Genomic DNA, 576,716 nt, shown 5'->3' with positions numbered 1-576,716 from the left:
AAGCCCGTCTGCCATATCATGGTTGTATAACACCCCCACCAGCCAACCTGCCCCTACCCTAAAAAATGACCTGCAAGATAACGTCAGGGACGAAAAAGAAAAGCTGCTAGCAATACACAAAATATTATATGATGCATGGGCCACAGGGGGCGGGAATGGGAAAGGGGGGTCTATTCTATCCCTCGCCCAGGGAGTTGGGAAGTACATGAGGAACAAGAACAACAGACGGAGGAGGGAAGCAGGGAGGAGAAAGTATGATGAGTACTATGGGCTAGGTTTAGATAAGATGGAAGACCCACGACACCCCCACCAAACAAATAAATGGTATGCGGATATGAATGCCACAGCTAAACAAACAACAAATGAGAGCTGCTATGTCTGCTCCCTCATTCCTCACGCTTCAGGTACACCCAAAGTATTGCTACCCAAAGAGTTGCCAATTATAGATGCCCAATGTCTCCTTCATCTCACGTTATGCAGGATTAAGAACACCTTCCAGGCACACGAAGTTACTTTTCAAATGCTGCAGAACGAGAAAACGTGCTATCCAAAGACGGCAGGGGTGATATGTTTGAAAGAACCGTTTTTTGCAATACAAGGGACACTTTTTTCTGATAACAAGTGGAAGGATGAAAAAGTAATGTGCAAGGCGGAAGCACTGAGAGGTGTGGCACCAGAGAAATTGCAGTGGATAGAAGAAACATGCACACCAGTATGGAAAGAACACATTTCAAAACTAACTTGGGTAACCGCCATTGAAAAACCCTTCAAACTACAGAGCGAAATAGACTATGAACTATGTTTTAAAGGAGAGGGGAAGACCTCCATGGGAACAAACAAGAGCTGTAACAAGACCCTCACCATCCCAGATCTGAGAAAAGGGACAGCGGCCCTTATGGACACGTACTGGGTATGCGGCAACCAGGCATACCTACACCTCCCCCCGTCATGGAGTGGCAGCTGCTCAATGGCCACTCTACACTCAGCCCTAATGGTAATACCGGAGAGCCACATCGACGGGAGCAAAAAGACAGGAACGCCCGCAACAGAGTGCAGCCCAGCCAACTGCGGAGTCGCAAATGTACGTCCTATCTTCCGGAAGCAAGGGAGAAGTGCTTACCCGTAACAGACGTGCATCAAACTACATATCAAAGGAATCATCAGAACTATTGGCCCAGAACCCAGATAAATATCGATTATTCAGCTCAGCAGAAACATTCTTTGCCTCACTGGTCTCAAGTGTCCAAGCAAGAGCAAATGCAAAATGGCTCCAGATAACACGCTGGGAACTGAGTCAGCTGGCGAACGACACTGAAGAAGGGTTCAATGTAATCAAAGTGGAACTAAGGGCTTTACGACTGATGACTATGCAAAACAGGTATGTCCTGGACCTGTTGACGGCAATGGATGGAGGTGTTTGCCGAAAAATAGGAAGTGCCTGCTGCACTTTCGTACCTTCTGAAGACGCAGAAAATGGCTCCCTGTCCCATGTGATCGAGGCAGTCCACAACCTAGGAGGAAAAATGAAAATGGAAGGTGGAGCAGAAGACAGTACATGGTTCGATAACTTCTTATCCTGGGTCCCCTCATGGCTTGGAACAACTGTGAAATTTTTGATGCCAGCTGTGGTGTTCCTCCTTTTAATTTTTTGCCTGTGCCAGGTGGGCCTTCGATGTTGTGCTAACGCAGTACCTAATGGTGCAATGATGATGGTGACAATGGGCAACACTCGTGGGACAATACAAAACATGCAGGAAGTGCAGGTGCAAACAGGAGCAGATGACACACCAAGATATCAGCTAGTGCCTATCTATCACGACAAAGATATCATAGATAAAGCGTGGCACACCACCATTAGAGAGCCCCGTGTATTAGAATGGTACCAGGAGGTGTGGGTGGATTTGGCGGGAGATGGCGGATGTATCTACCTGACTTGCACCCCAGATGAGTATGCCAGAAGAGGGGAAAGCTTACGAGGGGTATGCAGAGCATGGATGCCGATAAAAGGCACACCTGCATGGGATGAGGCAGTAATGGACGAAGAAGAATGTAGGAGGTTGGAGGACTTAAAGTATTCGTTACTTAAGTAACGAAAGGGGGGAAATGTAGGGGAGGGGTGGTCTAAGGGACCCCCCCCTGGCCTGTATCTCCACCCCAGGTGAGGGCCATGGCTCATCGGGCGTCCCCTCCTTACCACCAAGGCCCAGGTGGTGGATGGCTCACCTGCTGAAGACATTGCCCGCACGTATTAAATTTAGCTAGGCCTCAGAAACCATTTTTTGTCTGCTAGAGATGGTGTGAGCTCAGCGCGCTGTAGCGCGGCCCCCACCTTCAGAAAGTTTCAGTCCTCCCTATCTCCGCAGCACCATGGTAGATCCGCTGCAAGCCCGTTCCCACGAACAAGACGGGCATGATCTAGCGTAATACATTAACATTGTAACAGTTCACCTTCCGCAGTGTATCACTGCTCCCACAATGACCCGTCAGCAAGGCCTGGGCGATGGGAAGATCTGTAGAATGGTCATCTGCTGAAAGCAGACAGGTACCCAAATATGAATGTAAGAAACCACTTTTAACACATGTATCCTCTCCATACAACCACTCTTACTAAAGAAACCTGTGAAATTGTGTAATTGTCGTACATGACACCAGCCGTGAAGGACCCACACCCCTGCAGTGGTGTGCAAATGATCAAAGCATTTCCGGGGGATTATTCTTCATAAGTATCATTTAAAGCCTCACACCCCGCGGTCCCGCGCCACAACTGAACTGATGCTGCTAGGGTACACAAGAAAACGAATGTAACCATACCATGGGCACATGTGAAGAGTGTGCGAGAATGCACTCGTCACACGTGTATGTCTAAGCCCCTCACGTGCCACCTCCGCCACGTACAGTGGCGAGTTACTTTCTATGCACCCCACCAACCCCAATACTACCTCACTTACTGCAAATGTATATGCATATAACTAAATACTGTAGTTGTTAAAACATAGTGTATGAATAAGGTGCTCAGACTGGGTATAATCGAGACACATCCAGCAAAGTTTAAATGCATGTTTCAAAATGATTTGAATAAGTATTATAGAGTGTTCAAATGTTTGTGATGTTTTTACCTAAAATCGGCAACACATGAGGGAGATACCTTTGTGAAATGCATGCAAGGCCATTCCCCCTCCAACCCTGCGAAGGCTGCCAAGACATGAGAGCAGAGGCCCGCGCTGCGCTACTCCGCCTCCCCCAACCAGACTGGAGCCGCTTCAAAGATTTGTAGCCCCCTCTGCAGCACCCAAGGCCACGGCCCGCCACCTGCATTATTTACAGCACAGCAGTAAACCTCTGCCTGAACACCCACTTCCAAAGGCGCCCCCTCGTAAACCCCATAACCCACCGGATCATCTTAGACCTATGGCCCTGTGCAATCAGGACACCCAACACTTTGACAACACACAGCGGCACATCCATAACAACTTCTAACAAGACAGAAAGACCTGTACCGCCCGTCCCAAGCCCTGAAGCTTAGCACCTCGACCTATGGCCCCGGTCAACAGGACTCTGGTAACCATGTCCTGACGTGTTACCGCCAGACCCCTCACAAGGTACATTCCTCCTGTGTTGCATTAACCTGTAGAATAACCTATTGGAAGATTTACTAAAGAAGATAATATTGAAATGACTGAATGACTGCGGTGTGCATGGCCTAGGGCAAATAAGTCAGGAAAAGACATTCATCTCTGACACTGGCCGCGATGGCACAACAACACCGCCCGGATGAACTCTGCCAACCTGCCAGGCCCAGCCCAACCCACGAGGCTGACCAGTGACGTTCTCCAGCCACGGCCAACCACATCGCAGCAGCACCTATAGTTAGTCGTCGCCACCCAATCCCATTGAACTTGTGCCCCCTATAGTGTGTAGGTTCTTATGACGTTTTTTGTAAATATATACGCCTGTCTTTGCTATTGTCGGACAGAGCGCTCTCGGAGTTTGCAGAGTTCTTTGCATGCCGTATTCTCATTGATAAACTCCCATTTAAGCTCACCCGCACTCTGTCTTGGCCTTATTCCCGATTTGGGAAAGTCCTTCATTGTCTCTCATTGTGGGGAGGATTGTGCTGGCTGGGGACGCTTGCCTTCAACTCCCAGTCCTCAATCTTAGTCTTCACTCAACTGTCCCACTCTCCAGTAAAAATGCATAGTCCTCAGTTATTTGTCCTAGTCCTCGATCATCAGTCCCACTCTCCAGTTATCATTCCTATTCCTTGATCTTCATTCCTAGTCCTCAGTCATCAGTCCTTCGCCTTGTTCATCACTGTCAGTCCATGTACATCAGTCATCATTCCCAATTACCAGTCCAACTCTCCAGTAATCATTCATAGTCTTCAGATATCTATCCTCTTCATCAGTACTGTGAGAAACCTGAGGGCGTCCTCACACCTACTCCCCTTGGATTCTCTTCTCACATGGCCAGGGAAAGGTCATCGCTTTTGGATCCTGACCCTGGGGTTGGAGGTGTGAGGAAGGATCACCTGGGTGGAGAGTCCTTGGGGAATGGGGGGAGGATGCCCTCAGTCAAAACGCAGTATTTCCCCATCTCCATTACACAATGAACCATCAGTCCTGGAAAGCTTTTATAGGGTACTTTCAAGCCTCCTCCCTTTTCCCTTTCAAAATAACCCTCTGGTAAATAATCAAGGTATGTTTCAGATGATTTTATACTTTTTAATATGTGTGATGTTTGTATATACAAAGCATTTCAGGCTACAAATACATTAAAATAAGATAAAAATTAAATGAAAGAACCCACTGGTAAATAATCTGTATAGAGAGACAGGAAAGAGAACAGTGTCTTATGTGGGCAGATTAGACGTACATTACCCTCCTGTTTGAATCAAGAAATTGTCAAAATACATCCTTTCTTACTCTTACGTCCCATCCCCTTTCATCCATACTGTATGGGTGTCCCTTCCAAGAGACGGGAGACGGAACCCTTTCACCAGAAAAAACCCTCTTCCCCTTTAAATTTAAAGGCGTGCGGGGTGCGGCCCGGGGAGCATGCGCTGCCCTGACACATCTCAGTCCCCTTTTCCACGTTGACTGGAACGGGCCGAATTCACCAGCGCGCCTGGGTTTGGCTTCGGCCATGTAATTCCACGCACGGATACTTCTCTTTGTCTTTTTTGTCTTATCTATCATTCAGGTACTCGGTCCTCGGGCGTCACGCTCCTCCCCGGTACATGTCAACTTCTACAGGGTTCAGCAGGTGTCCATCCTACAACGGGATCTTCCCAACTTCAGGCCCTCTGCCTACGTTGCCTTGGCCCAGACCACGGTTGGCAATTATGTTCGATGTGTGACCCGCTGTCCTAGAAGGCGCTGAAGAACAGACTAGCCAGGTGGAGGGAGCTCTTCCAGAGGTCGCCTCCAGAGGATCTCGAGAACTTCGTGAAGCATTGAACCAGGCAAGGTAGGGGCGATATTTTTCAGCGCACCCCGCAAGGGAGACGCCTTCCCAGGGACTCTCCCGCGCGGGAGGCACCGGCCAGGTCCTTCTGCTGGCACGTGCACCGGGGCTGCTGGAGCTACCAGCCTTCGGGTCGAGGGATCCTCGGATCCTCCCAGGCGCAGTGTTGAGGGACCGGAAGGTTCTTGTACCGGGTCAACACCCGAGGGGCTCCGCCCATTTACCGGCACCATGGCCGAGGGGCTATGCCCTAACACCGGCAATACATCTGAGGGGCTACGCCCTAATACCGGCAATACGTCCGAGGGTGTGCCTAAGCGCAGCTCTACCGACACCAGGGACGAGGGTGTCACACCTAACGGGCCGAGGCCCGAGGAGCAGGGTAGGCCTCGTGATCCACATGCAAGAGTGTTGGACGAGGCCGGGCCCAGCAGGCCGAGCACAGCGTCGCAGGCACGTGGCAGGCAGTTCGACAAAATGGCCGCTGCGCCAGAAAGAGGCACCCGTCCGACGCCATTCCAGGAATTTGGCGTAGAACGAGTGTCAAGGTGGGACTGGCCTCAACCAGGTACGTGGCCAACAGTCTACCCTTCATTTGCGCTGGGCAGCTTTCCTTTGCGTCCATATGGACAGGGTATGCAGCGGCTCCAGCAGCCCCCGGCTACCCCATCGGTACCCCCTGCCACCTCTTTGGCCAGTGAGGAGTTGCTCTTCAAGAAGTTCCTTGGCTTCATGAGGTCTCATCAGATGGGGGTTATCATCAAAGACGCCATCAGGGAAGTCATCCCCGCCATGCAAGCAGCACCACAGACGCCTCCATCGGGCCCCCAGGCTCCGGTGCAGCTGCTTCCTCTGGCTCCACAGCCAAATCCGCAACCTCCGGCTGCAGTCCCTGTACCTCAGACTCCGGTGCTATCTACTCCTCCTCCACAGGATCCTCCAGATCCGCAGGATACAGTCAAGGAGGAGGATCAGGACACACCATCCTCATCCAGGGCATTCCACAAACGTCTTGCTTGCCTGGCGGAGTACCTCGGCCCCCCCAACCCAATGTTGAACAGCCGGCAGAGGGGTTCTGGCAGAAGTCCTCACGCAACGCCCCTCTGCCAACACAGGGATTCCACTGCAAACCGATGTAGTCTCCCTGGCCAAGAAGGGTTGGCTCAAGCCCCACTCTGTCCAGCCGGTCAATCGACGCCTGGACGCCAAGTCCAGGCAGATGGAGGGGGATACACTCTTGCTCTCGACCCATCCTCAGCTTCACTCCTCTGTGATCGCTACGGCATCACTATACTCCAAGCCTCAGTTGTCCTCAGCCTCCTCCTCTGCAGCACTGCTACGCAAGGAGGAGAAGATCTTGGAGGCGTACGGCAAGAAAATCTACTCCAACGCATCCTTGCACTTCCGTCAGGCGAACGCAGATGCCATGCTGGCTCCCGCCAACCAAAGGTTATGGTGGGAAATTGTGGACTTCTTCCCGGAACTCCCCACCCAGTGCCAATCATGCTTTAAGGCGAGGTTAGCTAAAGCCAAGCTCGTGGTGCATGACCTCATGGAATCCACAGTGGCTCATATCGATACCTCAGGCCGTGCCATCTGCATTGCTACGGACATGAGGAGAACAACCTGGCTCCGAGCAACGAAATTCAACCCGGATGTCCAGGAGTGCATTCTGGATCTACCGTTGGAGGGGGGTGGGGGGCCTCTTCCACTCCTCTACGGACGAAGAGCTGGACAAAAAGAAGAACAGCTCACAAACGGCAAAGTCTCTATCCATTCTCACAAAGACCACGCCCAAATCATACACCCAATCTCAGCAGCGCTCAGAAAAGGGTCGTACATATGGAGGGTTCCGCGGTTCCAGGAACGCAGATCCAGGCAGCTGGACCACTCGCCGTCTCAGAACCGGCGCAAACAACAAAAAGGGGGGGGGGGAGTAAGGGCTTTTTCCAGTCCCCCTTCTCGGTGTCAGCCTCCGAGGGAAAGAAGGCATAACACGCCCTTTCGGGTCCACGTGTCTTCGGTGGGGGGCAGGCTTGCTCTCCATGCACAATTCTGGCACCAGAATTTTGTGGACCCCTGGATCCTCTCTGTAGTATCCACGAGGTACCGCCTTCCTATTCCAGCCTCTCCTACCTCCTCCGCTCCGCTCCACTCCCACAGGTTAGGACAGCAACTCTTTTGGCGGAGATCCGGTCGCTCGTAGAGAGCCAGGCAGTGGAGGAAGTGCCAGCCTCCGAGCGAGGCTTTGGCTTTTACTCCAGGATTTTCGCCATTCAGAAAAAGAACCAGGCGGGCCTGAGAGTTATGCTGGACCTTTCCACCCTCAACCTCTTCCTACCCCTGCAAAAATTCAAGATGGTTACACCAGCTTTTATAGCAGAGACATTGGACAAGGGAGACTGGATGTGCTCCCTAGACCTGAAGGACACGTACTTACACGTCCCGATTTGGCAGCCCCATCGTTCTTTCCTACGGTTCAGGATCATGGGCTACCATTTTCAATACAAAGTCCTTCCATCTGGCCTCAACTCGGCCCCCAGGGTCTTTACCAGACTCACAAAAGCTGTGGCGGCCCTCCTCAAAGCGCAGGGCCTCCACATCTACCCATACCTCGACGACTGGCTCGTCAGGGCTACATCTCCGGAAGCGGTTCGCCACTCTTCACATGCCCTGATGAACACACTGCACGATCTGGGCTTCTCGCTGAACATCAAGAAGTCACAGCTGCAGCCCACGCAGACTGACATTCCTCGGAGTCATTTGGGACACGTGCTCCGACAGGGTCTTCCTGTCGGAGGAAAAAATCTCAGCCATCAAGAGGGTCACCGCCCACTTCCTGAGCAGAGAGGTGACCTCGGCGTGGTGGTACCAACATCTCCTGGTTCTACTGGCAGCGGTCCTGTTAGCAGTGCCACACACAAGACTAAGGATGAGAAGGATTCAGCTGCACTTCGCGGCCTCATGGAATCAGGAGCGGGGCTCGCAATCCGGGATCATCAACGTTCCTCCCCCCAGACCTAACATGGTGGTCCATGGACTGCAACCTACGGAGGGGCAAGCCCTTTCGGCCGCCCTTTACGCAGGCCACCATCACCACAGACTCCACACTCGAGGGCTGGGGTGCCACCCTGGACGATCTCTCGGTCCACGGCACCTTGATTCGACAGGAGCAGGAATACCACATCAATTGGTTGGAGCTGAACGGCATCTGGCTAGCGCTCGGAGCATTCCTCCCACTTCTCAAGGGCAAGGTTGTCCTCATCCAGACAGACAACTCGACCAGCATGTACTATGTCAACCAGCAGGGAGGCACCAGATCCCCTCCTCTGTGCAGACTGGCGATCAGCATGTGGGAATGGGCCCTGGAAAACGACATTGACCTCTCGGCAGTCCACCTCCCGGGGGAATCCAAACTGGAAGCGAACAGGCCCCCCCCGTGTGGATCTCTTTGCTACCTGGTGCAACAAGAAGTGTCCCCAGTTCGCATCCTGGCAAGGTCAGGGCCCTGGCTCTCTGAGTGACGCATTTCACCTCCAGTGGACCGGCATAATAGCCTATGCATTTCTGCCCACTCCTCTGATCCACAGGGTAATTGGCAAGATCAAGGAGTCTCACCGACGACTCATCATCCTGGTAGCTCCATGGTGGCCGGCCAGGCCATGGTTTTCAGAGGTCCTCAGCCTCTTGGAGGTGCCCCCTATACACCTTCCGATGGGCCCAGCACATCTTCTGGTGCAGCAGAGGGACAGAATCATCCACCCTGCACCAGGGAAACTAGCCCTCACAGCGTGGTACCTGAGCAGGTAATGCTCCGGCACCTTAGCCTCTCACAGGCCAATCTGAAGATCATACAAGGCTCCAGGAGCAAAGCCAACAGGGCCCAGTACAAAAGCAAATGGACCAGATTCTGCCACTGGGCAGACTCCAAGGGAATTGACCCCCTGTCCTGCACTTTGGACGACGTGCTCTCCTTTTCGACGCACCTCGCTCATTCGGGTGTGCAGGTGGACACCTGGCGCACATACCTTGCAGCCATTGGGTCTTACAAGAACTCAGAGGAAGGCATTTTCTCCTCCTCCAACCCTATCGTCAAGACACATCTGACGGGTCTCGCTAGGCTCTACCCGCCCATCAAGAGACTGCACACTGTGTGGGACCTTAACATAGTCTTGGGCGCCCTGGCGCACAAACCATTCAGGCCAATGGCGTCCATGGACATGAGGCTGGTCACCATCAAGACGGCTTTACTAGTCGGTCTTACCTCGGCTCGCAGAGTCGGCGAGATCCATGCGCTGGTCGCCTCTGAACCATGTACCACCTTTCACAAGGACAAGGTAATCATGCGGACGCACCCGGCATTTCTGGCCAAGGTTCCATCTGCGTTTCACTTGAATGAGGAAATAGTCCTTCCTATGTTCTTTCCCGATCACAAGGACGAAGCTCAGAGAGTGCTGCACTGCCTGGATGTCGGGCATGCCCTAAAATTCTACTTGGATAGGACCATGGGCTTCTGCAAGTCGGACGCCCTGTTTGTCACTTTCGGAGGCTCGAGGCCAGGCTATCCGGCCTCTAAGGCTTCCATATCCCGCTGGATGGTCTCTGCCATCAAGGAAGTGTACGAGGGTCAGCACAAGCCACTTCCGACCAACATGCATGCCCACGCAGTCAGGGCCAAGGCAACGGCCATCGCATTCCTGCTTCATGTCCCTTGGCAGGTCGTAAGCAGGGCGGCCACTTGGGCCTCTCCCTCAGCTTTCTGTAAGCATTACTGTTTGGATGCCGGTTCTAGATCTAATGCGGCCTTCGGACAGGCGGTTCTCAAGAATCTGTTTGTTTAAGGAGGGCCTCCTCTCCACCCTAGGGTTACATTCAGTTGTAATCGCCCATGGAGTAAAGGGGACGGGATGTAAGAGTAATTATAAGTTACTCAACGTAGTGACTAATGTGTTTTTTAGTCTATAGTCCCCTTTTCTACATACGTCCCACCAACCTCCCCCTTAATAATATTGGTGTCATTAGGCCATGTTAAATCTATTGTCGATGCGTCAATGGGGGCTGAGGTGTGGCGCCGGAGGGCGGCGTCAGGTCAGCGCATGCTCCCTGGGCCGCACCCCCTGCGCGTCTCTAAATTTAAAGAGGAAGAAGGTTTTTTCTGGTGAAAAAGGTTCCGTCTCCCGTCCCTTGGAAGGGACGCCCATGCAGTATGGAGGAAAGGGGACTATGGACTAAGAGTATGATAGTCACTACGGTGAGTAATTTATAATTTCCCCTACCAAAATAGGTTATTACCAATCTTTCCCACTTCCCCACACACAGTATGACCCTTAAAGCCCATCCCTTTAAATCTGGGATAAGGAAGAGGCGATTAGGAGTAATGCACACTCCTAGTCAGTTTCCCACTATGGTACTGGGACGAGGAAGATGCCTGCAAAGGATCAGGCATGGCATGTCATGTTAATTACTGCAATGTGGGTCAGGCAACCTACTCACACCTGCAGCCTGTTTAGAGGCTAGATGTGCTTAAAAGCAGACCCATACTGCAAAGCGGGGAGAACCTGCCTGGAGAGAAGGTGGCAGACGAGCAGTGGGACATAGGCCAGCACAGGTCTGGCAGGGAAGACGCTGGGTGTTCTCATGGAAGGAAGGCAGTGCTGCGACCCAAGCGGGCTGTGAGAGGACCAAATTCCCAACACTTGCCAGTGTTATGTGTTCCCAGCTAGGGAACACTGAGAACTCCTGACTCCCGCAGGATGCAACGGTTTTTTGAGCCTTGCTCGCTGTTACTCCCGACGCCTATCCGGGAGCACAGAGCTGAAAGAAGAGAAGCGCGAAGCCTCCCAATGAAGCAGAGCAGCTCCGGTGAGTCCGAGAGAGAGGATACGTGTATCGGGGTGCTCTGGGGTTCATGTGAGACCATTAATGTTTGCATACAAGTTAAAGGCGCATAACAAGAGGGTTTGGAACCTGGCAGCCAATATTGAATACCGAACTTCAGAAATGACATGAAAATCATGTGAAATTGTGGCACAAGTGCAAAACAGATACATGCGATGTTAAAAAGGAGTGAAACATGCTACGAACAATACAAAACAAAGGGAAAGATGTGATGAACACTTATGAACTGAACGAAAGGCATGTGGAAAAGGCTAGTTGTTGAACTCAGAAGGGCAAAGTGAATGTGTGGTGGTGGAAGAAGACAAACGGCCCTGGGTTGTTTACATTACACCAATAGGAAATAGGCCATCAGTAGTGTGGCATTGGAATCGGAGTGTATGATCCTAAAGAAATGACTACAACATTATTCACTTATGGTGTGCTTACTTGTGTGGTTTTAACATATTGTATATGTTTTATGTATTATGATCATTTTTATGATTGTTTTTATGAAATGCATTAGTTTTAAATAAAGTTTTGTGATAATTGACTCCGTTTTTGATGGGATAAGAGTGTTTAGTGACACCGTTTGAAATACTGGACTTTTTTTTTGTATAAAAAAAGTGTATGCTCACAGAGCAAGAAGTCTATCCCTACCTGTGACTCTGAACCGTTTTGAGAATAGAGGAAGAAGACAAACACCATCAAACAAGTTGAATGCAAATTGTGGCCATGCCAAAAGACTGCAAATACCCAAATGCTGAAGAAGCTCTAAGGTGCCAAAGAAAGAAAGAGAAACCGTTGGGTTCCAACACTGGTGCTAGGTGGAAAACCAGCGTTAATCAAAAAGGCTTGAAGAACGGCACCAAGTACCAAGGGTTGTCAGTTGCATGACCTGTAATGGGTGGACCGGGTGGTCCAACAACTGCACCTAGACCGAGTAGCCTCAACCTTGAAAAGAGCCAAGAAAAGCCTAAAGACAAAGGCTGTGTGATGAAAATGCTGAAGTGAAACAGAGCAAATGGTTTTTGGTACAAGGCAAAAGGAGTACCAGTGGAAGTTGATGACATTGGTGAAAACTAAGAGACTTGAACTATTTGGAACTATGTTACTCTTGCGGAAGGGAACCCAGAGATATCTTAAAACTGTGGCGAACCTTGGGAAAAAGACCCCCGAGAGTTTTTGAAGTGGTTTTACACTTGGGGAACGGAACTGAGTAGGAAGTGAAGATACAGGCTGTAGAAGATGCAAATCCCCTAGCTGAAGTAATGACTAGACAGAAAATAGTCTTAATCATAAGAAACCAGGGATATCTCTGCAATTAGTTCCAATAGAGCGGAAATCCAGGGGGACAGATCTCAGTTAGGGCAGGGTCCTCTAACAGGAAATGTGGGGGCAATATCTTATGAAACTCAGCCAATGGTCTGCCAACCCTCAGCCTCTCCAAGGTTCCCAAAAAGACTGGATTGCTGCCAACTGAGCCGAGAAGGTAGAAACCGCAAACCCCAACCAGAATATCTCCATAAGAAATTTAAAAAACCAAGAGAGGGGGCAGGACAGCAGAAGTGGATTTTGGGGAGTACACAGGGAAGACAAACACTGCCAGTGCCTCTGTTAGCCCTTGAGTGTGGACAGTTTACGACTTCCCTCAACAGCCACAGCTACCCTGCGAGACATGCCCCTCCTCATGAGACACCCCAATTTAACATCTGTGCCGTTAAGTGGAGACTAGACCAGCAACAGATTTGGCAGAGAAGGCAGCGTAATGGGACAGGGATAGAGAGGAAAGGTCCACAGGCTCAGAAGGAAACTCTTCAAGAAACTGAAACCAGGCTCTACTGACAGATTAAGACTACTAGAATCACTGCCATACCTTTTACCTGGACCCTGAGAAAGAATGAATCCGAGGTGGAGAGGGTAGGCCCAGGAAGAGAGGATCCTGCCCCAAAGAGAGAAGATGCTGGCACAACATGCAATAAGCAGGAAGCTGGTGAGATTCCTGTGAGGCAAGCAGATCTAAGATGGGTTAGCAAATCTCTTGCACAGATCCCTAAATGAGCCCCAAGTGCCAGATCCAAAGTTGAAAGAAAGATCATGCTGAGGGTGCCAACCTTCATATCTTGCACCACATTTCACTGTGGGCTGCTTACTCCTGGGACTGATCTCCTGCCCAGGTCATGACCCTGGCCACTAGTAGGGCCAGGGCTTTGCGTTTTGTCCCACCCTGATGGTTCAGGTAGCTCTCAGTTACCATCTTGTCCATTCTGACCAGAAGAGTCTGGCTTGTCAGAAGATAACTGAAGGCAAGAACTGCTAGGAACAATGCCGACAAGTCCCTCCAGTTGGGGGACACCTCATATTCCCCTGGAGACCAGAGACTCTGAGCAGACTCTTGCCTCAACATGGCGCCCCATCCTCTTGCATTAGTGTTTATGGCGAAGATCAGGGGGACCCAGACATGTCAATGGAAACACTGGAGCAGGCTGCAGGGGCGGGATGGGGGACACCAACTACCATTGAATGACCAATCGCACAGTGATTGCAGTGGAATAATCCAGGGAAGCTTGTCTCGAGAAATTCAGAGTGGGGGCCACCATCAGCTCCAAACGAGTGACCTGGTCTTGCAACCACAAATACCTAAGCTGCCATACCCACCCAGCTCTGAAGCTACCGCAACCCTGAACCCTGAGGCCCTCTTGTGGTGGCACATAGGCATGTCAGTGGGACAGAGAGCAGTACAGCCTCCTGGATGTAATAGTGTTCCGCTTGATGGGAAGATGGAACAGACTTGAACTCTGAAAAGGATAGGGATAGACTTCCAAGGCATGTCTGTTGTATCCTATCAATGTTAAGGTTGGAACAAGTTACTTACCTGTAACTGTTGTTCTCCAGCATGGGTCTGGCATGGATTCACATGCTCATGAATATTCCCTGTCATCAGACTGGGAATCCTCGGTAAAAAGAAGAAAGCAGTCTTGCTTTAAGCCTAAAAAAACGGCATTTCTTGCACTAACCAATCACTGTAGACTGGACCATACTGAACCCATCCAATGACAATCATCTCCCTAAGTCCTGCCCCCCCCCACCCCGGTGGCCATCTTCGTATTTGAAGCACGTGAGGTGCCAGTATGAACCGAGAAGAGCCACAGCAGGGAAGGAGGGAGGGTTTGCATGTGAATCCATGCCAGTCACATGCTGGAGAACAACAGTTACATGTAAGTTACTTGTTCCTTCTCTAGCATGGGGTCTGGCATGGATTCACATGCTCATGAATACGATTACACAGCAGTACATTTAAACAACCATGGGCAGTGGGAAGGCTCAATAGAAGTATACTCACTTACCCCTGGAACGGACTCACCTCAGGCAAACAGGTTGCGTAGCACTGACTGGCTGACCCTGGACTCCTCCCTGGAATCCCTGTCGACACAAAAGAATTTTGTGAAGGTGTGTGTCGACCTCCACGTAGCAGCCCAGCAAATGTCCAGTAGGGGAACACCATAGAGGAATGCTGTCGTTGCAGCGATGGCTCTGGTGGAATGGGCCCTCGGCCGATCTGGAAGGGGTCGGTTGGCCAGATGATGACAGTACATGATGCAGCCAGAGGCCACCTGGATATGGAAGCCTTAGACAGGGCCTGTCCTTGATTCACAGGACCAAAATTCACAAAGAGCTGTGACATGTTCCTGAAAGCCTTCATGCATGCCACATTGAACTTCAAGGCACGAGCAACGCCCAGCATATGCAGCAACCTTTCAGTGGGCAAAGAAGTATCCGGAAAGAAGACTGGAAATACCAAAGGCTCGTTAAGGTGGAATTCAGAGGGAAACTTTGGCATGAAGCATGGATGTGTCCTCAGCACCACCCTCATAGCATGGAAGGACAAATATGGGCACTTGCAGGAAAGAGCCTAGATCTCCCGACCCACTGAGCCGTGAGGATGGCCACTAAGAAAGAAGTCTTCCATGAAAGAACCTTCAAAGGGGCTTGATGTAGAGGTTTGAATGGAGTCCCCATGAGCTTAGTAAGCACTACGTTGAGCTCCCAAGCCGGGACAGGAGCCATGACCAGCGGAAAAAAAGTCCTGAAGAGGCCCTTGACTAGCCTGTGCGACCATAACGAGGACCAACCTGACGACCGCGTATATCAGGAAATGGCAGCCAGATGTAACTTGATGGACACGTGAGCTAGGCCAGACTTGGCCAGTGACGGCAGGTATGGCAGGAGCTCTGGGGCCGTAATCTGTAGAGGTGCGATCTTCTGAGTCCTACACCATATCATGAACGGCTTCCACTTGTGACTATCACGTGAGCGTAGAGGACGTTCTAGCTTTAGTCAGGACCTACCTACAATCCAGCAGGATGTCATAGTGCCCAAACTCTAAGGCTGCAGGAGCCAAGGCATGAGGTTCAGTGACGCTGGGTCGTGATATAATATATATCCCCCTTCCCTGGACAGGAGGTCTGGAAGAAGGGGGCAACCTGAAGACCGGTGCTATCGCCATGCAGAGCAGCTCCATGTACCAGATCTGGCACGATGAGGATCATCTTACTGTGACAGCGTTTGAGTGTGTTGATCACCCGTAACAACAGCAGTATGGGGGGAAATGCGTAAAGGAAGAGGCCTTCCCATGTGAACTAGAATGCGTCTTCCATGCTCCCTGGTTGGTGAAATCTGCTGGCGAACCTCTGGCATTTCAAGTTTGCTGCTGTTGCAAACAGGTCGATCTGGAGCCGGCCCCACATGCTGAAAAGACGTGACGTCTGTGCTTGCTGCAGTTCCCATTCGTGGCTGGATCGCAGCTCCCTGCTGAGAGTGTGTGCAATGGTGTTCTTGATGCCACCTAGGTGGAATGGTATGAGAAACATGTTCTGAAGAATGGCCCAATGCCACAGGGCTTGTGCCTCCATGGAGAGAGCAGCAGAGTGGGTTCCACCCTGCTTGTGGTTGTATTGTCTGTGAAAATCCTCACCACCTGCCCCTGGAGAAGTGGTAAGAACGACTTCACGGCCCAGAACACGGCCACAGCTCCAGGATGTTGATGTGCAGTGCTTTCTCCTCCAGAAGCCAGAGTCCTCTGGCGTGAGATTTTCCGGTATGGGCCTCTATCTGTTCAGAGAGGTGTCTGTGGTGACTGTTGTCTGAAACAGAGGGATTCGAAACAGCGCTCCTTGTGTGAGGTGCTCGCGTACGCCACACCAACAAATAGATTGCCTGATTGCCTTTCGTCCTAGGACCACAAAGCGCAGGAACTTCCTGTGTCTTGGATGTATGGGGATGTGAAAGTAGGCATCCTCCAGGCCTAGTGTCCGCATGAAATCCTTTTCCTCCAGCTGGTCGAGGACCTATTGTAACCTGACCATCCTCTACTTCAGAGACTTCAGGTACTTGTTGAGGCATTGCAGGTCTAGGATCAGACGCTATCCCCCTGACTTTTTTCTAACCAGAAAGTATCTGGAGTACACACCGGAGCCTTGACAGCTCAGGGGGCAGGTTCTATCACACCTTTCTTTAACATTGCTAGTACCTCCTGTAGCAGCTGGTCCATGTGCAGCTCCTTTCTTGCCACTGGAGGAATGTGCAGACACTTGTGTCTTGTGTTCGAGATCCAGGCTGTGTCCTTCGCATACTATGTCCAGCAGCCGCTCATCAGTGGTGATGTTCTCCCACTCCTTGTGTTAAGCGGCCCCCACTAAGGTGCGAAAGTGGGTGTCTGGGCCCTGTGCCTGGTCAGGCATGCTTGGGCGTTTGTGCCTTCGCTTGCAGAAGACGTTGATGTTGCCCTCCTCCTCCAAAAGCCTGCAACTGGTCTCTATATGACTCTTGTGAAGAGAAACGGGAGGGCTGACGGTAGGAGGTAGCTGCGCAGCCTTTCGAGGATCTGAATTTTCCTCTGGATGACTGAAAGGATGACATTCGATGTTGCTGTAGGGTTCCTAGGGACCTAGCTGTCTCAGTGTCCCCCTTTATTGCCTGCATTGTCTCATCCATGACCTTGCAAATAGGTTGTCCCAGTCGAAGGGCATATCCATGACCATTAACTGTACATACAGCCTGACATTGGTGGCCTTACGCCATTTTTGCCTTCTTAGTGCCACTGAAAAATATATAACACAATGGACCAATGGATAGAGGACGACAATTAACTCTTAGGCACCGTTATCCTTCAAAACATTCTTTATGTATATTTTATTACAAAAATTGTTTTAAAAAAAGTTATAATCACATAATTCACCTACAAAATTCTGCTCACATTCTTTTCCCCATCACTCATTCACATTCATACTCCCCTTGCAGCAATATGTCTTGATTTTACACAAAGTGACAGTATATCGTCAGTCACTTTCCACAATTGTTAATTAACACAGTGTTTGCTTCCCTTTCTTCAATATAGGTGACACAATCTGTATATTAATAATCCAACAGAATTTTAGGTCAACACGTGTTTCAGTTGTCAGGGCAGGACAACACTGGTTGTGTCCTTCTGTTGATGCCACCTTCGTCAGGACAAGAAACAGCAAGTAGGCCTAAAAATGTGTGTGTTTTTTTTGTGAACTTGAACATGAAGATCTGACGGTGTATCGGTCAATCTTCACCGGAAAACAGAGCCCCGTCGCCGGAACTGGATATCAGATCAGCAAAATGGAATGTTTTGACCAAAACGGATGATTTTTCATTGGAAAATGCAGAAATAGAGCTTTCGCTCAAAGAGCAACTATAGAGGACTCCCCAGCACACCAAAGCATGCAGTAAATAAATCTGAAGATGGCTGCAAGGGGGTGGGTGTAGAATGTTTTGTACAAGAAAGGCAGTTATTTTTAGGCTTAAAACAAGACCACTTTCTTCTTTTTACTGAGGATTCCAAGTCTGACGACGAGGAATATTCCCGAGCATGTGAATACATGCCAGACCCCATGCTGGAGAAGGTGAATTTGTTCCTAACCCTTTTCCTTTCACTTTAGGTATTCTAAGTGAATATGCCTATATCGAACTCTGGTAATACCAAATGCGTTACTCACAACTTTAGTATTTAACAAACGGTGGATGTTTATGTTTCATATTGGTTTTACTGACCTACTAGTGTGGTGAGCTTTATGTAAACCTGTGTGGACCTCTTGTTACTCACCAGACTTTCCAATGGCTAATTGTACTTCACGGCAAAGCTATCTGCTCCTGAGCCGAAGCTGTGCTGTTCAGCCATACTATCATTGAGAGTTTGGTTAGACTGAAGTGTAAACCTTGTTGGACCATTATGTTGGTCTCTCAGAACACCTTATAAGAGTAGGTTTTGCAAAGCCCTTTTTCCACCACTTATTTAAACACAGATGCGAAGCATGCACAGCCATTTAAGGTATAGTCGGCGTATTAATCAAATCACAGTGGTACGAAAATCTCCTTCGCAACACCAGTCTCCCTCCCCAAGCATAGTATAAAAGAAACAGTGTCAGCCCACATCTCCCCTCAGTAATCACAACAGGGAATAACCCACCAGCAGGGGCGGCCTAAGGGTCAGGGACAGAAACTTGTGATACTCAATGAACAGCATCCAAATATTTGGGTAGTTGATTGTTCACACAGGCAGTAACCTTTTCCCCAATCAGAATATCCCAACACCTTAGGCCACCATTGTGCCAATGTCGCCCCCCCCCCCTGGGTTCTTGCAGCCTCTTGAGACCGTAATTCTGTCCGCCAGGAGCAGCTGGGTAACCAACTGCACCCGACAACCTGACATAGAACATCCTCGACAGAATGCCCCAGCAGTACAACCAGCAGATCCGCTCCAGTGATTTCTTCATGAACAATACAATGGACCCCTAGCATGTTCGAATCACAGGAGAGGACCAGTACATATGGAAATATCTACCCCGCAAGCCACATCCCACCAACAGTTCTGGTGCAAGGCAAAGTTCAGTTTATGTAACCGTGGGTTAGGGGGCGTCATGCCTACAGTGAGACCCCCACATCAGTTTCCCAGCCAGTTATATATGATGCCCTTGCCTGTAACATGTCCACCCCCTGTAACTTATACAAACATGAGATGCCCCCTTGTCAACCCCCACAACCACAGTAAGCTCCAGTCCTACAGGATCTCTGGTCACCCCTGCCTTTACCGAGGGATTAGTGATCCAATGCCAGATTTTAGTATAACTAAGTCTCTGACTCTCCTCCAGAGATAATCTGGTTTTACATTCCATGAAGGAGAGGGGGGAGCCCCCCTGATACAACTGGGGCATGTATTGGAGACCTCCCCGGACCCAAAGTGAGAAACCATGATAATAATTGTTATAATTGGTTATTTATAACACCCTTAATACCCAGAGGTTTCTAAGCACAGAACTGGCGATCGAACCTGTGTTGCTCTGCGTCATCTTGCTTCCAAGACGAGTATGTTGCCCCATAGCTATCCCCGAGAACCATGTCCCGACAACCCAGACAAGAACTAGGTAAATTAACCTGACACACCTTTTGGGAGGACCCAGGGATACACCCCCCCTCCCCAGATATGCAACAGAGTCAGATTCACATACATCCGGAAAAATAGCATGCACCGAAGTAGTCATATTGCTAGGTTTCCAGACCCCCCCTACCCAGGTTAGCGGACTTCTGGTAATTAACACAGAATCCGGAAAACACCTCAAACCTCTGCGATTCCAAAACAACAGCCCTGAGAGTGGCTGGGATATCTGTCAGTGTAAACAAAACATTGTTGGCATAGAGAGAGATCTTGTAAAGCCCCTGCTCCCCCTCATCCTCCCCCCACCCACAACAATCATTCCCCAAACTTTTGGATTATCCCTAATTCCTTGCCAAAAAGGCTCCATGATAAGAGTGAATAACAGAGGCAAAGCGGACATCCCTGCCTGGTGTCACAGGTGATACGAATAGGTGCAGTGTACTCCCGATTTAAGTTTATCCTAGTAGAGGGCACCTGATAATTAGCTAGGACCAGATGTTGAAACGTTGGGCCGAGCCCAATAACGTGTAATCGCTCCCTGAGGTAGGGCCACAACACTACTGAATCCCTTACTGGCATCCAGTGCCAATATCCCCAAGCCCAGGCTGTCCCTACCCGCTATGTCAATAAGATTCAGCACCCCCCTGATATTGTTGTGAGTGTTAAACCCAGAATCGAACCCAGCCTGCTCAAAATCGACCAAGCAAGGCAACAACGCAGCCAGTGTATTAGCTAGTATTTTAGAGTAAAGCTTAGCATCAAGGTTTAATAACGTAATAGGTCTGTATGATTGATCTTCCCACGGACACGTCCATTGCTTCAACAAATATAACAGTAATCGACTCACCCATCAAGAGGGTAACAGTCCCCGACATTAAAAACGAGTTTAACAATTTAGTCAGGGGTTTAATCAAAAATCTGTCCGGAACAGGGTTTGTATTCTTAAGTGAGGTAATGGCCACAGCTACTTCCTCTGTCGTAATTGGGGCATCAAAACACTCCCGATCACCTACCGTGAGCTTGGAAAGACCACCCAACCCGTAATAGGCAGATGCTAAAGGAGTGGTGGAATCCCCTTTCCATTTCAACAGCAAAGTACTTTTCCGTATACAGTAACACCACTGTAAGCTTCCTCTGACCCAACACGACCTCTACCCATCCTCACTCCACCTCCTCTAGTCTGAGGCTGGAAGGAAAATAGAGGAAAATAACTTTTTTGGTTGACTGCAAAAACAGCTGCACAATTGGAAATGTAATTAATTTCTCTGGAACTTCCTCTGTCTCATAAAATACAGTAAGGACTGCCTTTTCGCCATTCTGTCTGCATCATCCTTAGTTTCCAAACCCAGACAATGAGTTTTTAGAACCTAGGCTGCCTTTGGTAGTAGATTGTCGACAAGGCATTGGCCAATTGATTGGCAGGTATTCTCTGTGGCATATGGGATAGCAGAATATTTAGCAAATGCATCTTTCATCTGTTCCAGTAGTATGCCCTCCTTTTCTGTTATGAGGTGGGCGAGAGTAGAGGTCATGATAGGACCAGAGAGGGAGTGGGTGGGGGACAGTTTCCCCAACATAACACCATGCATACAATTGTGAGTGAATGACAGGTTTCCTCGGTTATCAGAAACATGGATCAATGCACGTGGGACCGAGTGCCTGCCAGCATAAAATAAAGCCAGACACTTGTCCAGGTCACAGAGAGATTTGGAAAAAAGCACTTTTCCATGGATACCACATAATGGTTAAGGAAGCTCCCATGGATCTTGCGTCAATCACATCCATTTCTGCTGCCCGATTGGACATGCTATAGAGGATAAGTCATACCAGTGATAAAAGGCACTGACAGACACAAAAGAGGTGCAGTTAAATGGATTGAAAGTGCTGCCGGTGAGATCATGCCTGGTTCAGAGCCACAGCAACCCACGTGCGCAACGTCATTGAGCTAATAGTGCTCCAGCCCGCCCTGAAATTTTAACTGAGGGGCAGGCTTTCGGTGCTGACTCTTCAACAGTTCAAAGGATCAGGAACATGGTCGTGGGCGCATTTTGTTTCTTCCAGGCAAATCTACAATCTGCTTCGCTCGGATTGTCAAGTACTGCCCGTTTCCTGATTCACAGCCCCCCCTGAGACACGGGCTGCGTCCCTGGATCTGCAGCCAGTGCCATAATGAACTCAAAAACACGTTTCTTGTGTCATCAGAAGCCTCGCCTTTCATATGCACCAGGGTGAATTTCCAACTGAAAGACCACCAGTCACCTTGCAAAGCTGTAACAGTTAAAGTGAGCAACACAATAAAGCACCCTTTGAAATATTTGTTCATACCCATCATGTCAGCTTGATATGCTTGATGTTCTTAGTCGAATGTTCTTAAAACCATACAGAACAACACTCTGGAGTTTTGTGACGAATCTCCAAACCTAAGTGAGTTTATTACACAACTTCTTTTGGGTGTATTAAAGCGCTGAAAATAAAGTGGGTAAATAGATATTTTGCCTTTTGCATCTTAAAGTTTTCCATTCAGAATGTGGAAAATAAAGGTACACTGATATAATTTTGGCTCAACATGCTGCTGCTATAAGGATGTACATGTTGTCTTGATGCTTTACTATGCAATTTGTGGATTTTGCAAGTAAACTCTATAGCACAGTATTATTGTAGGCCTTGACACCCAAAACTTAAATATTTGTTCCAAGTAAAGCGTGGAAGAAGGTGGCCGTGCCTAAATTGCAGGGTGTGTTAAACTCCCTGCTTATCGTAAGTGTATGATCTTGGGCAAATAATGTAATCTCACCCTGACTTCAACAGCAGAAATTGGAGTGCTTATACGTGATTATGTTTACAATCTTTAAAAAAGGAGTTTTAATAAGTGTCGGGGCAAATTGGTGTACCCTGGTGCTCCTCTGCTAGCTCCAATACTGACAAATAGAATTGCATTATTGCTGCACTGGCCCACCCACAATCTGGGATCTCTTGATTTGACAGGTGGACATAGTCTCACCAGCCAGTCAGTGCACCAGAGATTCTAGTATAGGGGACGAACTGGTTGAACCAACATTACATTTTCTCCCCTGTTGCTCCCAGCCACTGAAGTTGCTTGGGCCGTCCAGAGTACTGCTGCACACTCTGTTTTGTCCTGTTATGCTATGATATAAGAGTCTTTCATTGCACACCATCTGCCATTTTCACACTTTATAGGAGCTTCAGGATCTACAAGAAGTAGGGTAGGGGCTAACGCAGTAGCAGAGGAATCGGGCCAAGATTGCTTTTAACAAGATCGATGTGTGCAGATCTTAAAAGATATGGCTCTGTACGGTGAACGTCTTAGATATTTTGTCAGCTGTGTGGAGCAGTGGTCATGTGTGTTTCAGGTAGCTAAGGTACTTGTTTGTGTGATTGACAGAACATTGAAACATTTTATTTGCTTCTTGATTTGTGCCACCGACTCACCAGAAAGCCAAAGACCAAAGGAGGGATGGACCAAAGGTCCAACTCGCAAGGGAGCCAAGGACCAGAGGAGAGTTCACCAGAGCAGCCAAGGACCAGAGGGGCAACTGACCAGAGAGGTTCACTTTTACTTTAGTTTTACTTCTTTCTATTTTTAATTTTGTCTGTAGGCCTATCGAACTAGAGTACAATTAGGAGGGAGATGACTTGAGGAGGGACGCACAGCTTTAGGGCATTTTGTTATTTACCAGCCCACTGACTGCCCATGACCCACAGCCAATCCCACCCACTGACTGCCCCTCCCAAAACATCCTCATGGGGTCTCTGTGAGCCAGCTTTATCAAGCATTAACATCAAACCCTAGCCATCCAAGGTTATTTCTAAGCAGTCTGCTGAGAGTTAATGGCTTCTGGTGTAATAGAAAAGCCTCAACCAAGTGTACCTTCAGACACTTGATTTAGATCTGTTCCATACTGAACTCCTTTTAAAAAACAAGCAATCACAAAGCTAACAGTTTTGGGTTGAGGTATTAGAAAGGCATTTGCCAGTTAATGCCATCACATGCCTAGGAAATCACTCCATTTTTCAGCCGTTGCCCTCGTATTGCAAGGTAATACCATTGTATCAGTGCCTATCCCATACTTGTACAAAGCCCAAACTGTCCGCTTTGCCAGTGCTTGTTTATTATTCCAGGCAATGTCTAGTCTAGCCACAAAGCAACAAGAGACATTGTAGATGGCAAACCAAAGGTCAAAACCCAACCAGGCACAGTCCTACCCTCCCCCATCTCCCACCATCCCACTCCCTCCTTTTTGGATGCAGAGTACCACTAGTTCCTTTTTTCCACTTCCACCACTGTTCTTAATACAGCACATTTTACACAAATAAACAACTTTCTTGGCACAGGATGCAGCGCCGACTCTACTTGAACTTGCCTCCTCACTTGCAAACTGTTTTATTCGAAGAAGGGGTGGTTTCGCAATCTAATGTAAGCTTTGTATGGAATTTAAAGGCATTGTGACATGCATCAGAAGTGACGGTGCTGACAGGCGGGTGCAGGTTAGAGTCTTGAGTGACGATCTTCTTCAATGGGATTGGGGATATGTTATGAAATGCAGAGAACCTGAGGTCGGATTCCTTGAAGTGCTTTGTGGAAACCTTATTTACCGTAAAGCATTTCATTGTTAGCACCTGCATTCATATGCATACATTTTTAGGCAATTGAAATCGTGATGTGGGGTTAGTACTTACATGCCAGGAGAGTGATTGGAAGGGCAGGGGGGACAGGAGACATGTCATTCTCACAGCAGTCCTTAAGTGGTTATTTTCTGATGTAAAGGAGAGCGTTAACTGCTTGTAACATTGAAGATGCACTAGAATAGTCTCATTACCATGCGTAAAGAAGTTAGACGCCCCTACACAAGTTTGCCACTCCCGCACCGTCTCTGAAGTTAGTGCCTCTCCCAACATTTGAAGGGTTATACCCTGCCTAAATTTTAGCCTCGGTGCACACTTTCATTTTGTTAGGCAGAGAGGTGAGGGAATCCTTTCCCGAAACTGGCAGTGTTAAAGTTTTACTGTGTTTGTGCAGAAAAACGTACTTGAACAAATACAGTAAAATATTAAAGGTGCTACTTTCAAGAAAGACTTCCATCGCCTCTGCATATTGTGCTTTAAAATGTACTATTTGATAGTGGATCCCCTCACCAGACCATGGGGGGCCGGGTAGGACAGTGGGGGCGAAGCCTCCAAGTTTACCCCACCTATTTTCTGAAGTGGCCCCTCCCATCACCACTTAGGCCCCTCCCCCTTGAAAATGTAGGTTTTGTTGCGCCCCTGCAGCAATCAGAAATAAACTCTCTCGCTTTAGAAAAGGTTGCCAAGTATACAGAAGATGTGTTAGCTACTCTTTAATGTGGAGATTTAGTAGTGCAGAACAGACTGGCCCTTGCAAAGAAGGGGTACCTATAATCACTGGTGAAGAATGAAGCATGTTGATGCCAGACAATGGCTTTCACATTTCGGACCTTGTTGCACACCTTTAAAAATGTTTCTACAGCATCTGCAGGACAGGAACATAGGCAGGGGAGGGGGGGGGGGCAATCTATCCCTGCAGCAGGCACCAAAATACTATTTGGCCGGCTTCTCCAATGTGTAGCAATAATCCCCATATACTTCATATATTGTGTCGTTAAATATATTATAAAGTGCATTGATAAATTGTTGTAATTTCATGGCAGAATGCAGCATTTCTGGGGAGTATAAATGCAGAAATGATATGCATGAATAATGCTCTCGAAAACATTGCCAGCTTTTTGCCAGAGCCTGAATAGGAGCAGATGGCGTAGGCAGGGTAGGGCCTGAGCGGGAAAGGCCCGCCCAAAATCTATAAATGCTCGCTCAGCAGCACTGTGTGGGCATTTAAGGATGTTAATGCCATGCGGTGTGCCCAACTGCATTAGCATCAGACCCCACTAGTTACACAATCCTGGCTACATCTCTGCGATGGAGGTTACAAGACTGAGGCATAGCCAGATGTGCATTCTTGCACATTGCTGTAATGTTAGTGCAAAAGAGAGGACTAATGAAGTTCCCTTTTCTATCATTATTCTGACACTCTTGTGCTTATTGGGATATGGTTCTTACAAACTGGGTATTTTTTTAATTTATTTGTATTTTTTTTTAAAGCGCTCACACAGCCCACGGGCATCGAGGCGCTGTTACAGGAATAGTTTGTTTTTTAGTTGCGTAATTTTGTTCTGTTTTTTGTCTTATTTTTCAGTGTATGGGTTTAGAATTGTGAGGCTTTGCAGTGCTAATATATCATTGGACTGCCCTATTTGGGATCAATGTATTGTTCCTCTTTTTCAATTGCCTATGTGCTAGGTTGATTTAATCATCTAATCAATGTATTAAATTGTTATATTCATTAGTGTCCAGTTGACCTGGCTCCTCTCGTCGGAGAGATTATATATATTTTCTTTCCCCCGATGGAGAAGGTGGCCTCGGCAACGGAATAGTTATTTGAGGGATTATTGTCATTTCTCCCCTGAATAGTTCATTGGCATTGAATTGTTTGCTGCCTCCCTCTGTGGCCAGCACTTTTTACCACACTTTGCACTTTATATTTTTGTATGTTTATTCCTGTGTGTATTTCCAACTATTTAATATCTTTTTAAATGAAATTTGACTAAAATAATAAAAATGAATTATTTTTTTTACAATAGGTTTTTCTGTGGTCTGTATGGTGCGATCAGCGGAGTTGGATTTGGGTTGCTGCCTTCATGTTCTTGTTGGAACCATGTTTTCCTAAGTGAACTTGGTTTCATATCCGCTGGCTTGACCCTGTTCAATACACCCAAATAATATCGCCACATTTTCCCAGCGATATTATTTACGGCGACCATATATATGGGGATATTATTACCTGATACCTGGAATTTGAGGAAAGCAAAAGCAAGAAACTAGACTGGTTCTTGCCCACCAGTTCAAGGGACAGAGGCACCATGCCCAGGTCTGCCCTGTAGATTAGACGGTAGAGCTTCACTATATCGTGGTTAGCTGGTTGTAGCGGCAGTCCCCCGGCGTCCCTCTGTTCATTCTTCAGCACTGGAAGCTTTGCTCCATTGGTGGTAAACCTGAATAATGACAACAGTTGGTCTCACCCTACACACAGGCTGGGAGAGATAACCTCTCCCCCCCACCCCCTAGCCCTCCAATCGCCGCTGTCCAATGGTGGACAGCAAGCCTCCCCCACATCCACCCAGAAACCCATAACCCTGGCTAGACTGTGGATTGGGGTCAACCCCCTCCCTCTCGGTCAGCAACACAAATCACGCAGTGGCTTCCTTCGTAGGTTCATTGTGAAAGTGCAATGCCAAAAAGGGGTCATTTTGAGACCTGGTAGGGCAAGGAAGTCTGCAAACGATGGCGATGCATTGAATATGGCTTAGCCTACGATGTCCAACCATTTTGAAAATATGATCATCTAAAAGCCATTATTGAGGTAAAAGTAAAGGTCCATCGTAGTGCACTGTTAAAAACCGCGAAACAATCCGTTTACTACCACCAGCCTTTTCAGCATGCACATGAAGTAACACAAATGTAAATTACAGAAAAGAGGGCACTGCCCCTGCAGCACTCCACTTAATGTGTAGAAAAGTGACGCATAGGAGACGCTCGCCCTGCGCTGGTAACACATAGGTGATGGACATTACAGTCCAAAACTATGTGAATTGAGCAGTAGGGGGGGATACCAAAAAAAAAAGAAAAACGACCATGCATGCCCTAAAAAGGGTTCAAATCAATAGCAGATATGCTGGGAATTGCACTGAAGTCAATGAGGGAAAGTTGCAGAAATAAAATAAAAACTTTCCTAACCGTGTAATTGGCTTATCAGCCAAATTCAACAGATTCTTTAGGATGAAATATGAAGGGAGCCGCCTTCTGATAAAAACAGTTACACTCATTGTAGTGACTACTGTACTCTTTAGCCCATAGGCTCCTTTCCTCCGAACTGATGGGAGTCCTTCCCACAGGGGCAGATCCACAGGGACAAAGTCCTTTGCAATGTAAAAGTAACGTCCCCTTTAAATTTGTTGCACATGCCTGAGCGAGCCCACCCACGGCAACAACTCCTACCAGCCTATTTGTGCTTTTGTGTGGAATTGCAGTGAGTGATGCTTGAAACCAGCAATCTGGCTATAGTAGCCTGGGGGTCAGGATGCGGACCTCTGAATGTGGAAAGAATGTGGCTGATCTGCTAAACTACTTTGTTCTGTGCAAGTGGAACTTAAGAGCTCTCATGACATCAAGTGAGTGAATCGCTGTGTCAGCAGGTGATTTAGAATTTGGAGAAAAGGCAGGCAAAATTTTGCTCACTGATATGGAACCAGGATACCACCACCTTGGGGGTGAGGGTGGGGGGGCACAAGCTGTGCGTGTCCTGTAAGGGTGTCGAAGAAGGTTGGTTGCTAAAAACGTATTTATAGAAAAAAGAAACCCTTATTATCCCGATCGTCTTAAGAGAGGTTTTCCCTGTCTCAAATTAATACTAAAGGATCTGTCCAAATGTCTATCAAAATCAAACTCCACTGTCCCTTTTCATAACCCACTACTATTCCTTACATTACAGCTAAAGAATAATGCTAGAGACGCGCTATGAATCCAGCTGGCTGAATTTGGCATAGGTCTTAGCTGCATACAGTTGTCAGAGGTGTTGAGGCGTAGTCTGGTGTAAGTAGGTGGAACAATTATGTGACAGGCGAGACCAAATTGGTCGTAGTCGTTGGTGTATCCTGATGTGTACGGGGGCCATGCCTGCGGCCATTGTCCACCAGAGTGGTGCGTTTATACGTACCTAGAAACTCGGATGGAGATTTGTTGTATGTGCACCCAATCAGGTGGTGTCATCCTGTGTCCATTCTCCCAGCTGCGAAAAAATGGTTAGCAACAGGCTATGCACCACAAATTGCCACTAGTAGAGCACAGACTATACTTTCAAGCTCTTCCAGGTATAAATCATGGCGAATCTTCACAGTGTGCACACACTAAACCTTCAATTGTTACCTTCACCAGGAGAGGCCAACCTTATAGTTCATCCAATCACGATACCCGGCCACCCCTCACGTCCTTCCAGTGCCATGCAGGGCACGTTCCTGATTGCATTCTGGAGCAATACACAGGAAACCTGCCTCCCTACCCCACACCTGCCCTTCTGGTGTGAGACATGGCCATGGCAAACAATTCCTCCCAGGACAATGCCTTGCCAGACATCACAATATGAGTGCAGTAGGTCTATAGGTCTATCTCAACAACTTTGATTGCGATTTGCTTGTTTTCCTTAAACATGACAGGTGCTATGACTAATCAATCTTGTGACATTTCATGGTGTGAAAACGTGATGATGGCCTGTGTCCAGCTAGTGGTGCTTGAGAGAAACAAGGTCATAGTTGGTGTTTCATAATCTGTGAGGTCCGGGCCGGCACGATTACAGCTGGCAGCCCCTGGTGGTCAATGTTCATATGCTTGGATTGGGAATTTGAAGATTGGGACGGTTTCAGGATATTGTGGGAAATATCCAGGTTTTGAGGATTTGTTTTTGAAGGAAAGGTAGTCCTTGGTGCAGCAGATGTGCAGAGGAAGAGTGTTCCAGATGGTGGAGCTAGGCCAGAGAAGGCTGAGCCGCCAACTCTAGTGGAGTAGTAAGGGGGAATAGCGAGGAGGAAAGCCGTGCCCGATTGAGTTGTAAAGTCACTTGTATACTGATAGGGAGCCAGTGTAGTACTCGGAGGGCAGGGGTGATAGTTCTCTTGCTGAGGAGGGCAAGAAGTAGTCTGGCTGCCGAGTTTTGGATTCATTGGAGTTTCTTGAGCTGGCATGCTGGAACACCAAGATAGAGGGAATTGGTGTAGTCTAGGCGGGAGCTGATGAGGGCCAGTATTGCAGAGACTCTGAGGATATGGTAGGGAAAGATTCACATTAGGATGCGTAACTGACAAGTTCTGGATACAGAGTTGATGTGTTTGTAGAGAGATAGGTCTGTGTCCATGGTGAATGTATTGGTCCACACACTCAAATATAGTTCACAACAAAGCCAGGGGGAATGACTGATTCCCCTGACGTCTCTGTATATTCAAAGGGTTTCAGTTTCTTCATCAGGTGATTGACTCCCTTCTGGTGTTTGAGAGTTCTTTTCTGCATCTTTCAACTTGATGTTAAATTTGGCCACTCTCTCACAGAATTAAAAAAGTCCCAAGTCCTTCTCAGGGTTTCAGTGGATTGGGTGTTTCACTGGCATTGGCGTTCCCAACCCTTTTTTGGTTGTCAGTGGACTTATCCCTGCCTCTGAGACAAGGATCATTTCCTCGGATGCTCACTTTACTTAAGTTGTGGTCCCAGACCCTTCTATGGTGGTCAGCTGACTTATTGCTGCTACTGTGGCAAGGCAGGTCTCCTCAGATGTTCACTCCACTCTTCCCAATAGTTGGGTCGTTACTACTGGGCCAATGGAGAGCCATCCGAGCCTGACTCTCTTCCACCCTGTTTCCCCTGCGGGCCTCTTGTACCTTCAGTTACCTTCATTGGAACTTCTGTACACCACTGGGGCTTCCTAGGACTGGGATCAGTCTCTCTGGCTCTTCAGGCTTCTCTCCTCCAATTCTGCAGCACTGCGGCAGCTCTGTGCACTGCTTGGTTTTCTCTTCCTGGGGTCAGCTCGCAGCTGGAGCCACAGAACTCCCTCAGTGATTCGCCAGCGTCCTCCACTCTTCTGCATCTTCAATCTGCCAACAAGGTTTGAAACTCCTGCTCTGGATGGTTTCCACTCTGGTTACCTCTGCCGGCAAAACTTGACAAGTTCTTTAATCCATAGCCTCATACATTGACAATCTGCCAGGGCAGGACTGGCAACAATGTCCTTTGTTTCTTTTGACACCTTGACCTTCATGCCTTCTCTAACAGTTCAAGGCTCAAAGACCAACAAGATTTGGATCTCGCTAGCTCTTCACATAGAAGTGAAGCCACTAGAAGAGCGATCTTCCAGGTAAGAAGCCCCAACTCTGTGGAAGCCAGTGGCTCGAAGGGTTTATGAGGAAAATTTGCAAGAACTTTCAAATCCGAACCAGGTGAGGTCTTTTAGCCAGAGGGGAAAACCCACCCAAGTGCCTGCACTTCACTGAATTCAAAGTGGAAAATGAAGTGTCCATAGTGTTGCAATATGCCCCTAAAGCTGTTGCATAAGTGCGACAGGAATCCTAGATACCAATTGCTGACAGATAAGAAACAACGAGGTTCTCATTAAGTAGGCAACCCAAAGGATTGATGAATTTAATCCAGGGAGTCATAACAGAATCTGGTCCACTCACATTTGTGTTGAAAGTGTAATTGTACTTTTAAAAAAGAACAGCAAACATTACAAACTTTCAGAGATGGAGAACAGACACAAGATCATCATTGATCTAAGCCTGGGCATGTTACCCAGGTAAAGAACTAGGCCCTGTTACACATGGGGAGCCTGTTAGGGAGATTTGCCATTGGATGCTTCATCCCCTCGTCTAGTGAGACCCCCAGTACTTTTTGTTGGACTACTGGACCTTTTTCTTTCAATCCTGAATGAGTGGAGCCTTTTTCCACTCCTTCATTCTTGTGGGCTCTGCCATTTGGAACTCTATTCTTTGTATTCTATCTGTACTATGGAGTCTGTCTGCTCCATAACGCTTAACGGCATCTATGTTTTTACTACTGCAACACACAGCTCCTTATGGGCAGTGTTACTGGGGACCCTTAGGGTCCTCCTTTAATATCCCTTTTTCTATATCCTCGAGTAACTGCCGTTCTTAAGAATAGGGAGATAATTAGTATCTCTCCCAAAACACTATAGTCTGAGATTGGCACACACTACCTTCATTGGAGTGCCAAAGGCATACCTCTGATCCTGTGACTTTTAGTCATATAGACAATCTCCTAGTTATGGTTGGTGGCAGTGGACGTGTTCTACCAACTATTGTGTAGTTTATAGCACTGGTAGTGCACAATAGCAGCAGCCAAGTACCAAATTGGGGCCTCCCTTTTTCGCCATTACTAGCGTGGTTGTTCTTTGTTAGCCCTTCTTCGACCATTCTGGGAGGCGGAGGTCAGTGTGTGTTTTGCCTTTGGCACGAACCCTGGGCTGGCCCCGCCTATGCTCCAGTGTGCCTGGGAAGGCAGAAAGTGTGGAAGGAGTCTTGCACCCCCATGTCCTTCATCTGCCAGGGTGCCTGACTAGGACCTGCTCCCACAGGGGTCTGTCTGTCCTGATTTGACAGCCAAACACCCCCTTCTGTTAAATACTGAGAGATAGCAGAGGAGTGTGTGCTGGAACTGTATAAAAGGTGAGGCTTTTGGAGTGAAAAGCAAGTCGACCACTGGAAGCTGAAGTAACCAAAGAAGAAGACGATCAGAGACACTGGCAAACTGTAAAGCAACCACTGCTGTCCTGATCCTGTTTTCTTTGCAACAGAGGAGCTCTGAAAAAGACGACTCCTTCCCTTTTGCTGGTGGGCACAACCAGTCCCAAGACTAACTTTGAATTAAGCCATCTCCCAAAGTCCTATGCATTCCCAGAGCTGCAGAATCCAAATAGCAGGAGACCTGCTGCCCATTTTGAGTGCATCATCATGGAAAGGCCGGATCCGTCCAAATCTTTGCTGAACCCATAAGGACACTCCAGAAATCTGATCCAACTCAACCAGACCCCCTCATCAGAGTGTGGGACTGCAGGAAGGGAAGAAGATTAACCTGGTGATCCGTTTCCTTTGTTGGTACTGCAGAAAAGGCGCCAAAACCGCAGAATGAACCAAGAAGTTGCTGAAAGTCATGCCCCAAGTCCTTCATCGAGACTGCTGCTGAGAGACCCCCATCCATTGTCCTGCCTTCAGTCATCCGACCAAGGAATCTGGAGGTCCGGTCCAGAGCTGCAACATCACGGAGCATCCAGCACAAATATATTCTTTAAACCTAAGGTACTGTGGGGAAAAAGGTATTGCTTACCTGATTCCAAGAAGTCGCTCCAGAGCATTGGACTGCACCTAGAGGTGTCCAACCTGTCTTACCTCCAACTCAAGCCACTGCTGTGTCCCTTAATCGACTCCTTTAACAGGTCTGCCTTGTTAGTTAACTTGCTGCTTCTATAACACTACAGACTGCACGAAATCCACAGGAACTCTTCATATTCTGCTACTTGTAAAGACTTTGAGCCCTCTCTGAACTGCTTTTAGCTAGGGTTGTGTTTTGGGACTTAATAGACTTACTGGGCAAAGAAACCCTCTCTAGAACCTTGAACCAAGCTAATGTTACACGAACTAACCATTCCCCCGCCTTAAAGTGACTTTACTAAATGTGTTTGCAGAGTAAATGTATTACCATATGAACTGTTAAAATCTGCAGGTGCGCGTAATAACCGATAATACAATAACATTGTTGTTTCCCTTTCTAATGTTGCTACAAATGTAACTGCAAACCAATACAAAAGTGAAAGGGCCCTTTGAAGTGTATTCTCAAGTATTCCAAAGTGTTCTAGTGAAAATGTCTAAAGTATTTAAAGTGATTCTGGTGTGTGTGCATACATAATAAATATATAATTTTATATAAATTATACATGTAAGAGTTTCTGTGGTGTGCATGTCTAACTAAGGTTCAGTGTACTTACTTACAGCTTACATTTTCCTCCTTAGATAAGCCTGACTGCTCTGCCACTCTACCAAGGTCCTGAGTTAGTAGAGACTGATGCTACGAGTTGGAGATCCACATACCACTGGGTTAACTTACTAAAGTCTTACTACCAGTAGGACTTTGAGAAAACTCCCCTAACAGAACCACAATGTCGGTAAATAATACAGTAGGTAATAGAGAGTACATGTTTTCATTAATCAGAGAGTAGGAGGGGAACCCTGTTACACATTATATGTTGAGTGAAACATTGTGTTTAATACAGAAGGGGAAGAAACATGAACTCATGTCTAGAGTACTTAGATCATTTTATTATGCGCGGGTGGACACCCAGTGCACGCCACTTTAAAGTGGTTACATTTATTTCATTTATTGTTCGCTTGTTAGGCACTTATGCAGGAAGTAAATACTGTTTTAAAGCACCCACGGGGCATCAGGGAGGGGACATGGGAATGAGACACCAATACATAAAGATTAAATACAGCGGAGGGGAAAAAAGGACAAACATACTATGCCTTGTGAGTATTCAGAACGTGCAAGAGCGGAAAGGAGGGGGCAGTGGGGGTAAGTGCTGGGGAGCCCGTGCTTGTGGGTAAGCAACAGATGAAGTGCAAGGAATGCTAAGTGCGAGCCTCCAGGGCGGAATGTGTGCTGAGTCAAGTGCTGAGGATAGACTAAAGCTCAGGGGGATTAGTTGTGGGAGGACATGGCCACATAACACTGGGAGTTGTGGGAGGAGGAGGAGGAGATTAGTGCCAGCCAAGTAAGATGGATGTTAAAGAGCCAGGGGGAGAGGATAGAGGCCTGGGGGACACCCCATGAGGAGAAAGAAGTAGGAGAGAAGGTGCACAGGATGACCTGGGAGGAGCTGTCAGTTAGGAAGGTCAGCCAGTCCAGAGCCCATTCCTAGATACCAAGGTTGGCATGGAGACTTTGTATGACAATGGAGTGGTTAAAGGCAGAGGAGCAATCAAGTAGGATGAGGACATCTGGGGAGTTGGAATCGAGGAATGCAAGCAGTTCTTCACAGGTGTTCAGAAGAGCAGTTTCCGTGCCTCTGGATGCTCTGAATCCAGATTGATGGCTGTGAAGACTATCAACAAGTTCAGTGTGAAAGTTGAATTGGGGCAAGGCCAACTTCTCCAGCAGTTTCCCCAGGAAGGTGGTGATGGAGATAGGGCAGAAGATGGCTGGACAGGTAGGTTCTGCTGAGTGTTTTTTTGTTTTGTTAGGGTGCACATAAGGGAGTGCTTGAGATAGGAGGGGAAATAACCAAAGGTAAATGAGCGGTTGCTGAGATCAGCGAGTTTGTGGGGCAAGAGTGCCAATGTTGCCCTTGATGGTTCCAGATGGGCACAGGGAACCCATGTTTGGAAGAGACCTTCATGGAGTGGACAATTCTGGTGACTTCTTCAGGTGTGACGGGCGAAGGAGGGGAAAGAGGAGGGTGAGGGGCCAAGGGGTTGTGGGAAGAGTTGGGATGGTGAGTAACAAGGCTGTTCGGGGTATCCTGAGTTTTGGTGGCAAAGTGAGTGACCTGTGTGTTGCAGAGGGCCTGGGAAGGAAGAGGGGAGGAGGAGACTGCAGAAGGGTTGGCTAGTTCCATGCAGATTTTGAAAAGTTCAGCCGTCTTGTTGGATGCTCCAGATATGTGCATCCAACAAGAATGTGGGTCCTTTTCTTGGCACGGATGGAGAATCTGTTGCCTTTGGAGCAGGCGGCAGGCCAGTTTTTCAGAGAGTGAGCCTGAAGTTGGTACTTCTGTATAGCTGTACGCTGTAAAGTTACAAATGAGGGATATCTACAAGAGAAAGGAAGGTAAAAAAGAGGGTGTTGAATTAGAGGAAAAAAGGAATCTTTAAGAGGAAGGAAGGGGGAACCTGTTAGGCAGAATCCTGTGCAGTGCCCTTAGGGACCACTACACACAATTAAGACTACAGGTGGCAATACAAGTTTTACCTTTGGTACAAGCCTGTACTACTGTGTTAAAGTGGTAGCAGTAGCGGAGCAGCCAGGCTTATCTCAAGAGTATATGAGCAGTAGCAGATATTACACAAAGGGACCACAATTACTGTGCCTCAAGCAAACACTGACTCAAGGTTACAGGCAAAAAATATAAGTACATTTATTTTTAAACCATTCGTTATTAACACAACACTTCTATTAAATTTAAAACCACACGTTAAATACACTACAACTGACCCATTCACTTTGTACAGTATAAATCAAGGTAAGTACCCTGTGTTTGAGAGAACCGGTGTTACGAAACAATACATGTTACAGTGAATACGATTGCGATCACTTTTTGATAGTTCGGTCTACTAAATAAACGCGTAGCCGTGGCAAGAAATGCTACCGGGGCAAAAACACACTTGGCACTTGAGATACCCAGAGAGAGTTGGGGGCAAAAATAATAGGCAATATGTTAGGAAGGCAAACAATCGAAGAACACTCGGACAGAAATGCAAGAGTCAAGAGGCCGGAGCCAGTGTCAAGTGGAACCGGGTTCCTGTGTCGAGGATCACACGTCGGATAGTTCGCGATTCAAAGTTGCCCAAAGTACTTTCGATATTGTCAAATGTTCGGAAGCAAAAGTTATAAGAAGGAGGGAAAAATAAGGGCAAGCCTTATAAGCGAGAAATAGGGATTTCACCCAAAATTCCTCAAGCAGGACACAGTACCTTTCCAAAGAAGAAGCTGGTGCCACGGCAGTTGGTCCTGGTAGTTTCCTGTAGACACACGATTCCTGGCTTCGGCACAAAGAAGGACGGTGAAGGGGGTCTACACCACACAGGAAGGAGGCCGGCAGCAGCGACGATGAATAAAAGGTGTGCTCCTTAAAAACAGGAGCGGCTCTTCAGGTGGCTATATGGACCACTACAGAAGTGTGCAGCGATTTCGACCACGAAGGCGACCTCTGGCTGAAGAAGATGAGCTGGTTATCCCCACCAGGCTCAACGGAAGAAGACTCCGGACTGGATCTCCTCTTAGTCGTTGAAGGGTAGATAGCTCAGGACTGCAGCAGGGCTTCACTGGTACGGGGTAGTTGCAGCAGTCGACCTCTCCTCCGCTTCTCTTCGGTTCCTTGTAGTTCCAGTGGCGACTCTCTGACTTCCAGCCCAAGAGACCTGCCTTTTATGCAAAAATCCCCCATTCACACAGCCTGGCTGTCAATCACACAGCAGGGGGGTTGTCCAGCCCGGAAAACCACCTCAGCCAATCATGAAAAAGTGCGACTTGGGTTTCCTAGGATACCCTGTGCAGGGGGTGACTACACCCCTCCCTCACATTCCGCCCACCTAGACACCCAGGCGCCTTGAGGAGGGCTTCTTGGCAGAAGCCCGCCAAAAGACAGTGAACAAAGAAGGCAAACCTGGTTTGCCGCGCAAAGTAAAACACAAGAAGGATTTTAACAAAAAGAAATGGCGAATAAACCGCACCGGAGCCAAAAGAAAAAGCATTTGGTTAAGCACGTTTAAGTTCGAGGCTAACAAAATAGCCTACAATATTACCATGGTTATATAAGATAACCACAGTAGAAAATTAGGGGAGATACCACTGCCACCAGCCATGTCTAAATCTTAAAAGAGCGAAACAATGCTCTACGAGGTACAGATAAAAAGGGCTAAGAGTTAACCCCTCCAGTACTGGATCTGTGGTTAATTTGACTAAGTAAAGTTAATGGTAACTTTACCCTTTTCTGGGGGACAGTAGTCGGCCTCAGAAATGGAGTCGGTGGGAAGTCTGAACGACAACCCTGTGTCACTGCACAGAAGGTGCTGTGTGACACACAAAAGAAGGGGGCTACTGAAGTGGTGCACTCCAGAGTCCACAATCACAAAAACAGGTAAAAACACATAGCAAAATACAAGTAAGAGTGGTGAAAAGCTCACAATCTTACCAAGTGGAAAAGAAACAATTCCAGAGATCCAGCAAAGCTGCTGAGGGACTCGCTAGGTAAGGGAAATTAGCCATGAAATGAGAATTCTCCCTAACAGAACCTGCTGTGCATCATGTGGCGCATGACTATGCTTGTGTCATATGGAGGAAACTCTGCGTAACGGGTGTGCAATACAACTAGAGAATGGCTGTGTTGCGTCAGCTTTTGAGACAAGCACATAAATCCATGTAACTAAGGGAGCAGGGGGTAGGGGGGGGGGGACTAGCCAGGAATGCTTAAGAGGTAACTTATGCCCTTGATGATTTTTACAAATTGGGGACCCCAGAGGGATGTACTCCCATTACTATTACTACTAGAGTTAGATTTAAGTGGCTTGCACGCTTCAGGGAATCGATTTTTGAATGTGGTGTTGGGATGGATAGCGTTAAGGAAATGTTCTAAGAGATTCCAAATTACTGAGAATGTTATTAATACATTTATATCTTCACATATTTTTTCTTATCTATGTGCCAAGCATATAGAATTCCACCATGCTCTATGGGATGGTGGATCTTGGTTCTTTAAATTGGATGTACTGCATTGAATGGCTGCTGCTGCTACTAGAGTACCTAGTAGCATTGTCTGTTTTGTAGTTAGAATGTTTTCCTCTACCATTTATGTCCAGGGTGTTGAGGCGGAAATCTTTGTGATGAATTTGGCTTAACTGAACAATCTTTCAAATGTTATTTGTTATCAGAGTCCAGAATTTGCGCAAACGAGTACACACGAATAGCATATGCTCTACAGGAACTATTTGATTTTCTTTTCATTTCCAGCATTTGTGTTGGTGTCAATTTGGCCTCATGCATTCTTTCTAGTGTCCAAAGTGCCCTACGCAAAACGAAAACGGGGGGTTGGGATTTGCTAGCCGATCTCGATGCTTTCCCCATGCTTTTGTAGATGTGTTGCCATTGGTTTGGGTCTAAAGTAATGGCTAAAGCTTCCCAGGTCTTAGTGGTTTCAGAATTGAGTGATGCCGAATTGTTAAGAGTTTTTTTGTAAAATGCACTGGCCTTGTTAAGTGTGCTGCCTAGCTCAATTTTCTGTGCTCTGTTTAAGAATGCTGGCTGGGGATTTGTTTTGAACTTGATAATCATTCTAGTTAACTTCAAATAGTTCCCAAACTCATTCGAGGGAAGCCCAAATTTGTCTTGAACTGCAAGAGGCGAATTAGCGCCCCAAATCTGCTGTAAGTAGAACATCTTTCTATCTATCTATCTATCTATCCAGGTGTCCCAATTTCGTTTATTTAAATGGATTGCTAAAAGGGGATTTTCCAAAATGAATAAAAGTGAAATACGTTATGTTTTAGCCTGGAAGTTTTAGTAAACATTCTAAATATTTTAACTGCTGATGTCATAATGGGGTAGTTCAAACTAGAAATTATATCGTGCCTGCTATTGCTATGAATATATGTATATTGGCCTACGCCAAGCTGCTAACAAGCTGCTTATAAACTACATGTGAATAAACTCGCATTGCAAGGTCCTGACCTTAGAAACCATGTAAACTGTCATTTTGGGTCAAGCCGCCATTTTAGGTTTTCTTGCTCTATAAAGTCACCATGTGAGCTAAAATGGTAGCCTATGTTATTCAGAACAGAACTCGATTGTCATGACCTCTGTACAGCTAATGTATAACTTGCCTGCAGGCCACTTGTTAGGGTCATGAGCTGAGACCTTGTCCTTCTGCTGACCTGTGTGCAATGGATTACCTGTATCACCGAAACTGATCTATAATTGAATGAGAACACCTGCTTAACTATATTGTATAAATTAAGTCCCGCATTGTAATGTTAGGCCTAGAGCATACATTATTACCATTTCTTCTTGATAATGTATAAACCTAAGATGAACTAGATTTGACCTGGCAAGGGACCCTAGAGCAGTAACTTATTTATGGAATGGTTAACCTGCAGAAAGGCTGGACAACAGGCTGGAGAAATGTATAAAAGCCTGACTGTTTCAATGAATATTTGCACTCACTGGGCACACCAAACCACGCCGGAGTTCGCTGTGTTGTACTGAGGGTCGATAGCTATCTGAATTTTGTTCTGTTCTTTTGTAACTGGATTCAGTATAAAATAAAGTACTTTGTATGTTCTTTTGTAACCTATGTTTGGTGTGTTTCCTTTTTGGTTACCCTGCCTCATATTATTTCCTTGTTTTCACAGTTGTGCTGCTTTTAGTTACTCATACTGAGTCTGCATTCTAATGGAAATCGGTACGCGATGGCTTCCTTCGGTTCTAGCATGTTTGGGGAGTCCCATTTGTTTTGTGTGGGGTGGTACGTTATTGGTTTATTTGGGTTAGTATAAAGGCATGGTGGTACGCCGTCGTTTGGAACTGTAACCCTACCCTGATTTCATCGGCCTGGAGTTTCCTAATGGAAATTATAGGAGGTTCCACCACCCCAGCCCCTAATCGGAATTCACAGAGAACAGTGTCCACCTCTTGGTAGAACTTGTTATTGAAGGGAATTGAGATCATTGCAAGAGGTATTATCGGTGCAACCATTTTAATTAACCTTGTTAAAAGGGACGTTTTGGTTAAGTGGCACCACTATAAAACCTATGAAATTCAATGGAAAAACGTTGCTACAGGGATGTTATGGTTACAGGTAAAACCTAAAATCCCCAGAAATTCACAAGTTATGGTATGCTATGCAATCGCGCTACCACTGTGCACTGCGTAATGACTCCTTCGATGCTGACCTGGATTAAAAATGAAGTAGAGAGGAAAGAGAACGCTGTACTGACTAAATGGGGAGAAGAATGCCAAAGCTTATTGCTATCGATTGAGAGCACGGCGGAGGAACTTCAAACCACCCCTGAGAAGGTAAAGAAAAAGCTATGGGTAGTGGACTGGATTAACACCTTAGAAGACATCAGTAAATACAAGCTACATAAGACCCTGGCAGAAGAACTAAGAAAACAAGGAGAAATACAACTTTACCTCAAAAAATGCCCTGATCTCAATTCATGCAGATCCGATTTAATTTCTGCAAAACTGAGGAAGTGACATCCTGAAGAACATCTGCAAAAACGGAAAATGTCGAGAAAACCTGCAGATTGTGCGGGAAAGACGACTCGTGGGAAACCCTTTCCCACTTGTATACAATGTGCACAGCACTAACACAGGAAAGGACATTGTATTTTGAGAAATATCTAGAAAAATACAGAGTCATGTCTCCAAAAGTATCGTGGCGCCATTTGCTGAATGGGTCACAAACTAGCCTGACAATAGCAGTGGTGAAATTATTTAAGAATTGTTTGGACACTAGACTTCAGTATTTATCACTCGGGAGCCAGTACGCTGATCCTTGCCTAAAAGCCAGAGACCTAGGCCTAATGGCTCTTGACAATCCTAATAAGTTGGAAATTGGGACGTTTTGCTAAAAGTTTATGTTTAAACTAAATGTACAAATAAGAACAACAAAAAAAATGGATGCAGCTATGCTGATGATTTCGCCTATCAAAGTAGCTTTGAAAGCGTCCCAAGTTTTTCCATGTTAGTGATATCAGGTTGGTTCTATGTCCTTTCATCGTCAGGAATTGCAAAGTCTGCAATTTAAACGAGTATGAAATTAATGAGAAAGTTCATCAAATTTTCTTTTTTCCCCCAAGCCCCCCGTCCTGCATCTATTTTAAACTATACCGGACCATTCCCCCCCAACCAACCACTTATCTGCCCTTTCCCACCCCAAAAAAATGAGATTAACTTTAACGTTATTTTGTACACGTTTAAATTGCATGCTTTGAAATGCCTGGCGACGAAAGGACGTTGTACCATCAGGTTAATTAAGAAAAACTCCTGGCAAAAAGAAGGTAATTGTTTTGTAAGTAGTAGAGCTGTGGTAAATTGCCATCTTTTATTTTGATTATAAGTGTGGTTGACAAAAATCACAAGAAGGGTGCATGATTTCAGAGGACAATCACTCTTATCTTTGTATCCATTACTATATTTCTAATGCAGCAACTAGTTAGGAAGTAATCAACCCTCATATATGATTGGGTCTTGGAATAGAACATGTAATCCAATTCATCTGGGTTCCACTTCTCATACAATAGAGTTTATCTACCATTTGTAGAAGTGATTTGTGAGCTTTCCCCCCGAAAACCTTACTTTGGATTTTCTGTCAAGAATTGGGGCAATTGGGAGAGTGCAGTCGCCTCCAATGATGGGATTCCTGTTGGCTAGGGAGTCCATCTGTTTACTTATTGCGTTCCAGAAGGCTTCCTACGCTACAAGTCGGCGCAGTCATTTCATTGTGGTATTTGTTGTCTATTATGAGCAGAGTAACCATCTTCGCTCTGAATCCGTTCCAGTATGGGTGATGGATGTCTTGAATGATGCTTTAATTAGTGTAATAACCCAATTTTTCTTGCCTATGGCTTGAGAGTATAGAAAGTATTCAAAGGGACTTTTTTTTAATTTAATAGCTTCATCCTCTGGTAGGTGTCTTAATTGGGTTAAGCCCACTGACGTTCTAAAAGGTTATGTAAAGTAGCACTGGGCATTAACTACGAGTAGCTGGGCAAGCCCAGACTGGATTACTCTCACCTCTCCCCCCTGTTGAGATGCATTGCTCTAGGGTGTACATCCCTTGTGTCCCCCACACAGATTTAATTAGCATAATATATAGAATACTTGCTACCAATTAAACACTGTAGGTTTGGGATATTTAAAAGGAGTCAGCTATTTCATGTTGCCATGTTGTAGGTCGGACCACCCAATACAATATTCCTTCAACAAGAACTTATAGTCCACTCACATTTGTACTGGCTCCAAGTGGTGGCCTTCCTGGCCACCTGAATTATAGCCATCTCTGCTGAGGAGACAATATGACCTAAGGACAGCTGCTCAAACTATGCTGCTAAATTCAGCTACAGAGGGCAGGGATGACGCACCCTGTCCTACTGCACGAGATCGCAGATGGGAGGAAGGGGAACCGTGCCCTCCCTCCAGGCTTCCAACAGGTTGGAGAACCAGAAAGAAGCTGGCCAACTAGAAGATTTCCGAATGAAAATTCACAGCCATGCCCAGTAGTGGTGCTGATGGATTCGCTTAAGAGGATGCTGAGGCGAACTATGCACAGTGAAACTGGACTTCGTAGTCCAATGGGTGAGGCCTGTAGTAGGTGTCAATACTTCTGTTATTGGACTGCACTAAAAGTGGCTTCTACAAAACTTTGGTTGCTTCAGCCAAAATATCCTTTTGAATATGTAAGCAGATATGCTGGCTAATTGCAATGCCAAAACCTCAAAGGAACCAGACTCCTGTCGAGGCTGTTCTGGCATGGGGACTTCGAAGAACTTGACAGAGCCAGGCATTCAGTCATGGAAGGATTTTTTCAGAACAAGTGATAACCTCATCTGCTTCACTTCACGCTTTGTGCAGCGTATCCAAGGGGTCCTGTGGAGAAGGGTCCGTTATCATTGGTGGGAACCGCCAGAGCAGAAGTGGTTGACTGCAGGAGCAGCATAGACTACGTAGGGAGCGTTGATCATGCTGGGAGAACCACAGCTGGCTATGGGGGCCCTTGGAGTGGTGGGCACCTTTGTAGCCTTTGGCTGGCGTGGTTGAGGTTTTACGCATAGATGGAGGCACAGGTGGGAGCACTTGAGGCATTCATTCGCAGATGAATCCCTTAAAGTAAACCATCATTGATTTAGACCTAATCAAGGCCCGGAATCTGTTGAAAAACTGGTTGCCCTGACTGGTCTGACTGTGTAAGCCAATGAGGGTGTAGGTATCAACATGGCTGTATTTGGTGTATTGGTAAGCAGAGAGGTACAAGCCTTAATGTTTGGGATCCAATACAGTTGCCTGTGCTGTGGGGGTCCATGATGTAGGTGTGGAGGAGCATGTAAGGTAAGATATTCTCCAGTCACCAAACAGAGAGGAATGAAGGCCCCCATACTGTACTGTCAGAGGAAGGGGCAGTGGAGACTCTTCCCTCCTGGAAGCAGATCTCGTAGCCAACTAGCCTGGGATTTCAGATCACATTGAGCGGGTCCCAACCAACTAAAGATGTTGCAGTAATCTTACAAGGGACGGGGCTCCCTGGACATGACAGAACGCTCCTTGACTAACATTTTCTTTTGGTCTCCCATCTTGCAAGTCCTGCGACACAGAGGGCCTTTGTTTCCAACAAGGAGCCTGTTAAGATGTATTTCTGAACTCTGACTTGGTGGGCAGAGGTTCAGAAGGCCAGCCTTTTATCTTGGAACAGGGTAACCTTCTGGACAAGCCAGACCAATCAAGGTAACATTGGCGGAGGTCAAGACTAAGGGTCTCATTACACGGTACGCGGTAAAAAACGGCATTTACTGGCATGGCGCTATTAACGTTTCCGCCTAGCCAAGAGGGCGCTAATTGCGTAGCATTACGAGTAGGCGGACACAAGCATAGCGCCATGCCGGTAATGACCCTACCGGCATGCCGTTAAAGACCCCAAAAAAGCCCTTAGCGGCACCGACGAAAGCGCTGTTAGCACTTCCGACCTCCAGAAGCACGCAAATAGCGGACACCGCTATTAGCGGTCACCGTTAAATAGCGGAACCGGAAATAGCGTCATCGCACAAGAACGTGAAAGAGCACGGCGGCCATCTTTAAAAACACAATCCATTGCCATCCTCCGCCCCCTGGACCTGTTTCGACAACTGTGCCATCCCAAAGCCACGAGGATCCCCTCACCATGCCAAAGGCCATAAAAAAACACTGACCGCCAGCGTAAAGAGAAGTTTACCAATGAGGAACTCATTATGCTGACTGAGACCCTTGCAGCAAACTCTGAAGTGGTATTTGCCAACGACATGCGGCGGGAGACCCTGATCCGGAAAAAGGCCATCTGGGCAGAGGTCGCCCTGAAAGTGAGTGCGGTGGGCACCACCCGCACCATCCGGGAGTGCAGGAAGCGGTGGGACGATCTCCGCCTCTGGTTCCGCAGCATACTGTCTGCGAACCGCAAACTGGCCATGGCTACAGGAGGTGGCGCGGATTCGGAGTGGGAGGAGACCTGCGCCAGCACGATTGGTGTTGAATCAATCAAAGGAGTCAGGAGCATGGTGTGGCCACTACATCAGATGGAGGTAAGTGTACACATGAAACAATGCACTGTGAATGTTGAGGCACCCCCCAAATGTGAGGCCACATTCACCTCATGGATGCGGCCACATTCATACATGCACACAACCCTGCCCATGTGAGTGTCACACCCCAACACACACACATGCACGCATCACCACAGACAAGTGCCACACAGACCAATGCATGGAAGACCCACTCAACAGCCCCATCACCTAAATTCCCACCAATGAAGTCCCAATGCACAGAACAGCATGATGAACTGAATCTGCATGAAGCACGTTGAACCATCAACAATTCCATCCCCATCTTTGTCCCCCACAGGCTCACATACTGACAGCGAAGAACCTTCCACTGCGACTCAGGCCCCCCCTGCAAAGAAAAAACCCAGGGCACAGGAGACAGGGGACACCCCCACCACAGCAAGTGGCACAGGGAGGAGTGAGCCCCTGCAGAGGGGCAAACATCTCAAGATCGCCACTGTGCCAATACCGAAGTCCACACCAGCAACAATTGCCACGCCCACTGACATGAACTCCCCACCACAGGTCACACTCACGGAGGGGCCACACTCCGCTGCCACAAGTTCCACTGGTGAGGCAGCTGCCACAGTGCCGCTGTCAGATGTGGAGGACCCTATGGAATTCAGCATACAAATACACACCCCAAACCCCCCAGGAAGCCCAGAAGCAACTCTGCGGCCCACACCAGGATCCTGTGTCCATGGCCAGTCTGGCGAGAAAAACACGGGAGGGAGCTGGAGCCCACCGGTGGCCTCACCTGATGACCGGGACGTAGATGTAGGCGCAGCTATGGCTATGGCAATTAGGGACGGCAGGGTCTAGCTGGCACGTGTGCAGCAGGACACCAACATTGTGCAAGGCACACATGGGGTTGTTGTGGGGGAGGGGGAAAGGGTGTTCGGGAGTGTTGGTGGGGGAGGGGTGTGGGAAAGGGTGGTGGGATAGTTGGGGACATGCACTTTATCATCTCATTATACATTAACACACTGGTGACTAGTCAAAACACAGGCTTGGACTTTGTCATTGTGTATGTGTACTTTATTGATGACAGGGTCCATTTTGCGCTTCACCACAGACACCAGTGCACTAATACCCATATCCATCCTACAGAGTTAAATTGTGTCTCAGAATATTTGGTTGATCAGATGCTGTCGCACATCGCGTCCCTCCTGGGCACCGCCTCTTGCATGACCACCATCCCCTTCACCTCCGTCCTCATCATCATCCTCATCAGGTGATTGCATTTCAAGGTCAGGGGGCAGTGGCACATTCCGTCTGATACACATATTGTGCAGCATGACATGCCATGGTGATCTTGGCCACCCTCTCATGGCCGTACAAGAGAGCCCCACCCGACCTGCTTATGCACCTGAACCGTGTCTTCAAAAGGCCAAAAGTCTGCTCAATCACGACGTGGGTACGGTTATGGGTATGTGCACGATTGTAGTCCTCTTCGTGCCTGTTTTGTGGGTTCCATACAGGGGTAAGGAGCCACCTCTTCAGGGGATAGCCAGCATCACCTGTATGGGGGGGAACAATGGGGACCCGTTACTGTTCACCTCAAGAGCAACCTGTACATATCACACAAATCGACTTTGCATTGTGATGGAAATCCACGATTACCAGCATGCATGCAGACGATCTGTGTGACTGCAATGTGCAAAGGTGAGCTCGACCCTGCAAGTGGACATGCCCGATTCATGCCTCCGACAGTAATTGAGATGTCCTGGGTGAGGCCAGGTTTTAGGTGTCCCTGGGCCCAGTAAAATTGGTACTACACTGCTAGTGTACTGCCATTCCGACATCGATGTTGCCATGCTGTGAAGCATCACTTCAGTGGTGCTATATGTGCGTGGTTCAATGCTATGGCTAGGGGTGATCCATTTGCATGCATTCAAGGGCACATTGCTTTATTGATGTTGTGCTGCGCTAATTCTGTATAACTATCTTGACGCCATGTTGCTGATTTGTGTATTATGTGGTGTGGCATGATGTGCAATGTGGATGGATGTGTGATATTTGGAAACCTGGATTGTTCTCAATGTTGTGCAGCTTCAAATTGCATGTGGGTTCTTCTCAAGTACATTGTGGCCTTCCCTGATGGACATTGGCGTACATCTGTATGTCCATTTGTCCTATGGGTGGCTGTCTACACCCAGATGGAGTATGTATCCCCCCCATCACACCCAGTTGGAGTATGTATCCCCCCCCCAATCACACCCAGTTGGAGTATGTATCTCCCCCCCCAATCACACCCAGTTGGAGTATGCATCACCCCCCCCAATCACACCCAGTTGGAGTATGTATCTCTCCCCCCCCATCACACTGCCATGTGCTTTCCCTGCTACTCACCAAGTAGCCACGAACGTTGTCCGGCTTGTCGCTCCATGTAGCGTGGTATGGTTGAGTTCCGCAGGACCATTGAATCATGGGTTGATCCAGGAAATCGGGCACAACAATGTGTGATTATCTTGTTTGCGTCACATACCATTTGGACATTGATAGAGTGGAATTGCTTTCTGTTTCGGTAGACTACTTCATTGTGATGTGGGACCACCAATTCCACATGCGTACAGTCGATGGCCCTGATGCAACTTGGGATGCCTGCCAGTGAATAGAAGCCAACTTTGGTGTTTGCGATCTCCTGGGCAGTCCGTGGCAGGAATATGTGTTCACGTGCATGCTTCAGGAGGGCATCGAGTACCTGGTTCAGCGTGCGTGAGAATGCTGGCTGTGAGATGCCATGTATCTGCCCCACTGTATGCTGGTAGGTGCCTGTGGCCAGGAAGTGGAGCACGGTCACCACCTTCAGTAGAGGGGGGATGGCAGTTCTGATGCTCACAATGTCGTCATGTATCATGTCCACGATGCTGGTGATGGTATCCCGGGCCAGACGGTACAGGGTGTGTATCTGCTCAGGGGTTAGGTTAAATGGAATGGCTTGGATCCTGGGGATTGGTGGCTGCCTCTGTGGTATTACTAGGTGCCCTGGTGGTGCTTGCTGCACCTGTCTTGCCCTCCTCCTCCTCCTGCGTCTCCTCTGTGCTGCCTGCTGTTGCTGCTGCACTGCAATCATGTCCTCCAGCCCATGTAATGCTGCTAGTATTGGAACCATCTTGGTGTGTGAAGGGGTGTGGTGTGCTCCTTTTGTGCTGGCACAGTCTCCATTGCCCCCACCTGTGCTGATTGTGTCCACCTGTGGCAGGTGGGAACACTGCTCAGTTCTCTTAACAGGTGGTTAGCGATGCGGGTATTAGCGCCATGCCGGTAAGGTTTTTTTGGGGCTTTACCATGCCGCTATTTGCATGCCCGCATGGCTTGTAATGGTGTACTATTAGCGACATGCCGCTATTAACTGGATGAAGGGTCGCGCGCCCGCGAACTAGCCGTTATTAGTGGCACCGTACTTAGCGGTGCCGCTAATAGCGGTAACCCGGGTCGTAATTGGGGTTGGGATTTAACGATACCGGTATTCCATTACCGGTAACGTTAATCCCTTAACGCACAACGTGTAATGAGGCCCTAAGTCTCAGGAGGGGTGAGGGTGATTGAAATCCCACAAAGAGCACACACAGCAAACAAAACCACAAATTACTTAGTCAGGTGTATATAAAAAATATATATACATTTATAAAAGGCTGTTTAAGTGAAACACAAAGTAATTCTTCAGCAGTGATAACAAAACCTACACAACACTGATCTAGCAAACATATATACAGTAACCAAAGGCCAACGGGGATATTACTCAGTACAGTTCCACAACCTGCAAAGAAAGGGGTTATACAGTGCGAATATCTCTGTAGCAGTCCTTCACAATTCACACACTAGCTAAGAGGCAGTCCAGTCCCTAGGATGAGTGGAGCCTTGAGCTCAAAAGTACTTTCAGTGCTGGCGCATGCGATTCTGCGGTTAAGTCAAAACGGCGTCTCTTCAATGGGCTGTAGCGCCTCAGGAAGGTGGGTGACGCAGTGAAGAATAAGCTCCCACTATTCGAGGAGGGTCTCCCCAAGAGGGCAGAACATGATCCAAGAGTTGGTAATACCTCAGTAGCACAGGCTACCCCGATAAAGAAGAGTGGCCCTCAGGGGACACTTGTGTGTAAAAATTGATGGATGCACCCGGGGCCACCGGTAAGGGGTGCAAGTACTCATCGACCCCTGGAACACTCCAGACCAAACTTCGGCAGTCGAGTCCACTTCGGACGCAGGTTCAAATCCTACGGTTGTGCGGGTCTCAGGGGCTGCGTTCCAGGAATGATTACTTGGTAGGACAGTGGCGATTTATCCGCTCCTGGTGAAGGGATCAGGCCAGTTCCGCTATAGAGAGTGTGAGGGCACCAGTAGTAAGGCACCCACGAAGTTCGTCACCACAGCTGGGAAACACAGTCACTGCATAGGCTCGGGTTCAGGCGTGCTCACCCAATTCCAGACCTAGGAATGCTAGGTGTACGAAACTCGGCGGGAGTGTGCCTTATACCCAGAGCTTCCAGTCTCCAAAGGCTGAAGTCGAAACTGGAGACGGCGGTTCCAGGGCAATGGTCCAGTACAAGCTGGTCAGTTCACTGGGCGGTGCAGGAACACTTCCGAAGAGGCTTGTTTACAGGTTAAGTTGGAGGTGCCAAGAACAGTTGGTTGCACTATTCCAATGGGTCGAAGTGCCCTTGCAGGCCTTCTAGGTTCGACCAAAAACAGGGGGTCCGACGCGACAACAGCGGGCTCAGGGTACCAAACCTTCCAGCGCATCACCAGCAGTTCCATTGACCTGCTTCGTCGATTCAGGATACTTGGCTCCCTTACTAAGTTTGGTACGAACTCAGAAGATCGACCTGAAATGGGTGTAAGATGCCTTCTCTTATTAAAAAACTCCTTTGCGCCAAAACGAAGAGAAACCAATAGGAGATCTGCTCACCTACAGCCATCCCAGACGTGGACCAATCACAGACCACGGTGGTCCCAGTCATCCCAGCACACCAGACATCCTGGCACCCAGAATGTGTATTGGAACTAGACCGCTCCAGCCCAAATCCTGGGCGCACACAAACAAGGCATGCAGAATCCCGCAAAAGCTTTGCTTTGCACGGGGGTCTGCATGACCAAATAAGGAATTTCCTGGGTCTGCTCGACCTGGGAAAGGCAAAGGGACAAGATGGCCAAAGGACAGAACAAAGTACCTCGTGGCATGGCCATTTTAGGCACTGGCCACTGTCCTGGGCCAAACGCGGTAAATGCGGTTTGGACCATTGAAAGTAGTTGAAAATACATAAAAAGTAACAGCTACCACCAGCTCTGTCCAGGGCATACTTGTACATTCACCAAAAATCCTTTGAGGGAATCTAGGGCCTTAAAAATGAAAAAGGGACTCCAGCGCATGGACAGTAAGGTACTTTGTGCACTGATAAAATGTTACTAAAGAATAGCAACAGAAAGGAAAACTCATGGCATTCAGAAAAGCTCTAAAAACCAAGTTATTCAACTAAGACTGTTACCTTATTGCTGTTCCAATGTAACCATGGTACTCTCTCCTATTGCATTCTTTACTGTTAACTTTCTTATGTCACCCTTACTAACCTTGCCAACTGTACCCAAGCTGAATATTCTGTAACAGTGCCACGATGCCTCAGGGCCGCTGTGCCTTTTATAAATGGAAATAAATAAACAAAGTGAAAGACCAAGGGAAACAAAAGTCTCCAAGTACTGACAGTCTGAAGGGCATGTCAGTTTATCCATAACAAAATGAGCAAAAGCCCAGTGGAATACAGCAGAAGGCTGGGCTTAACTGGCAAATGTCAGGCTAGGATGGTCAGACAACAGCAAAAGGTTGGAGGATACACAACTGGAGGGAAAATTACCCATAAATGGAAATCGTTCCTAGCAGAGCCTTTTGAAGCAGGTCAAGAGACCCTCAGGACGATGTCAAATCCCAACACCGAAGTCCTGCAGGAACAGATGAATAGTCCTCCAGGCCCCTTAGTCTGGTTCACCCAGCAGTCTTTTATGTACAACTACTGAACAGAGTACCACAAAACTGATCCCCACTTTGCATGCCGCAAAAGGAAAGAAAATAACGCAGACAAAAAAGTGTCCATAAGACCGTAACCAGCACTGAAACAAATTCCATGGGGCACGTAGCCACACTGAAAAGCACAGTTGAGTGTCCGCCGACTGACACGAAGTTAAAAGATGTATTCATCAATCATGTCATGTCGAAGACCAAAGACGTGTCCTTATTCTAGAAAGTGTACTAGAGTGTCCTCAAGTCTTGACTAAGCCTAAAAGCAAGAATAAGTCACCGAGGGTTGGGGTACAAGGCCAGAAACCTACTCAGTTGTCGACACCTCTCTGTGAGGGCCTATGTTTATGTACATGGAAAATAATTGTATAAAATGGTCCCTTACTTAAAATAACAAAAGATCAGGTCTCCTCCAATAACCACCAACTCCTGGATCTCTGTGTTCAGGAAACGTGCAACAGATACATCTATGGTTAAACATCATCTCAATGCCACTGTGACACTTCCCTCAAATAATAAATCCCTTTGAGGGGAAGTGCCTGTTCGCCTGAAGACGCTGTTGCAGTTACCTTCGTTGTGCAGCCCGTTTTTCTTTGGACTTACACTCAAGGTGAAGATCATCCACGCGGCATTGGACATTTGCCACTTACTCTTAATTGTTATACACCTTGTTAATATAGTGTTTTCACAAGACTTTATAACACTATTCTATCCATTGACTTTAGGCTCCACCCCCTTACGAGCCCCGGCTACATTAGGCACCGGCCACATGCCGCAAGCGCGCGCGCCCGAGCGAAAGTGCCTAGGAAGTGACTGTTAGCCGGGGAGCAGGGGGCACGGGCGGTGGCAACTTTCTCTTTGGACTAAAGGGATTTCGCAATGGAGAGGGGAAATAACGGGTCCTTTGCAGTGACCACGCTAAAGAGGTAAACGTGTGAGCTGTCATACCTACTTTGCGAGTGGGCAAGGGCATCTGCAATACTAGCACAACATCAGCGTGCATTACATTACTGCCGGAAGGAAGGACTTGTGATGTACTTCATTGTGTAATCTTCGTGGGGCCCTTAAAGCCTGAAAATGTTTCTTGCCTGTCTTTTGTTACACTAATTGATTTCGTTTTTTCTTTTTTTTTTCTCCTTCCCTTGATCTAATCTTTATTGGTCACAATGTTTATATCTCTTGTGAATCAAGATTAAGCGATTGATTTGGTTCCTGGACTATGGTTGGATCACTCCGCAGTGGCAAACTGGTCCACCCCTTAGCGGTTGCGAAAAAAACATTCTTTGGCTAAACCCATGTTTGTGTACAATATGGACAGCCTCCCTTGCGGAGGAATGCAGTCCCCTCGCTCTCCAAGAAAGGCCTTAAATGACCCCAGTGACTTAGGTGAGCAGTCTTTATTGGCTAACAGTATCGGGAACAGCATAGGTACTTCCTTTATATATCCTGCTGATGAGGGCATTGGGGACAAACATACAAACCCAGTCCTTTCGACTGCCCCACTCCAGAAGAGCTTATTAAGTATGCATGACAACTTGGCTCCCCAATCAGTGGGGAAGGTTGAGGAGGGAACCAAACCCAAACCTTGGGCTGACACCTCCCTTCTGGCTCCTGTAGTATTAGCAGAGTTGGACAGAAGGGTCCGTCTATCTAAGGGACTGTCCACTCCAGCCAGGGCCAGAGGGGGAGGGTGGGGTTTGATAATGTACACCTACATGAAGCTTCTCCCTCAGCCTTTCCCTTCTTTCCTCCAGATATCAATTGCATAGAGCCACCTATTGACTCAATCTCTAGGGACAGGGCTGAAGGGGTCGATAGTGGGGATGTGGCTGGACCGGGTACCCCTTTTGCCTACCCTCATAAATGTTCAAGTCCCTCATCTCTAATTCAATTGCACCCTCATGAACCCGAGGTACCTTTTATTGGACCTCTTTTTGAAGGCATTAATCCTGAGGACACTGCCTCAACATACGCTACATTTCCCGTACTAACAAGGATATTAAACCTTCTGGACAGGGGTCACGAGAGGACTCATATGGATATCCAAGAACTTTGATTCCTTATCTTGGACAGTGCAGAGAAGATCAGTAAATTGGGGGGTTTTCTGTTTGCTAGGGAGAGATGTTGTATGCCTGTGGGTCATAGTTTAGCCCCAACCAGAATTTTCTGTCATGATCAGTCCTCGCAAACTGACTTTGATATTCCGGCTGGCCCCAAATCATATGCTGAGGTTGTGGCAAAGGGGAATAAGGACATACTTTCTGCTCTTCTTAGCAGTATGGTGGACTTAAAGTCTATGGTGTCTGTAAATATTGATCAGATCATAAGTATGGAGGAGAGAATGGTTTTGGCGAACTCTAACCCCAATATGCTTGAAGTTGAGCCGGTCACTAGCGACATAGCCCCGGTTTCCGCTCAGATGCCGACCAACATTGACAGTCCCTCGGCACTTGTAAGGGTAATGGAGGAAGGTGCTGCTCTAATATGTGAAGAAGATGGACACAGGGATAGGGATTCCTCTCTGGAATCTGTATTTGCTTTTATTCCGCACATTTCCCGCAGAGAGAAGATGAGGGCCAGGGCCCTCAAACATAGGGCCGCCAGCTCTGGTGCCTTGACTAAAAACCCTGGTAAAAAAAAGTACGAATTTACCCTCCCTAAAGATATCTGCGGCCTTTCGTCAGAAGGTGGTATTGACCTCTCTCAGCTAGATGAAGAAAGCCAAAAAGCGTTAGAGCTGAAAGAATTGGAACTGCCAATGAAAATAAAAGTGGCCACCATAGCCGACCTCGTTCAGCTCCCCCAGGAACACGCTGCTATGGCGGCAAGGGACTATGGGGAGGCGTCTGACACCCTGACTGAGGTAATGAACCACAAGGGTATCAGTCAGGCAAATAAACAAAAAAAGAAAATGAAAAAGTTGTGCAAATAAAAGAAAATAGCCAGACTGGGCTTAAGCTCCCTCAGGGCTTCAAGTCCTCTATTGACACTCAGTTGCCCCAAAACAATACCAGTAATAACAAAAAGGGGAACCCCCCCACCGGATATTCTAAAAAAGATGGGTTCTACTGACAGCATGGATATTAAGCTCTTCTTCACACCCAAATCTAAGGTTCTCCCAAGCAGTGGTGTGAAAGAAGAGGATATTCTGGCTCCCTCCCAAATCTTAATGATTACACCGACACACTCATCTGGAAACTTTCCCTCTACCACCTCGGGGGGGGGGGCATTCAAGCAGGTGATCTTCACTCCAGAGGGCCTGCGGGGGTGGCCTCGCTATCGATTCCGGGGGGGCCCTCGCTAGCGAACCATCTTTAAGCAGGCCAGTGGGAGGGGGGGGGGGGGGTTGGGATCCCTCCATTACTTCGGACTCCACTCTTGTTCCGAGTGAGGAGATTGAAATTCTGGTACAACAGGCTCTGAAGAATCTTTTAGAAGATTCAAGAAGGCAGGGAGTTAGCCTCCGGCCATATCAAACTGGATGGAAGTGAAGCTCAAACTACCTGAGAACACTGACATTACAGAAAGATCATCCAGTGATCCTAAACCACCAAGGCTGCCCAATAGCATTGTTGGGACAGATGCATATCAATCATATCCCTCTATTATGGTTGGGCAGGGGATCGAATCATTCAATTTGGCTCCCAATCCTTTCATCCCATTGAGGCATGGGGGTCTGAGTGATGTGCAATCCTCTCACCATTTACAATCCATACCTCCCCTTGAGGGACAGGCTGCTCTTTATGATCAATCCAGTTCATTGCATGCCAAACAATCGCGTACTCTTATGCTGGAACAGCAAGAAGAGATTCACATATCCGAAAGGAGTAAGAATCTTGCCTTCTATAAAGAGTGGGAGGATGTGTCTCGAGTAGAGCGGGCCTCCGGTGGGGGTAATTACATTTCCCACAGGTCTGATGAACGGGAAATAATAAATGAAACACATAATAGAGTAGATTGGAGAGCTCCATATTTTCCGGACCACCCTAGTATCATGTTATATTTAATGCTCCCTCAGGGAGGTCTGGAGTCGTTAAATCGTTTGAGAGTTATTTCCTTGTTCAGTGAGATTCCAAGACTTTCAATGATTTCATCTGGTGATATAAAATTGGTGGACTTTATGCACCCCTTTAGATTGGACTATGTAAGGCTGGTCGTCTTTTCTCAGGCCATAATGGAACTGATGGTGTCGGAAATCGATGCCTTACATTGTTTTGGATTTGATCTTGAACTTTTTAATAACGGGTTGATCAGCCAAGGCGTTGAGGCACAAGGGAGAAGTCTACAAGACCCCTACCAGGCTGTGCACCAAAACAGGAATGAGCGGGTTAATCCACAGACTCACAATATGGAAACAGATTTGAAATGGCTGGCACAAACACTGAGTGAATCCCTGGCAAAAATCCAAGCATTAAATGGGAAACCATAGATTGCTTCCTTTCACACAATTATTTCATGGAATTCAAGGGGAAATAAGGCATTGCAGCAGGTGTCATTCAGCACTAGTCATTTACGCGATGCAAGTATTTTTTGTCTCCAGGAGACCTGGGCTCTTACCCCACTGGTGCTGGATGGCTACTGTGTACACCAATTGCTGGCAGTTAAAAAAATCGAGAGGTAGACCCTCGGTAGGGATGTAACGGTATTACGGTATACCGTTAAAGATACCGTGAACCACTTAATTGAACAATAACCGTCACATTGTTTATACCGGTATACCGTTCATACCGTTAAGTGTGCTTTTCAATCTGATTTGGAAAGGCTGCAGTAAGCAAGTTCTGCGCAGTCTTGGTCTTGCACTGTTGGATGTGCCGTCTGCCAAGTAGTTTCAGTTTGAGCAGTTTTTAATGCCATTCCATAGACCACACGTGCCTGACACAAAATCAACATGTTAGCAATAGGAAGAATAAATACAGTGCCAAGAGGGAAAGGGGGTTACTTTTTTTTTTTTTTAAATCGCTCACACAGCCCCAGGGCATCGAGGCGCTGTTAAAGAAATTGGTTTTGTTTATTTTGTTGCGTAATTGTTTTTGTCTTAGTTGCGTATTTATAACGTGCTTAAACACCCAGAGGTTTGTAAGCGCGGACCCAGGGATCGAACCTGTGTTGCTTCGTGTCGTCTTGCTTCCAAGGCACGCACATTGCCGCTGAGCTATCCTCCCGGGACTTTGGGTTGGCGGCTTTGGGGTTTATATATTTATAATGGATAATGTTTTCTAAACATATGACAATGGTGGATTTCCCTGGTTCTATCATTGAATTTACATATAATAAGTCACACTGTGAAATTTAATCATCTCTGTGGGTATTCCCTGCTGCCATACCAAAGGGTAACATGTCCGTGATTACTGAACACCTTTTGGCCCAGAAGTAAACTAAAGGCTGTAACGTAAAGAGAGAGTGCGTGTGCGTGCATGTGTGTGTGTGTGTGTGTGTATGCGCACAAGCGTATACTACCATCAGACTCCATTGATCTGTGGCATGCAGATTATCAATATGGCAACATGTTCATCTTCACCAGTAGCCAGTGGGGGAGCTAAAAGCCTAAATGACCACTTAAGAAAAGCTATTCAGTTTGCTTTGCCAGTCGCACCAGGGCCCCACCTCCCCCTCCTCTCCACACGTGCGTTTGTGTTTGGTGCAAGCAAGGGGTGGCATTTCAGTGGAAAGTATGTTGAAAAGCCCAATTCTGGCCCTGGGTGCATGGTTTTGTTTGTGATGATAAATCTGACAATTTATGACCTTTTAGAAAATATTTGTTAAGATTAGTTAACTCCACCTGCTATACCGCGATAACCATGATATACCGTCATTTGGCAAGAAGGTTATTGTACCGTCATAAAACTAATACCGTGACACCCCTAACCGTCGGGGGGCTTGCTTATTGGAATCAGAAATTCATTGGCCTTTAAGTGCATTAAGCTTTTTGCAATCCACAGGGGATGCATTGCTATGCTCCTGAACTTTGCCTTCCCTGATCCATTGGGACATCTTATAATTAACGTATATTGGTCTCCCGATCTGGATCTGAATGAATTCATTAAGTCGGTGGATGATATGATCAGGAATGCCAAATGCTGTGCAAAACACTCATCATAACCATGGGGGGTTTCAATGCTGAAGTCGGACCCGGCGTAAAGGCGGTACATGAGGGACCATTCATGAATTCTATGGGCCACGGCCCTTCGCGCAAGCAGTTGCAGGGAGCGGTGTGGTTCCACTTTTTTGTCTGATTGGGGTCTGCATTGTGTAAATGAGTTTATGAGCAGGGGCACGAACTGCTATACATGGACAAATGGGTCTGAGTATTCCACCATTGATTATATTTTTGTCAATATGCATTTATGTAACGCAATTTCAGACTTTGTAATATTGCCCACCATTGATAGTGATCATTGTCTGCTTAAAGTCTTCTTGCAGGCAACCCATGTCCACTCTAAGGTTATCTTTTCATATGCGCTGGAGTCAAATAATGCCGGTAACAGAATCAACTGGCACAACTGAAAGTTAATAAGGTCTTTTTTCAGGACTACGATAAGAACGGTTTTGATGAAAAAAAATCAGGATGTATACACATGAGTAGTTCAATTACTATGTTAGGAACAAGTTACTTACCTGTAACTGTTGTTCTCCAGCATGGGTCTGGCATGGATTCACATGCTCATGAATATTCCCCGTCGTCAGGCTGGGAATCCTCAGCAAAGAAAAAAATCAGTTGCAGTTTAGTTTCTGAACTGTCTTTCTTAGTAGTAACCAATCACTGGTCTCTGGGTCATACTGCCCCCAGCCAATGACTACCCTCTCCCTAAACCCTTCCACTGGCAGCCATCCTCAGATTTGGTAGCACATAAAGTGGCAGTAGGACCAAGTGAAGAGCCGCAGAGGGGTAGGAGTTACAGGTAAGTAACTTGTTCCTTCTCCAGCATGGGGTCTGGCATGGATTCACATGCTCATCAATACAAGAATACATAGCAGTACATACATGCACAACCACGGGAGGTGGCAAGGCTCAACATTAAGCATTTCAACAACTCAACATTAAGCATCTCTTACCTCCTCACCATGCCCACCTTCAGGCGAACAGGTTGCGCAGCACTGCTTGGCCGACTCTGGACTCCTCACTGGAATCCCGGTCGACGCAGTAGAATCTCGTGAAGGTGTGCTTCGACTTCCACGTAGCAGCCCTGCAGATGTCCAGCAGGGGCACACCAGATAGGAACGCCGTGGTAGCAGCGATCACACTGGTCGAATGGGCTCTCGGATGGCCGGGCAGCGGGCGGTTTGCCAACGGGTGACAGTGCATGATGCAGCCGGAGAGCCATCTGGAAATGGAAGCCTACGAGAGGGCCTTCCCTTGGTTCACAGGTCCAAAGTTCACAAACAGCTGTGATGTCTTCCGAAAACTCTTCGTGCGGTCCACGTAGAACTTCAGTGCTCTAGCTACATCCAGCGAGTGAAAAGTCCTCTAGGCCGGCGACGAAAAGAAAACAGATAACACCAAGGGCTCGTTGAGATGGAAGTCTGATGGCACCTTGGGCATGAAGGAGGGGTGCATCTTCAGCACCACCCTCGTCTCGTGGAAAGTCAGGTATGGAGGTTTACAAGAGAGGGCCTGGATCTCTCCCACTCGTCGTGCGGAGGTGATGGTCACAAGAAACACTGTTTTCCACGACAGAAACTTCAACGGTGCAGAATGCAGAGTCTCGAATGGCGGCCCCATGAGCCTGCTCAGCACCACGTTGAGCTCCCACGCCGGGGCCGGAGCCTTCACCGGCGGGAACGATCGGAACAGTCCCTTCATTAACTCCTTCACCAGGCGATGGGACCATAGAGATGAGCGCCCCGGAGAACTGGTATAGCGGGAGATAGTCGCTAGATGGATCTTGATGGAGGCATGGGCCAGCCCCACCTTGGCCCAACGACAATAAGTACGGCAGCACTTGAGGGGCCGTAATCCGCAGAGGGTTAATCTTCTGTGCGCCGCACCAGACAGAGAACCTCTTCCATTTGTGTCCATAGCACTTGAGAGTTGAGGACGCCCTGGCCTTTGCAAGCACCTCCTTGCAGTCCGCCGGGATATCGCACCCTCCAAACTCTAGTGCAGCAGGAGCCAGGCCTGCAAGTTCAGCGACCATGGATCGTGATGGAGGATGGCGACTCCTTCTCTGGCGAGGAGATCCGCGTCCGTCCACAGCTTGACTGGGGGGCACTGACAAGTCCAGAAGTTCCGGGAACCAGATCGGTCTTGCCCACGCCGGTGCGACGAGGATCATCCTGCACCGGGACCTCTTGAGTTGGTTGATGAGTCGCAGCAGCAACGGCAACGGTGGGAACGCATACAGGAACAGGCCGTCCGAGGGGAATGAGAAGGCATCGCCCATGCTCCCCGGCTGGGGAAACCTGCTGGGGAACCTCTGGCACTTGGTGTTTGTTGCCATCGCGAATAGGTCGATCTGGGGATTGCCCCCATCGTTTGAACAGCCGATCCACTTGATCCTGCCGAAGTTCCCACTCATGGCGCGAGCGCAGCTCCCTGCTGAGTGAGTCGGCGATGGTGTTCTTTATTCCTGCCAGGTGGAAGGGTACCAGAAACATCCCTTGGGCGACGGCCCAGTGCCACAGATCCTGGGCCTCCTTGGAGAGGGCTGGGGATTTGGTGCCTCCCTGCTTCCGGATGTAGAACATCGTGGTGGTGTTGTCGGTGAAGATCCTCACCACCTTGCCCTTGAGGGACGGGAAGAACGATCTGAGGGCCCAGAACACAGCTCGGAGCTCCAGGACGTTGATGTGTAGTGACCTCTCCTCCGGGCAGCGACTTGATGGATATCACCCTGGCCACGTCTATGGCCAACAGCCGCTGCACCTTGCCCAGGATGGCCTTCGTCCTTTCCTCCGACGGGGAGGCCAGTCGCGCTACTGTGTCGAGCTTGGCTCCCAGAAACAGTGCGACCTGCGACGGAACCAGGTGGGATTTGGTGAAGTTGATGGAGAATCCCAGATCTGTGAGCAGTTGGACGGTCTTCGCTGTGTGCCCGATGGCGAGTTATCTTGTCTTTGCTCGGATGAGCCAATCGTCCAGGTAGGGGTAGACGTGGATCCCCTGCAGGCGCAGTTGTGCCGCCACTGGTGCTAGGCACTTGGTGAATACCCTGGGCGCCGACTTCAATCCAAAAGGAAGGGCCTTGAACTGGTAGTGACGTCCTTGGACTACGAATCTGAGAAACTTTCGATGTCCTTTTAGAGTGGGGATGTGAAAGTAGGCATCCTCCAAGTCCAGCGACGATAGGAAGTCGCCTTCCTCCAGCTGCCCCAGCACGTGCTGGAGGGTGACCATCCAAAACTTCTGGGCCTTGATGTACTTGTTTAAAAACGACGAAGGTCCAGTATGGGTCGCCAACCGCCGGTCTTCTTTCTTACAAGGAAGTATCGCGAGTACACTCCGGAGCCCCGGAGCCTCTTTGGGATGAGCTCAATGGATCCTTTCTTCAGCATCGCCCTTACTTCCAGCAGCAGTTGAGGGATGTGGTTTTCCTTCCTGGCCACCGGTGGAATGCAGGGGCACTTTTTTAGAAACTGGAGTGTGCCCGCGGGCCAGGGCATCCAGCACCCATCGGTCGGTGGAGATGGGACTCCCACACGCTGATGAACTTTGCCAGCCGGCCTCCCACTGGGGTGCTCAGGTGGGGGCCCGACGCTACGGCCAGTTCAATCCAGCTTGGCAGCGGCCTTGCCGCCTTGGCCTCCTTGGCGACGACGATATCCTCCTGACTTGCCGCGTCCTCTGTAGGCCTCCTGCGACTAGGAGCGGGCCGTCTGGCAGTACGTCGAGGAGCCGCCGCCGAATCCTTTGGAGGCACCTTGCTTGCCTCCAGAGTTCCGAAAGGACGGCCGTCGTTGCTGCAAAACCCCCAAGGCCCAGGCCGTCTCAGTGTCGGCCTTGATGGCCTGCAGTGACTCGTCCACTGTCTTGCCAAACAGATTGTTCCTGTCGAAGGGCATGTCCAAAACTCTGGTTTGCACGTCCTGGCGGAAATCAGTCGCCTTGAGCCAACCACGCAGTCGGAGAAAAACACTGTTGCACAACTGGCGGAAACCGGTGTCAGCAATGTCGGTGGCCACCGTTATGGCGTGGTCCGACGCCACCTCGCCTTCCTGCAGGATCTCCAGGGCCTCCGCCCTCTTGTCGTCCGGGAAGAAGTCCAGCAGAGGAGCTATCTTAAACCAAATCTCACTGTCGTAGCGGGCCACAATCGCTAGGGCGTTGGCCACTTTAATCGTCATCGCCGCCGACGAGATAACCCGTCGTCCCATGACGTCCAGTTTCTTCCCCTCGCCGTCCGGGGGGGAGGTTGAAGTCAAAGCCGTAGCCCCTGCTGCCTTCTTCTTGGCCGCAGACAAGACGACCAAATCCGGGGTCGGCTGCGCCCTAAGGCACAGAGGGGTGGAATCCGGGACCCGGTACTTCTTCTCGTACCGGTCTCTCTTGGCAGGGGTCGTGGACGGGTTCTTCAGGAGCAACAGCCCCTCGTCCCAGATGTCGTCAAGTAACAGGACCGAGAGGACCGTCTTCCTTTTGGCCTCACGCCATTGATAGAGGAAACCTTCCTTCTGTTCTTCGCGGCAGAGCTCGAAGAGCTCGGATGCCCTGGCGTGAAAGGAGCCAATTTCGTCGGGCGGGGAGGCCCGAGGAGGTGGTGATGGAAGGCCCATCCCGTCGTCACCACCGTCGTCATTCATCCCCGTCGTGGCCGTCTCTGTTCCCGTGTCATCCCTAGGATCAGGGGAAGGAGAAGGCTGCGAGTGTCGCGAAGGCTGAAAGGGCTGGATGAACTCTCCCCTGTTTGCTTGGAGAGCTCCCCGACGGGCCAGGTTCTGCTGGATCGTTCGTTGGGGGAAAGGGCAACCTCGTCCTCATCTCCATACATAAGGCCTGGATCGCCATCAAAATGGCTCCCAAGTTGTCCCGTGTCTCGGGTGCCGGCTGCGACGGGTGCGACGGTTGGGGAGTGGAATCCTCCGTCTCCACGGGAACCTCGTCGGCACCACCGTCGCTCTCTTCGTCCGCCTCGTCGGGATCCCTCCCGTGGGACCAGACCTCTTCGAACTTCTTGTTGAGGACCTTCACGACTCCAGCAAGCTCCTCTTCAGAGGCTGAATCTGTGTCCGTAATGGCCACCAGCCCCCCTCTTTTTCCACCGGGGTTCTCACAGGGGTTTTATTGATGGGCTGAAAAGAGGATTTCCTCCGCGGTGGCAAGGAAACTCTGGGCCCAAGGTCGCCTCCACTGGAGTAGCCTCCACAGGCTTCACCAGGGCCGCCACGACTCCCTCAATACAGGCCTTAGCCGGGTGAATCAAGGCCTGCACGACTTTAGGCGCGCTTGAGGCCTTCACCTTGGGGGGTGGGGGGGGGGTCACCGCCTCGCTCCCCCTCGGCTGTTTCCGTCAGGATCAACCGGGGCTTCTCCAGAAGCTTACCCGGGTTCTCCGATTACTTCTTCTCCGAGCCAGAGTGTTGGCTCGTGGTTTATGGCGTCGGTGAAAGCGTGCCCTGCCTGGCAGCCGAGGAGCCCGACCGTTCAGCGCTCCCAATGCCCGCAGACTTGCGGTGCTTAGCCTTTTGTTGGGCCCCTGTCGCCGGAGAGCCCTCAAAGAACTTAGAAGACCGCTCTCACCTCTTCTTCTCACCTAGCGCTGGGCTCTTCCCTTCCAGCCAGTTGGTGAAGTGGATACGCCGATCCTTCATGGTCCGTTCCGACATGTGCTTGCAAAACGCACAGTCCTTCTCCATGTGCGTTTTGTCTTTGTGAAGGCAGTAGAGGCATCTAGAATGCTCGTCCTCCTTGAAGACATTCTGCAATCCGCATCCAGGGCAGTTCCTGAACAGCTTGGATCCGGGCGTCGAGCTTCCTTTGTCCTCGGCCATGTCCACGGGGTAGGCCTCAAGGTCTTCTGGAATCCTCCAAAATCGTAACTCGACGAAAACTTCGCCCTTGAGGGACGTAGAAAAATCTGAAACGGGTCCCCATTGATCGAAAGTAGAAACGGTGGTGCTTGAGGCTCGATTGACCAAAAAAATTAGATTGAACTCTTTGAAAAATCGCAAAACGCAGTAAAAGCTCGAGAGCTATAGCACGAGGACTCCCAACACTTGAACGTGCAGTAAAAATCTGAGGATGGCTGCCAGGGGAGGGGCTTAGGGAGAGGGCAGTCATTGGCTGCGGGCAGTATGACCCAGAGACCAGTGATTGGTTACTACTAAGAAAGACACAGTTCAGAAACGAAACTGAAACTGATTTTTTCCTTTACCGAGGATTCCCAGCCTGACGACAGGGAATATTCATGAGCATTTGAATCCATGCCAGGCCCCATGCTGGAGAAACAGTAGTTGCTGCCACCTCTTCTCTCGCTCCGCCTTGGAGATAGGAGCGCGTATTCCTCCAATCTGCATTGGTTCGACTGGTTCATGGGTTTTGGCTAGATTGTCCCGGGGTCGCATATAGAGGGACCTCCCTTCATTCCTTGAGCGGTCCATTTGTCGATTCTGCAGCCGGTGATCTAGTTGTACTGTCAAATGTATATACTCTGCACACCTTTCAGGAGGATTAACCACTTGGGCTAGCTTATCTTTTAATTCCCCACGACAACCCCGATAAAAGAGCGTGGTTCTCTTTTCTTCTGGCCAATTTGTCTGCGCCACGAGGCGATTGAAGATGGCGATATAGGTAAGCAGGTCTTTGCTCCCCTGTCTGAGGGACAAAAGTTCAATGTCCAGGGCTTGGCCTTGGGTATGTCTAGCACACAACTTTTCCTTTTCTAGTTGGAAATCCCCAATGTTTCAGAGCAGGGTATCATCCTAGTTCACTAATGGTATCAACCAGTCTGCTGTGCTTCCTCCTAAATAGAAAAGGACGAAAACCACTCTTGCACTATTGTTTGGAAAGGCCCCAGGTCGGCACAGAAAGTGAAGACGACATTGATTCATAAATATTGCATATTTGTTTGGATCGCCGGTGAAACGTTCAGGTGGGGCTAGTGCCACTGCCCCCGGAAGCACCACCTGGACTGGTGGTGATGGCTGCGATGTAGGAGGTTGTGACATCCCAGGGAGCGGAACCTGTCCCGCGTGTGTCTGAAGCATTTGCCTTGCCAAATCATTGGTTCGTACCCTTCGCAAGGCACTGGTCTCTTGTCTGTAAGCATGGACTTCAGCACGCAATTCCCCTAGTAGTTGGGCCAGCTGGTCAGTTTCAGAGTTTTCCATAACGCCCAGGCAGAGATTCAGAGAGGCTTTGTGTTCTGTTACGCTCACCTGGTCTCTGCAGGGACATTGGGGCACGGTTGGAGCCCTCCCTGGATTCGGCTCCCCGGGATTGGTTCTTACCCCCAGCTGCTGCCAAGTATACTGTTCTGGATGCTGGTACTGCCCCTGCGAGAACACGAGAGGCAATGAGAAGGGTGTGGAGGTATCGTGACTCCCCTCGGGCCTTTCGTGCCAAAATGAGGTAAGTAAGCGTTTACCCATATAGGCGCACCTTATATATAGTTAGGGCGAGCTCTCCGTCCTGCTTCTCATCAGCAGGGGCGCTTTAAGAAGTTGCGTCACTGGTCCGTAGAAGTGGTGGCCTAGGCCGGCTGTGACCGAACCACTTTGAAGGTAGGAGTCTTTATGATTATTGTTCATATAAGTATTAATGTCTTCTCACATGATTTAGGTTCGTACTCTTAACAATGTCTCTTTCTCCCTTATAGGTGATGGCAGCCCAGCGGAGCCGTTGCGCCGGTGGAGGACTTCAAAGTGTTCCCAAGAAGATGACCACTTGGGATCCAAAGGTAAGCGCTAGATGTGATGGCACGCTACCCTAGCGAATGTCTCTATTAGGTTTCTAACCTTATTTGTTCTTTCCTCCTGCAGGTGCAGTCTGGCGGCGCTTGGAGAAGAGTTGCGGTGCGCGGACCTGGCGGCGGGTGAAGGATGCCTGCGACGGTGATGAAGCTGGCCGTGTAGAACTTCGGAGTTGGCGTCCGAGCTGAAGGCTAGGTAAGGCGTGCAGTCAGTGGTTGTATTCCACGAGCCAGGTAAGTACGCCCTGGACGATCGCGGATGGAGTCACTGCGAGCAGGTAAGAGACGCTTCAGCTGGTTCTGATGGAGAAAACGGGTAAGTAGCGCCTCCGCAATGGTTTGGCTGGCTATGCAATTAAGATGCTTCCCCGCGATGGTTTCGCTGGGTGACAGGTAAGATGTTCCTCCGAGATGGTTTGCTGGAAAACAGGTAAGAGGCTTCTCCGAGATGGTTGCACTGAAAAACAGGTAAGATGCTTCTCAGGCGGCGGTGAGCGTTACGCTGCTTAGGCAGAATAACGCGAAGCCTAAGCCTGCAGGCAGGGCAGGCTTAAATAGCCTGGCCCCGGCCACGCGCCATTGCTCTGCTAGATGGTTCCACCCTGCCACTCCCAAATGATGATGCACGTGCAGCTTCATTGATTCCTATGGCCACGCCCAACCCAAATGCACGTGGTTGACTGATGCGAGATTGAATGACACGAGCCCAAGGGAAAAAGTGTGCAGAGCACACTTTCTTTTGAGCCTGGCACCAAAGGACTGGGTCCAACTGGACCCTTTAGGGGATGTGAACTGGGGTTCCTGACCAGTGGCCATGACAGTACTACATATTCTGGACAGTTTGCCATTCACTCACAACCTGTTACTGGTCACCATGGATGTGAAGTCATTATATACTTCCATCAATCATGACAAAGCTATCGCAAGTGTTGATTACATTTTTCATCAAACATCTGCCTCATATTACGATCATATTGAGATGCTTAAACAACTATTGATGTTCACACTGCAAAATAATGTTTTCCTGTTTAATGACACCCATTATAGACAGTTCATTGGCAGCGCCATGGGGGCCAGTTTTGCACCTGCACTGGCCAACATATTTATGCACCACTTTGAACAGGAATATGTATTCACCAACAAGTTGTTCAAACTATTTATCTATGGAAACGATACATAGATGATGTTAATCTGTTTTGGTCAGGCAGCACAGAACAATTATCAGAATGTGCTAGTTTCCTAAACTCTAATACATGGGCCATTCAATTCACCTACACTTCCAGTAACAAGAGTATCAATTTACTTTTATCTTTCTATTTCAATAACGGACCATGGTATTGAAACTAAAACCTTCTGTAAAAGTACCTTGGTCAATGTGGTACTACATGCGGCAAGCTGCCATAAGAAACAAGTCATCTCAAATATACCCAAGGGAGAACTAATCAGAGCACTTCGCAACTGTTCACAAATAGGTGATTTTCAACGAGAAAGTAATCTCATCCAAGCTAGATTTATACAAAGAGGGTACAATAGCAAGCACTGTGAAATCACAGCCAAAAACGTCAGCGAGATGAGGAGAGAGGATCTGCTCACACCCAAAAGTGATACATCAAGGAAAGCTTCGAACAAGATCAGGTTAATCACCAGATACAGTTCAGATAGACATCAACTCCATGCTATTATAAAACAACACTGGCACTTATTACACCTAGATCATGACATTACCAAATGGATAGATCCACACCCCAATTTCGCTTTCAGTAAAGGTATCACCCGTAAGAATATTTTGAGTCCTCCTTTTATGCAAAACACAGAACACAAGCAGACTTGGCTACACATGGCCCAGATCAAAAGGTTTAGAAAATGTGGCAGCTGCTCGATGTGTCCACATGCATTTGAAACAAAAAGTGTACACTTTGGTGGTCCAGGATGGGAACACCACATAGATTCATTAATTGTAATACTAAATTTGTCATATACTGCATTATTTGTGTGTGACAAAAAATACATTGGCAGCACTATTAGATCTCTCAAGATCCGGATTAGGGAGCATTTGTCAACTATCTCTAGCCAAGATGTGAAATATCCCCTAGCAAATCATTGGCAAAAATGTCACCGGTTAGACCTCAAAGAGAACATCAGGTTTACTGGGTTGGCCAGAGTAACACAGCCGCCCGAGGGGGCAACCTGACCTTACAATCACAAAGGCTTGAAGCAAGGCTAATTTGCAAATATAGGACTGTACATTGCGGCCTCAACTCGGACCATGAATTTTCTATCTTTTAATAAATTAGGGGTGTTCAATGAGCATGTCAATTATTAAAGTTCCTGATCTGGGTTTATAATATGCCAGGATTGTTTGGGATTTGGTTATCCCTCACCCCTCAGAACCATTAGAGAGCGTCAACTCTCAGATATCCCCAAGCGGTGTGCTAATGCCAAATGTTATTCCATTCTTATAGATTCACATTTCAGTAGCAGGAGCATGGGTGCTTCAATTGAGCAGATGTCACTTAGCTGTTTGGTTGTCTTTAAATACATAACTTTGGACTGCCCGAGCTTATATCATCATACAATAAGTCAGCGTTAATTAAGTTATAGGAGTTCAGGTGCATTAACTGTACACAACAAATGTGTCCGCACTCCTCGGTTCCTACTACCAGTTTGTGTCACTTAAGTCTTAACGTATTCCCGTTTCCATGTGTCTTTGTCTTTACAGTTGACCACACTTAGGGCCAATCGGCTCTCCAGTTTGGAATTAACCAACACCAAACTGTTATTAACCTTAAAGGGATGGTCTAGTAAACATTTTTATTTCAAAAATAGATAGGCCACATTAAAAAAAAAATACTAGCATCCTCCGTTTTAAAACTTCCTATGTAAAATTTTGAGCTATTCAAGCTCAAAATTCAAAAAAGCAAGCACAGGGGCGCCGCCATTTTGTGAAATGGAGGCCCTCCTGTGCTGGCTTTTGCTTTTGCGGCACTAATGAAGGAAAAGCCAGCCAGCTGTAGTAAACAAAGTCTACCACTGGGTGGCTTTCCCTTCATTAGTGCCGGGACTCGGAGGACGCGGACCGGAGACCAGAGCAGGAAAGCTGCAGCTGAATCTCGGTAAGTGCTATTTATTTTTTTTACAAAAAATAAGCACTAGCTGCGTTTTTTTTTCTAAGTTTTCCGGGCTGGAGGAGCCCGGAAAACTTAGAAATAAAACCGCAGCTTTAAAAACATTGTATTTATGTTTGCGGTCGCTTTTGAAGCGACCGCAAACATAAATACAACGTTGTGTTGGAAAACGCTGCGGTTTTTCGTTCCAAGTTTCTCAGGCTCCTCCGGCTCGGAGGAGCCTGAGAAACTTGGAACGAAAAACCGCAGCGTTTTCCAACACAACTGCGTGTGTTTCTGCCTGCTGTGGCTATCACTTTGGGTCTCCGGTGCTCCCAGGAGCACCGGAGACCCAAAGTGAAAGCCACAGCAGGCAGAAACACACGGGGTTATGTTTACATGCCGTGTAGTGTTTCTACCTGCAGCTGATTTCCCATTTGGGGCTCTCGGGCTCCCCGTGGGGAGCCCGAGAGCCCCAAATGGGAAATGCTACGTTGTCTGCCTGAATCTTCTTTTCCATTTGGGGCTCTCGGGCTCCCCGTGGGGAGCCCGAGAGCCCCAAATGGAAAAGCAGATTCAGGCAGACAATGCGGTTGTTTTCTGCAATGCCGCGTTGTGTCTGCCTGAATCTGCTTTTCCATTTGGGGCTCTCGGGCTCCGGGAGCCCGAGAGCCCCAAATGGAAAAGCAGATTCAGGCAGACACAACACGGTTGTGTTGGAAAACGCTGCGTTTTTAAAACCACAGCGTTTTCCAACACAACGTTGTATTTATGTTTGCGGTCGCTTCAAAAGCGACTGCAAACATAAATACAACGTTTTTAAAGCTGCTTTTTTATTTCTAAGTTTTCCGGGCTCCTCCAGCCCGGAAAACTTAGAAAAAAAAACACAGCTAGTGCTTATTTTTTGTAAAAAAAATAAATAGCACTTACCGAGATTCAGCTGCAGCTTTCCTGCTCTGGTCTCCGGTCCGCGACCTCCGAGTCCCGGCACTAATGAAGGGAAAGCCACCCAGCGGTAGACTTTGTTTACTACAGCTGGCTGGCTTTTCCTTCATTAGTGCCGCAAAAGCCAGCACAGGAGGGCCTCCATTTCACAAAATGGCGGCGCCCTTGTGCTTGCTTTTGAGCTTAAATATCTCAAAATTTTACATAGGAAGTTTTAAAACGGAGGATGCTAGTATTTTTTTTTTAATGTGGGCTATCTATTTTTGAAATAAAAATTTTTACTAGACCATGCCTTTAACATACTGTTTATAAATATTGCAAATCAATCGCAAATTTGCAGTAAATCCATGACATTTTTTTTCATTTTTGGCATTACGAATTATCATGTGAAATACATACAATGACGATCTTCCTATACAGCATTCACTTTACGTGCTCAGAATTCACACACACCCAAGATGGCGGCTGATCTATGCTGCACTTTCAGACATGCCACTAACGGGTAAGCCATTTGAAGTCAACATATTGTGCAACGAGGGCCTGGCATTCGCGTGGGGATCACCATCAACGGACGAGCCGACCACCAAGGTAAAACTATTGTAACACGGTCTCTTAGACCACGCTCCGGAGCCATTCACAGTTAACATGTGCTCTAATTTTCCTTCCCTCCATATGTGCTTACATCCTACTTTGAACAAATTTGCATATTGATGCTTGACTGCATATCCAAATTCGGCACAGCCTTTGTAAATGCAGAAATCGTCCGCAATTGCGAAGAATTAGAGGTATGTCCTTGTTAACTTTTTGGAAATGGTTTTTCAAATATTGGGTATTAATCACCTGCAATAGAACTGCTTAACTAGGTTTTAATTGTCTTTCATGTATTAATTACGGTAGCATTCTCTGTTTGCCACAGTTAAAACAATTAGACTGGCTATCAGCATTTCTCTCCTGCATTTCTCTCTCCTGCACTACCCAACCATCGATCTTATTAGATCCAACTCAGAGATAAGGTACTTCACGTTGAATTGTTGTGTACTCACATTAGACTTTAGTCAGCATCTGATTATTTATTATTTATTTATTTATTTGCATTTGTTAAGCGCACAGGCAGCCCAGAGGGCATCGTGGCGCTTGTTACAGATATGAACATGACTTGTTATACATACAGAAAAGTCATTACTTAGTTGCAAGAGAATAGTAGTAACTACAGGAGAGGGGAGAAGAGAGGAGAGGAGGAGGAGGAGGAGAGGGTCAGAAGACATGACGTTGGAGGAGTTAGTTGAACAAGGTGGTTTTCAGTTTTTTTCGGAAGGCAGTGAGAGAGGTTTCTGCTCTGAGCGTGCTAGGTAATGCGTTCCATAGCTTAGGGGCGATGTAGGGGAAGCTTATTCCACCTGCTTTAGCTCGTTTGATGCGTGGGACCCTAAGTTGGTTGGTGTGGCATTGTCTCGTTGGTCTAGTGGAGTGAGATCTGACTAGCGTGTCAGACAGGTATGAAGGTGCAGACAGGTTAATACATTTGTGTGCGGTGGTAAGTATTTTGAATGTAATGCGCTCTTTAACAGGTAGCCAGTGTGCTTCCCTTCTGGTTTGTGCGATGTGGTCCCTTTTAGGTATATTGAGGGCTGCTCTTAGTGCATTATTTTGTGTTTGGAGTTTATTGAGATTGGAGTTGGAGGTGCCAGCCAATAGCGCATTACAATAATCTAGTTTGGCTCCAATGGTGGCTCTGGCAATGGATAGGCAATTATCTTTAGTTAGGAAAGGTTTGATTGCATTAATGAGCTTATTGCTCAGGGCGGAGGCAGAGACAATGGAGTTGACTTGCTTGTCCATGGAGAGTGATGCGTCAATGTGGACTCCTAGTGTTTTAACAGAAGGTAGAACTGGGATGACAATTGTCTATGCAGAAGTTGGTGAAGAGTGGGTCGAGGTTCGTGAGAGTGGATTTTTGGCCAAGGATGAGAATTTCGGTCTTATCTCCATTAAGACATAGACCGTTTGTGGCCATCCATGCTTGGATGGTGGCGTATATATTCTGGAGGGTGGCTGCGTCCTGGTGGTAGAGTCCTGTGAGCGGGAGGAGTACTTGGGTATCGTCAGCGTAGTTGGTGTATGTGATCCCAAGTGCGTCCAGTTTATCAAAGAGAGGTTTGGTAAAAAGATTATAGAGGGTGGGAGCCGTAAATGAGCCCTGAGGGACTCCATACCTGATGGTGGTAGGCTCTGCATTGGCTGTATTGGAAAACACTTTCATCACTCTACCTTCGAGGAAGGAGGTGATCCAATTTGTGGCTTGTTTGGAGAAATGTGCGGCCTGAGTGAGATGGTTTGTGAGGATGGCGTGATCGACTAAATCAAATGCCGCCGAGAGGTCTAGGAGGAGCAGAAGGGCCGGCTTGCCTTTATCTAAGATCAGGGTAATTTGATTCTTCAGATCTAGTAAGGCGGTTTCAGTGCCATGACCTTTTCGGAATCCGGACTGCCTTTTACCTAGGACAGAGTTGTTTTCCAGGTAGGCCTGTATCTGCATGTGTGCAGCTTTATCTAGGATTTTTAGGAGAAATGGAACCGTAGTAATGGGCTGATAATTATTAGGTTGGGCAGGGTCCAGGGTTGGTTTCTTTAAGAGTGGGCGCACCCACGCCTCTTTAAGGCTGTCAGGGACTTTGCCCGTCTTGAATGAGGCGTTAATGAATGCTGTGATGATTGGTGCGAGAGGTGCCGCACATTCTTTAATGATGTTGGGGGGGCATATATCTCCTTTGCATTGAGATGGTTTGAGCTGTTTGAGGATGTGGAGAGTATCCGACTCGGTGATTGGAGAGAAATCGAATTTGGAGGTATGCTCATCTTTGGCGGTATTGACGGAGAGGGTCTGTTGAGGGTGCAGAGCCTTAAAGTGTTCTGCTATTTTATTTTGAAGAAGGTCTATTTTATTTAACATTGCTGTTTGAATGCTGTTGCACCAGGCCTCATCCTTAACAATCTCATCTGTGCAGATTGGGGGGATAGTGAGCTCTTTAAAGATGGTGAAAAGCTCTTTTGAGTGGGAGTTGGCTTCCAAGATACGTTTATTGTAGGTTTCTGATTTCGCCTTGAATATGGCATGTTTGTATTTTTTAGAGTTACTGAGAAAGTCTACTTTGGTGGCATCACAGGGATTGGCCTGCCATGTTTTGAGGGCTTGGCACTTGCATTGGCGAAGATTTAATAAGTCCTCCGTGAACCATGAGTTGGAGTGAAATGATTTTTTTTGTTTTCAAGAGGGGCTGCGGCGTTGATGGCATGGGTGAGGGTGTCTTTGAAGATCTCTGCTAGAATGCTGGGGTCGGAGGAGAACGGGGGTGCTAGGCAAGAGATGTTGAGAAGGGGACGTATATTGTCTGCTGTAAGTTTTTTGGCACTTCTGGCTAGCATGGCCGGTGCTGGTATAAAAGGTATGGTGTAGGAGGATATCGGGATGCAGAATTGAAGGCAGTTGTGATCACACCATGGAAGGGCTGTGTTGGAGTTGAGGGTGGAGCCACAGTTGTGATCAGCCACCCAGTCTAAGATACGCCCTTTATTATGGGTCGGGGCAGTGACTATCTGTGTGAATCCTAGATCTGTGAGGTTTCTGGTGAGGGTGGTAGCTTCTTTGTCAAGTTTATCATTATATCCAAGGTTTAGGTCTCCTAGAAACAATGTTTTGGAAGTTTGTTTGATGTTTTTTCCAAGAAGATGGTTGACTGTGCCTTTGAAATTATTGGTGGGGCCAGGGGGTCTATATATGACATGAATATTTACTGTGTCTTTGGGGGAAGAGGGTACGTTTGGCTGAGAGGATGTCAATGGAGTCTTCCCCTGTGGTGGGAGTCTGTCTTAAGGCTAGGGTGTCTTTAAAGATTAGTGCGACTCCACCTCCCATTTTAGTTAATCTGTCCTGTCTTAAGATCGAGTAACCTGATGGTACAGCTAAACTGATAGTCGGGCCAGAGGCAGGGTGCAACCATGTTTCTGTTATGGCTAACATGTCTAGGTCTTGGTTAGTAATAATGTCATTGACTTCTAAAGCGTGGGCGTTGAGTGAGCGAACATTTAATAGAGCACATTTAAGGTGTTGGAGCTTTTTTGGTTGTGGTGGCTTGAGGTTGGTAATAGGGATAAGCTTTTTGATAGCGTGAGTAGGCTTATTAGTCAAGTGATGCCTGACTTCACATTGGTCATGTGAGGTTGGAGCCAGCGTCGGAGACCTGTTAAGGTGCTTGCGGGTAATAGTGTATGGTGGGCAGCAGGTCTTGGCGTGAGTGCGAGAGCCTAGGCGTGAGTTCCTAGGTGTTACCTGCATGGGTGTGGAGAGGAAAGCTAGAGGGAGTGTGTGTGTTCTAAATCTGTACTGTCTGAGTATGATCTCGGGAGGAGTAGCGTGTGTGGTGGTGTGTCCGAGTTCCATGAAATGGCTGTTGGGTTTCCCTCTGGGCACGGAGTAGTCAATAGTACTAGTCAGTAAGGTGTAGACTAGACATGTGAGGAGGCACAATGTGTGGCAGGTGTACATGTTGAGATAAGTTAGCGAGAGCTGGTGGGTTAAGGTCTCTAAGCGACCATAAGGTGCAACACAATATCACAGTGGTCTCTAAGCGACCATAAGGCACTACACAATATCACAGTGGTCTCTGGGTGACCATAAGGCACTACACAATATCACAGTGGTCAATAAGCGACCATAAGGCACTACACAATATCACAGTGGTCAATAAGCGACCATAAGGCACTACACAATATCACAGTGGTCTCTGGGCGACCATAAGGCACTACACAATATCACAGTGGTCAATAAGCGACCATAAGGCACTACACAATATCACAGTGGTCTCTGGGCGACCGTAGTGCAGATGCAATTATCAAGTGGCAGCATACAGCAAGGCAGGGCCAGGGCAGCAAACAGATGAAAAAAACATGTTGCTAATATGAGGCATGAGTGGGTTGGTTACTTAGGCTTGTGCAGTGCGAGAAGCCGCAGTGGAGGTTAATTATGGTTGCGCAGGAGTAGTGGATGGTAGGTGGTTAAGTAGATACAGATTAAGCATTGAAACATTATGTTGCAGTTCGAGAGCACAACGGTGCAAGTGGGACCTTGGATGTAGCAATGTTGGGAGGTGCATGTACGCCGGGTCCGTGATGGATGGGAACAGTTCAAGGTCTCTGGCTAGAGGGTTAGGAGTAGTTTGTGGAAGGGGGGGCAGTATGCTTACCCTGTAAGCTGGAGGGCAAGGGGTCATGGCTGTGGGCTCGACGGTGTGGACAGGCTGGAGACAGGCACAGTGCCTTTGTGTGTGCCTTCGTGGTGGGCCGGCTCCAAGCCTGCTGGCTTGTGGTTGGCTCCCAATTAGGGGAGAGGAGCCAACCCCGATGCTTGCAGGGCTGTGGGGCCGAGTGGAGGGTTGAGGCGGTGACGGTCGGCCATCTTGGAGTGGTGCAGACCTCGTGGGTCCCAATGGTGGCTGGATGCACTCCGAGTGCAATAAGGGGGCATATCCTGAGTAGAAATGGGCCACTGGGCAAAGCAAGTGCGGCGCGGATATATTAATAAATAATCCGCCGCGAGTTGACTATAAAAGGCACACTCGCGCTCCGTTTTCCAAAATGCACCTGAGGGAAGCTTGTGGCATACCTGGAGTTAGGCAGGGCTCGAGGGCGTCAGTGCAGGGCTGACTACTGCTCCAGCAGTAGATGGAGGGAGCTCCTGCTCCTCCAGGCTCAGCTCTATTGTATATCACCCATGCATCCCAATAATAGAATTCACACCAATGACAATCTTATCCTTTTCTTTTTCTCTCTCTATGTGTACTCCTTCGATGGGTAAATATTTCATTTACGGTATTTATTGTGATTTTCCTTTCCTTTTACCCATTGGGAATGTATTGGCTTTTGTTTATTGTAGAATGTAACTTTATGATCTCATAAAATATGACTGGATAATTATTGTGCATATCTGCTTTACTAAATCCCCCCGCACCTCTCCTTCTCTTCTATTTTGAGTTATGATTATTGAAATATTTTGTTCCTAATATTTGTTTGGTTCGAAATGATGTACATTATATGACATGTAATCAGCCTCAGAGGAAGAGCACGGTTATGCTCGAAACATGTGTCAGGCTGCATATGTTCCAAGTAAAATCTCCTGCAACTCAAGCAGTTTATAAATCAATTACTTTTGGCGCGGTGTGACTGTAACTTGTGCTGTTACAACATCTTTACTCCTCAGGGTAAGAAGCCCCCAGACCCACCCGAACCACTTTCATACTTTAATCCCTCTCTGACTTCTCATCTACGCACCTCCCCTCAATGACCTTTTACTCATGTCACTCCTTCACCGCATCCTTTTGCCTCCTCCTGCATCGGCCCTTCTTCACTTTTTGCTGCCTCTTGACCCTAACACCCCGCAGGTATCTCTTACCAGCGGTACTGTAGGCACCACCTATAACCCAGTGTGTGCATCGAGCACCCCCTCCGCTTGTAGCTCAATCATCCCTTATCCAGTTACTCAACACGGATGCCCGCCGCTTTACAGGCACTGCTGCTATTATGACTGCCTTCTGTTGAACGTGTATACCCACTGCTGTTGCAGCACTGTTACTATCACGATTGCCTCTGTCTAAAACGTATGCCCGCCACTTTACAGGCATTGCTGCTATCACAATTGCCTTCTGTTGAATGTGTATATAGACTGCTGTTCCAGCACGATTACTATCACGATTGCCTTTGTCTAAAACGTATGCCCGCCACTTTACATGCACTGTTGCTACCATGAATGCCTTCTGTTTAACGTGTATGCCCGCTACCGTACAAGTAGTGCTGTTATCGTGGAAGCCCTTGAACTATGGCCACTTTCACCTGATCACAACCTGCGCGTAATACATCTCCTTTGCAATCTGCCCCCACCTCTGGTGCTTACCTGACTGCATCGTCTATATGACAATCGCCTCTCTCTGTACAGGTCTCTGTCAAACAGCACTGCCACTCACTGTTTTTACTATGACTGTCATGATCACGGCCACTAATTGTTAGTGCTTACTACTTGTTATCTATTTGCTACAACAGTACTCTGCCTACCTACCGCAGTCTGCGCCATCCTTCTCTCTACTCCACCGCTCTGAATGTGTAATGTATACATACTGACCTGCACCCACCATGTTGTCCAAGGTTACACTCGCACCTTCAAGCACTCACCGTACCTCATCACTGGCACTTCACTATAACCATAGTGACCGCCCTCCTCCTCACCTTTTCCATCATCTCTTTAACCAATAGCCACACTAGCTCACCCAGCGTAGTGTTACCTCAGCATAATCCCACCTTCAAGAACGCCGCTCCCCTCATTATGTCCACACATGACCTCATGTGGGTGCCCCCACTGCATCCACACCATCTCTGTCACGCCCACTCAATTTAGCCATCAGAAGTACAAGACTTGGGACCCGCACTCGACCTCCAACTTATTTGCCGTCCTATACTCACGGCGTCCAGGAATCTAAGATTATGCACCCGCTCTTCCCCCAGACACACTTCACACTCCACTCTCCTCACTCGACTCACTGCCATCCTCTCCACGGGAGATATCTACATCTAAATGCATATGCGCCACCTCCTCTCACCTTACCAACTCAACTACTGCAACGCCCTCCACACGTCCTGATAAGAAAAACCTACAAGCACCACTTCTCAAATGTTCGCTGCTTAACGTTCCCTCCCTTCCTGCCCATGCCTTGGAAATAAATGACGACCTATCCAGCCATGACCTTGACCTACTGGCCATCACTGGAACATGGCTACACGAAGCATCCGACCAGCCGTTGCACTAGCTCTTCTACCAGGTTACACCATCCTTAGATAAAATGGACCATCTTGTCTAGGAGGTGGTGTAGCTCTTGTCTCTAAGGAAGCCTCCCTGCTTGTTGGCGTAGTACATGCTGGTCGAGTTGCCTGTCTGGATGAGGACAACCTTGCTCCTGAGAAGTGGTAGGAATGCTCTGAGCACTAGCCAGATTGCGTTCAGCTCTAACCAATTGATGTGGTATTCCTGCTCCTGTCGGGGCCAGGTGCCATGGACTGCAAGAATGTCCAGGGTGGCACCCCAGCCCTCTAGCGAGGAGTCTGTGGTGATGGTGGCCAGCGGGGTGGGCAGCCGAAAGGATTTGCCTGTCCGTAGGTTGCAATCCCTGGACCACCATGTTAGGTCTGGGTGGAGAGATGGAGGAACGTTGATCATCTCGGATTGAGAGCCCCGCTCCTGGTTCCATGAGGCCGCGAAGTGAAGCTGAATCCCCCACATCCTCAATCTCGTGTGTGGGGGACGGCTAATAGGACAGCTGTCAGGAGATGCTGCTACCACCATGCCGAGGTCACCTCTCTGCTGAGGAAGTGGGTGGTGGCTCTCTTGATGGGCGAGATCTTGTCCTCCGACTGAAATACCTTCTCGGAGCACGTGTTCCAGATGAGGCTCAAGAATGTCAGTCTGCGTGGGCTGCAGGTGCGACTTCTTGAGATTGAGCGAGAAGCCCAGATCGTGCAGTGTGTTCATAAGGGCACGGGAAGAGTGGCAAACCGCTTCCGGAGATGTATCCCTGACGAGCCAGTCGTCGAGGTATGGGTAGATGTGGAGGCCCTGCGCTCTGAGGAGGGCAGCCACTGTATTCATGAGCCTGGTAAAGACCCTGGGGGCCGAATTGAGGCCAAAAGAAAGGACCTTGTATTGAAAATGGTAGCCCATGATCCTAAACCGTAGGAAAGAACGATGGGGCTGCCAAATCGGACGTGTACGTACGTGTCCTTCAGATCCAGGGAGCACATCCAGTCTCCCTTGCATAATGTCTCTGCTATAAAAACTGGCATAACCAACTTGAATTTCTGAAGGGGTAAGGATAGGTTGAGGGTAGAAAGGTCCAGCACAACTCTCATGCCTGCCTGGTTCTTCTTCTGAATAGCGAAAATCCTGGCGTAAAAGCCCAAGCCTTGCTGGGAGGCTGGGACTTCCTCCACTGCCTGGCTCTCTACGAGCGACGGGATCTCTGCCAGAAGAGTTGCTGTGCCAACCTGAGGTAGTGGAGGGGAGGAGAGGCTGGGATAGGTAGTGTCATGGCCACTGGGCAAGAACCACAGACTCCACAACATAAAGGGTCCAGTTGGCGCCAGGCTCACGAGTAAGTGTGCCCTGCACACTTTTATTTTGGTGCAAGTGCTGGTTTTCCCCTGCAGGGCCTCCACGTGCATGCAGGTCGGGCGGCCCTTAGGAGAGAGTTGGGCTGCACATGCAGCATCCTCTAGGAGTGGCAGGGTGGGGCCATGAGTCAGTACTAATGGGCGTGGCTGGAGCCAGGCTATTTAGGCCTGCCCCGCCCACATGCAAACGCTTTGCGTAAATCTGCTTATGGCAGCGTAACACTCACCATCGCCTGAAGCAAATCCTTACCGGATTCCAGCAGCAACTGCAGTCGGAGAGCATCCTTACCGGATTCCAGCAGCAACCGCAGTCAGAGCGCATCCTTACCGGATTCCAGCAGCAACCGCAGTCGGAGAGCATCCTTACCTGATTCCAACAGCAACCGCAGTCGGAGCGCATCCTTACCTGATTCCAACAGCAACCACAGTTGGAGCGCATCCTTACCTGATTCCAACAGCAACCACAGTTGGAGCGCATCCTTACCTGATTCCAGCTACCAGCCACAGCACTTACTCGGGAGTCCGCTTACAGCTAGCATCATCGCGGATCCAGGCATCCTTCATTCGCCGGCAGATCTCCAGATAGCAGCACTTCAGTCCGACATCGACAGACAGTTCCTGCAAGAGAAAAAGACAAAACAAGGTTAGAAAATAACTAAAGACATTATGCTAAGGTCGCGCTTAGACAAATCCTCGCGCTTGACCTTAAAGCCAAAATGTACCATCTATTGGGACATTGTGAACACCCTCCTCTTCCATTGGGGCTTGCTTCTTGCACCGCAACTACCGCTCGGCCGCATATCACCTATTGGGAGAAAGCAAAGGAAAGACATCATAAAAGGATACATACAATAATCAAGGAAAGACATTATTAAAAGGATACCTTTGGAGTGGTTACGCCACAGCCGGTCTGGGCTGCCACGCACATGGGCCAGTGAAGGAACTCAGTCCATCTAAAGCGCCCCTGCAGTGCGAAGCAGGACAAAGAGCTTGCCATCATTAAATAGGTGAGTCTATATGGGCTGGCACATTCTCACCACATTCTTGGAAGAAGGGTTTGAGGGACACAGCAGTCATATCACAGTATTCTCACAACCTCTCATATCCTCGCAGGGGCAGTGCCAACAACCAGCGCAGTCCACAACACACGAGCAGGGGAAGAAGCCTGGCAAAGGGAAGCCATCTCCAGGGAGGGCTGCAACCGTGCCTCAAGGCCCCCGCAGAGACCAGGTGAGCGTAACAGGTAGGCGGTACCCCGTGGATAATACAGAGAGGATCCAGGGGTCCATGAAATTCTGGCACCAGAAATGTGATTGGAGAGCAAGCCTGCCCCCCTGACAAGCAGACCCGAAGGGCTTGTCAGGACTTCTTTCCCTCGGAGGCTGCCGCAGAGGAGGGGGACTGGAAAAAACCCTAACCCCCCCCCCCCCTTTTTGTTGCTTGCAGCAGTTGAGACGGCGAGCGGTCCGGCTGCCTGGTTCTCCGTTCCTGGAAGCCACGGAATCCTCCATACGTACGCCCCCTGTCGGAGCGCTGCTGTGACTGGGTGTACAACTTGAGCATGGCCTTTGTCAAGATGGATAAAGACTTGGCCATTTGTAAGCTGTTTTTCTTCTTGTTCAGCTCTTTGCGCGTGGTGGAGTGGAAGAGGTCTCCCCTCCCCACGAACGGTAGATCCAATATGCATTCCTGGACATCCGGGTTGAATTTCGTGGCCCGAAGCCAGGCTGTCCTTCTCATGTCTGTGGCGATACAGCTGGCACGGCCAGAGGTGTCGATATGGGCCACAGTGGATTCTATGAGGTCATGCGCTGTCAGCCCCGCCTTAAAACGTGATTGGCTCTGCGTGGGGAGTTCCAGGAGGAAGTCCGCAATTTCCCGCCATAACCTCTAGTTAGTGGCAACCAGCATGGCATCGGCGTTGGCCTGACAAAGATGCAGGGACGCGTTAGAATAGAGTTTCTTGCTGTACGCCTCCAAGATATTCTCCTACTTGCCTAGTAGAGCCGTAGAGGAGGCGGCTGAGGACGACTGAGGCTTAGAGTATAGTGATGCTGCAGCGAACACCGAGGAGTGTGGTTGAGGATGGGCCAAGAGCAAGAGTGTATCCCCCTACATCTGCCTGTACTTGGCGTCCAGGCGTCGATTGGCCGGCTGGGCCGAGTGGGGCTTAAGCCAACCCTTCTTGGCCAGGGAGACTACATAGGTCTGCAGAGGAATCCCTGTTTTGGCAGAGGGGCATCGCGTGAGGACTTCAGACACAACCCCCTCTGGAAGACCCTGGCTGAGGATGGTGTGTCCGGATCCTCCTCCTCATCCGTGTCCTGCGGATCAGGAGGATCCTGCGGAGGTGGAGGAGTAGTTGGAGCCGGAGGCTGGGGCGCAGGGACCGCAACCGGGGGCTGAGGAGGTGGCAGAGGCTGGTACGGAACCGCCTGAGGAGTTGGCTGGGGAGCTGGGACCAACGGCTGCACGGGGGCACCGGCCGAGGCATTTGTGGTGCTGCTAGCATAGTCGGGAGGACTTCCCTGATGGCATCCTTGAGGATAACTCCCATCCGAGGCGACTTCATGAGCCTGAAGAACCTCTCGAAGAACCCCTCTTCACTAGTCTGAGGGGGGATAGGAGGTCCTGACAGGGTAGCCGAAGGCTGCTGGAGCCGCTGCATACCCTGCCCATATGGATGCAGTGGGAAGCTGCCCTGCGCATAAGAAGGATAGGATGTCAGCCACATACCTGGTTGAGGCCAGTCCCACCTCGACACTTGTTATTCGCCGAACTCCTTGAATGGCATCAGACGGGTGCCTGTGTCTGACACGGCGGCCATCTTGTTTAGCTGCCTGCCACGTGCCTGCGACGTGTTGCTCGGCTTGCTGGGCCCAGCCTCCTTCAGGACTCTTGTATGTGGTTAACAAGGCCTACCTTGCTCCTCGGGCCTAGGCCCGGTAGGTGTGACGCCCTCGACCCGGGGATCGGTAGAGCTGCGTTTAGCTGGCCCCTCAGACGTATTGCCTGTACTAGGGCGTAGCCCCTCTGTCATATTGCTAGTTCAAGGGCAAAGCCCCTCGGATGACAATCCGATACAAGAACCTTCTTGTCCCTCAACACGGCCATTGGGAGGATCCCTCGGCCCGAGGGCCGGTAGCTGAAGCAGCCTATGTGCATGTGCTGGTACAAGGACCTAAACGGTCCCTCCCACTCGGGAGAGTCCTTGGGAAAGAGTATCCTTTGCGGGGTGCGATGGAAAATAGCAACCCTTCCTTGGGCCTGGCTCAGTGTTTCACAAAGTTCTTTAGGTCCTCTGGAGGCGACTTGTGGAAGAGCTTCCTCCACCTGGCCAGTCTGTTCTCCAGTGCTTTCGATGACAGCGACCCACATGCTGAACAAGCTTGCCAACAGTGGTCTGGGCCAAAGCAATGTAGGTAGAGGGCATGGGGGTCTGAAGTTGGAAAGAGCCTGTTGCAGGATGGACACCTGCTGAACCCTGTGGAAGTGGACATGCGCCAGGGAGAAGCGTGGCGCCTGAGGACCGAGCACCTGAATGATAAAAATGCAACAAAAAAAAGAGACAATGAGAAGAAGTATCCGCGCGTGGAATTACATGGCCGAAGCCAAACCCAAGAGCGCTGGTGAATTCGGCCGGTTCCTGTTGGCGCAGAAAATGGGACTGAGGTGTGGCGCCGCAGGGCGGAGTCAGGGCAGCGCATGCTCCCTGTGCCGCACCCCCACGCACCTCTAAATTTAAAGGGGAAGAAGGCTTTTACTGGTGAAAAAGGTTCCGTCTCCCGTCCCTTGGGAGGCACGCCCATGCAGTATGGAAGAAAGGGGGCGGGACGTAAGAGTACATTTCATTTTTGTCTCCTATATTGTCGTAACTTTGATCTATCACTGCCAAATGAATGTAGTCTGGCAATTCAATACATCTCTCGCGATTTGGGGAAATCATAGTGGTCATTTTATGTGTCTTTCACGTACAACCAAGAAACAATATTTCTCTGTCCCCCAAACGTTAAGGATTGCATGGGTGTTCACTTTTGTGATGTGTCTACACTTTAAAGCCCAAGTTGATTGATCCATGAAGTAACATTTGTACTGGCAAATATGCCATAGGATACAAGATTGCATTTTTAACTAAGGTTTGTACACTTATCATGTTCATTTAAAAACAGTTTGTATGTTTCTCTGACTCACGTGGTACAGGCTGGTGGCCTATCGTTCGTTTACATGGTGGCTTCATGGGAGGCTTGGATACCGCTTTCGATAAGTAATATCCGCCTGTGTCGTTGGTGCCATTCAAGCCAAAAATCCCCATTGACAGTGGTCAATACAGGGTATTTTCCCACACTGTGCTGCAACCCGAAGTATACCATTTGTAGTACATTTGTGCCATCAACAACAAAATAAAATTAAAATAACTTTTATGAATAGTTTAAATTTGTCATTGAATCGAGGACACGCTCACTTGTCCTGGCAGGGCTATCAGGGTGGGAACAGCCAAGGAGCCAAACACCATGTACACCTCAAAGATATCTTCTGCACAGGGGCCATTGTACACACGGCTTAGCCAGACCCAGTGTCTTCAGGCAGACTCCCCTGAAGCAGGCCGCGCCCCTGCAATCCACATAAGTGTGTCTATATTCAGCAGTGTTCCAGCCCTTTTCTGCATGCCTCATGCCCCTCTATCCCCCCTCCAGTATCAATGGCAGTTTGCACCTGTGGCCGTGCGCTCCTAAGGGGGCTGGCATGGTGGGAAAGGCCAAGGTGGCAAACACCATGTACACCTCAAAGGCATATTCCGCACGGGCCATTGTACACACAGCCTCCCCCGACCCTGTGTTTCCAGACAGGCTCCCCCCTGAAGCAGGACATGCCCCTGCAATCCACATAAGTGTGTCTCTATTCAGCAGTGTTCAAGCCCTTTTCTGCATCACATACACACCCACTTTTCTAATTCTTTATAAACCCCTTAATAGTTATCCTGAGAATATCTGTGAGCACAGGAAGTCAACTTGTGATCGTGCTACCTGTTCTCCTGCTACTAACTATGCTGTTTGCTGTATCCAATTGTGTGTTAGTCAAGGTACGGGTGAGTCACCTAATCATCGCTTTCTGAGCTCAAAATTTCTATCTATTTCGAACAAATGTACCTAGTAGTGTAATGTTCATTCATCTCAATGACTTTACCATGGTCTACTGTCTAAAGTGTTCTGATCTCGCTATATAGCAAATTTCATCAGTGTCAATTGTGATAGAATTGCATCTTTTTCAAACCATGTCTATAAGCAGGATTCCTTTTGATGCATGAAAGTACATTCAACGGACGAGTAACACGTTTCAATTTACGTCGCATCAATCAATTCTGTATTAAAGTTATCCCGGTGTATATTCGACTAGGCTACAAAGGTTTTGTTTTTGACCTAAAGAAACATTGCATAGAAACTTTGATATAATCCCATCAATCTCATGCATTCAGTAGAATTTTTTTGTAATTATGTGTACTTTTTGAATACAGATTTTTCAAGAATTCCTGCTTGTATGGTTTTCGGTTGCCGTTCTAGGAGCCATGTCAAAAGTATGGGCACTATCATGCATACATTCCCGACGAATAGTGATTTAATAAGAGAATGGGTTTGACATTGTGGATTTCCAGTGGACGAGCTTGAAAATAGAGTCGAGGATGTCTTGGGAGACTTGAGGGCCAATCGATTCCTCATCTGCAGCGTGCACTTTACCCCGGATATGTACGATCAATCGTAGTACACAAAAAAGCAGACTCAGAACGTCTCGTAAATTGCTTCCAAATGCAATTCCAACTCTATTCATGCACACGATGCCTCAGGTGAGTCCCGGATGATGAATTGCATATTTACCAGATTGTATTACTTTTTAAATATACCACATTTAACTACACATCTGTCCCTGGTTTATGGAGCATCATAGAAAGTAATTATGACCATAGAAAACAATGCCATAGTGCCCTTCAAAAGAAGCATACTCTTTTTGTAATTGCGTGCTTGACATGTCAATTGTTTTAGGAGAGCATACTGACTAGAGCACAGACCCTCGCAAGTGACGACAGCACGGACACGTCCAGTATACCAATGGTCAGCCCTAGAGACTTGCAGAAGTTCATAATATCAAGATTTGGATCTTCCCACATGTCTAATGCAAATCTAATTTTACCTTTTACCACTTCGTGACAATGCACTGAAAATGAAGGAGCAATATTCTGCATCCATTTCTTTTCTGGAGTCCACAACAAATTCTAGCGCCTATCAGGTAATTTTATTTCACTTTTCAATTACGAGAATGTATTATGCTTGGAATTTCAAATAATATAAAATTGTTTATGCATCCTGTCGGTTGTTTACACTATTCTCATTTAAGGGTTTCTCTTTATATGTACCATTGTCTGCATCGCATTGTCCATGTTCCTTTTTACTGTTTTCATCCATACTAAAACAAGTACTGTGTTACAGGGGGATGCTGGTACTTCGACTACAATTACATCATCCTTTGCAACTGGTGCAGAGTATGAGGTATGCATACTGACCATTCCCTTGAATGAAAGAAAGTCAATCCTACATAGGATACTATTAGACAGTGACATTATTATAAACGTGCAGTCTTTCAAACTTTTATAATTTCAGTTCTAACGTTACAATTTCTCCTTAATGCAGAATACATTGCAAAATGTTTGAGTGCAACATTACAATCAGTATGTTTGGAACAATGATCTCTGATCAAGTACACTTGCTATCAATCAGGTGAAATTTGAAATGTATTTTTCACTAAATGACATACACTGTTTGAGGGTATGTATGTAAGCGATGCGTGCGATGAAATATTTTAATTTAAAAAATGTTTGATTTTTTTTATCAATCTTCTATTCAAGGAATGTAAACAAGGATGGGAATTAGAAGAGGAGGCACATGGATCAGAGGTGGTGGACCAGCTTGCTGGTGCAGTCGTTACAGAGACCACGGTTTCACAGAAAATCAAAGAAAACAAGGGTACATTTTAAAAAAATGTTTGTTTTCTCAAAGTGTTTTGGACTGGTGTTTTCTTCAGAACATGTTTTTTTATTTAAAGTGCTATCTACTTTATGTGTGATTTACATTGAACATGTTTTTACAGCCCATCTCCTAGAGGCCCAGAAGGAAAGGAAGTATAAGGACACAAACAAATGAAACCAAAGATGCTGCTTGGCAAACAGATTTCACCATGGAGCAACTACTATTTGAGGCGCAGCATGGTCCAGTCAATAAGCAGACTCGAGATGCTTATGTCCAATGGCCAGAAAATGAATTGAATGTGACCGGCGAAGCCAGCAAAGTGTTGTTGGACCATTGCTACAATGTGAGAACACGACAAGATGAAGATGAAACTGAATATAATGAAGATGCATTGGAATTCCTCAAGGACCACTTGCCAAAATCTACATCCGCAAAAAAAAGTCCACCCAATAAACAGTCGTTGTTGATGGTTTCTCCAATTCGTGTGCAAATAAAACAAGCTGAACTAACAGAGACTGAAGCTTCAACGCAATTGACCGTGGAACTTGCCAAGATCTCGACTACAGAATGCCTATTTTGGTGATTGTGACTCGTGTATTACAAGGCACTAACCTGAAAATCCAAGCCACCTGTGCCCACCACCATGATACATTTTCATGGTCCGCTCAATCGATGCTGGGCAAAGTGTCAGCTGGAAATATACTGTGTTCAGCAGCTCTTCTTTTCAGTGGCTCTACTTTTAGTAAGTTGTCCAGTTTCTGTCAACTTGTGGGACTTCAGTTCCTTGCTAAAACTCAGTACTACTTTTAGGGAGAATTCTCTTCTAAGGATAATTTCCCTTACCTATAGAGTGCCCCAGCAGCTTTGCTGGATTTCAAGTTTTTTTTTTACTCCTGCGAAGAGTGAGACTCTTTTTCCCACTCTTAGACATATTGCTGATGTGTGTTTTAAGCTATCTTTTGTGCTTATGGTCTATGGGTTTTTCTCACCCTCATAGGTATCATCTTTTTACATGTGTGTTACACAGCACCTCAGTGCAGTGACACAGGGGTGTCCTAGGGACCCCCAAACATAGGCTCCATACCCTGAGACTGACTTCTGTCTCCCAGGGCATGTAAAGTCCCCATTGACTTTACTAGTCAATAGTTATGAACAAAACCAGTACAATCCATCTTACTATGGAAGTACTGGAAAGGGTTAATAGTTTTTCCCTGGTGTTCATTTTCGAGAGGGTACCGTCCAGTCCCTCTCTCCAAAGTTTCTGGCTGGTGGCAGTGGTTACTACCGTAAATATTCAACTGCAAATATTTTCCTATGGGATTTTCCCATTGTTCGAGGCTACCACTTTTACTGACAGCCTCTAACACACCGCCGGTTTATTTTATTATTAACTTTACTCCGATAGGTTTTTATTGCCAGATCTTTGATAATATTTCTTTCTTGTGCCTTTCTCTGAAATCCTAACCCAGGTCAGGGATCCTTTGTTCGTCCTTTTGGCGGGCTTCTGCACAGAAGCCCTCCTTTCGGTGCCACTGAATCTGGGGTAGACAGGATGTGTGTGGGGGGGGGGGGGGAATAGGCACCCTGGACAAGGTTACCTAGGTAACCCAAGTCATACTCTGCCCCGATAGGCTGGGGGGGGTTATCCCGCCAGGATAGCCACCCCACTGTGTGAGTGACAGCTAGGCTGTATGAATGGGGGTTTTTCTGCATAAAATAGGGCTCTGAGGACTGGAGGACAAGACATCGCCACTGGAACTAAGAAACCCAAGGAGGAGAGAAGCTGAAGACATCTGCAACGACCAAACCACCGGTGAAGCCCTGCTGCAGATCCTCACCACTTTTCTCCAACGACTCGAGAAGATCTTCACCTGCAAGAGTCTTCTTCCCTTGAGCTGGTGAGGCCAACCAGTTCGCCAATCGCCTTCCAGGACCTGCCTTGGTCGAATCGCCAGTGCCCAGCACTAAGAGACCGGATAGCCAGGCACCCGTCCACCACAACCGCAATTTAAAGGAGCATATCTTTTATTCCGTTTTGGCATCAACGCGGCTGGCTTCATCCCTGGGCAGTGCAGTAACTCGTACCTTCCTCCACGACGAGAGCCTCTCTTCCTCTGCTGGATCTCCCAAACTGCAGGTACTGCCAGGAACTACCACCACCGCAGGAGCCTCTTCTACTTTCAAGGTACATTGTTCCGCCAGGCCTCCCGTTTTGTTGGGTACTGCTAAAGGTGTTTTAAATCCTTTACTTACCTTCTGGGCTGGCCACCCCTTTCGTCTAACATCTTTTTACCTTCTGCAACCTCCTTTTCAAATTGTTAAACAAAGACTTGACGGAAGCTACTAGAACCGTTTGATCCTGGGAACTTTGCCTTGTACCATTGACTCTGGCAAAGGCCTATTGACTCTGGCTAAATCTGTTACAACTGCCTTCTCTAGATTGCTTTTCACTAAGAAATGTGTTGGTGCACCTAAACTCTTATAATCACCTTTCCTTCCCCTTTCTATATTGTTGAAGTGCCATTTTGCTCAGTTTTCACCTAAGTATTGCTTATGCTAAAGTACTGCCTTGCCCAACTTGTTCACAATCCAATTGGGAAGTGTTGTTGGTGTGTTTAGGAGTCTAACCCTGTATGACTTGTCCTTTCCCTCCCCCTCTGAAGAAATTGGTAGAGTGCCATTTCTGCTTGGTTTACAATGTGCCGTTTTGCTCAGTCTTCACTCTTGCTCAAACTTGTCTACAATTTAAATAGGGAGTTGTGTATACTTTTCTTGACTGTTTTAAGACTCTGTCTGATATTTGGGGGTAAATATAACAGTCTCCCTCTCTGAACTTTTTTAAGCCAACTACACCTCTCTGTAGAAAGCTATTCAAAATGATATCTCTAGATGGCTCAAACTGCCCATGTCTTGGGCAGCGCGTTTTACCACTATAAAGATGAACATTCTTCCACGGTTCTTATTTCTATTCCAATCTCTCCCCGTTCTGGTCCCAGAATCCTTCCTGGCAGAGATAAAGCGCACACTACTAAGATTTCTATGGCCCGATAAAAAAGCAAGGATCCGGTACTCCACATTGATTCAACCCAAAGAGGAGGGAGGTATGGGTTTCCCAGACCTGGAAGAGTATTATAGAGTAACACAACTTCGGGTACTCCCGGACCACCTGTGGGAAAACCCTGAAAAGCAGTGGGAAGCAATCGAAAATAATATCTTTGCACCAGTCACGCTGGGAGAAGGGTTATGGGTCCCACTATCGGCCATAACGCAAAGAATTAGAAAGCACCCCATCCTCAAGGTGCTGTGGTCCCTCTGGCGCCCAACTCGAGCCATGCAGGGGGGTTACGACCTGGCCCTCTCCCCATAGCAGTATTTGGTCCCCACTCATGCGGGAACTGTTGAGCGAGGTCCAGCGATTTCAGCCTTGGTATGAAGCAGGTCTTATCCGGGCTGGACAGCTGTGGAAAAAGGAGGTATTTACTACCATCAAAGAATTAAGGATTGACCTGCAGGACGTAGAAGTTCCCCTCATGCTTTTCCTCCAGTTGAGGAGCGCCCTGCCCAATGTCAGGTGGGGCGATTCCTTAAAGCGCTCTCCGACACCGTTTGAACAAATATTGAGCCACCCTCCCCCCCGCCCCCCTGTCCCCCCCCCTCCCCCAAGTGTCGAGAGGTCTCATATCAAGAATGTATAAATCACTGCTCTCAAGGGGTCACCGTCAGCACCCACCGTCAGAAGTTAAATGGGAGGCTGATCTAGCTATAGAAGCTCAACCAGAGATATGGAAGGGGATATACAGAGCGGTATGGGCGTCATCGATTTCCATGCAATACAAAATGCAAAACGCACGGCTACTGATGAGGTGGCATTACACACCCCTGAGGCGGTCCAAAATGTTCCCAGGGACGTCCCCCTACTGCTGGAGAGGCTGCAGAGAACGCTGCGGTTATTGGCACCAATGGTGGAAATGCAACAAGGTGCAGGTGTTTTGGCGGGAAGTGCTGGGATGGATCCGAGCCATAGATGGGGTTCCCAGGGAGCCAACACCCGTATTTGTGTTGTTTGGCGTAGAGTCAGATGAAGACGAAACATATGAGTCATGGAAGCACTTGCCACGCAATCTGTTACTAACGGCGAGAGTGTGCTTGACCATTAAATGGAAATCAGCTGCACTCCCCTCAAAAAGAGAATGGTTAATTAAAGCACACGCCATTTAGGAAATGGAGAGCCTCACGGCCGCTGTGAACGAATCACGCAGAAATATAGACATGATATGGTTGCCTTTCCTAGAATATTACACAACATTTTGGGAGCCCACAGATTAATCTGACTTATTTATTACCGAAGCCAACAAGTCAAGCTAAGGGCATAGCCCTACACTGTCAGTCAATTGTTTACCTCGAGCTATATATTTATGTTATATGTTGTGGCGTGAGAGGTAAAAGCGGTAACCAGCGCAGAATCAGTACTAGACTGTTAATTGACAATTTGTTTACTGCTCCTGCTTTTTAAGCTGTGAAATGTGATGAGCGGATAAGGGGCTGGGGGTAGGGGAGGGTCTAACATAAAAGGCTTGAGTTGGTTATTGCTTCGCATTTATCTTTTAATTGTTATGAGAAGATACCACAGAAAGGTACTGTGAATCCAACATGTATCAAAATTGTCTTGTGAAAAAATTAATTACAATATATATATAGAAGGTGTGGGTCGGGAGTGCCTTCGGATCATGTTATTCTTCACGATCTAGGTGTGTCGCAATTCTTATTCGTAGGAATGCACCAGTAAATGTTCTACGGGAGAGTTCTGATAAAGATAGGATTGTTGCTTTATTGGTGGAACTCCAGGGAGTGAGGGTGATCCTATGTAATGTTTATGCTCCATCCGTTGATGGTTTGTTCTTTAGGAAAGTTTCTCAAATGATTCAAGATTTAGATTCATTTATTTATTTTGGGAGGCAACTTTAATATGGTAATGGATCCCCTTTTAGACCGCAGCGGGACAAGGTTGGTAAGGAGGACGGATAAGCATTATTCTTCACTCCGAGCCCTGGTTGAACACATTTAAAGGACTGCTGGCGATTGGAACACCCAGATACAACAGAATTCAGCTTCTATTCGGGTTCACATGCAACTTACTCTCGCCTAGATATGCTACTCACGGGTGGAAGGATGACTGAAAATTATAGAACAGGTGAAATAGGGAACATTCTCGTAACAGATCATGCACCTGTGTCCATGGATCAGAAATTGCACTTTGAACTATGCAAATCTTTTACCTGGAGAATGAACACTTCAATCCTAAATGATGAGGAAATACTTGAAAAGATTATATCAGAGGCTAATCACTTTGTGAAGCAAAAGCGCACTGATGCGCTAAGTGCCAAAGTAATCTGGGAAGCTTTTAAGTGTACCATGAGAGGTTTAGTCCTGGGTCTGTCCAGTGGGAAGAAGATGGAAAGAATGAGGCTAGACTTGGAAAGGCGAATTAAAGATGTCACAGAGAGATCTGATGAATGCCCAGGGATGTTTAGATAAGAAGAGAGTTACGTAAATTGAGGAAGGAGATGAATGGGATAATCACAGAGAGAGAATTATATCGAGTAAGGTGTTCATATTTAAAGAGGGGCGAGAAATGTGATTGATAGTTAGCGTACAGGCTTCGTCAGCAGTACTCGGATGGCGCAATTACGTTGATCATTGGTCCTAATGGTGTCATCACTTTTAACCCGAGAGAAATTGATGTTTTCAAACATTTTTACACAGATTTATATCGGAATGAACTAGGTATAACAGGATGTAGGGATTCCTTTTTCCATGACATCGTAATTCCTAAAATTACAGACGCTGACAGAACAACTCTTGAAAGAGAAATATCAATGGATGAACTCAGATGTATGATTAACAAGTTGAACACAGGGAAATCAATGGTTAAATTTTACAGAATACTCCCAGAGCCTGCTTTAGAGCTAATGAAGGATATGTTCATTACTTTGAAGAGAGACTGCCTACTACCATCAACTACTAGTCACACCACAATTTCAGTATTCTTGAAGAAGGGAAAAGATGGGAATTTGCCCTCTAGCTACCGCCCAATTAGTCTGATCAATACGGATAACAAAATCTTGGCGAAGGTTCTGGCTTTGAGAATTGAGCATTTATTGCCGTCATTGGTTCATGACAATCAGTCTGGTTTTGTTAAACACAGAAGGACATCTAGTAATGTACATAAATTGATTCTAACAATGTCCCAGGCCCAGGATTCTATTGGAGATATTTGACGGCGAGAAGGCTTTTGACCGGGTAAACTGGGAATACCTCATTATGGTTTTGCGTAATATGAATCTAGGCGAAGGTTACATTTCTTGGATAGCGCTTCTGTATGCGCACCCAACAGCTGGTGTTAGAACAAATGGATTAAGGTCAGAATCTTTCAATTTAGAGAGGGGCACCAGGCAGGGCTGCCCTTCATCTCTGCTGCTATTTGTTTTAGCGATAGAGCCTTTAGCGATTGCACTTAGATGTGATTAAGGATTGAAAGGGATTGGCTATCGGGAGTGGAACAGAGAATTTGGTTTTATGCGGACGATCTCTTACTGGTCTTATGAGATCTTGACAATTCTTTGCCCGTGTTGATGGATGTCTTAGGCAAATTTAATGAGGTAGCTGGATACAAAATTCATTGGTCCAAGTCTGAAGTTATGCCTTTGTCCTATACATGTAATTAGGCTTCTATCACGGCATGGGGTTTTCAATGGTGCGAGAGAAGGTTACGCTATCTGAGTATATGGTTAACACCTATGGTCAGAGATATGGTGGATGAGAATATGAGTGAAATTTGCAGAGATTTCAAGATGAATCTGGAAAGATGGGCATTGTTGAACTTGGCCCTTTGGGGCAAAGTGAATGCACTTAAGATGACCTTGGCCCCCAAAATAAACTACATTCTTAGCATGCTTCCATTAAAGATCAGCCCACATTACTTGAAAGAATTAGACGGTATGATTCAATCATTTATTTGGGATCAGAAACCACCCAGCTGTGGAAACTTCAGCTTCCTTTGAATAAAGGGGGTCTTGGCATTCCCAATTTTCGTGCGTACCATTTGGTCTAGTTTCTCTAGATGACTGGACAATTGCTGAGACGACTTTTACTGGCCCACTAACTCCCAGGGCAGTCCCGACAACGACTAATTCTGTTGGAAGGAAGGCTCCGGCTACAGAACTTTTACTAGATACTTGGAAGAATCTATATGATCTGATGGGTGCAGATGCATTGAAATGGCCAAATGCTTCTTGGTTTAATCCCAAAATTAAGGACAAGGGGAAGGTGTTTTTTTGGTCAGAATGGTTTATGAACGGGGTGAATTGGATTGGTGACATTTGGAAGGATGGGAAGTGGATTTCCGGGGCAGATTTAACAGCGAAATGGGATATTTGGGATTTTCCGGATGCTGACTATAGGCGGCTGAAAAAGATCATTGGGAAAGTTGAGAGTGATGATGTGGATCTGGATATTTTTACTGCTCGGAGTGAGTCAGGAGAAAGGGCTGTTGCTAGTAGGTTCTATAAGCAAATTGTCGCCAAATAGAAGGAAAATATCAATTTACGAGATGAATGGAGTAGCAGATTGGGCTATATTATCACATCTGAGATGTGGCAGAGTAGGTGTACAAATGTGAATCTTTGTTCGATGAATGTGAGAGATCGAGGCAAATCAAAATACTTAGAGTGAACTGGAGCCTTGAACGACTGGAGAAAAGGGGTATGTCGGACTCAAATGAATGTTGGGGTTGTTCAGGTGAGGTAGGAAGATAGGAGCACCTGCTTTGGAGTTGTGTACGTGTGCGTGACTTTTGGTCTGAAGTATGCAATATTTGTGGGAGAGTGCTTGGTGACCTATTGATCTTGATTTCAAGATGATGATACTTGGGTGTGACAATTTAATGGATACATTGTCGTTGTCTCAGAAGAAATGGCTTCTTCGGGGAGCTATAATTTATAAGAAAATGATTCTGCGTGGTTGGAAGTCTCGGGTTGCTCCGCACCCAGCAGATTGGATTGATGAAATGTATAAACTTGCGGACATGGAGAATACAATTTATAGGAGATAGAGGAAAATGATTTTTGAACAAATCTGGGGAAAATTCTTAGAAATGTACTACTTCCATTTTGATGTGGAAACCATCAACGGATGGAGCATAAACATTACATAGGATCACCCTCACTCCCTGGAGTTCCACCAATAAAGCAACAATCCTATCTTTATCAGAACTCTCCCGTAGAACATTTACTGGTGCATTCCTACGAATAAGAATTGCGACACACCTAGATCGTGAAGAATAACATGATCCGAAGGCACTCCCGACCCACACCTTCTATATATATATTGTAATTAATTTTTTCACAAGACAATTTTGATACATGTTGGATTCACAGTACCTTTCTGTGGTATCTTCTCATAACAATTAAAAGATAAATGCGAAGCAATAACCAACTCAAGCCTTTTATGTTAGACCCTCCCCTACCCCCAGCCCCTTATCCGCTCATCACATTTCACAGCTTAAAAAGCAGGAGCAGTAAACAAATTGTCAATTAACAGTCTAGTACTGATTCTGCGCTGGTTACCGCTTTTACCTCTCACGCCACAACATATAACATAAATATATAGCTCGAGGTAAACAATTGACTGACAGTGTAGGGCTATGCCCTTAGCTTGACTTGTTGGCTTCGGTAATAAATAAGTCAGATTAATCTGTGGGCTCCCAAAATGTTGTGTAATATTCTAGGGGGTTGAGGAGGGGTCTTGAAAATGTTTAGCATACAGTTCGATCTCTGGTTTCTTTTTATCATCTTTGTTACAAGATATCTTTGTGTTCCTGTTCTCTACTGCTGTTTTCATGTTATGTATATTTGAGTATAAATAAAGAATAAAAAAAAAAGAAGAACCCCACACAGACAAAGGCTCGCTGAGAGGAGCCTGCTACTGTAGCGAGGTTGGAACATTGCAGGCTCAGTAGCAGAATAGGAGCGTAACATCGCACAGCGAGGCTGTATAAATAGTAGTACACATTCGTAGGATACAAATGAACTCGAATGAATGCCGCTCGCTTGCACGGCTAACACAGGGCTGAACCGAAGTATAAACACCACAGGTGCCCTTTACAAATAGCGCTGCCAAAGTCCCGAGCACAACACACAATCCGTGAGTGGTGGGGGCTGGCTACAAGACGGTGGCTTAGCGTAGAAGTAGGGGCGTCGGCGAGCGACCTAACGAACAGCGAGTGAAGGAGTGGAAGTTTGACGTGACTGCCTGGAAAAATCTATACACAACAGCAAGAGAAGTGAAGTCAATCTTGCACAGCCATCTGCCCAGAACACGAGGAGATTTAGCGCCTAAGTGGAGCGCACAGGCGTACAAAATGGAACAAGGAACCCTGGATTCCTGTTAGAACTGGCCTCCCAGGTAAAACAAAACAGGCCACAGGGGCGCACACAGCCACCAGCACAGCAAGGAAGTGGCACACCTCAAGCAGATATGTCCACAGAGGAGGCGTAAAAGCACATGTCCTGCCAAATAAGTTGATGGCAGCACAACAGATGATTGGATTGAGTAAGGTACAATAAGTGGAAGCGAGGGACTGGAACTGAGGAGGGAGCTTGCTATACGTGATCTGCAGCACAAAATTGCAGGACAGAGAAGCCCCACCTGGGATGGATGGATGGATTGATGGGAGGACCCAAAAGGAGACAAGGTCAGTGAAGTAGCATAGGATGATGCATAAATGCTGCCGGACCCATAATTTACAGCTTGCATGAACCTAGCAGAGCTGAGCATTCCCTACCAAGTTCTGACAAACAGAATAAACACTGCACAAAATGCTGTGTGGGCGCAATATAAAATGAGCGTTCTTCCCCAAAGTGAAGAGGCATTGGTGAAGGACACAAAGGGCGCCCAGGGAACACTGGGACACTAGGCCACAACACAGTGGAGGTGCAGCACACTGCCCTTAACAGACGGGAAAGACATCACACCAGACTTAAGATGGCGTCCAAGTCCACAAAGTCCAAAGGGACGCAACCCTCCATGGACAATTATGCTAAACCGGCACAAACAAAGGAAGCTGCAAAGACAGTGGGACAGGACGAACAGAACGCGGAAGACTCAAGACGGAGTGATCAGCACATTCTCGATGACAGAGCTGAAAACATCCTTGAAATTCAAAATTGACGCTGTCACTGTTGATGTTAACCTCCTGAGGCAAGATGTGGGAGCGTGGGCAAAGCGCACAGGGGAGCTTGAAATATAGGTGAAACCTAACGCGGATACTAGCACAGCCAACTCGCAGGAAATCTCCAAGTTACGACAGCAAGTGCAAAACTTAGAAAATAGAGCGGAAGGGAGAGCACGCAGGAACATACAGATTGTCGGGCTCCCAGAAGGGGAGGAAGGCTCGGACCCGACCAATTTCATTGAAAACATGTTGCTGCAGGAGATTGGTGCAGGAACTCTCACCCAGGGATTTACGGTTGAAAGAGCGCAAAAGGGGCACAGATGAGAAGACCACCACTAGGTACTCCACCCAGACCAGTTATCGCCAAAATACTAAATTATAAAGACGGAGAGAAGATCCTGGAACATTTTCGGAAAGGTGGAACAATCAGCAGAGCATCGGCAACCATCACGGCGTACCCAGACTACACGTTTCTGGTACAGAGGCAAAGACTGCACTACGCGGCGATCAAACAGAGGTTACGTACAGCCAATCTAAAGTACATGTTGCTGTACCCAGCAAAGCTGAAGGTCATACACAAAGACCGGGCTTTCTTCTTTGAGACCCCAGAAGATGTTACTAAATGGATGGACACATAGAACTGCCCATCAGAAGCAGATGAACCTACCAAGAGTGGAAGTGATCAGTGAACCTACGTTGGCCGTATGATGTACATTGTAATGCCTAGAGACCTTCGAGTAACGACTGTATTGGTAAACTTGCAGTTTAACTGAGCACAGTGAAACTATTAGCAAAATGTAGGGGCGCCTGGACCGTCTGGATACAGACGGAACCAGGAGCATGCTATCAACACCAGTAGAATAGGTTTTTTGTTTAGGTACTAATGGTATAGTGTGCACCTGCTGCACTCCGTGGGAAGGCAGTAGCGGACGCCAGAGCGAGATGTGGGGATGCCTGAGCTCCGTATTAGAGGAGTCCTTAGTCCCCTTTCCTTCATACTGCATGGGTGTCCCTTCCAAGGGACGGGAGACGGAACCTTTTCACCAGAAAAACAAAACTTTCTTCCCCTTTAAATTAGAGTTTCGCAGGGATGCGGCCCAGGGAGCATGTGCTGCCCTGACTACGCCCTCTGGCACCACACCTCAGTCCCCATTAAGGCGTCGATAATAGATTTAACATTGCCTAATGACACCAGTATCATTAGGGGGGCGGATGGTGGGACGTATGGAGCAAAGTGGACTAACAAGTATGTTAGTCACTACGGTGAGTAGCTTATAATTACTCTTACGTCCCAGCCCCTTTCCTCCATACTGCATGGGCGATTACAACTGAATGTAGCCCAGGGTGGAGAGGAGACCCTCCTTAAGCAAACTGGTTTCTAACCAGCCCGAAAGCTGCATCAGACCTAGAGCTGGCATCTAAACAGTAATGCTTGCAGAAAGCTGAGGGAGTGGCCCAAGTGGCCGCCCTGCTTATGACTTGCCAAGGGACATGGCGCAGGAACGCGATGGGCGTTGCCTTGGCCCTGACTGCGGGGGTGTGCATGGTAGCCGAAAGCGGCTTGTGCTGGTCCTCGTACGCTTCCTTGATAGCTGTGACCATCCAGCGGGATATGGAGGCCTGATAGCTTGGTCTTGAGTCTGAAAGTAAACAGGCCATCCGATTTGGGGACGCCCTTGGTGCTGTCCAAGTAGAATTTCAGGGCACGCCTGACATACAGGCAGTGCAGCACCCTCTGTGCTTCCTCCTTAGGATCGACAAAGAACGTAGGAAGGACCATTTCCTTGTTCAAATGGAAAGCAGACAGCATCTTGGGCAGAAATGGCAGGTGTGTCCGCAGGACTACAATGTCTTTGTGAAAGGTGGTATATGGCTCAGAGGTGACCAGCACCTGGATTTTGCTCACTCTACGAGCCGAGGTAAGGCCGACTAGTAAGGCCATCTTGATGGTAACCAGCCTGATGTCCACAGACGCGAATGGTGTGTGCTCCAGGGCGCCCAAGACAAGGCGGGTAGAGCCTTGCGAGTCCCATCAGATGTTTGACGATAGGGTTGGAGGAGGAGAAAATGCCCTCCTCTGAGTTCCTGTAAGCCCCAATGGATGCGAGGTATGTGCGGCAGGTGTCCACCTGCACACTTGAATGAGCGAGGTGCGCCGAAAAGGAGAGCACATTGGCAGGTGGACACCAGGGGGTCGATTCCCTTGGAGTCTGCCGAGTGGCAGAAACTGGTCCATTTGCTTTTGTACTGGGCCCTGGTAGCCTTGCTCCTGGCGTCCTGTATGATCTCCAGATTGATCTGTGAGAGGCTAAGGTGGCGCAGCGTTACCTGCTCAGGTACCACGCTGTGAGGGCTAGTTTCCCTGGCACAGGGTTGATGACTCTGCCCCCCTGCTGAGCCAGAAGATGTGCTGAGCCTGTCGGGAGGTGAACCAGGGGCACTTCTGAGAGACTGAGCAGCACTGAAAACCATGGCCTGGCCAGCCACCATGGAGCTATTAGAATGATTAGGAGTTGGCGAGACTCTTTGATTTTGCAAATTGCCCTGTGAATCTGGGTAGTGGGCGGAAAGGCGGTGAAATGCGTCACCCAGAGAGCCGGGGCCCTGACCATGCCAGGATGCGAACTGGGGGCACTTCCTGTTGTGCCAGGTGGCAAAGAAATCCACCTGGGGGTGACACCAATTTCCTGAATAACGAGGTTGTTTAGCTGCCACTCGTAATTGTCCGCTCCCATTCTGCGGAGCCTGTCCGCTTCCAGATGGGATTCCCCCAGGAGATGGACTGCCGTAAGGTAAATGTCATTTTCCAAGGCCCACTCCCACATGCTGATCGCCAGTCTACACAGAGGAGGAGATCTAGTGCCTCCCTGCTTGTTGACGTAGTACATGCTGGTCGAGTTGTCCGTCTGGATGAGGACAACCTTGCCCCTGAGAAGTGGTAGGAAAGCACCAGCCAGATGGCGTTCAGCTCTAGCTTATTGATGTGGTATTCCTGCTCCTGTCGAATCCAGGTGCCGTGGACTGAGATCATCCAGGGTGGCTCCCCAGCCCTCGAGCGAGGAATCCGTGGTGATGGTGGCCTGCGCAGAGGGCAGCCGTAAGGGCTTGCCCCTCTGCAGGTTGCAGTCTCTGGACCAAGTCAGGTCTGGGTGAAGGGATGGTGGAACGTTGATCATCTCGGATTGAGAGCCCCGCTCCTTGTTCTATGAGGCCGCGAAGTGCAGCTGAATCCTCCTCATCCTTAGTTTTGTGTGCAGAACGGCTAATATGACCGCTGTCAGAAGACCCAGGAGATATTGGTACCACCATGCTGAGGTCACCTCTCTGCCGAGGAAGTGGGCGGTGGCCCTTTTGATGGCCGAGATCTTGTCCTCCGACGGAAATACTTTCTCGGAGCACATGTCCCAGATGAGGCCTAAGAATGTCAGAGTCTGCTTGGGCTGAAGCTGCGACTTCTTGAGATTGAGCGAGAAGGTGCAGTGTGTTCTTAAGGGCATGGGAAGAGTCGTGAATCGCTTTCCGGAGATGTAGCCCCGATGAGCCAGTCGTCTAGGTACGGGTGATGTGGAGGCCCTGCGCTTTGAAGAGGGCAGCCACCGTATTCATTAGCCTGGTAAAGACCCTGGGGGCCGAGTTGAGGCCAAAAGGAAGGACCTTGTATTGAAAATGGTAGCCCATGATCCTGAACCGTAGGAAAGAACGATGGGGCTGCCAAATCGGGACGTGTAGGTACACGTTCTTCAGATCCATGGAGCACATCCAGTCTCCCTTGCACATGTCTCTGCTATAAAAGCTGTCGTAACCATCTTGAATTTCTGAAGAGGTAAGGAGAGGTTGAGGGTGGAAAGGTCCAGCACAACTCTCAGTCCTGCCTGGTTCTTCTTCTGAATGGCAAAAATCCTGGAGTAAAAGCCCAAGCATCGCTGGGAGGCTGGGACTTCCCCCACTGCCTGGCTCTCTACGAGCGACTGGATCTCTGCCAAAAGAGTTGCTGTCCCAACTTCAGGGAGTGGAGGGGAGGAGGGAGGAGAGGTGGATAGGTGGGTAGCCCATGGATACTATGGAGAGGATCCAGGGGTCCGCGAAATTCTGGTGCCAGAAATGTGCATTAAGAGCAAGCCTGCCCCCCACCGGAGACACATGGACCCGAAGGGGCGTGTCATGCCTTCTTTGTCGCAGAGGGGTACTGGAAAGAGCCCTTACGCCCCACCCCCTTTTTTGTTGCTTGCACCGGTTCTGAGGAGGCGAGCGGTCAGGCTGCCTGGATCTGCGCTCCAGGAAGCCACAGAACCCTCCATACGTACGCCCCTTGTCGGAGCGCTGCTGTGACTGGGTGTATGACTTGGGCATGGTCTTTGTCAAGATGGCTGAAGACTTGGCCGTTTGTGAGCTGTTTTTCTTATTGTTCAGCTCTTCATCCGTGGTGGAGTGGAAGAGGTTCTCCCCCGCTCAAGCGGTAGATCTAATATGCGTTCCTGGACGTTTGGGTTGAATTTCATTGCCCGGAGCAAGGCTGTCCTTCTCATGTCCGTGGCGATACAGACGGCACGGCCAGAGGTGTCAATATGGGCCACAGGGGATTCCATGAGGTCCTGCGCGACCAGCTTGGCTTCAGCCAGTCCCACCCTAAAACGTGATTAACTCTGCGTAGGGAGTTCCGGGAGGTAGTCTGTAATTTCCCGCCATAACCTTTGGTTAGCGGCTGCCAGCATGGCATCGGCCTGACAAAGATGCAAGGATGCGTTGGAATACAGCTTCTTCCCATACGCCTCCAAGATCTTCTCCTCCTTGCCTAGTAGCGTCGCTGCTGTGGAGGTTGATGACGACTGAGGCTTAGTGTATAGTGATGCCGCAGCGATCACCGAGGAGTGTGGCTGAGGATGGGCCGATAGCAAGTGTGTATCCCCCTCCATCTGCTTGTACTTGGTGTCCAGGCGTCGATTGACTGGCTGGACCGAGTGGGGCTTGAGCCAACCACTCTTGGTCAGGGAGACTACATCGGTTTGCAGTGGAATCCCCGTTTTGGCAGAGGGGCGTTGTGTGAGGACTTCAGCCAGAACACCCTCTGCCGGCTGCTCAACCTCAGGTTGGAATAGGTCCAGGTACTTCACCAGCCCTGCAAGATGTTTGTGGCAGGCCCTGGCTGAGGATGGCATGTCAGGATCCTCCTCAGCCGTATCCTGTGGATCAGGAGGATCCTGCGGAAGTGGAGGAATAGCTGGAGCTGGAGGCTAGGGTACAGGGACCGCGGCCGGAGGCTGAGGAGGAGGCAGTTACAGAACCGCCTGAGGAATCGGCAGGGGAGCCGGAGGCAGCGGCTCTGCCGGGGCCAGGAGCGCCTGCGGAGGAGCTTGTGGTGCTGGCAGCATCGTAGGGAGAACCTCCCTGATGGCGTCCTTGAGGATAACCCCCATCTGAGGTGACTTCATGAGCCTGAGGAACTTCTCGAAGAACCCCTCTTCATTGGCCGGAGAGGTGGTAGGGGGTACTGACAGGGTAGCCGGGGGCTGCTAGAGCCGCTGCATACCCTGCCATATGAATACAGTGGGAAACTGCCCTGCGCATAAGAAGGATAGGCTGTAGGCCACATACCTGGTTGCGGGCAGTTCTACCTTGACACTCGTTCTTCACTGAACTCCTGGAATGGCATCGGACGGGTGCCTCTGTCTGGCGCAGCAGCCATCTTGTTGCGCTGCCTGCCATGTGCCTGCGACGTGTTGTTCGGCTCGCTGGGCCCAGCCTGCTCCAAGACTCTTGCATGTGGATCACAAGGCCTACCCTGCTCCTCGGGCCTAGACCCAGTAGGTGACACCCTCGACCTGGGGGTCAGTAGCGCTGCGTTTAGGACGTATTGCCGGTACTAGGGTGTAGCCCCTTGGCGCCATACTGCCGGTACAAGGGCAGAGCCCCTCAGATTACAATCCGGTACAAGAACCTTCCGGTCCCTCAGCACTGACAATGGGAGGATCCAAGGATCCCTCGGCCCCAAGGCCGGTAGCTGCAGCAGCCTCGGTGCACTTGCTGGTGCAAGGACCAGAGCGGTCCCTCCCGCGCGGGCGAGTCCTTGGGAATGAGTCTCCCTTGCGGGGTGCGATGGACAATTGTGGCCTGGCACAGTATTTCACAAAGTTCTTGAGGTCCTCTGGAGGCGACTTTTGGAAGAGCTCCCTCCACCTGGCTAGCCTGTTCCTCAGCGATTTCGATGACAGCATGTTGCACGCTGTACGTACAAGCTTGCCAACTGTGGTCTGGGCCAAGGCAACGTAGGCAGAGGGCGTGAGGGTCTGAAGTTGGGAAGAGCCTGTTGCAGGATGGACACCTGCTGAACCCTGTGGAAGTCGACATTTATTTGCATTTGTTAAGCGCACTTGCAACCCATAATGCATCGAGGCGCTGTTACAGAGGTACACAGATTTAAGATTACAGAAAGGTGCCAGGAGGGCTCTTAGTTACAGATTGGCAGGCAAATATGCAGTGGATGATACAGATTCAAGTTAGACAAAAAGTCTAGTTTTGATAGCCTTACGAAAGGCTAGGTGGGACTCAATGAGTCTTAGGTGAGGTGGCAGAGCGTTCCAGTGCGTGGCTGCTTGGGTGAGGAAGCTGGAGCCCCCCAGCGCACACTTTACGTGTAGTAGGCGTAACAATTGAGTTGGCATAAAGGGATCCGAGAGGTCTTGTGGCGGTGTGCCTGGTAATTCTGTTAGTCAGGTAAGGAGAGGCAAGTTCGTGAAGGCATGTGTGTGTGAGAGCAAGAGTTTTAAAGACAATTCTCTCTTTGACAGGGAGCCAGTGTACTTGACTTCTGATTTCAGAGATATGGTTTCTTCTTGCGGTGCCGGTGGCTACCCTTACTGCATTGTTTTGGGCTAGCTGGAGTTTAGCCAGGTTTTTGTTGGATGTCCCCATGAGAAGGGCATTACAGTAGTCTAGTCTTGACCCGATGATTGCCCTGGCAATCGTGAGGACTTTGGAATAGTAGACTGAGGATGCAGTGATAGCATTGACCTGTATCCATCGACAGGTCGGAGTCAAGGAAGACTCCGAGTGTCTTAACATGGTTCGAGACCTTAATTGAAATGTTATCAATAGTGAAGGAGGCGTACTGATCTCCGAGGTTACCGAGAGTGAAGGGTGACCTAATGAGGAGGATTTTGGTCTTTTCGCTATTGAGGCAAAGCCAATTCTCCGCCATCCAGGATTGGATGGTAGAGTAGATAGAGGTGAGGGTGTTGGTGTCTGCTAGGTAGTCGCCCGTGAGTGGGATGAGTACCTCCGTATTGTCCGCATAGTTGGTATATGAAATACCAAGGGAGTCCAGGATGCTAAACAGGGGGCTAGTAAAGAGGTTGTAGAGTGTGGGTGCCATACAGGATCGGTGAGGGACACCGCAGGTGAGGAGGCTAGGGGTGGCAGCGGCAACTTCAGAAAAGACTTTCATGGCCCTTTCTTGGAGAAAGGAAGTGATCAACTGGCAGGCTTTAGGGGAGAAGTTGGCTTGGGTGGCTAGGTGGTGACACAGGGTATTGTGGTCAACCAGATCGAATGCTGCGGATAGGTCAAAGAGCAGTAGGAGGGCAGGTTTGCCTGCATCTCTAAGATCATCCATTTGGTTCTTTAGGTCTAGGAGGGTCATTTCAGTGCCATGTCGGGGGGCGGAACCCAGATTGCCGCAGGCCGAGGAGACGGTTGTCCTCTAGGAACTTTTGGACTTGCAGGTAGGCTTTGTCCAAAATTATGAGCAGAAATGGTACAGTCGTGATGGGCCTGCTATTCCCCGGGATGGTTGGGTCGAAGTGAAGGTTTCTTGAGGAGTGGACGTACCCACGCTTCCTTAAGTCCAGATGGGACATGGCCTGATTGGAAGGAGGAGTTGATAAAGGCTGTAAGGAAGGGGGCTAGGGTAGGTGCAGAGTCATTGGTGAGGCTGGCTGGGCAGGCATCACCTTTGCAATTGGAAGGTTTGATAGAGTTGAGCAGGGTGATGACCTCTTGCTCAGTGATGTCTTTGAATTCGAACAACGGGGATGACGTGGTCTTGGTGGGTGGCTTGGCGGGCATGTTCGCTATAATGTGGGAGAGGGCTTTTTGGTGGCCACAAATTTTTGTTTGGAGGGTGTTGAACTTCTCTAGCATGGCAGATTGAATGCTGTTACACCACTTGTCATCTTTGATGACTGAGGAGGGGGGGCAGATGGTTTTTCAAGTTCCCTAAAGATGGTGAATAGTTTCTTAGATCCTGACTTGGGGTCAGCGATCCTGGCGTTAAAGGAAGCAGCCTTTGCCAGAGTGATGTTAGTCTTGTATGATTTGGAAATGGCTTTGAACTTCTGTTTAGTGGCTTCAGAGGGGGTTTGCTTTCGAGGTGGATAGTGCAATCCTCTTTTGCGCACGTTGGTCAAGGAGGTCTTTGGAGAACCATGAATTGGCATGTTTGGCTTGCTTAGCTTTTTTAAGAGTCAGAGGAGCAATGGCGTCCACGGCTGACGTGATGACATCCTTGAAGGTGTCAGCTAAGGTTTCGGGGTTATTCGATGAGGGGGCCTGAAGGGCTGGATTAAGGAGGTAAGGTGCTAGGTTCTCGACTGTGAGAAGGCGTGAGCACGGTGGTGGCATTGTGGCGGAGAGAGACACTTTTTTGGTTCCGAGGTTGAATTGGATGTGGTGATGGTCAGACCAGAGGATAGGGGTGTTGGACGTGATGAGAATGGAGCAGTTGTGATGGCTGATCCAGTTAAGGGTGCGTCCTTTGATGTGCATGGGGTTAGAAATGGAGCGCGCAAAGCCGAGGTTGGAGAGTGCCTTTCTTGAGGTGTTTCGCAGGGGAGTCTTTGGGGTCGTTCAGCCCTAGGTTGAGGTCACCAAAGAGTAGAACATGTGAGGTCTTTTTGATGTTGAACTAGAAAATTCCACACGCATCCATTACTGCGCCACAAGAGATATTGTTCGAGACCAGTTTAGTTTGATTTTTTTTATATAAAGCATTGTTTTGTATGCTTTTTTATTTTTGGTTGTAGCCCATGTTGATGACACGTGTTTCGGCACTCATTTGCCTTTCTCAAATCTGGGCAATAACTTTCAATAACTTTCTATACATAAATAATATCCACATTCAACAAGAAAAAACAATTTACATGATTTAAAAGAAAAATAAAAAAACAAAAATTTATAATTTTCAATGACATTATTTTGAAACATATCATAATGTAAAGCAAAAATATCACATACCATAGTATTGTCCAGTTGCAGGGTTGATACATACGTAATAGTTTAGTATTCCGAAGGAGATGGAAGGAGAGAGAAACAGGGGGGTCGGGGGGGGGGTAATAAAATGAAAGGAAAAATAAATAATAAATAGCACGAGAGGAGAGAAAAACAACAAAATATAACAGTGGAGTTAGTGCTATTTGTCTTCTAAGGTTCCATTCATCTATTAGGTGCAAGTGTTAGTTAAAATGGAGCTTACCAATCTTTGGTGTTCATGATCTCACTAATAATTTGTGTAGAGCATAAGGAGTCCCGTCAGACTCATGGACGATGTACGTCCTAGTCGGATAAAGAAAGATAGTATTGGCAATAGATTAGTTCCCTCATCTTGGCGCTCACAACATTGCTTTTTCCTATAGATAGAAATTTGAAACTAGGCGATAGATGCATTTGCTTTGTTTTACGATTCTATATAAAATAGAATGCAACATTGAATTAAATCTAGTCTTTTCGTTTCATTTTACTATATATTCTACATGCCTAATGCATCTTGAAAGAAAAATAGGGGCCTGCTATGGCCGCCTCCTTCTTTCACACATAAACCCTTGTGCTTCCTAACAGCGGTTCATTTCATAATTAACTTGTCATTCAAGAAACAATGCGGCCCGTTCTGACCGTCTAGTCTTTTTTTTGCGGATCCAATCCGGATAGGAAATGGCAATAGGTGGTCTCATGCTCTGTTAGGGCTTACCTGCAAAGTCACAGTACCGGCATCAAGCGTTGTGTCCTACTAGGCGTCCGCCTCATTCGAAATGGGCAGTATGTATTCTGTTGCTAAGGCAATCCTGTTTGTCCTACTTCGCTTTCCATATTCTTCCTGCCGTTCGCCATACTTTGACTTTACAGATCTGTATCATGTTGTTTTCAAAGTGACATTCTCATTTTTTAATGCATTTATACGGACACATGTTTTCCTATTTCGGTTTGAACATGTATTTAGAAAACGGGAGCTCTTGTTTTTGCACGTGTGGAAATAAAACATTTTGGTTTTTATATAGCGATGTCACATATGTCTAATTCTCACAAAGCATCATGGGAACTGTAGTTCCTACTGTATTCAAGAAATATTTGAGGCAATCTATTAGCTATGTATGTATTGTTTTTGGATATAGCGGTTTGAACATGTGTTTGAAAAACAGGTGCTCCTGTTCTCACATGTGGAAATAAAACATATCTTTTGTTTTAATATATAGCGATATCATGTGTGTCTGATTCTCGCAAAGCCTTATGGGAGCTGTGGTTCCTATTGTGTTCAAGAAATATTTAAGTCAATCAATTGGCTATATATGTGTTGGTTTTACATTTGGTTGCCAAATATAAGTTGAAAGTTACCATTTTCCTTCCGAACATTCCTGATATCATGGAAATCTAAACAATTATCAGATTTCATGCGAGGAGTAGATACATAAAATAATTACCTATATATAGACCCAATAATGACATATGGTTCAATAGTTACATTAGTTGTGAAGATACATAAAATATATCATGTCAAAATATAATATATAGTCATATTGCGGCATAGGTCCATTTTGGTGCACAATTTTTTCTTACAAAAAACTGGACATCTCATTGTCTGTGTTTAAACCTGTTTCAATACATCTAAAATACTTGATTCATTTGGCTTCTTCTCGTCTCAATCTGAGTTCTTGATTTCCACCTCGGCATCCCAAGGACACCTTTCTTAGACCAATGACTTTAATGTCTTGTTTGCAATCCATCTGATGATGTCTCTGCCAGTGTTCCGCCAATGGTAGATTTTTGTCTTGACTTCCAATCACTGCCAAATGCTCACGAATTCTCGTGCGTATTTCCCGGATCGTGCTTCCTATGTAGCTTTTGCTGCAAGTGCATATAATCGCATAGATCACGTACTTTGTACGGCAGTTAATCTGCTCACGTATTTTCATTTTGATGCCATCTTTGTTCTCAAAATGATGATTGATGTTGTGAGACAGTGCAGGGATAAGGGTATCATGGAAGTCAGTACACGTGCCAGGGGGTCTGTAGACAATGTGCATGGATATGGTGCAGTTGGGTGAGGCATTGATTTTTAGAGGGAGGTAGTCGCTGTTGCTGTCAGGGATGCCTTCAACTTCTCTGATGGTAAGGGTGTCCCTGGCGATGAGGGCAACGCCTCCACCTCTCTGAGAGGTGCAGTCTTTCCTAAAGATGGAATATCCAGGTGGGATGGCCAGTGATAGGGCCGGGCCTGAGCTTTCATTCAGCCAGGTTTCAGTAAGGATGAGGAGGTCGAGCTTGTCGTTTATGAGCTGGTCGTTGATGTTGAGGGCGTGAGCTGGTACGGAGCGGGCATTGAGCAGGGCGCAGCTTAGCGTCTAGGTAGAGGGAGGCATGGGGACGGGTGGGCTAGTGGGTGATGGAGGGTCAGAAGTACTAGGTGGTGTGGTCAAGGGTGCGGCAACAGTAGGATCAATAGGCACAGAAACATCATTGAGCTGCACAAAATCAAGTGTGGTCATGGGGGCGCCAACAGTAGGATCAATAGGCACAGAAACATAATTGGGCTGCACAAAATCAATGGGGGCGACATGCGCCGGAGAGGAGCGTCACGCCCGAGGACTGAGTACCTAAAGGATAAAAAAAGACAAAAAAAGATAAAGAAGTAGTATCAGCACGTGGAATTACATGGCCGAAGCCAAACCCAGGAGCGCTGGTGAATTCGGCCCATTCCCGTCGACGTGGAAAAGAGGTTTGAGGTGTGGCGCCAGAGGGCGGAGTCAGTGCAGCGCATGCTCCCAGGGCCGCACCCCCCCCCGTGCGCCTCTAAATTTAAAGGGGAAGAAGGGTTTTTTGTGGTGAAAAAAGTTCCGTCTCCCGTTGGAAGGGACGCTCATGCAGTATGGAGGAAAGGGGACGAAACGTAAGAGTAACACTTAATTAAAGACAGGCAGGAGACCTTGGCACAGAAATGGGGAAAGGTGACCTTGGGTTCTACTTACTCAGCCTATGCTGCCAGAGGGGTGCTGATTTGGGTGGCGCCGAAGGTTCCACTTAAAGTGTTGCAGACCTATCGGGATACGGAGTATGGTTGTATTGCGAGGGACAGTGGAAAATAAAGAAATATGCATTATTAACACATACGCCCCAAATCATGACAGAGCAGCATATTTCCGATCATTATATGCCAAGATAGGTCCATACAAAGATGGGGCGCTACTGTGGGGTGGGGATTTTAACTGTAGTCTGGACCCCTTGTTAGATAGATCAGAAATATATGCTGCACCCAACCCCTGTGGCGAAAGCCTTGAATGCACTACTGCACACCTTCAAGTTGGAGGATGTGTGGAGAACAATGCATTGACAACAATGCATGGACAAGACCGGCAGTATTCTCACTATAGTGCCCCTGCAAATCTGTACATGAGGTTGGACTATGTCATAGTGGGGAAAGAATTACGGGGGAGGAGTTGTGTCAGCGGAATATAGAGCGCGGGTCTTGTCGGACCATGCACCACTAGTGGTTACATGGCAAGCTCTCCCCCCGAGGGCTAGGATTCCAACATGGAGGCTCAGAGTCGAAGCACTTAGAGACCTGAGGTTTCGCGAAAGCTTGAGAGAAAAGGTTGAAGAGTACTTTCTCCATAACACAGGTAGTGTCGGGTCAGTGGGTACACTGTGGGAGGCATTTAAGGTATTAATGAGAGGTGCAGCCATGTTGCAGTCCATGGGGATGCAAGATGTGATACTACAGGAATTGCGGGATGCAGAATATAGGCTGGAAAATATAACAAGAACCAGGGACGGATCACTGGAAGAGGCACAAGAAGTGCTACCAGTACAAAAGGCATGTCGGGAACATTGGGACAGTTTGAGCAACCTTAGTTATAGAAGATATATTGAGAGGCAGCATGCAGAGGGAGACACACCTGGACGATTATTGGCCTGGCTTTATAAAAGTGAGAACAGACAGGAACCGATAACAGTGGTGGTGGGGAGGGACAGGGTACTGCAAGAGACAGGAGGGAGTGAATAGATGCTTCAATGAGTATTATGAACGATTGTATGAGGAGTCCTCCGGGTGCGGAGTGGAAGAGATACACGATGCACTGTCGGAGGTAAGACTACCCAAGTTAAGTACAGAGGAACGGGAGGGACAGGAAATTCCCATTACAGTAGAGGAACTTGAGTGTATGATCGGATAATTGCAGACAGGTAAAGTTCCAGGGGCCGATGGGCTCCCTAGCGAATTCTATAAAGAATATAAGGCTGAGATACTGCCACCACTGCTGGAAAAGCTTAATGAAGCGTTAGAAACTGGCAGATTGCCCGAATCTCTGAGGGAATCGTTAATAGTTCCCCTCCTGAAACCGAGCAAACCAGACATTGACTGCGGCTCGTATAGACCCCTCTCGTTACTAAATCAAGACAGGAAGATTCTTACAGCGGTGAAGGCAAGTAGACTCAGGCCGCTTATAGCCAAGCTCATACATTCAGACCAGACAGGATATGTCCTGCATAGAAACATAACTTGTAACCTGCGCAGATTACATCATGTGATCGATTGCACCTGGGTCGATACGCGACAGTTGGTGGTGGTATCACTAGACTCAGTCACTGCGTCCGACACAGATGGCCATGGCCACTAACGGTGTTGCAAGAGTTTGGTATGGGACCCACATATATCAGATGGGTGAAACTACTATATAGCGAACCAGTGGCCAGGGTGAGGACAGGTATGGTGATCTCAGAACAGTGGCAGCTAAGTAAAGGAACAAGACAAGGGTGCCCATGGACTCAGATGCTATTCATATTGGCGCTGGAGCCGCTTGCAATCTATTGATAAGATGAATATGGAGAAGCAGGGATATCAACACCTGAAGGGAAGCATTTAATATCACTATATGCAGATACGTTGCTTTACCTACAACATCCAGAGACTAATTTACAGTTTATATTGGAAGTAATGGAACGCTATTCTGCTCGGTCGGCATAACGATTAATCCACAGAAGTCGATCCCGTTCCCGTTGGGAGAGTACGTTGGGCGCCCGTTGCACACACTACCCGTGCTGCCAATTAAATGGGAGTTAGACACGTTCCGTTATCTCGGAGTGCATATTTATCAAGACCCTCAGTTGGAATGTACACATAACAGTGAAAGCGCTGCATGGGATCGAAAAGACCATAACCTTTTGGGCAAGGTTGCCATTATCTACGATGGGGAGAGCAGGACTGGTGAAAATGGTGGTGCTGCCACCATTGCTTCACTTGTTCATGTATATACCGGTTGCGATAGCAAAATCTTTTTTCAATAAACTTAGCAGCATATGTAGAGATTTCCTGTGCAGTAATTCTAGGTGCAAGCTAGCAATTTGGAAACTTCAAAACACGCATGAACTACGGGGGATAAAATTGCACAACTTTGAGGTGTATTTTGTGGCTAGCCAACTTCAATTTGTTGCCAAATAGCTCGCGGATGAGCAAACAGAGGAGACAAGGTTATTGCAAGAGCCAGGGGGGAGGTTATATTTGAAAGAAATGGTATGGATGCCGAAACCCTGCATAGCTTGCTTACCCAGATTGAAGAGGTTGGGATGGGAAATGTGGCGTAGAGCTTGTGAATTGACAGGGGATGTTTCAACATATTCCCCACAGATCCCGCTGATGGCATTGGAGGGAGGTGAGCGACCAATTGAGGTTGAATGTACAGAAATACTGGTAACCTAACGGAGTCATGACAGAGACTTGATAGAGGAGCGGGTTCCAAAAGAGTTTGCAGAGTTGATAGAAGATGGAGTGCACCCATGTCAACACCCGACATACTCCTGCCTATTGAGGAGTATACGTAATAGTTGCCAGGGACTGGGTACGGCATTGCAACCGGAAGAACCGATTGAGTCACTTTATGATGTGTCAGAGGGAGGACATGAAGTTTCAAGGATATACGAGTTGTTAATGTCCAAGGTTGGGAAAACGCTAGGACAGACGAGGCAACAGTGGGAAATGGAGCTTGGAGAAGCAATGTCAGATGCAATGTGGAATAGAGCCATGGTGTACCACAAGAAAGTATCTAGGAATGCTAGGCTACAGCAGATACAATTGTACATAACCCACAGAGCGTATTTAACCCCGAACAGAATAGCAAAGTTTGGTCAGGCGGCGTAAAAACTTGCCCAAAATGTGGAAAAGCGAATGCAGACATGGTACATATGTTTTGGGCTTGTATAGAAGTGGGCAGGTTTTGGAGGGAGGTGGCTCAAACACTGGCAAAAGCAGATATCATTTTAAGAAACCAAAGAGAGCTAAACATATTAGTAAGCTTAAAGATCTAGCATATATATTGACAAAGCGCCAGATAGAGATGGGATGGAAGGCACAAGCGAGACCTCTGGTGCAGGTATGGTGGAAGGACCTGGTAAAATGGGCAAATGCAGAAACTGTGGTATGGCAGGAAGCAGTGAATAGAAGGAGTGATCAAGGGGAGGCAGGGGTAGTAGCCTGGAGGCAGTTAATTGCAGAGTTGAACACCTCTGCGGCGTGTGGTAGAGAGCCGAACGCGACCCAGACGAGGGATTGACAATTATGTGAGTCATTGGACATGTACTTTGAAGCAGTGGCGTTATAAGTGGTAAAGTAGGGAGGGGAAGTTGCGGGGCGTTTGGGGAATAGACAATGTTGATAAAATGTCAAGAATAGTAATGTGATGTGTTTACTGTATACGATTGATTAAACTGAAAATAAAAATTGTACTGGAAATGGCAGCCCATGATCCTGAAGCGCAGAAAGAACTGATGAGGCTGCCAAATCAGGATGTGTAGATAAGCGTCTTTCAGATCCAGGGAGCATATCCAGTCTCCCCTGTTCAGTGTCTCTGCAATTAATGCTGGCGTAACCATCTTGAACTTTTGTAGAGGTAGGGAGAGGTTGAGGGTGGAAAGGTCCAACAACTCTCATGCCAGCCTGGTGGTTCTTCTGTATGGTGAAAATCCTGGAATAGAAACCCAATCCTCTCTGGGAGGCTGGGACTTCTTCCACTGCCCGTCTCTCGACGAACGACCGGACTTCCGCCAACAGAGTTGCTGTCCCAATCTTTGGGAGAGGAGGGGAGGAGGGAGAAGAGGTAGGGACCGGCAGGCGGTATCCCGTGGAGACTACAGATAGGATCCAGGGGTCCGAAAAATGTTGGCATCAAAATTGCACGTGAGGCAAGCCTAGACCCCCCCCCCCCTCCCTCCCTCCCTCCCTCACTGGACACATGTGGATCCGAAGGGGCGTGTCACGCCTTTTTTCCCCTCTGAGGAAGCGGAGGAGGAGGGGGGTTGGAAAAACCCCTTGCTCCCCCCCCTCCGTTCCTGGAAGCCTTGGAACCCTCCAGGCACCCGCCCCTTGTCGGAGTGTGAGTTGGACTGGGTATACGCCTTGGGCGTGGCCTTCATAAGAATAGATAAAAACTTAGCGGTCTGTGAGCTGTTAGTTTTATATAATTCTTCATCCGTGGAGGAGTGAAAGCGGTCACTACCCTCAAATGGAACGTCCAATATGCGTTCCTGGACGTCCGGGTTGAACTTCGTAGCCCAGAGCCAGGCCATCATCCACGTGTCCGTGGGAATGCAGATTGCCCGGCCAGAGGTATCGATATGGGCAACGGAGGACTCCATAATGTCGGACGCTACCAGCCTGGCTTCTCCGAGTCCCACTTTGAAGCAAGCCTGGCTTTGGGGCGGGAGTCCGGGGAGAAAGTCTGCAACTTCCCACCAGAGCCTTTGGTTAGCAGCTGCCTGCATGGCATCAGCGTTGGCTTGATGCAGGTGCAGGGAGGCGTTGGAGTACAGATTTTTCCTGTTTGCCTCAAAGGTCTTCTCCTCCTTGCACAGCAGCGCAGAGGACGAGGTGGCTGAGGGCGACTGAGGCTTAGAATAGAGTGACGCTGAAGCAATCACTGAGGAGTGCGCCTGAGGATGACCCGAAAGCACAAGTGTATCCCCCTCTAGTTGCCCGTTCTTGGCGTTGAGGCGCTGATTGACAGGTTGGGCCGAGTGCGGCTTGAGCCACCCCTTTTTGGCAAGGGAAACAATGTCCTTCAAGACGGGGATCCCGATGCAGGAGGGAGGCCTTAGCATGAGGACTTCTGCCAGGACGCCCTGTTCAGGCTGCTCAACCTCAGGCTGAGGAAGGCCCAGGTATTCTGCTAGAGCTGCAAGGTGTTCGTGGAAGGCCTTCGCTGACAATGGTGTGTCGGGGTCCTCTTCCTTGTCTGTGTCCGCCTGAGTGCTCGGAGGATCCAGAACTGATGGAGGGGTATTGGGTGCCATGGGCTGCGTTGTGGGACTGGAGCCTGTGGAACCGCCTGAACTACTGGTGGCACGGGGGCCGGAGCGGGAGTCGGCAAAGGTAGCGTAGGAATCGCCGGGGCCTGAGGCACCGGAGCCATTGGAGGAATGACTAAAGGTACCGGTGAGGTGACCTGAGGGAGCATGTCCCTGATGGCATCCCGAACTATATATCCCCATCTAAGAAACCTCTCCAAGAACCCGTCTTCGAAGGCTGAGGAGGTGGCAGGGGATATTGATGGAGTGACCACGGGATGCTGGTGCCAGGGCGCACTCTGTTTGGGCTGCAGGGGGAACCGGCCCTGCGCAGCTGATGGATACACTGTAGGCCACGTACCTTGTTGACCACAGTCCCACCTTGTGACTCGTTCCTCAACCCGCTGTGCTAGAGGAGGCGTTGGACGAGGGGCCATTTTGTCTGGCACAGTGGCCATTTTGTGCAGCTGTGTGCCGAAGTCGTGGTGCCTGGCTCTCTGGAACCAGCCCCGTCCAAGATGCTTGGTGTTGGATCGTAAGCCTTATCCCGCACCTCAGGCCGAGGCCTGGAAGGCTTAGAGCCCTCAGCCGAACTTCCGGTAGTGCTGTGTGAAGGCGCCCCCGCAGACATGATGCCGATACTAGGGCGTTGCCCCTCGGGAGTAAACCCAGTACAAGAACCTTGCGGTCCCTAAGCAACGATACCGGGAGGATCCAGAGACCCCTCGGCCGAAAGGCCGCTAGCTGGACTAGCCTTGGTACGTGTGCTTGTAGTAGAGCCTGACAGGCCCCTCCCGGTCGGGCGCTTCTTCGGAAAAGAGTCGCCCTTGTGGGGTGCGATGGTGAATAGAAGCCTTACCTTAGGCCTCAATCGAAGTTTGACAAAGTCCTTCTAGTCCTTAGGAGGTGACGTCTGGAAGAGCTCTCGCCACCTAGCTAGCCTGTTCTTCAGTGCCCGAGGTGTCAAGGCGTTGCACGCTGAGCAACCTTCCCAGCCGTGGTCGGGGCCAAGGCAGCAGAGGCAAAGGGCGTGGGGGTCTGATGTGGGGGAAGAGCCCCTCCCAGGCTGGACACCTGCTGAAGTCCGCCGAAATTGACATGTGCCAGGGAGGAGTGTGGCATCGGAGGACCAAGTATCTAGAAGAAAAAGAAAAGACAAGATAGAAGAATATCTGGGGAAAAGCGCATGGTATTACATGGCCGAAGCCAAACCCAGTAGCGCTGGTGAAATCGGGCCGTTCCTGTCGACGCGGAAAAGGGGGCTGGGGAGTGGCACCGGTGGGCGGAGTCAAGCCAGCGCATGCTCCCAGAGCTGCACCCCCACGCGTCTCTAAATTTAAAGGGGAAGAAGGTTTTTCTGGTGAAAAAGGTTCTGTCTCCCGTCGCTCGCAAGGGACGCCCATACAGTATGGAGGAAAGGGGACGCGACGTAGGAGTATGCTTCAGTGTGGTCCCAGTTTTTCATTGATAAGAATTTGTCTAAGGGCCAAATACCTCTTTATACATTCTGCCTAACTTGTATTTTAAGTTCAATCTTGCTGCTTAGTCGCACTACCCTGATAAAGGTTGGCTAGACCGTGTCTGATCACAGAACAGGGTGACCTCTCAGAATCTGTCAAAAAGAAAAATAAACCGTATGCAAAGGCGAGGATAGCCCTGCACACCGATGTGCTGGTGATAGTGAACCAGTCAGAATTTAATGTACAATTCGTAGGTTACCCTACAATTCCAGGTTATAAAAAAACCTCTTGATATAGAAAGAAAATTTCAATTAGACGTTTCCTATAACTTGTTTATATTGTTATGGTTGGCCCAACGAGTTTAGGGATCAAAATCCGTTCATCGGGAGCTAATTCCAATATCTGTTAAATACTTATTACTTAAGATTAATTATATTTTTTACAACAACAAAATAATCAATGTTAAGATATTAGCATCACATAGTAAAATAAACAAAGCAATCGAATATATACGTTAATGGTCCCCAACATACTATTCAGCATCTATAGATACCGTGCAAACAGTAATATTAATTGTCCAATTTAACACTTATGGTCATCAAAATACTGCCAATGCAGTTTGGAAGGTGCAATAAATTCTCCACGTTCACTAGGGTGTTGCACACTTCGACCTAGTATTCAGACCAGGCCCTTACAAATCTACAATCGTAAAGGTAGGAGCAAAGATGTGTGACCTCCTAACGTAGAGGTGTTACCACAACTGAAAGCACCTTCCTGCAGACTCAAAGCAGCCTACTAATAAAAACGGTGGAAGCTGAACAGATGGAGTATTGAAAAAGAAATATTTTCTGTACTCCAGGCAGGGATCTAAAAAAACATTTGAGATGAGGTGCACATCTAGTTGAACCAATAGGAAGGCAACAGCAATAAAATCGCCTGTTTAGAGGTGGAGGGCAGCGGAGCAAACTAGGACCAGGGTGTGGTGCTGGCGTTGCTCCATTTATTAGGTCAGGTCATGCACATGAGCAGACAGCATGCCAAGGCCCACTCTTAAAGCATTAAAGAGACAACAAATCCTGAGGAGTTCTTTCCCAGCCTGTATTTGAGTTTAGGCATGTTCACAACTAGATATTTATACAGAAGCCAGCTGAAAAATGTCAAGTGGCAGGGCACAAAGAAGGCCCCACTTAATTATTAACCCCTTAACTGATGGGCTATTCTGCATGTCTATGCAAATAAGACAAGCATACTCGTACTCAGCACTTAAGAGCTAGTGCTCTTGTTTGAGAAGAACAGGTTACTTACCCCTGGTAACTTTCTTTCGACTGGATATCCCTCCCAAGTATTCCTCAACTTTGATATCTCCAATATCCAGCTTCAGAAAAAAAAAATTGGCAGAGGGCGCTGTGCGTCGATGCAGCTGACTCGATATCCCTCGAGGGCCTCCATCTCGAGGATGTCATCGGAGGCAAATATAACACGCTCAGCGCCCGTTGGCTTCAGTTCAGTTTTTTCGTGTCATTCTTAAGTAGAACTACCTGCATCAACACATGTTTGACCGTACTAGGCTCTGAAGGAGTGAAAGCTGTGATAGCATGGAAAATTCTAATGAGGGGTAGGCTGGGAGGGCGGTGAGGAATACGTGGGAGGAAAATCCAGTCGAAAGAAAGTTACCAGGGGTAAATAACTGATTCTGCCAATGGATTGTGTCCTCTCACATATTCCTCATCTTTGATAGACTCCCAAAGCAGTGCTTGTTTTGATGGAGGGAGTAAGAATTTTGCCATCGATGGTTTCCATAAACAGAAAGGAGGACAACTTTACCAAAGCTTCCATCCTGACTAAGGGTAGAATCAAGGCAGTAATGCCTAGTGAAAGTGTGTATTGTAGACCACATAGCTGCCTCACAAATGTTTTTAATAGGAACACCTCTTTGCAGAGCAGAAGTAGCCATGCCCTTGAAATGGACCCTCAAGCTTTCTGGGGGATCCTTGCCCACCAGTCTGTAGCATTCTGAAATAGCCAGAATAATCCATTTAGATAAGGTCTGCTTTGTTACAGCCTGACCCAGTCTATGTCCATGGTAACCTATGAATAGCTGGTCATCCAGGCGAAGTTCTGACAACCTTGAAATGTAGAAGCTCAGAGCCCTATGTGATCGAGCCTGTGCAACCTTTCCTCCTCCTTGCCAGGATGAGGTGGAGGATAGAAAGTGGGTAACACAATCTTTTGTCCTAAATGAAAGTCTGAAATGACCTTACGTCGAAATGAAGGCTTAACCCTCAGAACGACCTTGTCCTTATGAAACTGTAAATGGTGGTTTAGAGGATAGTGCCTGCAACTCACTGTACGGGCTGAAGTTTGTGGTACAAACAAGATGGTCTTGAAAGTTAGTAACCTTAAGGGACATGAATGGAGTGGTTCAAATGGTACACACAAGAAATGTTAACACCAGATTAAGGTCCCAAACGGGAACCTGACAGGAGATGGAGGGAACACATTAGTGAGACCCTTCAGAAATTGTATCACCAAACGGTACCTTAAAATATGAAGTTTCCTCAGACGAGATATTGAAGATGGATAGCACCGCCAAATAACCTTTAAATGGTCCCAACCTAGACCCCCCAGATTGGCTATGTACAGTAGAAAGTAGAACACCTCCAGTGTTTTTCATAGTAAAGGGTCCACATTCATGTCTCTGCACCAGTTGCAGAACTTGTTCCAATGGCAGCGGTACAAAGACTTCATTGCTGACCTTCTGGCCAAAAGCAAAATCTCCATTATGTCATCCGGCAGGTCCCAATCCTTGTACCTAGGCCTCTCAGAAACCATGCATGAAGCCTGAGTGTCTTGACCTCTGGATGCAGAAACCGACCCTCTCACAAGAGAAGGTCCTCTCTTATTGGAAGACGTATTGGAGGGCAGATGGACATGTCCAGAAGGTCTGGGTACCACGTCCTCCTGGCCCAAACCGGAGCATTTAGGATCATGGATTTCCCGAACTTTCTCAACCTCCTGATCACGTGAGGAATGACGGCGACTGGAGGAAGTGTGTACAGAAGTGGAAACTCAGTCCACCACGAACGCGTCTCTGAGAGCTCCTCCTGGGGGATATTACCTGAAGCAGTACAGTTCGCACTTCCTGTTGACACTGGTCGCGAACAGAGACACGAGAGGTTCCCCAAAGGGTGAAGATCTCTTGAAGGACTTCCCACTTGTGGGACACTGTGCTCTGCCTGCTCAGAGCGTCCGCTGCCGTGTTCTCCTCTCTGGCTAGGTGAACTGCTGATGGAACAAGTTACTTACCTGTAAGTGCTGTTCTCCAGCATGGGTCTGGCATGGATTCACATGCTCATGAATAAAGAATACATAGCAGTACATACATACACAATACATAGCAGTACATACATACACAACCACGGAAGGTGGCAAGGCTCAACAGAAGCAATTACTCTTACCTTCGGAACAGGTTCACCTTCAAGCAAACAGGTTGCGCAGCACTGCTTGGCCGACCCTGGACTCCTCCCTGGAATCCCTGTCGACACAGTAGAATCTTGTGAAGGTGTGCGTAAACCTCCACATAGTAGCCCTGCAGATGTCCAGCAGGGGCACACGAGACAGGAACACAGTCGTCGCATCGATCACTTTGGCGGAATGGGCTCTTGGATGGACCTGCAGCGGTTGGTATGCCAACCGGTGACAGTGCATGATACAGCCGGAGAGCCACCTGGAAATGGAAGCCTTGGATAAAGCTTTCCCATGGTTCACAGGACCAAAGTTCACAAAAAGTTGAGACGTCTTCCGGAAACTCTTCGTGCGTGCCACATCTAGCAAGTGCAGAGTCCTTTCAGCTGGCGATTAAGGCCTCGGGGAAAAACACAGGCAACACCAAGGTTCATTGAGGTGGAATTCCGACTGAACCTTTGGCATGAAAGAGGGGTGCAGTCATCAGGCTGGTCACCATTAACACAGCCTTGTTAGTTGGCCTCACCTCGGCTCGCAGAATCAGCGAAATTCAGGCACTCGTCGCCTCAGAGCCATACGCTAAAGCACTGAACGTTCCTTCCTAAGGTGCCTTCTGCATTCCATCTGAGTGAAGAAATTGTGCTGGCCACGTTTTTTGCTGAGCCCAAAGACGAGGCGCAGAGAGTTCTGCACTGCCTTCACATCAAGCGTGCACTGAAACACTTGTGTATAGGCGCGTTATAAATGCCATATCATATCAATTCTACCTGGACAGGACGAAGAGCTTCGCTGATTCTGCGAGACGAGGTGAGGCCAACTAACAAGGCCGCGTTAATGGTCGAGTTGTCTGTCTGAATGAGGACGACCTTGCCCTCGATAACGGGTAGGAAGGCCATGAGCACCAGCCAGATGGCCTTCCGTTCCAGCCAATTGATGTGATACGACTGCCGGGACCAGGTGCCATGGACGCAGTGGTTGTCCAGGGTGGCCACCCAACCCTCGATAGAGGAGTCTGTGGCGATGGTGACCTGTGGAGTAGGTTGCCGGAAAGGCTTGCCCGTCCGCAGGTTGCAGTCCCTGGACCACCATGTGAGGTCTGGGTGAGGCGACAGAGGAACGTTGATCATCTCTGACTGATGGCTCCGTTCCTGGTTCCAAGATGCTACAAAGTGCAGCTGTATCCTCCTTAACCTGAGTCTCGTGTGGGGGATGGCCAAGAGGACTGCTGCCATGAGACACAGTAGGTGTTGGTACCACCAGGCAGAGGTCACCTCTCTGCTGAGGAAGTGCGCTGTGGTTCTCTTGAGTGCCATGATCTTGTCCTCTGAGGGTAAAACGTTCTCGCTGTACGTGTCCCAAATGAGGCCCGAGAAGGTGAGTGTCTGCGTTGGCTGCAGCTGTGACATCTTGAGTATGAGTGAAAAACCCAGCTCGTGCAGTGTGTTCATAAGAGCGTGGAAGGTATGGTTCACTGCTTCCGGAGATGTAGCCCTGACGAGCCAGTCTTCCAGGTATGGGTAAATGTGGTGGCCTTGTGACCTGAGGAGGGCCGCCACAGTGTTCAGACTTGTAAAGACCCTGGGGGCCGAGTTGATGCCGAAAGGGAGCACCTTGTATTGGAAATGGTAGCCCATGATCCTGAATCATAGAAAGGAACGATGAGGCTGCCATATCGGGACGTGTAGGTATGCGTCCTTCAGATCCAGGGAGCACATGCAGTGTCCCTTGCACAATGTCTCCGCTATCAAAGCTGGCGTAACCATCTTGAATTTTTGTAGAGGTAGGGAGAGGTTGAGGGTGGAAAGGTCCAGCACAACTCTCAGGCCCGCCTGGTTCTTTCTCTGAATGGCGAAAATCCTGGAGTAAAAGCCCAAGCATCTCTTGGAGGTTGGGACTTCCTCCACTGCCTGGCTCTCGACGAGTGACCAGATCTCTGCCAAAAGAGTTGCTGTCCCAACAGATAGGATCCAGGAGTCCGTGAAATTCTGGCACCAAAAATGTGCATCGAGAGCAAGCCTGTCCTGCCCCCCCACCCCCCCACTGGAGACACGTGGGCCCAAAGGGGCATGTCATGCCTTCTTTCCCTCTGAGGCTGCTGCGGCAAAGGGGGACTGGAAAAAGCCCTTCTCCCACCCCCCTTTTTGTTGTTTGCGCCGATGCTAGGACGGCGAACGGTCAGGGTGCCTGGACCTCTGCTCTTGGAAACCTCTGTATGTACGCCCCTTGTCAGATCGTTGCTGTGACTGGGTGTATGGTTGTATGGTTTGGGCGTGGTCTTTGTAAGAATGGATAAAGACTTGGCCGTTTGAGAGTTTTTCTTTTTATACAGCTCCTTGTCCGTTGTGGAGTGGAAGAGGTCATCCCCTTCGAACGGAAGATCCAGTATGCGTTCCTGAACATCTGGGTTGAATTTCGTAGCACTGAGCCAGGCCGTTCTTCTCATGTCCATGGCAATACAGATGGTACGGCGAGAGGCGTCAATGTGGGCCATGGAGGACTCCATGATGTCCTGCACCATGATTATGGCCTCTGCCAATCCAGCCTTGAATCGCGATTGGCTCTGCGCCGGAAGCTCTGGGAGGGAATATGCAATTTCCCGCCAGAGCCTCTGGTTAATGGCTGTCAGCATGGCATCTGCATTGGCTTGACGCAGGGATGCGTTGATATACAGCTTCTTCCCATATGCCTCCAAGATCTTCTCCTTGCCTAGCAGCGCTGCAGAGGAGGCGGCTGAGGACGACTGAGGCTTGGAGTACAGTGATGCCGCAGTGGTCACCAAGGAGTGTGGCTGAGGATGGGCCGATAGCAAGAATGTATCCCACTCCCTCTGCCTTTACTTGGCATCCAGGTGTTTATTCACCAGCTGGGCTGAGTGGGGCTTGAGTTAAACCTTCTTGACCAAGGCACCAATGTCCTTCTGCATCGGGATCGCCGTTCTGGCAGAGGGACGTAGCGTGAGGACTTCTGAGAGGACCCTCCCTCTGCTGGTTGCTCCAGTAGTTCGTGGAAGGCCTTGGCTGAAGACAGTGTCGGGGTTCTCCTCCTCGTCTGTGTCCACCTGCGGATCCGGAGGGTCCGGCACTGGAGGGGGAGTGCTAAGAGCCATGGTACGGGGACCGGAACCAGAGGCTGCGGCGGAACAGCCTGCACGATCGGCTGCGAGGCCGGAACAGGCTGCTGAGGCTGGACAGGGACCGGAGGAGCCTGTGCTGGGGCCTGATGCGCCGGTGGGGCAATTGGAGGGAGCAAGTCCCTGATGGCGTCCCTGAGGATGACCCCCATCTGTGGAGATTTCATGAGCCCGAGGAACATTTCAAAGAAACTGTCCTCACAGGCTGGATTGGTGGTAGGCGATATTGACGGGGTAGCGGGCGGCTGCCAGAGCAGTTGCGTGCCCTGCGCCATATGGACACAGCGGTAATCTGCCTTGCGCAAAGGAAGGATAAACTGTAGGCCACATACCTGGTTAACACCAGTCCCACCTCGAGACACGGTCCTCTGCCTGCCTTCCCTGGAGGGGCGTCAGCCGGATGTCTGGATTTTCTGGTGCCGCGGCCATCTTGTCGAGCAGCCTTCCGAGCAACAGGATGCAGGTACGTGGCTCACTGGGCCCGTCCAGGACATTATAAATTACTCACCGTAGTGACTAACATACTCTTAGTCCATAGTCCCCTTTCCTCCATACTGCATGGGCATCCCTCGCAAGGGACGGGAGACAGAACCTTTTTCACCAGAAAAATCATCTTGCCCTCTAAATTTAGAGGCGCGGCCCTGGGAGCATGGGCTGCCTTGACTCCGCCGCCACACCTCAGTCCCCAAAGACGCGTCGACAATAGAAATGCCATTGCCTAATGGCATCATATTATTAGGAGGAGGATGGTGGGACGTATGGAGGAAAGGGGACTATGGACTAACATTACGTTAGTCACTACGGTGAGTAACTTATAATTACTCTTACGTCCCGTCCTCTTTCCTCCATACTGCATGGGCGATTACAACTGAATGTAGCGCCAGGGTGGAGAGGAGACCCTCCTTAAGCAAACAGGTTCCATAGAACCGCCTGTCCAAAAGCAGCATCTGATCTGGAGCCGGCATCCAAACACTAATGCTTGCAGAAAGCTGAGGGAGTGGCCCATGTGAACACCCTGCTTATGACCTGCCAGGGGACATGGCGCTGAAAGGTGATGCCCGTTGCCTTGGCCCTGACTGCGTGGGCATGCATGTTCGCCGGAAGGGGTCTATGCTGGCCCTTGTATGCTTCCTTGATGGCCGAGACCATCCAGCGGGAGATGGAGGCTTTGGAGGCCTGGTAGTCCGGCCTGGCGCCTCCAAAGGTGATGAATAGGGCATCTGACTTGCAGAAGCCCTTGGTCCTGTCCAGGTAGAATTTCAGGGCACGCCTGACATCCAGGCAGTGCAGAACTCTGAGGCTCATCCTTCGGGTCCGCAAAGAATGTAGGAAGGACGATCTCCTCGTTTAAGTGAAAGGCTGATGGCACCTTAGGTAAAAATGCCGGATGGATCCGCAGGACCACCTTGTCATTGTGAAAGGTGGTGTACTGCTCTGAGGTGACTAGGGCCTGGATCTCGCTGACCCTGCGTGCCGATGTGAGGCCGACTAGCAGGGCCGTCTTGATGGTGACCAGCCTGATGTCCGCAGTCGCCATAGGCTCAAAAGTCTTGTGCGCAAGGGCGCCCAAGACCAGATTCAAATCCCACACAGCGTGCGGCTTCCTAATGGGCGGGTAGGGCCTAGCAAGCCCAGCCAAATGTCTCCTGACGATCGGGTTGGAGAAGACCCCTTTTCCTCAGAGTTCCTGTAGGCCCCAAAGGCTGAGAGGTGTGTGGCAGGTGTCCACCTGCACGCCATTGTTGGCGAGGTGAGCCGAGAATGACAGCACGTCGTCCAATGACCAAGCCAGCGTGTCGATATCCTTGGAGGGAGCCCAGTGGCAGAACCTGGTCCTTTTGCTCTCATACTGGGCTCTGGTAGCCTTGCTCCTGGCCCCTTGCATGATTTCCAGGTTGGTTTGAGATAGGTTGAGGTGGCTGAGCGTCAGGAACCATGCTGTGAGGCCCAGCTTCTGGGGGCGGGGTGGACGACCCTGCGACCGCCCCCCCCCCCGCTGTGTCAGAAGATGTGCTGGGCCCAAGAGGCAGAGCAGCTCCAAGAACCATGGTCTGGCTGGCCACCACAGAGCTATCAGAATGAGGTTGAGCTGGCGAGACTCCTTGAACTTGCAAAGTACTCTGTGAATCAGTGGAGTGGGCGGGAAGGCGTATGCGTATGCTGACATGCTGTTCCACTGGATCCACAAGGCATCGCCCAGGGAGCCTAGGCCCTGCAAAGAGGCGAACTGGGAGCACTTCTTGTTGTGCCTGGTGGTCAGAGATCCACCTGGGGGAGGCCCCAACAGTGGAAGATCTCCTGTGCAACAAGGTCATTCAGCTGCCACTCGTGGTTTTCAGATCCCAACCTGCTGAGCCTGTCCACTTCCAGGTTGGATTCCCCGGGAAGGTGCACTGCCGTGAGGTAGATGTCGTTCTCCAAGGCCCATTCCCACATGCTGATCGCCAGTCTGCACGGGGAAGGGGACCTGGTCCCCCACTTGCTTGTTAATGTAGTACATACTGGTCAAGTTGTCTGTCTGGATGAGGACAACTCTTCCCTTGAGACGTGGGAGGAAGGCTCTGAGCGCTAACCAGATGGCGTTCAGTTCCAGCCAATTGATGTGGTACTCTTGTTCTTGACGGTTCCACCTGCTGTGGACCGAGAGGTCCTCTAGGGTGGCTCCCCAGCCCTCTAGAGAGGAGTCTGTGGTAATAGTCACCTGAGGGAAGGGGGGCCAGAAGGGCTTGCCTGTCTACAGGTTGCAGTCCCTGGACCACCATGTGAGGTCCAGGTGGAGAGAGATGGGGATCTTGATAATTTCGGCCTGAGAGCCCCTCTCCTGGTTCCACGATTCTGCGAAGTGCAGCCGAGTCCTCCTCAACATGAGTCTTGTGTGCGGGACAGCCAACAGCACCGCTGCAAAAAGGCCCAGCAGATGCTGGTACCACCAAGCCGAAGTAGCGCCCCGGCTGAGGAAGTGGGACGTGGCCCTCCTGATGGCCGCGATCTTGTCCTCCGAGGGGAAGACCCTCTTGGAGCGCGTGTCCCAGATGAGGCCCAGGAAGGTCAACGACTGTATGGGTTGCATTGTGACTTCTTGAGATTGAGCGAAAAGCCTAGGTCATGTAGCGTGTTCATCAGTGCATGGGGGGAATGGTGAACTGCTTCTTGAGATGTAGCCCTGACGAGCCAGTCGTCTAGGTATGTGTATATATGGAGGCCCTGCGCCCGGAGGAGGGCTGCCACTGCATTCATGAGTCTGGTAAAGACCCTGGGGGCCGAGTCGAGGCCAAAAGGGAGGACCTTGTATTGAAAATGGCAGCCCATGATCCTGAACCGGAGGAAAGACCGATTGGGTTGCCAGATCGGGACGTGCAGATAGGCGTCCTTCAGATCCAGGGAGCACATCCAGTCTCCCCTGCATAATGTCTCCACAATAAAAGCTGGCGTCACCATCTTGAACCTCTGGAGAGGTAAGGAGAGATTGAGGGTGGAAAGGTCGAGTACAACTCTCAGGCTGGCCTGGTTCTTTTTCTAAATGTCGAAGATCCTGGAGTAGAAGCCCGATCCCCGCTCAGAGGCTGGGACTTCTTCCACGGCCTGGCTCAGGACGAGCGACCGAATCTCTGCCAAAAGAGTTGCCGTCCTAACTTGCGGAAGAGGGGGAGAGGACGGAGGAGGGGCAGGAATAGGTACACGGGAACCTCTAGGATACTACCGACAGGATCCAGGGGTCTGAAGTTCTGTCGCCAAAAGTGTGCATGAAGAGCAAGCCTGCCCCCCACTGGTGACACGTGGACCAGAGTGGGTCTGTCATGACTTCTTACCCTCAGAGGCAGAGATGCTTGTGCCAACTAGGGGTCGGCGAGCGTTCTGGCTGTCTAGACCTCCGTTCCTGGAAGCTGCAGAAGACTCCAGATGAGCAACCCTCATACGAGATTTGCGGAGACTGGGAGTACGCTTTAGGCGTGGTCTTTGTCAGAATGGATAGACTTAGCCGTTTGAGAGCTATTCTTCTTGTCCAGCTCTTCTTCTGTGCTGGAGTGAAAGAGGTCACTGCCCTCGAAGGGCAGGTCTAGAATACGTTCCTGGACATCCGGGTTGAACATTGTTGCCCAGAGCCACGCTATCCTTCTCATGTACGTGGCAATACAGATGGCACGTCCAGAGGTATCAATGTGTGCCAGAGTGGACTCCATGATATCCTGAGCCACAAGTTTGGCTTCGGCTAGCCCCGCCTTGAAACGTGATTGGCTGTGGGTGGGGAGTTCCGGGAGGAAGTCAGCAATTTCCCGCCATAATCTCTGGTTAGTGGCTCCCAGCATGGCGTCTGCATTGGCCTGTCGCATGTGCAAAAAAGCATTGGACTACAGCTCCTTACCGTATACCTCCAAGGTTTTCTCCTCCTTGCCTAACAGTGCCGTAGATGAGGACGACTGAGGCTTGGCCGCAGCGATCACTGAGGAGTGTGGCTGAGGGTGGGAGGAGAGCAAGAGTGTATCCCCCTCCATCTGCCTGTACTTGGCGTCCAGGCGACGGTTGGCTGGCTGGACAGAGTGGGGTTTGAGCCACCCCTTCTTGGCGAGTGATACCACGTCGGTCTGCAGTGGAATCCCTGTTCTGGCAGAAGGGCGCCTCGTGAAGACTTCAGCGAGGATGCCCTCTGCCGGCTGTTCAACCTGGGGCTGTGGGAGGCCCAGGTATTCCGCCAGGCCCGAGATACGTTTGTGAAAGGCCTGGCCGGTGATGGTGTGTCAGGATCCTCCTTTTCATCAGTATCCGGAGGGTCTGGGGGATCCTGTGGAGGAGGAGGAGTAGTATCCAGAGCAGGAGGCTGGGGCATGGGGACCACCGCCGGAGGCTGAGTAAGTGGAGGAGGCTGGTATGGAACCGCCTGTGGAGTAGGCTGAGGAGCCGGGGGAGGCGGCTGTGCCAGGGCCAGAGGCATCGGCGGAGGCATCTGTGGTGCCGCTAGCATAGCGGGAAGGACTTCCCCGACTGTGTCCTTGATGATAGCACCCATATCTGGAGACTTCATGAGGCTGAGGAACCTCTCAAAGATCTGGTCCTCACTGGCCGAAGAGGAGGAGGGCACTGAAGGGGTAACTAGAGGCAACTGAGGCCGCTGCCGACCCTGTACATACAAACGCAAGGGAAATCAGCCTTGCACATAAGAAGGGTAGGCCGTAGGCCACGTACCTGGTTGATGCCAGTCCCACCTCGACACTCGTTCTTTGCCGAAGTCTTGCAGAGGTGTCGAACGGGTGTCCTTTTCTGGCCCGTCGGCCATCTTGTTGAGCTGCCTACCACGTGGCTGCGACGTGTTGCTCAGCTCGTTGGTGCAAGCCTCTGCCAAGTCTCTTATGTGAGCGGCGTGCGACTTGCCACGCTCCTCGGGCCTGTGCCCGGTAGGTGTACCCTAGCGGCCCCTCAATCCTGCTACTGGGAGGATCAGAGAACCGCTCAGCCCAAAGGCCGGTAGCTGTGACAGCCTCGGTGCGTGGGTTGGTATATGAACCTGACCAGTCCCTCCCATGCAGGAGAGTCCCTGGGAAGGAGTCTCCCTTGCGAGGTGCAGATGAAAATATAGGCCCTACCTCTGGCCTGGAACATCTCACGAAACTCTTGAGGTCCTCAGAGGGAGACCGCTGAAAGAGATCCCTCCACCTGGCTAGTCTGTTCTTCAGCACTTTCGAGGACAGCGAGCCGCACGCCGAACAGGCATGCCAACCGTGGTCTGGGCCAAGGCAATGTAGGCAGAAGGCGTGGGGTCTGAAGTTGGAAAAGGCATGTTGCAGGATGGGCACCCGCTGAACCCTGTCTAAGTCGACAGGAGCTGTGGCGTCTGAGCTCCGAGTACCTATTGAAAAAAAGACAAAAGAATCCGCGCGTGGAATTACATGGCCGAACCCAGGAGCGCTGGTGAATTCGGCCTGTTCCTGTCGGCACGGAAAAGGGGACTGATGTGTGGCGCCGGAGGGCAGAGTCAGGGCAGCGCATGCTCCCAGGGCCGCGCCTCTAAATTTAGATGGGAAGAAGATGTGTCTGGTGAAAAAGGTTCCGTCACCCGTCCCTCGCGCGGGACGCCTAGGCAGTATGGCGGAAAGGGCTGGGATGTAAGAGTATCTTGAGTGTGGATCATGGGGCCTACCCTGTTCCTCAGGCATAGGTCCGGTAGGCGTTATGCCCTCGGCGGATCTACCGGTAGAACTGTGTAAAGGTGCCCCCTCAGACATACTGCCGGTACTAGGGGGTAGCCCGTCAGGAGAAGACCTGGTAAAAGACCCTTCCGGGCCCTCAGCACCCTCACCGGGAGGATCTGCAGATCCCTCAGCCTCTCGGCCGGTAGCTGATACAGCCTCAGTACTTGTGCTGGTACGAGGACCTGTGCGGTCCCTCCCCTGCGGGCGAGTCCTTGGGAAGGAGTCTCCCTTGCCGGGTGCACTGGAAAAGAGCGGCCCTACCTTGGGCTTGGATCGATGATAGACGAAGTCCTTTAGGTCCTCTGGAGGCGATCTGTGGAAGAGCTCCCTCCACCTGGCCAGTCTGTTCTCCAAAGACCTTGAGGAAAGCGCATTGCACGCGTTACAATCATGCCATCCGTGGTCTGGGCCAAGGCACAGTAGGCAGAGGGCGTGGGGGTCTATAGTCGGGAAGAGCCCGTCGCAGGATGGACACCTGCTGAACCCTGTAGAAGTCGACATGTGCCGGGGAGGAGCTTGACGCCTGAGGACTGAGTACCTGAATGATAAAAAGACAAAGAAGAAGTATGCGCGCGTGGAATTACATGGCCGAAGCCAAACCCAGGAGCCCTGGTGAATTCGACCCGTTCCTGTCGATGCGGAAATGGAGACCGAGGTGTGGCGCCTGAGGGCAGAGTCAGGGCAGCGCATGCTCCCAGGGCCGCACCCCCACACACCTCTACATTTAAAGGGGGAAGAAGGTTTTTTCTGGTGAAAAAGGTTCAGTCTCCTGTCTCTCGCACGGGACGCCCATGCAGTATGGAGGAAAGGGGACGGGACATAAGAGTAAGTCAAATACAGCCGCTGCATGACAGGGCCTGTGTTAAGACTGATTTTCTATACTCTGGCCTGGTGGACAGATGTATAGAAGGCCAACCTATATTGTGACAGGGACAACTCTGGGAAGCTGTAGCCAAACCAGTTTAAGGTAGCAGTGACAGGCGGTCTAGGCCAAGTTCTTCAGAGGGGTGAGAGTGTAAAGGGTCCACAATGAGGTCACACAATGGGAGTCAAAAATTACACTTCGACAGGATGTATAAACAGTTATTTAATTATGGCAAAGCACACTATAAGAAAAATGAATACAAGCAGGTAGACTTATCAACACATACCATCAAACTAAAATACATATATACAGTCACAGGTTCAAGTGCATAATACAAATCAAAATACTCCTGCAAGGGAATGAATAGGCGAGTATCAAACACAAAAAGGTCCACATAGATGATCCATAACTAACATTGTCCAACCCTAAATTGCCTGGGGCCTTGTGCCCTATTGTTCAGGATACAATTACACAGAATTTAGGATGCAGGAAAAAATGTAGCTAGGGTCTCTGGGGTCCAGTGATGGATTCTTAGAGTCAGGGTTCAATATAGACAAGTGCCCAGAATTACCCCCAACAGTCAGAAGTCTTGCGAAGGCAAGTAACGGCAAAGCCATTAGTGTTAGAATAAAGGTTACTATAAGTCCAGGGATTTATAATGGGAGTGCAGGGGTATGTTAAAAGCTCAGTAACTTACCCCCCTCACTCTGAATCTTCCCCGGTCTTTCCAGAACAAAGGAAGGGTGTCCTGGCTTGCTTTTCCCGCCAAATTCCACGGTCCTCGATTTTCACGGGTTGCAGGTTCGAGTAATTCTCCGGATAGGATCTTTTGCTGGTGCAAGTACTCTTGAAGAAATACAGAAACAAACAATGCAGCACCCTTCTCGGGACTGGAGGTGGGTCCGAAAAGCAGGTTTTGGACCGTGCATGCCGCGTACAGCGATAAAGGAGGACTCCGTAGCCACGGTCAGACTTTCAAGTCTTTCTCTGGTCCCCTTGATGCTAGGACGTCGGAATTTCGCAGAGGGTGTCGGTGCAGTGGCAGCTGAGAGTGTGCCAAGTTTAAGGTGGAAACTCAGAACGGCAACAAAGATAACCCGGTAGCCCAAAAACGATGCTGGTCAGCCACAGGACGATTCCCTGGCCCTTCCAAAGGCGTTTTTTGTGCTGGGCACCGAGTAGGCTTCAGGAATGGATGGTCCCTCCAAACCTGGGGGTTGTAGCACCTCCGCAGGCCTACTGAAGATCACAAGACAGACAGGGCTCCACCAAGACTGGAACAGAAGTTGGTTGCCAGGCCTCCTTCAGACAGGTTTCAGGTTTCTTTGCGGGTCTTCTCAGCTGGACGGATTCTTGGCTCCTTCAGGTTCTTCCTGGATCTCTGAGAAATGCATGCAGGGGCCCACTCAGAAATACAGAAACCAGGATGTGTATTAGGGTCAGACTGACCCAGCCCACGTCCTCCTGCTGCAAAGACACAAAGCCCTCCAAAAGCTGCTGCTTTCCAGGGCACTGAAAGTCCTTATAAGGATCTTTCTGGCCTCTGAGGCCAGGAAGAAGGCTAAACACAAGATGCAAAAAGAATGGGCGAAAAACCTTGTGGCACGGCCATGTTTGACCAGTAGCCACAGTAAGTAGCCAAACGTGGTAAACGCGGTTAAGCTAAAACGAAATTCCCTAAAAAGTGGGGAAAAGTCACTGCTGCCACCAGTCCATCTTTTAAGCACCTCTGGAGTAACCAAAAAATGCTTTGATTGTTAGTCTAGGGTAAAACAAAAATTAACCCCATTGCACTGCAGTGTAATCTGCTGTGTGCAATGATAAAAAGTTACCAAATGTGATACAAAAGTAATCACAAGTAGCAACATAGTCACAAGACTAAGGGAAACACTGTTTCCCAGTACCGATAGCCTTAAGGACATATCAGTTTCCTCATAACATGTGAGCAAAGGCCAGTACAGTGAAGCTTAAGGCTTCACTGCACTGCAAAAAGTACAGGTCAGATTGAAAAATAAAAGCAAAATGTTTGGGGGTTCCATAAAGATGGAAGTAAAGGTGCAGTAAAGAGAATCTTTCCTAACAGCCTGGATCTCACCTACCCTCCTGGCAGAGGTAATGGCCACGAGAAAAGCAGTCTTCCAGGAAAGGAACTTCAGAGGAGCTTGATGCATAAACTCAAAGGGGGCCCCATGAGTCTTGTCAGTACCACGTTGAGTTCCCATGGCATGGCCGGCGACTTCACCGGTGGGAACAATCAAAAGTCCTTTGAGGAACTCCTTGACTAGACGTTGTGACTAAAGAGAAGACCTTCCTGGAGACAGTGTAGCGGGAGATAGCCACTAGATGCACTTTGATGGAGGCAAGCCAGCCCCGCCTTAGCCAAAGACAACAAGTATGGAAGGATCGGAGGTGGCGTGGCCGTCAGTGGGTTGATCTTCTGCGACCGGCATCAAGTCACAAACTGTTTCCACTTGTGTCCATAGCACTTAAGAGTCGACAATGCTCTGGCCCTGGCAAGGACCTCCCTGCAGTCCGCTGGCAGCTTGTACCCACCGAACTCTAAGGCTGCAGGAGTCAGGCCTTCAAGTTCAACGACCCTGGGTCGTGGAGCAGGATTGCGCCACCTTCTCTGGTGAGCAGATCCGCGGAGTGTGGGCAGAGTGTCTGGTGTGGAGGTGTGCGTCCCTCCTTTTGATTTGTTTACAGTGTTTTAAAGCGGAAAGTTTCTCTTCAGTGCGCAAACCTCTGAAGTGTGCTAAACAACTGCAAGCTAGCAGCAAGGACTACAACTTGTGGTACAAGGTCTACAAGTACCTGCACTTTTTTCAAGCAGGAGCAGCATCACCAGACCCGCCCCCCGCTACGCACGCTTGAGATTCAAAAACCCCTCTCCCAGCGAAGTATAGCGGAGCGTGGGAAGAGTGTCTGGAGGACGGAGGTGGGCAGCTGGCAATGCCCGAAGTCATCCCAGGTGCAACCGTGAGTAAGGTTAGCATGCTCTGTCAAGAAGAATTATGTTCGAATGACAAACCTATTGCCCAAACAAACCCTCCAGCCGCCCTGTTATTTTCACCAGGAGCAGAGAGGGAAGCACGTGAAAAGATACTTTCAAATATGTCCAGGCCCACTAGTGAAGATTCCAGTCTCGCTCCGAGCCTCGATAGATTTGGCAACACAACCTTGCCCTTTTGATATTGTTGTGGACATTGATCTCTGTAAAGTGGATAGGGGAGGGGGAAGGCCTGAGACTCAACCAGTGGAGCCATTCCTGGTTAAGACTAGCAAAGTACTGTCGCAACAGCGGCCGAATAGGCAATGTGCCTGTAAAGAGGGCAATTGCATAGACTCTCACATGAGAAAAGTATCAGACTCCCACCCTCGCCCCAAACGATAAAGGGCCGGCAACATTAATTGGGGTGGCAGATATGCCCTAAGGCCTAGATTCAGTTCCACTGCAGGGCGTTTCAAACACCTTTGTGGAAGTTTCAAAATCTGCTAAATTAAACGACCTATGGCGCAGCATAAGAATCCCTGCTAAAAGAAGGAATATTCAGGATCATATAGTTAATAGTGGCCCAGACTCAGAAGTTATTCTTACTGCATGTGCAAACTCACAGCAAGATGCTATGCAGACTTGACGGACAGGGGATCTATTTACAAAAACGCCTGTAATGGTCCTTTGAAGCCACTTTGTCCATGCGGGGTGCAGCAGTGGGCCCCCAAATGGCTTTCAGAACGGACAATAGAGGACTCAAAGGGTCCATTAAAGATGGAGCACAGATTCCCACACGGGCAACTCAAAATGGGTCCCTCCGTCTTTGGCTCTGGGTCAGAACATGGAGGGCCACAGTTTTCTTTTCAACAATAATACTCCGACATCTAATTTTTTTCGGGGGAAAATGGGCTCCTGTAATACACTAGCCTCTGCAGAAATATCGGATCAAATGCTTCTGGAAACATGAAATATGGAGGCAGAAAATCAAATAAATGCCCCCCCCCCTCAAAAAGGAGAGAACGCAGTTTCTAAGGCGGACAAAGCTTGCCAGACAACTGAAGGTAAGACTGCTAATGACCTCTTACACACTCCAACATCGCCTCCAAAGACAGTGATTAATGGTTCTACCGACTTGGACGAGAAAGACTTTCATACAGTGGTCACTATGACAGCAATATTGGCCCCATTCATGAAACTGTACGAGGCTCTGAAGAACACTCTAAAAGATCATACTACTGTGTTAGCTATGCTCCACAGCAAGATGATCTTTATAGAAGGATTTGTAATTGCGACTGAAAAAAACTTGGAGAACAGTTTGGCGGGAGTAACAACTCCTGCATGATATTCTAGATCCACTAAGGAAAAAGCGGAACAGAGGCAGTCTCGAGTTTCAACAGGGCTCAGGGGTGATTCAGTAGACAAGGTCACTTTCCTGGACCCCCTGGAGACAAGACGCAATAACCATGAAAGACAGGGTTTAGAGACACCCATGGACAAGCACTCACTGCTGAGAGAGCTCCCTACGGTGTTAGTATCAGAGCTGAATGGAACTGAGGCTCCCAGTACGCTGCCTGTGGCGAGAGAGGAGGTGTGTCCGAACAGGGACACCCGTTAACAGTGGGAATGTGCCGCTAAGGGTGACGGACGTCCAACTTCCTATTAAATTGTTGGATCAGGAAATTAATGGAAGGATGACTGGAGGGGGATGAGTTGAGGGCCCCTATCCACCAGTTAGAAAAGGATAAAAATGCAATGGAGCAAATGAAATTTCCATCTGTCGACCCTGTAAAAACGTACACTTTCTTCCAAAATACCAGAAGGCACCACACAGAAAATAGCGACTATGCAGCAGCCAAATAGGCCGGCTGGGGTGATAAATCAGATAAAGATTCTGGATAAGAAAAAAATGCTATTAAAGAAATCAAACAAATCTGCCATCAAGGAAAATGGCTAACTAACAATAGCAGATCCTTCATCAGGAACATTTCAGTTCCAGTTTTGAGAACTGACCATCTAATTCACCCGAAACCCTGTAAGCCCCTAGTACACAAGGAGACTAGTTCAAAAGATGAGGAGCTGGCGTCAGTAGTAAAAAGCAGATGCTCAACAAGTGACGACATCCCTTGACTGGAAGATAGCATTGTGGTGGAGGCCTCTGAAACGGAGGAGTCTGGGGATGAAACCTCTAAAAAAGACAAAAAGTCTGGAAAGAAGTGTCAGGTTTTTGGGTAAAAGAATTGATAACTTGAGAAAAGGCGACAAAAGCTCGGAGGTAATTGCACTTGTTCGAGAGAAAAGAGGGAGATGGTGAAGGCACCCTCAGTCTGTGGTAGTCGCAAGACAGCCGGGGAAGAAGTGTCAAAATGCAAATTGAACCTTATATTGCCCAATAAATCAAACTTAAAAAAGCAACAAGAAAAAGAAAGCGAATCTAATAATGAGCTAAAGCTAGCTCTGGAAGGAATTACACCAAATGACGATGGATTAGTGCTCAATACGGCCAGTTTTTTTAGGCTGTTCCATCACGTTCTGTCACTACGTGCAGTGGCCTCACAGGAATTTTCATTAATTGAATTTCCAGACAATCTACAAACAGAGTGACCATCCACCTGGTATCCAGATTGGCTAAACGGCTCATACTGGACAAATGTTATCATTTACGGCCGCTGGGATTCAAATTACAAGAGGAAAAGGAGTACCCATCAAATGAGAAGGCCCATGAACCAGAACCCCTGGGGGGATAGCCGGAGGTGAACAAGGCCGGTCACGAGAGGGTAAAAGCACCAAACAAGTAATGAAAAAAATCACCTACAGATGGAGACGAGTCCAACTGGAAATGGTTGGTAGGACTACTAGCGGAAAAACTGAATAATCAATAGCTATCAAAAAAATAAAACGCGACATACCTTAAAGATTTTTCTAGAAAGAGAAGAGATTGTGATAACTAAGGCAATTAAATATCTGGGTGTAATGATTAATCCGTCCTTACATGAACAAGAATGGAATAACCATATTGAGGGAAAAGTTAGATCTCTGGCCAGACAGGGCTGTTTCTTCCATAGAAAATACAGAACGTACTCAACAAAAGCTACAATTACTTTGTATAAGCAAAATGTAATCCCGATTTTGACGTATGCCACCGAATCAATGATCAATCAACAAACCATGAATTGGCCCAGGTATGAAGCATTATTTTGGAGGAAAACACTCTTCCAAGGTCATTTCCAATGCCAAGAATCCGCTAGGAATTAGCTATCCAATCCATCAAATCCATAGTGCTTTGGAAGCAAATGGATCTCTTCAGGAAAATAATTTCCGAAGACAAAATACCATCGTTGGAAATCCTGAGAGAAAAGAAATCAGCATTTAATATCACAGCCCTGACTAAATGGACTTCTGAAATCAAGCTGAAAATGCAAGCTGAAGATATCTCTGAGGAAATGCTGATCAACAGGCCACAGTATGCCAAGTGTAAAATACAGACCAATGACTGGATCAAAACCATCGCTGAACAAAGTAAATAGAAACGATATTTAAAATGTGAAACTGAAACAAGAGCGCTCAACGAGTTGCCAGGTTACTTAAACTATTTCCCAGACCGTAATATACGTGATCTGTTTTTACGTTTCCGGTTTAACATCTTACCGACCCGGGAATATCAAGCAATGACGGACAAATCAAACAAAGTAACTTCTGATTGTCGCTTTTGGAAAGCAATAAACATCACGGAAACCATTTCCTTTGATCATGATCTGGCCAGCACTAAAGGATCAAAGATCCTTGTACAGAGACTACTTTGGGATATCGCATAAACAATTGACAACTCAAGAAAATGGGACAATGTATTAAGAAGACAAGCGTCTAATTTTGACAATAAAATTCATGCTGGAAATCAACAAAGAAAACAAGCTGAACGAGTGAAACGCAAGCGAATAATGTTTTCTGAATAATGTTCTCCTTTTCTTTTCTTAATAATATAATATATATGCAAAACAAAATAAAACGAAAAGTTTGTAAAATCAAACAAAACATTCTTTTAAAAAAAAAATAACCAATAGCATCAACCATTGCGAGTGGTCCCTTGTAAATTGGAATACTAGGGGGCCCTCTCACCTTTTCGTTGAAGTTGGAAAAGATCTTGGGTCAGCTGATGTAATTTGCCTTCAAGAAGTGTGGCTTAGCGAAGCCCCTCTGATAGACTGATATTGGGTTTCATTAAATCCGGCAATTAAAAACCAAACAGGTCGAGCTAAAAGTGGCCTATTGTTGGCGGTAAAGAACAGTCTGGGATGGTTACTGCAGGGTAGTAACTTCCCATCACCATTTGTCCAAGTGGCCGATTTCAAACTTACTGAACATGGGGAAAGCAAGAATCGAATCCTTGTTGTGATAAACATCTACTGGAATCCGGTGGATAATAGGAATATCAATATGGCAGAGGACATAGCAGCAATAATCGATGAAGAGGTTAAATGGAATGATCCTTTCATATTATTAGCGGGAGACTTAAACTGTACCAGCATACATAAGAATAACGAACATATCTTAAATGAAGGAGACTTCATAAACTTGAAGGAAACAAGGGGGACTGCTTGGAATCAGATACTGCAGTCAAGAGACGGTCTAATCTTAAATTGAAGTTTGGAAGGTGACATCCCAGCAAAACCCACGTGGAGAGCACCTGATGGACTATATTTGTGTATCTTCAAATATGTCACCGATTTTAAAGTCATTGACGGTTCAAGAAAGCCAAAGAAGCGATCACAATCAACTTAAGTTGACATGCCAAGAGTTGAACTCAAGAAGATCAAATAAATATGTCCAAAAGATCCAAATAAACCTGGGGAGAAACATATTGGTTATTAATGCGAAGAAGCTGCCGGTCCTATCACAATAACTATGCAAAGAAATTAATAAAAGGTGGGAAGCTAAAGACTCAGCAAGATTCAATTACCTCCCATTGTTCCAAGAATTTGTAAATAAGGAAAACTAATCCCGCAAAACCGCAGATGGCCCTTCATCATACCTACGATAAAGATATTAACCAAGAAAAGAAAGCTGAAGAAAAATATCCAGATATGGGAAAAAGATAAATTAGGAAAAGCGTCTGAGATAATTCATAAGCTAAAGCAGAGATATAATTGGCTGCAGAGGCATAAAAAAGCTTGGATTAATCACGATGCGCAAGCAATGTTAGCTACTATTGTAAAAAAGGATACATCAGCTACACAGGCTTTCATTAATGAAATTGATGCTCCGCAGGATGCCCTAATGACAACTCCAATTGCGGCATCCGAATGGCAAAAACAATATCAACACAGAAGAAGATTGCTAAATCGGTATGCTATTATGACCCGCCAGTGTTAGAAAAAACAGATCTGCAAGCTGTAAGCTTAGATATAGAATCAATCGAGGGAATCATCAAAAGCCTGAAAAATTCAAGAGCAGCGGGCCCTGATAGACTGTCTAACGCCGAATTGAAGAAAAATCCTCAACACTGGGCTACGCTCCTCCATTTTCTATACAAAGAGATATTGAGAACATCCAAGGCAGCGCCTTCTTGGAAATCGGCGATAATAGTACCTATTTTTAAAAAGGGAATAAGGTAAAATCCTGATAATTATCGGCCAATCGCCTTACTAGATGTGGTGGGAAAAGTATTTGGAATTATACTACTAAAATCTAAAAATGGCCTAACATCTCAGGCAACCAAGATAAGTGACAAGCCGGATTTGTTAAAGGCATTGGTCCTTCACTGTAACGCTCACCTGATTCCCGCAGAGGCGCCGGTCTTGACTGGGTGAATGCCATATCTTCAAAGGTGATGTGTAACACACGGTTGGCTCTTTGGGCTGGACCTCTGTGCACTGTATGTCTGACTCGAAGAGTAAGATGTCTGCAGATAGAAAATATGGGATTAATGAACTGGGGTTATTGGGTGCCTCTCTCCTCTTCCCTTTCTCTTCTCCTGTAGAACCCCAAAGGTTAACACCCTCACCTTAGGTAAGTGAACGCCGAGCTCTCCATCTGCCTCGGGGCAGGGTGCCGTAACCAGTTTCTTCACTGGATAAGGGTGCAGGCCTCTTGACCTCAGAGGACTGCTGTCCGTCGTTAACTGCACGAACGGTAAGTTCTGGGCACTTCAAATGTCTTAAAAGTCTTTTGTAATGATATCTCTTGTTTTGCAGGGTTCCGGCGATGGCGGGCTGATGAGAGTTGAGGATCGAACCCGCGTGAGGAATAGAAGCGCCTGGAAGCACGTAAGTAAGCGCTTGTAGCCTGCTTTACGATGCGCACTAACTGTCCCTTTTATCTTGCAGGTACAAGTTCGGAGCTTTAGAGAAGCTGAAGGGTGCTGGAATACCCACTGGATTCGGCGTGGGAAGGAGTAATGGCACGTGAGTAATAAAGTTGCCCAATGTCTTTAAACGCACCTTTTGTCTTTCAGATGCGGGATGCAGCGCCAAAGGCCTCCGGAGCGTGCGAAGAGCTGGTAAGCTTTTGTCTTTCAGATGCCGGAATGCAGTGCGAAGACCTCCGGAGCATGCGAAGAGTAGGTAAGCCTTTGTCTTTCAGATGCCGGAATGCAGCGCGAGGCATTGGTGACAGCCGATGGACCAGGTACGAGATGCGCTGCCACTGAAGACCGTAGTGCTAACCTGTTCTTTCTTTGTCTTTACAGGTGCTGCTGAAGACTGGATTCCAGGATGGTAAGCCTTTGTTCCCTTAGGCCCAGGGTCAGAAGCAGAAGACACGATGAGCGTTCTGCTGCAGAGAATGCAGAATAACGCAAAGCAAGATTCATCCATCGGGTGTGGTTTAAATAGCCTCCTGCAGTGCTTAGGTGTCTCCTTCCACAGCCACGCCTAGGTAAGAAAAGAGTTCCTGCTTTCCAGAAGAGTTCCAGTGTTCTGAACCTAGGGAGTGGCTCCTGCCCCACCCAACAGGAAAAGTAGTCCCAAACAGAAGAGGATCAGGGGTTCAACTGGCAGGTAAGTAAGCAGCATGGTCTGCTGCAGGTAAGTCCACCCAAGCATTATGAGCCCGGCGCTTCCAGCGCTGGGACTGGGCATCTTTATGAGCCTGGTGCCACTGGCGCCAGGACAGGGTCCAAAAGGTCCCAATTGGGACTGGCTGGCACTCGGAACCGGGGTTATGGGTCTGCTTCCAAGGGAGTCGGGCAAGTCCTGATCTTTTGGAAGCAGAGATCATGACATTCACCTAATGTCTTTTTGATCAACTTGCTGAAAGCAAAGATTATGCATAAGAAAGAAGGCCAAATATTCATGGCATTTATTGATCTTTCAAAGGCATTCGACTCGGTTGATAGAGAATTGTTGAAAAAACTCAAACGTTGGAAATGCCTGAATCAAATTGTGTCTAACATTAAAGATCTTCACTCTGGAACCACCATTAAAGTCAGACTGGATAGGGAAGGAAATCTTACTGATGAAATTGGTTGCCATTTGGCACCAGAACTTTTCAACCTTTTTTTTATCCAACATCGAGGATGCTTTCAGTGAGATAAGATCATTTCCACCCCAAATTGGTATGAATGCAATCGGCAGACTCCTTTATGCTGACGATATAGTGGTCATCGACCAAACACTGATCGGCCTGCAACATCAGCTTGATGTCATCCAAACATTTTTGGAGGAAAGCGATTTGAAAATAAATCCTGGGAAATCAAGGATTATGGTTTTTGGTACTGGAGGATCGGGGAGAAAGAACAAAAAATATTCTGGGTCTCTAAAAGGGCAACAAATAGATTTGGTAAAAGATTTCCCCTATTTAGGCATCTATATCAATAAAATTAACTGAGGCGTACAGAGTCTGTGGAAGAAAGCTAAAAATATGTCGGCCCAAGGCAGAATTTGGGTAAAAAGAAATACTGCCGCTACTCCCTTGCCCCATTGGTGCCATTTTTTAGGTTGAAGGTGGCGCCTATTCGGACCTACGGGGCTAAGACCTCGGTTTTGTTGCCCGAAGCGACCAGGCCCCGTTTAGAGGGGCTATTCTGGAGAAATGCCCTGTGTCTGCCAAAAAGTACCCCACTGGCTATTATTAGAAAAGAGTTGGCACTAACGTCGCTTAGAGCTACAGCCCTGTGGAAAGCTTTATCTTTCTACCGCAAATGTATTGAAGATTCACCAAAGGGGGGCTTCTCAGCTTTAAAAGTGGCACTTCAAGATCCTAGTGAAAAACTACTGCAAGATTGGAAAAATATCTGCCAGAAGTCTTTAACGAACTTGAATGAAACACCACACTCTAGGTTTAAACCCTGAGCGGATTAAATTGAAGCTGTAAAGAGTGGACTGGATTGATACTTTATTGTCATTATATAGGTATAAACACTACGAAGACTTCTGGGCAGGGCCTCGCAAATTAAATGTGCTGCCCCGTCACATAAATAGGTTTCCCAACCCATTCTTTAGGTTCCAATACTTGCGTATACGCCTGAATCTATTGCCCTCTAATCTGCGGCTGAGTGAAAGGAAGCATTCAAAGATTTCTCCAACCTGCAGGTTATGTAGGCATGGAAATGTAATTGATTCCATCAAACACCTGCTTCTCGCGTGTACTGAACTTTCAGCGTAACGAGAACAAAAGTTGGGAAAAAAACCTTAATCAATACCACTGTAGATCTGTTGAGGACTGGGAGTACAATAATTGATGGTGAACAAACCCATCTGACATTGGCTGTGCCAAATTGTTGACTTTGATTCAGGCAAGACTGGAAGCCAATACTGAAATTAAGTGGGCCCCAGCCTTCTGAGGTTGATTCACTAGCTTTATTACCGGCTTCATAGGTAACTTTACAAGATTCTTAAGTTACATTTAGGACAAAGTAACACTGACAGCCTGTCACCCAGGCCTCCTGCTGACCAGGTTAGAACATTCACACATGCATTCCAACACTCAGGCCTAAACACTCCACATGACATCACAACATTCCTTCTGCAAAGCCAAGCCATACACAACACATACACTTAATGAGAACTAAGACATTGTTCTTTAAAAACAGTTGTTTCAAACCTCATGCATGTCGGGTTATGTTTTTAGTGATAAATGAGACTAAATGGTTTTCTTTTTGATTCGATTTTTATTTCTTTTGTTTTTGTAATAAGTTCATAGCTTTGATTGAATTAAGAATTGTGGAATTTCGTCAAAAGGTTTTCTAAATTGTAAAACCATAAATAAGGCAAATAAAAAAAAATTTAAAAAAGATCTGCGACCACTGATTGTTTGACTGGAGATGACATCGACAGGCTGAGAAGGTCCGGGTACCAAATCTGCCTCGGTCACGCTTGGGCGACGACGATCATCTTACACCGGCAACGTATGAGTTGACGGATTACTCGTAGTAGCAGAGGCAACGGTGGGAATGCGTAAAGGAACAGACTTTCCCATGGGAAGAATGTGTCCCCCATTCTCCCCGGTTGGTGGAACCTGCTGGCGAATCTCCGGCACTTGGTGTTTGCAGCCGTCGCAAAGAGATCGATCTGTGGCCTGCCCCACCTGAGGAAGAGGTTGTCCACTCGGTCCTGCCGAAGTTCCCACTTGTGGCAAGAGTGCAGCTCCCTGCCGAGAGAGTCAGCAACAGTGTTTTTGACTCCTGCCTAGTGAAAAAGAATGAGAAACAACCCCTGGGGTACGGCCCAGTTCCACAATTCATGCGCCTCTCTGGAGAGCACCGGAAATCTGGTGTCCACCTGCTCCCTGATGTAAAACCTTGTGGTGGGATTATCCATGAAGACCCTCAACACTTTGCCCTTGAGGGAAAGAAGAAATTACTTGAGGATCCAAAACACTGCCCGTTGTTCCAGGACGTTGAGATGTAGCTTCTTCTCCGGTAGCCACAGGCCTCTGGTGTGGAGATGTCCGGATTGGGCTCCCCAGCCCTCCAGGGAAGCGTCTGTCGTGACCATCTCCTGGTACGGAGGGCTCTGGACGTCTGTGCTCCCGACGATGTCTGAATGCATGCCCCACCACCTTATTGCTCGACAGAACTTTGCCAAGCACAATCCTATCCTTGAAGCTTCCAGACACCTAGATCCAGCGGGCGTCCAGGAAATCCTGGAGGGGTCGCATCCGCAACCAGCAGAGCCTGATCAGGTAGATGCACATCATGCGCAGCGACTTGATCCCCACTGTGGCGATCTTCAGTACTAACAGCCGTTGCACCTTGCCCAAAATGGCCGCTACTCTCTTCTGAAGGGACAGCCAGGCAGGACACCGTGTTGAGCCTGGACCCCAGGAACAGCACGTCCTGTGAAGGAACCAAGCAGGACTTTGGATAGTTACCCGAGAACCCCAGTTCACTCAGCAGCAGGACGGTCCTCTCTGTGTGATCGATGGCGATGACCCTTGACTTGGCACGGATGAGCCAGTCAAGGTATGGGTACACATGTATTGCCTGCAGGCGCAGATGGGCCTCCACCAGAGCCAGGCACTTCGTAAAGACTGAGTCGACTTCAGTCCGAAGGGGAGAGCCTTGAAATGGTAGTGTTTCCCTCGTACGACAAAGTGCAGGAACTTGATGTTTTTCATGAATGGGGATGTGGAAGTACGTGTCTTCTAGATCTAGCGACAGGAAGTCTACCTCCTCCAGTTGGCCAAGCACGTGCTGCAATGGGACCATCCTGAATTTCTGGGACTTAATATACTTGTTGAGTTGTCATAGATCAAGACTGGGCAACCAGCCCCCGGTATTCTTTCTTACTAAGTAGTATCTGGAGTAAACTTTGGAGCCCTGGAGTTTCTTTGGAACAAGCGATCGCTCCCTTTTTTTTTTTTTTTTTAACATGGCCCAAACCTCAAGCCGCTGCTGAGGGATATGTTGTTCCTGCCGGGCCACCAGAGGTATCTGCGGACACTTCTCTGAAACTCCAAGATGCGTCAGTGGTCGAGAGCATCAAGCACCCAACGATCGGTGGAATTGTTTCCCACATGCTGATGAAGTTTGCCAGCTTCCCAGGTGCAGGGGTGGGGGCCCAACGTCTTTGCTGGTTCAATCCTGCTTGGAGGCCTGCATGCCGCCTTGGGAGCCTTGACAGCAGCAGCCACCTCTGAAGGCCTTTGAGCGACCCCTATATGCTTCCTGGGTCAAGGAATGGGGGGGGGGTTGGCGGTACGAGGATGATCCTCTGCCAAAACCCTTCGATCTGCCAGACTTTCCTCCTGAGGAATGAAAGGGCGGACAGTGCTGTTGCAGCGTGCCCAGGGCTCGGGCCGTCTGTGTCGGTCTTGATGGCCTGAAGAGATTCATCGACGGCCTTTGCGAAGAGATTGTCTCCGAACGGCATATCCAGGACCCTTGTCTGAACTTCCTGCCTGAAGTTGGTGGCCTTCAGCTAGCCACGACAACCGAGGCAAACCCTGTTTCCCATCTTGCGGAACCCTGTGTCTGCAATGTCCAGGGCCACGGTGATGGCGTGGTCCAATGTGTTACGCTCACCTGGTCTCTGCGGAGGCGTTTGGGCATGGTTGCAGCCCTCCCTGAACTTGAATCACCCCCTTCAGGCCTCTCCCTCAGTAGAAAAGGTGTGAGCGGTGGTACATGGTGATACTGCTCCTACGTGGAGTTAAGTGTGTGTGTGCGCCCCAATCTGTGAATGTTGTACCTCTCGAACCCTTCACCCCAAAGTACGATTTCTGTGAGCATACGCTGGCCCATAAAGCTCACCTGTGAATTATGGAAGATAAGCTCTCTGTCCGACTACTTCTGACAGGGGCCCGTCGAATGGGATCCAGTTCCTTCATTGATCCCTGATAAGGATTAGTCCAGTCCAGCTGCGACTATGCTTCTCCTTATGATTGGTAAGTCTTTCTTGAGCTCTTGTGATGCTGCTCGTTCTTTTTAATGTCTTTATATGTTGCTCCTATTTATGCCCGCAATAATGTCTTCTGTTTTTTTCCCTTAGATGGAAATCAATGCAGCTGTGAGACACGAGACGCGGCCGGATAGAAGATGGATGCTACCGCAATGTTCGACAGCAGGTAAGTGATGGTTTAAGGAAAAGCGCAGGGTATGGCGAAGCGCAACCCTAAACTGACAGTTTTTTCGATGTCTAACCTTCTCTTCCATTTTTCCTTGCAGGCGCTGCTGTCGACGATGGAGCACGACGTGCTGCGGTGCCAAGTGTTAGGGAGAATTCTCATTTATGGCTAATTTCCCTTACCTAGTGAGTCCCTCAGCAGCTTTGCTGGATTTCTGGGGTTTATTTTTACCACCTGGTAAGAGTGTGAGCCTTTTTTCCCAATCTTACAGTGTATTTTTGTGTATGTTGTAATTTTTGTGCTCATGGGCTATGGAGTGTCACCAACTCCCAAAGCATCATCTTTTTACTTGTGTGTCACACAGCACCTTTAGTGCAGTGACACAGGGATGTCTTTTGGACTTCCCTTGTGAACTCCATTTCTGGGGATGACTACTGTCCCCCAGAAACCTGTAAAGTCACATTGGCTTTACTAGTCCTTTTTAAATACAGATCCAGTACAACCCATCTTAACATGGAGTAATGGAGGGGAATATCTTTCCCCTGTCCTTCTGTAACTCAAGGGGCACTTTGTGTCTTCCTTCCCGACTCGACATGGCTGGTGGCAGTGGTAACTCAATTCTTACATGGATTCCCATGTTAGTGTTCTGGCTGTGGTGATAGACGTGAACATAAAACCTGCTACCCCATATCATTTTTATTTTGGGTCCTAGTGTGGTTTTTCGCCATCTCATGTTGGAAAGGTCTTTGTTTTTCGCGCCAAACAAGGTTTGGTTTCCTGGTTCTCCGTCCTTTGGTAGGCTTCTGCGAAGAGGCCCTCCTATGGCGTCTGGGTGTCTAGGCGGGCTGAATGTGAGGGAGGGGTTTAGTAACCCCCTGCACAGGGTCTCCTTGGAGACCCAAGTCGCACTTTGTGTCCATTGGCTGAGGTGGTTGTCCGGGCTGGACAACCCCCCTGCTGTCATGATCTCTGCTTCCAAAAGATCAGGACTTGCCCGACTCCCTTGGAAGCAGACCCATAACCCCGGTTCCGAGTGCCAGCCAGTCCCAATTGGGACCTTTTGGACCCTGTCCTGGCGCCAGTGGCACCAGGCTCATAAAGATGTCCAGTCCCAGCGCTGGAAGCGCCGGGCTCATAATGCTTGGGTGGACATACCTGCAGCAGACCATGCTGCTTACTTATCTGCCAGTTGAGCCTCTGATCCTCTTCTGTTTGGGACTACTTTTCCTGTTGGGTGGGGCAGGAGCCACTCCCTAGGTTCAGAACACTGGAACTCTTCTGGAAAGCAGGAACTCTTTTGTTACCTAGGCGAGGCTGTAGAAGGAGACACCTAAGCACTACAGGAGGCTATTTAAACCACACCCGATGGATGAATCTTGCTTTGCGTTATTCTGCATTCTCTGCAGCAGAACGCTCATCGTGTCTTCTGCTTCTGGGCCTAAGGGAACAAAGGCTTACCATCCTGGAATCCAGTCTTCAGCAGCACCTGTAAAGACAAAGAAAGAACAGGTTAGCACTACGGTCTTCAGTGGCATCTCTTACCTGGTCCATCGGCTGTCACCAACGCCTCGCACTGCATTCCGGCATCTGAAAGACAAAAGCTTACCAGCTCTTCGCACGCTCCGGAGGCCTTCGGCGCTGCATCCCGCATCTGAAAGACAAAAGAAGGTGCGTTTAAAGACATTGGGCAACTTTATTACTCACGTGCCATTACTCCTTCCCACGCCGAATCCAGTGGGTATTCCAGCACCCTTCAGCTTCTCTAAAGCTCCGAACTTGTACCTGCAAGATAAAAGGGACAGTTAGTGCGCATCGTAAAGCAGGCTACAAGCGCTTACTTACGTGCTTCCAGGCGCTTCTATTCCTCACGCGGGTTCGATCCTCAACTCTCATCAGCCCGCCATCCGCCATCGCCGGAACCCTGCAAAACAAGAGATATCATTACAAAAGACTTTTAAGACATTTGAAGTGCCCAGAACTTACCGTTCGTGCAGTTAACGACGGACAGCAGTCCTCTGAGGTCAAGAGGCCTGCACCCTTATCCAGTGAAGAAACTGGTTACGGCACCCTGCTCCGAGGCAGATGGAGAGCTCGGCGTTCACTTACCTAAGGTGAGGGTGTTAACCTTTGGGGTTCTACAGGAGAAGAGAAAGGGAAGAGGAGAGAGACACCCAATAACCCCAGTTCATTAATCCCATATTTTCTATCTGCAGACATCTTACTCTTCGAGTCAGACATACAGTGCACAGAGGTCCAGCCCAAAGAGCCAACCGTGTGTTACACATCACCTTTGAAGATACGGCATTCACCCAGTCAAGACCGGCGCCTCTGCGGGAATCAGGTGAGCGTTACACCTGCCGTGTGATTGAAAGCCAGGCTGTGTGAATGGGGGAGTTTGACTTACAGCCCAAGAGTCCTGCCTTTTATGCCAAAGTCACCACTGGAACTACAAGAACCGAAGAGAAGTGGAGAAGACGACAGCTGCTGCAACTCCTGGATCCTGGTGAAGCCTTGCTGCAGTCCTGAGCTATCTACCCTTCAACGACAGAAGATCCAGTCCGGAGTCTTCTTCCGTTGAGCCTGGTGGAATCAACCAGCTCAACTTCTACAGCCAGAGAATCCTCTTCTCGGTCGAAATCGCTGCACTGAGCTGTAGTGGTCCAGATAGGCATCAGAAGAGCCCTCTCCTGTTTTTAAGGAGTGCACCTTTTATTCATTGTTGCTTTGCTGCTGCTGGCTTCATCCCTGGGTAGTGCAGATCACGCCAGACGTCGTCCTTGTCCCCACGACTGACTTCAGGAACCGCGAGTCTGCAAGAACTACCAGGAAGAACTGCCGTAGCACCAGCTTTCTTCATCCGGAAAACGTACTGTGTCCATTTGGTCGTTCTCTCCATCCGACCTTGAGGAATCGGGGTGAACCCTTTTCCTTTCCGAAGGCTTGTCCTTTCTTTCTTCCGTCTTATAACGTTTGCCTCCCTTTGACAATTATCCAGTACTCCTGGCAACGTTAATCTTGAACTGTTCTCACCATGTGATCCTCGACAACAGAGCCCTGCTCTATTTGACACTGGCTCAGGCCTATTGACTTATCTGCCTCTTAGAACACGTCCTCTGATTCTATTGCCTTGACAAAAGTATTGCCTATGATTTTTATCCATTATGCCCTTGTTTTAATTCTTTGTGCCAAGTGTGTTTGACTACAGTTACGACTACAGTTACATTTCTTCCCGCGGGTACGCTATTCTTTCGTAAGACCGAACTGTTTTACTGTCAAAAAGTGATTGCATAAGAACCCCCGGTAACATTTGTTTCGAAACACTGGTCTGTCAAATCCTAATGTACTTACCTTGAATTGACCTGTACAAGAGGAATTGGTTGTATGTAGTATATTTAGAGTGTGGTCTTATTTAATAGTGAAGTGTTTTGTGAATAGATGATTTAAAAATAAATGTACTTCTATTTTTTAACCAGAAACCTTGAGTCAGTGTTTGCTTGAGTCACAGTAATTGTAGTCCTTTGTGTAATCCCTGTTACTGCTCATTTGCTCTTGAGATAAGTCTGGCTGCTAAGCCATCACTACCACTTTACTGTGTAGTATAGGCTTGTCCCAAAGGTGAAAATGTACTATCACTGGTAGTCTTAATTGTATGTAGTGGTCCCTAAAGGTACTACATATGATTCTGCCTAACACCAAGATGAAGATTTCTGCGTTCCGGAAAATGTAAAGATGAATACTTGGTTTGCCGAAGAGATGTACAGTTAAGAACAGCTTCCCCCAGTTGGTAAGTATGCTTGCAGGAAGCAGGATGTCCAAGAAGCAGGATCTTCAAAGGTAAGTCTGACCTCAGGTGACAGTGAGCGTTACGCTGCTTACAAGTGCAGAATAACACGAAGCGTCTGTCTTGAGGATCAGGGCAGCTTATATAGCTGAGATCGTGGGCACGCCCAATAGGGCCCGCTTACCAGCCACACCCTGCCACTCCTAGAGAGGGAGCACGTGCGAAGGCAATCCATTAGCAGCCACACCCAAGAATACACATGGGGCTGCTTAATGGATGGAATGTTGAAAGTTAATGCATCCTGCTTAATGGATGGAATGTTCAAGGTTAATGCATTCTGCTTAATGGATGGAATGTTCAAGGTTAATGCATCCTGCTTAATGGATGGAATGTTCAAGGTTAATGCATCTGAAGGGCTATGTCCATAATAAAAGCTTTTTGGTGTTAAATGGATGTTCTGGTTTACTTTTGTTCATGAGCCTGGCGCCAAAGGTGCCAGGACAGTGTCCACACAGGTCTCCTGTGCATGCGACCCCTGCATGCCTGTGCCCCTGACTTCATAACCATGGCAATGCCACCTCACACTCCTGAAGGATCACCATCGCCTCGAGCCGTTTGTCCTCAAGGAGGAAATCCTGTAGCTGGGCCATCTTGTACCATAACTCCCGGTCGCACCTGGCCAGGATCGCTAAAATGTTCGCCGCCTTGACCATCGTCGCTGCTGAGTAGATTACCTTTCTACCCACGGTGCCCAACTTCTTCATCTCGCCGTCTGGGGGAACAGAGGCCGAGAATGGGCTGGATGACTACTTCTGCGCAGCGGCCGTGACCAAAGTCCAGAAATGGCTGTGACAATACAGACACTTGGGTGCAGACTCCGGCACCCAGTATTTCTTCTCCAGCCAGTCTCTTTTCACAGGGGCGGAGGCAGGATTTTTTCCGCAGCACCAGGCCATCATCCCAGACATCGTCCAGGAGGTGCAACGCCAGAATGGTCTTCCTGTTCGCCTCCCGGGACTGATAAACTAAGCCCTCCTTCATCTCCTCTGGCGTGAGCTGGAAGAGTTCCAATGCGCATCTGACCATGGAGTGGAAGGAGCCCACATCGTCCATGGGATGAAGCCCTTGGGGGCAGAGAAATGTCACTGTCGGTGTCTGTCGTCGCTGTGTCCGTACCCGTATCCCTAGGGGCGGGGGAGGGCACGTGTGGCGGTATATGGGGCCACTTCCTTTTCTTCAATGGTGGTGGCCACGTTGTCAACAGGGCCAGCGCCGGTGGTGCCGTTGGTCGTGTCGTCGGCATCATCTTCTGTATCTCCGACACCAGGGTGTGGGGAGTCTAAAGAATTCCCCCAGAGAAAGCAAGCTCGCTAGGCCCAGCACCTATGTCGTCCCTGATGGCAACGTCTCCGCCACCTGTGATTACCATCTCCTTGACGGTCCCATCATTATCGCCATCCCTGACGTCTTCTGGGATCAAGTGGAAGGAATCCATGTCTCCTTTGTCGGAAGAATAAATATCTGTGCCCTGGAGCCCTTTTACCCCCCCCCCCCCACTCCTCTTTTTTGGGTTTGGTCTCAGACTTGGGGCCGGCCTCCTCTTTTCTGGTGTCTCTGGCCGCCGTTGAGGCACCCTGGACCGGGTCAGCCCCTTCGCTTTTGAAAGGGCAGCTGCCACCAACTTGATAGTGGAGTACGATTTAGCCTGACTCAGTGCTTGGCCTGGTCTTGGGCCCCCACAGATGGAGCGCCCACGAAGGACATAAAAGCCCATTCTGACTGGCTGGATCTGGGTGAGGCATGCCCCTGTGAACCACACAGGGTAGAGGCCTTAGCTTTGAGCCACGCCGCCAGCCTGATGTGCCGATCCTTAATGGTGCACTTGGTAAAGCCACAACAGATCTCGCAATCTTCCTTGTGCATTGGGTGAATAAACTAGAGGCACTGCGAAATGCTTGTCCTCCACAAATACATTCCTCAAACCGCAGCTGGTGCAGAGCTTTAAGAGGACCCCTGTCCTCCACAGACATGATCCGGCGTGCAGCATAGGGCTAATGACCTTCCGGAAAGTTCGAAGAAGAAACACTTGGCGATTCTACCCATGAGGGGCGATGAGACACCAAAAAACAGATGCCCGTTAATTGGATGAAGAAACGATGGAGCACATTGGCTCGATCGAACATAAATAGGAATTTCCTAGCAAAAAAAGCACCAAAAACGCAGAAAGCTAAGAGCGAAACATGAGGACTCCCAACACTTGGACGTGTAGTAAAAATCTGAAGTAGGCTGCCTGAGGGGCTTAGGGAGAGGGCGGTCATTGGTTGGGGGGCAGTATGACCCTGAGCTCAGTGATTGGTCTATAGGAGAAATGAACAGTTACTCACTGTAGTGACTAACTTACTCTTAGTCTGTAGTCCCCTTTCCTCCATACTGTATGGGTGTTTCTCGAGGGACAGGAGACTCAACCTTTTTCACCAGAAAAAATCTTCCCCTTTAAATGAAGAGGTGCGCGGGGGCACGGCCCTGGTAGCATATGCTCGCCTGTCTCCGCCCCTGGCGCCACTCCATCACCATTGACGCTTCGACAATGATAGTCTTTGCCTAATGACACCAGCATTAATTTGTGGGAAGTATGGAGGAAAAGGGGACTATTGTCTAAGAGTACGTTAGTCACTATGGTAAGTAAATTATAAGTTACTCACCGTAGTGACTAACGTACTCTTAGTCCATAGTCCCCTTTGCTCCATACTGCATGTGCGTCCCTTCCAAGGGAGAGACGGAACCTTTTTCACCAGAAAAAACCTTCCCCTTTAAATTTAGAGGCGTGTGGGGGTGTGGCCCAGGGAGCATGTGCTGCCCCGACTCCGCCCTCCCGCGCCACACCTCAGTCCCCATTGACACGTCGACAATAGATTTAACATTGCCTAATAAAATCAGTATTATTGGGGAGGGGAGGCTGGTGGGATGTATGGAGGAAAGGGGACTATGGACTAAGAACACATTAGTCACTACGGTGAGTAACTTATAATTACTGTTACGTCCCATCCCCTTTCCTCCATACTGCATGGGTGATTACAACTCAATGTAGCCCTGGGGTGGAGAGGAGACCCTCCTTAAGGAAATGTCCGAAAGCCGCATCAGGTCTAGAGCCGGGCATCCAAACAGTAATGCTTGCAGAAAGCCAGGGGAGTGGCCCAAGTGGCCGCCCTGCTTTTAGCTTGCCAAGGGACATGGTGCTGGAATGGGATGGCCGTTGCCTTGGCCCGGACTGTGTGGCCATGCATGTTGGCCGGAAGCAGCTTGTGCTGGCCCTCGTATGCTTCCTTGATGGCCGAGACCATCCAGCGGGATATGGAGGCCTGATAGCCTGGACGTGCGTACCCGAAAGTGACAAACAGGGCGTCCGATTTGAGGAAGCCCTTGGTCCTGTCCAAGTAGAATTTCAGGCCACGTCTGACATCCAGGCAGTGCAGCACTCTGTGCTGCATCCTTAGGAATGGAAATGTCCTCGTTCAAGTGGAAAGCGAGTGGGTGAGGTGTGCCGGGAAGGAGAGCATGCCGTCTAAAGTACATGCCAGGGGTTCGATTTCCTTGGAGTCTGCCCAGTGGAAGAACCTGGTCCATTTGATTTGACCAGGCAAGGCTCGAAACAGAGGGCTCTACTAAGACTGGGCGGGATCATTTAAGTCGCATCAATTCCCTCATCAAGGGGAGGAGAAGAGGAACCACTGGGATCTCAGAAAAGGTCAGAATGGCAATGCAAGAGCACGGAAAGGAAAAGGTCCTCCGCCAAAGGAAAAGTAACAAAGGCGAGGCACCCGACTTCTTCACCAGAATTATCACGATACGACCACGCAATCCAACACAATGAGGACAACCAAGAGGGAGGAGAGTGGTCCATAACCTAAGCTGCGGTGCCGGGGGGGGCGGAGGGCTCCTGTGGCACCTCTTGGAACCCAGAGGGTTTTAGTATACCCTACAAGTTACCCCCGAATATAGATGGGCATGGCACGCAACGCCTGAGCAATCATAGGAACCAGAGCTCATCTCAGGGCAGTTTTTGGGGGTGGGGGTGAGAAGGCAAGTTGTGGGACGCCTATCGGGGAAGGGGAGAGGGCTAGCACCCAGAGACTCATTTTAGAGACGTGATGGGGACTAAGGTTCTAACATACTATATCCGAGGGCTCAATTCTCCTGTCAAAAGGAAAAAGGTAGAACATTTTCTGAAACAAGAAAGATAGCACATCATTATGCTTCAAGAAACGCACATAAAGAGACCAGACAAGGGAAAGGTCCGGTTGAAGGGATACAACCAGATAATACAAGCTAACACACAAGACAAAAGGGCAGGAATTTTGATAGCATTCAGGGACTCCTTAAAAGTACAGGTGCTCCAAATCGAGGCAGATAAGCAGGGTAGATATCTATTAGCAAACATGAAAATTAAAGGGTACCCCCAACGCTGGCGGTACTATATGCCCCCAACACAGGGCAGGAGGGATTTCTCAAAGATACGCTCGAAACATTGGAACGCTTTGCCTCAGCAGAGATAGTGCTGGGAGGAGATCTGAACATATTGTGGGACCCTTCTCTAGACAAATCCCCCAGACAGCAGGGGCAATGCTCTCCCTCGGATGCCCTGAAACAGAAAATGTCCAATCTAGCATTGGGAGATATATGGAGACACATTAACACCAACCAACAAGGCTTCACATATTTCTCACACGTCCACCACACAATGTCTAGGATTGATTACCTATGGGCCTCGCCAGGCATCCTGGGCAAAACACGGAAGATAAACATCGGTTCCATTTCACTGTTCCACCATGCCCCTCTTTGGGCCGAGATAACGCTCACCCCATGGATCCCCGGGTTGTGGCAATGGCGACTCCCAGAGGAGATAGTCTGAGACCACATCACCGAGTACCTCACAAATAATAACCTCCCAGAGATAACGATAGAAACCCAATGGGAAGCACTAAAGGCAGTAACGAGGGGACACCTAATTGCCGTAAAGGCCCAAAGGGAGAAACTTAACCTTCAATGGGAACAAGCTGGAGGCTTAAATTAGCAGCATTCAAACAGAAATATTGCAGAAACCGACAATTAAGCTACACAAAGCACTGAGACATGTGCAAGGCCAGTTAGACTATCCGCACAAAAAAGCAGAAAGGCACCTAATCAGGAACACTGGTACAACACAAAGGCTAATAGAGAGGACAAACTACTGGCCAGACAGCTGAAGGGGAAACTCCAAGATAGGACAGTAACAGCACTCCTGGATGATAAAGGGAATAGAAAGACCCAAACAACAGAACTGGGGGCAATATTTGAGCAATTCTACCGACGATTGTATTTGTCAGATCAACCAGACGTGAACCTCCAAAAGTCATACTTAGAGGGGGTGAACCTTCCAGTACTATCGGCCACAGAGAAACACGCTAGACAAAGATAGAACCCAAGAAGCGGTTAACAAGGTGATTAGAGAGCTCCCCAGAAATAAGGCCCCGGGCCCAGATGGATATACTGCGATATTCTATAAAGAGTACAGGGACATACTAGCCCCGTTCCTAACAGAATTATTTAGCTCCTTCAAAGATAAAGCTAACATCACCCCATCGATGAATGAGGCAAAGATGCTGGTAATACATAAACATGGAAAAGACCTAGAATTGCCATAATCTTATTGCCCAATAGCGCTGATAAACCAGGACGCTAAGCTGTATACCAAAATCCTAGCCACCAGGCTCACGCAAGTATTCTCAAAGTTGATCCATCAGGATCAGTCGGGGTTCATCCCCGGAAGACAAACACACAACAACATTAGAAGGGTCCTCCATATTATGGAAAAAATAGGAATAACACGAACTCCAGCGGTAATATTGGCCTTGGAAACAGAAAAGGTGTTCGATCAAGTAGAATGGTCTCTCCTGTTCCACACACGGAGGAGAATGGGGGTAGGGGAAACCTTCATTAAAATGATAGAAGCCAACTACAACTCCCCTAACAGAGTAGCAGTGAATGGAAGCTTATCCAATAGGATCCAAATCGAAATAGGGATGCCGCCTACCCCCCTTATTATTCGCAATCTTTCTGGGGCCACTATTGATGCAAATAAGAAGCAAAAAAGAATTAAGGGGTATAGAAATGAGAGGCACAAACCACAAAACAGCAGCATATGCAGATGATATGCTGGTGATGATGAGGCCGAGGAACCTCTCGAAGAACACCACTTCACAGGCCGTAGAGGTGTCAGGGGGTACTGACGGGGTAGACTGGAGCTGCTGCATATCCTGCCCATATGGACACAGTGGGAAGCTGCCCTGCGCATAAGAGGGAAAGGCCGTAGGCCACGTACCTGGTTGCGGCCAGTCCCACCTTGACACTCGTTCTTCGCCAAATTCCTGGAATAGCGCCGGACGGGTGCCTCCGTCTGGCGCGGCGGCCATCTAGTCAAGCTGCTGGCCACGTGCCTGCGATGTGTTGCTCGGCTCGCTGGGCCCAGCCTCCTCCAAGACTCTTGCGTGTGGATCACAAGGCCTACCCTGCTCCTCAGGTCTAGTAGGTGCAACACCCTCGACCCAGGGGTTGGTAGAGCTGCATTTAGGGGCCCCCCCTCAGACGCACTGCCGGTACTAGGGCGTAGCCCCTCAGCCATATTGCTGGTACAAGGGCGGAGCCCCTCGGATGACAATCCGATACGAGAACCTTCCGGTCCCTCAACACTACCCCCTGGAGGATAAGAGGATCCCTCGGCCCAAAGGCTGGTAGCTGCAGCAGCCTTGGTGCACGTGCATAAGGAACAAGTTACTTACCTGTAACTGTTGTTCTCCAGCATGGGTCTGGCATGGATTCACATGCTCATGAATATTCCCCGTCGTCAGGCTGGGAATCCTCGGTAAAGAAAAAACCAGTATCAGTTTTGTTTCTGATCTGTCTTTCGTACTAGTAACCACTCACTGATCTCTGCTTCCAAAAGATCAGGACTTGCCCGACTCCCTTGGAAGCAGACCCATAACCCCGGTTCCGAGTGCCAGCCAGTCCCAATTGGGACCTTTTGGACCCTGTCCTGGCGCCAGTGGCACCAGGCTCATAAAAATGCCCAGTCCCAGCGCTGGAAGCGCCGGGCTCATAATGCTTGGTTGGACTTACCTGCAGCAGACCATGCTGCTTACTTACCTGCCAGTTGAACCCCTGATCCTCTTCTGTTTGGGACTACTTTTCCTGTTGGGTGGGGCAGGAGCCACTCCCTAGGTTCAGAACACTGGAACTCTTCTGGAAAGCAGGAACTCTATTCTTACCTAGGCGTGGCTGTGGAAGGAGACACCTAAGCACTACAGGAGGCTATTTAAACCACACCCGATGGATGAATCTTGCTTTGCGTTATTCTGCATTCTCTGCAGCAGAACGCTCATCGTGTCTTCTGCTTCTGATCGTGGGCCTAAGGGAACAAAGGCTTACCATCCTGGAATCCAGTCTTCAGCAGCACCTGTAAAGACAAAGAAAGAACAGGTTAGCACTACGGTCTTCAGTGGCAGCGCATCTCTTACCTGGTCCATCGGCTGTCACCAACGCCTCGCGCTGCATTCCGGCATCTGAAAGACAAAAGCTTACCAGCTCTTCGCACGCTCCGGAGGCCTTCGGCGCTCCATCCCGCATCTGAAAGACAAAAGAAGGTGCGTTTAAAGACATTGGGCAACTTTATTACTCACGTGCCATTACTCCTTCCCACGCCGAATCCAGTGGGTATTCCAGCACCCTTCAGCTTCTCTAAAGCTCCGAACTTGTACCTGCAAGATAAAAGGGACAGTTAGTGCGCATCGTGAAGCAGGCTACAAGCGCTTACTTACGTGCTTCCAGGCGCTTCTATTCCTCACGCGGGTTCGATCCTCAACTCTCATCAGCCCGCCATCCGCCATCGCCGGAACCCTGCAAAACAAGAGAAATCATTACAAAAGACTCAAGACATTTGAAGTGCCCAGAACTTACCGTTCGTGCAGTTAACGCCGGACAGCAGTCCTCTGAGGTCAAGAGGCCTGCACCCTTATCCAGTGAAGAAACTGGTTACGGCACCCTGTCCCGAGGCAGATGGAGAGCTCGGCGTTCACTTACCTAAGACATCTTACTCTTCGAGTCAGACATACAGTGCACAGAGGTCCAGCCCAAAGAGCCAACCGTGTGTTACACATCACCTTTGAAGATACGGCATTCACCTAGTCAAGACCGGCGCCTCTGCGGGAATCAGGTGAGCGTTACACTGCGTCATACTGACCACAGCCAATGACTGCCCTCTACCTAAGCCCCGCCTCTGGCAGCCATCTTCAGATTTGGTAGCACGTGAAGTGGCAGTATGACCAAGTGAAGAGCCGCAGAGGGGTAGGCGGGAGGGTTCGCATGTGAATCCATGCCAGACCCATGCTGGAGAACAACAGTTACAGGTAAGTAACTTGTTCCTTCTCCAGCATGGGGTCTGGCATGGATTCACATGCTCATGAATAAAGAATACATAGCAGTACACACATGCACAACCACGGGAGGTGGCAAAGGCTCAACATTAAGCATTACATCAAACTCAACATTAAGCAATTCTTACCTCCTCACCAGGCTCACCTTAGGCGAACAGGTTACGCAGCACTGCTTGGCCGACTCTGGACTCCTCCCTGGAATCCCGATCAACGCAGTAGAATTTCGTGAAGGTGTGCGTCGACCGCCACGTAGCAGCCCTGCAGATGTCCAGCAAGGGCACACCAGATAGGAACGCCGTGGTAGCTGCGATCGCTCTGGTGGAATGGGCTCTCGGACGGCCAGGCAGCGGTCGGTTTGCCAACCGATGACAGTACATGATACAGCCGGAGAGCCATCTGGAAATGGAGGCCTTCGAGAGAGCCTTCCCCTGATTGACAGGTCCAAAGTTCACAAAAAGCTGTGACGTCTTCCGAAAACACTTCGTGCGGTCCACGTAGAACTTCAGCGCTCTAGTCACATCCAGCGAGTGCGAAGTCCTTTCAGCCGGCGACGAAGGCGACGGGAAGAAAACAGGCAACACCAAGGGTTTGTTGAGGTGGAAGTCCGACGGTACCTTGGGCATGAAGGTGGGTGCGTCCTGAGCACTACCCTTGTGTCGTGAAAAGTCAAGTACGGGGGCTTGCAGGAAAGGGCCTGGATCTCTCCCACCCGTCGTGCGGAGGTGATGGCCACAAGAAACGCTGTTTTCCATGACAAGAACTTCAACTGAGCCGAGTGCAGAGGCTCGAACGGAGGTCCCATGAGCTTGGTCAGCACCACGTTGAGCTCCCACGCCGGGGCCGGAGCCTTCAGCAACGGGAACGATCTGAACAGTCCCTTCATGAATGCTTTCACCAGATGATGAGACCACAAAGACGTCCGCCCCGTGGTTCTGGTGTATCGGGAGATCGCAGCAAGATTAATCTTGATGGACGCGTGCGCCAGTCCAGCCTTGGCCAGCGTCAGAAGGTATGGCAGTACCTGGGGAGCCGTAATCCGTAGAGGGTTAATCTTCTGTGCGTGGCACCAGATAGAGAACCTCTTCCATTTGTGTCCATAGCATTTAAGAGTTGAGGACGCCCTGGCCTTTGCAAGAACCTCTCTGCAGTCGGCCGGTATGTCGTAGCCTCCAAACTCTAACGCTGCAGGAGCCAGGCCTGCAAGTTCAGCGACTTCGGGTCGTGATGGAGGATGGCGCCTCCTTCCTTGGAGAGAAGATCCGCGTCCACTGGCAGCTTGATTGACGGGGACGCTGACAAGTCCAGAAGGTCCAGGAACCATATCTGTCTCGACCACGCAGGTGCGACGAGGATCATCCTGCACCGTGACCTCTTGAGCTGGTCGATGAGCCGGATCAGCAACGGCAATGGAGGGAACGCGTATAGAAACAGGCCCTCCCAGGGGAACGAGAAAGCATCGCCCATGCTCCTCGGCTGGGGAAACCTGCTGGCGAACCTCCGGCACTTGGAGTTCGTCACCATCGCGAACAGATCGATCTGGGGTGTGCCCCACCGTCGGAAGAGGCGGTCCACTAGATCCTGTCGTAGTTCCCACTCGTGGCAAGAGCGCAGCTCTCTGCTGAGCGAGTCGGCGATGGTGTTTTTTATCCCTGCCAGATGAAACGGCACCAGAAACATCCCTTGGGCGACGGCCCAATGCCACAGATCCTGCACCTCCTTGGACAGGGCTGGGGATCTGGTACCGCCCTGCTTCCTGATGTAGAACATGGTGGTGGTGTTGTCGGTGAAGATCCTCACCACCTTGCCCTTGAGGGACGGAAGAAAGGACCCGAGGGCCCAAAACACTGCACGGAGCTCCAGGACGTTGATATGGAGGGACTTCTCCGTCGGAAGCCAAAGGCCTCTCGCGTGCAGATTTTCAGTGTGCGCTCCCCACCCTTCCAGGGAGGCATCCGTGGTCACCGTCTCCTGGTGGCCGGGGGTCTGGAAGTCCATGCCCGCCGTCAGATGCGCGCGGGTGCCCCACGACCGGATCCCTCGTCGGAAACTCTCATAGAGTATGATCCTCTCCTCGAAGCTGCCCGTCGTCTGGATCCAGCGCGCGTCCAGGAACTCCTGCAACGGGCGCATCCGAAGCCTGCACAGGCGGATGAGATAAATGCAAGAAGACATCATTCCGAGGAGGGACTTGATGGACCTCACCCTGGCCGCTTCCGCAACAAGCATCCGCTGCACCTTGCCCAAGATGGCCCTCGTCCTTTCCTCCGACGGAGAGGCCAGAAGCGACACTGTTGAGCTTCGCTCCCAGAAACAGTGCGTCTTGCGCGGGCACCAAGTGGGACTTGGCGTAGTTTATGGAGAATCCCAGGTCCGTGAGTAGTTGGACGGTCCTTGCCGTGTGCTCCACGGCGAGCTCCTTCGTCTTTGCTCGGATGAGCCAGTCGTCCATGTAGAGGTAGACGTGGATCCCCTCTCGGCGCAGCTGCGTGCGCCGCCACCGGTGCGAGGCACTTGGTGAACACCCTGGGTGCCGACCTCAATCCGAAGGGAAGGGCTCTGAACTGGTAGTGACGCCCTTGGACCACGAACCTGAGAAACTTTCGGTGTCCCTTTAGGATGGGAATATGGAAGTAGGCATCCTCCAAATCCAGCGACGACAGGAAATCGCCCTCCTCCAGTTGACCCAGGACGTGTTGGAGGGTGACCATCCGGAACTTCTGCGCCTTGATGAATTTGTTCAGTCGTCGTAGGTCCAGGATGGGACGCCATCCTCCCGTCGTCTTCTTCACGAGGAAGTATCTTGAGTAAACTCCGGAGCCCCGAAGCCTCTTTGGGACGAGCTTGATGGCGCCCTTCTTGAGCATCGCCTTTACCTCCAAGAGAAGTTGGACGTGATGTTCTCTCCTGGCCACAGGGGGGACGCGCGGGCACCTCTTTAGAAACTCGAGCGCGTGACCCTGAGCCAGGGCGTCAGCACCCAACGGTCGGTGGGGATGGGCTCCCACGCGCTGACGAAGCTCGCCAGCCGGCCTCCCACCGGGGTGCTTCGGTGGGGGCCCGACCCCACAGCCGGTTCAGTCCTGCTTCGACGAGGCTTTGCCGCCTTGTCCTCCTTGGCGACGACGGCGGGGTCCGCCTGACTTGCCTCGTCCCCTGTAAGCTTCCTGGGACAACGAACGGGCCGCTTGACGGTAGGTGGAAAATCCACTGCTGGAACCTTTGGAGGCACCCTGTTTGCCTCTGCCGCTTCGAAAGGGCAGCCGCCGTTGCTGGAAAACCCCAAGAGCCCGGGCCGTCTCCGTGTCCGCCTTGATGGCTTGAAGGGAATCGTCCACTGTTTTCCCAAACAGGGTGTTTCCATCGAACGGCATGTCCAAGACTCTGGTCTGCACGTCCTGACAGAAGTCAGTAGCCTTGAGCGATCCACGCCGCCTAAGGCACACGCTGTTGCCCAACTGGCGAAATCCAGTGTCAGCGATGTCCGTCGCAATCGTAATGGCGTGGTCCGACGCCACCTCTCCTTCCTGCAAGATCTCTAGGGCTTCCGCCCTCTTGTCGACTGGTAGGAAGTCCAGCAGGCGGGCCAGTTTGTACCACAACTCCCTGTCGTAGCGGGCTACGATAGCCAAGGCGTTGGCCGCCTTAAGCGTCCCATCGTGTCTAATTTCTTTCCCTCGCCGTCCGGCGGGGAGGTTGACGTAGAGGCCGCGCCCCCCTGCTTTCTTCCTGGCCGCCGCGGAGACGACCGAGTCCGGGGTCGGCTGTGCCCGAAGGCACAAGGGGGCCGCGTCCGGGACCCGGTACTTCTCATACCGATCCCTTCTAGCCGGCGTCGTGGATGGGTTCTTGAGGAGGGCGAGGCCCTCATCCCAAATATCGTCTAGTAGAGGTACAGCGAGGACCGTCTTCCTCTTGGTCTCGCGCCGTTGATAAAGGAAACCTTCCTTCTTCTCTTCCGGGCAGAGCTGGAAAAGCTCGGATGCCCTGGCGATCATGGAGTGAAACGATCCAATCTGGTCGGGCGGGGAAGCCCGGGTGGGAGGTGACTACGGAAGACCCTCGTCGTAAACCTAGTCGTCTGTACCCATCGCGGCCGTGTCAGTCCCCATATCATCCCCACGTGTCGTGGACGGGGAGGAGGGCTGAGCAAGGCGCGATGGCTGAAAAGGAGGTGGAGGATGGATCCTTCTCTTAAGGGGGGGGGGCTCCCAGAAGGGCCTGGCTCCGGGTCCCCCGTCGGGAGCGGTTCCTCCGTTGGTGGTAACGGCAGTCTCGTCCTTATCTCCGGGCATAAGGACTGTATAGCCAACAAAATGGCCGCCGAGTTGTCTTGCGGCACTGGTTAAGGGAGTTCCGACGGGCGATCAGGAGCCCCGTCGGCACCCTCGACGCCCTCGTCGTCTTCCATGTCGGGTCCCTCCCGACAGGATGGCCTTCTTCCACGCCAGAGCCATGGCCTAAGACTTCGATCAGCTCCTCCTCAGAGGTTGAGGCCGAGTCCACAACGACCTCCTGCCCCCCCCTTTTTCTTCTCCGTCGGAGGTTTCACGGGGATCCTGTCGATGGGCATGAAAGAGGACTCCTTAAAGACATTCTGAAGCTGGCATCCAGGGCAGACCCTGAACAGCTTTCCGGGCGTCGAGCTTCCCTTCTCCTGGGCCATGCTCGAGAAGGGCCTGAGAAACTTCTGGAATCCTCCAAAAGCGTGCTCGATGAAATCTTCACCCTTGAGGGGCGTAGACGAATCCGACACGGGTCCCCGTTGATCGGATGAAGAAGCGGTGGAGCTTCAGGCTCTTTTGACCGAAAGAGAAATTTTTCTGAGAAAAAACGCGAAAAAAAGCACCAACGCTCGAGAGCAATAGCACGAGGATCCAAACACTTGAACGTGCGGTAAAAATCTGAAGATGGCTGCCAGAGGCGGGGCTTAGGTAGAGGGCAGTCATTGGCTGTGGTCAGTATGACGCAGAGATTGGCTACTACTACGAAAGACAGATCAGAAATGAAACTAATACTGATTTTTTCTTTACCCAGGATTCCCAGCCTGACGACGGGGAATATTCATGAGCATGTGAATCCATGCCAGACCCCATGCTGGAGAAGGACCTAAATGGTCCCTCCTGCGCGTGAGTCCTTGGTAAGGAGTCTCCTTAGCGGGGTGCGATGGATAATTGCAGCCCTACCTTGGGCTTGGCTCGATGTTTCATGAAGTTCTTGAGATCCTCTGGAGAAAACTTCTGGAAGAGCTCCCGCCACCTAGCTAGTCTGTTCTTCAGCGCTTTTGAGGACAGCAAGCCACACTGTACAAGCTTGCCAACCGTGGTCTGGGCCAAGGCAATGAGGCAGAGGGCGTAGGGGTCTGAAGTTAGGAAGAGCCCGTTGCAGGATGGACACCCTGTGGAAGTCGACATGCTGCGGGGAGGCGCGTGATGCCTGCGAACTGAGTACCTGAGTGATAAAAAGATAAAGACAAAGAAGAAGTATTGGCATGTGGAATTACATGGCCGAAGCCAAACCCAGGAGCACTGGCGAATGCGGCCCGTTCCAGTCGACATGAAAAGGTGACTGAGGTGAGGTGCTGGAGGGTGGAGTTAGGGCAGCGCATGCTCCCTGGGCCGCACCCCCGCGCGTCTAAATTTAAAGGGGACAATGGTTTTTTTCTGGTGAAAAAGGTTCCAACTCCCGACCCTTGAAAGGGATGCTAATGCAGTATGGAGGACAGAGCATGGGACGTAAGAGTACTGTTAATTACGCTTATGTCCCGTCCGCTTTCCGCCATACTGTATAGGCGATTACAACCGAATGTAGCCCCAGGGTGGAGAGGAGCCCCTCCTTAAGAAAACAGGTTTCTTAGAACCGCCTGCCCGAATGCCACGTCCAAACAGTAGTGCTTACAGAAACCCGAAAGGATGACCAGGAAGCCACCCTGCGGATGACCTGCCACAGGACAGGTGTTGGGACGCATCACGGAGACCTGGCTACATGAAGCATCAGGAACCGCCATCACTTTAGCACTACCAGAAGGTTACTCCATCCTTAAGCAAGACAGACCAACAAAAATAGGAGAGGGTTTGCCTTAATCTATAAAGACATCCATCATATCAGACCCACGCCCCACACATGGGAAGGGAATGCAGACATACTATCAGCCAAACTACCACTCTCACAACACCATCAACATCCACCTCATCTACCGGCCCCCAGGACTCCCAGCCGATTTTCAAGGGCAAATCATTCACATTCTCAGCGAAAAACTTTAAAAAATCCACCAAAACCATACTCTGAGATGATCTTAATCTAGGCTATAACGATCCCAAGGACAAAACAGCAATCTACTTCCTTAACGACCTCTCCAACCTAGACTTCATACAAAAAATTGTATCGCCCACCCACACTAAAGGCAGAACTCTAGACTGGCTGGCCGACCATAACTGCAACTCCTCCATCACCTCCAAAACATTCCTCCCGTGGACAGATCACAGCTGCATACAATTCTCTATCCCCATGACACCTACCAAAAAAACATTGGTATATAAATCTGCCACCATAACCAGAAGCTCCAAAAAATTAACTGCAGACAACTTACGCCCCCTTAACACCCCATGCCTCGCCCCACCCTTCTCACAAGATCCCAACATTCTAGCAGATATTCTCAAGGATACGCTCACTAATGCAATAAACTCCATTGCTCCTCTAGAAGAAAAAAAAGTCCTTCCATTCCAATGCATGGTTCACAGAGGACCTCCAAGCATTGCGTACTAACAAGCGCCAGGCGCTCAAAGATTGGCAGGCAAACCCGTGCGACATCACCAAAGACTTATTCAAAGTCTTTGCAAAAAAAAATACAACGCTGCTATCTTCAATGCCAAATCTGAGTCATACAACCGTCGAATATGAGACTCCAAATCTCATTCAAGAGAACTCTTCTCCATCTTTTTTTTTTTTTTTTTTTTTAAACTTTGGTTTTATTGGCATTTTAAAGAATATAACAAGCAGGCAGTGTTTGTAATCCTCAGTTGTTCACGATGCACTTGCCCAGCAAACTCCCCCCCCCCCCCAACCGCCCCCCCCTTCAAACCCCCCTCCCCCCACCCCTCGTTTTACCAACTCGAACCATGACATAGGGAGATTTGGACTTTTCTTTTGCGTCCATTACTTTGGTAGTGAGTGTGAGCGTCGGAATTCTCTGGTGGCCGACGGCCGACCGAATGTCCCCGGGCCGTGGGCGCCCATTCCGTCCATGGGGTCCCTGGTACTTTATGGTACAGTCTTTCGGCTTAGTCCCCCTGAGCCCCGCTCGGCCCCCCCTCAGGCATCAGTGCACATCCCATCCCCAGGCCTCCCTTACCCCCTGCCAATTTTCAAGGAATGACCCAGAATCATTGTTCACCATGGCCGTTAGTTTGTCCATTAAAAACAAGTTTTTCAATTTCTTTAGCCAGTCAGCCTTGGACGGGGTCTCCGGGCTCTTCCATTTCTGTGCCAATGCCACTCTCCCCGCCCGTAGCATCGTTTCCCACATTCTGGGGTACCTGTAGAGGTCCGAGGTCTCTGGCGGGAGGCCCAACAGCACCGTCAGGGGGTCCTGGGGAAGCAGTTCCTCTGTGACCTCAGCCATCCAGCCCCTCACCTCTGCCCAGTATGCTTGCACCTTCGGGCAGTGCCACCACATGTGGCCTCGTGAGCCCCTCTGGCCGCAGCCCCTCGGGCAATCGGGGGACACCGCCGTAAACATTTTAGACAGTTTCACAGGGTCCCTGTGCCATCCCTGCAGGATCTTAAAGTTATGTTCCATATCTGCCGTGTACAAATTACCGTGAAAAGCAATTTTGAAGATCCTTGCCCAAGCGTCTTCCGAAATCACCTCCCCTGCGAGATCGTCCCAATATGAGCGAAAGCCCCTCCGTTCTACCAAATTCACAGTGTTGAGGATTCTATACATTCCGGAGACGGCTCCCTTTCGTGAGGTCGCCATATCAAGGAACTTCTCAAAGGGGGTCAACTGCCTCCTCAAGTTCTATCCCCATGATTGGTCGCCGAGGATTCCCTTCAATCGTAGATACTCAAACACGGAAAGAGACCCCCGCCCAATGGCGTCCCTTAGGTCCTCATAGGGCAGGAATTCCCCCTCCCGGAACAGCTGTCCCACCCACTCCAGACCCGAATCAGACCATGCCTGTGCCTTGGAAAAACCCCTGTTACCTAATCTGAACGGGTGTCCCCAGAGAGAGGACATTGGGGATGGCCACGTCATTAGGTGCGCCGTCTGGGGGCCCTCCCTCCAGACTGCCCAAAGGACGCCCAAGGTGGGATGGGATTTCAATCTGTTCGGGATGAACTTGTGTGGCGCCCAGAGAAGATCGCGTACCTTGAGGGGGTGAGCGTCCATGTCCTCCAGGTAAGACCAGTAGGTGCCCATCCCCTCCCTCATGTGCTCCAGGAGGACTCGCAACTGGGCGGCTCGGAAATAGAGCTGGAAGTCAGGCAAGCCGAACCCTCCCTCCTCCCTCGGCAAGGTCAAGACCGCCCTCGCAGTCCTCGGGGTCCTACCCTGCGAGATAAACTCTCGGACCGCATTCTGTAGTGTCCTCATGAGGTGGTCGGGAATGTTGGATGGGAGAGAGGTAAAGAGATACAGCAGGCGCGGCAGCACGTTCATCTTTACTGCCGTCATGCGGCCGTACCAAGACAAGATCATAGAGCTCCACCTCCTGAGGTCCCTGGTAATGCTAGCCAGGGCCGGGTCATAGTTAGCGGGGGACAGTTGGGATAAGTCTCTGGTGAGGAGGACTCCCAGGTAGCGTATAGAAACCCTGCCCACTGTGATCCCATGAAAAGTTCCCACGGGGTCCAGAGCCGGATCGTTTACCCGCATGGGGAGAAGGACCGATTTGGAAGCGTTAATTTTTAGCCCCGAGAAGTGCCCAAATGCTTTCACCAGGGACATGAGGGGGGGGGAGGAGGGAGGCTCCGGGGTCCACCAGGTACGCCAGGATGTCATCGGCGAACAGGGAGAGCTTGAATTCCACCTCCCCCCTCATTATCCCTCTGATCTCCGGGTGCGACCTCACCGCTATGGCCAAGGGTTCCATCGTAAGGATATACAACAGGGGGGACAGTGGACAACCCTGTCTCGTGCCCCGAGAGAGGAAGAAAGGGTCCGACAGCCTGCCGTTCACTTGTACCCTGGCCTTCGGAGCTCTGTAAAGAGCCATCACCCAACCCCTGATGTGTGCACCGAATCCCATTCTCTGGAGGAGTAGCTCCATATATCGCCATTCGACCCGGTCGAACGCTTTCTCCGAGTCCAGAGAGAGGAGGCTCGCGTCAAGATCGGAGTTCTGGGCGTGGTGGATCAAGTTTATAGTTTTACGGATGTTGTCTGAGCCCTGCCTACCCCTTACAAACCCCACCTGGTCTCCATGGATCAGTGTCGGCAGAATCTTCTCCATCCGTTTCCCAATGATTTTGGCAAGGACCTTGACATCAATGTTTAGTAGAGATATAGGGCGATATGAGGAACAATCAGTGGGGTCCTTACCTTCCTTGGGAAGGACGACAATTATGGCCTCCATCATGGAGTCCGGGAGGGTCCCCCCCCTCTAATACTGCATTGAAAACCTTTGCTAAGTGTGGGGCCAGAGTAGAGCGGTACCGTTTATAGAAGGACACTGAAGCCATCTTCCCCAGGGGAGGTCCCCGCCTTCATCCCGCTAATAGCATTGCCCACCTCCTCCTCGGTCACCAGCCCCTCCAGTCCCTCGGCCATCTCCCCGGACAGGGCCGGTATCCGGACCGAGTTGAGAAACCCCTCTATCTCCTCGTCCCGCCCGTCACATTCCGAGGTATAGAGTTTTTCATATCATCTCCGGAAGGCCTCTCCTATGTGGGGAGTGTCATGGCCCATGGTCCCCTCCTCACTCCTCACTGCCTTTACCATTCTTTCCCTCTGGACCTCCCTCAGTTTCCGGGCTAGGATTCTGTCCGCTTTGTCCCCCTTTTCGTAATACTTCTGCTTGACCAGTTGGAGGCCTCGCTCCGTTTTGTGTAGGAGGAGGTCTCGCAGCTGGAGCCGATAGTCGGCTAGTGATTCGAGCCGACCGTGATCCAAGGGGGCCGCTCGGGGCCCCACCGGTTGCAGTTGGGCAATTTTCCCCCTCAGGGCTTTCTCCTGGGCTTCCCTCACTCTTTTGGCCTGAGCGCTCATTTTAATGAGAGAGCCCCTTATTGTGGCCTTGAAGGCGTCCCATAGGGTGTGTGGGCCCACCTCGCCATTGTCATTAAATTCAAAGAATTCCGTAATAGCCTCTAGCACCTCCTGGGCACGGACCTCATCTTTCAGCAGGGAATCGTTACATCTCCATCTCCCTCTGCGGTCACTTAGCCAGCCCCTTGCAATGGTGGTTCGAACCAGGTCGTGGTCCGACCAGGGGACAGGGTCGACTTTGTGGCCCGAGACATACGAGTGCAGGGACTCGTCCACCAGAATGTAGTCAATTCTAGAAAAGGACGAGTGGGTGGACGAATAATATGTGTAGGAAGGAGTACCCGTTCCGGGGGAGGGGAGTGTGTCCACCAAGCCCAGCTCTGCGTTAACCTTCCGGAAGGACCGGGCCATGTGGACATCCGTGGGCCTGGAGAGCTGAGGGCCAACACGCCTTCTGTCTAAGTCGGGGTCGATTACCATGTTGAAATCACCGCCCACCACCAACCCCCCCGGACAAAGAGCTTGAGTTTCTCCGCCACTCGCTCCCAAAACTGGGCCTGGCCCTCATTGGGACCGTAAATCCCCGCCAGGGTGAGCGGTGAGCCCTGTAGGGATCCTCGCACCAGCAGGAATCGGCCTTCCGGGTCTTTCACTATTTCCTCTTTTACAAAGCCCACGTTTCTCCCCAGAAGGATGGCCACCCCCCTCTTCTTGGACCTGTGGGACGCGCAGAACACCTCTCCTATACCTCCCCCCCTCATCGTGGGTTCCTTTCCTCTTGCCCAGTGAGTCTCTTGCAGGAAGAGGATATCAAGACCGGCCCTTCTGAATTCTCTAGTGACCAGGGACCTCTTCGTGGGGGTGTTCAGGCCCCGTACATTGAGAGTGCCCACCCCCAGGGCCGGCAGACCCTCAGCCGTCATCTAGCGGCTCCGCTCTCCGTGTCGGCTCACCTACACCACCTATGTTTGGATACTCCCATGGTTGGATCCTTTGCACCCCCCCCTCCCCACCCCTTCCGGGGGGCCTGTAACTATTCCCCAACTGCCCCCCGGACCCCTCCCCAAACTGAAACCCCCCAACTCCCGCGTTAACCCCCTCCGCCCTCCCCGGCGTCCAGCCAAGTTGTCCCGCCATATCTGGCTTTTGGCCGAACCACCAGCCCGCTCCCCTGGCCGGGCCGATCGTTTTGGAAGCTGTTCCTCCTGAGCCCCCCGGGCCCCCCAGGGCCCCACCCCTTCAATACATCCCGTATACTTGCTGTTCGTCGGGGCGTAGGAATCGGTACACCCACATGCACCTGACTGAGCTGTCCCAACCTGTGTGCAGCGATCCCTTTCCTAGTCATCCGGGTCTCTCCTCTCCCAGTCTTTAGCCGGTGAAGGCGTATTCATTTTTCTGAACTTTCGTGCGCCGGTTCGCCTCCTCCTTTCGCCCGACGGGCCGGGTCCACTAGGTCCTGCCCTCTCCGGCCCCGACGGGCCCCTCCGGTCATTCGTGTCCGTCGCATACTCCAGCAGGGCTCCCCGGATGTCCTCTTCAGTAACCAGGGTAGTTCTTTGGCCCATGCATTCGAAAGTCAGGGAGAAGGGGTAGCCCCATCTGTATCGTACTCCCTTCTCCTTGAGTAACTGCGTGAGCGGGCGACACATTCTCCGCTTGGCTAGCGTGTAGGCGGAAAGGTCTTGGAATATTGAGACCTGAGCATTGTTGTAGGTGATATTTCTGGCCTTCCTGGCTTCCTCCAGCACCTTCGTTTTCTCCGAGTAGTAGTGGAACCTGACCAGTATCGACCGGGGGCCCCCCGGTCTGCCCCCCGCCCTATGCACCCTGTCGAACGTAGGTTCTGTGGTCATCTCTTCGGCGAATAGGAGGGTGATGATGTCCCGCACTGCTCTGATGACGTCCCTCTCTGTCTCTCCTTCCAACTCCGGCACCCCGAAGATTCTGAGGTTATTCCTTCTCTCCCTATTCTCAAAATCGTCCATCTGTCGGGCTCTCTCCTCTCTTTTCCAGGGCCTCCAGCCTCACCTTAAATTGTATGTCTTGGGTCACTGATGAGGATTGATTGGTCTCAACCTGGAGCAATCTGTCTTCGACCTTTTCCACCCTCTGGTCCATTTTCTCGAGTTTTTGGGCTATGTCAGAGCGCATGTCCCTGATTTCTTGTAGGATCGAGGCGAAGCCCCTCTCTCTCCATAGCTGACGGGGGGGGGAGCCGCATCCTCCGACTGGGCCATGGTTCTTTTGAGGCCCAAACCGTTGTTGCCCCTCTTGGCTTCTTGAAAGCGGTACCCCTGCAAAGTCTCTCTCCAGCTCATCCGGTGTATGACCCGAGGGCAGGGGGTCCGCCTTTTGCGCCCCCCTCAGGGGGAGGGGAGGCCTCCCCGGCACGGTCCGCAGGCGCTTCCGTGAGATGGGCCCCGTGCCTCGGGGAGCAGGCTTCACCTCACTGAGGGCGGGCACACGCCCCACCGTCGCCCGGCGGGGGCCTCACACCCTATATCGGGGTCACTGTGGCCAGCCGGGGCCCGTCTTTTTTTTTTTCTCCCCCCGCGGACCCGAGCCCTGGGACCCTCGACGGGGGGGTTGCAGCTCCTGTCCCCCTGACACTTAGGATTGATCCCCACAGTGGGGGGGGGATCCTTCCGGGCGGGCACTCGCCCCACCGTCCCTCGGCGGCGGGGGCCACTGACCCGGGTAGCAGCTAGAGGCAGGAGGGGGGGCCGGTGCTCGAGCGCACCCCCTCACCTCCGATCCCCGGCACGAATCCACAGCCTCCCCATGGGGGCCCGCTCCCGCCGCCCGCGGATCCTCAGCATCGGCGGGGGAGGGGGGGCCCGTCCTCCGCAGTGGCCGGGCCCGGAGGCGCGAGAGGGGCTCCGGCGCACCCCGACGGGGGTTTGCTCTGGGACCGCGTCGTCCCGTCTCCGCTCCCCGCTCCCAGCACTGGTCTCCGGCTCCAGTCGGGGGTGGCTTGCACTCCGCCCGCCTCTGCCGCGTGTCGTCCGGAGATACGCCGGAAGGCTGCACTGCCCTGCTGGTTCTGCGGCGGGGCGGGCCGCGTATCTTGCCTTCCCGCGGCTCACGCGGGACTCGATCTCGGGCTTCCCGGGGTCCGCAGACTCCGTTCTTTCGCTGCGGGGGTGCCGAGGGGGTCAATCGAGTGGAAAATGCGGGTGGGGCTCCGGGGGGGGTCGCAGGGGGGGGCTCAATACCCTCTGACAGACCAGATCCGGCGGGAGCGATGCGATCAGGCAGCCATTGCCTGTGCGCCCCCTGGTGGCCTCCTCTTCTCCATCTTTAAAGAGCTTACAGTGGCTCCCACCTCCACTGACGAAATCTCTAAGGATGAAGCTTTGTGCAACAGTATCCAAGCTGCCATGCTCAACAAAATGGACTTCCTACAAAACGAAATCCGTGGCCACTACAATACCCTACCAAAACAGAGTCTGCACTCACAGTCTCAAACCTCTAGCACTACCATCAACATCCCTAAATGTGCCTTCAACGAAGTCTCAGAACTAGAAGTCCTGGACATCCTGAAACATCTGAAGCCATCGACCTGCAAAGGCGATACATGCCCTCCTAAGCTAATCAAGGACTGCGCTGAACCACTTGCCCCACTCATTACCACATTCATTAATGCTGCTTTCAAAACTTGCTCCGTCCCAGACAGCCTCAAAGAAGCTTGGGTGCGCCCACTTCTAAAAAAAGCCCACTCTCGACCCTGCGCTGCCCAACAACTACAGACCTATAACGACAGTCCCTTTCCTTCACAAAATTCTAGATAAAGTGGCACACAGCCAAATCCAACTATACCTCAAATCAAACTCCATCCTTGGTACCAGACAGTCAGGCTTCCGCAAATGCCACGGAACAGGGACTGCTCTGTTGGACCTTAAAAACCAAATAACTAAGATATTGGACACAGGCAAACCCGCCCTTCTCCTCCTTGACCTCTTAGCGGCGTTCGACCTAGTGGACCACAAGACCCTCACCTCACACCTCTCCCATTCTGCACATTTCTCAGACCAAGCCACCTCATGGATTACATCCTTTCTAGAAGGGAGGGCCATGAAAGTCTTTTCGAACACCTCCAACGCAACACCATCCATAATTCACTGTGGTGTCCCACAAGGCTCTTGTACAGCACCTACGCTGTACAACCTCTTTACAAAGCCTCTTTTTGATAAACTGGATGCACTTGGGATCGCCTACACCAACTACGCAGACGACACACAAGTGCTCCTCCCCCTAACTGGCTCATACCACACAGACGCCCTGGCCCTAAAACATATACACAACTATTCAAGCCTGGATGACCACTAATGGCCTATGTTTTAACGGGGATAAGACTGAAATCCTGATTCTTGGCCAAAGGTCTACACTTGCCAGGCTGGATAGGGTCCATGTCAATTTTAACATTGACAACTGCACTATCCCAGTCCTATCTTCAGTGAAAACGCTAGGGGTCTACATTGATGCAACCCTGTCTATGGACTAACAAGTCAATGCCATTGTCTCCGCATCCGCACTAAGCACCAAACTCATCAATGCCATCAAACCATTCCTCACCAAAGAAAATTGCCTGTCAATAGCAAGAGCTACCATAGGCGCTAAACTTGACTATTGTAACGCACTCCTAGCCGGCACCTCTGAAAAAAACCTAAACAAACTTCAGGTCACCCAAAATAACACAGAGCAGCCTTAAGCATCTCCAAAAGGGACCACATCACACGCAAGACAATCCGTTCATTGGCTCCCTGTCAAAGAACGCATCACCTTCAAGGTACTGACCACTACACTTAAATGCATACATCACACTGCACCACCATATCTCTCAGACACTATTCACAGATCGGCCTCAACCAGACCTACAAGACTTTGCTACACTAACCAACTCACGATACCTCACATCAACAAGATTACAGCAGGAGGTCGGGGTTTCCCTTACATAGCACCTAGGCTCTGGAACAATCTCCCTCACACTCTAAGAGCAGAATGCTCCCTCACAGCTTTTAGAAAAAAACTCAAAACCTCTCTTCAACTAAAACTTCTACCCATAGCCAAACATACACACACTGCTGTTTTTATTGTCAAAACCTGTATCCGTGTATGCCTCCAGAATGTAACTAAGTATCGCTTTCTGCAGCCAGCGCCACGATGCTTCAGGGCTGTTCTGTGCGCTTAACAAATATGAATAAATAAATAAATTGCCACTGACCGCATGGGCATGCAAGTTAGCTGGCACTGGTTTGTGCTGCCCCTCATAAGCCTCCTTGATGGCTGCAATCATCCCCCTGCTATGGGGGCTTGGATAACATGGCCTTGACCCACCGAAGGTGACAAACAAGGCATCTGCTATTTCCTGGTTTAGATGCAAGGAGGAGGTCCAATTGGGTAGGAAAGCAGGGTGCGTCCGCAGGACTGTCCCGAAAAAAGTAGTGTAGGCTTCTGATCCCACCAAAGCATGGATCTCGCTGACTGTGAGCTGAGGTGAGGCCCACATGCAGAGCTGTCAATTATGGTGACCAGCCTGATGTCTGCGGGCGCCCTAGGCTCAAAAAGTTTTGCGCCGAGGTGTTCAACACAACCCTAAGGTCCCACAGGGGTTGTGGCTTCTTTGTAGGCATGTAAAGCCTCTGGAGGCCCGCCAGATGCACCATTTACTTGTATATCGGCTCCTAGTAGCCTTGCTTCTAACACCCTGGATGATCTCTAGGTTAGCCTGAGATGGGCTTAAGCGTTTCAGCAGATCCTGCTCAGGAGCCACGCTGCGAGGGCTAGCTTGAGAGGAGCAGGTGGAGTACCCTGCCCCCCTGGTGGGCCAGGTGGAGCCGGGCCCAGCAGTAGGTGAATGGGTGGTCTGTCTGAAAGGCTGAGAAGCTCCGAGAACCACGTTCTGGCCGGCCTCCCGAAAGCCAACAAAATGATGCTGAGGGTGGGATTCCTTTATCTTGTAGATCACCCTGTGGGCTAGGTGTGGGCGGGAAGGCATATGCTGTCCTTTTCCATTTGATCTGGAATGCGAGGCCCAGGGGACGAGAGCCCTGCCCCTGCCAGGAGGCGCATTGTTGGAATTTCCTGTTCCAGGAGGCAAAAAGATCCACCTGGGGATGCCCCCATCTGAGTAAGATCTCCCTTTAGTACCAGCTCGTTCAATTGCCACTCTTAATTGTAAGCCCCCAGTCTGCTGAGCCTGGCCGGTTCCAGGTTGGATTCCCCCAGGAGGAAGCAGTCCTGAGGTAAATGTTCTCTAGAGCCCATTCCCACATGCCGACTTATAAGTTGCCTACGGAGGGGATTTGGTGCCCCCCTGGTTGTAGACATAGTACATGCTGGTGGAGTGGTCTGTCTGGATAAGAACTGACTTGCCTTCGAGTAGAGGGAGAAAGGCCTTGAGAACCAATCGTATGGCCTTCCAGTCCATAGTAACTCTAACCTGAGGGAGCGGCTGCTGCAAGGGCCTGCCCTGCCTCAGGTTGAAGCCCACGGACCCCCGGTGGAGGTCCTATAGGGGAAAGGGCAGAATGTTGACTGGCTCCTCTTGGGAGCCAGTCTCCCGATTCCCCGAGGCTGCAAAGTGCAGCTGTAATTTCTGCAACCGGGGTCTTGTGTGGGGCACGGCCAAAAGGACCGCTGCCTTAAGTCCCAGTAGGTGTTGGCACCACAAGGCCGAGGTCACGGGCCTAGAGAGAAAGTCAGCTGTAGAGCTCTCTTGATGGCCGCAACCTTGTCCCCCGAGGGAAAGACACATGGAGCTTGTGTCCCAGATGAGGCCCAAGAAGGAAAGGATCTGCGTGGGCTGCAGCTGAGACTTTTGAGATTGATAGTGAACCCCAGGTAGTGGAGTGTGTTCCTCAGTGCGGAGGCCAAATGCTGAACCGCTTCCGGAGAGGTGACCCGGACCAGCCAGTCGTCCAGGTATGGTAGACGTGGTGGCCTTGGTCCCCGAGGAGGGCTGCCACTGCAATCATTAACCTGGTAGACATCCTGGCAGCCGAGTTGAGGCCGAAGGGTACCACCTTGTATTGGAAATGAAAGCCCTTGCTCCTAAAGCGCCGTAAGGAACGTTGCGGCTGCCAAATCGGACGTGTAGGTAAGTGTCCTTCATATCCAAGGAGCACATACAGTCTCCCCTGTCCAGTGTTTATGCAATACGAGCTTTCTTCCTCTGTATGGTGAAAATCCCGGAATAAAAGCCCAAGCCTCGCTGTGAGGTTGTGACTTCTTCCACAGCCTGGCTCTCTGAGTGACCGGATCTCCACCAGCAGAGTTGTTGTCCCAATCTGTGGGATAGGAGAGGAGAGGAAGGTACCAGTAGACAGCCCCACGGAGACCGCCGAGGGGGATCAAGGGGTCCGACAAATTCTGGTGCCAAAATTGCCCTTGAAAGGCAAGCCTGACCCCACTGGAGACATTCGGACCCGAAGGGGCGTGTCATGCCTTCTTTCCCTCTGAGGCTGCTGTGGAGGAGGGAGATTGGAAAAATCCAAATCCCTTGGCCCCCCCCCACCAACCTCCCTTTGTTTCCTCCAGAGTAGACACAGACAACGGTCTGGTTGCCTGGATCTTCTTTCTTGGAAGCACTGGAATCTGTCAAACGCCCGCCTCTTGTCAGAGCGCTGCTTTGAGTGGGTGTAGACCTTGGGTGTGATATTTGTAAGAATCGATAAAGACTTTGTGGTTTGCGAGCTGTTCTTGTTTATCTAATTCTTCATACGTGGCAGAGTGGAAGAGGTCACTGCCCTCGAATGGAAGGTCCAATATGCGTTTGTGGACATCGGGATTAAAATTCGTCGCCCGGAGCCAGGCCGTCATGTCCGTTGCGATGCAGATGGCACGGCAAGAAGTATCGATGTGGGCCCCAGAAGACTCCATGATGTCCGGCGCTACCAACTTGGCTCCTCCTAGGCCCGCTTGGAAGCGCGCTTGGCTCTGTGCCGGAAGTTCCAGGAGGAGGTCCGCGATTTCCCGCCAGAGCTTTAACGACAGCCAGCATGGCATCAGCGTTGGTTTTGACACAGGTGCAAAGAGGCGTTGGAGTACAGCTTTATTCCGTACGCCTCCAAGACTTTCTCCTCCTTGCCTAGCCGAGTCAAGGATGAGGTGGCAGAGGAAGACTGAGGCGGAGAATAGAGTGACGCCGAAGCGATCACGGAAGAGTGCAGCTGAGGATGCGGTGAGAGCAAGAGTGTATCCCCCATCCATTTGCCTATACTTGGCGCCTATGCTCCGGTTGGTAGGCTGGGCCGAGTGTGGCTTGAGCCACTCCTCCTTGGCCAGGGCAATTATGTCTTTCTGCATCGGGATCCCCGTCTTGGTAGGGGGGGTCTCCGGTGAGCACTTCTGCCAAGAACCCCTACTCTGGCTGCTCCATCTCGGGCTGAGGCAGGCCCAAATATTCTGCCAAACCTGCAAGGTGTTCGTGGAAGGCCCTGGCTGAAGATGGCATGTTGGGGTCCTCCTCCTCGTCGGTGTCCACCAGCGCGCTCGGAGGCTCCTGACCTGGTGGAGGAGTGCTGGGCACCCTGGGCTGCGGTGTGAAAACCAGAGCCGGTGGCTGCTGCGGGGGCTGGTGTAGAACCGCCTGAAGTGTGGGAGGCAGGGAAGCTGGAATCGGCTGCGTTGGGGCCTGTCGTGCCAGAGCCATGGGAGGAATGACGATGGGGGCCAGTGGGGTGACCTGGGGGAGCATGTCCCGGATGGCATCCCCCAGGATGACCCATCTGGGGGGTTAGCATCAGCCCTAGAAACCTTTTGAAGGACCCATCCTCGGAGGCAGAAGGGGTGGCAGGTGACATTAACTGAGTGGCCAACGGCTGCTGGGTCCGTTGCAGACTGCCTGGGGTTCAGGGGGAACCTGCCCTGCTGATGGGTAAACTGTAGCCCACATACCTGGCTGACAATCCTAGAAAAAGAATGTTGCGGTCCCTCAGCACCGACACCGGAAGGAACCGGAGACCCCTCGGCCATGAGCTGGACTAGCCTTGGTACGTGTGATTGTACTCCGGCGTTGCACCTCGGGAATAATCCTGGTAAAAGAACCTTGCGGTCCCTTCGCACTGCCACCGGAAGGAACCGGAGACACCTCGGCCGTGAGGACGGTAGCTGGACTAGCCTTGGTGCATGTGCTGGTATGAGAACCCGAGAGATTCCTCCTGGCCGGGCGCTTCCTTGGAAAGGAGTCACCCTTATGGGGTGCAATGGTAAATCGAGGCCTTACCTTTGGCCTCGAGTGGTGTTTGACAAAGAGCTCTCTCCAACTACCTAGCCTGTTCTTCAGTGCACGTGGAGTCAGCGCATTGCATGCGGAACAAACTTCCCAGCCGTGGTCGGGGCCAAGGCAGTGGAGGCAAAGGGCATGGGGGGGGGGTTGTACGTGGGAAAGAGACCCTCGCAGGCTGGACACCTGCTGAAGCCCACTTAAGTCGAAATGTGCCGTGGAGGAGCGTGGGCGTCGGAGGACCAAGTACCAAATGAAAAGAAAAAGATAGAATATCCGGGGAAGAGTTCATGTTAAAGGATATTTGTACCGTGCACTATCACCACTGGAGTGGTCCCCTGGCGCTGTGGCTGCTCTGAAAAAGGGACAGGGGTGTGAGTTAGTGGGAACAAGCTGGAAAAGTGCAAGAGAGCAGTGATGCGCCGTTGGCAGCCTCAGCCCGGTGGGTCCGTTGGCTGGGCCTGGGGTGCTCTATGGTTGGTAGCCGTTGTGTGCTGTTGTGCGAGTCTATGTGTGGTCTGTTTTGTCGCTGCAGTGCACTGAGGTTTGTGCGGATTGCTGTGCCATAGGCCTGTGGTTGGGTTTGTGTTTGGTTACAGTTTGTGAGGTGTATGCAGAGGGGCGAAACGGTCGGTGGATTGGTTAATTGACATTGCTGCCCTTGCAATTATGTCTAGGTGTGATGCTTGCTATCATTTACCATTCCATCTAAGTGTGGCACATGGTAACATTCACAGTTTCATCTAGTTGTGGTGCATGCCAACATTTACATTTCTATCTAGATGCGACGTGGGGCAAAGTTCAGAGTTCAATCTAAGTGTGGCAGATGCTAACATTCATAATCCTATCTAGATGTGACGCAGGTTAAAGTTCAGAATTCCATCAAAGTGTGGCACATGCTAACATTCACATTTCTATCTAGATGTGATGCGGGCTAAAGGGTGGCTCCCACAGAGACGGCTCCATATCGTGTCTGCAGGTGTCCGCAGGGGAAGCCAATGAAGCCTGCAGTCAACAGACGCCAACAAAAAAAACTAAATGTGGCATGGGTGGAGTGTAGAGCAATTACTCTACCCCAGAAAGCCCCCGCCACTCTACCTTACCTTTCCATAAAATAGACTGCCATAGACTTACACCATGCATAGAGATTTGCGACCTCCAGCCTAAATCTATTCATGGCTGGACTGTAAATGTTGCCTTGCACTACATATGAACATGCGTGCCAATGTTAACTAGTGCCACACCTAGAGATAACTGGGAAGATTAACCTGCATCACATTTAGACAGGTGTACTTTACAACTTGTGGCGCCGGTGGGTGGAGTCAGGCGAGAGCATGCTCCCAGGGCCACGCGCCTCTAAATTTAAAGGGAAAGATTTTTCTGGTGATTTTTTCGTCCGCATACACTATGGAGGAAAGGGGACGGCACCTAAGAGTTAGACAGTTTGCAAGGGAAAGTGAAACACTTTTCTTTTACTGAGGATTCCCAGCCTGACTGGGAATATTCATGAGCATGTGAATCCATGCCAGAGCCCATGCAGGAGAAATATGGGATCCTTTTGAGGACCTTTATCTAGGATATCTGTAAGGTCATCCTGTTCAAAAGGGAGGTCAGGTCTGCTCCATCCCAGGTAATGCATGTATGAGGCATCTGCATGCTCATCTGACTCAGGCTTTCCAAACTTTAACTCTGGTCTGAAGTGTCCACTCCACTGGCTGTCTGCAAATTTTCATATAGGTCTTTCAGTCTGGATTCCTCGGATAGGAAACTTTCAGCGACATTTGGTGTGCCATACTGCAAACCAAAGTGCGCATCATTATCAGATGGCTCATTGTCTTCATAGAGATTACAGATTTAAAGAAATCCATTCTTGGTAAAGGAGTGAAGGTTTTCTCAGGCAAGGGCGTGGATGTCCTTGCAAATTTCAAGCCTGATGCCAGAGGAGTCTTTTTCGATGAAGACTTTCGATGGCACCAGAGGCTTTGATGGGGCCGCTGGCATCGATGGTGCAGCAGGCGTCAACGACCTTCACTTGCCTTTTGACTAAGGATCCCTCAATGATTTCTCACCGTGTCGAGGCCTCAACGGCTCTTGCTGGGGATATGGCCTTCGCCCCGGGCCTGAGGACACGCAGGATTTGCCTCAAGCCCTTTCCATACTGCCTTCAGAAGGCACGGTAGGAGCATAGACTGCCTGCTGCGAGGGTTTCTGGCCCTCAAATATCTTAAGCATTTCTTGCCTGAATGCTTCGCATTCGGCAGGAGCGGAGGCCTACAGGATCTAGCTGTGTCGGGAGTAGGCCATTTATGGTGCCTCTTCAAGGACGAGTGTCAGGAGCCACTCCTTGACCTGGACCTTTTTGCCATTTCTTCGAGGAAGGTTGCCTCTTGCTTTGTTAGACGGTGGTTTCTTCGACAGGGTAGTCAATGGGGATTTATTTGGGAATCTACCTACCGTCAATTTCCCCTTACGCTCCTTTAGAGCTATTGCGGTCATCGGTACACTTTGAACAGACCGATATCTTCTGCTCCACTCTGCAACACCACAAGCATACTAGATGCGGATCGGTCAGCAACATCTTGGCATTGATGTCTTCACACATTTTAAACCCGGTCCATCAGTGTTGAAGACATTTTCAGGTTTTTCTCCTGGAAAATCTGAAGCTTGCCGTAGTTCTCGAAGCACAAGTTTACTTGGAAAAATTGAACTGAAGCCAATGAGCACTGCGCATGCTCTCTATGCATTCAATGTAATTCTCGAGACGGAGGCCCTCGAGCGACATTAAGTGGACTGCATCAACGCACAGCACCCTCTACCGAAAAAATATTTCCGAAGCAGATGGATATTGGCGATATCAAAGAGGAGGACACTCCATTTGAAGGTCACTTGCAGTGCAACCTATCCCTGCCAGTTATGAAGGATTTGAAGTAGGGTGCTAGAGTACTTAGAGTTGTTTGAAAGCGATATTGTAAACTGCTCACTAGCACAACCTTCCACAGTGATAGAGGAAAGAAGACTGACCTGTAGCAAAGAGGTGGGATTGCAGGGAGACTGTGTGGAGTTCCTTAACACGTGTGCTCTTTGATCATTATGGCAACGGTTCAAATACCGGCATATTTATGGGGTGTCCCAGTCATAGGACTTAAGGCGCTACGATACAGAAATAGAAATCTTCCATGCAAGAACCCCTTCTGCCGGTAATAAGCAGAGCACCATTGCCAATATTGACTTGCAGAGGTCAGAATGAAAATCAATTCTCAACAAAATACTGCTTTTCAAACATTCTGCTCAGTGTCAAAAAGAGCAGTCACTGCACACACCAATTCCCCATTATTCAAAACCCAAACAGACACCAAGAGGCAAATATATACATGAGGTACATAAATATTTTATTGGGCACTATGCATGCTATGTATTGCACTTCGTGAACACAAAACAACTGACACCCACACACAGCTGGAGATCGAGTCAGACTCCCAGCAGCAGCAGCAATGCATGTACCATAGCTGAGGCACGATAAATGTTCCTTGTATGCAGTGTTGAAATGCGGGTGTGCAGCGTATGAGAGGTCAAGACAGTCGCAGCACCTTCGAAGCAGGGCATCCAAGGCACAAGGTGCATATGGTGCAGGGTTCACAGGATGTCTTTTGCCAGAAAGGGTTCCACATGCACATTCCAGCTGTAGCCAGCCAAGACAGAGCAGTAACAGCACACCAGAGAAACTGCTGGCATACAAGTCACAATTGCCGAGTAAACCCATGGTTTAAGAATGAAGGCGAACATGTAATTTATAGTACAAACCATAAAAAATATATACAATTATACAAGTGTAAAATCAGAAAAGTGTGTTCTCTGTGGAGGGTTAACACTGGAGGGTCACTCCCAGGGCAGCAAGCATGCACCAAGCTCAATATTTGGTGCCAAATGCTACAGTCTTGAGGCCTGGAGTCTGGCGGGAGCGGAGGATGCGGCCATAGGGGCTTTCAGACACGTTTTGCCATGCTGGTGTCCTGGGCAGAAACTTGCTGAGAAGTGGCTTTTTGCCAGGTGGCTGGTTGGGCGTCATGTTCTCTGCATTGGTGCATTGGCGCTTCAAGGATGACATTTCCTGCAATTTGTGTACCGTGTTGTACTGCTCTGCGATGCAGGCGGCCTTCCTTTTCAGATCCATTTTCACCAGTATCATGTTATTCTGCAACTCTGCCAAGGACTGCGCCTGAGGGAGAATACAGAGAAGTTAGAATGGTGTCTTATAAGAAATCGGGGCCCTTCCAAGCCCACAGCAAAGGCAAGGCAGCACGAAGCGTCTACTTATGGGTGCCACGTGATCATTTGATGCTTATGTCATTGCGTGCAAGACATCTACCATTTGTTTATTTATATAGCGCACCTAACCCCGAGGTATCTGGGCACATTTCGTGGGGTTACACAATGAGTTACATAACAAGAGAAACAGTACAGTGCAAAGGTTGGTTACATTTACATTAGATAGGTAGAGTAAGAAGAATGATACAATGATAAAAAATAAAGACAAGAAGCAGCGTGAAGCTTACATTGAAGAGGCCTCCTGGGCAAGGAACCAGTTTTTCACATTTTTCGTGAAGCAGCGGAATGACGGTTCTGCTCTTAAGGCTACTGGCAGCGAGTGCCAGAGTTTTGTTGCTAAAACAGGGAAGCTACTGCCAACTGATTTTTGCAGATTGAATCTAGGAACCCTGAGGCATTGTTGTTGTGCGGACCTAGAGGGTCAGTCTGATTGGTTTCTAGTGAATTTACATGTCAGATATAAAGGGGCATTTATGGGTGAGTGCTAAGGTTTTGAATGCTATTCTGTCTTTAACAGACAGCCAGTGGGCATTGCATCTTACTGATCTATGGTGCGTTCTAGGTATGTTTAGGGCAGTTCTAAGTGTGTTATTTTGAAGTGTTTGTAATTTTGTCACGTTTCGCTTGTTGGTTCCTAGGTATAGAGCATTACAATAATCTAGTTTAGATAGAATGAGCGCTCTGGCAAGAGTGATGCAGCTTGCTATGGACAAGAAGTGTCTGAAGGCGTTTATTAATTTGCAGGTATAAGTATAAGCTGTGGCAGAGGCTGTTGCATTGACTTGTCTAGTCAAGGTCAAGGATGACTCGGGGTAAACCCCCAGTGTTTTGACTTCCTTGGACACAGTGATGCCATCTATGATAAAGGATTTAAACTGATTAATTTATTTATTTTGGATTGGGAGCCAATGAGACGCAATTAAGTTATCATTGAGGGAGAGGCTGTGTGCGGCCATCCAAGCCTGGATGATAAGGTACATTTTATTCAGTAATTTCGTGTCGGTGTCGTAGCTCCCTGTGATGGGGATGAGAATTTGGGTGTCATCTGCATAGAGTAGGTGACACCCAAATGGTCGAGGTCATCAAATAGGGGCTTGGTAAATTATAAATTATTCACCGTAGTGACTAACGTACTCTTGGTCCATAGTCCCCTTTCCTCCATACTGGATGGGCGTCCCTTCCATGGGATGGGAGACAGAACCTTTTTCACCAGGAAAAAAAACATTCTTCCCCTTTAAATTTAGAGGCGCGCAGGGGTGCGGCCCAGGGAGCATGCGCTTCCCTGACTCCACCCTCCGGCGGCACACCTCAGTGCCCATTGACGCGTCAATAGATCTAACATTGCCTAATGACACCAGTATTATTAGGGGGGAGGTTGGTGGGACGTATGTAGGAAAGGGGACTATGGACTAAGAGTACGTTAGTCGCTACGATGAGTAACTTATAATTACTCTTTCGTCCCGTCCCCTTTCCTCCATACTGTATGGGCGATTACAACTGAATGTAGCCCAGGGTGGAGAGGAGACCCTACTTAAGCAAATGGGTTCCTGAGAAACGCCTGTCTGAAGGCTGCATCAGATCTAGAGCCGGCATCCAAACAGTAATGCTTGCAGAAAGCCGAGGGAGAGGCCCAAGTGGCCGCCCTGCTTATGACTTGCCAAGGGACATGGCGCTGGAATTCGATGGCCGCTGCCTTGGCCCCGACTGCATGGGCATGCATGTTGGCCGGAAAGCGTCTTGTGCTGGCCCTCGTACGCTTCGATGGCCGAGACCATTCAGCGGGATATGGAAGCCTTAGAGGCCTCGTCTTGAGCCTCCGAATGTGACAAACAGGGCGTCTGATTTGCGTAAACCCTTGGTCCTGTCCAAGTAGAATTTCAGGGCACGCCTGACATCCAGGCAGTGCAGCACTCTGTGCTTCGTCCTTTGGATCGGGAAGAAACATAGGAAGGACTATTTCCTCGTTCAAGTGTAAAGCAGACGGAACCTTGGGCAGAAATGCCAGGTGCATCTGTAGGACTACCTTTTCGTTGTGAAAGGTGGTATACGGCTCCAAGGCGACGAGCGCCTGGATCTCGCCGACTCTAGGTGCCGAGGTAAGGCAGACTAGTAAGGCCGTCTTGATGGTGACCAGCCTGATGTCCACGAACGCCATTGGCTCGCATGGTTTGTGCGCCAGTGTGCCCAGGACTATGTTAAGGTCCCACACAGGGTGCGTTTTCTTGACGGGCGGGTAGAGCCTAGCAAGACCTGTCAGATGTTTGACGATAGGGTTGGAGGAGGAGAAAATGCATTCCTCCGAGTTCTTGTTAGCCCAAATGGCGGCACGGTATGTGCGGCAGGTGTCCACCTGCACGCCTGAATGCGCGAGGTGTGCCGAAAAGGAGAGCACGTCGTCCAAAGTGCACGCCAAGGGGTCGATTCCCTTGGAGTCTGCCCAGTGGCAGAATCTGGTCCATTTGCTTTTGTACTGGGCCCTGGTAGCTTTATTCCTGGCGCCTTGTATGATCTCCAGATTGGCCTGTGAGAGGCTAAGGTGCCCAAGCGTTATCTGCTCACATACCACGCTGTGACGGCTAGTTTCCCTGGCGCTGGGTGGATGACTGCCCCCTGCTGTGCTGGCCCGTCAGGAGGTGAATTGGGGGCACCTCTGAGGGGCCGAGTAGCCCCGAAAACCATGGCCTGGTTGGCCACCATGGAGCTATTAGAATAAGACTCCATGATCTTGCAAATGACCCTGTGGATCAGGGGAATGGGCGGAAAGGCATAGGCTTTCATGCCGGTCCACTGGAGGTGAAATGCGTCGCCCAGAGAGCCGGGGCCCTGACCTTGCCAGGATGTGAACTCGGGACACTTCTTGTGCCAGGTGGCAAAGTGATCCACCTGGGGATGAGCCCACCTGTTGAAGATCCTGTATAACAAGGTTGTTCAGCTGCCACTCGTAATTGTCCAGGGTGGCTCCACAACCCTCGAGCGAGGAGACTGTGGTGATGGAGGCCTGCGGGGAGGGCGGCCGAAAGGGCTTGCCCGTCCGTAGGTTGCAGTCCCTGAACCACCATGATAGGTCCGGGTGCAGAGATGGAGGAACGTCAATCATCTCGATTTGAGAGCCCCGCTCCTGATTCCATGACGCCGCGAAGTGTAGCTGAATCCTCATCCTTAGTCTCGCGAGTGGCACAGCTAATAGGACTGCTGCCAGTAGACCCGGGAGATGTTGGTACCACCATGCCGAGGTCATCTCTCTGCTGAGGAAGTGGGTGGTGGCCCACTTGATGGACGAGATTTTGGCCTCCGACGGGAAGACTTTCCTCGGAGCAGGTGTCCCAGATGAGGCCTAGGAAAGTCAAAGTTTGTGCAGGCTGCAGCTGTGACTTCAAGATTGTGCAGTGTGTTCTTAAGGGCATGGGAAGAGTGGTGAACCGCTTCCGGAGATGTAGCCCTGACGAGCCAGTCGTCGAGGTATGGGTAGATAAAGGGGGCCCTGCGCTCTGAGTAGGGCTGCCACCGCATTCATTAGTCTGGTAATGACCCAAGGGGGGGGGGGGGGGGAAGAGAGTTGAGGCCGAAAGGAATGGCCTTGTATTGAAAATGGTAGCCCATGATCCTGAACTGTAGGAAAGAACGATGGGGCTGCCAAATCGGAACGTGCAGGTACGCGTCCTTCAGATCCAGGGAGCACATCCAGACTCCCTTGTCCAATGTCTCTGCTATAAAAGCTGGCATAACCATCTTGAATTTTTGCAGGGTTAAGGAGAGGTTGAGGGTGGAAAGGTCCAGCACAACTCTAAGATCCGCCTGGTTCTTCATCTGAATGGCAAAAATCCTGGAGTAAAAGTCAAAGCCTTGCTGGGAGGCTGGGTCTTCCTCTACTGCCTGGCTCTCTACGAGCGACCGGATCTCCGCCAAGACTTGCTGTCCCAACTTGAGGGAGGAGAAGCTGAGCTAGGAAGGCAGTATACAGTGTATAGTACGGATAGGATCCAGGGGTCCGTGAAATTCTGGCACCAGAAATGTGCATGAAGAGCAAGCCTGCCCCCCACCAGAGACACGTGGACCCGAAGGGGTGTGTCATGCTCGGAGGCTGTAGCTGAGGAGGGGGACTGGAAAAAGCCCTTACACTACGCGCCCCTCCCCGTTTGTTGCTTGTGCCGGCTCTGAGACGGCGAGCAGTCTGGCCGCCAGGTTCTGCATTCCTGGAAGCTACGGAACCCTCCATATATACAACCCCTCTCCGAGCGCTGCTGAGATTGGGTGTTCGATTTGGGCGTGGTCTTTGTGAGGATGGATTAAGACTTTGCCGTCTGTGAGCTGTTTTTCTTCTTGTCCAGCTCGAGGCCCTCCCACCCTCCCCCTCGAACAGTAGAATGAATATGCGATCCTGGACATCTGGGTTGAATTTTGCCCGGAGCCAGGCTGTTCTCATGTCCATGGCAATACAGATGGCACGGCCTGAGGTATCAATATGAGCCACTGTGGCTGAAGATGGGCCGAAAGCAAGTGTATCCCCCTCCACCTGCCTGTACTTGGCGTCCAGGCGTTGATTGACCGGCTGGACAGAGTGGGGTTTGCGCCAGCCCTTTTGGGCCAGGGATACTACATTGGTCTGCATAGGAATCCCTGATTTGGCAGAAGGGTGTTGCGTGAGGACTTCAGCCAGAACCCCCTCTGCTAGCTGCTCGACTTCGGGCTGGGGGATGCCCAGATACTGTGCCAGACGAGCAAGACGTTTGTGGAAGGCCATGGCTGAGGATGGAGTGTCTGGATCTTCCTCCTCATCTGTATCCTGCGGATCTGGAGGATCCTGTGGAGGAGGAGGAGTAGTAGTTGGTGCCAGAGGCTAGGGTACAGAGCCCGCGGCTGGAGGATGCGGCGGAAGCTGCGATGGAGCCCCCTGTGGAGTAGACTGGGTAGCCGGAGGAGGTGGCTGCGCCGGGGCCTGGGGCCTCGGCCTCTGTGGTGCCACTAGCATTGCAGGGAGGACTTGCCTGATGGCGTCCTTGATGACCAGCATCTGAGGAGACTTCATGAGGCCAAGGAACTTCGAAGAGCACCTCCTCACTGGCCAAAGAGGTGGCAGGGGGTACCGACGGGGTAGCAGGGAGCTGCTGGAGCCGCTGTGTACCCTGTCCATATGGACGCAAAGGAAAGCTGCCCTGCGCAAATGAGGTGTAGACTGTAGGCCACGTACCTGGTGGAGGCCAGTCCCACCTCGACACTTTTTCTTCGCCGAATTCCTGGAATGGCGTCATACAGGTGCCTCTTTCTGGCACGGCGGCCATTTTGTCGAGCTTCCTGCAACGTGGTGCTCTGCCCGCTGGGCCCGGCCTCCAAGATCACAAGGCCTACCCGGCTCCTCGGGCCTAGGCCCGGTAGGTGTGAGACCCTCGACTCTGGGATCGTAGAGCTGCGTTTAGGAGCCTCCTCGGACGTATTGTCAGTATTAAGGTGGAGCCCCTCAGGTATAGACCAGGTAAAATAACCTTCCGGTCCTTCAACAGTGCACCCGGGAGGATCCCGTGACCCGAAGGCCGGTAGCTGTAGAAGCCTCAGTGCACGTGCTGGAAGAAGGACCTGACCGGACCCTCCCGCGTGGGAGAGTCTCTGGGAAGGAGTCTCCCTTGCGGGGTGCGATGGAAAAATATCGGCCCTACCTTGGGCTTGGTTCGATGCTTCACGAAGTTCTTGAGATCCTCTGAAGTCGACCTCTGGAAGAGCTCCCACCACCTGGCTAGTCTGTTCTTGGCTAGCGGCTTCGAGGACAGCGAGTCACACGCCAAACATGATTGCCAACTGTGGTCTGGGCCAAGGCAACGTAGGCAGAGGGCGCGGGGGTCTGAAGTTGGGAAGAGCCTGTTGCAGGATGTACACCTTCTGAACCCTGTAGAAGTCAGCATGCGCCTGGGAGGAGCATGACGCCAGAGAACTGAGTACCTGAATGATAAACAAGACAAAAAAGACAAAGTATCCGCGTGTGGAATTACGTGGCCGAAGCCAAACCCAGGAGCGCTGGTGAATTCGGCCCGTTCGCGTCGACGCGGAAAAGGGGACTGAGGTGTGGCGCCGGAGGGCGGAGTTAGGGCAGCACATGCTTCCTGGGCCGCACCTCTAAATTTAAAGGGGAAGAAGGTTTTTTCTGGTGAAAAAGGTCCTGTCTCCCGTCCCTTGGAAGGGACACCTGTACAGTATGGAGGAAAGGGGACGGGACGTAAGAGTAAAATATTATAGTGTCGGTAACACGCAAGACCCCTGAGGTACTCCACAAGTGACCAGTGCTGGATCAGCGGATGATGTTCTGTTGTCAAGGAAGGATTGTATCCAAGCCGTAGCTTCAGCTGAGAAATGCGCAGCTGAAGATAGGCGTTTGCACAGAACTTTAGGATTGACTAAATCAAATGCGGCCGACAGGTGTAGTAAAATAAGGAGGGTTATATTGCCGTTGTCTTTTTGGTCGTCCATCTGCATTTTTAAGTCTACTAGGGCAGTTTCGGTGCCATGTCTAGGTCTAAAACATCAACGTAGGCGTTGGAGTGCACGTAGATGTGTCCAGGCCAACCCCCTCTTACCTCGGACTCAAGCCGCTGCATGTGTTACTTTAGCGTGTCATTTAACAGGGTCTCCAACATTGTTTAAGCCTTCTTGTATCTTCCTTCGTAGAGACTAGAAAGTATCTACAGGAACCTTTGACTTCTGCTGCTTTTCAAGGCTAAGCCTCTATGAACTACCTTTTAGGTTGGTTGTGTTTTGAACTACTAGGATAACACTAACCAACTATTTTCCTTCCCAAAAATCACTAAGTGTATGCTGACTGCTAGGGAGAATTATCATTACAGTGCTAAATTCCTCCCTCCTTAGAGACACCCAGCTCTTTTGCGGGACAATTTTTATACTGAAGAGAGTGAGACCGTTTTCCTACTATCTCATGCATTTTCATTTGACTTGAACACTGTTTCTTTTCGTTTTGGAGTCTTTTGGATTTCTGCTAAAGTTTAAATACCCTCTCTTGGATAACTACTACTTCCAAGAGTAGTAAAGTGAAATTGACTTCACTTACATTTTCCTCCTTATAGAGCCCTTACAATAGGGTGCTGGAGGGGTTAGTTAGTATCCCCCTTTGTCTAACTACTTGTGTAACATGTTTAGGTTACCCTTTCTACAATTAATGGCTGGTGGCAGTGGTTTACTTTTTCCCTACCATTGTGTGCTTTTACCACATGCTGTGCAGTACAGCACCCATGGGTGCCCATTTTATCAAAATGGCCCTGGTCATCTTTTTTCGCCATTTCTTGTTGAAAAGGTCCTTCTTGAGATTTGGTCCCTTTTGTCTTTGGCGGGGTTCACTGGTGAAGCCCATCTCTGGCTCCAGCGTGTCTGGAAGGGCAGGAAGCAAGGGAGGTGTCCGAAACTCCCTGTGCTTAGTCTCCTTGGTTACAGGAATGCTCCCAAAGGTGATTGGCAGGCTGGCTGTCCTTGGAGGACAGCCACCCTGCTGTGCAAGTGACAGCTAGGCTGCGAATGAATGGGAACGACTTGTATAAAAGGCGAGGTCTTTTGCAAGGAAGGCAGAGTCGACCACTGGACGAAGGAACCGAAGAAACTTGAAGAGAAGCTTGCTGCACCTCCTGGACCGTTGGTTTGCCCGGTGAAGTCCTGCTGCAGCGCTGAAGCGGCTATTTCCACATCGACTAGAGAAGCCCGGAAAGGAGGACTTCTCCCCTTGGGTTGGTGGGACCAATCGACCCCCAAGACAACTCGACTGAAACTCCTCTGCTGGCTGTACTTCCATTGCTGCTGCAGGAACCGAGTGCCAAGGGACGGAACAACAGAATCGAGTGCATCGTTTTTAAGCCGGACCCGAGCTCCAGGAAGCTCCTGCAAACTGCCTCAAAGCAGGGCTGACCAATCCAGAACCACCTCAGAGTGCTAGACCCCAGAAGCAAGGAAAGTCCAAAAGGTGTCCAAGAACCGTGATGGTGCTATTAACGAGAATCTGAAACCGTGAAGTGCTGCTGATCTGAATTGCGCCCATTGTTGCCGCCGACCTTCAAATCGTACTGCAGGAGTCCCCAGACGCTCTCCCTCTTGTCTCCACGACTAAGGCCCAGGAACAGCAGGATCTGCAGGAACTACAACAGTAACAGAAGCCAGCTGGAACCATTTCTTTAGACCTAAGGTACTGTGAACTAAGTGGTACTTACCTTGTGTGTTTAGCCTGCTTGCTCCCAGTTGAGACTTGCATTGGCTGCCCTTTGCAGAGGTGCTTGCAGCTTTGCCTTTCACAAGCCTGCCAGCTTGTGGCCAAACAGTGATTTCTTTTACAACAAAACACTGTGCAAGACCTTTACATACCTTCACGAAGTGCCTCAGCTCCCCTAGACTTTGCTCAAGTGACATTGGCTGTCCGGGCTCCCTGAAGACTCTTCTTAACCTCAGACTTTGTGCTCAACTAGCCCTCCAAAATGTCATACATACCTTACTTGTATAGCTGGCAAAGGGTTAATCTACATTGCATTGGGGGGTTCAAAAGTGTTTACCCGTTTGAATAACTTGTTAACCATTGTTCCCTAACCTTTTCCTTTTTTCCACAACTTCAGTATTACCATTTAAGTGTGAAAAGTGATATTAATGTCCACAGTGTCCAAACTATTGAAGTCACCTCAGGGTGTAGGAACATCTGCGTTCCTTATCTACTTACTTTATTGAACTGAAGGAGTGTATTTTGAAGTGCATTTTTATTGTTGCCAATTGCTCCCTTCTAAACAAGGCTCATTTTAAAATTTACTAAAATTAATAAATACATTTTTAATCAAGAAACCTTGAGTGTAAGTGCCATTTGAATATTTGTGTGAAACTATGTTGCAACCCTACAGCTCACAGTGACCCCCCTTGAGATAAGCCTGGCTGCTCAGTCATTTTACCAACCTGTGTAGTACAGGCCTATACCAAAGGTTGGGTTACCTATTGCCAAGAAGACAAGGCTGGTGTAGCCTCCCACAGGGTTACTACATAAATCTTGCCTAACACGGACTAAATGCAATTACCTTATTACTTTGTAGGTGTGCGATATTACTGATAGTACAGTAGACAGGTTAAACTCTAGCAACAATTGTTTAGCAACTAACAACTTGTTAGTTAAGAATTGGAGAAGTCACTCTATGAGACTACACAACACTTATCTGCTTGGTATTCGGTAACCCACCTTTTGGTATAGGTCTGTACTACACAAGTTGGTATTGTGACCGAGTAGCCAGGCCCATCTCAAGAGGTGAAAATGTGAGCTGTAGCAATTAAATTCGTATTTACAAGTAACAAAGTAAAGCTTATACCCAAGGTTTCTGTTATAGTTATTTATTTAATATAAAGGTTTAAATAAGCATTCTTTAAAAAGGGCAATTTATGTAGCAATCAAATATACTTTAAAATACTTTTCAGGATCAGCATCAGTTATTTTTACAAATTTCCTACACCCAGAGGTGACTTCATTCACAAGGAGAGTAATGGCATTTATATAATCACTAGTTATACTTTGCAGATTGAGGTTGCAGAAAGAAAAGGTTGAATGAAGGAAAAAAGTTATAGGTTCTCAGGTCATGTGAGTTTACCTAAATCTTCCAAGGAAGTCTAGACAATCCTTTCCCAGCAATAACAGTCTAAAACAAGTTACCACCTATGAGGGACAGAAATATCAAGGTCAATGGACTAGAAGAGCCTGCAGGGAGGTAGGACGGCAAAAGTCAATTGGAGCAACTATGGACCGGAAGAACTTGGATAATAAAAGTCTTGCAAAGTTAGAGAGTTTGTAGAAATCACTTGAAGGGTCACAAGCTGTGAAGCCTGTGAAAAGCAGAGTTCGAACCAACTCTAAAAGCCAATGCAAGTCTCAATTGAGAAGAGCACAGCCAATGAGACAATGAGTTAAGTACCCCAAGTCTCAACATTAGCTTTGGTATGAAGAAGAGTGGGCCAGCTGGATTCTGTCCTGTTGCAGCAGTGCAGACCCTGGGTTCCTGAGCCTCAGTCGTGGGGACAAGAGGGGGGACGTCTGAAGGGCTCCGGCGGCAGCAATTTGGAGGTCGCCGGCAGCTACGGGCACTTTTTGGTTCAGCTGCACTTTGCGGTTTCAGCGCTTGGTAAACAGCACCACCGCGGATCTCATGGTTGGGCTTCCTTCACTCCTTGGGTCCTGCACTCTGGTGAGGGGACTCTAGCTCGGGCCGTCCTGCTTCTGAGGGTCCTTAGGAGACTCCTGGAGCTTCTGGCTGGATTTCAGACGTTGCACTAGACTACAGATTTCTCGACCCCTGGCACTAATTACCTGTAGCAGCGATGTACAGCCAGTCGGGGAAGATGGCCCAACAGAGTTCGTCTCTGGGTTAGTTGGTCCCACTAACCCATGGGAAGAAGTCCCTTCCGGAGCTTCTCTTTTGGATTAGAAAAAGGAGTTTAAGCACAGCAGTAGGGCTGTACCGGGCAATTCAAGGGTCCAGGAGGATGCAAGCTTCGTTCATGGTTTCTTCGTCAGGTGTTCGCCCAGTGGCCGACTGCCTCCAATCCCAAAACCCTCACCTTTTAAGCAGGTTTCTCCCATTCATGCACCGCTGAAAGGACAGCCAGCCAATCAGGACTGGTTGCATTCAGGCATTCCTTGAGACAAAGGACAGGGGAGTTTTGGGGAACCTCCCTCACTTCCTGCCTTTCCAGACACACTTGAGCCAGAGGCAGGCCTTCAGGGCTGAAGCCCGCCAAAGGCAAAAACTATCAAAGGGTTCAAACCTGGCTCGACACGCAGAGTAAAACCCATGAAAGACCTCACAAACAGAAAATACCGAAAAAAGAAGACTGGTCATTTTGACCAAATGGTCACCCATGGGTGCTATACTGCAGCTGAGGATTTAGCCTGCGATAGAAAAGCACAATGGTAGGAAAATTAAACCACTGCCACCAGCCATTTAAAGTAGTGGGGGTAATAAAAATGTTTTACATGCGAGAATAGGATAAGAGGCTACTAAGTAATCCCCCAGAACTCCACATAATATGGTGTGTGCTGGACCTAAGAGAAAAGGTAAGTAAAGTCAATTTCACTTTACTATTCTTGGGAACAGAAGTTCACACAAGAAAAGGTATCGAAACTTAAGAGAAATCGAAAAGGATTTCTCCGACAGTGCACTGAGGGTGCTGTAGCTCACCATACAAAATGTAGATGCCTATGGAGTTTGTCAGACTCCAAAAACAGAGGAAACAATCCAAATCAGGTCAAAACACACAAGAGAGGGAGAAAAAGGTATCACTCACTCCAGGTTAAAAATTAAAAAGTCCTAAAGTCCTGCAAAAGAGCTGGAGGGGAGGGTGGGGCGGGGTCTGTAAGGTTGAAGGGAATTAGCCCAGAAAAGAGAATTTCCCCTAACACAACTAAGAAGTGGCCTTTTGAAAGTATTGAAAAGTATACGTGAGCATTGGTTTATTGTGCCAAGTATTTAACAGTGACTTGTGTAAATATATTACATTTATATTTTAATATAAATGTATGTGTAATTGTTTCTTTGATGTGCATTACCAATTGGGTTCAGTGTACTTACCTACAGCTCACATCTTCCTCTTAAGATAAGACTGACTTCTCTGCCACTCTACCAAGATTTACAGCAGTAGTGCAGACATACTAAGAGTTGGGGGGGGTGGGGGGGGTATCTAGCTTACTAAAGTCTTAACTCCAAGTAGGACTTTAGGAAAACTGCCCTACAGTTGACTCCCGCTGAAACCTGCCTTCTCTTCGTGACCTGAGGTCCCCTACTCTGTGCAGGTCTAAATACTGATGTGCCATGTATGTCCACCTGTCTAGTCTTGGAAACGGTCTATTCACAGCACAGAACCACCAACTAGCCGGACCAGATAGCAAAAATTACCTCTGCACCCACAGTCCTTGTACCTCCCTCGACCGGACAAAGCACAGAAGTGGGCCCAGGGCCCAGCAGATTAAGGAACCACTGATGTGGCTGCTGAAGAAATTGGGTTTGGGTGGAGTGAGTTTGCATACCATTCCTAACCTCCCTCCCACCATGGAAGAAAAGTTGTAACCCCTTCTCCCTTGCCCGACTATCGGTGGTGGTCTGGTCAAGGATTTCCCCGCCATGGGATTCCCCTAGAGTGGTGGATTGGGAGAGAAACTTTACTTACCTTTTTATTTTAAATTCTGGAACAATTATTTGCAACTGTTGGCTTTGCGAACTCTTGTTCACAAAACACATAGTACACCCTCCTGCTAGGTACAGACTGTGCAACTGGTGACTTTTGGGGCACTAGGCCCCAATTCATAGCAGGGCTAGATTTATTGAGAATTAGGGACCTTAATCTAGGTTTCCTTGTGGCTGCTGCTTCTTACCAATTTACTTACTGGTTTCCAACTGGCTCTAAATTGCCATTCACTCCATTTCTCATTTCCTTTACCATAAGTGCTCCTCTCAACCTTGCACAACCACCTTGAAGGTAAAGTGTTTGTTTACTGTTCACATAATACATATGATAGTAATTACTTGACAATACTTACAAGAGGTTTACATTGTTTAGAGTGCATTCAAAGGCCTAGTAAATGATAGCATATTTTTGTAAGTTTTCTGTCTAACTTGAATTATTCTGTGGGTGCCTTTATGTAGTCCTAGAGCGCTTGTACATCGCCCGAGTCTAAGCCTTACTGCTCTGCTACCCTAGCTTGATTGAGCCTGGTTAGACAGCGTCTTCTCCCTGTTCACTAATAGTGGCCTCTCAAAGTCACTCGCAACCCCGCAATCTTAACAGTAAGCATGAAGCCATCCAGCCTAGGAGTCTCTGAAACCACAAAGTGAATTAAACTGTCTCTGCTGAAATTGACCCACAGAAGCCAAGATATCCACAATCCTTTGTTGCGCTGGGAAAATCCTCCTTACAGCCTGCAAGTTGCACACACATCCTAAAAGGTTGTCTGAAGGAATCAAGGTTGATTTCCGAAGGCTGATGGAATATCTGTGAACAGTGCCTTCACAGTAAATAATTGGGACAATGTGGCCGCTTGATGCGCAGAATGGGTGAGACCAGCCAATCCTCCAAGTATGGGTAGATATGCGCAACCCACCCGACCCCCGACAAAGGAAAAGGGTTACTTTGTTCATCAGTTTAGTAAACAGAGCAGAGCTCAATCAGAATGGGAGGGCCCGGTACTGAAAATGCCTGCAGCTGATGGAAAACCTCTAATCTCTGATGCAGTTCCAAGATGGGGACATGTAGGTATGTGTCTGAGGTGAAGATGGACTTCTAAAATCCAGCCTGTGGGTGGATTTTGGGAAGCCAACCTACTATGAACAGAAATGACAAGTCTAGCCAAACCCAATCAAGGAGGGTGTGAGAGGCCTAGGGCTACAAATAGAAACAGAGGACTCCAATAATTCAAGCTAGACAAAAGATGCACTATGTGCCTTGGGAGCCTTGCCTGTAGTTCAGCGTCAGGCCCCTTAACCCTAACATCTGCTGCATCTTCAAGTTAGTCTACACTTTTGACTATACCTCAAATGGAAAGATTCATAGTAGGAACCATCTGTTGGGATCCCTCAACGCCAGCCTGAAGGTCACCTATGTAGCTCCATGGACTGGTAAACTTGAACATAGAACCGAGATGCCCACTGACCTCCATTAAAGTTTACGGATAAACTGGATAAACTCAATACAAGTATCTGTAGAGGGCACTGGTTTAGATTGTGGTTTCTCTTTTAGAAAGATTTGGGTGTGATTTTATACAAGCAAATGCTTCAGAAATATCCAAGTACATATTCAGTATTATTCCGTCTGCACAGTCCTTTGTTGTGGACAGATGTGTGTACTCCCCCCTCACCCTTCTTTCCCTCCAAAGAGTGAAGCGAGACTGCTTGGCTACACTACCGTTGAGGATTAGGAATCTCTTAAGGAAAAACCCCATCTAACACTGTTGTAAGCTTTTAGAGAACTTTTGGAAAATCTCCTTCACAGTAACTAAGTACAGAACGTCCTAAAGATTGCTTGGATGCCTACTGTCCAGAAGAAGCACTGTAGATTTCTAAACAGCGAGTCCAAAAGGCACTTTGTTTTTCAGAGCACTCGGTTCAAAAGGTTCTGCAAGACATTCAGATTTTGGAGAAGCCTTTCTGCTCAAGGTGGAAGATGCCACTTAGCTGCTTCCCTGGTAGTCCCTCCAGTTCCTCCACCCCACCCAAACCCTTTGAATATTCTAATTCTTTGGTTTCCACCCTATAAAGTAGGCTGATCCAAAGTATGTGAATATTAGGGGGAAAAAAAAGTTCCTGTCCAGAAAACTTCCCATAAGCCTTGGGAGAAACCAAATTTAACAAAAAAGTATGAATAAAAATAAAACCGCATCTTCTCTGAAACAGCCCTCTAGCTTTGATATCTTTCACATTACTTTTTCTACCATGACCTAAAACAGCTGCCCACACATTAATAAAGCCTTAGCAAGGAGTTCACCCAAATGCCACCAACTTGTCAGCGGTCTCAACATAGCAGTTAATGTGCACCCAACACAAACACAAAGTCTGGTTCAATCTATACACTGGAAGTAAACAATGCTGACACCCACAAGGAGAACTGAGCAGTATCAACGTCCTACCTGTTTAGCCAGGATATCCTCGCATGTGTTCAATGTGAGGCGCAGCTTCCTGGCACTGGTGTTATGGCAGCACGATCGCTCTGCCGACTGCAACAAATCCCCAAGTTTCTGCAGCTCAGACCTCAGGAGCCTAACATTCTGAGAAGGAAAGTTACAGCAGTGAGTAGGCATGGAGCTAAAAGTGCTCCACCAAAACCTAGCCTCAACAGGACACCAGGGGAGAACCACAAATCTCAAGGTCAACCCAGACAGAAAACTGTTGAGCCTTTGGTCTATGATCTGTAGAACCAAAATGCTAGCACTACCTTTAAGACCTACATATGGTGTATAGTTAAAGTGTAGCTAAGGTGTTGCAGCAGATCCTGAGAGATGTGTAGTGAAAATGTCACAAGCTGCATGTTCTGCCGGCTGTTTTGAAATAGATTAGTAGTTTATTTTTTGAGAATCCGAGAACTACAGGCTCTGGCACACAAATGCACGCAACAAGAAATTAAAGCAACAAAACCAGAATGATTGGGTACCAAAAGACCAGGTTAAGTACTATTAGTGAATGGGAACAAAGTAGAGAACACCACCTCTGAAGCACCAGTGCTACAACCCAATGATTCCCATAATACACCCTGGCAGTCCATTATTGCAACCAGGAAAAGCTGCCCCAAGCAGCAATGTGAAGGTTTCCATGCAGATTTCTAAGCACAATGCATGCTTTACTCCAGTATTAAAGGGCCAGGGATGAACCCGAGAATCACAAGGGGTGATGCAAGGAATTTGGGGGGAATGGGTGTTACCAAAACAAGATTTCTTGTGTCCTGAAAGGCCAAACCGCAGCGAGAAGAGCTGAGGCTAAGATGCTGGAAAAATAAACACAAGCTGTTACAAGGTGCGAGTAACACCCTTATCCCCACAAGTCATTGCACCCGCCTTGAAATATCTACCAAACAACCCACAGAAAGTCATTTACTATCAACCTGTGCATAGAAGCCACACATCAGTATGCACCACCCAGCAATGCCGCTCGCTATCTCTGCCACATTCCTCCGCCTCCCTCAACCCTCATTTACAAGGTGCAGCCCGGTCCCCCAAGGGGGTGTGCCATTTGCTCACTGTTGCATTAGTACACAGCACGATTCTCTATTCCAGTCTACCCCAATACATAAAGCAAGAGAGGTCAATGCGTGCCCTTACCTTCTGTCCTTCCTCTAGTTTCCTGTCCACATCTGCTGCAAAGCACCGGGAAGGTGAAGGTAGCGGTTCCCTTTGCTTCTCATATCGCTCAACATCTGGAAGAGATCACACTATTGGTATGAGGAGAGGGAAGAGCTGGAGGCATCGAGAAGCAGACAACAAATGGGGATAGTCTTATAACGGATTCTCAGAATCCACCCTGGGGGCAATTGAGAGGGAAGCCTATTATGGTGAACAGGGAGAAGACCAAGCAGTAAGGCTTAGACACAGGAGGGCGCGAGAGCCGTCTAAGACTACAAAGAGACACAGTCAAGACAAAAAATTTACAAAATCACAATTATTCATTAGGCCTTAGAATGCACTAATCAATGAAAACCCTCAGATAATTGTCTCACAATTACTACTATGCACAGATATGCATTTACTGTTCGGGGGTTCTGCTAACAAAACCCTTTACCTTTAAAACAATTACGCAATTGTATGAGTTTGTTCATAGAATCCCCAAAATTGGAATTTTTGCTTTTCAACCTTTTGCTTCCCCACCCCACCTCCCCCCCCCCCCCCTTGTCTTTTTTGGTTCCCTGATCTCTTGGTGGCTAGAGGAACGGTCAAAGTTTGCATGCCATTACGCCCAGTTATACCTTCTATAGGGTATTCAGTATTGGGTCACCCTCAAGGTTCCCAGTCCTGGGTTGCCTCTCGGACACCCCCCTTTCTCCCTTTGTGCTATTGTATCACTATCAATTGGTTTTAGGGAATACGTTAGTGGTAGCTGTGCTTTTTGGCTTCAACAAGGGTGCACGTCTGTTAGGTAGGAATTAGTGCAGTCCAACTGGTTTGGGAATACACAAGACTCATCTCTTGGTATTAGATAACCCACCTTTTAATGTAGGTCTGTACTACACAAGTGGTAGTTGGACTGAGCAGCCAGCCTGATCTTAAGAGGGGGTAATGTGAGCTGTACAATGAAATCAGTAAATACAAGTATCCAATTAAACACTTACACACAAAGTTATATAATAAATTATGTATTTATTTATACACAAGGATATTTAAAGCTCTTTAAAATGCAGTAATTAGCTGTAGCATTAATCCCAAAGTAGGATTCAATTCAAACAGTGAACAATAAAGCAGGTGATTCATTCATATGTTACACGTGTTCCAGCACCCGGAGGTGACGTCATTTGAGGTCAGTATAGCATTTGGGAGTAGTTTCTTACCCGTACCTCCATTTCTCCAGCGTTGGTATCTTTCATGGATTCACAAGCTGTGAATATTTTTCCGTCATCAGGCTGGGAAACCTTGGTAACTTTAATATAGTCGTTTTCCTATGGAAAAAAGTTGACACCTTGAATACCCCATCGACGTAGTTATGGGCGCTTTAGGCAGCACCAATGGTACGTCCATTATATAGCCTCGCCCCTACAGCTTCGCTTCAGATTTTGACCTCACCAAACAAGGATACCTTAAAAGGATGTGTGACGGAAGGGAAGAGGCCTGAGGGCGCATGTGAATCCATGAAAGATACCAACGCTGGAGAAATAGAGTTACAGGTAAGAAACTACTCCCTTCTCCAGCATTGGATCTTTCATGGATTCACATGCAAAGACTTCATAGCAGTAAGAGAGTCTGGCAGTGCATAACAGGTAAACCGGATCCAGACGTAAGGCAACATGAACAAGATATCATTTTCATTTATTAGAAACACTAAAACATGAGCAGAGCCAGAACCCTGGAAGCTGCAGGGCTTACCTTACTAGACCAGGCGTTGAAGCACAGCTCGTCCCACCTGCACGTTCTCAGCATTTTGTTGACTCAGTGTCTGGTAAACTTGTGTGGTACTGCCCAGGTCGCTGCCTGGTAAATGTCAATGAAGACTCCGTGGACCTTGTAGAGTGACCCCTGGGAGCCGATTGTAAAGGTTTGTTGGCTTTATCATGGAAAACCAAATTGTAGACTACGCCCTTCATGAGATGCCTTGCTTTGAAATGGGCTTCCCATTGTTGGAGGGGCCGAAAGCCACAAAGTTGCGTAGATGTTCTGAACGACTTAGTCCTGTCCAGATGGTACTTCAATGCCCTCTGACATCCAGGGAGTGCAATGCTTTCTCTGCTGGGGTAGAAGCCTTACGAAAAAAGGATGTCAAAGCAATCGTAGCATTCTTGTGGAAATCCGATTAAATCTTTGGAATAAAGAGGATTTGTAGCATGGAGAACCTGGTCTTTCATGAAACACAGGTACGGAGGTTCAATGACCAGAGTCTACAGTTCCAAAACCCTCCTGGAAGAAGTAATGCCCACCAGAAAAACGACTTCCAACAGAAAGGTTTATGGCAGCGTTGACATAGGCTAATGGTGGTTTCATGAGGGCCGCAAGCACCAAGTTGAGACTCCAGACCGGAGAAAACTGTTCGGGACGGTGGGGGTAGGGAGGAGGTGGGGGGGGGGGGCAGGAGTCTTGGAAAGGCCCTTAAGGAAATGCTTACTCTATCACTAAACAGAGGAGTAGGGTTTTGCTTCCGTGTGAACCTCGAGATAGCTGCCAAGTGGACCTAGACAATGCCAGACCCACCTTCGCCAACAGCGATGGAAGGAGTTGCTGAGAAGAAACCCGCAATGGCTGCAGGTCAGGCTGCTGAGAACACCATATACAGAAACTTGTCCACTTACGGGTGTATGACGCGTTGGTAGACGGCACCCTTGCTGCAGCCAAAATGTGGTGACATTGAGGAATCTTCAGGATACTGAACTCCGAGTGGTCAGGAGCCACGCTGCTAGTTTGAGGGAGCCCGGGTTGTGATGCCACACCATCTCTTTGTTCTGAGAAAGAAGATCCAGCTCTGACCCCAGGTGAAGAGGGGCGTCCCTCGCTAGGTTAAGAAGGTTTGAGAACCAGGTCTGCCTGGGCCAGAACGGGGCAACCAGGATGATCTTGCATGGAACCTTGCAAATCATCGGAATAGTTTTCCTTATCAGGGGAAAAATAAAATGCACCCCCCTCCCCCCACACCCCCTGGAGCCCGAATGAGAAACTCTGCTGGTGAAGTGACAGCACTGTTTGTTATCGGGGCTATCAAACAAGTCCAGAGGGGGAATCCCGCCATTTCTCTAATATCCATGCCACGTGGTAGTCTTTCAGACGCCATTCGTGCAACTGATCAGAGTCCCTGCTGAGAGCATCTGCCTGAGTGTTTTGAATTCCTGGTAGGTAGAAAGCCAGGATCTGAATCCTGTGTTTTATGGCCCAGTGCCAGATGGTCTGCGCTTCCTGGGACAGGGGCTATGACTGTGTGCCCCCTCCCATGCTTGCGTGTCTAGCACAGTCGTGGTGTCAGTGAGAATCCGTACCGCTGAGTCCTGGATGAGGGGAAGAAAAGATTTGAGTGCTCAGTGCACAGCCCTCAATTCCAGAATGTTGATATGTAGAGAAACCTCTGTGGGGGACCACATGCCTTTGTCCTGGAACTGGTTCAGGCGAGTGGCCCACCCGGCCTGTGAGGCATTGGTCACGATCGTGTACCGAAAATCTGGTTCCACCAGGGGCATGCCCCGTACGATGTTTCCGGGACGGGTCCTCCACCGAAGGGAGTCTGCCAGAGACCGGGAAATGAGTACTTTGTCAGACCAGCTACAGTGGAGCTATGACCACCTGGAAGTGAGAAACTCTGTGCTGGGCCCATGAAAAGGCGACAATTTACAATGAGTGGTATGCAGGACGCCATTGTGCCGAGGAAGGAACAAGTTACTTACCTGTAACTGTTGTTCTCCAGCATGGGTCTGGCATGGATTCACATGCTCATGAATATTCCCCGTCGTCAGGCTGGGAATCCTCGGTAAAGAAAAAACCAGTATCAGTTTCGTTTCTGATCTGACTTTTGTAGTAATAACCAATCACTGGTCTCTGCGTCATACTGACCACAGCCAATGACTGCCCTCTACCTAAGCCCCACCTCTGGCAGCCATCTTCAGATTTGGAAGCACGTGAAGTGGCAGTATGACCAAGTGAAGAGCCGCAGATGGGGTAGGCGGGAGGGTTCGCATGTGAATCCATGCCAGACCCATGCTGGAGAACAACAGTTACAGGTAACTAACTTGTTCCTTCTCCAGCATGGGGTCTGGCATGGATTCACATGCTCATGAATAAAGAATACATAGCAGTACACACATGCACAACCACGGGAGGTGGCAAAGGCTCAATATTAAGCATCACATCAAACTCAACATTAAGCATCTTACCTCCTCACCAGGCTCACCTCAGGCGAACAGGTTGCGCAGCACTGCTTGGCCGACCCTGGACTCCTCCATGGAATCCCGGTCGACGCAGTAGAATTTCGTGAAGGTGTGCGTCGACCTCCACGTAGCAGACCTGCATATGACCAGCAGGGGCACACCAGATAGGAACGCCGTGGTAGCTGCGATCGCTCTGGTGGAATGGGCTCTCGGACGGCCAGGCAGCGTTCGGTTTGCCAACCGGTGACAGTACATGATACAGCCGGAGAGCCATCTGGAAATGGAAGCCTTCAAAAGAGCCTTCCCCTGATTGACAGGTCCAAAGTTCACAAAGAGTTGTGACGTCTTCCGAAAACACTTCGTGCGGTCCACGTAGAACTTCAGCGCTCTAGCCACATCCAGCGAGTGCAAAGTCCTCTCAGCCGGCGACGAAGGCGAGGGGAAGAACACAGGCAACACCAAGGGTTCGTTGAGATGGAAGTCCGACGGTACCTTGGGCATGAAGGAGGAGTGCGTCCTGAGCACTACCCTCGTGTCGTGAAAAGTCAAGTACGGGGCCTTGCAGGAAAGGGCCTGGATCTCTCCCACTCGTCGTGCGGAGGTGATGGCCACAAGAAACGCTGTTTTCCACGACAGAAATTTCAACGGAGCTGAGTGCAGAGGCTCGAACGGAGGTCCCATGAGCTTGGTCAGCACCACGTTGAGCTCCCACGCCGGGGCCGGAGCCTTCACCGGCGGGAACGATCTGAACAGTCCCTTCATGAACTCTTTCACCAGACGATGAGACCACAAGGACGTCCGTCCCGTGGTTCTGGTGTATCGGGAGATCGCAGCAAGATGAATCTTGATGGACGCGTGTGCCAGTCCAGCTTTGGCCAGCGTCAGCAGGTACGGCAGTACTTGGGGGGCCGTAATCCGTAGAGGGTTAATCTTCTGTGCGTGGCACCAGACTGAGAACCTCTTCCATTTGTGTCCGTAGCATTTAAGAGTCGAGGACGCCCTGGCCTTTGCAAGAACCTCTCTGCAGTCGGCCGGTATGTCGTATCCTCCAAACTCTAGCGCTGCAGGAGCCAGGCCTGCAGGTTCAGCGATTTCGGGTCGTGGTGGAGGATGGCGCCTCCTTCTCTGGAGAGTAGATCCGCGTCCACCGGCAGCTTGATTGGCGGGGACGCCGACAAGTCCAGAAGGTCCGGGAACCATATCTGCCTCGGCCACGCAAGTACGACGAGGATCATCCTGCACCGTGACCTCTTGAGCTGGTTGACGAGCCGGATTAGCAGTGGCAAAGGAGGGAACGCGTAGAGGAACAGGCCCTCCCAGGGGAACGAGAAAGCATCGCCCATGCTCCTCGCCTGGGGAAACCTGCTGGCGAACCTCCGGCACTTGGAGTTCGTCGCCGTTGCGAACAGGTCGATCTGGGGTGTGCCCCACCGTCGGAAGAGGCGATCCACTAGATCCTGCCGTAGCTCCCACTCGTGGCACGAGTGCAGCTCCCTGCTGAGTGAGTCGGCGATGGTGTTTTTTTATCCCTGCCAGATGAAACGGCACCAGAAATATCCTTTGGGCGATGGCCCAATGCCACAGGTCCTGCGCCTCCTTGGACAGTGCTGGGGACCTGGTTCCGCCCTGTTTCCTGATGTAAAACATGGTGGTGGTGTTGTCGGTGAAGATCCTCACCACCTTGCCCTTGAGGGACGGAAGGAAGGACCTGAGGGCCCAAAACACTGCACGGAGCTCCAGGACGTTGATATGTAGGGATTTCTCCGTCGGGAGCCAAAGGCCTCTTGCGTGCAGATTTTCGGTGTGCGCTCCCCACCCTTCCAGGGAGGCATCCGTGGTCACCGTCTCCTGGTGGGCTGGGGTCTGGAAGTCCAAGCCCGCCGTCAGATGCGCGCGGGTGCCCCACCACCGGATCGCTCGTCGGAAACTCTCGTCTAGTGTGATCCTTTCCTCGAAGCTGCCCGTCGTTTGGATCCAGCGCGCGTCCAGGAACTCCTGTAACGGGCGCATCCGGAGCCTGCACATGGGAATGAGGTAGATGCAGGAAGACATCATTCCGAGGAGGGACTTGATGGACCTCACCTTGGCCGCGTCGGCCACCAACATCCGCTGCACCTTGCCCAGGATGGTCCTGGTCCTCTCCTCCGACGGGGAGGCCAGAAGGGACACTGTGTTGAGCCTCGCTCCCAGAAACAGAGCGTCTTGCGCGGGTACCAGGTGGGATTTGGCATAGTTCACGGAGAATCCCAGGTCCGTGAGAAGTTGGACGGTCCTTGCCGTGTGAACCACGGCGAGCTCCCTCGTCTTGGCTCGGATGAGCCAGTCGTCCAGGTAGGACTGCGCCGCCACCGGTGCGAGGCACTTGGTGAATACCCTGGGTGCCGACCGTAGTCCGAAGGGGAGGGCTTTGAACTGGTAATGACGCCCTTGGACCACAAACCTGAGGAATTTTCGGTGCCCCTTTAGGATGGGAATATGGAAGTAGGCATCCTCCAAATCCAACGACGACAGGAAGTCTCCTTCCTCCAGCTGACCCAGGACGTGCTGGAGGGTGACCATCCGGAACTTCTGCGCCTTGATGAACTTGTTCAGACGTCGCAGGTCCAGGATGGGGCACCATCCCCCCCGTCTTCTTCTTCACGAGGAAGTATCTCGAGTAGACTCCGGAGCCCCGAAACCTCTTTGGGACGAGTTCGATGGCGCCCTTCCTGAGCATCGCTTTTACCTCCAGGAGAAGTTGAGGGACGTGAAGTTCTTTCCTGGCCACGGGGGGGGGACGCGCGGGCACCTTCTCTGGAACTCGAGCGCGTGGCCCCGGGCCAAGGCGTCCAGCACCCAACGGTCGGTGGAGATGGACTCCCACACGCTGACGAAGCTCGCCAGCCGGCCTCCCACCGGGGTGCTTCGGTGGGGGCCTGACCCCACGGCCGGTTCAATCCTGCTTCGACGAGGCTTTGCCGCCTTGACTTCCTTGGCGACGACGGCGTGGTCCGCCAGACTTGCCTCGTCCTCTGTAGGCCTCCTGAGACGACGAGCCGGCCGCTTGACGATAGGTGGAGAAACCGCCGCCGGAACCTTTGGAGGCGCCCTTGCCTCCGCTGCTCCGAAAGGGCGTCCGTCGTTGTTGCAAAACTCCCAGGGCCCGGGCCGTCTCAGTGTCCGCTTTAATGGCCTGAAGGGAATCGTCCACTGTTTTCCCAAACAGGTTGTTCCCATCGAAGTGCATGTCCAGGACTCTGGACTGAACGTCTTGACGGAAGTCCGTAGCCTTGAGCCATCCACACCGCCTAAGGCAAACGCTGTTGCCCAACTGGCGGAACCCAGTGTCGGCGATGTCCGTCGCAACGGTAATGGCGTGGTCCGAAGCCACCTCACCTTCCTGCAGGATCTCCAGGGCCTCTGCCCTCTTGTCGTCCGGCAGGAAGTCCAGCAGGGGAGCCAGTTTGTACCAGAGCTCCCTGTCGTAGCGGGCCACAATAGCCAAGGCGTTGGCCGCTTTAATCGTCGTCGCTGCCGACGAGATGACTCTGCGTCCCATAGCGTCTAATTTCTTTCCCTCACCGTCCGGTGGGGAAGTCGATGTGGAGGCTGCACCCCCCCCCCTCCCACTTTCTTCCTGGCCGCCGCGGAGACGACAGAGTCCGGGGTAGGCTGCGCCCGGAGGCACAGGGGGGCCGTGTCCGGGACCCGGTACTTCTTCTCGTACCGGTCTCTTCTAGCTGGCGTCGTGGAAGGGTTCTTGAGGAGGGTGAGGCCCTCATCCCAAATGTCGTCCAATAGAGGCACTGAGAGGACCGTCTTCCTCTTGGCCTCGCGCCGCTGATAAAGGAAACCTTCCTTCTTCTCCTCAGGGCAGAGTTGAAAAAGCTCGGATGCCCTGGTGATCATGGAGTGGAACGATCCAATCTCGTCGGGCGGAGAAGCCCTGGTGGGAGGCGACTAAGGTACATCCTCGTCGTATACCTAGTCGTCCGTACCCGTCGCTGCCGTGTCAGTCCCCGTATCATCCCCTCGGGTGGACGGGGAGGAGGGCTGGACGGGGCGCGACGGCTGAAAAGGAGGTGGAGGGTGGATCGTTCTTTTCTTAGTAGGGGGAACACCAGAAGGTCCCGGTTCTGGGTCCCCCGACGGGAGAGGTTCCTCCGTCGGCAACGGTAGTCTCGTCCTTATCTCTGAGCATAAGGACTGTATAGCCAACAAAATGGCCGCCGAGTTGTCTTGCGGTGCTGGCAGAGGGGAATCCGACGGGCGATCAGGGGCCCCGTCGGTACCCTCGACGATGTCGTCGTCAACTGCGTCGGGATCCATCCCGACGGGCCGGTCTTCTTCCACGCCGAGGCCGTGGCTTAAGACCTCGACCAGTTCCTCCTCCGAGGTTGAAGCCGAATCTACGACGACACCCTGCCCCCCCCTTTCTCTTCCCCTCGGGGGATTTCCCGGGGGTCCTATTGATGGGCACAAAAGAGGACTCCCTCCGAGGTGGCAGGGAGACTCTGAGCCCCGAGGTCGCCACCACTTGTGTAGCCTGCACAGGCTGAGCCAGGGCCGCCGCGACAGTTTCGATAGAGGGCTTGGCCAGATGGATTAAGGCCTTCACCACCTTAGGTGCGCTCACCGCCTTATCTTTGAGGGGGGGACACCGCCTCGCTCCCCCTCCGCCTTCGAGCTCGACCGGGGCCTCTCCAGGAGCTTCGCCGGGTGCTCGGCCTTCCTCTTACCCGACCCAGAGCGTTGGCTCGTGGTTGATGGTGCCGGGGAGGGTGCGCCCTGCCTGGCGCCTGTAGAGCCCGACCGTTCGGCGCTCCCGGTGCCAGCGGACTCGCGGTGCTTGGCCTTATGTTGGACCCCCGTCGCCGGGGCGTCCTCAAAGGTCTTAGAAGACCGCTCAGATTTCTTCTTCTTCTCGCCGGACGGGCTCTTCCCAGTTGGCGAGACGTTGATGGCGGTCCTTCATGGTCCGCTCCGACATGTTGCCGCAAAACGCACAGTCCTTCTCCACGTGCGTCTTGTCCTCATGTAGGCAGTAGAGACAAAAAGAGTGTTCGTCCTCCTTGAAGACGTTCTGCAGCTGGCATCCAGGGCAGACCCTGAACAGCTTTCCGGGCGTCGAGCTTCCCTTCTCCTGGGCCATGACCGGGCCTGAGAAACTTCTGGAGTCCTCCAAAAGCGTAGCTCGACGAAATCTTCACCCTTGAGGGGCGCAGACGAATCCGACACGGGTCCCCGTTGATCGGATAGAGAGTCGGTGGAGCTTGAGGCTCTTTTGACCGAAAAAAACAAAGTTTTTGAGAAAAAACGTGAAAAAAATAGCACTAACGCTCGAGAGCAATAGCACGAGGATCCCAACACATGAACGTGCGGTAAAAATCTGAAGATGGCTGCCAGAGGTGGGGCTTAGGTAGAGGGCAGTCATTGGCTGTGGTCAGTATGACGCAGAGACCAGTGATTGGTTATTACTACGAAAGTCAGATCAGAAACGAAACTGATACTGGTTTTTTCTTTACCGAGGATTCCCAGCCTGACGACGGGGAATATTCATGAGCATGTGAATCCATGCCAGACCCCATGCTGGAGAAAGACATGTACATGCGAACCGTGACCGACGTTCCGGGTAAAATGGAACAAGCGAGGGAAAACAGCTTCTCTATCCTTTCCTTCGAGGGTTTGACCTGATTGAGCTCCGTCTGAAAATGAGCCCCCAGAAAAATCAAGTCCTTGGAGGGCGTCAGAAAGGATATGCCGATGTTGACTGCGAAGCCCAGACGTTGCAAAAAGAGCATTGTTGCACGGAGAGACTCAGATGTTCGCTGACAAGTGGCGCCCCTCCACCCCCAAACCAACCAGTCGTCCAGGTACAGATAAACATGTTGTCCGTTTCTGCGAAGGTAAGCTGCCACCAGAGCCAGGCACTTCTTGAAAGTCCTGGGAGCCGACTTTAGGCCAAAAAGGAGAACCCAAAACTGATAATGGCTGTTGCGGACCATAAACCGTAGAAATTTACAATGCCTGGGGTGCATGGTGATGTGAAAGTATGCATCCTCGAGATCCAAAGACGGCAGAAATTCCCTTGATTAAACCGTTTTTATGGCGCCTTGCAACGTTCGCATCCTGAAGGTACAGAATGGGCAGCCATTTCCCGTTTGGCTTTTTGATGACAAAAAATATGGAGTAGGTTCCTCTTCCCGATGCTGGAACCCTCTAGATTGCTCCTTTCTGCAGTAGAAGACGCAGAAAGACCTGAAGCAAGACCTGAAGGTGCGGTAGAGCTCTTTTCACAGGAGGAATGGGGATTTGCGGATGCCTGAATTCCAACGAGTGGCAGAATTGGACTGCTTTCAACACCCATCTGTCTGTCGTGCTCAAACGCCACTTGTCGAGGTGTGGCGCCACCCTCCCTCCTAATCAACTGCCCTTGTGGCAGTCATTGCTGAGGCTTGCACAACCTCTTTGAGAGGAGGAGGAACCCCTTTTCCTCTATCCTTGATACTCCTTGCTTCATTGGGCGGAGTGGAAGGAACGCCGGTAGCCCTGGGAGAAGTAGGTAGAAATACTGTACCCCTCGTCACGAGAACCTGAAAACCTTGCATTCCCGAGACCCCACGGAAGGGGCAAAAAAGAACGTCTGCCCTGCAGGGCTGTAAGGGACCTTGCAGTATGGGAGTCAGTCTTCATGTTCAACGCATCGTCAATATTCTCCCTGAAAAGATGCTCCCCCTCGCAGGGCATGTTCACCACCTTGTGCTGAACCTCTGGCCGGAAATCAGTGCAGCAAAGCCAGGCTTCACACAGGAGTAACACCCAATTAATAATCTGCTTAAACCCAGTCCATTAGGCAAGATTGTATGCAGTACCCTTTAGGTGCACTACAACAATCCTGACCTCCTGGCAATAGGAACCCAACCTTTGGCATAAGCTTCTACTACACAGGCTGGTAGGGTGTTGAGCAGCCAGGCTCATCTCAAGAGGGGTCAATGTGCGCTGTTGGGGAGTAACAGATTCACAGTGACAAATATTCAATTAAACACTTATACACAAGGTTTCTTGAATAGACAATTAGTCAGTTAGGGTAAGAAGGAAGCAATATAACAGTAACACTCAAATATACTACACAAAATACACACTCTTAATATATCTAAATCAGTGAGTACCCTTTTGGGATGGCCGACAGACAACCTACACCCTCAGGTGACTTCAGTAGGTAGGGTGCTGGGGACATTAATATATCACTGTAGTATTTAGAATCATTTAGGAGTAAGCCAAAGGAACATGTTATTAAAACATACAAGAGACCACACACATTCTTAAGCAGGCAAATACTTTCAGATCCCCTAAGAAGAGTCATTCAGTAGAACAGGCCAAGCCAAAGACAATGGGCAACAGTCTATATGAGCAGAAGCACTTGTTTGCAGGTAAGAAAAGTCTTTGCACAAGGTTTTAGAAGGCTTTGAAGAAAAAGAATCAATGTAGGGCCACAAGCTGTTACACTTGTGACTAGTAGAAGATGCAAGCAACTCTACAGCAAGAGGTAAGGTGTCTCAGACTTTCATAGTACCTTTGTATTTTAGAAAAAGTGCAGCAGATGACTTTTGTTCCTGAGCAGCTCTGCAGATTTCACGATTCCTGGGCCTCAGTCGTGGGGAGAAGAGGGAGCACTTCTGGGGACTCATGCACTGCAATGGGACAGTTACCGCTCGCAACTGGAAATCTTCAACCAAGTGGCTGTTTATGGTTTCAGCTCCTCGCGTCCACCGCAAATAGCAACACTGCAGTTTCTGGCTGTCGAGATGGGCTTTCCTTGCTTCTGGGGTCCCGCACTCTGTTGAGGGGACTCAGGCTCAGTCAGTTCTTCTTCCTGGGAGTCCGGAGGATCTTCCTGGAGCTCTTGGCCAGCTTAAAAGCAACACACAATCTGGTGTTCCTCTCCCTGGTGTTTCGGTTTCCAGCAGCAACTCTGTGGAAAGTCAACCAGCTCAGAGAGAATGTCCAGGTGGCTTACTTTGGAGTTGATTGGTCCCGCCAACTCAAGGGAAGAAGTCGTCATTGCAGGGGCTTCTCCGTCGATACGAATTTGGAGTTTCAGCACAGCAGCAGGGCTTCACTGAGAAAACCAACGGTCCAGGAGTTGCAGCAGGCGTCTCTTCCAAGTTCTTCTTCGGTTCCTTGTCCAGTGGTCGACTGCCTTCCAAGCCAAAAGCCTTGCCTTTTATTCATTTCTCTCCCATTCATTCCAGCCTAGCTGCCACTCACCCAGCAGGGTGGATGTCCTTGCTGGACAACCAGCCGGCCAGTCACTACAGAGGGCATTTCGGGAACCTCCCTCACTTCCTGCCCACCCCATATACCCTGGAGACAGAGGTGGGCTTCTCTCGTGAATCCCGTCAAAGGCAAAGCGAACAAAGGTACCAAACCTGGTTTGGCGCACACAGTAAATCTCAAAAAGGACCTTTCCACAGAGAAATGGCGAAAAAAGAATGGGGCTATTTTGGCAAAAATGGCACCCTTGGATGCTTTACTGCAGCTGCTAACGTAGCCCTTGGTAAATGCACACCACAGTAATTAAAAGTAAACCACTGCCACCAGCCATTCATCGAGGAAAGGGTAACAAAAATGTTACATGAGAAGCTAGACAAAGGGGATACGAAGTAACCCCTCCAGCACCCTATTGTAGGATAGTGTGTGCTGGGTCTAGAAAGTTGCAAATGTAAAGTCAATTTCACTTCACTGCTTTGGGAAACAGTTTATCCCAGAGAATGTATTAAAACCTTTGGGAAATCTGCAAAACGTCCCTGTGTCACTGCACTGAAGGTGCTGTGTGACAATGTAAAAGATGACGCCTATGGAGTTTGCCAGACTCCATAACCAAAAGAAACGCAGTGTTCAAAATCACCTTAAAATACATGAGTGGGAAAAAGAGTCTCACTCTCCACGTTAAAAAAAAAATCAAGTCCTCAAAATCCAGCAAAGTTGCTGGGGGGTCTCTAAGGTGGGGGGGAATTAGCATATTTCTGAGAATTCTCCCTAACACTCTGCCAGGTTGACCGCATGTTAATATGATTCAACGTCCCCCCCCCCCCCCACGAACCAAAAGCATTGCCTCCTTCCGCAGCTGCTCTGGCTTGTGGTCTAACAGAGGTGCCAAACTGTACCACATTTCACGGTCGTAACACGCCATGATAGTCAAAAAATTGGCTGCTTTAACCGTAGTAGCTCCAACCATGAGGACCTTCTTTCCAAAAGCGTCCAACTTACAGCCTTCATTCTCTGGGGGAGTAGCACACTTGTGCTGGGTACAAGCCTTTCTACGTGCTGCTGCAGAAACCACCGACTCTGGAGTAGGCTATAACGCCAGGCACTTGCCTTGAACTTCTTCTCCAAGCAGCCTTTGCCTGCGGGCTCTGTAACAGGGTGCCTCATTGTCTGCAGCCCTTCCTGCCACACGTGGTCCAATATAGGGATCAAGAAGAACGCCTTTCTCCGCTTTCCCATATGGTCGAAAAAGAAGCAGTCGTCGTCCTCCACCAGGATAAGCCCAAACTCGTGACAGGCTTTAATCATTGCATGGCTTGCCACACGGGGTAGAGGCCTTGGCGTTGAGCCACGCTGCCAATCTACTTTTCCGATCCTTGACGATGCATTTGGTGAATCCCAGGGAAATTTCACAATCCACTTCCTTGTGATCCGGATGGAGACAGTAGAAGCACTGGAGTGTTTGGCCTTCACAAACACATTCCTCAATCCGCAGCTGGAGCAGAGCTTTAAGAGAGTACCTCCGTCCTTCTCCTTCGATATGGTCCGGCGTGCTGTGTAGAACTGACGGCTTTCTACAATCTTGGATGAACTCGCGACTATTCTTCCCCTTGAGGGGCGATGAAAGACGCCAACAAATGGATCCCCACTTGCCGGTCAAAGGAATGAAAGAGCACATGGGCTCCATTTGACAAAAATTAGAACTTCACAAAAAAAGTGAAAACGTAGAAAAGCTCGTAGCAAAACAAGAGAACTCACACTTGAACGTGCAGTAAAAATCTGAAGATGGCTGCCAGAGGAGGAGCTTAGGGAGAGAGCAGTCGGTGGCTTGGGGGGGGCAGTATGATCCAGAGTTCAGCGATTGGGTAGGAGAAAGACAGTTTGTAAGCGAAAGTGAACCTCTTCTTTTACCGAGGATTCCCGGCCTGACAGGGAATATTCATGAGCATGTGAATCTATGCCAGACCCCATGCTGGAGAAATGCTATTACTGTCCTTGAGATTGAAGTCAACTCAGGGTGTAGGAATTGCGCAAGAAGCATATCCAAAGATTATCCACTAACTTGTTTTGATTCTGAAAAGTAATTTTAAAATAGATTTACATGGTTACAACAAATTGCCTTTTTAAAGAAACCATATTTAAAAAGTGTTAATTGAATAAATAACTATTTATAACGAACCTTGAATACCTAGCAGATAGGTGTGTAGTTTCACACAGTGTGACATCAATTTCTTACCCAACAACCCCAAACCCCACAGAACCTTTGAAATGAAGAAATTGTTCCAGCTGGATGACTTCATGATGCAATGCAGTATACACTTGTTCCTGGTCCTTGGTTGTGGTGACGAAAGGGAGAACTGGTGGGCTCCTGCAACAGCATTCGAAAGGGACTCGGCAGCAAAAGATTTGTCGATTCAGCAGCTCTTTGTGGTTTTGGCACCTTTTTCTCAGCGCCAAAGGACGAAAAGCTCTGGTTAGGATTTCGTTGATCCCTCTGTCCTGGACTCTGGTGCGGGGACTTTGGACGAGGATTTCTTGCCTCAGTAGGGTCCTCTGGGTGGCCACAAAGATCTGGTCAGATTCGGACTGCAAAAGACAATGCACTCACAGGTGGTCGAGGTACCCCAGGTATTGGGCTTCTGACTTGGAAAGTCGCAAGGGGTTGCGCCAAAATAGTGTTTTGTCTCGAGGGTAGTTGGTCCCACCAGCCTAATGGAGGAAGTCTCCTTTACGGGACTTGCTTGACAATTCGAAAACTGGGTCAGCACAGCTACAGGGCTTCACTGGGCACTTTGTGGTCCTGGCGGGTGCTGCTAGCGTCTTCTCTCGTCTTCTGCTTTGGATGTTATCCTCCAGTGGTCGGCTCTGCTCTTAGTCCAGAAAACCTGCCTTTTTATGCAAGTTCCCAACCCTAGGCTGTCAATCACACAGTAGGGTGACTTGTCCTCCAAAACACCCAGCCGGCCAATTGGAACTGGATTCACTCAGGCACACCTAGAGACAAAGGACAGCAAAGTTTCGGGACCCTCCCTCACTTCCTGCCTTTCCAGACACACTGGAGCCTGAGCGGGCTTCAGAGATGAAGCCAACCAAAGGCAAAATACACAAAGACCTCCAAACTAATGCAAACAGTAAAAGACCAGAAAAAACGAACGGCGAAAAAAAACCAGGCCATTGACAAAATGGTCACCCTTTGGTGCAGTACTGTAACAGAGTTATCAGCCTTTAGGTACAGGTCACTAGGTAGTAAAAAAAGAAACTACTGCATCCAACCATTCCAGCGAGTTTGTGTAACAAAAAATTACATGAGGAATGGGGTAAAGGAATTACTATATAACCCCCCAGGACTCCACATAAGGTGGTGTGTGCTGGACCGATAAAGTAAAAGGTAAGACAGGGGTCATCTTACTATTCTTGGGAATAGTAGTTCACTCAAGAAAATGTAGTTCAACATTAATAGAAGTGGCACTGCACAGAAGGTGATGTGTGTCAATGCAAAAGCAGATGCCCATGGAGTTTACCAGACTCCATTAAACAGTAAGGAACATAAAAAATTATAGTCAGGCAAACATGAGTGAGTGAGGAAAAAGGTCCCACTCGGACGTAAAAATTAAAAGCCCAGAGTCCAGCAAAAGAGCTGGGGTCTCCAAGGTTAAAAGGGAATAGGCACAGGAATCAACTTTTTCCCTAACAATGCAGACAGTACTGGTGTATGAAGCGCCATTGAATCACTGTCATCAATGGCAGAGTGTGACAGCTGGGGATGCAGAGGTAGTCGAGGAGGTGCTCATTGGAGTAGTCGATGACCTGGCAGACTGCTTAGTCAATGGTTGCGATGAGGTAGACTTGCGCTTGACCCTAGACGATTTTGTTGACAGTCGCTGTCAGCCAGCCGTGCATGGTGTCGACCGCCTCGAAGTAGATGACCTGGAGTGAGGCTTTGTCAACTATGACATCGTAGATTTAGACGAAGAGCTTGCTTTTACCCCTGAAGATGAAGAGTGGCCCACAGATTTGGACGTGGACTTAGGGGACGTTACGTCTTTGGGGCGATGAAAGGAGCTTCAGCTCTGATCCCCTGTTGTCAACACTTAAGCACTGACCTTTGTTGAAGACGGTCCTTGTGAGAGGATTTGGGCTCATCGGTTGAGCAATCCTTCCTCTTCTTGGAAGGCTGAACTTCGTGCAACCTAGACCTCTAGGCTAGAGGTGGTTTGGTGGGCCGAATTGCCACGGCCGAACGAAACATAACTCCGTACTGAAGCAGAGCAAGAGACCCCACCAGCGTCCTCCAGCCAAGCGACGAGACGGCGACGATCCCTCAATGTCTTGTTTGAAAACAACTGGCAGATTTCACAGTCCTGGATAACATGGTGTGGATGAAGGTAGTAGAGGCAGTCGTGGTGATCCTCTATGTAGACATTCTTTAGTCCACAGCAGGCACAGGCCTTGAACAGACCTTTCCTCGTGGATTCCACCATGAGGTAGGCCCGATTGCACAGACGAAGCGGCGAAGGATACCAGCAGCGGGACTGAACGGTAGCTGTGCTGTCCCCGCTAAAGCCTGTCGAGTAGACGTCGAAAAACATCAAATTTGTGAAAAAAGTTCAGTTTTTATTTTTATCGTAGAAAAGTCGGAGATGATTTTTGAGGACTCTACAACAACCGGAAGATGGCCGACATGGGAGGAGCCAAGGGAGGTGTTTATATTGGCAGTGGGCAGTACCACCCAAATATGACTAAGAGCATAAAAGTAACTGAATGTTTAAGTTTAAACTACTCTATGTTACCGAGGATTCCCAGCCTGGCGTGGGAATATTCCCCAGCTTGGCGGAGAATATTCCCAGCATGCGAATCTATGAAAGATTCAATGCCGGAGAAGGGGGGGGCTAGTAACCCTGCCTTACCCCTCTCTCCACACCCACTGGAGCCGACAGCCGACCCCCAGCATTCAGTGTAATCCTTAAAAAGATGTCTTGGTGGAGGCCCACCAGTATTGCCAGGTGCTGCCTCGGAATCCCCCAGACATCCAAGAGGGCGATCAGACGATAGTTCCCTGGATCAGTCCAATCGCCAGCCCCCCTTGTAGATGGGAATAATTATGGACGACTTCCAGGAGACAGGGAAGAGCCTCTCCATTAAAATCCCCCCAAAAAAAGCCATTAGTAATCTAGTCTAGTAATCTAGACCATGTGGTCACATCACTCTTTAGAATCTCATTTGAGAGGCCATTCGGGCCTGGATGAAGAAGACCTAACAATGCGCTCTGCTATAAGGACATCATATTTCCACCAACCATGGTATACCCACCTCAAAAGAATCGGTCGAAGATTTTCTATAAATGGAGGTAAAATGGTTGCACCATTCTCTGTCACCACATTACTTTATACCAATGGTTGGGAGATCTCAGACCGATTAACTAAGGAACAAGTTACTTACCTGCAACTGTTCTCCAGCATGGGTCTGGCATGGATTCACATGCTTATGAATATTCCCTGTTGTCAGGCTGGGAATCCTCGGGAAAGAAAAAATCAATTTCACTTCTGAACTGTCTTTCTCCTAACAACCAATCACTGGTCTCTGGGTCATACTGCCCCCAACCAATGACTGCCCTCTACCTAAACCCCTCCTCTGGCAGCCATCTTCAGATTTGGAAGCACGTAAAGTGGCAGTAGGACCAAGAGAAAAACTGCAGAGGGGTAGGCGGGAGTGTTCGCATGTGAATCCATGCCAGACCCATGCTGGTGAACAGTTGCAGGTAAGTAACTTGTTCCTTCTCCAGCATGGGGTCTGGCATGGATTCACATGCTCATGAATAAAGAATACACAGCAGCAGACACATGCACAACCACGGGAGGTGGCAAGGCTCAACATTAATCATCTCAAAATTAAGCACTTCTGTTACCGGCTCACCTTCGAGCGAATAGGTTGCGCAGCACTTCTTGGACGACTCTGAACTCCTCCCTGGAATCCCTGTGGACGCAGTAGAACTTTGTGAAGGTGTGCGTCGATCTCCACGTAGAAGCCCTGCAGATGTCCAGCAGGGGCACACCAGACAGGAACGCTGTAGTTGCAGCAATCGCTCTGGTCGAGTGGGCTTTCGGACGGCCAGGCAATGGTCGGTTTGCCAACCAGCGACAATGGGTGATGCAGCCGGAGAGCCAGCTGGAAATGGAAGCCTTGGAGAGGGCCTTCCCACAGTTCACAGTGCCAAAGTTTAAAAAAAGTTGCGACGTCTTCCGAAAACTCTGGTCCACGTAGAACTTCAGCACTCTAGCCACATCTAGCGAGTGCAAAGTCCTCTCGGCCGGCGACAAAGGCGATGGGAAGAAAACTGGTAACACCAAGGGCTTGTTGAGGTGGAAGTCCGACGGCACACTGGTTATAAAAGGTGGGGTGCATCCTCGGCACCACCCTCGTGTCGTGAAAAGTCAAGTATGGAGGCTTGCAGTATAGGGCCTGAATCTCCCACTCGTCGTGCGGAGGTGATGGCCACAAGAAAAGCTGTTTTCCACGACAGGACCTTCAACTGTGCCGAATGCAGAGGCTCGAATGGCGCACCCATGAGCCTGGTCAGCACCACGTTGAGCTCCCATGCCGGGGCAGGGGCCTTCACCAACATGAACTATCGGAATGGTCCCTTCATAAATTCCTTCACCAGGCGATGAGACCACAAGGACGCCCGTCCTGTAGTCCTGGTGTATCGGGAGATCACAGCCAGATGAATCTTGGAGGCGTGCGCTAGACCAGCCTTGGGCAGCAACAGTAGATCCGGCAGCACTTGAGGGGCCGTAATCCGCAGAGGGTTAATCTTCTGTGCACGGCACCAGACAGAGAACCTCTTCCACTTCTGTCCGAAGCACGAGAGTGGAGGAGGCCCAGGCCTTTGCAAGAACTTCTCTGCAGTCTGCCGGGATATCGTACCCTTCAAACTCTAGCGCTGCAGGAGCCAGGCCTGCAAGTTCAGCGACTCTGGGTCGTGATGAAGGATGGCGCCTCCTTCTCTGGAGAGAAGGTCCGCGTCCGTCAGCAGTTTGACTGGTGGGGACGCTGACAAGTCCAGAAGGTCTGGGAACCAGATCGGTCTCAGCCACGCCGGTGCGACGAGGATCATCCTGCACTAGGACCTCTTGAGCTGGTTGATTAGTCGGAGCAGCAACGGCAATAGAGGGAACGCATACAGGAACAGGCCATCCCAGGGAAACGAGAAAGCATCGCCCATGCTCCTCGGCTGGGGAAACCTGCTGGCGAACCTCTGCCACTTGGAGATCGTTGCCGTCGTGAACGGGTCGATCTGGGGTTTGCCCCATCGCTGGAAGAGTCGATCTGCTTGATCCTGGCGCAGTTCCCACTTGTGGCACGAGCGCAGCTCCCTGCCGAGTGAGTCGGCGATGGTGTTTATCCCTGCCAGATGAAAGGATACCAGAAACATCCCTTGGGCAACGGCCCAATGCCACAGATCCTGGGCTTCCTTGGATAGGGCTGGGGATCTGGTTCCGCCCTGCTTCCTGATGTAGAACATCGTGGTGGTGTTGTCGGTGAAGATCCACACCACCTTGCTCCTGAGGGACGGGAGAAAGAACACGAGGGCCCAGAACGCTGCACAGAGCTCCAGATTGTTGATGTGGAGCAGCTTCTTCTCCGGGAGCCAAAGGCCTCTCGCGTGCAGATCTCCGGTGTGCGCTCCCCACCCTTCCAGGGAGGCATCCGTAGTCCTCGTCACCTGGTGAGCTGGGGTCTGAAAGTCTGTGCCCACCATCAGATGAGTGCGGGTGCTCCACCACTGGATCGCTTTCTGGAATGACTCATTGAGAATTTTCCTGTCCTCGAAGCTGCCTGTCGCTTGGATCCAGCGGGCATCCAGGAACCCCTGTAGAGGGCGCATCTGAACCCTGTACAGGCGCACGAGGTATATGCAAGAGGACATCATCCCGAGGAGGGACTTGATGGACCTCACCCTGGCCAAGTCCGTGGCTAGCAGGCGCTGCACCTTGCCTAGGACGGCCTTTGTCCTTTCCTCCGACGGCGAAGCTAGTCGCGCCACTGTTGAGCTTGGCTCCCAGAAACAGTGCGACTTGCGAGGGGACCAGGTGGGATTTGGGGAAGTTGATGGGAGAACCCCAGGTCCGTGAGCAGCTGGACGGTCTTCGCTGTGTGCTCTACGCCGAGCTCCATTGTCCTTGCTCGGATGAGCCAATCGTCCAGGCAGGGGTAGACGTGGATCCCCTGCTGGCGCAGCCGTGCCGCCACCGGTGCCAGGCACTTGGTGAGCACCCTGGGCGCTGACTTCAATCCGAACGGGAGGGCCTTGAACTGGTAGTGCCGTCCCTGGACCACGAACCAGAGGAACTTTCGGTGTCCTTTTAGAATGGGGACGGGGAAGTAAGCATCCTCCAAATCCAACGACGATAGGAAGTCGCCTTCCTCCAGCTGTCCCAGCACGTGCTGGAGGGTGACCATCCGGAATTTCTGTGCCTTGATGTACTTGTTCAGTCGACGCAGGTCCAGGATGGGGCTCCATCTTCCTGTCTTCTTTTTTACTAGGAAGTATCTTGAGTAAACTCCGGAGCCCCGAAACCTCTTTGGGACGAGCTCGATGGCACCATTCTTGAGCATCGCCCTTACCTCCAACAGAAGTTGAGGGATATGGTTTTCCTTCCTGGCCACGGGTGGAATTCGGGGGCACTTCAGAAACTCGATGGCGTGCCCCTGGGCCAGGGTGTCCAGCACGGTCAGTGGAGATGGACTCCCACACGCTGATGAACTTTGCCAGCCGGCCTCCCAACGAGGTGCTTCGGTGGGGGCCCGACGCAACAGCCGGTTCAGTCCTGTTTAGAGGCCGCCTTGGCCTCCCTGGCGAGATCCCCCAGACTTGCCTCGTCCCCTGTAGGCTTCTTGCGACGAGGAGCGGGCCGCTTGGCGGTACGTAGAGCCGCCACTGCCGAATCCCTTGGAAGCACCTTGCTTGCCTCCGGAGTTCCGAAAGAACGCCCGTTGTTGCTGAAGAACTCCTAGAGCCCGAGCCGTCTCCGTGTCAGTATTGATGGCTTGGAGGGACTCATCCGCTGTTTTCCCAAACAGATTGTTCCCGTCGAAGGGCATGTCCAACACTTTGGCTTGTACGTCCTGGCGGAAATCCGTCGCCTTTAGCCACCCTCGCCATCTAAGGCAAACGCCGTTGCCCAACTGGCGGAAACCGGTGTCGGCAATGTCCGTGGCCACCGTTATGGCGTGGTCCGACACCACCTCACCTTCCTGCAAGATCCCCAGGGCCTCTGCCCTCTTGTCTGGCAGGCAGTCCAACAGGGGGCCGATCTTGTACCACAATTCCCTGTCGTAGCGGGCCACGATCCCAAGGGCGTTGGCGGCCTTGATCGTTGTTGCCGCCGACGAGATGACTCGTCGTCCCATTGCATCCAGCTTCTTTCCTTCGCCGTCCGGCGGGGAAGTTGACATTGAGGCCGATGCCACCACTGAGACGACCGAATCAGAGGTTGGTTGCACCCTAAGGCACAAGGGGGCCGCGTTGGGGACCCGGTACTTCTTCTCGTACCGGTCCCTCTTCGCAGGTGTTGTGGACGGGTTCTTTAGAAGGGCGAGTCCCTTGTCCCAGATGTCATCCAGCAGAGGCACCACGAGGACCGTCTTCCTCTTGGCCTCGTGCCGCTGGTAGAGGAAGCCTTCCTTCTATTCGGGGCAGAGCTGGAAAATAGCAGATGCCCTGGCAATCATGGCGTGAAACGAGCCAATTTCGTCGGGCAGGGGATGCCCGAGGAATCTGCGACGGGAGATCCGTCCCGTCGTCACCGCCGTCATCCGTCCCCGTCGTGGCCGTATCTGTTCCTGTGTCATCCCTCGGGATCAGGGACAAAGGCTGAGGGCCGTGTGGGCTGAAAAGGCGGGGCATGAATCCTCTTGCTTGGAGGGCTTCCCAACGGACCCGGATCCGTCGGGTTGTCTGTCGGGGGCATGGGCAATCTGGTCCCTATCTCCGTGTATAAGGCTTGGATTGCTGTCAAAATGGCCGCCGAGTTGTCCTGTGGCTCGGGCCGCGACGGTTGCTGCTCCTCCACGGGAGCCTCATTGTCGCCAGCCTCGCTTTTGTCGTCCCTCCTAGTCAGGATCACTCCTGTGGGGACGGGCCTCTTCCAAATTCTTGTTGAGCCCCTCTTCGACTTCTACCAGCTCCTCCTCGGAGGCTGTGTCTGTGTCCGTAATGGCCACCGCCCCTCCCCTCTTTTTCCACCGGGGTTTTTTCGATGGGCTTAATAGAGGATTCCCTCCGTGGAGGCAGGGAAACTCTGGGCCCCGAAGTCGCCTCCACAGGCTTCACCAGGGCCGCAGCGACTCCCTCAATAGAGGCCTTGGCCGGGTGAATCAAGGCCTTCACCATCTTGGGCACGCTTGAGGCCTTCACCTTAGGGGGAAGGGTCCCCGCCTCACTCCCCTTCGGCCGGTTCCTTTGAGATCGACTTGGGCCTCTCCAGAAGCTTAGCCGGGTTCTCAGATTTCCTGTTCCCCGAGCCAGAGCGTTGGCTCGTGGTTGATGGCGTCAGTGAAGATGCGCCCTGCCTGCCAGCCGAGGAGCCCGACCGTTCGGCGCTCCCGGGGCCTGCGGTGCTTTGCCTTCTGTTGGGCCCCCGTCGCCAGGGAGCCCTCACGGGACTTGGAAGACCGCTCGGACTTCTCACCTGACAGGCTCTTTCCTTCCAGCCAGTTGGCGAGACGAAAATGGTGATCCTTCATGGTCCGTTCCGACATGTTCCCGCAAAACGCATCCTTCTCCACATGCGTTCTGTCTTCATGAAGGCAGTAGAGGCATTTCGAATGTTCGTCCTCCTTGAACACATTCTGTAGCTGGCATCCAGGACAAACCCTCAACAGCTTTCCGGGCGTCGAGCTTCCCTTCTCCTGGGCCATGTCCACGAGTTAGGCCTCAGAAACCTCTGGAATCCTCCAAGAAGCGTAACTCTATGAAAACTTCACCCTTGAGGGGCGTAGAAAATCCAAAACGGGTCCCTGTTGATCAGATGAAGAAACAGTGGAGCTTGAGGCTCTTCTTAACCGAAAAATGAGAAAATCTCTTTGAAAAAGCGCGAAAAACGCAGCAAAAGCTCGAGAGCTATAGCACGAGGACTCCCAACACTTGAACGTGTGGTAAAAATCTGAGGAAGGCTGTCAGGGGAGGGGCTTCGGGAGAGGACAGTCATTGGTTGGGGGCAGTATGACCCAGAGATCAGCGATTGGTTACTACTAAGAAAGACAGATCAGAAACAAAACCGATACTGCTTTTTTCTTTACCAAGGATTCCCGGCCTGACAGGGAATATTCACAAGCATGTGATTCCATGCCAGACCCCATGCTGGAGAACCATACTTCAATCTCCAGCATTACAGGGGGTCTGGTGGGCTATTGTCACTCCCGCAGGAATTCCGAAGCTGGACCTGACAATCTTTGGCTAAGAAGCCGTCTCTTTCATTCCCTTCGGGAATGTGCTCTACCACCATGGAAATGCAGTCCCATAGAGTGAACGTAAACTTTGCAAGGGCACAAATGGAATTGGCAGATTTTAGTACCATGCTTTCTGCGGAGAATACCTTCCTTGCCCATCCATCTACGCGTTTGTCATCCTTATCAGGGGGGATGGTAGGGAACGCCGCTTGTTTTGTTGTTGCAGTAACTGCCTGCACCACCAGACTCTACGTAGTGGAACGTTTTAACAGGTAGTTGGGGTCACTACTGGAAGGGTGGTACTTCTTATTCAAGCTTTCATGAACTGCCGGATTGGTCTACTGTGTCTCCCAGTTCTTGCCCACCCTTTTCTGCAAGGCAATATAGAATGGTAAGATGGGATCCGACTGTGGACCTTTGTCTAGAAGTTCAGTAAGGTCATCATTCTCATATGGTAATGGATGCCTACTCCAACCCATGTAATCCACTACTTTTGACAGAAATTGCCTGTAGGATGCATTTGCATGCTCCACAGCCTCTGGTTTCCCCAAACTCAAGTTCAGGTGAGGTATCCACCTGACCTGCAGTCTGCAGATCATCATCAGGGTCCCTCATCCTTGACTCTGCCGCAATAAAAATCTCTGGTACATTAGGCGTACCGTATTGTAGGCCAAATGGGGCCTCTTCATCAGACTGCGCCTCTTCAAACATTGAAGAAAGACTTAAAGTCTTTCCTAGGTAGTGGATTATAGGTCTGGTCAGGAATCATGTGTTTTGACAGAATTGGCTTTGGCGCTATAGTTGTAGGCAAGGTTTTCTTTATCCACTGGGTTAAATGGGGCGCTCTGCGTCAACGGCACAGCTGGTAACGATGGCACAGCTGGCGTTGACGGTTTGGCAGGTGAAGGCGTGGCCGGTGTCGATGGAGTGGATGACCTCCACTTGTGTTTATGGCTCCAGTGATCCTTCGATGTTACATCGGATCGAGGCCTCGAAGGCTCAAATGTGGATCGGTCCTTTGTCCCGGGCTCGAGAGCGCACGAGACTTAGGCCGGAACCTTTCTTTCCCTGCTTCTTTCAAAGGCGCGACAGGAGCATGGCTTGTTTTTTGATTTTCGAAAATGTTTTCAGCTCTGAAGGCCTCCCACTCAGCCGCAGTGGATTTCTTAGTTGGACAAGCAACTCTTTCTGGGGAAGCGTCCGACGACTAAGTCGACCTCCGGTGCCTTCTCTTCGACTTCTTTGAGGATGAAGAGTGGTGTGAGCCACTCCTCGACCTGGACTGCTTGGCCTTCTTCCTCCGAGGAGAGTTGCCACTCGACTCAAAGGTTTCACGGATCGGGTAGGGGAATTTAGGGATTTTACCTACCTTCAGCTTCCCCTTCCGTTCACTCAAGGCCTTTACAGTCAGACTGGCACATGGAGCAGTCGGAGGTGTCATGGTCCGCTCCGAGGCACCACAAACAGATTTGGTGTGGATCAGTCAGGGACATTTTCAATCCGCAATCCCGACACTTTTCAAAAACCTGTCTTCGGAGTCATCTGTCGATGATGAAGACATCTCGAAGTTTAACGAAGGCGTCACTAGATGTGAAGTGTGAAAAATGTAACTGAAGCCAGCGAGCGCTGTGCGTGCTATATATGCCTTCGATGACATTATCCTCGACGGAGGCCTTCGAGGGATATCGAGTCGACGCACAGCACCCTCTGCCCAAAAACAAAAGAGCAAAACACGAGGCACCCCAACACTTGAACGTGCGATAAAAATTTGAAGATGGCTGCCAGAGGAGGGGCTTCGGAAGAGGGCAGTCATTGAACTGGGGGCAGTATGACCCAGAGATCAGTAATTGGTTTAGAGGACTACACTTTTTTTTTTTTTTACAAAAAGTGTTTTTTCTTATATCGAGGATTCCCGGCCTGACAGGGAATATTCATGAGCACGTGAATCCATGCCAGAGACCCCATGCTGGAGAAATGTCTTTCCGGTGGAAAAGAGGTTCTGTTCCTGTCCCTCGCGAGGGACGCCCATACAGGATGGAGGAAAGGGGACAGGAAGTAGGAGTATGTATGGGAATGTTTCAAATTCCCCTGGAGGGCATACTCTCCGGGCATTTCTGCTTACCACAGAAAGACCAAAAGTTCACTGGTGGGCACTCATTAACCAACTCGTCATTCAATTCTGCATATTGCCTGGATAAGTTAATATTCACACCCTGACCATTCTCCCCCCCCCACCCCCCCACCCCGACAGTCTCTTGAATCTTACAGGTCTATCAAAGATATGAAAATCTTACCCAACAAGAAGGCGGCAGCTGACCCAGACTATGCCCAGATTTTTTTGATTAACAATAGGACATTAATACTGGCATCCTACACTCACCCTTGCATTTTCCCCTTAGTTGTGTGTGGCACTGGGCAAGCTCAGTCCTCGTATCCAACAGCTCTTGCTTGACTTGTATCAGTTCCTGCTGTAGAGTTTTTGAGGAGGCAACACGGTCAGATCTCCGGAGAGACTCCTCTTCCTGGCCAAGTACCGTCACTTGTGGCTTAGTGATTGGGGGCAGAGCTTTTGGTACAGACCTGGTTTGCAGAGCTACCTCCAGCTCCTCAATCTTCTCATCTCGCTCCTAGAGGCAGAAAACACAGTTTCTCAACCAGCGTACCCATCATTGCAATCAAGCGCAGCATAAGTGAATCTCTCCATTTAGAGAGATCTGAAACACCTATGACCCAGTCCATTACCACACCCGTCTCATGAAACGAGTGCGAGAGATTTCTGCCAATCTGATTGGCTTAAATGTAGGGCAATCATGGAACAAAAGATTCAATGGGTGTTCAGTGACCTGTGTCATGTTCTGACCACCGGCACAGCAGAATGCCCCTGCTGATGTGCTAAGAGAATTGGAGCAGATCCATCCGAGCCACCAATTCTAGAGCCATGTACTCTCCCAGACAGAAATTACAAATACCACCACTCCAGTATGCCCATTGTTGCCAAACAGCAGGCAGAGCAAGAGTTAGCATGACATTGGTACCAATTGACCAATTCGAGGAACAAAGAACAGCAAATCTAGTAAAGCTTACACCACAAGTTCCAACCATCAGTGCGAAATTGGGGATTCCTAAAGTGTCTGGAAAGCAAAGGGAGGCAGCCCAGTTAAGATGCTTCCATGCACCTCACCTTAAGTTCCTGCTGATAATATTTGGTGAAGGATTCCTGAAGGTTTTCCAAACGATTCTCATACATTTCCTCCAGTAATTCCTTCTCACGTTCCAAGTACTCACTGCATGAAGAAAAGCACAAATATCATTTTAGTGGACATTGTACCCTTTCGAACCATAAGAATAGAATACTCCTACCCATGAAGAGCATATGAAGTTCAAATGTGAATGTGTTCATTTAATAAACTTGGAATATCAGTAGGCAAACTAGAAATATTCCCGCACCCTCCTGTCCCTCACCAGTTTCCATAACTAGAAAGTAATTTTCCTTCACCATCAGGAGAGGGAGCAGCATAAAAAAATATAATCTATATCATTCTCACTCACATGAAAACACGGTAGCCGGTACATTATCAACGAAATGTATTAGGATGGTTGCCCATGGCACAAAATATACTGTAGTCCATCGATTACACACCGCCTTGGCTACAAACCAGGAAGACCCATACGGTTATCCTATCTTGTCTCAGGAGGATAGCTCATGTGCAATGTGCTCGCCTTGGAAGCAAGACGACACGGAGCAACACTGGTTCGATCCCAGGGTCCATTAAGCAAGTTATAAAATAACCCATCATATATCTGCTGTCAAAGATGTATGGGGATTGCTGACAAATTCACTCAGAAGGTACTTGAAATTGGAATCATAAGTTCCAGGTCGACAACCTGTCTTTTAGGATTAAAAGATGCATAGGCCAGCATGTTCCTGTTCCAACTAGAGATCACACAGCCTTTACATAGGACCGTTGCACCCAACTACTTAAAAGGCAAGACTGTGTCCAAGCCTCAAGGTATGTCTGCACGCATGTCTGCATTGAACCTCGGTCGCAGGCACGGCTTGCCACCTGCACGCAGTAAAATTGCAGCGACTAGACTCCCACAGGCTTAAATACTGCTCACAACTCTTTTCCATCAGAATGCAGTGATGACCTATGACAAAATTCAGTCTAGCTGGACACTTAAAAGTGCCTCTCGCCGTCACACATACTTTTTTGAACTGTTATTCGGAGGTAGGCTTCAGAAAGGAGTTTCATTCACTAAGACCAAGCGAGTTTGTCAGCGCGTGTGTTCACAGAAGCAGGACGTTTCGTTCTGTGAGGCGAATTGCAGGGTGTGAGAGCACAAACGAATTGAGGCACATACCTGTGTCGCAGCATCTTGTGTGTAAATGAAACGTTTCCTGAAGCATCCTGCTTTCAGTGAAGAAGAAAGGTTTGGCGCAGTCTGTGTGGTGACAAAACACGTAAACAAACTGCTGCTCCGTGTTAAGGAATCCCTGTAGACTCGTGAGTGCAGCTTGCTCAGATACCGAGCTTCCATGAGAAGCTATCGGGTAAGGAGGTCTCTAGTGGGCGTTCGTTGTACTGCATGCGTGCAGCAGAAATATTCTATTTTGACCTTTCTTTCACTTTTTGGAGCATGAGATTGGCGTGGTATGGTTAAAGAACAGTTTTCACTTTTTGGTCAGAGCAGAAGACTTCTTGAAGCTAAGCACACAGTGGGCCTCATTACAAGGTTGCCGGTCCGGTAACACCAGTATCAGTAAGCTTGCCGGTACCGTTGTTACCGGACCAGCAAACTATGAGGTCTGCTCATGGGTGCATGTTGGCCCGGTAGGTCTGACCTGCTGGGCAAAACAGCACCCGCGAGCAGACCTATACGGTTGCGCCGGCACCGTTATTAACGGTGCTGCTGCTACCGGCCTTCCCATTCCCATTGAGCCCTATGGGGCTCAAAGCAGAATGGGGAGTAATAAAATGCTGGGTCCCGGCAATGGGCAATTACCGGGTCCGTGGGGCCAGGATGCCCCGGTAATTGCCCATTGCCGGTAAAAAATGACTCCGGCGGCAGCCGTGCCGGAATTTACCGGCACAGCTACTGCCTCAGTCATAATGAGGCCCAGTATCCAAGAAGGAGGAACGACAGAAAATGTTAGCTGTGTTCACTGATGAGTTTTTCAAGTTATTTAAGAGGAAGCTTGAATACTGACTATGATGACCTCAAAGACAACACCTTTCAGTTTAAAGAAAGGTTTTCTCTCAAGAACTGTTTAGAGAACATGGTCAGCCAAGAAGTCATGTTAAAAAGATCCCTCTCAGCATTTGCAGAGGGAATTCAGGCATAGTGAGTTTATGGGGGGATTATGAGGGTTACTTCAATTAGGAATGTAAGATCTAATGTGTATTCTTGCTTATCCTCATGCAGATTTCCTCTAGAGTCAGGGGCAGGGATCTGAACTGTTATTTTATCCACTTCCCCTTTCCCTTGAGGGTGTTCTGAACGCTGTTTTAAAGCAGGTTCAGTGGAGGAACTGTAGGGTTCAGCAGCTCCTAAGGACAACCAGAGAGAACATAGACCCCGACACCACCACAAACACGTTGAGACCATACTAATGGAATAAAGGCACTCTGCAAATGACTAGTACTACAGACCATGAGCATCCCTGAGCCACACACATTAACAGGCCAAATTGGTGTTATAACCCATTTAAAACCACCCAAAGAAGTTAATCCCAATTTAATCCAGCCATTGTCGGTAGTTTGAAAGCTGGAGCGGGAGGAGGCTACTGAACAGAAGGGGGGGTGAGGGGGGAGTCCTGTAATATGACTGTCAGTGCTACCTTTCCACACCACACACCGTTTAAGGTCCACAAACACTAGTCACAGGGCTCAGGAGTAATGGACTTTAGGCATGGGGACCAGAGGTAGTCTCACACTGCCCTCAATCTGCCCACATTTTACTGCTCTCGCGACTAACGTGTCCTCTGCCCTCATCCCACCATTATATGACCTTCGCTTCCTCCCACCAATATTATAACAGTGCGGTCTCTCCTAGCGTTACTCTGATCTAGGATGAATACAATATTTCTCTACCCTTTTTGCTCTCAAGGTCAACTCACATGCAGATAGGTTTACACCAAGAACCTGTTCTCTTGGCCCCACACACACACACCTATGAAAATGATCTGGTGTCTGGGTACAGGTCATTTGTACAGTCTGGTCATGCAAGATAGAGTCTGGTTGGCAGGTACAAGAACGATTATCCAAGAGAAGCCAAAAGAGGGGGATCTAGTGGAGGATTGGTAACTCTTAAAGGTTCACCAAATTGGACATCCAGGAGTTGAAAACCCAAACTGGGATTTGTCCAAACCACACCTATCCACTATATCAGGTGAGAGTTAGAATGCCAGGATAACTACCTGAGCAGGTCAGCAGACCAGCTTCTTCCAACTTGCAAAACAAAACAATTCAGAAAGCATGGACAGGAAGGGCATCAAGTACCAATGCAGAAAAAAGGGGCTGGCCAAAGGCCAGTCCACCAATCACTAGAGAGGTCTGGGGGCAAAGGGTGAGAAGACCCCATTCACATGGAAATTATAAGTTACTCACCGTTGTGACTACCGTACTCAGTCCATAGTCCCCTTTCCTCCATACTGCATGGGCGTCCTTCGCAATTTAGAGGCGCGGCCCTGGGAGCATGCGCTGCCCCGACTCCTCCCTCCGGCACCACACCCCAGTCCCCAAAGACGTGTCGACAATAGATATACCATTGCCTAATGACACCAGATTATTAGGAGGGTGAGGGAGGACGGTGGGGCGTATGGGGGAAAGGGGACTATGGACTAAGAGTATGTTAGTCACTACAGTGAGTAACTTACTACTCTTACGTCCCGTCCCCTTTCCTCCATGTAGCCCCAGGGTGGAGAGGAGACCCTCCTTAAGCAAACAAGTTCCGGAGGACTGCCTGTCCGAAAGCCGCATCTGCTCTGGAGCCGGCGTCCAAACAGTAATGCTTGCAGAAAGCCGAGGGAGTGGCCCATGTGCCAGGGGACAAGACCCTGACCGCGTGGGCATGCATGTTCACCGGAAGAGGTCTATGCTACCCCTCGTACGCTTCCTTGATGGCAGAGACCATCCAGCGGGAGATAGAGGCTTTAGAGGCCTGATAGCCCGGCGCCTCCAGAGGTGATGAACAGGGCATCTGACTTGCGGAAGCCCTTGGTCCCGTCTAGGTAGAATTTCAGGGCACGCCTGACATCTAGGCAGTGCAGAACTCTGAGGCTCATCCATCGAGTCCGCAAAGGATGTAGGAAGGACATTATCTCGTTTAAGTGAAAAGCTGATGGCACCTTAGGTAAAAATGCCGGATGGGGCCGCAGGACCACCTTGTCCTTGTGAAAGGTGGTGTACGGCTCTGAGGCGACTAGGGCCTGGATCTCACTGACCCTGCACGCCGATGTGAGGCCGACTAGCAGGGCCGTCTAGATGGTGACCAGCCTGATGTCTGCAGTCGCCATAGGCTCAAAAGGCTTGTGCGCGAGGGCGCCCAAGACCAGATTCAAAATCGCACACGGGGTGTGGCTTCCTGATGGGCGGGTAGAGCCTAGCGAGCCCGGCCAGATGTCTCCCGACGATCGGGTTGGAGGAGAAGTCTCCTTCCTCTGACTTCCTGTAGGCCTCAATGGCTGAGAGGTATGTGCGGCAGGTGTCCACCTGCACGCCAGAGTTGGCGAGGTGAGCTGAGAAGACAGCACGTCATCCAATGAGCAAGCCAGGGGGTCGATGTCCTTGGAGTGAGCCCTGTGGCAAAACCTGTTCCATTTACTTTTACACTGGACTCTGGTAGCCTTGCTCGTAGCCCCTTGTATGATCTCCAGATTGGTTTGAGATAGGTTGAGATGGCTGAGCATTACCTGCTCAGGAACCACGTTGTGAGGGCCAGCTTCTGGGGGGCAGGGTGGACGACCCTGCCTCCCTGCTGTGTCAGACGATGTGCTGGGACCGTCGGGAGGTGGATAGGAGGAACCGCTGAGAGGCTGAGCAGCTCCATGAACCATGGCCTGGCTGGCCTCCACTGAGCTATCAGAATGAGGTTGAGCTGGCGAGACTCCTTGACCTTGCAAAATACTCTTTGAATCAGTGGAGTAGGCGTATGCGGACATGCCGTTCCACTGGATCCACAAGGCATCGACCAGGGAGCCTAGGCCCTGCCCCTGCCAGGAGGCGAACTGGGGGCACTTCTTGTTGTGCCTGGTGGCAAAGAAATACACCTGAGGGAAGCCCCAACAGTGGAAGATCTCCTGTGAAACAAGGTTGTTCCGATGCCACTCAGTTGTCCGCTCCCAACCTGCTGAGCCTGTCCGCTTCCAGGTTGGATTCCCCCAGAAGATGCACTGCCATGAGGTAGATGTTGTTCTCTAAGGCACATTCCCACATGCTGATCGCCAGTCTGCACAGGGAAGGGGACCTGGTCACCCCCCTGCTTGTTGATGTAGTACATACTGGTCGAGTTGTCTGTCTGGATGAGGACAACTCTTCCCTTGAGACGTGGGAGCAAGGCTCTGAGCGCTAACTAGATGGCGTTCATTTCCAGCCAATTGATGTGGTATTCTTATTCTTGATGGGTCCACGTGCTGTGGACCGAGAGATCCTCCAGGGTGGCTCCCCAGGCCCCTAGGGAGGAGTCTGTGGTAATAGTCACCCGAGGGACAGGGGGCCGTAAGGGCTTGCCCGACTGCAGGTTGCAGTCCCTGGACCACCAAGTGAGGTCCGGGTGGAGAGAGATGGGGATCTTGATAATTTCGGCCTGAGAGCCCCTCTCCTGGTTCCACGATGCTGCGAAGTGTAGCTGAATCCTCATCATTATGAGTCGTGTGGGGGACAGCCAACAGTATTGCTGCAAAAAAGCCCAGCAGATGCTGGTACCCCCCACGCCGAGGTAGCGCCCCGGTTGAGAAAGTGGGACGTGGCCCTCCGGATGGCCGCGATCTTGTCCTCCGAGGGGAAGACCCTCGGAGTGCGTGTCCCAGAGGAGGCCCAGGAAGGTCAACAACTGTGTGGGTTGCAGTTGTGACTTCTTAAGATTGAGCGAAAAGCCCAGGTCGTATAGCATGTTCATCAGTGCATGGGAGGCGTGGTGAAATGCTTCTCGAGATGTAGCCCTGACGAGCCAGTCGTCCAAGTAGGGTTATATATGGAGGCCCTGAGCCCAGAATAGGGCTGCCACTGCATTCATGAGTCTGGTAAAGACCCTGGGGGCCGAGTTGAGGCCAAAAGGGAAGACCTTGTATTGAAAATGGCAGCCCATGATCCTGAACCGGAGGAAAGACAGATGGTGTTGCCAGATAGGGACGTGCAGATAGGCGTCCTTCAGATCCAGGGAGCACATCCAGTCTCCCCTGCAGAATGTTTCCGCAATAAAAGTTGGCGTCACCATCTTGAACCTCTGGAGAGGTAAGGAGAGGGTGGAAAGTTCCAGAACTCCTCTCAGGCCAGCCTGGTTCTTCTGAATGGCGATGATCCTGGAGTAGAAGCCTGAGCCCTGCTCGGCGGCTGGGACTTCCTCCATGGCCTGGCTCAGGACGAGCGACTGAATCTCTGCCAAGAGTTGCTGTCCCAACTTGCGGAAGAGGAGAGGCAGGAATAGGTAGACGGTACCCCGATGATACTGACAGGATCCAGGGGCTCGCGAAGTGCTGTCGCCAAAAGTGTGCGTGAAGAACAAGCCTGCCCCCCACTGGTGACACGTGGACCCGATTGTGTCAGTCATGACTTCTTACCCTCAGAGGCAGAGGAGGGGGACTGGAAAAAGCCCTCCCCCCACCCCTTTTTGATGCTTGCGCCGACTAGAGACCAGCGAGCGTCCCGGCTGCCTACACCTCTGTTCCTGGAAGCCTCCAGATGAGACCCTTATCAGAGCGTTGCTGAGACTGGGAGTACGCTTTGGGCGCGGTTTTTGTCAGAATGGATAAAGACATACCCATCTGAGAGCTACTCTTCTTGTCCAACTCCTTGTCTGTGCTGGAGTGAAAGGTCACTGCCCTCGAAGGGCAGGCCTAGAATACATTCCTGGACATCCGGGTTGAACTTGGTTGCCCAGAGCCAGGCCATCCTTCTCATGTCTGTGGCAATACAGTTGGCACGTCCAGAGGTATCAATGTGTGCCAGAGTGGACTCCATGATGTACTGAGCCACAAGCTTGGCTTCGGCTAGGCCTGCCTTGAAACGTGATTGGCTGTGGGTGGGGAGTTCCGGGAGGAAGTCAGCAATTTCCCGCCATAAACTTTGGTTAGCGGCTGCAAGCATGGCATCTGTTGGCCTGACGCAGGTGCAAGGAAGCATTGGAATACAGCTTCTTACCGTATGCCTCCAGGGTTTTCTCCTCCTTGCCTAACAGCGCCGTAGATGAAGACGAGGACGACAGAGGCTTGAAGTACAGTGATGCCGCAGCGATCACCGAGGAGCAAGGGTGGGAGGAGAGCAAGAGTGTATCCCCCTCCATCTGCCTGTACTTGGCATCTAGGCGGTGGTTGACTGGCTGGACAGTGTGGGGTTTGAGCCACTCCTTGGTGAGGGATAGCACGCCGGTCTGCAGTGGAATCCCTGTTCTGGCAGAAGCACGCCTCGTGAGGACTTCAGCGAGGACGTCCTCTGCTGGTTATTCAACCTAGAGCTGTTCGAGGCCCAGGTATTCCGCCAGGCCAGAGATACGTTCGTGGAAGGCCCTGGCCGATGATGGCGTGTCAGGTCCTCCCTCATCAGTATCCTGAGGGTCTGGGGGATCCTGTGGAGGAGGGGGGAGTAGTATCCAGAGGCTGGGGCACAGGGACCCCCGCCTGAGGCTGAGGAAGAGGCTGGTATGGAACCGCCTGTGGAGTAGGCTGAGGAGCCGGAGGAGGCGGCTGCGCCAGGGCCAGAGGCGTCGGCAGAGAAATCTGTAGTGCCGCTAGCATAGCGGGAAGGACCCCCGACTGCGTCCTTGATGATAGCCCCCATATCTGGAGACTTCATGAGGCCGAGGAACCTCTCAAAGATCCGGTCCTCGCTGGTCGAAGAGGAAGCGGCGGAGGGCAATGATGGGGTAGCTAGAGGCAGCCGAGGCCGCTGCTGACCCTGTACATACTGACGCAGGGGAAAACAGCCTTGCGCATAAGAAGGGTAGGCCGTAAGCTACGTACCTGGTTGATGCTAGTCCCACCTCGATACTTGTTCTTCGCCGAAGTCCGGCAGAGGCGTCGAACGGGTGGCCATTTTTTTTAGCTGCCTACCACGTGGCTGCGACGTGTTGCTCGTTTCGCTGGTGCAAGCCTCTGCCAGGTCTCTTATGTGAGCGGCGTGCAACTTGCCCCACTCCTCGGGCCCGTGCCTGGTAGGTGTATCCACCTCGACCCCGGGGTCGTTCGAGCTGCGTTCAGGCACTCCCTCGGACGTGCTGCCGGTAACAGGGCATAGCCCCTCGGCCATGATGCCGGTAAAAGGGCGGAGCCCCTCGGGCGCAACCCGGTAATCGAGCCTAGCGGCCCCTCAACCCTGTCACCGGGAGGATCCGAGGATCCCTCAGCCAGATAGCTGCGACGGCCTCGGTGCGTGAGTTGGTATAAGGACCTGACTTGTCCCTCCCGCGTAGCAGAGTCCCTGGGAAGGAGTCTCCCTTGCGGGTGCGGATGAAAATATAGGCCCTACCTCAGGCCTGGATCGTCTCATGAAACTCTTGAGGTCCTAAGAAGGAGACCGCTGAAAGAGCTCCCTCCGTCTGGCTAGTCTGTTCTTCAGCATTTGAGGACAGCGAGCTGCACGCCGAAAAGGCTTGCCAACCGTGGTCTGGGCCAAGGCAACGTAGGCAGAGTGCGTGGGGGTCTGAAGTTGGACAGGGCCCGTTGCAGGATGGGCACCAGCTGAACCCTGTCAAAGTCGACATGCGCCGGGGAGGAGCTGTGGCGTCCGAGGACAGAGTACCTATTTAAAAAAGACAAAGAAAAGAAGTATCTGTGCGTGGAATTACATGGCCAAAGCCAAACCCAGGAGCGCTGGTGAATTTGGACCGTTCTGGTCGATGCAGAAAAGGGGACAGAGGTGTGGCGCCGGAGGGCGTAGTCAGGGCAGCGCATGCTCCCAGGGCCGCGCCTTCACGCGCCTCTAATTTGCCAGGGACGCCCATGCAGTATGGAGGAAAGGGGAGGGGACGCAAGAGTATGATGGAGCCCAAGAACAGACTGGTATCCCAGTTACAACCAATATGGAGGCTGCCATGTGGCATCACAAAGAGCCCAGGTGGTCAGAATAACCATATTGAGTGTACCTCGTGTTTGTCCTAAATATATTAAGCCTTAAAATACAAAATGGAAGAGCAGGATAAAAAAAACAACAAAAAAAAACATTGGCTGCCCAAAACTTCAATTGGCCTACCAATGCAGTACCATTGTTTGCACCTCTTGTGAACTCAAAACGAAAGTACTGCTACCATAAACCTACTCCCTAAAAATCAAATTGTGTGTGCCATAAACAGATATGTAGTGCTTGGCGAGGCACACCTGGGACTGGGTGCCTTATGGGAAAACCCAATAGCATAAATCATAAGTAAGGTAAAAAGGGGTGCAATGGCAGGGGGCACTTTGCTGGACTTCTGAGCCTTTATCCTGTTCTCTTGAATGAGGGGAGCCTCCCCCCACCGCCTCATTCGTATACGCTCTAACCATCTGTGTTACACTTTTACAGCACACAGTTCCCTCTGTGCAGTGTTGCTGGGAATCCTTTGGGATCTCCTTTTTATATTTCTTAATTTTCCCTAAGAACTACTGTTCTTAAGGATGGAGGTGTGTTTGTATCCTTCCGAAAAACGAACTTAAGAGTGATTAGCACAACCCACCTTATGTGGAGTTCCAAGGGGATACATAGCATCTCCTTTCTCTCAGCTCCTGTGACTTTTTGGACACAGTGACACTGCTATAGCTGGTGGCAGTGGACGGGTTCTCCCGCCGGCTGTATTCACAGCTGCAGATATGGACAAAAGTGTCACTCGTGTTCCATGCTCCTTTCTTTTTTCACCATTTCTTGTGTGGTTGTCTTGTTCGTCCTACTATTCTGGGAGGGGGAGGTCTGAATGGGTCTTTCGCCTTTGGCAGGAACCCTTTGTGTAGGCCGCCTAGGCTCCAGTTTGTCTGCATAGACAGGAAGCAAGAGAGGAGTCTGATACTCCAGTCTTGTCTGCTGATGAGACTGAATGGAACCAGTTCCCACCAAGTGTCTGGCTTTCCTGATTGGACAGCCACACGCCCTTTTCTGTAAGCTGCAGGGAGAGTTTGCAGAGGAGTCCATAGGAATTCCAAATAAAAAGCCCGAGACAGAAGGCAAGTTGACCACTGGAACAGAAGATCCGAAGCTGAAGACTACCACAGACGCCGGCACACCCTTCCGTTAACCGTGAAGTGACCACCACTGACCTGACCCAGTTTTCTTATTGACAGAGGCGCTCCGAAGAGGACAACTCCTTCTCTTTGGCTGGTGGGACCAACCAGCAATAAGAAACTGCAGATCGAGCCATCCCCTGACGTGCTGTGACCTTCCAGGGCTGCAAACCGCAAATACCAGGGGACCCCCAACCAGATTGCAGTGCAACGTCTTTGCATGAATTAATCCTCCCAGAACTTTGACGAGCTCCAGTCAGAGTCCTTCCTTTGGTCACCAGGCCGAGGAATCAGGAGACTGGGTCCGTCTCTTCTGTACAGGAAAGTATCCAGCTGCATATTCTTCAACCACCCAAATGTACTGTGGGGCTCAAGGTAGAACTTTCCTCCAGCCGAATAATTGCTCCAGTGTGTGGGGGAGTGTGATACCAGGTGTTTGGGTGTGCACCCATAACTATTGCGTAGGCTAAACAGCTTGTGCACTTTTAGGGAGTCCTTTGCAAGGTTCCTGTCAACTGTTCCTATCAACTGTTATCCTACTAAATCATTTATTTAAATTAACTAAATCATTGAACTTAGCCTTTTTCTGATGCTGTATAAGACGTTGCTCCCATTCTACACTAACTTTGATGAACTCTTGGCTAGTTGGGGATTGGACTGCTGAAGCATTAGAAGCCTTGAAAAGTGTTGCTAAGAGGTAATTCACTGCTGCTTGTATTGAATAACCTCTTTTTGCTTCCTACAGACTGAGTGACTTTGTAAATTGAAACTCATTTCACTAACAAATGCGGGTGATTGCCATTACTAAACAGTTGAACTGTCATTTTCTGAAACAACTGTGGGCGCGAACCACTGCTATTGAAGCAGTCACCTCTGTGTATTGGTTAGTCTAAAATAGTATTTATTTACCTACTCTGCCTTCTGTATATAAAATAAATGTATACTTTATTATAACTTTCAGTGTGTAAGAGTTTCTATGGGCTAATGTATTGACTGGGTTCATTGTACTTACCTACAGCTCACATCCTCCTCATAAGATTAGCCTGGCTGCTCTGCCACTCTACCAATCCTTTGGGTAATACAGACTTCTACTACGAGTTGGGGACCGGTATACCAAGAGATAGTTTTATAGAGTCTCACCTCGAGGTATACTTTAGGAAAACTCCCCTAAAAATAGTGCTCAAGGAAACACCTGCTAACCGCATGGATGTAGAGAGACAACTAGGAAACGGGAACAGGTTACTGATTAAGGTAAAAGTTCTTCAATGTAATCCACATCTGCTTCAGTTTGTTCAGTTCTCGGAGGAAGCAGTGAGCTGCACATTTTTTAAAATGTTTATTTACTTTAGAATCTGAACTTAACCATGTCTAGAAATTCTCCATAGACTAAATCAGCACCACCACTAATCCTTTTTGCGGGCAATTCAGATCCTCAAAGTGTAGAAACCCATACCTGCTCATAGCCTCCTTCTCCTGCATCTGTTCGACCATCTCGTCACAGATCTCCTTGCGAAGTCTCATCTCCATTTCCATCTTCTCCTGGCGCTCCTTTAGCAGCAGGTCCTTTATGGCTTCAACAGCCTGCATTAGATCCTGAAGAACAGAGGCTCATCTATTAATAAGCAAAAGAGCCGCTTTCCGCCACAGATAACCTATTCCAGAAAGCATGACAGTACATCAATTTCATAGCTGTGTGCTAGTCCCCATGTCAATTGGAGCCTGCACCCCAACGTCCCAGTAGCTCAATGAAAACCCCCTTCCAAGAACCAGGCCTGTGTGATTTCTTCACTCCTTCCATCGGTGCATCTCACCACCACATTCCCATGAGCTCACCACTACCCATGGGTGAATGGGTGAATGTCGCACATAGGGGCTATGCTCCAATCCTAATGAGCCCATCAATACCCATCCCCGTTCAGAAAATGATAATGCCACTCCACTATAATATACCCACAAAGAGCACCCCGTCACATGCACATATTTTCCCAGGACAGACCTCTCTATCGAACATGGTAACATCAAGCTCATTAGAGCTTTCATCAGAGTCCATATCTTCCTCCTCCACCTCCTCTTTGTCATCCTCCATTTCGAGGCTGCGATTGGCTCGCGAGTGCTCCCTGATGAGCGACTTGATCGATGGGATCTTCAGCTTCATAGCAGGAGCTTGAACCAACTGAAATGACAATGAAAAGTTATTGCCTTTAGCACTCTTGATTGTCAAGATTCCTGTTTGTACCAGCAAGTGGAAAGCATAAGTTATAATCTTACAAAAACCAACAATGAAAATAGACAACAAAGCTTCATCCCTGAACCCATCCTCGGGCTTCAATGCAACATGTAGACAAGAATGAAGGAAAGTTTTGGGACACTGAACTGAGCTTGCTACTCCCCTGTGCACTACACCCAACTTAAATGCATACACGTTTCCTTTTATAGAGTGAATCTGAGAGCAAGACTCTGAATTCGGAGTAGCCACACCTACTTAAACAATGAGCAGCAAATGAAAGTTACTCACTGTAGTGACTAAAGTACTCCTAGTCCTTAGTCCCCTTTCCTCCATACTTGTGGGCGTCCCCCAACACGGGAACGGTGCAGGAACCTTTGGCAGTGAAAATTTGAGCTGGCCCTTTAAATTTAGTACATCACGTGGACACGCGCTCGGGAATGCTCACGAGACCACCACCCTCCGGCACTTCACCTCAGACCCCTTCTAACTCATTGGACACTTTAATGCCTGGCTGTGCTGAATATTTAGCCCCTGGTATACAAGCAGGCAAAGGCAGGTGGGACGAATGGAGGAAAGGGGACCAAGGACTAAGGCCTCTAGTCACTACAATAAGTAACTTTAAATTACTCATACGTCCCATCCCCTTTCCTTCATACTTGTGGGTGATTCCACCGAACAAGACCACAGGGTGAAGCTGTGACAACCTGCCTCATATTTAAGGCAACACAAAAAGGTACTTCAGAACCGCCTGACCGAAGTCTGTATCCCGCCTGAAGCTGGTATCCAGGAAATAGTGCTTACAGAACAGTCTGAGTGGTACAATTAGCCGCCCTGCTGATGACATTCCAAGAAGAATGTCTCTGAAATGCGACGCCCGTGGCTTTAGCTCTGACCGCATAGGCATGAATCCCTTTTAGGTAAGATTTTCATAATTATAAATCTTCCTGACCCGTGTCAACCCCCAGAACCTTTTGCTTGGACTTAACTATTTTACCTTTTCCCTAGGTCAAGGGGGAATCTTTTCCCCCCCTCACCTATTCTTTTACTCTTTTTATGGGTGACCTTTTTAAGTCAGTCCATAGTGAATGGTTGAAGTTAGTTTCCTACAACGTTTGGGCTTCGGCTGGGTTGCCCCATTGGTCTCCCCTGTTAATTTCTCCTTCATATACTTGGGTGAACTACAGTTTCCAATTAGTAAAGAGATATTTTCATATCCTTGACATTTTGTATAAGTGAGCAGGCACACCCCCCACCTTATGTGGAGTGCTGAGGGGTGGTGGGAGGGGGGTGGGGAGGAGCCAGACCACCCCTTTCTGTAAAATGAAGGAAGAGAATGCATGAGTTGTGCTGTATTTCCTGATAAATACTCTGGAAGCTGCTGACAAGACAACCACTGGATCTGAAACGGAAGAGGAAGATGACGAAACGACGGTCGTAGCGGTTTACAGCGACCAGAGAGCATGCTGTGTAACCACAGCCTGCTGTAACTCTTTCTTCCAATCGACCTCGGGGTCCCAAACAACTCCTACCCAGAGACTGGTGAGATCCACAAGTCTATAGAAGACTTGCATATTGAGCCTTCCCACAACACACTGCAATACCCCAAATAGCCTGAGACCTCAAGCCATTGTGCGGTGCACAGTCTTCCAAATTCCAAATCGTGCTGAAACTTGGGTGGCATCCTGCTGGAACTCCAGAGACTGAGTCTAGAAATTCCCTGCAGAGTGCTGAATCCGATCAATGGCGAGAATCCGACCGGCGATATTCAGTCTTCACCTGGCTACTGAAAAGGAAGGCAAAGCCACATAGCCAAATCCAGCTGTGAAGAAACTCTTCCCTGGAGCCTTCCCCGTTGATCCGGGCTGCAAAATCCATTCCATGGTCCTGCCTTCAGTCTTCATGACAAGGAATTCATCAATTGTGTTTTTGGCTGCAGATCCTCAAGTCCTCCTGCTGCAAACTCTTCTTTTGTGCTGAGGTACTGTGTTGGCTGGGTAATTACCTACCTTAAGTCTTGTGTGATTCCTGTGTAGCTTTTGAGGTATTTCACGTGATTTTGAGTCCTCTCATCCAGTTTGCGCAGGCCTTCTGCAGGAATACCTCTAGGGTGTCTTATCTGAAGTCCCTGGACCCTAGCTAACTCTAAGGATAACTACTTGTTTTGAAGAGACTTCCTCAGGAACTGACTTTTCCTGCAATTGAACTCCAACTTAACCTGCCTACAGCTGGCACCTAGAGCACAAGGGTCCCTCTTCTGCCTCACAGAACTCATGCAATAGACTTGGGAAGGACTGGAGAAGAAAAGAATTTGACCTTGAAAAGTATAACAAGCCTGGCCAGCCCATCCCGTTCCCATCATTCCGGTAAAAGAAGTAGAATAAGCCATCGGCTCTACAAAGAACAAGGCCGGTGGCCCCGATTTGATCCCGGCAGACCTCTTCAAAGATGATGCTTCTATTTGGGTGCCGATCTGGTTTCAACATTTCAATGCTATTCTACTTCAGGAGAGGTTTCCAGTTCCCCATCTATAAGAAAGGAGGAAGAGACTGCCCGGCAAATTACAGACCAATTTCCCTCCTAGACAGCGCTGGACAACTGTTTGCTAAAATGATGTTAAAGCATTTGCAAGCATGGGTGGAAGATAATTGCTTGATTAGCGATTTCCAGGCTGGCTTTAGAAGGGGAAGAGGCACAGTGGAACATTGTTTTAGGTTTTTCTTGTTCATTCAAAAGTACACTGTTTTAATGAAAATGAATGTGTAGGTTTTATTTCTGGACAAAAAAACAGCATTTCACTGTCTCAAGATAAACTGTGTGGCAGGTGTTCGTATCCCGTTAAGTCCCCCACTACTTGATTTCTATGGTCTCTAAATTATATTTTAATAAGAGCCTGAGTTTGCTATGGGCTGGGTCTCGAACAGACAAGATCTTTAAAAGGTTGAAGCAGGAGTCACTGGCCCCTTCCCCTTTCTATTTTATATTCAAGAAATAATTGATGCGTTAGTAAGTGGGTGTCAGGACTGTGTCAAGACGGCTTCAGTTATATTTCAGGTACTATGCTATGCAGACTATGCAGTTTTAATCACCAATGCCGAGAGTAGTCTGCAGAATTTTTTATCCATTTTCCAGAATATATGTAAAGAAGGAACATGTTTCGCAACTGTTCTCCAGCATGGGACTGGCATAGATTCACATGCTCATGAATATTACCGGTCAGGCCGGGAATCCTCAGTAAAAGAAAAAACGTTTCACTTACAAACGATTTCTCCTCTAAACCAATCACTGCACTCTGGGGCATACTGCCCCGAGTCAACAACTCCCCTCTCCCTAAACCCCTCCTCTGGCAGCCATCTTCAGAATTGGAAAGCACGTAAAGTGGCAGTATGAGGGACAGGAGTGAGGGTTTGCATGTGAATCCATGCCGGACGCATGCTGGAGAAGTGATAAGTTATTCACGGTAGTGACTAAAGTACTCCTAGTCCATAGGCTCCTTTACTCCAAACTGCATGGGCGTCCCTCGCTAGGGACGGGAGATGGAACCTTTTTCACCAGAAAAAAATCTTCCTCTAAATTTAGAGTCACGTGGGGCGTGCCCCAGGGAGCATGCGCTCCCCTGACTCCGCGCACCGGCGCCACTCAATCCCCTTGGACGCGTCGACAATATTACCATTACCTGATGACACCAGTCATATTTAGGGGGAGGATGGTGGGGCATATGGAAGAAAGGGGACTACGGACCAGGAGTATATTAGTCACAACAGTGAGTAACTTATTACTCCTACGTCTCATCCCCTTTCCTCCATACTGCATGGGCGATTACAACTAATTGTAGCCCTACGGTATAGAGGTTACCCTCCTAAGAAAACAAGTTCCTTAACTCTGCCTGACCAAATGCCACGTCCAACCAGGAGCTGGCATCCAAGCAGTAGTGCTTGCAGAAGGCCGAAGGCATAAACCATGTAGCCGCCCTGCTGATGACCTACCACGGAAGGTGCCTCTGAAAAGCCACAGCTGTAACCTTGGCTCTGATAGCGTGGGCATGCATATTTGCCGGGAACGGTTTGTGCTGCACCTCATAGGCCTCCTTGATGGGCGGTACCATCCATCTTGCTTTGGAGGCTTTGGAAGCTTGATAGCCTGGTCTTGACCCACCGAAGGCGACAGAGCCTCCGATTTGCGGAAGCTCTTGGTTCTGTCCAAGTAGAATTTTAGAGCTCGCCTGACGTCTAGACAGTGCAGAACCATCTGAGCATCGTCCTTCGGGTCGGCAAAGAAAGTGGGTAACACTATCTCCTCATTCAGGTGAAAAGAGGAGACCACCTTAGGTAAGAATGCGGGATGAGGTCCAAGCACCACCTTGTCCTTATGGAAATCAGTATAAGGCTCTGAAGCCACCAGTGCCTAGATTTCGCCGACCCTGCATGCAGATGTAAGGCCCGCCAGTAGGGCTGTCTTAATGGGGACTAGCCTGATGTCCGCGGACGCCATTGTTGCGAATGGTTTATGCGCCAGGGCACCCAGGACCATGTTAAGGCCCCACACCAGGTGTGGCTTCTTGATAGGCGGGTAAAGCCTGGTGAGGCCCGCCACATGTCTTAGCCACCGGATTAGAGTAAGAAAATACCTCCTCAGAGTTCCGATAGGCTCCACTTGCCGCCAGATAGGTGCAACATGTGTCCACCTGCACCCCCGAGTGTGCAAGGTGTGCAGAAGGATAGGACGTTGTCCAGAGTGCAGGTCAATGGATCGACCTACTTTGATGCAGCCCAGTGGCAAAACCTAGCCCACTTGCCTTTGTATAGGCTCCTGGTAGCATCGCTCCTAGCGCCCTTTATAATGTCTAGATTAACCTGTGACAGATGTAGATGGCTTAGTGTGACCTGCTCAGGAACCACGCTGCCAGGGCTAGCTTCTGGGGGGGCAGGGTGGATGACCGCCTCCCTGCTATGAGAGTAGGTGAGCTGGGCCCGGCGGAAGGTGCACCGGAGCCTGTTCCGACAAGCTGAGTAGTTCCGAGAACTATGGCCACGCGGGCCACCACAGAGCCATCAGGATGACACGGAGGTGCCGGACCTCCCTGATCTTGCAGATTACCCTGTGTACCAGGGGAGTGGGAGGGAAGGCATACGCGTTCATGTTGTCCCATTGTATCTGCATAGCGTCGCCCAGAGCCGCAGCCCAGTCCCTGCTAGGAGGCAAACGGAGGGCACCTCCTGTTGGACCATGTTCGGTAAGATTGTATGCAGTAGCCTTTGGGTGCACTACATAAACATTGACCTCCTGGCAATACGGGCCCAACCTTTGGTATAAGTCTGAACTACACAGGTTGGTAGTGTGGCTGAGCAGCCAGGCTTCTCTCAAGAGGGGGTTAACATGAGCAGTAACATTGCGACACAGTTTCACAGTACAGTTATTCAAATAAACACTTACACTCAAGGTTTCTTGATAAAACATTTCTTAATTTATTTCGCAGTCAGTTGTATAAGCCTTTTTCAGAAGGGAGCAATATATATAACACTTCAAAACACACTTAGTTTCTCTAAATCAGATGATGCCCATTGGGGATGGCACACGGACACTTCCTACACCCTCAGGTGACTTAAATAGCTAGGACACTGGACATTGATTTATCACTGGTACATTTAGAGCAATAATGAGTTTGGAGTAAAAGATAAAATAGAGTAATAAAACAAAGGCAAATCATTCACAAACTGGCAAGTACTTTCAAAACCTTACAATGCAGAGTAAATTAACCCTTTCTTGGGGGAAAGGCCAAAGCACAAAGTCAGAGGTAAAGAGGAGCATCTCAGGGAGCCAGGGCAGCCAATGTTAATTGCACAATGTCTAGGGGAGCTGAAGATCTTCTTTGTAGGTAGGTAAAAACTCTTGCACAATGTTTGTAGAAAAGAGAACACTTTAAGGGCCACAAGCTGGTAGGCTTGCGATGGGCAAAGCTTTAGCAACTCTGCAAGGTAACCAAGACAGGTCTCAACGGAGAGCAAGTAAGGCTACATGACAAGAGGTAAGTTCTTAGATTTTACAGTACCTCTGGTTAGAAGAAATTGTTAGAGCTGGCTTCGGTTCCTGGACAGCTCTGCAGGTCCTGTTCCTGAGCCTCAGTCGTGGGGACTCCTGCTCTGCAATGGGAAGGTCAGCGTCAGCAATGGGCAAGCTTCAATTCAGCAGTCCTTCAGTGTTGGAGCTCCCCGCATCAGACAGCAAATAGCAAATAGCAACACTGTGTTTCTCGGATACCACTTCAGACTTTCCTTGCTTCTTGGGTCCAGCACCTCTGAGGTGGCTCAGGCTTGGTCAGTCCTGCATCAGGGAAGTCCGGAAGATCTTCCTAGCGCTCAGGTCCGACTTAAAAGCAACGCACACAATCTGGTGTTCCTCTCCCTGGCACTTCGGTTCCAGCAGCAGTGGAAATTCAGCCAGCTCCGAGAGGATGTCCAGACGGGTTTACTTTGGAGTTGATTGGTCCCACCAACTCAAGGGGCGAAGTGTCCTTGCAGGGCTTCTCTAGTCGAGGCGAATTCGGAGCTTCAGCACAGCAGCAGGGCTTCACCGGGCAAACCAACAGTCCAGGAGTTGCAGCAGGCGTCTCTTCCGAGTTGTTCAGATTCCTTCATCCAATGGTCGACTGCCTTACAATGCCAAAAAGCCTTGCCTGTTATGCAGGTTTCTCCCATTCATTCCAGCCTAGCTGTCAATCACACAGAAGGGTGGCTCTCCTTGCTGGAAAGCCAGCCGGCCAATCACCTTTGGGTGCATTAGTGTAACCAAGGGGATTAAGGACAGGTAGTTTTGGGCACCTCCCTCACTTCCTGCCCCTGCCAGACATACTGCGGCCATAGGCGGGCTTCACTTGTGAATCCCACCAAAGACAAAAACAAAGGGACCAAACCTGGTTTGGCGGCCAGAGTAAATCTCAAGAAGGACCTTTCCAACAAGAAATGGTGAAAAAAAGACGACCAGGGCCATTTTGACAAAATGGGCACCCATGGGTGCCTTACTGTGGCTGCGAACGCAGCCCGCGGTAAAAACACACAATGGTAGTAAAAGGTTAACCACTACCAGCCATTAATTGTAGAAAAGGTAACATACAAATGTTATATGAGAAACTAGACAAAGGGGATACTAAGTAACCCCTCCATCACCCTATGGTAAATTAGTGTGTGTGCTGGGTCTAGAAAGTTACAAAATGTAACGTCAATTTCACTTCACCGCTCTTGGAAACAATAGTTTAACCAAGAGAAGGTTTTAAACCTTTGGGAAATCGAAGAGACTTCCCTGTGCCACTGCACTGAACGTGCTGTGTGTCACACTGTAAAGATGATGCCTATGGAGTGGAAGCCCTGAAGCCCGCCACTGGCTCCGGTGTGTATGGAAGGAAAGGATGTGAGGGAGGGTCCTGAAACTCCCCTGTCCTTTGTCGCTAGGAATGCTTGAATAAAACTAGTCCCAATTGGCTGGCTGTCCTCAAAGGACAGCCACCCTGCTGTGTAACAGACTAGAATGTGCATGAATGGGAGAAACGGGACTACAGTCAGTAGACCACTGGAAAAAAATCCGAAGAAACTAACAAGCCGCTGCAACCTCCTGGACCTTGAATTGCCCGGGGAAGCCCTGCTGCTGTGCCAACCTCCTTTTTCACCACGACAGAAGCCCCAGACGGAACGACTTCTCCCCTTGGGTTAGTGTGACCAACTAACCAAGAGACAAACTCCTTGTGCATCATCCCAACTTGCTGTGCCTCTCCGTTGCGTCAGAACCCAATGCCAGGGGTCAAGTGTCTATAGTCTAGTGCAACGTCTGCCGTGGAACGAATTTGGATAAAAGCTCCAGGAGCCTCCCAAGGCCACACCAGAATCAAGACCTCCAGATCCAGAGTTCCCTTCACCAGAGTGCAGGACGGAGGGAGCACGGAAAGTCCAACCAGTGTCCATTGTTCCGCATCAGTGCGGTTTGTCAAGCGCTGAAACTGCGAAGTGCCGCAGACCCAAAGAACACCAGTAGCTGCCAACGACTATCAAGAGTACCGCCGCAGAAGGCCTCCATACGTCCTCCCTCTTGTCCCCATGGCTGAGGCTCAGGAACCATGGCCTGCTTGGCTGTAGCAAGACGAAACCCAGCCGAGTCCTTACTTCTAATCAAAGGTACTTTTTCAGGCTCGGGGGTACTTCCCTCCCCCCCCCTAAAGTCGTGTGGCCTCACTTGACACTTCCATCTGCTTAACTTTTCGAATTGATTCAACTCCCTTTGCACAGGCTTCACAGCTTGTGTCCCTACAAGTGATTTTCCTGAATAACTTTGTGCAAGACTTTTATCCAAGAAGTGCACCAGAATCAGACTTTGTCTGAATTACTTTGGCTGTCCTGGCTCCCTAAAAGGACTCTTCTAAATCCACTGACTTTGATATAGCGTGCCCCTCATAGGTTGTAGCTTGTTGTATACTGTTACTGCTGGGATAGGCTTATCTAGACTACATTGGAGGATTCAGTTCTCCTCACATGTTTTGAGAAACTGTCCCAACCCTTTTTACTTCCCTTAACCCTTCCTTTCTGCAACTCAGAACTTGCGTGATATATAATCGTATCCAGTAAGCGTCCAGCAACTCATGAAGGTCACATCCATAACCCGCAAGTAAGGTAGATGCACCACAACGACATGCCGAGCAGCGACTTGATGGTCTTCACTGTGGCGGGCTTCAGTGAACACAGCCCTTGCACCTTCCCTAGTACGGCTGCTACCCTCTCCCTGGGGGCTACGCCAGGCAGGCGACCGTGTTCAGCTTGGCTCCCAGGAACAGTGCATTCTGCGATGGTGTCAAGCAGAACTTTAGAATTGACAGAGAACCCCAGATCAGTCAGCAGCCGGACAGTCCTCAGTGTGTTTGACAGCTACTTCCCTTGACCTAGCCCGGATGAGCCAGCTGTCGAGGTACGAGTACATGTGTACCCCCTGTAGACTTCGATGGGCCGCCACTGATCCCAGGCACTTCGTAAACACCCTGGGCGCTGACTTCAGGCTGAAAGGGAGGGCCTTGAATTGGTAGTGTTTCCTGCACTACGAAGCGCAGGAACTTCCACGTCCCCATTCACAGGAAGTATGCGTCCTCCAGATCCAGTCTTTCCTCCAGTTGGCTGAGCACTTACTGCAACGTCACCAGCCTGAATTTTTGGGCCTTGAGGTAATTGAGACGTTGCAGGTCTAGAATGGGCCTCCAGCACCCGGTCTTGACTAAGTATATAGAGTAGACTCGAGTTCCATGGAGTCGTTGTGGAACTAGATCCATCACCCATTTTCTTAGCATGGCCCGTACCACCTGTAGGAGCTGAGGGATGTCCCGCTCCTTCCGGGTCACTGGAGGGATCCGCAGGCACTTTTGCTAAAACTCCAGTGTATGTCCGTGGGCGAGAGCGTCCAGCACCTATTTGTCAGTGGAGATCTGCTTCCACTCACTGATGAATCCCGCCAAACTGCCTCCCACTGAGGTACGTGGGTCTAACGCCCTGGCTGGCTCAGTCCTGCTTCAGCGTCTGCGGTCCGCCTTGGAGGAGACAACAGCGCTAGCCATCTCCACCGAAAGCCTTGGAACGGCCTCTGCAGGCCTCCTGGGTCGTGGACTAGGACGGCTGACTGTACGACGAGGAACCTCCACCGAAACCTTTCTTCGATATGCCGGACTTTCCGCTCGAAGCGTGACAGCAAGAGCAGTGCTGTTGGCTTTATATTAATCATGTTGAATTACAAAATGTCGAAATTCAAAATGTCAAAAAAAAAAACTAAAAAAAAACATTTTGAATGTCCTTTTTTTATTTTCTGTTCGAAACCCCCCCTTTTTTAAACTTTTTTTTTTAAACGCATGAAAGCAAAAAAACATGTAAAATAAAAGACATTCGAGAAAAAAAATTGACAATTTTATTCCAACATTTTTGTCATTCGACTTTTTGCAGTTGACAGTATAACTGCACACCGTGCTGTGGAGTGCCCAGGGCATGAGCCATCTCCCTATCAGTATTGATGGCCTGCAAGGACTCGTCAACGGCCTTCCCAAAGAGGTTTTCCCTGAAGGGCATGTTCAGTACCCTCGATTAGATTTCCTGGCGGGCGGAAATTGGTGGCATTCAGCCAGCCTCGATGACGGTGGCAGACACCGGTCCCCATCTGCCAGAAACCCGTGTCGCTGATGTCCAGGGCCACTGTGATCGAGTGGTCTGATGCCACTTCCCCTTCCTGGAGGAGGGCGATTGGCTTCACCCGCTTGTCGTCGGATAGGAACTCCAGAATCAGGGCCAGTTTGTAGCACAGTCCCCAGTCATATCTGGCCAGGATCGTCTATGTTGGCCGCCTTAACGGCCGAAGCCGCGGAGTACATTCTCCCCATGGCGTTTAACTTCTTCCCCTCGCTGTCCGGCAGGACGGAGGTCAATGAGGGATTCGACAACCTCTTCCTCGCAGCTGCCGGGATCACAGAGTACGGCGACTGTTGCGACCGCAGGTACTTCGGTGCCGACTCCGGCACCTTTTCTCCAGCCTATCTCACTTGGCCGGGGCCGAGCAAGGATTCTTCAGGAGGGCTAGGCCTTCCTCCCACACGCCGTCCAGGAGGGGCACTGCCATGATGGTCTTCCTCTTGGCCTCACGCCTCGGTATAGGAAGCCCTCCTCCTTGGTCTCTTCAGTCATCAGCTGGAACAGCTCGGAAGCTTTAGCGACCATGGCATGAAACAACCCCACCTCATCCGGTGGGGACGCCCTTAGATGCGGCGATCTGCCCACTGACTATCGTCATTGTGTCAGAGTCCATCGGGTGGAGGGCACCTGGCCCGGGTGTGGAGGTTGATGCAGGGGCATCTGATGTTTCCTCATTTTAGCCGGAGCCATCAGGACCTGCGGCATCTTCTGGATTTCAGACACCAATGTGTGTAGGGTCAAAACGATGTCCAGAGATACATCCCTTGGCTGAGTAGGCGTGGTGGGCACAGAAGGCCCTGCGCCAGCGCTGCTGACGTAGTCATCCTCGTGGACCATGTGCAGGGACTCCCGGTCCTAGTCGTCCGAAGACGAAAACATCCGTGTCTTGGCATACAGCCTGTCGCTGGCCTGGGACTTAATCGCCACCCCCCCCCCCCTCGCCTCTTTTGCACCCTTAGGGGTTTCAGCCGGGCTTAAAGACGTCATCCTCTTCTCGGGTGTGCCAGCAGACTTTGCCACTGCCCCGGCTGAGGCCTCCCACCCTGGGGGGGAGGGACACAATGGGCGGAGTAGGTGCTACCTACATGGGGTCAGCCCCTTTAGCTTTTGAGAGAGTGGCCGCCGCCAGCTCAATCGTCGACGTTTTCTCCTGCGCCGCCTGGGCCTTCTTGGGCAGGTCGGCCATCTTTTCCTCCATCCTAGGCTTCTCCCGCAGGTTAGCCGGGTTGGGCAATTTGCCTTTTGAGGAGGAGCTTGATCGATGGCTGGCGATGTTGATCGTGCACTGTCCATTGAGGAACCCTGCTTGCGCAGCAACCATGACGGAAGCGGACTCTGTGCTTTGTTTTGGGTCCCCACGGATGGAGCGCCCTCAAAGTACTTAGACGTCAGCTCATTGGACTGGCCGGTCCTGGGTGAGGCATGACCCTGCTGAGGGGTTTGGGGGGAGGGAGGGAGGGGAAGATGCCTTGGGCCAGTCTACTGTATCGATCCTTCCCTTGGAGAAGCCGAAGCAGATCTTGCAATCTCCTTTGTGGTCCGGGTGAAGGCAGTAGAGGCATTGATGGCGTTTGTCCTCAACACATTCCACAGTCCGCATCTGGTGCAGATCTTGAAAAGGGAACTTCCTTCTTCTCCGTCATGGTCGGAGGTGCGGAGTAGGCCTGATGGCATTTCTGAAAACCTTGATGAAAACCCGACGATCCTTGCCGTGGAGGGACATTGAAATTAACAGAAACATATCCCTGTTTGTTGGCAGATGGAGAGAAGAGCACACAAGCTTTGACAAAAATATAACTTTTTTTGTCGAAAAAACATGAAAACGGTAGAATAACTCAGGGAGCAACACTCGAGGACTCCCATCTTTTGAACGTGCAGTATTAATCTGAAGATGGCTGTCAGATGAGGGCAGTCACTGGCTGGGCGCAGTATGACCACAGAGTGCAGTGATTGGTTTAGAGGAGATACAGTTTGTAAGTGAAAGTGAAACTTTTTTCTTTTACCGAGGATTCCCGGCCTGATAGGGAATATTCATGAGCATGTGAATCCATGCCAGACCTTGTGCTAGAGAACCACATTACGGTCCCAGGCCATATGCAGCATAAGTACTGGAGAAGAGAGCCTGGACAACCCCTTGAGGTGTGCCTTAACCACCGGATTGGCTGCTGAAAAAACATGCTCTGGGGAATTCTTGTAGACCCCAATGGCCGCCAGATCGGTGTGGCAGGTATAGACTTGAACACAGTAATGATCCAGATGTGCAGAAAAGGCCAGTATGTCGTCCAGGGAGCAGATGAGTGGGCCCAGTCCTTGTCTCTACTTTCTGGTCCCCTCTATGATGTCCCAGTTGTCCTCCGAGAACTGAGCGTGGTGCAGTCTCAGCTGGTCAGAAACCAGGCAGCTAGGGCCAGCCTGGCTGGGCAGCGTGCTCCACTTCCCCCGCCCTGCTGCGCCAAGAAGCCCCTGCTCGGCAACGGAAGATGGACAGGCCCCTGGGAGCACAACTGCAGTAGATCCGAGCACCAAGCCCTCGACAGCCAGTGAGGGGTAATCAAGATGAGGCTGCAGTCCACCAATGCTCTGAACTTGCCGAGGGTCCGCTAGAGCAACGGAGGAGGAAATGCATAGCACCTGCTGCCATGCCATGAGAGCTGGAACTTATCCCCCAAGAGACCAGATGCTGACCTGCCCACGAAGCAATTGGAATTCAGAATAGATGCTGGATATCTCTCCCCTCTTCCCCCCTTCCCCCCCCCCCCCCAACATCTCTGGGGCAGGGGCAAACAGTTGATGTGCAACTCCCACTCTGTGCAACTCCCAGTCGTAGGTGTTTAACCCCAAGCGGCTGAGCTGATCAGTTTCCACGTTGCTGTCCCTTAGGAGGTGGCCCGAGGAAATCCATATCCCCTCTGACAGTACCCATTCCCAGACCAACAGTTTCCATGCACAGGAGGAAGATCACGAGGGGGTGGAAGACTGGTGCCACCCTGCTTGGTTAAGTAAAACTGTTGTGGAGTGGTCGGTCCTGACCAGAACCACCTTGTCCCTGATGAGCGGCAGAAAAGCCTTGAGAGCCAGGCCAACCCCCCGAAGTTCGAGCAGATTGATATGCAGGAGGGCTTTCACCATGCGCCATGAGTCTAGTAGCCCTCCAGAATAATCCCCCAGCCGGAAAGCGAGGAATCTTGTCTTCACCATCACAGTGGGCTCCAGCAGGGTGAAAGGGAGGCTCCGACTTCCTCATTGCAGTCAATCAGCCACCATCAAAGATCCAGGAGGATTGAGAGGTGAATTGGAATGCTGTCCGACTGCAACCAAGTCTCCTGGTCCCAATTGGCCGCCAGGTGGAGCTGGAGGTGCCTCATCTTGAGGCGGGGTTGCCAAACTGCAAGCACACGAGACTCCATCAGTCCCAGGAGGTGCTGGAACCACCATGCTGAGATGGTCAAATTGGTGGGAAAATGCCCCATCGCCTTGCGGAGGCACAGGAGCCTCTTGGGCATGGGGAACACGCGCTGCACGACCGTGTCACACTCCATGAGGGTTGAGGGAAAACCACAGCTGATGAACATCCGCCAGTCGTTGACAGGAGTGCACCGCCCCCTCGGGCAAACTGGCCCTCACCAGCCAGCCGTCCAAATAAGGGTATAAGTGATGGCCCTCCAGGTGGAGGAGACCAGCCACCGCATTCAGCAGTTTAGTGAACACACGAGGGGCCGAGTTGGGGTCGAAAAGCAGCACCTTGTACTGGAAGTGTTAAGACAATTGTTAACTGCAGAAATGTCGAATGCGGCTGGTAGATGGGGACATAGGTACGCATCCTTGGGGTCTAGAGAACACATCCAGTCCCCCGCACATAGAGACTCGGCTGTGTGCTGGGGTAATCATCTTGAAGTGTTTGAGCGGTAGAGATAGGTTGAGGAATGACAGGTCCAAGACTACCCTCGGGCCAGCCTGTTTGTTCTTGGGTACTGGAAAAATCCTCGAGTAGAAGCCGGAGCCCCCCTCTGCATGAGGAACCGGCTCCTCCACCTGCATAAGAGGATCTCCAGTGAAAGGTTCAGGGATCTGAAGCATAGGAAGAAATGAAGGTAGAGGAAGTCTGAAGCCTGTGGAGACTATAGAAAAGGATCAAAGGACTCAACAATGCTCCCAGCTGCCCTTGAAGAGCTGTGTTCCCCCGACCATAACGTCATTGCGTTTTGGCTTCTGAGGCGGGAGTATGGAAAAAAAACACAAGATATCCTCTGCTGTTTCCTCATGTGGTCGCTGCAGGACCTGTATGGCCTCTTTGCATCGTGGTCCCGAAACTCCTTGAAGCCGTCGAAAGCGCAGGGTTGAAGTCGGTCCTTCCTTGGGTCTGAGGGTCTACACAGAGGTACGATTAGTCCACACACTCCAGAAAATATGCTAGACTGCTTTACTGAAACAATAATACCAATGAAAGAACTAACCCGAATGTCTTCATGTGGGCCATCTATCAGAGACAAGAGCCCAACATAAAATAAAAAGTGGGGGTGGGGAGAACCAGGGAACCATGCAACCTGCAATCCCCAAGTAGCCTATCACCTGCACAATTAGGTTTAGTGTCTTAAAGACACAACCCCACCCTTGTATATGTGGAAGGGCCAAGACCTGATGGTAAGCACACATCTGATGAGGTATGGATAAAAAAACAAAACACAATTTTACCAAACAGGAGAAAATTGTATTAAATCCCTGAAGCCTAAAACAGAAGTCCATATTTATAAGTATTACTGCACAGGCGCATCCAAGGCATTATAGGCAGAGAAAATAAAACGAATGTAAACCCTAGCCAAAGGCTTCCAAAAAATAGTCAAACAGTTTACCAACAGTTAGCTGATTCATACAACTGGGGTGAGCATTTCGAATATTTGCCAACCCTGAAACCCACAGGTTTGAACTAGCGTCTGCAGGTTTGGTGAAAAGGGCTCCAGCAGCATGAAACCACCCACTGAATAGGCTCTTTCCAACAGGTGCATTTTGCAGGATTCAGTTCTCCAGGCTATTTTAACCCTGGGCCCATGAAAACCCAAGAAAGTAACAAAGGCTCCTCACAAGATCTTTACCTTCAAGCCAGTTGTGAAACATGCAGCAAGGAAAACTTAGGGGAGAAGAAATTGCTCCTAGCAGCAGGGCGAACAAAAGACAGCAGCAGCATAGTAGCAAACAGTCCCTAGACAGAACAGTTGGTGGTACCCTTGAACGTCTCAAGCTGAAGATCTGGTGGATTGAGAGTTCAACCACCTTCTGGACTCCTGCAGCGAACCACGGCCAATTGGAAGATTCGGACAGTAAGCGGCAGCAGTAAAATGGTCCAGAAACATTACTGGCATGGAGGGCTTGACCCAGCAGATGTGGAGACAATGCAGGAGACTTCAGGGGGGCTGGACTAGACTTCCAGAGGCAAAAAAACAAACAGGGTATGCCCAAACCACTGTACCGCACGAGTATGGCCAGGCAAGGGTTAAAACAAAAACAGCAGGAATTGCAGCAAAAACTCCATTCATGTCAGCTGCTTCCTCACTGTTGTAGAACGGGAAACCAAGAAAGTGAAACAGGGGCAGGGCCAAGCTTAATTACTCTTGCACAAAGGGGCAGACCCAAGGCCAGCCAGTCAATCAATCTCTTAAAGGGATTGACCAACCACATTGGTTGGTCAGTAAGACTGGCACCGCCACATGAAGTGAGAGGGATAATTCAGGGATGTAGGTGGGCCTCAGTTAGGACCAATACAGAGGCTGCCATTATGAGCTCATATTTTGAACCCATCACCAGGTTTGAAATTGCCAAGAGCTATTTAGCTCCTGCTTCGAGCCTAGGGGAGCCTGGTTATATTGAAACCAACAGCTACTTTGTGCTCCCAGGTCAACTGGTGCCTACAAAAACATGAATATGTGACATTATCTGAGTGTTTGAGAATGTTAATAAAGAATAATTAGGACACATCTAGTATACATTTAAACATAATTAACCATAAATAGGGGGAAGGTAGTGTGCATCTCATGTGGCGGTGAGATTCCCAGTGTGCGGTGTACTCTGGCCTGGTTCCCCTTGATAGCTCCTACTTTTTGGGTGATGCCCGACACCCAGGAACTGGTTTTAGCTCCGGCTCATCAAATCTTTCTCCTGTCTCAACTAGATAACGGAAAACCCTAAACACAAAATAGCTGAGTGCAGGATTTAAAAAGAATCCGTGGGTACCCAAATGGCTGGAAAAATAGTACATTGGGATATTTAATGCAGTAAAATGGCCTGCGCCCTTCATGAAGCCAAAACTGAAGTATAGCTGCCGCCATCTAATTGCTGTAACCGGTGTTGGGTGATTAAATCACACTACAGAAAAACCAAAGCCCGATAGTGACCCCTAGGGGAAACCCAACACCATACACCTTATGTAAGGTAAAAAGGGAAGTAATGGTCGAGGGGCTTCAGAAGTCCCCCTAGCCAACAAAAAGATGGAGGGACCCAAAGAAAAACTTTCACTCATCAAATCTGTAAAGTGTTAACTGTTCTATACAAAAGTGACCCATCCTTTCTTTCCCAGTTCATCCCCTCTATTCCCTCCCCGCCCGCCCCATCACTCACTGCCTCTCACAAGAACCCTCACTCACCTGGCTGGCGATGGCAGAGAACTTCAAAGCATGCAGAGTCTCATCATATGTGGAAGCGCACTGGTTGATATTTACTATCATACATGACTGGCCACGACCCGTGAAGAATGCTTGGAATAGCCGGGTAAGCTTGCTGTCTCGGAAAGGTACAATGTTCTGCTTCAGTCTGCCAGCAGGAGACAAGTGAAAACAAGTGTCATTAATGTAAATGTGTCTATTCGACCACACCACCTCTTTTCCGGCTCCACCCTATACACTGTATGATGGCAAATAAGCAGACAAATTCAATCTCACAAAGTGAGGGAACTGCTAAATGTTCACTGTAAATGAAACCTGAAAGATTAACACGGATCTCTTAGCTGTGAAAACATGAGACTGCAATGCATCCGTACAGTAGGAATGCAGAATGAGCACACATGTAAGTAAACTCCAACAGCAAATAATGGTTTGGTAAACAATTAGCAATCAAAATATCCCAAAGAACGTTGTAAACTATCAAGATAATGGTGAATGGAGCAGTAAGGAAAAAGTCAGAAGTTTTGGGATTGGTGCATTAGTAGAGTTATACACACAGAACACTTAAACCAAGTAGCAAAGGAGTATCAAAGCATCTGAATCTAAGCAGATACAAGCACCAGAAATACAATTACGGTGAGTAAGGAACAAGTTACTTACCTGTAACTATTGTTCTCCAGCATGAGTCTGGCATGGATTAATATTCCCCGCCAGTCCGGGAATCCCTGGTAAAAGAAAAAACATTTCATTTTCACTTAAAAAGTGTATTTCTCCTTTAAACCAATCACTGTACTGTGGGTCATACTTCCCCAGGCCAATGACTGCCCTCTCCCTAAGCCCCAACTTGTTTCTTCTCCAGCATGGGGTCTGGCATGGATCCACATGCTCATGAATAAAGAATACATAGCAGTACTACATTGCACAACAATGGGAGGTGGCAAGGCTCAACAGAAGCAAAACTTACCTCTAGAACAGACTCACCTCAAGCGAACAAGTTGCATAGCACTGCTTGGCCGACCGTGGACACCGCTCTGGAATCCCGGTCGACGCAGTAGAACCTCGTGAAGGTGTGCATAGTCCTCCAAGTAGCAGCCCTGCAGATGTCCAGCAAGGGCACAACAGACAAGAACGCAGTCGTCACAGCGATCGCTCTGGTGGAATGGGCTCTCGGACGGCCATGCAGCGGTCGGTTGGCCAACAGTACCATAGAGCCGGAGAGCCACCTGGAGATAGAAGCCTTGGACAAGGCCTTCCCATGGTTCACAGGACCAAAGTTCACGAATAGTTCAGACGTCTTCCGAAAACACTGTGCGTGCCACGTAGAACTTCAGAGCACGAGCAACATCCAGTGAGTGCAAGGCCCTTTCAGCCGGTGACTAAGGCTTTGGAAAAAACACAGGTAACACCAAAGGCTCGATGAGGTGGAATTCTGACAGAACCTTTGGCATGAAGGAAGGGTGCGTCCACAGCACCACTCTAGATTCGTGCAAAGCCAGATATGGCGGTTTGCAGGATAGGGCCTGGATCTCACCCACCCTCCTGGTAGAGATGATGACCACAAGGCACCACATTGAGTTCCGACACCAGGGAGGGAGCCTTCACTGGCGTGAAAGATCAAACAGCCCTTTGAGGAACTCCTTGACGAGACAGTGGGATCAAACGGAAGATCTTCCTGGAGACCTGGTGTAGTGGGAGGTAGCCACTAGATGCCGTGACCTGCCGAGGGGTGATCTTCTGGGACCGGCACCACATAGCGAAACGCTTCCACTTGTGACCTTAGCATTTAAGAGTTGACAAAGCTCTGGCCTTGGCAAGCAACTTCCTGCAGTCCGCCGGCAACTTCTATCCTTCAAACTCTAGGGCTGCAGGAACCAAGCCCTCAAGTTCAGCAATCCTGGTTCGTGATGCAGGATTGCGCCTCCTAGGGTGAGCTGCTCCACAACCACTGGCAGCTTGACCAGAGGTGACGCTGACAGGCTGAGATGGTTTGGGTACCAAATCTGCCTCGGCCAAGCAAGGGCGACTAGTATCATTCTGCAGCAGCACTGTGAGTTGACCGATTACCCGCAACGAGAGGCAACAGGGGAAACACGTATAGTAACAAGCCTTCCCACAGAAAAGAGAACGTGTCCCCAAAGCTCCTCGGCTATTGTAACCTGCTGGCAAATTTCTGGTATTTGGAGTTCGCCCCCGTCGCAAACAGATTGGTCTTGGGCCTGCCCCACTTCATGAAGATGCGTTCCACCTGGTCCTGCCGAAGTTCCCACTTAGGCCGTCGGCGATGGTGTTCTTGACTCCCGCCAGGTGAAGGAAGAGGACCATCCTCGTCAGACGGCCCAGTGCCACAAGTTCTGCACCTCTTTGGAGAGTGCTAGAGATCGGTTGACCCCCTGCTCCCTGATGTAGAGCATTGTGGTGGTGTTGTCTGAAGATCCTCACCAGCTTGCCCTTCAGGGAAGGAAGGACTTTAGGGCCGAAAAACTGCCTGCAGCTCCAGGATATTGATGTTGAGATCCTGCTCCCCTAGCAGCCACAGGCCTCTGGTGTGCAGAAGTCTGGTGTGGGCTCCCCAGCTCTCCAAAGAAGCGTTCGTGTTGACCATCTCATGGTAAGGGGGGGCGTTTGCAATCCTGTGCCCTGGTCGATGTTGGAGTGGACGCCCCACCACCTCAGCGCCCAACGAAACTCCTTGTCGAGCGGGATCTCGTCCGTGAAGCTTCAAGACCCTTGTATCCAGTGAACGTCCAGAACTCCTAAAAGAGCCTGCATCCGCAACCTGCACAGTCGGCTAAGGTAGATGCACAACATCATGCCAAGCAGCAACTTGATGGTCCGCACTGTGGCGGTCTTCAGTGACAACTGCCGGTGCCAACTGCCCGGTGCACCTTACCCAGCACGTCCACTATCCTCTCCTCAGAGGGCGTCGCTAGGCGCAGAGAGTTGTGAGCCTGGCTCCTAGGGAACAGTGTTCTGTGATGGTGTCAAGCAGGACTTTGGATAATTGACGGAGAATCCAAGATCCATCAGCAGCTGGATGGTCGTCTCCATGTGTTCGATGGCTACCTCTCTCGATGAGCCAGTCGCCGAGGTAGGGGTACACGTGTATCCCACGTAAATGGGCCGCCACTGGTGCCAGGCACTTCGGGAACATGCTGGGAGCCGATTTTAGGCCGAGAGGGAGGGCTTTGAATTGGAAATGCCTTCACTGCACCACAAAGCGTAGGAACTTTCTATGCTTCCTGTGAATGGGGAAGTGGAAGTAGGCCTCCTCCAGATCAAGAAGTCTCCTCCTTCCAGTTGGCAGAGCATGTGCTGCAACGTGGCCATCCAGAATTTTTGGGACGCTGCAGATCTAGAATGGGCCTCCAGCCCCTGGTCTTCTTGACTAAGTATCTGGAGTAGACTCTGGACTCCCCCCCACCCCCCCCCCCCCCCCCCCCACCCCCCCCCCCCCCCCCCCCCCCCCCCCCCCCCCCCCCCACCCCCCCCCCCACCCCCCCCCCCGCCCCCCCCCACCCCCCCCCCCCACCCCCCCCCCCCGGCCCCCACCACCCCCCCCCCCCCCCCCCCGAGTCTTCTTGGTACTAGCTCTATCGCCCCTTTTTTAGCATGGCCTGTAGCTCCTGCAGGAGCTGAGGGATGTGCTGCTCCTGCCCGGTTAGTTGAAAACTCCAGGGTATGTCCGTGGGTGAGAGCGTCTAGCAACCATCTGTCGGTGCAGATCTTTTCACACTCGCTGATGAATCTCATCAGCCGGCCTCCCACTGGGGTGCATGGGTTGGGGCCCAACGTCCTGGCTGGTACAGTTCTGCTTCGGCACCTGCGTTCCGCCGTGGAGGAGGCAACGGCACAGACTACTTCCACCGAAAGCTTTGGAACGGCCTCTGTAGGCCTCCTGGGTCATGGACCGGGGCGGCTGATGGTACGAGGAGCCTCCACCCCCTCGTCGATCTGCCAGACTTTCCTCTGGAGGAGCGCAAGGAAGAGAGGTGCGGTTAGAAAGTACCCAGGGCACAAGCTGTCTTGATGGCATGTAAGGACTCGTCGACTGCCTTCACAGAGTTTATCCCCGAAAGGCATGTCCAGTACCCTAGTCTGTACCTCCTGGCGGAAATTGGTGGCCTCCAGCCAGTCACGATGACGAAGGCAGACACCGTTCCCCACCCGTCAGAAACCTAGGTCGGTAATGTCCAGGGCCACCATGATGGCATGGTCCGAAGCCACTTCCTCCTGCAGGAGTGTAATCACCTCCACCCGCTTGTCATCCAGGAACTTCAGAATCAGGGCCAGTTTGTACCACAGTTCCTTGTAGTACCTGGCCAGGATCGCCAGGGCGTTGGCCGCCTTGACAGTCGACGCCACAGATTAGATTACCTTTTTCCCCATGGTGTCTAACGTCTTCCCCTCGCTGTCCGGAGGGACCGAGGACGATGAAGAGGGGTTAGACCTCTTCCTGGCAGGAGTCCAGCGACGGTTGCGACCGAAGACACCTGGATTGGACTCTGGCACCCGGTACCTTTTCTCTAGCCTATCCCACTTGACCCGGGCTGTGGCAGGGTTCTTCAACAAGGCCAGGCCTTCCTCCCACACGTCGTCTAGTAGGGGCACCGCCATAATGGTATTACTCTTGGAATTTGCGCCTCTGGTAGAGGAGGCCTTCCTTTTTGGTCTCCTCGGGTGTCAGCTGGAAGAGCTTGGAAGCTCTGGCAACCATGGCATGAAACAATCCCACCTCATCCAGTGGGGAAGCCCTCAGCTGCAGCGATCGTGTGTAAGGACTCATGGTCGTCCTCGTCTGAGGAAGAAACATCCATGTCTTGGGGTACGGCCTGTGGCTGGCCTGGGCCCTCATCACACCCCCTTTTTGTACCTTAAGGGGTCAGAAGCAACGGCATCCTGTTTTCTGGTGTCTTCGACAATGCCTCGGTCGGGGCCTCCCCCCTCGGGGGTCGGGACAACCAGTTTGCAGTCAGGGATACCTTCACAGGGTCAGCCCCTTTGGCCTTCAAGAGAGCAGCCGTCACCATCTCAATCGTCCATAACTTTTTCCTGCGCCACACAAGCCTTCTTGGGCAGGTCGGCTGCCTTTTCTTCCATCCTAGGCTTCTCTGGCTTCTCCCACAGCTTAACCGGGCTGGTCAATTTCCTTTTTTGAGGTGGAGCTCGATCGATGGCTGGACATGGAGGCAGATGGTGCGGTTGATCGCGCCCTACCCATCGCGGGACCCGCTTGCGCTGCGACCCAGACTTAGACTTGTGGGTGATTGGGCTCGTCTTGGGCCCCCCACGGATGGAACGCTCTCAAAGGACTTAGAAGCCCACTCAGACCAGCTGGTCCTGGGTGAGGCATTACCCTGCTTCGAGCACGGGGAAGAGGCCTTGGCGCCACCCAGTCTACTGCGACGATCCTTCATTGTTCTCTTGGAGAACCCAAGGCAGATCTCACACTCCCCTTCTCTGTAGTATGGGTGAAGACAGGCATTGAAGGTGTTTGGCCTCCACAACACATTCTACAGTCCACAACTGGAGCAGAGCTTGAAGAGGAAACTTCCGTCCTTCTCGTCAGTTATGGTCTGAGGTGCGGAGTAGGCCAGATGGCCTTCTGGAAACTTCGATGAAACTCGACGATCCTTGCCCTTGAGGGGCGCTGAAATGCACAGACAATGGATCCCTGCTTGTCGGTCAATAAAGAGAAGAGTGCAAGTGCTGTTTTGAGCAAAACTCGAGGACTCCAACACTTGAACATGCAGTAAAATCTGAAGATGGCTGCCAAAGAAGGGGTTTTAGGTGCAATTTTTATTTCTGTGCTAATTCCCTTCAAACTAAAGACCCCCAGCTCTTTTTCTGGACTTTAGGACTATAATTTTAAACCGGAGTGAGTAGGACCTTTTTTTCCACTCATGTGTTTTGACTGGATTTGAATTATGTGTTTTCTGTGTTTGAAGTCTGACACTCCATAGGCATCTACTTTTTGCATGATGCCACGCAGCACCTTCAGTGCGGCGTCACAGAAATCCTTTAGACTTCTCATAAGGTTTAAATACCTTTTCTTGTGTGAACTACCGTTCCCAAGTATAGTAAAGTGAAATTGACTTTAGTTACCTTTTCTCTTTGTAGGTCCAGCACACACCATCTTATATGAAGGGCTCGGGGGGTGGGGGGGGGGGGGTGTTACCTAGTAGCCCCTTAATCCTACATTCATGTAAAATGATGTTACCCTCACTGCTTGTAATGGCTGGTGGCAGTGGTTGAATGTTCCTACTATGGTGCTTTTCTACTGCAGGCCAAGCCCTCAGCTGCAGTATAGCACCCATGTGTCACCATTTTGTCAAAATGGCCCGGTCTTTTTTTGCCATTCTGTTTGGGAGGTCTTTCTTGGAATTTACTGTGCGTTGAGCCAGGTTTGAGCCCTTTGTTCGTTTTGCCTTTGGCGGGCTTCAGCTCTGAAGCCTGCCTCTGGCTCAGGTTTGTCTGGAAAGGCAGGATGTAAGCAAGGTTCCCGAAACGCCCGTCCTTAATCTTTAGGAATGCCTGAATGTAACCAGTCCTGATTGGCTGGATGTCCCATCAGGAAAAGCACCATGCGGTATGAATGGGAGAAACCTGCTTAAAAGGCAAGGGCTTTGGGACTAGAAAGTCAACCACTGGGAGAAACACCTGACGAAGAATCCATGAACAAAGCTTGCTGCATCCTCCCGGACCTTTGAATTGCTCAGTGAAGCCCTGCTGCTGTGCTGAAACTTTTTCAATTCGACCGAAGCTCTGGAAGGGACTTCTCCCTTGGGTTAGTAGGACCAACTAACCAAGAGACGAAATCCACTGGATCATCTTCCGGGACTGGCTGTACTTCTTCGCTGCTGCAAGAACGGAGTGCCAGGAATCGAAAAATCCATAGTCTAGTGCAACATCTGAAAATCTGACCAGAAGCTCCAGGAGTCTCCCAAGGATCATCCAGAAGCAGCACGACCAGAGCTCGAGTCCCCTCACCAGCGTGCAGGACCCAAGGAGTGAAGGAAGCCAACCGGTAGCCAAGATCCCTCGACAGTACTGTTTGCCAAGCGTTGAAACCGCAAGTGTCACTGAACCGAAAAGAGCTCATAGCTGCCAATGACCTCCAAATTGCTGCCGCAGGAGCCTCCAGACGTCCACCCTCTTTTCCCCCACGACTGAGGCTCAGGAACCCAGGGTCTGCATCGCTGCAACAGGACAGAATCCAGCTGGCCTGCTCTTCTTCAAACCAGAGGTACCGTTTAGACTTGGGGTACTTCCCTTGGTGTCTTTGAACTGTGCTTTTCTCAGTTGAGACTTGCAGTGGCTTACCCTTAGAGTTGATTCCAACTCTTCTTTTCACAGGCTTAACAGCTTGTGACTCTACAAGTGATTTTTCTACAAACTCTAACTTTGTGCAAGAACATCTAAGAAGTGCCTCAGCTCCATAGAATGTTCTAATTGATGTTGGCTGTCCTGGCTTCCTGCAGACTCTTCTAGCCCATTGACTTCAATATTGTTTGTCCCTCGTTTCAGACTTACTGCTGGGAAAGGCTAGTCTAGATTTCATGGGAAGATTTAGTTGTCCTCAAATATACTGAGAATCTTCTAACCTTTTCATTCCGTAAAACTTTCCTTTTTACAACCTCAGAATCTGCAAAGCGTAACTAGTGATATATAAATGCCACTCCTGTCCTCGTGAATTAAGTCACCTCCGGGTGTTGGAAGTGTGTAAAAAGCATATCCAAACAGTATTTCTTGCCCTTTTTAAAGAACACTTGTTTAAAAATTGATGTTAAAATAACTATTTATAAATGAAACCTTGAGTGTAAGTCTTACTTGATTACTTGTATTTGCGAACTTCATTGCTACAGCTCTACAGCTCACATTTATCCCTCTTGAGATAGGTCTGGCTGCTCAGTCATACTACCAACTTGTGTAGTACAGACCGATACCAAAGTAGCAAGTTATTTACCTGTAACTGTTCTCCAGCATGTATTCACATGCTCATGAATATTCCCCGTCAGGCTGGGAATCCTCGGTAACAGTAAGTTGGTTTTGTTTCCAAACTGTCTTTCTCCCATTAACCAATCACTGAGCTCTGGGTCATACTGCCCTCTACCTAAGCCACTCCTCTGGCAGTCGTCTTCAGATTTGGTAGCATGTAAAGTGGCAGTAAGACCAAGAGAAGAGCCGCGGGGGGGGGGGGGGGGGGGGGGTTGGCAAGCGGAGGGTTTGCATGTGAATCCATGCCAGACCCATGCTGGAGAACAACAGTTACAGGTAAGTAATGTATTCCTTCTCCAGCATGGGGTCTGCCATGGATTCACATGCTCATGAATAAAAAATACATAGCAGTACACACATGCAAACACTGGAGGTGGCAAGGCTCAACATAAGCATCTCTTAGCGCCTCACCAGGCTCACCATCGAGCGAACAGGTTGCACAGCACTGCTTGGCCGACTCTGGACTCCGCCCTGGAATCCCAGTAGAATTTCGTTAAGGTGTGAGTCGACGTGGACATAGCAGCCCTGCATGTCCAGCAGGGGCTAACCAGACAGGAACGCCGTTGTAGCAGCGATCACCCTGGTGGAATGGGCTCTCGGACAGCCAGGCAGCAGTCGGTTTGCCAACCAGTGACAGTGGGCGATACATCCGAGAGCCATCTGGAAATTGAAGCCTTGGACAGGGCCTTCCCATGGTTCACAGGACCAAAGTTCACAAAGAGCCAAGAAGTCTTCTGGAAACTTCAGTGCTCTGCCACATCCAGCGAGTGCAAAGTTCTTTCAGCCAGCGACGAATGCGTCAAAAAAAAAAAAAAAAAAAAAGGCACCACACCGAGGGCTCGTTTAGATGAAAGTCAGACACCACCTTGCGCATGAAGAGGGGTGCGTCTGCAGCACAACCCTCATCTCGTGGAAAGTCAAGTAAAGAGGTTTACAAGATAGGCCCTGCATCTCACCCCACTAGTTGTGAAGAGGTAATGGCCACACGTAAAGGTGTTTTACACGACAAACTTGAGTGGAACAGAATTCATAGGCTCGAACGGGGGTCCCATGAGCCTAGTAAGTACCAAATTGAGCTCCCACGCCGGGCCCAGAGCCTTCACCGGCGGGAACGAGCGGAATAGTCCCTTCATGAATTCCTTGACCAACTGGTGCGACCACAAGGAGGGTCGTCCTGGGGATCTGGTGTAGCGGGAGATAGCCGCCAGATGAACCTTGATGGAGGCGTGAGCCAGCCCAGATTTGGCCAACGACAGCAAATACGGAAGCACCTGAGGGGCCTCGACTGAGGGTTGATCTTCTGATAATGGCACCAAATAGTAAATCTCTTCCACTTGAGTCCATAGCATTTCAAAGTGGACGATGCTCTAGCCTTGGCGAGAACTTCCTTGCAGTCTGCCAGGAGATCATAGCCACTGAATTCTAGGCGCTGCAGCAACCAGGCCCACAGGTTCAGGGACCCTGTATCGTGGCGAAGAATGGCACCTCCTTCCCTGGCAAGAAGATCTGCAACCACTGGCAGCTTGACTGGTGGGGACGCTGACATCCTGAGAAGGTCCGGGTACCAGATCTGCCTCGGCCATGAGGATCATCCGGCACTGGTAGTGTGAGTTGACTGATGACTCAAAGTAACGACGCGCATTTGTGTAAGAGCTTTTGGCAAGAGCTGTTGTAGCTGGAAGACTTTTGGACTCTGAATACACCAGCGACTGATTACTGGTACACTTTGAAGAAAAGGAGCACCGTTGCTTAAGGACTTGATTACTTTTTATAACATAGCCTTGTTGTACTTACTATGCCCTTCATCAGTCATAGGTGCCATTTTTTCACATTCTACCTTTTTTGTGAGCAAGCTGCGCCCCTTTTACTTAGCTGTCCATATATTTGGAGCACGCGCATTGAAGTAAGAGCTTTTGGCAAGAGCTGTTGAAGCTTTTATGGCCGTGAGGCGGGAGCGGTAGCCACTGATTTTCCAAGTACTTTTTCTTGGTTTAAATGTCCGCACCGGTTTGCTGACGCTTCGTTTTTGTTCACTCGATTGTTGCATTTTCCCCACTGGTTCGATCGTTAAAAAAAAAAAGAAAATTCTCAATTGACACCTGGGCATTCAATCAAAAAAGAAAAATTACACCAATTGTACACGGCTGCTTGTGTATTTGTATGCCACTACGTAAACACCAAAGAAAACACGTGACTAAAACAGCAATGCCGTCTAAAACTGAAACATTGCAGCTTGTTGAAAAGCTCAAACTAACGCCGCTTAAAGCGGATCAAGTGAGCTCTATACCTAAAACCAATGCTCCCTTTACACGCGCGAGTGCCCAGTCTGTTGCTACAGATGTTTTCTTATTTTACCCCAGCAAAACATCCAAAACTCAGCGGGCTCCAATACCCAGTATGCTGCTCGTCACGCATCCATCTTCTCAAGGCAGCCCTCATACCACCTCACAGCAATCTATTGCTGCTGGTGATATAGAAAGGACTTCACCAGCAGCTCAAAATATTAGTGATAACACGATGGAACTGTTGACTCGGAGGCCGATAGTTTTAGAATCAATTGAAAATGGCACAGACATAATGCCTACAGTTCTTTTTATTTGTAGTGCTTCCAGGGCTTTAAGTGGGCTGGGGCCTACCGGGGCTGGGCCCCGGCAGGCTCTGAAATTTCGTTTTGAGGCGGGGCCCTGCCGTGGCCCACTAATCTCCCCTGGCAGCCCCGGGCACTACACGAAAAGGCATTTTTTTCTATGGCCTGAAGCTCTCGCTCGTGTGAGAGGGCTTCCGAAAAAAATGACTTTCAGCCATAATGGTGGCACCGCACCTGCGAGGCATCCCTTCAAGCAAGAGATGCTCGTGGACTGGCGCCACCATTATGGAGAAAACGTGAGGCCGCTGGAAGCAGAGACCTTGCTTTCTAAATACTGAAGCTCCCGCTGATTCGCTGGAGTTTCAGTCTTGAGGAAAAGAGCCTCTGCTTCCAGAGGCCTCACCTTTTCAGCCTTAATGTTGACGCTGCCCCTCCCAAACTGGCGAGGGGCAGCGCCACCATTAAGGCTGAATAGGCAAGCTGATATCCCCTGCCAGGCAAGCCTATACAAAATAGATGCAGAGATCAGCACCCTCTCCCTCTTGGGGAGAGGGTGCTGATCTCTGCAAAATACTGCCTGGCAGGGGTGCCAGTAGCTCATTGAGCCGGGGCTCGTCAGTGGGCGTGGCCTAATGGTCCACTAGGACCCCGCCGTTAGGCCACACCCCCTCGATGAGCCCCAGCTCGACTTGTAGTGCCACTTCATGCACTGAGTGCTCAGAACAGGTCCAACCCCAAAGCACAATGACTGCTGCGCAAACACATCATCAAATTACATTCTGCTGTAACAATCAATCTTATCGATTCTCCTACCCAGGCGACTAAACATGGCAATTCGAGTTGCGGAGTTGAAAAACCCATCTCAACCATGTTGAACTCACCCTCACACTGCGGTTTCTTCTCCTATTACCAACCCATTAACCACTCAAAATCAAGATTGAATCATTCTCTTCTCTCATATCCAGTTATGTTTGAAACAGCACCTCTTAATGATTCGTCTACATAATTTATCATTTTTTCACAACCAGTTGAAACTGTAAAATGCACTAATTGTAATTCCTCCAATCTACATTCTCACTCATCCTCATCAAGCCCGCTATTACACTCGACTTTAGCTGCTATGAACCTAGCTTTGTCTTCCCTTGCAAAACTATATGAAACAATGGAAAGCAAGCTAGACAATCAAACAAATCTCCTAAACATGATGGTGGAGCAACAAGAAAAGCAAGGAGTGGCCATTAATCATGTGGGACACTAAACGCATACTCGAGAAATTAATAGTTACTCACTGTAGTGACTAACGTACTCTTAGTCCATAGTCCACTTTCCTCCATACTGTATGGGCGTCCCTCGTGAGGGATGGAAGACAGAACCTTTTTCAACAGAAAAAAATCTACTTTCCCCTTTAAATAAAGAGGCGTGCAGGGGCACGGCACTGCGAGCATGCGCTTGCTTGGCTCCGCACTCCGGCACCACTCCTCAGTCCCCGTTGACGTGTTGACAATGATCAGCATTGCCCAATGACACCAGTATTATTAGGGGGGGTGTTGGTGATGGTGGGACGTATGGAGGAAAGGGGACTATGGACTAAGAGTACGTCGCTATGGTGGGCAACCATTAATTACTCTTACGCCCCGTCCCCTTTCCTCCATTCTGTATGGGTGATTACAACTGAATGTAGCCCCAGGGTGCAGAGGAGCCCCTCCTTAAGAAAACAGGTTTCTTAGAACCGGCAGCCCGAATGCTGCATCTGACCTGGAGGCAGCGTCCAAACAGTGTTTACAGAAAGCTGAAGGGGTGGCCCATGTATCCGTGCTGCTGAAGACCTGCCACGGCACATCCCGTTGGAACGCGATGGCCGTGGCCTTGGCTCCGACCCCATGGGCATGTAAGTTAGCTGGCACTAGTTTGTCTGTTTCCCCCTCATAGGCCTCCTTGATGGCCGCAACCATCCACCTTGCTATGGAGGCCTGACAACCAGGCCTCAACCCACCAAAAGTGACAAATAAGGCGTCCGACTTGCAGAAGTCCTTGGATCTGTCCAGGCAGTATTTCAGCGCGCGTCTGACATCCAGACGGTCCAAGACGCTCTGAGGCTCGTCCTTGGGGGTCGACGAAGAAAGTTTGAAAGGAGATCACCTTGGGCAGGAAAGCAGGGAGTGTCCCAGGACGACCTTGTCCCTGTGAAAAGTGGTGTAGGGTTATGATGCCACCAGAGCCTGGATCTCGCCGATCTGCGAGGTGAGGCCCACAAGCAGAGCTGTCTTTATGGGGACCAGCCTGATGTCAAAAGGTGTGTGCGCCAAGGCTCCCAACACAACATTAAGGTCCCACACCGGGCGTGGCTTCTTTATAGGCCGGTAAAGCCTGTGGAGGCCCAGCAGATGTTACTTGATGCTAGGGAGAATTCTCATAAATGGCTAATTTCCCTTACCTACTGAGTCTCTCAGCAGCTTTGGATTTATTTTTTTCACCTGGTAAGAGTGTGAGCCTTTTTTCCCCACTCTTACATGTGTTTTGCTATGTGTGTTTCTACTTTGTGTGATCTTGGGCACTGGAGCCTCACCTACTCATTGGCACCATATTCTTCCATGTGTGTTACACAGCACCTTCAGTGCAGTAACACAGGGTTGTCTTTTAGACTTCCCACCGACTCCATTTTCTGGGGCGGACTACTGTCCCCCAGAAAAGATAAAGTTGCCATCAACTTTATGTAGTCCCTTTTACCACAGACCCAATACACCCCATCTTCCATGGAGCATTGGAAAGGGTTAATTCTCATCATTGTTTTGCTCTCTTTAAACTAAGACTTGGCTGGTGGCAGTGGTATCTACCCTATTTTTTATACCGCGGTTATCTTAACTAACCATGGTATTGTTTTAGGCTATTCTATTAGCCTCAAACATAAACCCGCTTGACCATATATATTTTATCACAGTTCCTGTTGTGTTTATTCGCCATTTCATTTTGTAAATGTCTTTCTCGTATTTTACTCTGCGCGCCAAACTAGGTTTGGTCCCTTTGTTCATCAACTTTTTCGCGGACTTCCACACAGAAGCCCTCCATTAGGCGCCAGAGAGTCTGGGTAGGCAGGATGCGAGGGAGGGGTTTTAGGATCCCTGCCATGGGTTCCCTTGGTGACCCAAGTCGCACAACTGTTCGATTGGCTGGGTGACTGTCATTACCAGGACAGCCACCCTGCTGTGTGATTGACAGCCAGGCTGTATGAATGGGGGAAAACTGCATAAAAAGCAGGTCTCTGGGACTGGAAGAGCAGAGTCGCCACTGGAGTGAAAGAACCTACAAAGAACTGACGGAAGAGGACCCTTACCACGACTGAACCGCCCGGTGAAGCCCTGCTGCAGATCCAAATCTTCAGAAGCCGACGACAGAGAAGATCCTCCGGGAAACGTCTTTCCTTGAGCTGGTGGGACCAACCAGTTTTCCCAAAGTGCAAGCCAGGACGCCTCCCCTCTGGTCGAATTTGCTGTAGAGAGCTACAGTGGGCCGGATAGCCAGGAAGGTCGGACCCTACTTGGGTTGTAAGGAGCGCACCTTTTCGTTGCTTTGCTCTGCTTCTGGTTTCTTCCCTGGGTAGTGCAGGACCCTCCAGTCTTCCTACTTCTGATCAGTCAGACAGTCGCTTCAGGAACCGCGAGCCCGCAGGAACTACCAGGAACTTCTGCCTCAGCTATAGTTCCCTCTCCGTTTTAAGGAACTGTGCAAATCCGGTTGTTCGCTTCGTTCAGCCGCAGTGAAAGTGTTTGAAATCTTTCTCCAATCCAAGGGCTTGTCCTTCTCTTTGAAATAACTTTTCTACCAACCAACCTCGCTCGGAAACCGTGCCACGAACTTTAGTGCGAACTACACTGAACTGTATTATCTTGAGCAAAAGACTTCTGAACCATTGACTTTGGCCCTAAGCCTTTTCTATTGTAGTCTCTCTTGTTCGATTGCCCCGAGTACTTACCTGTTGGTGTGATTACATTTCTGTTAACTTCTGTCTTTCCCTCCCTTTTAAAATCGCTGGAGTGCCATTTTGCTCCCACTTTATTTTATGAGCTTAACTTGTCTGGAATTTAAGGGAAATGGTGTGGTGTATAAAGAGTGTGGTTTTTAGACTGCTTATAATAGTGTAAAGTTATATAACTGAAGAGTGAAATAACTGTATATTCTTTTACTTGAAAACCTTGAGTCAGTGTTTGCCTGAATCATAGTAATTGCTGTCCTTTGTGTAACTATTTGATGCTGCTCGCTTACTCTTGAGATAAGTCTGGCTGCTCAGCCACTGCTAACACTTTAACTGTGTAGTACAGGCTTGTACCAAAGGTGAAATTGTACTGTCACTTGCAGTCTTAATTGTTTGTGGTGTTCCCAAAGGGGTACTGCATATAATTCTGCCCAACACTTGACCACCGGGTTGGAGGAGGAGAAGAGGCCCTCCTCCGAGTTCCTGTAAGCCCCTATGGCTGCCAGAAAGGTGTGACATGTATCCACCTGCACACCGGAGTGGGTGATGTGTGCTGAAAAGGAGAGCATGTCGTCTAAGGTACACTTAAGAGAGTCGATCTCCCTAGAGTCAGCCCAATGACAGAATCTAGACCATTTACACTTATATTGGCTCCTAGTAGCCTTGCTTCTAGCGCCCTTGTTGGGCAAGATTGTATGCAGTACCCTTTGGGTGCACTACAACAACCCTGACCTCCTGGCAATAGGAACCCAACCTTTGGTATAAGTCTGTACTACACAGGTTGGTAGTGTGTTGAGCAGCCAGGCTTATCTCAAGAGCAGTCAATGTGAGCTGTACAGGAGTTGCATTGACAAGTATTCAAATAAACACTTACACACAAGGTTTCTTGATTAAACAATTATTAATTTAACAGTCAGTTTGAATAAGCGTTCTTCATGAAGCAATGCACAAATAAACTTTTTACTAAGCAGTTTGTTAAAAGACTTAAACCTTACCTTTACCACGCAAAAACAAATTCTAAATCCAAAATGCATATACATTAAATACAAATCAGATCAAATCAGGTCAAATCAAAAAAGGTCAAATCACAGCAAAACAGATCTCAGTCAGTCAACTTTAGGCTGCAACTGCCAAGTCAAGTCCACTTATTATGTGCCCGTCGATTCCCCTTTAGCGGCCAACCCATCTTTCGGTGGCTTAATCAGAAGAGGATCAATTTGCTCAAAAAAGTTCCTTCAAAAAGGCCAGCAAGGCTAAGGTTAGGGAGGGTTGAGTGCTCGACATTAATCTCCTCCACCAGTCCCGATCCGACATGGTTGAATATATATTAAAATGCTTTGCCAGCATTTAGAACAGAGATCTTTTGCCCCTGGACAATTTATTATCAAATGTCTTAACATCTCTTGATCAGAGTCACAGTCTACAATTGTAGGCACTGATCCGGTGGTTTCCTAACCTCAATGATTTCCTTGGTAGGGTATAAGTTGATCCTAACTCTTAGAAAGTTCTGCCGCGAAAATCTACATGGAAATCTCTTAATATAGGGAGGAAGAATACCCGTTACTCTAATGTCAGTAAAGTTGTTACCAAAGACCTTTGCTGTAGCTCGCCCCTCCAAGGTTTGGGTCCAATCCAAATCATACAATTTCTTTTTTATTTGGGCTTGATGTAACCATAAAGACTCTGGAGTTTCCACCAACCCAGCCAAAATGTCTTTGTATATTGCACTCCAAGCCCTCAGTAGAAGGTTGGAGGACCTTAACATTGCTGTACCAATCGCTGCTAGGCCTCCTTCCGTGTTTTTGGCGCCACATTTTCTGAACGGGAGGGTTTTCCAGACTGTAATTGAGTATATGGATGTCAACCCCAATTCCGCTCTAATAATCTGGAGAGGCAGACAAGTGGGCAGACATAACACCCTCCTCCAAAACAACCCTTCTAGTTTTCCCCATACGGACGCCGGAAGTGAGAGCGATATTTCTGCCCCATAAGTCAGTATAGGTGTACCTTCATACGGAAAAACTCAATTACTGGAATCAGAGTGAACTTACAAAATTTGTTCCCAATAATGATAGCCCGAGTGGCAAGATTTTGTGTCTTACACCTAAGGGACTTCCCTCGTTGTGCATCTACAAGGCTGTCATTCAAACACAGTCCTAAATAGGTGAATTCCTGCTACCTCTGGGATTTTCTCCCCTCTAATAAACCACTCTTATTACACACCATTTTCTTTTCCTTTTGCATCTGAACGCAAGGATCCTAGAAGATTTTGTGGCGTTAATTTTCAGGCCATTCATGTCTGTGTACTTAATGCGTCCAATTGCCATATGAGGCACACTTTGGTTAAATCCAACAAAATGAAGTAATCAGCAAAAAGTAGTTTGCTGATCTTTACCCCTCCCAAAGTTGGTGGAAAGCATCTCACCGCTGTAAAAGCAGATTATATATCCGATGTGAACAAATTATAGACCACTGCAGCCAAGGGGCATCCTTGCTTTAAGCTGTTAAAGGTTATGATTGGTTCAGTCATATGGCCACTTTTGTCAAGTCTCACCCTCAATGATGTAGAGCAATGTAGGAGTCTCGGGGCTTCCCTTGTATCCAATGGGCAGCCCCACTTTTCCAATTTCATCCATAGTATTTCGCATTTAACAGTCAAAGGCCTGTGCTAAATCAATTGAGACCATGTACAGTTCTTGTCCCTTTTTCGCCTTGAGAACACTTTGACAGAAGTTTCCATCCCTTTTATAAACCCAGTTTGCCATCTATCGTAGTGATTGGTGGATGAAGCCCAACTAACAAGGGCTTTAAGATGCAAAGATCCCAAAAAATTTCCACCAACGTCCAACAGGGCGATTGGCCTATAATTACCCGTATCGCCCGTCGCCTTTTTTGTAGATCGGGACTATAGATGCAGTAGTCCATGAAGGTGGTATTTTCCTGGCCTTCTTTATCTGCTCAAACCATACAGCCAGGGTGGTGGATCAGAGCTCTGGATCGTCTTTATGATGAGTTTCACAACCCATCAGGGCCAGCTGCACTTGAATTACTGGCCTTAAGGATCAGCCCATAAATAGAACTCCTAGTTGTTGCGAAAGACTACGGGCTTGCCAACCCTGGTGAGTCATCCGGGCATTGATCCCCCTCACCTGCAAAAAGTTCTTCAAAATGCGGTCTCCAAGTTTCTTCCCGAATCTGATTGGGTACAAGAGCATCTTGCGGAGCCGACGTGTTATGAATCACATTCCATATTTCAGATGTATTTTTCTGCGCTATCAAATTTAGCATATTCTCCGCCTCATGTTGATACATCAGGCCCTTGTGTGATTTCAGCCAGTTCTTGAACTCTTGCTTTAAGCGTCTAATTGAGCTTCGAGCCCCCTCAGTTTGTTGTTCGGCCAGAGGACGTATTGCCTTATTCATACTTTTTTTCCTTGTTGTTACTTCCCAATCATAGGTGTGGCGAATAATAAAGCCAACTTTGCTCGATGCCGAAACTTTGATGTCATAGGCTTTGAAGGGACTTTGTGAGATTAGAGGTAAATCTCCCCTTTCTTCAGAAGTTGACAAGGACGGTTTCACCCTCAACCTATTCCCTCCTGGATTAATCTCAACAGCCAGAGTGTGACGCGAGCACTGTCATAATGGGCAGTGTTTCTAACAGTATGACCACAATCCTGTGGTCACTCAAGGCAGTCTCTTACTTCCATATCGACAATAACATGAAAGAGGGATTCTGATGTGAAGGTGTAATCCAAAACCCTCGCCGTGGTGCCCCTCCTCCAGGTTCCCCAGGCTGGATAATCGTCAGAGACCTATCCATTGACCAGAAGAATGTTTCTTTCCCACAGTTCTTTCCTCCACGAGAGGCCTCTGATCACTTGCGGTGCAGCTTCCAAGCCCATATCTTCAATAAGGGTAGACCGGGTGTCAACAACACTAAATATTTAAATCTCCACACACAAAGACTTGGAGATTAAGGTGGACAGCTCTAGCTTCATCGATAAGTGAATGGACAGACTCCACAAAGTTCTTACTCCACCCCGAGGCCTCATTCCAATACAAATTAATCACCAACATCTTTTGTCCCTCCAGCTAAAGGCAAATCTGTTGATATTATAATGGGCTGGATTAAGGGAGAGGGACAAGATTCAAAGATAATCTCAAAGCCTCTATCAAGATGAGTGGCTATCATCAAACCGGCCATTGGACGGCCATTTGGCCCCTTTTGTGCTGCGTTAAAGGAAATCGAAAAAACCCTCCAATAAGGGGTGAGACCTGAGCCATGTCACCTGGAGACAAATTATTTCAAAAATCACTAATTTTAGGGATACCTTCTCCAAATAAATGCATAAACCCCCGTGTACTCAACAGCAGATTGTCCATGGTTGGTTGGGTGCTTGGATCTTGTCAGTCTCACTCCAGTCCCGCAGCTACGCAGAGACCACCCGCCCCCCTCCCCCACCCCAACAGCCAAAGTGATCGCCAGCCAACTCAAATCAGTTGGGAACGATGATGGCAGGCTTCCCCTTCATCCGATGAATCTTCACTCTGGTTTTCATCATGGGTTCCCTAAAGTCGACCTCCGTGTCTGACAAACTAAAGCCCAAAGACCAGAACTTCTGGCCACATTTCAGTAGGGTGTCTTCAAGGACATTGACGTTAAGTGTAGCAATATTCGATCCAATTGGTGCTTTTCCGGGAATTCTACCAATAAAATGTCCTTGGATTTAATACCGCTTAAGGCTGGAATGGCATTCCTTGATCTCAAAATATTGGTCCTATTTAAGATACAGTTGTCACTAATTCGAAGCGTTCGCTTCCAGCCCAGCACTTATCTCTCGATGTTTGGATGCTTTTTTCATAGCGCAAAGGGAGGGGGGGGGGGGGGTATCTTCTTTCAACAATTTTGGAAAAGTAAATTTGACGTGGAGGACTAGCAAGTTATTCCTCCTGTGGTTACCCGCCCTTTCGCCAAAACGAGAAGGTTGAACTCTTCTCTTCGAGCTTTTTAAACCGAAGGTCCTCCACTGATACCAGGCTCACCAGTGTGGACAACGCCTTTTCATTCGGTGACTTCGGTGGAGGAACCTCCAGGTGGGAAAAAGCCTCCAGGCCATTTACAGAAAAAATGGTTGGACCAGCCATTCGTTTTCCCAAAGGCGGAGCAGGCTGAGCCACCACCCGGTCCTTCAACCTCCCACTACTCTCCAGGAGGTCTTGAGCCCCACCGACGTGCACTTTTTTCGGTCCTGGCCCTTGAGCCACAGTTACTGTGTCTTCATTAAGCTCCAGGATTAGAAAGGAATCGTCCTCTATAGAGTAGGTTGAAAGATTTATTAAGTCCTTTGATGAATCATCGGGATCTTCGATCATAATTCTCGGCTTGTGTAGAAGAGTTGTTCACTACAGGTGGAGCTGCTCATCATGATCATCCCCCCTCCCCCCACCCTTTCCCCTCTTGAATTTGAGTAGGAGGCTGTGGTGGTACCAAGTTTCTAATCAATAAACGAGACCCTCAACCAACTCGAACTATGGGGACGTTGAGGGCTCAACTTCAAGGCCCCTGGTTTGATCACATACTTTTGTTTGGTTAGTCTTTAATTTAGGGCCGACCTCTTTGACTGGGGCGACAAATCACTTAATTTTTCTGTGGCCGGTAACTTTGAAAGATGTAATTTTTTGTGCCTGTAGGGGCCACTTCCAGGCCTACTTGCCCTAAATCAGCTGGGACCCTACCCTAGTCATCAGTAAAGGGATCCCCCCCTCCAAGTTTGGGGGGGGTTGGGTGGGAGAGGCCTCTGGTACCATTTTGTTTGTCTCCATGGCTTTCTTTGAGATCAAAATTATCGGTGGGGCATCCTCCTGCCCCCAGTGGCTCTTAGAATTATAATCCACCACTGGTTTGCTCGGCAAAGTCATAGGCAGCTGATGTGCAAGAACTTTCAATGGTGACACCGGTATGCAACTCCGAGAGGATTCACTCCTCCGTTTGTCTGTCTCTTGGAACAGTCTATATAATAGAGTGTAGGATAGATGTAATATCTTTATTTTTATCCAATCTTCCCTGAATTCCCATCACAAATCCCTCCAAGAATAATCGTTTTGTATGGAGCATAGGAATCAGGGTATATTGGTCCCTGATCTGCTCGCTCATTGTTTCATCAAGTTTCATGTAGGGGACCAGGGACAGGGTCAAGGCTAAGGCCGCGATCAAGCCATCATCAATGGGCTGAGGAATGGAGGCCGAATTTTCGACCTGGGCAGCCGCTAGATCAAGGAGGAGGTATTTGTCCGAAATAGGCGACCCACCAGGGATCGATTGGGGTCTCTGCCACTTTGATTGATTTATAGAGCGCTTTACACCAAGGCGCTGTACAATGAAACAAAATACAAAAAAAAAAAAAACACAACAACACTTAACAATGGGAGCAAGGGAAAATGGAAGAGGAAGAGAGGAGTAGGAGAGGGGAGAGAGGAATCAGGTGAGAGGGGAAGTTTTCAAGGAGGAGAATGGAGGAGACAGGGTTTAAGGGAAGTGCGAAATGAGGCGAAGGTCGTGGTAGAGCAGATTGTGAGAGGGAGTGCGTTCCAGTGCAGAGGTGCAAGGAGTTGGAATGAGCGGAAATGGGAGGAAGCGCAGGGGGAACGAGGAACAGTGGGGAGGAAATGGTCAGCGGAGCGAAGGGGGTGGGATGGGGAGTAGAAGGAGAGAAGGGAGGAGAGATAAGGAGGAGCAAGACCATGGAGGGATTTGATGACAAGGCAGAGAAAGTAGAATTTAAGCTGGGAGTGAAAAAGTAGCCAGCCAAGGTAAGAGTGAGGAAGAGATGGAGTCACGGGAGGTAAGGAGACAGAGGGTACGGACAGCAGAGTGGTATATGGATTTAAGAGGGGCAAGTTGAGATGCGGGAAGTCCAAAGATTAGAGAAGAGCAGTAGAAGAGGCGGGAGAAGATGAGAGGAAATTAGGAGTTTGGAGGCGAGGAATGCGAGGGAGGAACGGATTTTGCGTATATTGTAGAGGTGGCATCGGCAGGTGCGGGAGGCGAGTGAAATGTGTTGTGAGAAGGTGAGAGGAATCAAAAAGAACACCTAGATTACGAGCTTGGGGGGGGAATCGGGAGATTAGAGGGAGGAAAGTGAATGAAAGGAGGAGGGAGGCGGGGGAAGAGAATTAGAGGGGAAGAAAAGGACTTCGGTTTTATCGGTGTTGAGAGAGAAAGCGGGAGGACATCCAGTTCTTGATAGCAGTGAGGCAGGAGGAGAGTTTAAGGTGGAGGTCAGGTGAGAAGGAGGAGAAAGAAAGTCGAGTATCGTCAGCATAGAAGTGATGGGAAATGCCAAACGAGGAGATGACAGGGGCAATGAGAGAGGTTTAAAGAGAGAAAAGGAAAGGACCAAGTACAGAGCCTTGAGGAACACCGTAGATAAGAGGAAATGAAGGAGAGGACTGGCCTCCCCACGAAACAGCAAAGGAACGGGAGGAGAGGTAGGAGGATAGCCATTTTAGAACAGGGCCTTTAAATCCAAAGGAGGAAAGAGTATGGAGTAGGAGTGGATGATCGACAGTGTCAAAAGCTGCAGAGAGATCAAGTAGAATAAGGATAGAGGATTGCTTAGCATGACGAGGAGTGAGTTAAGGATAGAGGTAAGAGCAGTTTCAGTGGAATGTTTGGGACGGAAGCCAGATTGGAAGGGAGGAAGGAGAGAGGAAGAAGTAACAAAGGATGAGAGTTGAGAGTAGGCAATGCACTCAAGAAGCTTAGAAACGAAAGGTAGAAGAGAGATAGGTATGTAATTAGCAGTGAGAAATGTATCGGCAGAGGGTTTCTTTAGACTAGGAATAATCGTTGCGTGTTTGAACGTAGAGGGAAAGGTTGAGGAGGAGAGGCAGGAGTTGAAGAAGGTGGTAAGGTAAGGGATAAGAAGAGGGTAGATCTTGGGGATAAGAACAGAGGGGAGAGGGTCAGAGGGGCAGACGTGGGGTGGGCTTTGGATAGAAGGGAGGAGACTTCAGAAGGGGAAACAGGTGAGAAGATGGACATAGTAGAAGAGGGAGGAGAGGGGGAGGAGGAGAGGGGGATTCAGAGAGGGAGTTCATTTTTTGTCGGAGTGTGAGGATTTTGGAGGAGAAAAAATTGGCAAAGTCAGAAGGAGAGAGTGTGGAGTTGGTTGAGGGATCAGGAGTTGGAGGAGAGAGAAGACAGGAGAGAGTTTGAAAAATCCAATGAGGGTGGGAGGCTTGAGACTGGAGAAGGTTAGAGTAGTAGGAGGATTTAGCTGCTGCAAGACAAGAGTTGTAAAGTGCGTGGTAAGAAAAGTAAGAAGTTTGATTAGAAAGCGAGGGAGTTTTGATCCAGAGTCTCTTTAACCGCCGGAGAAGGCGCCGCATAGAACAGAGATGGGAGGTAAGCCAGGGTTGAGAAGGCTTCTGAGTAGGACGAAAGAAAGAAAGAGGGTAAAGTTGATCTAGGGCAGTGGAGATCGAAGAAAGGGAAGAGAGCATCGTCCGCAGAGAGTAGAGCAAAGTCATGGGGAGATGGAAGAGAATCTGAACAAGTGTCAGAAAAGAGGGTAGCGTCAAAATTACAAAGGTCACGACGCGAGTAGATTGAGGGGAGGGATTAGCAGTAGTGGGAGTGCGAGAGAGGAGATAGTGAAAATGAGAGTAAAGCGTGGTCTGAGAGATAAACAGGAAGAGAAGAGACTGGGTAGGAGGGATAGGAGGAATTGAAGATAAGTTCAAGAGTTGACCCAGAGGAATGAGTAGGGGATGAGGGAAGGGGGAGAGGAGGTAGGAGTCGAGGATGGAGAGGAGGGGAGAAGATTGAGGGGGAGAAGGAAGATGGATACTTTGATGGGCTACTCGTTTCAAAGGGAGATCTTCATTACAAGAAGCGGAACATGCGCACTCAACAGCACTCTTTTCTCCCCCCGTTGTAACTCCCTTGAATCCGCTTCAGTTTCTTCGAGAATCCAGACCAGGAGACTTTGTTAGAGCCTGCTTGTCTTTTAAAATTAGAAGATCTCTCACTCACGTCTTAGTTAGGGAGAATTGTGTGCTAATTCCTCCCACCTTAGAGACCTCAAGCAACTTTGCTGGATTTTGAGGACTTGATTTTTTTTTAACCTGGAGAGTGTGACCCTTTTTCCTACTCTCTCATGGATTTTAATGTGATTTTGTACACCGTTTCTTTTGGTTGTGGAGTCTGACAAACTCCATAGGCATCATCGTTGTTAGGGAGAATTCTCATTCTATGGCTAATTTCCCTCACCCAGTGAGTCCCCCAGCAGCTTTGCTGGATTTCTGGAGTTTATTTTTTCCACTTAGTAAGATTGTGAGCCTTTTTCCCACACTTACATGTGTTTTGCCATGTGTATTTTTACTGTTTATGTAATAGTGGGCTCTGGAGGACACCACTCCATGAACCCCCACTTTTCATGTGTGTTACACAGCACCTTCCATGCAGTAACACAGGGTTGTCTATGAGACTTCCCCCTGACTCCATTTTCTGGGGCTGACTACTGCCATTTACTTTACATAGTCAGTTAAAACTACAGACCGAGTACACCCCATCTTAAATTGAGTACTGGAAAGGGTTAACTCGTATCCCTTAAAGTCTGTGCCTCTCTGAGCTTTGTTTTGCTCTTTTAACATTTAGACTTGGCTGGTGGCAGTGGTATCTACCCTTCCTTTTCTACCGCGATTATATTATATAAACGTGGTACTGTTCCAGGCTATCATAGTAGTCTCGTACATAAACCCGCTTGACCAAATACTCGCTCTTTTGGCTCTGGTCGGGTTTATTCACCATTTATTTTTGTTAAAGTCCTTCTTGCATTTTACTTTGCGCGGAAATCAGGTTTGCCTTCTTTGGTCACTGTCTTTTAGCAGGCTTCTCTCAAGAAGCCCTCCTTTTTGGTGCCTGGGTGTCTAGGTGGGCTGAATGTGAGGGTGGGGTGTAGTCAGCCCCTGCACAGGGTATCCTTGGAAACCCAAGTCACACTTTGCCATGATTGGCTAAGGTGGTTGTCCGGGCTGGACAACCCCCCTGCTGGGTGATTGACAGCCAGGCTGTGTGAATGGGGGATTTTCGCATAAAAGGCAGGACTCTTGGGCTGGAAGTCAAGAGTCGCCACTGGAACTGCAAGGAACCGAAGAGAAGCGGAGAAGATGGCTGCTGCAACTACTGAGTCTCGTGGAGCCCTGCTGCAGTCCTGAGCCATCTACCCTTCGACGACAAGAGATGATCCAGTCCGGAGTCTTCTTCCCTTGAGCTTGGTGGGATTAACCAGCTCCTCTTCCACAGGCAGAGGATCCTCTTCTTGGTTGAAATCGCTGCACACAGCTGTAGTGGTCAAGATAGCCATCTGAAGAGCCTCTAGTGTTTTAAAGGAGCACACCTTTTATTCACCGTTGCTTTTGCTGCTGCTGGCCTCATCCCTGGGTAGTGCAGATCGCTCGAGACGTCGTCCTTGTCCCCACTACTGAAGTCACAGGAACAGCGAGTCTGCAGGAACTACCAGGAACAACTGCCTTGGCACCAGCTCTTCTTCACTTGAATAAGGTACTGTTTCCGACCTCTAGGAACTAGGGTGAATCCCTTTTTTCCCTCACTAAAGCCTTGTCCTGATCTTCCTTCCCTCTTATGACGTTTGCTTCCTCTTGTATTTGTTTTAATTTATTTATAATGTGACAATATCCAAGTACTCCTGGCAATCTCGAATCGTGAACTGTACTAACCGTGTGATCCTCAACAGGAACCCTGTTCCACTTGACACTGGCACAGGCCTATTGACTTATATTCACTTGTAGAAAAGTGTCCTCTGATTCTATCTGCCTTGACAAAAGTATTGCCTATGATTTTTATCCCCAACTATTGTGTTGATTCATGTGCTAAGTGCGTTTTAACTCCGGTAACATTTTTTTCCTGTGTGTACACTTATCTTTAGTAAGACCGAACTGTCATTACTGTCAAAGTGATCGCATCTGTCCCCTCAGTAACGTCTTGGTTTCACACCGGTCTGTCAAAACCAAAAGGTACTTAACTTGAATTGTGCTGCACAAAGTGAATTGGTTGTGTGTAGTGTATTTTATGTGTGGTTTTACATTAATAGAAGTGAAGTCTTTTACGAACAGATGGTTTAGAAATGAATTTACACACCAAAAACCTTGAGTCAGTGTTTGCTTGAGTCACAGTAATTGTGGTCCTTTGTGTAATCTCTATTACTGCTCATTTTCTCTTGAGATAAGTGTGGCCGCTCCGCTACTGCTACCACTTTACAGTGTAGTACAGGCTTGTACCAAAGGTGAACTTGTATTACCACTTGCAGTCTTAATTGTGTGTAGTGGTCCCCAAGGGCACTGCACAAGATTCTGCCTAACAATCGTTTACATTGTGTCACAGAGCACCTTCAGTGCAGCGACACGGGGAAGTCTTTCAGATTTCCCAAAGATTTAAATACCTTCTCCGGGATAAACTACTGTTTCCCAGAGCAGTAAAGTGAAATTGACTTTACTTACATCTGTAACTTTCTAGACCCAGCACACACAATCTTACAATAGGGTGCTGGAGGGGTTCCCTAGTATCCCCTTTGTCTAGCTTCTCATGTAACATTTTTATGTTACCCTTTTCGCCCAGGTCGAGGGAGCCCAGGAGACTCAAGCCACAGCAAACAAATACAAGGTTGTATTTAAATATGCTGCAGTTTTCTTTCTAATTTAGAAAGAAAACCTCAGCATTTATTTTGCAGTGCTTTTAAAAAAGGAAATTTAAAGCACTTACCAGCAGCAGCTTGTGTTAATCTCTGCTCGCCGGCAATAATGAAACAAAAGCCACCTGCTGGTAGCGTTTGTTTATTACAGCTAGCTGGCTTTTGCTTCATTAGTGCTGCAAGGGCAGAGATTAACACAAGCACAGGAGGCTCATCCATTTCACCAAATGGATGCCTCCTAGTGCTTTAAATCGGACTTTGAGCCTCATTTGCTCAAAAGTTTACATAGGAACTTTAATGAATATTTTCTATATTATATATATATTTGATGGCCCATCTTTTGATCCAATAAAGTTTTTGATGGCACTAAGTGTTTCAGCATGACCTGCTCAGGAACCACGCTGCGAGGGCTAGCTTTTGAGGAGCAGGGTGGAGTAACCTACCACACTGCTGGGCCAGGAAAGGAGCTGTGCCCAGCGGTATGTGAATGGACGGTCTGTCCGAAAAGCTGAGGAGCTATGAGAACCACGGTCTGGCCAGCCACCAGGGAGCTATCAAAATGATGCTGAGCTGCCAGGATCCCTTTATCTTGCATCCCCCCCTGGGACTCCTCGGTACAGAAAAAAACTGCTAGTTTCTTTTCTGAACCGTCTTTCTCATATCAAATCACTGAGCTCTGGGTCATACTGCCCCCAGCCAATGATCGCCCTCTACCGAAACCCCTCCTCTGGCACCCATCTTCAGATTTGGTAGCACGTAAAGTGGCAGTAGGACCAAGAGACGAGCCGCAGAGAGGCAGGCAGGAGGGTTTGCATGTGAATCCATGCCAGTCCCATGCTGGAGAACAACAGTTACAGGTAAGTAACTTGTTCCTTCTCTAGCATGGGGTCTTGCATGGATTCACATATTCATGAATAAAGAATACATAACAGTACACACATGCACAACCACAGGAGGTGGCAATGCTCAACATAAGCAGCTCTCACCTCTCACCAGGCTCATCTTCCAGCGCACCATTTGTGCAGCACTGCTTGGCTGACTCTGGACTCCTCCCTGGAATCCCTGTCGACGCAGCAGAATTTCGTGAAGGTATGTGTCGACCTCCACATAGCAGCCTTGCAGATGTCCATCAGGGACACCCCAGACAGGAATGCCATTGTATCAGCAATCACACTGGTGGAATGGGCTCTCGGACGGCCAGGCAGCGGTCGGTTTGCCAACCGCTGACAGAGGGTGATACAGCCGGAAAGCCACCTGGAAATGGAAGCCTTGGAGAGGGCCTTCCCATGGTTCACAGGGCCAAAGTTCACAAAGTTGCAAGGTTTTCTGGAAACTCTTTGTGCGGGCCACATAAAACTTCAGCGCTCTAGCCACATCCAGCGAGTGCAAAGTCCTTTCAGCCGGCGACGAAGGAGTCAGAAAAAACACTGCCAACACCAAAGGCTTGTTTAGAAGAAAGTCCAACGGCACCTTGGGCATGAAGGAGGGGTGCGTCCACAGCACCACCCTCGTGGAAAGTCAAGTAAGGTGCTTTACAGGAGAGGGCCCGGATCTCTCCCACTCATCGTGCAGAGGTGATGGCCACGAGAAATGTAGTTTTCACAACAAAAAAATTGAGTGGTGTAGAATGCGAAGGCTCGAACAGAGGTCCCATGAGCCTAGTAAGCACCACATTGAGCTCCCACGCCAGGGCCTGAGCCTTCACCGGTGGGAACAAGCTGAATAGTCCCTTGACGAATTCCATGACCAAGCAGTGCGACCACAAGGATGGTCGTCCGGAGGCGAGGAGATGAGGGGATAAAGGGGGGGGGGGGGGCTCTGGTCTAGCAGAAGATAGCCGCCAGATGAACCTTCATGATAGCGTGGACCAGCCCAGATTTGGGCCAACAACAGCATATAGGGAAGTACTTGAGGAGCCGTGATCCTCAGTGGGTCGATCTTCTGGGAACAACACTAAACAGCAAATCTCTTCCATGTAAATCCGTAGCATTTCAAAGTAGACTATGCTCTGGCGCCTCCTTACCTGGCGAGACGATCAGCGACCACCGGCAGCTCAACTGGTGGAGACGCCGACATGCTGAGAAGGTCCGGGTACCAGATTTACCTCGCCCACGCCGGTGCGAGGAGGATCATGCAGCACCGGCACTGTGAGTTGACTGATGACTCGAAATAACAGAGGCAATGGAGGGAACACAAACAGAAAGAAGCCTTCCCACGGGAATGAGAATGCGTCCCCCACGCTCCCCTGCTGGGGAAACCTGTTGGCAAACCTCAGGCACTTGGTGTTTGTCACTGTCGCCAACAAGTCGATCTGGGGATTGCCCCATCTGAGGAACAGGTTCTCCACTAGGTCCTGCCGAAGTTCCCATTCATGGCAAGAGCGAAGCTCCCTGGAGAGAGTCAGCGATTGTGTTCTTTACTCCTGCCAGATGAAAAGGAATGAGTAATCTTCCCTGGGCGACGGCCCAGTGCCATAGGTCCTGCACCTCTGGAGAGTGCTGGGGATCGGGTGTTCCCTGCTATCTGATGCAAAACAATGTGGTGGTATTGTCCGTGAAGACCCGCACTACCTTGCCCTTGAGGGACGTGAGGAAGGACTGCCAAATCGGGACATGTAGGTACACGTCCTTCAGATCCAGGCAGCACATCCAGTCTCCCTTGTCCAATGTCTCCACTATAAAAGCTGGCGTAACTATCTTGAATTTTTAGGGGTAAGGAGAGGTTGAGGGTGGCAAGGTCCAGCACAACTCTCAGGCCCGCCTGGTTCTTCTGAATGGCAAAAATCCTGGAGTAAAAGCAAAAGCCTCACTGGGAGGCTGGGCCTTCCTCCACTGCCTGGCTCTCTACGAGCGACCGGATCTCCGCCAGAAGAGTTGCTGTCCCAACCTGTGGATGGGCCATGGAGGGGAGGAGGGAGGAGAGGCTGGGATAGGACAGCGGTACCCTGTGGATACTACGGATAGGATCCAAGGGTCCACGAAATTCTGGCGCCAGAAATGTGCATGGAGAGCAAGCCTGCCCCCCCCCCCCCCCCACCTGAGACATGTGTCATGCTTTCTTTCCCTCTGAGGCTGTCGCTGAGAAGGGGGCCTGGAAAAAGCCCTTACCCTCCCACCCCTTTTCTGTTGCTTGCGCCTGCTCTGAGACGGCGAGCGTTCTGGCTGCCTGGATCTGCGTTCCTGGAAGCCACGGAACCCTCCATATGTACGACCCCTTTCCGAGCGCTGCTGAGATTGGGTGTATGATTTGGGAGTGGTCTTTGTAAGGAACACTTATCTGTTTGCAAGCTGTTTTTCGTCTTGTCCAGCTCTTCGTCCGTAGAGGAGTGGAAGAGGCCCCACCCCAAACGGTAGATCTAGTATGCATTCCTTGACATCCGGGTTGAATTTTGTTGCCCGGAGCCAGGCTGTTCTTCTCATGTCCGTGGCAATACAGATGGCACGGCCTGAGGTATCAATATGAGCCACTGTGGATTCCATGAGGGCATGTGCCACCAGCTTGGCTTCAGCTAGCCCCACCTTAAGGCGTGGTTGGATCTGAATGGGGAGTTCCAGGAGGAAGTCCGCAATTTCCCACCATAATCGTTGGTTGGCGGCTGCCAGCATGACATCAGCGTTGGCTTGACGTAGATTTAAAGATGCGTTGGAATAGTTTGTCATACGCCTCAAAGATCCTCTCCCTCTTGCCTAGCAGCGCCGCAGAGGAAGAGGCTGAGGAAGACTGGCTTGGAGTATAGTGATGCCACAGCGATCACCGAAGAGTGGGGCTGAGGATGGGCCGAAAGCAAGAGTGTATCCCCCTCCACCTGCCTGTACTTGGCGTCCAGGTGTTGATTGACCTGCTGGGCTGAGTGGGGTTTGAGCCAGCCCTTCTTGGCCAGGGAGACTACATTGGTCTGCATAGGAATCGCCGATTTGGCAGAGGGGAGTCGCGTGATGACTTCAGCCAGAACCCCCTCTGCCGCCTGCTCGACCTCGGGTTGGGGAGGCCCAGGTACTCCACAAGACCAGCTAGACGTTCAAGGACGGCCCTGGCTGAGGATGGCATGTCTGGATCGTCATCCATATCCTGTGATTCTAGGGGTATCCTGTGGAGGAGTAGTAGTAGTTGGCGCCGGAGGCTGGGGTACAGGGCCCGGAGCCAGAGGCTGAGTAGGCGGCGGAGGCTGGTACGGAGCCCCCTGTGGAGTCAGCTGGGGGGGCGGAGGCGGTTGCTTTGCCGGGGCCCGGGGAGTCGGCGAAGGCATCTGTGGTGCCTCTAGCATTGCGTGAAGGACTTCCCTGATGGAGTCCGATGATGACCCCCATCTGAGCTGACTGCATGAGGCCGAGGAACTTCTCGAAGAGCACCTCCTTACTGGCCAAAGAGGTGGCAGAGTGTGCCGACAGGGTAGCTCTGAGCTGTCCATATGGACGCAAAGTGACGCTGCCCAGTGCAAATAAGGGGGTAGACTGTAGGCCACGTACCTGGTTGAGGCCAGGCCCACCTTGACACTCTGGAATGGCGACGGACGGGTGCCTCTTTCTGGTGCGGTGGCCATTTTGTCGCCCTGCCTGCCACGTGCCTGCCACATGTTGCTCGGTCCGCTGGGCCCGGCCTCCTCCAAGACTCTTGCGTGTGGATCACGAGGCCAACCCTGCTCCTCGGGCCTAGGCCCGGTAGATGCGACACCCTCAACCCGGGGGTCGGTAGAGCTGCAGTAAGGCGCCCCCCCTCTGACGTATTGCCGGTATTAGGGCGTAGCCACTCGGCCATGGTGCCGGTAAAAGGGTGGAGCCCCTCAGGTGGAGGCCCGGTAAAAGAACCTTCCGGTCCCTCAACACTGCAACCGGGACGAGCAGAGGATCCCTGGAACCAAAGGCCGGTAGCTGAAGCAGCCTCAGTGAATGTGCTGGTAGAAGGACCTGACCAGTCCCCACCCCTCCCGCACGGAGAGAGTGCCTGGGAAGGAGTCTCCCTTGCGGGGTGCGATGGAGAATATCGGCACTACTTTGGGCCTGGTTCAATGCTTCACGAAGTTCTTGAGATCCTCCCGAGGCGACCTCTGGAAGAGCTCCCTCCACCTGGCTAGTCTGTTCTTCAGCGCCTTCGAGGACAGCGAGTCACACGCCGAACATGATTGCTAACCGTGGTCTGGGCATAGTCAAAGTAGGCAGAGGGTGTGGGGTTCTGAAGTTGGGAAGAGCCTGTTACAAGGTTCAGCAGGTGTCCATCCTGCAGAAGTTGACATGCACCGGGGAGGAGTGTGACGCCTTAGGACAGAGACCCCGAATGATTAAAAAAAATATATTTAAAAAGACAAAGAAGAAGTATCTGCGCGTAAAATTACATGAACGAAGCCAAACCCAGGAGCGCTGGTGAATTTGGCCCGTTCCCGTCAACGCGGAAAAGGGGACCTGGGTGTGGGGCCAGAAGAAGGTTTTTTTCTGGTGGAAAAGGGTCCGTCTCCCGTTCCTCTGAAGGGACGCCCATACACTATGGAAGAAAGGGGACGGGACGTACGAGTACGAACTGTATCTACCATGTCCTAAAATTAATGTATTTTACCATATAACTGCTTCCATATTTGGTAACCTAATGCTACATCCAACTACTGTAACCCAATGCACTATGTACCTACTGTAACCACCAATTATGTAACCAGAGCCCAGTTGCCTCCGGGTTAGGTGCGCTTTTACAGATGTCAAACAAATGATCAACAGGCAATTATCGGGTCCAGTTAGGGTATCCAGAGGAACAAAACAGGGGTGCCCTCTATCCCCATTATTATATGTGATTCATTTGGAACCGCTCTTGGCCACAAAAAAGGGAAAAGTCAGGTATTGTAGGAATCTCTTTTGAAGGAAAGACACAAAATAGCAGCATTTACGGATGATCTGCTTTTGACACTCACAGAACTGGAAAGGTGCATTATGGCCTTGAATAGGGAATTGCCAATTTTCCTGCCAGTATCAGGGTTAAAAATTAACACTCCAAATCCGAGGCCCTGAATGTGACAAAACCGGTTGGGAAGGAACAGGAGATTAAAAAAGTCTTTCTATAGTTGAGCAGGTAAAGCCATATAATAATTGGAGTTAACATTACTAAAATACTGAATCATTATCAGCACCAAACGACCTTCTCCTATTGGGGAACATTAGAAAAATGCTACACAAATGGGCTCAATTGATGATAGATAGGAAGGATTAATGTGATGTGATAAAGATGGTTACTCTCCCAAAACGTATATTTCACAACACCGACAAAAGTCTCCAGGTTCTTTTTCCAAGCAGTCCAAAGGCACACAAGTAAATTCATATGGAACAATAAAAAAACCTAGAGTGGCAAGAGGAGTAATGACCATGCCAAGAAATAGGGGCGGGATGGGAGAACCATACTACTTGGCGGCTCAGATCAGGTTAATGAGGGACTGGTTAAAAGATGAGAGGCAAAAAGTGTGGAGACAAATGGATGAGGTAGTAGCGGGAGACCATCTTGAGGCCGTGCTTTAGAAACCTACCAAGTATAGACCGTTTAATCTCTACCGCAGTAGGATTGCATCTCTGGTGGGGGACTCATGGGACGAGCTAGTGACCAGAGCGGGATTTACCTCCTTCCCATCGCCATTTACTCCTAATCCTAAATTCTCTACATGAATGGGAGGGTCTGGGTTCAGTAAAGGGGAAAAGGGTGGCTGTCTTAAGATACGCAACATGTTCGAAGGGGGAGATATCAAATCCTTTAACCAGTGCAAGCTAGATTTTTTTACTAGAAGGGGAGAGATTCCGATGCACACAACTGAGACATTGGTTGCTGAATCCATCTATTAAGAAGGCAGCAACAAGGTCCCCAACACCATTTGAAAAACTATCAGATTATGGGGGCAAACATATTGTGAGGACAATTTAAAAGTACATCAAACAAAACGAAGAGGTACGTTACAGACGTTATATAAGGCAATAGGAAGAATCGGTGGGGCAGCTGATTGAAGAGGCAGCATGGGAACAACTATGTGAGACCATCCCCAAACTAACTAGGTCAGTCCAACCACAGGAAATATGGGTAAAGCTAATGTTTCAGCGGCACCTTCCCCCGGTGACACTACATATGGTCTTCCCAACGGTGTCCAAGAAATGTGGAGGGACTGCAGTAAGCAGGGGTCGTGGAGTCATGTATGGTGGGAGTGCCCGTTGACCCAAATGTTTTGGCAAAAAGATCATGGAGGCTATTGAGGAAATTGTAGCGATTAAGCGGAAGAGAAATGGAGGCCTTGCAATCTTGGGCTTAGGTGGAACACTTGAAGAGCTACCTTTAAAAGCACAACACAAGGTGTATGTGATTTTAATGATAGCAGGGGCATTGGCGATTGCTCAGAAGTGAAAATCAAAAGGAGCCGAGCATGACTGGGTGGCACTTTGCGGCCTTACAATGGGTATCTATTCCATACAAAGGAATAACCAGGGTTTTGTAGCGGACTGAGACTTCATAATTGGGGGGGGGGGGGACGGGATCCAACATCGAACATGGACTGCTATTTTTATGGGAAAGTGGACAATCTACCAAAGGGGAGAACAGAGAAATGCATTGGACAATGGTTGGGACAAAGGTGAGTGGCGGGGGATGGGGTGAAACCCATGGAGGGGGAAGTTGTAAAATGTTAATGAAAAATGCTACTACAAACATATATGAAAAAAAATACATATTTGTGCAAGTGCTTCTTTGTTGTACCCGTCTAAGATTCAGAGTACTTAACTACAGCTCTCATCTTCCTCTTAAGATAAGCCTGACTGCTCTGCCACACTACCAAGGTCCTGAGCTAGTACAGACTGATACTAAGAGTTGGGATCTACAAACCACTGGGATAGCTTATTAAAGTCTTACTGCAGGTAGAACTTTAGGAAAACTCCCCTAACAGACAACTGAGCAACAGCCAGTAAGCCTTGCTGCTCGAAGGCCGGGCTGGAAAGCTTGTGATCACCGTTGTGCCCTTCCCGCCACCGGGAAAGGGTACGGCTGAGGCCTCTGTTGGCGGAGCGCAGCGCCTGGCCACTGGGTGGAGGCTCTGACCTACGCCGACAGGCAATTTTCATCGCACGCCGCCTGCACAGAATTGTGGTTCTGGGACGCAGGGGACCGATGGATGTTGAGCGGCCACAGAACATTGCTGCTGGGAACCTCCCAGTTGCCACGACAGGCCTCTAGACTAATGTAACAGATTATATACATAGTACTAGACTTTAACTGTACAATTCATTAAAAGGCCTCCAAAGCCAAGAATATTGACCCTCTATTCCTTGTCTTAATAACATAACTTTCATAGTTTGACAAGGTTTGCACATCCAATAACCATTCATCCACATTTGGTTTCTTTCTTGACTCGCAGACTCGTAATATTTGCCTAATGTATCGCAGCTCCAAATCCATTTATGCTTGCACCCATATGCGAAGCAGATAGTCCCATTCCTTCACAGTAATATCTGTATCAAGATCTTCCATCCAAGCCTGGCAAGTGATTCTTAAGCATGCAAGTACTTCCAATAACCCCCCCCAATGCAAAGTCAGTTAACCCTTTCCTAGAAGGAAGGCAAAATACTTAAACAGAGGAGAGAAGAGTCATTTAGGGAGCCAGGACAGTCCATGTTAATTTAACAAAAGTCAAGGTGAACTGAAGCACTTCTTGCATGCAAGTAGAAAGTATTTCCCAGTGTTTTAAAAGTCTTGGTAGACTAGAAGGAACCAAAGTAGGGCCACAAGCTGATTAGGCCTGTGAGGTAAAGAAGCTGATAGCAACTCCACAAATGCAACCAAGCAAGTCGCCGAGGACAAGTGACTACACAACAAGAGTTAAGTTCTCTTAGACTTTACAGTACCTTTAGGTTGAAGAAAAAGTGCAGCAGATGACTTCTGTTCCTGTGCAGCTCTGCAGATTTCGCTGTTCCTTTGCCTCAGTTGTGGGGACAAGAGGGAGGACGTCTGGGGACTCTTGCACTGCAATGGGACGGTCACCGCTCGAAACCGGCAATCTTCAAACAAGTGGCACTTCTGTGTTTCAGCGCCTCGCGTCTTCCGCAAATAGCACCACCGCGGTTCCTGGCTGTTGAGGCGGGCTTTCCTTGGATCTGGGGTCCTGCACTCTGTTGAGGGGGCTCAGAATGTCAGTCTTGCTTCCTGGGGTCCAGTCAGTCCTGCTTCCTGGGGTACAGTCAGTCCTGCTTCCTGGGGTTCGGAGGATCTTCCTGAAGCTCTTGGCCAGCTTAAAAGCAACGCACACAAACTGGTGTTCCTCTCCTTGACTATCCGGTTCCAGCAGCGACTGCAGTGGAAACTCAACCAGCTTTGAGAGGATGTCCAGGTGGCTTACTTTGGAGTTGATTGGTCCCACCAACTCAAGGGAGAAGTCGTCCTTGCAGGTCTTCTCTGTCAATACGAATTTGGCGTTTCAGCAGCAGCGCTTCACTGGGCAAACCAACTGTCCAGGAGTTGCAGCAGGCGTCCTCTTCAAGTTCTTATTTGGATTCCTTCTTCCAGTGGTCGACTACCTTCCAAACCAAAAGCCTTGCCTTTTATGCAGCTTGCTCCCATTCATTCCAGCCTAGCTGTCAGTCACCCAGCAGGGTGGCTGCCCTTGCGGGACAGCCGGCCGGCTAATCAGCCAAGAGTGCATTCCTGTCTCCTAGGAGACTAAGGACAGGAAGTTTCAGGCACCTCCCTCGCTTCCTGCCGCCGCCAGACACCCTGGAGCCGGAGACGGGCTTCACTCGTGAATCCCGCCAAATGCAAAATGAACAAGGGACCAAACCTTGTTTGGCGCGCAGAGTAAATCTCAAGAAGGACCTTTCCACATAAAAATGGCAAAAAAAAAAGACAACAAGGGCCATTTTGACAAATGGCACCCATGGGTGCTTTACCGTGGCTTCCGAACGCAGCCCACAGTAAAATCTCAAAATGGTAGTAAAAAGTAAACCACTGCCACCAGCCATTCAGTGAGGAAAGGGTAACAAATGAGAAGTTAGACAAAGGGGATACTAAGTAACCCCTCCAGCACCCTATTGTAAGATAGTGTGTACTGGGTCTAGAAAGTTACAAATGTAAGTAAAGTCAATTTCACTTTACTGCTCTGGGAAACAGTAGTTTATCCCAAAGAAGGTATTAAACCTTTGGGAAATCTGAAATACTTCCCTGTGTCACTGCACTGAAGGTGCTGTGTGACACAATGTAAAAGATGATGCCTATGGAGTTTGTCAGACTCCACAACCAAAAGAAACAGTGTACGAAATCACATTAAAACACACAAGTGGGAAAAAGGGTCTCGCTCTCTCCAGGTTAAAAAAAAATCAAGTCCTCAAATTCCAGCAAAGTTGCTTGGGGTCTCTAAGGTAGAGGGAATTAGCACATTTCTCTAGAATTCTCCTTAACAGACATGAAGCTGGTTAAAGGTAAATGTGACAACTGAAGATCACGGAGGAATAGCTAGCCGGATAGTAGGAGTCCCGGAAGACACTATCTGGGGGTATGGAACAAGCTGTGGAGTGTCTACTTAATATGCAATGTTGTACAAGGCACGCCTCAGATTCCAATTCCAAGGCAAACTACTTCTTTACAGTTCAAAATGAAGCATTGAAGTTTATTGAAGCTAAGATCTCAATTGGAAGCCGGGAGGAAGAACTTCCTACGGAACGTCCACCTGGTTGACCACGTTCTCGCCTCACAGCTTCAGATGGCTCCACTCATAATGTGAGCATAGATTGAGCCTGGAAGTCTATCACTGCTGCAGCTAACCATACGGGTCTTGATTACATTTAATAGAAGGTGCCGATGCAGCAACGGTTAGCCCCTTTGCGATTGCTTGTTTTATGTTGGAACTAATAGTTTCTCTTGCTGGAGTGGTTCGGGTCTTGGCAGGGGGAGTGGGAGACGTGTTACACTGCAGGTTAGGGGGAGGCATTGAGGGTGGGTGGGGAGCGGTCGGGATCCATGCTTAAAATTAATCTTTGGGCATACCAGAGTTCAGGCTACGCAGGTTGGATGAACGGGGTTGGAAAACAAGAAAATATCTTGGCAGCAATGTTCACAGGTACTATTGACCCGGGAGGTCAAGACATGGTAGAGAGGGAGGTAGCCGCAGATGCATTATGGACATAAGATTATCTTTACAATGCGGTTGAATATAATGTGCTGGAATGTTAGGGGGTTGGTGAATTTCACCAAATCATGGAAATTGAAGGCCTCCTTTTGAAGGAAACACGCTAGGGCCGGAGTTTGCTGTAGTATAGGCCCATCCTGGGGGTTGGGGGGGGGGGGTCATTAACAGGTACTTTACCTCCTACTCAACCCACTCATGGGGTATCTTGGCACTTGCAACAGTCACTGAAATCTACTGAGAAAAAAGGTATATATATATATATATATATATATATATATATATATATATATATATATGACCCGGAAGGGAGGTATGTCATTGTACATTGTGTAATTGAAAGGACAGAACCTTTGCTGGTGAATACATATGGGCCTAATTTTGACTCAGCAAAATGTTATGATGCTACAGTGGGCACATTAGCTGGTAAAGTCGGGGTTCCCATTACATGGGACATGAATTTGATTCTAGATCGCGCCATAGATAGAACGGGCGTGGTGCCAAGGCTCCAATCAAAGGCAGCTCTTACACCATATGGACCCCTTGTCCTTGAGATGCATGGCGCCTTCTGCATCCGCTTGCCCGGGAGTGCAGTTTCTACTCGTCAGTACATGACAGGTCCTCTCGTATTGATATGCAATTAATATCCAGCCTCCGTATGGGTAAGGTTCTGGGCACCAAGATCCTGCCACATACCCTTTCCAATCATTCCCCAGTGGTACTGTCACTCACGACTGACATATCGTCTACACTGGGGAGATCATGGCGTTTTAAGTCTGAAGCATTGAACGATATAGTCTTTAAGGCAGAGATTGGATCAGACATTGAAACCTTCTCTTGTAACACTGCAGAAGGCACATCCCGAGGCATAAGAAAGCAGGCCTTCAAAGTTTTAGGTATTGCAATTTCTAGGGAAACAGAGGTTCTAATGTCTATTAGAAGGGACCTACAGGGATGTGAAAATAGACTTAAGGAGCTAGAAATGGAATATACCCGGTCACCAGAACCTGAGGTGCTTGCTCAAAAACATCTAGAATTGGAGCAGTTTAGAGCCCATGCCCTGAGGTAGGTCAGATACTTTACGTGTCTGCTGGCGGAAAGGAAGTATGGGGATTGCATCCTTGATATGCAGGGGAACCCCAAGTGGGCAGAGCAGGATGTACTTAGTTTTTCTTGAGTTTTATGGTTCATTATACACTGCAGGCGCTATGCGTGGGGAACACGCCATTCATTCCTTGTTGGAGGCCTTACCTCTCACGGTTGAGCGCCCCAGCAGTTGGCAGTCTGAATGTCCACCCTCTCAGTAGAGTAACTGTTAATAGTAATCCGAGATCTTACCAGGTGTAAGGCTCCTGGACCTGATGGCCTGACAGCAAATTCTACCATGAGTACGGGGTCCTATCAGCCCCTCACCTCCTCGAAGTCTGGGAGGAGTCACTACGCAATTCCCTTCTACCATAATCACTACGGGAAGCCACTACAACGGTTATGCTAAAACCTGACCAACCTGGTAATGATTGTGGCTCTTACCGTCCCCTCTCACTCATGAATGTCGATGCCAAAATATATGCAAAAGCCTTAGCGAATCGTGTCCTCCCATTAATGACCCATATAATTCATAGTGACCAGGCTGGTTTTGTTCCGGGCAGGTCCACATCTCTCAATATCCAACGCCTGTTCAATGTTATGGCTACGCTTGACCCCACAATAGGTTTATGCTTTGTCTGTGTACCTTCAAGCATTGTGTTGTGTTTTTATAATGTGTTTATGACTCCATGACAAAGTACTTACCCAAAGACTTAACTTGGCCTAACTATTTATAAAGAACCTTTATTTATTTTATAATACTTCTCAGCTGCAAGTGTTAGTTGAACCCTTGGTATACTACAAGTTCTTTGTACCTTCCTACAGCACTCTCCCCCTTCTAAAAATCCTGGCTGCTCTGTATACACCACCATATACTTGGGCCTTATTCTATGAGTGGAGTCTTGTACTGTCTCAGTTGAATGGTTTTGCTAAACCCTTCGTTGGACTTTAGATAAAATGTTGCAACAACCGGTCTGTCGCTGCTACACATGAAATAATCCAGCTGAGTTTACGTCTTCTAACCAAAGGTACTGTGGTGCTAAAAGGTAGAACTTACCTTAAGCCGAAAAGATTGATTGAAGAGCGTGAAAAGGTGTTTGGGAGTCTACCCGTGGCCCATACTTCATACTTCACCGCTTGTGTCCATTTAGCGAGTCCTTTGCAGGGCCCCCCTACTTTTAGTTGTCTTACTAAGCATTTTGATTTGAGAGACCAAAATATCCTGCAGAACTTTGCATGTTCTGCTGCTACATAAGACTTTTGTTCCACTCCTACACTGATTTGTGGGATAGGTAAGGATTGGACTTAAAAACCATAAAAATCCGAAAAGTGTCACTACAACGTGAAGATTTGCTAAAGTATGTATAACCAACCATTTTCCTTCCACCATAATTTATCTGATATGATTTTACTAAACAAAGGCAATTACTGTTTATCTGTAAATCAATGAGTGTGCTAGTACTTATAATACGGTAGAACTGTCAGTGTAATTCTCTAACAATTGTGACCACGAGCAACTACTATTGAAACGATCCCCTCCAAAAAGTATTGCTAATACTTCCCATGTGTGTTGGTTAGTTGAAATAAGTATTTATCTACCTTCTTGGGTATATAAGATTAAATGTATATTTTTAAATATAACATTTACTATGCAAGAGTTCCTTTGGACTATTGCATTTACTGGGTCCAGTGTACTTACCTATAGCTCACATCTTCCCCCAAAGAAAAGCCTGGTTGCTCTGCCATTCTACCAGATCCTTTGGTTAGTACGGACTTATACTAAAGTTTAATAACGTCTTACCTCAAGTGGACTTTGAGAACTCCTCTAACATATCTTGAACACCAAAGAGGGGTGTGCTCCAGTGAGGAAGAGACCACCAACCCAGGGGCCACAAGAAAGATACCCCAGAGACCCTTGAACCGAAAGGGGGAGGCATTAGTAAGGACGTTGGACCCTGGAAGATGTGATGTGCAACCACAGAGGAGAGCCCCCTTGAATCACAGAAGAGGGAGGGTTCACCAGTGAAGAAAAAGTAGAAATAAAAAAGAAAAAAAAAGGAGGAAAGAAAGCAGGAGACCCTTCCCGTCTGAAACTTTCTGAATGCTTGCCTTTTTGATTGCAGTACTTCATATATAATCTGAGTTAATAGAGTAGGATTCCCCAGAATCCTCTTTACAGCCACCCTGAACCAATTTCCATTCACTTGTTTTATTTATGCTTAATAAAACACTTCCACGATATTCCTGTGTCAGTAGCTGTGTGGAGCAGAACGAGGAAATTAAAGCAAAAAAGCCTTTCCTTAGCTTTCAAAGCCAGGACAGGGTCCAAATCATAGCAAAACATTAGGGGCTCCAACTATGTAAAAGGAGTGAACACTGAAAAAAACATCTTGCCCAACAGTAACACAGCCCTCCCCCCAGAGGGTTGTATAAAATCTATGCAAGACATTTTCTAAGCAGAGCACGGAGGTTATCTGTTTTAAATGGGCAATGTGGTGTGCCAATACCCGCTTAAGGATTCTGCTTGTGCACAGTTAGGTTTGCTGATCCAATACCTACGCAGGCAGCCTGGGTAACAGCAGCCACTAGTTATGTTGCCCAGACTAGCCAGCTGACCATGGTCGAATATTGGTTTCCCTAGTCCCAAATAAAGGTGTTACTTTGCAGAAGGTTTCCCTTATGCCCCAGCAGACACTGGTCACCCATACTATTTTTGTCACTGCTGTGATTTCCCGATGCGTCAAAGGAGTCCCGCTTTACCTCATGCATTTGACCTTGGTTTGCACGTATGCTTATAATTTGAACCACCAAAACCCAAATACCTTTACTCACTTTTGTTGCTGGTTCTGGCGTAGAGCTGCAATGCAACGGCCCAGGGTGTGCAATGATGTGTTGATGTTTGAGGCTTCCTTCATCCGGTCTCCATTCCTCTGATCTTTGCAGCGCTCAGAGCCAGCCAAATCACAGAGTGAGAGCCTGAAAAAGCGGGAGGGAGGAGTTAGCAAGGAGGGCAGAGTACCTGTGACACACTGGGTACAGGTAAAACTTGTTAGAAGGGGCCTGTGAATGAGGGGGTGCAGAGAGCATTGGGAACACTGATAGGACCATTGGGACAGAGTCTGGTTTCAAAGGCAGTATAAGGCCTGTGAGGAAAACCATGGTTAGCGGCAAGTTCTACTTAAAATAACATATCATTAATGGGCACCAAAATATATACTTTGCATCAATAAGAAGCCAGTTCAAGCATACAATAGGTGACAAACCATGTAAACACTTACTCGCTGATTTTGGGAACCATGTCAGCTCTGCCTTGAAGGTGCAGGATCCGGATGGAAAATATACTGTGACTGCAAGACAAATGATACCCTAAATTACTTTAAAAAGCCCCACAAAACTCCCAACTGGACCCACACTCTCCATGGCCCCACTATACTTGAACAACCTGTAGCACCACAAAGGAACAAGTTACTTACCTGTAACTGTTGTTCTCCAGCATGGGTCTGGCAAGGATTCACATGCTCATGAATATTCCGTCATCAGGCTGGGAATCCTCGGTAAAGAAAAAAATCAGTATCAGTTTTGTCTGATATGTTTTTCTTAGAAGTAACCAATCACTGATCTCTGGGTCATACTGCCCCCAGCCAATGACTGCCCTCTCTCTAAGCCCCTCCCCTGGCAGCCATCCTCAGATTTGGTAGCATGTAAAGTGGCAGTATGACCAAGTGAAGAGCCGCAGAGGGGAAGGAGGGAGGGTTCGCATGTGAATCCATGCCAGACCCATGCTGGAGAACAACAGTTACAGGTAAGTAACTTGTTCCTTCTCCAGCATGAGGTCTGGCATGGATTCACATGCTCATGAATATAAGAATACATAGCAGTACACACATGCACAACCACGGGAGGTGGCAAAGGCTCAACATTAAGCATTACATCCAAAACTCAACATTAAGCAATTCTTACCTCCTCACCAGGACCACCTTCAGGGAACAGGTTGCGTAGCACTGCTTGGCTGACTCTTAGACTCCTCCCTGGAATACCGGTCGACGCAGTAGAATCTCGTGAAGGTGTGCGTTGACCTCAAGTAGCAGCCCTGCAGATGTCCAGCAGGGGCACACCAGACAAGAATGCCGTAGTAGCAGCGATCGCTCTGGTCGAATGGGCTCTCGGACGGCCAACGGTGGGTTAGCCAACCGATGACAGTGCATGATGCAGCCAGAGAGCCATCTGGAAATGGAAGCCTTAGAGAGAGCCTTCCCTTGGTTCACAGGTCCAAAGTTCACAAACGGCTGTGATGTCTTACGAAAACTCTTCGTTCGGTCCACGTAGAACTTAAGCGCTCTAGCTACATCCAGCGAGTGTAAAGTCCTCTCGGCCGGTGACGAAGACGACAGGAAGAAAACTGGCAACACCAAGGGCTCGTTAAGATGGAAGTCCGACGGCACCTTGGGCATGAAGGAGGGGTGCGTCCTCAGCACCACCCTCGTATCGTGAAAAGTCAAGTATGGAGGCTTGCAGGATAGGGCCTGAATCTCTCCCACGCGCCGTGCGGAGGTGATGGCTACAAGGAACGCTGTCTTCCAGGACAGGAACGTCAACAGAGCCGAATGCAAAGGCTCGAATGGCGGCCCCATGAGCCTGGTCAGCACCACGTTGAGCTCCCACACCGGGGCTGGAGCCTTCACCGGCGGGAACAGTCCCTCCATAAATTCCTTCACCAGTCGATGAGACGACAAGGACGACCGCCCTGTAGTTCTGGTGTATCGGGAGTTGGCTGCCAGATGTATCTTGATGGAAGCGTGAGCTAGTCCAGCTTTGGCCAGCGACGGTAGGTATGGTAGCACTTTAGGCGCCGTAATCCGTAGAGGGTTGATCTTCTGTGCACGGCACCAGACAGAGAACCTCTTCCACTTATGTCCGTAGCACTTGAGAGTTGAGGACACCCTGGCCTTTGCAAGAACCTCTCTGCAGTCAGCCAGGATATCGTACCCTCCAAACTCTAGTGCTGCAGGAACCAGGCCTGCAAGTTCAGCGACTCCGGGTTGTGATGAAGAATGGCGCCTCCCTACCTGGAGAGAAGATCTGCGTCCGTCGACCGCTTGACTGGTGGGGACACAGAGGTCCAGGAACCAGATCTGTCTCGGCCACACCGGTGCGACGAGGATCATCCTGCACTGGGACCTCGTGAGCTGGCTGATGAGTTGAAGCAGCAGCGGCAACAGAGGAAACGCATACAGGAACAGGCCATCCCAGGGGAACGAGAAAGCATCGCCCAGGCTCCTCGGTTGGGGAGACCTGCTGGCGAACCTCTGGCACTTTGAGTTCATCAATGTCGGAAACAGGTCGATCTGGGGTTTGCCCCATCGTTGGAAGAGTTGATCCCCCGGATCCTGGCGTAGTTCCCACTCGTGGCACGAGCGCAGCTCACTGCTGAGTGAGTCGGCGATGGTGTTTTTTATTCCTGCCAGATGGAAGGGAACCAGAAACATCCCCTGGGCCTCCTTGGATAGGGCTGGGGATCTGGTGCCTCCCTGCTTCCGGATGTAGTACATCGTGGTGGTGTAGTCGGTGAAGATCCTCACCACCTTGCCCTTGACGGACGGGAGGAACGACTTGAGCGCCCAGAACACGGCTCGGAGCTCCAAGATGTTGATGTAGAGACCTCTCCTCCGGGAGCCAAAGGCCTCTTGCGTGGAGATCTCCAGTGTGCGCACCCCATCCCTCCAGGGAGGCGTCAGTCGTCACAGTGCCCCACCACTGAATCGCCCGACGGAAACCCTCGTTGAGTGGGATCTGGTCTTCGAAGCTGCCCGCCGCTTGCATCCAGCGGGCATCGAGGAACTCCTGTAGAGGACGCATCTGTAGTCTGCACAGGTGCACTAGGTAGATGCATGAGGACATCATTCCGAGGAGGGATTTTATGGATCTCACCCTGGCCACATCCGCGGCTAGCAGGCGCTGCACCTTGCCTAGGACGGCCTACGTCCTTTCCTCCGGAGATGCCAATCGCTCCACTGTATCGAGCTTCGCTCCCAGAAACGGTGCCAGCTGCAACAGAACCAAATGGGATTTCGGTAGTTGGAGAAACCCAGTTCCGTGAGTAAGCAGACAGTCTCCGCTGTGTACTCGACGGCGAGTTCTCTTGTCCTTTCACGGATGAACCGGTCGTCCAGGTAGGGGTAGACGTGGATCCCCTGCAGGCGCAGCTGCACCGCCACTGGTGCTAAGCACTTGGTGAACACCCTGGGTGCCGACTTCAATCCGAATGGCAGAGCTCTGAATTGGTAGTGGCGTCCCTGAACTACGAATCTGAGGAACTTCGCTGTCCTTTTAGGATGGGGATGTGGAAGCAAGCATCCTCCAGGTCCAACAACGATAGGAAGTTGCCCTGCTCCAGCTGTCCCAGCACGTGCTGGAGGGTGACCATCCTGAACTTCTGTGCCTTCATGTATTTGTTCAACCGACATAGGTCCAGGATGGGGCGCCAACCGCCTGTCTTCTTTCTGACGAGGAAGTATCTTGAGTATACTCAAGAGCCCCAGAGCCTCTTGGGGACGAGCTCAATGGCACCTTTCTTGAGCCTCGCCTTTACCTCCAACAGCAGTTGAGGGACGCGATTTTCCTTCCTGGCCACGGGAGGAAAGTAGGGACACTTCTTTTGGAATTCGAGAGTGTGCCCATGGGCCAGGGCATCCAGCACCCAACGGTCGGTGGAGATGGACTCCCACACGCTGACGAACTTTGCCAGCCGGCCTCCCACCGGGGTGCTTTGGTGGGGCCCCCCCTTCCCACCCCCCCCACCCCCCCAAAGATGACGAGATCCTCCTTGTTTGCCGCGACCTCTGTAGGCCTCCTGGGACAAGGAGCGGGCCGCCTGGCGGTACGTAGAGGAGCCACCGCCTGATCCTTTGGAGGCCCCCCGTCTGCCTCCGGCGCTCCGAAAGGGCAGTCGTTCCTGAAGGACTCCCAGGGCTCGGGCCGTCTGTCGGCCTTGATGGCCTGCAGCGACTCATCCACCGTTTTCCCAAACAGGTTGTTGCCATCGAACAGCATGTCCAACACCCTGGTCTGCACGTCCTGACGGAAGTCTGTCGCCTTGAGCCAGCCTCGTCGAAGGCAAACACTGTTGCCTAACTGGCAAAACCTGGTGTCGGCAATGTCCGTTGCCACCGTTATGGCGTGGTCCAACGCCACCTCGCCTTCCTGCAGAATCTCTAGGGCCTCGCCCTCTTGTCGTCCGGTAGGAAGTCCAGTAGGGGAGCTATCTTGTACCATAGCTCCCTGTCGTAACAGGCCACAATCGCTAAGGCGTTGGCCACTTTAATTGTCGTTGCCGCCGACAAGATGACCCGTCGCCCCATGGCAGCCAATTTCTTTCCCTCACCGTCAGGTGGGGAAGTGGAGGTTGTAGCGGTCGCCCCCGCCGCCACCTTCTTGGCTGCCGCTGAGACGACCGAATCCGGTGTCGGCTGAGCCCTGAGGCACAAGGAGGCGGCGTCGGGGACCCGGTACTACTTCTTGTACCGGTCCCTATTGGCAGGCGTTGTGGACGGGTTCTTCAGGATCGCAAGTCCCTCGTCCCAGGTATCGTCGAGCAACAGTACCGAGAGGACCGTCTTTCTCTTGGCCTCTCGCCGTTGATGGAGGAAACCCTCCTTCTGTTCCTCACGGCAGAGCTGGAAGAGCTCGGATGCCCTGGCTATCATGGCGTGAAAGGAGCCAATTTCGTCGGGCGGTGAAGCCCGAGGGGGTGGTGATGGAAGGTCTGTTAAGTCCTCACCACCGTCATCATCCGTCCCAGTCGTCGTGTCCGTCGCCGTGTCATCCCTGGGAACCGGAGAGGGGGATTGACTCTCCTCCGCTTGCTCGGGGGGCTTCCCAACGGGCCCGGTTCTGGATCGTCCACTGGGGTTCGTTGTAATCTCGTCCTCATCTGCGTGCATAAGGCTTGCATTGACATCAAAAAGTGTCCTGAGACCCGGGTAATGGCTGCGCGGGGAGGGATGGCCGCTCCTCCACTGGGGCCTCGTCGGCACCACCGTCGCCATCGTCGACCAACTCTTCGGGATCTCTCCCGTGGGATCGTACCTTCTCGAACCGCTCGTTGAGGCTCTTCATGGCTTCCACCAGTTCCTCCTGAGAGGCTGAATCCGTGTCCGTAATGGCCACCGCCCCCTCTTTTTCCATCGGGGTCTTCACAGGGGTCTTGTCGATGGGCTGGAAAGAGGATTCCCTCCACGGTGGCAGGGAAACTCTGGGCCCCCGAGGTCGCCTCCACTGGTGTAGCCTCAACAGGCTTCGCCAGGGTCGCCGCGACTCCCTCGATAGAGGCCTTAGCCGGGTGAATCAAGGCCTTTACCACCTTGGGCGCGCTTGAGGCCTTCACCTTGAGGGGAGGGTCACCGCCTCGCTCCCCCTCGGCTGAATCCTTCAAGATCGACTGGGGCCTCTCCAGAAGCTTACCCGGGTTCTCGGATTTCCTCTTCCCCGAACCAGAGTGTTGGCTCGTGGTTGATGGTGCCGAGGAAGGCACGCCCTGCCTGGCAGCCGAAGAGTCCGACTGTTCAGCGCTCCCGGTGCCCGCAGACTCGTGGTGCTTAGCCTTCTGTTGGATCCCCGTCGCCGGGGCGCCCTCACAGGACTTAGAAGACCGCTCTGTCCTTTTCTTCTTCTCACCTGCTGAGCCCTTCTCCAGCCAGCTGGCGAGGCGGGAACAACGATCCTTCATGGTCCGTTCCGATAGGTTCTTGCAGAACGCAAAGTCCTTCTCCACGTGAGTCTTGTCCTCATGAAGGCATTAGAGACATCTCAAATGCTCGTCCTCCTTGAAAACATTCTGTAACCCGCATCCAGGGCAGTTCCTGAACAGCTTGGATCCGGGCGTCGAGCTTCTCTTGTCCTGGGCCGCGTCCATGGTAGGCCTCAGGTCTTCTGAAATTATCCAAGAAGTGTCACTCAACGAAAACTTCACCCTTGAGGGGCGTAGAAAATTCCGAAACGGGTCCCCGTTATCGGAAGTAGAAACGGTGGAGCTTGAGGCTCGATTAAAAATGAGAAATTCTCCTGAAAAAGCGTGAAAACGCAGTAAAAGAGCTAAACAAGAGGACTCCCAACACTTGAGCGTGCAGTAAAAATCTGAGGATGGCTGCCAGAGGCGGGGCTTAGGGAGAGCACAGTCATTGTCTGGGGGCAGTATAACCCAGAGATCAGTGATTGGTTATTACTAAGAAAGACAGATCAGAAACAAAACTTATACCGATGTTTTCTTTACCAAGCATTCCCAGCCTGACAACGGGGAATATTCATGAGCATGTGAATCCATGCCAGACCCCATGCTGGAGAACCACACAATTCATCTTTGTCACAACCACATTGCTTTTTACCCCATGACTGAATTCATCACAGCACTGCTCAGCCACGTCCCCAATCAAATATTGCACGCCCTATAGTCAGAATGCAGTTACAGTCAAGATAAAATTTCCTGAGACGTTTGCTCATGCCCAGAAACAACCACCCTGATTCTAGCCAGGTTTTGAACACCTGATAAACCAGCAGCTCAAGTGTGGTAGCAATGGGCAAACAACCAATGCATGCCTCTCAGGAGTGAAGTAGGGCAACAAACATATGGTATAAAATTATAGAGAACAGAATAAAGGCCTGTCAACACAAGTTTATCAAGCAAATAAACCTGCATATGAAAAGGTACAAAGAAACCCGGATCAGCAGGCACAGTCAGAGGCAGCGGCACAATACAGGCCCCGGCCAGAGGATGAGCACCCAATGATTTTCCTGGGCCACAAACTGAAGAACTGGAAAATCCCAAGCTCCAACCTGTTGGCTGCAGCCGAAAAGCTCTGGTCAGGGAATTGTCAGTCCATAGTAGGGTCCCGAGACTTCTGAAGTCCACCCGTGGTAGGACAACAATGCAAGACACAGGACTAGCTGATCCCACCAGTCACGGAAGGCACAGACAGGGTCTTCCTGGCCACAATTGGCAGCTTTGAGACATTTCAGAGATGGACTTGGGAATAAATTCCCAATTTAGCAAACCACCAGTCCGTGATGTCTTGCCACCTGGGATTTGTGGCTCCAGCACACAACCTCCTTCCTCCCAATTGTGGGATTTCCCAGCCTTCCAAGTTCTGCTCTATTCAAGCAGGTAAGAGGACCCTCCCAAAGCCTCCCTCCTATACTCTCAATCGGCAGCTCCTTTCAGCTTTACAAGGTCCCTTTTATCCGCAGCGTGAGCACTAGTTCAGGTGAGAGGCATTGCCTAGAATGTACTTTTTCCCCCCTGAATGTAGTTCGACTCACACACTGCCCACCCCGCCTCAAACAAAACAAGTTAAACAAAATGCAGAGGAACTCACAAGTGTTGAAACTACAGATTCCCGTCGTGACCACCCCCCGCACTCCCCCACAACTCCCCCTACCTGCGACTGGAGCTCTGGTTCAGGTGGGTGCTGGCAAAGCTCTGGTTTTTCCGTCCAACACGGAGGATCCGCCAAGCCTCATCAGCATCACAGACATTGATCCAGTTCAGGTCTTGGAAAAAAAGAAGAGCAGCTTAAAAAAAAGCATTGCATTGGGAAGCCTACAGCTGCACCCTCACTTAATACGAAGCAATACATCACCCCATTCCACCTTTCCCAACCAGAGTTGAGATAATGGACCCTCACACTATTGGGTCTCAGAACTGTTTCAGATTAGCCTATAAAATCTCCCACCCAACGCCCGGGTTCAACCAGTTACTTCCCCATTCCCCTCCCTCCCCCACACCCCCTCATCTAGATATGCAGCTATAGCACTTAACACAGCCTCCTTTTTAAGCACCCATGTAGTACTTCGCTCCATTCTCAGCTTCCCACATCTGCCATGATGAGCTTGTCCTCTCCTACAAATGATCCCCCCCCCCCCCACTGCCCGACCTCCAAGGTAGCGGTATTATCTCTGCCAACCCACATCACAGATCTCCCTCCATGACCATCACTGCCTTCAGTTTTACAGTGTCCAACAATTGCTCACCTTTCACATATGGATTTCCGTTTTTATCCTCGCAAAGCCGCAGACTCTGCCTCTTGCCATTACTTGGGCCGGAATCAAGCAGATCGTAGATGAACTCATTGTAAATCTCGAAAAAGGAGACCCAAATGGAGAACTGCGTCTCGTCTGGATCTTGGATGGAGACCGCATCAGAGTACACCCAGCGAGAGCTAGAATCTGGAGACCAGTGACAGTAGATGAGTAAAGACGACCAGGGCAGACCGGAACATGCAAAACTCAAGGAGACTGGCTACCTGTAATAAAAAGGTCTCACAAATTCCCCCGACAGGCCGCTTCAGACAAACAGCGTCCTGTCGGGGAACGCATGCGCTTACAGCGCATTCAGAAGGGGTGGGTGGCAGCAGCACGAATGAAGAGGGAAGGAGGTAGTTTGGGGAGAAGTAGGGGTGTGTATGTATGTGTGTGCAAGGCCAGTCATGCAGGAGAAAGTACAACGTCCAATGTCAAGTAGCTAATATGCTCCCAATCAGTATCCTCTCCTCCCCCCCCCCCATAGAAAAGCAAACCCTTATGTGAATGGGCCAGGACAAAGCAAGCTAGCTGCACAGGCCGCTAGAGACTGGCCTCATATTGTGCGTTTATATGGGTTAGAGACAGTCCTAGCTAGTGAACTACTGGAGGAGCGAACAGACTCAAATGCCTAAATACAGGCAACTGCATTCTGGTTCACACTGAAAGTTTTGGCAATGTACTTGGTCATTGAAAAAGTGGAACTGGTCCTCTTCTAAGCAAATAATGAGAACGCCATTTTCAGCATAGCTGCCGGATTTCCTGGAGTTATGTCAGTCATTGGGAATGGCTTGTCTTTGATGGCCAAGAAAGCCCTGGCAATACAGTCCTACCAAACAGCAACAAGAGGCAACCACTAAACATGCACTTGGTCGACTCCTTGCCACCATGCACAGTCAGCTTCAACCATAGAGGCACATAACCCCCTACCTTCCAGCAGGCTCGTTGTCTGGGTGGCAAAATGACTAGTGGAAGAAAGTCCAGCCACCCCACTGTCGAAGCTCGTGCTGGTACCAGGCGGTGGCTCTGTTCCAAGACTCCTTTTCAGGGGCGTGAACAGCTCTTCCTGTGAAAGCAAATCAACAGTGAGCAACATCATTCCAATCATCAGTTATTTATTCAGGTTTAAAGGAAACCAAAAGGTTCATGGGGCTCCAGAAACGATGGCCTAACGGTGTGCCTGCCTGAAACCAGCTTGTCCTAGCGGGCCATCTGTCCACATTGGAGAGCCACCTCCGCAAGTTTGAATGAAAGCATGTCTGGCGATCAGCGGGCTCAGCCAGTTTTCCTGCATAAAAGGCAAGGGTCCTAGAGCTGAAAGTCGACCACTGGACTAAAGATCTGGAGAGGAATTTGTAGAAGGGTGTCCCTGCAACTTCGAGGGACCGCCAGAGCCGTTTTGTGAATGCCGCAGATCAGACCCTGAATTCAGAGTGACAGAAGGATCTCTTGAAGACTACTTCCGCCCCTGCAAAGGTGGGCCCAACCAGTCTCAAGACAACCTGCCATCCCTCGAACATGCCAGTGTCGTGAAGATTAACGGTGTGGCCTCCCACTGCAAGAGTGCATCCGTCTTATCCCTCCAAAGGTCCGTCAGCCGCCTAGGCCAAGAAGCCCAAACTGGGGGGTCTGCTGTCGCCTCACCCTGGGGACGATCCTCTGACATATTTTTCATTGTAAAGGTACTGTCCCGCTCATAGGTATTTACCTGGGGCTTGCTGCATTGTGTTTCTGGGTGCTGCATAATCCTTGCACCCACCAGGTCCTACCTTATAGCGGACAACCTATTGTGCTCTACCTTGCCTTAGGACACTTGGACTTGGGGCAATCCGGGTAGGGAATATCTATATGTCCTTGCCAAAGTAAACGTGATTGTTCACAACCTGCAAACCTGAAGAGTTTCTGCTGGACTCTGCTCCTTTGATCCCTGAAATATGCTTTCTTGCCTTGTCTACCACGGCCCCAAGTCACTAGTGTCCCATTGTCCCCTCTGAATTTGAGACTCAATTAAGACAGGGTTGGACTTTCTAAAATAGGCTAAAGTTATACAAAGTTATCAAAGACTAAAGGTTTGGGCATATATTTCAGGAGGTTAGATTATGAGATTTGTTACCATTATTGCTACTCTGAATTGCAACTTTTCTCACATTATATTATTGTGTGATAGTACTTACTGGAATGCAACAAGCCTTAGTGTATATAAATACTTATTTTGTATGCAACTTCTAGTGTGTACGAGTTTCATTGAACTAAGTGTCCACCTCACGACAGCCCTCCTCCCTCCAAGACTAGGCCTACTATGCCTGGATGCTCAACCATTGCTACCAAATCTTTGGTTAGTTCAGACTAAACCGAAGGGGTGGTTCCCCCCCCCCCACCTGTTCATCCAAGGTGGGCTTGCTAAAGTGTTTGACAGAATCCCCCAACACCTAGTATTTGTTAATTTGCATCACATCAGGAGTCTTCTATACTGTTGATAGAAGACCTGCACACACCCGCATAAAATAGAACACACACACAGCTACCATCCCTCATTCCCACAACCTACCTGCGAGAACAAGGCTGAAACATGCAAAGGAAAGGTGTAAGCAGAATCATGGAAAAAGATATGTATCACAACTATAGACCTTGAAAACTGTCAGCAATGCATCGATAACCACCACAGAATGTGGAGAGAGTAGCGGCGAACACCCTATTTTCACCACCCACATCACTTAATCTGATGTGTGGATAATTTATAGAACTCCAGATGGGCTGCATGATTTTTTTTGAGCCGCAGAGAAAGCTATGGAGGTCGCCATAAGCTCTCCACTACTTTATACACACAGCACACTTGCACTAGATTAGATCCCAGAACTTCAGTCAAACCTCTCGGAGGTTGGAGAGCAGCGCTGCCTTCTTCAGCTCTTCCTGGCGGACCTGTCGGCTGTCCAACCACACCACCTCACTGGAGAGACAGGGCTTCAAGTCAGTGCCTTTGTGCAGACGATCTTGAATGCTGCTGAAAATTAGTGACAGGGAGCGTGGCAATATTCCTCCATCCTTACTATTGCCTGCAAAAGAAATAAAATAGGGAAGTTGGAAGAGAGTTTGGACATCAGACACATTCAGACCTTAATTGGTGAAAAGAAAGTGAATGATTTAAACCCCTCCACCATACCACCGTCCATTTTAACCATTCCTGGGGCAGTGGTTGCGGGGGGACTAGTTATTCACTGTGATTCTAGTCCATAGTCCCATGCGCCACACAAATGGGATACTACCTCCTGGAACATGGGGTGACCAGAGTAACTTTGGACTGTACTGAAGTTAATTGAAGATTGCTGACACAATACGACCGTTCAGCGACCACATCCTTCCAACATGCCCACTGGTTTCCAGGGACTGGGCCAAACAGATGTATGAAATGTTCAAATGCGACTAGGAGCAAATAATGGGAGAAATCTTGGCATAGCCGTGCCATCAGGCTGAAACCTAGGCAAACCAGTCCTTGAAAAAGGCTTGACCAAACAGCTTCTTTTGATTATGTGGCCTTGTACGCGCACTGATGCCACTTGCGTGGTCTCTTGGCGCTCCGGTGGTTCTGCGATGGAAGGAGGTTTTATGGTAGCAGGAATGAGAGGAAATCGAGCTAGAGACCTTTGCTTCAGTTTGAAAGTCACCGAGTGGTGTTGCGTTTTTGGTTGGTAGTCAAGATATGGTTGTGCATGGGTGCTTTGTGTGTACTTTTTAGTTTCTAGTTGGGTGAAGTGTGTGTGGTTTGTGGTGCGGAAGAGTGGTGTTTGTTTAGAGGAGGGCGAGTATGCAGAAAACTGAGTTTGAGTAAGTGCTTTCTCAAAGGCGGCTTTAAAGCCAAACCGTTTCAGTTCGGTAGTCAATATTAGCAGTTTTGCTATCCTCATTCAGTTGGATTAGCAGGTTTGCTGCTTTTCACGCCACGTATCCTTCATTCATTCATTATTTAACTTCATAGTGCCATTCTTAAATGGCATTTATCGCCCTTTACAACCTTCGCAGCGTTAGGACAGTTTTTCTGAAGTTCAATTGAGGGACTAGTAAAAGCATACAGCTGAGACAATACAAAACTCCACTAGTATAAGGCTGTACCACCCGAGTATTTGCTCATGTTGGAAGGTATAAAGAACCTGTAGCATAAGGAACAAGTTACTTACCTGTAACTGTTGTTCTCCAGCATGGGTCTGGCATGGATTCACATGCTCATGAATATTCCCCGCCGTCAGGCTGGGAATCCTCGGTAAAGAAAAAAACCAGTATCAGTTTCGTTTCTGATCTGTCTTTCGTAATAGTAACCAATCACTGGTCTCTGCGTCATACTGACCACAGCCAATGACTGCCCTCTACCTAAGCACCGCCTCTGGCAGCCATCTTCAGATTTTGGAAGCACGTGAAGTGGCAGTATGACCAAGTGAAGAGCCGCAGAGGGGTAGGCGGGAGGGTTCGCATGTGAATCCATGCCAGACCCATGCTGGAGAACAACAGTTACAGGTAAGTAACTTGTTCCTTCTCCCTCATGGGGTCTGGCATGGATTCACATGCTCATGAATAAAGAATACATAGCAGTACACACATGCACAACCACGGGAGGTGGCAAAGGCTCAACATTAAGCATTACATCAAACTCAACATTAAGCAAATCTTACCTCCTCACCAGGCTCACCTCAGGCGAACAGGTTGTGCAGCACTGCTTGGCCGACCCTGGACTCCTCCCTGGAATCCCGATTGACGCAGTAGAATTTCGTGAAGGTGTGCGTCGACCTCCACGTAGCAGCCCTACATATGTCCAGCAGGGGCACACCAGAAAGGAACGCCGTGGTAGCTGCGATCGCTCTGGTGGAATGGGCTCTCGGACGGCCAGGCAGCGGTCGGTTTGCCAACCGATGACAGTACATGATACAGCCGGAGAGCCATCTGGAAATGGAAGCCTTCGAGAGAGCCTTCCCCTGATTGACAGGTCCAAAGTTCACAAAGAGTTGTGACGTCTTCCGAAAACACTTCGTGCGGTCCACGTAGAACTTCAGCGCTCTAGCCACATCCAGCGAGTGCAAAGTCCTCTCAGCCGGCGACGAAAAGAACACAGGCAACACCAAGGGTTCGTTGAGATGGAAGTCTGACGGTACCTTGGGCATGAAGGAGGGGTGCATCCTGAGCACTACCCTCGTGTCGTGAAAAGTCAAGTACAGGGCCTTGCAGGAAAGGGCCTGGATCTCTCCCACCCGTCGTGCGGAGGTGATGGCCACAAGAAACGCTGTTTTCCACGACAGAAACTTCAACGGGCCGAGTGCAGAGGCTCGAACGGAGGTCCCATGAGCTTGGTCAGCACCACGTTGAGCTCCCACGCCGGGGCCGGAGCCTTCACCGGCGGGAACGATCTGAACAGTCCCTTCATGAACTCTTTCACCAGACGATGAGACCACAAGGACGCCCGCCCCGTGGTTCTGGTGTATCGGGAGATCGCAGCAAGATGAATCTTGGTGGACGCGTGTGCCAGTCCAGCTTTGGCCAGCGTCAGCAGGTACGGCAGTACCTGGGGAGCCGTAATCCGTAGAGGGTTAATCTTCTGTGCGTGGCACTAGACAGAGAACCTCTTCCATTTGTGTCCGTAGCATTTAAGAGTCGAGGACGCCCTGGCCTTTGCAAGAACCTCTCTGCAGTCGGCCGGTAGGTCGTATCCTCCAAACTCTAGCGCTGCAGGAGCCAGGCCTGCAAGTTCAGCGATTTCGGGTTATGGTGGAGGATGGCGCCTCCTTCCCTGGAGAGTAGATCCGCGTCCACCGGCAGCTTGATTGGCGGGGACGTTGACAAGTCCAGAAGGTCCGGGAACCATATCTGCCTCGGCCACGCAGGTGCGACGAGGATCATCCTGCACCGTGACCTCTTGAGCTGGTTGACGAGCCGGATTAGCAGTGGCAAAGGAGGGAACGCGTAGAGGAACAGGCCCTCCCAGGGGAACGAGAAAGCATCGCCCATGCTCCTCGCCTGGGGAAACCTGCTGGCGAACCTCCGGCACTTGGAGTTCGTCGCCGTCGCGAACAGGTCGATCTGGGGTGTGCCCCACCGTCGGAAGAGGCGATCCACTAGATCCTGCCGTAGTTCCCACTCGTGGCACGAGCGCAGCTCCCTGCTGAGTGAGTCTGCGATGGTGTTTTTTATCCCTGCCAGATGAAACGGCACCAGAAACATCCTTTGGGCGATGGCCCAATGCCACAGGTCCTGCGCCTCCTTGGACAGTGCTGGGGACCTGGTTCCGCCCTGTTTCCTGATGTAAAACATGGTGGTGGTGTTGTCGGTGAAGATCCTCACCACCTTGCCCTTGAGGGACGGAAGGAAGGACCCGAGGGCCCAGAACACTGCACGGAGCTCCAGGACGTTGATATGGAGGGACTTCTCCGTCGGGAGCCAAAGGCCTCTCGCGTGTAGATTTTCGGTGTGCGCTCCCCACCCTTCCAGGGAGGCATCCGTGGTCACTGTCTCCTGGTGGTCTGGGGTCTGGAAGTCCATGCCTGCCGTCAGATGCGCGCGGGTGCCCCACCACCGGACCGCGCGGCGGAAACTCTCGTCGAGTGTGATCCTCTCCTCGAAGCCGCCCGTCGTTTGGCTCCAGCGCGCGTCCAGGAACTCCTGCAACGGGCGCATCCGGAGCCTGCACATGGGCATGAGGTAGATGCAAGAAGACATCATTCCGAGGAGGGACTTGATGGACCTCACCTTGGCCGCGTCGGAAGCCAACATCCGCTGTACCTTGCCCAGGATGGACCTGGTCCTTTCCTCCGACGGGGAGGCCAGAAGGGACACTGTGTCGAGCTTCGCTCCCAGAAACAGTGCGTTTTGCGCGGGTACCAGGTGGGACTTGGCGTAGTTCACGGAGAATCCCAGGTCCGTGAGAAGTTGGACGGTCCTTGCCGTGTGCTCCACGGCGAGCTCCCTCGTCTTGGCCCGGATGAGCCAGTCGTCCAGGTAGGGGGTAGACGTGGATCCCCTCGCGGCGCAGCTGCGCCGCCACCGGTGCAAGGCACTTGGTGAATACCCTGGGTGCCGTCCGTAGTCCGAAGGGGAGGGCTTTGAACTGGTAGCGACGCCCTTGGACCACAAACCGGAGGAATTTTCGGTGCCCTTTAGGATGGGAATATGGAAGTAGGCATCCTCCAAATCCAACGACGACAGGAAGTCTCCTTCCTCCAGCTGACCCAGGACGTGCTGGAGGGTGACCATCTGGAACTTCTGCGCCTTGATGAATTTGTTCAGACGTTGCAGGTCTAGGATGGGGCGCCATCCTCCCGTCTTCTTCTTCACGAGGAAGTATCTCGAGTAAACTCCGGAGCCCCGAAGCCTCTTTGGGACGAGTTCGATGGCGCCCTTCCTGAGCATCGCCCTTACCTCCAGGAGAAGCGGAGGGACGTGAAGCTCTTTTCTGGCCACGGGGGGGACGCGCGGGCACCTTCTTTGAAACTCGAGCGCGAGGCCCCGGGCTAAAGCGTCCAGCACCCAACGGTCGGTGGAGATGGACTCCCACACGCTGACGAAGCTCACCAGCCGGCCTCCCACCGGGGTGCATCGGTGAGGGCCCGACCCCACGGTCGGTTCAATCCTGTTTCGACGAGGCTTTGCCGCCTTGACCTCCTTGGCGACGACGGCGGGGTCCGCCAGACTTGCCTCGTCCTCTGTAGGCCTCCTGAGACGACGAGCGGGCCGCTTGACGGTAGGTGGAGAAACCGCCGCCGGAACCTTTGGAGGCGCCCTTGCCTCCGCTGCTCCGAAAGGGCGTCCATCGTTGCTGCAGAACCCCAAGGGCCCGGGCCGTCAGTGTCCGCTTTAATGGCCTGAAGGGAATCGTCCACCATTTTCCCAAACAGGTTGTTCCCATCGAACGGCATGTCCAGGACTCTGGTCTGTACGTCTTGACGGAAGTCCGTAGCCTTGAGCCATCCACGCCGCCTAAGGCACACACCGTTGCCCAACTGGCGAAACCCAGTGTCGGCGATGTCTGTCGCAATAGTGATGGCGTGGTCCAACGCCACCTCACCTTCCTGTAGGATCTCCAGGGCATCCGCCCTCTTGTCATCCGGTAGGAAGTCCAGTAGGGGAGCCAGTTTGTACCATAGCTCCCTGTCATAGCGGGCCACGATAGCCAAGGCGTTGGCCGCTTTAATCGTCGTCGCTGCAGACGAGATGACCCTGCATCCCATAGTGTCCAATTTCTTTCCCTCGCCGTCCGGTGGGGAAGTCGATGTGGAGGCCGCACCCCCCCCCCCCCGCTTTCTTCCTGGCCGCCGCGGAGACGACGGAGTCCAGGGTAGGCTGCGCTCAGAGGCACAGGGGGGGCCGCGTCCGGGACCCGGTACTTCTTCTCGTACCGGTCTCTTCTAGCTGGCGTAGTGGAAGGGTTCTTGAGGAGGGCGAGGCCCTCATCCCAAATGTCGTCCAGTAGAGGCACCGCGAGGACCGTCTTCCTCTTGGCCTCGCGCCGTTGATAAAGGAATCCTTCCTTTTTCTTCTCCTCAGGGCAGAGTTGGAAAAGCTCGGATGCCCTGGCGATCATGGAGTGGAACGAACCAATCTCGTCGGGCGGAGAAGCCCTGGTGGGAGGGGACTACGGAAGATCCTCGTCGTATACCTGGTCGTCCGTACCCGTCGCTGCCGTGTCAGTCCCCGTATCATCCCCTCGGGTGGACGGGGAGGAGGGCTGGACGGTGCGCGACGGCTGAAAAGGAGGTGGAGGGTGAATCCTTCTCTTGGGCAGGGGAACGCCAGAAGGTCCCGGTTCAGGATCCCCCGACGGGAGAGGTTCCTCCGTCGGCAACGGTAGTCTCGTCCTTATCTCTTGAGCATAAGGACTGTATAGCCAACAAAATGGCTGCCGAGTTGTCTTGCGGCGCTGGCAGAGGGGAATCCGACGGGCGATCAGGGGCCCCGTCGGCACCCTCGACGATGTCGTCGTCACCTGCGTCGGGATCCATCCCGATAGGCCGGTCTTCTTCCACGCCGAGGCCGTGGCTTAAGACCTCGACCAGCTCCTCCTCCGAGGTTGAGGCCGAATCTACGACGACGCCCTGCCCCCCCTTTTTCTTCCCCACGGGGGATTTCACGGGGGTCCTATCGATGGGCACAAAAGAGGACTCCCTCCGAGGTGGCAGGGAGACTGAGCCCCGAGGTCGCCACCACTGGTGTAGCCTCCACAGGCTGAGCCAGGGCCGCCGCGACAGTTTCGCTAGAGGGCTTGGCCGGATGGATTAAGGCCTTCACCACCTTAGGTGAACTCACCGCCTTATCCTTGAGGAGGGGGGGGGGGGGAACACTGCCTCGCTCCCCCTCCGATGGGGCCTTCGAGCTCGACCGGGGCCTCTCCAGGAGCTTCGCCGGGTGCTCGGCCTTCCTCTTACCCGACCCAGAGCGTTGGCTCGTGGTTGATGGTGCCGGGGAGGGTGTGCCCTGCCTGGCGCCCGTAGAGCCCGACCGTTCGGCGCTCCCGGTGCCAGCGGACTCGCGGTGCTTGGCCTTATGTTGGACCCCAGACCGCTCGGATTTCTTCCTCTTCTTCTCGCCGGACGGGCTCTTCCCTTCTAGCCAGTTGGCGAGACGTTGGTGGCGGTCCTTCATGGTCCGCTCCGACATGTTGCCGCAAAACACACAGTCCTTCTCCACGTGCGTCTTGTCCTCATGTAGGCAGAAAAGACAAAAAGAGTGTTCGTCCTCCTTGAAGACGTTCTGCAGCTGGCATCCAGGGCAGACCCTGAACAGCTTTCCGGGCGTCGAGCTTCCCTTCTCCTGGGCCATGACCGGGCCTGAGAAACTTCTGGAGTCCTCCAAAAGCGTAGCTCGACGAAATCTTCACCCTTGAGGGGCGCAGACGAATCCGACACGGGTCCCCGTTGCTCAGATGGAGTCGTGGAGCTTGAGGCTCTTTTGACCGAAAAAACGAAGTTTTTGAGAAAAAACATGGAAAAAAAATAGCACTAACGCTCGAGAGCAATAGCACGAGGATCCCAACACATGAACGTGCGGTAAAAATCTGAAGATGGCTGCCAGAGGCGGGGCTTAGGTAGAGGGCAGTCATTGGCTGTGGTCAGTATGACGCAGAGATCAGTGATTGGTTATTACTACGAAAGACAGATCAGAAACGAAACTGATACTGGTTTTTTCTTTACCGAGGATTCCCAGCCTGACGATGGGGAATATTCATGAGCATGTGAATCCATACCAGACCCCATGCTGGAGAAGTGGCAGGATTTTAAATTGAGCAGCAAGGTTCGACATAATGGCTAACTGGAAACGCAAAGTTATGTGCTCCTGCATCGCTGCCGCCCGCGTGCTCTTCGGGTGCCCCGGAAGAGCCGAAAGAGGACCTGGGAGGGGTGAGGGGTGTTTGTTAGTGGGTACATGCAGTGTCCAATGCACTGGCTAACACAAAGGCGCGTGGATTAGCCCGCCAGGCAGGTTGCATGCAAGGCTTGAACATGCCGTTCCGAAACTTCCCTGATAAGTAATTGACCTACCAACTGCCAGATGGATGGCAAACATGAGAATATTCTGGAATAGCACCTAGTCAAATGTATACTACCTGCTCACATTAGTAGGGAACAGACAACAAAACTTAAGGTCTGGCTGTCCAATGAAAAGACAGATGCACCATCTGCTCTGCAAAAACATCTGTGGGCATGAAGCTGCAAAAGGACTGGACCTGTGGAAGCCGGTGTACGTCAGTGTTAGAATACCTTTTAAGCAATCAAAATCCAGTTCTTTTAGTAATATTTAAAATGGGGTCGCATTGTCAGTCATTTAGTAGAAACATAATAGAAATGTGTTCTTGGCTTCCTCCGTCAGTCATTACAAAAAAAGACGGTGTAGAGGGAAAGTTTTAGCTGTCTGGCCTTCACTGATAAAATTAGGTTAAAACATTGAGGACAGGTCCTTCCAGCTAGCGAAGTAGGTTAGGCTGTTCCAATATGGCTCCAGTCTCTTCTTTAAATGTGATGTAAACGCTGACTGCACGAAGCCGAGGTTAGTTACACACCGAATTATAGTGTTCAGCCTCTGCTAAACACACGAAAGGTATCTTTTTAAAGGTTGTACAAATAGGGTGACCATTGTTGGAACGGAGCAAGTGGCTTCAGTATTTAAGGCCTCAAACATAAATCACTGTCCGTGAACTGGCAGAACGCGCTTGTAATTAAAGCCAGAAGTAAAGTTGTTTAACAATAACATCTGTTGAATATGCAATTTGTTCTGCCTTCTGTGGATTAGGGCATTATTATGCATGTAGTCTGAACATATTTGTGTTCTCTTGCAAATGAATAACAAAATGACCTTTGCCGATTCATTTATTGTATAAAAGGAGAAGCTGTGTACTATTCAAGCGCTTCACTTCTCCATGAAATACTAGCCGTGGATGAACCTGAAGTCCGCTTGAGTGTATATGTGCAAAATAAATTTCCCCTTGCAATTTTGAAACTGTAAAAAGAAGTGTTCCCTAGTGGGGAACTCCCGCCCCTTGCACACTGTCAAATGTCTGAATAAATCAAACCAGTAACTTGTGCGTGGTATGTACTGTGCATGGTAATACACATGTGTAAGGTGGCTACCATTGCAATATACCAATATTTTTAGTGAAACTATATCAATTTCAAGTAACAATTAGAGAGTTGAATAATAAAAATTCAAATGACAATTTTCTTTTTATCACAAGAAAAAGAAATGTATTATATTGTTGGCCCAACGTGTTTCGAGTTATTACTCTTCATCATCAGGGGCATAATTTTTTTCTTAAATTTCAGAAAAATAATAAAACAGATAACCTAATTAGGGTACATGTAACTTATTTTCTTCAATATATTCATTAGACATTTTTTCAGCAATATATATAGAATCACAACCATTTCCATTTATCGGAAATCACATTTTGTTATGGAATACTATTCATGTCTGAAAGAGTATAGTAATTCCCAAATTTTGATGGATTGCCCATCAACGTGTTTTTGTCAAGTGTTGACAAATACAAATATGGTCTAGATAGTTCTAAGGCACCTTGTTATTATGTGGAGGTCATTGGGTGAGCAATGCGATTTTGTGGACAATTAGATGCTAATGTTAATGATTTATACGCAAGAAATAAGTGGGCGGAGTAATATAGACTAAGGTGCTGTCATGGTCAAATGAAGAAAGATATATTTTGGTCATAAGAAAGAAAACAGTGCTAACCTTGTGGTTGCTTCGATTAGGGAGGAGTTCCTGGAGACACGAGGTTGGAGGATAATCAACCTATTTTTCTGCAGAGAATCTGCCATCATATTTACTCGCAGCCGCCACTAGCCTCCATCGGCAGACTTCTCTCCATAGCCACCCTCTCCCGGATGGGGCTCTAAAATTAGACGTGATATTTCACCCAGAGCAACCGAGACAGAACTTTGTTAGTAAGTATAGCTGTTCGGCAGGTAAGACTGGGTTGGTGGAATTAAACCGAAAAGATTTGCAAATACCTTCTTTGGCCAGGAAAAATCCTAAGGTTTTATGATGCCTGGTCCCAGTAAACTTTGTAAATGTTGGTCTGGACTTCGTTGCGCTCGATCTGCGAACGACTTAGAATTTGGTGAGCCTGCACACCCAGAATGTACCCTGGCATTCGAGATGCATACGCGTTAGGGGCAATTGTATTTAACAGTTCATGGCACAAACAGGCAAACGATACGCTTAGCTTGCAATGGCCAGAAAATGGCTCTTTTGATGTATCTATAATTCAGCATCTGACTGTCATTCCTATGCAGGCCTACCCCTCTTTTGAATGCCTCATCTGTAGGCTCTCTCTCGCCTGGCTACCATCTTACCGTTGCTACTGTATCGACCACCTGGTCAGATCTCCACCTAACTCTGAGTGGGCGGACTTCTCCTCCCTCCTGGCCTCGACCACTAAACTCCTCTTTCTTGGAGACTTCAACATCCATCTAGATGCTTGGACTTTTGTGACGTCTGAGACTCTTCTATTCTCCCCTATGGCCCGACTCGCTCTGCCGAACACTCTCGGGATGCTCTTATCGCTTCACGCCCTTCCCCTCTCTATCCCTCTGACCACTCCTCTCCTGGAGTGATCACTATTTTCCTCCCATCTCTCCCTCGCAACCCCTCAGGCCAAGCCAGTGCCAATATTTCGACCTACCTTGAGGTTTTCGCTACCACTTTCTCTCCCCCTCCTCCACCTCCGGCTGACTCGCATCCTGACAGCCCTTTCCAAGCTCTACTTCTCTATCTCTGATACTCTTTATGTTCTTGCCCCTTTCATGATGATCCGTTTGAACGACGAAGCAAAGTGCAACTCTTGGTACAACTTTGACCTACTTACCCTTAAACGCAAGTGTAGGGTGGCTTAGAGGAAATGGCTTCTTGTGCATCCTCCGACAAACTGGACTGCTGCCTGCTCCAAAGGCAATGATACAGTCTCCTTGTTTGCACTAAAAAGAGCCCATATCCAAGCTTGCATATTTGCGGCATTTAACAACTCAGCCAAACTCATCTGTAAGGAGCTGGCCAACCATGCTGCAGTCTCCATCTCTCCTGTCTACTCCCAGGCCCTTTGCACGGCCCTGGGCCTCTCATTTAATCTCAAAAACCCAGGATGTCCCGTCTGTCTGCCTTCCTCCTCCACAACCCCTCCTCAACCCCTCCTCAACCCCTCTCTCCGATACCTCTGGCCCCCCCAGCAGGCGCCTCTCCTCCCCTCCTCATCTTTTCCTCTGTTCTCCCCCGACAAGATTTCCAGACAAGTCTGATTTATGAAAGTCTCGTCAAAACAGGTTTGTCCAAAACCATCAAGGACCACATGGACACCCTTGTTCCGGCTCTGGCCGACCTCCAACCATTCAGTCACCTCTGGAGCCTTCCCCTTCCCCTTCCGAAGCACTCATGTGCACCCTCTTCTCAAAAAACCCACAGCCAACCCCTCTTGCCCGGCTAACTAACGCCCGATTTCCATCACTCCTTTCCTGGGCAAACTCTTGGAAAAGCTGGCCATCTCCTATCTTAATCTTCACACAGACTGTTGGTTGTCTCTGTAACCATCAGTCTGGCTTCAGAGCTGCCAGAAGCACAGAAACCGCTCTCATGTACATCCGCGAAGATCTGTTCTCCAACCATCCCTTCGGCGCTCATCCTACTCGATCTCTCTTCTGCCTTTCACAAGGTCAACCATTCATCCTGCTCTACCGTCTCTGTGATAACCCAAGTATCACTGATCAGGCCCTGGCCTGGCTGACCTCTCCTCTCCTCTCGGATCGACCCTCCCAGGTTCAACTTGGGTCCTTCCTTTCCTCCATCGCACCCTCTACTTTGGTGCTCCCTAGGGGTCTGAGCGCTCTCGCTGGCTGTTAAACCAATACATGGCACCCCTTGCCCACTGCATTGCCGCTCTCTGCTCCAACTTTGTGCTACGCGGATGACACTCCGCTCCTCTTCTCCCTCATCTCGGACTGTCTGGCATCCAGGAGCGGTGTGCCACCGATTATCTCTGCCTAAATGGCAGTAAGAGATTCTCATCGGTACACCTGCACCCACCCTTTCCTGCCACTCTCTGGCTGGCCTCCCTTGGCCCTCTTCTGCTCCCAGCTGTAAGGCTAAGAATCTCAGGGTCATCTTTGACTCCACACTCCTACTCTGCTCATATCTGACGTCTCTAAGAAGTCTACCAATTGCACCTCGTCAGAGGTATTCTTCCTTTTCTCTCCTTCCCCCAGAAGCTTACGTCTCTAGAGCTCTGGTTCTCTCTAGGCTAGACTACTGCAACAGCCTCTTTCTAAATCTTCCTGCTTCTACTCACCACCCTCTGCAACTCATCCAGAACAGGACTGCACGACTTGTCCTTGGCCTCAAGCCCCAGGATCGTATCTCTCCAGCCCCGGAAATCTCTTCATTGGCTCCCAGTGGTTGCAAGGGTTAAATTCAAGACCCTCTGCATTATCCACAAGGCTTTCTGGGGCCTTGGTCCAAAATACCTTTACTCTCCCTCTGTAAATACCTTCCCACTCGAGCTCTTCGCTCCTCCAAGTCCCCAAGGGTTAGTCGCTTCTGCAAGCAATGAGTTGGGGTAGATCTCTTTCCTCGGCTGGGACATCCCTCGGGAACAGCCTCCCTGCCACTCAAACTTGAGAACCATCTCTGGGTCCGGAAGCACTTCAAGACCTTCCTCTTTGCTTCTGCCTTCACTGTTCCTCTCCCCTGCTGATCCGGTCTGCTTTGGATCTGTGCACCTGGCTACCCTCCGATTTTGGGCAAAAGTGCTTGCCCGGCCAGACACCGGCACTGCCTCCTGGCAACCCTTGCACTTGGGAGTCTGTATCTGTAACCCTACAGTCCTCTTACTTGTACTCTGACACCCCTTGTCTGCACCTTAAACCTCACACTTTATCCATTGCTCAGCACGTTCCACCCCTCCTGTGCACTAGCGCATTCACAATGTCACTGGGCCTAGTAAGATCGTTTTGTCTTCCCTCGTTTCCCCTCCCTTGCCTTGTCGCACTCTGAAACAAGTGTGTATGAACGTGATAGAAATAAAATATATCATTTAGAATCTGTATTATTAAAAGAATGAGGCTAGACACTCCGTTGGGGAGAATTTACATTTATGTGCCAATTCCCTTCAACCTTTGAGATCCCCAGCTACTTTACTGGACTTATAACCTTTTTTATTTAAAACCCTGGAGTGAGTGAGAACTTCTCACCTGATGGTGTGTATTACCTAATTTGTGTTTTCACTGTTTGTAGTCTGATACACTCCATAGGCATCTGCTTTTTATGGTAACACACCGCACCTTCAGTGCAGTGTCACTGAGAAATCCATTAGAATTCTCATACGTTTTAAATATCTTTTCTTGTGTGAACTACAGTTCCCAAGAAAACCAAAGTGAAATTTACTTTACTTACCATTTCTTTTTGTAGATCCAGCACACACCATCTTATGTGGAGTGCTGGGGCTTACTTAGTAGCCCATTATCTTACATTCTCATGTAACATTTTTATGTTACTGTGTTAGGGAGAATTCTCATAAATGTACTAATTCCCTTCACCTTAGAGACCCCCCCAGCAACTTTGCTGGATTTTGAGTACTTGATTTTTTTTTCATGGAAAGAGTGTGCCCCTTTTTTTCCCCACTCATGTGTTTTGATGTTTAGACTTGTGTTCTTTGATTATGGAGTTTTAGAGCACTCCATAGGCATCTTTTCATGTGCGTTACACAGCACCCTCAGCGCAGTGACAGAGGGATGACTTTTAGACTTCCCAAAGGTTTAAATACCTTCTCTGGCATAAACTACTGCTTCCCAGAGAATGTAAAGTGAAATTGACATTACTATTTTCCAAATTCCTAGACCCAGCACACGCCATCTTACAATGGAGTGCTGGAGGGGTTACATAGTATCCCCTGTGTCTAAAAACTCATGCAGCAGTCAAATGCTAGCCTTTTCTATTGAAAAGGCTGGTGGCAGTGGTTTTACAACGAACTACCATGATTTTTCCCGACCGCGAACATCGGTAGCTAAAAATAACGGGAGCCATGTTTTTCATGATGGCGCCTTAAGCCCCTTTGTTTAAACAGGTCCCGGTCTTTTTTCGCTGTTTCCTTTTGGAAAGGTCCTTCTAGTGTTTGTCTCTTAGCGCCAAACCAGGTTTGGTCCCTTTGTTCGTGTGCCTTTGGCGGGCTTCAGGACTGAAGACCGCCTCTGGCGCCTGAGTGTCTGGGGTGGGCAGGAAGTGAGGGAGGTGCCCGAAACTCCCTGTGCTTAGTATCCTAGGAGACCCAAATGCACTCTGGCGTGATTGGCTGGCTGACTGTCCGGCAAGGACAGCCACCCTGCTGGGTGAGTGACAGCTAGGCTGGAATGAAAGCGGGAGAACCGTTTAAAAGGCAGATCTCTTGAACTGGAAAGGAAAGTCGGCCACTGGAACGAAAGAACCGAAGAGCTGAATAGGACAGCTGCTGCAACACCTGGACCGTTGGTTTGCCTGGCGAAGCCTTGCTGCAGGTCCGAATTGCCAAGTTCATCTCGTCACAGAAGTCCCTTCAAGGAGGGCTTCTTCCTTTGAGTTGGTGGGACCAATCAACTCGTAAGCACCTGGATACCATTCCCAAGGCTGGTTAGGATTAACCAGGGAGAGGGATACAAGCTTGTGCACTTTAATCTACAGCTACTGGAACTGAAGTGACTCCATCTTGTTTGCTTTTTCAACGATCCCGTGCAGTGCAGGCGTTCCCCCGACGTCCTCCCTCTTGTCCCCACGACTGAGGCTCAGGAACAGTGTGATCTGCAGGACCTGCCAGGAACAAACGTCTTCAGCTGCACTTTGTTCTTCATACAAAGGTACTGTGCCAACCCGATTGAGAGAACGCCACTCTCGCAGTGAAAGTTCATGAAACTTTCCCAACTTGCAGGCCTACTCAGCTTGTGACCCGACATATGATTCTTTTTCGCTTAAAGTACTTCTGAGAACTTTTGCAAAGACTTTACCATTTGATACAAGAACTGCTCTTTCCTATCCAGAACACTAACCCATTGACTTTGGCCTGGCCTATTGACTTGAATTGAACTCTTCTGGTGAACTGAAACTATTTGCACTGTCTAAAACAGGGGTGCACAACTGATTTTGACAGAGGGCCGAAAGTACCCTACATGATGGCTATAGTGGGCCGAAATGTAAATGTGGGTGGGGCGGTAGGCGTGGCGGGAGGCATTTTCAACCCCTAATTTTTTATTAAACACTAGGCCCCAAGACACCCACCCCTCATGCAAACACCATGCCCCATGACACCGACCCCTCATGCAAACACCATGCCCCATGACACCGACCCCTCATGCAAACACCATGCCCCATGACACCGACCCCTCATGCAAACACCATGCCCCAAGACACCGCCCCCTCATGCAAACACCATGCCCCAAGACACCGACCCCTCATGCAAACACCATGCCCCATGACACCGACCCCTCATGCAAACACCATGCCCCAAGACACCGACCCCTCATGCAAACACCATGCCCCAAGACACCCACCCCTCATGCAAACACCATGCCCCAAGACACCCACCCCTCATGCAAACACTATGCCCCATGGCTCCCACCCCTCAAGCAAACACTATGCCCCAAGGCCCCCACCCCTCAAGCAAACACTATGCCCCAAGGCCCCCACCCCTCAAGCAAACACTATGCCCCATGGCCCCCACTCCCCAACCAAACACTATGCCCCAAGACACCCACCCCTCAAGCAAACACTATGCCCCATAGCCCCCACTTCCCGACCAAACACTATGCCCCATGACACCCACCCCTCAAGCAAACACTATGCCCCATGCCACCAAGCATGCACCATGCATACATACTCATACAGACCCCAACACCTCCACCCCTGAATACAAACTAACAAGCATACACCATGCACCCATACAGACCCGAACCCCCCACCCCCCATTTCAGCACACAAACCCACAAGCATACACCATGCACCCATACAGACCCGAACCCCCCACCCCCAACTCAGCACACAAACCCACAAGCATACACCATGCACCCATACAGACCCGAACTCCCCACCCCCAACTCAGCACACAAACTCACAAGCATACACCATGCACCCATACAGACCCCACCCCCATCTCACCATACAAACTCACATGCATACACCATGCATCCATACAGACCTGAACCCCCCCCAACTCACCAAACAAACTCACAAGCATGCACGCATACAGACCCGGACCCCCCACCCTCACATCTCAACCTACACTGAACGTGCACACAACAACAACAAACATTCAGGCAGACCCGACCCCTCCAACCTCCCCCCCAGCATCTCAACATACACTTCACTTGCACACAAACACATTCAGGCAGACCCGACCCCCACACACCCTCCGCATCTCAACACACACTGCACTTGCACACCAACACATTCAAGCAGACCCAACACACACCCCACCCTCGCATCTCAACATACACTGAACTTGCACACAAACACATTCAGGCAGACCCGACCCCCACACACCCTCCGCATCTCAACACACACTGCACTTGCACACAAACACATTCAATCAGACCCGACACACACCCCACCCCCGCATCTCAAAACACACTGCACTTGCACACAAACACATTCAAGCAGACCCGACCCCCTCTGCATCTCAACACACTGCACTTGCACACAAACGCATTCAAGAGCAGACCCGACACACACCCCACCCCCGCATCTCAACATACACTGCAGACATACAAATACAAACACACCCGACACACCCCCCACATCCGCATCTCAACATACATACAAAAACAAAAAACACCATCAGGACGGACCCGAGACAGACAGAGACACACACACACACAGCCCCCCCCACGTACTTACCCAGATGTGCTGGAACGCTGGCGAGGCTTCTGGCACTACGGCTGGGTAAGCAAGGCTGAAATGCCTTCCGGCATCAAGCCTTACTGGCCATGCCTGCCATAGTGCTGGCACTCCATTGGTGCAGCACACACGCACTACGTGGCTCGTAGGAGCTGCGTGGTTCGTGTGCACTGAGCCAATGAGGACAAGTGTTTTGTCCGGCCCGAAAGACAACAAAGACTTTCCTAATGGAGGGCGGCCGATGCTGCTTGCGGGCAGCCCTCCATTAGGAAAGTCTTTGTGCCTCGTGGGCCGGACAAAACAACATGGCGGGCCGTATGTTGTGCACCTATGGTCTAAGAAGTATATGTGAACTATTCTACTTAACTTGTCCCTTTTGCTTACTTCTAAGTAACTGAAATGCCATTTGGCTCCTATTTCAGGGGAGCTCAAAAACTCGAGGTTTTGTATTGAAGTGTATTGGTATATAATCTTAAGTTGTCTTCTTCTAGTGAAATGTTTTCTAAATGATTGTGTAATAAATTAAAACGTGTTTTACCAAGAAACCTTGAGTAGAAGTGTTTACTTGAACCACTGTGATGGAAAGTCCTCTGTGTAATTACTTGTACTGCTCACATTCACTCTTGAGATAAGCCTGGCTGCTCAGATCGCTACCAGAAACGGTGTGGTAGATTTATACCAAAGGTTGGTTTGGCTATCATCTGTAGGCCTAATTGTGTGTAGTGGTCCCAGAGGGTACTGCATGCAATTATGCCCAACACTTTTTAGATCCAGCACACACCATTTTATGTGGAGTGCTGGGGGGTTAACTTAGTAGCCCCTTATCCTACATTCTCATGTAACATTTTTATGTTGCTGTTAGGGAGAATTCTCAGAAATGTGCCAATTCCCTTCTACATTCGAGAGCCCGGCTCTTTTGCTGGACTTTAGGACATTTAATTACGAACGTGGAGAGACCTTTTTCCCACTCTCTCATGTATTTTTCTGTGATTTGGTCTCTGCGTTTTTTACTTTGGAGTCTGTCAAACTCCATAGGCATCATCTTTACATGGTGACACAATGCACCTTCAGTGGCATGACACAGGGAAGTCTCTTACATTTCCCAAAGCTTTAAATACCTGCTTGGTGAAACTACTTTTCCAAGAGCAGTAAAGTGAAATTGACTTTACTTACATTTTGTAACTTTCTAGACCCAGCACAAACTATATCTTACCATAGGGTGCTGGAGGGGTTACTTAGTATCCCTTTTGTCTAGTTTCTCATTTAACATCTTTAATGTAACCCTTTCTACAATATTACCCCTTCTACAATTAATGGCGGGACCCAGTGGTTTACTTTTGACTACCATAGTGGGTTTTTACCGTGGGCTGTGTTTGTAGCTGCATTAAGGCACCCATGGGTGGCTATTTTGTCAAAATGGCCCCAGTCTTTTTTCGCCATTTCTTGCTGGAAAGGTCCTTCTTGAGACTTGCTCTGGGCGCCAAACCAGGTGTGGTCCCTTTGTTCATTGTGTCTTTGGTGGGATTCACGAGTGAAGCCCCTCTCTGGCTCCAGTATGTCTGGCAGGGGCAGGAAGTAAGGGAGGTGCCCGAAACTCCCTGTGCTCAACTCCCTTTGTTACACGAATGCAACCAAAAGGTGATTGGCCGGATGGCTGTCCGGCAAGGACAGCTACTCTGCTGTGTGATTGACAGCTAGGCTGGAATGAATGGGAGAAACCTGCATAAAAAGGCGAGGCTTTTTGGCTTGGCAGGCAGAGTCAACCACTTGACGAAAGAATCTGAATAAGAACTTGGAAGAGACGCCTGCTGCAACTCCTGGACTGTTGGTTTGCCCGGTGACGCCCTGCTGCTGTGCTGAAACTCCAAATTTGTTTCCACTAGAGAAGCCCTGCAAGGACTACTTCTCCCCTTGGGTTGGTGGGACCAATCAACCCCAAAGTGAACTCATTTGGACATCCTCTTGGAGCTGGCTGTACATCTGCTGCTGCTAGAACCCAAGTGCCAAGGAAAGGAACACCAAATCGAGTGGATCGCTTTTAAGTCGGACCCGAGCACCAGGAAGATCCTCCGGTCTTCTCTGGAGCAGGACTGACCAAGCCTGAGCCACCTCAGATTGCTGGACCTCAGACGCGAGGAAAGTCTGAAGTGGTATCAGTCACCCGTGGTGTTCCTATTTGCTGTCAGACGCGAGGAGCTTAAATCGCCGAAGTGCCAGTTTATTGAAATTTGCTCATTGCTGCCGATGACCTTCCCATTGCAGTGCATGAGTCCCCAGACGTCCTCAGTTTTGTCCCCATGACTGAGGCCCAAGAACACCAGGATCTGCAGAGCTGTAGAGGAACAGGGGCCAGCAGGAACCACTTCTTCCAATGAAATATACTATAAAGTCTAAGAGAACTTACCTCTTGTGGCATAGCCCTACTTGTTCTCAGTTAAGACTTTGCAAGGTTAACCAAGACGAGTTGCTTGCATCTTTGCCCCTCACGAGAGTCCCAGCTTGAACCCTTCAAGTGAATCTTATTCCTACAAACATTTCTAAAATCATTGTGCAAGACGTTTACTTACCTGCAAAGAAGATCCTCTGTTCCCCTAGACTTTGCTCAACTAACATTGGCTGTCCTGACTCCGGGAGAGACTCTTCTTACCTATGACTCTGTGCCTTTACCTTTCCCCCAGGAAAGGGTTACATTTATTTGACATTGGAAGGTTCAAAAAGTACTTACCCATTTACAAATGTTTTATTAACCTTTGTTTTATTCCCATATCTAACCTTTACACCAATCTCAGTATTGCTCTAAATGTACCAGCGATAAATCAATGCCCACACTGTCCTAGCTATTTAAGTCACCTGAGGGTGTAGGAAGTGTGTGTGCCATCCCCAATGGGTATCAAGTGTGTTTTGACGTGGATTATAATTGTTACACGTGTTGCTCCCTTCTGAAGAAGGCTTTTATAACTGACTTAAATTAATAATTGTTTAATCAAGAAACCTTTAGTGAAAGTGTTTGAATAACTCACTGTGAAACGGTTACAACCCTACTGCTCTCATTGATCCCTCTTGAGATAAGCCTGGCTGCTCAGCCACACTACCAACCTGTGTAGTACATGCCTATATCAAAGGTTGGGTTCCTATCGCCAGGAGGTCAAGGTTGCTGTAGTGCACCCAAAGGATACTGCACACAATCTTGCCTAACGATCCCCTTTTGGGATGGCACACAAACTTCCTACTCCCTGAGGTGGCTTCAATAATGAGGACACCGATATATCACTGGTACATTTAGAGCAATACCGATTTTGGTGTCAAAAGGAAAAGATTACAGGGAAGAAACAATGGTTAATCAGTTTCTCAAACAGATAAGCATTTTGAACCCCCCAATGCAATGAAGATTAACCCTTTCCCAACTATACAAGTAGATAGAGAATGTATTACTTTTTGGAGGGACAGATTAAAACACAAAGTCAGAGGTTAGGAGAGTTTTGAGGGAGCCAGGACAGCCAATGTCAATTGAGCAAAGTCTAGGGGAGCGTAGGCACTTCTTGAAGGCAAGTAAAAAGTCTTGCACAATGTTAGAAAGTTTTGTAGAAAAATAATTCACTGTAGGGCCATAAACTGGGAGGCTTGTGATGGGCAAAGCGGCAAGCAGCTCTGAAAAAGGCAGCAAATGTAAGTCTCAACTGAGAGCAAGCAAGCTACACAACAAGAGCGCAGTAGTTCACAGTACCTTAGGTCTGAAGCAATGGTTCCAGCTGGCTTCTGTTCCTGTGGTAGTATGGCAGATCCTGTTCCTGGGCCTCAGTCGTGGGGACAAGACTGAGGACGTCTGGGGACTCCTGCACTACGATTCGAAGGTCGGCGGCAGCAATGGGCCAGATCAGCAGCACTTTGCGGTTTCAGCTTCTCGCGAATAGCACCAGCGCGGTTCTTGGACATCTTATGAGCTTTCCTTGCTTCTGGGGTCCAGCAATCTGTTGAGGTGGCTCAGGCTTGGTCAGCTCTGCTTCGAGGGAGTACAGAGGACCTTGCAGGAACTGGGGTCTGGCTTAAAAACAATGCACTCGATTCTGGTGTTCCTGTCCCTGGCATCCTGTTCCGGCAGCAGCAATGGAAGTACAGCCAGCAAAGAGGATTTCCAGATGAGTTTATCTTGGGGTCGATTGGTCCCATCAATCCAAGGGGAGAAGCAGTCCTTTGCAGGGCTTCTCTAGTCCAGGCGAATTTGGAGCTTCAGCACAGCGGCAGGCCTTCACCTGGCAAACCAACGGCCCAGGAGTTGCAGCAAGCGGCTCTGCCAAGTTCTTCTTCGGATTCCTTCGTCCAGTGGTCGACACTGCTTTCCTTTCAAAAGACCTTGCCTTTTATGCAAGTCTCTTCCATTCATTCACAGTATAGCTGCCACTGACACTAGGGGGGGGGGGCTGTCCTCCAAGGACAGCCAGCCGGCCAATCACCTTTGGGTGCATTCCTGTAATCAAGAAGACCAAGCACAAAGTTTTCGGGCATCTCCCTTGCTTCCTGTCCTGCCAGACACTCTGGAGCCAGAGGCGGGCTTCACCAGTGAACCCTGCCAAAGACTAAATGAACAAAGGGAGCAAACCTGGTTTGGCATGCAGAGTAAATCTCAAGAAGGACCTTTACAACAAGAAATGGCGAAAAAAAGGACGGGCCATTTTGACAAAACGGGCACCCATGGGTGCTATACTGCAGCTGCGAATGCAACCCGCAGTAAAATCACACAACGGTAGGAAAAAAGTAAACCACTGCCACCAGCCATTAATTGTAGAAAAGTAGCAAAAATGTTACATGAGAAAGTAGATAAAGGGGATACTAAGTAACCCTTCCAGCACTCCATGTAAGAGTGTGCTGGGTCTTCAAAGTTACAAATAGGTAAGTAAAGTCAATTTCACTTTACTGCTCTTGGAAACAGTTTAACCAAGGGAAGTTATTTACACCTTTGGGAAATCTGAAAGACTTCCTTGTGCCACTGCACTGAAGGTGCTGTGTGTCAATGTAAAAACATGATACCTACGGAATTTGTCAGACTCCAAAAAGAAAGAATACAGAATCCAAATCAGACCAAAACACCTAGGTGAGGGAGGATAAAGGGCTCACTCACTCCAAGGTTAAAAATGCAAAAGTCCCCAAGTCCAGCAAACGAGCTGGGGGTCTAAGGAGGGAGGAATTAAACACTAAAAATGAAAATTCTCCCCAACAAAACGTCTGGTGTAAATATAATAAATATATAACTTTATATAACTTAAGTACAAGTGTTTCTTTAATGTGCCTGTTTAACTAGATTAAGTGTACTTACCTACAGCTCACATCTTCCCCTTAAGATCAGCCTGACTGCTCGGCCACTCTACAAAAGCCCTGAATTAGTACAGACTGATACTAAGAGTTGGAGATCTACAAACCACTGGGATAGCTTACCAAAGTCATACTTCCAGTAGCACTTTAGGAAAACTCCCCTAACAGAGTACAGGAGGTACTTCAGTGAGAACCCGCATTTTCCACAGGTCTGTAGGCTCCAAGGCAAACGTAGGCAGCGATATTTAGAAACACTAATCCAAGCATAAGAGACATTTACAGGTAGCCTTTTACCATTGTTTGTTCTGTGTCCGAAAACTCCCGACAGTTCACAATTGTTACTGTGGCAAAAGTGTGTATAGTTTTATTGAGTTTGCCTTTATGCTCATGGAGTGGATGGTGTCAAAAGAGAATACCGCAAACGTGGCTTATGATGTAGCAAGGTGAGAAGGGTGTGCTGGGGGGAGGGCGGGTTCAGCTTGGGCAATGCCTTGTAACATGGTGTTCTGTGAAGCAAATGTTGACGACAGAGTAGATCAGGTACCTTGTATGGTGTAGGTTTTGCCCGAATTTGTGACTCCATATGTGTAAACTAGCCAATTCTGGCCATTAAGAGCCTCCTTCACCACTTGTTTCATCGTCCCTTCAAAGAACTGCTTCTGATCCACATCCGGCCCAAAAATCTGTTGGGGGGGGGGAAGAAAAAAATGAAAGGAAAAAAAAAAATCACACTATGCAAAGCAGGAATTGGAAGACCCAATAAGGGCAACAACTAATGATCATACTACACAAACCAGGTACAGTCGGGAACCAACTGCATCACAGAGTAGAAAGGATCTAGTCCCTTCCTGTGGAACACAGAAGTCATTCTATTACAGCCCAAACACTCGGATCACATCCTGTTCATTTATCATCAGTATTGTAAAGCACCGTCTAGAGGGGCTGCTTCATCGCTTACACTTATATGCTCCAATTGAAGCACACAACATGCTCTTAAACATACAAAAAGGAAAAATGAGGGCTCACCGTACTTATTTTTGAAAGTGTGCAAAATTCAGGATTGGAGAATTGGGGTGGAGGGGTTGGTCGATGGAAGCAAAACCACAGTTTGGAGGGATGTATGTAAATTGTAATCATTTATTTGTGTGTCTACTATTTGGCTAAGCTCAGCAACTCCAAGGTGGATTAAGCTTCAAGTTACTTACCTGTAACTATTGTTCTCCAGCATGGGTCTGGCATGGATTCTTACGCGCATGTATATTCCCAGTCATCAGGCTGGGAATCCTCAAGTTTTACTTTCACTGAAAAACTTTATTTCTAACCTAAAGCAATCACTGTTCACTGGTCATACTGCCCCCATCCAATGATGGTCCTCTCCATAAGCCCCACCTCTGGCAGCCATCTTCCGAATTGGTAAGCACATAAAGTGGCAGTATGATCAAGAGGAGCCGCACAGGATACGCATTTGAATCCATGCCAGACCCATGCTGGAGAACTATAGTTACAGGTAAGTAACTTGTTCCTTCTCCAGCACGGGGTCTGCCATGGATTCACATGCCCATGAATAACTAATACAGAGCAGTACAACCTTACAACCACGGGAGGTGGCAAAGCGCAATGGAAGGAATTAAATCTTACCTCTGGAAGAGACTCGCCTCAAGCGAACAGGTTGTGTAGTACTGCTTGGCCGACTCTGGACTCCTCCCCAGAATCCTTGTTGACGCAATAGTTGTGAGGTCTTCTGAAAACTTCAGGGCACGAGCAACGTCCAGTGAGTGCAAGGCCCTTTTCCGCCAGTGAAAAAGGCTTCGGAAAAAAACACAGGTAACACCAAAGGCTCATTGACGTGGAATTACAAAAAGGGACCTTTGGCATGAAAGAGGGGTGCGTATGCAGCACCACCCTCGATTAGTGGAAAGTCACGTATGGTTGTTTGCAGGATAGGGCCTGGATCTCACCTACCCTTCTGCCCGAGGTAATGGCTACAAGGAAAGCCATTTTCCACGAGAGAAACTGGAGTGGGGCCTCATGCTTTGTCAGGTCTAGTCTTCAATCTTCCTGCAGGAGTGATGCTGGCCCACCAGCGAGATTCGCGCAGAGGATTAAAGGTTAGGAAACGGAAACCTAATTGTTTAGTTACTTATGTTAATACTAATATTTAGCCATGTGGCCGTCTCAGAGCGCGTGCATGGTTAATTATTAAACGCAAACTGCAACAAGACTTGAAAACTACTCGAACGCGTGCACATACGAGACGCCAGCTGACTGTCTCTTGCTCATAGCCTTTACTTTTGATATTTAAAACTAAAGTGCACAACAGTCAATCATGCGTTGAAAGAAATCATTCCTTTACTTTTCACATTCAGTTCAGAATTCGAAATAACTGGAAAGTCTCTAATAGTTAAACTGAAGGAACTTCGCTTTCTTCATCTGTATTTCAAATCCCAGAAATTACTCTTGCTTTGCTTCACTGAAGACTCTACTCTAATCCCTCCAATACTCTTTCTTCTGGAAGTAACCTCAAGGATTATTATAACTTATTTACAGAACTAAATAACTGCGACCTGTCCTTAAGGGAACTAGAATGAGAGGCAGTTCAGAACTTCCAGAGGAATTCCAAACTACCACACTACCAGGCTCCTCCAATCACTGCTGCTGAGCCTCCATCTTGCCCTGGGGAAACAAAGGCTTCCTGAAAGCCATGTAAAGGAAACATGTCCAATCCATTCCAATCACACCCCTAGCATCTAAATCACTTTCATACTCTAACTGAAACATCCTACAGATAACCCCTCCTGTACATCCAATTAAAGTGTTTCAGCCGTGTACATTTTAGTGAAGACTTAAATGGGCCCTTAAGATGTGTACCAATGTATGGAAGCCTGACCAAGCACCATAGTATCCTGACATGCATAGGCTCAAAGGGCCCCATCAGCCCCGTCAGCACCACGTTGAGTTCCCACACCAGGGTAGGAGCCTTGCACATTGGGAAAGATTAAAAAAGTCCTTTGATAAAATCCTTGGAGTTGGTGGGAGCAAATCGACGATCTTCCTGGAGACCTGGTCTAGCAGGAGATAGCTGCCAGATGCACCTTCATAGAGTCGTGCGCCAGTCCGGCCAAGGATAGCAAATATGCAAGGATATGTGGGACCGTAATCTTCTGAGACCGGCACCACTTAGCGAAGCGCTTCCACTTGCGACCGTAGCACTTCAAAGTCGACGATACCCTGGCCTTGGCGAGAACCACCCTGCAGTCTGCAAGTAACTTATATGCTCCAAGCTCTCAGGTTCAACAATCCTGGTCGTGATGAAGGATTGTGCCTCCTTCTCTGGTGAGAAGATCCAGAACCACTGGCAGCATGACCGGAGGCGCCTCAGAGAGGCTGAGAAGGTCCAGATACTAAATCTGTATCGGCCATGCCGAGGCGATGAGTATCATCTTGCAGTGTGTTGATGACTCGTAGCAGAAGATGCAATGGAGGAAAGGTGTACAGAAACAGAAGAACATGTCCCCTAGGCTCCTCGGCTGGTGGAATCTGCTGGCAAACATCTGGCACTGGAGTTCACTGCTGCCGCAAACAGATCTATCTGGGCATGCCCCAATTGACGAATAGGCGTTCCACCTGATCCTGACGAAGCTGCCACTCGTGGAATGAGCACAGTTCCCTGCTGAGGGAGTCTGCAATGGTGTTCTTGACTCCTGCCAGGTGAAGAGGGACGAAGAGCATCTCTTGTCCGATAGCCCAGCGCGACAAGTCCTGAGCATCCTTGGAGAATACTGGGGATCGAGTGCCCCCCTGCTTCCTGATGTAGAACATGGTGGTGGTGTCTGTAGATCCTCACCACCTTGCCTTTCAGAGACGGAAGAAATGACTTTAGGGCCCAGAACACTGCCCATAGCTCCAGGATGTTGATATCAATATCCTTCTCCGGCAGCCACAGGCCTCTGGCGTGCGGACATCCGGTGTGCGCCCCCAACCCTTCCAGGCAGGCATCCGTGGTGATCGTCTCCTTGTATGGGGGTTCTGCATTCCTGTGCCTGGGGTGATGTTGGAGCGGACACCCCACCATCCTATCACATGGTGGAACTAGTCGTTGAGAGCTCGTCTGTGAAGCTTCCGGACACCTTTATTGAGCGAGCATCCAGGAATTCCTGAACAGGTCGCATTTGCAGCCTGCAGAGCCGGATAAGGTAGGTGCAGGACTATGATATGCCCAGTAACGACTTGAAGGCCTGCACTGTAGCCGTCTTAGTCAACGATAGTCGTTGCACCTTTCCTTGAATGGCTCTCCTCCGAGGGCGACGCCAGGCAAGACACTACTGAATCTGGTGCCGAGGAACAGCGCATTCTGTGATGGCGTCAAGCAGGACTTTGGATAGTTGGATAATCCCAGATCCGTGTCATCTGTGTGTGTGTGTCCGTCAGCCAGCTCCCCCTGGTACCGGTATACGTGTATGCCCTGTAGACGCAGATGGGGCACCACTGGTGCCAGGCATTTTGTGAACACTCTGGGGGCCGATTTCAAACCAAAAGGGAGAGCCTTCAACTGGTAATGCTGCCCCAGCACCATGAAGCATAGAAACGTTCAATGCTTCTTGCGAATGGGGACGTGGAAGTAGGCGTCCTCAAGTCAAACGACATCAAGAAGTCCCCTTTTTCCAATTGGCCAAGCACCTGTTGCAACATTACCATCCTGAACTTTTGGGACTTCTGGCATTTGTTCAGACGTCATAGGTCTAGGATGAGGATGGGCTTCCAGCCCCCTGTCTTCTTTCTGACCAGAATATTATGTGGAATAGAACCTAGAGCCCCAGAGTCTTTGGGGAACTAGCTCTATCATCCCTAATCGCAGCATGGCCCCTACCTCTTGCAAGAGCCGAGGGATGTGCTGCTCTCAACGGGTAACAGGAGGGATCCGCAGACATCTCTGGGTGGTGAGCTTTCTCCACTCGCTGACGAATGTAATCAGCGGGCCTCCCACCGGGATGCATGAGTGGGGGCCAGATGTCCCGTTCAGGCTTGGTTCGGCGCCAGCCTCCTGCCCTGCGGGTGACGCAGACTTCCGCTACCGTAGGCCTGGGAACAGCCTCTGTAGGCTTCCAGAGTTGTGGATCTGGAAGGCTGACGATACGATGCAGCAAAACCTTTTCACAAACTGCTCGACTTTCCCCTGGAGGAGCAAAAAGAGCAGTGCTGCTACATGTCGTCTGCGTACCCACTTTAATGGCCTGGAGGGGTTCGTCAACAACTTTCCCCAAACAGATTCTCTGTCGAAGGGCATGTCCAGCACCTTCGCTTGGACCTCCTCCTTCATTCAGTCTTGGCGAAGGCAGATATAGTTCCCCATTTGCCGGAACCCTGTGTCGGCGACATCCAATGCCATTGTGATGGCGTGACCAAACACTACCTCCCCTTCCTGGAAGAGAGCAATTGCCTCCATCCTCTTCGTCTGGGAGGAACCCCAGAATAGTCCCCATCTTGTACCACAACTCCCCGTTGTACCTGGCTAGGATCGCCAGTGCATTTGCTGTCTTGATAGTGGACGCTGCATGTAAATGAACTTCTTACCCAAGGCGTCCATTCTCTTCCCCCTCACTGTCCAGGACATACGACAAGGACAGGTTGGCCGACCATTTCCTCACGTCCGCTGATGCCACTAAATCCAGAGATGGCTGTGACCTCAGGCATTTGGGTGCGCAGTCCGTCACCCAATATTTCTCCAGCCTATCCAGTTTGGCTGGAGCCATGCATGGGTTATTCATGAGGGCCAGGCCCTCTTCCCAAAAGGTAGTCGAAAAGGGGCATCGCCATGATAGTCTTCCTCTTGGCCTCGTGCCTCTGGTACAAGAAGCCCTTCTTGGTTTCCTCGGGCACCAGCTGGAATAGCTTAGAGGCTCTGGTGATCATGGAGTGGAACGATCCCACTTCATCCGGTGGAGACACCCTATGTGGAGCATCCAAATGCGGAGACTCAAAGTCCGCTGCAACGATATACTCATCCATCGTCATGGCCGTATCCGTCCCTGTATCCGTATCTGGGACTGCGGGGGGAGAAGGGACCAGGCGTAGTGGCGAAAGCTGAAATGAGGCATCTGATGACGCTTCCTTCCCCCCCCCACCCCCGGAGGCTGATGGCTGATCGGGGACTTGGGGGGACCCCACGTGCCGAGTCAGAGGCATCCTCATCTGGATCTCGTGACACCAAGGTGTGCAGGGTCAACAGAATATCCAAGGAATTGTCCCTCGGCTGAGAAGGCAGAATTAGGCCCTGCGCCGCCATCATCCTCTTCAACGTCCTTGTGGACCGTGTGTAAGGACTCCTGGTCTTCATAGTCCGTGGATGAGACCTCCAGGGCTGCTTTGGGGCCTCCTCACGCCCCCCCTCCCCCGAGCATCTTAAACCGGGGCCTGAGCTGGTTCCTCCCCCTTTTGGCATGCCAGACTTTGCCAAACTCACTGCGGCAGTGTCGCGCCTTGCGGGTAGGGTCACCTGAGCTGCGGGGGCTACCTTCACAGGATCAGCGCCCTTAGCCGGCGGGCCATGGCAGTCATTGAAGCCATCGCGGAGGTCTTAGCCTGTGCCGGTTGAGCCTGCTTGGGCTGTTCGGCCTTCTCTTGTATGCGGCTCATCAGATTTCTCACGTAGATTAGCCGGGGTAGATTACCTCCTCGAAGAGGAGCTCCATTGCCAGCTGGCAATGGAGGCGGAAGGTGATGTTGATTGTGCCCCATCCACTTTGGGACCTGCTTCTGCGGCAAACCCGGTGGTTTCAGACTTGCAGTTCTTGGCCTCATCTTGGGCCCACACAGATGAGGCACCCTCAAAGGACTTGGCAGACCGCTCCTCGGACCGGCCAGTCCATGGTAAGGCATGATCCACTGCTGGGAGCATGGTTGCGAGGCCTTGGCGTTAAGCCACATCGCCAGTCTACTGTGCCTGTCCTTCGTAGTCTTCTCGGAGAACCCGAGGCACATCTCGCACTCCACCTCCTTGTGGTCCGGGTAGAGGCGCTTGTCCTCCATAAACCTATACCGTAGCCTGCATTTGGTGCAGGGCCTGAAGAGGGACCTTCCTACCTCCTCCTCAGTTCATGGCCCATCTGGTGGTTCTTTTCCCGCTAATCTGTAGCATTCAACTATGGCTAATATGATCCAGCGGGAAATGGTCTGTTTTGTTACAGATAAGCCTAATTTATGACCAGTATAACCCACGAACAGTTGGTCATCTTGTCTCAATTTAGCCATCCTTGAGATGTAAAAACCAAGAGCCCTCTTGGGATCTAATCTGTGTAATCTCGCCTCTTTGCCCAGATGAGGAGGATAAAAGGTTGGTAGTACTATTTTTTGTGACAAATGGAAGTCCGAGACTACTTTTGGCAAGAACGAAGGTTTAACTTTAAGGACTACCTTATCTTTATAAGCAAAATAGCATATGGTGGTTTGCATGAGAGAGCCTGAAGTTAGCTAACCCTGCGGGCTGATGATAGGGCCACAAGGAGGTCAGTTTTTATAGTCAAAAGCCTCAATGGACATGAGTGCAGAGGATCAAAAGGTATGCAAGTCAAGAATTTTAATACTAAATTTAAGTCCCAAGTTGGTACATGAAAAAGGTACTGGAGGGTATACATTAGTAAGCCACTTTAAGAATTGAATTATTAACAGTATTTTGAAATATGAAACCTCTTCCGAGGAGCGCTTGAAAATGGACAGCGCAGCAAGGTATCCTTATCTTTGCACCAGTTACTAAACCTGTTCCAGCGACATCGGTACAAAGACTTTGTTGCTGGTCTTCTGGCCGAAAGCAAGATTTCCATTAAGTCATCCGGAAGATCCCAATCCTTGTATCTCAACCTCTCAGAAACCATGCGTGAAGGTCGAGTGTCTTGACCTCTGGATGGAGAACCCGACCTTCCTCTTGCGAGAGAAGATGCTCTCTTTGCAGAAGACGTATTGGAGGGCAGATGGACCTGTCTAGAAGGTCTGGGTACCACATCCTCCTGGCCCAATCCGGGGCAATTAGGATCATGGTTTTCCTGAACTTTATCAACCTCCCGATTACTTGAGGAATCACGGGGTCTGGGGGAAACGCGTACAGCAGTGGAAACTTCCACTCCTAAGGAGTTTCCCAGAGCTCCTCTTTGAGGAAATTCCCTTGAGCAGTACTGATTGCACTTCCGGTTGATAGCGGTGGCAAACAGATCCACTTGAGGGGTTCCCCAAAGGGCGAAGCTCTCCAGAAGGACTTCCTGAGCCAGCTCCCAATCGCGAGAGACCGTGCTCTGCCTGCTCAGAGCGTCTGCCGCCGTGTTCTTCTCTCCGGCTAGGTGAATTGCCGACAGATTCCTTCTCGTATTGCCCAGAACCAGAGCTGCATTGCTTCTCTGCACAGTGGCAGTGACCCTACTCCTCTTTTGTTGAGGTAGTACATGGCCACCGTGTTGTCCCTCATTATCAGGACATTCTTTCCCTGTACAGAGGGCAGAAAGGCCTTCAGAGCTAGTCTGATTGCCCTCAGCTCCAACAGGTTAATGTGTAGTTTGGACTCCGATGGAGACCAATGACTGCTGATTGTCAGATCGTTGGTGTGTGCTCCCCACCCCGTGAGTGAAGCGTCCGTCACTACCGTTATCACCGGCCATGGTTGCCAAAAAGACTCTCCCTTGAGAATGTTGTCGTTGCAAGCCCACCAAAGAAGATCCAGAGCAACTGCGCTCGAGACTTGCAGAAGATCCGACATATTCCCTGAGAACTGGGACCACTGAGTTCTGAGTGCCCATTGAAGGGATCTCATTCTCAACCTGGCCTCTGGTACTAGGAAAATGCAGGATGCCATGAGGCAGAGCAACCTGAGAAAATCGAAGGCCGGTAGATGTTGGGCATTCTGAAACTTCGTTACCATCTGCTGGATGTGGAGAGCTCTCACTTCGGGAGGCGAGGCTTTTCCCGATGAAGTATCCAAGACTGCTCCGATAAACTGGAGTTTCTGGGATGGCATCATGTGAGACTTCTTGAAATTGAGGGAGAAGCCCAATTTGTGGAGTAAGTGGCAGGTGATCGAAAGATGTTCCTGAGCTTGTTCTGGAGAACTTGCTCTGATCAACCAGTCGTCCAGGTAGGGATATATGTGAATACCTCCTCTCCTGAGACTTGCTGCCACAACCGCCAACAGTTTGGTGAAAATCCTCGGGCGGAGGTCAACCTGAATGGCAGAACTCGAAACTGATAATGAGAATTGCCAATCGCGAACCTCCGGTACTCTGTGCTTTGGATGGATTGGCACATGAAAGTAAGCATCCTAAAGGTCCAATGATAACAACCAATCTTGGAGTTGGAGAGCCTGAAGGATCTGAGAAAGTCACCATCTTGAACTTGTCCTTCCTGAGGAACTTGTTCAAGTTTCTCAAGTCCAAGATGGGTCTCAGTCCTCTGTCCTTTTTTGGGATGAGAAAATATGGGGAGTACCAACCCCTGTTCCTCTCCGCTACAGGTACCAGTTCTATGGCACCTTTCTCTAGCAGGGTTAAAATTTCCTGCAACAGGAGCGGATCTGGAATTTTGGCATAGTTGGCTCCCGGTGGATGATTGAGGCCTTTTTAGAAAGGGGAGACAGTAATCTTGGGATACTGTTTCCAGTGCCCAAGCATCTGAGGTAATGTCCCACCATTCCTTCAGATGCTGAGAGATCCTGCCTCCCACTGGTGTTTTGTGCAACAAGGTCTCAGAGGGATTTGGAGGCGGCTGCAGGAGTGGCTGATCCTGAGGCAGATTTTGCACCTCTTTCTAGTGCTCCACACGAGGGAAGTTTCTTTTGCCCCTTTGAGAAGCCCGTCCTCTTCCTCTACCAAAAGAGGAGTAGTATCGAAAAGAACGACCCCTCAAGGAAGATGAGCCGGAATAGGTTTTTAGAGGCTGGCGCAAAGAGGCGCCAAGTGATTTAGCTGCCGCTTTCGAGGCTGAAGTTTTTCTAGGCTTTCATCAGCCTTTCTGCCAAAGAGCCTCGAGCCATCAAAGGGCATGTTGAGGAATCTAGCTTGCACGTCTGGTGCAAACCCCGACTTCCTCAACCACGCAAATCTGCGTAGCACAACGCTTGCAGCTATGGATCTGCTGATACTATCAGCAGTATCCAGTCCAGACTGGAGACATTCCCCCATTGCCTCCTTCCCGTCTTAGACTATATTCAGGAAGCCTTCCCTTTCCTCGCCTTCTGGAATATGATCAGCCGCCGCCGAAATACAGTCCCACAGGGTATGGGTAAACCTGGCTAGGGTACAGGTGACATTTGCCGACTTAAGTGCCATACTGCCTGACGTGAAAACATTACGTGCTCAGGTATCAATTTTTTTATCCTCTCTATCTGGAGGGATAGTTGGATAAGCAGTTTGTTTTGAAGTAGATGCTGCCTGAATGACTAAACTCTCTGGAGTCGGATGTTTATTCAAATATTCAGGATCCGTTCCAGCTGGTCTATATTTTCTTGGAAAAGTGCTATCTGCAGCAGCAATAGTTTCTTGTTTCTCCCAGTTTTCCTCCAGTCCTTTGAAGGGCCCTGTGAAAAGGGAAAACAGGATCGTTGAGGTCCCTTGACGATTATATCCGTCATGTCATCTTGTTCAAAAATGGGTGACGTATTGCCCCAAACCATATATTCAACTACCCTGGTCATAGGACCCCTGTACCCAGCATCTGCATACTCTGCAGGATCAGGTTTGGGAACTCTAATTCTGGGGATGTGTCAACTCCACTGGCAGAATGTAGAGTATCACTCAGGTCTCTCATTCTAGATTCCTGGTCAATAAGTTCTTCAGGAACTTGTCCTGTACCACAAGTAACTCCCAAAGGAGTAACCTTGTCTTCTTCTGAAGCAGACTTCATAGATTGCTGACATAGATTTGAAAAAGTCTGACCTGGGCAAAAGAGTGCATCTCCTTTCTTCCTCTTCCATCTGCTTCGAAGGAATTGGCAAATCCCTCGAAGTTTTCGAAGGTGTCTTCGAAGAGGACGCATTTGGCGTCAAAATTATCGACGTCGAGGGCGTCGAAGTTGTCGAAGTCTTCTACTTGTGTTTCTTGCATGGCACTGGAGAGGTGCTCGACTCGAAGAGTCTTCGACGGTTTTAGGTCGACGCAAGGTTTTTTGGATTCCTCGACGCTACCGGTCTTAGCCATGGTATTCTTGGACTTCCCTTTGTCGTCGAATGGAGCGACTTTAGGGGTATGGCTTTTTCGAGGGGGTCGGGGCCGCATTCTCGAAAACCTCCATCAGGTTTTTGCGGAATTCTTCCCACTTACTGGGAGAATCGGATTTAGTCGGGACAACGAATTTCTTCGGTTGACTCTGAAGAAGATGAGGGAGATCTATGTCTCTTCATTTTTTTCAATGACAAAGAGTGTCTCGATCTACTCCTAGATCGAGATCTCTTTGAGTGCCTATGGCGATCCGATTCCTTAGAATCGGACGCTTTGTGTCTTTTTGACGAAACCTTTTTTGAGGCCTCCCTCCCCACCGACAGTTTACCTCTCCTCTCACGAAGAGCTTTTTCGGTCATAGATTGGCAGGACCCGCAGTCGTCGGTTCGGTGACTGGAACCGAGACACCAGAGACAAATCCGGTGGGGATCGGTGATTCACATCTTAGATCCACAATCTGCACACTTCTTAAACCCAGTTCTGGTTGTCGAGGATGACATTTTCTTCACAGAAAATAGAAGCGCGCTGTTCTCGATAGCGAAGCGATCGGAAAAATGGAAATGAAGCAACGGGCGTGGCTGGAGCCATTTATACCATCGGTGACGTCGATGGAGTACGTCGAGGGACAATCGACGCCACGACCTCGAGCACAGCGCCCTCTGCCGAGAAAAATGTTTTCCGAAGCAGCGAAGCTGGAGATAACAAATTTTCACAAGATGAGAAATACGTGGGAGGACACAATCCATTCGAAATACAGTTTACGTGAAAGTGAAACTTTCTTTTACCGAGGATTCCCAGCCTAACAGGGAACATTAATGAGCATGTGAAGGTTGCGGATCCCATGCTGGGTAACTATTGGTAATCTAAACACTCATGTCACAAGTATCTGATTCTGGGAAGCTAATTAAAAAATAAAAACAATTTACTGAAACAAAACCCACCAATTTCCTCATGGAATGTACACAAGCTACGGTAACCTTTTATCCACCAAGAGCCCGAGCTCTCAAGTTCAAGACGCTCAACTGCATATGCAAAGTTCCTGTACACAATATTCTGCTCTACATTTGAAGAAAGGCATTTTCGTCTCAGCTGAGGGGACATTCAGGAGCGGGAAGGCGGGATCCAGGAGGATGCCTGGAAGTATTGGATACAACCGTGCTTTGGTTGACGTTCCACCGCAAAATGGCACAGCACCCCAAGTATTGGTGAAATATGGGCTGTGGAGGTCACAGCTCCAGTCCACGGGAGGAAGTTGTCCGTGTTGGGGATGTTTTTCTAAAGTGCTACTGACAGTAAGACTTTAGTAAGCTATGCCAGTGGTTTGTAGATCTCCCAACTCTTAGTATCAGTCTGTACTAGCTCAGGGCCTTGGTAGTGTTATTGTTAACTTGCATTTATATAGCGCCTTATATACCATTGGTATGGTCTGAAGGCGCTGGTAGGTTGAAAGCCCTGGGGAACCGAAGTTCATATCAGTAGAGAGACGAAAGTCAAAAGGGTGCGTGTGGGCACTGGGTATGTGTGCAGCTCATGCGGTATCCGTGTAATAGCTGCATTCTAGCGGTAGGTGTGCTGGTTGTGAGGTCAGGAGTATGTGTTCGTTCTGGCAGGAATTATCCAGAACGGATGTGGCTGCGTTAGGCCTGAGGAGAACGCGTGGCTGGGGGTGTGTTACCAGGAGTAATTACTTAGAATGATGTGGAGTGAGCGGCGAGTGTTGGTATGAGAACAGTTATACCGAATGGTGTCATAGTATCACTGTGTTCTAGTTGAGTGGTGATGTAAGGAGAGAGTAAGCGTGGTGGTGGGAAAAGATGGGTTATATATCCTTTCAGAAATTCCCTGCATTCCAAATCATACTATATACGTCCGTTCCTTGCACTCCTATCCACTCCATGCATCCTAGCCTGTTCCATATATTTCGGCAGAGCCATCAGGCTTATCTTAAGAGGAAGATGTGAACTGTAGGTAAGCACTCAGAATCTTAGGTAGACAGGCACAACAAAGAAGCACTTGCACATATATTTATAAAAAAAAAATATATATTATATTTACCCCAGAGTCACTTTAAATACTTCAGATGTTTACGGTAGAACACTTAGAAATGCTATATAACACTTTAAAGGACACACTTTGTGTTTGTTCGCAGTTACATTTGTAGCAACGTTACAAAGGGAAAAGACAAGATTATCGTCTTAACGGTAACTGCGCACTCATGCCGTTTTCAACAGGTTAGACGGCAACGCATTTACTCTGCAAACACATATATAAAAGTCACTGCAAGGGAGGAAAAAAGGGGTTAGTGCAACATGAGCTTAGTTCAACTTCTAGAGACTGTTTCTTCCCTGGCAAGTCTTTTAAGTCCAAAAATGCAATCCTTGCTAGAGGCAGCTCGGAAACCGCTTGAAGTCTTGACAAACAGCGAATTATGAAGAGTTCCTCCAGATTTCTTCCAGTGTCTCAAAGTTATTGAAGCAGCAAGTTAGCAACTAACAAAAGGAGACATAAAAAACTGACTTGAGAAGGGCACACAAGCAACGGCTTGGGTCAAAGGTAAGAGGGGCTTTCCCTGGAAACGTCTGCTTGCACTCAAAAGCTCTGGAGTGACTTCTTAGAATCAGGTAAGCAATGCCTTTTTCCCCCCACATTACCTTTGGTTTGAAGAAAGTGTTTGTGTTGGCTTCTCCGCAAAGCTCAGGACCCGGCCTCTGGATTCCTTGGTCTGGTCACAAAATGCAGGACAATGGACGGGTCTCAGCAGCAGTCTCAAATGAGGACCTGTAGCACAACTTTCAGCAACTTCTTGGTTCACTCTGCGGTTTTGGCACCTTTTCAGCAGAACCAACAAAGGACATTGATCGCCCGGTCAAGCTTAATCGCTTCCTGCAGTCCCACACTCTGGTGAAGGGGTCTGGCCGAGTTGGATCGGATATTTGGAGTGTCCTTACAGTTCCAGCAAAGATGGACGGATTCAGCCTTTCCACAACGATGCACTCGAAATGGGCAACAGGTCTCCTGGTATTGGGGTTCTGCAGCTCGGGACGTTCCTAGGACCTCGGGCGATAGCTTGTTTCAAAGTTAGTCTTGCAACTGGTTGTTCCTGCAGCCAAAGGGAAGGAGTCATCTTCGGAGTTCCTCTGTCACATAGGAAACTGGGTGAGGACAGCAGCGGTCGCTGCAAAGGATCCGCAGGCGTCTCTGGTCGTCTTCTGTGGTTTCCTGCGGTCGACTTGCTTTACACTCCAGAAACCTCACCTTTAATACAGTTCCAGCACACACTCCTCTGCAATCTCTCAGCATTTTACAGAAAGGGGCATTTGGCTGTCCACCCAGGAGAGCCAGATTCCGCCTCCCCCACACCCCCCCCACCTGCGGGAGCTGGACCTATTTGGGCAATCTGGCAGACAAAGGACAGGGGATATGGAAGACTCCTCCCCCACATCCTGCCTGCCCAGACACTTGGAGCCTAGGCAGGAATACCTACCGGTTCCTGCCAAAAGGCAAGACACACGCACAGACCTCCCCCTTCCAGAATGGTAGAAGGACAAAGAACAACCATGCTAGGAATGGCGAAAAAAGAAGGGAGGCCCCCCAAGTTGGTACTTGGGTAACCCTATTGTGCACTACCGAGGCTATGGACAGCCTGCGGTATAAAAAATGCACAACAGTTGGTAGAAGACATCCACGGTCACTAGGTGATTGTCTAGGACTAAAAATTCACAGTAGCTGAGAGAAGGGGGATACCAAGCATCCCTTTGGCACTACACTGAAGGTGGTGTGTGCCAATCGCTCAGACTATAGAGTTTTGTGAGAGATGGTAAGCATCTCTAAAAGAACTGTAATTACTTGAGGAAATGGAAATATAATCTTAAAAGGAGGACCCCTAAGGGTCCACAGGAACACTGCTCATAAGGAGCTGTGTGCTGCAGTTGTAAAACAGATGCCTTTAAGAGCTATGGAGCAGTGTCCATAGTACATGTAGATTTACAAAGAATAGAGTTTCAAAAGACGGAGCCCACAAGAACTAATGAGTGGAAAAAGACACCACTTATTCAAGATTGAAAGAAAAAGGTCCAGAAGTCCAGCAAAAGTGCTGGGGGTCTCAATAGGAGCGGGATAAGACAAAAATGATAAACCTCCCTTACAGTCCGCTTCAGGGCTTCCCCCGGTTAAGGTCGGGACTGCAGCATTACTCAGACGGCTCTGGCGGTTGCTGAAGTGGCTGCAGCCGTCCTTCAGATCCTCAGTTCCAGTGGTTGGCTGATTTTCTGCTCCAGGACCCTGTCTTTTATGCAGGAAAACTGGCTGAGCCCACCAATCACCAGACATGCAGTCATTCAAACTTCAGGGAAGGGGGTGTTGTATGGCTTGATGGCTGTCCAACCTGAAATTCTGTAAAAGTACAACTAGACCCTGTTCTGTGACACCCATTGCACACTATATCCATCGGGCATGGTTTAGATGTAAGCTTTGTTTTGATAATGATTTGACGTCTGAATTATTCTGCAAAGCCATTATTCAACTTGGAAATACTATGTTTCACGTTTGATTGCGGGCCTGCAACCTCACTCATTTTTAGATGCTGCATTGCTTATTTTGAATTTCTAAAGTGTATTTAACTCTCTGTAAATTATTCTTTGAATTAAGCCAAAATTGTTATGTTTGGGCCTTATTAGATGATATTTTAAATGGCAATCGACATGAACTATCACTGCTCTTTTGGTATTGCACTGTACATAATGCACTTTAATTTTACCGATTGGTTTCAGATGTTTACATAATTAACTACTGTATGTTTACATTTTATGTTAGGTTTGTTTTGATCATATTGTTAAAGTAAAGAGTTATAACATGGAATTACTGACACCTTTGAATCTGTTAGGCAAGATTGTGTGCACTACAGCAGCCTTGACCTCCTGGCAATAGGAACCCAACCTTTGGTATAAGTCTGTACTACACAGGTTGGTAGTGTGGCTGAGCAGCCAGGCTTATCTCAGGAGCGGTCAATGTGAGCAGTAGGGTTGTAACAGTTTTAGTGACAGTTATTCAAATAAACACTTAACTCAAGGTTTCTTGATTAAACAATTAATTTATTTAACAGTCAGTGCAAAGGTTAGATAGGGGGAAAACAAAGGTTAACACACAGTCCATAACCTGGTAAGTACTTTTAAAACCCTCCAATGCAAGTAAATTAACCCTTTCTTGGGGGAAAGGCAAAAGCACAAAGACTGAGGTAGAAGAGTCTCTCAGGGAGCCAGGACAGTTAATGTTAGTTGAACAAAGTCTGGGGGAGCTGAAGATCTTCTTTGCAGGTAAGTAAAAGTCTTGCACAAGGTTTTCTAGAAATGTTTGTAGAAATAAGATTCACTTGAAGGGCCACAAGCTGTGGGGCTTGTAAGTAGCAAAGACGTAAGCAACTCTGCAATAGCAACGAAGACAAGTCTCAACTGATAAAAAGTAAGGCCACACAACATAAGTTCTTAGACTTTACCATACCTTTGGCTAGAAGAAATGGTTCCAGCTGGCTTCTGTTCCTGTGTGGCTCTGCAGATCCTTTTGTTCCTGTGCCTCAGTCGTGGGGACAAGAGGGAGGACTTCTGGGGACTACTTCAACACAATGGGAAGGTCGGCGGCAGCAATGGGCACACTTCAATTCAGCTGCACTTCGGTGTTTCAGCTCCTCGAGTCTGACAGCAAATAGCAACACTGCGGTTCTCGGATACCACTTCAGACTTTCCTCGCATCTGAGGTCCAGCACTCTGTTGACGTGGTTCAGGCTTGGTCAATCCTGCTTCAGGGAAGCCTGGAGGATCTTCCTGATGCTCAGGACTGACTTCAAATCGATCCACTCGATTTGTTGTTCCTCTCCCTGGCACTTTGGTTCCAGCAGCAGCAGAAGTACAGCCAGCTCTGAGAGGATGTCCAAACAAGCTCACTTTGGGGTTGATCGGTCCCACCAACTCAAGGGGAGAAGTCGTCCTTGCAGGGTTTCTCTAGTCGAAAATAACTTGTAGTTTCAGCACAGCAGCAGGGCTTCACCTGGCAAACCAACGGTCCAGGAGTGGAGTTGCAGCAGGCGTCTCTTCCAAGTTCTTCGGATTCTTTCATCCAGTGGTGCACTCTGCCTTCCAAGCCAAAAGCCTCGCCTTTTATGCGGGTTTCTCCCATTCATTCCAACCTAGCTGTCAATCACAAAGCAGGGTGGCGGTCCTCGGCGGACAGCCAGCCGGCCAATCACCTTTGGGTGCATTCCTGTAACCAGGGGATTAAGCACAGGGAGTGTCGGGCACCTCCCTTACTTCCTACCCCTGCCAGACATACTGGAGCCAGAGGCAGGCTACACTCTTGAATCCCGCCAAAGGCAAAACGAACAAAGAGACCAAACCTGGTTTGGCGCGGAATGTAAATCTCAAGAAGGGCCTTTCCAGCAAAAATCGTGAAAAAAGAAGACCGGAGCCATTTTGAGAAAATGGGCACCCCATGTATGTAAAAAGTAAACCACTGCCACCAGTCAAATTGTAGAATGGGTAACAAGAATGTTACATGTGAAACTAGACAAAGGGGATACTAAGTAACCCCTCCAGCACCCTATGGTAAAATGGGGTGTGCTGGGTCTAGAAAGTTGCTAAGTAAAGTCAATTTCACTTCACTGCTCTTGGAAACAGTTTCACCAAGAGAAGATATTTAAACCTTTGGGAAATCTGAAAGACTTCCCTGTGCCACTGCAAATATACGAGAGTGGGGGAAAAGGGTCTCTCCAGTTTAGAAATTAAAAGTCCTAAAGTCCAGCAAAAGAGCTGCGGGTCTCAGGTAGAAAGGAATTAGTACATTTCTGAGAATACGCCCTAACAGAATCCCTCCCTCCCTCCCTCCCTCCCTCCCTCCCTCCCGGCGACGTGGGAAGTTAAACCATGTGTTGTTGGCGACGTGTTTCAGTGAGTGGACAGAGGGAAATGTCTCTGAAATTCGCTGGAAATAAAGAACATTCTCAGACATTTCGCTCTGGCCACCCACCGAAAAACACGGCCAACACCACATGGCCTACCACCCTGCGTCCCCACACATGTCCTGATGAAAACGGTACCGCACATGTGTGGGTGCACCTACCGGGCGCAAAAGGAAAAGGGTAACCCACTGGTAACCCCAAGCCTTCTGGCACAGCACATTTTATTCGTGTGGGCAACCTACAGATTTGGGCCTAGGGTGTCAAAGCCAGCAAGGAAAACCGGGAACCCCGTGCATTTTTGAAAAGACGACACCCGTGGGAATCCACAGAGGTCTGCCTTGCACAGATCGGCCCAGAATCTACTACCCAGAACCCCCGGCAGAAGTCCAAATTTGGGGGTAAAAAAAAACAATTTTCAGACATTTCACTCTGCACACCCACGGAAACACGCCGCCAACAGATGTCATACCTTCCCGCATTCCCACAGGTGTCCTGACGAAAACAGTACCTCATGTGTGGGTGCACCTAGCGGGGGGAAAGGCACCACCACTTGTAACCCCCTAAAGTGTTTGGGGAGACAACCTACAGATTTGGGACTAGGGTGTCCAAGACACCAAGGAAAACAGGGAACCCCATGCATTTCCGAAAAGAGGACACCTGTAGGAATCCACAGAGGTCTGACTTGCGCGAAGCGGGCCAGAATTTTACCCAGAACCCACAACCAAGTGAACTTTGTGTTTTTTCCCCCACCAAATATCACTGTCGGGGATTGTGGGTAATAAATTCTGGGCCGCTTCGCGCAAGTCAGACCTCTGCATTCCCACGGGTGTCCTCTTTTCAGAAATGCATGTTGTTCCGAGTTTTCCTTGGTGGCTTGGACACCCTAGGCCCAAATCTGTATGGTGTGCACATTAGCCAAAATCCTGCTGTGTGAAAAGAGTTGGGGTTAGCAGTGTTTTAGGCTTTCCACTTGGGGCCCAGGTAGGTGCACCCACATGTGAGGTACTGTTTTCATCAGGACACACGTGGGAACGTGGGACGCTATGACATTTGTTGTGTATGTGTGGTTTTCATAACGTTGCGACCCATTTGCTGGTGCCCTTTGTCAAACAAACCTTTCATTTCCCAAATGTGCCCTACATTTACTCGCTGCTTTAGGCACAATACACTTTTGTAACCTGCACAAGTCACCTACCCTTGAAAAGGTCTGCCTGTGCTCTTTCAAAAAAATGTATGCTTGCCGTTCCTCACCACATTGTTTTTCCTGATTTACACATGCTAAGTGCGTCTGTTTAGGCCGCAAGCATAAAACTCCTGTGTACCATGGCTCAGTGTTTGGCTTGTGGTATTGCTTGTTTTGTAAAACATTACAAAAAATGTGTGCTTTCCTAACTGCAAGAGTCAGGGGAATGTAGCGGAGCATTGTTTTTCTCAAAATTCATAGAAGCCATTGCCGTACCAAGCCAACCATGTCCACCACAACTTTTTTTCAGTCATTTTCCTGCTTTTTCCCCCAAATTATGGCATTTCCCCCCTACCCAGTTGTTGCCCGACCTGCGCAAATCACCCCTTCCTAAACTTGGAATTTGTCTTATATACCTCTGTCCTCCAATTCGGCTTTCCTACCCTTTACTTCCATTTCGTCCACGCATGTCCAATTGGCAAAAATGGCCAAAATCGCCTCACAAAACGGTTGATCGCCACATCAAAATATTTCTTTTTTCGATTCGATTCCACTCAACCCGTTCTTGAAAGCCATGAAATAGGGGAATTCAGCACAGCAAACCATTTGTTCCTAGCTCTTACAAGGAAAAATAAACACAGGCTTCTTTGTACATTTTATTTGCATTTTAAAAAAAAATAAAAAAATAAAAAAAAAAATATTTGCCCCTTTTGGTTATTTTCTCTCACCCCCCTACAGCAACCTAGGATTCTGGGGTGGTGTTACGACAGCCTACATGTGGGGAAAAAGGGGCCAAATTTGGCCGAGATATCTCATGTAACAAAAATGTTACAAGGCATTGAATGGCGACATACCGCAATCACCAAAAAAGGCCTTGGCACTGGGGGAAAAAAACCCATGGCACTTTAAGGGTTAAAGCAACGCACACAATCTTATGTTCCTCTCCCTGGCTATATGGTTTCCAGCAGCAACTCTGGAAATTCAAACAGCTCAAAGAAGGATATCCAGGTGGCTTACTTGGGAGTTGATTGGTCCCACCAACTCAAGGGGAGAAGTTGTCCTTGCAGGGGCTTCTCTGTCGATACAAATTTGAGTTTCAGCAGACCAGCAGGGCTTCACCGAGCAAACCAACGGTCCAAGAGTTGCAGCAGGTGCCCTCTTCAAGTGCTTCTTCGGTTCCTTCGTCCAGTGGTCAACTGTGCCTTCCAAGCCAAAAGCCTCGCCTTTTATTCTGTTCTCTCCCATTCATTCCAGCCTAGCTGTCAGTCACCCAGTAGGGTGGCTGTCCTTGCCGGACAGTCAGCCGGCCAATCACTACAGAGGTCATTTGGTCTCCTAGGAGACTAAGCACAGGGCGTTTCGGGCACCTCCCTCACTTCCTTCCCAGCCCAGCCGAGACACCCTAGAGCCAGAGGCGGGCTTCACTCGTGAATCCCGGCAAAGGCAAAGCGAACAATGGGACCAAACCTGTTTTGACACGCAGAGTAAATCTCAAGCAGGACCTTTCCACAAAGATATGGCAAAAAAAAAAGACTGGGGCCATTTTGACAAAAATGGCACCCTTGGGTGCTTTACTGTAGCTGCAAATGCACCACGGTAGATCAAACGAAACCACTGCCACCAGCCATTCGGTGAGAAAAGGATATCAAAAATGTTACATGAGGAGCTAGACAAAGGGGATACTAGGTAACCCCTCCAGCACCCTATTGTAAAATAGGGTGTGCTGGGTCTAGCAAGTTACAAATTTAAGTAAAGTCAATTTCACTTTACTGCTCTGGGAAACAGTTTATCCCAGAGAAGGTGTTTAAACCTTCCAATTTAAACAATGTATTCAAACTATGGTCATAAGCTGCTTGCTTAGGATTTAAATCCCAAGCAAGCAGATTACCATAGTGTAAATTGTACAACAGTATGCATGTCACACAAGTGACAACTACTGCTAAATGAAAAAATACAATTGGACCATTAAAGACAACCTTTCTCAAAGCCAAAACGGTGTCAAAGATTGTTTAAGAAGGAATCAGAGTACTCCTAAATACAGGTAAATACCTGATCTAGCGCCAAGGTACAATAGGGTTCCAATCCCCAAAACAAAAAAGTACATTAACAGAATTTGGACTGCAGGAGCTCCATCCCGTTGGAACCCCACGTACAGGCAGCTGGAGAGACAACAGCAACCACAATGTACGGTTAAACCAATCTGCGCAGAGATCCGCAGTTCCACTAAGCTCCAACCCCATGACCCAACATGTTTGACTAGTAGCCACAGTTAGTAGCCAAACGCGGTAAACCTAAGGCTCCAATGAAAAGTCACTGCTGCTGTTAGGGAGGATTCTCATAAGTGTGCCAATTCCTCCCGCCTTGGAGCCCTCCAGCTCTTTTGCTAAACTTTGGGACTTTGAACTTTTTATTTATTTGTTCTCTGCGTTCGTTTCGCTCATTATGGAGTTTTAGACAACTACATAGGCATCATCTTTTCATTTGTGTCACACAAGATGGCTGACTGCTCACTTCTGCCAGCCTCCAGAGCCTAACCAGGCCCCCAGCAGCTATTGCCAGCTGCCGATTGGCCGCCTGGCCCATTTTCACCCGGATTGGCCGCCGGCAGGCGTAGCCGGCCCACTTCCAGCAAGGCCCACAGCAATAAGGCCATCGCCTGTTCTCTGCCCGTTCTTGCCGGGTCTGCCAGACCCCCTGGCCCTCATGCCCTGCTCGCTCACAAAAGGTAACTTATTATCCCATCGCGGCCACCACACGCTACTGTGTCTCCACTGTTGCCGACGTCGCACTTACGAGCACACCTGAACGCTCCACTCTATACCTGTAACTATCGCTTACTTATTGTACTGTTGAACCTTCTGTGCTCAACTACGTGGCACGACTGAGACGGTTATCCCGCCCATTTGTTAACATGGGGATTGCAATTGTTAAATGCCACATACCCCATGTGCAACTGTTTTATATATACCTGCCCCTGGATCTAAGGCCTGCTGACACCCTTCCATCATGTTTTAGAGACACGCGAACATTGCCATTGATCCCAGCCATTTGCGCACACGCTGATCCCAGTCACCCATGCACACGCTGCAACTACTATACTCACGCTGAGCTTAGCAGATCTCTGTGGCCACCGTGCATATAGCTCCTAAATTATGGAACACAGCAATCATACTGCTAGCCTGTTCCTCGCTCACTGGGTCAGCTTGTCCGCTCCATTAGCCTGTGTCGCTAGCGACTGTGTAATCACTGTACCTACACCGTCTATGCCTAGCCTATAGCTTTGCAATTATTATACCTATGACTATACTGCCAGCCTGTCCATATCAGTCCTAACCTGCTACCCCACTGCGCATTGGGTCAGCACTGTTGGATCTATGCTACTCAGTATCTCCTCGTCTCTAGTGACCGCTTTTTATTGTGCCTGTGTTTCCTGTATTGCTCATCCTTGCCTATAGTCTTGTGACCACTTCCTCTTTGTTTAGCCTAGGAACCTTGAGACTTTGCTAGCAACACCTATAATATGCGCAACCTGCGATTTGAATGTGCATTTCCACCTACATCTTATTATCACCCTCCACTGCACATGCCTGAACCCTTGCCGGATACATCACCATAACTTACCAGGTAGCAGTGTCATACTTACATTGCTAGCTGGCTATCTCCCTCACCCTGTCCCTTCTGCATTAGTATACATTAAAAATTAGAAATATTGTCTTCGCATGATGCTGCACCATTGCATTTTTAGCCAAATGTATCATTCTGAATCTAGGTGTTGCCCCACTGCATTTTTAGCCACATTTACTATTTTGAATCTAGGTGTTGCCCCACTGCATTTTCAGCCAAATGTGCTCTACTCTGATTCTAGGAGTTGCCCCACTGCATCTTAGCTTAAGTGTCTAACTTTGACTCTAGAAGTTGCCTTACTGCACTTTAGCATGAGTGTATTATTTCAAATCTAGGTGCTGCCCTATAGGTCTGCCCAATTCACCCACCCAGATCAAACTATCTCCAAGCCCCAGCCTGTGCTGCTCATCCAACTAGCTCCACAACTCAAGCCACCAGCACTGCGTATCCTCGCAGCCAGACCATGATCACCTGGTTCGCTATCATCATGTTCACCTTCTGCGTCACGCTGGACAACGTACCTTGCAGCGGTAATAGTTACATAGCCTACAAGGACGGCCTAGCCAAACTTGTATGCCCAAGACGGCACCACATCCCTTGCCCCATGCCCTTCCTACCACCTCTGCCCCCCTTCCCAACCACTTACCTTCTACATCCCCCATAAACATTGGCATCCCAGCCAATGCTAACATAACCCACAGCCACCTTAGACCTTAAGGCAGCACCTCACCCATTACGAAGCCTAACCACACCAAACTGAACACTAAGCCCCCTGGACCGACCCCCTCTTTCACCCCCAACCTCACAGCCCGCAACAATAAATTAGGTACTAGGCTCCCCATTACAACTAGCAGGCATACTGCCAAATCCAACACCAAAATCAACAAGAAGCACAAGTCACCTAATAAACCCATACTACTCCCACGAAAAGGAGCTTTACTCATGTCAGATCCCTTGCTGCCCACTCTACTGAAATCACCGACATCATTCTAACCAATGATCTTGATTTCCTAGCATTAACAGAAACCTGGCTTCATGAAGCGTCCGGCCCACACTTATCGCTAGCCATCCCTGACAACTACTCTATCCTCAGAGCTGATAGACCCAACGCTAGGGGAGGAGGCGCAGCAGTCATCTCCAAATCTTCCTTAGACTTCAGATCAGCCTCCTCAGTGTCACACAGTCAAGCTGCAAACCTCCCGCACAAGCACGATCACCTTTCACCTCATATACAGACCCCCAGATCCCCCCGGGGTCTGGGAAGAAGACATCACATCTCTCATTGCTGAAAACTCCAAGCCATCAGCACAAACCATTATCCTCGGAGACCTCAACCTTGGTTACCGCAACCCTAATGACGCACCTGCTGCATCCTTAGCTAATGCCCTGACAGAACATGGCTTTGCACAACTCAATGTCCTCCCCCCACCCACCAGAAGAGCAGGATTATCGATTGGGTAGCGACCTACAACTGCAACACAATCTGTAAGGACCCCCAACCTCTGGCATGGGCGGATCACCACCTCATCCTTCTTGAGGTCGACACTAATCACTGTAGTACCCAAAAAGTGCCCCATGGCACCAGCCTGTCCTACTAGAAATAAACACAACATCACTGCTGAGGCCCTACTACCCATGGTCCTACCCGCCCTTAATGCACTCCCAGACAATGCTGACTTAAACCTACTGATTGACACCTTCAATGACTCCATGGACAAGGCGATGGATACCATTGCCCATCTGAAATTGAGCAATGAAAAAACAAGAGCTCATCTGAACTCGTGGTACACCCCGAACTCAAGCTACTCAGAAAAAAGAAAGCTAAGGCACAACTCACATGGAAAACTAATCCCTCTGCGGAAAATAAATCAAATCTTACGAATATATCTTCTCTATATAAAAGTGAGATAATTCGCACCAAAAAAAAAAAAAAAGAGGCATACAACGTCAGGATTGATCAGGAAGGGTCCTCCACTAAAGAATTATTTAAAATTCGAAAAGAACTAGAAAATCCCAATCCACCTTCAGAAACCTGCGTGAAAGACAAACCTTGGTGCACCAGCATCCAAAACGCCCTTAACAAAATCACAGGACTCCAAACTAAAATTGACGACACACGCCAACAACTCTCTAACAAGTTCACCAACGCCCATCGATACCAAATCGGGCTTCACATTCAAGAAAGTAACTACGGTAGAAGTTCAAAAAATCACCTCCTTAAAACCCTCGAACTGCAAAGGGGACAGCTGTCCTGCCCAGATCATAAAAAACGCAGCTAGAGATCTATCCCCCCTTCATCACTAAACTTATTAACCTATCATTCATCAATAACTCAGTCCCCAGCAACCTAAAACAATCATGGGTTCTCCCACTCTTGAAAAAACAATCTCTAGACCCAGCCATACCCACCAACTACAGACCCATCACCACAGTCCATTCCCTATTAAAAATCCTGGACAGAGTCGCCTACCTCCAAATTCAGGATTAACTGGAATCCAACCAACTGCTAGGAATACGTCAATCTGGCTTCAGACCTCAACGTGGAACAGAAACTACCCTTGTTGAGCTCAAAAGTCAGATTGATGATATCAAAGACAAAGGCAATGCCACGATCCTACTCCTTGGACCTCTCAGCGGCCTTCGACCTGGTAGACCACAAAATCCTCTAGCCACCTAGCCGCCGCAGCTCACTTCTCCTGCTCTGCCATCACATTGATACAATCATTTTAGGCAAACAACCATGCAGGTCTTCTCCACAACAGCTGCAGCTGACCCCATCCCCATCTCTTGCGGGGTCCCACAAGGCTCCTGTGTCTCCCCCACTTTGTATAACATTTACAAAGCCACTATTTGACCAACTGGACCGTCTGGGTGTCATCTACACAAATTACGCAGATGACACCCAGATACTCCTCACCATCACAGGCAACCACCATGAAGACGTCACCCGGATTAACGAAATATTCTCCATCATTCAGGCATGGATGGCCTCTGTCTGAATGATGAGAAGACGGAGCTCCTTCTTGTCGGTTCTCCCAGCAACCTGTCTAAACTTAATCCTAATTACAACAACATCATTATCAATGGTCACATCATCCCCATTGCCAAAAGCGTGAAAACTCTTTTACCTTGATACCAACACAAACCTCTCCAAACAAACCAACCAACATGATCGCCTCAGCCTACACTGGCACGCTTATTAGGGCCATTAGACCCTTCGTATCATCCAACAGCTGCCTCACTCTTGCTATAGCCCTCATACAATCCAAACTGGACTATTACAATAGCCTGTACCTAGGTGCTAACCGATCTATAATTAACAAACTACAGGTACTTCAAAACAACGCACTACGTGCAGCACTTAACATCCCCAGGCGAGAGTACATCTCCACTGCTAGGTAATCGTGCAAATGGCTCTCCATATGACAAAAAAAATTGATCTGAAAACCATTTGCCTCACATACAAGGCTTTAAACCACCTAGTCCCACCATATCTCACTAATAAATTTACCATGAAACCCGCCACCAGAACCACTAGATCCTCCAATACTTTATGCTCGACAGTGCCTAGATACTCCTTAAAAGGAGCTGGAGGGGCAAGCTTGACAGTACTTGCCTCTACTTTGGAACACCCTATCACTCAACATTAAAACTATTGAGTCCTTCCAGATCTTCAGGAAGCAGGTTATCGGTTGGCTCCTGAACAAAGAGTAGCCCCATAGATTTGTGGTTACACCTTCTGTTTAAATATGTCTATGAACTCTGCAAACAGTTGCTGTATCTGAAATTGTAATACCCCAAGAGATATGGGCGTACACCCCCCACGGCTTAACTATGTTTGTATACTCTGTAAATTGCTGTATATTGAAACTGTATATACCATAATATGGAACCGTCTTCTTTAAGCGCCCTTCTAACTCCGGGTTTGGAGCGCTATACAAATAAATAAAAACAAATAAACAGCACCCTCAGTGCAGTGGCACAGGGAAGCCTTTCAGGCTTTCACAAGGTTTAAATAACTTGTCTGGGATAAACTGCTGTTTCCCAGAGAAAGTAAAGTGACTTTACTATTCTGTTAATTTCTAGACCCAGCACATCTTTCAATAAAGTGCTGGAGGAGTTACTTAGTAACCCCTATGTCTAGATACTCATGTAGCAGTCAAATGCTACCATTTCCTCTCAGAATGGCTGGTGGCAGTGGTTTTACAATGAACTAACGGTAGCGTTAAATCGCGGGAGCCATGTTTAAGATGGTGTCTGCGCCCCCTTTGTTTAAACAGGTCCCGGTCTTCTTTTTCGTCATTGGTTTTTGGAAAGATCCTTCCAGAGTTTGTCTCTGCGCGCCAAACCAGGTTTGGTCTCTTTGTTCCATCGCCTTTGGCGGGCTTCAGGACTGCAGACCACCTCTGGCGCCGGAGCGTCTGGGGTCGGCAGAAAGGGAGGGAGGTGCCCGAAACTCCCTCTGCTTAGTCTCCTACGAGACGCAAATGCACTCTGGCGTGATTGGCTGGCTGGCTGACTGGCAAGGACAGCCACCCTGCTGGGTGAGTGACAGCTAGGCTGGAATGAAGGGGAGAGAACTGGATGAAAGGCGAGTCTCTTGGCTTGGAAGGCAGAATCGACCAATGGAACGAAAGAACCGAAGACTAGCTTGAAGAGGACGGCTGCTGCAACTCCTGGACCGTTGATTTGCCCGGTGAAGCCCTGCTGCATGTCCGAATCGCCAAGTTCACCTCGACAGAGAAGCTCCTGCAAGGACGACTTGTCCCTTTGAGTTGGAAACCATAGAACCAGGGAAGGAGACACCAGTTTGTGTGCTTAATTGACAGCTACTGGAATCGAAGATTTGCCAATTTGCCAGCTTTGTGATCCGTCCCCGTGCAGTGGTCCCACGACGTCCTCCCTCTTGTCCCCACAACTGAGGCCCAGGAACAGCGAGAACTGCAGGAACTGCCAGGAACAGAAGTCATCAGCTGCATCTTTTTTCTTAATTTGTAAAGGTACTGTAAAACCAGACTGGGAGTACTTACCTCTTGTAGAGAAAGTGCTTGAAACTCTCCCAACTCACGGGACTAATCAGCTTGTGACCCAGCATATAATTCATCTTGCTACAAACTACTCCTAAGAACTTGTGCAGAGACTTTTCTGTTTAACCACCAGAACGGCTTTATCCAATCCAAGACTTTAGCCCATTGACTTTGGCCTAGCCTATTGCATTGACTCTTCTCTGAACTCTAAATATTTGCACCGTCTAAGAATAACTTGTAACCTTTCATGTTCTAAATAACCTATGCCTTTTTGCTCCTCCTTCAAAGTAATCCGAATGCCTCGGAAAAAGTGTATAGTACTAAAGTATTTGTGTATGATATTTAACTGCCTCCTTCTAGTGAAGGATTTATAACAAACTGTTGCATAAAGTAATAAGTATTTTAACAAGAAACCTTGAGTGCAAGAGTTTATTTTAACACCTGTGATTGTAGACCTCTGTAACACCATTACAGCTCACATTCCCTCTTGAGATAAGCCTGGCTGCTCAGCACCGCTACCAAAACTGTGTAGTGCAGACTAATAACAAAAGTTGGTTTTGCTTACACCTGTAGTCATAGTTGCTTGTGTTCCCAGAGGGTACTGCATTCAAACTTTGCCTAACAGCTTGACTAAAAGGTTCTCCTTTTAGTACACCTAGAGTAACCAAAGATCCTCCGAGTGTTAGTCTAGGGCAAAACAAAAATGTACCCATTGTACTGCAGTGTAAGCTACATCGTACAATGACAAAACATTACCACAAGTGATACAAAGGTAGTAACACGAATAAGAGAAACAAGGTTTCCAAGTAGCAACAGCCTGAAGGACAGTTTCTCCATGACATATGAGCAAAAGCCAGTGCAGTGAAGTTTAAAGCTTCACGAGTACAGGTCAGATTAAAAAATAAAAGCAAAAAGTCTGGGGGTTCCATAAAGAAGGAAGGAACGGTGCAGAAAAGAGAATTTTTTCTCAACACCATGTGTCCCAAATCTAGGCGCTACTGCATTTTACTGTGATATGTGGGAACCCCCCCACCCCCCTCTATCCAGATGTCCGAAACTTATTCCTGCTACCTTCACCAGTTAACCCAAGGCCAGGTAAATACATCTATAACCCAGTTGGACGTACCCCTCTACTGTCACAATCTGATGTACCCTTCCCACAGGTCACCATGCCACACACTGGCCAAATAGAGCCACATGCTGGTGCACCAGTACGCCCGACGAGACCCACCACACACTAAGCCATCCTCAACGTACAGCCCATCAACCCAGCCTTCCTCCTCTTACCTGCTACACCCTCCAAAAGTAGAAAGATGGAGTGGGAGAGAAAACCTTGACTCCTGAAATATTCCAGACTGCCCGGCGACCCAGATAAAACAACCTTCCCACAACCCCCCATACCCGGCTAGCTACTCACCTGCACCCTCTGCACTTCTCCTGAACATAGCACTCCAGCCCCCAACCATGCTTCCCTTCTTTCAGTGCAGCAAGAGCAGTCCTAGCCAAAACTCCAACCTCCACAGTCCCCGCCCCCACTCTCACCCACACCCCATGGGCCGCCCGAAAGTAAAGTTAAGGCCCAGACTAAGGCCACCCCAGACCCATCCTAGTATATCCCGTTCTCCAACCCAGACCCCAAACCCTGCCACATCACTATAGGGCCCAAACCTCCCTGCCGGTACCCAACCCAGTCTTGGCCCCATTGCCCCTCTTCACCCATCCCCCGCGGTCTACCTCCACTCCCCCACACCCTCCACCGCCCACCCTTTTGCTCCTACCCACCCTGAACAAACCCCCTCCCCCCCAAAAAGAAAACACCTCCCTGGCCACACCCGCCCCTACACTCCTACCATTCCCAACCTGACTCAGCCAGCATATACAAGCATACCACACCAACTTCCTGCGCCCTCATCAGTCCCAAAAAACAAATTGCACATCTTTGACCTCATCGCAGAGGGAAATCCAGAAATCATTTTCATCAGAGACTGGTTTGCTGACGATTACGAGCCCATAGCACATAAGGCCTTCTCAACCGGGTACAACCTTAATGTTCGCAACAGATCGCAAAGGGGTGGAAGACTTGCGATACTACACAAACACCAATTCCCACTAATAATTAAGGACACCTCAGCCAGCACTACAGACTACAAATCCCTTCTGGTAAAACTCCAACTCTCACCCTCCACCTCGCACAGCTTCCTATTCCTCTACAGAGCCCCTTGCTACAATTTAAACTTTGCCGACAGCTCTGCGATGCCCCGACAACCACTCTTAACCTCCACCCAACACTTGCCATTCTAGGAAATTTCAACATCTGATTTGACTCCCCCTCAAACCCTATGATCCGATCTCTCAGACAACCTAGAAGCCTTCAACGGATCTCCACACCCACCCCAGAAGTCTCACCCTCAATGCGATCTTCACCACCGCAAACATTTCCCCACTGCGCCCCCCGCACCACCACCACCACCACCACTCCAAAACCCAATCATGGACTGATCACTCAGCAATCTTCATCTCTGTAACATTGACCACCATGGCTCATGGCCAAGGTCACGCCCGACCACCAACCCCCACACCTCTCACTCCACTATGGAATAAAGTAATCACGCCAGATCTAGCCAACTCCCTCCTCACCTCTCTCCCAACACTATCCCTCCAGGAAGGGCCATCCCCCCCCCCCAATCAATCTCTACGACCTCTGGCTCACGAAAGCCCTTACACCCCTCACCTCAACAAAACTGACCCCTCAGATCCTGACCCCACACCCAGGTAGTACATGGCTAACCTCAAATCACTAAAAACCCTCAAGCACCGTCTGGAACGGACCGGGAGAACCTATGGCTCAGAACAAAACCACCATTGCAACACTAACCAGAGCATACAGACTGGAAATCAGAAAAACCAAGACTCGATGGGCACTATCGCAACCCGAGCAAGGAACTGCATAGCATCATTTCAAGTCAACTCCCGGCCTGCTCTAACCCCCGCCGCCCCTCCCAACCCATCTCCAATCCCTATCCAACACCTTAAACACTTCCGCAATGTTGCTGTCGACATCATCTTTAAATTGATCACATGCCCCCAGCCCCTAACCACCCACAGCCCAAATCTTGTCGAACACGCCCCCCCCCATAACAAACCATCACCTCTTTGCTCCAACCTCACACCAGGAGTTACTCTTGCTCCTAACACAAAGCCACCCATCAGGCTCCTCTCCCACCTCACCCAGCAACCCCCCCCTCCCAACCCAGAGGACCCCTACCAGTTCACCCTCGACAAAAAAACACCATAGCCCCAACCTGTGCAGACAGTATTTATTGCACGCTCAATCCTCAACCACTCGCTTACATCAGGAACTTTCCCGGAGGCCCTACACACCTACTACATAAAACACATCAAAAAGCCTACACTCAACCCACTCCTCCCCCCAAACAACCAGACAATCTTCAACAATGGATTCATGGCCAAACTCATGGACCATAGAGCATACAAGCAACTTGGCCTTTTCACTGAAGCCAACAACCTCCTGGACCCTGCGCAATCTGGCTTCAGACCATTGCGAGGAACAGTAGTAGACGACCTAAACTAACAGATTATGCAGAAGGCAGAGCTGTACTCTTTCTGGACCTCTCTGTCGCCTTCGACTACTCATTAGGAATCAAAGACAGCCCTCTCTTGGATCTCCTCTTTTTTCTCTCTAATCGTTCACAAATTAGGATCCTCCACCCATTCACCTCCACCTCACGACTAGTAACAAAAGCAGTCCCACAAGGAACATCCCCATCTGTCATTCTCTTCAACATCTATCTAAACCGTATGCCCGCACTGATCCGCTCCCTGCTACAACTACACAGACAACACCCAGATCATCCTCAAAATCCTAAAATCACCAGGCCCTAACTGTCCAGATCAGTCTTCATGCCTCTCGGATATAGACTACTGGATGACAACCAACCTCAATCCTGGGAAAACGGAAATACTAATCTGCAACTTCCACCTCCGTGAAAAACATTGAATGAACACTGGACACAGACATATCCCCTCTCCGAACAAGTCAACTGTTTCCAAAACCTGTTTCCTCCACCTAAGAATCCACAGGCGTATCTTACCTCAACCATCCTCACTGCGTCTCCGTAATCCTCTCCGGTTAGGTTCCCATTGAATATCTCAGTGAAGAGGCGGCTAAGGGCTTGAGACAAGGGTTGTGGCTCTAGGTGGATGGAAGTTCATAGTTTAATTTCTTGTGGGGTTGTGTTGACTGTAGTCTGTTCTGTTCCTGGACTATACTTTCAGCCTACAGGATTTGTCCCAATACAAGATGGTGATCCTACTGGACAGCAGTGATTATTGTGAGGTAGTTTGGAACCCCTGGAAAGGTTCTGAACTGCCTTTCATTCAAGGTAAGCCCAAGAGAGTTCACAGCCACATGAATATCCAGAGAGAATATAAAGACAACTGAAGTTAACCGAAGTCAGAAACCGGTTTTAAGTGTGATCCAGTGAAACCAAACTCAGATAAGCGACAGTTGCGATTACAAAAGAAAATGCAATTTTTGACATGACTGCTATGGAAAGAGATGTGCACTTTAAGGAACTTCCCAACAGAAATAGTACTGAGGAACCTTAAGACTTATTTGTGGAAATTTGAATTGAAATAATATTTCCTATAAAAAATGTTTTTTTAAAAAAAAAGGTCAGATTCAGCGCATTTCCAGCAGCTGCTGAAAGAGGCGTTCCTATTAGAAGGCCATGCGTGGGATTGCTGGGCATATGTAATAGTTTGGGAGAATGCTTTACAAGCGCGCTGAGATTCGTTAGAGCGTTCGAGCAAAGGATCTAATGACTCATCCTGGAATCAAGGCGAAACTGAGAATGGCTGCGCCAAGTCCCCTTAACCCTTGTGAGCCGAACAGCATAAAATAACGGAGGTGCACAAAAGGCGTTGGAGGAGTTTCATATGTGAAAAGAAAATCCTGCGTTACGGAACGCGCAGCGGGCAAATAGTACGTTTAATAGCGCAGTGTTATTCAGGATTTCATTTTTCTCTCGCGTTTGGGAGAAATTTGTCAAGATGTAGCTGAAGAACCAAACGTAAACCTGAGAAAATAAAGGTGAGAGTTAACTGAACTGATCTCTACCAACTAAAAGAGAACAGAGACTCAACGTCTGTAATTTAAGGACATGTTCTAAGTTAAGTGACCAAGCTTTAGAGTTACTCAAGTTAAATCATCTTGGAAAAAGAACTGTAGAAGTGAGCAAAGTTCCCAAAAAATCATTTGTTTCCCATGAGTTGCCACCAGGCTTGGAGCAGCAGTAGTCTGGTAATCTAGGAAATAAGGGATTACATTATAACTGAAGTGTTACATCTTTAATTAAACATTTTCAAATACTGTATCTATAGCAGGTTTCCTGAATACTGAGAGATCCTGGAGTTGGAGGTTATCAGAGCAGACCTGATCCTTTGTTATTTTATCCACTTTCCCTTTTCCCACCAGCCTGGTCTGTAAGGGGTCTGGAGGACTCTTTCAGCCAAGGAAACGGCAAAGAATCCAAAACGCTGCAGTTTGCCTGCTCATTAACCTTCCTCCCAGAGAACACATCAGCCCTTGACCAAGTCCTTCATTGGCTCCTTATTGGTTGGCGCATTACCTTTAATGCCATCCACACCACCAGCCCGGAATCACTTCAAGACAAAGTCACTCACTACCACCCCTCAAGGACTCTAAGATCTCACACAACATCTCTCCTAGTGGTTCCACATTACAACTCCTCCAGACTGGGCGGATCCCCTTTCTCCATCGAAGCGCCAATCATATGGCATGCCCTGCACATTCACAATATTGACAATCACCTGGCATTCAGAAAGGCCCTCAAAACCTGCCTTTTCCCTCCCTCTTGAAAACCTCCACCGCTCTACACTCTCGATAGGTGGTCAGAAACGCGCCCGAAACACAACACTCTTACCCACCAATACCCCATGGATGCCTGCAGCGTTCGATGAGGCACACCGTAACAAACTATCGTCCTCCCCTCACCCCCCACCAATTTCCCCCCCACCCCCTGTCCCCTTCAATCATCCCTCCGGGCCCCTTCTCTCACTGCTTAGATTTTCATTCAAGGTAGACCATGAAAAGCGAGACAAGCCAATCGCAATGGACCAAGAAAAAGGAACACTACAGTCGAAATCCATCCAAGCGCACTCTTACTTATACCTTAAATCACATCTGTGGACATGGGCCACAGGCACGGCCACCCATCCATCCATGCACCCTAGACTGCAGCTATGCTATTCCGGTCTAGCAGCACACATAGCTATCCACACCGAAACCCATGACGTACCTTTGCCATTAGTATACAGCGAAAACCAACAAAAATAAATTTGCTCTAGCTGGACACACATCGAATCTTCAACAGTCACAAACCACCAACAGCCCCCACCCACACACACACACACACACACACACACACAATGCTCGACCTCGGGGCTGCTTACTGGAGCCTAGCCAGCACACCAAAGTCCTAATCCGGCATAGAATGCACACAAACATCCATTAATTTAAACGCTTAGAACCTCCTACACATTAACTGCAGTCACTGAATACGTTCCAAAGACAGCGCATTGAGGCCATACAAATGGGGAAAGGGCGCTATATAAAATGAAGAATTCAATACATGTACATGCATGCACTGGCCTGCAACAGATAAACCTCCCTCGCTACCGTCTCTCCATCTAGTTCCTCTGCTTCAACCCTTTAATCTTTCATCTGGGCCCTGCTCCCACTTTTCCTCTCCCTCTGCCACTGCCCCCCACTCCATCAGAATAGCCAGGGTATGTCCCCCGGAGGAGTCTTGGAGTGCCCAGCATACCACACCTGGAAGAACTCTGAAAGTGGGCTAGTTATTCCACCTGCTTGGATTAGAGTGTGTTCATTGCGCCGCTCTTGGAAGATTTCCCTAGGGTGGTCAATGTGTTGCACCTGGATGGATTTGGGGGTGGACTATGTGCTGCAGATTGTTTAGGGATTGGTTAGGGGTGAGCAATGTATTACTCTTTCATGCATTTTGAGGGCGGGCATTGTCTTTGCACCTAAACTGTCCAATGGGGTAATGTATTGCAGTTGGACGGACTTTAGAGTGGGCAGCGTGCCGCACATACATGAACATGGAGGGTGGGCAATACATTGCATCTAGATTGAGGGCCGGAAATGTGTTGCACATGGATGATCTGGGGTGGACCATGTGCTGCATTTGGATTGTTTTGGGGTGGGCAAAACATTACTATTTAATGCATTTTGAGGGTGGGCTTTCTCTCTGCCCCTAAACTGTCGATGGGGTAATGTATTGCAGTTGGACAGACTTGACAGTGGGCAGAGCATCGCACTTGAATGAAAGCAGAGGATGGGTCAAATATTGCACTCCGATTCATACCGAGTGGGCAGTGTTTTCCACCTAGATGGAGTCTATGGTGATAGCCTTGTATAGCACTTGAAAGGGTTGCACAGTTGACCAGGGGCTACACCCAGACAAGCCCACGAGGACGACAAAGCTATGGCCTCCATGCGATGTAGAATGCGTTACACTACATGTAATGCAGGTGTTGCAGAATTCCACCTTTATGGTTAAGTGGGGCCTGAATGTAGCCACCCAATGATAGCTGGATGCACGCAGATTGTACTTAACACAATTTATCAACCCTTGTTAGAATTGTGCCGAATGTACCATTTCTAGGCTTTGACTGGATTGTAACCAATGCATTTTTTCACTTGCAAGTCGCACTTTTGGAACCAGCCAAAGGCGCTGCCTCACTCCAGCACCCATCTGCTTTCACATACAACACTGCTACCATAAGAATGTAGCTACCCTTCACAACAAAAATTCGAACTGTAGCTACACACATAATGGACTACCCTCTCACATAACACGCCCCCCCTCCCTCATTTCCCTAGGGTACGTCTCTCCACACATGCCAATCAGATTTGGGTTGTGTAAGGAAGGCATGATATCAAACAGTGAAGACAGACAGACAAGTGATCTCAGTTCAAGGGTGTTTATTGAACTTCAATGGCTTAGTTGAACGCCTATTTAACCTAAATCTAATGATGGGAGCAAGCTACGACCATCAAATAATAACAGTCCTAGTCGAGTGTGTCAAAATAAAAGGGCATACACTAATAAACCTATTGCCAATCCTTACTTCTAAATACAAAAGGGTGTGGGACAATGTATGCAACAAAGCAAAGTGTTCAAAAACTAATATGTCAGGATGGTTGAGCAGTTTGCTTCCCTTCCCCACGTTTTCAGCACAGGGCAAGGCAAAACATTTGAGCTTCGCACACGTCCTGGCTTCTCTGCCACAAGGATACAGTTCAAAGCATAGATATCAGGGTCTTCTGCCAAAGACTTTTCCAATAACAGTCTCTTACTGCAGACGGCCCGTCGTAACAAACATCAAAGTTCCATTTCTATCAGGATCTTCACATGCCCAAGTTCTCACTTCCAGTGGTCATCATGGGTCTCAGTCTTCAGGCTTGGACCCCTTTTAGCTCCTCTGACCGGTGAGCTGATGGAGCAGCTCATCAATCATCTGCCTGCCCTGTAACATCAGGTAAGCCCGAGGGGTTTTATCGATATATGCTGCAGCGACGCTTCGTGCAACTGTCCTTTCACCAGCTGCAAATATCTCCCATTCTACTTGTGTCATGATTCCCTGCTAAAAGCGACAAGCAGATTCATGATTTTCTGCCAAGAACCACAGAGTTGAAAGCCGTAAGATTCACTACGTTAAGATGGCGGCTGATTTGAATTAGATCTCAGCCTGGACACTGCAGAGCAACCCTGCACTGCTCCTCCCTGCCTGCCTACATACATACATACATACATACATACATACATACATACATACCCTATCCTGGGGCACCGGCAGGCGTAAGCCTGCCCCCAACAAAGGCACTCTACTAAGGCACCTGTCCTTTGCCTGTCCCGTGACTACCTGACACCGGCACCCGATTCCCCCCTGCCTGTATCCATCTGCCTAGTGTCCCCCTACTTAAACGTTTCTCAAAACCATCGTTACTGCTGCCGCCCTTCCTTTAAAACTGCCCTTTCAAAGCGATACTAACATGCAGTAAGCCTAGACATAGATCCTCATGCCGAGAACCTGAACGACTAATGGGAATCACTGCATATGTCTACTTCAAGTAGACAGTATACTGCTGCCTCATCCCGCTACACCAACAGAACTTGATATATTGTATGACGCCAAACCCATCCTAGAAAACTACTATCTCTAAACTCAACCGAAACGTTCCCTCTAGCTCAGACGGCCTGATTGTCTAACTAGAAGGCACGTAACATTTTGCATAAACATGTTTCATCTTCCAACATCTCCCATGAGACCCATTGCACTGTGTGTGAACTTACAATGCGTTTATACGGTAGCGTCACCTATCATTGCCCATTATTGTCTCAGCATAAACGCTAATTTGCCTGAATTTGACTACGTACCCCATTGTCATGAGATGTGCGATACCTAGACTACCTGCCAGCTGTATGCCAACTTGGAGGTCCATTAAGACCAACTACTGGATTCCTTGCATGGGAAACAATATCTCCAAATCCTGATTTACAGAACTATCTAATCTGATTGTCACCTAGTAGCCATGTTTCCTCCTTTCAACCAGTCGCCACTAAAAAAATAATAACTTATGATTGTAACTTTTTATTGTACTGTGATCGCCTACAAACTAAGTATAACCTAGGACTTTAACTTCCTATTATATTATGATCATGCAACGATGCTTACCTACAGTACATACCGCATAGTCAATCCTTGGCCAAGCATATATGCCTTAGCATTCATTATAAACACTGCCGCCATATTGGCCAAGTTCCCTATTAATTGTGGCAACTCATACACTGATATGTCTCGACTCCATTACCACGATAAAACAGATCAACAGTAAGGACTATGTTAAACCCACAGCCTCCCTCCTCGGACATGCACTAATTGGATTAAGCCCACACCATTCCTACCTTCATGTAAGCCTGTATATACCAATGCCCTCTCCAACAGTCCAATGATTTCTATAGCCATGAAAGCTCACACCCTGCCAAGGGACCGTACTCTAAATACTAGCCTTACCACCAAGGATTCTAGACCAATACCCACTTTCTTACCTCCCATCCCAAATCACCCATGCCCCACTCCATTAAGGAACACCAGGCTAGGCGCCAGATTGGGTAAATCCTATAACCTTCTGCCCAAGATCCTACCTCTTATCAAAACTATACACTGCCCCATTAAATCACATCGAAATGCCAAAACTTCCATGATAAACAAGACCAACTACACCCAACGTACCTGCCAACAATACCCTAACCGTAGCTCTTACTGGGGCCTTAAATAAATATCCCTAGTAGACCATTCAGCGGACATTGCCGAACTGATTCTTGATTAATAAAAAATAAAAGAAAAACTGGACTTCCTGGCAATCACCGAAACTGGTTACACGCTGCTACAGCCCCCTCTCTCCTTATTGCCACACCTGACAATTACATAGCCCTACAGATCTGACAGAGAATCTGCATGGGGTGGTGGCACGGCCTTCATCGCTAAAGCTTCATTAGGACTTAGAATTATCCCACATGACCCTACTACTTCTTGTGAGCTACTGACAGTGAAACTACCCCTCTGCGCCTCCAGGACTTTATCCATGCACCTTACCTATAGAGCCCCGGGGCCTATAGCCACCTTCCAAGAAGAAAGAAATTAACACTGATTGCAGCCAATACCAAAGTTTTGCAAATCCTCCTACTAGGTGACTTCAACCTTTGTTTCAATGACCCCACTGACCAGTCCGCACTGCTTTTGGCCAACTCCTTATCAGAATTGGGACTCACGCTGAGTCCTTCTACCCAGGCATGACAACGGAAGAATCCTTGACTGGATAGCAGACCTTAATTGTACAACTAATTTAACCTCCATTGAACCCATATCATGGACAGACCATTACTTACATTTGACCTTCAAGATTGTATTTCTCCCCCCCCCCCCCCACCTTCATCTGACCCAGCGGAGCTATAACCAAACTATTACCATCGCCCTAGACTCTTTTGCACCCCTAAAATACATAAATGTAAACCCTCTGCTCACTTGAACACTTGGTTCACCCCTAAACTTAAAGACTTAAGAAAAGAAAAAAGGAAAGGAAATATGAAACCACGTGGAAAAATGACCCTTCCACCACAAATAAAAACATTCTGCTAAAATACACAGCCAATTACAAATAAGAAATACTCTCAGCCAAAACGTAACTCTCATAATGAACAGATCGACAAACCCTCCTCCATTACCTGAGAATGGTTTACCATTCTCAGAGACCTTGAGGACCGCCCCCCCCCCCCCCCACCCAAACCCCCTCAGCCGAGTATTAAATATCGTATCTGGAGTGCAAAAATTCAATGCTCCAAAAGAAAATTGCTGACAAAAAAACGACACCTTCCACTGCAAGATAACATACAGAAACAAAACCATAACCTGTCTAATCTGCCTCAACGATTTAAATTTACTCCAGTTTCCACCCAAGAAGTAATAAAAATCATGCCTCCCTCAATTGTCAAGGGGACGCATTACCAGCCTCTGTCAAAGGACGCAGCAAGCATATTTGCCCCTTTTATGACCTCTCTAATCAATGCGCTAACCGGCATCAAAGCGACGCTTGGTTGGCTGATTGCTAAGCAACAAGTCCTTGAAAGTGGATTCTACTTCCGCCGGCAGGCGCATAGCCGGCGGCCGACGAAGGCCGAATAAGGCCATCCTGTTTGCCTCTGACCAGGCACACTGCCTAGGAGGCCGAGAGGGCAGGAGCCCCCCACCATCCCTTCGCTGCTCCAGGAGGCTGCAGTCACCTCCATTCACCCAGCCGCCACCCTGAAGCAACCAATTCCCCTACGAGATCTGGGCATCCCAGTGGACCTTATTACCATCTGTGAGCATTTCCCTGCAGCAGGATCCATCCCGAGACCCCCGGCCCTGAATCGTGACGACTGCATTGCCCGCATTCATAAACCTGTAACAAAATACCGGGCGCTAACCGGCATCAAAGCGAGGCTTGGTTGGCTCGTTGCTAAGCAATGCGTCCTTGAAAGTGGATTCTACTTCCGCCGGCAGGCGGATAGCCGGCGACCGACAAAGGCCGAACACGGCCATCCTGTTTGCCCCTGTTCACGCCTGTGCGCGTCAATACCCATCCTTCGGAGTACTCGGGCATACCTTGCCACTCACGTCATTGTGACTCAAGTCATTACTCCCTACGCGAACAAGAGATGCTACAACTCTCGGAAGTCAGCGTGTCAAGTAAACTTCACCTAACGTTACGGGTATGTCTAGATCTAGTTCTTCACATGCACGCGCAGTGAGGGAATGCGTTTAACATTGTAAACCTATCCCCCCACCCGGAATGCGCATATATAATCCCACTCATATAGAACTCAGAGGGCATCACAAAATCATGGCTCAAGCTTAATCCTAAACGGCACAGCCACCGTCATGCCTGCATCCCTAACATAGTTAAGCTGCATGAGCATGCTAACCTGTGACTTCAGCATGTATGCTTATCCTGATTTTAGCCCGGTACATTAGATTGTGCCTCTATCTAGCTTGGGCCCACCATAGATCAGACACGTCTACAGCCCACCCAGATCTTCTCCAATACTGGCCATTACGCAAGAGCCTTTTCACAGTAGATCATGTATGCCTAACAATCTAGCGTACTATCCAAATGATGCACCTAGCACGCAATAGCCCTGTTTTTTTGACCTGTATGCTTTTGAAACAGCCATCTAGCCATTGCGGCGTTTAGTATGTTTTAGCCCAATTCTCCAGATCTGTATGCTTTTGAACTTTTGAACCAGCCAACTACCCATTGCACCGTTTAGTATGTTTTAGCCCAATTCTCCAGATCTGTATGCTTTTGAACTTTTGAACCAGCCAACTAGCCATTGCACCGTTTAGTATGTTTTAGCCCAATTTTCTAGATCTGTATGCTTTTGAACTAGCCACTGCTGCGTTAGTACCTAACAGCCCATCATCTTAGACTTTGTGCTCATTCCATCTTCCCACTAGAGACTGTATGTTCCTCATTTCCAGACTAACCCGAAGCCACTACCGCCTTTAGCATGGAACCTCTTGTGACTCACTATGGCCACTATCCTCCCGCTATTCCACGATATAGCACCGTCCAACCTCCCGCCCAACACCGGGAAGAAAACGCTGCCCACCGATTCCACTGGAACCACCTGCACCACCCAACCGCCCCCATCAAATGCAGAATGGATTGCCAAATATGTCACCCTGCCCACACCCCTCATACCCTGCCCGACACGAGAAATGCCAATCTAGCTGCCCGTACTAACTCAACAAATTTATCAAACCTTGACATAACCTGCCCCTTGCTATTCAGGAATGCCAGACTCAGCTCTTGCGCGCGCACACACACACTATGCACATGCACACCAGAAGCACCTCGTCACAACTTAAGGTTTGCAAAATGCCACACCTGTCCACACCACCTCACCTCAGCAGCAAACCCAACCACCAATGCCAGGATATCTCACGCACCCAATCTCCGGAGTGCCCAGAGACCGCCACTACAATCAAAGGAGTCCTCATCAACACACACTCCTTAGTAGCACACTCCTGACATTGCAGACGTGATCACCTCTAACAAACTAGACTTCCTTGCAGTAACCGAAACATGGCTACACTCTGCTGCCAGACCAGCTCCGTCTATTGCGGTCCCAGAAAACTACTCTTCTCAGAACTGACGGAGCAACAGGGTTAGGGGGTGGAGTAGCAGTCATCGCCAAAACCAGTCTAAACATTAGAGAAGTCAGCAACATAGACATACCGTCATCCGCTGAACTGTTATCCTTCAAACTTCCACTATCTAGCTCCCGAACAATACTATTCCATCTAATTTACAGACCTCCAGGAGATATCACATGCTTTGAGGAGGATATTGCCCACCTCTTTACTAATAACTAAAAACCAGGTTCCCAAATCGTCCTACTAGGAGATTTCAACCTTGGCTTACAAGACCCAAATGATGTGAATGCCTCTTTGATAAACGACACCATCACATTACTAGGACTATCTCAACATCTCAACAAACCCACACACTTAAAAGGCAGAACACTAGACTGGCTTGCCGAAGTCAACTGTGATATATCCGTTTCTGACATCACACCATGTGCCTGGACCGACTACCTTATTACCTTCCCCGATACCTAAAATTAGCCTAAAAAGTAACACTACCGAGTCCCCTAAAATGCTAACCAGAAACACTCACAATATAACACTTGAAAACCTGAGACCTCTGATAAAACCTATCACCTCTGACTTCGTTAATTTGCATAACATTGACCCCTCAGCACTAGTGGAACTATACAACAACACACTAGAACAAGCACTGAACCAAACAGCCCCTCTCAAACTCAGAAAACCTAAACCCATTGCGCATGTAAAAAAATGGTTCTCAGCAGAACTAAAGGCACTTCGTAACCTCAAGAGAACAGCTGAATCTTGCTGGAGAAAAGCCCCTTCGGTCACTACCAAGGATAATTTCTCCCAGACAGATGCCACCTATAAAACTGCTATCACGAATGCCAAAAAAAGAGATCTTCAATACCAGAATTCACAAAGCCAAATCGGGCACTCAAGAGCTTTTCTCTATCCTACGAGAACTGGAATCACCTGTCCAACTATAGACAACTGCATCAAGGATAAAACCTGGTGCAACAATTTCCAGCAAGCGCTCTCCAACAAAATTGCCCTATTGCAATCTAAAATTGAAGCTAAAAAAGCCAACCTCTCATCTCAAGACCACACCAATGACTCACAGCCCCCCTAACCCCAACTGCGCACGCTTCTACACTCCCATTACGGAGAAAGTAGTAGGATAATTGCTAGCCTTAAACCGCCCAACTGCCTAAGCGACCTCTGACCCGCCACAATCATTAAGGACGGAGCGAGAGATCTCGCTCCCCTCCTCACAGCGCTGATTAATGTATCATTCAAAAATGCGGTAGTCCCCAACAACCTCAAAGAGGTCTGGGTCCTACCTCTGCTCAAAAAACCTAACCTAGACCCCAACACGCCCACTAATTACAGGCCCATCACCACCGTACACTTTCCCTTAAAAATTCTAGATAGGTTACTCTATCTCCAAATACAACATTTGGAAGACAGCAACCTCCGAGGACTGAGCCAATCCGGCTTTAGACCCAGGAACGGGACTGAAACAGCCCTCCTGGATCTAAAAATCCAAGTGGACGAAGTCAAAGATAAGGGCAACCTGGCCATCCTGCTCTTGTTGGATCTGTCTGCAGCCTTCGACTTAGTCGACCACAAAATCCTCACCAAACACCTGTCCCTGGCAGCTGCATTCTCCCCAGATGCCACCAATTGGATTCAGTCCTTATCGGACAGATCAACCAGGGTCTTCGCCCCTTCTGGCGGCGCTGCAGCTGACCCTGCACCATTCCAATGTGGAGTTCCCCAAGGTTCCTGTATCTCCCCCACACTTTACAATGTCTTCACCAAGCTCCTCTTTGACCGCCTGGACAAACCTGGGCATCACATACTATGCTGACGATACCCAGATCCTTATCGCACTCACAGGGAGCTATGACGAAGATCTGGCAAAGCTAAATGAGATCAACTTGGAAATCCAAGCATGGATGGCTACCCATAGCCTCTGCTTTAACGATGACAAGACGGAACTGCTTATTGTTGGTTCCCAGGCACGCCTCAACAAGCTAGACCCCAGATACAAAGCCTTCGCCATTGATGGTAACAGGGTCAAAAGAAGTCAAAACCTGGGGGGTGTATCTTGACTCCACACTTTCCCTCAAAAAACAAATCAATTCCACTATCTCATCCACCGAGTATACCAACAAACTTATAAACGCCTGTAAACTGTTTCTCTCCACCAACAGTTGCCTCACACTGGCCAGAGACCTCATTTTTTCCAAGTTGGACTATTGGAACACTCTTCCTTGGTTCCTCGAACCAAAACCTAAACAGATTACAGATACTCCAAAACAACGCTCTCCGATGTGGCCTTAATCTTCCCTGCAAGGCCCATATTTCCACCATTAGAAAGGAATTTCACTGGCTCCTCATCCGTGAGAGAATTAAACTACGGGCGCTGATTACACATAAATGCCTACATCTGACAGCCCCTCGCTACCTTTCAGACAAATTCACGCGACAGAACTCTACCAGACATACTAGATCCCCCTACTTACACCAACTTAACATACCCAAGATCAATCTGAAAACAGCTGGAAGAGTAAGCTTCGCAGTACTAGCAGCTAAACATTGGAATGCACTACCCATGACAATCAGAGCAGAAACCTCATTCTGGACTTTCAAAGCCAATGTTAAGAAACTGCGGAGGTCTGAACTATTGTTGGGTGGTGAGCACTTAGCTATCTGCACTTGGCCCACAATCTTTAAGCTATTTTGTCTATCACTACGTTATCTGTATTATATCTATCTGATAAGGCGGCAAACCAAATCTGCACCCTGGACCCGCAATACGTTTTTATACCACTTTCCTGGACCACCGTGTAACCGGGTCCTATGAAACATTCCCTGTACTGCATTTTATGCCTTTGACTTGTATGTGCAACATTCTGTAACCACCGTTTATCCTACATTCTATCGCCCAGTTACCCGAGGGTTCGGCTGCGCTCTACAAATAAACTAAACTAATGCCTCTTTCCATAACTGTACTGTACTGTACCCACTAACTTGAAAAATTCATGGGTACTCCCTCTCCTGAAAAAAAACCCTCCGTGGACCCCAGCATACCCACAAATTTCAGACCCATCACCACAGTCCCATTCTTGCTAAAGATTATAGATAAAGCAGCTTATAATTTTGTATTTGATTATCTTGGGAATAATAACTTACTCTGTTTGCGTCAATCAGGCTTGAGGCCCCCACATGGCACTGAAACTGCCTTGATTGACCTACAAATCCAGATTAATGGTCTAAAGGACAAAGGTAGCTCAGCCCTCCTGCTTCTGTTGGACCCGACAGCTGCCTTTGATCTGGTAGACCACAACATCCTGTGCAAGCATCTTTCCACAGCAGCCCACTTCTCACCAGAAACCACAGCCTGGATCAACCCATTCTTAAACAATAGGTCCATGAGAGTCTTCTCCACATAGGCTGCAGCAGACCCGATCCCCATATCATGCGGAATCACACAAGGTTTGTGTGTCACCCACCAAGTACAACGCATTTACAAAACCACTGACGATTTGGACTATCTGGGTGTCACCTACACTAATTATGCAGTTGATATCCAGATACTCATACCTTTGACGGGCGACTACGATAAAGACCTAGCCCTTGTCAATAGAATCCATCTCATCATTCAGGCTTGGGTTGCCACACATTATCTCTGCCTGAATGATGAGAAAACTGAACTACTCCTAGCCACTCCCATCAACGTCACCAAACTGGGCAATCTCTACTGATCTTTCAAAATTGACGGACACGTTAATAAGGTCACTAAAGTAAAACACTAGGTTTTTACCTAGACTGCTCCCTGGAGTAGGGTGTTAAGGAGAATTCTCAGAAATGTGCCAATTCCTCTGTACCTTGGAGACCGCCCCCCAGCTCTTTTGCTGGACTTCAGGACTTTTAATTTCTAACCTGGAGAGAGAGACCTTTTTCCCCCACTCTCTCGTATATTTCTCTGATTTGGACTCTGTTTCTTTTGACTTTGGAGTCTGACAAACTCCATAGGCATCTTGACATTGTGACACAGGGAAGTCTTAGATTTCCCAAAGGTTTAAATACCTTCTCTTGGTTAAACTACTGTTTCCAAGAGCAGTGGAGTGAAATTGACTCAACACATTTTATATCTTTCTAGACCCAGCACACACCATCTTACCATAGGGTGCTGGAGGGGTTACTTCGTATCCCCTTTGTCTAGTTTCTCATGCAACATCTTAGGTTACCCTTTCTACAATTAATGGCTGGTGGCAGTGGTTTAACTTTTTCCTTCCATTGTGCGTTTCTACCACTGGCTGCGTTCGCAGCAAGGCACCCATGGGTGCCCATTTTGACAAAATGGCCCCAGTCTTTCACCATTTCTTGTCAGAAAGGTCCTTCTTGAGACTTACTCTGCGCGCCAAACCAGGTTTGGTCCCTTAGTTGGTATTGCCTTTGGCGAGGTTCACAAGTGAATCTCGCCTCTGGCTACATTATGTCTGGCAGGGGCAGGAAGTGAGGGAGGTGCCCGAAACTCCCTGTGCTTAATCCCCTTGGTTACAGGAATGCACCCAAAAGGTGATTAGCCAGCTGGCTGTCCGGCAAGGGCAGCCATCCTGCTGTGCAATTGACAGCTAGATTGGAATAAATGGGAGAAACCTGCATTAAGGCTTTTGGCTTGGAAGGCAGAGTCGACCACTGGACAAAGGAATTCAAAGAAGAACTTGGAAGAGACGCCTGCTGCAACTCCTGGACCGTTGGTTTGCGCGGTGAAGCCCTGCTGCTTTGCTGAAGCTGCGAATAAGTTTCAACTAGAGAAGCCCTGCAAGGATTGATTTGGTGGGATCAACTCCAAAGTGCACCCATTTGGACATCCTCTCGAAGCTTGCTGTACTTCCACTGCTGCTGCTACTACTACTACTACTGGAACCGAAGTGCCAGGGAGAGGAACACCAAATCAAGTGGATTGCTTTTAAGTCGGACCCAGGCACCAGGAAGATCCTCCGGACACTCCTGAAGCAGGACTGACCAAGCCTGAGCCACCTCAGAGTGCCGACCTCAGATGCAAGGGAAGTCTGAAGCGGTATCCGAGAACCGAACTGGTACTATTTGCTGTCAGACGCGAGGAGCAGAAACCTTGAAGTATCGCTGAATTGAAGTTTGCCCATTGCTGCCGTCGACCTTCCCATTGTGTTGCAGGCGATCCCAGATGTCCTCCCTCTTGTCCCCACGACTGAGGCACAGGAACAACAGGATCTGCAGCGTCACACGAACAGAAGCCAGCAGGAACCATTTCTTCTAACCAAAGGTACTGCAAACCTAAGAGGACTTACCTTTTGTTGTGTAGACTTACTTGTTCTCACTGGAGACTTGTCTTGGTTGCCCTTGCAGAGTTGCTCATAGCTTTGCCCCTCACAGGCCTCCCAGCTTGTGGCCCTTCAAGTGAATCTTATTTCTATAAACATTTCGAAAAATAATATGTAATACTTTTACTCACCTGCAAAAAAGATTTTCAGCTCCCCTAGACTTTGTTCAACTAACATGGACTGCCCTGGCTCCCTGAGCGACTCTTCTACCTCCGACTTTGTGCTTTTGCCTTTTCCCCACGAAAGGGGAACATTTACTTTGCATTGGAGGGTTTTAAAAGTACTTATCAGTTTATTAATTCCTTGTCAACGTTTGTTTTATTCCCCTATCCAACCCTTTACACCCAAACTCAGTGATACTCTGAATGTACCAGTGATAAATCTAGGTCCATAGTGTCCTAGCTATTTAAGTCACCTGAGGGTGTAGGAAGAGTCTGTGTGCCATCCCCAAAAGAGTGTGTTTTGAAGTGCATTATAATTGTTACACATGTTGCTCCCTTCTGAAGGCGGCTTATAAAACTGTTAAATTAATAATTGTTTAATCAAGAAACCTTGAGTGTAAGTGTTTACTGTCACTGTGAACCATACTGCTCACATTTCCCCCTCTTGAGATAAGCCTTGCTGCTCAGCCACGCTACCAACCTGTGTAGTACAGATTTATACTAAAAGGTTGAGTTCCTATCGCCAGGTCAAGGTTGCTGTAGTCTTCCAAAGGATACTGCACACAATCTTGCCTAACAGAGGGTTTGGGGGGAGCTAGGTGGACAGAAGGGAAGGAGCAAAGGAGAGCAGGTGGCAAGGAAAACAGATCGGGAAACACATTTATTGCCAGTGGTGCTGCCCTAGGGGGTGGAGGGGCAGAGGCCTCACCTGGTCAGAAGATTGCAGTGCAAAGTGAGTAAAAGTGACCAAAACACCTCATCTGTAGGCCTGTGCGTTAGGCAGAGTTTGTATGCAGTACCCTTTGGTACCACTACACACAACTAGGACTACAGGTATAAGCAAACCAACCTTTGGTACAAGTCTGTACTACACAGTTTTTGGTAGCGGAGCCGAGCAGCCAGGCTCATCTCAAGAGGGAATGGGAGCTGTAAGGTTTGTTACACAGATCTACAATCACAGATATTCAAATAGACTCTTATATTCAAGGTTTCTTGGTAAAAACATGTATTAATTTATTTTACAGTCAGTTATAAACATTAATAGAAGGAGGCAATATAGATCATACACAAATATTCTTCAGTACATTAAATTCCTCAGAATCTTCTAGCATAAGGAACTTTGAAGGAGGAGCAAAAAGACATAGGTTAATAAAAAGAAAATGACAGTTACTCTTAGACAGTGCAAATATTTTGAGTCCACCGGAGGAGCAGATTCAATGCAATAGGTTAGGCCAAAGTATATGGGCTAAAGTCTTGTATAGGATAAAGCAGTTCTGGTAGTTAAAACGGAAAAGACTTTGCTAAAGTTCTCAGAAGTAGTTTGTAAAAGAAAGAATATGTTGGGTCACAAGCCGATTAGGCCTGCAAGTTAGGAAAGTTTCAAGCACTTTCACCGCGAGAGGTAAGTACTCAGTCTCGTTTCACAGTACCTTTCAAATGAAGAAAAAGATGCAGCTGAAGACTTGTCTCTGGCAGTTCCTGCAGATCTCGCTGTTCTTGAACCTCATCGTGGCGACAAGAGGAAGGACGTCGGAGGGACTCCTGCACTGCACGGGGACTGGTCCAAAAGCTGGCCCTGGCAAATCTTCAATTCTGGTAGCTGTAGTCAAGCACACAAACTGGTGTCCCTCTCCCTGGTTATTCGGCTTCCTGCAGCACTCTGAGGAAAATACAACCAGCTCAGAGAATGGTATCCAGGTGTCTTGGTGTCGAGTTGATTGGTCCCACAAACTCAAGGGAGAAGTTGTCTTTGCAGGGCTGTCGAGATGAATGTAGCGATTTGGACCTACAGCAGGGCTTCACCAGGCACACCAACGGTCCAGGAGTTGCAGCAGCCGTCCTCTCCAAGCTAGTCTTCGGTTCTTTCGTTCCAGTGGCCAACTGCCTTCCAAGCCAACAGACTTGCTGCCACTCACAGAGCAGGGTGGCTGTTCTTGCCGGACAGTCAGCCAGCCAATCACGCCCGAGTGCATTTGGGTCTCCTAGGAGACTAAGCACAGGGAGTTTCGGGCACCTCCCTCACTTCCTGCCCACCCCAGACACTCAGGCGTCAGAGGCGGTCTTCAGCCCTCAGGCCCGCCAAAGGCGATGAAACAAAGGGACCAAACCTGGTTTGGCGCACAGAGACAAACTCGAGAAGGACCTTTCCAAAAAGAAATGGCAAAAAAAGAAAACCGGGACCGGTTTAAACAAAGGGGGCTCAGACGGCATCTTGAAAAACATAGCTCCCGCCATTTAACGCTACCAGTGTTCGCAGTCAAGAAAAATAGTACCAGTTCGTTGTAAAACCACTGCCACCAGCTATTTTGAGGAAAGGGTAGCATTTGACTGCTACATGATTATCTAGACACAGGGGATATGTAACCCCTTCAGCGCTCTATTGTAAGATGGGGTGTTCTGGGTCTAGGAATTTATAAAAAAACTAGTAAAGTCAATTTCACTTTACTTTCTCTGGGAAACAGTTTATGCCAGGGAAGATATTTATCCCTCGGGAGAGCCTGTAAGGCTTTCCTGCGTCATTGCACCGAGGGTGCTCTGGGACACATGAAAAGAGGATGCCTATGAGTTGTCTAAAACGCCATAATCAAAGAAAACAAGAGTAAAACACATCAAAATACATGGGAGAGTGGGAGAGTGGGAAAAACAGGGTCACACTCTCCAGGTAAAAAGAAGTTGCTGGGGGTCTCTAAGCTGAAGGGAATTAGCACATTTTTGACAAGTCTCCTTAACACTGTGCCCCTTCAATAACCCCACATATACATAGCACACCAATAATTACTCGCCAAGAATCAATTACCACTAGCCAATAGCGAATGCAAATTTTGTATAAATTTAACTTTATTAGTTTTGCAAGAAACAAAGAGAGGCAAACAATATTCAAACAAAATCATACATCTTCCAGAGGTACATGTCGAACAAACGGTGCAGACTAAAACAATATGCTGGAATCTCTTAGTAGTGCGACAGTACCGATTATCTGGGTATGTCTCATTGACTGTTCGCCATAACCCACTCCCACCCCTGCCCCCCCCCCCCCACTTTGATTGGTGTACATCACAAGTGCAATTGATTGACGAAAGTATTAGTATTGTATGGTTGACACAGTGTCACATCTGGCAGTACCATGTTCGCTGGAGATGAGATTCTCATCCTTTGTAGTGTTCTTTGAGCATAGCATCATTCGGTCAGGCTTTTGGGGGTTCCTCTGGTTGGGAGTCGTAAGTAGGTGCGATATATGCATTCTTGAAGTCCATCCATAGAGTTTCACATTTCGCCGATTTATTATGCAGGGAGGCAGTGATTGTTTCCATCACATAAATGCTCGTGGCCATTTTGATCTACTCGGTCTTACCTGGGACCAGAGGAGATTTCCATTTGGTCGCTATCAGGGCCCTCGCTGGCAGTAATAGCTGGGGGGCCAGGCCTTTCACCCGAAACCAATCCTCATCTCTTTCAAGGCCAAACAAAGAAAGGTATGGGTCAAGTTCTCTGTGGATGTCGTCTACCTCTTTAATCCATCCCAGAACCTCAGTCCAAAACGCTTTGATGTGCGGGCAGCTTCACCACATGTGCCAATAGTTGGCATTTTCTCCACAATTTCTCCAGCACTTCGGACTCATGGACTGGGACATTTTGGAGAGTCGAAGCGGATCGTAATGCCATCTGTGTAGAAGCTTTATTGCATGAAGCTTATATTGGTTGGATATGGAGGATTTAGGTGCAGTTCTGGACATTAAGTAATTTATGCCAGGAGACCACAAGTGACTGAGCGGGGATGGCCAGGTGATAACTTCTCGCATCTCTTTCCCAGTGCGCCATATGGCCCATATGGTAGTCAGTATGGGATGGTGATTAATTCTCCTCGGGACCCGTTGTTATGGGGATCGCAGCCACTCTGCCACTGTGGCGGGGGACATGGAACAAGTTACTTACCTGTAACTGGTTCTCCAGCATGGGTCTGGCATGGATTCACATGCTCATGAATATTCCCCGTCAGGCTGGGAATCCTCGGTAAAGAAAAATCAGTATCAGTTTCGTTTCTGATCTGTCTTTCGTAGTAGTAACCAATCACTGATCTCTGCGTCATACTGACCACAGACAATGACTGCCCTCTACCTAAGTCCCGCCTCTGGCAGCTATCTTCAGATTTGGTAGCACGTGAAGTGGCAGTATGACCAAGTGAAGAGCCACAGGGGGGGTAGGCGGGAGGGTTCGCATGTGAATCCATGCCAGACCCATGCTGGAGAACAACAGTTACAGGTAAGTAACTTGTTCCTTCTCCAGCATGGGGTCTGGCATGGATTCACATGCTCATGAATAAATACATAGCAGTACACACATGCACAACCACGGGAGGTGGCAAAGGCTCAACATTAAGCATTACATCAAACTCAACATTGAGTAATTCTTACGTCCTCCTCCCAAGGGTCACCTTAGGCGAACAGATTGCGCAGCACTGCTTGGCCGACGCTGGACTCCTCCCTGGAATCCCGATCGACGCAGTAGAATTTCGTGAAGGTGTGCGTCGACCTCCACGTAGCAGCCCTGCAGATGTCCAGCAAGGGCACACCAGATAGGAACGCCGTGGTAGCTGCGATCGCTCTGGTGGAATGGGCTCTCGGACGGCCAGGCAGCGGTCGGTTTGCCAACCGATGACAGTACATGATACAGCCGGAGAGCCATCTGGAAATGGAAGCCTTTGAGAGAGCCCTCCCCTGATTGACAGGTCCAAAGTTCACAAAAAGCTGTGACGTCTTCCGAAAACACTTTGTGCGGTCCATGTAAAACATCAGCGCTCAAGCTACATCCAGCGAGTGCAAAGTCCTTTCGACCGGCGACAAAGGCGACGGGAAGAAAACAGGCAACACCAAGGGTTCGTTGAGGTGGAAGTCCGACGGTACCTTGGGCATGAAGGAGGGGTGCGTCCTGAGCACTACCCTCGTGTCGTGAAAAGTCAAGTACGGGGGCTTGCAGGAAAGGGCCTGGATCTCTCCCACTCTTCGTGCAGAGGTGATGGCCACAAGAAACGCTGTTTTCCACGACAAAAACTTCAACGGAGCCGAGTGCAGAGGCTCGAACGGAGGTCCCATGAGCTTGGTCAGCACCACGTTGAGCTCCCACGCCGGGGCCGGGGCCGCAGCCTTCACCGGCGGGAACGATCTGAACAGTCCCTTCATGAACTCTTTCACCAGACGATGAGACCACAAAGAAGTCCGCCCCGTGGTTCTGGTGTATCGGGAGATCGCAGCAAGATTAATCTTGATGGACGCGTGCGCCAGTCCAGCCTTGGTCAGCGTCAGAAGGTACGGCAGTACTTGGGGAGCCGTAATCCTAGAGGGTTAATCTTCTGTGCGTGGCACCAGACAGAGAACCTCTTCCATTTGTGTCCATAGCATTTAAGAGTTGAGGACGCCCTGGCCCTTGCAAGAACCTCTCTGCAGTCGGCCGGTATGTCGTATCCTCCAAACTCTAACGCTGCAGGAGCCAGGCCTGCAAGTTCAGCGACTTCGGGTCGTGATGGAGGATGGCGCCTCCTTCCCTGGAGAGAAGATCCGCGTCCGCTGGCAGCTTGATTGACGGGGACGCTGACAAGTCCAGAAGGTCCGGGAACCAGATCTGCCTCGGCCACGCAGGTGCGACGAGGATCATCCTGCACCGTGATCTCTTGAGCTGGTTGATGAGCCGGATCAGCAATGGCAATGGAGGGAACGCGTATAAAAACATGCCCTCCCAGGGGAACGAGAAAGCATCGCCCATGCTCCTCGGCTGGGGAAACCTGCTGGCGAACCTCCGGCACTTGGAGTTCGTCGCCGGCGCGAACAGATCAATCTGGGGTGTGCCCCCACCGTCGGAAGAGGCAGTCCACTAGATCCTGTCGTAGTTCCCACTCGTGGCACGAGCGCAGCTCTCTGCTGAGCCAGTCGGCGATGGTGTTTTTTATCCCTGCCAGATGAAACGGAACCAGAAACATCCCTTGGGCGACGGCCCAATGCCACAGATCCTGCGCCTCCTTGGACAGGGCTGGGGACCTGGTTCCGCCCTGCTTCCTGATGTAGAACATGGTGGTGGTGTTGTCGGTGAAGATCCTCACCACCTTGCCCTTGAGGGACGGAAGAAAGGACCCGAGGGCCCAAAACACTGCACGGAGCTCCAGGATGTTGATATGGAGGGACTTCTCCGTCGGAAGCCAAAGGCCTCTCGCGTGCAGATTTCCGGTGTGCGCTCCCCACCCTTCCAGGGAGGCATCCGTGGTCACCGTCTCCTGGTGGCCGGGGGTCTGGAAGTCTATGCCCGCGGGTGCCCCACCACCGGATCGCTCGTCGGAAACTCTCGAGTGTGATCCTCTCCTCGAAGCTGCCCGTCTGGATCCAGCACGCGTCCAGGAACTAGTGCAATGGGCGCATCTGGAGCCTGCACAGGCGGATGAGGTAAATGCAAGACGACATCATTCCGAGGAGGGACTTGATGGACCTCACTCTGGCTGGGTCCACAACCAGCATCCGCTGCACCTTGCCCAAGACGGCCCTCGTCCTTTCCTCCGACGGAGAGGCCAGAAGCGACACTGTCGAGCTTCGCTCCCAGAAACAGTGCGTCTTGCGCGGGCACCAGGTGGGAGTTGGCGTAGTTTATGGAGAATCCCAGGTCCGTGAGAAGTTGGACGGTCCTTGCCGTGTGCTCCACGGCAAGCTCCTTAGTCTTCGCTCGGATGAGCCAGTCGTCCAGGTAGGGGTAGACGTGGATCCCCTCTCGGCGCAGCTGCGCCGCCACCGGTGCGAGGCACTTGGTGAACACCCTGGGTGCCGACCTCAATCCGAAGGGAAGGGCTCTGAACTGGTAGCGACGCCCTTGGACCACGAACCTGAGAAACTTTCGGTGTCCCTTTAGGATGCGAATATGGAAGTGGGCATCCTCCAAATCCAACGACGACAGGAAATCACCCTCCTCCAGCTGACCCAGGACGTGTTGGAGGGTGACCATCCGGAACTTCTGTGCCTTGATGAATTTGTTCAGTCGTCGTAGGTCCAGGATGGGACGCCATCCTCCCGTCTTCTTCACGAGAAAGTATCTTGAGTAAACTCCGGAGCCCCGAAGCCTCTTTGGGACGAGCTCGATGGCACCCTTCTTGAGCATCGCCTTTACCTCCAAGAGAAGTTGAGGGACGTGATGTTCTTTCCTGGCCACAGGGGGGACGTGCGGGCACCTCTTTAGAAACTCGAGCGCGTGACCCTGAGCTAGGGCGTCCAGCACCCAACGGTCGGTGGAGATTGACTCCCACGCGCTGACGAAGCTCGCCAGCCGGCCTCCCAACGGGGTGCTTCGGTGGGGGCCCCACCCCACGGCCGGTTCAGTCCTGCTTCGACGAGGCTTTGCCGCCTTGTCCTCCTTGACGACGGCGGGGTCCGGCCGACTTGCCTCGTCCCCTGTAAGCTTCCTGTGACGATGAACGGGCCGCTTGACAGTAGGTGGAAAATCCGCCGCTGGAACCTTTGGAGGCTCCCTGTTTGCCTCCGCCGCTCCGAAAGGGCGGCCGCCGTTGCTGGAGAACCCCAAGAGCCCGAGCCGTCTCCGTGTCTGCCTTGATGGCTTGAAGGGAATCGTCCACTGTTTTCCCCAAACAGGTTGTTTCCGTCGAACGGCATGTCCAAGACTCTGGTCTGCACGTCCTGACGGAAGTCAGTAGCCTTGAGCCATCCACGCCGCCTAAGGCACACGCCGTTGCCAAACTGGCGAAATCCAGTGTCAGCGATGTCCGTCGCAATCATAAGGGCGTGGTCCGACGCCACCTCTCCTTCCTGCAAGATGTCTAGGGCTTCCGCCCTCTTGTCGTCTGGTAGGAAGTACAACAGGGGGGCCAGTTTGTACCACAACTCCCTGTCGTAGCGGGCTACGATAGCCAAGGCGTTGGCCGCCTTAAGCGTAGTCGCTGCAGACGAGATGACTCTGCGTCCCATCGGGTCTAATTTCTTTCCCTTGCCGTCCGGCGGGGAGGTCGACGTAGAGGCCGCGCCCCCCCCTGCTTTCTTCCTGGCCGCCGCGGAGACGACGGAGTCCGCGGTCGGCTGTGCCCGAAGGCACAAGGGGGCCGCATCCAGGACCCGGTACTTCTTCTCGTACCGATCCCTTCTAGCCGGCGTCGTGGATGGGTTCTTGAGGAGGGCGAGGCCCTCATCCCAAATATCGTCCAGTAGAGGTACAGAGAGGACCCCCTTCCTCTTGGCCTCGCGCCGTTGATAAAGGAAACCTTCCTTCTCTTCCGGGCAGAGCTGGAAAAGCTCGGATGCCCTGGCGATCATGGAGTGAAACGATCCAATCTCGTTGGGCGGGGAAGCCCGGTGGGAGGGGACGACGGGAGATCCTAGTCGTAAACCTCGTCGTCTGTACCCGTCGCGGCCGTGTCAGTCCCCGTATCATCCCCACGTGTCGTGGATGGGGGAGCAGGGCTGCACAGGGCGCGATGGCTGAAAAGGAGGTGGAGGATGAATCCTTCTCTTAGGGGGAGGGCTCCCAGAAGGGCCTGGCTCCGGGTCCCCTGTCGGGAGCGGTTCCTCCGCTGGTGGTAACGGCAGTCTCATCCTTATCTCTGAGCATAAGGACCGTATAGCCAACAAAACTGCCACCGAGTTGTCTTGCGGCACTGGTTGAGGGGAGTCCGACGGGCAGTCAGGAGCCCCGTCGGCACACTCGACGTTCTCGTCGTCTCCTATGTCGGGGTCCCTCCCGACGGGCTGGTCTTCTTCCACGCCAACGCTTAAGACTTCGATCAGCTCTTCCCCAGAGGTTGAGGCCGAATTCACGACGACCTCCTGACCCCCTTTTTCTTCTCCGGAGGTTTCACAGGGGTCCTGTCGATGGGCATGAAAGAGGACTCCCTCCGCGGTGGCAGGGAGACTGAGCCCCGAGGTCGCCACCACTGGTGTAGCCTCCACAGGCTGAGCCAGGGCCGCCGCGACTGTCTCGATAGAGGTCTTGGCCGGATGGATTAAGGCTTTCACCACACCTTAGGTGCGCTCACCGCCTTCTCCTTGGGGGGAGGGTCACCGCCTCGCTCCCCCTCCGGTGGGGCCTTCGAGCTCGACCGGGGTCTCTCCAGGAGCTTGGCCGGGTGCTCGGCCTTCCTCTTACCCGAGCCAGAGCGTTGGCTCGTGGTTGATGGCGCCGGGGAGGATGCGCCCTGCCTGGCGCCCGTAGCGCCCGACCGTTCGGCGCTCCCGGTGCCAGCGGACTCGCGGTGCTTGGCCTTCTGTTGGACCCCCCCCCCCCATCGTTCGGGCTTCTTCTCGCTTGACGGGCTCTTCCCTTCCAGCCAGTTGGCGAGACGTTGATGGCGGTCCTTCATGGTCCGCTCCGACATATTGCCGCAAAACGCACAGTCCTTCTCCACGTGCGTCTTGTCCTCATGTAGGCAGTACAGACAAAAGGAGTGTTCGTCCTCCTTAAAGACATTCTGAAGCTGGCATCCAGGGCAGACCCTGAACAGCTTTCCGGGCGTCGAGCTTCCCTTCTCCGGGGCCATGTCCGAGATGGGCCTGAGAAACTTCTGGAGTCCTCCAAAAGCGTGGCTCGACGAAATCTTCACCCTTGAGGGGCGTATACGAATCCGACACGGGTCCCCGTTGATCGGATGAAGAAACGGTGGAGCTTGAGGCTCTTTTGATCGAAAAAAAGAGAAATTGTTTGAGACACACATGAAAAATAGCACTAACGCTCAAGAGCAATAGCACGAGGATCCCAACACTTGAAAGTGCGGTAAAAATCTGAAGATGGCTGCCAGAGGCGGGGCTTAGGTAGAGGGCAGTCATTGGCTGTGGTCAGTATGACGCAGAGATCAGTGATTGGTTACTACTATGAAAGACAGATCAGAAACGGTCCCTGAAGTGCGGAATTAGGACACGTAACTGGGCGGCTTTTAGTATTTTCCCAGAAGACCTACTCCTCCCCTGTCTTTGGGGAGAGTAAGTGTGTCGTAAGAGATCCTCGGTCTCTTCCCCTGCCAGATGAACCGCAACATGATCTTTCGGGCATCCACAAAGAATTTTTTGGGCATCTCGATCGGTAACATCTGAAAGGGGTAGAGAAAACGGGGGAGGCACACCATCTTGACGGCGTTGATACGCCCCAGCCAAGAAATCGTCAGTTTGCTCCATTTCTCGAGGTCTCTCTCGAAGCAATGAAGGAGCAGGGGGAAGTTAGCCTCGTAGAGGTCGTCTAGGGTTCTGGTGATCTGTATGCCCAGGTATCGTAATGTCGTGTGTTCTACTTTGAGCCCTAAGGGGAGGAACTTGGTGTCATTATCATCCGGGGTACCTTGGAGTGGAAAGAGTATGGATTTTGACATGTTTACTTTAAACCCAGAGAACCGGCCATATTCTTCTATTAGAGTTCGGGCATGGGGGATGGAGGTCATAGGTTTAGTTAGATGTAGAAGGATATCATCAGCATACAACCCTGCCTTATATTCTGTCCCTCCCAGCCGTATTCCTTCTATTCGGGGATCATTCCTTATTTTTTGAGCTAAGGGCTCGAGGGAAAGTGCAAACAGGATCACGGAGAGTGGGCATCCCTGTCTGGTCCCCCGTTGCAGTTCAAACCACCTGGAATATTCCCCATTCACAAATATTGATGTTTTGGGAGAGGCGTATATTGCTCGTATCCCATCACGGAATTTGGGGCCTATCCCTACTTTCTGGAGGACTGCCCCCAGGAAATCCCATTCCACCCTATCAAAGGCTTTTTCTGCATCAATCGATAGGAGGGCCGGATCATCTGGTAGACTGTGCCCTACGTGGACAAGATGTAGAGTTTTTCGCATGGTGTCGGCACCCTGCTTTCCAAGGATAAATCCCACCTGGTCAGGGTGGACCAACTTGGGCATTAAAGTTTCCAGTCTGGCCGCCAATACTCGAGCGTAAATCTTCGCATCGAGATTGAGGAGGGAAATGGGGCAATATGACCCACATAGTTTGGGGTCTCTACCCTCTTTAGGGATGACAGTTATGAGGGCATTCTTAACGGAATCTGGTGCGATCCCAGAGCTCATTAAAGAGTTCCGTGAGAAAGGGTGACAGTTGATCGGTGAAGGTCTTATAGAAGCCGGCCGTGTAACCGTCTTCACCCGGAGACTTCCCCAGTGTAAGCCGTTTGATCGCCTCTCGTGTTCGGTTATTGGACTATCAAGGAGTTCGGTCTCTGTGTGTTATTGTAGGCATAGTAATTGGGGACAGGTAGGAGGATATGTCAGAATGAGCCGAGAGCAGCTCGGCGGTATATAGGTTTTCGTAAAAGTTGGCAAAACACTCGGTTATTGAGTGGGGTGGGTGCATCGCAGGATTGGTGGGCTCTATTATCTCTCACCTTGCGCTCCTCCCTCCTTTCCCTGAGCCTGGCGGCTAAGAGTGCATCAGCCTTGCCCCCCTTCTCATAATATGTCTGTTTCAGGAATTGCAATTTCCGCACCACCTGGCCGTGTTCTAACAGCCGTAGTTCCTCTCTTTTACGATGGGCCATGTCTAGTTTGGTGGAGTCCACCGTTGTTTCGTCTCTTAGTTCCGCCTCCAGCTGGTGTATTTCATTACGGAGCTTGTTTTCTACAATCTTACGCTCTCTCTTTTTAGAGGAGCCCTCGCGTATTAATATGCCTCTCCAAGTGGCCTTCCCCGCTTCCCAAATCACTTGTTTGGAGACCTCCCCGTTGTCATTCGTCTTGAAGTATTCTTTGATCTCGGTCTCCATTTCATTTCTGAACACCGCGTCGGTCCAGAGGGACTCATTGCAGCGCCAGGATCCCCCAGCGACAGGTAGGTCAGCCCAGTTGACGTCTGCTAGCACCATGTCATGGTCTGACCATGTTATCGGGACAATACTTGTGGACCTTGCAAGGTCAGGCACGAGGAATATATAGTCTATGTGTGAAAATGTGCGATGGGGGTTCGAGTAAAAGGTGAAGCCCCCTTCGTCAGGATGTTGTGTTCTCCACACATCCCGTAGATCGTATAGCTCCATCATGACGGCGAATTCAGTACGGTCCCTCTATGCTGGGTCCGCGTGTCGGGGTTGCCTGGCCTCCAGTCTACGGATGGGTCCACCCACTGGTTAAAGTCGCCTCCTATGAAGAGGTGGCCTGCAGTTTCCAGTACTATTTTGGGAATCGTTTTCTGAAGGAATACAGCTTGTCCGCTATTAGGTGAGTATATTGTAGCGATTGTGACCTGAACTCTTGTGATTTTCCCCACTATCAGGAGGGCTCGTCCACTCACATCCGACCAGGTCTTCTCTAGTTCAAAGACAACTCCCTTCTTGATGAGAATTCCGACCCCTCCTTTCCTGAGCGGGCCAGAGCCCCAGAATTCCATACCTCCCCGATTCCCCAGAACCGTCCGCTCCTCCCCTCTCGCAAATTTCGTCTCTTGAAGGAGGAGAATGTCAATGTCAGATCTTCGGAATTCTCTGTGCACCAGCGACCTCTTAGTAGGGGAATTCAATCCCTTCACATTGATAGTCCCAATTCTGAGGAGACCCTTGCCCTTAGGCTTCTCATGTGATGCCATCAGCGGTTTGCAGTCTAGGATCCTTCACCACCAGCAGCCAGAGACAAGTGGATACCCTGTGCCATCTTGACTGTGATACTTTGGAGCAAACGTAGTGTTATCTGTACATTTCCCAAGTGTCCGTTACCTCTCTCCCCTTTCCCCCCCATGTTCCACCATAGTTGATGGTGCTCGCTTGAGCTTACGAACAGGGGGTGCTGCATAGGCAGCTGTTGACGGCGTCCGGGACAGACTGGATGGGAGTATGCAGTCCGTCGGCGGACCATCAGTAGGGACCGTTGACCTACGGTCCCGATCAGATGTACCATCGCAACTTAAGGCTGAGCCCCCATCTCCTTCTCCCTTCCCCCAAACATTATGCAGTTTCAACAATAGTAACAACAAACATGTGAAAGTTTCAACGTTACGTGCGGTTCTCAGGTCATCCCGCAGGAGTTCACGTCGCCTCCCATTTCCGTGGGGGTGCCCTGCCCGCAGCGGCACCAAAGTGGGGGATTTCGCCATGTCGCACCCTCCGCGGGAGACAACGCCTCGTGTTTTAGGTATGACTGTAGCCGGCACGAATCTGACGCAGCTTCTCTTGCTTAATCATGGTCGGGGGTGTTGTTGGGGAGTCTACATTTTCTCGATCCCTTTACCCTCTTGCGCCTGGGGCCCTGGAGCTCCCACTGCGATCCCGGTCGTCCGTCATTGCAACCTTCTTTGCCCCGCGGGTCCGTACCGAGGAGGTCGACGATGGAATCTTTGATTTCATCTTCAGAGCGTAGGACTATTTTCCTGCTGCCATGCTCGAAGGTGAGTGAGAAAGGGTATCCCCATCTGTACCTTATGCCCTGGTCCTTAAGCCATTTCGTCAGGGGGCTGCAAAGGCGTCTCAGGGCTAATGTTAGCGAGGATAAGTCTTGAAAGATGGCGATTTGAGCGCCTCCCATTTGTGAGCGGGCCTCCAGACCTGGCCTTCTCAAGAATTCTGGTTTTGTCTTGATATCGATGAAATTTGGCCAGGACAGACTGTGGGCCGCCGGGCGGCCCACCAGCTCTATGTATGCGTTCCGTTTTAGGATCATCGATGTCTTCATCGGCGGTCAATATTCTAATGATGTCGTAGGTGGTGTCTTTGAGGTCTTTTTCAGTTTCACCTCCACGTTCCGGAATACCAAAAAAGCGGAGGTTATTCCTCCTCTCCCTGTTTTCTAAGTCATCCATCTTGAGCCTCGCCCTCCACCTCCCTTTTTTTGACGTTTCGGATCCGTACGTCCATATGGGCTTCAAGGGTATCAATCGAAGCCTGGTTATTGAGGTTGGCTCCCATGTTTTTTATTTCATTCAATAGTGTGGCAATGTCTCCTTTGGTGGCAGCGGCACCTGCTTCCGATGGGTCCGTGGCCATTGCACTTGTAGATCCGCAAGGCGGGAGGGACGGTTCGTAGGCAAATCTGGCTAGTTTGTGGCGTAGGTCCATGCGACGAAATTCGGGTAGAGGAGGCACACGCCCCTGAGTAGGGGGCCCTACCCTCTATGAGGATACGCGGGTTGCAGGGTCAGTATTGTCCTCGATCTTCAGCACTTCGTGTGATATGGGTCAACTCCTCGATTCAGCTCCGCAGGGGGATCATTGGTGTCCCCAACGCGGGCTAAGTGTGGTTCAGGAGTGTGCGTGGGCAGAGGGGCTGCACTGTAATTGGTGTGAGGCCAGCAGACCACCTTTGTTCCTCCGACGTAGTGTGTTGTGCAGGGAGCGTATGGCCCAGGCAGGCAGGAGACGGAAAGCCAGGGTGACACTGTGGAGATCAGCGTCTCCTCAAAACCGCATTATGCAATGTGTCCTCCAATCCACGTGGTGTCCAATGTCCTTCTCCCCTCACAGCATTCAGGGGGGGGGTCGTGTGCAGTGCCGCTGCAGGAGGGAGCAGCCAGAACAGAGGTCCCTAGGACGCTGCGGGATCTCACGCTGGCCCAACGCGGGTTGGCGTAGGAGGATGCCTCTTCCCCTCCGGTGCAGCGGGAGACAGCAAGTCCTGCAGCGGGTTAAGCCGTGGACCCCCGGAACAGGATGCAACACCTCGTGAGGCCAATGCGCCGCCTGGTTCGGGTAGCACAAAGCCCCCGGGGTACAGTTCACCGCATGAGCTCCGCGGCAGGGATGGGGGTCGCAGGCCCTGGCACCGCGGAGTTTCGCGTAGAAGTCCCTCACTCACCCCGTGCAGCCACCCGATATCGTTGGGAGTCATTGGGCTCGCCGCCTCTCTCGAGCGAGGGATCACCACCACAGGCCTGGGGCACAGATGTTCACCGCGGGTAACGCCTGTCTGACGGGCCACGCAACGCCAGGGTTCGCGCTTTCCGTGGCACAGCGGATAGGCACTTCTGGAACTACCGAGTTCTCTGTCAAAACAGGCCCGATTTGTGTCAGGTTTTTTCTCAGCTGCGGGGTAGGGTCCGTTCAGGTCACAGAATCTCGAACTTTTGTTGGGGAGGGGGGGGGGTTCATCAGCGGGGGCTCATACCGATTATCGTGACCGCAGGGACGGAGCTCACACGGGAGTGATACTCATCCGTGCGCCCCCTGGTGACCAGTCCAATATTCTCGCGAATGCAAATTTTGAGGCCGGTTATAGGAAGTTATGGATAGGTCTCATACATTAGCGAGCTAGAGACTACTGTTTTGAAAAGATCACAAAGCAATTATTTCATAATCATGACAGTATTTGTAAAGAAAATGGGTGTAGAGTGCATATGGAGGTCAATATGCAGCAGTTTTGTAAGCGATGACTGAACATCCATGAAGTGCTCCACGTCTCTTTGGTAGAAGATTTCACTTATTCACACAAAGAACAGTCCCCCCCCACTAGGGAGAAGAGGCTAGTTCAAATACCATATTATGAGGACTAGCAGGAGTGAGCACAAAAAACGTACAGAAGACAGACGGACAAACATGCTGACTTTCAGCTGGTACCTGGGAGAAGGTGAATCGCTGGACACCTTGCCCGATGCCACGTTCGCTGTTCTTCATGGTCATAGAGTCCTTGGGTGCTCGCAATAGCAGGGATTCTACATCTTCAATAGAGACACAGGCCTGAAAGCATGGAGCACAGTTTAAGATTCAGCAATCATGGATATACATTTTGTGATCAGACAATGTAACAGCATAATGTGCAGCTACCCCCCTCCCCGGTTAACCTCAGTACATCTGCATATTAGAGGTAGGTCGCATTTTAGGACAGTGATAAAGTGAATATTCAAATGGCACCAAGTTTTGCTTACAAGCTTCTATCACTTAAACGTGAACATCCATGACATTTGAAATTGGAGATAAACGACCCTCCGGGAACAATTCTTTTTAAATGATGTTGCAGGTTGTTTGTGATCTACATTTTATGTACGCCACCATGCTCCATTGCCATTGTGGTGTGCATCTCAAAGGTGCCAAGTTAAAAACAGGGTATCCACAAAGTCACACCCAAATTCTCTCAAGGGATAACTTAACAGTGCAGTCGGGCATCACTCTTCAGATGCGATTAGCTGGTATCCAAGTACAATTAATCCCAAAAACACCAAGTACACATTACATACAGTAAACAAACATATGCACATTTATAGTAGTCAAATAAGTCCTTATGAACATACACCACAAGACAATAGAATATAAATCCGTAAAGGGATGTAGCACAGGCTCCAATTCACACTGGGACACACAACATGGGAGTCTAACCCAACCACTGAGTACTAAGCCTATGCATGTCCCAACAGGAAGGAAAAGGATTGGAACAGGTCAAACGGAACAAGCCGTTACCTCAGTTACGCAACTTGGCCTGAAGAGGTCCCAGTTCGCCTTTAGGAAAAAGGTATGAACAAGGTAACGACTAATGATTAGTAAACACTTAATACAGAGTGAACTACAATTAAACCTGGAATTTGGGGGCCCAATTAACAGGACAAACATGAGGATAACCCACAAGACAAAGACTCGGCAACAGGCACATGGAAGAACCAAACCTTCCATGTCACTTCCATGTCACTGCAAAGGACAGGTACAAGAAATGGTCCCACGACTGGTGTCAACAGGACGTCCCCAAAACTGGCTAACAGCAAGCCTCCACCTCACCCAATTTCCAGACCAGGAAGACTGTTCAGGAGATTTCTCACAGCCCTCTGGTCCGATCCAAAAGATGGAGCAGATCCCTCTATACTACCAGCTGCGGCAGAACAGTCTTGCTTAACTCATGAGGGAGTAAGAAAGGCAGTGAATTATAGTTAATACTCTGTTACCCCCAAAGAATAGACCACATACGTATACCAAATAAATAAACTTAAAAAAAAATCCGACATAAAAGGCCAGTTAAGGCCCTACCCAAGTCTCAGAAAATGTGAGCCCCTGTGAATCAAGGGAAGTCTCTCTCGAAGTCTTCTATTTCCAGATGGCTCTCCGGCTGCATCATGCACTGCAACCGGTTGGCTAACCGACCGCTGCCAGGACGTCCGAGAGCCCATTTGACAGGAGCGATTGCTGCTACTACGGCGTTCCTATCTGGTGTGCCCCCTGCTGGACATCTGCAGGGCTGTTACGTGGAGGTCGACGCACACCTTCACGAGATTCTACTGCGTCGATCGGGATTCCAGGGAGGAGTCCAGGGTCAGCCAAGCAGTGCTGCGCAACCTGTTCGCTTAAGGTGAGCATGGTGAGTAGGTAAGAGATGCTTAATGTTGAGCCTTTTGCCACCCCCCGTGGTTGTGCATGTGTGTACTGCTATGTATTCTTATATTCATGAGCATGTGAATCCATGCCAGACCCCATCCTGGATAAGGAACAAGTTACTTACCTGTAACTGTTCTCCAGCATGGGTCTGGCATGGATTCACATGCGAACCCTCCCGCCTACCCCTCTGCGGTTCTTCACTTGGTCATACTGCCACTTCACGTGCTACCAAATCTGAAGGTGGCTGCCAGAGGCGGTGCTTAGGGAGATGGCAGTCATTGGCTGTGGTCAGTATGACGCAGAGATCAGCGATTGGTTACTACTACGAAAGTCAGATCAGAAACTAAACTGATACTGATTTTTCTTTACCGAGGATTCCCAGCCTGACGGGGAATATTCATGAGCATGCGAGTCCATGCCAGGCCCCATGCTGGAGAAGATGCTTTGAGTTTCCGTCCCTCCCAACAGGACTCGGCGAATAGATTTGATCTGGAAGGGAAAGACGCCATGCAGGCTGACCACACCCGAGCAGCATTAAGAGGTGGATGCCTGTAGCGGACTCGGCCGAGATGGAAAAAGACCCCTCTAGTGCCAAGAACTGAGCAGGATAGCTGAAGACGAGTACCAGGAAGACTCGACCGACAAAAGCCCCCTCCTCTGAGTCATTTGTGGACGCAGAGTAAATTTAAAATCAGGAACGCTTGGTAGGGGAATCTATTGCTACTGGTTGGGCAAACAGGAGACTCGAAATTGCTGGAAAGTTTTCATGCAAACAATTTTGAGGTACCATAGGTGTCATACCACACAAAGCTCAAGCAGAGCACACCTGGCGACCGGATATGTGCCCTGTGCGGAGAGCCCTGTGATACATCAAGTGATGTATCGATTGAAGCCCGGATTTTGTATCCTATCTTTCATTCACCTCCTTAAAACCCTTTGCTTCCTCTTACCTTTTAGTATTCTCTCCAACCCCCGCTTTTCCTTTCCTACCTCCCCGTCTCTCTTCTTTGTCTCCACTCTATCCTTCCCTATGTCCTGTATGTTTCTCACCCTCCTCTATTCCTTCCTTCTCCCTACCCCCTCTGCCTGCTCTCATACTTCTACCCTCACCTTTCCTCCCACCCTCTATCTCTTCTCTCTCCTTGAACCTTCCCTTCTCTTCTTCCCCTTCCATAATGTACATTTTTTGTACTGCCTTCTGGTTTAATTCAATTGTTATGTAATGCTTGCTGTATATTGTTGGATCCTCTTGTGAAGCATTTTGGATTAAAACTCTATATAAATTCAATAAAATACAAAAATACAAATAACCTACCCCCCCCCACTTATCAAAATCCATTCAGACTTTACGAAAACATTTGTATCTAGATCTCAGATCTTTTTGCAAACCTTTGTGTAGATTTGTCAAATGGCACCACATTTACAAGCCTTTACAATATTTTGGGACCCCCCCCCTCTAATTTTGCCCCCTCTTGACAAAATCACTTTGAGGGGTGGGCCACTTTTTTTTGGGTGACCGGGCCCATTTCTTGTCCCAGTCCGACCCTGCCAGTGGTCAACTGCCTTCCAAGCCAAAAGCCTCGCCTTTTATGCAGGTTTCTCCCATTCATTCCAGCATAGCTGCCAGTCAAACCGCAAGGTGGCTGTCCTTGCCCGACAGCCTGCTGGCCAATCACCTTTGGGTGCATTCCTGTAACCAAGGGAATTAAGCAAAGGGAGTTTTGGGCACCTCCCTCACTTCCTGCCCCCGCCAGACATACTGGGGCCAGAGGCAGGCTTCACTTGTGGATCCCACCAAAGAAAACGAACAAAGGGACCAAACCTGGTTTAGTGCGCAGAGTAAATCTCAAGGACCACCTTTCCACAAAGAAATGGTGAAAAAAGAAGACCAGGGCCATTTCGACAAAAATGGCACCATTGGGTGCTTTACTGCAGCTGCGAAGGCAGCCTGCGGTAAAAGCACACCCTGGTAGTTAAAATTAAACCACTGCCACAAGCCATTCATCGGGCAAGAGTAACAAAAATAGGGGATACCAAGTAACCCCTCCAGCAACCTATAGTAAGATTGTGTGCAGTTGTATGTTCTTTCATCGCCAGAACTGTAAACGCCTCCAATTTAAACGTGTACATAATTACGAAAAAATGTACATCGAATAAAGTTTTTGGGAGGGTTTGGGGGTACCCCCACCTATTTTTACCTGTTGCCTACCCCCCCCCCCCAACCCCTTATCTGCCCTTTCCCACCCCCCCTAAAAATTTCAATGTACATTTTCGTAACATTTACTGTGTGTGCTGGGTCTAGAAAGTTAAAATGAAAGTAAAGTCAATTTCACTTCACTGCTCTTGCAAATAGTAGTTTATCCAGGAGAAGGTATTTAAACCTTTGGGAAACCAGAAAGACCTGTGCCACTGCACTGAAGGTGCTGTGTGGCACAATGTAAAAGATGCCTATGGAGTTTGTCGGACTCCACAAAAAAAAAATAATAAAAAAGCAGTGCTCAAGTCAAAGCAAAAAGACGAGCAAGTGGGGGGAAAAAAGGATCTCACTCTCTCCAAGTAAAAAAAAGTAAGTCCTCAAAATCCAGCAAAGGTGCTGGGGGTCTCTAAGGTAGAGAGGAATTAGCACATTTCTGAGAACTCTCCCTAACATATACAGTAATTGTATTTAGTACAACAGACTATTTTTTGAAGGAAACAATTGGCTAGTCAAAAAGTAGCAGAGGGTAAGGTTCTAGAGGCAGTGTCTTCGCACACGAAGGCTATTAAAGGCCAATTTGCAACTCTAGCTAAAAGGCAGTTTGGAGAGGGCTCGTGTGGATACGGTCAGTCCCTAGATAAGGATACTTAGAATAACACAACTTGGGAGACCCTGTTCAATTACTCGAAAAAGGGACACAAGCAGCAGCTGGGCACCCTGGACACCTATGCGCACTCCAACGCTCTGGAGCGACTTCTTGAAGACTTAAGCAATACCTTTTCTCCCCAAAGTACCTTGAAGAAATGTTCGTAGCTGGATTCTCCTATATGTGGCTGCGCTGGACCAGACCTCCAGATTCCGTGGTTTGGTGATGAAAGGCAGGACAAGGAACAAGTTACTTACCTGTAACTGTTGTTCTCCAGCATGGGTCTGGCATGGATTCACATGCTCATGAATATTCCCCGTCGTCAGGCTGGGAATCCTCGGTAAAGAAAAAACCAGTATCAGTTTCGTTTCTGATCTGTCTTTCGTAGTAATAACCAATCACTGGTCTCTGCGTCATACTGACCACAGCCAATGACTGCCCTCTACCTAAGCACCGCCTCTGGCAGCCATCTTCAGATTTGGAAGCACGTGAAGTGGCAGTATGACCAAGTGAAGAGCCGCAGAGGGGTAGGCGGGAGGGTTCGCATGTGAATCCATGCCAGACCCATGCTGGAGAACAACAGTTACAGGTAAGTAACTTGTTCCTTCTCCAGCATGGGGTCTGGCATGGATTCACATGCTCATGAATAAAGAATACATAGCAGTACACACATGCACAACCACGGGAGGTGGCAAAGGCTCAACATTAAGCATCACATCAACTCAACATTAAGCATCTTACCTCCTCACCAGGCTCACCTCAGGCGAACAGGTTGCGCAGCACTGCTTGGCCGACCCTGGACTCCCCCCTGGAATCCCGGTCGACGCAGTAGAATTTCGTGAAGGTGTGCGTCGACCTCCACGTAGCAGCCCTGCATATGTCCAGCAGGGGCACACCAGATAGGAACGCCGTGGTAGCTGCGATCGCTCTGGTGGAATGGGCTCTCGGACGGCCAGGCAGCGGTCGGTTTGCCAACCGGTGACAGCACATGATACAGCCGGAGAGCCATCTGGAGATGGAAGCCTTCGAGAGAGCCTTCCCCTGATTGACAGGTCCAAAGTTCACAAAGAGTTGTGACGTCTTCCGAAAACCCTTCGTGCGGTCTACGTAGAACTTCAGCGCTCTAGCTACATCCAGCGAGTGCAAAGTCCTCTCAGCCGGCGACGAAGGCGACGGGAAGAACACAGGTAACACCAAGGGTTCGTTGAGATGGAAGTCCGACGGTACCTTGGGCATGAAGGAGGGGTGCGTCCTGAGCACTACCCTCGTGTCGTGGAAAGTCAAGTACGGGGCCTTGCAGGAAAGGGCCTGGATCTCTCCCACTCGTCGTGCGGAGGTGATGGCCACAAGAAACGCTGTTTTCCACGATAGAAACTTCAACGGGGCCGAGTGCAGAGGCTCGAACGGAGGTCCCATGAGCTTGGTCAGCACCACGTTGAGCTCCCACTCCGGGGCCGGAGCCTTCACCGGCGGGAACGATCTGAACAGTCCCTTCATGAACTCTTTCACCAGACGATGAGACCACAAGGACGTCCGGCCCGTGGTTCTGGTGTATCGGGAGATCGCAGCAAGATGAATCTTGGTGGACGCATGTGCCAGACCAGCTTTGGCCAGCGTCAGCAGGTACGGCAGTACTTGGGGAGCCGTAATCCGTAGAGGGTTAATCTTCTGTGCGTGGCACCAGACAGAGAACCTCTTCCATTTGTGTCCGTAGCATTTAAGAGTCGAGGACGCCCTGGCCTTTGCAAGAACCTCTCTGCAATCGGCCGGTATGTCGTATCCTCCAAACTCTAGTGCTGCAGGAGCCAGGCCTGCAAGTTCAGCGACTTCGGGTCGTGGTGGAGGATGGCGCCTCCTTCCCTGGAGAGTAGATCCGCGTCCGCCGGCAGCATGATCGGCGGGGACGCTGACAAGTCCAGAAGGTCCGGGAACCATATCTGCCTCGGCCACGCAGGTGCGACGAGGATCATCCTGCACCGTGACCTCTTGAGCTGGTTGACGAGCCGGATTAGCAGAGGCAAGGGAGGGAACGCGTAGAGGAACAGGCCCTCCCAGGGGAACGAGAAAGCATCGCCCATGCTCCTCGCCTGGGGAAACCTGCTGGCGAACCTCCGGCACTTGGTGTTCGTCGCCGTCGCGAACAGGTCGATCTGGGGTGTGCCCCACCGTCGGAAGAGGCGATCCACCAGATCCTGCCGTAGTTCCCACTCGTGGCACGAGCGCAGCTCCCTGCTGAGTGAGTCGGCGATGGTGATTTTTTTATCCCTGCCAGATGAAACGGCACCAGAAAAATCCCTTGGGCGACGGCCCAATGCCACAGGTCCTGCGCCTCCTTGGACAGCGCTGGGGACCTGGTTCCGCCCTGTTTCCTGATGTAAAACATGGTGGTGGTGTTGTCGGTGAAGATCCTCACCACCTTGCCCTTGAGGGACGGAAGGAAGGACCTGAGGGCCCAAAACACTGCACGGAGCTCCAGGACGTTGATATGTAGGGACTTCTCCGTCGGGAGCCAGAGTCCCCTTGCGTGCAGATTTTCGGTGTGCGCTCCCCACCCTTCCAGGGAGGCATCCGTGGTCACAGTCTCCTGGTGGGCTGGGGTCTGGAAGTCCATGCCCGCCGTCAGATGCGCGCGGGTGCCCCACCACCGTATCGCTCGTCGGAAACTCTCGTCGAGCTTGATCCTTTCCTCGAAGCTGCCCGTCGTCTGGATCCAGCGCGCATCCAGGAATTCTTGCAACGGGCGCATCCGGAGCCTGCACATGGGAATGAGGTAGATGCAGGAAGACATCCCGAGGAGGGACTTGATGGACCTCACTTTGGCCGCGTCGGCCACCAACATCCGTTGCACCTTGCCCAAGATGGACCTGGTCCTCTCCTCCGACGGGGAGGCCAGAAGGGACACTGTGTCGAGCCTCGCTCCCAGAAACAGTGCGACTTGCGCGGGCACCAGGTGGGATTTGGCGTAGTTCACGGAGAATCCCAGGTCCGTAAGGAGTTGGACGGTCCTTGCCGTGTGGACCACGGCGAGCTCCCTCGTCTTGGCGCGGATGAGCCAGTCGTCCAGGTAGGGGTAGACGTGGATCCCCTCGCGGCGCAGCTGCGCCGCCACCGGTTCAAGGCACTTGGTGAATACCCTGGGTGCCGACCGTAGTCCGAAGGGAAGGGCTTTGAACTGGTAATGACGCCCTTGGACCACGAATCTGAGGAATTATCTCGAGTAGACTCCGGAGCCCCGAAGCCTCTTTGGGACGAGTTCGATGGCGCCCTTTCTGAGCATCGCCTTTACCTCCAGGAGAAGTTGAGGGACGTGAAGTTCTTTCCTGGCCACGGGGGGGACGCGCGGGCACCTTCTTTGAAATTCGAGCGCGTGGCCCCGGGCCAGGGCGTCCAGCACCCAACGGTCGGTGGAGATGGACTCCCACACGCTGACGAAGCCCGCCAGCCGGCCTCCCACCGGGGTGCTTCGGTGGGGGCCCGACCCCACGGCCGGTTCAATCCTGCTTGGACGCGGCCTTGCCGCCTTGACCTCCTTGGCGACGACGGCGGGGTCCGCTAGACTTGCCTCGTCCTCTGTAGGCCTCTTGCGACGACGAGCGGGCCGCTTGACGGTAGGAAGCGAAACCGCCGCCGGAACCTTTGGAGGCGCCCTTGCCTCCGCCGCTCCGAAAGGGCGTCCGTCGTTGCAGGACTCCAAGGGCCCGGGCCGTCTCAGTATCCGCCTTGATGGCCTGAAGGGAATCGTCCACTGTCTTGCCAAACAGGTTGTTCCCGTCGAAGGGCATGTCCAGGACTCTGGTCTGGACGTCCTGCCGGAAGTCCGTAGCTTTGAGCCATCCACGACGTCGAAGGCAAACACCGTTGCCCAGCTGGCGGAATCCAGTGTCGGCGATGTCCGTCGCCACGGTGATGGCGTGGTCCGAGGCCACCTCACCTTCCTGCAGGATCTCAAGGGCCTCCGCCCTCTTGTCGTCCGGCAGAAAATCCAGCAGGGGAGCCATCTTGTACCAGAGCTCCCTGTCGTAGCGGGCCACGATAGCCAAGGCGTTGGCCGCTTTAATCGTCGTCGCTGCCGACGAGATGACTCTACGCCCCATAGTATCCAATTTCTTTCCCTCGCCGTCCGGCGGGGAAGTCGATGTGGAGGCCGCACCCCCCCCCCGCTTTCTTCCTGGCTGCCGCGGAGACGACGGAGTCCGGGGTAGGCTGCGCCTGGAGGCATAGGGGGGCCGTGTCCGGGACCCGGTACTTTTTCTCGTACCGATCTCTTCTAGCTGGCGTCGTGGAAGGGTTCTTGAGGAGGGAAAGGCCCTCATCCCAAATGTCGTCCAACAGAGGCACTGCGAGGACCGTCTTCCTCTTGGCCTCGCGCCGCTGATAAAGGAAGCCTTCCTTTTTCTTCTCCTCAGGCGAGAGTTGGAAAAGCTCGGAAGCCCTGGAGATCATGGAGTGGAAAGATCCGATCTCGTCGGGCGAAGAGGCCCTGGTGGGAGGCGACGACGGAAAGTCCTCGTCGTCCGTACCCGTCGCTGCCGTGTCAGTCCCCGTATCATCCCCTCGGGTGGACGGGGAGGAGGGCTGGAAGGGGCGCGACGGTTGAAAAGGAGGTGGTGGATGGATCCTTCTTTTCTTGGTAGGGGGAACACCAGAAGGTCCCGGTTCTGGATCCCCCGACGGGAGAGGTTCCTCCGTCGGTAACGGTAGCCTCGTCCTTATCTCGGAGCATAAGGACTGTATGGCCAACAAAATGGCCGCCGAGTTGTCTTGCGGCGCTGGCAGAGGGGAACCCGACGGGAGAGCAGGGGCCCCGTCGGTATCCTCGACGATGTCGTCGTCGTCACCTGCGTCGGGGTCCATTCCGACGGGCTGGCCTTCTTCCACGCCTAGGCCGTGGCTTAAGACCTCGATCAGCTCCTCTTCTGAGGTTGAGGCCGACTCTACGACGACGCCCTGCCCCCCCTTCTTCCCCACGGAGGGTTTCACGGGGGTCCTATCGATGGGCACAAAGGAAGACTCCCTCCGAGGAGGCAGGGAGATTCTGGGCCCTGAGGTCGCCACCACTGGTGCAGCCACCACAGGCTGAGCCAGGGCCGCCGCGACCGTTTCGATAGAGGGCTTGGTCGGATGGATCAAGGCCTTCACCACCTTAGGTGCGCTCACCGCCTTATCCTTGAGGGAGGGGGCACTGCCACGCTCCTCCTCTGCCTTAGAGCTCGACCGGGGCCTCTCCAGGAGCTTCGCCGGGTGCTCGGCCTTCCTCTTACCCGACCCAGAGCGTTGGCTCGTGGTTGATGGTGCCGGGGAGGGTGCGCCCTGCCTGGCGCCCGTAGAGCCCGACCGTTCGGCGCTCCCGGTGCCAGCGGACTAGCGGTGCTTGGCCTTATGTTGGGCCCCCGTCGCCGGGGCGCCCTCAAAGGTCTTAGAAGACCGCTCGGATTTCTTCTTCTCGCCAGACGGGCTCTTACCCTCCAGCCAGTTGGCGAGACGTTGATGGCGGTCCTTCATGGTCCGTTCCGACATGTTGCCGCAAAACGCACAGTCCTTCTCCACGTGCGTCTTGTCCTCATGAAGGCAGTAAAGGCAGAAAGAGTGTTCGTCCTCCTTGAAGACGTTCTGCAGCTGGCATCCAGGGCAGACCCTGAACAGCTTTCCGGGCGTCGAGCTTCCCTTCTCCTGGGCCATCTCCGAGACAGGGCCTGAGAAGCTTCTGGAGTCCTCCGAAGTGTAGCTCGACGAAATCTTCACCCTTGAGGGGCACAGATGAATCCGACACGGGTCCCCGTTGATCGGATGTAGGATCGGTGGAGCTTGAGGCTCTTTTGACCGAAAGAATCGAAGTTTTTGTAAAAAGCGCGAAAAAAATAGCACTAACGCTCGAGAGCAATAGCACGAGGATCCCAACACATGAACGTGCGGTAAAAATCTGAAGATGGCTGCCAGAGGCGGTGCTTAGGTAGAGGGCAGTCATTGGCTGTGGTCAGTATGACGCAGAGACCAGTGATTGGTTATTACTACGAAAGACAGATCAGAAACGAAACTGATACTGGTTTTTTCTTTACCGAGGATTCCCAGCCTGACGACGGGGAATATTCATGAGCATGTGAATCCATGCCAGACCTCATGCTGGAGAATGTACTGATCTCAGCAGCAATCTCGAGGGAGAACCTCTGGCATGGATTTCCTCAGCTTCTCTGGTTAGTGTGCGGTTTTGGCGTCTTTTCTGCAGCACCAACAAAGGACACAATTCGCCCGGTCAATCTTCTTCGATTCCTGCACTCTACTGAGGGGACTTGGTTGAGTCCGATTGTGTCTCAGCAAAGACTTGGATGTATTCGGCCATGGCAAGGCGATGCACTATTATTGGGTCAGAGGTCTCCTGATATTCGCAGTCAGCAGCACTGGAATACCACAGCACCTCAGGAGATGGCTCAGATTGTAGTCTGTCTCATGGCTGGTTGGTCCCGCCACCCAAAAGGGAAGGAGTCGTCCTCTTCTGGGTTCCTCCGTCGTACATAAAACTGGGTCAGGACAGCAGTGGTCACTTCACAGTGTTGCAAAGGGTCTGCAGGCGGCTCTGGTTGTCTTCTTCGGTCGCTTGCCTTTCACCTCAGGAAGCTCACCATTTATTCAGTTTCAGCACACTCCCATCTGCAATCTCCCTCGCCAGTTTACAGAAAGGGGCGGGTGGCTGTCCAATAAGGACAGCCAGTCCCCCAGTGGGAGCTGGTTCAACTCAGGCACACAAAGAACAGGGGAGTGAAAAACTCCTCCCCCCACTTCCTGGCCATGCATTCTGGAACCTAGGCGGTGACACCCAAGATCTGAAAGGAGAACCCAAAGGGTTCCCAGCAACACTGCCAAAAAGGAGCTGTGTGCTGCAAAAGTAAAATACAAATGTCAAAAGAGCTATGGAGGAAAGTAGACTCCATAGAAAGAGTAAAACGCAGAGAACAGAGTTCCAAAGGATAGAGCCCATAAGAATGAAGGAGTTGAAAAAAGGCTCCACTCATTCAGGATATAAGGAAGATGGTGCATAAGTCCAGCAAAAAGTGCTGGGGAAGAGGCGATGAAGCATTCAAATGATAAATCTTCCTAACAGTTACAAATGCAATGGGCTGGTGGCTGTGGATATTTTTCTATTATGTTTTGATCTTCACTCATGCACTTTTGCATTTTACCGCATGCAATAAAGGGTACAATATACCCCAAAATGGCTGTGCCATGAAATTGCTGCCAGACCTCTGGCCAGGTTTTCCTTTAGCCTTCTTCCTGCCCCCACCCTGTGGTCTGGAATGGCCATATATGGTATGGAAAGCTTCAGCTTTCCCAGTGATGCGGCTTGGTGTGTGTGTTTGGCCAGACGTTGGGCTAGGGCTGCCTAGTCCCTTTCCAGATCCATGTCACATGGTGTCTGCTACTGGGAAGAATGTGTGGCCAGTGGCCGTCCATGAGTGGATAGCCACTTCTAGTTTGAATGGTGCAGTTCCTCATTGGTGGACCTGGGCATGCTTCCAGTCCAGATCCTGGTGAAGCCCTGCTCATTATTCCTTCTCTCAAGAAGTCCCTTGTCAGTGCTCCAACACCTGAACTGGTGGGAACAATCTGTCCAGACCCCTGCCTGCTGATCCTTCCTAAGAGTTTCTGGACTCACCCAGCAGACTGACAAGCTCTCTCCGGGGCTACTTCGCTGCACCATGAGAGTTCAGCCTTGGAACTCGGCCAATCTTCAACTTGTAGGATGAGACATCTTCGCCTGCAGTTGCTGCCTTCATGGCTGAAGGAGCCGTGCATGGCTTTGTTCTCGCCACAAGGATTAGGAACAAGTTACTTACCTGTAACTGTTCTCCAGCATGGGTCTGGCATGGATTCACATGCTCATGAATATTCGCCGTCGTCAGGCTGGGAATCCTCGGTAAAGAAAAAACCAGTATCAGTTTCGTTTCTGATCTGTCTTTCGTAGTAGTAACCAATCACTGGTCTCTGCGTCATACTGACCACAGCCAATGACTGCCCTCTACCTAAGCACCGCCTCTGGCAGCCATCTTCAGATTTGGAAGCACGTGAAGTGGCAGTATGACCAAGTGAAGAGCCGCAGAGGGGTAGGCGGGAGGGTTCGCATGTGAATCCATGCCAGACCCATGCTGGAGAACAACAGTTACAGGTAAGTAACTTGTTCCTTCTCCAGCATGGGGTCTGGCATGGATTCACATGCTCATGAATAAAGAATACATAGCAGTACACACATGCACAACCACGGGAGGTGGCAAAGGCTCAACATTAAGCATTACATCAAACTCAACATTAAGCATCTTACCTCCTCACCAGGCTCACCTCAGGCGAACAGGTTGCCCAGCACTGCTTGGCCGACCCTGGACTCCTCCCTGGAATCCCGATCGACGCAGTAGAATTTCGTGACGGTGTGCGTCGACCTCCACGTAGCAGCCCTGCATATGTCCAGCAGGGACACACCAGAAAGGAACGCCGTGGTAGCTGCGATCGCTCTGGTGGAATGGGCTCTCGGACGGCCAGGCAGCGGTCGGTTTGCCAACCGATGACAGTACATGATGCAGCCGGAGAGCCATCTGGAAATGGAAGCCTTCGAGAGAGCCTTCCCCCGATTGACAGGTCCAAAGTTCACAAAGAGTTGTGACGTCTTCCGAAAACACTTCGTGCGGTCCACATAGAACTTCAGCGCTCTAGCCACATCCAGCGAGTGCAAAGTCCTCTCAGCCGGCGACAAAGGCGACGGGAAGAACACAGGCAACACCAAGGGTTCGTTGAGATGGAAGTCCGACGGTACCTTGGGCATGAAGGAGGGGTGCGTCCTGAGCACTACCCTTGTGTCGTGAAAAGTCAAGTACGGGGCCTTGCAGGAAAGGGCCTGGATCTCTCCCACCCGTCGTGCGGAGGTGATGGCCACAAGAAACGCTGTTTTCCACGACAGAAACTTCAACGGGGCCGAGTGCAGAGGCTCGAACGGAGGTCCCATGAGCTTGGTCAGCACCACGTTGAGCTCCCACGCCGGGGCCGGAGCCTTCACCGGCGGGAACGATCTGAACAGTCCCTTCATGAACTCTTTCACCAGACGATGAGACCACAAGGACGTCCGCCCCGTGGTTCTGGTGTATCGGGAGATCGCAGCAAGATGAATCTTGATGGACGCGTGTGCCAGTCCAGCTTTGGCCAGCGTCAGCAGGTACGGCAGTACCTGGGGAGCCGTAATCTGTAGAGGGTTAATCTTCTGTGCGTGGCACCAGACAGAGAACCTCTTCCATTTGTGTCCGTAGCATTTAAGAGTCGAGGATGCCCTGGCCTTTGCAAGAACCTCTCTGCAATCGGCCGGTATGTCGTATCCTCCAAACTCTAGCGCTGCAGGAGCCAGGCCTGCAAGTTCAGCGATTTCGGGTCGTGGTGGAGGATGGCACCTCCTTCCCTGGAGAGTAGATCCGCGTCCACTGGCAGCTTGATCGGCGGGGACGCTGACAAGTCCAGAAGGTCCGGGAACCATATCTGCCTCGGCCACGCAGGTGCTACGAGGATCATCCTGCACCGTGACCTCTTGAGCTGGTTGACGAGCCGGATTAGCAGTGGCAAAGGAGGGAACGCGTAGAGGAACAGGCCCTCCCAGGGGAACGAGAAAGCATCGCCCATGCTCCTCGCCTGGGGAAACCTGCTGGCGAACCTCCGGCACTTGGAGTTCGTCGCCATCGCGAACAGGTCGATCTGGGGTGTGCCCCACCGTCGAAAGAGGCGGTCCACTAGATCCTGTCGTAGTTCCCACTCGTGGCACGAGCGCAGCTCCCTGCTGAGAGAGTCGGTGATGGTGTTTTTTATCCCTGCCAGATGAAACGGCACCAGAAACATCCTTTGGGCGACGGCCCAATGCCACAGGTCCTGCGCCTCCTTGGACAGTGCTGGGGACCTGGTTCCGCCCTGTTTCCTGATGTAAAACATGGTGGTGGTGTTGTCGGTGAAGATCCTCACCACCTTGCCCTTGAGGGACGGAAGGAAGGACCTGAGGGCCCAGAACACTGCACGGAGCTCCAGGACGTTGATATGGAGGGACTTCTCCGTCGGGAGCCAAAGGCCTCTCGCGTGTAGATTTTCGGTGTGCGCTCCCCACCCTTCCAGGGAGGCATCCGTGGTCACCGTCTCCTGGTGGTCTGGGGTCTGGAAGTCCATGCCCGCCGTCAGATGCGCGCGGGTGCCCCACCACCAGACCGCGCGGCGGAAACTCTCGTCGAGTGTGATCCTCTCCTCGAAGCCGCCAGTCGTTTGGATCCAGCGCGCGTCCAGGAACTCCTGCAACGGGCGCATCCGGAGCCTGCACATGGGAATGAGGTAGATGCAAGAAGACATCATTCCGAGGAGGGACTTGATGGACCTCACCTTGGCCGCGTCGGAAGCTAACATCCGCTGTACCTTGCCCAGGATGGACCTGGTCCTTTCCTCCGACGGGGAGGCCCGAAGGGACACTGTCGAGCTTCGCTCCCAGAAACAGTGCGTTTTGCGCGGGTACCAGGTGGGACTTGGCGTAGTTCACAGAGAATCCCAGGTCCGTGAGAAGTTGGACGGTCCTTGCCGTGTGCTCCACGGCGAGCTCCCTCGTCTTGGCCCGGATGAGCCAGTCGTCCAGGTAGGGGTAGACGTGGATCCCCTCGCGGCGCAGCTGCGCCGCCACCGGTGCAAGGCACTTGGTGAATACCCTGGGTGCCGACCGTAGTCCGAAGGGGAGGGCTTCGAACTGGTAGTGACGCCTTTGGACCACAAACCTGAGGAATTTTCGGTGCCCCTTTAGGATGGGAATATGGAAGTAGGCATCCTCCAAATCCAACGACGACAGGAAGTCTCCTTCCTCCAGCTGACCCAGGGCGTGCTGGAGGGTGACCATCCGGAACTTCTGCGCCTTGATGAATTTGTTCAGACGTCGCAGGTCTAGGATGGGGCGCCATCCTCCCGTCTTCTTCTTCACGAGGAAGTATCTCGAGTAAACTCCGGAGCCCCGAAGCCTCTTTGGGACGAGTTCGATGGCGCCCTTCCTGAGCATCGCCCTTACCTCCAGGAGAAACTGAGGGACGTGAAGCTCTTTTCTGGCCACGGGGGGGACGCGCGGGCACCTTCTTTGAAACTCGAGCGCGTGGCCCCGGGCTAAGGCGTCCAGCACCCAACCGTCGGTGGAGATGGACTCCCACACGCTGACGAAGCTCGCCAGCCGGCCTCCCACCGGGGTGCATCGGTGGGGGCCCGACCCCACGGTCGGTTCAATCCTGTTTCGACGAGGCTTTGCCGCCTTGACCTCCTTGGCGACGACGGCGGGGTCCGCCAGACTTGCCACGTCCTCTGTAGGCCTCCTGAGACGATGAGCGGGCCGCTTGACGGTAGGTGGAGAAACCGCCGCCGGAACCTTTCGAAGCGCCCTTGCCTCCGCTGCTCCGAAAGGGCGTCCGTCGTTGCTGCAGAACCCCAAGGGCCCGGGCCGTCTCAGTGTCCGCTTTAATGTCCTGGAGGGAATCGTCCACTGTTTTCCCAAACAGGTTGTTCCCGTCGAACGGCATGTCCAGGACTCTGGTCTGTACGTCTTGACGGAAGTCCGTAGCCTTGAGCCATCCACGCCGCCTAAGGCACACGCCGTTGCCCAACTGGCGAAACCCAGTGTCGGCGATGTCCGTCGCAATAGTGATGGCGTGGTCCGACGCCACCTCACCTTCCTGTAGGATCTCCAGGGCATCCGCCCTCTTGTCGTCCGGTAGGAAGTCCAGCAGGGGAGCCAGCTTGTACCATAGCTCCCTGTCGTAGCGGGCCACGATAGCCAAGGCGTTGGCCGCTTTAATCGTCGTCGCTGCAGACGAGATGACCCTGCGTCCCATAGTGTCCAATTTCTTTCCCTCGCCGTCCGGTGGGGAAGTTGATGTGGAGGCCGCACCCCCCCCCCCTGCTTTCTTCCTGGCCGCCGCGGAGACGACGGAGTCCGGGGTAGGCTGCGCCCGGAGGCACAGGGGGGCCGCGTCCGGGACCCGGTACTTCTTCTCGTACCGGTCTCTTCTAGCTGGCATAGTGGAAGGGTTCTTGAGGAGGGCGAGGCCCTCATCCCAAATGTCGTCCAGTAGAGGCACCGCGAGGACCGTCTTCCTCTCGGCCTTGCGCCGTTGATAAAGGAATCCTTCCTTTTTCTTCTCCTCAGGGCAGAGTTGGAAAAGCTCTGATGCCCTGGCGATCATGGAGTAGAACGAACCAATCTCGTCGGGTGGAGAAGCCCTGGTGGGAGGTGACGACGGTAGATCCTCGTCGTATACCTCGTCGTCCGTACCCGTCGCTGCCGTGTCAGTCCCCGTCTCATCCCCTCGGGTGGACGGGGAGGAGGGCTCGACGGTGCGCGACAGCTGAAGAAGAGGAGGGTGAATCCTTCTCTTGGGCGGGGGAACGCCAGAAGGTCCCGGTTCAGGATCCCCCGACGGGAGAGGTTCCTCCGTCGGCAACGGTAGTCTCGTCCTTATCTCTGTGCATAAGGACTGTATACCCAACAAAATGGCCGCCGAGTTGTCTTGCGGCGCTGGCAGAGGGGACCCCGACGGGCGATCAGTGGCCCCGTCAGCACCCTCGACGACGTCGTCGTCGTCACCCACGTCGGGATCCATCCCGACGGGCCGGTCTTCTTCCACGCCAAGGCCGTGGCTTAAGACCTCGATCAGCTCTTCCTCCGAGGTTGAAGCCAAATCTACGACGACGCCCTGCCCCCCCCCCTTTTTCTTCCCCGCCGGGGATTTCACGGGGGTCCTATCGATGGGCACAAAGGACTCCCCCCTCCGAGGTGGCAGGGAGACTGAGCCCCGAGGTCGCCACCACTGGTGTAGCCTCCACAGGCTGAGCCAGGGTCGCCGCGACAGTATCGATAGAGGGCTTGGCCGGATGGATTAAGGCCTTCACCACCTTAGGTGCGCTCACCGCCTTATCCTTGGGGGGGGGGGGGGGGAGAAACACTGCCTCGCTCCCCCTCCGATGGGGCCTTCGAGCTCGACCGGGGCCTCTCCAGGAGCTTCGCCGGGTGCTCGCCCTTCCTCTTACCCGACCCAGAGGCTCGTAGATGAAGGTGCCGGGGAGGGTGCGCCCTGTCTGGCGCCCGTAGAGCCCGACCGTTCGGCGCTCCCGGTGCCAGCGGACTCGCGGTGCTTGGCCTTGTCTTGGACCCCCGTCGCCGGGGCGTCCTCAAAGGTCTTAGAAGACCGCTCGGATTTCTTCCTCTTCTTCTCGCCTGACGGGCTCTTCCCTTCCAGCCAGTTGGCGAGACGTTGATGGCGGTCCTTCATGGTCCGCTCCGACATATTGCCGCAAGACGCACAGTTCTTCTCCACGTGCGTCTTGTCCTCATGTAGGCAGTAGAGACAAAAGGAGTGTTCGTCCTCATTAAAGACGTTCTGCAGCTGGCATCCAGGGCAGACCCTGAACAGCTTTCCGGGCGTCGAGCTTCCCTTCTCCTGGGCCATGTCCGGGCCTGAGAAGCTTCTGGAGTCCTCCAAAGCGTAGCTCGACGAAATCTTCACCCTTGAGGGGCGCAGACGAATCCGACACGGGTCCCCATTGATCAGATGGAGTCGGTGGAGCTTGAGGCTCCTTTGACCGAAAAAACGAAGTTTTTGAGCAAAAAACGTGAAAAATAGCACTAACGCTCGAGAGCAATAGCACGAGGATCCCAACACATGAACGTGCGGTAAAAATCTGAAGATGGCTGCCAGAGGCGGTGCTTAGGTAGAGGGCAGTCATTGGCTGTGGTCAGTATGACGCAGAGACCAGTGATTGGTTACTACTACGAAAGACAGATCAGAAACGAAACTGATACTGATTTTATCTTTACCGAGGATTCCCAGCCTGACGACGGGGAATATTCATGAGCATGTGAATCCATGCCAGACCCCATGCTGGAGAACCTGACATCACCGAAGTGCAGCGGTCAACTCTGCAACCCGCCTTCTTTGCATCCTGGAGGTCGCCTGCTCTCTGGAAGTCTTCACCCTACTGTGCCAAGTGTGTCCAGTCTCCAGTACAACCCAATCAGTGTCCGGAACCGCTGACTACCCGGATCTAAGTCTAACACCGAAAGGGACATCTACACTTGTGCTCCCTGGACACCCTGCTAGACTGACCAGCTTTCTCCTGGGCTCTCTGGATATAGACATTGCTGTTCTGCGTTAATCCTCTGCGACTTGTCAACTTGCACAACAGGACGCCTGTCCTGCAGTTCCAGCCTACATTCAGTTTCAATCTACCCGACTGAAGAAAACCGTGAAGGGTGTTGCTCCTTTGTTCCCACCACAAGGAATGCCCATTGCCAGCTGACTTGCAACTCCCACTAAAACTTACTGCTAGGATAGATTACCCCCCCGCCTCTGCTTTTCCACCATAGATCTCAATGGCACACCTTACATTTTGCTATTGTCTTAAACCTTTCCTGACTTTTGCAGGTTAAGAGAAGCCTTTGTGCTTCACTTACCTAGCTAAAGGTCTTCTTTTTTGGGGGCACGGATCAGTCCCGGTGGCTATCGGTGCAGGAGAAATTAGTTATCAATTGTAAAGTTCTTTGTCCATTTTTCCTGCACACATCGCCTTCAATTAAGTAGACATTGTGTGTCTAACTTCGTTTTTGATAACTTTTTGTCTAATAGTAGGAGGTGTCAAGGATGGACTGGTGGTAGTGGACACTTTATGGTTTTCATATTCATGACCTTTTGCATTTTACTGCTTAAGGCCATTTAGAGTAGCATATCTCGAGAATGGCTCTGCCATCAGATTTTCACCTGTCCTTTGGCCATCTTGTAGTTTGCCTTACTACCTACCCTGCCGGGTCAAATTTTGCATACATGGTAAGCTCCAGCTTTCATGGGTAAAGTGGTGGACTGTGTGTGGCAGGGTGTTGGGACTGGGTCTTGGGTGCTCAGCTCACATCCAAGTCAGAATGCATCGGTTGCCTGGCAGATGCAGCAGCGAGAGGCCCTGGAGAGCCCTGCTATGTTTTAATGATGCAGATCCTGGGGCAACTCCGGCCCAGATCGTCGATTAAGAGGACTCCTGAAGTCATTCCACAGACCATTGTTGAAGGAAAGACCCATAAGGGGGAAAGAGTACCCTGCTGATGACCCAGATTTCATCAGTGGAAGCTAGCCAGCAGCAATTGCATCAGATGCAGTCTCAGGCAGATATCCTGAAGATCTTAATCCGCGCTTCAACCACTGGACAAGTGGGAAGAACAAGTCCGAACTCTAATCAACGATCCAGTGCTCAGAACATCCTGGGGTAATCCTGTGGGCTAGTCAGATGTCCTCCTGGGCTACTTCGCACCCACAGTCGCCATATGTTGAGCCATGAGACTCCACAGATCCTCAGTTTATGGACCAAGAAGCATTCCCTCTATGAAGAGGGTCCTTGCAGTACAAGTTTATTTCTGCCACAAGTGTGACTTCACCATTGTCTTCAAGTGGCCCTCGCTGCAAACCATCTGCACAGTGTCCTGAAGTCCCCTGTGGCAGTTGCCAGAGCTGTGATCCAAAAGGGTGGTGTGTCCAGCTGTCCAGAAGCCAAAGCCGGTCCATATGAGCACAGAACCGCTAACTAGCCGTACCCAAATACCCACACCTGAAGGGACCTCTGAGCCTGCAACCCCAGGGCTTCCTCAAACAGAAGCAAGGTACAAATTCAGAAGGACCGGCTATTTCAGGAACTCCTACTCTGGTTCTCGAATGAACCAGATTACAGGGGGTGAGAAAACACTGGTTTTGCAACCCTCCTCCCCTCGTCTCCATAGGGTTGTATGGGTGTAAAGTTCTAACCCCATCTCTGCCCTGCCTAGCTTTGGACTGTGTGGTTCCAAGATAGCTGGATTGGGAGAGGGTCTGAAAGACTTTCTATTAACTAAACATTAGAACTACTTGTTGGCGCAAGTCAACACTTGATCAATCATCGCAAGTTAGGAATGTCCTGAAAAGACTTTTCATTGGGACCTGTTACCAAGGTCACTAGACCCCTTTCTTTCTAGCTAAGGAAGGACCTTTTAACGTTTCAAAGGTTAGAACCTTACTTCTAAGGTTTTGTACAGTGTTCGAGAACTAATAGGTTGAGAATGGACAAGTTAGCAAAGTATTGATTACTTAAAGTTCCATTTATTTTTCCACTACCTGGTTCCATTTCTTTTTTCACTTAACCAAATCCTTCACAACTCTCACACCGTCCTAAAGTCCAAGTCTTGCTGTTCAGTCACACTAAACAACCTAAACTACCTATTGCTAGGCAGTAAGCCCAAATGCACTCCTACCGAATCTTCGTTCGGGAGTTAAATGTTGACTCTTAGTTGATCAATTAATACTCTCATGTGGAAAGAGTGTTAATTGAGTCTTGACTAACAAATTACAAAATAGAAAATAAATAGCATCAATAAAGGGTAAACCGGGCATGTAAGATCACTTATGTAACTAATTATACAGATCTGGTAGACCTCTCCAGGTCTGTTTTTTCCAAACAAATGAACAATGTACAAAAGAATTATTCAGACAATGGTGAAGCATCCAGGAATTCTCATTCTCAGAGTACTCTGTTTGTTAATTGGAATGAGAATTCCTGGATGCTTCACCATTGTCTGAATAATTCTTTTGTACATTGTTCATTTGTTTGGAAAAAACAGACCTGGAGAGGTCTATTAAAAAGTATTAAAAAGTATTAGTCAGTACCAGATCTGTATAATTAGTTACATAAGTGATCTTACATGCCCGGTTTACCCTTTATTGATGCTATTTATTTTCTATTTTGTAATTTGTTAAAGTCAAGACTCAATTAACACTCTTTCCACATGAGAGTATTAATTGATCAACTAAGAGTCAACATTTAACTCCCGAACGAAGATTCGGTAGGAGTGCATTTGGGCTTACTGCCTAGCAATAGGTAGTTTAGGTTGTTTAGATATTTTGTCCCAAGTGGTCTTGTGACGTTAGCCCGCCTGCACCTGAAATTTCACCATAAAATTCATTGACATTATTTCTTTATTTAATAGTGTGAACTAACACCTTTGGTGTGCTTCTACTCCACATCAATTATCCTGATTTACATTAGCTGTGCATTCCCACCTCACAGTTCTCTTGTGTTCAGTCACACTACCCAGATAGAGTTTGGCTGACAGTCTTTCCTGATACATCAGATAAGGTTGGTCTATCGAAACAGGACGGAGTCTGAAAAATCCAGCTCAGCACAGGTGCAGTAGGAGACTGTACCGGATGGTGCAGGCCCATACAGAGCTTACTGGTTAGGTTTGATGGTTGCCTGCAGTGCTCCAGATAAGATTGGAGTGGGAGTATTTTACTCCCTATTTTGTAAAGTTGGGAGTAAAACATTTTTAGGGAGTAAAAACGCAAGTATAATCTTTTATAAACGAGTAAAACGTAAACTAGAAAACAGATTTTTTTAAAAATAATAATTTCTTCACACCTAGTTATTCATACATATTAAAAGATACGGGTTAACTTCTTCCAATCAGGCAGTAATATTTGCAGTTTCTTCCGAGTGCACCAATGGTCCAAACATATCCATGGAGCTGTGAGAGTGAAAGCAGGGGCACAAGGTCCGAAGTGTCTGTTTGCAATTTTTGTTGCAAGTATTTTTCCTCCCAGTTTGTATTTTATGGGAGAATTTACCTATTTTTAGGGAGTAGAAGTGACCAACGCACCCCTTATGTGTAGGGCTGGTTGCCTGGTTCACCCCCACCCTCTATTTTATGTTGGGTGTTGCCCATGGTAAAAAGACCAACATATAGCCATCTGGATTAGGAGAATCATTGTATACGCATTACTTTTAAAATAAAATAAAAAATAAATAAAAAATGTAGCATGCTCCGTGGGTGTTACAAAAAGTGGAGTAACACCAGGTTACCTTTGAAATCCATGACCCTGTTTAAAGTAGATCAGCTTTAAAGCTGCCCCTCCGCACCCTCCCTAAAGCTGCCCCTCCCACCCCCCCAAACCCCATCTTCCCACCTTCCTTCAGGATTTATTATATTTTCAATATAAACCCATTTGTTCGATCGTCAATGGGAAACCAGAAACAAGTCAATAGCACAATTAGAAACACCCAGAGTAAGAAAACCTTCCTTGCCAACCAAGCATGCTCGGTTGCTATTCCCTGAATCTGTAATGCTACCCCTCACGTAGGCCCCTTTGTCGCTTAATTCAATAGAGTTGAAATCTGCTCTCTTTAGTGACCGTTTTTTTTTATTGTTGCCAATTATTCATGAGTTGTAGGTTTATTTCCTGCTCTACTCCACTGTATTATATTTGTTTTTGCATTCTACTCAAATGACGTGACTGGGGTTTTCTTAATCATCCAATTACAGATGAAACCAAATGCTTTTCTCCCTTTACCCAAAGCATTCCTCCTCATCACTGTCTGCTTGCTGCAATTCGTCATTGGATGGTGTTTAATTCCCCAATGTTCTATTACTCCAAAACGTCAGAAATCCACTTCCAGCACCCCACCCACTGCCGGTCCCCTGCCAACCACTCTTCAGCCCCAGCAGCACCATCCCCACATCCTTATCCCCACCCACCACCATGGCCCAGAGCTGTGGCTTTCTCTTGGACAGTGATGCGAAACTACTACTTCTATGGCTGCCATGCTTCAGATATTATGCAGATAAACGGTCCCTTTCTTACCTTGCATTCCACCAAGACACTTCTCAGCAGACCATATTACAGCTCAGGCCTCATAGGACTCTTGCATTACCCTTTATCCCCCACTCAAGGTACTTTTGTGGTCAACCCCACTTCCAACAATTCTCACCCACCTCTGCACAATGCCCAAGTGTTGGGACGACTCTCCATACAATTGACTGCCCCGCCCACCAGTCTAACTTCACTCCACTGCCCTACCTGGACAGTCTCTTATTCCCCCTTCTCTGCCTCTAACTGGATCTCTTTCTTCACCCCTTAAGGCTGCCCCACAAGGCCATTCAGTCTGTCAGGTGGCAAAGCTGGTCTCACTTGAAGCATCAAGCCAGCAAATGCCAACCCCCACATCTCCTGTATGCAGATGTGTACATTGGAAAATGGCGATGGTCCATTATATGCCATGACTTCATAGTATAAACCTTGCCCTAAGATTTCATCTCGTCAGTGCTGTCCCACTGCCTCCTGCCACACCCATTTAATGCATCAGCTGCTGCTACTCGCATGCTACTGTAAGGCATACAAACCGTGTCAAAGCTCTCATTGCTGTCCACATAAATAGCAATGTCCCAGAAAATCTACCGGAATTCCAGAGTAATCACACAGCAAAGTATTCATGCAATAAGGGGTTCGGAACCAGAGACTGGTTTCCCGATTTAGGGTCGAGATTTGCAGAATACTCAGATTAAGAGTGTACCTAGATATGCGTTTTTGCTTTTTTAATCTGTTCTGAGCTCCACTCCCCTGGCCTTTCTCAATTTGTCATGTTGAAATGGATCAGTCCTTCAGGCTATTTGTACTGGGAAACTAGATTTTCCCCCTTTGCCTTTTTACCTTTGTGGTAACTTTTTAACAGCGCACACAGCATTTTATGATGCAGTGCAGTGGAACGGAGATACTTTTGTATCACACTAGAATTGTACACGTAGGATTTTTGGTTACTTGTGCCCAAGGACAAGCTGGTGGCAGCAATGACCTTTTTACCATTTCCCTTTATTTCTGGTGTGCACATTCGCTTTTACCATGCATGGCTACCGAACGTCCCCCGAAATGGCAGTGCCACAAGATTTGGGCTCGTTTTTTGACCACCTTCTAATGGCGGTAAATCCCATACAAGGTCATGCACTTCTCGAAAGCTCCTGCTGACGTCCATAGCAGGAGATCAAGTGGCCTGTAGGTGTCCCCGCACAGTTCTAGACAGCGGCAACCCACAACCAAGCGTTAAGTGCCCCAGAAAACTGTACCAGCACGGAAGGTTCACTGACCTTCAGAGGCAGAAAACAGGCATATGCCTAAACCGTTGTGTCCATCCAGTATGGTCAGGTAATGCTTCAAAACTGCAGGAGTCGGAGAAAACACATTTGCATGGTAGACCCGCTTCTTCCAAATAGCATAACGAAACCTCAAGAGGAGTAGACGAATAAATAAGGGATCAAGCATGGCCTTAGAGTACCATTGAATAAGGAGGCTGGCCAAAGGCCAGTACACCAATTACTTGGGTATTAAGTGAAATGGTCGATTAGTTTCGCCAGCATTTCTGATCGATTTATATTAGGTCTATGTAAAATCAAACATAAGAAACACCCTTCACCCACCTGCCAAACTCAAAACCAGAGTCCCCCTTTACTTACCCGCTGCAAGGGTTGCTCACTGCGAGGCACACAAGTGCATGCAGGTGGTGTGTGAAACTGATGCAGTGCAATGGTAGAACTAACGGTTCCACCATATTCAAAAAAGGTAGAGGAAGAGTAGGGGGGTGAGCAGACCTCGATAGTAAACCGAGCCACCAATTTAATGGCCAACAAGCTCTAACCGAGCACTAGGACTACTGCTCTGCTACAGTCCAATGGGAATACACACTGCATGGTTACAGCAGAGTGTGCAATTAAGGTCCCTTACTGATATATCTAGATATCCAAATTAGAATCGTAAGTACTTGTGTATATTCTCTAGTGCCTGACTAGATTGCCCTGTCTGACGGTGAGGGAAATCTTTAAATATCTTTTTAAAAAGAATTTCATTGTGGCCTGTTGTCTGCCGTGGAATACTCAGGGCTCCAGATAGGCTTTTGACTCCATGTTTGGATTTTGGGAATAAAATTAAGTTTAGATAGTACAAACATATAATTTAATTATCCATGGGTCAATATAATTTTCTTTTCATGGGGCAACCATTTTTTCATTCTGTATTTGTTTGCACCTACCAATTTAGGCAAATAAAAAGATGCATTTTTACCAACTATGCCGATGGGCAGGGCTTACATGATTTCCTTTGTAATTCAAGACAAAAATGTAGCGTTAAAGGAGATTAGTGGCTCTTCAGATCAGGCAGTATGAACACTGGAGCACCATCACGTGGCACTGATCTGCTGGTAAACATTGATCCGAGGAGAGCTGTGGAGCTGCGTGGGTGGAAGCAGAGAGTATGCTCCCATGTATCAGTTTGATATTTTGGTTTGGGGTATTTGCCCATTTTAAGGAGTTGAAGTGGACGGTACACCATCTATCTGTAGGACTGTGCACGCTCCACATGTTGAAATGACACCCAGTCACTATATAGCGGATCTACACATCGATCTGATCTAGCTTTTGGAATTTTGATATTTTGTACAGATAAGCAACCAAGGGGAAAGGCATGAATGTTGAACAGCTCTTGGAGGACCCATCTTGGTGGCGGGAGGAGTACTGCCTCCTTGGTTATGCATCTAATGTGCAGGGTCTGGAATACCAATCCTCAACTCGGAAAGTGACAAAGTCGTTAAATTAACTACAACGGATAAGTCCCTGCTGTTTCAGAGTCGCTTACGATTTGCCAAATGTTAAGCCACACCTCCAGGAATTGCTGCTTTAAAGCACCCACCACCACCTCTCACAAATGTGATGAATCCTACAGAGTCATCACTGATCCCCAGCCTAAAGTCTCCTCCCACATGGCCAGAGACAGGCAGCCGCTACCGCGATCCTGAACCTTGGGGTGGATCACATGGGAGGAGATGGTCGTCAGGCGGAGGTGGTGACTCAAACAGGAGAGACACAGTATTCTTCCCTTTCCAGTAAAGAAGAAACACTAGTTCCAGAATCCCTGATGGAATGTTGCCACTTCAGTGGTAAAACCCTGAAAATCCCTTTTGATACTTTTTCCAAACAGAACTCTATTTACTCTTAAAGTACATAACACCTTAAACACATTTAACTTACGTTTATGGTGGTTGTTATTTAAACAAGTGTCCAACAATCCAACTTAAACCAGTCTAAAAATTAATGTGACTCAAGTCCCAGAAAGCCTCAGGTACTGAGACGATGAAGAGGAGCAGAGAGTCACCAAGTAATGAAAGTGCTATCAAGTGCAACATGCAGTCTAGTTGTCAGGTTCACAATCAGCAGCGTATGACATTTAAACCTGAAAATCATTTGCAAGGCAGAGAAGGAGAGAAGAGCTGCAGAGAGCACAGAGCGCGAAGCAACCCCAGAGTCAGATTCATGGAGGCAAACTGTGTAGGAAGACGACAACGGTTACAGGCAACCGCCTCTAGGCATAGCGTACTGAAGGAGAGGAACTCCTTCAGTGAAGTTATAGCTGGTACCCTGAAGGGACCACTGGAAGCAAGAAGTCATTTGCTGTGGGACCAGAGTAGACCTGGTCTTGTGGAGTGGCAATGGATCCATTGGCGAAGGAGCGAAAAGCCGAAGCAGGAACAGGGAGAGAGACTGCCTAGCTGGTGAAGCCTGCCCGACACACTCTTCGCCACAGCTGCATGTTACACTAGTGAGTGAACCCAGATGAGTTGGGGGCCCTGGGACGTGCTAGCAAGTTAATACTTAGTCATTTTAAATACAGGGCAAGCAGATTGAAAGGGCAAAAGTTGTACAATTCTCCTTATGAGAGGACAGTTTGGTGAACCTTGGAGCAAGCATTGCCAAAGCCAAATGACACTAAGAAAGAAGTTGACAGACAGAACTTGAACAAACCCCCATATGTGGGATATCAATAAGGTGGAAGTTGGAAGAAGTGATACCTGAAGCCAACAAAGTATAAACAGTGCTACAATGTTTATTTTCCTTTAAAGTATAACATAATTGCACTTCTTCAAAGACCTGCTGAAAGACACGCATTGTTGTGAGCCCTTTGTGGAAAGGTACCTGGCAGGAGAGTATACGAGGATATCGGGAGATTCAGTTAAGACATTCTTGGCAGAAGAGTATAGCAGGAAAGCATACATTTGAGAAGTGGTGTGAAAGACTTTCGTTTGACACAGTTGCTTAAATTAAGACATTTGCTTTGCCTTCTTGAAAAAAGCTATTTGTTTTGCAAACTGGAGGAAAGTATTTAGTGAAAAAGGCACTCATTAATTTTACCAAAACCTGGTTGGAACAAAAAAAAAAAAATTGTTTTCTTGTAATAGTTCAAGGGAAGGGAAGCAAAACCTGGACACAATGAGTGTTGTGTTGTGCACATATTGGTGGAGTTGAAAACGGACATTTGCTTTGGATGTTAAGACCTTTTGCTTGTGTATGTTAGTGTGAGGGTCCGATATCTTTTGGACAAAAGGTCAGCTTGCTTTGGTTTTAGTTTCACAGGCAGGGGCAATCTTTTTAGGATGGAGACAGATAGACCTTTATCCCAAGCCCTTTTTATTTTAATAGAAATGACAATTGTTGGAGACATTACTACTTTGTGTCTGTCTCTCATTTCTGACCCTCACACAACCAACAAACCACAACTGCTCCAAGGAAGTAGTTTTTTTCCCCCCACACACCTGATTCTCGCGCCTCTCCAGCTCCACTTCTTTGAATGGTCGAATCCTGAGGAAAACTTTCACTTTCTTGCTTTTGTCATCTGGAAAAACTTGTGAAGCCTCTGCAACCTGTAAGAATAGGTCAAGACCACTGTGAGAAAGTCCTCCCATCATCCACCTAGCAGACAATGGCCACAAACTCTGCACACCCATCTAGCCATTCTTAATTTCTTACACCCTTGCACTTAGGAAGAAATAGTGCCAGTCCTGGTAAATGACAATTATGGCAGGGTTCAAAATTAAGATTCAACAAGGACCTAAAACCATGGGTGTTCTGCATCAGTATGCAGTAGCCAATTCTGTGGAAGCAGAGGCAAGTATACAACACACTGAACACTTCACTTCTACAAGAGAGGCAAGCCAAAACCTTGATTATGTAGGATCCATTATGGTTTAAATCTGTACTAGATGTGTCCCAATTCTATTTTACCAGCATTCTCAAATGCTCAGCGTTAATGTCACATATGGATGTTAAGGCACCAGTTAGCCTGGGGAGCCAAAAGTAGCTGTTGGTTGAAAGATTGGTAGAGAATGACAATCAAAATATATTTCACCGAGAATGCCTTTAAATGATGGACAAAATGTTACAGCGCAAAAAAACAAGGGGGGGGTCCTGGGAGTCCCTCTGCCGCATATTAGTCACGGTTAAGAGAGCCTTAACTAGGATTCTTTAGCTCACCATCTTTCAGAGAGGAGAAATATCCAACAGATGTCAGTCTTTGTCCTGCCCTGCGGCAGTCCAGCACCGAAATGCTAGGCAATTCTCCTCTGAAAAAGAGTTCCAGCAGCAACCCCAGACATGTGTTTCGGGCTGGTTGGACCTCAGAGCAATCTAGACGTGGATCCCTTGCTCACTATTCTTAAAGAGGCACAGCTCCACCCTACTGATTAGGTCCAACCAGACCGAAACAAGTGTCTGGGGTGGCTGTTGGTACTCTTAGTCAGAGGAGAATTGCCTAGCATTTCGGTGCTGGACTGCCCCAGGGCAGGACAACGACTGATATGTTTTGGATATTCTCTTTGAACGATGGTGAGTTAAAGACTCTGGATAAGGCCCTCTTAACTGGGACTAATGTCCAGCAGAGGAACTCCCAGGACCACCCACCCTTGTTTTTATGCAAAATGTTATAGTTCCATCATGCGGCTGTATACTAGCTTCTATTCACTGAGTGATGCCAGATACCCAAGAGAGGTTTGAATTCCTGCTTATACAAGCTTTTTTTCTTTTTTTAACCCTGGTATAGTTATCTCGACAAAATTACAGACTGGTTAAATTTGTATTTCAAATAAAGGTGAAGAAGAAAACCTTGAATAATTCTTGAGCATGGTATAAACATGTAGACTCAAGAGGGGAGAGGGATTGGGAGGGGGGTTGTGGAAGGTCAGCTACAGAAGGCAGCAGCACACCTGTAAGCACGGAGTGAGTTTGCGTTTAATAGAGTTCACCCACACCTGTATATTAAAATAGAAACATGCGGCACACAGTTCCACTGTGTAAGAAGATGCTTTTTTGAGAAGGGGCTTGGATTTCAAAACACTGCTTTTACCCCTACTGCTTGTGTACCAAAGAACTATGCACATTAAATGTAAAAAGCAGTTCATTCATATACTTGCAAGTTTCGCAACACAGGCTGCAGGAACTTGAAACACCCCACAAATAAACCTGCCCATTATGCAAAGGTGGAATTCTGGATGGGACTCATGGAAAGCGTCAGCAATTCCTTATCTCCTGCCACACATACACCAAGAACAGCCCCAATCTCTAGAGATAAGCTATCTAGGACACCGGCAACAGCTCACTTTTTCTTCCAGGCACCTTCACACTTACCTGCACTGGGGCACCAAGACCTGGGGATATGACTGAGAAATCTGACAGCAGATCCTTCCTTATTCCAGTCACAAAGTCTGCACCAGTGGATTCAAATATGGCCGCTTCATCTTCATCCGAGAACAAGCCTTGGTTGGGTGAGAGGATGTCGTTGGCCATCTTGTCAATTGTGCTATTGAACAAAAGCATGAGGAAAAACGTAAATAAAAATTGGATCGCAACGCTCCCCTCCTCTGCATTCCTCCCCTACACCAAGAGTCAACTTGTAATAGGGAGATTTTTTGCACAACTCTGGTGAAGGCGGTGTAACCATGTAACCTAATGGTAGAACAACATTTCTCAGACTCTAAAGTGGTAACTGGCAGTGCAGTACAGTACAATTTAACTCAAGGGATGGAAAGAGAAAGGAGCACCATGTCTTCTAGACCGTTTACCAATTGTCGCCTTGAGATACGAATTTGGACTGGTTTCAATGGACGGCTGGTGTAGGTGGAAAGTACTATCTATTTACAGGAATCTATTGAATCCCCCCACCAAAGTCAATGTTTTTAAACCTAAAAACAGTGTGCGTCAAAAATGTAGGGCCTATTGCCGATTTTAGGTCTGTGGGCAAGTCCATCCTGAGAAATAGTGACCACCAGAGACGTTGAAGGTGAACCCAGTGCAAACTAAAAAAGCATTTTTTCACAGAAGCTGGATTAACACAATTGAGAAAATGCAGTTATACTAAGTCTCTGTAATGGTGCCCTGCCAAAATATGTACAATCATTCCCCAATTCCTATTGGAGGCTCCAGTTGGTGCAGTTCAGATCAATCTACTACCTACAGGTGAAATCGAGTCAATTTGCTCGAAACATATTAACAAGGAAAACATTAAAACCTTGTAACATTTGGCGATCAATTGTCCGGCTTTACAAAATGTAAGTTTACTGTTATTTAATAGATTTACCCAAAATAACCTATGGTAAAGGATGATCGTTGTAGCAGCACGATGGGCAATGGAGGGCAGCTTACCCGGCATCAGCAAACACTTTGCTACGAGAGCGACTTCGGCGGTGTCTGGCAAGGACGGTGCGGGCTGGGCTCCTGCCCACCTGAGAACGCGAGGTTAAAAAAAAGGCACAGGCACAGACAGGCAAGTGCCTTAAATAGGGTGCCTTTAATGGGAGGGTCGGCTTGCACCTTCTGGTACTAAATGTTTAAATCAAACAAACATGTTTGCAATTAGATGTTAAACCACTAAAGCGTGCCAAAAAGGTCCACTGCCTTTATAAGATGGTCTATTTCTCTAAATTGGCACAAAGTACTTTTTTTTTTAAAAACTAAAATAGCACTTAGCACCTTATTGGTGATCAAATTATTACTGGATATACTGTGAATAATCCTACAATAGGTTAATGGAATTTTTTTTATCGCAATACTAATCATTTAGCATCTTTTTTGACATTGGTTTTAATATTGGTATGATTGGATAACTAGGTACTGTTGCAGATGTAACAATTGAATATTTATTGGATTTAAAAAGGACATGACCATGATTGGAATTATCGTAAGATATTTTGGTATGGTTGTGTCATGCGTAAGGTTAACTTTGATTAACCAACTCACAAAAATACATTTAAAAAAAAGAAAGTGGGGCTATTAAACAGCACATAGCTAAGGGAGGAACAGGCAACCATGGAAAATAAAAACAAAAGTGGAGGGCATAGGGCACACCCCCTGACAAACTCGCCTGCCGCCTGCTCCAAAGGCAATACACAGATTGTCCTCGCTAAGAAGAGCCCACATCTCTGCGGCATCTAACAATGCGGCATCTAACAACTCGGCCTCCTCCTCCTTTCCCTTGCTCACCCCAGACGATGTTTCTAGACAAGTCTGATCTTTCAAAGCAATGAAAGCCTCGTCAAAGCAGGTTCTCCCCTGCTCTTTCAGAACCATCAAGGACCACATCGACACCCTTGCTCCAGCCTCCGCAGATTTCTGCAATCACTCCTTTTGTCACTGGAACCTTCCCCTACTCTCCCCCCCTTAAGCACTTCCTTGTGCACCCCCTTCTAAAGAAGCCCTCTGCCGATCCTTCCTCTCTGGCTAACTATCACACGATCTCCATCACTCCTTTCCTGGGCAAACTCCTGGTAAAGCTGACCATCTCAGCTTAACCTTCACACTGAATCTGTTGATTGTCTCCACGACCAACAGCCTGGCTTCAGAGCTGCCAGAAACACAGAAACTGCTCTTCTTGACACACAACACCTGCTCTCGAACCTTCCTTCTGTCCTCATTCTCCTCAATCTTTCTATTGATACGGTCAACCATGCCATCCTGTTCAATTACCTCTGTGATAACCTGGGAATCACTGATAAGGCCCCGACTGACCCCTCTCAGGTCCAACTAGGGTCTTTCCTCTCTTCCATCTCTTTCTCCACTTGTGGTGTTCCCAATGAGTCTAACCTTTCTCCATGGCTTTTCACCTACTACCTGGCACCTCTTGCCCACTCCATCGCTACCTTCTGCTTCAACTTTCAGTGTTATGCAGATGACACCCAGCAATTTTTCATGCTCCCCTCAGCTGCCTCTTCCCCTTCTCTCATATCAGACTGTCTTGTCGCAACTCAGGAATGGTGTGCTGCTAATGATCTCTGCCTCAATGTCAGTAAGATGGAGATCCTCCTCATCGGAACACCAGAGTGCAAGTCTGTTGCGCTCTCTTCCTGCTCCTACCTGCAAGGCCAAGAACCTTGGTGTCATCTTCGATTCCACCCTCTCGCCTCACATCTCTGACATCTCTAAGAAGTCAAACCATCGGCTGCACCGCCTCAGAGGTATTCTTCCTTTTCTCACTTTCCACAAAACGCTCACTGTCTCCAGAACTCTGGTCCTCTCGAAGCTGGACTACTTCAACAGCCTCTTTCTAAATCTGCCTGCCTCTACAGCTTATGCAAGACTTCTTGGCCTCAAGCACAGTGATTGTATCCCTGCAGCTCTGAAATCCCTGCACTGGCTCCCCGTGTTGGCAAGGATCAAGTTCAAGACCCTTTGCATTGTCCACAAGTCTTTCTGGGGCCTAGGCCTGCACTACCTCCAACTCTCATCTCCCTTCTCGAGCTCTCCGCTCATCCACTTCCAAGTGAAGTTGGGGGCAGAGCTCTCTCTGGCGGGGGGCCTCCCTCTGGAACAGCCTCCCTGCCTCTCTCGAACTTGAGCAGAACCACCTCCGGTTCCGAAAGCAACCCAAGAGCTTACTTTTCTCCTTTTCGCTCTCTCTCTTCCTCTCCCTGCTGGTCACCTGGCTACCCTCTGAACTCTGGGCCCAGGCTCCTGCATGTCCAGCTTCCCTCGCACTGCCTGTTGGCTCCCTCAGCACTTAGGGTCTGCATCTGCAAGCCACTTGCTGACTGAACATTGTGTTACCTGCACCTCGCCCTCCCCACCCCCTCGGCACTTCTCCCCTTCCACTTCCGCGATCTGAATGACAAGGACTAGTAAGATTGTTGTTTTGTCCGCCCTCCGTTTCCTCCTCCTTGTCGCGCCAAAACACTTGTGTACAGGCGCATTATAAATTCCATGCCATAGCATATCAATCAGGACCGAAAACATACCAACACCACATTATTCCCATAACCTATAGGACACACTAACACAAAACTTACAAATGCACACGATACAGTAAAGTTAGTGCTTAGACAGGGAGGAAGGGGGCGGGGGAAAACAGGTTTATACTTTGAGCACAAAGCCAGAAGCCACCAAAAATCAACACAATTAGGCTTATAGCAGTCTCATTTGCAATCCTAGAAAAATAGATGGAGTAATATTTTACAGTGAATGTATGTAACAATGCATTCTTCCAAGACAGGAGGCCCAGGGCACGATAGAGAGACTGCCATTCGGATGAGTTACAGAAGCAGGTTTCAGAGGAGATGCAGCACAGCAGGATTCACCTCCAAAGGAAGACAATGGGGCGTGGCCTGGTGCTCATGGCGTAAGGAGGCAGAGACGTCGGGCTCCGGCCGAGTCGCCATAATCGGATCCTGTAACAGCGTTAGAAAAGCACCACCATCATACAGACAGACCAGGGGGAAGCAGCAGCGATACCAAACACATTGCATGCAATCCACTGAAAAATCGGAACTGGGCGAGACAATAAAACTCGTCTGTGCCGACCCCCTCTCTTCCCCCTCCAGAGACCCACACAAAATGGCATACGCGACTTTGAGCCTGCACCGCTGAGTGGAAGAGAGCAGACCGCCGCCGAGACACCAAGGTGCGGAAAGCTGATCCGGCATAGACATTACACCCTACCACGGGAGCGAAGCAGCAGCGCAGGAGAGAAGAGCCAAGCGCCCGACCCCCACCTCACCCTCTAAGGAAGTGTGAGCTGCTCCAGAGATCCAGGTTAGGGACGTTCAGCAGACAGCAGACGCGACGAAGGAGACCCACGCTGCGGCGGATGAGAAGCACTCTGCAATGGCCATCTAAACCCTGGAACAGCCGGAACCCGCACACTGAGGTGAGAGACAGGGAGGACCCCATCCGATGGCGCAACACAACGACAAGAGCAGGGGGAGTGGGACACAGGATCAGCCACCCGCCCACCGACCGCAAAGCTGCAAGGGAGAAGTGAGATGCAATGAGGGGGCCTCACATATACCAGCAAAACTAAGGTGAGCCATAACACTGGGGGATGGGGGGCAACGAGGGCATCGTAGAAATCACCAAGCAGGAAGAATCGTGTTCGACACAAGGCCTCCGAACCCATACGCTGGCCCCCACAGCTACAACCTAAACCAAAGGCTCAACCAACAGCCCCACCACGCAAGAATTGCTACCATAGTGAATAAAAGGGCAGCAAGAGAAACACTAGATCCACAGCCACTTCAAGCAATGTAAAAAGTACAATAAATAGGCCATAGATCGCACCAAGACCAAAAAGCAAGGCGGAAACCACGGACACTGAACTATTGCCCACGAGACACTGCGGACCTAACACAGTATCACAATGTCCTCCTCCAGAAGCAAGGGGAAGTCAGCCACAATGGACATTTTTGTCACAACCAAATCCCACGCCCCAACATATACACCAATCTCCAATGTCGAACACCAGAAAACAACGGATGGGGACGGCAGGGATAACCAAGTATTAGAAGCCATAGCCGCACTAAAAACATTTATAGACACTAAAATTGATGAAGTGAAGTCTGACATGCAGCTTATGCGGCAGGACGCCCGTAATCTTGCCGAGAGAGTCACTAATGCAGAAGTGGCCCTCCAGGAAACAACAGAAGACACTAGGCCTAAAGGCCCGAATGGCCGAACTGAAAAAAATAAATACATTTTAAAAAAAAAGTCACGCTGGAAGCAAGATCTCAAGAGGCAGAAGGGCGCGCCAGGTGCAGTAACATAAGGATACCACGAGTACCTGAAGGCACAGAAGGACTGAACCTGACAGCTTACGTAGAAACCTTGATACAGCAAGAAATCGGAGCAGGACAACGCACGCAAGGCTTTGCTGTGGAAAGGGCACACAGATGCCTCCAAAAGAAATCACCGGGCTCATATCCCGCCCAATAATGGCGAAAATCCTTAACTTCCAAGATAGGGAAACCATATTAAAATACTCCAGAGAGGGAGGAGTGATAGAACGTGTTAACTCCAAGATCACCATCTACCCAGATTATACACCTATGGTACAAAGGGCGAGAAATTAGTTTGTCCCAATTAAGTCTAGGCTCAGACAATTTAACCTAAAGTACATGTTACAGTACCCATCCAGACTGAAGGCGATCTACAAAGGCCGTGCAATATTCTTGGAAACACCAGCTGCTGCCACCATGTGGATGGAGCACAATAACCTAGAAGGGAAAGAAGCAACCTCCCAAGAAGCTCGGGGCTGAAACCATGGAACACAGAAGGCCTGCAACCACTCCTCCCCTCTCAACCCCGAGGTATGAGCACCACACTGAAATGGCAGGAGCACCATAAAGACACAAGACAGCAGAATGGTTATGGAACTCGCTCTGCCTCCCCAACCGAGCACAAAGCACTAACCCACAAACAGATCAGTGCAGGCCTTTTGCCAGCACAACCTCACTCATGCCTGAATCCCAGGATGGGACTAGACAGTGTGAGAGCGCCCGAGCACTGCACAGGAAACGCAGTTGCTGGGCGCACCAGTTCTAGTTATGTTTTTTGTTCTGTTTGTTACACAGTCTTCAGGCTGCAAGCAACCGGCGGGATAAAGAACATGAACAACATTAGGACCAAAGGAGGGAGCCTTGAACTGGAAGCGGCGGCCACCCCGAGGACCCATTTGGGGCCAAACCATTAGAACCCCCAAAATTGTATAATGGCAACACAACTCAAGGTAATGACATGGAACGTGAGGGGGATGGGGTCATACTTAAGGAGAAACCGAATCCAATCCTTAAGAAAAACTATCAATTGCAATGCTCCAAGTGTTAAAGATGGAGCCATCGACGGTGCTTACCTACCACAACAACTAAAAAACACAACTTCACAGGTGCTGAACACTACGATGGAACACCCAGAGCTAGCCAATGTCTGGAGAGAACTACACCCCACGGAAAGATGCTGCTCTTACTACTCAACCCCTCACAACCTACACACCAGAATAGATCATCTGTTCATCGATGGAGAACAATTGACACAAGCAGAATCCGCATCCTACCTGCGCAGATCGATCTCAGACCACTCTCCCTTACTCATGCAATGGAAGATCAGAGGCCCCAGACCTCCAATCCCGATGTGGCGAATGCCCACCGAAGCACTTACCGATCAAGAGTTCAGAGAAAACCTTGATAAACTAGAGGAATACGTAAGCATAAACAAGGGCACAGTGGACAGATGGAGCACTCTATGGGAAGCTATGCAAGTGGTGACTCGAGGGGAAACAATAGCAGGAGCAGGTGGTGTCCGGAAACAACTGAGAAGAGGATTGGAGGACAAGGAAGAGGAGATAAAACAACTGGAAACTAACACTCAAAACACCAAAACTGACGAAAAAAAACAGGAGATCAGAAACAACTGCCGACTAGCCTGGGAGAGACCATCTAAATTCGACTTCACAGCACACACCACCAGAGCGCATAAAGAAGCCGACAAACCAGGCAGGTTACTGGCCTGGCAGTGCAAACGGGAACATCCAAGACACCTACCGAATGAGATTAAAGACAAAAAAACGGAGTAAAACACAAGACTCAATTAGCGATTAATGACACTTTCAATGAGTTCTATTCTGAGCTATATGCCCATGACGCACAAGTACCGAAAGAGGACATCAAGACCACCCTAGAAGAAATAGGACTCCCTAAACTAATCAGCGAGCAGAGAGGCTTTGGAAGAGGAGATCACCACAGAAGATGCAATCAGGTCACTTGCCACGTGCAAGACCCCCCCGGAGTTCTACAAAGCCTACGAAACAACCTTAACCCCAATAATCCACAAAGTATTTCTAGACACGTACGAGACAGGAACCCTACCAGGAAGCATGAGAGAAACGCTTATAGTCCCGATGCTCAAACCAAACAAACCCGCAAATGACTGAGACTCCTGCCGCCCACTGGCAATGCTAAATTATGACAGCAAGATCTTAACCATATTAGCCAAGAGACTAGCTAGGGTGGTGGGGTCCGAAATCCACGAAGGACGGATATGTACCAGGCCACAACCCTACAGCTAATCTACGGAGACTCCAACACGTCATGGCACAAACCCTAGAGAGCGGGGAAGACATGGCAGCGCCATCACTGGATGCCATCAAAGCTATATTCTGGGAGTGGCCAATTGAAGTCCTGAGGGAATTCGGGTTTGGCGAAAGCTTCGTTAGATGGGTCAAATATACAATGCCCCCATGGCAAGAGTGAAGACCGCGAGCACGGTGTCAAAGGCCTGGGCAATACAGAGAGGCACTAGGCAAGGTTGTCCGCCATCGTAGATGTTATATATCCTGGGGCTGGAGCCGATAGCCATCTACTTTAGGAAGCAGTTCGACGCAGGGATAAGGGTGGATAGGAAATATAACAATCTCCTTATACGTGGAAGACGTTCTGCTATACCCAAGAGACCCGCAAACAAATGCCCCAGTCGCACTAGACATATTGGCCAATTATGCATGCTACTCGGGGAAACAATTCAGTAAACAGAAATCTCGTGCATTTCCACTGGCCGGGCTCAGAGGGTTAAAGGAGACAGACATACCCAAGGTGGGAATCAAGTGGCAGCCAGAAATGTTTCGATACCTGGGGGTCAACATAAAACATACGCCAGAGCTCACTCAGGAATGCAACACAGAGGCTGTGATGAGGACCATGCAACTCCATACGTTTTAGTCCAAGCTACCACTCTCAATGATGGGCAGAGCAGCCATCACTAAAATGATCATACTCCCGAGATTTTTGTACTACTTCATAAATGTATGCTATGACATAAGGCCACCCTTTTTTCAGGAGACTAGAAGCTCTGCTCAAAGAATTATTGTGGGGAGCATCCCGGCACAAACTACCCCTGCACATACTGACACTACCGCACAAAGAAGGAGGGATACAACTACCTGACCTCCAGAAGTACTACTTAGCGGCACAGCTCAGCCACGTTACGAGATGGATGTCGAACCAACAGCTGAAACAGAACTACTGCAACAACTGACTGCCCCAACATACCCCAAAGTAGTATTATGGAACCCATCGATTGAACCGCCAAATATCCCCATGATAGTAAAGCTAGGCAACCAAGTGTGGAACAAGACCAGCTCGATGCTTCGACTACTCATATCCACCTGAAATTCCCATACTGGCAGATGTATGCAAAACCCTCACCGACCTACCTGTGATGAGCAGCTGGGAAAAGGTGGGACTATACACCTGGGGGGGGGGGGGGGGGGGGGGACATGTTCAATGATGGCACTTTCAGGGACATCAAATCACTGCACACACAGGAGGGACTGGCAAAAGGCCAGTTCTTGTGGTACCAACGAGTCATACACTGCAAAAAATAAATGGAGCATATGGCCCAAGGAACCAACACCGAACCCCCTACTACAAGAAATCTACAACCTAAGCGACGGCTGGAAACCCATATCCAGATTATACAGCCAAATAGACAAACCCAATCCCCATAGCACGTCGGTGAAAGAAAAATGGGAGAAGGACTTGGGAACCACTGTGACCGAGAATGAATGGCAAAGGGTACTACTCTACCCCAAAGAGGTTTATAATATTGTTAGAAAGAAACAATGACCGCTCCACTATAAGACTGCAACACTGTGCATTTAACACTATATGTCTATAAATGCCAATAAAACACTTTTAAAAAGGAAGACAATGGAAAAATCTGATCTGCAAAAAGCCTCGAACACAGACCACTGGGACCATCCAAGGATAAGTATGAGGGTGAGTTGAACTAATACATTAGAGCCCCAATAAGGTGCATTGGACCACCAATGTAAAAAATCTACTTGCACTCCTAGTGAAGAAAAAAAAACATTACAGTTGCCATCAGCCTACTCCCCTACACCAACGAATGGTATCAACATTGGCCGATTAAAAATCCCTCGCTTATGAGCATTGTGCGCATCCCAGAACCCTACACTGCCACCATACCAGGTGGGAATTCAGCATAAGCACTCCCCACCCCCCACCCCCCTCCCCCTGACCATGAAATTAGGTAAGAAAGCAAAGCACTAAACGAGGGGGAAAAAGCAAAGCGTATGGGGGACCTTCAGAAAAGGGTAGACTCACCAAAATTCAAATTCTGCCCCAACACGCATATTTCCCCATTACATAGTGCCAGGACAATGAGCCAGAAATTCCTTTCTAGAAGTGAAGCAATTACTGTGAATTTGCCCACTCCATAATAGATCTGGCTAAACTAAGTGAGATATAATGGCAAAAACCATATTCTATACTATGCCTGGGCCACCTACAACTACTGAGAGAAACGTACTGCTGAAGCAAAGGAAACCATAGTACAACAAGGCAGAGTCCCAGCGCCCCCCTCCAAACTAATACTGGCTTATAGGAGGTTGAGAGTTTTTATAAAGTAGGGTGACCAATGTGTAAAGATGCTTCGTTATGGTTTACAGCGACTCCCCAGGATGCTGGGTTCTTGAGTGGGGGTGGAATGGGAAGAGTCTCTTGTAGCTCATTAGGTTGTCTGCTGTGCGTTATTACTAAGAGGGATGGGGTCGGGTGGAGGTTATTCACAAGCAGGTTGGGTTGATCTGTGTGGGGGGAGGGGGAGAGAGGTTGGGAACAGCATTGATCCCTATTCCATTTGAGGTTTCACCGAGGGTTCATGGAGGAATACAATATGCAGGAAGGAACATGCTTTGAATTTGTGGTAATGTCAATCGGACTGGAAGCAAATGCTTCAGCCCAAAATTGAATATTAGGATGTGGAACACCAAACTACTGCATCCAAGCCCAGAGCAGACCTTGGGTAAACCCAACTATGCTACAGGAGATCCACTTGTTCAGACGGGATCATGCAACATTTGGCACAGCACGAGGGTGTTCGTGGATATGGCTCTTTCAACACACAAGCAAGATGTGTGAATGAAACCAATACAGAAATCAAATCTAAGACGGATAAAACTATATGGCGATTAAGAAAGGATACATTTTGGTAGCTGGGGCAACAGGCAATTTCAAGTTTGCATCAACGCCCATGGATGCTCCCAATGTTGTTACAGATGAATTCCACAGCAATGTTATGGTGAGATGTTAGTTGTTTATATATTAAATGGCCATATGGGGTGGAGACTTCAATACGATCAGAGAAGGGCCTTCAGATAGATCTACACAAAGTACCAGATTACCAAACATGTTGGGCAGGTGCGTTTCAATGCTTGGTGAGCTATATGGCATCAGACTAAACAGCAATTCACATATTACTCTTCGATTCATGATTCTCTTCCAAAAATAGGACTGATCATGTCTTCTAATGGGCGTGGCTTGGACGCCATGTGAAAGGACGTGCCTGAACGGGAGCTCCCGTTGATCCGAACATTATCCGGCTGAATCCGCGCAACGGCCTCTACGATGTGGCATAGACGGTGATGACTGTAAATGCGAAGCTCGGCTGCACATGTGGATGCATTCTCATACGGGATTGTGCAGCGCTTGTGTACTCAGGAGCCGCGTGAAGTTTTGGGGCCGGAGCTTCGCCGCCAGACAAAATGGCTGCCGTCGCTTGATGTTGGGACAAAGGATCGGGGACCGGGATTCTGGAGGCGATTCCCTCAGTTCACGTTCAGCGCGATCCAGCGAGAGCAAGCCTGACTGGAGGTAGCCGAAACTGTGTGGCGACGGGGGGACATAGTGCCCCCAGGCCTGGGGCCTAAGCGAGATCGAAGGGACGCTCCTGATCGAAGATATGTCGAGCAAGCTCCTGAGGGAGAAGAATAAACAGCCCACGCTCGACGAATTTGCCAAGACATCGCCTGGCACCGAGGGGACCAGGAGCAAAGAGAAGGCCCAGCCCAAGGAGATGGCCGCAGGAGGAACGAACCAGGAGGTCCTGGCGGCGATCGCAGATCTGAAGGCGACATGGGAGACCAAACTCGAACTTGCGGTGGCCGAACTGAAAACTGCGATGGAACTTCAGGTCGGGGCGGTACAGGAGGACGTGAACCTCCTGAGGCAAGATGTGCAAACCCTGGCCGAGCGCACAGAGACCCTGGAGAAGGAGATGGGCCCGACTGTGGCGGAATGCACCGCGCACAAACGAGAGATCCATGCCCTGGTGCAGAGGGTAGGCAACCTGGAAAGCAGGGCTGAAGAGGCAGAAGGTCGGGCCCGCAGAAACAACATTCGGATTGTGGGCCTACCGGAGGGAGCTGAGGGCCAGAATCCCACAGATTTTATTGAGACTTTGCTGCTGCAGGAGATCACCGGTGGTGCCCTAACGCAGGGATTTGCAGTGGAGAGGGCACATAGGGCCCTGATCAGAAGGCCACCGCCGGGTAATCCGCCCAGGCCCGTGATCGCCAAGATCCTCAACTACAAAGACCGGGAGAAGATTCTGGAACATTTTCGTAAAGGGGGCACCATACGGCGAGGGGAGGCAACCATCACTGCTTACCCCGACTACACTCTACAAGTGCAGCGCAGTCGGATGAACTTTGGGGCGGTCAAAAGGCGCCTGCGGACGGCCGGTTTCAAGTATATGTTACTCTACCCAGCCAAACTTAAGGTCTTCTTCAAGGCTAAGACGCTGTTTTTCGACACCCCTGAGGAGGCCATGGAATGGCTCGATGCGCAGAACTGCCCTCAGGAGCCTGATGAGCAGATGGCGGACGGAGCAGGGAGAGTTAAGTGAAACAGTGGGCCCGGCGGACTTTGAACATTTGGACTGGAATATAGTCTTTGCCACTTTGTGATGGGGATGCACTTTTTAACTGTTTTGAACATGGTCTGCGAGCGCGGATATAAATGTGTAGGGGGCATCCGAGGGCCGTTTTATTCGTACCCCAGTGTGTGGTTAGGTTAGTCACTGCGTGGGGTGTGACACCCTGTCGGGTTCTCTACACGGGCTTCCGAAGAGAACCGAACACGGGGATGCCTGAGATCCAGGGATGGAGCTGGGCAGTTGGTAGGGTTAGGGGGGTGGGGGGTGTTAGTTGTTATGTGAGCCTGGGGAAGAAACTGAGAAGGGATGTAGTCAGGACTGGGGGGAGGCGATCAGACCAGAGGGGGAAGTGGGAGCTACGGATAAATCATGGGAGACCTTAAGGTATTGACATGGAATGTTAGAGGGTTGAATAGCTACCTGAAGCGTAATAAGGTCATGTTGTATTTGAAGAGGCAGAGGATAGACGTGGCCTTGTTACAGGAGACGCATTTGACACGGGATAAACTTGAAATGGTGCGGAGAAAATGGAGGGGGACAGTGGTTGGATCCACATTCTCTGCGTATGCCAGGGGTGTGCTGGTTTGGGTTGCACCACATGTCCCGTTCAAGCTCTTGGGGGAGGTTGTGGAGTCGGACGGGCGGCTGGCCATGGTTCGGGGGATTGTGGAAGGTAGAGTTGTCTGTATCATAAACACTTATGCGCCCAACCAGGACACAGCGACTTACTTTAAGACACTGTGCGCGAGACTCGGTGAAGGGATGGGGAGCACAGTAATCTGGGGTGGAGACTTTAATTGTGTGCTTAACCCCAGGGAGGACAGGTCGGACGACAAAATGGTTAGGCCCAGCCCAGCGGCCAAGGTGTTGCAGTCGCTGCTAACGGATCTAGGCCTGGCAGACGCGTGGAGAGCGAGACACCCGGGTGGGAGGCAGTATTCTCACTATTCGGCTCCGCACCAACTGCACACGAGGCTCGACTACTTTTTTGCCACTCCAGACATTCTTACGGAGTGTGAACAGATTGACTACAGGGCGAGGGTCCTCTCAGACCACTCGCCCCTAATCATGCATTGGCGGCTGCGCCCCCCACGTGCACGGATTCCAACATGGCGCCTTCGGGCGGAAGCGCTACGGGATCCGGTATTCAAGGAGGACATGAGGGAGGAGATAGTCGCGTACTTTGAGTCGAACACAGGGAGTGTCAAGTCGGCTGGTACTTTGTGGGAGGCTTTTAAGGTGGTGATGAGGGGAGTTGCTATCGCGAAGTCCAAGGGATTAATGGGCGGAATCCTGACCGACCTGCGAGAGGCCGAGATCGAGCTGGAAAAAGAATTGGAGAAGGGTGGGACCGGTATGGAAGTAGTTACTGAGCTGCAGCAGCGGTGCTCTGGGCATTGGGACAGACTTTGTAACCTGAATTATACGAAGTACATTGAGAGGTTGCATGCGGGTGGGGACAAGACAGGCAGGCTCCTCGCTTGGCTATATAAGAGCGAAACCCCTAGGGCTCCGATCCGATCGGTCATCACCGAAGGGGGTGCGGAGATCGATACGCAAGAAGGGGTAAATGGGGCATTCGCAGAATACTACCAAACATTGTATGAAGATCGGGAAGGGGGGAGCCGAGAGGAGATAGATGAAGTACTCGGGGATATAGGCCTGCCCAGAATCAGCGATGAAGAGCGAGAGGAGATGGATGCTCCGATCACTCTGGAAGAGCTCAGAGAGATAGTGCGACAGCTGCCCACTTGCAAGGCCCCGGGGGCGGACGGGTTCCCCAGCAAGTTTTATAAGGCGTATGGGGAGGAGGTACTCCCACCCATGCTGGACATGTTTAATGAGGCGTTTGAGCTGGGACAGCTACCAGAATCACTCAGGGAAGCGGTCATAGTGCCACTCCCCAAGCACAATACACCGGGACACGGTTGCGGCTCCTATCGACCCTTGTCGATGCTGAACCAGGACAGCAAGATCCTAACAGCTGTCTTGGCGGCTAGAATGAGGAGAGTGATAGGCAAGCTGATTCACCCTGACCAGACGGGCTATGTCCCGGACAGGAACATTACCCACAACCATAGACGCCTACACAGAGTGGTCGAATGGGGATGTAGCAAAGACGGCGAAATGGCGATAGTGGCGCTGGATGCGGTCAAGGCGTTCGACTCTGTTCGTTGGCCGTGGCTGTTGGCGGCACTGGATCACTTCGGAATGGGGCCAGGGTACAGGAGGTGGGCCGAATTATTATATAGCGCGCCTCTAGCCAGAGTTCGTACGGGGGCAGTAGTGTCGGATAGGTGGCAGTTAGGTAGAGGCACCAGGCAGGGATGTCCTTGGTCCCCAATGTTGTACATCCTGGCCCTTGAGCCCTTGGCAATTTACCTCCGGCAACAGTATGACCCGGTGGGCATAGAGGTGGGGGGGGAGAGCCATCTGATATCCCTGTATGCCGACGATATGCTGCTGTACCTCCAATACCCTGAAGAGAACTTGCAATATGTCTTGGAGGTGATGGAGAGGTTTGCTTGGCTTTCTGGCATAGCGGTCAACCCTCGGAAATCCACTCTGTTCCCGCTGGGCGGCTATGTGGGGATACCGGCTGAGAGGTTGCCAGTATTGCGAATCCCATGGGCGACAAGCACCTTTCGGTACCTTGGCATAGACGTATACCACACGACCGGGGAGGAACACAGGCACAATACTGAATTGGCAGTGGGGAGGATCGAGAAGTGCATGAGGTTTTGGGAGAAATTACCCTTAGCGATGATGGGCCGGGGTGCTATGCTTAAGATGGTCGTGCTACCTAGGCTGCTGCATTATTTCAATAACATTCCATACATGATACCCAAGGGGTTTTTTGCTAGACTACATAGGGTATGTAGAGATTTCTTGTGGCAGGGCACGCGTAACAGGGTCGCATTGTGGAAATTGCAGAAGGCTTATGAGAAAGGCGGCGTGAGGCTGCCGAACTTTGAGGCCTACTACGTGGCAGCGCAGCTGCAGTACGTGGCCAAGTGGCTTTCGGACGACGAAACCCCGGAACATAGACTGTTGGGAAAGGACTGCTCCCCCTTCTACCTGCGAGAGATTATTTGGGTATCCAGCACATGGATGAGGGGGCGTCCTAAGATGCTAGCGTTGGGCAGGAAAATGTGGCGAAGAGCCTGCCGGATGATGGGGGATCCCCTGCCGTGCATGCCGCAGCTGCCGCTGGTGTCCTTGGCAAGGGAAGACGGACAGCTTAGGGCCATCCTGCGAACATACTGGGAGTCAGTGGGGCTGGTCACTTTGGGTGACATTTGGCAGGATGGGGCCTTGGCGGAGTTCGCAGATCTAGAGGCGGGGGCGGGGCTGCATGCGGGGCAATACATGACGTTCCACAGAGTGGTCAGGGAGGTCCGGAGCACTTGGCCCGAGACCGTATTGGCTGACGAGCCGGATGCGACGCTGGAGATTATGTATGACGCATCCGAGGGCGGGCATGAGGTCTCCAGGCTGTACGAGATGCTGATGGCAAAGGTTGGGAAGGATTTGGGGTACCTGAGGTTGGAATGGGAAACAGAGATGGGGGCCCCGATGGCGGATGGGCAGTGGGAGCGCGCCCTGGGGTACCACAAAAAAGTATCGAGGAATGCCAGGTTTAAACAGATACAACTATATATCACGCATAGGGCATACATGACCCCCCTGAGAATTTCCAGATTTCGAGACGCTGGGCGCCAGGCGTGTCCCAAGTGTAACACAGAGAACGCTGATATGATTCACATGTTCTGGGCCTGCCCTGTGATTGCAACCTACTGGAGTGAAGTGGCGCAGAAGCTGGCAGGGAGGGGCATTGTACTTAAGATAGATTCGGCCTGGGCCTGTTTGCTTGGAGGGTACCCCAGGGCGCGCAAGCTTCGGCACGTGGAGAAGCTTAAAGATTTGGCTTATGTACTTGCCAAACGCAGAATAGCCATGGGATGGAAGAATTGTCAGAGGCCACGGGTGGAGGTATGGTGGCGTGACCTCCAGAAATGGGCTGCCGCCGAGACGACAGCATGGTGGGAGGCCAGCAGGGCGGGAGGGGAGGAAGAGGTGAGCTCCCTCACGGCATGGAAGGTGCTATTGGCTGAACTGTTTAGTACGGGGTCGACCTCGGCTGGATCTGAGAGCGACGGAACCCCACCACACGGAACGGACAATGATGGTGGACACCCTACAGGCTCATAGGGGGGAGGGAAGGGGATTGTTAAGTTAATTCTGTTCTGTTTTTTCTTTCTTTTCTTTTTCATATCTGTTGTTTGGCCTTTGTTGTGGCTTGATGTGTTCTATTTATGTTCTGTTGCACTGTGTGGTCGTTATAAAATACATTTTAAAAAAAAAATTGTCTTCTAGTCTTCTGCATATGGCAGTTGAGTATCCTACTCCCCAAAAATAAGTCGGATTATTCTTCAGTGCTATGTGTACTACTAACGATTACAACGCCTTAGGCGAAGCAAAGATCACAATCATTCAAAAACAGGATTGCTTTTGCGAGTAGTCTGCCAAAGTAGATGAGTGCTTTGGGCATTAACAAGCGGTCTGCATTTCATGGTAAACTGGCAATGAATTTTCTGTGAGGTTAGTACAGTGCTCCAGATAGAAGTTCGGCGCGAGTATTTTACTCTCAATTTGTAGAACTAGAGAGTAAATCCAATTTCAAGAGAGTAAAAATGTATTCCCTCCATCGCAAGAGAGTAAAAACTGCCTGACGAACTATCCAATTTGTGCATAAAATTAAAACTGTACGAAAACATTAGTGGCAAAACTTGTAGGTGCATGTACTCAGCTTCATTATAGTTGGACTCTAAAACTCTGCAAGCTAGTTACATCATACATCAAGTCACTCACTCTACCAGCACCAATTCCCTGCCTCGTGGGGTTACTGTTGGCTGCCTGGCAGTACCTACTTGACAGCCACTCCTTGTTTTGGCTCCATCTCTCCTTCCCTTTGCGGCTTGGTTTCCCCAGTCTCTCACTTACTGATGCTCTGGCCCTCAACGTTAAGTGTTGCTATGCCATGATTTGCAGTCTGTTGCTCCATTACTCTGTCTTTCCAATCTCAGCATTCTATTATTGCTTTTTCCGCCTCATAGATCTTGCTCTATCGGTTGATACAACTCCTGTTCCCCTCTCACGTCATTACAAATGACTCTGGCTATATCGTTTTTTTTTTATATTCTCGGTTAGGTTGCTACTCCTTTTGATTATCTTTCTTGCACTGTCTCTTATGATATTGGCCTGCCTTTCTCTAGTCTTGATTTTCCATTTCCAGCTCTCCCTGCCTGCCGTTGATCTCCATTCTCTTATTTTACCGTCTCCATTGCTCTGCTTCTGCCCCTCATTCCGTGTGCGTACGTTTTCTCTGTTTTCACTTTGTTGCCCTCTCTTGTAGCTCATTGGTCTTTCTTCCGGTTCGAATTCCTGTTTTGGACTGTCCAGTATGTCCTCCGTTATGTATCCTCCCTAGCACCCCCACCCCCCTGCCCCAACCCAACTTTGTTCTCCTGTATTGCTTGGGTTCAAAGTGGCTCTTCCTCTCCCGTTTTTTCTTTGACATAGCACCAATAAATAACCAAAAAGCTGACAATCCCTTTTCCATTTACAAATCTAGTGCAGCTTTACTATTGGGTGCTCCTTCTAGATGTGTGCAAACCTTTTGGCCATTAGGCTGGGAATTATAGCGTTGGAGGGTGGTCTCACCAGATGCTGCACGTGCATAATGCACATGCTTTAACAGCACTATATGCAATTTCAAGGCTAGCAGCCCTCATGGAATGTGCTTGTTCTTAGCCATTACAGGTACAGCAGCCCTCTTGGAATGGTCGGTTACAAGTCATTACAAGTGTAGCAGCTCTCATGGGATGTACGTGTTCTACTTCTGAGCCACTACATGTTTAGCAGCCCAGATGAGGTGTGTATTCTGAGCCATCACAGGTATAGCAGCCCTGATGAAATGTGTGTGTTCTGAATTATTGAAACTTTAGTAGTCCTTCTGAAGACAAAAGCCAAGTCAATTGTTACAATTGAATGTTTTCATCTTAAACACATCTCTCTGATGCAGACGCATTAACTCACCTATCAACAAGATTTGAACTGACAAGTTACACAATGATCTCTGCAGCAGTTATTGATCCACTGAGCTACGTTTCTCAACAGGCTGTTGACTCTGAAAGGCACGCAGGGTTAGGGCACTGGCAGTTCCATTAAGGTTTGCTGACATAACTGGCTTGTCAAAAGCTCTACGCCTGTTTGGACTATCATACATGTGAGTCAGAAGATTTATAATGAGGCTCTGAAAGGTGGAACTCCGTAATCGTACATGGGCGAAGCAGATATTTTGAAAAGCGCTAGACAGAGTAATAGGGATTGAAGTATAGGACAGAAGATGGGAGTTCTGCAGGGAATTATAAACTCCATTGATAAAATGGAAGGACATTTGTGTGTGATTAGAACAGCTCTGGGAACAAACCCAGAACAACAATACCTAATTCAGCCAGTTTCTCCCTGATAATCTGCAATGTTGTAAAAAGATAATTCCAGTGTATAGGGCAGAGTAGCAACTAGAAAGTATTACAGAGAAAAGGTCAGAGTGGGTGTTGCATAAACAATAAGTGTATCCTACCCTTTGTTAGACCAAGTCTAAAGTGATTGTTGAGGGAGCAAATACTCGACTATTTCTTTGCGAGGGAGCTCAAGAATTTATCAAACCACTAGTGCTCGTATTAGTCCGCTTTCTAATGAGGATGATAAGGTTGGAGGGAGAAAGAAAACCAAAACAATGTGTTAGCCACTAATCATTAGCAGGTTGGAGACAATAAATCAAAAACTCCATTTGGAGAAATAATCTAGTCCAAAGCATTCGTGCATTTTCTACAAAGTTGTATTAATTACAAAGTGCATAAGAAAATTTCTGTGTATTACATAGGTTCAGAAACAGACACAGTCATTCAACTTGATGGTTCTTTGGCTACAGGAAAGTAAGTGGGAACATTGTAGACATTAAAAACATATTCAACAACATGACAAACTGAAATTCAAATATCAACAAAAGTTCTTCTACATATGATAAAGGAAAACTTTTTTCAGAGGAAAGAGGAAACTAAAAAAGTTGTTGCCCCTAGGTGTGAGGGAAATACTTTTCTCCTTTTGTCAAGTTCTTTCCCTTTGAGACAGTTCCTTTTGTCCTGATCTAAGTTCAGGGCTTCAATGTTGCCCTATCAACGGGTCTCTATGTAGTAAAAGAATTCTTTGCCAACGTGATGCTTGGCAAGCTTCTCAAGCAGTGCACGTTTCGGCAGTCTTTTCAGCGTGCGCCTACATCCGCCTTCATCAGGGCATGTTAGTTCAAGACCCTGTGATTGCATACAAAACAGAAAAGAAGAAAGAAAAGGAGAAAAGAAAAACTTTTTTGGTAAGTGTGGGCAAGAGTGGGTGTTGGTCTGGCAACTGAAGGCATAAAGGGGTCAGAAGTACATGTGTATATGTGTACAAAGAGGATTATGGGAATGTGCAAGCGGGTGGGGATGAGGATATAAACAAGGTGTTCTGGAAACACAAACTCTGCTTAAAGGATAGTTCCGGGACTTTTTTTTTTTATTGTCCCTACGGTTCGGCCATGTGTTTTTAAGCATAACTCGGTAGATCGTAGAAAACTTTCCTATGGACCTTACCCGACTTTTCGTCCATTAACGCACTCGAAATCAGCCGCCATTTTCTGATAATCCTATCATTTCCCCCCATCGCCCTGGCTCACCTGCTTTTGCGGCACTAAATCAAATCCCCCGCCCCTGAGCCTGACATCAGCAGACGCGTACCGCCCATTTCCCAACGCCAAAGCACGTTTCGTGTCAACAATCGCTGCGCCTCAGCTAATGACGTGTCACCATGGAAATGGCAGGACGCCTCTTTCCTCAATAAGTATAAACACACCGTTTCACAACACACAGCAGCAGATTTTCGATTCCATTACTCTCTCGGTGTTACTTTGAGTATTCTGTGACTCGTTTCTGTGCTCTGGTCAGCTACCTTCGCCGCTTCTAGGCCTTGTGAACACCTGTACCATCTCTGTAAATTATTTTACTTTCTTTACCACACAATGGCTACAATAATGCCGTATATGTACGAGCCCGAGTACACCGAGCAAGAACTACTGGAAAGGCAAGCACGCGGAAAGGCAAGCACGCGAAAACGATGGGGATTCGGACGGCAGTTGGGAGGACCAGTCAACGGATGAAGAGCCTGGACCATGTCGCATGGACGGCGTCTCCACCTGGTGCACGTGCAATCGGTGCGAGCTAATGCCAACTGAGGAGGAGAACTGCTGCTGCCGTGAAAATTCCGGGTGCTTGGCCTACATTTCGGAAAGGCGAGCCAAGTCCGCAATGCATCACCGAGCTGCCAGAGTTCAGGGAAGCCTGCCTCTCACGGACCGTGTTGAGGATGATGATGGTGCTTATGCACGAACTTGGCGGCACTGTTCGTCCGTGTAATCCGAGTAACGAGTAAGTATACTCTGGTTTTGATGTCAGTGATGCCACTACTATGTCATGGTCGTCTCCCACATATAAAATTACATCTACATATCATTCGAATGCATGTAAATTGGTTCCATATTGTGCATTTTCTAGATAGAATTTTTTTCAAAGCAGAATGACATTTTTTACCTGAATCGACAGCGATAAGAAAGTTTTGTCATTTTAATACAGTTTGCATCTTTCATTTTCACAGGTGGTACAGGCTGGTGGCCTATCGTTGCTTCACTTGGTGGCTTCATGGGAGGCTCGGACACCGCGTTCGGAGAGTAATACCTGCCTGTGCGGTACTTGCCATTAGACAACATTTCCCCAGCGACAGTGGACAATACCGTGGATTTTCCCTGGATGTGCTGCAACCGGAACTTTACAATGTGTAATGTTTATTATTTATGTTCAATTGAAATTAAGATCTAAAATAAAACCCAACATATATTTTAACAATGGTTGTTTTGATTTTTTAAATGAATCTAGTGTGTCTCCATTGAAAAGTCTTCCTGTGCCTTGTCTTGTCACACCACATGTCTCTGGCCAGCATCCTCCCTCACGCTGGCCGCCCACCTTCAATCCACATAACCGTTGAACCCATACCTCCTCCCCCAAAAATACTTACCACACCACTTTGTTCAAGCGTTGGCAATAAAAGGAAGGCCGTTGGATTTTATTGATACAAAACATGGTTATAGGTAAATAATCAATATGGTTGATCATAATAAATCATCCTTTTGGGCACCGGGTACAGAGATGACCCCCTCTGGCCCGTGCCGCCTTGCCACCACAGGCCAGCCTGCTGCTGACTAACTGCCTAGGCATCCAGGGTCTCCAGGGTGAACTACACCCATATATTCTCCTGGGAGGCTGAGGTATTTATAAACTCACCCCCCTGCCTTCCATGTACTAGATCCTTCAGCCTGCCTCTTACATGCAGTTAGATGGCCTCTCCTTGGTGAGGCCCTGCGGCAAACGAGTCTTGTCTGCACGACCAGCGCCCTAATCCACACCCCCCCCCCCCGCCCTATCAAAGGCAGTTCGCACCGGGGTACTTGCGCTGCCAAGTGGAGCTGTCAGGGAGAGATAAAGGCCAAGAGGTGCCAAAGACCATGTACACTTCAAAGTGGTCTATAGAGCATGGGTTGTTGTTCCCATGTCTACCTCCAGAGCCCGTGTCTCCTGCCAAGCATCCCCCCTCACGCTGGACGGCCCCCTGCAAACCACATAATGCCACGACATATACACGTCATTCATTCACAAACACACCCCTGTTTCGAATTCTTTATAACCCACTTCATATTTCTAATGAGCACTTCTTTGCGCTTTGCTAGTCAACCCGTGAAGGTGCTGGTTATCTGCTCTTCGTCTCTGTGAACTTCCGTGACCACTTTGAGGAAACTCCTCAGTTTGCAACCTGTGAACTGCTCCCTGTTCTACGACAAGAAACTACTCTGATCCCTGCATCTAACTGTTTGTTCGTCAAGGTAAGGCCATGTACCATAATCATTTTGCGTCCAATTTCTTTTCTTTCAAGACAGTACATGCAAGGAACTAGTCACATGTTCTGAGTTTACATTGGTATTCATAGAGAATTGTTGATCTTTACTTTTCAGAACTTTCCACAATGCCTGCCTGTTCCATTGGCGGTTGCCCTTCGAAGACCCATAATAAATCTGAAGGTACTATAATGCACGTTTTCCCTAAAACAAAATAGATCAGATAAGAGAATGGGTCCGATATTGCGGATATCCACCGTCTGAGCTTGAAAGTAGAGTCCTAGAAGTCTTTGGTGACAAGAGGGGTGATCGATACCGCATCTGCAGCAGGCACTTTACCTCTGACATGTACTCCACATCATTGCTAATAAAGAAGAACACACCGCGAGTGAGGCGAAAATTGCTCTCAACCGCTATTTCCACTCTATTCGTCCACATCCCTCCACTGGTGAGTCAAGTTTACGTATTTATCTCTCGGCCTTGCGGTAGTGTGTAGCATTAGCTAATAATAATTTCCCCATTTATGTATCCACTCAATATGAAGGCGGAAGATTCTCCATCCGTGTCGTTATTGCAGTCATCAGCCACTTCAAGCGCCTATCGGGTAATCTTACTTGGCTATTCTGCCACTGACTTGTTCTAGGCATGTAAATCAATAGTTTTAATTTATTGTGTAATTATTTTACCTAATGGTACACCCTTGTACTCGTCCACTAGTCTTTCTTTTCAGTTATAATTATTGTTATCCAAAATAATGCAAGTACTGTCTTTCAGGGAGATGCTGAGGAGTCCAACGTATTGACGACTACCGTTGATGTCACTCAGATGCTCGAGGTACGTTTCCGGACAGTTCCATCGATGGAGATCATCAGATCTTGCATTCTTGTAGCGTGATTGTTACACACAATGTTTCTTTCGTTTTTAGCCATCGATATGTCCTTCTGTCGTCGCCCTCCTATGTGTCTTCTTTTTTCAATACTGTGTTCATTACTAATGAAAGTCCTATGTTTCAGGGAGTCGATGGAGCATTAGTCCAAGAAGAAGGGGGAGCATGCAGTTACGGGTCGGCGCAACAGCTTGCAGAAGTGTGCACCGCAGTTACATCGTCCCTTGATGTTCTTATGCATTTCGAGGTATGGATCCTGACAGTTCGATCAAGCGAAATCATACGACGTGATTACATCCGCTATACTTCCTTCTTTATTAACGCAAGTACTATGTTTCAGGGAGATGACGGAGCTTCTTCTACAAGAACATCACCCCTAGTAGTTGATGCAGATCTCTGGGTGGTGACACTTCCAACGATCGAGCAAATCGAATGATATTTAGATATCCATTATTTATTTTAGACAACTGATCATTTGTGCAGGTCTATTTAGATGAGCCGTTGACGCCTGCACAAAGTTTCTGTTCTTTTTATCAAAATAGAAAACCATACTAATGCAATTACTGTGTTTCAGGGAGTTACTGAAGCATCATCTTCAATAATATCATCAATGGAAGTCTATGAGGAGCCCGAAGTACGGATCTTGACAGTTCCATCTAACTAGATCAACTATGCGTGAATAATTGTCGTTTGAATGTTCTACACAAAGCGTTCATTCGTGTTTTGCCATTGAGATGTACGTGGGTATTGGTCCCCAAGTACATTTTGTGTTTTCGATATTATTATACATACTAATGAAAGTTCTATGTTTCAGGGAGTCGATGGAGCGTCAGTGCGTGATGGATGTGCTTATGAAAATATAGTCATTGCAGCGCAAGAGGAAGTGGAGACATGCACACACGAGTCGGAGCAACAGCGTCCTGATGTTGAAGTTCGAGGCAAGAAAGTTTCAAAGAAAAGAAAGCAAAAGAAGGTTAGTGTCCTGGTCACTATATTATGTTGTTTTTCACTGTTAATAGTTCAATACTGTAAGTTGTGTTTAAACTGAACATCCCTTTTCCAATCTGTCCTCTAGTTGCGAGTGGGTGTACAAACTAGATCTACACAGACAGTGAAGCGAACGAGAGATGTTGCTTGTCAAACCTTTTGGCAGGGACTTGAGACTGGAGATGCATCGTGCCAATGGGAAGAATATGAAGTGATTGACAACGGAGCTATACCACATCCAGCCATTGATAGTGAATGTCCTCCTGGTAGTTTGGATGCAGTCGGAGATCAGTTCACAGAATCCACACCCGCAAAAACTAAGACCGCGAGAAAGTTGAAGAAATTGTTTTATTCACCCATCGCCGGAGAAGGAACAGATGTTGCAATGGAAGAGAATGAAGTGGACGACAATGAAACACCATCAATATCACTGAACATAGCGGAAGACGATATCAGAGATTCTACCTTTCATGCGAGTGAAATGTCCTCAACGTTACAGGCCGAACCAGCTGGGATGCAGAGTGACAGTATAAGGAAAGAGGCCAAATTCATTGTATTCGATAGTTGTTTGATTGATATTATTCGGATGAAATGTGGGCATTCGGTTGGTGGGGAAGTATGTGGGGAGCCATTGATTAATGTGACTTGTGCAATTCGAGGCACTAACCTTAAAATACATGCCACCTGTACAAAATATCATCCTCTCTCATGGTCTGCACAACCCATGCTGGGGCAACTGCCAGCAGGCAATCTACTTTGTGCAGCGGCTGCACTTTTTAGTGGTTCAAGTTTTAAAAAGTTAGAGTCTTTCTTTCAGTTTGTGGGAATCCATTTCATTGCGAAAACTCAGTTCTACAAATACCAAACCGATTATCTATTTCCAGCCATTAGCGAAGCTTGGAGAATGGAAAAAATGTCTATTGATAGTACATTCGCATGCAAACGGTTCAGGCTAGCCGGTGATGGACAGTGCGACAGCCCAGGATTTTCAGCCAAGTACTGCACCTACCACTTTCAGGACATGGAAAGTAAGAAAATTGTGAGTTCGGTGGTCGTGCAGGTGTCACAAAGTACATCCTCAGTGGCCATGGAGAAAGTTGGCTTTGTAGCATCATTGCAAGAACTACAATCGCGGGGAATGGTGATCGACCTGATAGCCACGGACAGACACGTTTCAATTGCCAAGACAATGAGAGAAGAGTACAAAAATATAAATCACCAATTTGACGTTTGGCATCTTGCAAAAACAATCAATAAAAAAATGTCGGCTGCAGGTAAAAAAAAAAGATATGCAAGGTATTTCACAGTGGTCCAAGTCAATCAGCAACCATCTTTGGTGGAGCTCAAAAACATGTGGAGGGCCGTTGGAAATTCTACTGGAAAAATGGCGGTCAGTAATGCTACACTGTACCAACGTTCACCGTTGGAACACAAACCAACATTTCCACAATTGTGAACATGGCCATTTGTCCACAGAGGAGGCACGGAAGAAGTGGTTGATTCCTTCATCACCCACTCACAAAGCCATTGAAAAGATGGTGTTTGATAAAACTATAACAAGAGATTTGAGGGGACTCACGGAATTCTGCCACACAGGAGATTTGGAGGTGTTCCACAATATGTGCCTAAAGTACAGGCCAAAACGATTGCATTTTGGCATGGAGGGCATGATAAATCGGACTCTTCTAGCGGTCTTGGCACATAACCATAATGTTGGCCGTCAACAAAGTAGGACGACCGGAACTTTAGGGACGCTTCGCTACAATAAGGCCTTCACTAAAAGAAGTAAACAATGGATTATCAAACTGTTTGAGGATATGCAATATGACTTTATTGAGAGACTTATTGTTGACGTCCTAGATAGGCACATAAATGGAGTTGTGAACGAACCTGTGCAGGGGACAACTGCATTGCCACCCAACATTGCCTCTGTTCCATGTCCACCTAAAGAAGAGCTCATTGAGAAATACACATCACGGTTTAAATGATTGTAATTTGATTGTCTGTTCTCTCGAGTCTCCTCATGTCGCAGGCCCATTGAATATGTGTATCTATGTAATGTGTAAATAAAAGTGATTGCTCAGTGTACATGCAATGTGTCTATCCAACCGTGTTCATTTGCGCATTAAATTAAACCAAACAGTAATATAAATCATTTTTCAAAAAATATAGAATGTCTCCGTATTTATGGTTCTCTGGGGCTGCAAAGCATGCAGACAAAATGCAAAGATGGAGTGTAAATTTCAAGTCCTGTGAGATGGCCTTACACTGAATGTCGCTAACTAGGAATGTGTGCTCGTTCAAAGTGAAGGTCAGCTGCTTTGATTTTTTGCTCGGGTGCCGGAATGGCCCACGACTCAGTATAAGGTTCTATTGTTATTTGACCTTGACAGGCCGGGACCATCCCGAAAGACTTCTTTTTGGGGGTGTGGGGCAATAACGTAAGAAACGATAATGAATATAATTTCAGAAACGAATGCCATTTCATGTTCGTTCATTAGAAGAAATAACATCGGCATAGAAGGAGTGGTATTTCGGGGCTGCCCTACGCACAACACAATGGAAAATGCAAATATAGTGTAAGTAACTCTTTAGATGAGTTTATACCGCAATTTAATTACTATACAGTAGCTTTAAAGACGGGTTAAGTTGTACTTGTTCGTTCTATGTGGCATATTGTTTTGTACCGCGCACTTGAGGAGAACCATCTCCTTTTACGGAAGCACCTCAAAACCTTCCTCTTTGCTTCTGCTTTCTCTCTCCCTCTCCCCTGCTACAACTGGTCCACTGTCTGAGACCTCGGTCCTGGGCCCTTCCACTCTCCACCTGCACTGCCTCCCTGTCAACCCCTGCACTGGGGGACTGTCTCAGTATCCTACAGCCCCCCCTTGACGTATAATACCCAGTTGCACTGTCCTAGCTATGAAATAATTTCCCAACCTAATATATAAAATGAATAATTTTAATGAAGATCTGATGGTGAGACGAATTTCATTTTTTATGTTTTTCAAACAGGTACATCATCCATTATTGCATGTGTCACGAGTACCAGACACCGGCGGATGGGTTTTTTAACCGCCAGTTGCTTCTCCGCGTGAACAACGTTACCACCCTGACCATTTTATGGGACGATCGCCAAGTACAAGTATGCCCTTACGCGGTACTAACGGCTAGATGCAACATACAGACCGTTGTGGTGGCCTAGTGCCTCGTTGTTGGAACAGCCATGCGATTATCAGTGCGACCGAAGAGCTTATTTTATCGTAAACCAACACCCTGTATACTGCACACGAACATCGCTTGCCTCAAGACGAACTATTTTGGATCGAGAGCAAATAAAAATGCAAATCGCTGAATATTCTCAAAACATTTGATGTCAAATAAATGTACTTTACCAAATTTACAATCTTGCGGTTTAATTTAAAAGTACAGTTTCATATTCCCAATTGTGGCGCGCTGTGTTGTGTGAGCTCATCTGTGTTGATTTCCGGGTTCTGTGTGGAGTCGCGTAGAAGACGCCTGGGCGCGTTTGCCTACGCAGCTCAGTCACGTCACGGATAGAGGCGGGGAATATGAATGTTTTGATAAAGTCTGTTTCAGGGGCGGGGGATTTGATTTAGTGCCGCAAAAGCAGGTGAGCCAGGGTGATGGGGGGGGGGGGGGAATGATAGGATTATCAGAAAATGGCGGCTGATTTCGAGTACGTTAATGGACGAAAAGTCGGGTAAGGTCCATAGGAAAGTTTTCTACGATCTACTGAGTTGCGCTTAAAAACACATGGCCGAACCGTAGGGACAATAAAAAAAAAGTCCCTGAACTATCCTTTAACATAGGTTCTCTAAACAAGCCCTTAGCCTGCAAAAACACAGCATGTCCATTCGGATTCAGCTGTTCACACGGGCTCTCGAAGCAAGGCCCAACGTGTTATGTTAGCCAAGGAGCAGCTGCGTGAAGTAAGGTGAAAGCCTAGCTGGAGTTCATGTTTATCCCCAAGTCAATGGCTGTTGTAAAACTGTGTGTTGTAAATGTATAACGATGTGACTCTGGTCAATGGAGAGACAGAGTAGGAGACTCAGACGGTAGTTTGTAAACCATGCTGGGCATGCATAAAGCAGAATAAACCTGTCTCGCTCTCCTGTGCTGGTGTTATATTTATTTTAAGTTACTTGTGAACACAGGCGGGCATTCTGAAAAGTAGTTTCCCACAATAGTTACATGAAAGCAATTAGCATATTTAAAAGGCATATTTGCACAAACGCGGTAAGGCTAAAATGACGTTCACCAGAAAATGGTAAAAAGCCACTGCATTCACCAGCTTGTCCATTTAGCTCACCTAGAGTAACCAAAAATCCTGTGTTCGTCTATGGCAAAATAGTGTACCCCATTGTAAGATGCATTGTACAATGATAAAAATGACCACGTGGTAACACGTTACTAAAAGTAGTAGCAAAGTAACTAGATTTGGAAGGGGGAGGGGGTGAACTGACCATATCCTTCAGGCTGTCAGATGAGCAAAAGCCAGGCTTCACTGCACGCTAAAAAGAGCAGGTCAGATACAAAAATAAAAGCACCGGGCACTAGATATGAATCTTGAAATTACGGATGAGATCTGGGACGATGTGTGCACAGACCCGGGACGTCTCGTACAACTCCCGGTTTCGCCTCGTTCAATTTTAAGACCTGCACAGATACCGCTATCCTCCGGCCCGTCTAAAACTAAACAAGTGTGGGTTGCGGTCCAAGGTGTGGGGAGGATGACGCTGGGTACTTCCATATGGTGTGGAGCTGGCCTAAACGTGAAGGATAATGGAAAGATGTTTGTACTATACTCGCTGGTATGACTGGCGGCAGACTTGAATCTACTCCCATACAATGCCCTTTCCATGCATTTAATGATCTGGTGGAGGGCTTCGTAAACTTGTGAATGTGTTTGATCCTCGTAATGCAGTGTCTTCTGTTGACTGGTCAAGACCCACTATACCATCGACCAACCATGCGGTTGCCTGCGCCAGCAGGGCACAATGCAACTGGCAGGAAGCCCCCCGAAACACACGTCAACCCTTCAAAGCCTTCCTGGCACGGGTTCAGGGAAGCACTTCCATGGACTGAATAAGACAGTTGTGCTCCAGGCCCCAGCACTTATCCTCCTTCACCTTGAGCTCCGTTTCAGGATATGTAGATCACCAATCTCGCAACTCCTTGTTATTCCCTACCGCATTGTCTGTGTGCAAATATGTCCTTTGAATATGCTAATTGCTTTAATTGTGGACCGCTTAGAGGCTCTCCACCTCTGAGACTTAGACCGCTCACCTTGCTACAATGAACTGGTTTGGCTACAGCTCCTAGAGTTGTCCCCGTCACAATACTACCACCAGGGCAGAGTATAGAAAATCAGTCCTATCACCCATTTGGAATGGAGCTGTGTTAAAAGGTGACAACACACGTCCTTGGATTAGATAATATAAGAAGTAGGCAGGCCCCGGGAACCATGAGCATCCATAACATTCCAGCAGGGAATCATTCTCAGGCTCAATGGGGAAGCCCATCCACCGCCCTCTAAACACTGTCCGAATGCTGATATACTGAAGCCATTGTGAAGATTTGTATTGTGTGAGCGCAGGATTGTCATCAGCAGAAATAATATTCCCATTAAGAAACATATTCCATAGTGTGCTAAATCCATTCTGAGACCAGCGTCCTCAGTAACCGCATCTACCTTGGGGAAAGCAGGGATACAGTTCCACAACAGGAAATTCCCATGATAGGGATGAGTGACCCCCATTAGTTTCCATATCTAGCACCATGGCAGTGACGCTCACTGGATCAAAAGGGCATGGGTCAGCCATCAGAGGAGGCACCACTAAGGATCTGATATCCCGCCTGCCAGCTGAATACTTTCAAACTTGGCATGCAGGATTGAAACATCACTTGCAAACCAGAAAGCTGCATATTTCGCCTACCCTGCCAGCCAATATACCACCTTGTGCATAAGACATGGTCAAGGTACCACACACACTTGATATTGATATTTTATTTATATTGCACTGGTACACAAGTGTTTCAGAGCACGACGAGGCAAGGGAGGGGAACAAGGGAGTACAAAACGATCTTACTTGGCCCAGTGACTTGAGGCGCACCACGCCAGAATGCCACAAAAAAGCATTAATAGAGGTTTGCAGCTCCCTGGAAAATGTCATGCCTGGCCACAGTGGCATGTTTTGAAAGAAATAAGGAGCTTTGGGAGGACAATTTGAGCAATGCCGCTTTACCTGCAATGGTCATTGGCAACCGTGCTAAAGGTGCAAGTTGAAGGGTAAGGCGTGCTAAATATTTAGCATAGTTACAGTCAATTAGGCATTATGTTGTCTAGTTACAGTAATCCCGGAGTACCACATTTCAGTCAGGGCCCATGAAAAGCAATGTCAGTCACAGGGTTTAGGCACAGCGCCCTGCATGATGATGCTCAAATGGGTTTGTGGATCCTGTACATACATTATTGCATTGTCTGCATAAAGGGATATAATCTCAGACTTGCCTGCCATCGGGATGCCCATGTGTCTGTTCCTAATAAGGTCTACCAATGGCAAACAACGGTGACAAGGGGCATCCCTGGCGTGTGCCTCTGGCAATACAGAGTGGGGATGACAGCATCCCATTAGTACAAACCCTGGCGACTGCAGAGGTTTTAAGCAATCTTACGTAGGAGGCGAAAATGGGGCCAAATCAACATTGCTCCAACACTGCATTCATGAAATGCCAGGAGCCCAAAACAAAGGCCTTTCGTTGGTCTACCGTGGCGGCTAGGGCCTGAGCCCCCAAGTCGATTTGAGCCAGTATATTGAAAAGATTATGCAGACTGTGCGCAGTAGAGCATCCAGGTATAAAGCCAGATTGGTCAGGGTGAATGATGTCCATGTAGGAATGTAGTGGCTAAAATCACAGCCAAGATCTTAAAATCTGCATTGGATTGGGGGATATAGGGTGGTACGAACAACAGCGTTCAGGTGGTTTGTCAGGCTTCAGCAGTACTGTGATGACCGCCTCAGTGCGGTGGAACTTGCAGGATTAAAGGTTTCTACCCATACCTTATGGAGATAAGGTATCCAGGGAGGACTTGATCCTTTTATAAAATGTGGCTGCAAGGCCATCTGGGCCTGGTGCTTTCCCAGTAGGAAGTGAATCAATTGGCTGAGAAATGTCCTCTTGGGTAAATGGGATAGAGATGAGCACTGGCAACAATTGTGGGAGTGAGAGACCCTCTAGGAAACAGTCGATGTCGGTATCGGAACAGGTATCTGTTTTCATCGGAATAAAAATCAGATAGCTTAACAACCTCTGCCAAAATATGAAATGTGGTGCCAGATTTGCTCCCAAGCAGGATGAAGTGGCTGCCACTTACCTGGCGAATCGCACAAGCAAGCGTCTGCCCAGTCCGTGTATGTTCTGGGCAGCATACTTCTCCTAGTAAGCCCAGACATCGGAGGCCAGCCAGACGTCAATACGGGAGAATGAATCCTGGGTCAGGGAGTCGAATGAATAGGCAGTGTCCCTGGGGTGTCAGGTTTCCACTAAATTTCTTTGCTAGAAGTAAGTGCCGGGTTAGTAAGCACAGCGTTTTGCACAGGCAAGGTGCAAGAGCCAGAGTTTGGTAAGTGTGGGCAAGAATATATTTTCCTCAACTTTTACAGGACACAGGAGTATTCCCAACTGGGGGCATGGCCTGGTGCACATGCAGTGAGGCTGCGTTTCATCTGAGCTCGGACCGAAGATCCCAATGTTGATCCTTATCACTGTTTTTCGTGAACCTATACATCCACAGATCCCTGCTTTCAAAACAAAGTCGGTGTGTGGCTAGATCTGAATGCAAAACAGCCACTGGATGCCACGGAAATGCCTACGCCGAGATTCCGGCCGAGAATCTTAAGATGACCGCCGACACGTTCTGACGGAGCTGCGAGAACCACAGGGTTTGGTTGATGCTGGTGGAAGAGGCAACCAGAGTTTTTTTTGCTATCAGGCAATGGAGTGTTTGGATCAGACGCGGCGCAACGGCTTGCTGGATTGGCGGACAGCAGTAGCTGCGGAGGACAGAGAGCAACCCCGACTGAGCATGGATTGATCCTGTGGATAACACGAGCCTGTCCACGGCTGCCCTGCGGCGACAACATAAGCCGCCAAGGTAAGCGGGCTAGGACAGGCGGATTGAGGGTGGGAGCCAGTTGTTGGACATCCCAACCACGGAACAGCGTATTTACACTTTGAGGGACAGGACACGCGGTGGAAGCGCAATCCTCCCTTGGCAGGCATTCCTGCACGCCGGTGTCAGCCTCTGTCCACATACATCACTGAGGGAGTCTTACTGTGACAAGTGCGGGCTGTTGCCTTCAATACCGCCGTAATTAAAACATTTCGATAGTAGCACAGGACTACTTCTTGCTGCCTGACCATTAGTACCTAATCAACAGACACTGCCCCGGATAGCGCTTTCTTCCCCAAACAACCAGATGAGCCCTGTGTTGCATAAGCACTCCGAGGCATATTGGACTATTACACGAGCTGATCAACCAACTCCTCACTCACATTGGAGCGACATTTAAAAAGGACTGCAACCATGGCATTGCTTTTGGCGCATCTGCAGATCTACATTAATACGCCCGCTTTCAGATACCAGCAGAGAAGCTGGGCCCTGCATACGTACGACCTGAAACTTTAACATTGCTGAGACAGTCCACTTTGAGCACACGTATCAGCACCATTTGAATACAGAGCGACCACTGGCCTACACTGAACTATGTCCACTACCATAAACAAGCCCAAGGGTACCATCAGGGATTCCTTTGTGTTAGTCCAAGGAAGGCATCACAGCCGGACACAGCAAAAGGGGCGGTGCAGGGAGGAGCTCATACGCCTCAACGCAACCCACAAGAAGATAAAGTGCTCGCTGCAATTGCTGCTTTACGGTCCTACCTGGAACTCAAAATTTAGGAGGTGACGGTGGATGTTCAACTGCTACGCCAAGATGTGCGATCACTGGCTGAATGAGTGAGGACTATGGAGTCACTTTTGATGGACAGTTACAACTACAGATTACCTGGTCACCCGAATGAAATCGCTGGAGTCCAGAAATCACATCTTAGAACAGAGAGCAGAGGATGAGGAGGGCTGCTCTTGCCAGAACAATATTCGGGTACTGGGGATCCCAGAGGGTATTGAAGGCAGAGACCCAATGACATATTGAGAACTTGTATTTGCAGAGGTGGGCCCTGGAAAACGGTCGCAGGATTTTGTCATTGAGCGGGCCCACCGGTCCTTACAGACGAGACCTCCTCCGGGATCACATCCTCACCCAGGGATTGTCAAAATATTGAATTTTAGAGAGCGGGAAGTGCTCCTACAATTCTCCTAGAGAAGGGGTCGGGGGGAAATCCAGAGAGACATCTACCCGTATTACACCCCTCTTAGTACAGCAACAGAGAAACAGGTTTGTTGCAGTCAAGGCAAGGCTACGCTAAAGGGGATGAAATATATGCTTATACATACGGCTAGACTGAAAGTCGCTCTTTTTTGAAATCCCAGAAGCGGTGTCCATGTGGATGGAACATGTGACCCAGGACAACACCGCGAACCAAGATGGGGGGGGGGGGGGGTTGGAGCTTGCGCCGTCCCAAAGAAGGAAGCCAATAAATACTGAACCTCGCCATTACACAACGATTACTGGAAAAGACTGATGGCAGATCTGTTGGGTCACACGCTATACCCAAAAATGTCAAGATTGAATCAATAACTGAATGGCAGAACAGTAATCCTGAGAGAAGAGTTGGGATGGTTTTTGGCCATTCACTGTGGGGACTGTCGCCACCAGGTCGGGGCAGGCGACAACGTCCACTGAGTGACTGGACCACCCCCGATCCATATGGATCGCCGACACAACCTTGTTGTCGGCCTATTGAACTGGTGCCCGAGGGCAGCAGAGTCTTAGTTAGGCACTGGTTTGTCTGAATGGGATTGACCTGTTGGACACAGTTGCACCCCACGCTCAGAGGCTTGTCCTTTAGGTTCTTAACCTACCCGAATTGCACAACGATGCTCGCTTTGCTCCTTGCAACTCGCGTAGAAGCTTGGGTCAGGCAGGCATTCTTTTTGATCACACCATAAATTGAGCGGCGCTGAATGCAAATGTGAAATGGCCATGTGCGACTTGCTGTATGCGGGACGGGTTTGGGCTGCCAAACCCCATGGCCACACAATGACAACACTAATAACACAGATTAAACTTTTGACATAGAATGTGAGGGGTCTTGGTAATTCTATCCGTAGAAACATAGTTAAATCATACCTCCAGCTTAAAAGGATATTCATAGCCCTCCTTCATTAAACCCACTTGACTGCTGAGGAACAAGAACTACTGGTTGACTGCTGGGGTGGGACAGTGTACGGGGCGCCATACTCTACGTTTGCTAGAGGTCCGTTTATATGGATCGCTGACTCTCTCCCATTTTGGCTATTGAACATAGATAAATATGTGGGAGGCGGACAGAATATTGCGGGCCTACCTTGGCAGTAAATCCATTGTGAATTATTTCCCCAATCACACAATACCAGCATGCACACATTGCTTCAGAAAGGGTTATATGGGGAGGGGATTTAAATTGTGTACGAGACGTGGAGACAATCCCCAGCAACCGAAGCATTGTACACAGCGATTGCGGACTTCAATCTTGTAGATGTCTGGAGTGAAGTTCATCCTGGGGTCAGCGAGTACTCCTTTTATTCGTCACCACATAAATTGTACACCAAAGTAGACTGTTTTTGCTGGATCTGGTCAGCTATCTGCATTTGTCAGTGCAGAGTACATGGGCCGCACAGTATCTGATCACTCCCCACTGATAAACATGGGATCAGAGGATACCTTGAACCCCCATCCCAGCATGGCACATGGCCACCGATGCTCTATTGGATGCTGCCTTCAGAAAGCAACTATTCATGCTGAGCTCTTTCTTGAAGGATAACAATGGTAGTGTGAGTAGCTGGGAATTATTTGTGAAACCCTTAAAGTTGTAACCAGCGGTGAGATTATAGCCGGGGCTCGGGGCAGCCGAAAAAAGCTGAGCTGGGAACTGGAGACCCTGAAGCTAAAGTGAATGAACTGGAGAGGTTGCATTCTGGTGTTGACCTTTGAGGGAGAATTTAAGGAGTTTAGATCTAAATGTTGAGCTGCATGGGAGAGATTGTCAAGTTGACTATGCTGCCCGGATGGCCCAAACACACTGAGGGAGAACTGGAAATTTATTAGCTTGGCTATGTAGACGGGAACACCATAATGTACCGACCACACTACTACATGATGAATGCGGAGCCTCCTGGAGAGCATAGGCTGGTAATCGATGATATATTTGCCAACTACTATGCTAAGCTGTACAGCCACAATGCACAAATACCTTCTGCAGACATTGTTGCGGCCTTTACAACAATTCAACTTCCGGAGCTCACTTATAGCCAGCCAGATCACTTAGACCAGGCTTTCACACTGCACGAGTTGGGCCAAGTGATAACTTCTCTTGCGTCAGGCAAGACGACGGAAGTGATGGCCGGCCAGTGGAATTTTATAAAAATGTATCAATCCACCCTCGCTCCAACGCTCTTAAACGTTTTTGAAGAAGCCTTTTGACACTGGCTCGCTCTAAAGCACTATGCGAGAAACATTGGTGGCCCCCATATCCAAACCCAGAAAGCCTGCTAAAATATACGACTCATATCGCCTGTTGACTATGATAAACGACGTAAAGCTGCTTACTACCATGCTGGCCGCACGTCTCCGTCGGTGTATTGCACTCTACCAGAATGGATTTGTGCCAGGCCGTAATATCACGTTGAATTTGCCCAGACTATAACGCATTAAACAGACCAGCTCCTGCGCTAAACACCATGGGGCGGCATCCTTAGTCGCGGTCAAGGCTTTTGACTCAGCGTATTGGGAGTGGATAAATGTAGCCTTATAGGGTTTTGGTGTGAACTTTATACGCTGGGTTAAAATACTATACACTTCCCCCACAGTCAGAGTACGTTCTGGACAGCAAATATCGGGACAGTGGACCATACAGAGGGGGGGACGCGAAAAGGCTGCCCGCTATCACCAATGCTCTATATATTAGCGCTGGAACCGATAGCTGTATACCTGAGACAGGAGTACTTCACAGCGGGAATCAACATCCGGGGCTCTACACTCCTGGTCTCCCTAAATGCAGACTACGTACCTGTGTCAACCGCAGCAGAACCTACCAATAATATTGGAGGTGCTAGATGACTGCCAGAGTGTCAGGAATCTCCTTCAATAAACTAAAGTCATGCCTTTTCCCTCTGGCAGGGTTAATTGGGTTGGAAGCGGCTGCCTTACCAGACTGGGGCCTGAAATGGGAACCACTCTCTTTTCGATATGATAGGTTATAAATAACACACTTAATACCTTCTAGGCGTGGACCCGGGGATCGAACCTGTGTTGTTCCATGTCATCTTGCTTCCAAGGCAAGCACCATGCTGCCGACCTATCTTCCCGAGATTTATTGTGCAATAGGCAACTGATTCCAAATTCTTCTAAAACTCACCAGGAGTAAATAATTTTTCTAAACTTCTTTGAGTAACAAAGGTTATTCGTCCATTCGGGACGCCCTGGTTATTTTGGTACATCATCATTTGTACACCTTCAACATACACATTGATGCCATAGTCTCAAAAGACAGCAAAAGAAAACAAGACATACTCATTTGACCAGTGGGGCCCACAGTCCGTGACATCATTTATGAACTGCTGAAACGCGATACTGCCACATGTAAGGACCCCAAGAACAGTCGTACATGTTGTTTTACTCCACACAATAATTAACGTCACACTTCCGTTCCAGTATTCAAAATAATGGTGAATCAATGGACAGCTTTTTAATGATATTACATTCTCGTGTCAACACCGACTTCCATCTTTTACTCAATGATGAAACACTAACGTTGCAATGTATAGCAGGGTATTAATCGCCTGCATTAAATGGAGAAAAAAAAAAATATATATATATATAAAAAGAAAATTCCAAAAAACATGCTTGATGAAATCTTCAAAATGGCAGGGACAGCTATGGCTATTCATCAACAGATGGAAACCATGGAACCAAACTGCTCACCATCACTACCATCTGAAACACTCACCAAGGCCAAACACATCTTTCTGCAACACTACAACCTTACCCAAGGTACTGTCCATGGGTTGAATTTTTATTGAAAATTCAAATTTAATTTGGTAGGTCGTTACACATCATTTTTGTTGACCATAAAAATGAACAGATTTTCTTGAGCTAGTTATTGTTCATACTGCATTTGTCTAAAGGCAATCATGCCAGGTACGTTGAAGGTACAGATACCCAAACTTATAGAATCAAAATGATAAAGTAAATTAACAATGCACAAAAGGTGGAATTCTCTTTTTTTGTGCATGACCATCTGACAAGTAGCCAGAATTCTGGATAGTAATAGGGTATTTATGCCCTTGGCAACAACACAGACATAACACCATAATGCTTAACATCATAGTGCTCAACATTAACCATTATCTTTTGGGATTCCTTATTGGCACTGGAGCAACTGTCAATGTGATCAGAGCGGCAGAATATCTCAACATAACACACCGGTCCCGCCTTCATACATTCCCCATTGCCATAATTATAACCCTAGCACTTGCATACGCCATTACCATACAAAGGCAAGTTCTCAGCAAAACATTCTTACAAAATACATTTCAAGGGTGAGAGGGGCATTACTCTCGAATTTGGGGATCTTTTCATGGATTTTACAGTTGAGACTCATTAACCATAGTAGTTAGGGTGTTATTGTAATTATTATAATAGTGTTGTCTGTTGTGCCTATTGATGTTGTGTTGTCCGTTATAAATGAAATGCCTAAAATTTGGTTGTGAAATAGAGATAGTAGTTGTTAGGTTTTACTTTTATGAATTTATGAACTATTACATGACTATATTTATGAACTGTATTACATGATGCATTTTGCAATCTGGTTGAAAACCATGATGTTATGGATATGTTTTGTTCTTCATATGTTTTATTCCAAAATAATTTTTTTTTAAATTTAAATAAACAAAAATACATTTCACTATATACAACTGTTATAGTAAGAAAGGATAACAGTGGCTTTTAAGAAAGGGGTTGTTCGCTCAGAAATGTTATTGTCGCAATTGATCGCGCATGTATTATCGAACATACAACGATCGATCTTAAAAAAATAAAAACATTTTTTAAAAAAGAATCCTATGCATCTTATCTTAGTTTTCCTCATTTTCATACATGCAAATACGCCTGCGTGGGCACCGCCATCTTGTCAACTGTTGTGGGACTACACAAGACTTCTCTTGGTATTAGGTAACCCACCTTTTAATATAGGCCTGTACTACACAAGTTGGTAGTGTGACTGAGCAGCCAGGCTTATTTTAAAAAAGAAGAGTGAACTGTACAAAAATCAGTAAACACAAGTACCCAATTAAACACTAAGTTAAATAACACATTATTTATACACACAGATATAAGTAGTAATTATCTTTAACATTAATCCCAATCTAGGATTCAAGTAAAAAAGTGATAAAACCGGTGAGTAATTAATTCATTCGTTTGCAAAGCAAAGGTTAGATCAGAACAGACTGACGGTTATAACAGATTCTCCGAGAGGGATTCAGGCGTTGTATAATCCGAGCATTAACATTTAAAACCTGTAAGGGAACAGGCACTGCCAAACCCAATAGGTTCAGGAGGAGGCCTTTAGGGAGCCAGGACAACCATCAATGGGCAAAGTCAAAGTTCTGATGCTCCTGTTCTTAAATAGTCAGTGTTAGAAAGTAAAATCACAACAGTCACCTTTGGAAATCACAAGCTGTAAAACCAATGCAGGCAAGTTAAGGTCAACTTAGTGTAGGGTTAAAACACACACCCAAAGATAGGAAGCGCCCCAATCCCCACAGTGCCTTTGAAATGAAGAAGTTGTTCCAGCCGATTGCCTTCACAATGCAATCCAGTAGACCCTTGTTCCTGGTCCTTAGTCGTGGTGGAGAGAGGGAGAGACTTGCAGCAATGGATTTGTCGATTCAACGGCTCTGTTGTTTTGGTGCCTTTTTCTCAGCGCCAACCAAGAACGAAAAGCTCTGGTTGGGATTTCCTTGATCCCTTTGTCCTGCACTCTGGCGAGGGGCCTCAGGATGAGATTTCTTGGTTTTGTAGGGTCCTCTGGATGCCGACGAAGATCTGGCCAGACTGACTTCGGCAGACCATGCACTCACAAGTGGTCGAGGTACCCCGGCTATTAGGCTTCTGCAGCCTTCGCAGCAAGTCGCAGGTTGCGCCAAAAATAGAGTTTGTCTCAAGGCTAGTTGGTCGCACCAGCCTAAGGGAGGAAGTCATCCTTTACGTGTCTTCCCCGTCTATTCAAAAACGGAGTCAGCACAGCTGCAGAGCTTCACCAGGCACTTTGCGGTCCAGGGAGCGAGCTGCTGGCATAGTCTCTCGTCTTCTGCTTCGGGTGTTGTCCTCCAGTGGTCAACTCTGCACCAAATCCAAAAAAAACTCACTTTCATATTCATTCACAGCCCTAGGCCATCAATCACACAGCAGTTTGGCTGTCCTCGAGACCTAGAGACAAAGGGCAGGAACGTTTTGAGGCCTTCCCTCACTTCCTGCCTTTCCAGACACACTGGAGCCTGGGCGGGCTACAGGGTTGAAGGCTGCCAAAGGCAAAATACACAAAGGACTCAAACAACAGAGTAAAAGCCCAAAAAGGTTAAAGGGAATTGGTACTTTTCCTGCCGATAATCAACTGTAGTCGCTTTTTACTTGACCATTTCTTATATTATGTACAAATGTCTTTACCAAACCATATTTAAATTCTACTTAACATGGCATGTTCTTTATGTGCCCTTGCGAAAGTTTGTCCCCATTAACCTTGTGTTCACATAGTTTTTCCAACATGGCTGTTTTTTTGCTTCTTTTTGGTTAACCAAAAACATTTCTATTTATCTCACTGTTGATTCTGTACTTGAATAGTCAAGAACTATGACCACTATTCAGCCCTACATGTACGAGTACGAGCCAGAATACTCAGAAGGTAGAGGAAATGCTTGAAAGAGAAAAGTCATGAACCTAGGCAATCAGGTGCTATTCGCGACGTTCAATTACCGGAGCCTGAACCCCAGTCGCATGGAAAGTTTCCACATGGTGTATCTGCTATTGTTGTGAGGTTATGCCAGCTGTGTTAGAGAACTGCTGTTGCAGTGAAAACTGTCTGTTTGACTTACATTGCTGAAGACACCACTGTTGTGCGTTACAGAGCTGCAGGACTTCAGGGTAGCCTGCCTTACAAGATCTGCATTGCGGATGATCCACACGAACTTCGATCCTACAGTTCACCCTCTGAATCCAAGTAACGAGTATATATGTTGTGTGTTTGACAACCAAGGCGGCTAACATTGCATATTGTTCCCCATTATCATTATAACTTCTCCCAAACCTTTTTTGATCGAATGGGCATTGATATTCCAAGCACTGTCAGTACTTTCCACGAAATGCTGTACATTTAAAAAGGTATTTCAAGCATAATGCATGCAATTATTGGGTTCATTTAAATAAACTATTCCTGCATCTCTTGCACAGGTGGTAGAGGCTTGTGGCCTATCATGCGTTTACATGGAGGATTCACGGAAGACTGGATTGCGCGTTCGACGAGTGATCTCTGCCTATGTGGTTTGCGCCATTCGTGAGAAATTCCCCAGTGACTCCGGACAATACCACAGATTTATGCAGACAGTACAATTTGTAGTTTGCCATTGCAATCCACATAAAAATGTAATATTCCATACTGCATGTTAGCCGTGGCATTTTTTTAAATGTAACTCTTTTTTTTGTAGTTTAACAGATCATTAAGAAATTCGCAAAAAATGCATCGTTTTCAGTTGCCCCAATGTCAGCCAAGCCAAAAGTGAAAAGAAAACAGTCCTGCATGTCTTTCCGAAGAATATACATTTAGTAAAAATAATGGCCGTCGACTGCTTATTTTCAATGTCCGGGATTGAAGGCCGAGCCAATGATATCTTGGCTGACGTGATGGGCAATCGATGCAGCAACTGCAGCATGCACTTCTCTGAAGATACGTACCAATAGTCAAAGTTCACTAAAATCGTCGCCTCCGACTCCATTGCAAATTACCTCCAAATGCAGTTCCTACTGAATTTCAGCACACGGCAACCCAGGCGAGTAGTGTAGTGGACGCACTAACTAGGTATTTGACTTTTTTCTATATTTTTTAAATATAATATTTTTCCAAATGATCGTTCAATACATTGTGAACAGGTAACAACGAACGGTTGAGTTTTTGTGGAAAACTTCCACTGATATTTTACTGCACAAGTCACCTTCGTGGCACAATATACTATTGTTTATACAATTATAACTTTAGATTAGTTTGTTTAGCCCTAGTTTAGGGATGCACTAATAGTTTGGTGCAATGTGAGCCTTCGTTAAAAACATACATTTCGTCTTTTACAAATATGTCATTTTGTTAAATGTGTCGATTACCATCTATGGGTTTACATAGATCGCACTGATGGAAGTACAGACCGTTACCATGGAGGAAACCACAGACACCTTCAACATCTACCTGGTGAGGCAGGGTGATTTGCACATAAATATTGCTCTTATGCGGTCTAATTTATAATTAGAATGTACATTTTCTATTTCACACTCGTATGACTATATAAAACAACTAAAGGACAGAGATTGTACATCTACCACTATTCCAGTCAACAGCAACCTCACTCACCTTCCAAGTCATTTCTTTATACTAATACTTCAGATGCGAGAATACAAAATATCTATGTTCAAGTTAAAAAATACTGATTACTGTTATGTACAATTTTAGCTTTTGAAACAAAGTTAACGCACAACAATGCCACTTGAGTGGTCTCCAGTCGGATCTTTAATGTAAAGAGGGAGGGTTGGGTAGTAGGGTTGAGCGTGAAAAAGAGCAAAATCGTGCATTGCAGTGCTGTGGAGGTAGTTTTAGAGGCATATGCAGACGAGTGACTTAGTACAGATTGTTGATGCAATAACTGGAAATCCACCCAAATTGCATAGCAATCAAGAAATCTGTCCAAGTGGCATTTCTCCAATTTTCTTTTTACATTTTTATTATTGACATTACTTTGATATGGGGGAGGCTGAACTTCTACAACGTACTACTCTTCTACTGCAGCGGGTCGGGTGGATGAGGCATAACAACTGAGAATGTATAAGAATGATAGTTTAAAAAAAAAAATACGGTCTGCAAAATGTAAAGCATTTAGAACCACCACCTCAATGTGTTACTCACAGAAACAAATGCCACAATGAAAGGAAATTGTCATAACCTTCTTTGTTACTGAATTACAGACACTTTCATTAACTATAGGAATGTAGTATGTTTTTGTTCAAAATCTTTAATTGCTTGTTAAAAATCTTAAAATCATAAAAAAAAAATGTAAAGACACCATTTAATGGATATGTTTTTCAGGATGAAGACACCAACTCCCGGCAACATCCAACATCTCTGAAGGTTATCAGGTACACTTTCGAAATCTGTGTTTTTAAAATGTTACATATACACAGTGTTTGACTTTATGTCCAGAATAATGACAAAATTGTAATTGGACGATCAGCCGTATCTTTTTAGAAATTTTAACTGATTTTCTAACGTTGATAATCATCAACCTTATCAAGATGTAGTTTGTGGGATCAATGATTTTAACTTTACATCGTTAAACAATAACTTAATATCATTTATAACATTCATGTAATATTTTTCATTCTCTGTATACCAGAGTGAAATTGGCTATATATAGATGTTGAAGAGTAAATTGCTTTGTTAATACCATTTCAAAATGCTCTTCATCAGCTTGGCCTTGTGGCTGGTGAATCAGAATTGAATGTACCAAGTAAAATTCAGAAAACAAGGGTAAATAACCAAAATATTGAAAAATTAAGCATTTTTCTTTTCATCCATTAGAGACTTAAGAAGAGGAGCACGAAGACGCAGACAACACAAACTAATGATGTGGCTTGCCAAACCCAGCTACTTTTTGAAGCTCTGCATGATCCAGTCAAGATTCAGAGCCACGATCCAGATGTCCAGTGTCCGAAGTGAGAATGGAAGGTCACCAGTGACCAATGGAAAGTAACCATGGATCATTGTTACAGCACAAAACGTCACCCCGAAGTGACAGAAATAACAGACTATTTTTCAGAGTTGCTTGCAGAACGCCTCACACAACAGAAAAGAGAACATTTTCACCATTGCCTCAAAACATTCAGAAAGTCCGGAAATGTCCCAAACAGAAATAAGTCCAGCAACTTTGGCAAATGATAGACGATTGTGCTCGGAATCTGGACATCACTCTTCCGAGTGTTGAGGACTTATGCACCATCACGTAACTGCAAACCACTGTATTGCAGGATGATTGATAAATTGTATTCAACTGCTGCCTCATTCAGATTATGAAGATGATAAGATGTGATCATAAATTGCATAGAAGGATTTGTGGGGAGCCATTGGTGAACTTTACTCGTATAGTTATAGGCACAAACCTGAACATGAGGGTAGCTGTGTACACAAAACACATTTTCATGGTCTGCTCAAACTATACTTGGAAAAGTGCCTGCTGGAAATGTACTTTGTTCATCTGCTTTTGCCGTTTAGAGGCTCAACATTTCTGTACATTTTTGGGACTTTAGTTCCTTGCAAAAATCACTGAAGATATCAGAAGAAATTCTTGGCCCTGGCAATTAGCCAGGCATGGACACACATCTTTGGACAATGCTTTAGATGGAAAAAGGCTCTGGCTTGCGGGTGATGGACAGAGTGACAGTCCAGGTTTTTCTGCTAAATACTGCACTTACCTGCTTCCAAGACATGCAAACCACAAAGAAAAAGTGTGCGTTCAGGCATTGTGCAAGTGTCTGAATGTACATCTTCGGATGCAATGGAAAAATATGGGTTCATCCATAGGAGTGCAAATTAACCCGATAGCCACCGACGGGCATGTGGGAATAGCCATGGACAAGCAAGAGAAGTTCCCAAACATCATCAGTATGATGTATGACCTATTGCAAAATCAATTTCTAAAAATGTTTCAGCTGCTGAAAAAAAAAATATAATATATATATATAAAATCATTTTAAAAAATAAAAAATAAAGCTGCAGAAAATTTAAGTTGGTCCCATTCTATCAGCAACCAGCTTTGGTGGAGCTCAAAAACTTTGGATCTGTAGATATGCTGCGGGAAAAATTGTGTTCATTGATGCACCATTGTTCAAACAAACACTCATAGGAATTAAACGTTGCCACAAATGTGGAAGTAAAAGGTGGTTGGTGCCAGGCTCCACTCCTCACACAGCACTCGAGAAGATTGTGTATGACAAAATGCTTTTAAGAGACACAAGGGTACTCCCCGAATCACATTGAAGATATGGAGGTGTTCCATGATATGTGCCTAAAGTACAAGCCTAAAATATTGCATTTTGCCATAGATGGTATGGAGGTCAGTGTGGTAAATTATAAACAAATAATTGTAGGCACCGATTGATCTGCACACACAACTATAGAATGCTTGCCTAGCGGTAAGAAAACCCTTTTGCTCTGCACGTACAAACTTATTCTTGGAGCACCAGGGGTGAAAATAGCTCAGTTAAGCAGCGGCACCAACATAGCCCGAGACCTGGACTTCGTTTTCGCATTTGGCCTGTGATGAAAGCAATTTAACACCAAGTGCATAAAGTTTGTTTGCTCTCATAATAACTTCAGAGGCACGGACAAAGCCATTGCTGTTTGGCTCCGCGTAGGCGCATTATCAATAAACTACGATTGTGTGCCTTTGAAACATTCTATGCTGGTGTCTCATTCTGCTGGTTATGGTCACAGACAGGCATAAAGAAAGTTGTTGCCCACACCGGAACAAGACTGGCTGTACTTGCACACAGCAAGAATGTTGACAGAACAATCAAAAAAGTGCAGGAACATTCAGGAATCTCCGTTACAACAAGGAGTTTACCAAAAGAAGCAAACAGTGGGTGGCAAAGCCAATCTTGCAGCAATGGATTTCGAATTTGTAAAAGATCTGACATTGAATGAGCTCTCCATAGAAAAGCATGCAATTGCTCCAGATTTTTGTTCACGGGGCCCAGTCTATACCAAAGAACATTGCGATAGAGGTGTGCCCTCCCAAACTTGAAAGGTTCACTTCAAAGATTAAAATGATGTGCGTCTCTCAACACAATTCTTTTTTTGTGTGTAAAAAAGCCAGTTTGAACTGTTTACACTGTGTGCAGGTCTCTCTCTCCACGGCTGGCGTCTCCCTTTGGAATAGCCTTTCTGCCCCCTCTGACTTGAACAGGACCTCCTTAAATTCCAGAAACTGCTCAAAACTGTGCTCTCTTTCCTTTCCCTGCCATCGCCCCAACTGCCGCTGTGACCGGTGGGCTGACCCTCGTGAATCCTACATGATCCCAGGCCCTTCCTCACAGTCAACTTCAGCACCGCCCCACTGCACTGTGGGGGCCTTGCCTGTCACCATCCCACCCTTGCAAGTCGCCTGTACTTGCACTTAGCCTGAGGTTCTCCTCCTTGGTTCCCCTTAGCACTTCCCTCCCGGATCCTCCTCTAGCACTTGTCCACTCCTCTGCTCCTCCTTCCACCCCCATCCCCTGCACTATTCCTCAATTTCATTTGCACGTCCGAATACAACAAGGCTTAGCACGACCACGACTGTATAGTTACTGTTTTGCCATTGTTATTTTTGGGGTGCAACCAGTCTTTTAAGATACAGGGTCTGATTTCGCTGGAAAATCAGAATCTTGCTAATTGGCTGCAGATTGTAACAGAGCAAAGGTTTAATTGACACCAGATGTCCTTCGCTACTCATTTCGAGAAGCTGATGGCACACAGCTTTCCTTCAAGTATCCCTCTACTACCCCCTCTCATATTCCCAATTGACTGACTGCTATACAGGCTTGAGGCACAGACAGTTCTCTTTCTTAATGCGAGTAAGAGATCCAGCACCCAGTTTCCCTCCAGCCCTCTGGCCGACCTAATTGGGCCCTCTATATGGCAGAGTAGAAGCACAGAGCACCCCAGGAAAGATGCTCGGCAATCAACACACTTTGCGCTTTGGCAATACTAATATGGTAAATATGTAAAATGTCTATGTGGTACCACAGTTAACTCTTGACTCCTTTAAAATGCACCAACAGCTGACCGTTTCAATGGCATACAAATCAAATAGTAAAGTGAATCAACAATAGACGTAGGAAGGAAGACAAGTTGGGATAAACAAATGGCAGAATATTTTATCTCTACCCCTACACAGTTCTGTGCAAGGATCCCCTCCTCCTGGGCAACCTGTAAATAAAGTCTATCAACAAGCTCAGTCCATATAGGTTTAAAAATAGTCGTTTGTTCTACTACCTCAAAGTACCTGCGTTTAGCAGAGTTCTTCGATTGTTTGTCGATGGATCCCTCTTGAGTAAAGAAGGAGCCACGGGCCGTCGAGATTCCCAGAAGAAAACGGTGAACAATGTCACAGAGACAGCAGCTTCGGTGCTCGTCGACGATTGGCCGTCCTGCGAAGATGAGGCGTGCAGCGCACCTAGATGACGAGTCTGTTGCCGCAAAGCAGATTGATGAAGAACGTAGGCCCAGCGAAGGCATCGGCAAGCGACCGCGGCTGGCTCGCGGATCTTCGTCAGCGTCTTTGTGGACTTCGGGCGACGGGAAACCCACCAGCGGATTCTCCTCAGTTTGTCGGCGACCTCCACTTTCTCCAGCGGAACAAAGCAGTCGATGGTGATGGCAAGGGAGTCCTTGATTTCAAAGTGTTTTAGGCAATGGAGTGTTGCGACTCCGGTCGACGAGGTTACAGCGTTCCTCCAAACACAAGTCGACTGTGATGGTTGTCAACGGCCTCTATGTCCTAGTGCTTACTTCGATGTTCCTCGGCGGACCCCCATCTCCGATCGAAAGCTGTTTGGGACTGGCTACCAGGGTGCCTTGATGAAGATGAGCCGGTGCACATGTTCCCTCGTAGCTTGGGGAGTGGGCTCTTAGCCAGGTCCTCTCTTGGATCAGTTCTTAGAAACACGGCTGCTTTCGGGTTGCATCGAATGAAAAGCCTTCTTCCAGCTGGGCTTCAAGGTTAAGCATCAAGTTTCTACTTCATCTTCTGAACGATTCCGGTCATTGAGAGGTCCCCAGATATACTGTTCTGTCTGATTCACACTGCTGAGCCAGATTCAGGCAGCCAATCATTCAGAAGGGCATTCATGCAGGCAGGCAACCAATCAGGCTCCCAGCACATGCAGGCCATTCTTTTCCACCCAGACACTCACAACAAGGAATGTGGATTGGGACAAGCACCCAGCCTTTCAGCACACCACACTGCACTCATACCAGTGTCAGGCAAGGCTGTCTCAGTCATTGTGTCACATACCAGAAACCCGACACCCATAACTTGAAACGTATATTGGTCACACACTCCATTCACCCAGGTCCCACCCAAAGGGTGTACCCACAACATACAGTCACTGGGAAGGCTCCAGCCAGTCTGGCCTGGACGTCCCCACAAAACCATATATGGAACTTCCACCCAAATGCCAGTCAGGGGAATGGACAGAGTCAGGGCTTAGGGAAAACAAGGTAACAGGCAATAGAAAGCAAGAGACCATCTTCTCTCCTATCAGGAATCTACTGATTCCCATGGCAGGGCCTGGTTATTCCAAAATGGAGGATACTAAGAGCACCTGTCAAATTCAGCATGGAGCTGCCACCAGCCCATACCCTGCTCTGTGGGCCACACAGGTGCCCAAATACATGCCATAGCGATACAGGGTTGTACCCCCAAGTGCCATAAGGGTATCCGAAGGGTCTGTTCACCACAACCAAAAAAAAGAGGAAGAGCTGCACTGCCAGGAGTCCTCCATGGACTCCTGTGCAGAAAACAACACAGAACACACATAAGGGAGTAGAGGACAAGGACAGGGAGGCCCTGTCCCTCCAATGCATTTCCAGCATCACACTCCTTCAAGGCATTCTCGCTTTCCTCACTTTCCCCCAGAATCTCAATGTCTTCAGAGCTCTGGTACAGGCTGGACTACTGAAAGAGCCTCTTCCTCAATCTGCCTCTTGCCTCCCTTTGCCCCCCTCAACAATAAAAAAAATGGGCTGCAAGACATATCATTGGCCCGAAGTCCAGGGACCGCATCTCACCAGCTTTAAAATCTCGCTGGTGGTCGCTCCCAGCCACTAGGACTGTCGGCCTGGTCCTTCACGAGTCTTACAGGCTATCAAGCCCTCTGCCAAGTTGACACCAGCACCCACTTAATACTGTCCTCTGGTCCCCCGCCTAACTGCTGGGCATCCACCCCTTGAGAAACCTCTGCCCAAGCACTTAACCAGAAGCCGGCACCCTCCCCCTGGCATCCCCTCGTGGGCTCCCAGTAGCACCTGCCCATACCTTGATCCACCACCCTTCCCCCTCTCCTTCACTTCTAACTGCACGATACAAATGTGACAAGGCCTAGTAGGACTACTATTGTTTATTTATTGTTGATCCCCTCGTTACCCTACCCACTTTGTGTCTTGTGGCACCTGGTGACACCATTTGTTGTATAGGCAACTTACAAATACAAAATAAAGAGCATTGCTGTGATAGATCTACACAAGCCAGTAAGCCTTTCAAAAGTGAACCCACACTAGACATGCAGGAATTTTAGTGATGAAAGTTTATTTTTTTTTCATTGCACATGTGGTCCTGCGTGCAACAGTGTACACCTTCTGGTGCAAAATATACGCCTTGGTCCACCCGCGTCACCTCTATATACATGAGCCCATCGCTTTTCATCCATCTATATACATGCATCTGTTTTTCATGCCGTAACCACCACCAAACGTCAAGTAAAATGACGTAAATAAGTTTGTGAGTTTATAAACACAGTGAAGGTGGGTAGCGATTAGCTACTAAACTTATTAGGTGTTAGGGACTATGTGCATTGATTAATGTTGAAATAAGTTGCATAGTCGCAAAAGTAAAATTAGTTAAGCAATGAACAAAATGGCTGAATGCATTGGTGTCCCGGCGGTGGCACTCTCCATTTAAAGTTGTACCCATGGTCGCCCCCATTTGAAAACACCCCCTTTTCTTGTTTTCAACATTTGTTCGAAACACTCCTTGTTCCTGAAATAAAGGAGTCTGTAAACAATGACAACACCCTGATGCTTGAAAAATTCTTACATGCACAAGAAAACCAGACATCTCTGTGTATTACACTACTGGTGTTCAAAGAATTGTTTCACACTAGCATCTTGTAAATAAAATCTCTAAGTATGTATGCATTACACTGTTTTAGGATTATGTGTGGAGAGTACGCACAATGAGGGCCTTCATAATGCAAGTGGTCATTAGCATTCTTGATTTCACACTTGGGTCTGCCCCAGCACAATAATAAAAGAGAAGACCTCACAGAACCAGACTTGTGGAACGGCCAGGGACCTGTGAAGCCCAGCACTGGCGTTTAGCATCACAGTACTTGAAAGTAGGGGTGTCACGGTATTAGTTTTATGACGGTATGATAACCTTCTTGCCCAATGACGGTATATCATGGTTATCGCGGTATAGCAGGTGGAGTTAACTAATCTTAACAAATATTTTCTAAAAGGTCATACATTGACAGATGTATCTTCACAAACAAAACCATGCACCCAGGGCCAGAATTGGGCTTTTCAACATACTTTCCACTGAAATTACTTGCTTCCACCAAACACACACACGTGGGGAGGGCCCTGCTGCAACTGGCAAAAGCAAACTAAATAGCTTTTCTTAAGTGGTCATTTAGACTTTTTGCTCCCCTACTGGCGACTGGTGAAGATGAACATGTTGCCATCTTGATAACCTGCATGCCACAGATCCATGGAGGCTGATGGTAGTATACGCTTGTGCGCATACACACACACACATGCACGCACACGCACTCTCTCTTTACGTTACAGCCTTTAGTTTACTTGCGGGCCAAAAGGTTTTCAGAAATCACGGACATGTTACCCTTTGGTATGGCAGCAGGGAATACGACAGATGAGTGAATTTCACAGTGTGACTTATTGTATGTAAATTCAATGATAGAACCAGGGAAATCCCCCATTGCCATATGTTTAGAGAACATTATCCATTATAAATATATAAACCCCAAAGCCGCCACCCCAAAGTAAACCATTTTCCTTCTTGGCACTGTATCTATTCTTCCTATTGCTGACATATTGATTTTGTGTCAGGCATGTGTGGTTTATGGAATGACATTAAAAACTGCTCCAACTGAAACTACCTGGCAGACGGCAGATCCAACAGTGCAAGACCAAGTCTGCGCAGCACTTGCTTACTGCAGCCTTTACAAATCAGATTGAAAAGCACACTTAACGGTATGAACGGTATAAACAATGTGACGGTTATTATTGTTCAATTAAGTGGTTCACGGTATCTTTAACGTTATGTTACATCCCTACTTGAAAGCCCTGGTTAGTGCCAACCTACAATATGACCAAAAATAAAAAAGGGAACCTTTTGTTTGGTTTTCAACGAGGCAGACCTCAAGAAAGCAGCATCACGTTTCTGTGTTCTTATACACAAGGATGTGTATTGGGGTCATAAAAAAAATGTTTTCCTGATGTGTATTCTAGTGTTTTTTGCTATAAAAAGTTGCCCCACTCACCGAAAAAAAACTGTGCTACACGGTCGTTTTGCTTTTATTTATTTTTTACCCTTGCCTGTCTGCATCTCGACTAGGTGCATCTGTGAAACAATCCATAAATATTGTGGCACCAGGCGCCTTGTTACAGTTACAATGATAGCAAAATATTTTGCTATGCGGAAATACTTGAAATATTCATTGTGTTTAATCGCACAGCCTGCCATGAATATTGCTCATTTTTGTGGCAGGTGCACCCCCCGGAAACAAATCTCGTTGTGGCTCGCTCTGGGGTTTCATTGTTATTTGGCCTTCAATGGACCCCACTTACAATTTGAAGGACACAATATATCGAATACCCACAAAGAATTGATAAGATTCACCATATATTGAGAGCAGACAAAGAAAAGATTTTTTTTACTGAGATCTTTTTCGAAGCAGTTGGTCATGCGGCACAGAGAGAATGGAAACCCCATGCACAATGTAAGCAAAGGTTTAATTATTGTTTAGGCAAGCGTGCTGTATGCTACACGATTAACGATGTCACGGATGAATGTTCAATGTGCCGCAAAGAATAGACATTAACTCGTTAATGTATATGTTATATTAAAAAGTGGGTAATGAAATATATTTTTTATTCTCAATTTTACGCATCTGTGATAACCATTATCTGGGACGATCGGCAGACATCAATATGTCCTTTCGCCGTTGCAGTAACAAAGGAGCAACATGGCAGCCCATAGATTATGAAAACTTGCAGAAGTGAAAGTGTTGCTTTTGAAAACCGAAACCACTGCGATATTCCATACATCCAAAATGTGTGATGTGAATACAAAGAACGATTCATCGATCGCTGAACGGAATGGCCATTATAAGATGTTTTCGGGAGCAGAATCTGCTCTTTTCAGCGTTATGACAAAAATAGAAGGACTTGCTACCATTCCTATTATCGCGGTTTTCTTAGAAACTTACATCTACATTTTTTTACCCTTTGTGAAAACAAAGAAAAGATTTGCGCACTGTGTGGGTGTGTGTGTTTATGTTCCTGGTTCTGCGTTAGATAACATTATGAAGGGGCAGGGGGCATTGGTCTGCACTGCCCACTAACGTCATTAGAATGGTGACAGCTTTAGGGGTGGGTGATCTGTATTACTGCAGCAAGGAGGGTGATAGATTAACAGATAAGATTTCCACGAGATGGCAGTGCCCAGGCAGACATTTTGCATTTATAAAAGTGAGGAAAACTAAGGTAAGATGCATAGGACGTTTTTTACACATCGACCGATGTATGTTTGTAAAGCACCTTTTACCCTTCTGATTCCATAACGCTGTGGGCTGAACATTCTCGCGGACCACAGGCCAGTGGAGAGTAGTGTGGAACGAGCTTGGGTGCACTTGGTATTTATGCAGCAGGTGGTGTGTAGCTGCATACTAGAGGTAGGTGTGGTGCAGTGGTTGTGTAAGCACTAGAATGTGTGCAGCAGGACCATTTGGACTATGCTATCTACATTCTGGTGGTGCTGGTTGCTCGAGAATGACGTCATGTGTGCAGCGAGGCCGACATTAGAGGGTTATAGCAGCGTTGTTGTGTATGTTGGTGCAGAGGCAAGAGTTGGCATAGTGGTGTGATGGAATGTCTGTTTTCCAGGGGAACCTTGTTCCTGTTCAGGTCCCAGTACCTGTCGAGCCTTGATCTGGCTCAAGAATGTTATTGGTTCTTGGGTTACAAACCTAGCACAATCGCCCCTGATTAATCGTAATGGATTGCTTTAGGCCCCAGAGCGTTCCAGCTGAGGTGAAGAATACGTTCTTGGTACAGGCTTCTGTCACAATCCGGGTTCCAAGACTGGGCAAAGGCTTGAGGTGGTGGAGTTAGATAGCGTCCGGCATGACTGTCTATGGCGGGAGTCTGTAATCAATGGGTTACCAAGCCAGGTGTCGGTCGTGGTGGTTCACTGCATTTCCTTGTGCGTTTTTAGGCAGAGAGCCAGGTTTTGAGTGCCTTCTACATCGAAAATACATGCCCGACGATTGGGACAGATTCTGCGTGAACTACCCCCAAGTTTCAAAAGCGCACTCCAAATGGTCTCATGCACATTTAGTACAAATAAGCGACCATTTAGACCTACCATAAAAAATGTAATGTATTTCCATCATTGTTTCAAGGTATCAGCAAACAAAAGCCAACAGAATCACTTGCACAAAGACGACCTGCAGCTCAACACTATCAAGGCCTCCCATCCAACATTCAGAAACAAGTTCAAGAATAAATTACACGCCTCGTACATCATCATCGAACCAGCATCTGGACCCACTCCTTGTGCATCTGCCATGTTATCCTGCCATGTTATCTATGCCAACAAGAGAACCAATCAGAAAATACGAATTTGCCTGGACATGAGGATGCCAAAGCCATTCAAAGAGATCACCACCAGACGTTGGGCATGATAATTCTACTCAATTGGGCTACCACATTTTCAAAGCTGCAATGCAACAAAGGTTACAACCAGTGAGTACTAGCACTGGAATTTAGGTTGATTACTACTCCCATGGGCCTGTCCAATACAAACAGCATCTCTTCAGCGGAAAACATTTTCCAAGAGGAAATACATTCAGTCATATGTTGCATCACCAATTGCGTGAATGTTAGCGATGCATCAAGTATACATTGCATTGGAAGAAGCACACTGCACTAAATAGTGAAAAAGTGAATTTGGAGAACATTCCCTCAATTTCTTTGGACATTCAATCTCCCAAAAAAAGATACGGACCAAGTAATGGCACTTGTGACAACCCCACACCCATCAAACCTATCAGCACTGTGCTCTTTCTTGGGACTGGTCATTGTACATAGCATAGCAGGGATTAAAATTGGGATTTGCTGATCAGGGGCAAATGCTGCTCCTGGGTAATGGGCATAACAAGTTAGGCAGGAGCTTCCTCTGGGGAACCAGAAGCTAGTACAGAGTGTGAAGCAAATCTAATTTTGCGCAATGTTTTGTGCATTTCACGTTATCCAATATGATCTAAATGTCCCTTAAGCGCGTTCTTTATTGTCCTTTATATACATTCCCAAACATACCTAGTTAAAAATCGCATAGCTAGATTTGTATGGCACCTCTTACCCCCAAGAGTCAAAAGTAGCTCCTGGTTTCAATCTAACCAGGCCCCCCTTGGCTAAACCAGGAGCTAAATAGCTCCCAGCTCATGTCCATTTCGAAGCCTGTATAGTCGGGATTTGCCACCATCAGTGCTCCCCCGTGTTTGTGAAGGAAGATCAGGAATGCAGCTGGTTGCTGAACTGTCAAGCTGTCTTTTGATAATATCTACAATTGCATTGCTTCACAGTTTGCATGTCCTATTTTAACACCAACTGTGAGATAAGAAGTCACGTTTGGTGCCAGCCTAGTGGGTCTTGGAGCTATAATGGCAAAATACAAGCAAAATTCCAGCACACTCCGCAAATTGTCTCCCATCCAAGCAGAAAACGGTCTGAGACTGAACAGGCTTATTCTCGAAAGAGGTACTGGCAGTTGTCTGGGCCTGTGAATGCTCATACTTGCCCTCACCACCATATTCAGTTATCCAAAGGCTTGCACGTTCAGATGGTTTCACAATAGTCCCCAAAGGAAAGACACCAATCTGGCTGATTTGTGAAATCGAGCTTGTGGAAACCATCAGTAGCTGACAGCTACATCATACAGCAAGCTAAACGTAAATGTCCCCAGTCAGAAATAGAATATCACGCCAAACCAGACCCGATCCTGATCATCATAAAACGATGGTGAAAAAAATTGCAGAAGCATGGCTCAAAACTTTCAAAAGTTAGATCACATCCCATCATGTATTGGGTTTTTATAATGAGCCTATACACAATGCGTTTAAAGGCGCAACATGACAGCGGGGGGCGGGGAGGGTGACAAACAAAAACAGTCCTATTAGGCCTTGTCACATTTGGATCGTGCAAGTGCAGTACAAGAAATGCAGGGGGGGGATGGCCAGGTGGACAGAGCCCAATGAAAAGAAGTACGAGGAACAGAGCTGGAAGGACTCAGGGGTGCAGGTCCAACCAGGCTAGTGAAGGAGGATGGAGCCCAGAAGGGAAGTGCAGGTGGGGGAGGGTTAAGTGGATACCAGGTACAGGGCTAGACTGGTATTTGGGCGGGCAGGTGCCCTGTAAGAAACAGGCAGCCAGTCAAGAGTCAGAGGGGGACCGTTGTCAGAGTGGGGGAGAGGGAAGGAGGATCTTGAGAAGCTTCTGGAACTTAAGGAGATCCGGCTCAAGTCTGAGAGGGACAGGGACTAGTTAAGGATGAGCTCTGAATAGCCATGGCCAAAATACTCTTTAATGGTCATCACTCACTGTATTATCTGTCAAACTATGCAAACATACAGTCGCCTAGAACCACTGCAAAGGGCACCATTACCAGAAGGAAATTGGGAAGAAGCGACCATGGATCTTATACACACTGGTAATCATGGATGAGTATTCCTGGTACCTGGAATTTCACCTACCCACAGGACTAGATCAAGCATTCACACCATATCAGGTTCCTAGGATAGAAAAATCTGGCAATGGCCTTGCTTCTACAAGCAAAGATGTTCGATCAATTTCCAATTACTCCATTACACGGGATTCCAACATTGCCAAATTACTAGATTATGGCCTCAAGCAACTTTCATGGCAGAGAGATTCATGAGCAACCTGAAGAAATCCCTACAAATTGCGCACCTAACCAATAAACCTTTGGAACAAGTGGCATATCAACTGCTAAGACACTACTGAAACACACCTCATAGCACAACACAAATAAGTCCTCCGGCAATTATTTTTTGGAGACTCATTCACAGACCTGAATTACAACATGAATCAGGGATCCGAGGACCTTGCTAAATCAAAAATGAAACGTTATCCCAAAACTCAGTGAAAAGCAAAAAGACAACGGAGACAGAGTGATAGCATGTCAACCTATTAACAAAATCACAACACCTTTAGATTCGGAGACACTCACAGGGATTAAAAAGAGTGGGTCAATGCTGACAACCAGCTATGGTAATAAGACACAAACAAGGAACTAGGCCATTCTTCAAATTAAGAAAAAGTTAATCAAATCTCTCGTATACAGGTCAAACAGAAAGATACCCTGGAGATAATGAACCATTGGAGGATGAAATTACACTGATGTTTTAATTCATATCCCTGCACAGGGTTTGAAATAAGGATTTTATTAACAGGTGCTAACAGCAGCTCCTGGGTATAGGACATCACCCATTAAGTAGGAGCTATCTCTGGAAACCAGGATCTTTTTTATAGCATGCGGCAAATGTACCTCCCAAATTAAACGGAAACTGAGTTTGTCCATTATAAAAGACCCATTATGCTTTAAATGTCTGCTGGGTGTGTCCTAATGCTCATTTATACACACTGCTAAACGCACAGAGTCAATGTCATATGGATATATGTGCATGGCACCCGATGGCACTTGGAGACAAAAGTAGCTCCTGGTAGTTGTCAAGCCAACAGGCTCTCCTGGGCTATAACCAGGAGCTAAACAGCTCCCAGCGATTCCGTACCATGCCTGTATCAGTACAGGAATTCAAATTGTTGCGAGTTGGGAGCAATTTAGCTCCCGATTATTATCTAGTAGAGCCTGGTTGACTGGACAACTACCCAAGGCTACTTTTGACTCCTAGGACATCTGGTATCACACACACATACCTATGCGACTAAACTGTTTAGGACACATGCAAAAGACAACAATAAAGGGTTTTATGTAATCCACAGAGTTATGATCGGCATCTCATGTGGAAGCTAGATTTGCAGCACACTGGATACTAGCTACAGCTCACTGCGTGAACCGTCGGGGATCTAAAAGCAGTGTGATCTGCTTTTAGATCCCCGACGGTTCATTAGAAGTCAAACATGTGTGAACAATGAGAAGACCTAAACCTATCAGGTGGGTGAACAAATTAAGTACTGGCCTCAAGGGTACAGTCTGGGGGGGGACTGCAATGGCTCATATAAAGCAGTAACTTGAGCAGGAGGACATAAGTGAAAAGGAAACCGGAAGGAGAATAAAGAGCCATGGCGTGTTTATCTGAAGTCCTGGTTTTCTGTGTTTGCCTGCTTGAAAATGCATACAAGGTGCAACCGACAGGATGACTGTAGTTCACAGTAAATAGCCTTTCACAAGACAGAAGATGATATGCCACACATGCAGAAGCGATCATTAAACACTGCCATGTCACGGGGCTTCCACACGACTTCTGGAGGTAGAAAGCGATAGGATTTGCCCCTCCCGCGCCTGCTACGATACTTGAACATGGGCCGTCACGGCGCCCATTAAGGTTCAGTCTCCAGAGCAAGCTCTCCTAGTTTTGCTCTGACCCGCCCGCACCACAGACACCGTAGGCGTCCGTAGCACTAAAGTCGCTGGCAGGCTGCCCCCATGCCAGGCATCGGTAGCTCGGCCAGTCGTCGCCTTCTCTCTTGGCCCTTCAGTTTTGCATTCCGCTTTTGAAACCTGCAATGGATGAGCTGCTCCCGCCTGACATTGTGCAACTGTGGGAGTTCTCCACATGCGCGTTAATAGCAGCGCATTGTAGAAAGCGAATATTAGTTGCAGGACGGGCTAAAACAATCAGCAGGTTCCTGAAGAGATAGAGATTAGAACAAGAAACTGAGCATGGAGGAGGGCACCTTTACACCTTGATATTCAAATCTCTACTCAACGTGCAGTTCCCACATTGGTCTTGCTTACGATCCATGCCCGCACATTGCTTTGAACGTCGATTTTCCACCACTGCCTTCTTCGGTTCCTCCACCCCTACAGATCGAGCTTTTTCTCAACCCTGACAATTACCCGCTTGTTGATCTCGTTTAATCGGCCCCTCGGTTACAACGTTTCAATCCGTTGAGCTGCAAGTCCCCCTGCTGACACGTTCGACCAGATTCCTTCGTTGATTCTCGGATCTCGGCTTCCTACGCTCTGCTCTGGCTGGCACTGGCCGCTGTGCGTACAGATTCAAATCTCGCGCTCCGCCTCTCGAAGGCGGGAAAGAGTGGAGCATAACCAATCCTAACACGAGTACAACCAACAGCCAGTCGCAGGGTCTAGTGCTTCAACTGTCGTGGCACTGCTATCCAATCAGCGAGAAGCTGCTACAGCCACCAATAGCAAAAGCTTCCAGCGGCACGAGCTGTACGCATGTACGGAAACAGAAAGACTTCTACTTGTAAACAAGGTAGCAAAGAAATTCGATTGGAGAAATGTACATTGGGAGGAATTGAGGCATGGATCCGCCGTTATTGTGGGACACAGTCACTGTGGGATATTGGGTAACGAATTGGGAGATGGAGACTAGGGGTGATGGGAGGAGCCACTTCAGAAAGTGGGCAGGGGAAACGTGGAACCTCCACCCCACTTTTATTCCATCGCAAGGGTTATCCTGTGAGGGCCCAAGTAAGTGGAATATGCCAGTGAGAATAACAAGTGATTGGATTTAAAGATAACATACACGTTTGGTTGCTTTGATAATAGGTATTGCAGGGATCCGATCAGGCATCTCCCGTTAAGCAAAAGTGACCACATGCCAAACCTCCCGATTTAGGCGACTGACTCCTGATTTTTTAATAAAACATATTGCTATTTTTTTTACTTTAACCCGCTGAAAATAAGGAAATCCCCAATGCAATCCTATGGGTGTAGTATAATGAATCTCAGGAGGCAGGAAGCTGCGGGTTGTCCAACCAGGCTTTATTGCATAAACATGGGTGGTTCTTACCAATAACCCTAGCAGTGGTGCTCTAACAAAAGGCCAACGTGGCCAACAACATATGGGGCTGCGAGTGCAGTGTCCGGTGGTTCACAAGTCCTCTTGATTTCCCGTGCTCGGAGGAGCCCGGGGAGACGCTCCTCTTGCGTCCTCCGCTCGTCCCGTAATGCGCGCGTAGCGCGCGGGGGCGGGGCTTCGTTACGCTCGAGATCTCGCGAGAGCGGGCGCTCTCGCGACATCTCTACACACCTCCCTTTATCACAATGGGAGAGGGGTCACTGTAACACAAAGTCATTGAATCTTACCGGTCTTTTATGCTCCCTTCTGGGCCTCTCACTGGTTCCCGGGCAAGGTCCCTGCGGAACCGGTTCGGGGCTTACATAGGGTTCTTCCGGTTGATTCTCTGATTCTTCTCTCTCTCCATCGCTTCTCCCTGGTTCTGGTTCTTCATTCCCCACATCCTCCATTTCTGCTTCAGTGCGTGGGGTTTCTGGAGTCTTAAGTCTTTCTTGTCTGCGTTGATACAAAGCTACTCTTTCGAAGTTCCACGCGCGCCCGTCTTCTGTGCGGACGTGATTTGTCCCTTTATGAGTAACTTGTATGGGTTGACTATACCGGGAACCTGTGTCTTGATCTTTTCTTGGTAGTTTGATTTTGACCCAGTCCCCTCTTTCGATGCTGGGCGCTTGCTTCGTTCTCCTTCTTCTGTCACTCCACAATTTCATGCGTGACTTGTTTCTTGTAATGCGCCATACTACGTCTGCCATATCTACCTCTTCATCTATTCTTATTTTAGACAGCCAAGGCGGGATAAGTGTTGATGCCGCACTCCTCCCTCTCAACATTTTGAATGGGGATACATGGGTAATGCCATTCGGAGTGAGTCTATGTGCTGCTATGGCTTCCTTTGTAGTCTTGAGGGGGTCCATGCCCGAGGCCATTGCAAGTTGGATGGCCCCTTTAATGAACCTGTTCGCCCTTTCCACGAGTCCATTTGCTTGAGGGTGATACAGGGCCGCCTTTTTTTGCTTGATGTGGTTCTTTTTGAGAAACTCCTCCATGTCTCTAGAAACTAGTTGCACCCCATTGTCCGTGACTACTTCATTGGGGAGCCCTTCCCTTTGAAAAATTTCGGTAAGCACCTCTATAACCGTTTCTGTGGTTATGTTTGGAACAAACTCTGCTTCCACCCACTTGGATAGGTAGTCGACTAGTACAATTCCGTATTTGTGTTCTGCTGACATCGCTTCCAGGGGTCCGATAAAGTCTATGCCCACTTTGGACCATACTGTTTCCGGTATCTCGGTGGGTATGAGAGGTGCTTGGCGAATCTTCAATCTTTTGTCGCTGTTTAAACACTCGTGGCATCGCTCTATCATGGAGCGAATCTCCTGGTCCATGGATGGCCACCAATATGCTTCCCTGACTCTGCGGCGAGTCATCGTGTTTCCCAAATGCCCCGCATGAGCCCTGCATAGAATTGTGCGTCTCATTCCTGTGGGGGGGACGATTTGATCCGACTTCATGATTATCCCTTGTGTTTCGGACAACTCTTCTTGTACTTTCCAATATGGCCTCATGCCCTCGGGTAGCACCCTTTCATCTGGCCAGCCTTCTTTGATCCATTTACGAATGGCGGACATGGTTGGGTCTTTCCCTTCTTCTTCTTGCCAGTGCTTTTCACTGAGTTCCAGATATTCTGGCATTCTTATGTCCGAGATGGAAGCAACAATGCACTCCCCTTGTAGAAACGGGGCAGCCTTTTCTTTGTTTTCCGGTAATCTCGACATGCAGTCAGCCTGCGAGTTTTTCCAGCCAGATATGTGGTGGATTTCGAATGTATATTCTTGTAATTTCGCGGCAATACGAGCTAGTCTGGGAGTGGAAGCTTTGGTGCCTCCGGGACTGAGCATATGGATGAGTGGTTTGTGATCTGTCACCAGCTTGAACTTGGTGCCCCACACATAAGTCCTGAAGTGCTCCACTGCCCATGCACATGCTAGCATCTCTTTTTCGATGGTGGAGTAGTTCTGCTCTGCTTCAGATAGCGCCTTCGATGCAAAGGCCACCACATGCTCGGTGTCACCCCTCCTCTGCGTAAGTACTGCTCCCAGTCCATACGCACTGGCATCAGTGGTGATGACTGTTTCCCACTTGGGATTGAACGGTTGAAGGCACGGGGCTTCCATAATGTGCTGTTTTATGGTGTCTATTGCCGCCTTTTGGGGTTCCTGCCACAGGAATTCGGACCCTTTCTTGAGAAGATCCCGTAGAGGTGACGTGGTCTCAGAAAATTTGGGTATGAATTTTGCGTAATATTCTGCTAAGCCTAAGAATGATCTCACCTCTTCCTTGTTGGTGGGATTGGGTGCTTTGATGATGGCTTGCATAAGGTTCTGTTTGGGGCTGATGCCCTTTTCTGAAATTTTGTATCCCAGGTACTCGACTTCTTTTACTCCAAAAGAACATTTCTCGTATCGTAGGCGGACTCCCGCTTCTTGTAACTTGTTGAGCACTAGTTTGAGAGTGGCATCGTGTGTCGGTTTATCACCTGCATACACCAATATGTCATCTTGGAAGTAGACCACATTTTTGACTTTTCGAAAGAGGGCATCCATCATGCGCTGAAACGCTGAGGCAGCTGATGATAATCCGAAGGGCATTTTGGTAAATTGAAATGTGCCGAACGGGGTGATGAATGCCGTGAGAGATTTTGATTCTTCATGGAGCTGGATTTGGTGATATGCGTTACGCATATCTAGTTTTGAGAAGATATTGGCTTCTTTCATCAAAAGTATGAGTTCATTTATGCTTGGAAGTGGATAACTGTCTGTGACGACTTCCAAGTTTAAGCTGCGCAAGTCTATACATACTCTTAATTCTTGCGATTGTGGTTTCTTTATGAGAACGACTGGGCTCAGCCATTCGGACGCTTCAATCTCTTCTATCACCCCTTCATTCTTCATTTTGTCCAATTGTTGTTTGAGGGTGTCTCTCGCTGTGGCTGGTACTGGCCTCACTCGGTGTTTTACAGGGATGGCATTTCTTTTGAGGACAATTTTGTGTAGAAAACCTTTGATGTGGCCCGGCTCCTCCGAGAACAGTGCTGGGTAATCGCTCTTGACTACGGTTTCACTCCTCACGCCTATGGATAGGACTTGCTCTTCTGTGCTGGGGTCGAGTCTGATCTTCAATTTGTCTTGGTCATCCCACCCTAGCACTGGAGGCCCTTCGTGGCTGAAGTATATTCTGGTGTAAGTTTCCCTCCCTTTAAATTCGACTTTGGCGTTGATGTAGCCTAGTAGTTCAACTGATGCTCCACCGAAAACCGTCGGCTTGTGTTTCGTGGTGAGTACTTTTACTTTTTCTTTCCCGAGCATATCTTTGTATGTTTGTAGGGGTAGGATGGTAAGGTCCGAGCCGGAGTCTGCCATGACCCTTGTCTCTCTGCCGTCGATCTTGATCATGCAGTGTGGCTTCTCTCTCCTGGCTCTAGTACTGTTCACCATGATTACGGTGGGCCTTCCTTCTTCCTCCGACGAGGAATCCCTTTCTGCCATGCGTTCTGAGGTCAGACTTGTGACTTTCTTATTTCGCCATCTGCACACTATTGAGAAATGTCCTATGCGCTTGCATACTGTGCATTCTTTGTCTCTGGCTGGGCACTCTCTGTCGAACGCTAGGTGCTTTGTGCTGGTGCACCTATGGCACTTGAGGGGTTCTTTCTTGTTGGTTCTCCCTTCTCTTGAATCTGGAATGAACTTTTCCTTTCTAGGACGGAAACCTACTGCTTGTACCTCAGGGGAACTTTGGGTACCTGCAAACTCTTTTCTTCTTCCTGCTGTTTCTTCCACCGCTCTGGCTATTTCCACTGCTTTCTCTAACTGTACTTCTTTTTCCATGATGTATTTGTCTTGAACTTTCCGGCTGTTGGTGTGGACTATTAGCATGTCGCATATCTGATTTTCTGCATTCGTGCCGAAGTTGCATAAAGCTGCCAGTTCTCTCAATTTCGTGATATAATCGTCGACAGGTTCAGACGGTTCTTGTTTCCGCGTATAAAACCGAATCCTGTGGAGCACTGTGTTTTCCTTACTGGCGAACCTCTTTTCTATTCTTCTGACAGCCTCCTTGAACACATCATCATCGTCGTCTTCTACCTCTATCAGCGCCAGGCCCTCGAATATTCTTTGTCCTTCTACCCCAAGGGCGTTTAATAGCATGGCTCTGCGTCTTGCCGCCGTGAATCCTGCTCCCCCCATTGCCTCCACATACGTTGTAAACAGGGGCTGCCATTGTGGCCAGGGAATGGCAGGCCTACCTGGCGTCTGTAAAAAGGGTGGTGGCGGTGTTGCTCCCTGCATGCTTCTGCGCGGTTCCAGGAGGTCCTCGTCGCCAATTTATGTAGTATAATGAATCTCAGGAGGCAGGAAGCTGCGGGTTGTCCAACCAGGCTTTATTGCATAAACATGGGTGGTTCTTACCAATAACCCTAGCAGTGGTGCTCTAACAAAAGGCCAACGTGGCCAACAACATATGGGGCTGCGAGTGCAGTGTCCGGTGGTTCACAAGTCCTCTTGATTTCCCGTGCTCGGAGGAGCCCGGGGAGACGCTCCTCTTGCGTCCTCCGCTCGTCCCGTAATGCGCGCGTAGCGCGCGGGGGCGGGGCTTCGTTACGCTCGAGATCTCGCGAGAGCGGGCGCTCTCGCGACATCTCTACAATGGGGAAATTCCTGTCTCCCGCTTTCTGACGCAAACTCTCCCTCCCAGATGCTCAAGAATGTTGGCATGCATGCAACAGTGTGCCACCACTCTTCCCTCTCGCACTCACCTCCACACCGCCTTACTCCTACCCTCTAACTGGCAAAATCAGCTCCTCAGCCTAGCATTACACATAAGCGTGCACGCGCGCGCACACCATTTACACAACACTGACTCATTTAAACATACAATTCACTCTTACCCCTATTCACTGTACACGCGCTCATTCACAAGCGCGCCTAGTCCCCCTATTCTTCGTGCACTACTTCACACACTCCTTGCACACATATTGAGCTAACATACAACAATGCTTCCCTCCCCTCTTTTCTAAACAAAAAGCAAGTACATACATCAGCCCCCTCTCACCTAGGATGTGAAAGAGCACATAACATTGTTATATGTTGGCTCGCATCTGTGGGGAGGGGGCTGATGTGTGCATTTGATGTTTGTTAGGCAGAGAGTTGAGGGAAGCCTTTCCTGAAACTAGCAGCTTTAAAGTTTTTCTGCACGAACACAGTAAAAGTTTATTTCCACTAGTTTCTGGAAAGACGGCCCTCCCCTCTCTGCTTAACAAAAAGCAAGAGTGCACATCAGCAGCCCCTCCCACGGATGTAAGCCAACCTATAACAATCTTATGTGTTCTTTCACATCAGATGGGAGGGGGCTGATGTGCGCACTTGCTTTTTGTTAAGCAGAGAGGTGGGGAAAGCCTTAAAAGCCGCAAGTTACAGGAAAGGCTTCCATCCCGACTCAGCATAACAAAAAGAAAGTTGTGAAGCCCCAGCCCACAAAACACATATTGGGGGTAGGGGCTGGAGCCCGATTAGCTCAATGGCGTTGCGCCACTCGACAGGGCTGCGTATGAGGCCACGACCAGGGAGATAGTGGATATAGAGGTGCCCTTAAGTATGGCTGATGTGATTGTGAAAGGCAGAATTAAGGGAGATTGGCAAAGCAGATGGGATACGAGCAAGAAGGGGAGGCACTTGTACGCAGTGCAAAGGTTCGGTGTAAGAGATGTGAGGGGAATGCAGAGTTGGTATGCAGAGAGGAAACTATTTTGAATTGGCTCAGAATGGGCCATGTAGGTTTGAAAGGATGAAAGTTTAAGATGGGTAGAGTCACTTCTGCAAATTGTGAGGCGTTTGGTGATAGGATGTGAAAACTTCATAATTCAGATGGAACTGCTAATAGCAAGAATGAGCAGCATCGGGGTGGCAGTGAGTGGAATATATGACTTGTTTCACCTGAAAACTGGGTCAGAGGACAAGCAGTGCAGGTTGCTCCTTCAGTATGCTAGCGAGACTGGGAAGTGGGAGGAGCTTAAGCGGCGGTGCACGGCTGTAAAGGGTGACTAACAGCGAACATCTCTCCAGATGGAAATCACCTGCTCTGGCCCTTGAGGAGTCATCCAGAGAAAAAGAAGAAACAAAGAAATGGCAGCAGTCAATACTGGCCAGAGAATATAGCGCCAACATTCGAAATAGAAGGAAGGGCAGCTGGGTTGTCGGAGTCTAAAGATTGCAAAACGAAAGAAGTGATGGCTGGAAGGTTTCTAATTAATGCTAACCTCTGGCAGAGTCTAGAGATCCACAAGGACGTGGCCAGTTGTAGAGGTGGGCAAGCCTGGCAAGGCCCGGGCTCCAGCCCAACCCTCCTTTCGGGCTGGTACCCCCAGATGCCACAGGACCCACAATGAATGGGCATTTCTTTCCATTTTGCCAGATCAGGTAAAATGAAAAGAAGTGCAATTTTTTTCATATTTGCCAATTTCTTTCCATTTTGGAAATGGAAAGAAATGCCTGGGCAGATGTCACTCCCACATTACACCTGTGTCATGCAACAACCCCTTCTCAATATAAAAAAAGCACTGCTCTACAAAATGAAGCTGGTTTTATTGCAATGTAATTCAAGTACTTTACAGAAGAAAGCATGCAAAGCAAAGTGCACATCAATGAATCAATCTTGACTCTTCTTTAGGCAACACTGTACAGGCACCTTGCCACTGCAGCAGAAGAACACCTACTCCCAAATTCTATGCCAAGACTCGGAGGCTCAGATTATGCTCTCAACTTCTCTTTACTTCTCGAGCAGCAAAGTATAAACAAAGAATTATGTAAAACAATGTAACATAAGAACTAAGGTTCACAAAAACTGCCATGAATTCGTAGTTCGTTTTACATAAGCTCACAAAAACCATGTGACCTTTACAGTCCAATCACATTTCACTTTCCCCTTATAAACCCTGCATAAACCACAGTCCTTCCTCTTTCTTTGCTGCTCGAGCAGCTGAGATAAGTACCTTGCTTTATTTGTACAATTTCTATGTTGGTATATGAGTGAATGACTGAAATGTTTAACAGATAAGCACGTGCGCGCTTATTAATGTTTATTTGAACGCGCGGCGCGTCTGGGATTCATGGCGGAGCATATCTGCTTAGGATTGGAACGCGACGGGACTTTTCGTTCTGGCGTTATTTTGCCTCGTTAGGAGGCACTGTTACATGGAAGTTCGCAACGGCGCGTAGGGACTCTTGCGGTTCCGACGCCATTGCGAACATCCGTACATAGATAGGAGTAGCCTCTCTTTTTTCTGGTGATCGAGCATATTAGGAGATATTAACATCTAAGGCATTACTGAGTAGCACGGCTCAACGCACGCTACAATGGTGAGGAGGGTATACTGCAGCTCTCACAACAGACGGCAGATGCCACCTTGTGGCCAAAGAGCAGCACCTCAGGCTTAATTAGCCATTGCCACAGTTACAGTAAGTGACAGGCTCAGTCCCAAGTTAAACTAAGAGCAGACCCCTCAACATCTGCCTGAATAAGGAGGTAATACCTTTTTAAAGGGTATATCTATATTAATTGTTAATTATCTCATTAAGACAGGCTCAGTCCCAAACAAAACTATAATATATATAAGAGACACGCCTAGCTACAAACAAAAGTATAAGCAGATTGACGGGGCAACCCAAGGAAACTGCCATTATTTGCACAGCACGGCTACAGAATGAGTGGTTATTCTGAAGACTCTAAGGAATCTCATGTTAGCGGTCTGCGCATGAGTCAGGCTGTACAGAGGATGGATAGTGCCGGCAGACCCCATAGAGAAGAAAGGGGCTTTGTCTCAGAACATCACAGAGCTGAATAAAGCGCACAGGAACAGAGGGGGAAGAAAGAAAAAGACCTGCAGGGATCGTAGCTCCCAGAACCCCTCTCCCTCCCTGGGTTCACAGCACAGGTCCAGAGTGGACAAGAGAAAGGCGAGGTCTCGTGAGAGACATAACTTCAGTTCAGACAAATCATCTGATGAATACTGCAGAAGCAGTTCTAAATCTGACGAATATAGTATGTCGGAAAATCAGACCTCCTCAGAAAACGACGGGCGGGAGCCCAGGAACTAAAAAGGCAGGAGGGAAGACGATGAGTCCCATAAGGTCGAATATGACCCAGATGAACTGGTGCACCCGAGGTCGAATGAGTGGGAACCCCCCAAAAGAATTACCGAATACATACAGAAGAGACTGAGAACACCCTTGAGCAAACAGGCTAGAAACAAATTAAGAGCTGAATGCCCCAGGCCTAGAGTGCCAGACGGGGTGGCAGATACACCAGAAATCGATGAGAGAATAATTACATTCCTGGGAGATACGGCAGAGACGTGAAGAAAGGAATTGACAGGTCCTGGAGATCTTGTCAGGACAAGCTTTTAGACATGCTTTCAGACATGCTGGGCCCTATCACTAGGATATGACTACTCGCTGAAGAAGCCAAGGCAAAGAAAGAACCCATCGATCCCGAGATCGTGGCTGGATGGGCACAAAGAACCCTATGCCTGATGTGGAATGCCAACACAGCGTTGGCAACGGAAAGAAGGAGATCCATACTGATGAAGTTGGACTCCAGACTGCGACAACTGGCTTCTTCTGAGCAAGCAGCAGCAGCGAAAGGCAAACTGTTTGGGGATCTATTCCTAAAAGACATGGCAAAATTTGCCAAAACGTATGCATCCATAGACAAGTCACAATCATCTCTCAAGAAAATCTTCGGAAGGATGTTTTTTGACAGGGCTGGAAGAGGAAAGGGCCGCTCGTCCAGCCATTATCAATATAGTAGGTCCTACAATGACAGATCCCACTGGAAGCAAGAGGACCGGAGGTCGAACCCATTCTTCCCTTCCAGAGGAAGAAGCAGGGGTAGAGGCTGGAGAGGCACTGGTAGACAGCAACACCAGAATAACACAGGTGAGAGAAATAAAAGCACTGGCGAAAGGGATGGAAACACAGATTCCTCCATAGGAGGAAGAGTGAAGTTGCATTTAGGACAATGGGAGGAGATATCCTCAGATGCATGGGTGATGCAGACAGTTCGAGGTTTTCAGTTAGAATTTTGGCAGGAACCGTCACAAGTAACCGTACCAAAGCAGATAAGGTTCAGCAAACAAGACGAGGATCTGTTAGACAGAGAAGTAGAGTTACTCAAAATAAATAAGGTGATTGTCCCAGCCTCAGGAGGACTGGGAGGTTTCATAAGCAACCTGTTTTTAGTAAAAAGCATCCTACAGAGAGGGGATTGCTTAGCAAGGATAGACCTCAGGGACGCCTATCTAACGATTCCGATTCAACAGAATCAGAGCAAACTGCTACAATTCCTCTGGAAAGGAAAGAAATGGGAGTTCAAGTGTCTTCCGTTTGGTCTAGCGTCAGCGCCATGGTGCTTCACCAAACTATTGAAACCAGCGATAAGTCACCTCAGGGAACAAGGAATCAGAATGATTATATACCTGGACAACATTTGTCTGATGTGCCAGGGCAGAGAGATTCTTGTAGAACAGATTCAGAAAACGACAGATTTACTGCAACAGCTGGGGTTTCTAATAAACTGGGAAAAGTCCAAATTAGAAAAAGCACAGGAGATGGAATTTCTTGGTTTCATCTTAGAGACAGCTCAGGGTTCTCTCAGACTACCCTTGGGGAAGGTGAATTCCATAAAGAAGGAAATAAAGAGTATAATGACAAGACAGGTGATTTCTTTGAGGGAGACAGCGAGGCTGGTAGCTCGTCTGTCATCGTCGATACAGGCAATCTTTCCAGGACCTCTGCACTACAGAGCATTACAGAGGTTAAAGATAGATCATCTCAGGAAAGGTCTATCTTACGAACAGAAAGTGCCCATATCTCAAGAAGCGAGAACGGAGCTGGAATTGTGGTATTGCCACATGGAGGCATGTACTGGCAGGGCGATATTTGGCTCATCCCAGGGCCTGGTAATAGAATCGGACGCCAGTCGATGGGGAGCCAGATGTGGCGACCAATCGACCGGGGGGAGATGGTCGCGCGAAGAATTGGGAGTACACATCAATTGCCTCGAACTTCTGGCGGAATCCTTCGCAGTCCGTTGTTGGACACAGGAAGGAGTGAGATGGGCCATTTTACTAAAGAAGGACAACATTTCGGCAGTCAGATACATAAATCGACTGAGCGGGACGAGATCCAGGATGCTGACAGAGATAGCCAAGCAGTTTTGGCAACTATGTCTCCAGGGGAGTCAGCGTAAAGGCAGAAGACCTGCCAGGGGGAACTCAACCAGGTGGCGGACTGGAATTCGAGATACATGAGGAACTCCAGCGATTGGCAGCTGGACAACTCAGTATTCCAGGAGATCATGCATCGGAGAGGCCGTGTTCGACGGATTTGTTTGCTTCGCGGTTGAACAAGAAGATCTCCAGATTTTTCAGCTGGAGACCAGATCCAGAAGTGTCAGCGACAGATGCATTTCTCCAGGTATGGGGACCAGCGAAGGAATACGCTTTCCCTCAGTTCACCATGATAGCACGCACTGTGGCGCAGGATAGGAGACAGGAAGCGACAGTAATTTTAGTGACACCCGATTGGAGGGATCAAGCATGGTTCCCAGACCTGCTGGAGATGTTGTACGATTGTCCAATTCTACTGCCACACAGAAGGGACATAGTCTTAGGTACAACAGGAGAAACTCACCCATTGGTACAATCAAGGAACTTGAACCTGATAACATGGGCGATTTCAGGAAGGCCTGGGCCAAGTTAGGTCTTTCGGGGACGGCTCAAGAATTTATCAAAGAGTCATGGGCCCAGGCAACCGGAAAGGCCTACAGAGTGACATGGCGAAGATGGAATAATTGGTGTATGGAGAGAGAAGTTAATCCCATACGAACGGATGTAATTCACGGAGTGAGTTTTCTGGCAGCTCAAGCAGCTCAGTCTAAAGCATACAGAACCATTAACAATTACAGATCTGCAATATCTGCAAGACATGAGTACATTGAAGGAAAACCATTGGGTGAACATCCTTTAATATGCAGATTATTGAAAGGTGTCAAGTGCATGAGACCACCTGCTCCTAGGTATTCGCGTCTTTGGGATGCGAGTGTGGTCTTGAAGCTGTTTGAGGCCTGAGCGTACAATGAGAATCTTTCTATGAAAGCTCTGTGGGCTAAATTAACTACTTTGTTACGTTTAATTTCTTGCAAAAGAGTGTCAGATGTGAAGGCGTTAGAGACAAACAGGAAATCTTTCTCACCTACAGGTGTTATATTTTACATTGAGAAAAGGACGAAAACAGGTAGTAAGACTGTAGAATACATGGCATTTCCGGAAAGGCCCAGGCTATGTCCAGTTAGGTGTCTAAAAGCTTACGAGACTAAGGCAAATATGGTGCGACCCATAGGGGAATATCAGATGCTATTAGGAAGCCTTTTAAAGCAGTAGCTTCGGCCACCTTGGCTAGATGGGTGAGATGGTGCATGGCAGAGGCAGGCATTGACATAGGACAATTTGGGGCACATTCGACGAGAGGTGCTATGGCGTTATCAGCCTTTATGTCAGGGGCCCGCCTGGAAGATATTTTGAAGGCGGCAGACTTGTCTAATGAGGAAATGTTTAAGAATGTGTATTTTAGACCAGTGGATCAGATAGCGTTGTTGGTGGCGAGTAAGCTTTAAACGAGCATAATCTGAGCCTCCGAGTCTTGACATAGAATATAGATTTTCCACACAGTCGTTACAGAAAGTCATGATTCTGTTAAATACTCGGAGGCGAAAGATTATTCCACCCAATTCAATCGCTATAATGGTTGAATGGTAATATAAATATTGCTGAAGAGTATTATATATTTTGTAAATGATAATGTAATGTTTATTATGCGATTGCCCACCCGTTCAGGAGGAGATATGTCATGGAATATAATTCTTTTTGACAGGACCAGAGCAGAAGTCGACGCCGCCGTGAAGAGGGATCAAAGTAAAGATTAAAGAAGTGGTCTACCGGTTTGGGCGCAAGTTATTGAGTTGTTCGATCAGCGGCAGAAAGAGGAAAGACTGTGGCTTATGCAGTCTTTATAGGGGGAAAGTGAAATGTGATTGGACTGGAAAGGTCACATGGTTTTTGTGAGCTTATGAAAAACGAACTACGAATTCACTGCAGTTTTTGGGAATTATAGTTCTTATGTTACATTGTTTTTCATAATTCTTTATACTTTGCTGCTTGAGAAGTAAAGAGAAGTTGAGAGCATAATCTTTCCCCTCCAAGTCCTTAATAGAATCATGACTTTCTGTAACGAATGTATGGAAAATCTGTATCCCTCTCTTCTCTCTGTGTGGATTTTCTGGGACTCCCCCATGCAGCAGGCATGGATTCCCTCCCCCAGGGCAAGTAGCAGAAATAAACGAATCTGTTCCTGCCGTTGTAATTGTATTTTCTAAATAAACCCCACTATCATGTCGGATTCCTCTGTTATTCTGGACCTTGGAAAGCAAGTGACTATAGGCAATTATACATTGTGAATCTGTGTTCACAAAACACAATGGCATAGACAGACATCTGCAAGGCATGTTGTGTTATGTTATTTTTGTTACTTGCATACCGTTTTACATCAATGACAGATCGTTTCAAATCTCTAGTGAAGAGAAGAGTGGTAGAAGGAAGGAGATAAGAGGAAACACTGAAAGGTGACAAAATGTCAAGTGAAGATTGGGAGGAGAAATAGCAGGCAAGTGATGGAGAAATAGAGGGAGGGAGACAACCTTCTGTTATTATGCCTGCTTGTATACAGTCGTCATTGTACTGCCGGTGATCGTGGTGGGAACATACATTTTCACAGTCTGAGTCATTAAAACTTAACCGGTAACATTCACCTTGCTGAAAAAAAGCCGCAGGGAATGGGTACTTTTTAAGCATGTGGTCAAGTGTTGGGTCTGCTCTGGCCTGGACGTCCCTTCACGTGCAGACCAGGTGATCAGAAGTGGCTGCACCGGGAAAGGCACCCAACAGTACACAAGATAGTCTTTTTTTTTTTAAACAATCCCCCCACAATGCATCAGATTAGGGCGTTTCGGCTATTCATTCGACCTCTTTTTGTTTTGTATCTTTGTTCTTGACTATTGGAATTACTCAGAAGCAGCAGAGTCCCATCTTTCAAACTGTTGATTAAATTACTGGTAGTCAATGGAGAATTTTAGATGGTTTAACTACAAGACGAGCAAAAGCCCAGCGCCTTTAATGTGAAGTTGTCCTTGATCCATCCTCTTTGTGGTCCCTTTACAAAGTGCCATATGGCATAACGCCAGAGACAAGTGCTGTCTCCATGCATGAAAAGCGACCGTGGTTACTCAATTGCAAGCAGAACTATTTTCTCACTAATCACAGACATTCCTTGCCTGGATACCATTATATTGGACTAAAACAATCAATTTTGATCTAGCAACACAGAAACACGCACACAAAGCGATCAGATTGATGCACAGAAACGCATCAGATTGATGCACAGAAAGTTTCAATATAAAACAATAGCTTGTTAGGTGAGTCATCACTCAAAAATAGCCCCTACTCTAAATGCCCTGTCAATGCAAAGCGCGATCACCCGGGAACTAAGTACTTGTGAAGTGCCAGAAGGGCTTATGGCTACTGCTTGGCAACTGGAGAGGTGTGGGCTGTGGGGTGGTGTAGTGTGATTCCTAGGGGGTTGGAAGTAACAGCAGTTTAGCCTGGCTGTAACAGGTATGGAAAAAGTAACTTGCCCGAAATCATTGCACAACAGTAGGGTGACCAGATAAAAAAAACAGGACAGGCAATAGACACAGGAGTAGGACTAAGATAAACACAAACAGGACTCCAAACTGTAGTCCCACTTCTATGTCACTGGCCTGTTGGGGGGGCTATGTTCACAGGCACATTCCTCTCATAGGAGGAGAGCAGCCTGGAAGGGGAAGGAAATGGGGCGTGAAAAGCATTCATGCAAGCAGGAAAAGCAGCGCCCACCCAGATTTCAGGATTTCTTAATCGGTGCAAAGCAAAAACCGGGACCATAGCCAACTGTCCCTCAAACCCGGGACGGCGTTTTAAAACCCTCAAGGGCAAAATACTGGGACTGTCCCGGCAAAACCAGGATGTCTCGTCACCCTGCACAACAGGCTTAACCAGGCTCCAAGTGACTGAAACAGCACTAGCGCTTGAACATGGGTTGCAGCCTCGTAGATGGAACTCTCGACCTTTTTACAGCAGCTGCTGATCATCGGCTGCTGTCTGGGTGGGCTGCTTCCTGCACCTCTTCCCAAGCACCCCAAGCTCTGCGCCCCGGGCAGCCAGCCGCCGCGCCAGGAATGGTCATGGGAGGAAAAAGCCTGTGAAGAAACAAAGAAAGGCAAACTATTTCATGATATAGAGGGATTCACAATGTATGTACACTGCTCAGATCCGGCTCCAGGAATTTTCATCTGGGTGGGCCAGGTTTGCAATAGGGTGAGTTGGGGGGGGGGGGGGGGCGCGCAGGGGTTTCCAATTGGTGTGTGTGCAGTCAGTGACAGCTGGTGTATATTCTTGGAGGGTCGTAAATATTTACTACAAATATGCTAGAGCGTTAACGAAGTAGCACGAAAAATCAACCAATGACACTTGGAGGGAGTCCCCAGCGGACATTGTTTTTAAATTATGTGTTACATTGGTGCTTTTTAAGCACAAAGTTAAATATTGGATGGAAAAAAGCAGTGTTCAATTGGTGGTGTAGGGTAACTCATGAAAAAATCCAATAGATGCAAGTCATAATGCCTTTGCCCACAATATATGCCAGTACAAAAACATTTTCAAGCTGGCTGTACCCATAAATGTCAATGATGGCTGCACCAATATATGGCAGCATTCCCACCAGGGCAGAGCCCCTTGCCTATAGGCCCCCGGGCGATGATGCCTCAACTCCAGACCCTGATGCCATGCAAACAATCTGGGAGAGGTTCCAGTCCCAGGTCAACCGGAGCCCAAACCCAGCAGGGGAACAGAGGCCCCTCCACACAGCCCCCCCATTGGGAACAGTCCAACCTGCCATAGGCAGGAAAATTAAAAATGGATTCCGTGGATTAAGGGGAGGTGTTATACAGATCAAAAGAAATAGAAGAAGGTCCTGTGTCAGAGGCAGGGCCTCATGAGGTAAGTAGTGGGACGAGGAAGAATGCACGTGGAGGTAATGATACTAACATGATCATGCTGGTTCTGCCAACAAACGGCAGTCTCCTCACCGAAGATCTGGCTTCACCAAAAGGCCTCTATAGACACATAACACATCATGCTTGCTTTATCATGGATACTCAGTAGTCATGTCACAGTAAGAAAAAGGTAGACTGGCTGCACCAAAATGGCAGTCTAGCCACATAACCCTTACAATGGTTGCTTTATCAGATCCCAATTTTAAATTCCAGAATGCCGCAGTATCCCCCACAAACCCAAACACAAGTGCACATCACACACATTCACTCACTCTTTCACACAGCATCCACTCGTGCACCCATGCAACATACTCATTCATATGAGCACCCACCCACGCATCATACACTCATTCATTCACACATGCATACATAATACATTCTTCTTAACTTCAGCCCCAGTCCAGACTGCTTTTTACCATGCACCAGCTTCTCGAGCAACACAGAAGCTTTCCGGCTCCCACACGTACAGGAAGCTAAGAGCACTTCCTGGTTCATGTGCAATGCACATGCACACAGGAGCCCAAGAGCTCCCAAGACACCACCCCAAGCTGCCACAATGTACAAGGAGGTGTGGGAGAACCCCACATGCACATTCCAAGGTACTGTTCCCCAGTCTGCATACCCAATGGGCAGTGCAAGGTTGGGGAAGCAAAACAAACCTGGCCTTGCATGTTCCATTGGACATGTGCGCTGCGGAACAGAAGCTGGCAAAGAAAACTATGCTTCCCTTCGACAGTTTAAGCCAGCCCAGTACCCCTCCATGCAGAAAGATGATGAGGGAGCACTTATGTGTTTACACTGGGCTGACTCAGCTCCTCCATAATGAGCTAGGGTGCTGGTGGTCAGCACCCCTTTTCCCCATTTAAACAAGCCGCCACTGGGCGTGGGAATAGCCCAAAAACAGTGCTTGTATTGTATTTTACAATAACCATAATCCAGCAAAAGCATCTTCTGGGATCCGGAAAAAGACATTTACACCCTTCAATTGGTTTATTCTGTTAGACTGCTTACCTCATGAGGCCCTGCCTCCGACACAGGACCTTCTTCTATTTCTTTTGATCTGTATAACACTTCCCCTTAATCCACGGCATCCATTTTTAATTTTGACTGTTCCCAATGGGGGGGCTGTGTGGCGGGGCCTCTGTTCCCCTGCTGGGTTTGGGCTCCGGTTGACCCGGGACTGGAACCTCTCCCAGATTGTTTGCATGGCATCAGGGTCTGGAGTTGAGGCATCATCGCCCGTGGGCCTTTAGGCAAGGGGCTCTGCCCTGGTCGGAATGCTGCCATATATTGGTGCAGCCATCATTGACATTTATGGGCACAGCCAGCTTGAAAATGTTTTTCTACTGGCATATATTGTGGGCAAAGGCATTATGACTTGCATCTATTGCAGAAGCCCAGGTTCAAATCCAGGTTGTTAGGACCAGGGATGTGACACGTGCAACACTACTTCAGTGTCTAATCAGGCTGCTTGGAAATTACTTGTTAGAATTGCACTCTGATGGAAATATTTAAATACAGCGTTTTAGGTTTAAAAAGTGTGCACCTTTTATACTTTGCCAGCAACTTTCTAGGACACGCTCTTCTCTTGGGTTATTTTTTCAGGTGGTCAGGATTAATCTCAGAGAGGCAAATCTTTATTGGGTGGGGTTGGAACAATTCCACACCGCCGTCACTGGTGGGATCCCACAGTAAATAATTTCCATTTCCAGCACTGCCTAAACATCCAGTAAGTTACATCATAGATTCCAAACAAGACCTACAATCTGCATGACATATACGGTTTGTAAACATTCTGTTAGTAGTTACTAAAACGGTATGGGGATATCAAGTCATTACTAATCGGTTCGAATCATGAAAAGTCCTGGCAGGCTATGCTTCCACGGAGGCAAATATACATTCTATGTAGGTCCAAAACCCACTGCCAAGTACTCAGGAGAAGAAAAGGGGAAAGTGGTCCATACTTGCCATTCTAGCCTTTGCATTTTCAGGTTGGGCCATATTCGACCAACTCAGTAAAGTGCAGCTTGATTGCCTAGGCACAACAAGCAAGAGACCCACATCTGGGCACATGCACTGTCACTTAGGGAGACAAACTGAAGCCAATAGGCACTGGCAAAGCCAACAGTTTGAGCTTTGGAGTAGGCATAAGATAGGTATTCGCCAGGACCTGGAATTAACAAGTGAACAGCAAGACAAATTGTACGAACATGGTATATGATGTAATTGCCTGGCAAATGCCATATACACAAACCAAAATTGGTGGCTTTGAAATGTTGCTTTAGACAGGACTTCAACACAAGGAAAAGATGTAAGGACACACATATTAAATCAACTTGCTGAATACACACATTAGGAGATTTTTATTATACCGGGAGCTCATTTACAGAGACAATTAAGTCATTAAACATTCAAAAGGATGCTTAGAACACTGCCAGTATCAATACAGCACAAAGTTTGACTTTGCTTTGTGATGGAGTTCACAAGTGGGTATGTTTTAGCAGCGAGGGGCAGGTAGTTGGTGGGAATGCCAAAGGGATTAACATAGCCATTTCATTGGGTAGGTAAATTGTTTGTTCCTCCCCACATACCATCTTCATCCTATCCGTGTTCCATTGCAAGAGATTTAATCTCCATCCTATCTATGTTCCAATGCAAGGGTTCTGGCTTAAACCTAATAGCCAAAAGTAACAACGTATTTTTATTCAAGTTTATTCATATAGCCCTATATGCCAAAGCACTTTCACAAGTAAAAAGAAACAGTAAAAATCAAGCAAAAATCAGCAGGCAAGCAGATGATTTTTCAGGCAAGTTCTGAAAAGAGGAAAGGAAGAGAGGAGAGAGAACGAAGAGAAGGGGTGAGTGCATTCCAATGTTTGGGGGCCAACAGAGAGGAGCGAAACGAGATTCAGCATATGAGTAGCAAGAAACAGTAAGGAGAAAAAGAGAATGTGACCGAAGAGAGCGGGAGTATAATAAAAAAAATTTAAAAAACAAGCGAGAGATCAAGGGGGTCCAAGACACTTGCGAACAAGACAGAGGAAATTGAAAACAAAGGTATGAACAAAGGAGATCCAGTGAAGTGATACAAACGACTGCCAACAAGATAAAGAGAAAAACAGAACAGACGAATAGAGGAATTGTATATGGAACGGAAGGGATCCAAGTGAGTAGCAGGAAGGCCAAGGAGAAGAGAACAGTAAATTAGTCAAAAAATATAAGAAGGGACACAAGAGTTTAGGTAGCACTGAAATAAAGAATAGGTTGCGCCTTCCAGACATTGTAGAGCTGGTGGTGGAAGGATCGTCCAGTAACAGAAATAAGGGAGAACATGAGAGGGGATTCAAGGAAAACACAGATTCCATGCGGATGAAGAATTATTGAGAAAGGTAGGAGGGAGAGAAATAGGCGGGGTAAAAGAGGAGGAACAGTAGAAGGGAAGAAAAGGATCTCAGTTTTGTTGGGGGTTTAGAGGGAGATGGTGATCCACCATCCAAGAAGACAGGATGTGGCAGAGTGAGTAGAAAGAGCTAGGTATTGGCTGCATAACAGTGGTGGGAAAGACCAAAGGAAGAGATGGCTCCAAATTAGTCATAACCAATGGCATTGCTCTGGTGTGCCTACAATACTATTTGCCAGATCTTATGGGTAGATCCCACCTTACCTCCATATTCCGCTAATCACAGAGGTGGTCTGTCTATGGAGGAGGCAAGACTGACACTCCAGTAATGAAATCAGGGTAGTCAGAAGGGCTGGCTCCAAGCACAGATCCAGTACTCAAAAGTGGAATCCCTCTGGGAAAGAAAACACCTCTGACATGACGATTGTTGGATGCAGAAAGGCACACTCGAGAATTCCAAAGGAAAAGGGCTTCCAGCCAAGGCAAGAAGAATGGCAACATCAAAACAGAAAAACTAGAGGCAGAACATACAGGACAGGTAAGGGAAGAAACAAGAAGCAGAACAAGTCGGAGAATAGCGAGCTAGAACAGAGAGAAAATAAGCACAACACTGCAATTTGCGAGAAAGTTGAGAAGCTGCGACCCACTACCAACAGCCCAGTATATTGAGATAGGCGTCACACCGCGTGCGTCCAACAGTGGAGGGAATCACTTGCGCTTCCCGAACACACTGTAATGGGGGCATCAAGTATAGCGTAAGCGTGCCCATTCATGACACTATTGTTTGCAAATCAGCCTTGGCCCTGCCTTTAAGCCCACACTGCTAGACTAGAAAACCTAGAGGTGCATGTAGCAGCTAGTGTTCCAGTGCAAAGGGAACATGGCCAAGCCACAGATTGTGCAGTGCAGCCCTTCAGAATGCTAATTGAAGATGGTGCCTGGTGCTCGGGAGCAAAATCCCCCAGTCCCAGTGGTGTTAATACCACTGGCAGGCCATCCTTGTGAGGGTTGGTGGGCACGGGGTGGCCTATGACTGCCATCCACTATCCAAAACCCCTGCTGGCACCGTGGCTGGCTTCCCTATGTGGGAAACAAGTTGATTAGTTCCACATTTCTTTAGAAATGACGTAGGAGCCTATTCAGAGGCGGGTGGGGGGGATTATCTGTGTGTAAAAACTGAATAAGACTATATGCAAGTCAAGTTAAATTAAATTATTCAGCAAAAAAAAAAGATACTTTTAATAAGATGCTGCTTGAATAATAAGCTAACTTCAGCGTCATCAAATTATGCTTGCATTAAAGATCCAGGAAGCAAGTACTATTGCACTTCTCAAACTACATTAAGGCAAGGGGCAGAAAGCGAACACTGCTATGCAGGTGTAAACAGTAACAACATGACCCACTGATGTCAAACTGGATCCTGGATTGAGCAATGCATGTGTACACCACTACTGCACTTAGGTCTGCGGGTGGGTTCAAATAAAATAATCTTTACATATAACAGGCAAACATTTTCTGTTGATGACTTAAAATTGAACAGAGTGCACTTAAATCTCTAGTTTTATTGATGGAAAGAAGATAAAAGCAAGAGTGGCATAAACAAAGCCAAGGCTTCTTCCTCCAGACTGGTAAGTGATAAGAGACCAGGCAGCACGAACATCTGCTCATTTACAGGAAGGGTTCAATGGTAATTTCCAGGGCAGAACAGGGCATGGTCAATTCAAACTTGGTTACAACGTCAGGGTGGAGAACTCCAAATTTCCCAATACTTGTATTGCCAGCAACGATCTCTGCACAGCGTCCAGGGAAGAAAGCAGTGTCTTCCGCTGCTTTGATGGCATATCCAGTTTCTTTGTCTGGCTGTACATTGAGTAATTGCATAATTCTATCCAGCAGCCCATGCAGAACCTCAAATCCTGGACTTCTGTTGTAATACACAGCACAGAGATGTCTGTGGTTTCGTGCACCAACATCTTTGGTGGAATCTTTCCTCACAACATCCGAGATTTCAAAAAGTTTCATTGGCAGCGGCATTTTTCTGTTGGCAGCAATTGTCTTAAGAAGGCCCGGAAGAAGAGTTGTGCGCACCACCTGAAACTCAGCAGTTTTAGGATTAGCAATACGTACTGCTTTTGTCACAGATACTTCACCACAAAGTTTACTGGCAATATCTTCTTCAGAACACAGAGCAAACGTGAGGGCTTCTGTAAATCCAGCAGCTGCTAAATCTTGTCTCAGTAACTCGGTGAGTTTATTCAGAGGCAATTGATTAGCTATGGTGTACGTTTTAGGTATAATCATCTGAATGTTGTTATAACCATAAGCGATTGCAGCATCTTCCACAATGTCGCATGCATGGATTATGTCTGCCCGCGTGGGCGGGATTTCAATCTCTAGATGCTTTCCATCTTCTGCCACTTGAGTCTTCAGACACATCCTAGTCAGCAGCTTGGCAATGCTCTCGGGACTTTCAGAGATTCCTACTTGCTTATTTATTACATCAGCATTCACTATTTCCTGTCGGTAAGGAAGCTCGGGATATATGGAGGTTGTTCCATCAGGATAAATGACTTCAGCTGCTTCAACAGTGAAAGGCTTCTTGCAATATTCACTGAACATTGTGACAAGGATATCGAGAGTAATTTTTGCTTTTTTAATATCTGTGGCTGTGCATTCGATGAACACATTTCGCGTATCAATAGTAATTTTGGTATGGTCCCCATTAATGATCGGAGGCATGGATAGCACCACCCCATTGCTGTCATATATTACCGGGTACACATCTTTATTTTCAATAATGTGCAAGTAATGTTTAAGGTGGCTGTCAGTCCTGTAAAGGTCCATGATTTCCACTGCTGTAAACTCGTCGCTTTGGTTCAGTGGCTTAAATTTTATCTCTGAAGGTGGTCGTGCTGTGTAAGTAAATGGACCAGAGATTGTGTCCAGGTCGTGAGTACCGATTGCAACCAATGTTCTCCTTCGGCAGATGTTCTGATGAAGCTTTTCTTGCAGCTCGATGAAACTCTCATAACTCTCCCGAGACAACGTCACGTCCCGCAGAACCGCAGCGACAGCATACGGACGAACCATAGCCGTCTCTTCTGTGATTATTAATCTCTGAATCTCTCCATTTTCTGGCATTATACTTCTGTACTTTGGTGCCTCTATCCTCTCCTTGAAAACCTGAAGTCCTCGGACTAGTCCTTCCAGGCAAAGAAGATCATAGCGGTTAGCAGGAACATCAATCTTAAAAAGAATGACGTCTGATGCTGTACTTGCTTTGCTGTCTCCCTGTTCTTTGCTAATGATCTCTCTCTCCGAGGTTACTTCATCCAGCTCCAAACCAAACTCAAAGCAAAGTTCATCAAATTCCTCCTCGGTGTATGTCCGTCCCAGAGCCTCGAAGAGCAAGTCACGTTTCACGCTGACAGTCGGCATTTCTGCACCTCCAAAGCAACGCCCAGACAGCTTCCTCACACGAAGTAACCGGGAACAGGAAGAAGGGAAGCACACGCTGCGCTCCGCCCCGTGACCTACACATTAACTTCCGCTATAGTACAACCTGGCCTGCGCATGTGCACAAACTACAATCTATGCGGCACACATCGAACTACCTCAGTCCTTCCTCTCTTTCTTTACCAGTCCTTATTAGCAACATCCGTTGACCTGGGGTCTTTTTTGATTACATGACGCATATTTGAAGACAAAAATAGCGTCTATTAATACACTCCTATGGCCGCTTTCCAAAATGTGCATGTTTGGGTAATTTGCATAGCCCCTCTCACCACGCTATAATGACACCTTAAAAAGTGCATTGAACACACGTACTGAGTGCAATTGAATTGATGATCAGAAAAAAAACAGTTTGCTTTGATTTACCTTTTTGTTATAGTTTTAAAAGTGTAGATACGTGTATTTGCCCTAATACAGGTGGCAGTACCTTGCTTGACTGTGATTTGCCATTGATTAATTTATATACCTTGTAATAAAACCAGTGGCGTCTCCAGGAATTAAATTTAGGGGTGGGGGCACAGAGGGGGCCACAGACAAAAGTAGGGGGACGCCTATAAAAGTGCAATGTGTATGCTTTTCCCAAATTGACACGGGCAAACTAGCCCAAAGTGGCCCTGGGAAGGTACAAATTGTGAATTTATAGAGCAAGCAATTCTGTTGTGTATATCTTGATGTTAATGATATTCTATGGCAAGACTTGAGGCAAGCATTATGCTTCACTTGTTTCAACTAATAACATGGGAAAAAAACTGAACAGCTGTCTTTTCTTCAACACTTTTCTTTTTCCTTGTTCCAAACTACAATATCCAATATTTCTGTAGTCCATTTAGCACAGTCCTCTGCTATGACCACACCCTCTCCTTACGCTCCTCCTCTTCTTTTCCTGCTCTTCAAGCAGATAAGTACATCTCTCTGCTGGAGTTGGTTCAGAGGAATGCGTCTATCAGTGTGTCGGATCTTACGAAAGGAGTAGTGGAAGCGGGGAGGAGGTATTTGAGTGTTGTGGGTGTGGTGGAAGAGGATGTATTTAAGATGGTTGCTAAAATGCGGAAGCAGAGTGGGGTCCCGGCATGAGGATTTTGGAGTGGAACGCGAGGAGTTTGTTGAGGAATGGACAGGAGTTGAAAGCGGTGTTGTGTGGGGAATTGAATGTTGACGTGGTTTGTATTCAGGAGACGTGGTTGAGGGGTGATCTGAGGTTTGTGATTCCGGGTTTTGAGCTGTTTCGTAAGGATAGGTTGGAAGGGAGAGAGGGGGGTGTGGCTCTAGCGGTTCGAAAGGGGTTGGTAGCAAGGGAGATTGTGGTGGATGGAGCAGTAGAGGCGATTGGGGCGGGGATACGGGTAGGAGGATCGGAAGTATTGGTGCTGAATTATTATAATCCGTGTGAGGTGGTGGAAGTGGGTGTGCTGTCTGAAGTGATAAGGGGACATGTGGGACCTTGTGTTTTGTGTGGCGATTTTAACAGTGCCAACACGTTGTGGGGTAGCGATCGGACAGATACGAATGGGGAATTGTTGGAGGACATGGCGGATGAATTGAGTCTGGTTTTGCTGAATGATGGTTCAGGTACGCGGTTGGATGTGAGGACTGGGAAGTTGTCGTGCTTGGATTTGACCTGGGTGTCTGCTGCAATAGCGGGTGAATGTGATTGGGAGGTGCGTGTGGATGGGGACATGGGGAGTGATCATTCTGGTATCTTGGTGACTGTAAGGGGTGAGGTAGGGATCAGGCCACGGATGACTGGGAGACGGTTGAATTTTAAGAAGGCTGATTGGGAGATGTATAAAAGAGTGTGTCAGGAAGTGATTGTTCCTCGAGGTAGAGATGGGGGGGTGGATGAATGGAATGATTATTTGGTGCAGGGAATGAGAGCAGCGTCTGAGGCGGCAGTTCCAGAGAATGAGAAGGGGAAGAGTGGGAAGATTGAGGTACCTTGGTGGACGGTGGAATGTTCGAGAGCTGTGGCGGAACATAAGAAGGCTAGGGCCAGGGCGGTAAGGTCAGGAATGATAGTGGATTTGGTGGCATATAAAAAGGCTAAAGCTATTGCACAGAGAGTAATTAGGGAACGGAAGCGTGGTTATTGGAGGGGTTATTGTGGGTCCCTGGGGAGTGATTCTGGTGTGGGTGAGGTATGGAAACAGTTCAAGAGGATGTCTGGATTAACGAGACCACAGGGTGGAATGTCAGTGTTGTTGAAAGGAGAAGAGGTGATTAGTGAGGATGGGGAAAAGGCAAATTTGATGGGGGAGTATTTTGCGGGGGTGCACAGTTCGGGGAACTTCCCAGAAGCGGTGAGGTTACGAATGGGTGTGGTAGAGGAGGAGATGCGGGAGGTGTTGGCGAATGTTGGGCCTTGGGAAGAGCAATATGAGGTCCCGTTTTCGATGTTGGAGTTGGATGGTGCGATACGGAAGGGGAAGTGGTCAAGTCCAGGGGTGGATGGTGTTATGTATGTATTTTTGGAGAAGTTGCCTGTAGAATGTAAGTTGGAAGTATTAGCTCTGATCAATGAGATTTGGAAGAGTGGTGTTTTGCCGAAGTTGTGGAAAAGAGCGATTGTGGTGGCGATTTTGAAGGGTGGAAAGGTTCCAACGGAGTGAAAGTCGTATAGGCCGATTGCGTTGACTGTTGTGATGTGTAAAGTTATGGAACGGATGGTGGTTGAGCGATTGGGGTTTTATTTGGAGTCGAATGGGTGTTTGAGTGACTTTCAGAGTGGGTTCAGGAAGAATCGGTCGGTGGCTGATCCATTAGTGAGATTAGTGACTGGGGTGGAGGAGGCATTATGTGATGGAGAGTTGGTGGGAGCGTTCTTTTTGGATTTGGAAAAGGCATATGATATGGTGTGGAAGAGTGGGTTGTTGGTAAGATTGTTGGAGATGGGTGTGAAGGGGAGGATGTTTCGGTGGATAAGGGCATTTTTGGCGGATAGGACCTTTCAGGTGAGAGTGAGGGGGGTGCTGTCTGAGGTTTGGAAGATGGAGAATGGGACACCGCAGGGAAGTGTGATTAGTGCAATGCTGTTTAATGTGATGGTGGATGGGCTGATTCGGGCTATGATGGGAATCGGGTGTCAGGTAGATTTCTTTGCGGATGATGGTGTGGTATGGGTAAGAGGGCGGAGTTTGTTGATGGTGCAGAGTCGGTTGCAAGCTGTGATAGTACGCGTGGAGGAGTGGTGTGGGAAATGGAGCTTTTCGGTGTCTGTGGAAAAAAGTGTGAGTATGGTGTTTTCGAGGAGAAGAGTGCAGCAGGAGTTGAACTTGGTTTTGAAAGGTGTGAGGGTGAAGAGTGTGAAGGAGTTCCGGTACTTGGGGGTGATTCTGGATAGAAAGTTGAATTGGAACGTGCAAGTGGATGGAGTGACGGACAAGTGTAAACGCAGGCTGAATTTGTTGCGGGCGGTGACTGGGAAAGAGTGGGTGGGGTGCGCAGCAGAAGTGTTTACGAATGTTATATAAGGGATTGATTTTGAGTGTGTTAGATTTTGGATGTCAGGTGGCAGTGGGTTTCACAATGAGTCAGAAGTTGCGGTTGGATAGGGTGCAGGCGAGAGCATAGAGGGTATGTTCGGGTGTGATGAGGTCCTCTCCAGTGAATGTGGTTCAGGTACTTGTGGGGGAGATGCCATTGGGGTTGAGAAGGGATGTGTTGAATATGAGGTGGTGGGTGAAGTGTAGTGCGAAGAGTGTGGCTCATCCGGTACGTGAAGCGGGGATTGCGGGGTGAGATCAAAGCTTTGGGTCAGGCATATGTGGCAGAGAAAGAAGGGTGCAGGGTGTTCACGGATGGTTCAAAAGATCCAGTATCTGGAAGAGTGGGAATGGCGTATTATTTGGAAAGCACTGGGGAGTATAAAGTGGGGCGTCTGACGGATGATGTGTCAATTTGTACGGTTGAGTTGGTGGCGATTGCAATGGCGATTGAAAGGGTGTGCGAGTTGAGGTTTGAGAAAGTAGTGGTGTTTTCAGATTTGTTGAGTGGGGTGCAGGCGATTGTGGCAGGGGATGGTGATAGGAAGGATGTGATTTTGGATATCAGGAGAAAGATTGATCGGTGTGTGCGTGGGGGGATGGATCTGGAGTTGGCGTGGGTCCCCAGTCACAGCGGCATTCTGGGAAATGAGTTGATGGATCTGGCGGCGGGTGAGGGTATGCGAAGGGAAGCGGTTGATGTAAGGTTGCCTTTGAGTGTGGATGAGATGAAGGCAGTGATGGTGAGGCGGGTCATGGATGAGTGGCAGGAGAAGTGAGTGAGTGGGGTGAAAGGCAGGTGGATGTTTGGTATTCGTGAGAAAGTGTCAGTAAAGGTGGATCCGGGAAGTCTAGATTGGAGGAGGGGGGAGGAGTTGATGCTGAATCGATTGAGAATAGGGCATATGGGGCTGAATGACTGTCTGTTTAGAGTGGGGAAGCGAGAGTCGAGGGATTGTGCGGTGTGTGGAGTATCTGAGACTGTGGAACATTTTCTGTTTAGGTGTGAGAGACATGCTGTAGAGAGAGAATTGATGAGGGTTCGGTTGTCTGCGCAGGGTGTGGCTGAGTTGAGTGGGAAAGCTTTGTTGGGAGGTGACGGGGTGAGTGGCAGGAGGAGGAGTAGTGTGTTGTTGGATTTTGTGAGGCAGACAGGGCGGTGGGAGGAATTGTGAGTTTACGTGGGTTGAATGTTGAATGGTGGATAGGTGCACATCATCCAATTGGATGGGGAAGCGCCTGCGTGGGTCCGCCCACGCCTACACTAATTTAAAGAAAAGAAAGAAAGTACATCCCTCATTTACTCCGTAGATATTCTGATGTAATTTAGTCAGAACTGGGAGTGGAGAGTAATGGAGGAGTTAGGAGGCATCAGACAATTGTGTATGATGATTTATGGGAGCTGTTTATAAGCCAGTATTTATTTTATAATTACGCCTTCGTCGGCGTTGCATTTCGGTGAGAGCCCGTTTCAGAAGTAGCGTGGCACAGGGGGCACGCGCGTAAGGTTTCAGTCAGAAGGCACTCATGACATTACTACAATAGCCTTTGACTTGCGGCAGGCGGAGGGAGACGAACCCCGTGTCGCACTCTCGACACGCCCGGGGGCTCGTCCTCTCTCCCGGCCTGATCGCATGGGCCCCCCACCTTTTTGGGGGTGGAGCAAGGGAAGAGAGCAGCACAGCGATTCCCTCCTTTGGGAAGGCGTGACAATAGCCGTGTCTCGCTTCCAGCCGTCATTTCCAGAGAGATTTCAAGCCCCGGACCGTTATTATTTCGTTTGTCAAATATTACTACGGTCACGTAGAAAAAGCAGATTACAAGCATTTCCCCAACAATATAAAGCCCCAGACATCGCGGACACGCGGGAATAGGGGTAATCATTGCAAGCATCCTCACAGCAGGAGGACTAACGCTCGAACACGGATAGTCACTCCAGCAGAGCAGGGACTCTGCAAGACAGGCAGCTGCTCACGCGGTGAGCAAGAAAGCCAGCGGTAGCCAGAGGACACTGAGAGTCAGCAGAATACAGGTGCCAGCCACAAAAAAAAAAAAAAAAAATATATATATATATATATATACAAAAAAAAAGGAATATACAGCAATAAATAATCCTATTATTAATAGGATAGTGATCTTGGGGCATTGAAGGCTTAGCTCTGCAGTGGGCTAATTTGATATTCGCCTTCGCCCTGATAAAGCCAACGCAAGAGTGGGCGTGCATTTGACACCGCAAAGGTAATAAGGCAAACAGCACTACCATTATGTCTGCGTTTGAGTGGAGCGAGGAGGAGCAGTCCCTGGACCTCGCCACCAGCTTCAAACAAGTTCTGGGGAGCTCGTTGGCAGGCGCAGTGGCGCAGGGAGTGCAACCCCTGCACGAGAGGCTGGAGACCCTAGAGTCTATGTTGACCGAGCCCAGAGAAAGCACCTTGAAAAAGAACAGCACGCCTACAGAAAGTAAGGGAAGTACACAGACCCGTAAGAAAAAGGCCTCTTATGACCCCCTGGGTCGACCGCACTGGGTACCTGACAAGGCCCCAGAGGCTGCCAACACCTTCTCCAAGCTTAAAGAAGCCGTTATGCATCGATGGGCTGTGCCAAGCCTCGTGACCCCCATCCCAGGGGAAGTAAATATGGGGATTAATGACCTGGGCTCAGAGGAAGAGCCAGCGGAGGACGAGCGATCCTCGCTAGAAGGGGACAAGAAGGAGGAAGAGGAATGAGTGAAACCCAGCGGCAAAAGAACCTGCAAAGAAAAACATCTAGATGAGGAGCCGGATGAGGATTTCGATATGTTCAATCCTGATGATATGAAGAATCCGAAAGCCTCCGATTGGCAACCATCGCCAAGAGTGAAAAAATACATGACCGCCAGGCTAAGAAAAGCCCTGGATAAAGAAGTCAGGCAGCGCCTCCGAGCGGAATGTCCACGCCCGGACCTACCCGGTAAGGTAGCAGAGACGCCAGACCTAGATCCGAAGATGCTGGCCTTTGTCGCCAAAACAAGCAAAGACCCGAGGAAGGGTATAGATAGGTCCTGGCGAAGTTGTCAGGAGAAAGTCCTGGACATCGCAAGACCATTTGCAAAGATGATGGACCTGGCCGAGAGAGCCAGAGACACGGGGGAAGAGATTGACCCCGAAGCTCTTGCAAACTGGTCCCCGAGGGCTGTATGTCTCCTGGGAAACGCAAACTGCGCCATCTCGTCCGAGAGGAGACGAGGGCTCTTACTTAAGATCAACCCCAAGTTGAGCGACCTAGCCAACTACAAAGCGGGAGAGTCGGCCCAGGGACTCCTATTTGGAGATACTATTGGGAAAGAGATGGGTAAATTTGTTACCATGCACACCTCGCTAGAGAAAGCGCATGCGTCCATTCGCAAAATCTTCCCGGGCAGAGTTTTTACCGGGACCGGCCGCCATCGGGGCCGATCGGCCGGTCACCACCAAGGAGGAAGAAGGCCCCAAAACTCAAGAGCGCAATATTGGGAATTAAAACAGCAAGACACCTTCTTCCCGACTAGAGGTCACTTCCCAAGAGGGCGTAGAGGAAGAGGAGCCGGTCACGTCCAGAACTTTACACCAGGTGAGAGAAGGTTGTTATCCACCGGTGGGAGAGAGAACCCAGCTCTGTTGGGAGAGTTGGCGCAAGCTATCGTCAGATGCATTGATATTACAGACAGTAAGAGGGTTTCACATAGATTTCATTCAAGAACCAGTCCAAGGGACTCGTCCTGCAGAGATCCACCTGCAGCAAGCAGACCGGATCAAGCTGCATCACAAACTCCACCAGCTCCATATGAAAGGAGCCATAGAGCCCTGCAAGTCGAATCCATGTTTCGTCAGCCATATGTTCCTGGTACACAGAAAGGAGAAGGTGCGACCCGTTATAAATTTAAAGTAGCTGAACAGCTGGGTAGTATACCGGCATTTCAAAATGGAAGTCATACACCAGCTCCGGGATACGCTGAGAGAGGGAGATTGGTTAACCAGGATAGTCCTGAAGGATGCCTACCTCACAGTGCCAGTGCAAGCGGAATTCAGGGACTACCTAGCTTTCCGCTGGAAGGGGCAACTGTGGCGGTTCAGTACAATGCCCTTCGGGCTAGCCTCAGCACCTTGGGTTTTCACCAAATTGATGAAACCAGTAGCAGCAGCGATCCGGGAGAAGGGTATACGGATGATCATATACCTGGACGATCTCCTCCTGTTAGCTCAAGACCGGAAGATGCTGCTGTACCAGACCTCCTGGGTGCAGGAGCTCCTGCAATCTCTGGGTTTCCTAGTAAACAGAGAAACATCACAGACAAGGCCAGCACAGAGGCTGGACTTCCTGCTTTTCGTCCTAGACACCAGGAAAGCAACTCTAGAGCTACCAACCAGAAAGATCAAAGACATCAAGAAGGAGTTCAGAGGCTGCCTGAAAGATCAGGAGATCTCCATCAGGAGGTTAGCGAGGATAGTAGGAATGTTAGCCGCCGCGATACAGGCTATATTCCCGGGACCTTTGCATTACCGAGCCTTGCAGAGACTGAAGATCAGGCATCTGCAACAGGGTCTGAGTTACCACCAGAGAGTGTCCCTGGATCAGGATTCCATCACAGAGCTAGAGTGGTAGTTGAAGAATATGGACGCCTGGAATGGGCGTGCCATCTTTGGAGACCAACCGGATCTGATGATAGAGTCGGACGCAAGTCGACAAGGTTGGGGAGCAAGATGCGGGTCTCTGGAGACAAGAGGCAAGTGGAGCAAAGAGGAACTTCAGCTGCACATCAACTGCCTAGAGCTCCTGGCAGGCTCATTTGCCATCAAAGCATTCACGAGAGAGCGAGTGAGCTCTTGCGTACCCCTCAAAATGGACAACATATCAGCCGTGAGATACATAAATCACTTGGGTGGTACACGGTCCAAACTACTAGCAGAACTGGCAAAGGACTTCTGGCATTCATGCCTGCAGTCGAGGACTTCGGTCACAGCTGAATATTTACCAGGAGAACTCAATGTGAGTGCTGATTGGAACTCCTGCTATCTAACAGATTCCAGCGACTGGATGCTGGATCCAGCATTGTTCGGACAATTGAATCAGAGATGGGGTCCAGTGCACTACGACCTCTTTGCGTCGCACCTCAACGCGCAGACAAACAGCTTCTTCAGCTGGAGGCTGGACCCAGTCACGCAAGGCACAGACGCTTTTCTACATGCTTGGACCGGGAAGATGCATTACGCCTTTCCTCCCTTCGCCATGATAAGCAGAGTGTTGGCGAAGTGTCATCGGAAGAGAGCGGAGATAATCCTAATAGCCCCGATGTGGAAGTCGCAAGTGTGGTTTCCGACACTGATGGAGATGACTGCAGACATACCACGCTTGCTCCCGGAAGGGCAGCACCTGCTCACGGACCCAGCTGGATCGTCTCATCCTCTGAGAGTGAGGGGGACGCTCCTGCTGATAGCGTGCAGAGTATCAGGAGACGCTGGGAATTGCCTGGCATTTCGTCTCAGGCTGCAGAACTCATTGCAGAATCTTGGGCCCCCTCCACTCGGAGGAGCTATGACGCGGCTTGGGCCAAGTAGACAAACTGGTGCAAAGGGAGACATTTTCATCCCATTTCAGCACCTATAGTTGCAATTTTGAACTTCCTGGCACATTTGTTTCAGGATGACAAGGCCTTCAGGACGATCAGAGACTACAGATCAGCTATCTCTGCAGGACATTTGCCAGTAGAAGGCAGGCCAGCGGGAGAGCACTCTGCAGTGGCCAGGCTCATAAAGGGAGCCAGATACAAAGCACCTCCCGAGCCAAAATATAATCAGCTGTGGGACGTGACAGTAGTGCGCAGGCTGATAGATAGTTGGCCGCGAGACAGATTTCTATCATTGAAACAACTATCAGGCAAACTAACAATGCTGTTGTGTTTGATATCTTGTAAGAGAGTAGCAGATGTTAAGGCATTAGAGATCCATAGGAAGGTTTTTGGACCCGAAGGCGTAACCTTCTTAATAGCAAGGAGAACGAAGACGGGATCGACCTCAGTGCATTATCCTTATTTCCCGGATAGCTCCAAATGGTGCGTAGTTGGATGCGTAGTTGGATACCTAATTTACATATGGATTGCATCAACAGTAATGACTTCACAGAAATGGACATCGCAAGGAGCATCATCAGTCTTTGATACTTGGTGGCACTATGGAACTAGAATAAGTAAGCCAAGTGACAAATAACTTGGTGGTGCAAATAGCTACATTGCACTATTATTATATATGGAGCAACTCTATAGTCATTAGGCATTTTTTTAAATAACAGAATGATATATTAACATAAGCTATGAAGTGAATCACTTACAGAGCTGCAGATAAGATACAGTGTGATTAAATATTTGTACAGGATCGCACACGTTGGTTAAATGGTGAAACCGGGATGTGGACAATTTAAGCAACTGAGTACTGCAGAGTACAGAGCAGCCGGTACCACTCAGATAATAGAACTGCAGAGTACAGAGCAGCCGGTACCACTCAGCTGTTGATAGCGCACAGGAAACCATTTCAAACAGTGGCTACAGCTACCATAGCTAGATGGGTGTGCAAAGTGATACAATTGGTAGGCATAAATCTCAGAGAGTACGGAGCGCATTCAGTGAGGGGAACCATGGCATCCAAAGCTTTCACGACTGGGGTAACCCTTCAGGATATAATGCAGGCAGCAGACCTGGCTAGTGATTGTACATTTAAACAGTTTTACTTTAAACCAATTAGAGGGATGCAACAACTGTTTTAGAGAAGCTTTAAACAAGCATAATGCTTGCCTCAAGTCTTGCCATAGAATGTAGATTACCCCTGCTATCTGCGCAGGGAGTATTAATTCTATTAAAGACTAGGAGGCGAGCATTAATTTCCCACCCTCTGATGGTACTGTGCAATAAATGTTGATAAGATTGTATTGTTATGTGAAACAGTACTGTATCACCACCCTGACATTGACATTTGTATGCTTCTTAGGAGAAGACCAAAAGAATAATTGAGGACGAGAGGCTCGAGCGACCAAGCATGGACAAAGATTGAGCTCGCAGCGAGAGCCGCAGCAAGAGCAGCCACCAGTTCAAAGTGTTCATCACGTTGTTGGACTGTTCGTTATCACATGTTGAAAGGATGCAGTTCAGAGCGCCAAAAGAAGAGGAGGAGCCTAAGGAGAGGATGTGGTCATAGCAGAGGACTGTGCTAAATGGACTGCAGAAATATTGGATATTGTAGTTTGGAACAAGGAAAAAGAAAAGTGTTGAAGAAAAGACAGCTTTTCAGTTTTTTCCCATGTTATTAGTTGAAACTGCGGAAGAGTAAAATAAAAGAAGTGAAGCATAATGCTCGCCTCCTAGTCTTTAATAGAATTAATACTCCCTGCGCAGACAGCAGGGGTAATCTACATTGTCTCATCCTATATCGATATTGAAAATATATATTGATATCTCCTAAACTCAGTATATCGCCCAGCACCAGTTAAGTTCACTCCTGGTTTTGGGTCTTCATGGGCATTTTGTTCAGATGTTGCCTGTGCTAATTGGCTGGTAATGCACACCTCCCATTTTATGCACTTTGAAATGATACAGTGTCCATATTGTGTCCCTATTGCATGTGCTGTAGGGGGCCTTTCACAAGTTTGACATTAATACCTATGATTCACTATGCCTTTTTGTGCATTTCACATCTGGCTGTGGGTGCTTTTCTGGAAGGTCTGTGCAGATCGCAATTGGGGCTGTGGGCTCCTTTCTCAGCAGTGTCTTTGTGTGCACTTTTTGTAGTGCTAATGTAGCAAGAGCATTGAGAATATCCAGACGTGCATGTGAACTAGAGGAGCACAATGTATGTCAGTGTGCGCGCTAACAGCGGTCAAACAGCGACACGATATGATCCTTTAAAGCAGGGCCTTCTGCAGCGATGAAGCCACTCTGATGTCTCGTGGACAGTGTGTCCCTTTCAGGCCAGAAGAAAGAAAACAGGCTAAGCAAAATGCTAGCAAACATGCAAGTGACGGCTGGGGAAAGGAGGACAGCAGATTATATCACTGAGCCCCCTGTTTCCCTCAGCAAACCTGGGGGCTCGGCCAGGAAACCCTTGACAGGGGCGAGCTAACCACCAAGACCCCAATTTGAATTTCAACAATCGGCAGCTGGGCCGGCCCGATTGTTGAAATTCAAATTGAGGTCTTTTTTCACTGTGCCCTCACTCCCTCAGGCAGGGCTTGTGTTTTTGCCTAGCTGCGCCCACATGCGTAGAAATAGCAAGTCCTGGACCCCGACTGCTGACCATCACTGCTGTGCTGCTGTTCTCTGTGCACTTTTATGGTGCGTTCTTCACTGCACTTGCTGTGCCCGTAGCCAGCCCCAGCAGCAGCATTGCGTCCCTGTGCATTGCAGCCCTGTGTCTGTGCTGTGCAGACGGACCATAGGCAGCACTGCAGACAGAGTATCCCAAGAACCGGGGGGCAGGGGAGTAGCCAGTATTTCAAGAGTGTGGGAAGGGGGCAAGCCACAAAAAAGTCCTGCTACTTTCCCCCCCAAATGCAGTGCACGCAATTCCATACAGTCTCATTCGTGCCTCCAAACCGTCCACACTTGCCCCAATCTACTTTTTTGGTAACATTAGTGGCAGATGGCATTTTAACACAACAAATTAATAAAACTTTAGAATCATTACAGATGCAAGAAAACTCATTTATTAGAGCTGTGTCCAGGCGCTCTGCGGCAAAATACATGCAAACCACCTAATTTACATATGGATTGCATCAACAGTAATGACTTCACAGAAATGGACATCGCAAGGAGCATCATCAGTCTTTGATACTTGGTGGCACTATGGAACTAGAATAAGTAAGCCAAGTGACAAATAACTTGGTGGTGCAAATAGCTACATTGCACTATTATTATATATGGAGCAACTCTATAGTCATTAGGCATTTTTTTTAAATAACAGAATGATATATTAACATAAGCTATGAAGTGAATCACTTACAGAGCTGCAGATAAGATACAGTGTGATTAAATATTTGTACAGGATCGCACACGTTGGTTAAATGGTGAAACCGGGATGTGGACAATTTAAGCAACTGAGTACATCTTCCCAGGTTTAGTTGATATAGATATTTAAAAAGGTTTTGCTTTGTATTTCATGTGCTTAAATAATACTTTATTTATAGCAATGCCTTGGAAGCAAACCACATTACAAAATAAACTAGCCTGTCATGGTAAACTAACTATGAACTATGTACATTGTCGTTGAAATATGTTGAGCAATAAGATTATGGCTTCAGTTCTATTCTCCTTATTCTGCATCCAAAGTCACAATAACATCATGCAGATTAACGTGAGCCTAACAAATCCCCCTTGGGTTTTAAAGCCATAGTAATTTCATAAATCATGCAACATTCTGCACCCTTCTCACTTCTGATCACTCCCTCCCATTCACATTTCTAAAGGTACAAAAGTCCCTGCTAATAGTGCACGCTCCCTCCTCCCCCCACCCATTGGTGCCTAATGGTTCACATTGAAATGCTCTGTTGACACAGAGCAACGTGAGAGCCTATCTGCTGGCCGGAGCTCCTTGGGACATTGTCCTGGCAGCGGTTCACCTCTCCCCCATTCTGAAAGGGAAAGGTGTCCTGCTGCCAGGAAAATGAGCGTGCTGAGCAGGAATTGCTCAGCACACATTGTCCTGCCGCGTGACACCTTTCCCCTTGGGCACCCTCACTGAGGTACCTCACGGGAGAGCTGTCCCACTGACAAATATCCCGGTCTTAACCTCCCCCGCTCGGTACACCAATGTAGGGAGGGACCAAAGAAGGGCGCAGGATTTCAGAGGAGGGGCCCGGGCCCCTCACCATCCCCCCATAGCAACGCCACTGATAGAACACGCACAATTGTCTGGACTTAAAAATTAACCAAATTATAAACAACTTTATATCTGGTGCCTCGGTGCAGGCTTATTTTGATTATTTTCAAAAATAGGATCCTGTAGGAAAGCACCCCAGACACTCACACCAAATACAAACCACTAGGGAAAAGGGCCCAAAGCACCTCTTGGAGGGATGACAAAGTTTATTTCCATACAAAGGGAAAATGCACCAACAAAGAACTCTGCTGCTGCAGAACGTTCTGCCAAAAATTGTGTGAGCAGTACAATATAAAGATACATAGCGTCATCAGTTACATCATTACATACAATAGAAACACGCATGGCTGGTTGGTGAGGCCCTATACATAGGCTGCCTGCTCCATAGGGGATGCCAGGCCATTGATCTGCTTGCACACCTCATCTCCACCTTCTCATCCAACTTCCATGGTTATGCAGATGACACACAGCTCTTTTTCAAACTTCCTGCTGACCCTCTTGCATCCTCCATCATCCCAGACTGCCTATCTGCCATCCAGTCCTGGTGCACCTCCAACGATCTCTGCCTCAATGCCTGTAAAACTGAGATCCTTCCCATCAGGCAGGACTACTGGTCCCTCCTTCTTTCCTTCACTCTGGTCTTCCTCCTTGGGCTCACCCCCTACTCCTTCTGAAGCCAGAAACCTTGGAGTCATCTTCGACTCTTCTCTCTCCTTCCTCCTTCACACTCAGGACATTGCTGAGAAGTCCCCCTTTCAGCTCTTCCTTCTCAAAGGAATTCTCCCTTGTCTCACTTTCCCTGAGACGCTTAATGTTACCCGAACCCTGGTTCTCTCTAGGCTTGACTATTGCAATAGCCTCCTCCTGAATCTACCATCTTCCACTCTGTGACTCCTCCAGTTTATCCAGTCTAGGGCACAACACTTATCCTTGGCCTTAAGCTCAGAGACCGCACCTCTCCTGCCCTACAAAGTCTTCACTGGCTCCTGGTTGCTGCACGTATTAAATTAAAATCCCTCTGCATCATCCACAAGGCTGTCTGGGCCCAGCGGCCACACTATCTTCAAAATTACCTTCTAAATACTCTCCCTCTAGACCACTACACTCCCCTGGCACCAACTCTTTGTGTGTAAAAGCGTTTTGCTAAACAGAGGGTCGATCACTTTCCTCTACTGGCTCCCTCCTATGTAACAGCCTCCCCCTGCCTCTGTACCTTGAGCAGGACTTTCTTATACTCCAGAAGCTCCTCAAGACTTTACTCTTTACCTCCTCCTTCCCTTCTTCTCCCCTCTGCTTATCCCACAGTTGCTGTGATTGGTGTCTGGGGCCCTTATGCATTCTCAGGGTCCCTTGACCTCTCACACCCAATTGGCCCAGCTTTTGTCTACCCTCAGCACTTGCCTTGGCACAAGCTCCACCCTGGAGATTCACGACTTACTTGTAACGTGGCCCCAGGCCGGCCATGTAGCACTCAATGAACCAAGCACTTCATCTGTGGCTCACCCATGATCTTGGACTCCCCAATACTTACACACTCTGCCCTCTTCCTTGCTGCACTTGCACGTTCTGAATACTCATGAGGCATATTAGGTACATCCTTTCTTCCTTTTTCCCATCACTGCTCTTATTAAATATTGTGCTTTGTAATGTATTTCAATCCCCTGTTCCCTCCCCTCACCATGTGGGCGCTTTGAAACAGTATTTTACTTGCTGTATAAGCACCTAACAAGCAAACAATAAATAAATAAATTGGTCTCAGCCCCGTCCGTCCACCTTCTTCCACGTGGGTGATGCTGCACTTGTCATCAGTCACAAGTTGTTGCAATTAGCAATTTATCCGCAAACGAAACAACACATCTCTATCTATGTAGCAGTGCACCTGGTATAAGCAGACAGAGCACTGGGGGAAAGCCAAGGTCATACTAACTCACACACTTCACTTGCTCCCAGACAGGCTGGCACCTCTCCAAGGTCTTCCACCCTCATTCTGGGCTATAATTTCATCCCTCTCTACACCTCGCAGCACAAATCACGTGACCTAAAAGTTTAGGCAGGAAAGCGGATCTGGGTGAAATGACCGAGTTGAAAAGTCTGACCACCAAAAGTCAGTTTTTTCATTTAATTTTCTTCATTTTGTCACATATATATATGTGGGGGGAGATCCCCCACCTTACACCTATACATTTTATTAACTTTACCCCCACATATACATCTGCGTATAGATGTGGGTCAGACTTTTGGTGGTAGGACTTTTCTACTTAGGTAATTTCGTCCTAACCCCAGGAAAGCCTTGCTTTCTGATCTTTTTGATCAATCTGGGGCCTAGCAGGTTTACGATCAGTGGTCTGGGGCTGGCCTCTACCTTTGAATTCAGGGGTCCTAAAGCTAGGGCATTTGGGTGGTATAGCTTAGAAGTGGGACTGGCGGGGGTCAGAGGCCCGTGCTCTCCTTCTCGTGGGATCATGTTGTTCAAAAACACTCAGCCCTCCTCCCATGGCCTTGCAGGGCACATTCTTTCCAGGGTGCGAAGGTTGGCAACATTTTAGGACCATGAAGGGTTTATGGATCTGTGTAGCTCTGGCCTTTCTTATCAGTGCCTGGGATATGACCTATTCCTTTGCTCATGTTTGCGACCTAGGCCGGGGGAGCTAACTGTCGTGCTATGTTTAAGCTTTGTGCCACTTTATGGCTGCTAATATCTAAAATAGATGCAATTTTTATTTTTTATTTTTTTAATGGTCACTGCCATTTACCAGTTAACATCTTGGCTGCTATTCTCGCATGTGTGCTGCACCTATAAAGCATGGAAAAATGTAATTGTGCAAAAGCCTTAAGGGCACCGCCCTCCCCCCTGGTCTCTTACAATAGCTATGGCGACCTTTGCCTTACCCTAAAGTGCTTGGGGGTGCGGGAAGATCGTGTCTCTGTCCCAACATTCCCCCCTTTCGTTAATTCTACTTTAACAAACCACCCAATAAGCCCATCCTTATGTGTCCCTTGCCAGCGCTCCTCCTCCACCTTTTCAGCCTCTGTATAAGGTGGTGACTCCTCCTTTGGAACCCATGCTCTGCATACATGATGCAAACTCTGACCAGATTAGGCATACTCCTCGGGGGTGTGAGTCATGTATATACATCCCCCATCTCCTACTCTCCTGCTAGATCAACCCAATGCTCGGTATAACACTCGGGGTCAGGTGGAGGTGCAGTGATAGTGCCAGTAGGGTGTAAGCACTGCTCTATCAGTGCCATATATGGTTTGTTTGGGTCATCTGTTGTGACAGCACTATCTTTTGTACCGCAAGGTGCATTATATCCCCTTATTGAAACCGTCATCTTGGCACTGCTAGGTACTGCTTTGGCCCAACATTGGAGTCCCAATTGGCATGTTCAAAAAAGGACAACATCAACACGATGACTGGCACCAGCATCTGTACGATCGCCCCCATCCAGGATGGTGCCCAAGCAAAAAGGCTGTCAAACCAGTCATCTTCTTTTATGCCAGCTTCAGTTTGCATGTGTGATCCAAGGCTGTCCAATGCACCTATTATTTACGGCAAGGAGCCGTTCTCTGCTTCGTTTATAGGCACAAATGTGCTGTAAGACTCGCCTACATTTTTGCAAACCCCTCCTATTGCCGTAAGCAGGTCCAGCACGTACCTGTTCTGGAGCATCATCAACCTTACGGCACGCATCTCGACCTTGATCGCACTGAGACCTTGTTCTGTGTCATTGGCCAGCTGTATTACTTTCCAATGCACAATCTGGACCCACTTGGATTTTGCTGCCATCCGAACTACAGGCAGTAGTAGTGACGCGAAAAATGTTTCTTCTTTACTAAAGAGTTTATATTCATTTTGTGTTTCTTTGAGCTGCTCAGACGAGTCTTGTGACCGGTAGTCCGATCTTTTCCTCTGCAACATTTCGTCCTTTTCTTTTTTATGAAAGATACGGAAGATGGGGGCTGCAATATGCTTTTGGTGCGCCCCCCATTGTTGGAGCTGGGGTCGAGGCAAGCAAGCTCTTTGATCCCACTGCAAGGTGGTCTTCAGGGATCACAAGAAGTGCTGAGTGCAACATGGCCAGTGAGCAATAGCCCCTCCATGATGACGGGAGGTGCAAGAATGCCGGCTGTCCACACACCCAGTAGTAGTCCATTACTGCAGCAGTGCCTTCTCTGAGATCTGAAATTAGCAGTTTTTTATTGCATCGTTGGTTGGCCTCTATGAAAACAGTTCTTTCATTATAAAAACATAGTTGATAAGTATCTTGCATTTGCACTTTAAATGGCTTTTCCATTGCTTCGATCCACATTAGTTTTACGATATCTTCATTCCAGAATGACACACATGCGGTATTCACTCAGGCCAACACTTTGGGCCTCATTACACGGATGGCGGTGGACCAAGGTGCTATTAGCACCTTGGTCCATGCCGGTAAAATACCGGCACTGCCTTGGTGGAAAGGGGAATTACCGCCCTATTCCAAGGTCGGTGGGGCGGTAATTTCCCCCTTCCCCCATTGCCCTTCCCCATTTTTGCCCCATAGGGCTCTATGGGAATGGGGAAGGCGCTAATTACGGTACCGCAAAAAGCAGGCGTTAAATTCCCCAACCCGCAAAGGGACCTCGTAGTAAGGCGGTAAGGGTTTACCGGTACCGGTAAACCCTTATCGCCTACCATGTAATGAGGCCCTTTGTCTCCCAACCCCAGTAGCCCTCCTGCCATGCAGTTCAATGATGTTTCTTGCCATTTGGTTGCCACATACTTTACTCCGTGCAATTTCAGGTATGGCCTCCGCAAACACTTTATGCCTCCTGGATTCTGAGGGCATTGCAGCTGGTCAGGGTCCATTACTTCTAATCACACCCTCCGCGCCTGGAAGGTGCCTCCCAGCCTACACAATGCCAGATTAACTAGGCATTGAGCCTCTAAAATTGGCAATTCTTGTGGTATTAATACCTTGGGTGCTCTTGACGCGTGTGGTATCAATGAACACACATAACTACCATTCACTCTCTTCCTTCCCACCGAGCTCATGTCTGCGTACCAACTATTTGGTAGTTGTGGATGGTGGACATCTTCTATTGCATCTAAACCAAGGCCGCAGTATTTATCATATTTATATTTGTTCAGTTGCCTTTTCCTAGGTGCTAAAACTATGTTATATACATTTTCAAAAGACCTGGTGATATTAGAATGTATCTTGGACAAAATGATGGAATCAGTGGTGTTGTGCACAGTACTGTTACTTCTTATTTGATCATTAACATGGGAATTTGTGATCACAGTGTCGGTGTGAAATGAAATAAGAACACTTGCAAGTTTGTACTTTTGGTCGAATTTACATCCTGAATAGACCCATTGATAGTAGCTTTTGCTTGTGTACCCCCCACTTTTATATGCCGCCCCAATATAAAAGTACAGCTTAAATATATGCCCAAACCAAAAATGACCAGTGCAAACAGTGCAGCAATATAATGTAGTGCGCATATATATAAATACGAAAATGTATACATGGTATCATACACATTACTTTTCGTGACATAAACAGAATCAGTCGAGTCTGCCACGTCCATCTTGAAAACAATTTGAAAAGGAAGTGCTGTTATAAGTTATTGAGGAAAGGAGAAGAGAGGAAAGGAAAGCAAGAGGGAAAGAGAGATAGAGATAGTTAGAGAAAGTGAAAGTCAGAGAACAAGAGAGAGAGAGACGGAGAGAGAAAGAGAGTGACAGAGCATGGGAGATATAGAAATAGAAAGAGAAGAGTATGGGGAACTGCGAGAGTGCAATCCCTATGCAAATGTAATGCATAGCAGCGTTGTGTGGTAGTACTGGATAGTATACTTTTTGTCTTTTGAAAGGGTTGTACAGGCTGTATTTGGGGGTGCGTTTTTTAGGTGCTGTGGGCCGGGCCATTTTAATTGTCTGCAACAGGCTGAGGCAGGGGTGCTTTACGAACAACAGAGAGGTGCACCCAGTACCGTAGCTTCTTTACTTTAACGGCAAGGTGACGTATGCTGAGTCTGAGTAAATCGTTAAATGGCACCCTTGGAACGCTTGCAGCAGTTCAATAAGCGCTATGAGCTCTGCTGCTTGAGCTGAAAAATGCATTTGTAATCTTTTCTGCACTAATGTTTCATATTCCCCATTCACCAAGCAGACCACTACCGCTGTAGTGTGCCTCAAGACTGTGTCCTGGTCAACAGGCTGGATACAATCCTTCCTTAACAACAGGACTATGCACGTTTTCTCACCACTAGCATCAGCCGATCCCATTCCCATCACTTGCGGTACCACAAGGATCCTGCATCTCGCCCAGCCTGTACAACATATTCACAAAGCCCCTATTTGATGATCTAGAGATGATCTTGGGATCACCTACACTAATTATGCAGATGATTTGGCCTTGGTGAATAGGGTGTACCTCATCATCTAGGCATGGATGGCTACCCGTGGTCTATGCCTGAATGATGATAAGACCAAACTTATCATTCTAGGAACCACCTCCAACCTAAGCAAACTTGGCCCCAAATTCTCCAGCTTCATTATTGATGGCATCCTAATCAAAGTATCTAAGGAAGTCAAAACCTTGGGCTTTTATCTGGACGCCTCCCTATCCTTCAACAAGTAGGTTAACAACATGGCCTCATCCACAGCTTATACCTGTAAGCTAATCAGAGCAGCCAAACCTTTCCTATCTGCACACAACTGCATCACACTGCCCAGAGCGCTAATACTCTCCAAACTGGATTACTGTAACGCTCTATACTTAGGAGCCAATAAAGGTATTATCAACAAAATCCAGATCTTACAAAATAATGCCCTCAGAGGGACACTAGGCATTTCCAAACAAAAACACATCTCAGAGACAAAAAGAAACAACAACTGGCTCACCACCAGTCACAAAATCCTCCTGAAAACAGCCTCTCTTACACACAAGTGCCTGAACAATGCCGCCCCACACTACCTCATTTACAGATTCAAAAGACAAGTCTCTAATCGCCCCACAAGACTAGCAAACGCCAACCTCCTCATCATACCTAGATTTAAACATACTAGATCCAGAGGCTGCAGCTTCCCTGTGAAAGCTGCCCAGTTGTGGAACTCCCTTCCCCCCACGCTGAGAGCTCCCCAAACCATCCCACATTTTAGACTCTCTATCATCAAATGGATTAAAGAAAACGACCACTAAACTGATCCAATTCCTGACCACACTATTGCCTCTCTCTGATTACTATGCCTTGACCCCTCCACTTCCTCATTTATATTGTACTTTATATATATTGTCATTCTGCTTCTACTTGGTTATTATATACATTGTACAGCAATGCCTCTATCTTTGATTATTGTATATATTGTACAGCAATGTAACCAAGCTGTACTAATCCTTAATTTTTGTATATAGCTTCACTCTGTCTCTATCTTGTGATTATTGTATATACTGTACAGCAATGTAACCAAGCTGTAATAATTCTTAACTCTTAACTCTTAACTTGTATATATACCTTCACTTTGTCTCTATCTTGTACATATTTCACAGCAATGTAACCAAGCTGAAAAAAGTCTTGAACATTCGGCGCCCTGATACTCTCGGGTCTGGTGCGCACTATAAATGATAAAACAAAACAAACAAACAAACAAATTGTTGCTGACCCATCAATGAAGAGGACCCTCCGCCCCCTCCCTCGAGCGGTCTATCATGTGCTTTTGGAATATCTTCTTCGTCTCCCTCAAAAGTCGCACTGTCGTGGTTTGCCAAATCTTCATCAGAGCACATTTCTGTCAGGAAGGTAGCCAGGCTAACTGTTTTGTATCGCACACTGTGAATGTTTGAGCTTGATAAAATAATCACATATGCAGAGGCACACTTCGTGGTCAGTGTGGATTTTGATTGTTCTAAGACAGCAAATACTTCATGCGCGACGTACAATGTTACGCAGCATCCCATAACAATAGCAAATGCTGCAGCAGCAAATGCTTGCTCCCAGTCAAAATGGCCTTGCATCACTGAATCTAATATAACACTGTAATAGGCCAATGGCTTGTGGCCCATTGTGCATTTCTGAGTAAGCACTGCAGTCATCAGTTGCCTGTTGGAGTGGGAAAATAAATAGAACTCTTGCGTGTAGTCTGGGGTTGCTAACAGTTCTACTGTCGATATGACCTCCTTGAGGTCAATGAAATTTGTCTGCATGTCCTCCGTCCACACAATTACGATGTAAACATTTTGTGCTTCTTTGAGGGCCTGTAAGAGGGTCCTGGTGAATGCTGCATAGTCCAGTATCCATGCCCTGCAATAATTGCAGAGTCTGAAGAATGTTTGCATTTCCTTCACTGTTGTGGGCTGTGGGGTGGCGCGCAGAGAGGCGGCGCGATCAGGGCTTATTCTTTTACCATTCACAGGGATCAACTGACCCAAGTAGAATACTTCCTGAAGGCAGTACTGTTATTAAACCTTATCAACTTTATATCCCTTGCGGGTCAAGAGATGCAGGAGTGTAATGGAGTCTTTTCTGCACTGGCGCTCACTGATGCCACACACTAGTAAAATATCAACATAGTGAATGACAGTGCTGGGCACCTGAATATTGGCCAAGTTGGTTTGTAGTACTCTGTTGAAAATGCTGGTAGATTCACAGTATTGTAAGGGAGGCATGGTATCACAAGTATGACAAGGACACAAGAGTTACACGTTTCAAAACCTTTATTAGATAATTGGGGTTTGGAGAAACTCCTACTTTGCACTATAGCTATGACATGAGTAGTCTCTACCATCTAATAATAAAGTAAGCACAGTCGTAGTCAGTCTTTGTCAAATCAAAATGGCTTATACTAACAAAACCTAATGCCTGCCCTATCTCTCATACAAAAGTGTGTAAAGGGGAATATTTAAGCAAAGGAAAGTCAATGGCCCTCATTACAACCCAGGCGTTAAGGGGTTAACGGCGCCGTAAAAGTTGGCGGCGCCTTTAAACCCTTAACGCCTGATTACGAGGTCCCTTTGCGGGTGGCACTTTAACGCCTGCTTTTAGCAGGTGTTAAAAAACCAACCCGCAAAGGGACCTAGGAGCTAATTACGGCACCGTAATTTACGGTGCCGTAATTAGCGCCTTCCCCAGTCCCATTGAGCCCTATGGGGCAAAAATGGGAATGGGGAAGGGCCATGGCGGCATGGGGAATTACCACCCCGCCAACCTCGGAATGGGGCGGTAATTCCCCATTCCGCCATGGCGGAGTCGGTAAGTTACCGGCATGGACCATGGTGCTATTGGCACCATGGTCCAACGCCTGGGTCGTAATGAGGGCCAATGTTATTACATAAAGGATCGAAGTGGCTGAGACAGCTGTCCTCCCCACGTTGGACAGCACAGAGTAAGGTGGCCCCTGTAGAGAGGATGACACACTCTGGCTCAGGTCCCCAAAACAAAGGAAGTTCAAAACGTGGATCGAGGCCGACCTGGCCTTCCACGTTAAAGTCCCTTATTACAGCGTTGCAAAAGTTCTTTCACAGTTCAACCAATAAGTTCACGTAGGTCTCCCTCTGTCGTTCTCAGACCACTAAAAGTTTTAACCGTTCAGATAGGTCTCCCTCAGCCGGCCTCGGACCTCTCAATCAACAAGTACCTGATTCAACGGAGATCTCCCTCAGCCGGGCTCAGACCTCGCAATCGGAGCACTTGCAGGGGTTCCCTTCCCCAAGCTTAATTCACTTTCGTTAGGGGTTCCCTTCCTGTAACTTATCACACTTTTCAGTCTCCCAAAGTTGGGCTCTGACCCTTTTCTGATGTCGAAGACTTTTGATGTGCAAGGCCTTTACCATAGACACCCGCAGGACCACTTCGACTCTCTATTCAGGTCACACTTTAATGTTATTTGTCCCAGTGTCTCTTGGTCTTGGTAGTTCAGTACCATAAGCACAAAAGTTGAAAGAAATCTTTCTCTTCAAGAATTCACCTTTCCCTTCCCCTTTTGCCAGGGTTAATCGTGACCATTACGCATTTCAGAGTTGATTCACTTTGCTGCTTTATGACAAAACATTTCACATTTCGCAGAGACTTTCAAGTGGGCAACTTCCTTTTGCTGGACCACTCCGCTACTACTACTATCACTGGCTTCACAGTTATCAGACATTTAAAAGTTCATCCCTAGTTAGCTTTCTTTTGCATCTCATCAGCATGTGCGCAAGCTTCACTTGTGAGATACACTGTACCGGCTTCAATCTTTCCTTGACCCAAAACGGCCTTTTGTGTCTTTCACTAACTCACCAGTTGTCCGTGTTCCTTTGTTTTCTCTGCAGCTTTGATTGATGAGTCAAAGTTAATACCACAGGCTTGGCCTCGCCTCCCCAACTCTGTCGTTCACCGGGAGGGTCGCTGGCATCCTTGAAACACAATGAAGGTTTCTTCTTGTCTGCGATTTAGCTTTTTCTGTGGCTCCTTCACGGCTTCCCGGAGGCAACAAACTCCTGCACGGAACTTCAGGGTTTCTCTACCCTTTGCTCTAGTCCCTCAATTGGTCGTCCTGCTCCAGTGGGTTCACCTTCGTCCTGGAAGATATACTCCTTCTCGTGTTCCACCTTGCTAAGAGTATATCTCTATGTTCCGACTTTTATCCGTGCAGGGAGAGCTAATGGGTATCAGATGTATGTGATTAAAGTCAAGTGCCTGACTTTGCCTGACCCGATTAGCCGGACATGTCCAATGAGAAACTTAAGTGTTAGCCTCTTTACTCTTAGTCGCCTTCTTCCTCGGCCCAGTGTTTGTGTAGAAAGGGGGGAGTGGACGTTGGAGGATCTTATAAAATAGGATGGGGCATGGGTACAGGAAAGGGGGGGAATACAGTGTCTCACCATCAGACCATTCGTTGCCTCACTCCCACTCCCCGAAGACCACTCACCCAGGTGATCCTCCCACACTGGTCCACCCCCAAGGTCTGGATCCAAAGGTGATGGCCATGCGCTGGCCACCCGAAAGAGAGATCCCTTGGGACTACAAAGTGAGACACCCTTTGGTTTCTCACAGTACCCTTGGGGCAACCTTGTGTGCTTGTCAGAATCCGTCGCACTGTTGACCCCGTAGTGTAGCCAACAAATTATTTTTATCAATAGAACCCCCTGTCTGAAAACGAATGCAGAACAGGAGGATGTATTCCTCAAAAGAATGGAACCAGCGAACCCCTGTCAACCTAGGATACAAGAAAATATAATCAATATCTCTTACAACGAGAATATACTGTGATTTCCTGAGGGACAACAACTAACCTTCAATAAGAGGTGGATAGAGCACCCCCACTCAAGGACCCAAAGCGAATCGATAACAAGGACCATATAACATTAGTAGTATCTGTGAATGGAAATTTAATGACCCCTGAGTGATGGCACTAGCAAAATGACAGTGATTACCTGTGGTGTCTGCGTTGCATGGAATTGAAGTTACCAATGAGAGAGCAGGCTGCTGTTTGCACTGACCTACAGAAAGGCACTGTGGCGGATGGCACAACCCAAGGAGCTGTCACGACGGAACGAGGACGCCTAGGACGGGATGATAGTGGCTAGTCCCAACGGCTATCCAGATGGAACACGTAGGCCTAAGGGGAATACCCACAACACATGTAGAGTCCCAGTCCATGTGAAGCAGTAAGTAAGGAAGGGTATGCTCCACGACACAAAGTACCTGGTCCGCAGGAATAGGTCAGGATGAAGTGGGGGCGCCCTTAGGTGCAGGATGAAAAATGCTGGCTCCGGCACTGATGAAAAAACTCTGGTATGAGGAGTGGAATCTGAAACTCGTGAGGCAAGCGAAATCCAAGAGGCAGTCCAGGTCGAGGCGCAAAAGTTCCAGTAAGTCAAAGCGTGGTACCAAGGAAAAATGAGGGTAAGCAAACTGAGGGACAGTCCAAATTCAGGCAGGAGGAAGGCAAGCAAGGTCCAGAACAACACAACCGACTAGGAGCAAACCATGGAAATCCGTTAGCAAGATCAATGGTCAGACAGGTAACAAGAAAGTACGTAGTAAACACTTCAGCAGAATCAGAAGCAACGCCGCAGGAAAATTAGATGCTTAAATGACTTGATCCGCGTCACATGGTTGAAGCGGACGCCGGGGAGCCGCAGCTTCCGCATGCGGCCTCATTCTCCATGGCAACCTCCATTCAACACCGTAGCGGTTCTCGTAACAGAGGGGCCTGCGTTTGTGGGAGTTGTAGTGTGGTTGACATAATCTGATGTTTCTGTGTACAGAGGGAAACGTTATGTTGTTACTGCTTGCATTAATGCGTGTCGTGTTGCTCTGTGTAAAGGTGTTACCTGAGAGAGCAGTCGGGCATGATTTAACCCTGGCAGTTACCACAGGCATGACAGTACCCCCTCAAAGAACGCCTCACTCTTCGTGAAGCCCAGAAATCCACCAACAAATCAGGAGCATGAATGTGACCCGATGGTTCCCATGTGCGGTCCTCAGGACCATAGCCCTTCCAATCCACCAGATACATGCGCACACCTCGCCTGACTCTAGTATCAAGGATTCGATGTACCTCAAACTCATCCGTACCCTGAACGGTCGGAGGCCGGGCAGGGCAAAGCAGTCTAGCATCAGGCGCGACCGGTTTCAGTAAGGAAACGTGAAACACCGGATGTATTCTCCATGAATCTGGTAAAGACAACTTCAAGGCTGGCAGTCGCAGGTGTTTAGTGGAGAGCCAAACCTTCATACCGACCCTGTAGATCGGTGAGTCAGAGCGGTGGGCATCGGCATACTGTTTGTCCCGAGCTTGTGCTTCTAGTAAGTGCTGCTTAATATTAGAATGGAGCGTGGACAATTTTTGGACACAGGCAAAGGCAGCGGGATTGCAGGGAACAAACTCAGTGGGAAGAGGGAGAGACCGGTGGTGACAGCCATACATAGCAAAAAAAGGTGAAACACCTGTGGCAGTGTGGAGTGAGTTATTGTAGGCGAACTCCGCCATCACTAGAGCAGACAACCACGAACCATGGTATTGGATAATAAGACATGTCAGGTATTTCTCTAGCATAGCGTTGATGCGCTCCGTCTGCCCATCCGTCTGAGGGTAGTAGGAGCTAGAGAACTGGTCCTCAATACCGAAAGTACCAGTAAGGGCCCTCCAAAAACGGGAAGTAAATTGTGTACCCCGATCAGTAACGATCAAACTAGGTAAACCAAAAAATCTGAATACATGTCTCAAAAACAAGTCCACTAGGACAGGTGCTGTTGGGAGGCCATGACAAGATATGAATAAGGCCATCTTTGTAAAATAGTGTACGACAACCCAAACCGTATCAAATCCCTGCACAGACGGGAGTTCAACAATAAAGTCCATTGAAATCATCGACCAGGGATGATCAGGTACCGGAAGAGGCTGTAATAGACCCACAGTCTTAGACCAACTCTGCTTCCCCTGAGTACAAACAGCGCAGGCATCGATATACTGAGCTATGTCCCTGACCATGTGAGGCCACCATCACCAGTGCTGCATTAGCTCAACCATCTTCTTATTACCGGATGTGCAGCAAACTTGGAGCCATGACACCAATACATGGCAGTACGTTGGGATACAGCGTCGGGAAGATAGATCTTTCCTTGATAATAGGGCAAGTCCTGCACTACTTCTAAGTTCATTTCACGTAAACTTGAGGGTTCTCTTTGACCCATGATTGTAGATTTAATTTCAAAGGTGTCTGTAACGTACACCCACAAACAACCTGCTTGGGTAATAACAGTAGTTCGCTGCATGATTTCCTGGTGGCGGCCCCTAACAAACGAGACAGGGCATTGGCCTTAGAATGTAGGGACCCAGGGCGGTACGTAATAGTGAAGGGAAACTGCAAAAAGAATTCCTGCCATCTAACATGGCGAGCTGTAGTGCATTTCACGGACTGCAAGGCCAAGAGATTCCGATGATCAGTGAAAACCAGGACAGGGACTGCTGTTCCTAATAAATGATGCCTCCAGACTCGAAAAGCGTCATGAATGGCCAAGAGTTCTTTCTCTGTGACTGTTCATAAGAGGATAGTTTTCTGGAGTGATAAGCTACAGGGTGAAGAACCTGAGTGTCCTTACACTTCCGAGACAAAATAGCCCCAAGGGCTAGGTCAGAGGCATCTGCCGCAACTATAAATTGAAGCATAAGGTCAGGATGTTGTAACACAGGAGCTGAAGTGAAGGTGGATTCTAAAGCCAAAAAAGCTTTATCAGCCTCAGGATTCCATGAAAAGGGATGTTTCGTACTAGTGAGTCCCGTGAGAGGAGCTGCAATTTCAGAGAAGGACCTCACAAAACGTCTATAGAAATTGGCAAAGCCAAGAAACAACTGCAATGCTTTTATCGTTGTAGGAACCAGCCAATCTAACACTGCCTTTACCTTGGCAGTGCTCATTTGTATGCTTTTGTTAGTAATTTTATACCCCAGGAATTCCACCCTTTGTACGTGAAAGGTGCATTTAAGTTTAGCATATAATTAGTGTTCACGTAAGCGTTGTAACACCTGTTTCACATGTTGTACATGTCTTTCATATGTTTCTGAATAGATCAATATGTCGTCTAGATACACTACCAGAATCTGTCCATCATATCGCTAAAGACATTATTTATGAAATGCTGAAACGTGGCAGGGGCATTACATAGGCCAAACGGCATTACACAATACTTGTATAAGCCATACTTGGTCTTGAAGGCCGTCTTCCACTCATCCCCCTGTCTAATCCTTACCAGATTGTAGCTCCCCTTAAATCCAGCTTAGTATACATTATCGAGGAGCCTAAACGATCCAAAAGAACAGAGATCAGGGGAATAGGGTATTGGTTTCTTATTGTTATGGCGTTAAGAGCGCGTTAATCAATGCACGGCCGAAGATCCCCCTCCTTCTTTGGCATGAAGAACAACGGCGCTGCCGTAAGAGAGCTTGATGGGCGTATGAAATCTGTTGCTAGTGATTTGTCGATGTAATACTTCAGGATTTGGTCTTCCTTTTGTGTCAGGGAATAGATTCTGCCTGATGGTAGTTTGGACCCTGGGATGAGGTCTATTGGGCAATCATAGGGTCTGTGGGGTGGTAGTGTGTCCGCACCCTTTACATCGAACACATCCCTGGAAGATTCATACTCTTTAGGTCGTAGGAGAGTCAAAACCGCTCCAATTGCTGCAGAATTAAGCAGCAAAGGACGGAATGGATTTTGTACCATGACGGAGGAACCCAAACACCTATCCTCACAATGCCCAGAAACAAACACCAGCTCCCCAGTCTGCCAATCAATGACTGGATTGTGTAACACTAAACAGGGAAGTCTTAATATCAAACGGTATTGAGGAGCAGCAATCAGGTCAAAATGTATGGTTTCAACATGGTCCTGACCAATAGTTAAGGTGAGATCCACTGTTTGGTCTTTTACCAACCCAGAACTAAGCGTAGTTCTGTCTACCGCATTAACTGCTTCAGGGTGCTGTTTGGACTTTATGGGAATACCAATATTTTTGGCGAAGACCTCATTGATATAGTTACCTGTAGCTCCGGAATCAAGCACGGCCTGAAAGTCTCAAGCCTGACCATCGGAGACGGAAGCTTGTGCGGTGACAGTGAAAGGAACTGATCTCAAGGGGTCCATGGGGATATCGCTCGGCAGTTGAACCCCTTCTACTGCCGAGCTCTGGCATTTCCCGATTTCTTTGGTTTCTTTGTGCATGCCCGTAACAAATGCTCAGCTGAACCACAATAGAAACAAAGATTGTTCTTTCGTCTTAGTTCTCTTTCTTCGTTAGACAAGGAACCTCTAACTGCGCCTATCTGCATAGGTTCAGGATTAACTGGAGCAGTACCAGAAGAAACGATTGATGGTGGTATATGGGGTCGGCGTTCGCCCTTCCGTTCTGCTTTCCTGGCATCTATTTGAAGGACCAGGTCTAGCAATTCAGAGAATGTTACAGGAACTAAAGGTACTGTGGCTAGGACATCTTTTAAGGACTCAGACAATCCTTTATAAAACAAAGGCGCCTTCTTATCTTCTGGCCATCTGGTTTCGGCGACCAGCTGATTGAATTTTGCCAGATAAGTAAGGAGAGAAGAATCACCTTGTTGTAACCCTAACAACTGTAAATCTGTAGTCTGCGTCTTAAACCTGGTGTCAAATACTCTTCCCATGGCTTCAAGGAGGGCATCACAATCGAATAACAATGCACTTCCTGACTCCAATAATGGATTATCGCATGAGGCAGCAGTACCTCCCATATGTGATAGTATGAAGGCGGCTTTTGTGGCAGAATCGGGAAAGGACTGAGGCCTGCACCAGAAATGCAGGCGGCATTGATTCAAGAATGCCCTGTATGCCCTGGGTTCCCCATTGAACCTCTCCGGGGGCGCCAAAGGGAAGTGGGCTGTCATAAACACAGGACTGGCGTCCTGTCGAGGAAGCGAAAACCCAGAACCAGATGCCACAGCAGGAGAAGGAACCCAAGGTGTAGTGGGATTTAATCCGGCCTTTATCTCACATCAATACAATGTTGCGTGGCTGCATGTGCTGTAGCCATATCGTTGCGCAATTCCACAACCATTGGCACGAGTTGGGCCATAGTATCGCTGGCTTCCATGTTATATGTATATGGCTTCTGATTATGTCAGAATCCGTCGCACCGTTGACCCCGTAGTGTAGCCAACACATTCTTTATAGCAATAGAACCCCCTGTTTGAAAACAAATGCAGAACAGGAGGATGTATTCCTCAAAAGAATGGAACCAGCAAACACCGTCAACCTACGATACAAGAAAATATAATCAATATCTGTTACAACGAGAATATACTGTGATTTCCTGAGGGACAACAACTAACCTTCAATAAGAGGTGGATAGAGCACCTCCACTCAAGGACCCAAAGGGAATCGATAACAAGGACCATACGACATCAGTAGTATCTGTGAATGGAAATGAAATGACCCCTGACTGATGGCACTAGCAAAATGACAGTGATTGCCTCTGGTGTCTGTGTGGCATGGAATTGAACTTACCAATGAGAGAGCAGGCTGCTGTTTACACGGACCAACAGAAAGGCACTGTAGCGGATGCAGCAACCCAAGGAGCTGTCCCGACAGAACGAGGACGCCTAGGACGGGATGATAGTCTCTAGTCCCAACGGCTATCCCAACGGAACACGTATGCCTAAGGGGAATACCCACAAAACACATAGAGTCCCAGTCCATGTGAAGCGGTAAGTAAGGAAGGGTATGCACCACCACGCGAAGTACCTTGTCCGCAGGAATAGGTCCGGATGAAGTGGGGTCGCCCTTAGGTTCAGGATGAAAAATGCTGGCTCCGGCGCTGATGAAAAAACACTGGTACGAGGCGTGGAATCCGAAACCGGTGAGGCAAGCGAAATCCAAGAGGCCGTCCGGGTCGAGGCGCAAAAGTTCCAGTAAGTCAAAGCATAGTACCAAGGAAAAACGAGGGTAAGCAATCCAAGGAACAGCCCAATTTAAGGCAGGAAGAAGGCAAGCAAGGTCCAGAACAACACAACCGACTAGGAGCAAACCAAGGAAATCCGTTAGCAAGATCAATGATCAGACAGGAAACAAGAAAGTACGTAGTAAACACTTCAGCAGAATCAGAAGCAACGCCGCAGGAAAACTAGACGCTTAAATTACTTGATCTGCGTCACGTGGTTGAAGCGGACGCCGGGGAGCCGCAGCTTCTGTACGCAGCCACAATCTCCATGGCAACCCCCATTCAACGCCGTAGCGGTTCTTGTAACAGAAGTGCCGGAGTTTGTGGGAGTTGTAGTGCGGTTTACATAATCTGATGTTTCTGTGTACAGAGGGAAACGTTATGTTGCTACTGCTTTCATGAATGCGTGTCATGTTGCTCTGTGTAAAGGTGTTACCCGAGAGAGCAGTTGTCATGAATGGCCGGTTTTGACCCTTCTGGACTTCATGGTCCATGATGCACCGCAGTGTTAATGCTGCAACCCATCCAAAATGGCAGCCGAGTCAGAACTGTTGCGGTCTAGCCTTTTCGTGCACTCGCCAGCTTCCTAGAAAACCGGCACGCCCCCACGGCTCCGCGCGTCTCAACTCTACCCCTACTAGTTACTAGACGTTGTCCGAGTTCGCTCTCTGTGCTTTGTGCTTCTATTTCCTTTGGTCCTGGAACCCCCCCTTTTCTATTCCTTACCTTCATATATCCTGCTTCCTGGATTTATTGACTCTGTTCCTGGATTTCGAACGCTACTGGCTTGGCAGCCGGCTTCCACGCTGGAACCCGAGGACTCACGTTCCGGCTTGTATAAGACACGGTCGGTGAAAAAGAAAGAAGCCTCATCTCGGAAGGGCACCAGCAAGGAGAAAAAGGTGAGAAAAAAGGGAGCTTCTGACAGATTGAGACGCCCAGAACCTGATACAGAAACAGATATGGAAGCGGCAGTCCAAGACCTCATGAGAGGTATGCAAGAATTAACTACCAAGGTTCAAAATCTTAAAGCCGAAAATGCAGCTTTAAAACAGCTGGTCCTATCCTAGGATTCCGCAGTCAAAGAAAGCATTCTGGTAGGAGGTGTTGTGGACAAGTATGATGGATCTTCCAGGTCCCTACGTTCCTTCCTTGATTCATGCTTAGTGCACTTCACTTTCAAACCCTACTATTTTTCAACACCACAAGCAAAGGTTGGATTCATGATATCCCACTTAACGGGCCATGCATTAACCTGGGCTACTCCCTTGGTTAATTCTGGAGATCAGCTTTTGGATAACTACGAAGGATTTGTGGATGCCCTAAAAGCCATGTTCGATCGACCTGAGCTTGTCTATAGCGCACAAAAAAGACGTCTTGAATTTAAGCAAGGAAGTCAGGATATGCTCTCTTATATGACTCGCTTCAAGCTGTTAGCCAAAGAAGCAGATTGGTCACAAGAGGCCAGTTTCACTCTCTTCAGAAGGGGTTTAAACAATGAAGTTAAGGACGAGTTAGCCAGAGTGGAACGTCCAGGAACCTTCCAGGCCCTTATGGATCTTTCCTTGCAGATAGATTTTAGGATCCAGGAGAGAAAGGCTGAGAAATAAAAAGGTGAAAACATTTCCGAAGGCAACTAGTGAATACCCAACTACCAAAGAGAACATTGCTCCACGTACCCCGGATCCAGAACCCATGCAACTAGGTGCCTTTAGTGGACCAATTACTCCACAAGAAAGGCTCAGCAGAATCGATACTGGTCTCTGCATGTACTGTGCCTCAGACAAACATCTGGTTAGAGAATGTCCTATAGCACCACCCTGGTGTTCGGGAAACGCAAGCTCCCGATCCTAAACGGAGCACAGCTTCGGGACAAAGATGCCTGCTCCGCATCCATTCCCTCCTTGAATACTCCTGGACACAACACCTTAGTGCTTCTACAAACTGTACTGACAACTTCAGAGAATGAATCCTTTCCCATCCTGGCACTCGTGGACTGCGGTGCCATGGGGATTTTCATTGATCACGAATGGGCCACTGCTCATAAGATTCCGAAAGAACTCAAAGAAGTGATACAACCAGTGGAAGGAATCAACGGTAGACCTTTGTCTTCAGGTCCTATTACTCACCAAACAAAGGAACTACAACTGTCAATAAACAACCACCAGGAAAGAATTCGATTTGACATCATAAAGGCTGCCCACTATCCCTTGGTGTTAGGCATGCCCTGGTTACAGAAACACAATCCTTACATCAATTGGACAGCAGGTTCCTTGTTTCTTGGCTCAGAGTTTTGTATGTCCCACTGTTTATATCAGGACACGTCCCGGATCTCTTTAGTGAACTCTCAGAACCACGAACCATCCTCCTTAAGCGTGTCCAACATTATCCAAGTACCGGAATCATACCAGACCTACTCTGACGTGTTTTCAACAGACCTTTTTCAAGCTCTTCCACCCCACAGACCTGAGGATTGCGCCATTGAAACAGATTCTTCCGCTGTGATTCCATTTGGGAGAATGTTTATACTATCCGACCCTGAAAAGAAGGCCTTACGTGAGTACCTGGATACCAACTTAGCAAATGGAACCATTAGGACTTCAAAGTCTCCCGCTGGTGCGTCCTTGTTTTTTGTTCCCAAGAAAAACACAAAGGAGTTACAACCCTGTTTGGATTACCGCGGACTAAATCAATGTACCCTCAAGGACCGCTATCCATTACCACTCATATCAGACATCTGTTACGCTCACCTGGCTCCCACAGGGGCGTCGGTCGGACCCGGACAGCTGCGGTCTCCACCCACGTGATGCGTAGTGCAGCGATGACTGACTGGATCTGCCCTCCTAATATTGTCTGCTTAACCCATAGAAATATTCTCCTGCAAGTGGAGAGATGGATTTAGCCACTTGTGGATTCAAGTGATGGCACCCCCACAGTCCTCCCCAACTAATCACCTCCGAAATGCCCTCACAGCAATCTCACCTTATATTCTTGAAAGATGAGCTCTCCATCCTGCGTGGATTTGCAGGGGCGCGTCAATTCCAGTTACTTCACTGGTTTGAAGGCCCGGGAGAGTTCCGGAGAGTATTGACTCTGAGGTTCCTGGTGAGGACCAGTAAGTATTAAGTTCATAGAGTTCATATGTCCGATGTTCACTCTTGTTCCCCCCTTCCTTTCCTGTCTTGCAGCTGGCTCATGAAAAGATGCTCGTGTGGCAGTTGGTGGCGCTCAGGTAAGAGTCTGTATTACCCGGCGCTGTCCGGTAAATGTTGCACGAGGAAAACGTGTTGTTTTGTCTCTCTTTACAGATGCGGCACGTGAAAATATGGAGATTCACAAAAGGATGCCTCCGGTGGTAAATCAGGTAAGTCTATGGTGGTAAGAATTATATTTGTTGGTTCCCTCGGCTCATCTTGTGGTTTTCTTTTGTCTCCTAGGTGCCGAAGTTCGGCGAAGAAATGATGGAGGCAGCGCCGACCCGAAGGATGCTGTGAAGACTGGTGAGTATGGCGCGGCGCTGCAGCTGGAGGTGCGGCGCATGCAGAAATGATTTTCTTTACAGGTCCGGAGACAAGATGGATCCAGAATCAGGTGTGGAATAGAAATAAGTTTGTTTTCTAACCTTGTCCCTTTCTTTCCTCTTTGTTTTAGGAGCTCCGGATTCGAGGCGGGCGTGGCAGAAGACTGGATGCAGGCTGCAGGCACGGTGAGTGTTACGCTGCTGGATGCAGAATAACGCGAAGCGTGTGTTGCTGGTCAGGCGTGGTTTAAATAGCCTCAAAAGTAGTCCCAGGTAAGAAGTCCCTAGAACCACACCCGAGTAAAAAATAGTCCCTGTAGAAAAATAGTCCCTTTCAGGCTTCATGTTGGATTGGAGTCATTTGCATCATGGTCTGCCTGAGGTAAGTAATGACTATGAGCCTGGCGCCTTAGGCGCCAGGACTGATTCCTACTATGAGCCTGGCGCCTAAGGCGCCAGGACTGAACCCAGATAGCCCATAGCCGGGGCTGCTGAGGTTTTACTAAATGTCTAGATGCCTGCTCCCGGGGCTGATGGGCTTGGTCTGGATGCCTGGGGGTAGGCATCATGACAGCACTCACCACCAAGACCCCTCCTAAAGTTGTTCTTCCCCTGGGCCCTGGTTTGTCTGGAAAGTTCCGATGGAATCTTTTCACCAACCGAGGTGCATGGACGTGGTCACTATGTTCCCATGACCTTTCTTGTGGTCCGTAGCCCTTCCAATCGATTAAATAAAAAGTTTTGATTTAACCATCTTGGAGTCCAGGATATTTTGTACCTCGAATTCAGGTTCTCCATCTATCAAGATGGGGTTGGGTGGTTTGGTTAATCTTGTTCCTGGTTGGACTGGTTTTAAAAGTGAAAGACAGGATGAATGCGCATATTAGAGGGTAATTCCAATTTGACGGCTACCGGGTTGATAATGGCCTTAATAGTATAAGATCCCAAATATCTAGGGTTAAAAGTCCGAGTTCCCTTCAGAGGTATGTGTTTTGTAGCCAGCCAAACTTGATCCCCAATCTGGTATTGTGGAGTTTCACTTCTATGTTGATCAGCATTTTTCTTATATTTTTCTTTTGCTTGTTTCAAATGTTCTGTTGCCTCTTTAAAGGCTTGTGTAATAGTAGAATGCAAATGACTAACTGCAGGCATTTCTAAATACTGAGGCGAATCTAGTTCTGAGGTTCGAGGGTGATATCCATTTAGGGTATAAAAGGGGCTTTGTCTGGTTCCTGAATGTACGGAGTTATTGTATGCATACTCGGAAATCCATAAAATATCTTTCCAATTACTTTCGGTCTGGTGTAGCATGCAATGTAGGTACTGTTCAAGGGTCTGGTTGGTCCTCCCCGTCTGACCATCGCTCTGGGGATGGTGACTGGTTGATAACCTCATGTCGATTTTCGCCAGTTGACAACATTTCTTCCAAAAATGTGAAATGAATTGACTATGTCAGTCAGAGACCAATACGGAAGGAAATCTGTGTATTCGAACAATGTTTTCGAAGAACTCCTTGGCCAGAATTGAAGCAGAAGGTAATCCCTTTAGAGGAATAAAGTGGGCCATCTTGGAAAAAATATCCACAATAACTAGAATGGTGTTAAATCCATTACATGGAGGTAGATCCGTAATAAAGTCTAACGATAAGGAGTGCCATGGTGTAGGTGGAATATCCAAAGGCTGTAAGAGGCCAGCTGGTTTTTTCCTCTGACTTTTGTTTTGGGCGCAAATGCCACAAGACATTACAAAATGACTTTACGTCTTTTCGCCAGGTGGGCCACCAGAATTGTCTCTTAATTTTAGCTTCAGTTTTTGCGATACCTGGGTGTCCTTCCATCAGGGTGTCATGATAATTAGAGATGACTAGTTCTTGTAGTTCCTTGTGTGGTAGAAATAGTCGCCCTTGATAATAAGGTAGGTCATTGATGACTGAGTAGTTCGGGCCTTTCTTCACCCAGTCCTGCAGGGCTGTTGGATCGAAGAGTTGTTGGATCTTTACTTGAATATCCTCTTTTGTCTGTAGAGTGGTTATGCCAAGAATTCTTTGTTCTGAAATTATAGGCACCGGTTCCGGGTTCGCATATGCTTCTCCCATCCCTATTTGGAATAAGGCATCTGCCTTGTCATTTTTACAACCTGGTCGATAAGTGATCACGAAATCGAACTCGGCAAAGAGCAATGCCCATCGAAGTTGACGCGACGATTGGGCCTTGGCTGTTTTTAAATACTGCAAGTTCCGGTGATCAGTGATTACCATAATGGTATGCCTGGCACCGAGAAGATAATGCCGCCAAGCCTTGAAGGCGGATTTGATGGCTAATAATTCTTTATCGTAACCGCATAGTTTAACTCGGGTGCCGAGAACTTCCTGGACCAAAATGCTACTGGGTGAAGTTAACCGGTTTCAGGATCCTTCTGGGACAGGACAGCTCCCATGGCTAAACTGGATGCATCAGTTTCAACTATGTATGGAAGTTCGGGGCGTGGATGCTTTAAGACAGGTGCAGACGTGAATTTCGCTTTCAGCTCTTGGAAGACCTTTTCAGCTTCTTCGGTCCACAAGAAGCATTTGTTTTTTCGCAAAAGTTCTGTGATAGGGTGTACAACATGTGAGAAATCCGGAATGAATCTGCGGTAGAAATTAGCAAATCTGAGCATGCCTTGTACCCCTTTAACTGAACTGGGTGATGGCCACTTGAGGATTGCGTCCACCTTTCGAGAGTCCATTTGGACTCCTTGCGGAGTCAAGGTAAATCCAAGGAATTCAACTTCCATAGCATGAAAAACGCATTTTTCCAATTTTGCATATAACTTGTGCTGGCGTAGTTTCTCAAGGACTGCACGAACGTGCTTCACATGGTCTGATTCTGAAGAGGAGTACACTAGAATATCGTCTATGTATACAACAACACAGACGTCAATGAGTTCACGAAGGACATTGTTCATAAAATACTGGAAGGCTGCTGGTGCATTGCACAACCTGAAGGGCATCACCTGGTATTCAAATAACCCGTACTTAGTGCGAAAAGCAGTCTTCCTTTCGTCGCCTTTCTTTACACGTACCAGATGATATGCCCCTCGGAGATCTAATTTAGTGTAGATGCAAGCGTCCTTTACTTGGTCTAGTAATTCGGGGATCAGAGGCAATGGGTATTGTTTCTTAACCGTGATCTGATTTAATACGCGGTAGTCTATGCACGTTCTGAGGTCACCTTCCTTTTTAGGCACGAAGAACAAAGCTGAAGATGCAGGGGACTTGGATGGACGAATGAAGCCATTAGCAAGGTATTGGTCCAAGTATTGTCGTAGGTGAAGGTATTCGGGTTCCGTAAGGGCGTAGATCCTACTACATGGAGGTTGTGCACCGGGTATGAGATCGATTTGACAATCGTATGATCTGTGAGGTGGTAGGGTGTTTGCCTGTTCCTTTTGGAAAACATCCTGGAATTCTTGATATTCCTGAGGTAACTGCACGACTGGAGTAGCAACTGTGGCCAGGCCTTGGTTCAAGGTTTTTTTTGGGTAACAAGTATGTGCACAATCAGGAAGGTTATTCTCTTCTCTCGCCAATCAATACAAGGATTATGTGTTTCCAACCAAGGTATCCCCAGAATTATTTGGAACTGTGGGGCTTTGATTAAATCAAACACAATAGTCTCTCGATGCCCATCCTGACCCATTAGTGTCATCTCTGCGGTGGAATGAGTTACAGGCCCAGAGGCAATTTCAGTTCCTTCGATTGTGGTGATGACATCCGAAGTGGTCTTTTTGCAGAGAGATAGATTCATCCTAGAAGCCAACTCGTGGTCCACATAGTTTCCTATGGCCCCGCTATCAATGTATGCCCTCACTGCGTGCATACGTGATGGCTACCTTGGATCTATAAGGACCATTGGTATGATGAAGTGCAAGGTCTGAGTATCCTTCTTCAAGCTCGGCAAGCGGACCTCTTCGCTTGTCGGGCGTGGTCGTTTCCCGAATCAGCCTCTGTTTGATTTTTGTCAGCAACTCCGACTACTTTTTTAGATGTTTTTATAGGGCAATCCCATAGAAAATGTCCTTAGGCCCCACAGTACAGACACAATTGCATCTGCCATCTTCTTTCTCTTTCCTTTTGAGTTAAGGGTCCCTTGACCCCCCCGATCTGCATCGGTTCTGATACATCTGTTCCTTTGAGGGTAACATTGGGTTTAACCAATACCCGATTCTCGAATTTAGCTCGATCAGCCTTTCTATTCTGAAGTCGGTGGTCTAACTGGACCACTAAGTCTATATATTCTGCACAATCCTGAGGTGGGTTCACAACTTCGGCCAAAACGTCTTTGAGTTCACCCCGAACTCTACGATGAAATAATGTAATTCGTTTTACCTCTGGCCATCAGGTTTCCACCACTAACCTATTGAAAGTGGCGATATAGGTTAGTAGATCCTGGTTACCTTGTCGTAATGATAAAAGTTTGTTATCCAGGGCCTGTCCCTGTGAACATCTGGCAAGTAGTCTTTCCATGCTCAATTGAAAACCTTGAAAATCCCGAAGAAGAGGGTCATCCTGGTTAACTAATGGAATTGACCAATCCGCTGCGCTGCCACTAAGATATGATAGCACAAAGGCTACTTTGGTTTGGTCGTTCGGAAAAGCTCCAGATCTGCATAAAAAGTGCAAGCGGCATTGGTTCATAAACACGGAAAACTTTTTTGGGTCCCCAGCAAAACGTTCGGGTGGAGCTAAAGGAATGCTCCCTGGTAGAACCACTTGCACAGGATTGCTCGATGAAACAGGAGTTGGATTCCCCCCGAGTCCAGGTGTCGCCCAGCTTGGTTTTGCAGTAATTGTCTAGCAAGATCATCAGTGCGCTCCTTTGACACAATCAGTTCTCTCCTGAGGGCATTAGTTTCTTGGCGCGCGGAGTGCACTTCTGCCCTAAGTTCCCCTAACAATAGGGCTAGTTGGTCGGTTTCTGAGGTTTCCATAACGCCCGGGTGGGGATTTGTAGATAGGCTTCGCGTTCTGTTACGCTCACCTGGCTCCCACAGGGGCGTCGGTCGGACCCGGACAGCTGCGGTCTCCACCCACATAATGCGTAGTGCAGCGATGACTGACTGGATCTGCCCTCCTAATCTTGTCTGCTTAACCTGTAGAAATATTCTCCTGCAAGTGGAGAGATGGATTTAGCCACTTGTGGATTCAAGTGATGGCACCCCCACAGTCCTCCCCAACGAATTACCTCCGAAATACCCACATAGCAATCTCACCTTATATTCTTGAAAGATGAGCTCTCCATCCTGCGTGGATTTGCAGGGGCGCGTCATTTCCAGTTACTTCACTGGTTTGAAGGCTCGGGAGAGTTCCGGAGAGTATTGACTCTGAGGTTACTGGTGAGGACCAGTAAGTATTGAGTTCATAGAGTCCAATATGTACGATGTTCACTCTTGTTCTCCCCTTCCTTTCTTGTCTTGCAGCTGGCTCGTGAAAAGATGCTCTTGTGGCAGCTGGTGGCGCTCAGGTAAGAGTCTGTATTACCCGGCGCTGTCCGGTAAATGTTGCACGAGGAAACGTATTGTTTTGTCTCTCTTTACAGATGCGGCACGTGAAAATATGGAGAGTCACAAAAGGATGCCTCCGATGGTAAATCAGGTAAGTCTATGATGATAAGAATTATATTTGTTGGTTCCCTCGGCTCACCTTGTGGTTTTCTTTTGTCTCCTTGGTGCCGAAGTTCGGCGAAGAAATGATGGAGGCAGCGCCGACCCGAAGGATGCTGTGAAGACTGGTGAGTATGGCGCGGCGCTGCAGCTGGAGGTGCGGCGCATGCAGAAATGATGTTCTTTACAGGTCCGGAGACAAGATGGATCCAGAATCAGGTGTGGAATAGAAATAAGTTCATTTTCTAACCTTGTCCCTTTCTTTCCTCTTTGTTTTAGGAGCTCCGGATTCGAGGCGGGTGTGGCAGAAGACTGGATGCAGGCTGCAGGCACAGTGAGCGTTACGCTGCTGGATGCAGAATAACGCGAAGCGTGTGTTGCTGGTCGGGCGTGGTTTAAATAGCCTCAAAAGTAGTCCCAGGTAAGAGGTCCCTAGAACCACACCCGAGTAAAAAATAGTCCCTGTAGAAAAATAGTCCCTTTCAGGCTTCATGTTGGATTGGAGTCATTTGCAGCATGGTCTTCCTGAGGTAAGTAATGACTATGAGCCTGGCGCCTTAGGCGCTAGGGCTGATTCCTACTATGAGCCTGGCGCCTAAGGCGCCAGGACTGAAGCCAGATAGCCCCTAGACGGGGCTGCTGAGGTTTTACTAAATGTCTAGATGCCTGCTCCCAGGGCTGATGGCTTGGTCCGGATGCCTGGAGGTAGGCATCATGACAACATCCTAGAGGCAGTTCGAGGAGCTGTTATCTTCACCAAACTCGACCTTAGGGGTGCTTACCATCTCATTAGAATCAAGGAAGGTGATGAATGGAAGACAGCCTTTAGAACACCTTTTGGCCACTTCGAATATTTGGTCATGCCCTTCGGTCTTGCCAACGCTCCTGCGGTTTTTCCACGTTTCATGGACAGAGTATTCTCGGATATGTTGTTCCTTTTTGTTATCGTGTACCTAGATGACATATTGATTTATTCCAAAGATCCTCAGATTCATCAAGAGCATGTTAAGGCAGTTCTACAGCGATTACGAGAAAACAAACTCCTGGCCAAGCCTGAGAAATGTCGATTCCATGCTCAAACCATTCATTATCTGGGATTCGTACTCAGTCCTAATGGAATTGGAATGGACCTGGGTAAGATTGATTCCATACTTTCGTGGCCGGCACCTACCACTGTGAAGCAGATACAATCCTTCTTGGGACCTGCCAATTTCTACAGAAAATGAATTCCTACATTTTCTGAAATTGTACATCCCATCGTGGCACTTTTAAAGAAGGATACACTGTTTATTTGGTCTACAGAACAAGAGAAGGCCTTCCAACATTTAAAAAGAAAATTCACTGAAGGTCCTATCCTAGCCCAACCCGACATTGATCGAACCTTCCTGGTGGAAACCAAGGCTCCTGACTATGCCATTGAGGCAGTCCTAAAACAAGAATTTGAGGACAAGATGGAACATCCAATTGCCTACCTATCCCGTACCTTGACTCCTAGTGAGTGCCATTATTCTGTCTTGGAGAAGGAGCTATTAGCCATCCGACAAGCATTCACTGACTGGCGTCATTTACTCCTGGGAGCTAAATGTCCAGTGCAAGTACGAACAGATCATCAGAACTTACAAGTATTACAATCCCTGGAGTGCAGAAACAGTCGTCAGGCCCGAAGATGTTTCCTAAAACAGTGTTTGTGGCACAAGCTAATTTTCTCCTGGAAGACATCCATGCTCATACTCCTTCCTCAGATCTCTGGAAAGAATACACCCAGACTAATCATTGGAACCTAAATACAAAGGATGGTTATCTCTTCAAGGACCAACGACTGGTCATCCCTACACAAGCTCTGAGAGATAAAATCATGAATCTCTGTCATGACACCTTTCATTCAGGACATCGAGGCATTACTACTACCCTTCATCTCATACAGAGACAATTCTGGTGGCCAAGAATGAATAGTGACATAAAAACCTACATTCGATCCTGTGCTGTGTGCAATCAAAACAAACACGACAACAGAAGACCTGCTGGTCTTCTTCATCAACCTACTTTACCAACACGTCCATGGGAGATCATTGCTACAGATTTCATTGCGGAACTACCACCATCCCGGGGTTATACGACTGTAATGGTTACAATTGACTGGTTTACCCATGCAGCTCATTTCACACCGCTGTTCAAATTGCCCTCTTCACTTGAACTTGCTGGCATATTTATTGAACACATTTTTAGGCTCCATGGATTACCTTCCAAGATCATCTCCGACAGAGGTCGCCAGTACATATCCCAGTTCTGGAAACACCTCTGCCAAATACTAGGCATTCAGCGGGCATTGGCTTCAGGATATCATCCCCAAACCAACGGGATCACACAAAGAACTAAACAGACCCTAGAGCAATATCTCCGCTGTTTTGCTAGCAGGGTCCAGGATGATTGGTCGCTATTGATTCCGGTAGCTGAATTCGCTTATAACAATTTAGATCATTTGGCCATCAAGACAAGCCCATTCTTTTGCAGTCAAAGATTCCATCCGTCGGTTTTACCATCCATTTTGCCACATCCAACCCTGGTACCTGCAGTTGATTCTTGGATTGAAAAGTTGGTGAACGTTCACAAGGATGCTAAAGAACACTTGGAAAAGGCCAGGATAGCTGTAAAATGATATGCAGATGCCAAGCGAAGACCTAGCCCTTCATGTTCAATATGGGACGAGGTCTGGCTATCCTCCAGACTCCTTCCTCGACATCTACGGCCCAACAAACTGGCTCCCAGGTATAACGGACCCTTCACCATCAAAGAAGTCATTAACCCAGTGGCATATCGACTCCATCTCCCAGATTCCTGGAAAAGAATTAATCCGGTCTTTCACACCTCCTTATTGAAGCCATATGCACAATCTAATCAGACAGTTCCAAGACCTAATCCTGTGCTCATAAATGATCAGGTCGAGTTCAAGTCTCCAGGATATGTGATTCCAGATGTAGACGAGGACAACTACAATACTTGGTTGAGTGGAAAGGTTACCCCCCCCAGCGAACGTACATGGGAACCAGTTTCTAACATGATTGCTCCTCGTCTACTGCAAAGGTTTCATCAAATTCACCCGGGCAAACCCGGTGGGTCCGGCCTCAGGAGGAGGCATGCTGTCATGAATGGCCGGTTTCGACCCTTCTGGACTTCATGGTCCATGATGCACTGCAGTGTTAATGCTGCAACCCATCCAAAATGGCTGCCGAGTCAGAACTGTTGCGGTCTAGCCTTTGCGTGCACTCGCCAGCTTCCTAGAAAACCGGCACGCCCAGCGGTTCCACGCGCCTCAACTCTACCCCTACGAGTTACTAGACGGTGTCCGAGTTCGCTCTCTGTGCTTCGTGCTTCTATTTCCTTCGCTCCTGGAACCCGACCTTTTCTATTCCTTACCTTCCAATATTCTCCTTCCTGGATTTATTGACTCTGTTCCTGGATTTCGAACACTACCGGCTTGGCAGCCGGCTTCCACGCTGGAACCCGAGGACTCGCGTTCCGGCTTGTATAAGTCACGGTCGGTGAAAAAGAAAGAAGCCTCATCCCGGAAGGGCACCAGCAAGGACAAAAAGGTGACAAAAAAGGGAGCTGCTGACGGCAGTGGGGCGTGATTTTACCCTGGCAGTTACCGTAGGCATGCCAGTGCTTAAAGCACATCCCCCATGCGTAAACACAGTGAGGTACTGTGAGTCGGGATGCAAAGCAACAGAAAATAAGGCGTACTTAAGATCCACCACAGTAAAATGGGTTGCTTCTTTGGGGATGTTACAAAGTATTGTGACAGGTTTGGGACCTCTGCCTAAACAATGTCTTTAAGAGGGGGCAAATCTTGAGTCATTCTCCAACTCCCCCTTTTCGCCTTCTTTCTCTGATATATAGCCGTGTTGCATGGGGAGGTAGAAAGTACAATTATCCCCTGATTTAACAGAGCCAAAATGGTGTCCCCTATCCCGTCTTCCTCTTCTCTCGATAAGGGGTACTGCCTTATGCGGGGCAACACAGCTCCTGGCTTACGTGTTATTTGAACTGGGGTCCCTCCTTGCAAGAGCCCAACATTGTGGGCATTCGTTATCCAGAGCCTCTCAGGGACCTGCTCCAAGTCTGTCTCAGTGAAGGCGGGCAGTACTACTAGAGCCATCAGGAGACATTGCACTTTTTGATACTGCACCATAATATCACAAGGAATGGAAAGTGCTAAGACAATTTTGCTGTCATCTGGTCTGTCTTCAAACAGTTCTGCATCAGTCAACTCCCTAAGAGGCATTGTAGGGTCGATACACAACACCGTGCGCCATTCACACCCTTCTGAGTCAGTTCCAATTACCACAATATTCTTAGCTGCCACCACTAGACCCTGTAAGTCTACGGACAGTATCGTCCCTGCCACCAGTTCAGGAGCCACCACAGGCTGAAAAATGAAGTCTCATGGCACCCGCCAACATGCTTTGCCAATTTGGGGCACTGCCACAAGAAGCACTGTCATGCCATAAACAGACATGTCAGGGTCGATGGGAATACCGTGAACCACTACCCCTCCTCCCCATGCGTGTATGATGATCATTGCTGTTATGACACACATACTCGGGGTGGCACACACTGCTCCATGGTCTGTGAAGGAGATCAACATATTCAATTTACTCAATAGGTCTCGACCCAACAAATATATATCGGGGAACTCTCAGAATACAACAAAGTTGCACGCACCTGTTTTCCTCCTATTTTTATGTCAAGTTCTTTCCTGTAGGGAACCATGGTGACAGCCCCAGAGTAGCTTTGCGTGTCTAAAGTTTCACCTGATAATGGAAAGTTTCCCTCACTGATGCATGATTTAGTGGCGCCTGTGTCAGCCATGAAGATGAATTGCTTGTTACCTATCTCAGCTCCCACCAAGGGTTGCTCATCATGGTGGACGGTCATGGACATGACTGGGGACGCAAGAGTTCTCTGAGGGCTGTCCTAGGCAGGATATGTGTTAGAGCTGGGGAACGCGAAAGGGTTGTTCCCCATCACACTAACAACTCTGCAGGGCATGATCGTTGCATTAGTGGTTGTGTCATCTGGGGATTCTGCCCCTGCATACCTGGGGGCCGAGGTGGTAGTTGAGTGTAGGCCTGATGTATTTCATAGGGTATGGAAGTCGGCCTCAGTGTTGGTACTTGTGGTTGGGGCAGTGGATGGTATTTGTTATTATATGGGTTGTATCCTGCCCCCTGTCTGCTCCTGCATTCTTTTGTAAAATGACCCCACTTTCCAAAGTTCCAGCATTGTGAAGGACCCATGCTTGCTCCCCAAGGTCCCATACCGCCAAAACCTCCTCTTCCCCCTCCGAACCCGCCCCTCCCATGCTGCTGACCTCCTTGCTACCACTCCGCATAGGGGTGCTGAGGTCATCCTCTCCACTGTCATTGTCCTCCTCCTGGCCAAAACGTAGCTATTCCCGTATTTGGGGGTGCCAATGTCTGTTGTGCTACCTCTGTTTGTGCATTTGTTGATACCGCCCCCTCAACTGCTATTTTTGCCACCTTTTTCTGCACTAGTTCTGCTTCCTCAGCCGCCAGACTTTGAGTTGTTTCCTTTTCTCACTCCTTTATTCTCTTACAATGGTGTATTATTATCATTTGAATCTCAGCCCACCCCTTCGCTTCAATTCTCACTATTTTGTCGAGCTCCTTCTAAACTTCCTTGGGTAAACCCCTTTTGATGATGAAAAAATACAATAGAGGAACTGATTGATCAGTCCCACTGGTCCCCCATCTCTGCATGCCACTTCTCCTGAACCTGAATAATGTATTACGCTGGGTCCTCATCGTCCCCCACAGTGTACTGCATAATAGACTGCAGGTCTGGCTTTCACGATTCCCACACCTGTGTCCTGATATTGGTAAAAGGCGCACCGTCATGTGCGTCATCATCCAATTTTACTCCTGGATATCCTGCTTTGACCCACACATCTCCACCCTGATTCCCCACAATTGCAACAAGTAAGCTGTTCATATCGCCCACAGCCAAGGGAATCCCTGCCTTCTGTTTTTCAAATGCATAAATCCATTTTCCGGCCCTGGAAGTTAGAGGCGCGAGAACTTTAATAAAATTGTTCTTATCTATTTGTGCCCAGGGAACATAGTGGGTCCTGCCTAAGCCTCTATGCAATAACGGCATCTGCATTCTTCCCTTCTTTAAATTTACCTCTTCCCGTTTTCCTTGCTATTGCCACCCGGCCAAACCTGTTCCTCAACCATGGTCCCCACACATTTTCCATCCATGGCATAAGCTCTGGTGTTTGCTCACCCCCTTCCTCATCCTCAACCTCATCCACTGTGTCCCAATCATCTTCTCTCGCCTCTCGGTCTGTGTCCCTGTTGAACCTCAGTGTCCCGTATCCTGTACTTCCTGCTCACCCGTCACCACCTCCCGCCTTTTCAATGCGCACATCCTTTATGGCCATGCTCTCTTATTGAAACAAAATGTCTCCTGCACTCCATTCATCTAGCCCACGCCCCTCCCTCCCTCCTCCTTCCAGTGCCGCTCTCAGTCTAGCCAATTGTACCCAAGTGGCTGCCAATGCCTCTTCTAGCTTCTGTACCTTACTGTCCTGGGGCGGGATAACACTCGGTGTCGGTATGTAGGGAGGTGGGGCGGTCACTACGGTGGGCACTGTGAGAAGCCTGAAGGTGTCTCCCTAGCTAGTCCCCGGGGATCTGTCATCCAGGTGGCCAGGACATGGCCATCACTATTGGATCCAGTTCCTGAGGGTGGACCAGTGAGGGAGGATCACCTGGATGGAGGTCCTTGGGGAGTGGGAGTGGGACACCGACCGATGACACGTGGTATCCCCCTTCTTTTGACACCGTTTGCTCATTGTATCATGTAGGATATTCCAAAACACTGCCCCCCTTTTTCCGACACAAATACTTTCGCACAACACGAAAGACAACGGACTAACGCCAGAGCCATTTACCTGACATGTCCCAATACAAGGGTCAGGCAAAGTTAGGCAATTGACCAGAATCACACACAATTGATAGCCCTTTCCTTTCCCCACAGGGATAAAAGGTGGAGCGCGAGAGCACAGGACGAGCAAGGTAGAGCACATGACGTGAGAGTTAACCCAGCAGTTCAAGAGGAGGTGAAAGACAGCGCATACCGAGAGAGTGACAAGGAAAGAAGCGACCTTGCCCTTTCCGATCAAGGCTTGTGAAACCTCTTCAGACAGAAGCATAAGACCGCAAACAATAGCCAGCATGTTTTGCAACAGGTGTCAGCGGTACACGAGACCCTCCTCTGCTGATTACCAAGCCGGGGAGAGACGCTTGTCTCTGAGGTACCAACCTGGACTCCAAAGAGAAAGAAAGACAAACAGTTCATCACAGTTGGTGAGTCACAGGGAGAGTCGATAAGAAACCAAACTGTGTTGAACGAAAAGTAGCCAACGGCTAATTAGAACTTTGAAAAGTTTAAAGAAACTATTGATCAAAGAGGGGGAAAACCAGCAACACAGGCGTCTGGCACCATGTGGGTGCTCATGCAGGAAACTGGGCGATTACCCGATGGTAGAGACTACCATAACCCGAAGGCCTTGGGAAGAGGTGAAGAGAGGTCAAAGTGGTCATACAGGGGTCTTGTAAAATCCTCTCTACCGTCAAAAGTCTTTGACTGACAGATGATTGTGAAAGCTAAGGGAAATGAATCCTGCATGGTGAAATTAGTACATGAACAGTGAGTTGCAAAGGTTGGCAAGAGTGAACCCGGCGAGGAATGCTAACAAGAAGGGACAAAGTATGAAGTCCCATGAACAGTGTGTTGACAGGAATTAACCCGATGGAGGGATGTCCACAGTAAATTGTTTGAAAAGACATTAAGGTTTGTGAGTGCAAGAAGGATTGTAAGACATGGGGAAGTGTATTGTTCCCCTTGGCATTGAGATCAGAGCCCGGCAGAGGGTGATCCAGGGGGTGGAAAGGCATCACCCCAGCGTTCATTTGAAGATTAACTTTTTGTTTGTTTGTTTAATTGAATGCATCAGTCCCTCGAAGGCAAGACGCTTTTATTGAAAAGAGACTTGACCATCGAAGAACCTGATAGCTGGTACAGAACTGTCGACTTGTGCTGGGAATGCTCGAGTGTGTACTTTGCTCAGGGGATCCACCTTGTCCCGTGCTCAAAACGTGGGGAAGGGAGACCCCTTGTAATCACATCCTGACTTATTAGTTGTGAACACTTATTTTTTCTTTATTGAAAACCCTATCCCACACTCTTGTATAATTAGTTGTAAGGATTTGACAATAGGCTTTTATAGTATAGGCCTTTTTTACTTTGACAAGATGCCACAAGGACTGCCTTATTTTTCATTTGCTGGTCGAAGCTTGCTCCCATCTTCAATTTAGGTTTAGATGAGGTGTTTTACCACCCTGCATTTACAGTTTAATAAACACCCTTGAATTGTGATCACTTGTGTCTGTCTTTACTGTTGCCACCATTAGTTCCTTACATATGGTGTTAGGAGTGGGATGTGACTCAATTGAAACTAATTGGGGAACCCTTCAATTTCAAAAGCTTAGTCAGGGGGCCTCTAGCCCTTCCATCGCCACCAATGAATCAATACGGTTTGATACCTGTAGCAGTAGGGAAGCTACTATTCCCCTTGGGAAAAGAGGAAGGATTCCTACAGACTTGGTTGTGATACCCCCGGGGTGTTACATTGGACTGGCCCCAAAATCTGGTTTAGCATGCAAGTTCGGAATATATGTCTTAGCAGGCGTTATTGATCCCAACATTCAGGTAGATGTGAAGGCTCTCTTACAAAACCATGGCGAGATCCCCTTTGAGATACGCTGAAATCAAATTGCCCAGCGAATTTCGGAAAGAGCTCTATTTCCTCAGTTTAAAGAATGTGTACCAGATAAAACAAAAAGTGGTAACTTGGGCTTTGGGGAAGCTGATAAATCGATTAACATCTGTCAGGATCCCAGTCAGTGAGCATAGTCCTCATTCAGGCAGTCAGGCTAGGCAGGGGACATTATATCAATCAGCAGGTCAAAGGTGGGTGTTAAACAGACACATATGGCATTTACACCATCCACAGCATATACTCCCATAGACTCCCGTGATGTTCAACAGTAATTTCATACACTTAACATGGCCGCCGCAAAACCCATTTACAAGTAGCAGCACCGTTCTATTCATATTTGCAAAGGAGCTATTTAAGCCCCGCCTCTGCTGGAATGCGCGCTTAGCGTCTGCTCCGCTGACATCGGGTAACGCTACCAGCGTTTCTCCTCACAGAACCTGTGAAGAAAAGGAGATAATAGAGACATTAGTTTTACGAAAAGTTACAGAGTACCATAGTTCACAGAAGAGACTTACCTGACAGACGTTATCTCTGATGCTGTTATCTTCAGTTAAGAACTTTTACTCGCTCGCAGTCGCAGCATCTTCAGTCAACAGTTTTTCGCCTGCAGCCACAGCATCTTCAGTCAGAAGTGTCAGATTTTGGGGGAGTAAAGGGCGGAAGTCCATGCAGCTAGGTCAGAAACCAATTCTCTCAGGAGCGAGTTGGTAGTTAACAGAGAACGCACTGATGAATTGGGTCACCAACTATTGGAGTCCCAAGCAGGACAAGCACCACTTCCAGGTGGTGTCCCACAGGGTCATGTTTCCACTCCCAGTCTTCCGCTACAGGTGGTTTTACCAGGAAACATTCCACTAGCAGCCCCAGAAAGGTTTATGGAGGATCTGAAGGGTTTTGCAGTCTTCATGAACCAATGTAATTTACACTTCCTGTGTAAACCGGGGGGTTTTCTTTAGATCAGGCTAAGGTGGCGTTTGTGTTATCATATTTGGGTGGACATGCTGCTGACTGGTCCATTCCCTTAGTCAATGGAGATGACCCATTATTAAGACACTTCCCTGGTTTTCGGCAGAAGTTCGAGAAACTCTTTGCCCATCATGCTTAGGGACAGGTCTTAGATAATGAGCTGCTCTCTTTATGCCAAGGTAACCATGAATTGTTAGCTTACATAGCTTCCTTTAATCGACTAGTAGCCGAGACTAATTGTCCTGAGGAGAAGAAAACAACGCTCTTCTATCGTGTGTTACGAGGAGAACTCAAGGACATATTTGTGCAAGTAGTGAACCCTCCTACAGGTTGTGCCAAATTAATTGACCTAACTATACAACTGGATCACTGGTTGCAGGACCAGCGCACTGATCGGGCCAGATCAGAGACTAGCTCACTCTATGTTCGTTCAAGGGACAGTGGATCTCATCAAGCAACTGAAAGTCACGCTGAGCCAATGCAGTTAGGGGCCAATTTCTAAAGAAGAAAGAGACAAAAGAAGACAGCAGAATTTATGCCTCTATTGTGGTTCGTAATTGTCCAGTGAAACCGCTGTGGAAACCAGTGGGAGCGGTAGACAAGGCGGACAAAAATATAATAAAAAATGAACTGACGGAAAACTCCAATGCCCGACAAGTGTAGAGATCGACTTGTCGAGCCAGAAGAAGGAAATTCAGATCTCTCATTTAGTTGTTCCCGCTGTCTTAAGTAGCGTCTCTCAACCTTCCAAGATATATGCTCAGAAAAACCAGGAAGAGTAAAAGGTACATACCACGATATTAGAACACCTAAAGGTGAAGTGGTACACTTAAAACCATATTGACTCGTAAACAGATAGTGATCAAGGAAGTCAGCAAAATGTTGAAAGCCAAAATTATTGAGCCCTCCTCAAGTCCATGGTCCTCTACTATTGTGTTGAAACCTGACCGTGCCTGGAGATCCTGTATAGACTTCCGTCAAGTTAATGCCATATCAGATTCCGATGCCTAGCCCATGCCACACATCGACAATCTAATTGATAAGCTCGGAGCAGCCACCTTTCTATCGACCCTAGACGTAACTAAGGGGTATTGGCAAGTTCCCGCATATGGACCAGATAAGGAAAAGACCGCGTTTTCAACGCTGCTAGGATTATTCCAATTCAAAGTCCTCCCTTTCGGCCCACATCGTGCGCCAGCCACTTTCCAACGCCTCATGGATCAAATCCTACAACCCTATTCTGATTTCTGTGAAGCTTATATTGACGATATCGTCATTTGTAGTAAAACTTGGAAAGACCAACTTTTTCATCTTTATACCATCATGAAAGTCCTCGGAAACACTGGCCTCACTACTAATCCAGCTAAGTGCAGATTGGCCAAATTAGCCGTAAAATAGCTTGGCTTCTTCTTAGGGAACAGAAATGTACAACCCCAACATGAAAAGTCAAAAGCCATCTTAGATGCACCAACAGACCAAAAGAGATCTTATAGCTTTTCCCAGGTAAAAATGATACTACCAAAGGTTTATCTCTAACTTTTCGGACAAAACAGCCTGGCTGACAGATAAACCTAAGAATGCCGAACCCCAGACACTTCATTGGAATGACGAGAATGAGATATGTTATAACACCTTGAAGCAGACGCTTTGTCACAACCCAATCCTAAAGGTAGTCGACTTCTCTAAGGAGTTTGTCTTACAGACAGATGCCTCCCTTAAATGGTTACGAGCTGTCCTGTCCCAGGTTTGAGATGGATTGGAACATCCCATACTATTCACCAGCCACAAGCCGAGTTCGAGAAAGAGAGCAGGCGAGATGGCGAGCAGCTGAGCAGAGGCTAATGAGAACCAGGCTTGAGAGAACAGGAGGTCGAGATGCTTCAGGGTTGCAGGTTGAAGCAGGAGAGAGCGTGGCGAGGGAGCCGTGTCTCCAAGAAGCCAAAAGGGTTTGTCAAAGGAAACCGAGAAGCTGGTTAATCTCTCTGAACGCTGTGCCGATCGATTGCTAATTTCCTTCAGACTAGGAAGCCACACGGAAAGCCTCAAAGGCAGGAGTGGAGAGAACCTGACCTCGGATGAAAGACTTGTGAAGGACGCGTTGTTAAAGTACAGCCGGTGAATTCAAAGTGATGAGAGAGCCCGGTTTGTAAAAACAAAAATGATGACCAAAGTTGCAAGTAAGGTTACGCGTAAGAAGCGAGATGCGTTGAAAGAAAGCTTCGATTGTGTTGAACTGCGATGAAACAAAGTAACAGAGTGGTCCTGTGGAATACTGCATTGTCGAAAGTTTCTGTGAAATGTGAGAGTTAAACATAGCATCGGTGAGGTGAAAAGCGAGTTGAATAAAGTTAACGGAAGTGAAAGCCGACGGGAAAGGCTACAGAAGAGAATATTGAGTGAAGAAAGATCCCGATGGGGATCCGATAACACTGAACTGAGTCATTAAATGAATTGAGGTAGAAACAAGGAAGTGGAACTTGTTGTGGTGCTAGAAGGCAGATTTGAGGAAAGACTAACAGAGTATAAGGAATACGATTACCAGAATGCAACAGTGTCAGAGTGGCCAGGCATGTGAATGAGTAAAGCTGTGCAGTTTTGAAAGTCTTTTGCATAAACTGCATGAGGAAAACAGCAACATTGGGGAAGGGAACCTCGTGTCTCAAGATGATGAAATGTTGTGATGAAAAATACTAAAGAGTTGAACGTAACGAGTAAAGATTGTCTAAGCTCCGGTGATAGAAGCCGGAACGATCCACCCAGGAACATTGTTAAAGTAGAACTGTGTTATGCTAGAAAGCAATGAATCAGGCAAGAGAAGCCTGAGAAAGAGAACATTGTTCTAGAAAAACTGTGTTATACTAGAGAGCATTGAATCAGGCAAGGGAAGCCTGAAAGAAGTACATGAACTGTGCCGAATGAGAAAATTATTGAACTGCCTTTTTGTGAACTGTTTGGAACAAACTCAACCTTTGAAGATCCTGAGTGACTTAAGTTTGGGGAAGGGATTGAGAGGAAACTCCATGACCATCCTGATATTTTTTTGAGACACTTATATATTTTATCCAATAACATACACATTGTTAAATTAGAACGTGAGGGCAAGCATAGGTTTTATACAGACAGATTCTTTACCTTTGACAGACAGACATTTGGACCATTCTTTCTTCTTTATTTTCATGGTCGAGACTACTCCCATTTAGGAATAGGGCAAGTTAGGTAATCTTCAAACTCCGTTTTTTATAAATAAAGGTTTTTGAAACGTATATCCTTGTGTCTGTGTCTACCCCGGACCATCATGCCTTTCTCTTATTTGGTGTCAGGAGTGGGATGCAGCTCAACCGAAACAGGTTGGGGTCCCTGAAATATGAATAGTTGAGTAAGAGAGCGCCAGCTCCAACAGTGCCCACAAAAGGGTCCATTGGATTTGACCTCTGTAGTAGCAGACAAGCAACTATCCCTCCAGGAGAGTAAGGGTTAATACCAACAGATCTAGTCCTGATCCCCCCCCCGGGTTGTTAGATTAGACTTGCTCCCAAATTGGGGCTTGCTTGGAAATTTGGACTCAATGTTCTAGCGGGGGTTATTGACCCAGACTTTAGAGGAGATATTAAAATCCTTTTACAGAACCATGGGGAAACAACCTTCAACATCCGACCTGGGGACAAAATAGCCCAAGGGATAATCGAAAGAGCAGGGCTACTTATCCATCAAGAGGAAACTGATAAAGGGGTAACAGAAAGAGAGAATCTAGGTTTAGGAGAAGCTGATGAAGGTTCTCAGCCACCCAAACCCCCAAAGATCAGTGAAGAAGAATCTGGTGTCCTTCCTGACTTAGCCTTCTCACAAAGAAATGACCCCTTACTAGCAGAGGCCTTTTTGCAAGTAACATCGGAACTAGAACAAAGAGAGCGGGGAAGTCCTTTCTTTTTTCTAAAACAAGGTCCTTGGCGCCTGCCGTTTCCTTAAGTTGGTCACTTCCACTGTTCAAAAATGCTATGCGAGCTTCTGTTTATGCTTGTTATCATGAGCAGTATATCGCGGACCTTGCTATGAAGTTCAATAGCTGCTTATTTATTGAGTATATCAGAAAATATGTTGGCAACACATTGGTCTGGGATTACCTCAAACTTAAAACCAACTCTGTTAAGACCTTGGAAATCATGTGTGCTTGGAATAACATCCCAAGGTTGTCGCGCCTGTACCGTTTATGTGGCTCTGATCAAATTGAGACCGTTAGGCATCTACTTATTTATTGTGAAGCACTGGAATCCCTTAGGTCTATGGCCCTTCTTGCATCTGGTTTGGTGCACACCTGTTATTCGCAGGGCCCTATGGGATTTGTTAATGGGAAGGAACAATGAATCCTGCATTATATCTTTTACCATTGTTTGGAATTTCTTTTTCCGTATTCTGAGGGATTTATAGTTTTATTGATGCTCAGGAGGCAGGGTGTGTCTGACTGCTTTGGTTGGGTGGGCTATTTCTGGGATTCCCTGCTAACTGGAATGTATATTTTATTATGTTTATTTATATATTTATTGATTGTATTAAAAAGCTGTCATTTGTGTTGTTGTTTGACACAGGTGTAATAAAAAAATAAAAAAACAGGACTATTATACAGGAGAGAAGTCACTGGAGAAGGGATGATAAAAACACAGCTGGTAGTTCGTAGAAACCATAAATCCAATGTGCTTGAGATCGCCGATTCCCATCTCACCAGGGGCCATCTAGGGCAAACAAAAACACAAGCAGATATAAAATCCTTTGTGCAGGCATGTGAGATCTGTCAACGCACTAGCAGTCATATCCCTCCTCCAGCACCTTTGATTCCCTTACCCATTATTGAGGTTCCGCTCTCTAGGATAGGATTGGAGATTATTGGGCAACTCGGGAATTCAAAACTAGATAATAAGTATGGGCTGGTGATTGTGGACTACGCCACGAGGTTCCGAAGGTCTTCCCTTTAAAAAGCAACACCACCCAACAGATCATAAAACACTTGTTACCTTTCCTCTCACAAGTATGTTTCCCTAAAGAAATTCTGACTGATCAAGGCACTCATTTTATGAGTAAACATATGGGAGAAGTAAAGACCTTACCAAACATTTCTATATTGGAATCCACTGTTTATCATCCCCAAACAGATCGTCTTGTGGAACACTTCAATAAGACTCTAAATGCCATACTAAGGAAGCTGATAGATGCGGACAGAAAAACTGGGATCAGATGATCCCTTGAGCCCTCTTTGCAGTTGGAAAACCCCACAACGTTCCACAGGTTTTCTCCTTTTTAATTATTATACGGGTGGGAACACTGTGATGTCTTAGACATTCTCAGGGAAACCTGGGAGGAATGGGAGGAAGCATCAATACCACTTTTGCAGACTGCTCTTAAGCTTAAAGAGCATATGGCCACAGTCAGGACAGACACACATAGAAAAGGAGCAAAAATACCAAAAACTGGCCTATGATAAAACACTGTTCCTTAGAACGTTCTCCGTTGGACTGAAAGTGTTAGTCCTTTTACCAACTTCAGACAATAAACTATTCTCAAAGTGGCATGGCCCTTATTCAATAGTAGAAAAAATGGGTCCTTGTAATTATAAAATATCCCAGCCAGATTGTCGGCAAACAACCCAAGTATATCAAGTGAACCTATTATCATGTTTAGTATCAAGTGAAGCAGACAAACCATTACTAATTTCCCCTGAGCTCACTAATAATCAAAACCAACACCTGATTGATCTCATATGTCAGTTCCCTGTTGTATTCTGTGATAAATCAGGAAGAGTAAAGGCCACGTACCATCATATATGTACCCCACCAGGGCAAGTGGTACATTTAACAGCATATCGCCTGCCAGAAGCCTGTAAGGAAATTGTTATTCAATTAACTGATGCTCAAGGCTAACATCATTGAGCCTGCCTCCTGCCCATGGTCCTCTCCCATCATACTTGTGGCCAAACCTGACCAAAGCTGGAGATTCTCTATAGATTTTTAGAAAAGTTAATTCAATCTTAGCTTTTGACGCCTACCCTCTGCCCTGCATTAATGATTTGATAGACAAGGTAGGTAGTGCCATCTATTTGTCAACTCTAGATCTTACAAAGGCCCACTGGCAGGTTCCATTACATGGAACAGACAAGGAAAAAACTGCATTTTCATCTCCTGTAGGCTTGTTCCACTTTAAGGGTCTGCCATTCGGCTTGCATGGTGCTCTTGCAACTTTCCAACGGTTAATGGATCGAATTTTGAGACCATATTCCAAATTTTGCATACATCGATGATATAATAATACAGAGCAAAACCTGGGACGACCACCTGCAACACTTCTATACCATCATGAGAGCCTTACGCCAAGCTGTACTAACAGCCAACTCAAAAAGTGTAGACTAGCCCAACCTGCAGTAACATTTCTGGGTTTCTTCTTAGAAAATAGCAGCGTCCACCCCCAGCAGGAAAAGGTACGAGTGGTCATTGAAACCCCTACGCCCAAAACAAAACAAAATCTGAGGGCCTTTTTAGGGCTGATAGGATACTATCGTCGCTTCATTCCTAACTTCTCTGATAAAACTGTGAGATGAACTGATAAGTTAAAGAATGCCGACCCACAAAAAATTAAATGGGAAGGTGAGGACGAGGTTTGTTATAATATTCTCAAGCAAACCCTATGTCAAAACCCAATTCTAAAGGTGGCCAAATTCTCGAAGGAATTTATTTTACAGACAGATGCCTTCCTGACAGGGTCAGTCGCCGTCCTATCCCAACATTTTGATGGCTTGGAATACCCCATACTATATGCTAGACGTAAATGATTCCCTAGGGAGAAGTACTACTCTGTCTTAGAACTCGAGGTCTTGGCCATTAAATGGACTATTCCCCATTAAAAGTATTATTTACGAGGGTGGCCACCAGGGGGTGCACGGATGTGGAAGCTCTCCGTGTGAGCTCCCGTTACGCAGCCCCAAGAAGTGTGTTGAGCCCCCACTTTTTGCCCCCCCCCGCGCATACAAACTGGAACCTGGCAGTGTGACACGGCCCCCCACCGCTTGGCTGAAAATCCGACGAAAAAACAGACCTTCCTTCGCTGTGAAAACGTCATGTGCACAGAGGCCCCCCCCTCCCTCGGCACGCAAAAGTGAGAGGAGTACGGAGAAGCCCTGCGGAGCAACGAGGAACCTCATCGCGGAAGTGCGAGGGCTGCCACCTGTGCTCCGTTGTGACCCCGCTCCCCGCCCCACGGCGCTCCGGGGGCACGTTTGTTGAAATAAGGTGAGAGGCAGCACGCGATCAGACAACCGCCCCCCGCAGCCCTCAGACCGTGCTGGAGCCAAATCACGGGCCTATTCCCTGGGCCCAATCCAGACCCCCGGCACACTGTCGCAGCTCGACCCTGCGGCGTGACTCGCCTTGATTGTGGCGCAGAGCCCCAAGTGTGGTGGTGGGGACATAGCAGGGGACGCTGCGCGGATTTGAGAGGAAGCCACCCCCACGGGCACTCAGTGGGCCACATAGGGGACACCCACGTATAATACGCGCAATCCCGCCCTGGACACAAAGCGTGCCCGTAGCGGCTGGGAACGCGACACCATTTGTCCAGATCTAGTGCCCCATCAACACCTCCCCTCACGGACCTTGCGAAAGTGGTACCTACGAGGCTCCAGAGACCCCCTTGCACATTCAGAGGGCCCATCAGTAGAGAACATCCACACGGCAACAGTGATCAGGGAGGACTGGAAAGCCAGACAGTGCCCTACTTCTGCGCACAATAGAGGCCCCCCCACTACAACCTGGCACGAAGTACCCCTCAAGAGACACCCCGATAGCACACGCAGATTTTGCAAAAAGGGGCGCCCCTCCAACACCCGAGGTAAACCAGGGGGTGTATGCCTACTCTGCACAGGAGACAAATCAATAATTGAACGATGCTGCACCCCCCGAGAACACGCAAGGAACGTCTGTGAAGCCTCTGGAAAGGCACCCCACCTGTTGCAATAGAAGCCATACCAAACGGAGGATACAGCCCCTGGAAACAGGGCGAGTGCCTCCTCCGACTATAGGGACCGAGACCACCACTGCCCTCAACACCTCGGCAACATATCCTCAACACTCTAGCCTGGCGCTGAAGTTGTTCTGCCACCGCTGAAGAGGTACAAATCTGCGAAAACTCACGACGAACTAGCGCGGAGGGTAAGGCCCCCAACACAGGGGCGTATGCTTCCTCTGCCTAGCCTGTCGGGACAAAGAGCCCACGACCCTGACCAGCAAGACCGGCAGGCTGACCACACTGCCAGGAGATTACATGGACATTAGGCACAAGTTGGCTCCTTTTGCCTACACCGCCACCCCACATACACCAACAAGGTCTATAATGGCAAACAACGTTACCACAGCGAATGACCTGGCCGCAGCAACAAAAGGCGACATCGCTGCCCTGCTAGGAGAAATTAAAAATTTGGGCGCCAACATAGGGGGGAAGATAGATAAAATCACCCAAAGGCTGGACAATATGGAAGACAGGCTCGAAGGGGTAGAGAACAATCAGGCCTCCATTGACACCCTTGAGATCCAACTCGATCAGAGACTATCAGAACTGGAACACAAAGAAGAAGAGTTTAAACTCAAACTCGATGACTTGGAAAACAGAGAGCGCCGTAACAATCTACGCATTTTTGGAATTCCGGAAAGGGAGGGCGAAACAGAAGCAGACCTGAGGGAAACTCTCCACAATATCATCAAACTTCTTGTAGCTGATGATGTGGTGGATGCACCAATGAAGGAAAGAATTCACAGAGTCGGTGGCCCTCCGGGGGGTCCACGATCAGTCCTCGCCCGGTTCCACCGGTTCAGAGACAAAGCCCGAATCCTTGAGATAGCGAGGGAAAGCGATGAGATCACGCTGGGAGGGTCCCGGATCTCGATATATCAGGACCTCTCCCCCTTAACATTGGCCCTAAGGAAAATGTGTGGCCCCCTCACAAGGAAACTCAAGGAGAAGAATGTTCGATATAGATGGGGTTACCCTTTCTCTCTCACGTTTCAATATGAGGGAACCAAATTTAGATTGCGATCTGAAAAAGAAATACAGAAATGCATCTCAGACCTTCTTGAGCCCCGACTAGACGGGGAAAGCCTGGGAGAGGTGAAAAAAGGAGACCGCGAATGGCTGATTCAGGGACCCAGGAGGAAGAAAGTAAAAGGATCTCGAAAGTTCTGAAGAGGTAACCTCTCTCCGGAGGGGGAAAACTGAAATTGATGGACTCTGGTAAGATGAACACACATGTTTCACCTACCAATGCTACAATAAGACGTTAACATGTATATCGTTCCAAGGTGAGAATGGAGAAATTTAGGGGGGAACCAAGGAAGGGCTCAACTCAGTTAAGAGGAGTAGTATGAAAATGAGGGGCGTGAAGTAACGGGCCCCCACAGGTGGTTCGATGCCGACTCGGTGCTGCCAACCGGGTTCACTCGAACGCCTTCGACAGGGGAGAGGGGAGGGGGGAGAGTCGGGAGGGGCAGAAAGAAGGGAAACGGGTCAGAGCAATATCAAATGTACCTCAGAACAACCGATGCAGCTCACAATCTGAGATAAAAGAACGTTATCGATCACATGGCAAACATTAAAATAAGGGAGCTCGCCTCCCTAAGAGTCGGGACACTCAATGTCAAAGGGCTCAACTCACCGACAAAGCGGTCCCTTGTGGCCAGGGAATTTCGTAGAAGTGGTCTAGACATCCTACTATTACAAGAAACAAAATACATAAAAGGAGAGGAACGACAGGTCCTGGGGAAACGAGCTGGGTTCGAGTTTTGGGGGTCGGGCCCATTCAGGAGGGGAGGGGTGGGAATCCTCATCAAGAAAGGTACAGGCTTCACACTAACCAAGACATGGTCGGATGTGGAAGGACGTGCAATGCTGGTGAACGGTGGTTGGGTAAGCTGAGTGTCACCATTGCTACTCTTTATTCCCCAAACACAGCCCAATCTAGATTTCTTTCCATAACAATCCCTAAGATACTACTTGAAGCCACAGGGCACATTATCTTGGGAGGGGATTTCAACTAATGGGCGAATCCGGCGAAAGATCGCAAACCTGGGAACCCCGCTATGGTGCAGCAAGACAGGCCCGAACTCTCCGAGCTGGCTCATATGATGGAACTGTACAATATGATAGATGCATGGAGGGTCCGCCATCCGGAAGAACTGGGCTACACCTTCTATTCAGCTCCCCACAATACGTTCACCCGTATCGATTAAATATATCTCTCCAGGGAGCTCTCCGAGGTGATATCACAAGCACAGATAATACTGATCGCCTGGTCTGACCATGACATGGTCCTCACGGACATCCAGTGGGCTGATTTGCCAAAAAACAATGGAAAATGGCGCTGTAATGAGAGCCTCTGGAGAGATGTTGTCTTCAGAACAGAAATGGAGACAGAGATCTCTGAACTTTTCAAAGCGAATGACAATGGTGAAGTGTCCAGACAAACGGTGTGGGAGGCTGGGAAGGTTACCTGGAGAGGGATTCTGATAAGGGAAGGCGCATCGAAAAAGAGGGAACGTGCCCTCGTTGAACAAAGGCTACGAGCCGAAATCTGCCAGTTAGAAAGCAAATCCAAAGTGGATGAAGAATTAGACCCGCAGAAAATGAATAGGGTCAAAGAAAAAAGAAGCAAATTGAAACTCCTGGAGTATGAACAGGTTGTGCGCAAACTGAGAATGTTAAAACAGAAATTTTACGAAAAAGGCGATAAGGCTGATGCACTTCTTGCTGCAAGGCTGCGTGAACAAAGAGCTGACCGTAAAGTAATAGAGATTAAAGACGATTCCTCCCCTACAACATACGCCCACACCACTATTCCAGAATGCTTTGCCAACTTTTATGAAACATTATACTCCTCCGACGTGGACATAGGGCCATCAGAGATTGAGTCATACCTGTCCTCAATAGATGTACCCTGCATTCCTGGCACAGATGCCGAATCCCTAGAATCGCCAATCACGGAACTGGAGGTCCAGGCTGCTATAAAGAGGCTGACTTTGGGCAAGTCCCCGGGCGAAGACGGCTATACAGCCGGCTTATATAAAACTTTCATGCCCATATTAACTCCCTTTCTGACACTCCTTTTCAATGACATAATGGAAACAGGGAAACCCCCGGACTCTTTCACCAGGGCACTGATTACTGTCATCCCCAAGGCTGGGAGGGACCCCACGAAATGCGCCTCATATCGCCCCATCTCGCTACTCAACCTCGATGCAAAGATTTATACTAGAGTTTTGGCGGCGAGACTCGAATCCATTGTCACACAACTCATACACTCTGATCAAGTTGGGTTCATATTAGGAAGACAGAGGGCAGACACAATCCGCAAAACCCTCCACCAATCCACGCGTCCCAGCGTATGGAGAATGACCCGATCTTACTCTCTGTTGATGCAGAAAAGGCTTTCGACAGGGTGGAGTGGGGGTTCCTAAAGGCGGTACTACGAAAGGTGGGATTGGGCGATACATTCAGACAAGCAATACATGCGGTGTATACCGACCCCAAAGCATCTATATTTGTGAATGGTGAATACTCACGGTGGTTTAATCTCCAACGTGGGACCCGACAGGGGTGCTCCCTCTCGGCGATTCTCTTTGCCCTCTCTCTTGAGCCCCTGGCAATAACGATGAGAGCGGACCCCACGCTCGAGGGTATCCGACTGGGGGCAACGGAATATAAAATTGCCCTCTATGCTTACGACATCCTCCTTCATATCACAAACCCCTCCTCTTCCGTCCCCCGAGCTTTATCCTTAATAGGGGAATATGGCAAACTCTCTGGGTTTAAAGTAAACAGAACAAAGTCGACACTCTTTCCTCTACAGGGCCAAGAGGATGACAACACCATCAAATTTTCCTCACTCGGCCTACATATTGAGCATTCAAAACTGCAATATCTGGGGATACAAATAACGAGAAATTTAGAGGACCTATTTGAAGTTAACTTTCCCCCCCTACTGAAACAGTTCAAACTAGATTTAACGAGGTGGATAAACTCACAATCTCCTGGCTAGATCGGCTAAACGCAATAAAGATGGTATCACTTCCCCGCTTCTTATACCCCTTGCAGACATTACCCGTTAGGATTCCGAAAAGCTTCTTTACTGAAATCAAAAAGGCAATGCTCCACTTTCTATGGCAGGGGAAGAAAGCGAGAATCCCATATAAGACTTTAATACTTCCCAAAGACAAGGGAGGGGTTGGTCTGCCCAACCTCCAAAAATACTATGAAGCCTCACAACTCAGAGTATTGATCCCACACCTGCGCGACCAGACAAACATCCAGTGGGTCAATATGGATAACCATTACTTTTCGCCGGCCACAGTATCTGAATGGCTCTGGGCACCCAAGAAACGGATATGTCAAAAACTCAAAGATCACCCGATACTTATGACCATCTGGGACATCTCGACGCATGGCACGAATATGCAAGGCATTACCACCTGGCCGAGCCCCTTGAGCCATTTATGGTCCCCAGGAATCAACTACCACATTCCGGATGTAGGAAGGCACCAAAGCTGGTACGAGGCGGGCTTAGAGAGAATAGGCCAACTACAAAGGAAAGACGCCTTTATTTCACTCCCTGAGCTGACCGAGGCCCTGGGAATAGGCTCATTATCCACATTTCAATATCTACAACTCAAAGGGGTTTTGACAAGAACCATGTGGAGACCCAAACTGATGAGAGTACTCACCCCCTTTGAGAAAATACTGGACTCAAGAACTGTAATGAAGGGGCTAATATCAGATATGTACAGGGCATTGATAGAGGGAGAAGGTGTGAACACTGACGCACTAAAAACAGATGGGAAAAAGATTTCGCTGAACAGTTCACACCCGAACTTTGGGACACCGTATGCCAAGCAGCCACACGGATATCCATTTCAAATCAGTACAAACTACATGCAATCAAATTATTACACAGATGGCAGTATGACCCCGTCAGATTATCCAAAATGTTTCACTGCTGGCATGGATGCGGACAGAGGGCAGACTACTGGCACATGTGGTGGGGATGTCCCCGGATACAGGTATTTTGGTCAGAAGTTCTAGGCTGGATCAAAGAGGTCGATGGCATTGCCAGAACACCCACGCCCTACCTCATACTGTTCGGCCTCGAGAAAGATGAAGACGACTGGGTCAAGATCAAAGACATAGCCCCGCAACTGCTCCTGGCTGCTAGGGCAACACTGGTTATGAGGTGGAAGGTGTCATGTCTTCGGGTAGTTCCTCCGGCCATGTCCCGACACCCAGTCTAGTGACCTGTCCCTCCCATTCACCTGTCTCCCGGGGCTCACGCAGGCAACCCAGTTTGGCTCGCGCGCTAGCCAAACAAACACCATACACCCTACAGTCACGATTGCGGCCGTTTCTCCATTGGCAGTTGCCATGGAGATTAGGCCACCGCACGAGCAGTAACACACCCGCTCGTACCGTTGTGGCCCGATCACGTGACCCGAGGAAACGGTCACGTGCCCCGGGTTCGCGGTCACGTGACTCCGTTTAGCATCATGTGACCAGGAAGTAGACGATATTTAAGCAGTGCAGTGCCGGTATACTACGCTTCACAGCTGGTTTACCTGGAAAACTCTGTTTGGCTTACTTACCTTTGTTGCTTACCTGGCTTCCTTGGACCTGGCTTTCGTTTTCTGGACTTCTTGTGGATCACGCTTGGATTTGGCTGCATCGGCTCTTCTGCTCATCACGGCTCCTGACCCCGGACTGAACTACGGACTTCCTCTGGATCACGTTTTTGGTTTTCCCTTTGGTTCGGACGGCTCTTCCTGGCTTCAGACCTTTTTCTGCAACGGACCTCTCTTGGGCCTCCCTGATTGCACCTCTGCACGGGTAATCTCACTTTACAGTTGGTGGCTGCCATCTGATTATCTGGGGCCCATCTACAAATACACTCTCCAGGTGGAGACTGGCGAAGAACATCTAGATCTATCCCGCAGGGTGGGTCCTTTGCCTACGTGAGTCCCGGAACCATCCTCCCGTTCAGGTTCACCATCCCTTTCATCAGATCCCCGGTAAGACTCTGATTGTCTTCTGATTATTGTATGTAGTATCCTGTCTGCTTGGTATCTAACCATTGCCTTTTTTCACAGCTGCCTTGGGGTTCCTAGTACTTCGGTTCCGGCTTCGGATTATCTCCACCTGTGGCCTCAAAGGTTGCACAGGGAGTGATTAAGTGGTTCTCCCTGTGCGGCACTTGGGGACGTAGGTCTCCTATATCTTCACGACTCTCAACACAAGACAGAAGGCTCCCACAAGCCCCACGAAAAATGAATGGATCCATGTATCCACCAACATTTGTATAATGGAACACATAACAGCATCACTGCATGGTAAACTCTCACAGACTGAGACCTTGTGGATGGAATACAAAAGCATATATCTACCAGACGGTCTGTCCCGTAACACAGCCCTTACTCTGATGGCAGAGGAGCAAGGAACAAACAAAATGACGTTTAAGTTGAACTCTTCGACGGACACTCTTACGAATAACCTGAACCCGACAATAAACTCTGATCCTGATTGTTGTACGATGAATGCTGCATGATCTGTGATAAAGCCTCTGACCATGGGGGAGAGGGGTGGGGATTGGGAAGGGGGAAAAAGTTATGATGTTGCACGAACATTATGCACGCAGAAAGCTTACATGTGACGGACGTAAAACACAAGGGATTCGAGGGGTTTGATTTATTATATTGAAATTCTTAATGGTGTACCTATTGTATACTTTTCCTGCATAACTTGTATTTGTAAAACTAATAAAACCAAATTTACAAAAAAAAAAAAGTATTATTTACTGGGGAGGCAGTTCGGACTTATCACTGATCATTCTCCCCTTGTCTGGATCAGCCAACATAAGCAGTCCAACCCAAGAATTATGCAATGGTTCCTGGACATACAACCCTTCTGCTTCTCAGTGGAACACCGAAAGGGTAAAGAACAAGGTAACATGGACTTCCTTTCGAGGTTCCCCTGTGAAGCAGTCACGTCCAAATCGCATAGGGGAAGGGTATGAGAAAAACCTAAGGTGGCCAGGGGAAGGCCATTGCTTTTGGGTCCCGACCCTGGGGGGGACTAGCGATGCATGATCACATCGGTGGACAGTCCCTGTGGATTGGGAAGTGATTAAACCGAGGGTGAGACATGGTATCCCCCCTTTCAAATTGCCCCCTAACTGATATCCCGTCAGCCTACTGTCAGCCAGATCCTTGGATTCCCCACAGCCCTCAAAGCTTCTCCCGTCTTAGTAATACTACAACAGAACACCTACACTCAAAAGGACTTTTCCCTTTCTATGAATGTCCCTCATATGAGGTCAGGCGAGGTCAGGCACTTAGCTACAATCTCAAAGACCTAAATCCAACTGATAACCGAACTAAGCATAAAAGGCGGAAACCAGATTCACAAAGGGAGCATGGAAAGCCAGGAAGGAAAAGGTTAGTTCGAGAAGGAGAGCAGGGAAGATGGCGGGCAGCTGAGCACAGTCTAATGAGAACCAGGCTTGAGAGAACGGGAGGCCAAGACGCTTCAAAGCTGCAGGTTGAAGCAGGAGAGAGCGTGGTGATGGAGCCGTGTCTCCAAGAAGCCAAAAGGGTTCAGCAAAGAAAGCAGATAAGCTGGTTAATCTCTCTGAACGTTGTGCCAATAGATTGCTAATTTCCTTGGGACAGCTAAGCCACCCAGGAAGGTCTGAGGGGCATGAGCAGATACACCCTGACCATGGATGAAAGACTTGTGAAGGACGCGTTGTTAAAGTACAGCTAGTGGATTCTAAGATGACCGCCGCACGGTGAAGAGGTGCGTGTGAGCGCTCCGTCTTCAATAAAGCAGCAACCCTTCATAGTCCGACTGATGGGACGCTGTAATTACTGCAAACCACGAGGGGACTCTTTATACCCCTATTGCCTGGAATTCAGCTTGCCGACCCGTGATCCAGGATTCAGTGGTGGGTATGGCAGGCTGTGCAGAAAAACAGGATTCAAGCGGGCAGCGCCCCACGTGAGCTCCAAGTCATGGTGGTGGATCTTTAAGCTGCAGGGGCAGACCAGCGAAGAGGCCGACAGAACAGTAAGCTCTTGGGAACAGCGTTGTTGGGACCGCCAGCCTGGCACATCAGTGGCTGTGTAGGGAGTGCTTTGGGTTTATGAGCATGGAGCGGGTGGCAGCGCTCCGTAAGGGTCAGGATACAGGGGCCTGCATGGGAATTAGCATCCATCTGGATGGAGGTGTCTTCTGCAGCGGATTTCAGCTCATAAGGTGTTGTAAGCCTGCTAATTTGCAGAAGTTACTGTGAAGCCAGGATAAACCCAGTGAACAGCATTCCTGCAACTCACTGATGAAGGGCTGTAGCAATGTCATCTAAATAGTTAAGGATTTCAATCAGGCGACACACACCTTGGTCTCGGCCTAGTATGCAGTGCACAACTGAAATGCTTATCTTTTTATATTTATTCAATATTGAGATGGAACACCACTCAAATCACACCCCCTTTTCAAATACCCCGGGTTACAATGGCCCATGAACCAGGCTGGTTGGTAAAATACAATATTTATTTATTTATTTAAAAATTCAAAAGAAATCATACAATTTTTAATATGGGGCAGCAGTCACCAATGGGGTGATAATTACAATGAGAATGTGAGCAATGCACTGGGTTTAACTTTCTAGTGGAACATATACACAGCACAGCAGGATAGGAGCACTTTTTGATTTAGGAAAGATAGCACCCAAGTTAGAATTTCCCCCTACAATGTTCCCTCAACCCACAAATAATCAAATCTGAGTGGATAAACAGACACAGCAGGTAATCAGGAATGAGAAATAGGAAACAAAATCCAAATCGGACCTTCCTTCCCCTCAAAAAAAAAATAAAAACGGATTTTAAACCCCTTGCAATGTTATAAAATGACACTCGGAAATGGACAAATAAATAATGAATATGTGTTAAAAACCTTGAAGCAAATACAATGTAATGACACTAACAATCACAAATATGGGATTACCAAGAGCATATAGTTCAAAAATGATTGGAACGTTTTAAAACAGATTGCAGCAAAATGACACTTTGGAAACTTTACAAACTTTGTAATTCCCGCCTGAAATTACCCAAACGGTTTTTAATAAAAATACACTGATTTGGAGTGCAGTTTTTTGTTGAGGTGTAGAGGAATATCCCAGGTACAATATGGAGGTGAAAGTAAGTCTCTAGCTGGTGACTTGAGAGAGATATGGAAGGTAGAGTGAGGTTCGCTTTTAGGAAAATAGAGCAGTGAAAAGAGGAATCGGCTTTAAAATTGAAAGGAAAATCTGAATTAAACTTGATTTAATGGCTAAGAAAAGAGGAAAGCCACCCGTGAATATCAAAAGTTACGCTGCAGTTGTAACCCTTCACGCAGTTTACCCCTTTTCTTAAAGGAAAATGTATTTATTTAAACACAATATCGCTGATGACTTAGGATCTATGCAAGACAGAAATGAAGAGAAACGTGGCGCTAACACTAGAAATCAAGGGCAAGGTTGCACGGATAATTCGGACAGTTTTACAAGTTATCAGGAAAAGGATATTATGACTTAGAGTGGGATAAGGACAAAGACAAGATAGGCTATGGGTTTAGAGGGGGTGGTGATACTTACAATCCACTATTAATTTGGGATTTTGGACCGTCAAGGGTTCTGGTCACTACATGGCAGGGCGCCTGGCAAACAGTTGAGCAGTTCTAGTCACTGGATGGCACTTATGGACTGGCAATTCGGGTCACCGGATTCTAAGGATCAGCTGGATGGCAGGTTTGCAGGATGCATGCAGTTAGTGGGATCAGGATGCTTCCCAAAAACACCACAGCTTTCCCTTTTTTAATGGGAGATTAGTGGGTTTTTCAGAATTGAGGCCTTGCTGGAGCAGGATCAGCAATGTTTGGGGTTTGCAGTGGGCCCTGGAGTAGGGCCAGGAATGTCTTGGCCTTGCAGTTGGGATCTGGAATCTGGATAGATGGAACAGGACGCCGGCGCAGGAAAATAAGGAAGAGTGTCTGTGTAGAGTCCTGTCAGGGAGTCTTATTTATAAGGCCTAGTGACATCATCAAAGTATATGACTGGGGCAGGATTAACTAAACACGCCTCTAACAACGGGATTGGACAAGGGTTCTAGTCTCCGCCTCGCTCTGAGCTGGTTGGATTTCAAGAAAATGATGTCAGTTTTATGGTGTATATCCAAAAACCTCCCACAGTTACTTTACTGAAATCCGATTTTGCCACAATCATACATTTGTACAATTGCAATCTCTTAGCAAATTATATGCACAGGTTACATATTTTGTGCAGCACATTGCAGCACATTGCAGTCCAATCCTCCAGTCCGTGAGACCTTGTTTCGCCCTTCTACCAGTTTTTCGCACTTTTCAATGGGATTCATATTACTCAAAATTCTATTACTTTGTACATCGGTGTGGATTATCATAAGGGATGCCTGTACAAAAAGTTGCATTTGCAATATGGATGCGTTTCTCGTAATCTGCCATATTTTGCCATTTCAGTCCCCAAGGTGTCAATGAATTCTACCAAATCTTAAAAGAAAGCCCATGAAATAATATTTAAGACTGTGGACATTTTACCTTTTTACTAATTCTTGCTTCAGAGATAAAAAAAAAGTCTTTAAAGTTTATTTATAAAATAGTCTTTGGAAACATATGGCAGTCCTTTGTCCTGCACTGGACCATTTTTTTCTTTTTCAGCTCTAACCACTGTCACTTCAGCCTTGTGTGGGCTGGGGGTTCCCAGTTTGATTGAAGATGTTATGGCCCCCTTCCCTTGACAGGTTAGTGTCCCAGGACTTCTATTTTCCCAGTCTGGAGCACATACGAATGTCTGACGAGCGTGTGAACTTTCTTTGTCCTGGCCCATTCAAAGTCTTTCAAGCTGGCAATTATCACTTTCGTGTTCTGGAAGTTTATGGTTGTCTCCCTTCCTAGGGGGGAAGTTTCAGGGCTCTGCCATCTGGAATAACTGTTTTTTTGGGAGCTTGCAAATTATGCCCATGTGTTTTAAAATCTTTATTTTCTTATTTTGGGTCCTGAATTAAAACAAACCTGTGGAATAAAAATAGCCCCTGTATGTATTTTCACCACCCACACACCCCTTTACTTTGCTAGGTAATGGCAGGCTTTCCTTCAACAGTTTACTTTTTAAATGGGCATTTTTCTCCTTTAGTTTTGCAAAAGCCCATTTTTACACATGTGTTGAAAACTGCTAGCATTTCCTTTAAAATTTGATTTTGCTGACTTACTTCCCAATATTGCCTTTCAGCCATAGTTATTTTCTTCTAGGCAATAGTTTATTTGAAGCACAGATGCATTGAAACTGACCTGGCTCAGAGAGTTGGAGTCTCTTTGAACTGCTGAGCTTTGGGATACTTTTTGTAAAGAAATAAACACTTGTTCCCTTGCAAGTGAAAGTGAAGTTGCCTGTTGATTTCTCTCAGAGTTGGTTTGACAGGGCCTGTCATTCAGGAATTATGCCTGGTTTTGCCGAGGCACAATGCAATATCCTGGGCATGGCAGGGCCTTTTTAATCACAGTGGTTTCAGAATGAACAGATGGAATTAACGTCAAAGCAGCATTTTTAAAGGGTGAAAAAGTTTCATCTTGAAGGGGAATTTTGGGTTTTCAGCAAAGCAGTGCTGCCTTTTCACTTTATTCCATTTATATGTTTCAGAACACAATGGCATGCTTTTTCATTATGTCCCCTTGTTCCATCCGGCCTGAAGTGTGCTTGGCAGGACGGTGCAGCCATCTTTTTGTTGCTGCAAAAACGCAGTTTTGAGGTCCTGGTGCGCACTGGAGCCAGCACAGCCATTTGCTGTTTTCTGCAGACAGGCATCTTGGTGATGTGGTGAAATACTGTTGAGTGGGTCAATATATCCCACATATTCCCCCAACTCTTCTGGGATTTCAAGTCGAGGAAGAATCGGGCAAGTGGGATTTCTTCATGGGAAAAAGCAGAATCAGTCAGGTATGAGTCCTTCTTTCATCAGAGAGCGGTGCGTCACGCTCCTCTCGCTGTCTCTGGTTGGAACGTCGAACGACAACCCCAGCTTTCTCTTGGATCTTCCTCTATGGTGTTGAGCGACAACCCTGGATTTCCTTGGGTTTCTTCTTTCCAGGTCCCCGAGGAGGTCCTCCTTGGTAGTGACGATGCAACCAGTACAAATCTATGGAAGAGAACACAAACCGTTTACTACCATTTCCCACTAACTGCCCTCTAATCGGGTTGACAGCAGTAGGATACGCAGGCATTCAGTGATAACAATTGATAATGAAGAAAAATACTCCCTGTTACATAATTATACCGAAGACTCTATCTGTTCCCTTCTGGTTCTTCTTTTTCTTATTCTCATGTTTCAGATGTCTCCTCTATTTGATTCTGTATGGGCTCCTCAATTTGTTGCAAAGTGTGCCTAGGGTGACAACTCTTTAGCTGATTACCATGGACCCATTTCTCTTCTGTCAATTCACCTTTGGGGATGCAGATTCTGTAGGCTAGGCCTGGATGGTGACCTCTTCTCCATTTTTTAACTTCAATTTCCTACGGTAGCACTGGGGCGGACCGGAAGGCTTTCTTTAGGACTGCCAGGGCCCTGAGATTTACTCTTCATTTGGGACCGTGCTTGGCAATAACTGGGATCCAAATTAATCTCGAGTCGGTTGAGGATATGACTGCCCATGTAAAAGGCAGAAGGAACACCTTGCACGACCCAACAATTGTGTTCTATGCTTTTGTCACCTCTAGAAATTTTTATCATACAACTGCTAAGCAGAAGATGTTTGGAACAGGGAATTTCCAGGCCCCATACCCACTGATAAACTGACTCCACAGAGGGCAGGGTCTGGTCTTTTGGGAGTTTCCTGAATAATACTTTGCTGATGAAGCTTTCTTCGCTATTCAAGTCAACTCGGGCGAGGACAGACTCCTTCCCGTCATTTAACTGAATCGGGAACAAGAGCTGTTCGCCCTTCTTCTGAATGCTAGCTACACTTTGTGCTGGTTTGTTATCAATTTTGGCTATAGAATTGGGATTTTCAGATTGTGAATTGGTATAGAATTTCAAATTATGTCCTTCCAGTGTGGAATGTCAAATGAGACTGGGAGGAAGGTTGATTTTCAGGATTGGAGAGGAGTTCCCATCACCAGTTTGTTGTCCTACAGCAATTACTGTCACGTCAGGTATTTGGTTGTTCTGGAAATTAAACTTAATTTGATCTGATTTTTGTTCAACCATGTGCATGTGCCATTTAGACTAACATGGTTGACACTCTATTTTAATTTTATCGCCCTGTGAGTCTGGGTCCAGAGTACCTTGTTCATGCAGTCTATTAGAGGAGACAACCTACGAAGGATATCATTCCCTAATAGACAGGGGGTTCCCTCTGGAGCCACGACTATGACTGGGTGCTACATCTTTTGTCGCCCTATTTTATTTTCCAGCTTTGCAGTCCCCTGGACAGGAATTTAATTCCCATGGAAACTCTGCTGGAGTTGTCCAGGAAGAGGGGTGAGAGGGATCTGGTATCTCCTCCCCTTCCTGAATTTAGCTGATCAAAGGCCCTTTTTGAGAGAAGAGTGGCTTGGGATCCAGTGTCCACCAGTGCCAGAAATGTACTTTGCCCTTGCACCTGGACCGGGGCATAAAATCTACCCTCCTTCTCCTCCAGGTGGCAGAGATAATGTGCATTTTGGGCAAGTTGGGTGGTCAATTTGCTTATTTTTGACTCCGACACAGGCACAGTTTGGGCATAATTCTGTGTGGGAATTTGGGGATCTGAAAGAAAAATGTGACATTTGGATATTTGGGCAGTTTCGGGCTCCCCTTTTTCAGATTCTAGGCTACCCCCCCCTTTTTGGAGGCAGTCAACAGAATTGGTTTGTGAGGTTTGGGATCCCTCTTTTTCTGATTCTGGGCTGCCCCCCCTTTTTGGAGGCAGTCAACAGAATTGGTTTGTGAGGTTCGGGATCCTTCTGTTACTATTGGGTTTCCTGGATGCTCGTTCAGGGGATCAATGATGGGCAATTCTGACACAGTCCCCACATCCACCCAGTCTTTATTTATTTAAATCCCTTGGGACCCATTTTTCTTTGGGAGGAGTCCCCCCTTCCCTGAAGGAGAAGATCTTTTTCCCAGAATCCTCTAAGGATTCTTCCCCTTCAAATTGGAGGACACTAACTTCCTCCCCAAAATGGTCCTTTTTGAGTTCTTTAATTCCCCTACCGACCCTCTGTTCCTTGGGTTGCAGATTTTCTGGGGCCCGAGATTTTCGTTCCAGTTCCTGGGTGTCCAAGGGCTTTTCACAAGTAAGGAAGGAAGCTTCCTCTAGGGCTTTACACTCCCTTTCCCCCCGTGCCTCCTCCTCTGGAACTGGTGAGTTGTCAGGGTTCTCCCCCGTCATTGTTCTGGGGTACCAGACCCTTGATTTGTGGGGTTCTGAGCCGCCATGTTTATCTGAGGGTTCTGTAGAGCCCTCAACATGCAACCCAGATCCTGGGTAATGTTTTGGACCTGGCGCTCCAGTTGGGACACCCGCTCCGGCTGGTACGGGGGTCTCTGGTCAACTCTAGGTGGATCACGGGAAGGGTAACTATCCCTTCTCCCGTAGTACCCTGGATATGGTGAATTTTGGTAACCATCCACCCTTGGCCTACCCTCTCCCGGATTGGGTTGTCTGGGTTCCTGAAATTGGGGAATGAAAGGAGGGTTGTCCTGCAGGTTGGGGTTTTGTGAGTATCGGGGGAAGTTGCCCAGGGCAGTACTTACCTGATTGGATCCCCCCTTGGGCTGGGGGAGTCCATACATACCCTAGGATTGGCCGGTTGCCCTTGTATCGGGGCTGATATAATCAGGGGAGTTAGGGTTCCCATTTGTGGGATTACCTCCCTGACTGACACCTGTTTGTGATTGGCCTGAAGGCCTTCTGGGTCTTTGATGTTGCTGATTTTGCGCAGGTATATTTGTAGGCCCCACCATCTCTAGGTCTAAAATGGGGGCAACCTTCACCTCTGCCACCTTAGCAGCAGCAGGGGTGTTGGCTGGTTTGGGGGTTTTGTTCAGATTTTTATTTTCTGCAGGTTTTTGGACCTCATAAATGCAGGTCGCCTGCTGTATGACCCAGTCCAGAGATCTTTTCTCGTGGAAGTCCCTCACCAGCTGGGTCATAATATACTTGGGGGGTGCATGAAAGAAGGTGGTGACAAACTCCCTGCTATCCGTGCGCAGCCTTCTAGTGGTTTGTGCAAAGGCGCGTTTGAGCTTCTGCACAAATTCTTGTGGGGCCTGATCTTCCCCGCACTGCAGATTGTAGGCTGCTTTGCGAGCCTCCTGGGGGTTTCTGTGGGTGGAAAATTGTTTCAAGATGGCCGTCCTGTAGGTAGACCATCTTGAATGGTTCTGATCCTCCAGTCTGGCAAAGAAGCTGGAGTACTCAGGGGAAAATGTCAATTTTACATACTCTATGCAGTTCTGGTTGTCTTTCATATGAAAAGTGTCCATCATCTGCTCATAGAGTTCCAAGTGTTCCCAAACAGAATATTTTGCATTTTTATGGTAGGCGGTTATGACACTCCTAAGGGCCTTAATCTGCCTAATGTGGTCTTTTGTCATCACTCTCTTGAGTTTTTTTGCTTTATTTGGCTTAGTCACCCGAGTCCACTCATCCTCACACTCAGAAGCGCTACTAGTTGAGGTCCCCTCATGATCATCTAGGCTCTTCTGGATTCTGTGAGCTTGAGAGGGGCTCTCAGAATGGTGGGACCTAGTTTCCCCACTCCTGTGGGGCACAGGAGAGTAGTCGTCTGACTCCTCCCTGCTCCCAGGGTTGGCAGAGTATCCCCCCTACTGCCCTAATTGGGTAGAGGTCTTCAGGATACTCTTTCTGGGCCTCATTTCATTGGGGTTTTCATCAAATTGGACCAACTAGTCCCTTGGGAAGTAATATTTCTGTGGATCTAATTCCCTGACTCTCCCCTCGTAGGAGACTTCCTTGTCAGAGACATCAGCCTTAATGTTTGGGTATGTATACAGGGACGCCCATCCATCACTTTCTGTGGAGCCCTGGCCTGTCAGTTCCATCATGCTTAGTCTATTAAATTCTGATGGCCTCATAGTCTCCTGTTCATGTGAACCGGCAGCCATGAAGTCAGCAGTGTACAACGTGTTAAATGGGTTTGAGTCCCTTAGTACACAGGTCCTTATGCTATGATCAGGGGTTGCCCTGTCCCTCTCTACCTGTTCAGGGTTCCTCCAGTTAGGATTAAATCTAGCACCCTCTTTCTCCAACCTTGCTAGTTTCTCCTTCTCAGCCTGTACTTCTTGATAGTAAGCAAATATCTTAGCCTTTTGCTTAGCTATCAAGGCTTTACTGGCCTCTATGACCCACTCTTGCGCTGCCACTTGTTTGTGGAGCTCATCATTCTTTTCACAGAGAGCCTCATTGTCTCTCTGGGCTTCCTGCATGGTATGAGAATAATGAGACCATTTATGTTCTGAGTTTGTTCCTCTTTGGTTTGGGTGTTCTCTTCCAGAGCACCTTCTACCCGTCTGGTGTGCTCCATTAGATTCCCATACTCTGTTTGAGTTCGTTTAGTTTTTGGAGGGCTAACTTACTTCCCTTTAACTCTATTTTCAATGTACTTACTTCCTGGCGTAGGGCGTCTCTCTCCTGACTTAGGGTGTCCCTCTGTTCAGCCAGTTCATCCCTTTGTTTCTTGATGGTATTGGATTTCTGGCGCTCTTCATCAAATTCTGATTGTGAGTGGCAGTCTCTCATAATTAATTTATGATTTTCCTCTTTCAATTTCTTTATCTGATCTTGTAGAGTAACTATCTGCTCTGTACAGACCCTATTATATTTTATTTGTTGATTTAACTTCTGGGGATTCTCTTGCAGAGAGTCAGCCTTTTCTTTACAATCCTCTTTCTAAGCCTCTACTTGGGTCTCTTGGTCTGCATTATTCTGCTGTTGGAGAATCAAGTCCTCTTTCAGCTTTTTAATGTAATCTCCAGATTCGGCATCAAACTCTTGGCTCTTTTTCCATTTTTGTTCCTCTAATTCCAGTTCAGTCTGGATTTCAGCTAAAAGTTGGGATTAATTTTGCGCAACCGTTGTATTTTCATCATGCTTTTCCCACATTACTCCCATATGAAGAAACATATAAGCCGCAATTCTAACAATTTTACTCTGCTCCTCTTTAATTTTCAGAGTAATATATAACTCGCTCAATGCTTGGTGTAATAGGCCACGGTCCTGCCATGTATCCCTGTCTATGGAGGTGACCTGTTGCGTTATTTCTTCTAGCCAGACTTTTTCATCTTGTTCTAGCCATTCTGCCCTGACAAATAGTTTGTGCAGAAGGTGCTCCCTAGCTATGTTGATTTCTACTGTGACCATTTTGGAAAGTGTTCTTTCTTTATTAATTTATTTATTTATGTAAGGGTAACCTGTATTTTGTTGCTTTTCTGTTTATTTTGGGGTTGATTTTAGTTTTACTTTTAGACACAGGCCTGGTACTTAGAGTATTTGTTTTTGGGAGGCGCTTGTACAGTGTAACACAGCACTCCAAGCACTCAAAATATCACTACCCTGCAGGTTAGTGTGCTGTGCTAGACTGCACGGGTGGTAACCAAACTCAATCCCGGACTCGAGCCCCCAAATTTATTAAGGATTTCAATCAAGTGACACACACCTTGGTCTCGGCCTAGTATGCAGCGCACAACTGAAATGCTTATCTTTTTATATTGATTCAATATTGAGATGGTACACCACTCATATCACACACCCTTTTCCAATACCCCGGGTCACAATGGGCCATGAACCAGGCAGGTTGGTAAAATACAATATTTATTTATTTATTTAACACAATTCAAAAGAAATCATACAATTTTTAATATGGGGCAGCAGTCACCAATTGGGTGATAATTACAATGAGAATGTGAGCAATGCACTGGGTTTAACTTTCTAGTGGAACATATACACAGCACAGCAGGATAGGAGCACTTTTTGATTTAGGAATGATAGCACCCAAGTTAGAATTTCCCCCTGCAATGTTCCCTCAACCCACAAATAATCAAATCTGATTGAATAAACAGACGCAGCAGGTAATCAGGAATGAGAAATAGGAAACAAAATCCAAATCGAACCTTCCTTCCCCAAATAAGAGAGAAAAACAGATTTTAAACCCCTTGCAATGTTATAAAATGACACTCGGAAATGGACAAATAAATAATGAATATGTGTTAAAAACCTTGAAGCAAATACAATGTAATGACACTAACAATCACAAATACGGGATTACCAAGAGCATATAGATCGAAAATGAGTGGAAAGTTTTAAAAGAGATTGCAGCAAAATGACACTTTGGAAACTTTGCAATTCCCGCCTGAAATTACCCAAATGGTTTTTTAATTAAAAAAACGGTTGAAGAGGGAGGGGGCGCTGCTGCGCAACAAGATGGCCGCATAGCCGAAGAGCTCCGCTCCGGCATGAATCCTTGTAAACACTTTCACCCGGATCCAGAGTGCGTCGAGCCCCCTAAATAACTGGGCTGCCTCTCTCCACATCCGGACTCCTGTGGGGAAAATCCTGGCTGAAATCGGACATTGTGAGCCCACGAGCGAGGGAGGGCTGAAATCTCGCTCGCCCGGGCCGCCACGCAGCTCCACGGACTGTTACGTGAGAGCCGCGGCTGGGGACCGCCCCTGTACTCCTGTCCTGAGGCCCTTGTGGACGTGAACGGGCACCCGCTGAGCTGCGGCCCAACTTCCCGGACCCGATCCTTCGGTGCGAGACGAGAGGGCGGACCTCTGGCGCTGCCCTGGAGCCTGAAAGGGCGAGCGGAGACTGCGCTGCCCCACAGGTACGTGGTCGGGCAGGCGCCGACGTGGCAATCTATGAGCCCTGGTGGGTTGTCGGGTCTGGCCCTGCGCCGCTGCGTGGGAGAGCAGTAAAACAAACATACTGAGGGATATCTTTGAACCGCCGATACTCTGCGCGGCGTCGTTGGGCCCTCCAGCTGACACACCCGCCACTTACGGGCGAAACACTTGGCTAGGAGAGGGCCCATCGTGGAGCTTGCCCTGCCCCCACGTTGTGAAGGAAGTGCTGGGGAGACCCTCCTGTAACGCACATCAGCGTTGGCTGAGAAGCAATCTGTTTATTACCGACCTGTACATATTATGTTACTATCCTGTATTGGAGCTGGGCATTGCCATCCTTCGTGTACACTTGGGGAGACAAAGTGCGCCTGATATAATACGGCGGGCCCCTGGACGACCCATGGTGGATTTGATCAGCGTCCTCTGATTCACTGCGGGCCCCTTCGCGGGTCAGCCCTCAATCCCTTTGCTGCTCCACACCAGTGCCACTAGACAAATCCTATGTTGCACAAATCTCCTACTGCGACACATTGAGGCATGAACTCCAGACTCCCTACACCCCACATCATGCCCAGCAAGAACTTAAATAAGAGCATAAGCACCGGCCCTATGGATTCGTTCACCAGTTCGCAGACACCTCCTGTAAGTCCGGATACGCCGCCCCCCACCACATCCTTACTGCCTAGACTTGGGGCCCCACCCCGTACTGTTATAGCCAAATTGTTAAACTACAGGGACAGGGACGCTGTCCTACGACTGGCTAGGGAGAAAGGTCCCCTAAGAATTGGAAATGATCACATCCATATTTACCCAGACTTTTCAGCAGGGGTCCAGACTCAAAGACGGTCCTACGAAATAATTAAACGTCAACTGCGACTGCGACAGGTCCCCTATACCCTTCTGTATCCTGCTAAACTCCGAATACAGCATGGCGGAAGAGCGCACTTCTTCGAATCCCCTGCAGCCGCCCTGTCCTACATGGAAGCTTCGATACCCCTTCCGCCAGGGAGGCAGAGTGCTGACCAGGATGACCTGCAACAACTGGTGTAGCCTGAATACTCATCTTACAACGTGCGGCCAGATAATTTGGGGGACAAGTGAACTGCCGACGGCAATGGAATCGAGGGGGGGCAGAGACGCACCTCTGCTTTCGATCCTTGAATGTAGCCGGATGTGTTGCTGCGCACGACCCCTTTCTTTGGGTTCTCCCACAAGTTAGTAATAAGAAAAGGGATCATCATCAAGTTGGGTTTGATGATGTGGGGGG

The 576,716-nt window shown here is 48.8% G+C and overlaps 2 protein-coding genes across 3 annotated transcripts; both read right to left on the bottom strand.

The window, feature by feature from the left end:
- Positions 1 to 177,540: 177,540 nt before the first annotated feature.
- On the bottom strand, positions 177,541 to 475,739 carry KIF20A (kinesin family member 20A). 2 transcript variants are annotated; one of them, XM_069651561.1, is made up of 20 exons: positions 475,570 to 475,739; positions 417,635 to 417,806; positions 415,768 to 415,875; positions 387,737 to 387,856; positions 325,490 to 325,628; positions 303,121 to 303,305; positions 301,183 to 301,318; positions 300,205 to 300,399; positions 299,613 to 299,724; positions 292,461 to 292,529; positions 292,015 to 292,158; positions 250,694 to 250,859; positions 233,629 to 233,805; positions 233,086 to 233,225; positions 221,412 to 221,514; positions 220,611 to 220,857; positions 194,304 to 194,398; positions 193,907 to 193,969; positions 193,119 to 193,256; positions 177,541 to 178,388 (listed from the first exon to the last, which is right to left on the bottom strand). In XM_069651561.1, exons 2-20 carry the CDS (start codon positions 417,791 to 417,793, stop codon positions 178,080 to 178,082), a joined length of 2,805 nt encoding a protein of 934 aa, XP_069507662.1. In that variant the 5' UTR covers positions 417,794 to 417,806; positions 475,570 to 475,739; the 3' UTR covers positions 177,541 to 178,079. The 2 variants fall into 2 exon arrangements, with proteins under 2 accessions (XP_069507662.1, XP_069507663.1); XM_069651562.1 differs by lacking the exon at positions 193,907 to 193,969 and having other exon boundaries at positions 475,570 to 475,736.
- Positions 475,740 to 494,094: 18,355 nt separating this feature from the next.
- Positions 494,095 to 498,697, bottom strand: FARSB (phenylalanyl-tRNA synthetase subunit beta). The gene has a single exon (XM_069651560.1). It carries the CDS (start codon positions 498,594 to 498,596, stop codon positions 496,827 to 496,829), a length of 1,770 nt encoding a protein of 589 aa, XP_069507661.1. The 5' UTR covers positions 498,597 to 498,697; the 3' UTR covers positions 494,095 to 496,826.
- Between the last annotated feature and the right edge of the window lie 78,019 nt (positions 498,698 to 576,716).

Source organism: Ambystoma mexicanum, chromosome 3p (genome assembly GCF_040938575.1).
Source record: "Ambystoma mexicanum isolate Mex_15411 chromosome 3p, UKY_AmexF1_1, whole genome shotgun sequence".
NCBI lineage: Eukaryota > Metazoa > Chordata > Amphibia > Caudata > Ambystomatidae > Ambystoma > Ambystoma mexicanum.
The sequence above is the reverse complement of the archived record's forward strand: the minus strand, read 5'-3'. Positions and strand labels throughout refer to the sequence as shown.

Excerpts from the sequence above, each read along its gene's own strand:
- FARSB (XM_069651560.1), bottom strand. The coding sequence starts at position 498,596 with ATGCCGACTGTCAGCGTGAAACGTGACTTGCTCTTCGAGGCTCTGGGA.
- KIF20A (XM_069651561.1), bottom strand. The coding sequence starts at position 417,793 with ATGGCCAACGACATCCTCTCACCCAACCAAGGCTTGTTCTCGGATGAA. Across the intron at positions 250,860-292,014 it reads CGCCAGAACCAGCAACAAAA|ACTGAAGCAGAACATTGTAC; the intron begins GTGAGTAAAGGT and ends TCCTGCTGGCAG. Across the intron at positions 220,858-221,411 it reads ATTATCAGCAGGAACTTAAG|GAGCGAGATGAGAAGATTGA; the intron begins GTGAGGTGCATG and ends TTCTGCCTCTAG.